At 34.0% G+C, this 576716-nt stretch overlaps 2 protein-coding genes, 2 long non-coding RNA genes and 5 pseudogenes across 13 annotated transcripts; 3 read left to right on the forward strand and 6 right to left on the reverse strand.

Annotated features, from left to right (window-relative positions):
- Positions 1-7182: 7182 nt before the first annotated feature.
- On the reverse strand, positions 7183-51931 carry LOC107517045. Of its 3 annotated transcripts, XR_004950534.1 has the most exons (6): positions 47596-51931; positions 45539-45593; positions 26036-26135; positions 19319-19420; positions 18088-18254; positions 17301-17426 (listed from the first exon to the last, which is right to left on the reverse strand). It is a non-coding gene; the product is annotated as an uncharacterized LOC107517045 (long non-coding RNA). The 3 variants fall into 3 exon arrangements; XR_004950538.1 differs by lacking the exon at positions 19319-19420; XR_004950539.1 differs by lacking the exons at positions 17301-17426; positions 18088-18254; positions 19319-19420 and adding an exon at positions 7183-8131.
- Positions 24271-24389, reverse strand: LOC118605144 (annotated as a pseudogene).
- Positions 51932-65718: 13787 nt separating the features above from the next.
- On the reverse strand, positions 65719-332125 carry LOC107517043. 2 transcript variants are annotated; one of them, XR_004950543.1, is made up of 4 exons: positions 332012-332125; positions 254939-254973; positions 254318-254385; positions 65719-69424 (listed from the first exon to the last, which is right to left on the reverse strand). It is a non-coding gene; the product is annotated as an uncharacterized LOC107517043 (long non-coding RNA). The 2 variants fall into 2 exon arrangements; XR_004950544.1 differs by lacking the exon at positions 65719-69424 and adding an exon at positions 237436-237782.
- Positions 79616-79837, reverse strand: LOC107517042 (annotated as a pseudogene).
- LOC118606920 lies at positions 307401-307519 on the forward strand (annotated as a pseudogene).
- A 19904-nt stretch (positions 332126-352029) lies between the features above and the next one.
- Positions 352030-384155, forward strand: IRAK1BP1 (interleukin 1 receptor associated kinase 1 binding protein 1). 6 transcript variants are annotated; one of them, XM_036219625.1, is made up of 8 exons: positions 352044-352525; positions 363166-363231; positions 374059-374189; positions 374293-375034; positions 377906-378027; positions 380776-380911; positions 381887-382145; positions 382709-384155. In XM_036219625.1, exons 1-4 carry the CDS (start codon positions 352139-352141, stop codon positions 374561-374563), a joined length of 855 nt encoding a protein of 284 aa, XP_036075518.1. In that variant the 5' UTR covers positions 352044-352138; the 3' UTR covers positions 374564-375034; positions 377906-378027; positions 380776-380911; positions 381887-382145; positions 382709-384155. The 6 variants fall into 6 exon arrangements, with proteins under 6 accessions (XP_036075529.1, XP_036075518.1, XP_036075526.1 ...); XM_036219633.1 differs by having other exon boundaries at positions 377887-378027; positions 380776-382145; XM_036219626.1 differs by having other exon boundaries at positions 379066-382145.
- LOC118605373 lies at positions 365841-365959 on the forward strand (annotated as a pseudogene).
- A 5818-nt stretch (positions 384156-389973) lies between the features above and the next one.
- Positions 389974-502050, reverse strand: LOC107517039 (pleckstrin homology domain interacting protein). Of its 2 annotated transcripts, XM_016157348.2 has the most exons (40): positions 501878-502050; positions 501703-501761; positions 501545-501574; positions 501293-501352; positions 487938-488088; positions 487744-487842; positions 470855-471015; positions 459789-460010; positions 459407-459507; positions 458109-458179; positions 456624-456724; positions 456490-456530; positions 455634-455732; positions 454735-454888; positions 454178-454312; positions 443129-443257; positions 441901-442126; positions 438156-438293; positions 437313-437496; positions 433342-433459; positions 430301-430441; positions 427791-427867; positions 425430-425661; positions 422534-422653; positions 420550-420657; positions 419872-419996; positions 419659-419741; positions 416001-416112; positions 415733-415794; positions 413291-413446; positions 411909-412029; positions 409139-409264; positions 406348-406417; positions 405656-405706; positions 405243-405389; positions 401081-401233; positions 400189-400352; positions 399472-399731; positions 398743-398940; positions 389974-395390 (listed from the first exon to the last, which is right to left on the reverse strand). In XM_016157348.2, the coding sequence occupies exons 1-40, from the start codon at positions 501915-501917 to the stop codon at positions 394756-394758; spliced, it is 5460 nt and encodes a 1819-aa protein (XP_016012834.2). In that variant the 5' UTR covers positions 501918-502050; the 3' UTR covers positions 389974-394755. The 2 variants fall into 2 exon arrangements, with proteins under 2 accessions (XP_016012834.2, XP_036075535.1); XM_036219642.1 differs by lacking the exons at positions 389974-395390; positions 398743-398940; positions 399472-399731 and adding an exon at positions 399990-400082.
- LOC118601712 lies at positions 430719-433335 on the reverse strand (annotated as a pseudogene).
- Positions 502051-576716: the final 74666 nt, after the last annotated feature.

Below are 576716 nucleotides of genomic sequence, written 5' to 3' on the forward strand. Positions count from 1 at the left end.
TCCAATGTCAAATCAATATGAGAATTACTGCATACTATATAATTCTCTTTAAAAATTATGCTGCGCATTAGCATATGAAAGGACCCATTAAGTTGTCATAATATACTCCAAGCATGAAAATTCATACTCTTCCAAATTTCATGAAAACTCCTATAGAAAATGCAATAGTAGATATTCTATCCACATTTTGCTTATATTTTATTTAAATTTGAACTTATAAGAAAATTCATTTTAAAAGCTTACTTATTTCCTCTGATACCTAAACTTTCTAGGTTTTTGGAATTTGAAATTTTATGAAATTTTAATTTTGAATTCCCATCATTATTTAGCTATATTCTCCCTTTAAAATATCTAACACTATAATTACACATATATATTTTTCTCTCAATTTTATGAAATATACTTCATGATATCCTAGGAATTATGTCTGACTCTGTAGAGAATAGATTTCTTTCACTAATCAATATTAAGTTTTAAAATGTTTAAATATCACGAAGCCCCTTCTGTATTTTGGATTTGGGCAGAACAATTTAATAAAAATTTTAAATAGAAATTAGCTTATGTGTTGCTATATTTTAAAAAAGCATTCCAACTAATAAGTTAGTATAAACTTTTATATGGCAGAAAATTGGTGTGATCTCAAACAGAATCAATACAATTAATTATGAACTGCTATTATGGCAAAGCACTGTATGATAAGATATGAGGCTACAAAAACATTTGAAACTTATGTTTCCTGTTCCCCATAAACTCTTTGTCTATTTGAAAAGATGTCAACTAAACATATGTTATTAAATAGGAATAAAGGTTTTAATAACTTCATAAAAATAAATGGAAGGGATGTTACAGTTCACACTGTGATTGTTAAAGGAATTAATGCAATAATTTATATTGACATTATAAAATTAATTTTAAATATCTAATAAAAATGAAATAGAATATGACAAATTTTTATTTTTTAATATATATGATAAAATCACTGGAAAGCCATCAATCTTAGTAGTACCTATATCCAGAGAAGTGTTGCCAGTATTGCAATATTTGTCAAGATAAGTCTATTCACTTTAATTGGAATTTCCAGTCAATCTCAGGAATTCCTTAGAAGACTTTTTCCCCCAATGGTGACTTTCTAAATGGTTAATTTAAAATATTGGCCCTAACTAAATGGAAGGTCTAGTTTTTTATTTTTTTCCTGAAAATATTTTAAGAATATAAATGAATTAGAAACTAAATCAGGAATTTAAAACATGAAATAGAGAAAAAGCATAGCACCATGACAATGGTAATTTTAAGTTGCACGAAATGACAACTTTGGATTTTTATTTATCAATTTATTTTTTAATCCAATTGCTATTCTGCCAAATGAAGGAACCTAGTGGCTAAACTACTGCAGACAAATCACCTAACCTCTTTTATCCACAGTTTTCTTATGTGTAAAATGAACATAATAACAATGCCTAATTTCTAATGAAGTGATGACAATCAAATGAAATAATTTAAGGAAAGTGCTCAGCAAGCTCCTTTATCAAAGGGTAACTATTATGATTGTTTTACTATAACAAAGGAACTGCTGTTGACATAATAGCTCTGTTTCAGCAATGTTATCTGATGAACTCTCATGATTTCCTTGTGGAAAAAATGTATGTGATCTGGATAAAGAATAACTATGTGGATCATGCTGGTTGAGCAACTGTAGCCAGAAAGCAATATTGATTCATGGATCTTTGTCACTGTAAGGAGGTAAACTGCAGGGTTCTGCCCTTGGCCCTGTCCCGTTAAACAGTTTCACCAATAAAATTAGAGAAAAGCATAGGCATATATTTACCTAATATATACATTATCCAAAGTTGAAAAAAACAATTCACATGAAATGACAAAATATGAGATTTCCATGACAAACGGTAAATAAATGTTAAATGTGATGAGAAGATATAAACTGAAACTAATAAGATTATGTATATTTAAAATGTGTATTATATACATACAGCAAGGGAGAGAAATTGACAGGAAAAAAAAGCTCTTATTAGAGATCCTATTTTTTTTTTTTTTTTAGTTTGAAATTTATATTATTTAGAGTTAGGTTACCTGCTACAACAAACTGAACCAAAAACATATAGTGATTCAAACACATTCCAAAAAGGTATACTGATCAGTAAATATGTGACTCAACAATAAATCTTAAATCAGGTCCTATTTTTAAAACAATTGATCTAAAATAATTCATATCATCTTATAGATTATCTTGCCCATTGACATATGTTAACAGGACACAATATCATATTTAAACTCAAAATCATATTAATATGTCAAATCATTTATTCCTAAACTTGGCAACACACTGAAATCACATCAGGAATATCTAAAAAAAAAAAAAAATGCTTCCTGATAGCAATAAAGATAATAATATCGCCAAATACTAGAGGTCAGTTTGCAATGTTTATGCATCACAAGGTAGATTCAGTTATCATAATGAGCAGCAAGACTGCTGCTCAACCACGGTGCCAAATCCACCAGCAGCTATGATAATAGTATACAGAGCACAGTGTCCCAATGGTAAATAGATGAGCAATAAACTAGAGAATTCTTTATCTATACAATGAATGGAAATGAAGAATAAACAATTGGAAGTCTGAGAGTAGCTGCTCCAATAAGATGTTTTAATATGTGCCCAGTTTCTGGACTTTGGCCATTTTTAGACCTGGAAACTACCAACTGGAGGAAAGTCCAAATCCTCAGGAGAAAAGACCCTGCAACACCACAGAAGGTTTACGTGATGATGATTCTCCCAGTCCTTCCACAATGGGTGAACATACAGTAGTCGCTGTTACCGACAAGGGATACATTCCAAGACCCCGAGTGGGTTTGCCTGAAACCACAGATAGTACCAAACCCTACATATACTGTTTTTTCCTATGCATGCATATCTATGATAAAGTTTAATTTATAACTAGCCGCAGTAAGAATTTAACAACAATAACTAATAAAATGAAAAACTTGTAACAATTTACTATAATAAAAGTTATGTAAATGGCTTTGGGATCATTATTAAGTAAAATTAGGGCTACTTGAACATAAGTTCTGAAATACCATGATAATCAAACTGATAGCCAACATCACTACTAAGTGACTGACAGGGAGCATATACCATGTAGATACTCTGGATGAAGGGACAATTCACATCCTGGGTGGGACAGAACTGGACAGTACAAGATATTATCATGCTACTCAGAACAGTGCGCAATTTAAACTTTATAAATTGTTCATTTCTGGAATTTTCCATTTAATATTTTCAAACCCCAGTTGACTGTTGGTAACTAAAACCACTGAGAGTGAAACTACAGATAAGGAGAGACTACTCTATACTGCAGAATGGAGAATATCCAGACTTCTCTATTGGAGATATGGTCCAAGTTGGCCTAAGGATCTGAAATGCCATCATAGTCCTCCTGTTAGTGGTGAGGGAGGGTAAGGGAAAGGCATGGCACAGGAATCATGTGAAGTCCTGGCACTGATCAAGCTCACAGTGAGTCCCATTACATCCATATACCTATTTGGTGGTTATTCTCCTGGTCTCCAAATATATGGTTAAAATGGAAATATTAATCATTGGCAAAATCCCCACTTTGGGTTCTTACTCCAAAGGGTAAGAGTTTATTATAGCAGGAAAGTCAAGTGGAAAATTCTGAAAACCCATCCCTTGGCAGGATACTAAATCAAAAACAATACTGTATCTCAGAAGAAATTACAGAAATTAATGCCACTATTAAACACCTAAGAGAAGTAAAGATTGTGCTCCCTATTGAAATACCATTTAATTTCCCAGTCTTTCCCTCTATAATACCCAGATGTATCCTGGGGGGTAACAGCTGATGACTGCGAACTCAAACAAATTGTAACTATCCAACTATTATGCACATGTAGCATCTTTGCTAGAGCAGACTAACATGGCCTTAGGAATGTAATATGATGACTTTGTTTTTCTATATGCTTCATTTTCCAAAATTATCGGGAGAAACAGAGTTCACATTCAATGGGAGAAAGAACAGGATACATTCAAAGCCTTGTCTAAAAGCTATGTTAACAGTCCTGTCCTGTCATAAAATAGCCCAGAATTACCTGGACCATCTATCCAGACCTTCTGGAGAACATCATGCTAGTTCACTTTAAAGATGATATCATTTTATCAGAAAAAAAAATAATAAATGAGAAGTATTTTGGATGCCTTGGTAAAATAAATGCATTCCACAGTGTAAAAGATAAATTCTACAAAGATTTAGATACCTATTGCATCAATGAATATTTAATGGTCCCTCAATAAGAGGTATACCATAACCTCCCCTCTCAAAGTAAAATTCAGATGATCATACTTGGCATTTTCCAACTCTAGGAGACATGGTGGGCCTCTTCACACATATTGGAAGCAAAATAATCCACATTTGGAAATATAACTCCAACATACTTACCAACTGACATTGAAGGCTGCAAGCTTTCTATGACAGGTCCAGGCTGTAGCACAAGCAGCCCTTTCAGTTGGGCCATATGAATCAGAAGACCTTGTGATTAGAGGTACTGGCGGTAGAAAATTTTGCTGCATAGAATTTATAGCAATTCCCAACAGGAAAATCAGAACTGAGGCCCCTAGGGTTCTGGGACAAGACCATGCCATCTTCAGCAGAAATTATACACCACTGAATAAACCATTACTATTATACCACTGGGTTCTGGTGGACGAAAATCAAGCGAACATGCAGCCAGAAATGTGTTGGATTTTTTCAGGCCTACCAAATCTCATGGTTGGGAAAGTCAAGTAGTAATCCATCATAAAATGGAAATGACACACACAGAATTGGGCATAACAGGACCAGAGAGCACAAATAAACTATATGGACCCCTATGTCATCCACTATATTCCTAGCTTGTCTTCCTCAGTTCCCAACTGATGGAAGTGGACAAGAGGCAAAGTTGGTTCACATATGATTCAACTCTGATGTTGCCGTAAGCCAAATATTAAGTACTGCTGTAGTACAGTCCTACTCAGTGGTGTCTCTGAAAGACAGCAGACTGGGTAATCCGCCCACAGGAAAGTGCTTTGGGCTGTGCACCTGGTCATCGATTTCATGTATAAAAAAGTAGCCTAAAGTAGGAATATATATGGATTTATAGACAGTAGAAAATGGCTTGGGTTGTTATTCAAGGACCTGGAAGGGAAAAAAAAAAAAAATGAAAGATTATGGACAAGAGGCATGTGGATTATCTATAGGAGCAGAGAAAGTGTGAAGATATTTTTGTAATATGAAATTCCCTACCAGAGAGCATTCACTACCAGGAAACAAACAAACAAAAACACTAAATAACTTAGTAGACATAATGATTCAACCATCTGATGTTAGCCAGTTTACACCACCGGACACTCATGCTTGCACAGTGGAAACAAAGTAATCGTGAGGGCAGGGGTGGAGGATTTATGTATGAACCCAAAACATGAGCTTCCACTTATCAATGCGTATCTGGCTGCTGCCACTGCTGAATGTCCAACCTGCCATCTAGAGAAACCAACGCAGAGCTGTCACCTAGTAGGCCATCTATCACTCCTTTAGTAGCCCAATAGCCCCTCCACGTCAAGTTGACCACACTGAACTTGTTCCACTTTGGAAGGGGCAGTAATTCATTGGCACATATTCTCTTCTGCCTGTTGTGACTGATCCAATTCCACTGTCTCAAGGCTGCTAAACTGTTTGATTTTTCTGGCACTGCTTCCCACCTAACACTGCACTGGACCAAGTAACTCACTTTATAGAACAGAAGGTGAACAGCAGGCATATAAACATGCAATCTACTAGTCTTAAAACATACCATACCATCCAATAGGGCAATGGAATGGACTTCTGAAAGCACGGTTTGGGGTGAACCTGAAGATGATACCATGCAAAGTCAAGCAATATCCTCCAAATAAAGTATACATCCTAAATTAACAATGTTTTTTTTTGGGGGGGGGGGTGGACAGGTGGGGTGTTGTTGGTTGTTCTGTTTTTTACCACTAAGTAGAATGCAAAGGTCCATGACCCAAGGGGTGAAAGCTGGAGGGGCCCTGCTTATCCTCACTCTCAGTGACCTACTTGTAGAATTTGGATTCCTATCCTCACCTATCAACTCTGCAGGTGTGAAGGCCCTGATTCACCAGAGAACATTTCTACCACAGACACAGAAAAAGTCTAGCAGCAAAGAGAGCAACATATGAGGAATGGTGACATCGTGGCCGAGAAAACTGACCCCAATCATGAGGATGCTGTAGGGCTGCTATTACACAATAGTGACAGAGAGGAATACATTTGCAACTGAGATGATACATTGGATATCTCTTGATATCCCTTTCCTAATTTTGATGATATATTGACAATTGTGTAAAAAAAATCACTGCAGAATTATTTCTTGGTTAACAACACAGTTACCTCAGTATGGATTTTGCTCACTTCTTGGATATCTTTATAAACTAAACTCTGCTCCTTCCTTGGCCACAGACTACAGCTGATCCCATTAGGGAGCTTAGTCATGCTACTGCTACACCCATTGTTAAGCTTTTGATAGACAGAGGGAAAAATTAGGAGTTCTGAGCTTCATCAGAGGATGTCATCTTTGCACTATATAACTTTGGTAGGGCAAGAGTTTCAAAGTGAAAATGAAGCATAGAATTGTCTTCCCACTGAATATCTCCTCTTTTAAATACAGAGCAATAAGTTGCCTCCAATGCAGCAATGTTAGGTAATATACCACAGGAAAGTATCATTTCATGAAATATTCTTGTTTTTTGACATTTAAAATGCTATGAAGAAAATTACCCACCCCCAGGGTGAAGAGAGCCCTTTCACAGAAACCCATTTCTCGCTACCCAATAATCAGTCTACTCACCACTACGACTAAACTCTTTGTGTCCTTCGATTCTGTTTATGTTGTTACAAAACCATGCATACTCTAAAGTAAAATTTAGATTCTGAATTATAATTATTTGTATGTGTCTTCCAGGAGAATGTAAACCCCTTGATGTAAGAGACAGTATCATATTGAGGAATTGAGCCTGGTATCTTATACATCAAAAGACCTCGTATACATCTGTTGAAATAATAGATAGATGATAGATAGATAGATAGATAGATAGATAGATAGATAGATAGATAGATAGATGGATGATAGATAGATAGAATAAAAGTATTTCAAGTTAGTAGTGTTTTAAAATGTGTACCAGTGATATTTAGAACTCTCTGTACCCTTAAATCTAATCATTTCTCTTCAAAATTTTATCCTCAGGAAACATTAAGAAAATATATTCAGACATGTTTAAAATAATTTTTAGAAAAAAGACACTTATCACAGCAGAGTAGAATGTAGAAAAAAGCTAAATTTACAATAAAAAGTAACTAGTTTGGTAAATTACTCTATATTTCTACTAGGGAACACTATGAAACCATGAAAGCAATGCTTGTGAAGAACAATGAGAAATTTTCATTATGAACTCAATTAAAAAGCAGATTACTGTTAAATAAAAGAGGCTATTTCCAAATTTTTTAAAAAGCTAAGATGCTAATGAAGCCTAGTTCCATGCGGTGGAATTATGATTTTTCTCATTAAAATATATTTTTCAAAATTTCTACAATGGACAAGCCTTTTTACTATTCTGAAATTCAAGTTCTTTACCATATAACTGAAAAAGATTCTCCCCACAATATTTTTTTCACCACACAATGATACATAACTCCATATTTTCAATATGGAGATGATTAATACTTCTTGCTCAAATATTGTAACTTGTAGGATAGCAGTAAGAGGATGAAGCTAGGGTTAGGAAGAACTATCACTGAATCAGAACGCCAGTAGTATGCATTCTATACTACTGTACTTTATTTAACTTACTTCAAGTAGCCTGAAATTATATTAATAATATATTTCCTAAGTGAAAAATGAATGAAGGCTTTGGGAACTAACCAGCAGGTCTAGACCCACTTACAGATGTCTGATGATTTCTGAAGCAGAGAAGATAGATGTCTCCCTCAGGACACAAGCATTTAATACAGCAGAAGAGAACTCTGATTCTCGATCAGTTTTCTATGGAAGTTCTCATTCGGTTGAGATTTGAGCCCTTCAGAGTGAAAAGAGAAGTAAAATGAGTGATCACCCTTACTCAACATGGAAAAATTATATTCACTTCTCCAGTGTTTGATTCAGGGTATGAACTTATAGCACCTATTTCTCATCATACCAGTCAATGCCATTGCAACAGAAATCTGTGTACAACAAAAACATTTTTCCAGTCTGAAATCCCTAAATATTTAATGGGTTCTATAAGAAATCCCAATTACTATGCCAATAATACAGGAAATCCTTTAGAGTAGGCTAGGGTAGACTGTAACATTTAAAAATGTTATTATATATTTTTTCATAGTATGCAGTACGTGTACTATCTTCAAAAAACACTGGTTACACATTTTCCAGTTATCCACATTTATATGCAGCCATTTGCAGCAGCACCTTCTATGGATATTAAATGCACATATATAAACTATTTTTCAACATACACTTGATCTATTGTTTATACTCCATTTTAATAATACTTTTTTGGAGGTAATAAAATTGTTAAATAGAATACATCTGCAGATAGATTCTACTCTATCATGAGGGAAACCATCCAAAGGTAATTTGGTTCTTTTCCTCACTTGCACCTTAGTTCCACAGCCTCTTAATCTCAATCACTGTCATTTAAAGAACATTTTGGTTGGTCACCTAAGGAACAGTAATTCATCTTTCAAGTCTTCATACCTGTCCCTGTTTCCCAGGTTTTGTCATCACACTGTGATTATTTGGACAGGCATTGTTTGGGAAGCCATTTTTTCCTCAATTAAAAATGTGTCTTTTGTTATCACTGAAGAAAGCAAACATTAGGAGCCTGCACCAGGGTCCCATTTTGGACTATTGCCTCTGTAAGAAGCTCTAGTCTTTCCCTTCTGCATGAGTAAAGTAGCCTTTGTGTCAATTCAAAACCTAACTGGCCTTGTCCTTGCATTCACAGTATGGCTAGTTTCCTTCTCGATATTTTAATTCTTGCTTTTATACCACTGATTCACACTCCTAATAAATCTCAAACATATTTTGCTAATTCAAAAGAGAAGATAAATCCCAAAGATGAGAGAAATAGACATAAAATACAGTTCCGTAACCCCGATGTTCATTCAGCACACCTTTTCTTTTCCTTACTCACTCTTGATAACTCAAACCTCTGCCACAAACAAGTGCTGCACAATTTCACCATACTGTTTCCATCTTGCTTTAAAACTCTTGCTAAGTACTGGTAATTGAAGAAAATTCAAAACCTACTGTGATAACGATGGTTAATGCTGTTTTCAGCAATCAATTTCTATTTTTGTGGGGCACATGCTTTCTGAAGAGTTCTAAGGCAAGTGCAATGGTGAGTACAAAGCAAAACAGAATAAGTCTCTATTCACAGAGAAATCATTACCTAACTAAAGATGATAGTCATGATGGACTGGAAGAACACTATTTGGGGAAAATGGAGAATGATTTCAAGTTCCAGCTCATTAGAGGGACTTTGGACAAGTCAGTTGATCTTTAGAATACCTTTCCTACCCATCTCTACAGATGCTGTATGGAATAACTACAGACTGTGTTTTAGCTGCCAAATGGAAGGCACTGCTGATAGAAGATTACTGATTTCAGTAGTGGCTTGAAGGATAAAAAGTAGTAGTTATAAGATTTATTGCATATTTAATATATGATAAGAATTCTGCTAAATGCTTTACTTACTTCTTTATTTTGTCACCAGAGCAACTTGTTGAAGTAGGCATTATAATTATCCTATTCTATAGATGAGAACATAAGGCTCAGAGGTGTGCAGTACATTGCCCAAGATCATGTTGCTACTAAATGTTTCAGCTGGGATTTAAACTCAGTTCTCACTGACACCAGAACTTGTGCAGAAATGTGAAGTTGGTGTTCTTCCTGGCTCTGTAACCTATTCTCCTTTCCCTCTGCTCCCCCTCTCCAACCTCCCTTCCAACTTTCTTTCCTTTAGCATTCTCTCCCTTTCCTGTACACATTTTTCCTATAATATAAACAGGTATTAAGGAATACGTAAGACATATAAAAATGACATAAAGATTAATAAACATCCACATATTCATCACACTACTTAGATAACAAAGCATTAGCAATACACTTGAAGTCTCCTGAATACCCCCCTCTAATGGTATTCTTTTCCCTTCCTATGTCTATGTTTATTCAATTTGTTGTTTATAGTTCCACTACATTTCTTTATGTAGTTATTTAATATGGATATATTTTAAATAATATGTAATACCATTTTACTTATCTTTAAACTTTCTATAAATTGAATCACAACTTACAGATTTATTTTCATTCATATTATGTTGGAAAGATTTATCAATGTTGACATAGTTAGCTCACTCATTCATTCTTTCATGCTATATAATATTCAATTATATGAATATCCCAAAAGTTGTTTATTCTCCAGTTAATTAAATATTAATATTTGGATTGTTTCTAATTTGTTGCTATTACAAAACAAAATGCTAACATAAGCACGCTATACACATACCTGTAGAAACTGCTAAATTATAAGGTACACACATTCTCAGATAGCCAGACTATTCTCCAAGGAAAGTGAACTAATTTATACTACCCCAAGAGTGTATAAGAATTCTAATTGGTTCTCTATTTTTGTGGAGCACATACTATCATTCTACTTACCTGTTTATCAATTATTAATGTGATGGGCATAAAATGGCATTTCAATGTGGCTACAATTTATAGTTTCCTAATTATAAGTGATATTAAACTCTTTTCTTATATGTTTACCCATTTTTGTTTCCTATTCTATGAATTGCTCATTTTTCTATTGAATTGTTGGTGTTCCCTTATTGCCTTGTAGAAATTAAAGATATTTTCAAGATTCTAATTTTGACATAATTTTGATTTTAATTATATTTAAAATATAGACCAATTTGTGGAAAACTGATATCTTTGCCACAGTATTTCTAGCCATGAATATGGTATAACATTATTTACATCTTCTTCTTATAATAGAAGTTTGCATTTTTCCAAAGATCATTCAAACTTTTGATAAATGTATTCCTATGTATCCTTTATTTCAATATATTAAATACTTTTTTTTTTAAACTATATATCCTAAAAGTTTATTGCTGGATTACATAAATGTAATTGGTATGTGTGTGAGTGTGTGTGCCTGTGTGTGTTGATCTTATTATATAAGCAAATTTTTTTTTGCATTTTTATCAAGTCAAAAAAAACATACTGGGGATGCTCTGGGGGTTGTTTTGCAATAAGTATATTGTATTTGAATAAGGAGAGGTTTGTTTACTCCTTTCCTACTCTTGGATTTTTTTTTTTCTTGTATGTGCTGGCTAGGACAAATATAATGGTGAGGGAAGGAAAGATGATAATATCTTTTACTTTCTTCACATATTAAAGAAAAGTATTATATAATCATTATTCTTTATATGTTATATAAATTACCTGAAATTTCATGTTAGATCATTCTTGTACTACTGAACTAAATCATTTTACAATAATCTGTATGTTATTACTATTTTTTTAGGTTCTACAGAGCTGAGATTACTTACATTTTATAAGATTTATATTTATTTCCTTAAATAAAATTTAGCTATAATTTTTAATTTTTATATAGTTCATTTATGATTTTTAGAAGTTATAACTAGAATCATAAAATGAATTGTGAAGTGTTTTTGCTTTACTTATCTCTGGAATAATTTCTAAAAAGTTAAAATCACCTAGAGTGAATGAACTTTGTGAATGGACTTTAATCACTGATTCAATTTCCTTGTAACAGAATTCCACAATTTTGCATATTTCTTGATTTAGTGATGATAAATTTTATCTTCCTGAGAACATGTTAATTTTATCTGCTTTCAAATTTGCTGACATAGTTATTTATAGAATTTTCTTATAAAACACTATTTGCTGACATAAAATTACTATACCTGGTGTACCACTTGTTATGATCACCTTTGTAATAACAATATATCTTTGTTACTTTTTATGATCAATTTTGCCTAAAGTTTGTCATTTTGTTAATCTTTTCTAATATTTTGTTTGTTGATTCTTTTCATTCTATATTTACATTTTATAAAATTCTGAAGTTATCTTTATTATTATTTCTTTTTTGAATAGATTTTCTTTTTGAATGCTCAGCTCATTTTTATTTTTAAAAAAATTATTATATATGCATTAAGAGCATTAGTAGATGCATCCTACAGTTTTGAAATTTTCTACTTTTGTGATCATACAGTGCTAAGTATTTCATTGCTTACATTATAATTTCTTCTCATTCATTATTTATTTAGAAATGTATTTATACTTTTCTCTCAATATCTTTTGTTTTTTATTTGTAACTGAGATGCTTTGTAATCAGTGATAATTAATTGTTTGAAATTCATTTCTTAAAATGCATTGAAATTTGCTTTATGGAGTATTCATGATTAGTTTTCTTAAATGATTCATGTATGCTTGAGAAAAATGTTTAGTCTCTAATTTTCAAATGCATGAATATTTTTCATGCCATAATTCTCAAAATAAATCAGCAAACCTACATTAAAAGGATTGTGTATTATATTAAAGTAGAATTTTGAACCAATGGTTCAAAATCCGCATATCAATCAATATGATTCACCAAATTAACAAAATAAAGGGTAAAAATCATACGATCATCTTGATAGATCCAGAAAAGGCACTTGACAAATTCAATACTCATTTATGATAAATCTCTCAACAAAGTGGTTATAAAAGAAACATATGTCAATATAATAAAGGCCATAAATGAAAGCTCACAGTTAGCATAATACTCACTGATGAAAAGCAAAAGGCTTTTCTTCTAAGCTCAGGAACAAGACAAGAATGCTCAGTCTCCCCACTTCCATTCAACATAGTATTGGAAGCCCTACAAAGAGCAATTAGGCAAAAAAAAGAAAGAAAGAAAGAAAGAAAGAAAGAAAGAAAGAAAGAAAGAAAGAAAGAAAGAAAGAAAGAAAGAAAGAAAGATAAGGAAACCCTTGTACACTGCTGGTGGAATTGCAAGTTGGTACAGCCACTATGGAAAAAGGTTTGGATGTTTCTCAGAAAATTGAAAATAGCCTTATCTTTCAACCCAGCAATTGCACTCCTGGGTACTTATCCAAAGAAAACTAAAACAAAAATTCAAAAAGAGCTATGCACCCCTATGTTCACTGCAGCACTCTTCTCAATAGGCAAGATATGGAAGCAACCTAAGTGTCCATCGATAGACGACTGGATGAAGAAGTTATGATACATATATACAATAGAATATTACTCATCCCTGAAAAATGAAATCTTACCATTTGCAACAACATGGATGGACCTAGAGGATATTCTGCTGAGTGAATAACTTGAAAGAGAAAGATAAATACCATATGATTTCACTTATATGCAGAATCTAAGGAACAAAAGTAACAAACTAAATGAAAACAGACTCACAGATACAGAGGACAAACTGGTGATTGCCAGAAGGGAAGGGGGTTAGAGGCTGGGTGAAAGAGGTAAAAGGATGAAGTACAAAACAATCATAGAGATGTAGAGTACTATATAGGGAATATAGCCATTATTATTATAACGGCTGTGTGACAGAACCAGATGGGTGATAGAGTAATCGGGGGATCACTTCATAAATTATATGAATCTCTAACTATTGCACTGTATACTTGAAACTAATATAAAATTTATATATACACACACACACACACACACACACACACACACATATGAATAAGTCAGACAGGGAATGACGAATATTGTATGTTCTCACTTAGATGTGGAATCTACAAAAATTGTATTTATTTTTTTGAACATATTTAATTGTACAACTGCTTTCGGTTAAGCATTGTACTAGGCAAAAAGCAGTCAACAAGATGGAAATAGCTGTTAATACAACATGTAGTTCTTCCCATTCTTACAGACATAGGAATTTCAGCACGGTGGATATTATATCTCCCTCTAGCTACTATACTATTTCTCTGCTCCCTTTGAAAGTGAACTTGAAAAAGTAGTTCATATTCCCCCTAAAATATCTATTCCCATCCCCACTGAACCTACACTAAATGAAGCTTTTCTCTGCTACTTCTACAGTGTTAGGGCCACCAACAACCTCCGCACTGCTAGATGTAATGGTCAATTCCCAGACAACATATTAACCTTACCTACTAGCATTTCGCAAAGGTAATCCTTCCCATCTTCTTAAAATATTCATTTACCTGACTTCTGATCACCAAACTTTTTTTGATTTTCCACCCTGGCTGGTGCTTCCTCATCTTCTCAACCTTTAAATGTTGTAATTTTCCAGAGTCGAGTAATCAAATTTCATGTCTTTTCATCCTCCAGATGGATTTAAATATCATCTATATATTGATAACCCCTCTATTTATATCTGCATTCTGGGCTTTTCTTTGAGTTCTAAAATTTTATATATAGCTGCCAACTCTTCATTTGGATATCTAACAGATGTCCTGACATGTCCAAAATCTATGTTCCTCTTAGACTAACCCATTCCCCCTATGCTCCTTTATAATCTTCCTAATCTCAGAAGAGTGAAGTTTCACTTTTCCAGAGACTCAGGCCAGACATCTGACTCATCATGCACTGCTTTGTTTCTCTCACACACTACATCCAATCTTTCAACTAATCCTGCTGGCCAAGTCTTTCAAATGTATCTCCAAAATTCAACCACTACTACTTGGATCCCAACTCCTAACATCTCTGATCTGGATTCTTTTAATTAAGTTCTAACTAATCTCCCTGTCTACCCTTTACCCTCTAAGAGAGCTTGTTCAAAGTAAATCCCTTCTGTGGCTTTAGTATTTTAGAGTAAAAGTCAAGTTCTTTAAATATCAAGCTTCAGCCTCAGCCTCAGCCTTGGCCTCAGCCTCATCCAGCCTGTGGGTGCCTTGGCCTACTTGGCGTTCTTGGCTGGGTTCCACAAAAACATTTATTTTCCAGAAGGCGACTGCCGTGACCCTCAGCAGCCACTGTGACCCTCAGCAGCCACAGCTACAATTTCTGGCACAGTATTACCCAGAGCCTTAAAGTAATGGTGTGAGACTCCCTGACATGACCACCCCAGAAGCATGAAAAGTCATTGGGTGATGACCTTCTACCGTGTTGGCCAGGTTGAACCTCCGAACTTCACCTGGAACAGATGGTCACTACCGAGGCCAGGCCCTGGACTCTAGGTCTGGGATTCCCTAGACTGGAGCGAAACCCCTCTGAGGTTTGAGAAAGGGGTTGCTGGACCCACCATCCCTGTGCAGGGCTGGTTTTGGAGTCCCCTGGAATCACTAAGACTCAAAGCGTCCAGAGTTATACCACACTTTCTGGAGCTGTCCGTGCAGCCTGGCGCCACCCTGGCACCGTTCCTGAGGTGGCACCTGGCATTCCTAGGACTATCTGGCCAGAACCCACACCGTACTCCTTCTCGCTTTGCCCTGCTCATCCCAGTGGTAACTGTACAAACTAAAATGACAGCACTTGTCAAAGCAAAGTCTCTCTTTGACTTAATCTTTTGTGACCATTTCCCATAGTCACTCTGCTCCCGCCACACTGGGCTCACTGCTATTTCTGCAACACTTTTAGAGTATTATTGCCTCAAGGCATTTATACTTCCTAATTATCCTCAGGGCCAAACCTTCATTTCCTTAGAGATTCTCTTTAAAAATATCCAATGTGTAAGGACTTCCGTGGTTCTCTATATTAAAAAATCACCCTTACTATTATTTCCTTGGCTCTCTCATCTCCCTAATCCTGATACATGTTTCCTTGTACTACTTATAATTACATAAAGTACTATGTATTTACTTGTTTACTTCTTGTTTCCCCTTCACCCCAAACCCACTAGAATATAAACTTCACAAGAGTTGAGATTATATCTGTTGTGTCTACTGCATCCTCAGGGCTTAGAATAAAGGTTAAAATACATGAGACACTCAACTAATATTTGTTGAGTGAATGATTAAGTAAATTTACAAAAGGGCATTATATGGTTCTACAGAAGCATAAAATAGAAGACTCTAATCTAAGCCAAGGGAACAAGAAAGGATTTCCTGAGGAATCTGAAACCTGAATGCTAAGAAGGTGAGTAGGAGTCTTCCAGAAAAAGGGAAGATGGAAAGAGCTTACCCACAAAGAGAACAACATTGCCAAGACCTGGCTGTGTTCTAGGCATTTGGGACATAAGAAGTGAAGTGGAAAGTTCTTATATAAATAAATATTTGGCATATGTTCATTAAAACACTATAAAATATTATAAAAAAATAAATCAGGCCGAGATACAAAAGAAAGAATGATGGGAATATGGAAAGACTATTTAGATACGGTGGATAACACTTCTGAGGAGATACAATTTGGGTAGAGACTAAAGGAAATTCAGGATAAGTTATTATCTGAGGAAAAAGCAAAAAAAAAATTTATGATATCCTTATTTATCATTACCTTATTAATCTAACAATCACTGAGAAATGTGTTTTAAAATTCTACTCTTAGTGGATATATCAACTCCCCATAGTAGTTCTGTCAATTTTTGCTTTCTATATTTTGAGCCTATTTTAAATATGTCTGAGTTTATAAATGGTTTTTATTCCTACTGAATTTAATCTTTTATCCTTAAAAATAATTTTTAAAGTATATTTCATTAGGTATTAATCTTCTACATTTAGTTTTGTTAATGATTCTCAAGTACAATTTTTCCACTGTCACACATTCTGCCTTTCTCTGCCCTTAACATTTTATGCTTTATATTTGTCTTTTTGAAACAGCATATAGCTCGATTGTAAAATATCCAATTGGAGATTCTTTTTATAGATGGAATATTTAATCCATTTGCATTTATTGTAATTACTAATATTTGATATTGTCTTTATCACAATTTCTCTTTCTATTTATGCTTAGTTGATATTGGATTATTTAATTCTTTTACCTTTCCCCTTTTTTACTTCTATAAGGAAAATGTTATATGCTATTTCTTTTTTTCAGTAATTTCTTCTTGACTTTTATATGTACATATTTCACTATAAATCCAAAGTTAATGAAAATAACAATTTTCTTCTTGGCAACACAGAGACTTTAATTTCAAATTTATTTTCCTATTCAGAAAATTTAGTTCTCTCTAGTTTTTATCTCCCAAATTTTACATTATTTTAATAAAAAATATTAATTTAGAAATAACCATGCTTACCTTCTCTTTTTGTTTATCACTCCTTCTTGCTCTCAGTGTTACCTTTTGAATTTTTTGTTTTTCCTGAAGTACATCCTTCAAAGCTCTTCTAGCAAGAGTCTAGTAGAAACAAACTTTCTTCATGTTTCTATGAAAATTTATTTATTTTATCCTTATTAGTAAGTGAAAGACAATGATTTATTATTCAGTATTAGTATATTATTAATGTCAACTAATTTAATTTGTTTTAGGTAAATTATTATTATTAAGTGAAGATAAATACTGAAAGTGACATCGTGGAAATCTATTCTGTCCCAATGAAAGATAAAGATTAGGGTCCTGTGCTTGATAATGTACTCTGATCTTTACTTTCATCTCTTGGCTTAGAGAATAAAAAACAAAGTAATTATACAATAAAATTATTGTACAACAAACTTTTACATAATTCATGTATTACATGTATATCAAGTGGCAGAACTAGGACACAAATATTGTGAATTTTTAACACATTTGATTTTAAAAATAAGTAAAACAAATTAATGTAAATTAACAATAATTTTAACTGTTTTAAATTTTAAAAATCTGGTCTCTAAAAGAAAATCAGCAGAATGACTATGAGGACTCTCTCCTCAATGCAAAATTTGTGAACATTTAAAAAAATTTTTTCTTTGTTATTTCAACTAAGATATCTCACTACTTTGCCAAGTCAAAAAAATGACAAGTATTTTTTCATTCGTTTACAAGGACAAAGCAGAAAACATATTATTTTTCCTCAAGAGAAAGTGTTTCCATCAAACAAGCTTTGTTACCATCAATAAAAGTGACAGGATGAACACTCTTGACAGCTGGTTATTGACAAAAGCAGTCTCAGAGATATGACAAGGATTTGCTACTCGAAATGACTTCTGATGTACACCTTCATGTAAGATCATTTCTCTTCAGCAGATTTGGATTCTGATTTCATTACCTATTAAAACTAAACAGAAATCATCTTGACACTCTTCTGTTTGCATTAATGACAACAACAAAAAAATTGTTTTATTTCTTTAGATAATAAAAATATTTACATATATAATCAAATAGATGATTTCTTTTTTTCTTTTTTCTTTTTTCAGTGTAAGGTAAAGAAAAGTGAAATCTGGACCATCTTAACCAGTTTTACAAGATCAACATGAACTAGCACTGTGAAATAGAAATGTAATCCATTTAGACATTTACATCCTGGCTCTGCTAGTCACTACTTGAGTTACCTAGAGAAGCACTAACCCTCTTTCAGTCTCAGATTTCTCAATTATAAAATTATTCTAAAAAATTAAATACCTAACTGATAGAATTGTGGTGAGAGTTAAGTAGATAAAGCACCTGAAACATACGTTCTTATTAATTACCTTTCTCTATAAAGGGTGCACACAAACACATCCACACATATGTGTATTTATGTATATGGATTTATATGTGTGTGTGTGCATATATCCTCTTAGGAGGCATTTCACAAAGAAATGTTCAGTGACATATGATATAATTAGTGAACAAAACATTGGAATAATTTGTTAGCTTCAAAATAAATCATTCATTGGGGAAAAGATGCTCACCCTGTTGAGAGGGATAGGATAGTGATTAGGATTGGGGAGAAACGGCTTCAGTTCTGATGATAAATAGAAAATGGACTTGTGACAGTCAGCTCAGGACAAAAGCTGGACTTCAAAAACAATGAGGGGCAGAAAGGAGAAAAGAACCGTAGGCATTATTATCAGTAGTATAATGGAGCTTGCGCAAATCATAGTTGAGATGGCATTTTGTGATTGAGGATTATTTGAAGGTACTTCAACTGCCATGATCAATGAGGTCAACCCTACCCCCATATACATATATTTTTAATGATGAATTTCTGAAGGGAGTTTTAACAGGACACTTTGTAAAACAGCAGAGCAAGTATTTAAAATACTTATGTAATAAGAACTATACACTGTTTACTATTCACATAATGATCTAAGCATAATTACATAGAGCAAACTTCTAAGTATACCAGTGGAAGTATACCTGTTTCTCCATTCTAGGAACATATAAAAATACCTCTTGTGTCACAAGTTCACATGTACACAGGAGTCATGCAGGTAACATAAGTGTACAAGTGGGATAAATCTATGAAGATAGAAAGTGACAATAAACTGGGAATATTAGTGCCAAATAAAAGCATTCACACTGAAGTTTTTCAAAACCTGTGCTAGACAAACAAAGCATATCTCTGGCAGGATTTAGTAGTGTTTATCATGCTTTGTCTAAACAGGGCTAGGTTCTCCTGTTCAACTGACCTTCCTACACATAAACCTTTGCCACCAGCAGTCCCCTTTTGAAATGGTTGCTCCTTTTATCCAAGACATTTGTAACTAATTACAAAGCAGTCTGCCTCTGTTTGCATCTGCAGAAGTTTACTATTAAATTTCTAATCTTTTCTCAAACATCTGCAATTATTTATTAATTGTGCACGATTTCTAGCTCTTTATGCAGTCTTTTTCTAGAGACACTGTGTTGGCTATCTATATGTGTCCTTTCTGACTTCTCCAGTGCTAGCGACACCAGAGCCACTCTATTTGTAATAGAAACAAAGAACTTTTCTCATTTTGTCACAACTCAACTCTGTACCAACCCCTTTGCCCCCACATCCCTTTCACAGAATTAACTGTTCATCAAGCAATGATTTGGTTTCACATTATTATTCTTGCTGATCACTATAAATAATTAGAATAGCTTCAAAGATAAGGAACTAGATCTGGAATATTTTTATAAAAAGTTTTGTATTCCTAAGGCAGAAAGGGCAGTCTCTAGCCAAATCAAGCAGCGGATTTCCCATGCTCCCCTTGCTCATATCTAAAGTCCTACCTGAAAGCTAAATATTTTCCCAGACAGATGAGAAGAAGATAATTTGGTACGACAGTGGAGGACCTGGATATGAAAGCATCTCATCAAGAGTTTGTAAGGTAATTGAGAAATACCATTGTGGGGCACTGTTGGGCTTAAAAAACTAACGTTCTGGTACGGAATAGCCACGATTTATGGATTTTGCTTTTATTTTAATTCCATGTCTTTCAAGACACAGAGTTTTCAGGCCACTGGGATATCAAGAGATGAGGTTTCCCTCAGTTTCCAAGTGAGGAGGAGAAAAGCATTAAGCTGAGGGATAAGTATGACCCTACAAAGTGACCAGGGCTCTGTCTGTGCCCTGAGCATTCTAATGACGGTTTGTCCACAAGATATATCTTGGGAGTTATTTCACTCATTTTTAAAAAGTTCTTTTTCCTAATGTGATAGGCAAAAACAACTCAAGGACTTCTCTCACAAACTGATACCAGTTTATATGTAGCTAGTAATACTATGAAGCCGGAAGGAATACTAACCCTGGAGACCAAAAGAACTTAAGGATGTCTTGTCTAAATTCCAGTTAGAGGTTTCCATGTAGAACTAACATAAATAGACCAAGTAAGAACCAAGGAAAACATTTGAAATACAATCTCAGTATATTCTGAGATATTCTGAAAAGATTATCTATAAGAAAACTTAAACTATAGATTATTGTTAAGCAATAAAAATTTGAATTGAGGAGGAACTAAAGATTTATCTCATCTCTACTTTTATTTATGCACTTCTTAATTTTTTTCCCATACTCCCTTGCACTTAGCTTGCAGCCTTGTGACTAGCTCTAGTCAATGGACAATGAATAAAAGTAATACATTACTTCTTAACTGAGCTCTTAAGATCAATTTACCTCCTCCATCTCTCTCTTCTCCTCTTTTAGAAACCTGCCTTGTGTAACTTCTGACAACTTGCATTGGAAAAGAAACATAAGAAAAAAAAGTTGCTCTGTTAAAGCACTGACATTCTGGGGTTTGTCTGCTATGGCAGTTAACATTATTTAACTTAACACATATAGCATGAAATATGCTTCTAGTATAACACAACCTAAAATTGTTCAGATTGATCTATGATCACAAGACAAGATTGGATATCAGGAGCTGGAAAGATAGAGATACAATTCTGCATAGGGAATATATTTGATAACTAGAAAAGTAGGAGAAAGATGATGTACTAGTGAACTTGTAGTTGTTAGAAGAGGTCATCGAAAGGATGTGGCCGCTGATCTGTGAACTGGACTTGAGCAAGTGGAGGTTCTTCACCACAACCCCTGTCCTTGAAATATACATTCTGCCCCCATTTCCACAGTGGAAACCATTTTCAAGAATGCAGTCTTGAGACAACAATGTGTTGTTGAGACCATCTGGACAGTGTACGTGACAACTTTTTAAGGCCTCTATATAAACTTTTAAGATTCTGGCAGGCAAGTGCAGAAATCTACTTGTCTTGCAGCTGTCCAAGACAAATCTCATGAGTAGTTCCCTTGCTTATTAAATCTGTCTCTACCAATCTGGAGTGGTCTGTCTTATTCTTCAGTCCCTCTCTGTCCTTTGTGTACAGGAGCCAATTTGTGAACCAACAGAAATTCCAGGAAAAGAATGTATATTATTTGCTATTGGCTGTGTTTGACATCATATTACAAGAAAGTTATTGGCACAGAAATAATTAGCCAGTTTGCAAGCCGAAATCTGAGCTTTCCATGATTGGAAAAACTTACAGCTTTCAGATTCCAACAGTGAGAGAATGGATTAAAATTGGCTTTCAGAGACAAAGGCCAGTATACTTTTTCTAGTGGATAAAATAAAATAGAGAAAAGAACAAATTACAGGTGTGGCTGACACATATGTTCCAGAGAACCCCAGGATAGCTTCTAATATGCAGGGAGAGATACATGGAACAAGAAAAGGAAAAAGCAGATTCTAGAATCATGATTTATGAAACTGACTGCAAACCAATAAATCAGAAGCTTACCATATTTTCAAATAAATGTTTATTATAATATTGGATTATAAAACGCCTTGGATTGTTTCAAACTTAAACCAACAAACAAATAAGAAAATACTGAGCCCTCAAAATTATGGGAAAAAGTCAGTTGATAAAGCTTTTTATTGAGCATTGTTTCCAAATCCTATTTCAAATGGCCAGGAATATTTAAAAAGATGGACCATCCCAGAAGGCAGAGCCAAAGAATAGGGAGAACAATAGATATAAGAAGTCTTCCAGAGAAGAGCAAGAAAATTAATCAAGGAACCTCTGCCATCTCAGTGTAGGAGGTCTTAAAAGGTCTATCCAGTTAGATTCTGGAATTGCCTACAGACTAGTGCCTGCTATCTGCCACCCAGTCTGCCTTTTTCCTGGTAGAATTATTTATTACAGTTGTCTTGTTTCTATCCCATTTTTACACACTGATTTAGACAATGAGTAGATAACTTGTCTTTTCAGTTCATACATCTCTAGCTCAGGATGACTTATAATGTAACAACTATATGTCTCCTGGAGATTATGGATTTGAATTTTACTCAGCAATTTGTTGGAACATTAGGTTGTCTCACTTAAAGAGTTATCTGTTTTCTTTATGTGAAAAAAAAAAAAAGAGAGAGAGAGAGAATGTATTAGACTGTTCCAGAGATAACTAGTGTTTACCAAATATTCCATGCATTTACCAAGGAAGTCTATTCTAGAACTGATGCAATACCTGAACAGCAGACTAGCATTCCTACCTAAAGCAACTAGGAAGGCAAAGAAAATAATAGCATTCATTCGCCTGAAGGTAGCAAGAAGCTTCTGAGGCAAGAAAAATAGAAGGACTAAGACTCTGGGGACAAAAATAAGATAGCTTCTACAGCTACTTTTATTTGGGATCTTTTAATGCTTCTTTGTACTGACAGATGGTAGAAAATTCAGTGAAAACTATAGTGGAGGACTGCTATGGTGGAAGCAGAGATTTAGAGTATGTCAACTACATGACTAATATGGCCCAAACTGAGGCATTATGGATCAGCAGGCTAACAAAAAGGAAAAGCATTCGAAAAGCAAACAATTCACGAGACAAAAATTAGAATTTGGTCCCTATTCTACAAAGAATACAGATTCCTATTTGAAAACACTATAGGGACAGGTATAAAGATGAAGTAGACTAAATTTTTTCAGGGTTGCAATTCAACAGTGACTGTGCATAGTATCTAGTTGAAGTAAGGTGATCAGCTACCAATCTCTCTGCCCAGGAGAGGCAGAGAATTCCCTTTTATTTAATGCCTAGCACTAAATTAAAAAATCATTTAGCAAGACAAAAGAAGGAAGAAAATAAACAATGGAAGCACACCCACTGGTGATCCTGATATTAGCACTATCTCTTAAGACCTTTAAAATGATTATGATTGGTGTGTTCAAGAAAATAAAGGAGAAATGGACAAAATAAATGCAAACATGAAAAATTTAACTAGCTAATTGAAATATGTAAAAAAGAATCAATGGAAAATTGCAGAAGAAAAATGACACAAATCTAAAAATAAAATCTCACTCCATGAGTTTAACAAAAAGATGAGACACAGTCAGCAGAAGATAGGATTAGTGAATTCAAATAATCAATAGAAAATAGGCATGTGGGTCTCTACATTTCCTTTGCAGTTAACTAGGGTCATGTGTCTTTGAGGTCAGACAGGTACACACTAGCATACCTCCTGAATCCCTCTTCCCTTCTATGACAGAATCATGTGATCCAAATGGCATACCCATAAAAGGTAATCTCCATCAACCTGAGTCACTGAATGACTCTGTCAATCTGATCTCTTCACAATCCCTATAAACTTATGTGGGACATGAAACATATAAAAGAAATAATCCTCTTTTTTGTGTTAGGTCATTAAAATTTTGTTTGTTTTCTGTTGTGGCAGTTATTAAAGCTTTACTTAGTGAATATACCTGTTTCTACAGAAAGTTAGTAGACGAAATCTGATGATTTTTGCCTCAATTGTTTTTCTTTTTCTTTTCTTTTCTTTTTTTTTTTGGTGAGGTAACCCCTGGTTAACCTCACAGATTGCAAGGACTTTGTCACCTTACAATCCCATATTTTTTATTTTTTATGTCTACATTACCTGGTCTTCCTGGGTGGTCTCCCATCCAAGTACTAACCAGGCCTGAACCTGTTTAGCTTTCAAGATCAGATGGGATCAGGCTTATTCAGGGTGGCATAGCCATAGACTCAATTGTTTTTCTATAAGCTGAACTAATCAAGTTGTTCATAATATTAAACAACAAACTACCTTCAAGTTCAGGTTAGTTTTGTTGTTTGTTTTTTGTGTTTAATTTGCATTAGAAAATAAGTTTTAAAAAATCCATAAATAGTGGTTATTCTGAACCAGAATGTTAGGTTTTTAAGCCCAATAACGCCCCACAACAATATTTCTCAATTACCTTACAAACTCTTGAGATACTTTCATATCCAGGTTCTCCACTGTCAAACCAAATTATCTTCTCATCTGTCTGGGAAAATATTTAGCTTTTAGGTAGGACTCTAGATATTAGCAAAGAGAGGCTGGGAAATCTATTGTTTAATTTGGCTAGAGACTGCTCTTTCTCTCTTAGGAATACAAAATTATTTCAAAATAATGTATTATAATGAATCCAACATATAAATCAACATTATTTTATATATTGTACATCTTTATATTTTATAAATATCTATTCCCTACCTGCTATGTGCCAGGAACTCTTCTAGGCACCTGAGATTAAAACTGTCAAACAAAGCAAGATTACTTGCTTATGTTACACGTCACAAACTATCTATTATTTTAATAATATCATATTGGCTACGTAGGCCAGCCATAACTCAGTGTGGATGGAGATTCCACAGGGCATAACTACCAGAATATGAGGAATATTGGGGGTAAATTTGGAGGGTGGCTATCTCAGTTTGCCCCCTGGACTACAATAATTCAAATTTCTCCCATATGCAAAACACTCATTTCCTCCCAAGAAGACCCCAAAAATCTCATTCCCTTACAGCATCAAAGTCCCAAATCTTATCATCTAAATCAGGTCCAGGTGCAAATGGGGATCTATGAACTAAGCAGATAATTTATCTGTGCACCATACTCAACATTTGGGATAGGCAAAGGATAACCCTTATAAACTGGGGGAAACAAAAAAGACAATGGGAAGCATGTAGGAGTCACTGGCCCACAGCAATTCTGAATTCCCATAAAGCACATAATTCCAGTTTTTCATTAGGATTAAAAGCCAAGTCATGATTCTTTATGGTTCTTCTCTCTCTGCACTCTGGGCCCTTATTTCTGCTCTTCCAGTTATTTGTTTTCATGTCAGGAAATGTAGCCTATGTTTGCAGCTGAGTCATTTTATCAGTTTGCTTCCTGTATGTAAAATGATTGGGGATCCAAATTCTTGTTTTTATTCTGTTGTCTCTCTTCCTTTCGGATCAAGCTGGCAGGGTTTCTGTCTTTGTAATTTTCTTAAAATGTCTACTGGTTTCATTTCATTAGACAAAAGCCACACACATAAACATCTTCAATATAACATATTTGCCTACTTTTGGGTTAAGCTGAGGATGTGAGAACAAAGCCTTGCTGTTTAGTTGAGGTTTTAACAAAGGATTTTATCATCACAGTTGTGGTTTTATTTTTAAATCATAATTTCCTACCTTAAAAAATAAGCATTTCTTAGCACTCACAGTTTCTTATCTCACATAGTTGAGTCAAGTATTCAGGAGTAACTTACCTGGGTTATTCTGGTTTAGTGTTTCTCATGAAGTTGTGATGAAAATGGGGGCAAGGGATGCATTTGAAAGCATAGCTAGGGGTAGAAAATCTACTTTCAAGGTAGAGCACTCACATGGCTTGCAAGTTGTTTCTGGTTGGCAGGAAACCTCAGTTTATCTTCATGTGTCCCTTTCCACAAGGCTGCTCGATTATCTTCATGATATGACAGATAGCTTTCCCCAGAGTAAATGGTCCAAGAGATAACAAGGAGACAAGGAAGCAAATGAAATATTAATTATGACCTAATCTTGCGAGTCAGACAATACCACTTCCACGATATTCTATTTGTCATATATGCCATCAATGATTCAAAGTGGGTAAGTACTACACCAAGACATAAATACCAGGAGAGGTGAAGGAGCATAGGGGGCCATCTTTGAATCTAACTCCAATACTGCCTCTAGTGAAAGAAAATAGATATTAAACAATATCATAGGTAAAGTATATAGTATGGTTGAATGTTTTAAATGCTTTAAATAAAATAAAGAAAAAAAAGATCAGCATTAGAGGATTGGGAGAGCAGTTTGCAGTAATAGGATAGTCAGAGTAGAGCTCATTTAAAAGATAATAGTTTTGTAAAGAATTGAAGAAAGTAATATAATATATAATACTGCTATTCTGATACTGCACTGCTATATTTCACTTTTTTCAAAGAGCATCATATTTTCAATCACAGAATCAATTTAATGTATTAAGAAAACATATTTCTTGTTATGTCTAAGGCTGCATACAAAGCTCATAATAGCCTCTTTCCAAGGATTTGTTGCTCACAAGCCTTGTATAAGAGGATTACAAGTCAGCAGTAGAAGGATTTACAGTAATTCTTAGTGATCTGTTATTTATTTGTGAGTATTTAACCATTTTAAAAAATCACTGAGCTATTCCTTCTGCATAAAAGGATAGCATCTAATATTTGATGCATATAAATATATAAGATATATAATTGAGTATAATAATAGTCAATTTGCATATTTTTGAGCTTATAAAAATAATATATTGCATGTAGCCCTCTGAATTTGTGTTTCTGAGATTTACTTGTAATATATTTTTTCACTCAATTTTATCTATGTCTAATATTTCATTGGGTAGGGAGAACATAATTTATACTTTCTTTGGTCAATAAATATTTAGTTTCAGTCATTTGTGCAACTAAAAATAATAATGATGCTGGAAAAATCCTTGGATAGGCTCCTAGGATAGGAGTGAAGTAAGTCAACACACCATTTAGAATAAAAATCATAACTGTGAAAATAGATACTAAAGAATAAGTTTACCAAAAGTATTCTACCTTTCTATTGACAAATTTAAAACCTTAGTAAGAAAAATAGAATAAAAATAGAGATATGTACCACATTCATCAATTGACATAAATTTCCAATTTTTAAAAAATTAATCTATAGATTACTGTGATTTCAATAAAAAAATTTTGTTTCAAAGACACTTCAATAGCTGATTATAAAATTAATATGAATGTACAAAAACCTAAGAATAGCTGAGACACTCCTAACGAAAAAGACAAATAAGTTTGAAGACGTTTCCTATCCAGATATAATAAAGTTCAAACCATCTTATTTTCATTATATATGATGATTACTTTTTTCCTTAAGTAGAAGTATCCTTCTGGGGATACATCATTGTATGTCAAAACTGCAATAACTATTAAAACAATATTTTTAGCATATAAATTAATTTTCTCTCAATGGGACTAAATAATTACAGAATAAAATTGTTGAATTAATTATCTGTATGAATTTTAATGATTGTTATCAGGGATAGTTGTTTAATTTCAAAGATGTTCTCATAGACTTTTCAGAATCTGTTCTCTGAGGTGATTGTCAGTTTCATTATTATGTGACCTGAGAGATCTAAATGCCTTTGATCACACACCTAGAAATGTGAGAGAAAGAATAAATTTTCTATAAAATGATGCCAGGCTCGGTGGGAACTCTATCATTTCACCTGACTCCATGTTTTGATCTCTTCCCACCATAACTGGTTCAGACTTTGTAATGAAATATCTCGATTTCTCCTTTAGCCAGTCACAAATTCAATATAATTGCTCAATAAAATTGATGACACAACAATTAGTAATAAACAAAATTTTAAATCAGAATACAGCTTCTGAATATATATAAATGAACATAAGATGACACATGTTCCACTGGCTTACAAGAGAAACACAAAACCAATGCTTCACTTAAAGGATTATCCATTATATATTTTATAATTTCTAGTATTAGTATTTGCCTTTTTTCCCTCAAAAATGTTACATTTTCATTTGATTTAATTACTTCCTCTAGGCACCCTTATCTAATCAGATAAAGAACTCATCACCCTCTCTTTGTATGACGCTAGCATCCAGTATCACATCTATCATAGCTTTCACTGTCCCCTGTTCCACCAAACTGTTTGCATGACTGTTTTTCATTATAAATTATAACCTCTTGGGAATGTAGATGGAATCTTATTCATCTGTGCACCTCTAAGGGAAGATAGAGGGCTTTCCTCACAAGGAACATCAAATTTTTGGACTGTTATTTTCCCTGACACATCAACCATAACATAGTTCCTTTCATAATCAATTCTTTCAGTTTCCTCTAGTTTTACTTAAAGACTCATCATTGTTGTTTTTAAAAAATCATTATATGACCTTTTATTCCTGCCTATTTATGATTTTTATTGATCCATACTGCATTTACTTAAGGTTTCCCATGTGTCAAGCATGGTGCTAGGTACTAAATATATAAACATAAAGAAGATGTAGTCTGCCCTTAAATAATTCAAAGACCAGTTAGAATACAAATACTATTAATTACATTACAATGCAGTAAGTGCTGTGATAGAAAAAGAGTGACCTGAAAATATATTTTTAGTGACTGGTTCTGGCTATCTGAGAAAAGATTCAAAGAAAGGGAGATGTGTGAGCTTAACAAACTGGCAGATTTGGCCAGATAAATAAAGCAGGAAGCATATTATAGGAAGAATGTGTGCAAAGACATGTAGTCAAGAAAGGATTGGGCAGACCTAGTGAATAAGGAGCTACTCTCTGTGTATGGAACACAGAGCCAGAGAACCAGAACAGATCTTATAAGCAATGTTAAGAAATGTACACTTTATCTGTGGCAACACAAATATAGAAAAAATCTTTAAATAAGGCAGAGAGATAATCAGATTTAAGTTTAGTAACAAATCACTCTAGTTACAGGATGAGGATGGGTTTGGAGGTGAGAAAAGTTTGCGGTAAAAGACCAGTTAGGAGTTTTTAAAATCTCCTAGAGAAAAGATTAGATGACCTTTCAAATGGTGGAGGCATTGTGGGGTACAAAGATTAATTTGGCTTATATTAGTGAAATAGACTCAACCAAGCACAGTGGAAAGAGAAAATCAGTAGAATGAAGGCATTAAGGATAATGTTCTGTTTCTTCTGTGAGACACTGAAAATGAGAAGAATCTCTCTAGGTTTAAATAATGTTTGGTGAGTCTAGGTAAACCGTTTAGTAGATAAATATACCTGGAATTCAAGAGTAAAGTTGGGATTGACTGATTAGAAGCTGTCCACTTGAACTGATAATTAAAACCATGAGAGTAGATGGAATCACCCACAGTTTATCAAGGAAAGTATAATGAAAGAGGAAAAGAGCGGACCTTAAGTCATCTACCAATATATAAGTAGTGGCCAGGGGTGGGGAAAAACCTGTGAAGAATTCCAGATAGAAAAATCGAAATAATAAGCCATGAGAAAACAGGCCATCACTATCAAAAACTAAATGCTCAGATGAAAGAGCTCAGTTAAATTTGTCAAATAAGAAACTGCCATAAAATTTAGAAAAGCCATTCAGAGCAATGTAAGAGTCAAAGACTAGGTTACTAAGTTTGAGGGGCAGGCATGAAAGACATAAAACTAATTTTTTTCATAAGAATTATGCTGAAAGAGAGAAGAGCAATAACGGCAGTAGGTTGAGCAGAAGTTTATTGGAAGGCTTCTTTTGTGGCAACCTGAAAAGGAGCTAAAAGAATACGTAAAACTGATGGTGGAGTATAGGGAAGATAATGAGATAAAATTCCCGTATAAGTGAAAGAAACTGAAATATTGGTATATTAGCTTCTTATTGATGCTATAGCTTGGTAGCTTACAACAACACAAATTTATTATTTTGTAGTTCTGGGGGTCAGAAGTCTAAAATGGATTTTAGAGGGCTAAAAATCAAGATTCCAGTAGGGCTGAGCTCCTTTCTGAAAGTTTTAGGGGAGAATCCCTTTGCTTGTCTCAAGAATCTAGAGGCTACCAACATTCTTTGATTTGTGGGCCTCATCATCCATCTTCAAAGCCAGCTCATACCATACCATCTTCAAATTTTCTCCCCCTCCTCCCTCCTCCCCCGCCTCCTCCTCCTCCTCTCCTCCTCCTCCTCTCTCTCCTCCTCCTCCTCCTCCTCCTCCTTCTTCTCTCTCTCTCTCTCTCTCTCTCTCTCTCTCTCCGCCCCCCCTCTCCACTGTTCCTCTCCCCTACCCCCAGCTTCCATTATCAGATCTTCATATATCCTCTGACTCTGACCCCACCTACCTCCCTCTTATAAGGGCCCTTGTGAGTAAACTGGGCCAACTCAGATAATCCAGGATAATTTCCTTACTTCAACATCCTTAATTTAATCACATCTGCAAAGTCTCTTTTGCCATGGAAGGCAAAATATTCACAGTGTCAGAGATTAAGATGTTGACATTTTGAGGGGATCATTATTTTGTCCACCACACTGGGTAAGGGTGGAATAGTTAAACTGGGACAGGACAATCAATTCTTCTTCTTTCAACAGAAGAGAAGGAGGCTAAAATGGGTGATGTCATATCTTAAATACAGAGGTAAAGTCAAGAACAGGTCCTATCTGATGACCATATTTTCTTCTTGATAACATTGGGAAGGTGAAGTATGCCATTGACAAGAGAAACAAAATTTTGGAAGATACTATAGTCTGTTCCAGAGAACATGACCAGTAATGGGAAGAAAAGACTATAAAGAAGCATTGCAAGAAGGTGAGGGGGAGGGCCAATGAGCTAGAAAGCATAAGGTTTTGTGAAGCTTATCATGGAGAATTATCCAATAACACTTCACAGCCTGAGAACAGAATACAAGTAGTTGTATTCAAGTGATGGATGTCTGAAATGTGGCTTTAGTTCAGGAAATAAGGACAAATGTGAGCAGGGATCCTGGTGAATATGCATATCATTAAAACCACTGATCCTAGCATTAGATTTGACTGGGTTCAGTCTTCCTCAATTTTGAAATTCTGTAAAACTTTATTTAATGTACAAGATGTGTGTGTGTATGTGAGACAGAGAGACAGAGACAGAGACAAAGAGACAAATTCCTAAGCCTTGGAAATGTAAATTCTAGGCCACAATATTAACAAAACAATATCCTTATGTATTCTATTCAAACTACAAAATTATGTCAGTAACCTAAGTAACTTGATGGAAGTTGAAATTCATTTTTAAAAATGTAGAATTAGGATAATTAGTAAATTCATCCTAATTTTTCTAGTATATCACATTTATTTAATTTTTTTCAAATTTGTTCATAACATGCTGCTTAATTTTACTGGAAGTTTATTTAACAAAGTTTAAAACTAATCAGCAAATAGAGTTTTCCCACTGGCAGAGAGAAAAATATATAATTTAATACATAATTATTTGATAATTACTTTGTCATCAGATATCTTTTATGAGAAATTTAACTCTATCTCCCATGTAATCAGTTTCATTTAGTTTACCTCTAGATCTCATTATTCTCATTTTATCAGTTAGAATTCATTAAAATATTATGCCAATTTCATTAGCACATCAAAATCCATCAGTCAACATTTTAGAAGGCTACAATCTTTTCATTATTGATCATTTTACAGCTAAATTTCCCTAACTAGAAGTATGCTGATAAGCCTTTCATCAAATATGAAACGCTTTTGTAATAATTTGTTTTTTTCCTTGAAATATTATATTTTGTTTATTTAAATACTCTACCATTTGCCTACATTTCTTTTCTTGGCCTCATGAATGGATTTAGTGAATTTTGAATATTTTAAACCACTTAGCAAATCAAATGCATATCAAAGTCACATAAAGAACTTTATAAAAATACAGATGGCAATGACATTAGCAAATGTTTTGAAGAAAAGGAATGCCACATTCAGTGCCCTGGATTAAGATTACTCTGATAGCAGTTGGCAGTGAGATCAGATCAGAGGCAGGGCCTCCAGAAAAGAACAGACTCTCCTAGTCAGTGTGCTAAGTAATGCAGTCCTGAGCCAACATGATGGCTGTATAGACATGGCAAGACTATCACAGATGGAAGAGAAATATGTAAAATAGGTGTAAAAGAAGCTGCCATAACGATCTCATAGTTGTGATGAAAACAATGTGAAATTTCAGAGGGAAAAATGGTTTGGAGAAGTCAAAATTCTCTAAATGTCCAGAGTCCTCATATGATTCATGATATGAGAGTCCATTTTTCTTGGGCACTGTGTTTCACTTGGAAGATTTTGTGAGAGGAGAGTCCATCTGTTACCACAAACTAATTCTACAGTCAATACTCACAAGACTGCTTTTGCGGTGTACTATCGATGCAGATTTTTATTATTTACTTCCTTAAAAAAATATGATCTACATATCATCCTTTTAAAATAAATTATTTTCAGAAATATTTTTGTCTTGTTTAAATATTTACATGTATAACAAACACCCAATACTATGCTCTAAGTCTGCCTTTCTTTGGAATAAAATAAGATGTCAGTACTTATAAATTTTGATAAATGAGGAAAATGATATTTTTAATTTTTCTGCCATTCTATCCAAATGGATTAGTAATAAAGTTAATAAAATTTAAAATTATAGTATAATATTAAAAGTATTCAATATTTAAATGTGACATACATTTTTACCGTTAAAGAATAAAAAAAAAAGAAAATATGCTAAAATTTATTGTATCCAAAGTCCATGTTACCTTTTCATTAGTTTTTCATGCAACAGAATTTTCTATCTTCTCCCTTGCTGTTAGTGCTAACATCTGAGAGTAGCCTATTAACTCACTGTGACTTCAGTAGTTTGAAACTCAATGAGACAGTAAAAAGAAAAGGAAAAAAAGTATTAAAATTATTGAACCATTAGTCAACAAATAATTAGTTATATTGGCAAACAACTGCATCTACAAAGCATAATGCCAGAAATAGATGGCTGAAGTAAGCGTGTTTCAGAGAATGTCAGCTGTAGGGCATTCATTGTCATTACAGAAACAAGAAAAATAAAACCTTTTCCCACAGAAATAACCTATTACATGTTTGAACATAAATATCTGATGGTGCTATTGCAACAATAACGTGCAAAATAGCAAATTAGTGTTTACTTACCTATACACACATTAATGATCAGAGAATTCAAGAAATTATAATAAAACAATATGCTTCATTTTAAGTTAATCTAGATAAAAAAGATAAACATAAACTTGATAAGTTTAGAAAGTAAATTTTACATCTTGAATTTGTTTTACTGAGGAATTACCACTGGCTTCCTTTGACTAGCCTCTCCATTAGTGGATTTAAAAAGTAAAAAATACAAAATTTGACTAATACTCCCAGAAACATCTGTTTCTAAAACAAATTTATCTGTATTTTATTTCTTCTGCAAAATCAATAAACCAAAAGACCATTGTATAAAATGAGTCATAGCTTGGTACTCAGATTGGTATCTGCAATCCTCGTTTACTGACAACTGTCTCTGCACCAACTTTTCCCAGTGGACTCCTCCTGCACATTAGTCCCATAGGATGCTCACTGAAAGGAAGTTCCAGGTCAAATGTGATTGGGAAACTCATCATTCCAAAATCACCCCTGAAAGTTGCAATGTTTGTTAGGATGTTAAAGCCTCAAAAAGTCAATCTTCCTATTTTTTTTTTTTTTTGTAGCACATCATTTCCCAAATTCACATATTATACATGCCTTTTTCCCATGACCTTTGTTAACATTCTGAAGAAACCATGTCCTAGAGAATACAAGCTGGTACATCCTTCTCCATGTAATGCTAAAATGTCTTATAAAAAAGTAAGTAATTCAATTAACAGGATGCTTGGTCAATAGAATCATAATATACCCTTATGGATATTATCTACAGAATTCTTCTGGGAAAGACAGGCAAAAAGCATATGCAACTTAAACATGAAGGGAAAAAAAATTTTGCCATCCAGAAGCTGCCTTTTGGGATATTTGACTTTAAGCTGTTTATTAAGAAGGAAGACTCAGAAATAACCTTTGTGCCTCCCCTTCTTTCCTGCCCAAGAGATTTAGACAGAGAAAGCTGCTTTTTAGCCAGGAAACCTGGGCTTAATCACCTTAAGAATTTTCACCCCAGCATTACTCAGAAGGACTTCAAGCCTGTTAGCTAGAGCCCCATGTTCCGTTGTTTCTGAGTTGCCTAGCAAGAATTTTGCTGCAGTGTATGTTCCATTCTTCCTCAACTATCTGTAAACCACCCATTGTCATTTCTGAAATCTAATTCCCCTTTTCCCCACTTTCTCCTTTGACGAAAATGTCTTACATACCCAGTGCAACCTCACTGTCTTGGAATTTTCATTCCAAGCTTTCATTCCCCAAGTTCACGTAATATAATTGTTTATTTTCACCTATTAATCTTTCTCTGTTAATTTGACTATTAGACAAGCTAGAACTTAGAAGATGAGAAGAATTAATTCTTTTAGCCTTTACAAACAGCAACGAAATAGTTTCTGTCAGTGAGTTACATATATCCACATATTCATCTACTTATCTATTAAAAAAATTCATTAAATTAATATTATTCACTTTTTCATATCTATCAACATTTGAATTTCCAGAATATCCGTGTTTATTTCACTATAGTAAAACCCAGAAAAGCCAGAAAGGTCTTTCTGAGTTAGGATAGGATGCCTGCCATACTGAACTGACAAATCCTTTCTATATAACATGGCACAGACAGAGAAAATATGCGATGTGGTAGAAGCATGGCTTCGCAGTGACATGGAAAAAGGGATCCAATTCCAGCTTCATCCCCTAGCTGAGTGACCTTGTCCAACTGCTTCACTCCTCTGACCTCAGGTTGCACATGTGTCATATGAATATGACATCACCTATCTGGAAGGTTCTCTTGGAAATTAATAACACTTGTGTAGAAAAATAAACTCAACAGGACCTTGCTTAACAAATAGTAATGCTCCTTCCCTCACTTTTTTTCTTATTTCTTACAGGTGATTCAGGGGAAACAAGGGATAGAGTTTCCAATAATTATTTTCTTCAAAATATCCCTTTTCTTCAAATTTTCTAATCTCGTGATTTATCTACAGCATAGGAAAGAATCAGCAAAGACACTAAGGAAAAATAGCTTGAATCTGAAACATGATAGTGAGGTTAGAGATTGTAAAAAGAAAAAAGTATGAAGATTTCCTTTATCCACGATTGTCCTTTACCTTGACAGAACTCTGCAAGGTTTTTGTAAAAGGAAAATGTCCTTTAAATACTTTATAATTTTTGACATTTTTCTTAGCACAATTTGGATATTTTATCGCTAATGGGTAGTTATTCACAGCAAACTATTTCTACTTGGGAACTGACAACTCATGGCACAGTTTGAATGTCTGCACTGATAGTGTGGATGTTTATAATATAAAATGTAAATTAAAGTTAAAAAGTCACTACTTTTCACATTACACCGGCAAAAATCAAAAAGTCTGATAACATGCTGTGTTTGCAAAGGTTGATATGAACAAGAATTGGTACAACATAGGGAAAGTAATTTGGTAATCACTAGCAAAATTTGAAATGTATCCTTTTGACCCAGCAATATCATTTCTAGCCGTTTATCTTAAAGAAATACCATCTTGAGTGCAAAACAAAGTATGTTCCAATGTGTAGCAACACTGGTTTTAACATAAAAGCCTAAAAACATCCTAAATTTCTCTTAATTGAGATCTATTTAGTTTGGTACATCTATAAAATAGAATATTTTTTATAATTTACTGTACTATTTATTATACTAGTCTTCAATATAGATTGTAAAGTGGAAAAAAGCAAGCTATAGAATATTTGTATATTTAAAAATGTATAATGCATCTACACTCAATAGGCATAGATCATTTCTTGAAAGAGACATCTAAGAACTTGACAGCAGTTTTCTCCAGGGAGGACATATGGTGACTAAGATCGCCTTATCATTCCTTTCAACTTGACTACACCTAAGGCTACTTCCCCACATCTTTCTTCTAGCACATTAGAAAACTTGTACTTGTAAATTCTTTCTCTGTTCCTTTGAGATATAAATATTTTTAAAAGCCCATTTCCGGGTATATAACCCAGAACTATCTTTCTAAAGTACCCGGGAGCCATCTCTTAGAAATGTAGTCATCAAGGAAGACTGCCCCTACCTCTGAGTCTCTATGGAAAGGTAGATAAGCCTAACACCTAGGGAGGTGGCTTGCTCCAAATTATAAAACTAATTCCTCACACGAAGATAAGAAAAAGTTTAATTTTTCCTTGGGTAAAGTCAATTAGCAAAAATAGGTAGACTAAGATTTCCCTAGCCCAGATCTTAAAAACTCAACCACTTTTTTTTTTTTTTTTTTTTTTTTTGGGTGGATCTGAATTCAAACTGAGCTTTGGGATCTTTTCCCGTTGCAACAGACTTGAATCAAGTTTTCTTTGCGTGTTTAATTTTGTTTAATGAAATTTTTGCTTTGACACTGGTTAAAAGGGAGACTTACCTTTTACTTAAAATTTTTTGTACATTTTGATACTTTCACTATGTCCATGGATTACCTATTCTAAATATTCCAATTAAACAAATAATCTAACAAAATCTTAAGGCAGGCTATAGCCTATGGAAATATAAGCTGTTATCCTAAAGAGATTCATCCAACTAATTTTAGCTTCGAAATACTTTTACAAAACATTGTAAAGGGAAAAGAAAACTTCCAATTAAATGAGGTAAACTTCAAACAAACTAAAACTAAAATGGGAACACGTCCTAATTCCTTCAAATGATGTTGTTAATACAGAAAATATTTTAGCGTAGTTGCATAAAAATTACAATGAGCTCTTTAATGAGAACTTAAAATATTTTCCAGAGATGCTTGATGAACAATTATTCCATATATACAGCCTATTTATGTCACCCTAGGCTCAACCTATACTTTAACTATTGAAGACTACAAGATACAAGCCACTATTCAATCAATGGCTTTGTGATAATTTACATTCAAAGCAAAATAAGAAGGGATAAGCACATATTTACCAAGTCATATTTACAAAGTCAACATAATTCATTTTCAGTCACGTATTTTTCTTTCAAAGGAAAGTTCTAAAATCTACAGTAAGAAAGAATAATGTAAGTTAAACGCGTGACACGCCAAAAGAGGTTTTAAAAACAAGCCTTTATTGGGAGAGGGCTCCCGGGTGAGGTTCTCTGGTCCCGAGGAGAGGGGCCAGAGAAGTCTTGCCCTGTGACAGGAGGGCGTAGTTTTTATAGGGGTATGTGGGGTTAGGGTATAGAATGGGAAATGTCAGTTAAGCATCCAGATTAGGGTGGTGGCACCAGGGCTTTAGGGTGGGCCCTTGTCTGGATGCACTGTCAAACTGGGAAGCCTCCAGGCAGGCCCCGCAGACCTAACAAATAACATCTATTTTCATGGTCATGTATGTCAGTCATGGTTTTAAAATTCAGGTCCTTAAAAGGTAAACTTCAAATTCAAGAGAGCTTAATAATTAGGTTGTCAATATTAAGAAGGAATTCCCATTGTTAAATGCTCAGAAGACAGAAAACTAATTTTAATTTTTACATAAGAGCTTTTACCACCACTATCTCAGGAGGTTGGTGGTTGGCATTTTTTTCCCTTGAATTTATATTATCATCATCTATTTGTTGTAGACTATTTCTCCTTCATATTATCGTTACCTTAAAAAGGGGAATAGAAAAATTGAAAAAGACAAATAGTGTTGTAGCCACCAGCCCCCGAAAGACACACGGACCATCAGAACTCAGTGAGTTATAGGAAACACTCCTTATTCAGCCAGCTGGGTCTGCCAGGGGTACGCAGATCCCAAATCAAGCAGCCCTGAAATGTAGAGGTACAGGGTTTTTAAGTCCAAAATCCCATTCTTCATTCTGTCTAAATACAAAGGTCTATTCTTCTTCTATTCACTACCTGTCAACTCACAGGTCAGATGTGTAAGCGGGGTTACAGAAGCAAAAAGCTTGTTTAGAATGTTATGTTCCTATGGGTAACAACCTATGTTCCCATGGACATAACCATGTTCCCATGGGCATAGCCAAGCAGTAATTTTCCTGCAAGTAATAAATTTCTAGCTGTCATTTTTCAGCCATTAAAATAGCACTGAAAGAAAGAAAGAGATGCTCTTTGAATGTACTATAAACGTTCACTATGCATAGCTGGGAAACCCTTCACAGAGAGAGACTTTTGATTTTTTTTTTACTACCTGGAATTAACCAAAACTGAAAGAAAAGCAAGCTGTCCCCTGGAATTTGTACTACCTCTGGGTCTCCATCCTCTGCAACTCCTGAATACATGCTACAGAAAACGTATTCTCTGGATTAACAGAATTGGCATCACCTGGAAGCTTTTAAAAATGTAAAATCTCAAGCCCCACCCAAATCCTCTTAGTTAAAATCTGCATTTGAACAAGCACCCCAGGTGACTGGTATGCATATTAAAGAGTGAGAAGTAATGTCCCAGATCTGAATGTCCTCTCCCCTCCTATCAGCAAACATTAGCTATGGCAGAGACTTGAAGAGTTCTTACACCACAGAGGACATCAAACTACCATCTCCCACCTAGGGCTTCTCTCTTCCATTACAGCCGGCATACATCACCGAAAGTGGTCTTCCCAAAATATTGCTTGTGCCACTCTCTTCATAACAATTATAACAACACATTCATTTATAGTGTTTTTTCAAATGACCAAGTGTTTACATGTAAATCATCTGAATTAGCTAACATAATAATATGCAAAATAGATTCCATTAGTTTCAGGTGAAACACATTCTCAAAGAAATCACCAACATGCTTAAAATCAATCATGAAGTAAGAAATGGAGTCAGGCCTCACTGTTTTAACTTCCAGCATTAAATATCATACTCTCTCCCTCATTTCATGCTGGTTTGTTCCCCTGCCCTAATCTTGAATGATTCTCCATTGCATATTAAAGATGAAAAAGCCAAACTGCTGGCACAGTCTGGACCCAGTGACCTACTGTACCAGATAACTCACTATGTTAAAACCAACCCCTGGACCTTGCCCCACATTCTGGATATACCCATCAAAAACCTTCCTTGTTCACATGTGTTCCTTTCTGAGAAACTAACAGCATTCCAGTTTTTTAAAATGTAACTAAAGACCATTATTGAATAAAAAGGGATATGTTTTTCTAAAAATAAAAGCCTTTCAAAGTGAGAAGTAACAAGCATCTATTTTATATCAAAAACAATAGCTATTCAGGAAAGCAGTGATTCAGGTGGAAGTCCAAACATTGTTCCAATTGGAGACAAAGGTAAGAGGTATTTATAAGAAAGGGAAGGGGAACAATTACATCAATAGAAGAAGCAATTTTTTGGTGCAGAAAAGCTAATATAGTGAGCCTAATTCTAAATGGTGATTTTAAATTTCAGTCTGGTAGTTGTAATATCTGCTTTCTTGTTATCTTTGCAAACAGTTCTTTGGGACATAAGGTTGCTTTAGGCGCAGGCTAAAGGTTATTTTGTCCTATTTGAACATTCCAGTTTAGAAGGCAGAGCAGAAAGGGTTTGAGGCGTAAGATATGCAAGGCAGTTCCTCTGGCATGGCAGCTCCAATTCCATTTTAAGGTGGCTCCATTTATATTACTTTTTAAAATAAATGAAAATCATAAAATGTTCTGAGTTACCATAAATATTTTTAAGATTTTAACATTAAAGAAATTTGGGGGGAAGTATGTATTAAGAAAACCTAAAATAAAAGTACCTAGTCCCTTCAGAATATTGTCTCAGTCTGTTCAGGCTGCTATTAAAAAAAAAAAAAAATGCCATGGACTATGGTTTATAAAAAAACAGAAGTTTATTTCTCACAGTTCTGGAGGCTGGAAGTCCAAGGTGAGGGTATCAACACCGTTGGGGTGAGGGCCCTCTTCAGAGTCAGACTTCTCATTTTACTCTTTAACAATAAAAAAGCTAAGTATCTCTTTGAGGCTTCTTTTAAAAGGGCGTTAATCTCATTCATGAGGGCTCCACCTTCACAAATTAATTACCTCCTAAAGATGCCACCTCTTAATACCATCTCCTTTGGGGTGGGGATTTCAACATATGAATTTGGAAGGGACACATTGAAAATACCAAATAAATTATTTGAAAAAGGCATTTACCATTCTCTGTGACCCTGTCCCTTGTCCACCATTTATAAGCCATGTGTAAAAATGATAAAACTAAAACACTGCAACAGAAACAAACAGAAACAAAAATAAAGATTCAAACTTATTGAAATAATCTTTAGAAGTTAAAAGGTATTTCTTTCTCTAGCTATGATAGATAATGGACTCTGGACTTACCTGCCTATCATAAAACTACAAAACCGAACAAACTATATGAAACAACTGATTTTAGACAAAAGTTAGCATAGAACTGTGATTTATGAATAAAGAGGGAAAAAGTGGTATATCCTACATTCAACCTGCCTTTCTTCCCTGAGGCACAGTCTGGACTCCAATATAGGAAAGAGTCCTTAAGGAGAGCATGGTAGTCTCACTAAGTTTAGGGGACAGAAAAATATTAAAAGAAATAATGAGTACACAAAGAAAAACACACCAATGCATGTAATTAGCTAATTTGTGAAAGCCAGTGGTAAATGGAAAATCTTAAAAGTGGCCAGAGAACAGATCCATTATATATGGAAAAATAAACTTTAGAACAGTGGACTTTTAATGAAGAAGTATATAAGATGGAACACCATGGAGTAATGCCTATAAATAATAAATATAAAAACCGTCCATCTAGATTCTATACTGTCCTCTGGAGAAACAACAGCTGCTGATACCTTGATTTTAGACTTCCAGTCTTTAGGATTGTGAGAATATAAATTTTTGTTATTAAGCCACCCAGTCTATAATATTTTGTTATAACAGCCTTAGAAAACTAATGCAATTAGTATTCATTCAGATTTTAACTTAAGTTAAAAAGAAGCAGATGTAAAATTTTATCTGACATTAATTTTGAAAAATCCCTTCCCTTTGCAAGAGAAATAATAAGGAGACCATTGAGAACTATTGCAATAATCCAGACAAACAGTAATTATGGCATGAACTAAGACAGATCCCAGATACATATAGAAGGTAGAGAAAGCATTTCCTGGGGTGTCAGAAAAAAAGAGAAGTCAAATCTGACACTAAAGTTTCTGGCCAGAGGAAATGGTAGACATAAATTGCCATTCGGTGACAATGGAAGGCAATAGGAAGAAGTGGAGTATGTGTTAGAAGAGGTATTATTTTTCAAATTAAGTTTGAGAAGATGTTTTAAAATATTCACACAGAAATGACAAATAGGCATTGGATGAGCCTCACTGATATTCAAGGAAAAGATCAAGATTGGAGATAAATATACTGGAGTCATCAACATACCATTGGCATCTAAAGCACTGTAACATTAAGAGGTCAGGTAGATAAAAATAGTGGCTGGAGAAGTAGGAGACAAACAAGGAGAATGTGTGCCCTCGTATCCAAAAGAGATGAAAAATTTATATTAATACTACATAATTCAATGTGATACCCTAAAATCCAGAGTGAAAATGTCAATTAGCATCATGTATTTCTGCTATAAAATCAATTGCTTTTAAATTCAGATATCAAAAACAAACAAACAAACAAATAAATAAATTCAAATATCAACTTCATCTTGCTAACAACTCATGCAATAAATTCTTGGATGGAGGATGTGTAAAGTGAGGCTGTTAAAGGCCCCATTTTTCTAGCAAATATATATAACATAAAATCAACATGTGTGAAAGTCTTACTTAGCTGATAAATGACAATTTTTATGTTGCAAATACTCATTAAAAGGTATAAATATACCCTTACATCTAAAACTCAACTTTGATGATTTTTCCATATTTAATTATCATCAAATTAAATAGAGGACAAATTATCATTCAACACAATAAAAAGAACCCAATTCTGATATGCTCTGACTCTATTTTAATAAGTACTATTTTCACTTTATAAATACTAAGATCTCTCTTTTTTTATTCAAGACTTTAGACCTATTATTTTCTTAGTGGCCAATAGTATTTTGTAATAGTATTTGAAAAAAAATTATCAAATTAGTCAATGAACTTTAACTCAATCATCCAGTTTTACCAAAGGATGAGAAAATTATCTTTAATTTCAGTTATAACTAAGCACATAATAAAATAATAACAAAATCTCTCTACATAATGTGATATTAGACAACTTAACATGGTAATTAGTATTTATAATAAGACATCCCTCTCCAGGTTTCATTAAAAAGGACTATATGAGAATTAAGGGGGGGGATTTATTTTGAAGATTCATTATTTCAATGAAGAGTAGCCCTTGAGCAACCCAAACTAATGACTAGGTAATATTACTCTTCTAGTTGTAGTCAGCAAATGGGTATAACTGAAAATTAAATTTGCCACTTCTTTTTATCAAGTTTTTCCTGAATGATTTGTGTTAAATACAGTTCTCTGAATATAATTAATTAATATAATTAATTAACAAAAAGGAGACACTATTTTGAAAATTTGTCAACACATTCTATATTGCAATCCTGCAAAAGCTACAGCAGGAGCTTGGATAAGAACACTGCATTCATGGTATGAATTATTGGAAAAGAGAATCTCTTCTGTAGGGGACAGTTTAAAATAGTGCACATTCTTCTGCTAAAAATGGAGAGTAAAACTCTAAAAGGTTCTCGATGATATTTGAGGATTTTTTTCAACTTTATAATAACCTTCCAATAAGTTTTACCCTAGTCTCACATAAAAGATAGAGAATGTTATGTCGTTCAATAGCTCATGGAAAGTATAATTTCAGCATTTAAGCTTACATATGCAGAAAGTATAATTATCTTCCAAAAATGCAATTAATCAAGCCACTTATTTAGGGAAATAATCCTTTCCAAGCATTTGCAGCTTCCCTTGACCTTTTCTTTTTTCCCAGTTATTTATTATTATTTTTTTTTAGGTATAATTGATTTATAAAAAAATCACACAGAATTAACATATACAATTGTACTACCATAATCAAGGCGATATCCTTCACCTCCAACTTCCTTGTGTCATTTTGTTTCTTTTGTTTTGGTAAGAACACTTAACATCATGTCTATCTTCTGAAAATTTAAGTGCACAATATCTTTTTTTTTTTTTTTTAACTATAGTCACTAAACTGTACAGCAGATCTCTGGAATTTACCTATCTTGTATATACTGTAACTTCATACCAACTGAACAACAATTCCCTTAACCCTCTCCCCCAGCCACTTCAATCATTATTGTATTGTCTACTTCTATTAGTTTGACTATTTTAGATGGCTCATATAAGAGGAATAATGCAGATCTCCCCAGAGTAACTGATTTAATTAACTTGCGTAATGTCTTCCAGGTCCATTTACGTTATTTAAATTGTACGATTTTCTTCTTTTTTTAAGGCTGAATAAATTCCTTTGCATGTATACATCACATTTTCTCTATCTATGCATCTGTCAGTGGACATTTGGGTTGTTTCCATATCTTGGCTATCATAAACAGTACTGTTGTGAACATGGGAGTGCAGATATCTCTTCGAGGTCCTGATTTCAATTCTTTAGAGTATGTACCCAGAGGTGGGAGTGCTGGATCACATGGTAGTTCTAGCTTTAATTTTTTAAAGAACCTCCACACTGGTCTCCATAGTGGCTATACTATTTTACATTTTCACCAACACTGCATCATTCCTCCATAACCTCATCAATGTTTGTCTTTTTCTTCCTTCCTTCCTTCCTTTCTTTCCTCTCTTTCTTTTTCTTTATTATTATTATTCTTTTTTTGATAGTAGCCATCCTAACAGGTGTGAGGTGACATTTCGTTGTAGTTTCGATTTGCATTTTTCTGATATTTAGTGGTGTTGAGAATGTTTTCAAATACTTGTTGGCTGTTTATATGCCTTCTTTGAAGAAATGTCTGTTTGAGTATGTTTTTCATTTTTTAATCAAGTTATTTGTTTCTGTTTTTGCTACTGAGTTTTAGGCATTCCTTACACATTTTGGGAATGAACCTTTTATTAGATAGTTTACAAATATTGCTTTCCATTCTATAGACTGCTTTTCCACATTGTTGATTATTTCTTTTGATGAGCAAAAACTTTAAACTTGATGTAGTCCCTTTCATCTATTTTTGCTTTTGTTGCTTGTGCTTTTGGTGTCACATCCAAGAAATCATTGTCAAGACCAATATTAAGAAACTTTCTCTGTTTTCTTCTAAGAGTATTATGGTTTCAAGTCTTATGTTTATATTTTTAATCCATTTTTGAGTTAATTCGCCCTTGACCTTTGAACAGATCCTTCAACTGGGACATCAAATAAAATTTCTCCTTTTGCCAGTGTAAACAAATTGGCATTTGCTAAAACACTGCAGAGTAGACAGATAGAATTTTTTTTCTTCAATCCCTACTTGCTTTATTAACTAGTAAATATGTAGTATTAAAACATATATATAACAAGAAATTAGGTTATTTGTTTAATAACTTAAATAGTAAAATAAGGCCTTATCTTCAGGGTAGAGTTGGATCACCACCATGAAAGAGGTCAAGTAAGTTTTCAAGCTATCAAGCCACAACACTGTTTCCAGGGTGAGAGAAATCTGTTGTTTTCTACTCATGTTGGTCTCCCAACTGATTTAAAAACACAAAATGTGTACAAGACGTGGAAAATACTCCACAACTTTCTATGACGATTTAACCGATCTTTATCGAGGTTGTCAAATATTCCAAATTTAGGTTTTCTTATGCTTATTTCCATTAACCAAGAAATTATATTTGTACATTCAACTAATCCCTGTACAAATTATGTTAAAAGTTAGTTATAAAATGTTATATAGAAATAGAAATTATAAATTTCATATAGTCTACTAATAATATACCTTGGAGGCAATTCAGTTGCATTCATCATGCTCTGCTGAACCATATATTATCATTGAAATTTGGTAGAATGAAGGTTTAGATTTTGAATTAGAAAATTTATAACTTAAGCCAAGAAGATATGTTTTTGTAAACATTTCTCTCATTCCAGCTATTGAATTACTTTCATATTTTAGACTCAACTTCATTTCTGTTTCAGATGAAACCATGCTTTCAAAACTAATATCAGAAATGTAGTTGTAGTTATCATTATCTCACAACTCGTACAATAGTTCTTATTGTTTGGGAGAGGTAGATTTATTGTTCATTTGGTAGGGACTGACAGTGCTGCATTTGAAAGCTTCTTATTATTTATGGGAGAAGCTAGAAATAGAACTAAGCATCAAAAAATCTTACCCATTGAATATGTCATAGGTGATGCTTCAAAGAGTTTTCTCTTTATACTGGATGACTGTGAAGGAACCAAAATGAAGAAAGCCTGAATAAGTGTCTCAGGAAAAGCATGCTAATAAGAAAACAAAGAAGCAAATCAGCTGGAAAGAAAGTATGATGGCTAAATACAAACTCTGACCAATGTTTTGTAGTCAGAGCAGAAATTTTTTTAATTCTAGCTGTGATAATCAGTATAAGGATAAATAGAGAAAAATATTCAATTTATAAATTAAAAGGGTTTTGTTTTGTTTTATAGAAAAGGAAGGAAGGAAATGAGGAAGAAAGGAAACTGAAGTTTTGAGGTGTAGTTAATTATGAAAGTCAAGGGGCAGAGCTGGCATTTAGAAAGAGCATTTGGGGCAGAGCATTTGGGGCAGAGCTGGCATTTAGAAAGAGATCCTCACATCCTTCTTTGTGTACAAGTCCTAGGACTGAGTAGGTGAGCTAAGGAACCAGTAGGACAAGAAATACACGGAGGACTAAAGGCAGTAATAGGTCACTAGACTTAGATAAATCACCCTATCAATCCACAATCAATGTTAAAATGAGAGGGAGTGTTTATATGATAGAATCCTTTTTACTCTTAGTTCAGACAACTGTTTTCTTTGCCCAAGGACAATTAAACAATATAACAAAGGTGACAAACTAAATTATAACTTGAATAATCATATAGCAGAAAACTATGGAAAATGAGGCTCACTAAGAAAGTTTTACAAAAAGAAAAGTCTACAGGCTTGTAAAGAATATGTGGATTTATTAAGGCGATGATGTATTTAAAACAAACGCTACACAAACAATCTCTACCTTTTAAACAAAAATGAAACCCCAAGTGACACACTGTCAGGGTCATTTAAAAAGAGTCCTCAAACACAGCATTCTTTTCTTTTCTTTTTTTTAATCACATGTATATTATATTTATTTATTAATTTAATTTATTTTTTGATAGTGACATTGGTTGATGAAATCCGGTAGATTTCAGCTGTACATTTTAACAGTAAGGCATATATATATATATACACACACACATATTTCCATTGTGTGTTCACATACCACAGTTAGATTTCCTTCTGTCATCACATATTTGACCCCTTTTATCCCATCTACTTCCCCTCTCTTCCTCTCCCCACCCTCTGGTTACCACTAGTCCATTGTCCATTCCACAAACCTCTGTCCTGTTTATTTGTTGCTTTTAGGTTTATATCCCACATACAAGTGATTTCGTGTGATTTTTCAATTTTTTCTGTCTGGCTTATTTCACTTAGTATAATTATCTCACGGTCCATCTATGTTGTTGCAAATGGCAGTATTTCATCTCTTCTTATGGTTGAGTAATATTCCATTGTATATGTGTACCGTGGCTTCTTCAGCCAAATATCTATCATTGGACACTTTGGTTGCTTTCATGTCCTGGTCACCGTGAAAAATACTGCTATGAACATCGGTGTGCAAATATCTTTTTGGATATGAATTTTCAAGTCTTTGGGGTAAATATGCAGTAGAGGGATTGCTGGATCATATGATAGATCAATTCTTAGTATTTTGAGGAATCTTCATACTGTTTTCCATAGTGGCTGTACCAATTTGCAGTCCTACCAGCAGTGTATGAGGGTTCCTTTTTCTCCACATCCTCTCCAACATTTGTTATTACTTGTTTTGTTCATTATAGTTATTCTAACAAGTGTGAGATGGCATTGTGGTTTTGATTCAACTCAATAACAATGAAAAAACAAGCAATCCAATCAAAAAATGGGCAGAGGACCTGAACAGACACTTTTCCCTAAAGGACATACAAATGACGAGCAAATATATGAAAAGATGTTCAACAGCATTCTTTCTAGCTAAAAACCATAGTAAATTTCATCTGTTTTATATTTGTCGTCATTTCTGGGACCAAATTCTGGACCATAGACTCTAATGTCAGAAGAATTTGGTTGTTTGTTTGTTGTCTTAAAGTCTCCCATGCTGGCTTTTGCATCATAGCTTTCCTGTACAACTTTAGCTCTAGTTTCTTCATTTCTTACCTCATTGGTTGCCTTGGCTGAGAACTATCAACTCTCAAGTCTAAGAAATTCCAACTTTAGTGGATCTGGTCCTCAGTCCCTGACAAAGAGAAGAGACAGATCAGAAATTTTAAAACAACATTTTTGAGAAAAAGCAACATGAGGGACACATGCATTTGGGAAGAAGAGAACTCAGTAAGAGATTCCATATTCACCTACTCAGCTAGTAATAGGGTGACCAGATAGTTTATCATCCAAATTAGAAGACTTCTGAGAAAAAAAAAAAAAAAAGAGCACTAACTAGATAGGATGCCAAACAAGATATATAAATGGAAATTAGAAGGACAAACTGGGGACATATGGTAACCTTAGCTCTAAATGAATCTAAGACCACACCATTAATTCCAGAAATAAAAATCAAGGTAGGGAGATGGGACTGCAGAAAGTAACCCTCTGTCACTGTCAAGGAGGCAAGACATGTCCTTACATAAATTTTAATATAATTTTGGTCATTAAAACTTTTGGTCTTCAAATGTTTGCAAGGGGGAAACACAACTGCCTAAAGGTTAGGGCTTAAGCTAAGAGAAATGTAATAAATTCCAATGTGTAATCCAAGTCACTTGGGACACAGAGATCTTTGACATATGAATTCAATCACAGATTAAATGTTCTAAAAATACATTTTTAGAGCAGGATAACCATATCCCATATAAATCCATGTTTCGTACAAAACATAGAAATTTGTTTTAGAAATTATAAAAGATATTATTAAAAATGGAAAACTATTGTGGTATTTCAAAATTTCTCCTTCAGTAGTTTTAATTTACTGATTAGCTCTGTCTACTGGCAAGACAGACAAATTATGTTTCCTGTAAACCAGATGTTGGAGTAATATAGAAAAATGGATATGTCAGTGATAATTCCTAAAGCTGCTAAATGAGAGAAACTGGCTTTTCATGATTGAAGCTTTCTGCCATTACTGTCAATTCTATTATATCAGTAGGCCGTTTTCAGTTTTCTTTTGACATTCAGCTTAATCTAAAAACTAGATTATAACACTCCTAAGAGAAATGCATTTAAAATTTCTCAAAATGGTTTTGTTTTTAAATTTTCTTCCAAAATAAAGTTTACATTTAGTGAAAATTAATCTTCATGAAGATAAGCAATACAGTATCATTGCCTTATTAAAGTTATATGGAAAGTGGTGTTTCCTCTTATTCCTTGTCCCCATGAATATAATTTCTATGTCATGTCTAACTTAGAAAATTTTCCTTCCACCTGACAGGCTTATTTTACTTCTTACATTAAGAATTCTTTTTGAGCATTGCTGTCTATGTCCCTGACTTTATTTCCCCATATAATAACTGGAGTGAGAATTCACGATTATTTAAGCAAATCTAAATAGTTTGCAATCAAAGAATCCATGTTAAGCAGATGTTAGGTGTTTAATACTGAGCTCCTTTGGCCCTGCATTTCAGCCTTTCTGACTACTGGCTCATATTTGAAGACAGATCATCTTTTTTTTTTTTAATTTTTGAGAAAAATTCATTAAGGTATAATTTACACACAAAAAAGTCCATAGATCAAAGAAATCCATAGATCTTAAGTGTTCAGTAGACTTAGAATCATCTTTAACCATTCTCTCTTTTATCTTCTATATTCGATGAGTCTCCAAGTCTCTTTGAAATATGTTTTCTTTCTGCCATTTCTTCTCTTCTATCACTCATGTCTTCCTTGTTCCAAATCACATATCAGAAAGGTCTTATAAATTTAGACATCCTATTCTCATTCTTGATAAAGAATTAAATATTCTAAGATAGTTACTTGCCTATATATGGATTCTATTTGGGTTTCTGATTTATCGACATGCACTATTGTTATAAATAATGGAAGGAGTATTGCTTTGACTCATCTATTATTTGAGAAAAAAGAAGAGGAAGGAAAAAAAGAGCAAGGTAGAGTAGGAAGGAAGAAGGAGTTAAAAAAAAAGAATAGCCTTACATATTCCATAATAATTTTGTTCCCATTTCTAGAGATCACAGGAGGTAGACTTCAGTCTAGAATACTCCTTGCTTGTTTATAATCTAAGATAGCCAGGAGAAAAAAGTAGCACTGGAAATAATTCATTGAGCTACTATAATGGGGTCTGAAATAGTTTGTTTTGATCTTTTCTTCTATGTTTTCCAAGTGATTATATTTTGTCACATGACTTCAGTGCTTGTAAAAAGCATTTAATAACTATTCTAATGAGGCATTATTTATATAAGACTGTGGAAATCTTTCATACATGTATGATACCTTTTCTGAACACTTAACTGTCTCATCTTACATTCATCAGTCAATGAATTCTTGTTAACCACCTACTTTCAGCAGTGCACTATGTGAGCAGAGATGAATGATAACAACATGACTCAAGTCTAGTGAGAAATGCGATAAAAAGTATTTAAACATGTAAGTAATTACGTGAGTACAAACTTAGAAGAATGTTGAATATCAAATTACTAAGGGAAAATGGACAGAACTACTTTAAGGATGTACCATTTAAAGTTAGACTGCAGTGAAGAGAAATCATGTGCAGGGAGAACATTTCCAACAAAAAGAATAGCTTTGTGCTGCTACTAAGGTAGGAAAGGGAATGTGTGATGAATTGAAATGAGGCCATTTAAGCTTGATCACAGTGAGCAAGTTGGAGAGGGGAGCTGTTATTCGGGGTCTTTAGTCACCCAGGTGGTATGGATATTGTTCACAAAACAATGGGAAGTCATGGAAGACTTTTAGGCAGGAAGTGATATGATCTGATTTAGTTTTCATAAGAGCACTTCGATTGCTATTTGGGATATATATTGGAGAAAGCTAAAAGTGGGAAACCAGTTGAGAAGCTATTTGAATGTTCCTTATGAGCGGAGATAGTACCTACTCTTGAGCCAGTGAAGATAAAGAAAAATTGCTAACACTGAAGTAGAATCAAGGAAGAATTTCTGGTGAGTTAATAACACAGTGAGTGACTGTGCTGATTCCTAGGGTGTGTAATACTGGAGTAGACCAGGTGAGGGGTATAGAAATCAGTGTGTCCTATAGTTTATGCTTTCTGCATTTTATTTAATCACTGCTCTTTTAATGGCAAATTAGCCTATTAAAAAAATACTGCAAAAAATATTCTCAAATCTATGTTATTGTATACAGGTCCACTCCTAACATTTGTTGGCCACAGGAAAATATAAATGGAGGGTCACATATCATCTCTAAATACTTAAATGTATTAATCAAGCTAACGAGTTGTTAAATAAAATAAATTCTATCTTCCTCTTTTAACAAATATACACTCATAATGACCTGGGAGATCAATCTGAAATTTCCACTTCTCAGATGTCTTAGTTTCCATCTATTTGCCCTCCACCTGCCCCAGTTCTCAGTCCACTCTGGGGACAGTCCTATCACACAATTTGCCTTGTGTTGTTACATATGGACACTCCAGGTCTAACATTCACTCCACCTGCACAATTCTGATAGACTCTCCTCTTTCAAATAGCCTCCACTTGACCACTCCTTGAGCCTAGAGGTGCTGAGAGAGAACAAGCTGGGCAAAAGGTCCATTCAGAACCTGGAAGTGACTTGCACCATTTGGCAGAGAATTCTGAGTCCTGAGTATATGGAATGTGATCCAGGATGGGAGTAGGGGAATTGCAAGCTCCATGTTGGAATGACTTCTTGACCCCAACAACTATCCACCCCATATGGAAAGAAAGGCAGGAATAACCCCTGGTAAAGACAGGGCCAGAAGCAAGGACCCCCGTGATCTGAATTTAAGGTAGGTACTGATTGCATAGTCATGCATTCATTTCTGTAAGATGGATCCCTAAAAGAGAAATTGATGGATAAAAGGATATGATTATCTTTTTATTTGGAAAAAATTCTATCTGATGCACCAAGTATTGCTAGCTAGTTATATTCAACTGAGGATGTATGAGATAGCCTTTTCCTTTCAACCTCACTGAAAATGATATTTTAAAAAATATTTTGCCAAATTACTAGGTGAAAAAACAATCTCATCATGTGCATTCAATTATGAGCTTTATATTTACATTTATAATATATTCTTATTTGAATTACCTGTTCTTTGTCTTTCTTTGGAGAATTACTTTATAGTTTAGTCAATAAGTTTTAATCTTTCACTTTATATTCCATTAATTTCAAAATTTATCTTTACTATGTCTATTCTCCAAAATTATTTCAGTTGTAGTATTTTTGGTATGTTTCTAGTTACTTAAGTTTTCACTGATTTGTTTCAATCTTTGCTTTTTGATTAAAGCTTTTAAAGTCATATTTTAGTCTAAGCTTTAGCTATGGAACATTCATATTCATATTTTCATTAATTTCTATATAATTTAAATTTCTTCTATTTTCTGTTCATTTTTTATCCATGAGTTTAATGTTAATGGGATTAATCTTTTCTAATTTGTTCATTTTGTATTAATTGAATTACTATAAACAAGGAGTATGGCTTGTAAAAGTCCTACTTTTTAACCTTTATCATGAGCTTCCCAGACAAAAATGAGCTAAAGGAATTTATCAACACCATGCCAGTATTACAGGAAATGTTGGAGAGACTTCTTTAAGAAGAAAAAACATGTAACAAAAACATGAATAAAGAATAGTAAATAACTACATTACCATCAACAAGTATCTCAAATGGAAAAGTATTAAGTGCTCCAACCAAAAGATAGGGTGGCTGAATGGATAAGAAAACAAGGCCCTTACATAAGCTGCCCACAAGAGACTTGCTTCAGATTAAAAGCCACATATAGACTAAAATGAAGTGGATGGAAAAGATATTGCCTTGATGGACCTGGAGGGTATTGTGCTAAATGAAATGGGTCTGACAAGAAAAGACAAAGATCACATGATTTCATGTACATGTGGAATCTAAAGAACAAAATAAACAACAACAACAAAAGCAGTAAGAAACTCATAGATACAGAGACTATTTTAAGGGCTACTAGATGGGAGGGCAATGAGGGACAGGAAAATAAAGGTAAAAGGATTAACAGGTACAAATGGATAGTTGCAGAATACACATGGAGATATAGAGTGTAGCATGGGTAAGATGGTTAATAATGTAATAAATATGTAAGGGGAATTTGTTGATCAATGTCTCCTCAATAATTTTTAGTAAAAAAAAAAAAGATGCCTTCAGACATTTTAAACCATTCTCTGGGTGATACAAAAGCACCTACAGTTGAGAACCACTGACTTAGATAACAGAAACGGTAATTCAATTTTCCTACACTGATAGAGAGGAATTAAGATATCGTACTACTGGGAAGTGGAAGTTTTTGAGATAATTTATCATTAGTTATATGCACCATAAGTCTCACTCAGAGAAGACATGTTCATTTATTTTTCTATATATATTTTAATACAGGAGATTGAAACATACCCTGAATTTAAGAAAGTACGATAAATAGGCAAAGTAAGTTACTTCCTTCTAAAATAATCATAGGACATCCAGGAAATAAAGTTTAATAAACTTAACCAAAACTGTAATTTCATATGTTCACCTACTGAAGTTTAATGAATTTCATTTTAGCCTCAGAATTGGGGTGAAATATTCTGATGCTTCTTTAAAAAACTTGAGCTACCTCTGGATGCCATGTCACCATTTAGGAAAATGCTGCTTCTATCTTCTCACAATTCCTGTAATGGAAATAATGAAAGATCCATTGTGTCTTCAAGAGAAGATACTTGTCTGCAATGAATACACATCTTGAAGGAATTTAGGTAGGAAATATAGTCAAGCCAATCCATTAATGATTCAACTAATCTTTCCTCTGTACTGGACATTGTAGATAATTTGGGTGCAAAATTAATGAGAATGTACCAATGGTAGTTCATTGATGTTGAAAATTCAGCTAACGCTGATGGAATTTTAATCATAAACAAGCAAATTGTATTATAATTTGGTATTTTAGCCAGTAAATAAGTTAATAAAATTATTTTACTGCTTCTAATAAGTAAAACAGGTTTTTAAATACTGGAATTGGCCCAGAAACTCTAAGAGGGAATCCTTTTTTCAGGTAAAATTACACTAGGCAATAGAACTGAGAGGTTCAAAGAAGCATAAACAACAACAGCAGTGGGGTAGTGGTATCAATATTGCATGCTTTTGATTTTGTACACAAAACTTTTTCTCTTAGGAGATGATTCAATAAACAATCTTTCAGGCAAGATAAACTCTTCTCTGAAGTATTGAAGGTATTCAGACTCATTTTTATAATGTATTTTAATCTTTAGATAAATAGTTCCTCCCTATTTATATAATTAGGTTGTTATTTTAGTTATTTCAGTTCAGAAGCTTCAGTAAATGATCACAGCATGTCTATTATCTCTCACAATGTCAATGTCATGTCTGATGTGAGAATGGATTAACCGAGCTGAAGAGCAGATATGTCAGAAGAAGTCATTGCTAATTTAAGAATTGCTTTCTGGATTTATCATAATCTGACAACTAATGGGTAGCTTTGACTGATGTTTTTAATGTCAACTGTGGATAGCTGAATGGTAATAGTGAGTTAACTGTAAATACATTGTTTTATTACCTCTGGAAAGAACATACCATATTCTTAAATATAAACTATAGTTAAAACAAAATTTTCTGATGTATTTTTCAATAACACATTTCTCTTTCTAAAGATCTCAATTTCTTGAGATAATACAAAGATCTCAAATGCATGATACAATGACATTTGAAGAATTGCTGATATATTTTAGGAAAGAAAGTAAAAGGAGAAAATGTCAAAAGTACATCAGGACAAAGGAAATGTATCAGCATTAAATCTAAGTAAAATAGGAGAATTAAAAAGGTTTATGTGGAATCAATATTAAATCCAACTGGGTTTTTTCTACCAATAGATAAGGATATATCTGTGACTTTTATTATGCTCAGTCATAGTTCAGAATATGTCTCTACAACTATCTCAACCATGGTATTTCATAGGTAATTCCTAAAATTGGGAGAGTAGATTCATACCATGGAGAGTGAGAGATTAGAAAGAGACAGAAAGAGAATAAAACTGGATAAATTAAAGTCTAAAGAATAGGATGTCATAATACTATGTTAAACATATTTTATTCTACTAAAAAAAAAAGAACTTGACCAGATAATAAAGTGATAATGTTTCCATAACCCTCCACATAGAATGGAAAATAGAATTTCTCAATTGAACTTTAAGTTCTTGTGGAGTCTTTAGGGTTTTCTATATAGGGAATATGTCATCCGTAAATAGTGACGGTTTGACTTCTTTGTTTCCTATTTGAATGCCTTTTATATCTTTCTCTTGTCTGATTGCACTCGCTAGGACCTCCGGTGTTATATTGAATAACAGTGGCGATAGTGGACAGACTTGTCTTGCTCATAATCTTGGAAGGTTTTTAGTTTTTTACCATTAAATATTATGTTGGCTGAGAGTTTGTCATATATGGCCTTTATTATGGACAAATAATTTTTGAAAAAAAAAAAGCCAAAAACATACAGTAGAAAAAAGAAAGCCTCTTCAATATATGGTGCTGGGAAATTGGAAGGCCTCCTGCAAAAGAATGAAATTAGACTGTTATCTACCACTGCACACCAAAATTAACTCAAAATGCATTAAGGACCTGAATAGAAGACTTGAAACAATAAAATGCATAGAAGAAAACATAGGAACAAAACTCAAGAACCTTGGACTTAAAAAGAATTTTACATTTCCACCAGAAATGTAAGAGTTCCCTTTTTTCCACACATTATTTTTTATCTTAATAACAGCCATTCCAACAGGTATGAGGTGAAATCACAGTGTGATTTTTTTAAAAAAATTTTATTTATTTTTTTATTTGTTTTATTTTTAAAATTTTATTTTTTTACTTTCCCCTTCCTCCATCCTCCCTCCTCTCTGGTAACCACTAGTCCACTGTCCATGTCCATGAGTCTCTGTTTGTTTGTCCTGTTTATTTGTTGCTCTTAAGTTTATACCCCACATATAACTAATATAATGTGACTTTTAAACTTTTCTGTCTGGCTTATTTCACTTCGTATGATTATTTTAAGATCCATCCATGTTGCTGCAAATGGCAGTATTTCATCCCTTCTTATGGCTGAGTAATATTCCATTGTATATGTGTACTAAAGCTTCTTAGCCAATTATCTATTGTAGGACACTTCGGTTGCTTCCATATCCTGCCCACAGTGAATAACACTGCTATGAACATTAGTGTGCAAATATCTTTTCGGATATGAGTTTTCAAGTCTTTGGGGTAAATACTCAGTAGAGGGATTGTTGGATCATATGGTAGATCAATTCTTAGTTTTTTGAGGAATCCCCATATTGCAATCCCACTACAGTGGATCAAGGTTCCTTTTTTTCCACATCCTCTCTAACATTTGTTATTACTTGTCCTGTTGATTACAGCCATTCTAACAGGTGTGAGATGGTATCTCATTATGGTTTTGATTTGCATTTCCCTAATCGCTAGCGATGTTGAGCATCTTTTCATATATTGTCAGCCATTTGTATATCCCTTAGGGAGAAGTGTCTGTTCAGGTCCTTTGCCCATTTTTTGAATGGATGATTTGTGTTTTTTTGTTGTTGTTATTGAATTGTATGAGTTCTTTGTATATTTGGGGTATTAGGCCCTTATTGGGGCCTAATTGCATGCAAAAATATTTTCCCATTCCGATAGTTGTCTCTTTACCTCGTTGATGGTTTCTTTGGCTGAGCAGAAGCTTTTTAGTTTGATGTAGTCCCATTCATTTATTTTTTGCTTTTACTTCCCTTGTCTTTGAGGTCAAATTCATAAAATCCTCTTTTAATTCAAGGTCCTCAAGTTTCGTTCCTATCTTTTCTTCTATGCATTTTATTGTTTCAGGTATTCTGTTCAGCTCCTTCATCCATTTTGAGCTAATTTTGATGTGTGGTGATAGACAACAGTCTAGTTTCATTCTTTTGCAGATGGCTTTCCAGTTTTCCCAGCACTACTTATTGAAGAGGCTTTCCTTTCTTCACTGTATGTTTTTGGCTTTTTTTTTTGTTGAAAACTATTTGCCCATACAGAAACAGACTTACTTCTGGACTCTTGATTCTGTTCTACTCATCCATGTATCTGTTTTTCTGCCAATATCATATCATTTTGATTATTGTCATTTTGTAGTATAATTTGAAGTTGGGCAGAGTGATGCCTCCAGCCTCATTCTTTTTTCTCAGAATGGCTTTAGCAATTTGAGGTCTTTTGTGCTTCCATACAAATCTGATTTTTTGTTTGTTCTATTTCTGACCCTGGAATGAAGTCCACTTGATTGTGGTGTGTAATATTTTTAATATGTTGCTGTATTTGGTTCGCTAGTATCTTATTTAGGATTTTTGTATCTGTGTTCATGAGAGACATTGGTCTATATGCAACCCAACAATCCCTTTTCTGGGTATCTACCTGAAAAATTTGAAAACACCTATTCTTAAAAATATACATAGCCCTATGTTCATTACAGCATTATTCACAACAGCCAAGACATGGAGAAAACCTAAGTGTCCTACAATAGATGATTGATATAGAAGATTGCTGATTTTAGGCCTCATTTGTTCTTCCTTTTGTATTTTTTTAAGATGAAGCATTAGGTTGTTTATTTGGGCTTGTTCTTATTTTTGGAGGTAGGAGTAATTTCTTAATTGCTAATTTTAATATTGTTTTTAGCTTTAAGTTTCACAAAAGTATAATTATTATTATGATTATTTTTCTTCTCAAAGGAGACTTTCATTTTTTTAAGGTAAACTGTCCTTTAACTTAACATATAGGTTCTTTAAAAATAGCATATGTGCTATGTTCTGATGTTCTTCACTGCAGGTTAGACTGGTAAATAGTGTAGCACTTTGGGCAAATTTGCTAAATTTTGTGAGCTGAGACTCCTTATTTGTAAGACTCCTTATTTCCACAGTATCAAGCTCCTAGCATTTCTGTAAGAGTTAAATGATTTAACAACATGTAGTAAGGGTACGTGACATGGATATTTTAGAGAAAAAATATTAACCATGCCACTTTCTGCCCTCTTCACCATTGCTTTAAAAAATGTGATATGACAATGACAGAAAGCAAATGGCAGCAAAGGAGTTACACATTGTACAAGCTTGTAGCCCACTAATGTTTCAAAGTAAAACTATTACTTTTTTTCTTAGATTATTATGTGAAATCTTTGGTTTCCTTCTAGCTGTCTCTGCCTTGACCAGAAAGTCCCCAAAAGATGATTGTGATTGACCACAGCATGAAGAAATACTTTTTGGAAATCAACTTTTTCCATGAGTACTTAGCACACAGACCATTATGTTAGTGCTCTAGGCATATAAAATAATGATATACTCTATCCTTAAAAAAATTTAATTCTGGGCTATTCACAGCTTGCTTTACTCTGATGGGAGTCAGGATTTTGTGGTAATTGAGGCAAAACTTTGCTCTAGCATGATTGTGAAGACACAGCACAAGTGGAATAAGCAACACTTTTTTCAGATACATTTACTCTGATGTATTAGGAGTGACTCAATTTAATTGAAAATCATCACCAGACATTGTTATTAAATAAAGTTATGAAATGATTTCCTATAGCAGCAGTGACTTATAGGTCTTGTGTGCAGCATAAAATTTTAATGAAATGGGCATTGAAAGATTATCATTATAGTATATCATGCAGTCTATGATTAAAACATTAAATTATTTTTACATAATTAACCAAAATAAATGCTAGGTCTGGGATTTAAAATGACAACCAAAGAAAGAAAATGAGCTTGAATTTCATTAACAATATATTATAACATAAAATAAACAAATATGTCCGATAATTACTATGTATTACACACCATTAAAATATTAACTTTTTTGTCAAAGAAGCAGAAAATAAGGTAGCTATTTAGAAATAGGGCATGGTTTTTCTTTACCATAGACTCTGAGATTCTCAAAGATTTGATATCTATAAGAGATCTCAAGAATATGTTTTGAGATGTGTTGGGCCAATGCAGTAGACTTCTCAACATTTATACCAATCCAACTGGTTAGTCTCTAACCTTTGTCAGCTCATCCTTCTGGCCAGCAGTTTCTTTATTTATGGGAGCAACTTGGCTCTACTAGAATGTAAGCTAAATGAGGGCAGCATTTTTTACTGTTTTGTGCACTGATGTGCACTTCTATGACTCAGAAGAATAACAGGCCTAAAGTAGATACTTGATAAATAATTGTTGAGGAAAGAATGAGAGACAAAGAAAGAAAAAAAGAAAGATAAAATGGGAAGATAGAAAGAGGAAGGGAGGGAGGGAGGGAAGGAGAGAGTGAGGGAGGATGTAAGAAAAAGGAAGGAAGGAAAGAAGGAAGGAAAAGAAAGACTGAGAGCGACATAGGGGAAAGAATTGCTTGGGGATCCAGGAATCGATCAATCAATTGACCACTTTCTATCACTCTTCTCCCCCAACTTGAGCAAGGACCATTTGCCCTATTGCTTCTGGATGCCATTCTAAGACCGTACAGACAATCAGCCATAGGATGAAATCGATCTCATGATGGTAAAGAAAAAAAAAAAAAAACCTGAGTCCTCATTGGTATAGTGGTATAGTTGAGTATTTTAATTAACCAAGCCTGAAGTGATTCTTACCTTTGAACTTAATCATTATGTGATAAAATATATTTTATCTTATTTAATCTAAGTTAAGATAGAAGTTTTATTTTTGCAACTGAACATTTTCTAACAGATAAAATCTGGATTCCAGAGTTTGGGGACAGCATACTGAGATTGAGAGCCAGTGATTTTACCAATCAGAACCCAATATGGCATCTGTAATGAAGTTCTCTGTAATCGTTAATAACAATCGCAATGATAGTATTATTCGCTGACAGTATGTGTCAAGCCCTGGGCAAATGTTTTGCATACACTAGATCCCTATGATAGCCTTACTAGGTGAATATTACTATTACAGTTTGCAGTTGTGGAAACTGAGGCTTTAGGGAGTTAAGGAAAATTTAGAGGATACGTAGTGATTAAGGGGATTAACCTAGGATATTAATCCATGTCCGTTGGACTCTAGAGCTCAAGGTTTGCACACCTTGAGTTCATTCACATGGGCCTCATTTGGGCCTAACCTCTAGAGAGCTCCCTTTGAAATTCACATGCTCTACATATAACAAAGTAAAAAAATTAAGGCTGAGCTTCTCTCCACATAATCCTTAACTTCCAATTTTCCCTGGCTTAATTACTCAAAATTTCTAGTTTTGCCACTGTCTATGGGTATTTAAATTAGGGGATAAATTGATGCTTCAACATATATCTGCATAACATCATTGACCTGGAAAATTTGGTATGAAGAAAACTTCTTGAATGATGGCAGAAGCATAGGTGAAGAAAATCTCCGAAACAAACAGAATGATATAGAGATCCCCTGAAAGATACATTTTTTAAGGTACCTGATTTCCATCTGTTACTTAGAAAGTGAAAAGAATACAGATATTGAAAATAGTCCTCCTAAGCAAAATACGTCCACCTAGTTTTTTTCTTAAAATTTAATAAATGATTTTTGAATAGGGAATAATAGTAAACTAAGCATCAGTGTTTGTTAACTACTTTCAGCACACTCTCAAAATTGCCTTGCCCACCAACTTTTTGAGTTTCTTTCCCTGATTTTCATGGATGAGAAATGTTGCTACATGTTAATATTAAAAAAGAATCTCTCCCAGGTAAACAGGCATGCAGAAGTCCCCTTGAAACAACTCCTTATTCAAAAACGCTATCATTTATAGCTTTTGGGAAATCTTGCAGAGAAAGCTAAACTTATTCTCATGATAACCTCTGGAATCTTTGACATTTTCACTATTATTTTAACAGTCCTTTCTATCCTACTTCTCAATTCTTCCAGGATCTTAAGCTCATTGAATTTTTTATTAGCCCTAATATTTTCTAGCCTTCCTTGAAAATTTTTATCAAGAATGTAGGTGATTTTTACAATGTTAAACTCTATTCATTTATTCAGGTAACATGTATTGCTAACCTACCTGGCAATATGAAAGGCATGATGAAAAATAGATAAGACAGAGTTTCAGAGATAGATAGATAGATAGATAGATAGATACATGAATAGATATTGAAAATGCAAACTGTTGAGTTTATAAGAAAGGAAGTTTTAAAAAAAATGTGTTAGAGAAATCCAAAGAACGAACACCTTAACCTGCCTAGAAAAACTTAGAAAATCTTACCTTAAGTAGATAATTCCTCAGCTGAGCCTTAAAAAATAAACAGAAGTTTAGCATATAGGAAATAGAGTAGAAGGAAAAAGTGGCATCTGGGACAGATGGAAGAGTAATGGAAAAGCATGAGGTAGGAATGTAAGATTCTTCTAGAATTAAGTATTATCATAAACTAAATCCTCGTAAGGGTACTGTGAGTTCTTGTCATTATTGTCACATTACTGATGAAGACTCTAAATCTTGGAAAATTTGATTCATTATCATTTTCCTAATTCTTTGTTGTTCAATCTTCTTTGGTTCAAGTTTTTTTTTTTCCTTATGAATTAATTATGTAAAACATATCAGGGAGCCAATCCTGTCACAATTATTCAGTAAATGCCTGTCAAATAAATGCATGAATCAAGGGAACAAAGGAGTGCCATTTTTCTTTATTTATAATTTTAACAAAAATTTATATGATTTTATATTGGTCCCCAACATGATTAAAATTCATGTCCAAGCAACTGAACTTGCGAGAACAATTTTAAAAATAAAACCTCTCTCGTTATTCAAATAGGGGATTGATTACAAAAGAGTTAGAAGGTCTAGAAGAGCAAAAGGAAAAGGAAGGTGACCTAGAGGAGAAGAAGAAGAGGGAAGAGGAGGAGAAGAGAAAAAGAGGAGGAGGATGAGTAAGAGTCTGAAGAGGAGAAGAAATGCTGATATTAGAGACTGCCAATGATGTTGCAAAAACTGGAAAGCCAAATACGAAAGAATGAAATTAGATTGATCTGACACCATACACCAAAATTAACTCGAAATGGATTAAGGACTTGAATATGAGACCTGAAACACTAAAATACATACAAGAAAATATAGGCATTTAAATGATGGACCTTAGTCTCAGAGGGGTTTTTGTGAACTTGACCCCAAAGGCAATGGAAGTAGAGCAAAAATAAATAAATGAAACTGCATCCAACTAAAAAACTACTGAACAGCAAAAGAAACCATCCACCAAAAAAAAAAAGGCAACCAATAGAATAGAAAAAAAATTTGGAAACGCCACCTCCAATGAGGAGCTAATATGCAAAATATGTAAAGAACTCATACAATGCAAGAGCAATAACAATGAAAAACAATCCAATTTAAAATTGGGCAGAGGACCTTAACAGACATTGTCCCAAGAAGATATACAGACAACCAACATATATATGAAGAGAGTATCAACCTCATTAGCTAAACGGGAAATGCAATCAAAACCATAGATCAAAATACTATCATAGTAGGGAACCTAAATATTCCACTGTCAGATATGGACAGATCATCCAAACAAAAAATCAAAAAGGAAATAACATCCTTAAATGATACATTAAACCAACTGGACAAAATTGACATTAACAGAGCTTTTCATTCCAAAACAGCTGCTTATACATTCTTCTCTAGTGGATACGAGACATTCTTGAGGATTGACCACATGGGACACAGGGATAGCCTCTACAACAATGAGAGGGTTGAAATCATACCAAACATATTCTCTGATCATAATGCTTTGAAACTAGAGATCAACTGCAAAAAGAACCACGAATGCATGGAGATTAAACAAAATACTACTGAAGAATAACTGGGTCAGAGAAGAAATAAAAAGAGAGATCAAGAGATATATAGAAATGAATGAAAATGATAGTAAAAGATATCAAAACTTTTGGGACACAACAAAAGTGGTCGTAAGAGGAAAGTTGATATCATTACAAGCCTATCTCCAAAAACAAGAACAAGCTCAAATAAACAATCTAACGCTTCATCTTAAAAAACTAGAAAAGAAAGAACGAATAAGGCCTAAAGTCAGGAGAAGGAAAGAAATCATCAAAATTAGAGCAGAAATAAATGAAATTAAAAACAAACAAAAAAATTAAACAAATAAATGCAACAAAGGGCTGGATCTTTGAGAAGGCTAATAAAATTGACAAACCCCTGACTAGACTCACTAAAGAAAAAAGAGAAAAGATACAAATAAACAAAATCAGGGATGAAAGATGGGAAATTACAACAGACACTGTAGAAATACAAAGGATCCTACAAAAACACTATGAAAAAGTATGTAACATCAAATTCAATAACCTAGAAGAAACGGACCAGTACTTAGAAAAACACAACCTTCCTAGATTGAATCAAGAACTGGAAAATCTAAATAGACCAATCAGCTGTATAGAAATTGAAACAGTCATCAAAACCTACCAAAAAGTAAAAGTCCAGGACCAGATGGCTTCACCAGTGAATTCTACTAAACATTCAAAGAAGATTTAATACCTATTCTCTTCAAACTCTTCCAAAAAATCAAAAAGGAGGCAATACTTCCCAACTCATTTTATGAGGCCAATATTACCCTGATACCAAAACCTGGTAAAGATAACACACAAAAAAAGAAAACTACAGACCAATATCTCTCATGAACACAGACACAAAAATCCTAAATAAGATACTAGCGAACCAAATACAGCAACATATTAAAAAGATTATATACCACAATCAAGTGGGCTTCATTCCAGGGTGACAGGGATGGTTCAACATATGCAAATCAATTAATGTGATGTACCACATAAACAAATTAAAAAATAAGAATCATATGATCATATCAATAGATGCAGAAAAAGCCTCGACAAGATAAAGCATCCATTTATGATCAAAACACTTAAGAAAAATGGTAAAGAAGGAAAGTACCTTAAAATAATAATGGCGATTTATGACAAGCCCTCAGCCAACATGATACTTAATGGTGAAAAACTAAAAATCTTCCCTCTAAGATCAGGAACAAGGTAAGGCTGTCCACTATCGCCACTCTTATTCAATATAATTGGAGATCCTATCTAGTGCAATCAGTCAAGAGAAAGATATAAAAGGCATCTGAATAGGAAACAAAGAAGTCGAACTGTCACTATTTGTGGATGACATGATTCTCTATATAGAAAATCTTAAAGACTCCACAAGAACACTACTAGAAACAATAAGCAAATACAGTAAAGTCTCTGGATACAAGATCAATGTTAAAAAATCCATAACATTCTTATACTCTAATAATGAAGTGTCAGAAAAAGAAGCAGAAAAAATAATTCCTTTTGCAATTGCAACAAAAAGAATAAAATACCTAGAAATAAAGCTAACGAAACATGTGAAGGACCTATATAATGAAAACTATAAGACCCTATTAAAAGAAACTGAAGAATATATAAAGAAATGGTAAGATATTCCATGTTCTTGGATTGGAAGAATCAACATAATTAAAATGACCATATTACCTAAAGCATTATACAGATTTAATGTAATCCCTATCAAAATCTCATCGGTATTTTTTAAGGAAATAAAACAAATCATCAGATTTGTATGGAAGCACAAAAGACCCCTTACTGCCAAAGCAATTCCGAGAAAAAAGAATGAGGCTAGAGGCATCATTCTGCCGGGCTTTGAATTACACTACAAAGTGACAGTAATCAAAATGGCATGGCATTGGCAGAAAAATAGACACACAGACCAGTGGAACAGAATCAAAAGTCCAAAAGTAAACCCATATTTATGTGAGCAAATAATTTTCAACAAAAAAGCCAAAAAACACAGTGAAGAAAGGAAAGCCTCTTCAATAAGTTGTGCTGGGAAAAGTAAAAAGCTACCTGCAAAAGAATGAAACTAGACTGTTGTCTATCACCACACACCAAAGTTAACTCAAAATGGATTAAGGACCTGATTAGAAGACCTGAAACAATAAATGCATGGAAGAAAACATAGAAACTAAACTCATGGACCTTGGGCTTAAGGAGGATTTTATGAATTTGACCTCAAAGGCAAGGGAAAAAGCAAGGGAAAGAGCAAAAATAAATGGATGGGACTACATTAAACTAAAAAGCTTCTGCTCAGCAAAAGAACCAGTCAATAAGGTAAAGAGACAACCATCCAAATGGGAAAAGATATTTGCAAACAACATCTGCGATAAGGACCTAATATCCAAAATATACAAAGAACTCATACAATGCAATAACAACAAAAAAAAAAACAACAAATGACCCAATCAAAAAATGGGCAGAGGACCTGAACAGACACATCTCTCTAGAGGACATACAAATGGCCAACAAATATATGAAAAGATGCTCAATATTGCTACCTATTAGGAAAATGCAAATCAAAACCACAATGAGATACCATCTCAAACCAGTTAGAATGGCTATAATCAACAGGACAAGTAATAACAAACATTGGAGAGGAAGCCGAGAAAAAGGAACCCTCATCCACTGCTGGTGTGACTGCAAATTGGTATGACCTTTATAGAAAGTGGTATGGAGCTTCCTCAAAAAACTAAGAATTGACCTGCCATATGATCCAGTAATCCCTCTACTGGGTATTTAGTCCAAAGGTTTGGAAAATTCGCATTCAAAAAGATATTTGCACACCGATGTTCATAGCAGCATTATTCATAGTGGCCAGAACATGAAAGCAACCGAAGTGTCCTACAATAATAGATGATTGGCTAAAGAAGCTTTGGTAGATATATATAATAGAATATTAGCCATAAGAAAAGATGAAATACTGCCAATTGCAACAACATGGATGGACCTTGAAATAATCATACTGAGCGAAATAAGCCAAACAGAAAAGGTTGAAAATCACACGATATCACATATGTGAGATATAAACCTACAAGCAACAAATGAACAGAACAAACAATCAGAGACTCATGGACATGGACAATGGACTAGTGGTTACCAGAAGGGAGGGAGGAGGTGGAAGGAAGGAAGTGGAAAATAAGAAAATAAAAAAATAAAATGTTTAAAAAAATGCGTATATATAATATGAAAAAATAATAAACTGGCATTTAAAAAATAAAAAATAAAAATAAATAAAAAATTAATATAAAATTCAATTACTTAATGAGGTCAATTAAAATTGTGAGTCTGATATCTTTGTGAATGTTTCTGAATGTATTTCAACTTAATTTCATTATATTCACTAGAAATTTTTTTTTAAATGTCCAGAGTAGCAATCACCTTTCTTAAATATATTATGCGAAAAGTGAGAAGTTTAATCAATTTAAAAATAAGTACACCGGGAGAAGTGGGATTTGTACAAGATGGCTTCCATGTGCCCTTCCCATTCTCTCTTCCCCCTAAACAGCAGGATTCTAACAAACCTGGGTAGTGTAGGTGTTGAAACTGTATGACATATAAATTTCCCATAACAGAAAATCGTATTATTGTGTAAAAGTTCTAAAATATGCATTACTACAATGAACAAAATTCAAAAATTAATTCTAGGAAAGTAATTAGTCTATTCCAGAAGCAAGGAAATCATACAAAAAAGAAAATCATGAAAATTAAGAGATAACAGATGCAGCCAATAATGTGTGACTCTGAATTTAGCATTTAGCTAAATAAGAATGAAATTGATTTCTTAAAGACACATTTAATTACAAATTTACCTTGGTCTTAATTCTATTCTAAGGGACTGACTCTAATCCATACATAATTTCATTTAACCTTAATTATTTCCTAAAGACCCTATCTCCCAAAATAATTGATATTGGGGATTTGGTCTTCAACATATGAATTTTGGAGGGGCAGTAGATAGAGTTAACAAACTCTATCCTAGCATCCCAGGTGAAAAATAAGGCTGCAATCAAAAGCTTTGTGGGAATTATTCCATTAACTCAGCTAAGTTCATGTAAGAGACTCTACATGCAACTCGCAGTCCAAATCTACTAAGTAGTCAATCTTGTGTGATGAAATTGATTGATTTGGATGAGACACCTGTCTAGGTGATGAGTAATGGGACTAGGTATCAATAGCATCTAATGAAGTAATAAATACATATCAAAGTTCACACTCTACTTCTGTGGATTACTATACTAGGTATAATAATCTTAAAATTTCACATAATAATTAACCTTCTAAGGTATATTTACCAAAAAATAATATGTAGAAACTTAATATATTTTAAAATATAAGAGACACCTGGATAAAGTCATAATTTAGCAATAGATCTGGGGACTTAAAACAGACATTTGGCTATTTTAACAAATGGAAAATGACTGATACAGTAACTTATAGTAGAAATATCATAAAACAAACAAAATAAGTATCACTTTCTGGCAGAGTTGCTAAAGTATGGGGAAAAAAGCATAAATATAAAACTGCTCACCTTAGCAACTAAATAATTTCTCATAGATTCATAGTGCATTGAGCCACCTCCATATTTTCTAAACAATTCATAAAATGTTCCTAGATTTTCTCACTAGTAAAGACATTTACCAAATGTTCTGCTAAAGAGATTTACTACATTGAATTACATTAATATAGTTTTATCTTTATTATGTCATGTTATGTCACATTTTTCTCTTTTTGCTTTTAAATCTATAAGCTTGGTGACCTTAGAGGAGGAATGGAAATAAATTTGGGATCATTTGTTCATTTTATTGTGTGGCTTTGTAGTTTTCGGAGATCACATATGATTTCAGAACAAAGTTACTAATGATTATGGGCTACTAAAATGTGGATCCAAGAGGAGGTAACATATAAGGCAGGGAAGGTACAGACATTTATACCTGCACTCTGATAGACTGTTAATAGTCAGCACTGTGAATGTGTGTGCTTTCTACTTTTGACAAAGATTGCTGGGAAAGTCCTGTAACACTTTATGAGGTACCTGGATTTGATATGATTGTGGAATTGCTTCACAGCAGAATTGCTACTCTTACAAGCAAACATAGTAAATCTTTAGTATAAAAAAATAAAATAGTTATGTATTTTCATCCTAAAGGTTCAACTTATGATTGAGATCCAGAATCATAACTACTATAGGGGGAAAGCTAAAGATAATATTTTCCTACTGACTGGGATATTTCAATTTCAGCAACAAATTATTATAATGAATAAATCAATAAAGTATATATTTTTAAAAATAGTTTACACCGTATTTTTCGATCATAAACAAAATTAACAGGAAGGCTTATTCATGAAGAAAACAAATGATGATGCTAATTAGATTAAGTCCATAAGCAGAATTTCACAGACATAAAGAGAAAGTTTCTAGAAGAAGTCTATTAGCAGGTATTTCCATTTCAATATCCACCCTCTGAATATCATGGTATGCCACAGCCTTCTGAACACAGTCCTACATCTCCACATTGCCGCCAAAAGCCAGGACCCTGTCACTGACTCTATAGCGCATAGTGATGCTCCCACAAGGGTCTTACTTTTCATGCACCTACGTACAGACTTCATATAATCTCTCAGGAATTTGGCCCCTTTGGTCTCAATTGTTGTGTTCCTAGTCCACAAATTATCATCTTCTATCATCTCAACATCATTCTTTCTCATGATAATGCTCCTATACTCCCATTTTTCTCCTATGAGCATCAAGATCTTACCACTTGTAACTGTCTAAATTTTCTCATTCTTCACATTCTTGTCTAGTTTTCTGTACAATTTTTCTCCCTCTCACTCCTACCAATAGTCTCTATCTCAGTGTTTTAGATGGAATTTCTTTGGGTAAATGCCTTTTTTTTTTTTCTAAAGAGTTTTTATTTCTCTTTATTTCCTTAAATTCACTGAATTTAGGACCTAATGATTCATGACTCTACTGCTCTCTCACCTGGTAATTACTTTCTTCCATTGCCCTCCATTTTGTAAGCCAATATTATTATCCCCTCTATGGCCCTTACATCAGCGCCAAGTTGCTCGAGAAGTAACAGTTTAATGGTGAGACGCCCAGTTGGAAGAATGAAAAAGAGGCAGACATGAGAATGAAATGGCAGGCACCAACTTTATTATGAGGAGTGTAGTTCTATTGGGGGAAGTGCAGTCTGTCACAGGGGATGCGTGGTATTGTGTGCACTTCCCCTGCTCCTCTTCTTGTGCTCCCCTTCTGTTCTCCAGGGGACCACATGGCTCCACATATAGCAGAGTAAAATAGTGGCATTCAGCTACACATGTGTGATACAATAAGCTGAATTATTTTTACATAACATTCTAAATCCAAGGTCTCATTCCTATCCATGCACCTGGATCACAGCTAGACCTTGGACCAGCCAGACCTTGTATTAAGGCAGGACTGTCGCCACACTTACACACAAATAATAACATATCCTTAACTTTACTATTTTATCTTAAAGACATGTCAATAATAATCTTTCTTAAACTTAATAAAATTACTCTGTAATCCTTTCTAAAAAATAACTACCTAAGCTTGCATGAGTTTTTCTACTATATATCCCTCAATTTCAAATTTATTTAACTATTTAAATTACTTTTTCCTCATTATCTAATAGATTTTGAGGAAGGAAGTTTAGAATTTTAGCTGTTACAGAAGGGTCTGTTGGTACTTTGATTCTAAAAATGAGGCAATTCTGAAAATGAAATACATGAATTATGAACCAACAGAAAATACATAACAATATATAGGTATCTATAAAGACCAGAATTGAGAATAATGACCAAGAATTGAGCATAAATGAACGAAGAGAAAAGTGCTTTGAGATGAAATAGTTACAAAATAGAGGCACAGAATATAGAAACATGATTTGGATACTCATCTTAGTTCTTTACTCCTATGCGCATCTCACAGATTGAGGCCAAGAAAACTCCCAGACCTGAAAAAGTAAAAAGAAAGTCCTAAATATTGTATTTACAATCTTTTAAAACATAAACCAAAGGTGTTGTACATAATACAGTGTATGTCAGAACAGAAATTATAACATAGATGATTAAGAAAGAGGAATATTAGTGCTAACCAGAGGAAAAGAACACTTCTTAAAATCGAAAACTAACTACTCAGTATCTGAATTTATTAATATGTACAGTAATGTAGCTTGGTGAGTTTTTTTAAGTTAACTAAAAAGTTAATTTTAAATATAGTCACTTAAATTAGCTAATAATTTCAGTGACTTAATAAACAATTTAATAAATCAGCAAGTAATTTATATATTTTTATGTTAACTCCCAAACAACTTTTTGTTGGAATATCACCAATTGTAACTCAGTTCTGGTATAATTGTTGAGCCATAGCCCAAGTAAAAAGAGGAAAAACAAGACTTAAATAATATCTTCTCTGACTGCTTTTCTAATAAACTCCCAATGCCAATCATGAAAACTAAACATCTATCAGAGTATTTCCAGGTATAAAAGCAGACAGATCTTAAGAATTCAAACTTATTTCTAATATAAATTTTAAAAAGCACACAAATGTAGCTTATTAAAGGCTGCCAGGTTGACCTTTATCATGTGCTGAATAAATAAACACATGCATTATTTTTACCTCTTTCTAAAATAAAACTTCGGTGAAAAACCTTTTAATAGATAAACCCATTAAAATAAACAGAATGAGAGAAAAAAACAGAGCAACTATTTTAGAAGCTGGAAGCTAGATGGAAAGATGGTTAACTGTAACTAGCTCAGCAACTGAGAAAGCTGAATCTGAAACCCATATAAAAAGTTCAAGAAGCAATCATGCTTAAACATAGATCCTTAAACACCTGAGGAACTGGCATAAGATATTTTCAAAAATTGATTAAATTAACACTTAAAAAGCATAAGAATTGGTTAAAAACTTGCTTAAAAAATTATTAAGACCCAGATCTTCTCTATTCCAAAGTCTCTAGGTAACTGTTTCTCAAATACACTTGCAGAGAACTACATGTATAATTTTTGACAGCCTTATTGGGATATCATTCACATATTATACAATTTACCCATTTAAAATATATACAGTTAACCCTTGAACAATATAAAAATTAGGAGTGCCCACCTCCTGCAGAGTTGAAAATCTGCTTATAACTACAGTAATTCAATGGTTTAGAGTATATATCACAGAATTGTGCTAGTGTCATCACAATCAATTTAGAGAATTTTCATCACCCCCAAAAAGAAACCCTACACCTATTAACTATCATGCTCAAATCTACCATTCTTCTCAGCTCTAAGAAACTAGTTAATCAAATTAATTAAAAGTAATTACCTTTCAAATTAATTAAATTTTAATTAATTATTTATTTAATTAAGATTAACTAAAATTTCTGTTCTATGTATCTGCCTAATCTGGACATTTAATAAAAATTGATTAATCCACTATGTGCCCTTTTATGAAGCTTCTTTCACTTAGCATAACACTTTTAAGTTTCATTCATATTGTAGCACATAGCAGTACTTTATTCCTTTGTATTGTCAAATAGCATTCCATTGTATGTATATACCATGATTTGTTTACACATTTTTCCATTGATGAACATTGAGTTTTCACTGTTTACATATTATGAGTAAAACTGCTATGAATGTTTGTGTACAAGTTTTTGTACCAATATATGTTTTTATTTCCCTTAGGTATAGGCATAGGAGTGGAATTTCTGTGGCATATGGTAATTCTATGTTTACCCTTTTAAAAAATTAACATTTTTTTCAAAAGTAGCTGCACCATTTTACATCCCCATGAGCAATGCATAATATTTCCAACTTTACAGCCTCATAAAACTTGTTATTTGTCTTATTCTTTTAGACATCCTCATGGGTTTGAAGTAGTATCATTGTGTTTTTTATTTGCATTTTAAAAGGTTTATGTTTTTTGAGATAATATAAAAAGTCTCCTGCCCTAAAAGATTTCATACATACAGAAGAATTAACAAATTTACATAGTGAATATGGAAAGCCTCATTCTATTCTTTCACCCTACTCCCAAAACTCTGGCAGCCACATACATATCATCCAGGCAGATGAATGGGAAAAACCCTTAGGCACTCACTCTAAACAGCTCAGGAGAAAGAATCTAAGATACAGACATCAAGTATCCCCCAAAGAAATATCCCACAATAAAAATCAAAATTAATAAGCCCAACCCATATACTCAGAGCTTCAATCAACTTTTTACTACTTTAATTATAGATATAAGCAGTCAACCAAGAATTGTCAGGCATTTTTAGAAAATGTATGAAAAAAAAGGAAACCTATGAAATCAAAGACAGAAACTAACCAAAACAGGAAGGAAGGAATTCGGATTAAAAGAAAAAAATAACTATGTAAGGAGAATAAAACTTTAAAAACTAATAAATCTTAACTATCATTAATACCCTGAGAGACATGTTATTGCATCCATGAACAAGCATTGAATGCTACATAAGGGAACACTCAGAAAACAAAAAGTAATAGCTTCATGGTTTACTGAAAGAAGAGTAGTCATAAAAAACTCAGTTGACAGTTTAGAAGAAGAAATTGAAAAAAAATTCCTAGAAAGTATGCCAAAAAGACAAGAAAGTGGAAAATAAAAGAGTAAGGTAAAAAAATCTTAGAAAACATTTGGTAGACTCAACATCCATCCAATTAATAGATATTCCAGAAAAAAAGAACTGAGAAAATAGAGAGAAGAAACCAAGTAAATTATTTAAGAGATTTTCAAAGTACAGAAAGACATGACTGCCCAGTTTGAAAGAGTGCAGAAAGTACCCAATGAAAGCATAAAAACAGACTTACTCAAAGACATACTATCATGAAATGTCCTAACAGTAGAAACAAAAAGATTCTTCAAGCTTCCAAAAAAAATATGCAAAGACAGGATTCTGGGGGCAATATGGAGGCAAGGTTTAAATCTCCTCAAATTCCCTTATATAAAAATACTAAAGGAACGCTTAAAGCACTGGAAGAAACTATAAACAGCCAATGACATTGTTAATAAAACTAGATAATAAAGAACATTCATGAACATTCAGAAGGGGTCAAAAAAACAACAGCAGTACAGATCTTCTAGCATCAACAGCTAACTAGTGTTAATGGTAAAATAAAAACTGCGGAAGGATGGTTTAAGCCATAAAACACAGTAATCACCAATAAATACCATCTCCCAAAGAAATAGTGAATGAACTCTATATGAATAAATTTAAAAACAACTGATGAACTTTGAAGAAGTCTTCCCAGGTTCCAAATAAAAGGTTAATGCACAACCAGGGGACCACTAAGGAAGACATAAGAAATTCAAATAATACACAAGAGGCTAAATCACTAGTAGAATGTAAAAATATCCAGTAAATCTTCACTTTTAAAAGGAAAGGTCCACTTTGAAGTAAAACTGCAGAGAAAGAAATCAATTGGGAATGGGGAGAACATTAGGGATCTTAGGGAGAGAAAAAGTTCAGTTACTGCATGGCAGAAGAAACCAAGAGAGCACTGAGTACTGTAATAGCCAAGGACAATATTTAACAGTGAGATCACCACCCCGAAAAACAAGGCTGGTAGAGCTCTGGACAGCAAGCAGAATTATGTAGAGGCAAGAAACCTACCTGAATCAGATCAGGCTAAGCCCTAAGAACTCTTTAAGTGGCTAAAACATGTATATAGAAAGATAGAATGTGTGTGTGTGTGTGTGTGTGTGTCTGTGTGTGTGTATTACATTCATTTTATAGATGAGAAACCTGAGACCCAGAGAATTTATGCAACTGATCAAAATCATACATTATACACTGGCAACGCCCAGAAGCCTAATAATGAAAGCTACCTCTTTTTTTAATTTTGCCTTTGGTCAGCTCTGCAAAAATCGTCATTGCAAAACAGTAGAGGGAAATTCATGTGGATAGTTGCTGCCCTGAAGTTGCTTTTTATAATAGAAAAAATATCAGAAGCTGAGAATCTTCAAATATTAACAGCCTTTGACTCATTTTGTGTTTATGTTGACTGTCTACATTGAAATTTCATACAAGCCAGAGCTGTACATGCCAACTCATCTCACTTTTTCCCCTTTCTTTTCTCTAAATGTCTTTTAGCTTGATTCACTCGTGGAAGAGTACACATAATTCACTGAGCTAGTTGATGGATAATAACCAACCAACCCTTGTGAGATATTCAGTAGTTGAGAAATGAAAGGAATTACTGTAGAAGGGAAATGAGTCCAAGGACCATGTCAGCAAACTGTGAGAATGCATATAGATAGGAGTAATACTGGGAATGTAAGCCAACACCCACACCAACAAGGACTATTATTGTCCCACTGAGATGCTGTACTGAAGAACACAGATCACTAGCCACACCTAAAACTGTAAATATATCTAGGTTGTATCTGTAGGACCACTTCCATAGTTATTTGGTTTTATATCATTATAATTTTTCTTATTAAGAGTTTAGGTCTCAAATTTATCCAGAAGTGCTTTTATTTCCCCAATATTTGCTCAAGATGTTATCTATCTGACATAGGAAGGCATTTCGAAGCTCGTTCTCTATTTTAAATAGTGAATGCCTTAACTGCCAAGTGGTGAATTAGGTAAAGATTTGAAGATTACTAGGATGGTTGTCAACTATTTTATTTTAAAAATCGCCTGCATTGTGGTTCTTCATGTCACCTTAACCCTAAGAGTGCTGACAGAACTGCCTTGTTGTTGTTTACTGTGCCAGCCCACACTGCCCTGTTTTAACTGGATAAACTTCCTTGAACAGTGAAGAGATGGAGAAACAAAAGGAAGGTGTTAGACATTGTTCAGTTCTACTAGGGCACAGGACTCTGAATCATTCTCAAGAAAGAAAAAAAAAATGTCCGAAAACCTGAAGGAAATCACTAGTGAAACTCAAGAATAAACTATCAAGTTAGAGAAAGAGCAGAACAACTCAGTATAGCCTCATTGGAGGTTGAAGAATAAGCCATTGGCAGGTCTAAGGTTTTGTTAATACAAAGTCCAAAGAGCTCTGAGTAATCAGCCCTGGTTCCTGTTCTGCAGCTTTAAGTTCAGGAGCTTACCAGGACCAGGCTTAGTCAGCAGGGGGAGAATATGACCCTGGGGTAATAGATAAGGGATGTTCATGCCTGAGTGTTCATTTTACTCAACAGTCACATTGTATATTGCATAATCCTGAGATCCGTGAGATAAATACACCTCAGAAGAGGCTGTGCTCTCAACATACATTCAGACTACTTTAGATATACCCTGTAGACACATCCTAGGCTCCTATGTATACATATAATGATGACTTGGGGAATGGGGTTGGCAGTTGTGCTTTCTGAGGTCCTGATAGGAATTCTTTGACTTGGACATTGCCGTGTACAACGATCTACTCTGTTGGCGTCTGGAAGAAACACCTCCAGAATTGTCCTGAGAATTATTGCTGACTGCACAAACTTCTCTCTACATTATTTGGAAAAGAAATCTTATTTTATTGACCCAAAAGATGTGTTTGTCTTTCTGTTAGCAAAAATCTACTGCAACAATTGACAATTGTTAATACAAAGTTCATACTTGGAATTCAGCATTTTGCATTGGAACTTCAGCTGACAGAAAAGTAAAAGCCTTGATTTAATATCTTCTACACACAAATACACATTAAATAAAATAGATATTTATACATATATAAATATGAATGTACCTATTTATGTATACATTTATATTGTATATATACTTATATATAATTATATGTATATATAAATATATGTAATTATAATATATCCTAAAAGCTTTCCTAATTGTTTTCATAATGGGAATGGTGTTACAGAAGGATTATAGGATTAAGCAATTTATTAAGCAAAGATTTTTTTTTCAATATGAATATATATGGTTTGAAGGGCTTTATGTGAGCTTTATAATAAAAATATTTTTCCATGCAATTTACTTATAGATTTTTATATTTTCAGACTATTTCAGGGAGACAACACAGTACAAAAGTGTCATTAAATACACCAGGTGTGGGTGATGCCCCAACACTGCCTCTTAGAAATTTTATATAAAATTAAGCCAGGAGCTGAAAATTCTAGCTCTTCAAACCACTCATTTTAGCTCTAAACTCTCTTAACTTCAATTCTCACAAAGAGTCAAGCTAGCTTTGTCAGAAAATCAGGAATCTGGGAGTGTAGATGAAATTAAGAAAGGTAAGATTTTAAAAAAACATTAGAGTTTTACAATAAGCACTAAACTGCACTAAGCTATTTAAGATCATCAACTTTAAGAATTAATTAGCAAATGAGAGCTTGAACTAAAAAAGATGATTATTTAAAATGTAAGAAATTTCCTCATCTACAAATGCAGTCAAACAGCATTGATCTTTGTATTTCATGCAGCTCTGTATCAAATATGTCTCAGCATAAAACTCCTTTCGGTTGTTGGTGCAGACTGCCAGCTGTGAAAAAAAAATGGGAGTTTTATGGTTTCAGGCCTTACATTTAAGTCTTTAACCCATTTTGAGTTTGTTTTTATATACTGTGTAAGGGAATAGTCCAGTTTCTTTTTCTTTTTTTGGGTTTTTCTTTTTTTTTTTTTTTTACATGTAACTGTTCGGTTTTCCCAATACTGCTTGCTGAAGAGACTGTCATTATTCCACTGTATATTTTTACCTCCTTTGTCATAGATTAGCTGACCATGTAAGTAAAGGTTTGTTTCTGGACTTTCTATTCAGTTTCATTGAGCTATATATCTGTTTTTGTGCTGGTACCACATTATTTTGATTATTATAGCTTTGTAGTACAGTTTGAGGTCGGGAGCATGATCTCTCCAACTTCGTTCTTCTTTCTTATGATTGTTTTGACTATTTGGGGTCTTCTGTGTCCATATAAACTTTAGGATTATTTGTTCTAGTTCTGAGAAGAATGACATTGGTATTTTTATGGGAATTGCATTGAATCTGTAAATTACTTTGGGTAGTAGTATCATTTTAACAATATTAATCCTTCTAATTCATGAGCACAATTTATTTATTTTTGTCATCTTCCATTTCTTTCTGGAGTATCTTACAGTTTTCAAAATATAGGCTTTTCACCTCCTTGGTTAAGTTTATACTTAGGTATTTTATTCTTTTGATGGAATTGTGAATGGGACTGTTTTCTTCATTCCTCCTTCTGATTGTTCGTTATTAGTGTATAAAAATGAGACAGATATCTGTATACTAATTTTGTATCTTATTTTACTCAATTCTTGTATTAATTCTATTAATTTTTTGATAGATCTTTGAGCTTTCTATATAGTGTCATGTCATCTACAAATGAAAAGCCTGAAAACATAAAACTCCTAGAAGAAAACATCAGAAAAAAAACTATCTGACATCAGTCCAAATAACATCCTTTTGGACATATCACCTCAAGCAAGGGAAACAAAAGTAAAAATAAACACACGATACTACTTCAAACTAAAAAGCTTCTGCACAGCAAAGGAAACTAACAACACACAAAGTCAATCCACTGAATGAAAGACTTAATATCTGCAAATGATATATCTGCTAAGAGGTTAGTATCAAAAATGTATAAGAAACTCATACAACTCAATAACAGAAAAATTAACAATCCATTGAAAAATGGGCAGAAAACATAAAAAGACATTTCTCCAAAGAAGACATACAGATAACCAACAGACATTTTAAAATATATTTAATATTACTAATCATCAGAGAAATGCAAATCAAAACCACAATGAGATACTACCTCACACCAGTCAGAATGGTTATGATCAAAAAGACAAAAATAAGTTCTAGCAAGGACATGAAGAAAAGGAAAACTCTATGCACTATTGGTGGGAATGTAAATTGGAAAACTATGGAGAATCCTCAGCAAACTAAAAATGTATATATCATATGACCCAGAAGTTCCACTTCTGAGTATTTATCCAAGAAAAAAAAAAAAACGAAAACACTAATTTGAAAATTACGCACCCCCATGTTCACTGCAGCATTATTTACAATAGCCAAGTTATGGAAGCAACCTAGATATTCATTGATAGATGAATAAAGAAAATGTAATACACACACACACACACACACACACATACACATACACAATGGAATATCATGTAGCATTTTAAAAAAGAATGAAATCTTGCTATTTGTGAGGTTTGAATAGATCCATCTAACATAGATGGATCAAGACGGTATTATGATAAGTGAAATAAGTCAGGCAGATAAAAGACAAATACTGTATGGTTTCACTTATACGTGGAACTTAAAAACAAAACAAAACAGAAAACAAACAAAACAAAAACAGACTCATAGAAACAGAGACCAAAGAGATGGTTACCAGAAGTGAGTGGGTGGGGAGATGGGTGAACATTTGAAGGGGAATATAGTTAATAATATTGTGATAAGTTTGCATAGTGAGAGATGATTACTAGAATTAGTGGGGTGATCACATTGTAAGGTATAAAAATGCCAAATCACTATATTGTACACCTAAAACTAATATAACAATATAAGATTGCATACCAATACAATATACGTATATGCTTATACTTAAATTTAAAAAAAGAAAAGAAAAAAAGAGAAGAAAGATGGGACACCACAGGAACAGGAAGAAAGACAGGACAACTTTCAACTTTCAAGTTTGTACTGGCACATTTGTGCCCACCTAGAACAGAATTTTGAGTTGCTCCTTCTTCCTACTCCTACATGAGATCAGAGCACTACTACAGAAAGTCACTTAGGTTACACTCCTTAGGCACAGGGCAGTCCCTCAGGATCTACCTCAACACTTTGCTTTCATGAGGTCTCTCCCCTTTCTGCCTAGTGGCTTCACATCTGGAATCACTTCATCTGCATGGCTACATCTTAGAAGTGTCTGGTGGAGACCGGATGGCTTTAGTTCCTTCTTCTTTAGGAGAGGTTCCCATGGCGCCCTGCACGTCAGCCTGTAGGGCAATGATGCATCATTTACACATCTGATCAAGTCTCCTGGAATGCCTAGTGCCCTGGCCCCATCTGAAGTAGGATCTGATGACTCTGTGTGCTCAATGACCTCCAAGGCATAATTTTTCCTTTAGATACAATGTGTTTCCCAGAGGGAAATAAGAACAGTGAGATTTCAAACATCAATGCCTGTACTTATTCCCTACTATTTGTACCTTTGTGTTCCTCTTTTTTAATTTCTCTCTTTCACAGTAAGTATATATGTGTAGGTATAGGAACATTTCTGTTCTTTGCTATATTTTCATTCACTTTTTCTCTTTCTCTTCTACCCATGACCAACTGAGGTTGAAGTCAGCTAATTCCAGGAATTAGACATGCATTTTTCCATTTCTATAGGCAAAGACTGTGATTCCTTCAATCTAGCACCACCCCACTTCCTTGGAATGAAACAGAAACCACAATGTTCTTGAATTAAATGAATCCTACACAGTACAGCATCTTTGTCAAAGGAACCATCCTCTCTGGCTGAGGTGATCCTACAGATAAGTATTTAATCTTTCAACAGCAAAATAGAGTTTTAGAAGTAAAATCATTCTCAAACAGCCCCATTAAAATATCAAAAAAGAAACTAGTCATCTTGCAAAGTATATATAAAGCAATATATTTAGTCACTGAATGGAACTGAAGGTTATTTAGTAAAATAATATGGCTTATAAATGTCATTATCATATTGTACTTTTTAGAAAGTCATCTAATTACCCCAAAAGGGGTAATTAGTACTCTAGCGAAAGAATGTCAAAACTAGTGGTCTTTGCTTTTTTTCAGGATTTAAAACGTTTTATTTGCATATTAAAAATGTGCATTCCAGTAACTACAATTATTTGAACAATAAAAAATGGCTTCCTGATTAAACTGCATTTTACAGCCTGCAGGACACCTTGGACCAGCTTGCTTTTTACTCTAGATCTCTCTGTCATTCCACCCAGATTCTTCCTTCACCAACATGCAAATTCTTTTCCTTCCCTGCCAGCCAAACAGGCAGATGGGAGAGACAGATGTGGCCTTTGTTGTCAGTGGTTCTTTGATGTGAAAAGGGACAGCACAGTCTTTTAAATTTTATCTGACCTCTTTGTCCCTTACAAAGTTAAATAGCTAAAAGAAGTAAAATAAGAAAGCAATGCTTGTGGAATGTACTATGCATAGTAGTGGTGCATGCCTCATTACAATTTACCTGCTTTCTTTTCCTGCTCAATTGTTTCTTTTGAAGGCAGTAGGTTTTTCTCTTGTGTTTCTATCTTCGTCAGTTTCAGCTTATCGAATCACTCAGTCTCAGCCATATAGGGTTTGTCAGACATGGTTACAGGGGAAGCAGAGCAAGGTGCACAAACTACGGGAGTCCTAACTGCTCAGTGGCAGTCGCTAAGTGCCCAAGAACATCCTCTTCTTGGCTTGACTCATATTAGAAAGTATAACAGACATGAATCCATTGGCCTTCCTCTTAATATATACATGAACAAATATACGTTTATATGTGTTCTTTTAAATTTTTATAAGGCCTTTCTTACTATGTACCAAGTACTTGTATATACACTAATCCTCATAAAATCCTATGAAGCAGGCTTATTATTTCCATTTTATTGGTGAGAATGATGACTTGAAACACAGAGATGACTTGTTGAAGGTCTCACATCTTGTTAGTGTCAGAACTGGGACCAAAATCTGAGTCTTCTGAATCCAAATCCTAAGCTTGTTCTACTGTACTATTACATGATCACATACATGTGTGTATTTTATTTTGTAAAATGGTGGATGAGAAAATGGTCTCTAGTAAAGCCAAACATAGAAGTAAGTTAAACTGAATGTATCTTGCCTTTTTTTTCTGTCTCTGTCCCAAATTCCCCCTTTCTGGCTATATCATCTGGCAATGTAGAATATAAATATTGACCAGGAAAATTCAGGGAAACTGAAGGTGAGAAATGAGGACTCTTCTATATCATTAAATACTTTCACAGTTACTCCACTTGACTGGCAGATATAAAGAGGATTCTCTGTAACATCAATCACACTGCCCAGGACAGCTCCAAGTTTCGTCTCAGTGACAAATGCTTGAAGTTAATCATCCGTTTGCCTTCATCTTTCCTTTGAAGACATTGATCAAGTTGTGTTGACAGAGCCATGATGAAATATCAGGCTCTTGGAAATGCTGAGCTGGCTTTGAATGCAACATTATCCGAGCACAAGACAACTGCTTAAGGGATATCTGTCATTTTCTTAGATGTTAACTGTTCTTTTTAATTTAAGACCAAATGTGTTTTGTAGGTTTTATAAATGTTCCAGATGCTTATCATGAAGTTCATGACTGGCAATAGTCAAAATAAGACTTGGCTGTTCATAATAATATCATTGAGAACCACTTTAAATTTCTTTACATGCTATAACATCTTCCATTTAATAGAAAGCATCACAAAGATTATTCCCCACATAATTTGATGGTTTTAGGTTCAAATATTTTAATTAAAGTCATATTTTTCTATACTCTTAAACCAACTTAACTATTTTCCTTCTCTTATACATATGAGGAAGTGTAAGTGTTTTTACAAACTGTATGGAAAACTGAGTCATGCCATTAAGTCAGAATAACTAAAATAATTCACATTGGTCTCATGGAGAAAAGAGAGTTTCTATAAATTACATACACTATAAAAAGGAAAAATTCCAGTAGTCAGCCAGGTGCTGGCACTGTATAGGTTCTCCTCAACTCTCATATATATAACTTTCCAATTTATTCAAGTAAATTTCTCAAAATATGAAAATTGTATTATAATATTGCTTACAGCCTAAGACGAGATTTTTAAAAGGTAGTTACCCATAAAGTAGCAGGGATATAATTCTTACATACTCAGAAAAGTCCAAGATGCTAGCAGTTTAGGGCGTGTAGCATTAGAAGGAAAAGAAAAAAGAGAAAACATCTTTGCTTTTTGTATTCACGGTATAGAGTCATGGTACAGAGCCATTCTCAGTTAAAAAAAAATTATAGAAGGAAATTTGTATTTTTCCCAATGCCTTTCCTCATATATCTCTCGATCCTCTTTTCAGTTGTGTAGTGTCATGTTCCTCTCACATGAGCCCAGCTCCCAAACTATTTAATGATGAAAATGATTAAGTAATAATCTAGCTCTCAATAGATATTCAATTTTCTGCAAGAAGAATTTGTGGTTGCTTGTTAAAATAGAAAAGTCTATTCCATTCTAACCACTATATTGACTGATATATAGGCCATATTTCTCTTAAGTCCAATGGGAAAACTCACTGCATAGTAGCTAAAGGTTTAGATAGCGGCTGTCATTTTCTCTGGGGAACTAAGAAATGTAAATACGTATTTATGTATGTATCTAAATCAGGTTAAGAAAAGTGGATGAAATGAGATGTTGACATGTAGTTTACCACTTAAAAATAGTTCTATAAATGTTATCTATTATTATTTTATCATTATCATGAATTTTAAAGAACAGTATTAAAGAGTCTTAAGCCAGAATATGACAATATCCAATTATATTTTTAAAAATACTCAAAGAAAAATGGATCAATGGTCACTTATCAATGTGCTCTTAAAATTCATATAGGAGAAAATAATGTGCCAGCATATTCAAGAAAAAATGAGAAAGAAATAATGAGAACATTTGTTTTACATGACATTAAAATTATGCTAAAGTTTAAAAAGATATGTATACTCAAATATGCATTTCCTATTTTTGTTTTTGTTTTGAAACAAATTATACTTGCTTATGTTACTCAATGTTTCTTAGAAATAATTTTATTTTAATATATAACTTTCACTCTTTTACATAGGATATAATTCAATTAATCACCTTTTAAAACAAATTTCAGTAAAAGATGTTAAAAAGTAGCAATCATGCAAAATTATTACCCTATTATGCTAGATATAAAAACTAAAGACAGAATTTCATCTTTAGTATGGTGATGTGACAGACCCCTGTTCAGACCAATGTTCTGGTTTACACTGATAACAATTAAAAACTACAGGCAAAATGCAATGCAACTACCTAAGGATCCTAATAAATAACTAAAGCATGTATACTTTGGAGTCAGCTGGAGAAGCAACTAGAATTTCCCTCTTCCTTTTATTATATCTGTAGAAACATAAAATTTTTCCTTCTTCCTTTCCAAGTCCTTTGGCTGGTTTAATCATTAAATTGACATAACACAAATAAACAGGAGAAAAACAAATATAATTTTGGATGTATGGGAGCCCCATAAAGATATGAGAGGCTTCCCAGCAGCCAGGTAATTGAGATTTATATACCACCCTGAGCTAAGAAGAAGGAAGTAGAGATTTGGTGTCTCAAAGGCAAGAAAGACAAATCCCAGGACAGTGAGAAGAGCAAATGTCTGGTAAAGAAATGTTTGCCATGCCATGCAGATAAGTTTTTCTGATATAAAAATTTATCTTTGGTATTAGCTTTCTTTCTGGTAGAAGCTCAACTAAACTCTTATAGGCAGTTAAAGAAGAGATAAAAAACTTTTCCTGAGTCTGTTGAGTCTTAACTGCCTTAGGCTAAAAGCAATCCACCTGCAAAAGTGGCATATTTTGGAGTGGTGTATTCTGCTCCTTCTCATGGCTTCGCCCTGAAGGTGAAAGGGACAATGTAGGCAATTAAATTGGGGGTGGGGGGGGGAGTGACATATTTGCACACCAGAAAATAAATAAATAAATAAATAAATAAATAAATAAATAAATAAAGACAATGTAAGCACCAAGCTGATTGAGAAGGGAAGGAAGGTTTCAGTGGTGAGAAGCTCAGTTGGAAGAATGCACAAGGGACCGACAGGAGAATGAAACAGCAGGCACCAACTTTAGCGTGGGGAACACAGTTCTATTACAGGGAGTGCTGTTCTACTGCAGGGAGTGCACTTCTGCCTTTGTTCTTCTTTTGCTCCCTTTTCTTGTGCTCACCTTCTGCTCCCCAGGACACCGCATGGCTCCGTACATATCAGAATACAATAATGTCATTCAGCCACACATGCATAACACAATAAGCTGAATTATGTTTACATATTTTAGGTGCAGGCACTCTACTACACTAATGTAACATTCTAAATCCGGAGTCCAATTCCTAGCCACGAGCCTGAATCATAGCCAGACCTGGGACCAGCCAGGCCTGGGACCTTTCAGGAAAAAAAAAAATTGTCTTCAGCAGATATTTTACTAATAAATGGTAAAGGGACTCTGGACCAAGATGGCAACATAGGAAGTTTCTGAATTTTCCTCCTCACACAGATGCACTGAATGTGCAGCTACCCATGAAGCAATTCCCTCTGAGAAATATCCAGAAATGAGCTGAGGGACTTTTACACATCAGATGACTCAGAAAATACCCACACCAAAACTGATAGGAAAAGCTGAATACTCTCAACATAAAACCCAACCCTGGCACAGTGCCATACACTTGGGAGGAATCCTCCAACTCCCAGCTACTCCTTGAAGAACAAAAGGTTTGGACCGCTCATCTAGTGCCCCAACTTTTGAGACTGCCATTGGAGAGATGGACCCCCAATCATCTAGTTCTGAAAGGCAATAGTGCTTGGGATCACCAAGTCGCACAAAACTAGATTAAACAAAGAAACAGTACTTAATAGGCGAGCGAACAGTTGCACAGGCTATCACTCCTCGACCCTGGCTCCAGGGCTCAGTATAGAGGGGACAGTCAAATACACCCATCTCCCAGTATTTTCTTGGAAGGAGTTTGACTGCATACTTTACAAACTGAGGATCCAGCTTCTATTTAACATGCATTTCAGTGATGACTGCAAACTTTCCCAAAGCCTGAAAGGGTTAGTGGACACTTCTCTCATTGTCTCCCTCTGGCTTGCTCCAACAACAAAAATAAGTCAGAAACATCACTGTAGAAGAAGCATGTCCATATATCTAGCACCCCACCTTTCATGGATTCCATCCAAGGGATGGACTCCCAAATAACCTGACTCTGACATGCAATGGAGATTGAATTCATGAGTCCCATAGGACTACAACAAGAAAAGAAGGCAGCTTTTAATTGAACACAGGAGCACCACCCCCCCTTCCCATAGCTATAAACTCAGGCTTAGTGTGGAGAGAGGCAGGCAAAATTCCCATTTCCCAGTTTCTCCCCAAAAGGAGTTTGACTGCACACTGCCCCAGCAGCAGTCTAAGGGTCCAGCTTCTAATAAGCCTGCGCCTAGGTGCTGACTGTGATTCCCCTCTTTGGACACTGACAGGTCTTGGCATACCTCCAAAGACTAGTAACCACAAATGTTTGGGAACTAGAAGCTCAAGTTGTGCTGATAGATAAGGTTTATCTCTCACAAATCAAGTGTATTTTTATATACTGGCAGTAAAAAGGATGGCAAAATCAGGGGCATTTTTTTTTTTTGCAATAATATCTAAATCATAAAATACCTAGGAATAAATATAAAAAGAGGATCCCCAAACTTCTACAGTAAAAACTACAAAATATTGTTGAGAAAAATTAAAAATCTAAATAAATGGAGAGCTACACCATATTCATGGGTTGAGACTCAATATATGTCAATTCTTCCTAAATTGATCTGTAGATTCAATGCATTCCCAATTAATTATTTCAGCAGGCATTTTGTAGGAATTAGTAAGCAAATTTTAAAATTTGTAGGAAAATGTAGAATTCCTAATCAAAGAATGTTTTAAAAGAAGAACAAATTTGAAACACATACCCTACATGATTTTAAGTCATAATTATTAGTTTAATATTGTGAAAAAATAGACATAAAGATCAATGAAACATACTAGAGTATTGAGAAATAGGTCAATCAATCTCCATCAAGGTGCCAAGGCAACTCAAAGATGAAAGGAAAATGCTACGAGTTTCCTCAAATGTCTGGCAATCTCTGGTTGGTGATTCATACTTACAACCAAGGACTATGTCAATTGGCATAGTTGTCTTTCCCACTTGTAAAGTTCTGGCTGTCCAACAGGCTTCCCTTGGAATGAAGGGATGAGTGCTGTCTCTGTGTATCTCAGTTAAGTGTGCTTATAGGAGAGCATGGGGGAAGCTGATGGGTAAGCTATAGACCAATACCTGTAAGTCCTAAAATAAAGAGGTCTTTGCAATGAGTGAACATGAAGAACAATTTAACCTGTTTCCATGATGAGAACATATTCCTTTCTTTTTACTTCTCTCTGAGATCAAAGCATTCATTCTAGGTGCTCATTCCAGATGCATTAGTTCACTTCTGGAGAACTCCAAGGGACTGAGGACAAACGCACAAGAAATCTTTGATGTTGATAATTTTTTCATACACAGCATTTGCTTTGTCCTGGAATTGCTTCTCCTTCTGCAATCATTTCCCCAACTGTTTGGAGCTGTGTTTTTCTCTTGTTTATCTGAGATCCTAATACCACATGCTCTCTTATTTTCAGGAATTCCTACCAATGTTGTCTGCTGATGGCTTTCTTTCTTTTGTATTGGTGCTGCCATAGACTAAATTTTTAAAAGTAAATTTTCTGCAACTTTAAGGATTTCAGGCAAAGAGGATATAAAGATATCATCTCAGTCTACTATACTGACTCAATTATTTAATGAGTAATTTTCAAGGTTTATAAGACATAGTGAAATGGGCACTTTTATTTAGTATTGTTGGGCATAAATAGAAATAAATTTAAGTTTTGTAAAAGTTGTTATAAAAAAACAAACGAGGCATGCAAGCAGGTAATTTATAATATACGTAAATACATTTTAAAGATTCATACTCAAAAGGAACCCTTATACACCGCTGGTGGGACTGCAAATTGGTATAGCCACTATGGGAAACAGTATGGAGGTTCCTCAAAAAACTAAGAATTGACCTACCATATGATCCAGCAATCCCTCTACTGGGTATTTACCCCAAAGACTTGAAAATTCATATTCAATAAGATATTTGCATAGCGATGTTCATAGCAGCATTATTCACAGTGTCCAGGACATGGAAGCAACTGAAGTGTCCTACAATAGATGATTGGCTAAAGAAGCTGTGGTACATGTATACAATGGAAAATTACTCAGCCATAAGAAAAAATGAAATACTGCCATTTGCGACAACATGGATAGACCTCGAGATAATCATACTAAGCGAAATAAGCCAGACTGAAAAAGTAGAAAAATCACATGACATCACTTATATGTTGGATATAAACCTAAAAGCAACAAATGAACAGAAGAAACAGAGACTCAGAGACATGGACAATGGACTAGCGGTTACCAGAGAGTAGGGGGTGGAAGAGGAGGGGAGAGGTAGATGGGTAAAGGGGGTCAAATATAGGAGAGTAGGAGGAGGCTGAAGTGGGTAAAGGGGATCAAATATATGGTAGCTGAAGGAAACTGGACTCTGGGTGGTAATCACACAATAGAACACATAGATGTGAAATTATAATGTATACCTGAAAGTTATATATTTGTATTAACCAATGTTACCCCAATAAACTTAAAAAAATTAATTAAAAAACAAAATAATAATTTTTTTTAAATAACGATTCATACTCTTTAAATGTTAAGTGTTCAAATAAATTTTAAACATTCCTTTATAAGAATCTAGGCAAAAAAAAAAAAAAAAACAGACCCTTGAGCAAGGCTATTTACTCAAGCACTATTTATGAATGTCAAAAAGAATAAAAAGGCACATCCATAATATCTAGCATAAGAACAACGGTTAACAGTGTGGCACATTTACATGTTAAAAGAGCATAAAGAAATACAAATTTGAAATCATTTCAAAAATATTTAATATGTGAAAATTTTCATAATATAACTGACAAAAATCTGAAATTTTATATACAATACCATGTCGATATTTTTCACATATTTAATTATGTGTACATACTCTTAAAGGACCTGAAGGAACTATATTAAAATGTAATTGATACCTGGTTGTAGAATTACTTTAACTTAATCACTGGATATTATTTTTTTCTTCTATAAAATTAATTAAAATTTTTTTATTTTCCAATTTTCTAATGCAAGCATATATTACTATAATCATTAATAACACAAGCATAAAAAGATCCTTTTTAAAAAGGTGAGTTAATTTTTAAAGTATTTTGAATAACTGGACAAAAAAAAATCATTCCCAAGCTTTCAGTTAATCAAGATCTGGGTTCTATTTATTGTTTTACTCATAATGAAAGCTACTCATAGTCAAATTTTATTTTCAAAGTAATTTCTGGTTAGTTCTGTTTTGTCATGATGCCTATTATTATCTCTGTATAGGCACTCCTTTAAAATTTTCCTCATGCTACCAAGCAGGATTAAAACAAATCACCACCACAGATGTACCATAACAATAACTAAGATTTCTGGATAAAATAATTTTACATCCTGCTCTTCAACTTTCTGCTTTACTAATGAGCTTTTGAAAACTTAAAACTGAAAAGCTTTAGAATTGTGGTCCTTTGTGGCTTTTCTTGTCTATCGTGAATGATTAAGAGATTTATTAAGACAATTAAGTTTAGACTTCCAACTAATAGCTTTTACAGTGACACAATATCCTATTAGACATCCCTGAATCTTGTGGGCTTTTTTTATTCAAATTTCAGCTAAACTATACTAATGAAAGCCAAGAAGCTGTGGTAATTAATTACCAAGGATCAACTCATTCAAAAGACTGTCTTTTCTTCTTCCTACCACCCTCCTTCTCCCTGCTGTTGCAATCTGAATGTAGACAAAAAGTTGTGGTAAGAACTCAATTTTTCCTGTTTTTATATAAGATAATTAAGTTAAATTGATAATGGTTTCTAAATAAAGGAACTCCTTCCTCAGCCCTTTCTGTGCCTGTCTTATTTCCCAACAGGCATCAACTTAAATGTCACTGCCACTCCTGAGGGAATGCCTCTCAAGCCCCTAGCTTGTTATCACAATCACACTTACGTAGTCATTTGTTTGATTATGTGCGCGACGGCCTTCCCAATAAACTGTACCTACTTTGTACTCTATCGTACTTCCAGTACCTAGCTCAGTATCTTACACATGAAAGGTGTGTGATAAAAATTTCATAAATGGGTTAATTATAAATGATTTTTTCCCTCTGATCACAGTTTAGTCAAATATGGAGGTATTTTCTAAAAACAGGTTTATTCAGTCTTTAACTTTTGGAACCTTTTAAAAAATGTTTAATTCTATGCACAAGGCAGAGTAACATAATTGGAAGAACACTGGATTAGTGCTTGGAGGTATATTTGCTTGTGCTGGCTCTCATTTCTTAATTATGTAATCTTGCCTAGTTGATTAAATGATCTGAGCTATAACTTCCCTATCTACGAATTGAAAATAATACCTCCTCTATTTGCTTTACAAACTCTAAAATACTAACCAAAAGTAAGAGGCTGTCATTCTAACAGATTTTATATATGGAGGCTCATCTCTTTTATTAACTACCTCTCGACACATATACAAAATAAATACTTTAAGGTGAAAATGAAAACCATTATATAGTATTCTGATATAGCCTACCTTGTTTTTATATTATTGAATAAACCACTGATCTATACTAGATAAAAGAATTGATTACAGCAAAAGCATAACATGACATAGAGTTTAGACCAGGTTTTGAGTAAGGTTTCCCAAGCCAGAACAAGTTTCAATGTGCTTTTATACAGAGAAGTTTCAAAGGAAATAATGAAATTGATCTTCACCAGGTAAGAAGCACTCTCTCTCCTCTCCTCTCCTCTCCTCTCGTCCCCTCTCTTCTCTTCCCCTGTTTCTCTCTCTCTCTCTCTCTCTCTCTCTCTCTCTCTCTCTCTCTCTCTCGTCTCGTCTCATCTCAGAGATCTCAGAACTACATTTATGGTGGTAAAATCATCAAGGAATGGGTTCTGGGCAACTTAAGCTTATAATCGAAATGTCATCCACAGCTAACATCATACTTAGTGATGAAAGGTTTAAAGCTTTCCCTCTAAAATCAGGAACCAGGTGCCCACTCAATACTTTTACTCAACATAGTAATAGAAGTCTTAGCTAGAGCAATTGGGCAAGAAAAAGAAGTAAAAGGCTCCCAAATCAGAAAAGAATAAGTAAAATTTTCTTCATTTGCAGACATGATTATATGAATAGAAAACCTTAAAGACTTCATCAAAAACTGTTAGAACTAATATATTCAGTAAAGTTGCCTGATACAGAAACAACATATAAAAATTAGTTGCATTTTTATACACTATCAAAAAACTATCAAAAAAAAAAGAAATTAGAAAAACATTCCTGTTTACAATAGCATCAAACAGAATAAAATACTTAGGAATACGTTTAACCAAAGAGGTGAAAGAACTATACACTAAAAACTATAAGACAGTGATAAAAGAAATTGAAGAAGATACAAAATAAATGATAGCTTGTATTCATGAAAGGGAAGAATACATATTGTTAAAATGACTGTACTACTAAATGCCATCTATAGATTCAATGCAATTCTTATCAAAAATTCCAGTAGTATTTTTTTAGAAATAGAAAAAATAATCCTGAAATTTGTATGGAACAACAAAAGACCCAGCATAGCCAAAGAAATCTTAAGAAAGAAGAAAAATGTTGGAGTCATCACAGTTCCTGCTTTCAAAGTATACTACAAAGCTATAGTCATCAAAACAACATAGTACTGGCATAAAGACAGACACATAGACCAATGTAACAGAATAGAGAAACCAGAAGTAAACCCACCCATATACCACCAACTACTGTTTGACAGGAGAACCAAGGAAATCCAATGGGGTAAAATATAATCTCTTCAAAGTATGGCGTTGGGAAAATTCAATATTCATGTGAACAAAAAGTAAAACTGGACCATTCTCTTATACCACTCACAAATATTAATTTGAAATGGATTAAAGACTTAAGTGTAAGACTTGGTACCATAAAACTCCTAGAAGAGAACATAAGGGAAAATCTCCTTGACACTGGTCTTGGCAATGAATTGTTGGATATGACATCAAAAGCACAAGTAACAGAACCAAAAATAAACAAGTGAGACTACATTAAACTAAAAGCTTCTGCACAACAAAAGAAACCATCAACAAATGAAAAGGCAACACATGTAATGAAAGAAAACATTTTCCAATCATATATCTAAAAAGGGTTAATGTCCAATATATACAAGGAACTCATAAGCCTCAATAGCAAAAAATGAACAAACAAACAAACAAACAAACAAACCCAAATAGCCCAAATAAAAAATGGGCAAAGGACCTGAATAGACATTTTTTCAAAGATAACATATAAATGGTCAACAGGTATTTGAAAAGATTCTCAACATTACAAAACCATCAGGGAAATGCAAATCAAACCCAGAAAAAGCTATCTCCTCATACATATTAGGATGGCTATTATCAAATAGGTAAGAGGTAACAAGTGCTAGTTAGGATGTAGAGAAAAGGAAAGTCTCATGCACTTTTGGTGAAAACATTAAGTTGATATAGCCAGTAGAGAAAATAGTATAAAGGTTTTCCAAATAATTAAAAATAGAACTATCATATGATCCAGCCCTTCCACTTCTGGGTATATATCCAAATAGCAAGAAATCAGGATCTCAAGGAGAGATCTTAAGTCCTATGTTTATTGCAGCATTATTGACAATAAGCAAGACATGGAAACAATCTAAGTGTCCCTCTACAAATGAGTACATAAATATATATATTACATATGTAATATATAGATAGATAGATAGATAGATAGATAGATAGATAGATAGATATAGATATGTACAAAGAGAGAGAGATACAGACAGACAGACAGACAGACAGGGAGAGAGAGAGAGAATGGGAGTCCAGCCATTAAAAAAGAAGAAAATATTGTCACTGGTAACAACGTAAATGAATTTTGAGGGCATTATGCTAAGCACAACAAGTCAGACAGAGAAGGACAGAAACTCTATGTATGATCTCACTTACCTGTGGAATTTAAAAAAAACCAAAATCATAGAAACAAAGAGTAGATTGGTGGTTGCCAGTGGCAAGGGAATGGGGCTGGAGGAAATGGGTGAAGGTGGTCAAATAGTATAAGCTTCCAGTTATAACACGAATAAGTTCTGAGGGTCTAATCTACAGCATGTTGACTATGGTTAAGAGTATTGTATTATATACTTAAAAGTTCCTAAGAGAGTAGATGTTAAAAGTTCTCACCACATACATACAAAAAATGGCAATTTGGTAATTATGTGAGGTAATGGGTGTGCTAGCTAACCTTATTGTGGTAATTATCTTGCAAATATATGTGCATCAAATCATGTTGTACTCATTAAACTTATACAATGTTATATGTCAATTTTATCTCAATAAAGCTGGTGGAAAAAACCTAAATGTCAGTACACTGAAAATCAATCCATCTTCCAACGGGTGAACTTCATTCACCTATTAGACAGAGAATGATGTATAAAATTAAAATTCCAATTTATAAATAGAAATATGGTTATCGTACCTCCTTAAACACTCACATCAGTGTAACCAGCTGTCACTCCCAAAGGCAGACCTTTAAGGAAAGTCAAACTTTTATTGTAATGGTCTTTGGTGAGAACAGAATCAAAACAAAAGTAAGTTATGTAGTTTAGGTAATGGCCTGAAGCACGGATCTCCACAGTAAAGTCATTGGCCAATATGTCCTTTCTATGTTAAGAATGCGCACTGCCAGTGTTTGCTCTTCCCAGGTCAACTTTTCCTGAGTTTGTTGTTGAATAATATTCCCATTGACTACTATTTTTTTCTTTAGATTTACTTATGTATTCAGACAGGTCTTGCTCCGACCCTACCAGTAAACCTATATTTTTCTAGATGACTACATATCTGTGCTCTGATCCACTATCTATTAATTTTATGGTTTAATTTTCAAAATACAATCTCATTACCCCTATTAAAAGTTCAAGGGGGTACTTCACAGCTGCCTAGCAAGTACCACTTTTGATGAAAATAAGAAAGAAACATTAGCCAGATATGAGCCAAGTTGTCTATTTCTCAAAAAACATTGAATTATTCAGTCAGAATTCAAATACAGAAAAAAAACTGATGCCTGGCCAAATTATGTTAATGGAAGACTAATGAAGATCTCAAAGAATTTTTTTATATAACCTGTTTTGGCAAATGATTCAACTAGATCTTAAGGAATAAGTAATAGCTTTCCATTTAAGGCATTATTGTATGTAATGAAGTAGCAAAAGAAATAAAAAATAAATTTCTTACAGCTTATTAATTTATGTTGAGATTGATTTCTACTTATAAATCACTATTATGATTCTTTTTGTTGATATCTGACTATACATTTATAAAGCATCACCCTTGATAAGCTAAATATTATCAATTTTGATAACAATGGAAAAAATACTAAAAACATACTTGGATTACCATATCATGAATAAAACTTTGGAGAGTTATATACTGTATAAAAAAGAATATAGGTGATGGTACAACTCAAACACCTACACTTCTAAGGACCGAGATAAGATGTCAAAAGAGAAGTTCGGGGAGCACAAAATTCACGAAGCAAGTTTTCATTTGTTACAAATTTTCAAAGTTATATTAACCTACCTGGAGGTTAGGATGAGAGACAATAGAATGCCACATTAATGTAATTTAAGTTATTACCATGGAAAATAAATGGGATATCCATCTTACAATCTGTATTTTAGAAATATTTGCTCATATTTTTAATTGATATCTCCAAAAGAGAGTAGTATATTTTTTCAATAAATGTAAAAAGAAGAGAAAAGCCACAATCACACAGAAGAAAGGGGTGCTTTTTTGCCTCTGTCCCAATTGTTACAGAATTCTAGTAATATTTTAAAATTATCATCATACTCATTACTATAATAGGAGCATATGTCCCATCAGTGTGCTTTCCTTTGAGCTATTTTTATACAAGCCCATTTCATTATTTATTTATGCCAAAACTCATCCCAAAACAGATTTATGTTTGGCTTTTGTGCCATTTAGGATGTGTCAAAGAAAGCATGCAAACATTAAGAGAAAGTTACTTTTTAATATTTTTGTAGCATAGTTCTTAACCCAAGTAAAGCCAAAACTTACACACATTCAAATCTATGAGCATTCTTTTTTGAAGGAAGGGGTAATTGGAGTTATTTATCAAATATAAATTCCTAATACCTAGATGTCCTATCCTTGAAATCAAGCATGTTTCTGAACCATTAACTCCACAGCTTCTCAACTTCTGATAATGGAATGTAACATTTTCTCAGTCATCTCAATTGCCAGCATCATGGATTAAAATGTCACATAGATAAATTTCAGATTAACTGTTCTTCGAGATCCTTGCTTTTATGATTGGAGGATTTGAAAAGAGAATCTAAGACAAAAGTGTAGTGGGGGAAAAAAATGAGTCTGGAATGAAAAGACATAGAAAATTAGTTTAAGGTCCTGAATTTTTACTTTGTTTAGTAGGCAATTGGAAGCATTTAAGATTTATATTTGTAAGAAAGATACCTCTGTGTGTATATGGAAGGGGTAAGGATAATAAATTACAGAGTTAAAACTTTAGAAACAAGGAGATGAGTTAGGAGGTAGTATAATAATACAAGACAGGTAGTCTTAAAAACAGAAGAAAAGTACATATGAGAAGATCATTCAAATGAGGACCCAAGTGATCTTGGTGAGAGATTAGATAAAGGGGAGAAAAGACAAGAGCATCTCTGTATCTGTCCTACATTACCAAGACAATCATCAACTCAGGGTATATAGGAGGCATAGGAGGCACTGGTTTGAGAGATAGGAACATGAAAATCAAGAAAAAATGAATTTTAGTGTGGATATATTGAGTCTGACTATTAGCGAGAGATGTTTAGTGGCGCTTAGTTATTAGAGGAAACATGTCTGACATAGTGACATCTTGAAAATAAATAACTGTCAGTAAATAAGCACAGAATCAGAAAAAATCACCAACACTGTAAAATACTTATATCCTAAGGGGAGATGAAGAAAGAGACACTAGGATGAAGAGTGTATTCAGAAATAGTAGCTAAGTCAATAGAATACAGCATCACATATATCAAGGGAAGACTTTCTAAAAGTATACTATTGAGAGAGTTTAGTGCTGTAGAGAGATTCGAAATGAAGATGACAGAAAAGAAGTAAATTATGAGGAAATGTTTTCATAATGCCAAATGGGAACAATGGAAAGCATTGTTTTGGTAAGGTAGTAAGGACTGAAGTTAAGCTAGAAAGTCCATGAGATGTGAGAAAATGAGTTAACTTCACTTGATCAATCCTTCCCATTGGAATGGCCTCAATGAACACAAGTCTATTCATCCATTCGCAGGTTTCTTTGTCTTCCTACTTGGTCTGAACCCATGGTCCATTCACTGTGTCTATTCTCAGTCACACTTGAGATTTTGACCTCTCACATAGTCCCCAAAGTTCCCTACCAAATCCTCTCCTTCTTTATCTGAAATTCTGGGAAGATTGTTTTCTCCGCTTTGGATTCTAGACTGCCTGAAGTAAACTGAGAAAACTATTTTACTATGCATGCAGATCCTTTAAAAGCTTATGTTTTCAGCAAAAACTGGGTCACAAATACTACTAAAAATCTGTTTCCTTATTATTAACTAGCTACCTAACTTTAAACAAATATTTCTAAGCTTCGGTTTCCCCATTCTAAGCTAAGTATAGTAACAGTTTTTCATAAGTGATTGTGAAAAAGTATACTTAGTATATATAAATTGCTTTGCCTGGTTCATAACACATAATAGGTACTCTAATGATAGCTGTAATTAATACTACGAATATTAGGTAGATCATTCACTATAGTATACGTTCCAAAGCTTTTAATTTTTCTAATATACTTCTCCTTTGTTCTCCTATGAAAGTTTATTGATAGTGTCCATTCATTTAAATATTTATTGAGCACCTACTATATGCCAGACACATGCTAGGTATGCAGTATGAACAAGACAGCTTCTTGATCTCATGGAGTTTACATTATACAGGTGCTGGTAGACATAAAACAACTAAAGAAATACTGAGCACACAATAATTTCAGGTAGTAGTAGATGTTAGAAAGAAAGTAACAAGGTTGATAGAGTGAGAACGATGGTTGGAGGAGGAGAAGGGACAATTATGAATAGATAAGAGTCATAAACATAAACTTCTTCAACTCAGTTTCTCTTTATTTCAATTTTCTCTCAAAGTCTATCTGTTCTTTCATATCTTCATCCCCTTGAAAGTAAGATTTGTTTCTACTCTTTATTGAAAGCCAGTCCCAATTGATTTCAGCATCTATTTTTGTCATCAATTGTTCCTTATAATCTCTTCTTACATATTTATATTCTTCTCCCAAAAATTTATTTCATTAAGTCTATAATTATAATAGGTTGCAGAAATTATAGCGTATATCTTTTAGTAAACCTCTAAAATTAAAATACAGGACCTCTTTCATAATATTAAAATTATATTTCAAATATTGCATTCTAAGCCAACTCTAAAGTTGACCACTTGAAAGACATGTGTTAGCAATAGAAACATGAAACTATCTGTGCTAATAACAAATACAATGAACAAAATAGGAAATCTTTTGAGAAAGAGCTTCTGAGACACACTGACCAAGGAATTTGAAAGATAAGGACCTAAACCATGGCAGTCTAAGATAAAATTTCTAGAGATAGTACATAGCCAATGAAAGATTCGACATTCAAGTGACACTCAGCCTCATGCCACACCTCACTTCAGACATAAATGAGCCATATACAACCCCAACCTTTGAAAGAAAAAACATATGAGGTTCCCTATAATAATATAGTCTCTCTCTCTCTGTCTCTCTGTCTCTCTCTCTCTCTGTCTCTCTCTCTCTGTCTCTCTCTCTCTGTCTCTCTCTCTCTCTCTCTCTCTCTCTCTCTCTCTCTCTCTCTCTCACACACACACACACACACACACACACACACACACACACACCCCGCTGAATTTTCAATACTCAAAACCATTAGCTAAGTTTTAACTTTGTAAATATGCATAACTGCCCTTTTGGTATTTCTCATCTTTTCTTCTACTAAGTTGTGCCTTCTTGTGCATTGAATACTTAGACTCAGAAAAATAAATACAAAAATTTCCAGCTCAGCCAGGTGGAAAGAGAAGAAAAATGGAGTGTAATTGAATAAATCTTCTGAATAGAATGATATTCACCACTGTTTATTAATCTCCTTAATAGCTTTTCCCTGAACAAGAAAAAGATTTTTCAGAACACTCTAACTATTTAGCTGTTGGCTCAGAAAAATGTACATAAACCCCACAAGCTTTGTTTCTTTAAGAAATAGCACCCACTGTGCCATTTGCAATCTTGCAAGTGTAATTTCCTTGGATTCTTAAGTGAAGGCAAACTTTAGCTGAATATTAAACATGGTATACAGATCACACAGAGGCCTGAACATACCTTAGTTGCTTACCTGGAGAGAAAAAAGATAGTGGTAAGACAGGAAAAGGAAGACAGGATACCAGGACAGCTGAGGAAGGAAAAGAATAAGAAGACTTTAGAATTCGTCCAGGCCACTCAGCTGATGTCAAGGAATTAGTCACAAACATGGCTCTGCCCCTTCCGTGGAGCTGTAGCTAATACAGGCGAAGCCTGACACAAGTATCATGGTCTCTCAAATGTTCAACTTCTTCAGTGTGTTTAATAAACATATATCACTACTAGTTAATTCTCATACTCTCAAATCAATATAGACAGATAATACATATAATATTATCATAAAGAGAACAGTCACTCAGCCAAAAAACTCTGCTTTCAGTTTCTTGTGATACCATTCAATTTCTCCTATTCTGTCCTTTATAGCAAAGCTGTAGTATAAAAATACAGTGAAATGGAATAAATAGCTTCATCTGAGTTATCCTTCCCCAGTGGAAAACTTATTGATAAAAACATAATATCTGGTCAATGTGCTAAAGAACTGGTTTAATTTACTATTTCATTACTATGAATTATAGAACAATGCACATATATAAAAACAAGTTAACTGTAGGTATGAGTGGCAATATATGATAAAATAATTATCCATTTCTTTCTAAAATTATCCTTTCTAAAATTATATGCAGCGAAGTCATTACAACAAACTTTCCTCATCTGCTTCTCAGTATATTTGAAGTTAATTTGTAGTCATGGTTCTGAAGAGATGATGCAGAAATTCTAATAAAAATGTGAAATACCTTGATATCTCTGACAATGTTTTGCAAGCTAAGACTTCAACCTTTCTCATTAAGCTTTAATTCCATTCCTATCTGTACAGGGAAAACACATATTTTTTTAAAATTTTCATTCTGGTTCCTGAAGGCCTCAATTTGCTTTCCTTATTTGCTTCATCAATTCATGTGTTCCCCGCCTTCATGCATCTCACTAGCCAAACTACTCTTGGGATCATCTCTTCACCCTTCTGTCAATAATTATAGGACTCATTAAAAATAGGATGCCAAAAGTTATTTTGGACCAAGGGAATTGCTATTGCATTAAGAGTCGTACACATCTACATAGTCCAGGTTACATAATTCAAAATTTGGTACCATCTTAAAACTAAAATGGAGAAAAGGAGGAAGTAAAGAAGATAAAAAGGAAGGGAGGAAAGGAGGGAGGAAGGAAGGGAGGGAAGGAGGGAGGGAGGGAAGGAAGGAGGGAAGGAAGGAAGGAAAGAAGGAAGGAGGGAAGGAAGGAAGGAAGGGAAGGAGGGAGGGACTTTTTTAGGAATCAGACCTCCTTTCCCTGGAAGCTTAACCAATGTATACATATATTAAATCATCACATTGTACACCTTTAAAAATCACATCATATAAACTAAATGTATATAACTTTTGTTTGTCAATCATGCATCGACAAAGCTGGGGCGGTGGGGGGGAGGGAAGCAAGAGTCACAAATGAGTATTTTGCATTCTTGGGATATATTCATTCTATACAAATACTTTAATAGTTTGGCTGGGTATGTAATTATATATTGAAAACTCCATTCATTTTGAAGTTTATGCTGTCCTTCCATAATATTTTAACTTTAGTGTTGCTTTGGACAATTCTAACTACTTTTTGATTCTAGAGCCTTTGTAGGTATATGGGCTTTATCTTTCTTTTTATTTCATTTTAATTCTCTCTTTGGAAAGTTTTGTGATTCTCTGCTTTTCCAGATGTTCAAAAAAGTGTGCTCTAATTTGAATCCTTTCTTTCTGGATTCTTCCTGGGTTCTTTTAACTTGGAGGGCCTTATACTTCAATTCTGGAACTATTTTTTGTGTTCTATTTCTTGAATAATTTCTTAACGTCTATTTTCTCTGCTCTCTCTTTATGCAATACCTATGAGCTAAATGCTGGGACTCCTAGGTTGATCATTTAATTATCTTACTTCTTTTCTTCTATTTTCCATTTCTTTATCTTTTGATTCTATTTTTACAGCAATTTTCTCAACTTCTATTGGATTTTTCTAAATAATTTTATTTAATTTCCAGAAACTTTTCCTGATCGTTTCTTTACATAAACATCATATTTTTACTTTTATGTTTTGTTCATAGTGAATGCATGACTCGTCACTGTTCTGAGGATTTTAATTACAAAAGTTCCTTTTGTTTAAGTGTCTTTTACTCTTCCCTGTATTGTCTCTGTGTTTTGTTGTGTTTCGTTTTTGTTTTTGTTTTTAATTGTCACATTTTGTGTTCAGAACTTCTCAAGTTCAGTTTCCTCTGACTGATCTCCTACTTGGGGGAAAGTCACCCAGTTTCCAGAAAGGGAGAGAGACTTGGGGTCTAAATGCGCCTTATATGAGTTTTCTTCCATTCCAAGAAAGCATTACTAACTTAATGAATAATGAAACTTCTTGAGAGTGAGTTTTGCAGACTGCACAGGCCTTCATTGAGTTCTGATACAAACAGGAAATTCATACACTGGAAACAAAAATCATAGCATTCATATAGAGATTTCTTGATATGTCTTGATTGTTTCTTGGTGTTTATGTATGTACATCACTCCCCTTGTTCATTAAACTATAGTCACATTTATCTTCCCTTCAGTTCTTCTAGAACTTCGACCTTTTTCTTATACTTATTTTAGAATTAAGATAATAATTCAATATACAGACTGTATACAAGCAGATACAGACTAAATGGAGGAGCAACCACCAAAAATTCATGACCAAATATACAGAACTCAATGGCTTAAGGAACTATGAAACTATAAAGTATCTATTCTAATACTATCAAGTAAATTACTTCTTTGTTAACTGTTATACCAATCTACCACAGGAAATCATATAAATAAAATAGTATATTTATAAAGATATGCTCTATAAAGGCATGTTAATAAATTGGTTATTTTTAAAAGAATTTATCCATATAACTCCTTTAAATAACTATTACAAGCACTATAATAGATTGGCTGAAACAATGTTTACAAACTTGGTCATTACATAAAACTAAGAACATAAACTAAACCCAGATTTTTGTAAACCTGAGTTTTTACATGCTAATATCCCTGTGATAACAGTAAAATGTTTCCATGATCAAAATATTTTTTATGTTATTGTGATTTGGTACTGATTATCCTGCCATAATACCCTTCTCTGAGAACTGCCATCACCTGCCTCTAGAGTCATGTTTGCACCTCAGGCCCTTTTTCCATGGCTGTAGCCAATTGGGCAGTTTACATAAGGACTAGTAATCAAAAGACTGGGCTTGGCAACTGATAGTCTCTCTCCAAAGAATGTAGAACTGGATAAAAGAACAGAAAGGTCAGTTAATGGTGGATGCTTCTTTGTCACGTGATGTGGAATCCGAGGTCAGAGAATCCCACATTGAGGAAGCCATGATAGAGAAGTGTAAATAAAGTACAGGAAATCATTCTTTCAGGTGAAAAGGACAATGAGAGATTCCTAGAAATGATCCCATGTATTACCAGACAGAGGCACATGCTAAGAAAATCTGCCCTGGGTCCTGGTGAACTCCAGTTCTAGTTCCTGTCATGATGCCCCCACTACCCTTCTACCCTTGACTGCATGGGAGAACCCTGTATCTTTCTAATTGAACTCCTTTTTTATAAAAACAAAATAAATCATTATGCACAAAGGCATAATTAATATTTTATTTACCCAAGACCCACTGACAACTGGCATATAAACATTATAATTAATGTTAAATGGAAGAGCAGGGTCATATTGCAAATTAGGTGTCCTTTTATACTCAATACGAGAAACTCTGAAGTGAATCCTTAATTGGTAAATTATATATTCTAAGATTTTAGACTCATAGTCAAAATCTATGGGATAAACTAAGGAACTATGTTTTGATTTGATAAATAGGAATGATAACTTGACCTTTTAAAAATGCTTAATAAATTTAGTGGAGTTTAGTGATTTGGAAGAACCAAAAGTATTGTTTTTCTTATATTTTTATTTATTTCCTCCATCACCTCCAGAATTTTTTTTATTTAAATGAGAGCTGTACATCTTAAAGGACTGAAAAGAAAATCCAAGAGTAAGACTCTCCCTCAGAGAATATCTGGTCTTGGTGAAATCCCCCTGAGCTTAGCCGTTGGAGTGGGGAAGCTTTCTAAAGATGAATTTCAGAGTGTGGGCAATTCTGTGATGGTGTGAATGTATCTGTGGGTGTGTGTTTAAGCTGACACATATAATATACATCCTGCAGTTAAAAGCCTGCATGAAAATTAAATTATCAACTCAAAATATAGTTTGGAGAAATGATTATCAATCCAGTGTTCATTTATGCTTAGAAAACTTCAGTCTAGTGCAAATGAGCTGCCAGGGCATTAGATTACAACATTCCCAGCATCAGAGAATGATTCATATGAACTCCTGTGCCTCACGGAATAAACATTAGCATGAAATAGCATGACATAGAATCATAGGAATATCTAGTAATTGACTATATGTACCAATCTTTCACAGAATCACATAATAATAATTATTATTAACATATGTATAATACTCTATTATACAAAAAAACTCTTTAATAAACTTCAGCATTATCTTATAAGAACTTTCTAACAATCCTGCAAAGTATATATTCACTACAACTTACTAAAGAAGGACTTGAAGTTCATAGATATTAGGTACTTGCTTAACATCACACAGCTTGGAAATGTAGTTCTTTTACTACATCATACTGACAACTAAAGTAAAATACTTTTTAAGCTAGCAAGGATGTAAATCACTTTAACATTGCATTTTTTTTTTTTCAGAATGAAGTCACAATCTATAACACAGCTCAATAACTAAGCAATTAATATGCCATAAAGTAGGAGACTGTGCACTCTTGCTGTGCTGCTCAGATGAAGGCCTGTTCTCCATGTCCACAGGCTTTGATGCCATTCAGGAGCTCAGCAGCAGTGCCAGGCCTAAGGTCAGCTCCAGGGCAGTTAGTCACTGTTTCCAAGATTGGTAAATAGGAAAGCTAAAACAAGCTGTATCCAAAGAGTAGTATAATGATCCCCAAATTACAAACCAGAGGAGCCTCTCTATCACGGTATAGGGAGGCCCAGAGACCATTTTAAGGCCACAGTAGGAAAAATACGAGTGCTTAAAAAATGCTTTGAAATAAATATTCAATGCACAAATCAGTGAATTACTCTCATCATACTAGCCAGTGCCTTTTCACTATTTAAAAACAAAAACAAAAAAGTACATGCTCTGTCTTGATCTCATTCCATGACTATAGGTAAGTTCAATTAACCACTCTGTCTTCTTTCATACCTTTTTTCTGTAAAAATGGGGATAATGATTCATACTTCATAAAATTGTTGAGACTATTTTAAAATAGAATACATATAAAGTGCTGAGAACCATAACTATCAAGAAAAAGTCTCAATAAGTGTAAGCTATTGCTATTTTTTATCATTATTATTGAGAACCAAGATCATATAGTCCAATGTCTACATTAACATGATTTTACTTGCTCAAGAAACTTTTGTCCAAGAAAATGAAAACACAAATAACTTTTTTTTTTTAATTTCAGGAACTTCTCCTAAATCCATATACCCAAGCTTTCAACAAGCCTTAATTACCTCCCTTCTCAGGACAACAGACCATTCAACTGGCTTATCGAATCATTACTTATGCTTCCACTATCCCTCAAAATCCTTGCCTCACTGCAGCCACCAATTCTATGTCAAGCACTTGTTGAATCCCAATCAGGTCATTGCATTGAAAAACTTTCCCTAAACCAGACTTCAAAAATCTCACAAATATCCTGGCCTTCCTTCCCCTCACCTATCAGAAATGTTACTAAAACTTCAACAAGATTATAGATCTCCCAATTCTGCTGGGAAATATGGCGGAGTGAGAGACATCCTCAGATCTCTCCCCTTGAAACTACAATAAGTTGAATATCTAAAACTGAAAACAAACAAAACAAAACACCTAAACTGCACACCAGCACATCTGAGCATGGGATCTGCACATAACAACTACCACAGGTCAGAACCCTAGGTATTGGGCAGTAGACTAGGAGAAATAAAGAAGCTGCCTCTCCCAGCCTCTGGAGCTCCCTGCAGGAGGAGGGAGAGGGGTGGAGGTGCAGTTACTTCTTTTAACAGCCCTGCCTGAGAGTGCTGTGAGTTCCATGCAGCCAACAGCAGAGTCCAGTCATCAGGGCAGAAAGCAGAGAAGCAGAATGGGACAGCAGAGAAACAGCAGTTGATTTTTACCAGTCATGGTCACAAAACCTGCAACCAACTCCTAATCCAGAAGGCCCCTCCTCCTATACCATCTGAGAGCGAACACCTCAGGGACCCAGGGAAATATGAACAAATGCTACTGAAATACTGACAGGGACTGAAACTGAAGGTAGTGCGTATGATTAAATATCTACGTGAAAATAAAAAAGGTATCATTTAGGTTTTATATAAAGCAGGGATCCAAGAGGCTTAGATGCCACCTACTGGAAACCAAAAGAAAAGATCCTTCTTTGTAGCAGGCTAAAGAGAGACCTTTATATAATAAATCTCCTTTCTGTAAAAAAAAAAAAAAAAAAAAAAAAAAAAAAAGCAGAATACATTTCAATAATGCCCAGGTGGAGAAATAACCTATTAAAAACCATGCACAACCAAGGTGACAAGGTGTCTCAGAATGAGAGAAAAAAATCCCCAGAAAAGAAGCTTACAGACATAGAAATATGCAACTTAAATGAAAGAGAGTTCAGGATGGTACTTCTGAAAAAAATGAGTTCTGAAATGAGTCAAATCAACAATTTCAGGAATTCAAAAAAACAACTAGATAAGCAGAGCAAGGAGACTGAAACCTCAAAAAGAACAGAATAGATCTTCTGGAGATAAAAAACAAAACAAAACAAAAACAAAAACAAAAACAAAAAACACTGCAAGAGTCGAAAAATGAAATAGTGAGATGGGGAAATAGACTCAACCATGGAGGAAAAGATCAGTGATATCGAAAATAGAACTCTGGAAATAAATCAGAAGGAAGAAGAGATACGCTAAAGAATAAAAAATAATGAAAGACAAATTCAAGAACTAGCTGATATCATCAGGAAAGGAAACATAAGAATAATGGGCATTATCGAAGGCGAGGAAAAAGAACAGGGAATAGAAAGCATTTTCAGACAAATAGTGAATGAGAACTCCCCAAATCTAAGGAATGAGCTGGAGCTTGGAATTCAAGAAGTCAACAGAACACCCAATTGTCTCAAACCAAAAAGGGCTTCACTGAGACACACTGTATTAAAGTTATCAAAAATCAATCACAAAGACAGAATTCTCAGAGCAGCCAGGGAAAAGAAAATGGTAAGCTAAAAAGAAAAACCCATTAGATTATTGTTGGACTTCTCAGCACAGACCTTACAAGCCAGAAAGGAATGGAATCAAATATTTAAACTTTTAAGTGAAAGAAACTACCAGCCTAGAATAATGTATCCAGCTAAGCTCTCCTTTAGAGAGGAAGGAAAATCAAGACCTTTCCAGACATACAAAAATTGAGGGATTTCTCCACTAGGAAAGAAACCATCAAAATTAGAGCAGAAATAAATGAAATTTAAAACATAAATACGTGCATACATACATACAAAAAAAAGAGCTGGTTCTTTGAGAAGGTTAATAAAATTGACAAACCCCTGGCTAGACTCACCAAGGAAAAAAGAGCAAGGACACAAACAAACAAAATCAGAAGTAAAAGGGGAAAAATTACAACTAATGTTGCAGAAATACAAAGGATCATACAAGAATAGTATGAAAAAGTATATAATACCAAATTTAATAACCTAGAAGAAATGGACCAGTACTTAGAAAAATACAACCTTCCTAGACTAAATCAAGAAGAACTGGGAAATCTAAATAGACTGATCAGCAGTATAGAAATTGAAATAATCATCAAAAACCTACCAGAAAGTAAAAGTCCAGGACCAGATGGCTTCACCAGTGAGTACCAAACATTCAAAGATTTAATAACTATCCTTCTCAAACTCTTCCAAATAATTGAAGAGAAGGCAATACTTCCCAAATCATTTTATGAGCCCAATATTACTTTGATACCAAAACCTGGTAATGGTAAGACAAAATAAGAAAATTACAGACCAATATCTCTCATTAACACAGATGCAAAAATCCTAAATAAGATACTAGCAAACCAAACACAGCAACATATTAAAAGATTATACACTACGATCAAGTAGGCCTCATCCCGGAGGCACAGGGATGGTTCCGCATATGCAAATTGATTGATGTGATATATCACATAAACAAATTAAAAAGTAAGAATTATATGATCATATCAATAGAGGCAGAAAAAGCCTTCAACAAGATATAGCACACATTCGGTCAAAACACTTAACAAAATCAGTATGGAAGGAAAGTAACAACATAATAAAGGCCATATGACAAACCCTCAGCCAACATTATATTTAATGACAAATAACCAAAAACCTTCCAAGATCAGGAACAAGGTAAGGCTGTCCACTATCACCACTGTTATTCAATATAACATTGGAGGTACTAGTGAGTGCAATCAGGCAAGAGAAAGATATCAAAGGCATCCAAATAGGAAACGAAGGAGTCAGACTGTCACTATTTGCAGATGACATGATTCTCCACATAGAAAACCCTAAAGACACCACAAGAACACCACTAGAAACAATAAGCAAATACAGTAAAATCTCTGGATACAAAATCAATGTTCAAAAATCCATAGCATTCCTATACTCTAATAATGAAGTGTCAGAAAAAGAAGTGGAAAAAATAATTTCTTTTGCAATTGCAACAGAAAGAATAAAATACCTAGGAATTAATTTAACAAAACATGTGAAGAACCTAAAAATGAAAACTACAAGACCCTACTAAAAGAAATCAAAGAAGATACAAAGAAATAAAAAGATATTCCATGTTCTTGGATTGGAAGAATTAACAGTTAAAATGACCTTATTACCTAAAGCATTATACAGATTTAATGCAATCCCCATCAAAATCCTATCAGCTTTTTTTAAAAAAAAATAGAACAAAAAGCCATCAGATTTGTATGGAAGCACAAACGACTATGAAATGCCAAAGCTATCCTGAGAAAAAAGAACAAGGCTGACACATCACTCTGTCCAATTTCAAATTATACTACAAAGCGACAGTAATCAAAATGGCATGGTATTGGCAGCAAAACAGACACACGGACCAGTGGAACAGATTTGAGAGTCCAGAAGTAGATCTATATTTATATGGGCAAATAATTTTCAACAAAAAACCCGAAAACATGCAGTGGAGAAAGGAAAGCCTCTTCAATAAATGGTGCTGGGAAAACTGGAAAGCCACCTGCAAAAGAATGAGACTAGACAGTTGTCTATCACCACACACCAAAGTTAACTCAAAATGGACTAAGGACCTGAATATTAGACCTGAAACAATTAAATGCATAGAAGAAAACATAGGAACAAAACTCAAAGACCTTGGACTTAAAGGAGATTTTATGAATTTGATTCAAAGGCAAGAAAAGTAAAAGCAAAAATAAATAGATGGGACTGTATCAAACTAAAAAGCTTCTGCTCAGCCTTGGAAACCGTCAACAAGGTAAAGAGACAACCATCCAAATGAGAAAATATATTTGCAAGCAATGCCTCCAATATGGGCCTAATATCCAAAATATACAAAGAACTCATATGACTCAATGACAACAAAAATACAAATGATCCATCAAAAAATGAGCAGAGGACCTGAACAGACATTTCTCCTTAGATGACATGCAAATGGCCAAGAAATATATAAAAAGATGTTCAACATCGCTAGCTATTAGGAAAATGCAAATCAAAACCACAATGAGAGACCATCTCACACCTGTTAGAATAGCTATAATCAACAGGACAAGTAATAACAAATGTTGGAGAGGATGCAGAGAAAAAGGAACCCTCATACACTGCTGGTGGGACTGCAAATCGGTACAGCGGCTATGGAACACAGTATGGAGTTTCCTTAAAAACTTGATCTACCATATGATCCAGCAATCCTTATACTGCATATTTACCCCAAAGACTTGAAAACTCATATCTATAAAGATATTTGCACATCAATTTTCATAACAGCATTATTCACAGTGGCCAGGACATGGAAGCAATCAAAGTATCCTATGATAGATAATTGGCTAAAGAAGCTGTGTTATAAATAGACAGTGGAACATTACTCAGCCGTAAGAAGAGATGAAGTACTACCATTTACGACAACATGACTAGACCTTGAGATAATTATGCTAAGTGAAGTAAGGCAAACAGAAAAAACTGAAAATCACATGATATCACTTATATGTATGATATAAACCTAAAAGCAACAAATGAACAGGACAAAAAGAGATAGACATGGACAATGGACTATTGGTTACCAGAAGGCAGGGGGTGGGGGAAGTGGGGTAGGTAGACAGAGTAAAGCAGGGTCAAACATAGGGGGTTTGGGAGAGGGTGAAGTGAGTAAAGGGGATTAAATATATAGTAGCTGAAGGAAAGTGGACTCTTGGTGGTAATCACACAATAGAATATATAGATGTGAAATTATAATGTACACCTGAAAATTATATAATTGTATTAACCAATGTTACCATAATAAACTTAATAAACAAATAAAATAAATATTTAAAAAAGATTATAATTCTGAAAACATCAGTTCAATCATCTTAGTTTTTAAGAATGAGGTAGAGGAGTGTTATTTGACATTCCCCTTCTCATCACAGATACATATCTGAGTCTTGTCGTCTTCTCTTTTTTTTTTTTCTTGATAAGGTCCCTCAAATGTATCATCATTCCACCTACACTGTAATACTTCTTGCTTGAAATATTTAAATATTTTTATCCCTTATGATAAAATTATCAGATTTTGCTTTGTAAAATGTAGCCACCCATAGAATGTAGAATATCTGATCTCCCATAAAAATCAAAATTACTAAATGAGTGTCAAAATTCTGTTTTACATAATTGAAGGAAAAAAATGATAATTTGTACCAAAAACAATAAAGCTATCATATTAAAAAAAAAAAAAAGCAATTATTGATCCCCCTTACTGGTTTAAAAATGAATGCGTTTTGTTTGTTTGTTTGTTTTTAAGTGCTGGTGCTTTTTTTTGGTGAGTCAGCAGTTGACATTAATATTATTATGCATATTTTTCATTTCTTTAACCCTATGGTTTCTAAATGTAGCCCAAGGGACTCTGGGACACTGCAGTGAACTCACAAGGCAAAGGAGGACATTTTAAATTCTTGAGGAAAACCCAGCAATCCCTGACACCGGTCAGACACTGCATGGATGATTTTCACATTAAATTGCTACATTTCTTCTGAAACATACTATCTTTGTGAAACTGAGCTTGCAGCAGTTGCTGAAATAGAAACTAAGTGTTGCGTGAGAATGTGGAAAGGAAAATGGGAGTGACAGCAATACTAAAATTAAACAAGTTGCACAGTACTCAACATGCACACACATCCCAATAGTAAGTAATTGTGGCTATATTAAAATGAAATGAGAATGTTGTCTTTTTCTTTTAATGCATATATGTTATTTATTCAAATGGCTATTAAGTTATTAAGACTTCAATATTTATTAAGTTGTTTAAAACTAACTACTTAATAAATGAGACTGTTTGCTTTTCTTTTTAGTCTAGGAGTATCATAAATATGGTCGCCAAGACATTCAAGGCACTGGGAGCAAGAAAGTTTGAGAACCTGTCCTCTAACCTATTCATTGTGCAAACTGTGACTTGCATAGAATTTAAGAAAGGACTCTCGAACTCCAGGGTAAAATTACCTTAGTGGCTATCTTCAACCTTCAACCCGACCAATCTTTCTATGGTGTTCTCCGTTCCTTTTAATGTATTCATTTGAATTTTTAGATGTCCATAACAACACCTAACCCCCCAAGGAAAATTCTCATGTTTATTTTTAGGAAGATTAAACTTAAACACACTAATAAATATATTAATTCATTCAACAAATATATATTTAATAGCAGATATGTGTTAAGTATTATTCTAGGGCTAGAGATATGCTGGTTAGCAAATTTATTACATTGGCAGCATATTTATAATTGGCTAAACATTTTCAAGTATCAATGCACACTAGGATACTCATTATTTCTGAAGCAGGTATCCAACCCAAGACAACAGAAGAATTTTTAATGGAGACCATAGAGACATAGACCTATTACATTCATATCAAATTTTGGCCAGGACTGCAGTTAGCTATGAAATTTTCAAATGTGTTTTTCCAACTTTAAAAGATGAAAAACATGAATGGTCAGCCCTATTTTTTTTTCCACTTTCTGGATTCACTCTATAAACATTCCAAGAGTTTTCATCAAAATGAATCATTTCCTTCATAGAACCTAAAATCAGCTCCAGATCATCTAGCTCTCCTACCAATACCAAATGATGGTCTGTTCTCTGAGTCCAGTTATACTTTCTTGTTTTAGTTCAATATTTACTTTTCTAAGAGCCTCCTGGATACAAGATCAAATTATCTATAATAATATAATATTCTGAATTATCCTCTGAGTATTCTCTGAATTTTGCTTTTCCCGCAAAAAATTCAGAAAATATGTTTTTTAAAGTTTACAGAGAACTACATTTCACCGATTAATAACAGTATAGCAAAGATGCAAGTTAGTCGAATTCCAATTGTTCGGTTTATATTCTACTTTCCTTGTAATAAATTCAGACTAGTGGAAAGGATTTTCCAAAGTGATGCTTCATTTCCAAAACAAACAAAAAACAACTCAGTTTTTATATAAGTAGCTTCTCTTTTGGCTCGACAACAGTTTCATACATGTAGTTTTTCCAACTCAATAAGCAGTGCCTTGTCAGATCCACAGCACAAACTGATACACTGAAGTACTATTATCATTATAATTTAAAAAGAACAGAGTAAGAGAAAATACCATTCCCTGTAAAAGTCTGAACAAACTCTGCTCCCTTTTCACTCTTCTTTAAATATAATTTTCAGGTAAGGGTAAAGGTTCCCCCAAAACATTTGGCTTTTAAAGCCATGCCAAACCAAGAACGAGATCAGTAAATTCTGGGATCTGCCTTTCTTCTTCACACCAAATTGGTAGAGGTACAGTAAGAGAATAACATACTGACAGGAAAGGTAGTCACCAAACTAGTAACCATTTGTAATAATAAATAATTCTTGTTTCCTGAAGGGAACCACAGCATGTAGAGCTTCAGCAAATGGAGCAATTTTAAGTCCCAAGGACCCATGTCTCCTAATTTAGGATTGGAAGAACTCAATACGAAATTTTGTCTGAATGAAGGCACAGAAACTTTAGGGACAAATTTGCAAAATAAGACGTTTGCAAAATAAGAATTTGTGCTTCTGTCTCTTCTCCTAGCAACATACTCTGCAAATAGTGCACACAAGCACACTGCAAGAGGAGTCTTGGATGATAAAAAGCCTGCTTTTCTCAGAATCTTTCTGACATGTTTAAGCCCCGAAGGCTTATCTTAAAAAAATCATTAATGTCAAAGAAAATGTCAGTATGTAAGATATACAGCTGAAACTGTTAGTTGAAGAATTTAGACATAAGAAAGATTTGTCAGGAATAGGGATATACCTAAAACAATGAGGCCTAATGAGATCAATCTAGGAGAGTTCAGTATCCCCCTTACCAACAAAGACCCTCAGTGGATGCCCAAACCCTATATAATACTATGTGTGTTTTTTTTCCAGTACATACATACCTATGATAAAGTTTAATGCCTTTTCCATCTTAACTAAGTAGTCATTATGGACTGTGGCATTAACTTTTGCAGTTTGAGGAATAATACCAAAACTAGCACAAATATCTTTTTTCTTCTTCACAATTTCACGGATAGAAGATTCATGTTTACCATAGATCTTAGCAACCTCAGGACATGATTTTTTACTTTCCTTATTACATCAAGAACTTTCATGTTTTCACTTAAAAGAAGCACTTTATAGCCTCTCTTTGGCATATCTGAATCACTAGCATCACTACTTTTGTGCTTTGGAGCCATTATTAAGTAAAATAAGGGTTACTTTAACACAAGCACTGTGGCACTGTTACTAAATGACTAAAGAGTAGGTAGTGTTGACAGCATGGATAAGCTGGACAAAAGGATGACCCATGTTCTAAGCCAGACAGAGCAGGATGACGCAAGATTTCATCACACTCCTCAAAATGGTGTACAATTTAAGTTGTATAAATTGTTTATTTCTGGAATTTTCCATTTAATACTTTCAGACCACAGTTAGCCACTGGTAACTGAGACCAAAGAAAGCGAAAACGCAAATAAAGGTGACTGCTGTACATAGATGGAAGAGAAAAAGTGGTTGAGAATAAAAAATTCACCCGTGGAGGACATATACAAAAAGAATCAAGAGTCTAGAGGAAAAAGAAACATACCACAGTACCACAGAATTCAAGTTTTGAAACTTATAGTTTGAAGAAATAGAGATCAGAAAAATCAAATTCAATAGTATGAGTACCAAAAATGCCCATTTAGCAACTGCTGACTTTTTAAAGAACAATTCTTGTAAAATGGTGGAGGCAAAGGTCAATTTGTAATGGGAATAGCATACATGGAAAGTGAGGGAACGAGATAACTTTCTTCTGCTGGGGTGTGATAACATGCGGTCTTACTACTTCTGAGTTCAGCACTCTAATATACTCTGTCTCCAATGCAGAGGCTGAGTCTTAAAGACACTTTAGTATCGTGGTGATGGTGACTGTGGTTGTGGTTTTGGTTTCTCTGTTTTTCTTTTACTCTCTACACTTCGAGTTACCTATAAGTTCTGGATATCCCACTTTCTGGGAGGCAGCAGATAATATGAGATTTTTTTATCTGCCTACGGATAAAAGACATTTTCAGAGCAAGAGCCTCTCAGATTTTGCTAAAGAAAATAGAACTCGATCCCTTTTATAGTTACTCATTACCTTATTTTCTTTCTTTCCTTATCACAGAGGAAAGGGAGGGAGAGAGAGCACTTACTTTCTGTTTCCTTTGGTTGTCTGCAGTCCTTCTGATACTCCTCGGTTCTGTAGGCAAAGAGCCCCAGAGCCTTTGCATGTGTTGCTCACCAACTGAAAAGTGCTCAGTAACGAATAAATGAATGAATAATGTACTTCTTTATCAATCTTGTTACAATATTTTCATGTTTCTTTTCTTGTTTAGACTGTAAAATCCTGGGGAGCTACCTTATGTTTTGCATGTGTGTGTGTGCTGTGTGTGTGCATGCACACGTGCCTTACATGGTACCCAGCCACAAATTAGGTAGTCAAGTTTTTTTCTGTGGCGAATAATTTCACACTGTAGTAGAGAAAACAGAAGAGGGAGTATTAAACTTTATGAGACATATACCTGAAGAAGAAAAATAGCTTCCACTCTTGAATAACTGGGAAAATTAAACTTTAGCATGTAATGTTTTCTCTAAAACATTGGAGAAAATGTTAATACTATCTGATTTTAGTCAAAAAAAAAATCACTCATGGAGATTAGAGATCTTGTGCTCTGATACTGGGAAAGTTTAGTAGAAGAGGTAAAATTTGATTTAGCCCTTTGGTAATGGGCTGGTTTTAAATAAGTGAAAAGAATATAAATTCAGTACTTGAGTTGGCAAAGACAAATTGCAAGAGAATCCAGGGCTAACCAAACATAATGTAGTAGAGAGAGCAGGGAGCTTGAGGTGGATGGGAAAGAAATAAGACTGGCAGTGTGAACAAGAATGAAAGCTCTTCTCTTTGTGGAAAGGTAGGAAAAGATGACACAGTCTCTGTGAATATATTTCAATTTGATATTTCTTTCTATTGAACACAGCATAGTGAAAATACTTTGTACTAACTGTTCAGTGGGTTGAAATTCAAGTCCTTCCTCAGAATGTCATGGTAAAGTTAATGCAGCTGAATTGGCAGGGGCTCATGATTTTTTAGTCAAGTGTGCTGATGCTAGTGATGAATCTGGGAGGCAGTCTGGGAGAAACACACAGGAACAGATTTATTTTTTAGTAATATTTATTTCTTCCTGACTTATCAATATTTATATGATTGATAAAAATACAACAAGAAAAGACCAAAAAGCCTCTTTTCTTACCAAAGAGAAGAGATGAGATGGAATAAAGCTGAGTAAAATGTTGTAAGTATTGAAAGTGAAAACTATTGTAATCCTGCTGATTTTCTACAAACAATAAAATAGTATTTCTGAAATAATCAATAGGAATGACTGCACATAAATAAAGAAGTCACTGAAAGTCAAGCTCTTCCCAGATGTTTTTCATTATGAATAAAGCTTATTCTGTAATAATTTTTTAATCTCGATGATGCTATATATGGTGTCTATGTGTATATGTTCTATTTTAAAGGGTCATCTATGAATTCCATCTTGGCAGTTAGTGAAATTTTAAGAGATTGTCACTCACATGAAAATATTTTTCACAGGGCTTTAGTTTGCCATGGCTATTTTAGCCAACAAAAAAATTATAGTCACTTATTCTAACAATGCTAACAGTGCTTGGCATATAGTAGATGCTCCATAAATATTCATTGAGATCAATTCTCAGGAGATTTATTTATTTTACAGCTAAAGTGTAACATGAAGTGATAATTCTTAGGAAAAAAAATATTTCCCTCAGATTCTCAATTACCAGAATTTAGGATTTGTGTCCTGTTTCCTTTGTTTGCAATAACAGCAATGAGATATAATTATAAATTATTCTCCTCTACTAGATTATAAATTCTATAAGAGCATAAATCTTGACTATTTTGTTGGCTCTCTGGTAGATAATAAGTTCTCAACAAATATTTGTTAAATTCATGACAAAATAGTATTGACCTGCTTGGCATTCCCGTGTGTGTGTATGTGTATGTGTGAGAGAGACAGAGAGAGAGACAAAGAGAGAGACAGACAAAGAGACAAAGAGACAAAGAGAGACAGGAAGAGAGAGAGATGTTCTTAGTGCTTTAATACATGTACAGATTTATCCTGTAAAAACTTAACTATACTCAATCTTTCTGAGAGGCCTCTCTGACTATCCTGCTTAAAAGTACTGAAAGTGATGTGTTTAACTACCAGAAATGAAAGACTTAGAGGTTATCTAATTCAAGAGGAACTGAACATAACTCAGAACACTCAGAAATTAAATGCATCAACTAATTTCTTTCCATTTATTGACCACTGAAAACTTAACTAGTTCCTAAAAAGTTCTGAAGGAATTCCAAACTGAAAATAAAACATAGCAATCCCCAAATAAGCACCAGTCCTGATTTGAAAATATTCTTGAGTCAAACTTTAAGACAGTCTATTCTACTTTATTATAATATAAAAACCCTTAAACACATCCATTAGAACTAAAATATAATAAAATGTAATAAAATATAAACTAAATATCATAAAAGAGAGGGTGTTTTTCTAGAAGTGTTTTCACAATTCTCTAAAACCTGTTAGCTATCCTTGATTTGTGAGTTTGGAAACTTTTTAAAAACTTCAGAACAATCCTTCATAGAAAAGTGTTTGCAAAGAAGCAGTATGTAAAATAGATTATTAGAGTTGCTCAAGTAGAAAGTAGGGGTGAGTGGGAAACCCTGAGGATCTAGGGAATCCTGCTGATCACAGGGAATTTGGGGCCAGAAAGAACTTCGATCCAAGCACAGGCCTCTGCTAACTAGACTGCCCTGTTGACTTTCCAAGCTTCAGAATTCCAATCTCTAAGGTGAAAAATATCTCCTATCTTGTGGAGTTGTTTTGAGAATTAAATGACATGATCGTTTGAAGTATTCAGTGTAAAGTCTGAGGTTCAGTAAAAGGTCACCAAATGTTACTGTGGCAGAAAATGTTGACACTTGGATCGGCATTCACCATCTTGCTGTAATTTACCCACCACCTCCCCTTCAGTCAGCACTTACACTTGCTTCTAGGAGAATCCAGGCAGGGATAGGTTAAATGCCTGGAAATTTACACCACCAACTCACCCTAAACCCCAAGGCCCAATGACTGACAGATTCAGCAGTCTTTAAAGCTTACCTTTCACTGTCCCATTGAGGATTAAGCTAAACCCATCTGGAACTTTGCCTAAGAAGAATGCTCCCTTACTTGACTTCTTGTCCTTCCCTTTCCTGCTGCTCCATTTCCTTATAGGTCTTCTTGGGTATGCTTCTTTAACAAATTATTTAAAAAATATCCATCCCAGGAACCACCTCTGGGGAACACAACCTGAGTGAGTATTAATGGATGGTTATTAGCATGGCAAAAAAGGTACTGAATAATAATCCCAATCTCATTTTCAGACACTCAGCCCCATAACATCTTTCCTTGGCTTCTCTTATTCAGCCCCAGAGAAGCCATGGGGCCCCAATGCACCATAAATATGCATGCTTTTCTTTCCGATTAGAATGTCTTTTCTCTGTGAGAAACACCTGCTCATCCTTCAGGACCCACTTCAAATATACCCTCCTCTGTGATATACCCTGAATCCCAGCAGAAATAATTGCTCCCTCTGTGACTGACTTTAGATATTATCCACATCCCTTCAATAAAATATATCATATTGTATTGGTGAATATGTGTGAGAACTCCTTAAAACAGTGATTTTATCCTATTTACCTTTGCATTTCACCCACTTCCTCTCCAGCCATCCTTCCACCCACCTTCACTGTTCTCACATATATGTCCATAATCCTTTACCCAAACTCTCGGCACCTGAGGAGCTCTGAAATTCGAAACTTCCAGAGCTTAGAACTGCCACTACAGGCCATGTACTATATCATTCAGAATATTCCTGGAAGGTTATGGGGTGGCACTCCAAAACTGAATACATAGTGGTTTCTTCAGGCACAGAAATGAGTGTTCACCCTAAATGGGATAAATAAAAAGTGCACATAGCCTCATATCTATTCAAGCCAGGTTTTGCCACTAAATGAATTCAGATTTTTTAGAGCTTTTTGGATTTCAGATTTATAAATACTGAGCAGTTGTAGAGGAAGCTCGATATGTGTTTATCGAACTGAGCTTAAGAAAACATCCTCTCGTTGCTGTTTTCACTAAATATCCTTTCTACTTAAAGATATTAAGAGCAACTTTTTAAAAGCTCCTGGATACAATTGCTTTTTTTACAAGAAGCCAAGATGAATTGACAAAAATCACCAGTTTTCTCCAGTTCCTGGAGAGACAAATGGATTATGCTTTTTTGCAGATGCTCTGAATGTCAAAATTGTGAGGTAAGGTCTTTTATATCAATATATAAAAATTGCAGAGCCTGGAATACTATTAATTTGACTACTAAATCTGAGGCTAGCAAATCACTTTAACGTGCCTTTCTCTTGGTTTGCACTTGGCTAATAATAATCTCACAGACATAAAAACTAAATCCCCAAAAGAGGCGAAATCATATTTGATCACTAGAAGCATCTTAGAGGGCACCTAGTTCAATCCATCCATTTTATAAATGATGAAACCAAGGCTCAGAGAGGTTAATTAAAGTTCACATATAGGTTAGTGGCAGAGCCGAAACTGGAATAAAGATCTCTAGGATGAGTCCTATCTTCTCCATGCTATCTTGCCTCAATAAAACAGTTCTTCTGACACTAACCCTTTAAGCCTGCTGTTCCAAAGGCACAGATATCATAGTCTATTCTCTAAATAACTGTACTGCATGCATGGTGCACTTCCTGATTCTGTACACTGAGACTTATTTGAAAACAGTGATAATAGTAGCTTCATCTTTACTGATCCTATATGTCAAGGTCTGCAAAAGAAAGATATAAATGAAAGATAATGTTACAGTAAATAATTATGGTTCTAAAAAGCATATATTAAAGGTTTATCAAAATCATTTTTGAAAATATTCTTAATTTTTAAAATTATACTTACAGTAAAATAAAACCTATTAGGATCATTAATTCTTGATATGAAATGATTCCAGAGTTCAAGCCTCTTATATTCACTTTACTGAAATACTTTATTGAAATTTTAATTTTCCAGCTCTATAATATCACTTAAATAGGGATTTTGAATTAAATTCTAATCATGGAATTTAAACATAAAAATATCAGTTCAAGGAAAATGTTATTTTTAAAGTGTATAACATAAAGCTTAAAGTGATTTTAAATACTGTCACTTTATTTAAAGAGTTGCAAGTATTTCCCTAACAATCAGGTAGCATTAAACTTGATAAACTTAAGAAAAAAAGGTAATAATTGTTTTAGCAGTGGTTTATCTACATAATAACTAAGTTGCAATGAGAAAAATATAAAATTTTGCATCTCTTTTTCCTATTACAACATAGTATGTTAAGAGGATTTTCCTCCTCCACTGACCACCTTCTTCCTTCCTATTTTAGGGAAGGTGAAGAGAAAGAGGGCTAAAGTGGGCCCACACCTGCCTGGAGAATGTGAACACACCGGGGATGTGAAAATAAAGAAATGAAAAAGTTTAAATTATCAGTTTCCCTCCACCGCAGGACATTTGGATTACAAATAAAAACATCTAAAAATATCCTCCCACCAGTTTCTTCTTGTTAAAAAAGCACTGATTATCTTTGGTGAAAATATGTGAACCTCTCTAACAAGTCAAAATTACTGTTGACTGGAAGTTAAGTAAACAATTGACTATCCTGAACTAACTTGTCAAAATGTCCTATTATCAAAACACCGATGACAGATTTAGTCACTCTCATAACTAACAAAGCAGATCTCTGAAAGGGTGAAATAAATACACCTGAAAGAAAATAATGCAAGAATCCAAGAAATAGGGTCCTGCACCACTGAGGTCCTGAAGGTAGCTGCATGTTTCATTTGACTAATAACCAAATATCCCAACCAATGTAATTAGAACAACCAGGTCACTGAGTACTCTTAACAAGAAATTCAAAGCAAATTTCACACACTACATAGGTTTAATTATCCAATCACATGTTGCTATTAATCTGAAGACAATAAAACCTCTTTGAAATGTTTGTCCAAAAGTAGGATGTTTTAGCTTAAATTTATCTTCAAAGAGGCTGTTGGCACATAATACATGGCTCCAAACTTCCCCCTACATACACACTTTTAGTACCACTGTCACCACATTATGTAAAATGAATTATTCTACTGATTACAGAATAACCAGTACAAAGTGAGAAGCACCAACTCGAAGTGTCAGTTAGCAAAAGATAACATGAAGGAACTATCTAACTAAAAAAAGGTAAGGATTTTTTTTCATTTTGTTTTGTTTTCCCATTATATCCTCAGTACCTGAGACCATGCTTGGCATATAGTAGGCACTCAGTAAAAACTTATTGAATGAATAACTTTTTCACTGAAACTTGCCTCATAGTTCCAGGTTTTGTCTTTGAAACTTCATGAGCCTTCTCTATGAGACACACTCAAGGAGGCATCAACCTTGCAGGATGGTCCCAAGGAGCACCCATCTATAGACCATCTCTAACATCACCACAACATGAAATATCTGCTGACTCAAAAAAGACATCACATTCAGTGTACTATGCTGGCTTCCATGAAAGTGTCCCCATTTCAGTTCAGATGCTCTAGAAGTCACTTTTTTAATTTCCATGTGAACAAATAAGATTTAATGTGTAGCAGCCTGGAAGCAGACAGAAACCACACAATGGGTTAAACAGAGGAAGATTAATATAAAGAATAAGCTTTGATAAAAGAGGACTATAAAAATATTAGAAAACTCTATATGGCATTATAGCACTGAGGGAGACTATCCAAAGAAGAACACACTTGGAAGTGGGGACCCCTTACCAAGGCTGGGGTTCAGACTTTATAAAGAAGGTATTTTCAGCCTAAAGGAAAAGCAGAAAAGTTTACTGGTTTGTCCAGCCTGGAGCTACTCCGCAGACTCATGGGCAAGTAGAAGGCATCCCTCCAGAATTGAGGCAAAGAACAGGTGATTAGTGCTAGTGGTCTAGGCATGTAGAAGCGGTTGGACTCCTCCAGGTTACATAGGAAAGGAGCCAACAGAATTGGGAGGACTTTGGACACTGGTGCAGGTAGGAAGCCTGTGTGACACCAGTTCTCATTTCAAGAAGGACATAGAATGGTTATCACCAGGTAGAGGATGCAAGGCGGTCAAGGATTCTGGGCCCATGGCTGAGGCAGAGCTCCACTAGATGTTTGCACTCTGATATCACTGAGACAACCCAATCCCACCTCCATTTGCTGAAGCATGAAACAACTGGAGAGCCCCTCCCTTGCAAAGCTACTTTAGTGTCCTCTACTGAGAAAAGTTAATATCGTTCATTGTGAAGGAGAGATGCCTCAAGGAATTCCCTCTCTTATCACAGCACATATATTGAAGGATAAATTTAGACCTGAGAGCCAATAAATTAATAATTGCACACAGACTGTTATCTCAAAAAATAACACTGTGCTTGATTTCGTGCAAAGGACAGCTGACGTGTACAAACATAGTTCCCAATTTGGACATAATGCAAACTCCAGAGAACTATCTCCTAAGTAAGCATCTCCCCAGAGGTTGCCTCAAAGTGAATACACAAAGTGAAGGCAGGTCTAAACTGATAGTCAGATCAGGTTTAAGAACATATTTCTCATGAAATATACCCAGACAAATCCCTAAAATAACCATTGTCCTAAATAACAACATGGCCTTTCTAACAAACAGTACAATTACAATTACAGAGATTCAATCCTTTCCCATTCCCCTGATTCTGACACCTATACTCACGCTAAAATTGTCGAAGATAATTTTTTCCTCATTACCTACAATGGCACAAGATTTCAATAACTTGATTTTGCTCCTTACCATTGAAAGTCTCACATAAATCATACCAAATTAATTGCCACAACAACTGCAGTTAAAAAGCCACCCCTCACTGTTTTAAGCTTTAGGTCGAAGGATCCTTGGGCTCTTAGGCATGTAGAAAATAAATATATCTCCAACAACAAAAAGCAATATAATCTGTTAAGTATTAAAAAACTCTCCAGTAAGTTTCTGTCTATCTGAAATTATAATACAGGAGAAACAATCCAAACATATCCATTCCTAGAAATTCTGCTCAGCTCCAGATCTTAGAAACAGACTCCTCAGGAAATCTATTTAATCTTTTATATACAATGTATGGCTTTCCTGAAAATAACAATTCCTGACAACTATAAGAATTCTCTAAAACTTTAAGCATGGAAATGGAAAATAAATGGAATCAATGTTTACTTTTTAAACAACCCAAATTCAGACTTTGTACATGTATTCATCTTTCCCAAAAAGAAGTAAATAAGAAAGAGAAAAAGAAAAAGCTACTTTGTGACTCTGGGATATGGAGGAATCCAGAAGGCCAGAGTTATAAAATCTATTAAATATTCTTCTATGACATTACTTGAAAAAAGGACTCCAATAAAACTTATGGAAATATTAGAGAATGAAGTGAAATGTTTCTTCCCTAAGAATGGATAGATCTTGAAAGAAAATAGTTAATAAAAAGCAGGCTCCCATCTTGAATTTTCTGAACTAATCCTGATTATACCAAGTTTCCTCAAGTATTCCCTTAGAGCATTTCTAAATGTATTTATTTTAAAATAATGTTCACTTAGATTAGCTAGGCATGATTTGTGGAGGAAGATTGGAATTCCTGTCAAAGAGTGTTTTGATAAATTGCTTTTCACCGCCCAGGGAAAGTTTGAAATAACTTTGTGAAAGTTAATAAATAAACCTGGTGAAAGTTAATAAATTATGTTCTTTGTTTATAAATTTTCATATTTTCAGTTGTTACTTTATTAAACAGTTGTCAGAACCTCCACTTGCTCTCAGTCCCAGGAATGTCCACTTATGTGAATATCTGCAATAAGTAATAATTAATGAAGCACTAAAGACAAAGAGCATGTTTTGATTAGTTATGCCATATGTGCAGCTCAGACTTCAACTATATAGCTAGGAAAGGGTAGGCTACTTAAGAGACCTAACCTGCAGGTGTGTTAACCTCTACTATTCAAACTCCAAACTCCTTTTAGTAATCTGAAAAAAAGCAACTGCCTTCATTGAATTCTTATTATCTATCACATGATTTAGAACCAACTAGTGAGTGTCCATTTCTTGAGAATCAGATAATGGTTATAACTGCACAATTCTGCTGGAGGATTGGGTCACATCCAATTTTAAGAGTTCAAGAGAATTACTTGAATAAAATTTCCACTGAGTAACCATATACTGTGTAACTATATGTAAGTGTAATAAGATGTTAAATTTGACTTTTCTTGTTTCCTCAAGAGTTTCTGTGAAATAATCAATGAAATATCACTTTTGGAGGTCATGCTTAGATTTCAAGAGTTTCAGGAACTAGTTCTGAAACACTTAGCTATCACCCACCTTGAATCTCTCGCCTTCCAATAGCAGAGAGGAAGGAGTCATTTGCCACACCTAAAGCTAAAAAAGGTGGCTTGCGACAACCACACAGAGAGATGGCATTGGTTACCTGGAAAATTCTATAGTCAAGAAGTTGGCTGCAGCTTCCCTGAAGACAGGAGGAGGAGAGAGGGCCAGGGCGAGAATGGAAGTGAGCTGCACTTGCGCTGACAACACAGTGAGCAGGCTTCTTTCCCATCGACCAGATATCAGCCTGCCAAGGATCATATCAAGGAGCAAGGTATCCCCAAGTTGATTCCTACAGAGAATCTGGTGGAATGGATCTCTAGAAAGAAGTGTCAAGTGATAGGAACATTATCTATAACAGACACCTACAAAAGGACAACCTAGAAAAAATAGTCTACAAGAGAAAGTCAGCATTTGGACACCTGTCCCAAATGAGAGAATTCTAACTACCACAAGAAACTTCAATTCCCCCCAAGCGCATACAAATTTTCGCCTCCTTTACCTGTCTCATATCTTCTCCACTTTCCCCAACCCCTGAAGAACTAAAAGTAGTAAACTGGGGAAGAAGACAAATATGAGGGGGGATAATGAAAAAGATAAGCTACACTCTTAATAAAGATAAATTGCACTCTTATAATTGTGCAATTATGACCAAGGTCCTATTGCAGACCTTGAACTGAATCAGGCCTGACCTGGAGAAGACAGGCTGGATTGCATGAAAATTGTGAAAATTTGATATTAGACAGATCAAGGCTTTTTAACCTGGAAAAAAAATGATAGTTCTATTTATCAATACCTGAAAGTAACTGGGAAAGAGAGAAAATCAGACACAAGGCCAAATGGGAAACAAAGTAACAACTTTGTAAACAGCTTGATGAAGGCCATTAAACATCTCAAAACAATGGTCTAATGAAAGCTGGATGGTGGTCATAACTTATTGTGGAATTCCTAAATGAAGTTTCTTACTTCCTCCCCTCCTCTCCAATGAGTCTCTGGGTATATTACCCCTGCTAAATCTGAAGTTGAGACCTTTCTGCTGCAATCTAAGGAAAGTACAACACAAAACCTGCACACCAGTGCAAGGACAAAAGAAAGAAGAGAGACAATAGGAAAGACCATGTTTCCCCCCAGCACCTAGCAGTGTGTGGCATATGCTATCTGATCCATGTCTGGTAAACAGTCCAGCACAAGCTACCATATGGATGAGGAGGATGCTAAGGCTCTTCCTGCAGCAGATGTATGAGTCCTGGGATAAAGGGCAGGGTGCAAAGGAGCAATCAAGAAACTGGCAGTTTGGAGTTCCTGAGAAGCCAAGCTCTATCTCAGGCTCCTCAGGAGGTGGAAGGAATGCCTGCTTTGGGGGCACATTTCACCCTTTAATATAGTGACACTTCATTACATTCCCTCAGTAGGAAAACATGGCCCTGTTAACGTCTGTGTCAGACCATTCAGAGCACACTTCTTCCTCCTATAAACGGTAAGACTGGGAAAGAAGTGAAAGGTGAAAGTTTTCTCCTCTGAGGGACATAAGAGCTCTCACAATCTTACTCAATGGCTTTTTGGAGAACTGCTTATAAGAACAGACATAATTCCTCTGAGGAAACTACACTACTACAGTGAATGATTTGTCTGAAGCAACATTATTAATAGCTCTTCTCCCTACTTCCCTTTTGCTAACACCTGATGTTAGCTAATGATGGGATTCCAATACCCACTCCAGCAGCCAAGTTTCTCTAGGAAATCTAGACCACTTCATGTCTTTGACTGACTTATTCTTAGAAGACTCACCTAGTAAGACAACTCTCCACAAAAACATATACCATGGGCAAAGCTCATAGAAGAAAATAAATGTATTCTAATTTGTGGTGATACGAAATTGTATTATTTAACATATGTGCGAAATGTGCAATATTACTCTGGACCAAAATGACACAAATTGAAGTGAAAAGTCTAAATCTTTTTAGAATCTTCAGATACATACATATAGATACATATATAGATATATCAATGATAATGACAATGATAGCACACATTCATTGGATGCTTATCATGAGCCAGGCACTGAGCTAAGTACTTTATATACTCTATACTCTCTATATAATTTACAGATTCACAATACCACTAGAATCCATTCCTTTCTCATTTCCAGGAGATGAAAAAGTTTAACAACTATAAGTAACTTATCCAAGAACATACCCCTAACAAGTCATAGAGAAAATATTCCAATTCAGGTCCTTAAGCTTTTTACCAAAATGCCTCTTATTAGAATGAAAAGTATTCTGAGTTTTGATTCTTAGATTGTCGCTGCCAGTATCTTAAAGAAAAGATGATTTGTATCTGTGTAAAAGGTATACACATGCCTGTTCTAGTTGTTTTCTTACTGGCAAATATTACCTAAATAGGAGGGGCCATTTTGAGATATCTTAAAGCAAAGAATGAATGAAATGACTGTGTAAATGGCCCATTATCAGTCCTTAAGAAACCTTTGGTGAATAACATTTTTAAGCCAGTAGCTTATAATGTCGGTTTTATTTATTATATTGGATATATGTTTCCATATGGGAAATAGAGTTTTATTTCATTTTATATTTCTGAGAGAAATGTTACTTTAATTACAAAATGAAGAAAGGATTTTAGGAGGTAATATTTCTTGTGCATGCTATCTTGCTATATTTTACGTATTTATTTAAATGGTAAGAGAACGCCTCTTATCTTTTGTTTGATATATGTACATATTCTATACCCCATTAAGATCCTAAGAACAAGAATTTATACTCGCATGTTGGCTGACATGAAGAAATCTTAGAGGGTGTTAAATAAAGAATTATTGTTTTATCTCATTTATAAGGATTTAGAACAGAAATAATAAGACCAAAAAAAAAATAGATTAATGACTAGAAATGTTTCAGTTGGCAACTCCTACAGCTGAAATGCCCATAACCCAGCTCTCGCTCTTGATTTCTTTAAAATCAAAGACTGCTCTATAAATGCATGTACTATTAAGTAATGGTACAAACAAGAAACAGCCTTCCAGGTACTTATTTATATTTCAAAAAATGAAGTCTGAAGCCCTCTTGCTACCAACGCTTTGCTCCAACAGCTTTAGTGGCATTGAGCATGTCTAGGGACATCATCTAAAGAACTTGTTTGGGGCACTGGCATTCTGTGACAGCTCTAGAGAGGATCAGCAGAACCGGAGGACCCCAAAGGATACCAAAGAGAGTTGGCCTCTGAGTTCTCATGCTCCTTTCCTACTTTCTCTCTTTCCTCTCAGCTTTCATTGAGCTTCAGAGAAGACAATGAAAGTCAGAGATGCACTGAACTCTACTAGACACAAACAACCCCTAAGGACTTGTATCAGAACTAAGGCATATCCCTCTATAGCACAGTCTGGAGCTCAGAGTGGCTCTGGGGCCATCTCCCAAATGACCTGCACCAATTCCTTTCTCCACTCCCAAATCCTGAGCAAGCACAGCACCCTGGAGGCAAAGTAAGACAGGTTTTCCTTAGGAGGATGTTCCAGAGTCCCCACAATTCATTCGTCTACTGATACTGCAGGAGCGGACATCTTGATGGGTTACTGATTGCTCAGGGGGTTTCTGAGGTCCCTTTCCATCCTCATTGTGGAACATACTAGAAATTGTCCTTTCTCACACTTATTAAACACCTAAACGTGGTTCAGAATGTACAAGACCTGAAGCAGCGCATCAGACTTCATAGGTTTCCCCAAGGCACTCTCCCTGTGCATGTCTAAGTAAATGAGATGAGCTGAGCTATCACATTTTGTTGATTCCACAGCAGCTCAAGGTATCAGTGCATCTCAGAGAATCTTGGAATCACTCTGTCGCTGCTAGACTCCTTTCCTCTTTCTGGCACAGGATTGTGAAACACACAATCACATGTAAAGTCTGTTTTTATCTGTTCAAAGGTGATTTTATCTGTTTCAAGAAGACTTTTCATCTGCTTATTAAATATCCACCTACGATCAGCTCTAATGCACTGGACCTTGATCCACCTCTCACCGAATTTGCTTGAAAGCTTTAAATTCTTTTAATCTCAGGCTAGTTCACATTTGACTGCTAAAGTTTTTAGCTGAGTATTTACTGCAATCACCACTTCATCTGATTATTTAAATAGAGGATGCATTTTTTTCTCTTGACTCTTTTCATCTTTTCCTTATTAACAAAAAAAGGCCTTAGGTCAGAAGGTAGGCAGAGATATGAAGCAAATTACTGATCTCTTTGGAGAAAAGCTTCATACAAACATAAGGCTTTATTGCATCTGGCCCTTCTAAAACTGAGCTTCCTGTCCTTTACAAAACTTTCATATTCTTTAGGGGCCTTATGAATAATTGGAAACATCCATATTTGTGTCTTATTTTTTAGTATTGCAAGATAATATAGCGGAGTAGAGACAGATTATCTGGGCTCATACCCAAGCTCCGGTAATTCTTAGGTTTCTAAACTTTCTGCTTATCTGTAAATAGTCATATAATAGTGTTTCTCTAATAAGATTATTGTTCAGAATGAGTTAAATATATGTAAAGCATTAGAATAATCATTGGCACAAGGTTTGGGTTCTATAATATGTTATGATTTCTCAAAATAATCTGCCTAAATCATATATTTATAAAACCCAAAATTAGATTAAACTCTGAATCTTTGCTCAAGTTAGCCATCATCAGAATGTGTCTACTTCAGCAATAAACTCGAAGTGTGTCACTGAGAAAACCCTTTAAATTTTTCTTGAGTTCTAGTTTCCCAGTTTGTAAAATGGAGATAACAGTGTTACTTACCTCGTAGGATTATTATCTAGCAAATGAGACAAAGAGTGGGAACTTGTGTGGTACTTAGCCTAAGGCCAGAAGAATAGTGCCTAGCTAGTGAAGTCAGGCAATGTAGAGCAGCCAACATTGCTTTTCACAAGGCAACAGCATTAATGATGAGGTGAACAAAGTCTACTTAGCTTCAGATCTCTAAAAGACAGACAGAGGAATGGTTTGGAAATCAAAGTCAATATAGACCAGAGAGGAACAGGATACAGATGTAAGAATAGTTAATGTATTAAAGCAAATAGAAGAATTTTCCCAGTATTATTTTGTCCTTAAACCAAGGTAACTCTAGCTCATAATATCCCCTAACCTTTCCAATTATGTTTAACGAATGTGTGACAAGATGTATCACTGAATACTGTCTTAAGAAGAGTCAGGTTCTCTAGTGGAGGAAGAAAGAAGATTGAAACATTAGGGCTTCCCACAGGGGAGAAGGCAAAGGTGAGGTTTTGGCCACAGTGCAAGTTTTCTAAATGAACTGGCACTGTCCTCTCTTGCCTCATTGGAATTCTCATCTACACCTCCTTGTAAGGAAAATGTATTCAAGAACTGCCCTAAAAGCCTTCCAAAATTGGGCACTAGATACAGTAATTAGTTAAACTGGTCTAATATTTATTAGCACAAAATTAGTAAAGTTCTGACAGAACATTAATGGGGCTGGCTGCTGACAGGCATTATTCTTTGGGATTCAAAGAACAAGTTCAAAGCAGGTCAGGATAGCTTCTAGCAGAAGTTTTCCAGTCCAGTGCATCTCAGTCTTACTCTTCACCTGAATCACCCTGAATCTTGTTAAAATACAGATTTCTGTTTAGAAGCTCTGGGGAGACTCAAGATTATATACTTCAGCAAGCTCCCAGGTGATGCACCTGCTGCTGCTCCGAGGATCAGACTCTGTAGAACAGGGGTCTTTCTCAGAGAGTAAGGTATGTGACAGCAGTGACCTCAATCTGAGAGCTTTGATGAGATAAAAGCTCATTTATTATCTTGCTAGATCACCTTGGAACTCTCTAAAGAATGAAACGGTTTGCCCAGCTTTGCCCTCTAGGGTGTGGATAAATTATTCTCATTCTTTCAAGAAGTTGTGTGTTGTAAAATAAGATGTTAGGGTTTTTCTGAGTGTCCTGTCCATCAAAGATTCAAGAGCTCTTTAAGGCATGTCTTTCAGGAACGTTAGAGTTTTCTCTTTGGGAAGCAGTCACTGTTTTTACAGATCAGAGGTGTTAGACCAACCTCAGTGGTCAGATCAACTACTGGGCTGGAGCCAGAATACCCAGTTAGAATGTAATAGGTGTGACTGAATAATATCTAATGACTTGTTCTGCTCTAAAGTAACATGATTCTGGGTTCTGGTTTCTCTCATCAAAATATTGGGGATTTTTATTTTAGTTACTGCTTGGTTTTATCAGAGTTAATATAAATTACTCAGAACAAAAGGGGGAAGTGCATACAACACGTTCATCCAGTAGTGGAGAAGACAACATCTTTTCTTGCAACATCTGATTATGATAAGTAATTTAAATAAGGCATGCCAAGTTCACCAAGGAGAAAACAGCCTCCTGCAAAGTTTGTTTTTAAAATTCTGCACAGTAGTTGCACAAATTCGTCCATTTTCTATGGCATAGGCAAAATTAGCTTTTTCCTTTTTACTGATGTCTATTTAAATATACCTAATAGCTCATGCTCACCTCCTTTATCTTGACTCTCTTTTTTCTCATTCTAGAAGCAACTCTAAGAGACTATATAATTTTGGTATTTTTCATATTTACAGTTTATTGCCTACCACTGTGCTAGAGTGGGCCTCCACCCTACAAAGGTAGGGATCTTTCTTCTTGCTATTTACTAAAAAACTTAGAACAGTGGTAGGTATGTAGAAAGCATTTTTTTAAAAAAAAAAAAAAAAAAAACTTCAAATCACCTAAAATCTTCTAAATCCAAACCCCTCATTCTAGTCTCATGGAAAGAAAGAAAGTATGATGAATAAGGACAGGAAAGGAGAGACACATCTGTACATATAAATTACATTTGTACATTATGTGTTGTACCTGCTTATAATTAAAAAGCTCCAGTTTTAGAATGAGCTATACTAGAAATACTCATGCCAACTGATATGAATTCTTTCATTAGAAAGATATTTAGAATTCAAACAAAAGAAATAGCAATATTTGTAGGAAAGATTATTATAACTGATTTAATAATAGAGGAGCAGAGGCAGATGAGGGAAAACCTTTTCTTTTTTCCCATATTAACAACAGAGTCTACTTTATTCTTTATTTGTCAGTATTTCTTCATCTCTGAAAAACAACAGAATTTCTAAAGCCTTCCACATACTGACAAAGCAAAACCCAATAGCATCAAGGGCTCTCAGATCCACAAAAAGGCAAAGGTGAAGATAAAAGTGGATGTGAGCTTTAAACAGAAACAGCAGCAGCTCATGTCGCCTGCACTCTAAGTAACTGAGCAGACCACTGTTGTCTCCGTTGGCTTTTCAAATCGATAAAACCTAAGTGCACAGCCTTCCTGTCCCAGGCTTGTTTCAATTCCCCACTACAAAGCCCTTCATTCAATCATCTTCCTTGTACTAGTGCCTTAGGAAAGTTCTCTTTCATGCAGAATTCATCAGTTTAGGTAGCTGGAGAAATGCTCCTTTTATTACTGCATTCATCTCCCAGTAATCCATTTAATAATAACAATTATAAAAAAATCTTAAATTTAAACAGTGCCTTTACCACTACTTTCTCATCAGTCGATTGCTATTTCTTTGATAGTTTTCCTTCGACGCTTACATATAAAATAGAGTGATGTAGAGGACAGAATTCTTGAATTATACATATTACTTTATAGGATCATTTAGTCAAATACAGTGATACCCAGAACAAATTACTGCAGACTGTTTTGTGATTTATGGTGTATGTGCCAAAATGCTCATAAAATTCCACTCAGTAAAAGCCAGATGCCCTTGGAGAAGGGATCATCCACTACAACCATGGGCCATCAAGAGAATACAGGGCACACATTCTCCACATGGCAGCATGGCATAGAGGAAAGAGCATCAACTTCAAAGTCAGAAAAATTGACAGTGAAATTGAAATTCTGGCTCTATCCATATTAGCTGTGTAACCTTGAGCGAGCTTCTTAATTTCTTTAAAAGTTAGTTTCCTCTGCAGAAAGTTAGAATGCAGATTAAATCAGATAATATAAACATACCATAAGCACTCAAAAAGTAGTTGTCATTTTTATTATTCTCTAAATCTTGAAGATACCAGCTTCATAGTTTCTATATTTATTGAGCATTCATTATATTATAGGTTGTTATTTTTTAAGTGGAATATGTAATAAGATAGAATAAAAGAGAGAATATATATAATTATCTCATCTTATAGATAAAGGGACTGAGCAAATAACAACCTTTCAATGTCTTGACTAAAAGCCTTCAGTTTCCAATTGTATTCAGGATAATATTCTAACCACTTGTCCTGGTTTACCAAGCCCTACAAGAGTGGCCCTTTCTTCCCTCTGGAACTTCATCTCCTACCACTGTATCTTCACCCTTCACCACCAGTCCCACTCCTCAGGTTTCCCAAACTTAATAAACTTGTTCTCTCTGTGTAGAGTCCCTGCACTGAGGCTCTCACTCACACCCCCTACCTCAAGCCCCAGTTTTGCATGGCTATCTCTTTATCATTCAGATCTCAGAATAAATGCCATTTCCAGAGAGGCCTTTCTCAACCAGCCAATCAATAGTAGCTGATGGATCATTCTCTGTGGCATTACCTGATGTTATGGTGCTTTAATAAATAACCTTATGGCTACTTGCTTATAACTAAAGAAGGAATCCTGTCAGATAGCAGTAAATTATTGCTGGAATATAAGGAACAAAACAGAACAAGATTTATATTTTTAAAAGGTATATATTTTAGAATATTTTCCAAAACAATCCAGATGTCTTGCAAAAAGACTGTCTTGAATAAATCTCCACATACCATAAGCCCTTGATAATACACTGCTGAATGCATCTAAGCTGCATAAGCCCTAAAATGAAACAGGTAGTAAAGAGGGCAAGATTGGGGCAATAGCATGCATGGGCGTTGAGAGCCTCTTCAACAAAGTAGCACAGTCGCCCAGAGTTAGAGAGCTTTTGTTTTAATTATAAATATTATCAGAGAGCCAATTAAAATTATCGCAGGACATAGGACTGTTTTCAGTGTATAAAATTAAAAGCCTCTAAGAACTAGACAAATAGAAAGTAATTTGGAAACAAGTGTCTTTGAATTTGTTTTCATATGTGCTCTCATGATAGAAGTTTAATATAAATCAACACAGAAATTAGACAATAGACAAAAACCAAGGATAAACAAACATACAAATAATATTTTAGAAAAATTATCCAAATATTTTCTCTTAACTCAGTGCAGTTAATGCTTATTTAGTCCCATCTATATGCAACACCATGCCTGCTTCTCCATTATGTACCTTGTGTTCTCAAGACATCATCACTCAGTTCACACTTTCACAAACTTTTTCTAAGCTTTCAATTTAGGTTTAATAGTTTTTACTCAGTGATTTTGGATCTAAACTTCAATATTTAGATAAATAACAAAACTCGAAAGAAGACAACCAACCTTGCTAAAAATAAAGTTCTCTCACCCTTTTCTCTTTCTAAAGTTGTAATTTGCTTTTTGCTTCAAAAATTCTGTGATATTCCCACAAAAACCCTATTCTCACCACAATTATAATATATTCACACCTGATAAATTAAAAATTCATTCCAATTTATACAAAAAAGTAAAAAATAAAAAACCAAGAAGACCAGTTTACTAAAAGATTTATCATAGGATTCTGTTAAATGTATCACTTCTTTCATGCAGTTATCATTTTATTTAATTTATAAAATTTTGCATTTTTACATTTTTCAGGAATGTATCTATTGCCCAAAGTACAGTAGATGATAATCTGTGAAAATCACTACATTTCAATGAGAAATCAAATAAAGCAAGCTATACATGTTTCTATTAAAAACAAACACAAACTTAGTTTAGAGAGGTTTTGTTTGTTTTTAAGGTAATTCAAGAGTTTGTAGCTCCATTTAAACAACACAAGATGCTCTGGATATCATGAGTAGAGTGGTCAAGGTAATGCTACTCCCCTAAAGGCACATGTGAGGGGAAGAAAGGATTAAGTGAGGGAGGGCAAGAAAAGGAATGACTCCTACCTAGATAGTGTCAGGATTCAATGCTCCATGAATATTCTCAAGTTTCTGCATGGTCAGGACTTTCTGAGCAAAGACTGCTAGCAATCTTTGTTAAAGAACAATTGAACAACAGCCCTAAAACAGAGAACTCCAGAGAGATATAAAGCCTAAACTCTCCTCAAAGCCCATTACCTTCCAGTGTGTGCAATGAGATTTGCCCTTGTCTCTCCAGAGAGGAATCGTTACTATTCCAGAGCAAAGCTCTCTCTACATCTTCTGAGGGGAAAATGAAGAGCTCTATCAGTCACTCTATATAAGCTCCAAGACTTATAATTTGGGGGTTCTCCTGTGGTATATGTGCAAGGATATCAGGGCTTCATAGTGTTACTCTGTGGGTAAGTGGGCCCTGGGGAATCGGCACTAAGATGCTCTGTGAAAAGTAACTTGTTTATTTTCTGATTTAAAAAACTTGTGTTCCTTGTCAGGATAAATAAATAAAAATGAATATAAAACATTAACAGATGAAAAGAGATTTTGTGGATGAAGAAAGGGAATTAAATTGATGGCAGAGGGAAAAAACCCTCTTACATAGACCAGAATTTCTCAGTTTGGGCACTACTGATATTTTGAATCGGATGATTCTCTGTTGTAGGAAACCATCCTGTGCATTGTAATATGTCTAGTTGTACCCCTGGCCTCTTCCCTACTAGATATCAATAGCTCCTCTACTTCCAGTCGAGAAAATCTCCAGACATTGCCAGTTGTCTCCTAGGTTGCAAGGTTGCCCCTGGTTGAGAGATGAGAACCACTAAAACACACAGACTGAATGTCACTAACTATGGCCTCAAATTCATAATAAACTTCAAATATGGCCTATTAAGTGGTTCCAGTACAACTATTTTTCTCCTTTGGCTTTATCAAGCATTACCACAGTATTAGTTTGAGTCAATAAATTAAAGTCACCATATCCCTAAGCAATACTTTATGAGATTATTCTATTTAGAATGGTAGCTTCTTAGAATAAATTATGAAATAAACTATGTGATTTACTAAAGACAGTAGTCCAATTAATTGGACAGTAGCAGTCCAATTAAAAAAGTAAAATGCTAATATATGAAATTGTTCACCATCAAAGAATTTCAGGGTTAGAAAGAACTTAACTCATCACTTCTGATGACACTTTTAATGCTTTAACATCCTCCATAATACCCCTGGTGAGAGATCATCTACTCAGTGCTTGAACTTCTCTCCACTAATGGTAAGTTCACTCCTCTTGGAGAGGACCACTGATTTCCAGATACATTGGAATTTTAGAATTTTCGTCCTTGAGAAAAAGTATCTCCTTTCAGCTTCCAACCATTGATCCAGTGGATTATTCAAGAAAATCAAAATCCATTTCCACAGGACAGAATATGCTTGTATTCAATGTCGTATTTCTCTAACATCTATCCTTCTCTGAATTAAATATTTACAATTCCTTCCACCATCTTTTATAGGATCTGATTTTAAGTCTTCCCATTCTTCTGGCCATTCTTTGAAATGTTTGCAGTTTATTCATGTAACTTTATAATCTGGTTTCCAAAAGTTGAATGCCCTGCTCCAAATGAGATCTGAACATTATACTGAAAGAGCAGATATCAGAGGGACTGCCATGTCCCCATTGTAGGCACTACATTTCTTTTAATGCAGCCTCACATGGCTGTGTTTAGCAGTAAAGCAAACAAAAGGGACAAAGAGACTTCTTGAGGTCAGTGATATAATTCTGATAAATAATAAAGAAAATAGAAATTCTATTATGCTTCCATCTTCTTTAACAAAGAAAGTTATCTTGTGAAAGAATTTTTTTTAAAAAATGGCTTCATCTCTTTTGTCAGACAAACTATAATGGTAACATATTCAACTTACTCTCAGTTTCAACTAGAAAAATTTCTCCTTCATATGTGATACTGACAAATACCTCAGATCTTAATTTGTAAAGTTAGCATTTGGATCCAAGTTTAGAATTTTATATTTAAGTTTATACCTGTAAATCTCTGTAGTAATGTTTTCTAGATTTATATTTAAGATTAACATTGAACTCCCAAGTCTACAGTTATAAACTCTGCATTTTTACACTTTTATAAAAATCTGTTTGTCTGCTGCTCTCCTCTAGCACCTCCTACCATTATCTACATTTTCATATACATTCAGCCTCATTCATGGCCACCTTCTACAATGTATTTTCTACTAAGATGAATGAACAACTTCAAAGGGGGTAATCTTGCCATCACTGGACTCATTCAAACATAGGCTAGGTATTAGTCATTAAGAATTCTCTTTCAGAAAATAATTCACCTTGGCAGAAAAGATGGAAGCAAAATATTTATTTTCTTTAATATTAATCAAAATTATATTATTAATGTCAAGCAACCCATTTATCTATTTGTTCTATTGCCAATTTAAGATATTTAAGCCACTTTTGACATTCTTCCCATTTTTTCTGAGCTTCACTTTCTGAATTCCAGTCAAAGTCATGTATGACCCAAGATGTTTTAGAAGATTTGAATAAAGATGAACCCTGAGCTTGGAACACTGCTCAAAATAAGGAAGAAGTTGTCCAGGAAACTAAACAGCATGCAAATTTCCAGTATTACACAGATATAGTGAATAACTATCTTTGCCTTCATCTACTCTAACATATTAACTTAGTTTTGTTCTACTTACCCAAAATTCATTAGAAGCCCTAGGACACAGAATCAGAATTAAGAGCTTTAGCAACAGGAAAAATTAAAGTACTCTGGAAGCTTTGAAATCCCTAATAAGATTATGGCTTTCTCTGCCAACCCCCATACTCAGATACATACATATACAATATCAGAAAACATCTATTACAAAAAATACACAATAACTCTGACATTCAGTCACCTACTTTTATTTATCTCTTTCCTATACTTTTCAAAGGCAATTTAAGGCCCATCAACAGTGTGAAAATTTTCTTGAACTACTTTGCCATTCTTATAATCCCCTTCTTTAAGTAAATTGCTTAATATTTTGTTATGCCTCCCCCATTACCCTGTAAATAGACACAACAATGGAATCTGGTCTTCCACATGTGCCCCTAAGCAACTAAAAATAATAGGTAAATTTGCTGAACTAAGCCCTCCGCCAAAAGCTATACCTAGAATATACGTTCCAAAGATAAAGTTATTTTATGTACCAGTATTTTTGCTTTGTAGTAATAATCTGCCAACTTTAACAAATAGTATTTTTTCTGATTCATTTCTCTTCCATTTGCTATCCCTAACAGCCTTTTAATTAGGCTGATTGTTTGTCAAATGCCAGTTTATTATGCTTGTCCTCCTTCATGGATTAAAAACTAATAAGGGCAGGTGTTGTATAAATTGTATAGGATGGCATGCTGTCATGTCAATTGTTAATTAATTCTTTCTGCTTCTGTGATATGGGTGCACTCTCTCAAATGAAAAACAATAAACAGTATTACATATTTTGTGTTCATTAAAGCGTTTCATAATTAATAGCAGAGATGGGATTAATTTTTAAGCAAATGTTTTTATCCAAGTGTTAGCGAAGACTCTGCTGTCTAGAAACTACTGTTGTTTTTTTTTTTAATCTAAAAAGCCAGTGATTATTTCTAGCAACCTATGACTATGAAGAGAAAAAAAAATCCATCTACCCATCTAGGATAGAACTCCTATATACTATTAAGGATGAAACATTTTAAAGAGAAATTAATAATGTAAAGGGCCTTTCATGTTTTTTATAATAAAAATATCACCCAACAATGAGCAAGTCCTTTCTGGGTATCAGGTATTTAATATGCCAAATGTATTATGCTATTTAACTTTTACACCAACTAAATGATGTCGGCACTACCGTGATATAGGTGAGGAATTTGTTGTGCCGGGCAGACAACTTATCATATACTAGGATTTAAGATGACTTCTACAAAATCACACAGAATGGGTTTATTAGGGGGCAGGGGAAATATAAAAAGCAAGAGTCAGCATACAGAAGGTATGAGTTCCCAACTGCTCTTTACCTAACAGTAAGACAAGTTGAGCAAGATACTCTGCTGAACTCTCAGTGTGATTCCATATTCTTTGCCTTTAACAGGACATGTAAAATATAGTAGTTTTGTCAGGGGAAAATCATGTGATTGTTTTGGGTGCCATCTGGTTTTGAGTTCCAGCGGTTTATGGAAGTTCTCTAGTAAGCCAGCTCCTAGGCCCTAGAAACCTTGAGACCCATGAGATATTCCAGCCTCTCCTTTTACCAAAATATACTCAGTCCCAGGAGTAGCTGCTCCCATTGACTGAAAGGGAGAAATGGGTCTCAGGAAGCTCTTTGTCCAGATGACCCACAGCAAAAAGCCTTTAGTTACATTTGGGTTATTTTGTTCAATGAACTACAGAAATTAGTCCTAGATTAAATTACCTACTCAGGATCAAAGGACAGTTGAATGATGCCATGGGAATTTCAAGAGGAACTGTCAACCTAGAATTGTGAACCTGCAAAACTGTTTTTTGAAATAAGATAGTAAGAAACTGAGTGTTTACTATCAACAGAGCTACAATAAAAATCTACTAAGATGTACTACAGATAGAAGAAAAATGACAGGAAAAGGATGCAATAGGAAATGATGAGCAAAATAATTGCTAAACATGTAGCTAGTTCTCAATAAACACTGTCTGAATTAAGAAATAAAAGGAAAACAATATTGAATTTGTGAGATTAAAAAAAGACAGAACTACATAAGTCAGGAAACGATGACTGAAGTTTATATATTCAATAGTCCATGTTTCTTTGGGACAGATAATTTGACATATGTAGACTTAGATACATAAGATAAAATTTTAAGAATAATTGTTTGAAAAGAAAAATATGTATAAATATGAAATAGAAGAGAGAAAATGGAATGAGAAAAAAAAGACAGGCCTATCCAAAGAGTTAGAAAGCAAGAAAGGATAAAAAAGAAACAAAAAATTGGAATAAAATGGAAATCACAAAGATGATAGAAACATGTTTAAATATATCAGTAATCAAATAAATGAAAAGAAAAACTCTTGCTAAGTAAAATACAGAAAATTTCAAACATTTTAAAAATTTAGTTATATGCAATGTACATAGGCACACTTCCTTAACCAGCTCAAACTGCTATAACAGAATAAACTGAGTGATTTAAACAACAGATATTTATATCTCTCAGTTCTAGAGACTAAATCTAAGATTAAGATGCTGACAGTTTTGTTTCTGACAAAGGTTCTCTTCCTGATTTGCAGATGGTGACCTTTTCACTGTATTCTCACATGGGGGTGGGAGGAGACAGAGAGGAAAGGAGAGGTGGAGAGAGAGAGAGAGAGAGAGAGAGAGAGAGAGAGAGAGAGAGAGAGAGAGAGAACGAGTGCTAGTCTCTCTTCTTTTTCTTATAAAGACAATAATTCCAGCATAGGGGCCTTACTCTCATGGCTTCATTTAAACCTAATTACTTCCCAAAGGCTTATCTCCAAATATTACCACACTGAGGGTTAGAGCTTCAACATATGGATTTTGTGGGAACACATACACAATACATAAGGTTATAGAGAAACTGCATTTAAAATGATAGAAGATTAGTTTTATATATTTGGCCAATACTAGGCATAATAAAGCTGGATTCACTATTTAAATATCAGCTAATAACAATTTTAACAGAAAGCATCATTAGGAATAGCTAGGGACACTACATTATGATAAGACGTTCAGTTCAACAGGAAGATATTATAGTTCTAAACTTCAATTGGTCCAATAAAATAACATATATAAAGCAAAAATTGATACAGAAAGAAACGGTCGATTTCACCATGATAGTAAGTGGATTTTATCACTTCTTTGTCTATTTTTAACACAGGCACACTCTCTTGTTCACATTATCTATGGCTGCTCTGAGGCTTCCAGTGACATAGTTAAATGGCTGAGACAGAGATGACATGGTCCACAAAGCCTAAAAAATTTACTATTTGGCATTTTCAAAGAGACTAATCAATGTTTGCCCTGAGGAAGATCCCGAGACAAATATTTGAGTATGTTGTTTATTTGCAAAGTGCGGAAAACGCTGGGTAGGAAAGTGAGGAAAGATGACAGGAAAAAAGAAGGCAGTCACCAAAGTATAAGCCAGCTAGCTATAACTGTGGACAACCAAAGCTTAGTGCTATGGGGTAATTCTGGAAACCAATGTAGAACATACACCTCAGAGAAGCAGCCAAGTTTTGAACACCTACCAAGACAGAGTAGATATGACAGCCAGAGAGAATGACAATGGTCCAGCTGCACCTCTAACAGAGCCAAAGCAGTGTACTGAGAAGGAAAGAAAAGTAAAAGAGCAAAGTAAGGAGAGACGGGAAAAGAACAAAGCTTTCATCTTAATCCTAACCCTTTAAAGTGCACATTTGTGAGTCAACTTTAGTTCTGAACTGAGAAAATGGGGAGAATCTTTTAACTGAACAAGCAGTTGAAATTTCACCAGACTTTTTGACAACTAAAATTGAGATTGTTCTAATGCATAAGTGAGATGGGAAAAGTTATGAGATTTGTCTAAGGAATGTCTCTGAGACAAAACAGGAAAAGCCTACAGTGCTTGACAATTTCAGAGGGAGAAAATGAATACGATTTCATAATTGCACTTCATCAAGTCCAGATAATTTAATTAAACATTAATAGAAGGTAGTTCTCAAATGCTATGATCTAGAAAGATCACAAAACAGCAATATGAGGAAGAGATTCAGATAGCAAGCAACATTTTTTAGAGTGGAGGGTGAAGGTTTCTTTAAGGAGGAGGCCTGGTGTGCACCATGGACTGTGACAGGTACTAAAAACACAGACATGAAAGACAAAGATTTCACAGGAAGAGAGTAATGAGAAAAACAGTGTAAAAAAGATCTACAGTCACAAGAAGTAGTATCACAAGAATACAACACTGACATCTAACAGGCGCATACACACACACAAACAAAAAGGCGATCGATGGTTGTTGAGAAATTTTAAGTAGTACAGTGACATAACTGGTCTCTGTTTTAGAAAATTTATTGTGACAGTAAAGTGGAAGGTGAACTGGATGACCATGTGCCAAAAAAAAAAAAAAAAAAAGGCAGTAACAACAGGAATACAAAGAAAGGGAATTACTAAATGGACAAAGAATCAACCCTGTCTGGTCATTGCGTGGGGGTAGATATGTCATTTCTCTCTTGGTTGATTATCCCAGAAAGGAGAGTTTGGGGGGAGGGGACACATTTTGGAGAAGTTCTCCATAAAAGACCCGCCTGAAATGGTCATTACAGGAACCTTCCTCCTTTACCTATTTTTCAAGACTCATGCCAGATGCTGTTCCTGGAAAACAAACTTTCCCTACCTGCACTCATTGTCTGTGTTATTCATCTATTGTTGTTATGAAGTTCATGATTTATTTTTGTCACTTTAATATGACTTTGGAAGGATGATATGAATTATTTTTACTTTTAAATGACTTACAGTAGGCATGAGACCATCCTAGAGGCTCAACAAAAATTAAATAAATGATGAATTAATGCATGAACATTTGTACCTCAACCCACATTTACCAGGACCAAAAACTATAACATGGCCAAGCAGTTCTCCTGCTGTAGAAGCTGAAAAAAAAATATCTTTCTCCAAAGCTTATTTCAAAAGGAGATGGAAATCTAATTAACTGAGTTGAAGCAATCCCTCTCTCTCTCACCCTCTCTCGCTCTCGCTCTCTCTGGCTCCCTTCACCACCTATCAGAATTCAACATTGAATTCAGAAGGTAAAAAAAACCCAGTACTTCTGATAATAAGAGTTAGCATTTATTGAGCACTTTCCATTTGCCAACACAATTCTAAGTAAATTATATGCATTATCTCATTTTGTTCATTCATTTATTCCACAAACACTAGTTGAATGAATGGTTCAGGCAATGTTCTAAGCATCAGGGACACAACAGTGAACAAAATAGACATGTTCTCTCCTCATGGATGTGAGGGTTGTAAAAAATATGGGCAGTAAACAAAGTAATCAGTAATAAAGAAGCAAAATTCAGATTGTGCAACTATAATAAAGGAAATAAGTTGGGAGATATAATAGAAGAATATGGAGGCAGGATGCACAGGGTAGGTTGAAAGACCTTTTTGGGAAAATGACATTTAGGCTAAAATCTGGATGAAAAGGAACCAGTCATATAAAGTTCCAAAAAAAATAACTGCCTCAGGCAAAGGGAAGAACAAGTGAAAATATCTTAAGGCAAGAAATAGTCTAGTTTGTCTGAGAAAAGAAAAGATGAAAAAGGCTGAAGCATCAGTAGCCAGGAGGAGATAGATAAAACACAAATTAGGAAAGGTAATAAAGGTCAGGACATGGAGGACTTAGAAAAACCAGAGTAAGGAAGTTGGTATTGTTAAACTTGCAAAGGGATACCACTGAGATATTGTTAAGCAAGAGAGTAACATGATTGAAAGTACATGCTCTGGCTGCATGGTAGAAAGTAGATTTGGAGGGCAGTTCAAGAATAGACATAGAGGGGCTGGTTGGAAGATATTTCCCCAATGATGTGGTAAGAGATGAAGAAAAGTGGATGGATGACCGAAGATATAGTTTGGAGGTAGAACATGTAAATCTTGCTGGTCAATTGGGTGTGAATCATGAAAGCAAACAGTAAAAGTGAAACCTAGGTTTTTGGTTTGAATAACTGAAAGCATGTTGGTGTCATTCACTAATAAAGAATAGAGAAAAATAACTGGGGTCGGGGGAAGGTGTGGAGGAGCAAAATCAAGACAATTGTTTTGAGCAAATAAAGAAAGATGTACATCTAATTATGAACAAGGACAGTGACTTATACATCTAAGTGTAAAAGTCTTATACATCAGATCAGCAGTTAGATTTATTAATCTGAAGTCAAATAGGTGATAAGCATTTGGAGCATATTGGGAAATAGAAGTCATTCAAAGAATGAAAATGGTTTAGATTGCCAAAGGATGACATATTGGAGAGAAGAGGAGAAAGAGTAGTGGAGAGAAAGGAAGGGAGAGATGAGGAGGGAGAGAGAGACAGAGAAGAAAACAGAAGAGGGCTCAGTTTAACTTCAGGACACACTAATGGAATTTGAACAGAAATAGAGAGGTAGGGGCTGAATAAAATGAATGAAAACCAGAAGAGTAGGTTATCATTAAAATTAAAGGAAGAAAGTATTTCAAGAAAAATGTAGTATACCAAATGCTGTTGATTGATTGAATAATATAAGATAAATACCCACAATAAATTTTCAGAATAACCATGAGGTTATTATTATTTATGCTTTAAAGTTGAGAAAACAAGAGTTTTAGAAAGATACCACTTAGAAGCAAGTTCTGAAAACAGGATTCCAATTAAGGCTATCTGACAATAGAAAAAAAAAGTTTCTCATAAGGAGTCAGAGATGGAAAAAGAGCACATAGAAGGTATAATTTGGGAGAGAGAGCACTCTAAAGAAGCGATAAGAAATAAGGTTCAGAATACCAACCAGTGATTCAGTAAAACATTGCTAATTTTATTTCAAATTGAATGATTCATTCATTCACCAGATACTTTCTGAGTGTCCACTCTACCATAGACTGGTCTAGGCTCTGGACATACAGTGGATACCAAGACCCTGCCCTCAAAGTTCTTACATTCTAGTGAAGGCAGTTAACTAAATAAGCAAATACATAATATTATAGTTTTAAGCAGTAACTAATGTTAGGAAGAAAAATAAATCGGGGAAAGGGAAAAGGTATGATAGAGAAGAAAGGGTTGTTTTCAATGGGTGGTCAGGTATGGTCCCACAAAGGGGGTAATATTGGAGCAGAGAATTAAATGAAGAGGAATGAGCTGTCAGCAGATCTGAGAGCAGGCCCACCAGCAAGTGTAAAGGGCCAGGAAGTGATTGAAGTTTGGTCTGTTTGGCAGAAGAGCCAGAAGTTTGGGGTGGCTGGAGAAGAGTGAATCGAACTAGTCTGGGCTATAGGAAGGAACTGAACTGTATGTGACCCAACAGGCCACAATAAGGATTTTTCACTATATTCTAATTGCAATCTCTTGGAGGAATTTTGAGCAGGGAGGGCATTTAGTCTGATTTATATTTTCAAAGTTTATTCTATCTGCTGTGTGGGAAATAGACTGGGAACAAAACTGGATGTAGGAAGTTACCCAGGTAAGTGATTTGATATAGCTTTTCAGCTATAACTCAAAGTTTACATTATCATAGATCTTAATTATACTGAGGATCAAAATTTTTCTGTCACATGGTAGGCATGTGTTGATTAAGAAGTTAAGATCTGAATGACGTAAGCTTTCCACCAGCAACACAGGCATTTCAACCATAATTAACTGGCATGGTTTTCTGGACATTTATCCAGACCCTATCCATGAGCTTTATTGCTCCACTTAATGTTTTTATAAAATCTAATATTTTGTTCTTTGAGAGACTTTAATTGTAAAATCTTTGTAAGTTATTACATGAATGCTAAGATATAGAATCATCTGCATATATTAAGAAAAAGAAATACTGTGAACCATTTAAATATTTTTATATAACAGTTGCATTTCAGAATTAAAGGAGAAAAACACATGGAATAAGCAAACATATTACAGAATAGTTCAATAAAAATCAAATGTATTTTTGAACCTAGAATCTCATTAGTTTCATTTTATTAGTTTTCTAAGGAAGTATATCAGTCTTCAAGAACAGTAGAAAAAAACTAGATATAAACATGCTTTCATACAGAAAATTAGAAAATACTTATGCATTTATGTGGCTGAGACTGAGTTAGTAAAACTCCAATGAAATTAACTAAAACTAACCTATCTTAACCGAAATTCTATTTTATCCTTAGAGATTTCAAATTGATTTTAGTAAAGAGGATTATTTACAATCAGAACTATAATGATATATTTTTATTGATACAGCAATATTCTTCATATTTGTACTAGGCTGCCTCAGGCTGGTTGAAATAGTTTCTAAAGACTCGAGTGGGTTTGAGGGAACAACAGAGATTATTTTCAATATCCTTTCCATGGAGTATGGGTTCAAAAATGAAGAGAAATTAAGTCTTTGTAGGCTTCACTCACAGTGAATCCACAGAATAAAACTCATTAAAAAAAAAATCCAAGGAAACACCTGCCTGTCAACTGGGTAGTGTAGACTCTAGGCCATCTAGCTAAGTAAAAATTGAATATATCTCAAGGGGCATGAGATATATTACATTAAGCTCTTTGCCAGACTTTATGATTATTTTGTTATCACCTGGGAGATGGAGCTTGCATGTAATTCTCTCCCAAAATTTACTTGGCTTCCTTATACTCCAACCACTGTTTTGACAGAGCTTCCTACTCAATTACAAGGCAGAGGGAGAGCTCACTAAATTAAACAAGGGGAGTACAGCCACTCTCATGTGGGGTGAGTGAAAGTAAAAGTATTTTCAAGCAAACTAATCTTAATATTTCTGAATATAGCACAAGTTTGAAATTAAACTATTTTAATATCTCTTGGAAAACTTGGTTTAATTAATAAAATATTTGTATTGACATTATTCTATGAAAAATGTATTTTAAAAAAGCTGAGAAATTAAAGAAAATTGTTCGAATATCTAAAGCAATTTAAATGTCCCTTGAACAATTTTCTTCTACAGTATTAATTTATAAAACTGGCATTTTCTTCATTTATAGTACAAAGAGGCAATATGATAAAGACAATAGATACCTACCTGCCTTTACTGTCTGTAAAGTGTATGACACTCAGGAAGGTATTTAACATTCTGAGCCTCATTGCTTACAACTGGAAAATAAAAGAGAAGAATAATTCCTAATTCATTTCATTTTTGTGAAATATAAATTAAATAAGGTAAACAGAGCATATCTTTGGTTGTTACAGTAGAAAGAAAATGTGAGTTCCTCCCCTATTCTGTCCAATCATTGAAATAACATAAAACCCACATGAAATACGTGTATTAATGAAGCACTGTTTTGTGTGAAATGTTATTTTTTTTTTAATTTCATGCATGTATTTTTCAACTATCAAAATAATTTGTCATGTAGAAACTCAAAACAAGTAAATGTTAATGCTCATTGTCAGAGTCTTTTTTTTTTTTTATTTGCCATTACTTGTTTTTTGAGGATTAAGGTTTTATTTTATTTTAAAAACTTTCCCCCCATCCTGTCTTTGAGGTCAAATTCATAAGATCCTCTTTAAGTCCAAAGTCCTTGAGTTTTGTTCCTGTTTTCTTCTATGCATTTAATTGTTTCAGGTCTTCCATTCAGGTCCTTAATCCATTTTGAGTTAACTTTGGTGTGTGGTGATAGACAACAGTCTAGTTTCATTCTTTTGCAGGTAGTTTTCCAATTTTCCCAGCACCATTTATTGAAGAGGCTTTCCTTTCTCCACTGCATGTTTTTGGCATTTGTGTCAAAAATTATTTGCTCATATATTTATAGATTTACTCTCGATTCTGTTCCATTGGTCTGTGTGTCTGTTTTGCTGTCAATACCATGCCATTTGATTACTGTCTATTTGTAATATAATTTGGGCAGAGTGATGCTTCCAGCTACGTTCTTTTCTCCTCAGGATAGCTTTGGCAATTTGGGGTCTTTTGTGCATCCATGCAAATCTGATGATTTTTTGTTCTATTTCTTTAAAAAATCCCGATGGATTTTGATAGGGATGGCATTAAATCTGTATAATGTTTTAGGTAATAAGGTCATTTTAACTATGGTGATTCTTCCAATCCAAGAACATAGATCATCTTTCCATTTTTTTGTATCTTCTTCGATTTCTTTCAATAGGGTCTTTTAGTTTTCATTATATAGGTCCTTCACATGTTTTGTTAGATTTATTCCTAGGAATTTTATTCTTTCTGTTGCAATTGCCAAAGAAATTATTTTTTCTGCTTCTTTTTCTGATGCCTCATTATTAGAGTATAGGAATGCTATGAATTTTTGAACGTTGATTTTGTATCCAGAAACTTTACTGTATTTGCTTATTGTTTCTAGTAGTGTTCTTGTGGAGTCTTTAAGGTTTTCTAAATAGAGAATCATTTTATCCATAAATAGTGACAGTTTGACTTCTTTGTTTCCTATTTGGATGCCATTGATATCTTTCTTGCCTGATTACACTCACTAGGACCTCCAATGTTATAATGAATAACACGCAATAGTGGACAGCCTTGCCTTGTTCCTGATCTTAGTTTTTCATCATTAAGTGTAATGTTGGCTGAGGGTTTGTCATACATGGCTTCTACTATATTGAGATATTTTCCTTCTCTACTGATTTTGTTAAGTGTTTTGATCATAAATGTGTGCTGTATCTTGTCAAAGGCTTTTTCTGCATCTATTGATATGATTATATAATTCTTACTTTTTAATTTGTTTATATAGTATATCACATTAATCTATTTGCATTTGTTGAACCATCCTCATGCCTCTGGGATGAGGCCCACTTATCATGGTGTATAATCTTTTTAATATGTTGCTGTATTCGATTCGTTAATATCTTATTTGGGATTTTTTCCTCTGTGTTCATAAAAAATATTCTACAGTTTTCTTTTTTTGCGTCATCCTTACCAGGTTTTGGAATCAGAATAATATTGGTCTCATAAAATGAGTTGGGAAGTATTGCCTCTTCTTTGATTATTTGGAAGAATTTGAAGAGAATAGGTATTAAATCTTCAAATGTTTGGTAGAATTCACTGGTGAAGTCATTTGGTCCTGGACTACTACTTTTTGGTAGGTTTCGATTATTCTTTCAATTTCTATACTGCTGATTAATCTATTTAGATTTTCCAGTTCTTCTTGATTCAGTCTAGGAAGGTTGTTTTTTTAAGTACTGGTCTATTTCTTGTATGTTATTAAATTTGGTACTATATGCTTTTTCATAGTATTCTTATATGATCCTTTGTATTTCTGCAATGTTAGCTGTAATTTCCCCTCTTTCATCCCTGATTTTGTTTATTGTGTCCTTTCTCTTTTTTCTTTAGTGAGTCTAGCCAGGGGTTTGTCAATTTTATTAACCTTCTCAAAGAACCAGCTCTTTGTTGCATTTATTTTTTCTATTTTTTTTTTGTTTTGTTTTCAATTTCATTTATTTCTGCTCTAATTTTGATTTCTTTCTTTCTGCTGACTTTAGGCTTCATTTGTTTTTCCATTTCTAGATTTTTAAGATGAAGAGTTAAGTTGTTTATTTGGGCTCGTTCTTATTTTCAGAGGTAGGCCTGTAATGATATTATATTCCCTCTTATGACCACTTTTGCCATGTCTCAAAAGATTTGATATGTTGTACTATCATTATTATTTGTTTCTATATATCTCTTGATCTCTCTTTTTATTTCTTCTCTGACCCAATTATTCTTCAGTAGTATGTTGTTTAATCTCCATGTATTAATGGTTCTTTCCTCTTTCTTTTTACAGTTGATCTCTAGTTTCAAAGCATTATCATCAAAGAATATGGTCTATGATTTCAACCATCGTATTATTGTTGAGGCTATCTCTGTGTCCTAGTATGTGGTCAATCCTTGAGAATGTGCCATGTGCACTAGAGGAGAATGTATACGGAGCTATTTGGGATGGAAGGCTCTATAAATGTCAATTATGTCCAATTGGTCTAATGTGTCATTTAAGGATGGTATTTCCTTATTGATTTTCTGTTTGGATGATCTGTCCATATCCGACAGTGAAGTATTTAGGTCCCCTACTACAATAGTGTTTTGGTCTGTTTCTCCCTTTAGTTCTCTTCGTAATTGCTTTACATATTTCAGGGCTCCCTGTTTGGGAGCATAGATATTAATAAGTGTTAGGTCTTCTTGGTGTATGATTCTATTTATCATTATGAAGTGTCCCTCAGTATCTTTCTTTATGTTTTTTATTTTGAAGTCTATTTCATCTGATATTAGTGCCACTCTTCCCACTTTTCTCCAAATGCCATTTGCTTGAAATATCATTTTCCACCCTTTCACTTTGTCTTTGGAGCTGAGTTGTGTCTCCTGGAAGAAGCATATGGCTGGGTTTTGTTTTTTGATCCATTCTACAACTGTGTGCCTTTTAATTGATGAGTTCGGTCCATTTACATTTAGGGTGATTATTGATATATGAGGTCTTCTTATAGCCATTTTATCTTTTGCTTTCTGGTAGCTCAGTGTATCCATTGCTTTCTTGTCCTTGTGTTTCTGTTTTCTTTATTTTGGTTGACTTTTGTGGGTTTTCCCTCTGGTTCTTCTTGTTTTATGTTATATACTTCAGTTCTGAGTCTTTGGTATGTGGTTACCATTACAAATATGTAAAGTATAGTTATATATATACAGTTGTCCCTTTTCTTTTGTGTGTGCCTTATCTCCATTCCCCTTTGTTAATCTGGATCTTTGAGTCCTCCCTTTTTCAGTCATTGATATTTTGATTCATCTCTATGTATGCTTAGTTCATTACTATCTTGTAATAGCAAATTTTTTCTTATTTGACACTTATAATGCCCTGTTCCTAGTAAGGGTTGCACTCCTCTGCTTTTATCAGCCTGCTAGTCAACTTACTTTAAATTATATATTTTTTGATGTCATTTTGTTTTAGGTGAGACGACCCCTTTCAGTATTTCCCATAGTGCAGGTCTTGTAGTAGAGTATTCCCTCAATTTTTGTATATCTGGAAAGGTCTTAATTTTTCCTTCATATCTAAAGGATAGCTAGCTGGATAGATTATTCTTGGCTGGTAGTTCCTTTCATTTAATAGTTTGAATATTTGATTCCCACTCCTTTCTTGGTCTAAGGTCTTTGCTGAGAAGTCCGACCATAATCTAACAGGTTTTCCGTGGTAGGTCACCATCTTCTTTTCCCTGGCTGCCCCGAGAATACTGTCCTTGTAGTTGATTTTGGATAATTTTAATACACTATGTCTTGGTGAAGGCCTTTTGGGTTGAGGTAATTGGGTGTTCTGTTGACATTTTGAATTCCAAGCTCCAGCTCATTCCTTATATTTGAGAAATTCTCGTCCGTTATTTGTCTGAAAATGTTTTCTAATCCCTGCTCCTTTTTCTCCCTTTCGAGAATATGCATTACTCTTATGCTCTTATGTTTCCTTTCCTGATGGTATCAGCTGGTTCTTATATTTCTCTTTCATTATTTTTCATTCTTCAGTTTCTCTCTTCTTCCTTCTGATTTATTTCTAAATTTCTGTCTTCGACATCACTGATCCTTTCCTCCATTTGGTCAACTTTATTTCTGAAGCTTGTCATTTCATTTTTCAACTCTTGTATTGTGTTCTTTATCTCCAGGAGATCCATTCATTTTTGTTGTTGTTGTTGTTTTGTTTTGTTTTGTTTTGTTTTTGAGGGTTTCAATCTCCTTGCTAAAGAACTCACTGTGCTCTTCTAGTTGTTTTTTCAATTTCTGAAATTGTTGATATGATTTCAGATCTCACTGAGTTTTTTCAGAAGTACCAGGCTGAATTCTCTGTCATTTAAGTTTCATATTTCTATGTCTGTAAGCTTCTTTTCTGAAGATTTTTCTCTTTCTTTCTGAGATGCCTTGCCACCTTGTTTGTTTATGGTGTTTAATTTCTGCATCAGGGCATTAATAGAGGTTGTGTTCTGTTTTTTTTTTCTAGAAAGAAGATTTATTATATAAGGGTCCTCTGGGTTGTAGGATTGGGGCTGCAGCTCCACCTTGGTTTTACAACCATGGCTTGTCAAAATCAACTGTTGTTTCTCTGCTGTCCCCGTTTCTCTGGCTTTTCCTCTGATGACTGAGAATTGCCACCAGCCATGGGGAGTTCACAGCATTCCCAGGCGGGGCTGTTCAGGGAACTCACTGCTCCTTCTCCCCTCACCCTCCTCCTCTGAGGAGCTCTGGTGTCTGCAAGAGGTAGCTTCTTTATTTCTTCCATTCTACCACCCAATGCCCGGGATTCTGCCCTGTGGTACCTCTTATGCACATATCTCATGCTCAGACATGCTGGGGTGCAGTTTGGGTGTTTTTGTTGAGTTTTAGATGTTCAGCTTATTGTTGTTTCAAGGGGAAAGATTTGGGGACATCTCTCACTCCGCCATATTTAATCTAATCTCTGAAATGTTATTGATGAAAATTGAGTTCAGGTTTGCATAAAAGTGATGAAAGTATGTATTGTCTATGCTATAAACAGATGAAATAAATATGCTAAGGTTATAGATTATAGAAATGCAAGAAATATATCTAAGGTTATATATATATAAATTATAGAAATGCAAGCAAAATATCTAAGGTATAGGAAATTTTAAAAACTGGAAGGGAGATGAATTTCAAGTAGTAGAAATCATTCCCACCATAATCACATTAAGACTTGAGGAAAGAGAAACAAAAAGATATATCAGATATATAACAAAGGAATACATTTTAAAATATAAAAACTCTTATAGATCAATATTAAAATAAAACACTAAAGCTCCTATAGAGAATACAACAAAGACATAAATAGATAGCTTTAAGGAAAAGAAATATACATAGATGTTAAACATATGCATAATTATTCTTCCTTTACAGAAATAAATTTATCTAAATGTCATTTGTTGACCATCAAAGTAGCAAGCCTCTTAAAATGCTAAAAAAAAAAAATCTGAAGAACCATTAAAATCCATGTTCTCACCAACTGCTGATGTACATGATGTAAACATTGATTGAAAAGAATTTAGAAATATCTATAGAGAGCTGTTAAAAAGAGTTTTTATTCTCCAAGTAATTCCATTTCTAAGAAAATAGTCAGAAGTAAAAATTTTGTGTAAGGGTGTTATTTTCAACATAGAAAATTACTTAAACATCATATTAAATAGAAAAATGGTATGTAAGCTATAATCATACGTACGGTGGACTATTAGAAAAGCAATAAATATATTCCTCTGCATCTCTTAGAAATAAGCATTGCTTTCCCTATCCATAAAAACACAAAGTGTACTACACAGACGTAGCTCAAAAAATTATAGAATCTTAAATTGATAGTATGTAGCCTTGTCATAATTTTGGTAAGAAAAGACTACATTTACTTAAACCTAGATTAAGAAGATAAATATGGGAAAAGAAAAATAGAGATTGAAGAAAGTGGATCTCTGTGCCATCTTAGGCCCAGCCAACTCCTGGGAGTTTCTAATTTTATTGACAAAGGTTATGTAATGAGGGTACTGCTGAAAGTGCAATACTGAGTTAGAGCTGCTATTTAAATACCCATGTCCAAATGAGTAAACAATTATAATAAAATATAAAAAATGCCATTAAATAATGATATGAACATGGATTTGTAGGTACAAAGCAAAAAAGGAGTAACTACTTTGACAGGGAACAAAATTATCAAAGATTGAAGGAAAGGCTTGAACTAGAATATTCACTAGCATAGACTTTTGCATTCCTCCTTGTAATGGAAAATAGGATATTCTCCCTTTTCCAAAAAAAAGTTAAGATGAGATCATTGTTTTCTTTGGAGGTGTAAAGAAAATATCAATGGCGTTTTGAATTGTGTATTATGTCCGCAAATAAGAAAACATCTGCTGGTCAGGGACTGTAACAAATTTTCATGCAAATTATCAAAATATATATAAAAGCATAAGTGAGCAAAAAGAATAAGAACATACCCAGGTTTGACAAGCACTTAAAATGCTATTATTGCAATAGGGTCTTGCACACAATTTCATCTGTACCATTCAGCAAGTTCTATTGTAATTATCTAGACAGAAAGGCATTTGGGGAGAGAAGCAGGGAGATATTTTAGGGCTCCATTCTGTTCTTGCAATTACTTTGCCATAGATATGGCCCTAGTTTTGAGTGGGGATGGGAGGAGAAGCGATAAGAGTTTGCCTTAAAGGCATAAGTGAAGGATAACTTTTAACAAAGAACACTGAAGTCACAGGGAACTGATTTAAACATCTTATTAAACCAAATGTCCTTTGCAAGCTTGGAGAACTCACCAGGATTGCTTGGCTCAATCCTGGTGAGTAGTAATATCTGGGAGTTCTAATGTGGAAAGTGGGATCTAGCAGCAAGATGGGGAGTAAAGGAACTGTAGAGAAGGGAACTCTGGTTTAAAACAGGACTTCAGGTGGTAGCCATGGAGGAAGTAACTGCGGTAGGGACTGGATGTGGGCACAAGAATAGAGCTCAGCCCATAGAAAGAACCAGTTGGCCAGGGCTGACAAATTTACCAGGCTCAAATCTGTGGAATGTTGTTTAGAGTAAGGAATCTTAGGCCTGGTCAACTCCTGAAAGTTTCCAATTTTATTGACAAATATTATATAATGAGGAAACTGCTGACTACTGTTCCAGTTTAGGGTCCTCCCTATGGAGCTTCTCACTTCTGATGTTATTAGTTCTCTACCCTTCTGTATGCTTATGGGTATACTGGGCTATTACAGATAGCTGGCCAATTACTGGAGAGTGGGAGAGATAAACATGCTTGTTGGGACTGTAGAAAGGGTAAATGTGGGCCAGAGCATAATAGTGTATGAAGGATAATAAAGAAGTTGAGGGTGGGAAGGTTGACTGGGACATAGTTAGAAAGGGTAAGTATAATTATGAAGGGAATTTTGGAAAAATAAGCATTTGAAAAATGGAGGACAGTTAGGAGATGGTCCTAATAATAACTAAAGAAAGAAATAATAATGTTAAATCAAGATAGGGTAGTCATAATGGGAGAAAGAAAAATGAGAGAAAAGTTTGGGAAAGAGAACCTTAAATGTGAAAGAAAGGGACAGGGAGAACATGACAATGACTAATGATCCTAATCTAGGCAAACATGAAGCCAGTGATGCCATCCATACAAGATGAGGGAAGGATGTTTTGGGGGGAAAATGGAAGTAAATTTTGTTTGAGGAATGCTGAGTATGGAGAAGCAATATAACCATTACCATAAACAAAAAGCAGAACTTACTTTTTAAGGCCATTTTTTATTCCAATCATTAGGACTAAAGGAAATCCTAACCCCAAAACTAAGACCCTAAAACTAAGTGGTGATTTCTTTTTACATTACGAAAGGATTCTTTAGTCTGTAGAAAGCGGTTCCACTAGATTGTTTTTCAAATCGTGACTGCCTGATGCATCAAAACCATAATTCATTTTTTAATACTTAAGTCTAGAGATAAATAAGAAGGGACTACTTCGTGATAGGATAATATGAATGTAAACAAAAATTAGAGTGAATAAAGTGAGGAGACAGAGAGAAACAGAAGGAAAAGAGAAGGCAAAAGTGAGAAGAAAGGCAGAGAAAGTCACAAAGGGAAAAGAAGAACATGAATCTAAGGACAAGAGTAGCCAGCACAAGAAGAGCAAGATGGTGAAGCACCTAAGCTTCATAAAAGGGTGGAAAACAGACTTAGGGCAAAAAAGAAGTACTCTGATACAAAAGATATAGCAGAGCATCTCTTTCTCAAAATCCAATACACAGTTTGCCCAGTGTATTCTTGAGGGTTACAGAAAAAGGCCTTCCTTAAAAGGCGAGCTTTTTGAAATAACTTGTAATCTCTAAAGTCTGAAATTTTGCCTCTTATTAGTACTGTGACTTTAGGCAAGTGTTTTGATGTCAGCCTCAATGTCTGTGTGTGAATACAGATAACACCTAAATGACTGATGTGAAAATTAAGTAAAATAATGCAGTATAGTGCCTGGTACATAGAAAGTATTCAATAGATGGTAGTTACTATTACGAACAAGAAAAATTCACAAATGGGCTCAAAAATAATTTTAAATTCCACCATTAGGTATTATGTCATTGCCCTTTTCAGCTGTCTTTTATTATATGAAAGTCCACCCTGAAAAGGGTAAACTATTCTAGTCACTAATACTATAGTGTGGAGTCCTTAAATAGATCCCATCTTCCAAGCAGCAAGAGGGATTTAGGGTACGGTTACAAAATAGCATATGGAATACTAAAGAAACAAAACAACAACAACAATAAACACTACTGGAGAAAAGGACAAAACGCCATTTTAGAATTTAGCACGGCTTTCTCCAATATCAAATGTGAAAGAGTTATGATCCTGCTGTTCCCTTAATAAAGTCTTGTACAAGAGATACAAGATTTCAAAGAGAACATTAAAATATGGAAGCACAGAATAAAAAGATAAAATTAGAAATTTAGCAAGAATTCCCAAAGAGAAAGTAGAAGTTGTGAGTTTGAAATAAAATTTGACATGGCTTTTAGGGTTTTCATCGGTAACCAAAGATGTTGGAAGTGAGTTAAGGGTGAAAGTCCCCAGAAATTGAAGAAAAAGGCTGGGTCTAGACACCATGAAGTCAAAGGAGCAAAGGACTGAAGATTTGAGAGGGCAGAATTTAATGAAGAGGCCGTCCAATCTTTAGGAAAGCAGTATACTTACTGGATTCTCATCTATTACTGCATTGCTTTGTTTATATTTCTTAGGCAGCAAACTTGTTTCTCAATATTAAGTCATGAGATTCTGTAAATTATTTTTAATAATGCTACCATATTAACAATTCTACCTCAGTTCTCACCATAGTAAAAATGGATATTATATTTCTTTTTAAAAATTCAACTTTTTTAAAGAGATGAGAGAAAATTAATTATTATAAAAATAAAGTGTTACTTAAGTTTATCATACAAGACATGCCCATTTCTTATTTTAAAGGTGATTCATGAGTTTGTGGAATAAAGAAATCAAGAAAATGATCATGTATTATGTCCTTCCTACTGCTACAGTGTCATACTTCTCTTTACAAATGAATACATATTAAATATAATTTTAAATTATATCTTCACACACACACACACACACACACACACACACACACACAGCAGTACACAGATTGCACCGATAGCCCCAATTCTTTCTCTTTCATTGTGAGTGGGGTTTTGCGCTCCAGCCCTTGATGCTGAGCTTGGTCACGTGATTCGCTTTGGTCAATGGACTATCAGTACACACGGTACCAGACAAATGCTTACAAAACCCATGAGCATTTACCCTTGCTTGCCTTAGCATTTTTATTCTTGCATCTCTGTTCTCATAACCTTGAGAACATACCTGGTCTACTCTTTCAGAAGGTGAGATATGTGGGGAAAAGCAGTATCTTCCTTAATCCTATCTGAAGCATTCCTAGTCCCAGCCCTGCAATTAATCTACAGCTGTACATACATGAATGAATCCAGCCAAGATAAGCAGAACATGCCAGACAATCAATAGAGTTGTGTGTAATAGTAAGTGCATGTTGCTTTAAGCCACTAGTTTTGGTATGGTTTATTATATGTTATAATCACGTCCAACAGCTCACACACACATTCAATTATCTCGACAGAACTGTAATGTCATACGTCTCCATTTCTACCTTCATACTATATATTCTGCACATAGTTAATAGGTTTTCAAAATATTGATTAATAGATGGAGTATAGAGTAACTATATTAATCAAACTTTGTAGTGTATTTAGCTTTCTAATACTATTTTTTTTGTCCCAGGACTTCATTTTCAAATATTATTGAGGACCCCAAAAAGCTATTGTTTATGTAGATTTTACCTATTATATCAACTGTGTAAGAAATTAAAACAGAAATTTTTAAAGTGCAAGTATAACTAAGGGGTCAAATATGTGGTGACATAAAGAAATCTAACTATGGGTGGTGAACACACAATGCAATATATATATATATATATATATATATTATTGTTGAAATGTACACATGAAACTTACTAGATTTTGTTAACCAATGTCACCATAATAAAAATAAATTTTTTTTTTAAAAAAAGAATAACAAGCGTACATTCCATTAGCCATCAGATAGATGATATCATCACAAGTCTTGTGCCTCTGGGAAACTCCACTATATAATCTTGAGAAAATGAGAGTGGAAAAAGACAAATGAATTAATATTTGAAAAGGACTTAAAAACAGAACCTGACAAATAGTAAGTGATATATTATGCAAATAATTAAAAATATCATGACATAGCTATGATATTCAGTATATTTTCTGAATATCATTACTGTATAATCTTTAAAATTATCAAGTGTGTGATGATTTACAATAATATGCCTGCTGAGGAAGATATTTCATAGTTTTAAATAGGAAGTATTACAGTATCCACATTTCCGCATAATAAAGGAATTATAACACCTATTTAATTAGGATGTTACTTTTCTTTCAGTTAAAAAACACTGCATTTCAAAGGCAAAACGCAAAGGCAGCTGAGCAAAAACATACAGATACTGCTCAAAGCCACAGCACGACACAAATAAAGAAATAAGCTTTCAGCTATAATAATTGATTGGCAGCCTGAATTTTGCAGATTATGTGGAAGGATACAATGCCTGCTGGTCCTCACTTAATATCTATTATTCCATTCTCTCTTAATTATAAAACCCTGGTTTAATTCTGCATGGTAATGTTCTCTTTTTTAGTTGACTGCTGCTTGAGATGAGGCTGTAAGTCGGACCACAAGATAACCTGAATCAAAGAAGCCAGAGGCGAAGATGAAGAATGTGACATGGAAGCTTGCATTTTTGTTGAAAATAAGAAGTTGCCAAATAATGGTTGATTACCTTCCTCCAGACTTCTTACATGAGAGAAAAAGAATCTTCCATCTTCCCTAAGCCACTATTTGGTGGTATTCTCTTAGTTGCTTAGGTGCAGCCAACTTAATCTTAAATGACGTAACTTATAAGTGATAATATATGTTTTTAAATTGAATTCTAAAAAATCATGAAAGACTGATCATTTTAAAATACAAAGAAAAACTAAATGTTTGACTAAAAGTTTTCAATAATTTCAATTCGAATTAATTGGTAATTAATAGCAGAACTTGATTGTATATCATTTGGAGTGAAGTGTATGTGACTATGCTTTGTATTACCATAGACTATATGTATTTGACATTTCATAGGTCATTTTCAATTAATCTAAATTAATTTTTTGTTTTGTTCAAAAAGATATAATATTTATGGAGACAATTTTTTCTATGATGTTTATAATAAGATTTGAAGAAAATAATATAACCTGTTAACAACTGTCAATTCTGTCAATTGCCCTCCCAATGCTGGTATATATCATTCAATCTGTTGGAGCCCTGGATAGAACAAAATGGCAAAAGAAGGACAAATCTTCTACTTGCTTTAGCTAAGATATGTATCTTCTCCTGCCCTCCGATATCAGCACTCCTGATTCTCAGGCCTTTGGACCAGACTAAATTAAATCACTAATTTCGTTGGCTCTCCAGTTTGCAGATGGCAGACTGTAGGACTTCTTGTCCTCCATGATCACATGAGCCAATTCCTGTAATAAAATCTATTGGTTCTGTTCCTCTAGATAATCCTAACTAATGCAACAGCGAGAAACATTTATTGATTTATATTTTACTTCCATTTTGTTATTTCTAAAGACAGGTTATCAAAGCAATCAAAGCTTTCAAAAATGGAAAAACAATGATCAAAATAAAAAAAAATCTCAACATATTGTTTTTATTTATATTTTTCCAGTGAATTATCCCCATAATATATGGAGTTAGAGAAAAATATTTGAAAAAAAATACAGTCCAATACTGAGAAAAACTTCATCCTGATGAGTAGATATTAACAGGTACAAAGGCATGAAGTTGCTATACATTTCTTTCTTCAGTCCATCTGCAACTTCTTCATCCTTTAATTTTTTTATCTGAAAGATGCAAGCAATAATACAATCTCTCTCATCCCATCTGAAGAATATTTTATGAACATACATAGAGAACGTTTGCACTCTGTTCATAGACTTTGCACTGAGCAGAAATCTTAACTGATTTTCTGAGGAAAGCCTTTACAGAAAATGGCATAAAGAGAAATATTATATTGAGTAGGCTTTAAGTAAATTAATTCCAAAAAGAAGTACTCCAAAATTATTAAATCATGAAACTTCAAAACCTCTAGGATCGAAGATAATCCATGTGTGTTCATTCAAACCACTGGTTCATGAAGAATTTTGAGGAGACATGAAGGAAAAGAAGCCCAGATTATAACTGATGGTATTATTCAACAAAGAGAAAAGCCATGTCATATAAATGAAGAAAGGCATAAAATGTTCTCAGAGAAACTGTGTGACTTCAAGTGTTTGGGGGGAAAGTATATCCTGATGTTAATATTTCTAATTATTGGGTAAATCCTCACCATTTCTTTTTTTACCCAATCTACCTAAACTTCAATGCTTGCTTACATATCAATATATAAGAACAATGAAGAAAATGACTATAAAACTTATCAAAATATCTAGGAGGCTAGAGCTAGTATCACAATGATGAATAATAATGACATAACCGGATGAAATTGATATTATTTACCCAATTTAAAGATGAGTAAACTAAGGCTTATAGGAATTAGGTAATCTAGTACTCTTCACACTGAATAATTTGAACCTGAATTTCTGAGAATCCATATATTGCTTTCTCTGTTAAGCCACACAATGAGCATATGGACTTTGCTCTCAAAGAGCAACAGTATCTCCTGAGGGAAAGTATTGTGTATAGAGACAATGTACTTGATGTGTAAATCAAATAAAATATAGGCATAGATAAGGAGGGGGTAGAATAAAAAACTACCAGCATGGAAGGGTGAGTTTAGAAAGATAATAGTAGAGATAACATCCAAGTAGCATCTTGAAGGACAAATTGTGAGAGGTAGAAATGGGAGATATTCTAGGTCAATATTACAGTAAGAATAAAGAGAGGTACAAAATAATGAATGACATTTACATAGCATTCTCCTATTCCAATCATTGTCTTAAGGGCTATGTATATATATAGAGAGACTTATTCCTTTAGTTCTCACAATAACCCTTTGAGATAGATACCAAAATTATTCTTATTATAAAGAAGAAACTGAGTCACAGATAGGTTAAGTAACTTGCCTAAAGACACAGCTGGGAATAAACATAGCCAGGATTTGAACCCTTGAGTATCTGGCTCCAAAGTCTGGACTCTTCACCTCTCCCAGAGGCAAACACAAGATTTCCTTAGGATTGAAAAATAGTCAGGGGTCGATGGACTGTAGAATGAATGAAAGGATTAAAACATTAAAAAGATAGATAGGGTCAAGAGGACAGGGGCCTTGAACATTATACTAAAGAGCTTAGTTTTCTTTCTGTAAGCAGTACATGAAGTTCTCTGAAGGAAAGATAAAGTTTACTGAAGGAAAGACACCACATTTAGGATTGTGTTTAAGAAAAAATTTCAGATGATTCTGTGGGAAAAAGTACACTGCAAGTAGAATAACAAATGCAGAAGTCTCAGAAAAATTATTGGAAATTTTCTTTGATGGTTAAATGAAAAATTAAGGGCTTGAGTCAATGTCAGTTGGAGGGAAAAGATGCTATAAAACAAGAAGCATCATACTCAGGACTTCTCATTGAAGTTGCATCTCCCTTTGGGATCTAGAAAAGTGTTCAATGGTAGAAAATAATTTTGTCAGCATTTTCCATAGCATCTTACTTTTGTAGCTGTTGATTCAATTCTGGATTTATTGGCATTTCATTGAAATGTTTCAGAAAGAAAACCAAACAAAATAATCTCCACGAATAAAATCGCAAAAGGATCTAACAGTATAGTTGTTTTTTTGCATAAGAAAGAGCATGGGTATATTAAGATGACTGAACAATTGTCCTAAGGATTGAATGAAATAATATATGAAAAGTTCTTAGACTGGCATATAACAGGCATGTAAAAATTAGTATCTGCCATATTATCACTATCATTATTATACTTTCACTCATGTCCTATTTCTTTCATAAGGAGTGCTAAGGTGCTCACCAGCTCACCTTCACTGCAGAGAAGGGTATCACTTAAGGGACTTCAGAGTCACAATGACACTTTCTAACACTTCCTATTTTGTAAGTGCTTTAGATGTTTGTGTTTCTTCTACCAGAGTATAAGGCAGTTACTCAAATGATCCAGAATGTGATAGGTACCAAATAAATGCAAATCACTCTCCCAAATGGGTAAGCAAAGTGTGTTCCTTCTTCTACTCATTTTCCTGGTAAACAGGTAATAAAAAGAGTAGGGGGTGGAGGGAGCGAAAACAAAAGTAGATCCTGAAAAGACGATTTCATTTCAAAAAGAGAATACTTATTATAACAGATATGCAGCTAAATAATGTAAATTAAGGCAGTGTTCTTTGTGGAAGAAAGTCTGTGAAATAATAGAAAATCTATATATTGGTCTCTGCCTCCAGTTCCTGGCACAGAGCTACTAAAACTCTTGTAATTTCCTATAGGGTAGGAGCACTGGGAACATCTTTTACTCTCATAATTGGTCTTCAGCCCCACTTCCTAATGCAGAGCTCCTAAATCCCATAGAATTTCCTGGATGATAGGAGTATCTTATGTTCTACTGAGGCTACTCTTTGTGGGTTCCTGAAAAGCTTCATGATCGGACTGGGTCACCAGAAAGACCAAGCCATGACTGAAAGCTATGAAGGAGAGAGGGGTTAAAGATTGAGTTAATGATCGATCATGCCTACATGATGAAGCCTCCAAAAAAATCCCAAAAGTATGGGGTTGGAAGAGCATCTGGGTTAGTGAGCACATCCACATGCTGGAAGGGTTGTGCATCTCAACTCCACAGGGACAGAAGCTCCCACACTCAGGACCTTCCCAGACCTTGCGCTATATACCTCTTTATTCATCTTTATTCTTCATTATATCTATTAAACTGGTAAACTTAAGTGTTTCCTATGAGTTCTGTGAGCCATCCTAGCAAATTTTAAACCTGAGACTGGGGGTCATGGGAACCGTGATTTATAGCTGTTCCATCAGAAGCACAGGTAACAACCTGGACTTGTAAGTGACATCTAAATTAAGGAGCAGTGTCATGGAACTGAGCATTTAACCTGTGGGGTCTATGCTAACTCTGCCTAGTGTCAGAATTGAATTGGATGACAGGACACCCATCTGGTGTCACAGAATAGCTTGGTGTGAAAACCAGCACATCTAGTCATAGAAGTATTTTGTGTGAGTAGTAGAGAAGCACAGGAGGATTTTTCCTTTACGAAGTCCAAAAGAATCATTGTTTTTAACAGAGGCATCATCTTAAAGGGGAAATGTGACTATAAATATGTTGGTCTAAGGTTCTTCACATACACACACACACACACACACACACACACACACACACAATGGAGTCATTCTTATTAAGCCCTTATAAAAATCAGATAAAATGAATTAATTTCAAAGAGTTTAATGCCTGGGCCCTTATTAGGATTTGGAGAAAAGTATAGTAAGATAGAAATGCACAGCTATTGTGGAAGGAATTGAAAGAACATCATTTCAATGAATATATTTTGTTTTACTCAATATTCTATAGATAACATATAATAGGAATAACTTGTGTCATACAAATTATATTTTACCAGAAAGTTTCCACACTATGAAAAGTCTATTCAAGAATTTTATTTTCATCTTAGAATCTAGTCAATATTGGTTATCAAAAATACCCTATGCATATTCAACTATATTGAAAAATATCTAGCCTCAACTATCAAGTTGATTAATTATTAGGAAAAATTCTAAATTTGAAGAAAAAAATAGAAGTATAATTTTTCAAAAAGCCAGCACAACTGCTTTTGCATTATGTATTGAATTCCTTACAGTCAGCTTCTATTTGGAGTACATTTCCCCAATTATAACTTTCTTCATAACTGACTAAGATGTTTATCTGAATCTCTCATATTTAAATTTTGTTATGATTCATTAGTGACTACACAACCCTGCTTTAATATCTAATTAAGATAATAGTTTAAATTTTAATGCAATCTAACCCTTAAGTATAAGTTTAACGTTACAGGCAATAAATAATGTTATAAGCGACAAGACAAGACAATAAAAAAAAATTAAGTTAACATTGCATTAAGATTGAGCTATTCAATTATACATCCAAAGACTTTAGATAATTCTCCTCAGATTTGCAGGGCCACAGGTTTTGTTAGACCTTGGAAGCAAACTCATGCCAATTAGATCATAAAATTAAGACATCTCCTACATAAATTTGAAAGATTAAAAAAAAAATCTCAAAGGTTAAATTGTTTGTCACAAAGCTTCTGTTTTCACAATTCAACCTTTTTCTCTAAAATTAAAGAGTATTTAATCGATTTAAAAATATCCGAGAAAATTGCATAAATATTGATATGAACTAATGCAAAAGCTCTAGTGACTAGCAAAATTTATAACCACTGAACTTTAAGACTAAAAGAGCCAATAAATCAACAAGCACTTATTAAGGTTTTATTGCTCCTACAATGCTAGAAGGAAAAAAGTTTTAATACACATTAATATCTATACTTTAATAAGTTGCAATCCAGTAATGGTGGTTGGCAATATATATTCTGAACTGAATATTAACATTTACTTAAATATATAAAATACTTTGATTCATATGATTAAAGAAATTAGCAGAGAATGCATAAACAATAAGAGTTCAGGCAAAATATTAGGAAAACGTGGGATTTAGACAGATACTGGCTCTTTTTATCTCTATAGCAGAGTGTTTGGCATGCAGCATTTGTTTAATAAATTTTTGTGGAACTTAATTCAGTTGTTAGCCATAGGGGAAGACATTATACTTCAACAGCAAAGTACCATGCTTGAGGAATGAGGAAACGAATTAGGTGCAAAGAATGCTAACGCAGGGAGACAGTAAACATTTTGGAGGAGTGAGAAGTAAGGCTGAAAATGTCAGCTTCTGATCATTTCTTCTTTCTCTGATGTGCTTGGCTGCCCACAACTAAGTTTTTTGATATTTCTTTCTTAAGTGTTTAGTCTACTTTGGTCACTGAGCCAGTCCTGACTAAGGCAAAATGTGTATCAATAATCCAGCCTTTCCATTTGATGGGACTTAAAATTAAGTCATCCTCAAAACCAGACCCAAAAATCCAATGACTTTTCATGACCACTAGATTCCTATACTACCACTCTCCTGTCTCTGCCAGTCGGATTCTGGACCTAGCCCTTAGATGAAACCTGGCACCTGTTCCTTTACCTCTTTTGGGAGCATCCCCTGCCTCTTCTTGTTTCTGATGAGCCACTTTCTCTACCATTTCTTCAGTACACTAGAATCTGGTACTATTCTCAAACTACTGGCACAAACCAGTTCTCATCCCTCACCCTGTGGTCTCTGGTATTGCCCACTGGGTTCTCTTCAAACAGGTCATACCTGGTTGAACCTTCTACTACTGGCTCCAGAGTTGCAACTGAAATGGCTGGCCATCCTCTGAGACCACCTGGCTATCCCTCCACCAGAACAATCCCTTAGTGTAGGCTCTATCTTCTACCCTCTCCTGTCCTGCTGTGTGACTCTTTAATTAGGTTTCAATTCTCTCCTATTCCTGCTTTCTGTGATGTGCTACTGCAAGTAAACATTTATATTTTGGCCCTAGATAGTTGAGGCTTGGCAGGAAAGTTAAGTTGAAACTAGATTTCAGAAAGTCTTAAATGCTTCATTAAAGGAATTTGGATATGTGCAATAATCTCAAAGAAGGGTCTTTGCATAATTTTGAGTGAGACATGGCACAGAGAACTAGGATTTTAGCAGGATTAACCTGGAAGCTAATTTTAGTAAAAAAAAAAAAGAAAAGAAAAAAAGAATACCATCTGCTATTGGTATATACAACCTAATTGAGCAAGATGAGTCCACTTTGCTTCCTGTGACACATGTCATTGAATGGTGGCCTTTTTCTCCTATTCTTGATCAGAAGTTTTTAAATGATTAAAATCAATGTGACAAATTGCAAACTGTTATGGGTGAATTTCAAACAAAACATCTATATAAAAATAGCTATATAGAGAGAGGTTAATCATTAATGAAGAAGTGGTTGGTTTGGAAGAATTTGAGAATAAAGTTTTTCTGGAATGTTTTCTGAAATAAAAGCGAATATTTTTAAAGAATAGATCAAATGAGCATCTTCACCAGGAGGTTTTCCTGGTTAAATAATATAATTTTGCACCAAAGCCCTATAATATACATATATGATATTCTGCTTCAAGTTGTCATACTGTACTCTCCACTTAAAATTTTAAGAGTGGATTTCATATTATGTATTTCTTATGATAACAAAAAAAAATCAATCAAGCTGTTTCTTACTCTTTGGGATGAACTGTGTTGATATTTTCTTCTGTGAATAGGAAAACTATAATCTGTCAGAGAATGGTTTTTCTAATCGTATTATGTAACATTGTTTTCTTCTGAAATGGCTTCACTTTTATTTTTATAAACTAATAAACATTTTTAGTAGATACATTGTAACTCTCAAAATTATGACCAAAAATTTTAAACATTAAATTTTCAGTTTTCTGTTTAAATAATTTAATCATCAAATACATATTTTTAGATTATTTTAAATGGATATCAGTGTTTATTTACTTTGCTGAAAAACAAAACAAAACATACTTTTAGTCTAGGAAGGTTTAGAGAAACATGGCAGAGTGAGAGATGTCCACAGATCTCTCCCCTTGAAACAACAATAAGTTTAACATCTAAAACTCAACAAAAAAGATGCAAACTGCACACCAGCACATCTGAGCATGGGATCTGCACATAAGAGCTACAACAGGTCACAACCCCGAGTGCCAGGTGGTGGACTGGGACAAATAAAGAAGCTGTCTCTCAGCAGCTGGAGCTCCCTGTAGAAGGAAGGAGAGAGGAAAGCTTACTGCAAGTTCCCTGAACAGCCCTGCCTTGGAGAGTTGTGAGTTCCACGTACCGAAGGCAGGGTCCAGTCATCAGGGCAGAAGGGAGAGAAGTAGGATAGCAATGAAACAAACAACAGTTGATTTTTACCAGCCGTGATTGCAAAACCAAGGCTAAGCCACTGTCTCCAACCCCCAATCCAGAGGACCCCTCTCCACTAATCCTTGGAGACCGACCACTGTGGAGCCCCAGGGAAATCTGAACAAATGCTACTGAAATTGTTGCTAACACTGATAGAAACTGAGACTGAGGGAAGCGAGCATGATTAAGTATCTATAAGAAAATAAAAATGCATTGTTAAGGCTTTCTATAAAGCAGGGATCCAAGAGACTTAGATGCCACCTACTGGAAACCAAAAAAACACCTTCTATGCAGCAGGTTAAAGAGAGACCTTTATATAATAAGTCTTCTTTCTGGAGAAAAGCAAAACACATTTCTATTAATGCCCAGGTGGAGAGACAGTCCATTAAACACCATGAACAACCAGGTGACAAGGCAGCTCAGAGGAAAAAGAAAAATCTTCAGAAAAGAAGCTTAGAAACATAGAAATACGCAACTTAAATGACAGAGAGTTCAGGATGGTACTTCTGAAAGAACTCAATTAGATCCAAAATGAATCATAGCAACAATTTCAGGAATTGAAAACACAACTATATGATCAGAGCAAGGATATTAAAACCCTCAAAAAGAACAGCACAGACCTTCTGGAGAAAAACACACACACACACACACACACACACACTGCAAGAGTTGAAAAATGAAATAACAAGCTTGGAAACTACGGTCAACCAAATGGAGGAAAGAATCAGTGTTATCAATGACAGAACTCTAGAAATAATTCAGAAGAAAGGAGAAAGAAACCAAAGAATGAAAGATAATGAAAGAGAAATTCAAGAACTATCGGGAGAGAAAACATAAGAATAATGGACACTATCAAAGGCAAGGTAAAGGAACAGGGACTAGAAAGCATTTTCAGACTAATAGTGGACAAGAATTTCCCAAATCTAAGGAATGAGATGGGGCTTGGAATTCAAGAAGTCAACAGAACACCCAATTATCTCCACCCAAAAAGGCCTTCACCAAGACACATTGTATTAAAATTATCAAAAATCAGTGACAAAGATAGAATTCTCAGGGCAGCCAGGGAGAGGAAGATGGTAACTTATAAAGGAAAACCCATTAGATTATTGTTGGACTTCTCAGCACAGACATTGCAAGCCAGAAAGAAGTGAGATCAAATATTCAAAATATTAAGTGAAAGGAACTATCAGCATAGAATAATGTATCCAGCTAAGCTCACCTTTAGATATGAAGAAGAAATAAAGACCTTTCCAGACACATAAAAATTGAGGGAATTCTCCACTACGAGACATGCACTACAGGAAATACTGAGAGGGGTCAGCTCACCTAAAACAAAATGACAAAAAAAAAAATACACACACACACACACAAATATATATATACACACACACATATATATATACACACACATATATATATATATACACATACACATACATACATAATTAGGAGTAAGGTGACTATCAGGCAAATAGAAGCAGAGGAGTGCAACCCTTACTAAGAACAGGGCATTATAAGCTTAAATAATAATAAGAGAATTGCTATAGAAAGATGGTGATAAACATTTAGCATACATAGGGACGAATTGAGAAAACAATGACTGAAAAAGGGAGGATTCAAAGATCCAAATTTACAAGGGGAATGGAGATAAGGCACATGCAGAAGAAAAGCGAAGACTGTATATACATAATATATATAACTATATATATATTATATAACATACATATAATATATATAAACTATCCTTTACATATTCATAATGGTAACTCAGAACTAAGGTATATAACATAAAACAAGAAGAACCAGAGGGAAAACCCACAAAAGTCAACCAAAATAAAGAAAACAGAAACACAAGGACAAGGAAGCAATGGAAACACCAAGCTACCAAAAAGCGAAAGGTAAAATGGCTATAAGAAGACCTCATATTTCAATAATCACTCCTAAATGTAAATGGACTGAACTCATCAATAAAAAGGCATGGAGTTGCAGAATGAATCAAAAACAAAACCCAACCATATGCTGCCTCCAGGAGACACATCTCAGTTCCAAAGGCAAATATAGACTTAAAGTGAAAGGGTGGAAAATGATATTTCAGGCAAATGGCATTCAGAGAAAAGTGGGAGTAGTGGTATTAATATCAGATGAAATTGATTTCAAAATAAAAAAAAGGTAAAGAAAGATACTGAGGGACACTTCATAATGATAAAGAGAATCATGCACCAAAAAGACCTAACACATTAATATCTATGCTCCCAATCAGGGAGCCCTGAAATATGTAAAGCAATTACTAAGAGAACTAAAGGGAGAAATAGACCAAAACACTATCGTAGTAGGGGACCTAAATACTTGACTGTCAGATAGGGAATCAATAAGGAAATACCATCCTTAAATGACACATTAGACCAACTGGACATAATGGACAGTTAGAGAGCCTTCCATCCCAAAACAACTCTTTATACATTCTTCTCTAGTGCACATTTTCAAGGATTGATCACATACTGGGACACAGAATTAGCCTCAACAAATATAAGAGGATTGAAATCATACCAACCATATTCTCAGATCATAATGCTTTGAAACTAGAGATCAACTGCACAAAGAAATCAGGAAGAACCAAATACATGGAGATCAAACAACATACTACTGAAGATTATTTACTGAATTAACTGCAGTCATCCATCACTTAATGACAGGGATATGTTGTGAGACATGCATCATTAGGCAATTCTGTCACTACAAACATCATAGAATGCACAAACCTAGATGATATAGCCTACTACAGAACTAGGCTATATGGTATAGCCTATTGTTCCTAGGCTATGAATCCATACAACATTCTACTGTTGTATGAATGCTATAGGCAATTGTGATGCAATGGTAATTATTTGTGTATATAAACATATCTAAACAGAAATGATACAGTATAAATAAGATATAAATGATAAAAAATAAATGGCACACTTGTATAGGGCACTTACCATGAATAGAATTTATAAGACTGGAAGCTGCTCTGGGTGAGTCAGTGAGTGAGTGGTGAGTGAATGTGAAGGCCAAGGACATTACTGTACATTACTGTAGACTCTATAAACACTGCATACTAAGTTATACTAAATTTATAAAAAATATCTCTTTCTTTTATAATAAATTAACCTTAGCTTACTGTAGCTTTTTTTACTCTATAAACTTTAAGAAATTTCAACTTTTATAACACTTAGTATAAAATACAAACACATTGTACAGCTATACAAAAATATTTCTTTCTTTATATCCTTATTCTATATTAATAGATGTGAGTAGTGCATTGAGTTATGGCAGTTAATACATTACTAGGCAACAGTGATTTTTCAGCTCCATTATAATCTTATAGGACTACCATTATACACACTGTTGAACATTGACCAAAACACTGTTATGCAGTATATGACTATACTTAAATATAATTTATGTATTTGTAAAAACCAAAGAAATCAATTACTTAAGTTTACAATAAAGAATTTATGTAGATTAAATGTAGATATAGATACATGTATGTGTATGTATATATGTATTTTAAATTATATCAACTCATCTCGACTCGACTATAATGTGAAGGTTTGTGGTAATCATCAGCCCCTCCTCAATAGGAAGCAAAAATCTTAACCAGGAGTTTCTGAGGTGCAGATAAATTTAATGCTAATCTGGATCCCCTTCCTTTTTTTATTAAATTTATTGGGGTGACATTAATAAAATTACACAGGTTTCAAGTGTACAATTCAACAATATGTCATACGTATATTGCATTGTGTGTTCCCCACCCAAAGTTAAATTTTGTTCCTTCACCACATACTTGATCCCCTCTACCCTTACCTACCTCTCCCTTTCCCCCCTTGCTTCTGGTAACCACTAAATTGTTGTCACATCTGTGAGTCTCTGTTTGTTTGTCTTGTTCATTTGTTGCTTTCAGGTTTATATCCCACATATGAGTGAAATCATATGGTGCTCAACTTTTTCTGTCTGACATTTTGCTTAGCATGATAATCTCAAGATCCATCCATGTTGTTGCAGTTGGATAAAGATGTGGTCCATATATACAATGGAATATTATTCAGCCACAAGAACAAATGAAATATTGCCATTTTGACAACATGAATAGACCTTAAGATTATCATGGGTCCTCTTCTTTTGTCATTGTTGGTTATTATATTCTGATTTTTTTATATTCATACTATTTTGATGTATACTGTTCAGGTATATTCCCAGCACCAATGCTGATGCTTCTATGGCTATACTGCTGTCCACTTCTGTCTCTTTTTGCTATGGTGAAAAACTCATGCAATGAAGAAAATTTCAGCAGTGCAAATCTCCAATAAAATCACAATAGCTTCTCTATCTCTCCAACTGACTTCCTAATAATCACTGCCTTATTCTTCATATTTTAGTAATAACAAATTAAAATTACCTAACATTCTGTGTTAATTTCACATGTTCATGCTTTTGTATAGCACTTGCTTGCTAAATCATCCTTTCAATCATTATACAGCTGACCCACTCCTATTCATCCTATTCAACTATACAAAACTCCTTCTTAATAAGTACTATTATTTTTATTTTAAACTCATAAATGGTTATCAAGTCTTCACTATTTTTCCTGCATAATTCTGATATTATCTTGATATGTAGAGATATATTGATATGTATCAAGACACAGATACATAAAGATTAATATAATGGCATATAGAAAGATATGTAAGTTGATATATATGAATATATATATATATAAATCACACTGTACTCTTCCTAGAAATTGTCTTTAGAATTCTCATCTTTTAATATGTATATTTACAGCTCTATATCCATAGAATGCCATAATGTTGTATAACTAAAATTTTAGAGCTGAAAATTATTCTTTAAGTTGATTTCTTAACAGTTGTAATCATCAATGAAATTTCCCAGTGTTAACAAATTAATTCCAACAGAAGATGAGATCTGACCTTTGAGTTTATCATTTTCTATTCTAGACAGATAGCAGATCAATCATTTTTAGCTCACTGAAATCTCTATTGATATGTTCTTTTTTACTTCTGGCTTTGGATAGAATGCTCTGAATACAGGAGGTACTAAATAATTGTTGATTGATTAAGTAGAACTAACATTTTTCAAGTGTCTTCATGTTTATCAAATGAGGACATAGTTTATATAAGCTTAGATTTTGAAGTGAAATAAATCAGGATTTCATTCTTCCTCTACAACTTACTAGCCATGTGTTTTGGGGCTAATTACTTCCTCTTCTTCTCCTGCCCAAAGAGGATAATATATTAAGGTTATTGAAGATTATATTAGATAAAATATGAAAAGCATTTAATATAATGCCCAGTAGATAGGTGAATAAACAGATTCTTCCAAAAGCTCTATGACCTCTATGAGGGTGGTGTACAAAGGCAAGGAAACTGAAGGTCAGAGAAGTTGAGCAAGTGGCAGGGAAAATAAACAGCTGAGCTGGTATCCACTTCCAGTTGAATGTACCTGCCATCTGAAGGAAATTTCCACTATCGCTGCCAGAAACATTCATGGCATTTTCCCCTCCAGTGTGTCCTTAAAGGATATATGCTGGTCAACTCCAGTTCATTTGTCAGATTCTGTCTCCTCCAAATCTCTTTAAATTAGAGTTAAAATCACTCTTCAGCATTTCACACCTTGCCCAACATGTTTATAATTGGATGGTTTGATAAATAATCTTGCATGAACCTGCACACTAACATCTTTGACCTTCCTCTGTCAGTTCCTATGCAGAATTCTTTTGCCTCAGATACCATTTGATGTACCCCTTTTTAAAACAGATATACATCCAGATGATCTCAATGTCTAAGCTACCAGCTGACTGTAAATTAGTACTTTTAAAACATATTCTTTCATCATTTTATCCATGTCACTGTTAAAACAGGTGCCACATTTTTAAATGTTTTGTTTTCTTTTTAATACCTGTCTTTTTAGCTTGATTGTGGGCTTTTCATATGTGGGAACAATTTTCTCATCTTTTTGTACACAGCATATAGCATAGTGCTTGGCATGTAGTTGAAGCTTATTAAATATCTGAATCAACATCACTATCACAGTCTCTAATAGTTATGGTTTTCTTATTCTCTATTAAGAACCCTAGAGAGTAATAATTATCTCTATTTTTTGATCCTATCAATTTTGTAATCGCTCACTTAGAAATTTTGTTTGCTCATCTCATTCAGAAAACATTAAGAATTCCCAAGCAGTTATTGCAGAAATTGCTCAAAGTTTATGCCACATTTCTTTACCAGGAAAAGGACTAAGCACAGATTTCCTGTATTTATGTAAAATTTAAATCATTATAAAACACACTGCTTTGTCAAGAATGCCTATTTTATAACTTTCAGTCTTGAGGGGATGAAGTAAGAGTAAATTGAGGGTGAGCAGGGTACACGTACACGAAAAGAAAGAGACACAAACTTCCACTCATGAGATAAATCAGTTCTGGGAATATAATGTACAGCATGGTGACTGCAGTTAACAATACCGTATTGTATGTTTGAAAGTTACTAACAGAGATCTTAAAAGTTCTAATCCAAAAAAAAAAAAAAAATTGTAACTATGTGAGATAATAGATATTAACTAAACCTGTGGTAATTATTTTGCAATATATACATCTATTAATCATTATGTTGTACATCTGAAACTAATACAATGTTACATGTCAATTAGAACTAAATAAAACTGAGGAGGAAAAAAGACAAAGGCCTCACAGCAGTCTGGGAAGTATGGTGACGGGCTAGAGATAGACTACCTCACAACTTTGAAAAAAATCTTTTCTGATATTCCTGGGGTAATGTTGACCCCTTTATCTTTATCTTCTGTCACTTCCTCTGACTATCCAAAGAATCACTTCCTTAATCATATGATGGTATGTTACTAAATATCTTGAATAAAAGGGAACAAAAAGAAAAATATTTTAAGAATGAATGGAAACATTTCACAAAAAAAGAAAGTACAGACCACATATAAGTAATTTATCAAAGGGACTTTCCTTTTTTTTTATGCTAGACTTTATTACACTTAACAAATATTGCCCAGGAAAATTGTCCCTCTGAGTCCTGCAGAGGAAAATATACCAAATTTGCTATAAATTCTAAAGCTTAAGTACATATAAATATGATTGGCTTAATTATATAAATTTTAGAACAAAATTCATGACACATTTTTTTTTCTGGTAAATGAGAATAAGAAAAGATAGAAATTTCCTATACGAACATCAAAATGACCCAGCTATTATAGGACTCAGTATACTTAAATTTCTCTCCTAATAGCCTCAAACTGTATATATTAAAGATTCCTTTGAGTCTTATGGAAGGTAGCCTCCAAAAAGACAGGGAACGGTCTGCCTTGTTCACAACCATTTGGCACTCACATGATAGTACAGATCAAGAGCAAAGGGCCCTCTCCCTTCCATTCCCTACTATATGCATTTTAATCCTTTAATAGAAATTCCATTCAATCAGAATACTTTGTTAATATGTGATGTTAATGGAAAAATGAGTGTAAGCTGAAGATTTTTTTTGTCTGTTTTGGACTCTCTTGAGTGTGGGCACTTCACACATGTGGCAGAAACAGGTTCTATGCCTTGTCACACATTTGTCCCACCCCATCCTCCCCTAGCCCAGTTGAACAATCAGTCTACTGTTCCCCGTCTCATTTATTCCATCAGTCTCTCTCTACCCTTAATCCTGGAGGATAGCAGGACTTTATGTATAAAAATGCATTAAACTATCCCACGAGACAGATTAATATTAATAAAATAATAACAAAATAATTTATTTTATAGCTGTTCCTTTCCAAAAAATTTAAAGATTTGGGGTACCTCGACATTCTTAAAGATAAATGAGTTTTGTCTATGGGCGGGGGTCAGAACTTAGGCAGGAAGAAGCAAAGAAAAGGAGAAAAGGTGAGAGACAGTCAAGAGGGCTTCCAGTTTCGGTGCCCACAAGAAGTGAAGCTGGCTCTAAGATATGACCCTAAGGGGACATAAAAGAACTGTTTGCACTGTTCCAGTCTCTTCATGTGTTTCTAAGTAGGTGCATATAAGATTGGTTTCATTCTGGGACACACACACATACACACACACACGCCACACATATACATACATGTATAATCAGGACAATTTCACCCATGTAACTCTAATGATCAGAGTGCTATTTGCCCATAACAGTTAATAAAAAAGAAAAAAGTGATGATTTGAGCTTAGGGTCTGTCTGAATTCCAAGTTTGCATTATTTTCTCTGAATAGCTTGCTGAAAGTTTTATTTAGAAGATGAGAAAAGGGCAGAATCATGAAAATAAAGGCCAAACAGAGGGTATAAAACAAGTTGGAGCTAATTTGAGCTTTTCTTAAATGAGCAGAGCTGGGCAAAGTTCAAAGTTCAAGTTGTTTGAGATGGCAGTGAGCCAAATATCAGAATGAAACCCAGTACTTTAAGAAAGGGGAGATAACACAAAATTGAAAAGATCATAAAGGCAAGCTTCCTTTAAAAAACTTTTCCCTGAAATTAGAGCTATCCCTTATTCCCCATTCTGTGTCCAGTAGAAACTATCTCAAGTAACCAGCAAAATGCAGCCCAGCCCACTCTAGCCCCTCTCAGCTCCCTCTCTTGACTTTAAGGAAAGGTTTCCAGCAAGACAGTTGTAACTTCCTCCTGACAGCAGTGGTGGTTTTATACAGATATGTTGAGGGAAACCCTTCAGGGTAGTAAAGAAATCAGCAATTAAATTAGTTTATAATTATACAAATAACCCCTTCTTGTGAGGCCTTGCTCCCAAAAGCATACATCATTTTAGACTTTTAGAATGTTTATTCTAGAAAGTAAGTTTGATCTGTCCTATTTCAATTGTATTTAGTTAGTGTCTTTCAACTTAAGACCTTTACAGAGTCTTGGAAATAAAAAGCAATAAAAAATAATCTACCAATCATGGTGAGCATGACAAGGCAAACAAAGAGATGTGTACATAATCCAAAAAGAAGCTACTTCCTAAAAGAGATGGTTTGTTTTTGTTTTTGTTTTTGTGTTTTTAACCTTCTAGAAAAAGAAGTTTAAAATCAGAAGTGGGGAGATTCAATATTAACCTTCAGATACCCCATTGTAGGGTTCCTTCTCTTATCTTTAACTGGAATTTCCAAAGTCTGGACTGTCCTTTTAGTATTAGTCATTCATTTAAAAATATTTATTGAATATCTGAAGAGTGATATCAACATATTGAGGGACTGGCAAATAAAATAACCAAGATAAAGAGAGATAACAATAAGTAAGAGTCATTAGCTACCTCAAAATCACCATTAAAATTAAGCCTAACTAAGAATAATTTATGAGTAGATTTTGCACTTTAAGTTATATATAGACTTATTTCCTCATGGGTAGTAGTCCATTAAGCAGTCATTAATTATAGATTTATACCAATTACCAACCCCTTATTACTAATTGCCCAGGTCCCTGCCAAATATATATATATATCTATATCTATATATATATATATATATATATCTATATCTATATATATATATATGAATGGCACCATTTTGTACTGATCTAACAGACACATGAGACATTAGTAAAAATGCTTTGAATGAACCTATTTATTTAGGATGAGTAACTGCATAGAAAAAGGAAGAAAGGAAGAAAAAATATGTGTATCAAACTTACATTCTTCAAAGGCAAAGATGGTAAGGTAAAAACAAAACATAATTTTTGATCACCTAAAGGAAAGAATTTTGTTTTCTCCATTGTAGTACCTCATAGTTCCTAGAATCTACTTACATATGTTTTGCACTGCATCTAATGTTTGTTCTTGATCAAATATAAAACAAATAATAATGGCTTTTGTAATAAGAATCATAACCTTTGAATAATTAAAGAAGTTAAAAATCAGCAGAGTTTTTGTTAGATAATATCACCATAATCCAAACAGATATTTCTTTCTTTAAATCACCACATACCAATGATTCTTGTAAAATAAAGCATTACCTGCTAGGTTCTACAAGGCAATATTAAATGCTCTCATATGAACAGTCCAAATAAAATCTAACCTGTGATTTACTAGTTCATTGTTGATAGCTGAAATTGTATGAGTGAAAGAGTTTGTACAGAATAAGAAAAGAAACAATGAGGAAAAGTGGATCTAATTGAAATTTAAGTAAGCGGCACAAGTTTTAACTGATCTGTAGCCTGTTACATAAGCAAAATGTTTCTACTATATCCATTTTGGGGGGGACAACTCCTTAAACTTGGAATTTTCAAACTCTCTTTCACAAAAAAAAAAAAAAGTGTGCTCATTTTGACCTCTTATAGTAGAATTTAAAGTAAAGCAACAAGTCAGATATAGAAATATTTATTTTAAAAAGTTTCTACAATGCGGCTTAGGCACTTTAGATCAAAGGAAATTTTATTCATTCCCTATTCTTTTTTCTTTTTAAATACAAAATTCATGGTTCTGCCATAAACTCTTTCCTTTTCCCAAGATCAATGCTTTCTGCTTTTCATCCACTACTTATCAATCATTAAAAAGATTAAATTTAATGACTAAAACAGCCACAGGGGGAAAATTAATCCAGGAAAGAAAGGTTTGACAATGTGTAATTTTCACAAAGAAATGCTAAGCTTTCCTTATGTATAAAGCAAGGGTTTCTTCTAGTCACTCTATTTGGGAACAAACAGAAAATGACTCAAATTTTTCTGTTTTTTTTTTTTTTTTTTTTCTGTCTTTCTCTCTTTTTGTCTGGAGAGAACCCTCCACTTGTTCCAAGTACACATTAGTTTACACATTGAGAAAGCAAAATTCACAGTCCTGAGGCCCCAAAATACAAAGTTCTGCTCTTATCACCTTTTTGTGCCATGTTATTTTTCTGTAATCCATACAATATGCAACCATAATCAAGATCTGCTATATGAAGTCTGTCCTCTGTAACTCTAATAATGTATAAAAATATGAGAGTGACTAGGAAAGAAGGCTGTCATTTCTACTCAGGGGACTGATAGAGGATAAATGATTGAACTGAATGCCCTCTAAAAGCCCTCTCTAGCTCTGTGCTTTTGGTGTTCAGAGCACAAAACAACATTGTACCAACCACTGGACACAGAGCCTTTGACTCAAATTAATACAAGAAAAGCCATTCAGGGTAAAAAGTCCCTTAGCCTAGCTACACTGACTGATTTACAAACTGTTTACAATCCTTTAGAATTTATCTTCTAGATTCCAGTAAAAGACAGCTGACAAAGTGAGGGGTTTTCTAGGAATGGGGTGCTAATTATAGCTCAGAAAACACAAGTCAAGTAAAAATCCTATCCCCAGAAAATAGCCAATTTTAACATCTCAGCAATTATAGCAAATGTCAGAAGATGAAAATTCTCCTCCAAAATTACTTAAGGGGACCCCAAGATTACTTTCCATAATATCTCAACAATCTGCCTTCCACTAGTATAAGCATCACAGTGTTTATAACTCACATCAAAGGGAAAGAAAATCAGTTCTTGTAAGTCTCTACATTATTCAGATATACTGATACTTCCTTATGGAATGTGATTGAAGAGAAGTTTGTTAAAGCCCCACATACACATTATGATAAATATCTTCCAAGACATTTATGGTCCCCAAGTCCAAGTGTGAAAAGCTTTTATAACATATAATTTTCCCCTTTGAAGGTAGTAAATTATAACTGAGCAATTTAAGTACTCAAACCCTTAATGATTCTATAAAAAGATTAGATAATATATAAAGCTTTTAAAATAAATTCTGTCACCAAATAATTTCTACCCTAAATTACATTATTTCATTGCTGTGGTAACATTAATCATGAACTTAAGTATACATTTAGCATCTACAAAAATCAACAAAGTTGTGATGATGAACATGTTGCTTGCACTTACGATCAAATAATTCATTAAGGGACAGTGAGTCATCTGCCTTGTTTAAACAGGCTATATTCTCAACTAGAAAGTTTCTATATAATGCATTGAATAGTGGCCTTTTTTCCCCTATTTCCTCTGAATTTTCATGCCAATAGGTAAACATATTAACAGTTACTATATTGGAGGCATCTACTCTGTGCCATGCACCTCAGTGAATTTCAAATGTTCATTCATAAGTATAAGAATATTTGTATACAAAGAACAAATACAACTCAATAACAACAACAACAACAAAAAATGATTCAACCAAAAAATGAGCAGAGGACCTGAACAGACTCTTCTCCATAGAGGATATACAAATGGTCAACAAATATATGAAAAGATCCTCAACATCGCTAACTATTAGGGAAATGCAACTCAAAACCACAACGAGATACCATCTCACACCTGTTAGAATAGCTATAATCAACAGGACATGAAATAACAAATGTTGGAGAGGATGCAGAGAAAAAGGAACGTTCATACACTGCTGGTGGAACTGCAAACTGGTACAGCCACTATGGAAAGTGGTATGGAGTTTCCTCAAAAAACTAAGAATTGATCTACCATATGATCTAGCAATCCCTCTACTGCATATTTACTCCAAAGACTTGAAAAAATTCATATCCGGAAAGATATTTGCACACTGATGTTCATAGCAGCATTTTTCACAATGCCCAGGACATGAAAGCAACTAAAGTGTCCTACGATAGATGATTAGCTGAAGAAGCTGTGGAACATATATACAATGGAATATTACTCAGCCATAAGAAGAGATTGAATACTGCGATTTGTGACAACATGGATGGACCTCGAGATAATCATGCTAAGCGAAATAAGCCAGACAGAAAAAGTTAAAAAAAATCACATGATATCACTTATATGTAAGCTATAAACCTAAAAGCAACAAATGAACAGGACAAACAGAGACTCATGAACATGGACTATAGACTAGGGTTTACCAGAGGGGAGGGGGAAGGGGGAAGGTAGACGGAGTAAAAGGGGTCAAATATGTGGTGACAGAAAGAAATCTAACTATGGGAGGTGAACACACAATGTAAATATATATATGTGTGTGTATATATATATATATATATATATATATATATATATGCCTTACTGTTAAAATGTACAGCTGAAATATCGAATTTCGTTAACCAATGTCACCGTAAAAAAAATAAATTAAAAAAAAAAGAATATTTGTGAGGGCCTGTTAAAAAAGATTCCTGGCTCCACCCATGAATCTGACTTGGTAGATAGGGCTACACTAGGAAATACCCCAAAAGCTCCTAGATAATTCTAATGCAACATGTTTTCAGAAATTTTAACATTACAATTAAAAATTTGTATAAAGGGTTTTAGAAGCATAAGGATGCTTCCAATCTTAGACAGATAAAAGTTAAATAAGAGATTGATAGACTTAGTTGTTTAAATCTTAGCTCCTTTGACCTGCAGCCAGGGACTCAAGTCCAAAAACTCGGACTTGGGATGAGATTCAATTTTCCAAAGATGCACTTAGGAAATTACTGACTTCTCTCTTCTTGACAATGGTTGAACTTGACATGAATCCTCTTTTGTCTGTAGTGAGTAGCTGAGCGGGAGACAGGTAGCCTCTGATAGCATTTGATACTTTTCACTCTGTGCATCAGTGACCACAACTGCTGCAGCAGCATTTTCAGAGACTGAAAGGGCGAGGAAGAATCTAATTTCAGAGACAGCACAGCACACTTGGCTCACCTTCCATTATTGACCTGGAGACTGGGGGCTCCAGAACAATGGGCAGCAGACCTGGCTGCTCCAAAGAAGCACGGAAGCAGAAATCTGGGCCATAGACCAAGGACAGTCTGATACTCCATGGCTGATCTGAAGCAAGCAAAAATTGCCTAGAGTCAGAGCCAAAGGTCTGCTCTTCTAATTAATCAAATCTAAATATCAAATTATAAACGGGGACCATGTGGTCTGTGCATGAAGACAAACTTGTTTGTCCCCAGAATCCTTCCTATTCAGAACTTGAGAGGGATGGGGAGGAGGTAAACAATGTTTCTATTTAAATCATATTATTTAAAGCATTCTCTGCCTCATTAATAAAATTAAGCAAGATCTTTCACTATCATCACTTACGCTATGAAAAATCATTAATGTTAAGGGCATTTGAAAAATAAAACTAGTAATGTTTTGAACCTAGTGGAGTAAAAAATAAATAAATAGAACAAAGTGGAAAAGACTTAACAAAAGAGTTTACAATCCTATTTACCTACCACAATCTCGTTTGCATGGTTACATGCTTCACAAGCTAAGCCTCTGTTTAATTAAACTCAAATCTTTCTTGAATTTCTGCAGTCAAGTATAATCAGTGACCTGCCTTGTCTTCTGTGACCTGTTGTGGCCTTCAATCCTTTCCACAGTAAAGCCCAGCACCATCTTCTATGTTGCTGAAGTGGGAGTCCTGCCACACTTCCCATTCCTTTGCTATGTTCAGTAAAGTGCTGACCTTTAATGCCAGGCAGTAAAGCATTTCTACAGGCTAGGATGGAGGAGAGCTTTTCACTCCTCTGGAAAACCTTGTCTCCCCAGCATGCCACTAAGCCTGGCAGTGCTGCAGTCCTCCACTCTTGGATCTGTAATTTAACTAACAGAGAGCTAGTAAAAAACAACAACAACAACAACAACAAAAAGAAAACAGAAAGCTTTCAACTGGGATTCAGAGGCTTTAAAGCACTGAAATTATTATATTCCCTGGTAAGTTTAATGTTTCAAATGTCAGTTCAGCCCTCCAACAGGAGAGAGCATAAACAGGAGAAAAAAGAAAAATATCAAGAGACATTTCCTTTTGGAATAAACTTCAGGGGAGATCTACTTATTTAACAAATAGCTGCTGAGCATGTATCATGTTGAAGGGAGGGGGCGGGAAGCATGGTCTTTATGTGATAAACAAGCACAGAACAAATACATTGTTATGAATGGTAATAAGACTTCTGATGATAAAAAGGATATAATATCATAAGTAATGAGACCAATATACTCAGATTGGGTGAAGGAAGGCCTCTCTGTGGAGGAGACATTTAGGTTAAAATTGACTGAGTAATAAACCATAGAGAGTGAGGGAAAGAGTATCCCAGGTCAAGTGAATGGCATGTGGAAAAGCCCTAGGTGGCAAGGAGCTTAAAACATTTAAGGAATTGAAATAAACAGACAACATGGCTGGAATGCAATGTGCAAGTAGGAGAGAGGCAGGGGCTGAGGTGGGCAAGTTGGAAAGAAGCTAGATTGCTTAGAGTTTATGGGACTTTGGATTTAAGTTGAACCACAATGGGAATCATTGTAGGATTTTAGAAAGAGGAATGATATAACCTAAGCTGCATTTTCCAAAGGCCATGTGAATGATTGTACAGAGAAGGCAAGGAGAGAAACACTGAAGGCAGGCAAATATGGCAAATAAGGTGATGTGACAGAAATGGAGAAAGAGATAGGTAAATAGACAGAGAAACGTAATTAAAAACAAAATCTCTTCCCAGCCCAGAAAACCTCTCCACAAAGGTAGTAGAGAAAGAAAACACTTTCCATTATTGAATGAACATTAAACAGGACTGTGATGCACATCACAGGCAATCTGCTATGAGACTGCAAACAGAAAGAAATCTCAGCCTTTAATACAGTTGAGAAGATACAACCTGTCCCATATATATTCTCAAGATTAACAATGATTAGTCTCCAAGTAAGAGGCCTTGGCAGAACCATTTATTACAGATAGTTCATTCTAGACTCACCCGATAACTGGGGTAGCCATCTGTGTTTGTTAATTGGCTTTATCCCAAGGAAAAATAAACTTCTCATGTTATTAGAAAGGAGATACTTTTGCAATTTGCAGTGAGGTACTGCTAAGTTACATACCTACTCTCCCACAGAGACTCGGAGATAGGGGTGCTATCTCCCTTGATGTTTGTATTTCAAAGAGATAGCTCCCTGGTCTTTGAGAAAAACATTCCTAGGTCATAAAGCTATGAAGATATTATTTCGTTTTCAGAAAGACTGATATTCTTTTCAAAGAGATAGAGAAAGAACTTACAAGTATTCTAAAGTAAATGCTCTACTAACAGGAAAGAGGTGGTCAGTCTCTTCCCTTATTTTCAACAGAGAGAATTAAACTTATTTTTATTTTTAATTTTATTTTTAATTTGTCCATATGATAATTAGATGACAGATAAATGATAGATAGATAGATAGATAGATAGATAGATAGATAGATAGAGATAGATAGATAGATAGATAGATAGATAGATAGATAGATAGATAGATAGATGTGACATTAATGTATGTTGGCTTAGATGTGAGGATTGAAGGAGGAGAAACTAAGACAATTGACCCAGAGCTTGAGCAATAATGTCAGTTATATGGAAAAGAAAAAGGATCTCTGTTCTATAAGACATAAAATGCATGTCTGCAGTTTGAAGTGGCTGTCCCATGTGAATGTGATGAAAATTATGTTAAGTATATGCAGTATCTTCAGGGAACTAATTTCACAAAGTTATTCTCAACAGCATTCAGTACCAAAGAACAGCAGTACCCAGCTCAGCAGCTATGCAGCCAGTCAGCCCCGAAGCAGAGCAGCCACATTTGCAGAGGGATTTGGGCATACCCGGGGATCTAACGTTAAAGCAGGTAAAGGACTTGTTCCATTTATTAAGCAAATTTCTCTCAGCAACAAACCCACTCCTCTGCACTCTGCTTCATGATGCCAAGCCATGATTCAGCCAACTCCACTGCTCCCTTGGTAGTGGGCTGCTGTTGGGCTCTGCTATAAGGGCACTGGAGGAGACTGGACAGCTGCAAGGAAGAACAGATGTGCTTCTCCTTTCTTTGCTTCTTGTTCCTCTTAAATTGCTTCACCAATGGCCCTTCACCCTGGCAGGGATGGTTAATTTCATTCATCGGCTTTTTTCCCTTCACATTTCAGAAACAGTCCCTCAGTGCCTCTAGCAAGATACTATCGGCAGCAGGACAGTGACCCCTGCTCCTCAGAAGTCGGGGTCCCAGTACATCACCACTGAGCTTCTAGATTCTAATAACTCAACCTCTTCTTTGTTCCCCTGGCCCAATGGGTAGTAGCCACTGGCTTCAGTTATTATCTGTGTTCCCTCAGTCTCCTCTTTGCTTTTTCAGTTCTCTAACACTTAACCAACTCTCTACCTTAACTTCTGTCAAAGTCCCTAGCATGTATTTTGTTTCCCTGATTGATAAAGGACACAAGTGGAGACTCCTACAGAAGTGATGGACTGTCCTGTCACTCTGTCTTTACAGTTTGGCTATAATGGTCTCATCTTGGAAAAATAAGAAGTATTCCAATAAAATTAATTTAAAAATAAGAATAATTTTCTAAATAGTAAAATGTGAGTTTATTTCTACTGTCACTTTATTTGGTATTTTTTAAAATAAATTTAGAAGCATAATCCGATAGAAATAAAAATGTTTGCTTCTGAGTCATCATACTCAGGGGAGATGAATCAGTGAGATGCAATTCTCAGCTTCCAAAGACAGAGTCCTGGGGAGAGCATTACCAGAAGCCCGAGCTTTGAGCCAGTGATATTGATATGCTCATACCACCTGTTCAGATGAAGCTTTGAGTACTGACTCTATTTGTTGGCTCTGGCTAGAACAACCTACTGAAATAGAAGCTCAGAAACAGATATGCCATGGTTCAGTAGGAGTTGCTTCTACCCACTCCATCTCCGGCCACAGTTATTGAGAATCTGCAATGTGACGGAAAGACCAGATGGGGCCTGTCCCTTCGAATGCTATGAATGCTTACTTGATTGAATCCTTTAGGTGGGTGGGAGTAGTTTAGGATAATATGCTCCTTTATGAGAGACAATTTTACCTTTTCTTGAGCTCAGCCTCAGTTCTAATAACAATAATTATAATAGTAATAATATTGGTTAACATTTAGTTACTGCTTATCATGCTCTGAACACCACATAAATTAGCTCATCTAATGAGGCAGCACAATGAGGCAGAGATCCGTTTCGCAGATGAGAAAAATGAGGCATTGAGAGGTTAAATAGTATGTTAAAATCAGGTCTACTGCTTGTATACCTTGTCTGAGGCTCTTTAACTGTCATTGCCTCAGCAGACAGGTTTTCTCCGCCTGGGGATTTCTGTAGATCCTTTCTTCCATGTACCCATGAAGTTATGGCCTCTGTGTTTTTCTGTCTTCTCTGGAAGAATGAAACCTAAATGAATAGAACTGTGCCTTGTTCATTGTGGTCTCCCCTAAACCTAGAACTATATCTGACACATAGCAGACACTCGATAAATATTTAATGAATTAATTAATTATGTATTTTATAATATTGCCTCCATAGTACTTATCTCAGCATCTTTAGCATTTTATTATTCCCTCACATTATATAGTTACAGCTAATTCAAACTTCAAAAGAATAATTTAGAACTATATGATGCTCAAGTTCTCTACCCAGAAAAGAGAAATGCACTACAGGAAGCGGAACAAGATTTTAAAATTATGTTTAATATATCATCTGGTATGTCTCATCTAGATATTTTCCCAGTGAAGATAGAGTAAAAATATACTATTACCATTGTTTAAAATGTAGAGAATGTGAGATATGGAGAAGCCGCTTTCCAAACTCCTCAGAGTTGGTTTGTGACTGAACAGAGCTGGAAAGGCAGTGGGATGTGGTGGCCTAGAGTTTGGAAGCTGGCTGCCTTGGCTAAAATTCTGGCTTTCTTCCTCCTACTATCTGTGGGACCTTAGCCACTAAACCCTTCAAGTGCTTCAGTTTCTCCAACTCTACGATAACAGTATCTATCTCATAAGATTCTTCATTAAATGAGTTAACAAATGTAAAGCAATTAGAACATGGTGACTGGTACATAACCAATGTTTATTACTATTTCTACCTAAAAAAGATAACGAGATAGCTCATTAGCATCTAATACAAATATCATTACAGTACTGGCTAAAGCAAAAAAACTTAAATAGTAGAAAGAATTTAGAATTTAGAATTTAACCAACACTTGCAATCTAGCAGTTGTGTGACCTCAGGATGGTTTCTTAAGCCCTTTGAGATAGTTTCTCCATCTATAAAATGTATATAATAATTTTTACCTTGAAACAAAATTAGGAGTCCTAGAAATGAAGTACAAAAACAGTAAGTCTATATTTTAGGAGTTGCAGAATAAGCAGCTGCTATTATTAGCAAAGATGAACTCTCCGCTGCCTGAACAGAACATGTGGGCTCTCAAAAATAAGATGCGGTCACTGGACACAGTAGCATAGCCAGGGCTGAAGCTTCGGTCTAAGCGGAAGACGTGGTTTGAGCAGAGCAGTTAACACACCGTAGAATGAAAGCCATGAAAAAGGAGTATATAAATGAGAAGTACAGAAACCCCCAAATCAATCCCATACCTTCCACCCCCAAAGCTCTAACAGTAAGCAAGAACTAAGGAAGAGAATCCCACAAAGCAGACTGAGAGGGAGACATAGGACAAAAAGCCAGTGACATGCAATGGTAACTGAAGGATAGAGAAGAAAGGGGTTAAGGAGGTGAGCGGGGAGGAAGAGCCCCAGTGAGAAACCACTGAGTTTTGTAGCATGTAGGTCATGGTGACCTTAAGGAGAACAGCTTCTAGTCAGGGCTACATAACTTGCAGGGCTCAGCGCAAAATGAATGTGCAGGTAGGCCAGGGTCAGGGAAGTCAATCTTCCCTTTCCATGGCTCCGCCTATAGTGGACCAGAAAACCTCAAGGAATTGCAGTCTCCATGTATTAGGTACCTGGATGGGGTTAGAAACAGGCCCATGTCAGTCACCCCAAACCACCACTACAACACATCAGTGGTGTTACCTGTAGGGGCGCTGGTGATGGGGGGAAACAGTTGCTGTCTTATCACACCATCCCAACCTCCCAGTACGGGGACACACTCTCCCTACACTTGTGCCCAGGTGGCCACTAGGGGAAGAGGGTGGCAGCAAATGCAGCCCCTCTCCTCCTCCTCCAATCCAAATAATCTAGTGGCCATCTGAGACCGAGAGTGACAGCAGTCCCTGGACAGAAATGGGAAGCCAGCTTTCCAGGGAGGCAGGGTAGCTGTGAGAGGTGACCACATGCAAGAGTCAAGCTCCAAACCCCAAAGCATAATCCACTGTCTGAAACATGATCCACTATTTCATCAGACTTCATTTACAAACCATGTATTCAAAGATAAAGAATATCAAGATAGCCACTACAGATCATCAAACTCCAAGCATGGGAAGCCCTGTGAAACCTGTCCCTGTCTCACGGCTGTGAGGCTGGCCCTGCCTCCAGGTGTGAGGTGGATGCAGAAGTGTAAGGCAGCCATGAGACAGAGAACGGAAATACAAAGATGGTACAGTCAAATAATTTAAGAAAGCTTGCTGAGAAGAAGCCAGTGTGAGCAATAGCTGGAAGAAGTGTGGTAAAAATAAATTTTTAAAATTTGTTTTCTTGCTGTTGTTCTTTTAACATAGGCAAGATTTGAGTAAAGTTAAATACTTCTATAAAGAAAACCCTAAAAGGAAGATGCTAAAGAGAGAGTGAAAAGTGATGGAAATTGGAGAGCTTCCTAAGGAGGCAAAAGGGGAAAGGACCCAGAGCCCAGGTCAGAGATTGGCTTCAGTTACACATTTAGTGGTCATCATATATGTGTGGAAGTAAAGTGGACCTTGAGAGCTAAGGCAAGGGAGACAGGAACAGAGCCAAAGCATTTAGATCTGATGAGGACACACAAACAGAACCAACTGAAGTACCAGCAATCAAAGAGTAATATTAAAGAAAACCATCAGCAGAGAAGGTGACCCTTGACTCGACTACCCAACATACTGGCTTGGGCCAAAGTCCTATGGGGATTAACCCAATTTAATGTGTCAATTAAGAAACATTAGGACTGCGACAGCAGACTTTATTTCTGTTGAGATTGCTTTTCTCAATGTTCTCTTCATAAAAGCAGTTTCAATATTTTTCTGAAAATGTTTCCTAAAACTAACTGTGCTGCCTGGCAACTTTAGAAATGTAGTCTCTTACTTTGTGCTTTTTATTGCCTTGTTTGGAGGCAGCAAATTATAGTGGAGAGTGGGTACACAGGGTAATCAAGTGTCAATCTCTAAATGATCACTGTTTTATTTAAAAGTTACCACTTGTCATAATGGAATAACTAGGTCTTCTAATACAGTAGGCCAATCCTCAAATTCCTCTGCTCCATTTCAATAAATATCAGACTCTGGCAGTGACAGCTCTCTTCTGATACTCCATATTCCATCACAGGAAATATTTAACTGATGCTGCTAGTTAGAAGCCCTGGAGAAAAAGAATACCTCAGTGCTTATAATATTTCTCTTTATGAGAGCATCTCTCTCTCTCTCTCTCTCTCTCTCTCTCTCTCTCTCGTCCCCCCCCCCCACCTCTCTCTATCCCCCACCTCTCTCCCCTTGTCTTTCTTCTTGTTTCTGTCTCTCTCACTCTCTCTTTCTCTCTCTGATACTCTGAAAGTTTGATTTGATCTAGCAAAATCAAAATTTAGCACTATTTTGAGCTCTTCCTTAGTTTGTCACCTGATTGCTTAAATTTCAAAAATAAAAATTTTAGAAATGAATAGAAATGGAAATAATTGTTTGTATAAGCAGTGAATTATTTAGTAATAATAGTAACAACATATTTGTAAAAGTTTGTTTCTTTACCTCTAGCAGTGAAAACATAACCGATTTTTGTGTTCAGCAAGCTTTTCTTTTTTAATTTATATACCCTTTCTTCCAAATGCATGCTACATTAGTAAATTAAAGTTTTAGACAATTTTTAAAATCATTTCACAATGAATAACCCCAAAAATCCATAAGAAAGTTGAGTTGCTCTTCCTGAATTATGTATCTACAACCTAAATGTACAAAAAAAAAAAAATCCTTTCAGTCCCTTTCTTCTTTCTATACTTTAGTTAACTTTTAATAGAGGCAAAAAATCTTAAAGAATATGTTGATGTTAAAAATATATATAGTGCATATATATATACACAATATCTGCATGCATATTCAGGTAGTTCTTTTTCAGGTAATTATTTGATTTGTGTATGTAAGGAAGATAAAAGTGTAAATAACACCCATTGAACTCTGTATTTATCTACATTTCTGCCTGCTCTATTTACACAAATAGAAAACCTGAAAAAATACCTACCTAAAAATTTCTGCACACTGTTGCATATATGTGTATGTACGCATTCACACAATAATGTGTGTATGTACATATATGTATATACTAATTGAATAGAGATATAGTTAGGTTTTCAAAAGTAAATTGTGTTTATTATTGCCATAAAGTGACTCTGTGATGATTAACAAAGCTATAAAACCAAATGCACTTAAAGAGAAAATTGAATTAACTACTACTATTATACTGGAATCTCCTTTATGCTTATGATGTGTTAACAGTGTGGGAAATACATATGCCCTTAAGCTATCTACTAATTTATGCCAGAAATCACACTGTTGTTTTTGAAAAGCTCATAAAAGCCTCAATGCTATTTATATATTACACATATGAGCACAAAAGAGTTTGCAAATTTTCTATGCACATACTTAATTTCTTTCCAAATCCTCAATTTACTAATCATTCATTCTCAACACCAGGGAATGGACTTGAAGAAGCACAGTTGGAGCAAAATAAAGACTGCACCTTAGTCAGGAAAATCCTCCTCACCAGCAATATGGATAACACAGAAGTCAAAAAAAAACAGAAAAATCAATCAGCACTGGGAAGAGAAGGTAAAATAAAGAGGCAAAGTAGTCTAAATAGCTTCACAAATAAAAAGTCGAAAATCTTAAGACTTTTACTCATTCTTTTCCTCATTTTTCCAGTGCTGTTCTACCAAAAAAGCTAAATAAACTTAATATTATATTTTGGCTTTTCTCTTTGGCCTTTATCTTGAAGCAAAGTGAATTTAAATGAACATCAATTATCTATCCAAGACTGATTCATTGAAAAGAGGGAAAAGTCATCAGCAAACATTGGAATTGTGCTTGTGTTTAAGTTACATATCCAAGTAATTGCTACATTTCTAATAGCTACAGAAAAGTCTATTATCTTGATTATAGCTGTTAGTAAGTGAAAATATATTTATACTTCACAAATATGTTAGGAGTTTCACAAGTCTGAAATTTCAAAGAGTAATATCAAATTATCCGTTTACTAACTAGCATTTTAAAATCTATTTGCATTTGTTTGCTGCTGGCAAAAAAATTATTATCCTTTTGTTATTACATATGTAACAAGAAAAAATTTAAGTATATTTAAATTTCTACATGCATAATTGTCTCTCTATTTGATTTAAAGCTTATAACTTCAACATAGACTCACAAGTATTAATAAATCTACTGGTTGTCATTGGAGGTAATAGCCTAAAATAGAAAGACAGACAAATACACCATATAAATTTAAAAAAACACCAGAGAACAAAAAGTGCTATGAAGAAAATTAACATGAAGTGATAAGAGATCAACCAGGTGATTATTATAGTTGTGTGGAAAATAGAATTTAATTTAATCTCACTGATAAATGTTGAAGGATGTGACTAGTCAAATGCCAAAGTATATGTCAGAGGTAACCACTGAAGACACAACTAAAGAATTATGTACAGCCAGAGGTAGATATGTGGTATAATAGATAGTGCATTGGACTTCTAGTGATGAATAATTATGTAAAACAGGACATCTAGATAAGCCCAACGTAACTACTATCACTAATTGAATATCCCCAACCGTTTACTGAAAGTCGGATAACATATAACAATTGTAGCCTCAATTTCATATAAAAAGAGCTGAAAATCCCCTGTGCTATACTTTACATCTCCATAACCTACATTGTAATAACTATGTATGCTGCCAAATGGGTACTAGACTTATCTGGATAATCACTTCATAAGGTATATAAATGTCTAATCATTACGTTGTACACCTAAAACTAATATGATATTGTATGTCAACTATAACTGAAAAATAAATTAAAATAATATAGAAAGAGCTAAAGATCAACTACAGCTTTGCAGGCACTTGCTGGCTATCTGTATGCATTCAGGATATTTGTTTTGCACCATAAATAAAATAAGGTAATTCACTATTTATGAATTGGCATGTTCTTTTGGATTTTTATTTCTTTTTATTTTTCCTCAATACGATGTTAGGGAAGGCCTCGCTTAGGTGAGGTTTACTATGGTATCTAAAAATCATGCAGATGAAAAGCAAAGATCAGGAGAAGATAATTCCAGAAAGAGGAAGGATAGCCAGTTGAAAACAAGTACTTTGAAAAATAACAGTCATCAATTAATTTGTATCTCCTTTATCTCTGACTTTTTTTCATTTTTATTTTTCATTTAGAGTTGACATTTAATATTATTTTATATTAGTATCAGGTGTAGAGTATAGTGGTTAGACATTTATATAATTTACAAAGTGAACTCCCTGATTAATCTAGTACCCACTGGGCACTATACATAGTAATCGCAGTATTATTGATTATATTCCCTATGCTGTACTTCACATCCCCATGACTATTTCATAACTACCAATTTGTTCTTCTTAATTCCTTCACTTTTTCATCCAGCCTCCCATCTGACAATCATCAGTTTGTTCTATCTACAAGTCTGTTCCCATTATATGCACCCCTATGTTCACTGCAGCATTATTTATAATAGCCAAGACATAGAAGCAACCTATGTGCCCATCAATAAACAACAGAATAAAGAAGATGAGGTACACATATACAATAGAATATTACTCATCCATAAAAAAAAAAATTACTATTTGTAACAACATGGATGAACCTGGAGGGTATTACACTAAATAAAAAGTCAGAGATAGACAAATACTATATGATCTGGAATCTAAAGAAAAAAATAAATAAACAAAACAGGGTTGGTTAATTCCAGGACATTTTGCTCATGACAATTTCAGGTCAGTATTTTTATCTTCATTCTTACCATTTATAATTTATCTCTATTGTCTGGAAAAGAATTGTTGCTAAAAGTATCCCATCAAAATCTCTTATCTTTCCCTTTTCCATTTTTTCTCAAAATAGTAAATAATGTAATCTCCATTGAAAATTAACACAAATTGGAAGTTTTCTAATGAAATGATAAATATATTCTGATCTGAGTGTTCATAGTCCGCATTAATACTGAAAGATTGTTCTGGCTAGGAGATATGACACTGTCCACATACCTTAGGTAAAAATGGAATCTGAAAGCTTAATTCCAAATTTCTAGGTGATTCAGCTATATGCTTTTGAGTCATTCATATAATGTGAAACATTATATGAATTCCTTTGTTCAAAAGGGAGTTATGTATCTATTTGAAAATTATGGCCAGCTTATACAAAGCCTGGTAAACTATGTTATATTAAATCAAAATTATTCATGTATTGACTTTTAATGTTTGGAAATCATTCTTCATCAAAGATTCTGGTTATTATTTATGAAGTAATTCAATTTGGAACACATCTACTCTAACCATATTTTTGAGGAAAAAAAACAAAGCTTGATTAGGTTACAGTTTTAGCAACACTACTCTTAAATATGTTTTGAAGTATTACTTTTAAAACTATATTAAATGTGGGAGAAAAAATCTCCTACTCTTTTCAGTAAAATGACCACAACTTTTTCTGAGCTATTTCAATTTTTAAAATAAGTTTAAAAAATATGGCTAGAGTTTAGGCTATAATTGATACACTCTATGCATAGTTGCATTATAGAATATGTTATAACTTTCTCTATATGATATTGCCTATTAAACTGTCAGCCCTTCAAAATTAGGCACCTATTTTCTTTCTCTTCATATCCTCATGGCCTGCCAAAATACTTTGCCATAGTATATGTTCCATACATTATGTATTAAATGAATAAGTGAACCAATGAGTAGTTCTATGAGCAAACACTCCCAGGGTTTGTTTCCAAATCCTTGAGCAATCCTACGATAGGCAAAGAAAGAATCTCTGAGACTCAAGACTCTTCTATAACATGTGACTTTTCTCATGGGCAAAATGCACAGACATGAATATCAAAAGTTCTCAACAAAGCTGATCATCATAACCACATTATGATCTTTAAAAATATTTTTTATAAGATTATGAGATTCTAATTCAGTATATCCAATATGGAGTCCCAGAATTATCAAGTTTAATAACCACTCTCCTGTGTGATATGATTGCAAGGCCATTGAGAGGACACCTTAGCATGAACATGGGATCTGAAAATCATGCAGCTCCTCCCAGCTACCTCGTTTCCAGATAATTTACTATCAGAAGCAGTCTTCTCTTTGGCTTGAAAAAGTTTAACTCTAAGGAAAGAATGAATATTAAATCATTAAAAAGTTAATATGAATTACTTCAGTAGATAATTTTATGTTAAAAACTCTGAATAACCAGTGGGGTGACAAAAGGGCTACAAAGGAAACCAAAAAAAGAAATCAATAAATATCAGACTTTTGTCTAATATGTAGACAAGAAAATAATTTGCCAGAGACCAGGATGGCCATCAATCTTTCCTCTATGATGCTTAAACTGTATAATGGTCAGCTAAAGAGAACAGATTGACCAAACCAGTAGAGATTCCTGATTTGCTCCACCTTATCATACTAAAATATTGATTCAAGCAACAGGAGCTATTTACAAATTGACCAAAGTATAGTAGAGGGAGATGGAAGCTGTAAGTGTTTATTATTCTGTTTCATCAGAGGGACTTGAATTTCATTCACCATGCTTAGTTAGAAAACAATTCCATTTCAAAGCTGCATCAGGAACACTGAGGAATAAGCTAATGTTCATTCAGACTAAGAAGATAAATCAAGAAGAAAGAATGATAAATGTTGTTTTATTAGGATTCTCGTTGAGATTCATTTCTTCTTCATCAGTGATTCATTGTTTTCTCTCCTGATTCTTAGGTCTCTCAATAAGCATTTGAAAAACTCACTCAGTAATAAAAGAAAATAATGCCTGAAACCACTTCTCTTAAATCATTGTTGACAGACACGTGAACTTGTACTGAAGCAGCTCTCTTTAGCCCCCACGCTTTGTAGAAAAAGCCATTGAAGTGATATGATGATCTCCTGATGACATCACTAGGGGCACATTAACTTTTGTGTGCTGTGGTTTCTTATTCCCCTTCTGAAAACTGGTAATAAAAGTAGCCTCTTTAATAATTGTTTTGATATGCAGAGGGGGAAGGTATCTTAAAGAATATCTAATTCAATCACACTAGTTTGCAAATAATAATGTAAGTTCATGAAAAATGAACTTTTGCAGGTAAGTAATCTAAGTTTAATTCATAAAATAAATTGTTCATAGCTACATGCTAAACCAGGGGCAGAGTGAAGGTGATGTTAAGCAACGTTCAATTCAAGATACCTTCTTATCTCTAGAATTAAAAAGTGAGTTAAAAACAGAGGTATGATTTAATATAGTAGTGAGACAAGTGATTTCATTCAATCAAGGTAATAGCTTTTGTTTTTGCTGAAGTATGATAGGACTTGCAAGTTAGAGAACAGAGCTGTTCAAAAATATGTTTATCAAATTAATTACCAGTGTACATATGACATGATAGTTTTGGTGGTGGTTTATTTTTAGTCTGACTGACAATTATCTAAAGTGTGTTTGAATGTACCTTTATTTTCAAAAGCTCCATTTTAAAAAATATACATATTTATGATAAAACTCACTTTGTTCTATTGAAAAAAAATATTTAGTGAGAAGTACTGATTCTAAGAGTTTGAGTGGATGTCTATGTCCTAATTATCACTCATCAAATGTCAACATATTAGTTTTAGTCATAAAGTTTTTCAGATTTCAAAGAGACTTGACAGCTCACTGGAATTTTTATCACATTTTATAATAGATATTATGACAATTCACTTGGTACATTACAAAATAACCACTAAGAGTGACAGACACAAACTTAGGTAAAAGCTTTAGACATTTGAGAGATTTGATATCACTCGTTTAAAGACATGCTAACTCTCTCACCATAAAAAAAGCCACACTTATGAAATAAAATAATTCCCTATGGGCCTTGCTAGCTCATTTGTCATAAGTAGAAGTAGCTCCTATAATACATTTTAAAGTTTTCATTTCTTTTTCCTTTGTCTGAGCTCCCAATTTTATAAATCATGAAGCCCATTGCAAACGTTCCTTCCTACATTTCAAAGTAACAGCAGATATAGAAATCTGGAAGGATCAAGTTTTTTTCAAAATGGTAAATTCATGTTTTGTTTTGGTTTGGTTTGGTTTGGTTTGGTGTTTTAATAATTCTAAATATAATGCATGGATTTTTGTTCTATGAAGTAGATTTAACCTGACATAGGATTTAACCTAGCTTCGGCCTGCTTGCAAAAAGAATTTGGAGTGCAATCATGCCTCAGGGTTGTCCCAAAAGTGGCAAGGTATATCTAGAGTCAAATGAGTGCTCTAATAACCACATAGATTTAAAGGTAATGAATCATGGCCTTTACCACTCTTTACCCACACCTATATACTTCATAATTCCAGATAGAATGCCAGCCCACGCCATCTAAGACACATGAGCTTAGTCAATAGAAGCCCTGAGAACTCGTATAATTTCAAGTCATCCATCAGGCTTTCAGGTGGACTCTTTGGCAAATGACTTATTATTGCCTATGACTAGTCAGTAATGAAATGACCCCAAAAGGAGCAGCGGTTTCCCATCTAAAGAGAGCATTCAGGTCTCCGCTTCCTTCATCACTGTCAAGGCCAAGATACGACAGGTCTATAATGCAAGTGGAAAAGGTTTTGGAGATGTAGAAAGTTCTTACTTCTTTGTGGATGGCTTACATTTGAGTGATTTCTCTCAGGGTCCTTCCTTTAGGGTTGCTTAGTGCTCTTGATTTCTAGTCTCCCTCCTCCCATGAATCTGGGGCAGTTAGAGCTTTCTACAATTTTGTCAGGACCAAATTTCTCTCCCTCTTTTAGAAGGCTAACCAGGGACAGAATGAGAAAAGAGAATATTGAGGAATGCCTTAGGCCAATTAACCTCAGCTTCATGACATGATATCCACAGGAATGATATTAAGAAAAGATGGTGAGGGTAAACTACCCTTTCAAGAAATTGTCAAGAAAGCAAGGGCAGGAGATGAGACTGGTAAATTAAACTGTAGAGGGTTAAACTGCAGAAGTATTCTGCTCTACTTTATTTTTAAAGTAAAGATGACTCAAATGAGTTAATTTCTGGGAGAGGGGGATTAGTAAGAAGGATGAAAAATCAGGAGAGAGTAATTAATAAAAAAAACTTCCTAGAAGAGCCTATATGGGAATAAACCAAAAAACTAAAAAGTCAGCCTTGAAAGAGAAGAATTTCTTGCTCTGAGATAGGGGACAAAAGAAGAATGTAAAGAGATTTTTTAAAATTATGAGACAGAGAAGGAAACCGTACATATATTTCTCAATAAAAGAAAAACCGAGTTTAGCTGCTGAATGTGACATAGGCCTGGAGAATACTGAGTACTTAAAACACATAGAAAAGTTTAGATGTACTTGCCCCAAGAAAGATAATAAAGGGTGGTCAAAGGACTGAATAAACAGTTTAATAAACAATAGCAAGACCTAGATAAGGTTAGAGATCTTGACTTTTTAATGCATTTACTCAGCATAATTTTGTGACCAAGCGTTGGCTCCTTAAGAAAGGGAACTGAGGAGGTGATTGGTTGCCTAGTTTTGAAGAGTGATGGGGGGCAGGAGGAGAGGTGGAATAAAATGTTGAGGGGGGCGGAGGACTTCTGGGTGATAGCAAGTGCATAGTTACACTAGACAACCATTGAATCCATGCTGAGTCAGATAGAATGGGAAAGAACAAGAAAGAAAGAAGGAAGAACCAAGTTGCTGGATATTATATGAAAGGCTATGAGCAAGAGAAGTAGGGAGCTAGGAGAGTGGATTCAAGGATGTTTAAATCAAATGAGGACATTTCACTGACAGGCAATAGAAACAAGTTCTGAAGCCAGACTTTCAGGAGCCAAATCATAGTTCTGCCTCACTAACTATGGGACTGGGATAAATAGGATCATTGTGAGAGTCCATAAGTGAATATATGTAAAGTACTTAGGTCAGGGTCTGACATATATATTCACTCAGTAAATGATAGCTATGGTTATATTCCAGAGTTTGCCATTGTAGCATAACCCCAAATGGTGAAGCATAATTTCATATGATGTGTAGTTATGCTAATGGAAAGGCATCACTGAAAATAGCTTTATGTTACCGTCGAACTAAAGCTCAGTGGAGGGTAAAGATCAGTGGATCTGAAGAAAAAAATTATATTCTATCTTCTGGAACTCTACTGGCAGTGACTACGAATGATAAAACGGGGATACATTAATTTTGATAAATGGAGGAGTAGTTAGGTGGAAAAAATCTAAATTAAATTACTTTTTCCTTTTCCTATTATTCTTACATTTGAATACCTCAAATCTGCAGCATTAAACATGTCCACCTAACAAAAGACACATGCAATTAGTTCAAAATATAAACTTTCATATCTCCTAGGTGTGCTGCCTTAGTGCTAGAATGCCCTGTTCTATGCACTCTCCTACCAGAGTTTAGGAGAATTCTGAGCAAGTCCATAAAGCGCTCTCTTTTAAACTGAGATATGAATCTGGTGTGTTTCTTATTAAAGTGTAATGAGAATTCAATTCCAATTATGGGTTAAGATCTACCTTGAAGACATCTCACAAAATCAAAAAGGAATTGATATACTTATTTGATTCAACAAATCAGTATAGCAACATCTATACCTAGCGGTATACTAATGTCATTTCATGAGAAGGATAACAAGAGAATCTCTTTCACTCAGAACTTCACATAGTTTCGATGTGACTATGTACAGTCCATTAATTATAACATTTCCCTTTCATTCAACAAATAGCTATGTAATGTCTGTCATGTGTGAGGCATATGCTAGTTGCTATAAGCAATAAGTGATACAAATTGTGGTAGTGATAGACAATTATATACATTAACACTAGAATACTGGACAGAATGTATTAGTGGAAGTACTGAAGAAGGAGCAATTGATTCCAGCAGGGAAGGCTCACAGATGTGACATAAACAAAAACATTCATGGACTAGAGACACTCCAGGTTAATGATCAATACGAGAACAAAAGGGGGGGGCGTGGATGAGTTGGAGGAACATTTGAGTAAGCCTGTTCGAGAACTCTCTATGTTGAACAACACTGTATCAAATAGGGCCATCTCTTGGCCTACATTTGTCAGATGCAAATTTATAGACAAGAAATGACACTTTTCTTTATAAATTTGATTTAAGTTTTTGATATTATATCTATTTTATGATAGAATGATCCCTCTTTCATTTTAATCATTAACCTTAGCATTAAAAAAATTTTAATAATTATGTCCAAATATATCATGTAAATACTATTTATTTTATATATTATTAATATTTCATAGAGTGTCAAAAAATGTTTTTTGTGTTTTAGTTGCCAAATTTTAGTTATCAAATTTAAAAAGGTAATGTGCATGTTGCCTCTTTAATAAAAAAAAAAAGATTTTTTTAAAAACTCCAAGAAAGACTGATTTTTTGTTCTTTATAAATAACTAGGCTAGGGGAGATTCTATTTTTATTGTTCTTTTACCACAGCCTAATTTTTATTCATAAATAAATTTGCTTAGTCTACCCCAGTGTAGGAATTGCCAGGTGCTTAGAGAAGCTATACACCTTTCTTGCTGTACAAAAGCAACTCTAAAGAATACTCATTTTACTCTGTATAACATTCCTTTTCCCTTTTCAAAGACACTACTTTGTATTTCCATGACCTCTTCCTGCTAGGTGACATGTTGACAACCACAAATCTACTCTTCGCTGATCATAAGATAACCAGAGACTTACATGTCAAATGCTATCTCCCTCCTAGAAAAAAATCTACATCTAGACTTTTTTTTTTTTCATTGCAAAGGATGACATTCTCCTTTTATTATCTGGCAATGTTATTGCAGATTTCAACCTGACATCATCTTTTGATGTTACCTGTAAAATCTGCCATCTTTCAATAGCATAATCACTTCTTGCTTATAAATTATGGCAGGACAAGTGGCACTCTGATTCTTACTCCAATTCCCACTTCTGGCTCTGTTTAGCTCACATCAAAAGCTTTTGGGCTTCTGGTCAAGATGACATAGTAGGTAGATGCTATGCTTGCTTCCTCTCTCAACCATATCAAAATTACAACTAACCTACAGAACAGCCATAATTGGAAGTCACCTGAAGTCTAGCGAAACAGAAGTCCTACAATCAGGGACAAACAGAAGAGGTCACCTCGAGACTGGTAGAAGGAGTGAAGGCATGGACCAGACTGGTTTCAACTCACATGTGGTGGTTGAAAATCAGAGCAATATCACGGCTATAACGATCCACTTGGAGGAGTCTCAGCTCCACACTGGGTTCCCCAACCAAGTTCCAATGTCGGGAAGGAAAGTCTCCAAATTTCTGGCTGTGAAAACCAGGGAGGTTGTGAGTGAGACTGAGTGAGACATTTCTTTAAGGGATCCACTTGCAGACTTACTCATTGACAGACTCACTTGCTCGAGCTCCAGTGCTGAGGTGACAGCTTGAAATGTACCAGGGACATACAGTGAGGAACTGAATTGTCTGGCTTCAGGGTGAGGGATGGAAAGGCAGCTTTCTCTCAAACAGAGTGTAGGCAGAGCCCATTACTCCATTGTTCAGCCCTTCATACCTGGAGTCCAGACATAAGCTGTAGCCATATCTGAATTTCCATCAGCCTGACTACCCTGCCCTGGTGATTCCCTGAGATCTCACCTCACCCACCTAAGCTGCTTCCAGTGGATTTTCCATAGAAATGGCCTATCAAAGCTCATGCTACACTTTCCTAAAATTTTTTAAAGATTCACAAACCCCAGACAAGCAGCATCTGGCATTGGCATGCCCCGTACCTCTTACTGAGCAGCCCCAAGCCAAGCACGAGCAACAGCTGGCCTAAGTTTGCAGCTTGGCCTCTCAAGGCACATCAAAGCCTAGTGTGGGTGGTGACCATCTTCAGATTGTTTGGTGGCTCATACCAGGTGGCCCTGGACACGGCACAGGCTATGGCTGAATGTGGCCTGTGGTAGAGCCCTTCCCAGAGTACACACAAGGGATGCCCCTTGAGTACCTGCCTCTGGTAGCCAGGAGGGAACTATATTTCTAGGGCTGCAGAGGAAACACACTTCAACATAATCAAGACCGTATATGACAAACTCATGGCTAAGATCATACTCAACAGTATAAAGCTTAAAGGTTTTCTTCTGAGATCAGGAACAAGACAAAGATGCCCACTCTTGCCACTTCTATTTAACATAATATTGGAAGTCCTTGCCACAGAAATTAAGGGGGTGAGGAGGACATAAAAGCTACCCAAATTAGAAAGGAAGTGTAAAACTGTCACTATTTGAAGTTGAAATGATACTATGTATAGAAAAACCTAAAGACTCCACCATGAAACTGCTAGAACTAATAAACAAATTCAGCAAAGTTGCAGGATACAAAACCAATATAAAAAACTGTTGCATTTTTATATAATACTAACAAGCTATTAGAAAAAGAAATGAAGAAAACAATCCCATTTATGATTACATCAAAAATAATAAAATATCTAGAATAACTTTAACCAAGTAGGTGAAAGACCTGTACACTGAAAACTACGAGACATTGATAAAAGAAACTGAAGAAATGACAAATAGACAGAAAGATAATCCATGTTCATGGATTCAAATTAATATTATTAAACTGTCTATACTACCAAAAGCAATCTACAGTTTCAATGCAATCCCTATTAGAATTCTAATGGCATTTTTCACAGAACTAGAATGAATAAGTCTAAAATTTGTATGGAATCATAAAAGATACATACAGCCAAGGTAATCTTGAGAAAGAACAAAGCTGGAGATAACATGCTCTCTGATTTCGAACTATATTACAGAGCTACAATAATCAAAACAGTATGGTACTGGCATAAAAATAAACATACGAATTAATGGAACAAAATTGAGAGCCCATAAATAAGCCCACACATATATGGTAATTAATTTATAACAAAAGAACAAAGAATATATAATGTAGAGATGACAGTCTCTTCAATAAATGATGTTGGAAAAACTGGCAAGCTACAAGCAAGAAAGGAAACTAGATAGCTGTCTTACACCACACACAAAGATTAACTCAAAATGAATGTAAGTCTTCTAAAACTCCTAGAAGAAAAGAAAGATGGCAAGCTACTTTACCAGTCTTGGCATTAAATTTTTGGATCTGACCCCAAAAACAAAGGCAATAAAAGCAAAATAAACAAGTGGGACTACATCAAACTAAGAAGCTCCTGCAGAGCAAAGGAAATCATCAACAAACTGAAAAGGCAACCTACTGGATAGGAAAAAAATATTTGCAAATCATATATCTGATAAGGGCTAATATATAATATGCAAAACTTAAACAACTCAATAGCAAAACGAACAATTCAATTTAAATATGGGCAGAATATGAGCAGAAGATCTAAATAGACATTTTTTCCAAAGAAGACATACAGATGGACAAAAAGCACATGAAAAGATGTTCAACATCACTAATCATCACGGAAATGCATATCAAAACCACAACAAAATAGGAAAGAGACCTAAAAATGGTGTAGATAATAGAGGCTTTGTTCATCCTTTTTGTAACCACATCAAAGTTGGGATGGAAACACAGAGCAAACAGCAAGCAAAGTCACCTGAGATCTAGATGAACAAAAGCACTACAACTAGGGAGAAAAATAATTAATCAACCTGCAACAATAGAAGGGAGGAGGGGCAAAGACCCAAGGCTGCACAGTCCAAGTGCCTAAGTGGGACAGAGTCTGCAGCAGCAGCGGCCTGCAACTGCAGATGCCTGTTAAAGGGGCTGTATCTACAGCCAGACTCAAGCAGTGACTGACTTGTTCGCTCTGAGCACCAGTGCCTAGTTGGTTGCACGGGCTAGGGGGAAGGGAGTGGGTGGCACCAGAGACATACAGGGGGACACTGAGTTGTTGTAGAGAGGGTCAGAAGCGGGGTTTTCTACTAGGCACCAGTGTTGGTGGTATCCATTGTTCCTCTGGTGAGCCCTCTCCTCTCCCAGTGTGCAGACTCAGCACCGCCATAGCTAAGACTCATGGAACTGAATAACAGAGGTCACTCTACCCAGAGGATTCCCTGAAACTCTACCTCCCCCCACTCACAGCCTCACCCAAGCCACATCCAGTTGTATCCTTAGTGAGTCTGGTGCTCCTTAATGAGTCAGCCCCAAGACTCACACTGGTGACAGCTTGCCTCAGTTTCTGGCATGCCTCCTAAGGCAACTATAAGCACAACATCTGTAGATTGCTTGCTGAATCTTAATGGGTAGCCCCAGAGGGGCACAGTCTGGGACTAAACTTGGCCTGCAGTTGAACCCCTCTCAAGACTGTGCCACTAGACACCTATTATAAAAAGCCACACTAATAGGACTGGGAGAGTTAGGCCTCTGCTTAGTACATAGAAAAAGATAGAGAAAGAAAACCAAAATGGGAAGACAAATGAGCAGAAATCATATGAGAGAACAGAACAGAGATCCAGGAATAATGGAGTCAAAAATCTAACAGAGGCAGAGTTCAAAACATTGGTTATAAAGATGCTCAATTAACTTAGGGAAAGTGTAGATGAACTCAGTGAGAACTTTAACAAAGGTATAAAAAACATAGAAATGAAAATGGAAATTATAAAAGTGAACCAGTCAGAAATGAAGAACACATTATCTGATATGAAGAATATATTAGAGGGAATCAACAAAGTAGATAAAGAAGAGTATTGAACCACCAATTTACAGGATGGAGAGGTCAGGGACACCCAATAAGAATGGCAAGAAAAAAGAAGCCAAGACTATAATAATAATTTAAGGAGACTGTGGGACACAATTAAATGTAAAAACATCTGGGTCATAGAGGTACCTTAAGGAAAACAAGAAGTTGAAGAGCCATTTGAAAAAATAAAGATGGAAAACTTCCCTAACCTGGTGAGAGAAATAGACAAACAACCCCAGGAAGCCCAGAAAATGCCAAAAAAGATGAACCCAAAGAGGTCCACACCAAGACGCATTATAATTAAAATGCCAAAGGTTAAATACAAAGAGAGAATCTTAAAAGCAGCAAGAGAAAAGCAGTTAGTTATCTACAAGGGAGCACCCATAAGACTGGAAGCTGATTTCTCAAAAGAAACTATGCAGGACAGAAAGACTTGACACAAAATATTCGACGCGAGGAAAACCCAGGCTCTACACCAAGAATACTTTATCCAGCAAAGCTATCATTTGGAGTCAAAAAACAGATAAAGAGTTTCCCAGACAAAAATAAGCTAAAGGAATTTATCAACACTTAGCCAATTTTAAAAACAGGAAATGATAGAGAGATTTCTTTAAGAAGAAAAAACATGTATCAAAAACAGGAATAAAGAATGGTAATAACTAAATTCCTATCAACAAATACCTCAAAATGGGAAAAAATTAAGTGCTCAAACCAATAGGTTGAGTGGCTGAATGGATAAGAAAACAAGACTCCTACATATGCTGCCTACGTGACACTCATTTAAGATTAAAAGACGCGCACAGGAAGAGGAAGGAAAAAGTTATTGCCCTGATGGACCTAGTGGATATTGCACTGAATGAAGTTAGTCAGATAGAGAAAGACAAATATCACATGATTTTATGTACATGTGAAATCTAAAGAACAAACAAATGATGACAACCAAAAAAAAAAAAAACAGAGATAAACTCATAGATACTGAGAATATCTGGGGGGGGGGGGTTCCAAATGGGAGGTAGATTGACAGAGATGGTGAAAAAGGGCAAAGGGATTAAGAAGTATAAATGGATAGTTACAAAATAGACATGGAGATATAAGGTGTAGCATAAGGAAAATAGTCAATAATGTTGTAATAAATATGTAGGGGGGAAGAGAGGTACTAGATTTAGTAGAGTGATCACTTTGTGAGTTATATAGATCTCCAATCACTATGCGGTACAACTGAAATTAATATATTATTATATGCCAACTGTAATTGAAAAAATAAAACTCATTGAATTGTACAATGTAAATATGAGCAGCTGATCATCTATTGTATTTCAATAAAGCCAGGAAAGAAAAAAACACAAAGAGATATGACCTCAAACTTGTTGGAATGTCTGTCGTCAAAAAGACAAGAGATAAAAAGTGCTGGCAGGAATATGGAAAAAAGGAACCTTTTGTACACTGTTGGTGGAAATATAAATTGGCGTAGCCACTATACAAAACAGTAGGGAAGTTTCCCCAAATTAAAACTAGAAGTACCATATAATTCAGCTATTTCACTTCTAGGTATTTATCTGAAGAAAATGAAAACACTTTAATGTACAGCATAGAGAACAGAGTAAATAACGTCATAATGAATATGTATGGTGAGAGATGGGTACCAGACATATTGTGGGGATCATTTTGTCAGGTATATAAATGCTGACCTGACACTAATATGTATGTCAATTATAATTTAAAATACATTAATAAAAAGAAAAGAAATGAAAAACACTAAATTGAAAAGATATATGCACTCCTATGTTCACTGCAGCATTATTTACAAATGCTAAGGTACAACCTAAGTGTCCACTCATAGACAAATGGATAAAAAAGATGTGGTATATATACAACAGAGTACTACTCAGCCACAGTAAAAGAAATTTTGCCATTTGCAACAACATGGATGGACCTTGAGGGTATTATGCTAAGTGAAATAAGTCAGAGAAAGACAAATATTGTATGATCTCATATGTGGAACCTAAAAAACAAACAAACAAACAAACAAAGAAAACAAAACATATAGTACAGAGAACAGATTGCTGGTTACCAATAGGGTTGCCAGGGTTAGTGAAATATATGAACAGGGTCAATTGTATGGTGACAGATGGCAAATAGACGTATTGTAGTGATCATTTCATACTGTATACAAAGATCAAATTATTATGCCACCTACCTGAAACTAATAATTCATAATGTTATATACCAAAGACACAATAGAAAAAAAAGGAAAACTCAGCCTAAAGCCCCAGTTGTTTGCACTGAGTAAACTTCTACAGAAAAAAAACAAATGACAAAATGGATAGCTTTTGTTTGATTTTTTTCCTCTCAAGTGTATTTGAAAGCAGAAGTAAAAAGGCAGCATATGTGAATGCACAGACACTTAAAATAAGGAGGAAAATTAAAAGATCTAAAAATCTACATTTGTACAGTTCCTTCATTTTATTACTGGAATATAACTATTTAGTTGACTTTAATTAAGACTTTTTTATTTGACTTGGGCTTGACCTTTAGGTTTTACTGTATGTACATTTATTTCATGTGGTAATACTGAAAAGATAACAAGTAAATTTACACTTATAGATATATAATTTATATATTTATATAATTTAATAGTTATATAATTATATATCGTATGCAAATTTTCTCTATATTTCTATATAATTTAATATTTACTTATATATAATTTATTTATATAAATTTACATGTTATTTAGTATTTCATTTCTCACAACTACCATTTAACAAATTATCCTCTATGAGAATAGAGAAGACTCAAATCCCAGAAATGTATATAATTATCCTAAAATGAAATAAGCTTTTTTCCTTCCTATGAAACCATACTCTAGCTTTCTCTCCTATTTTTTATACTCTAGATGTTATGGGAGTAAAAACAACCTTTAGAAATTGATTATGAAGTGAGAAAGTACAGAATATTGAACAAAACACTTGAGATTATGATTATAAGGGTTAGGTCAAAAATATTCTTTCCTCATGGCTTTTACTAGCTCCTAACAGTGCTATGGCATCATTTACTATAAAGTTTATGTACCCAAATTTTTATCTAAATTAAACATTTCAAACATGAATGACAAAACAAAAATAAAACTGCTACAGCCTTTTGAATCACAATCAAATCTATTTCTCCTAATGCTGCAGATTATAGCAATAGAAATAGTACCCAAAGATTTGCAGAAATTATCTATTGTTTCTTATTTTCTACTCTCAATGTAACTATTTCATCACACACATCAACACATCATCCTCTCTGTACCTTCCAAATTGGCTAATGCTATCACTATCCTCTTGAAGACTCAGGCTCCAACCACACTACATGAGTTCCTCTGTCCTTTCTCTCATAAACTCTCTGCACACATTTTTATCTTTTCTGCTAAAGTCCACCTTCCATTCTCTCTCTCATCTGAGCTATACTAACAATTTTGCAGTTGCTCTTTATGTTTCTAATCTCTGCCCCTCTGGTTTATCCTGTGCTTTGCTGCCACCAGTTGTGTTCTTAAAACAGTAACTTGTAAATAATTAATTCTCTGTTCAAAATTCTTACATTGTTTTCCATTACATACAAAATACTATGCATCTTCTCAACATGGAGTTTAAAGCCTACAATATAGACTTGGTCTTAACTATTTGCCACTAGACGTACACCAGATACACACACACACACACACACACACACACACACACACACACACACACACACTCCTCTCCTTCCTTCAACATGCACTTCGCTAACTCTGTGTGGCTTTTAAGTTATTATCTCAGCTAGAGGTTTCCTCTTCCTCCTAACTCCTCTTCATTCCTCAATGTCCAATTCAAATGCTACTTTTTCTTACATCCGTTAATTCAAATAAATCGCTTTCCTTCATTTCCATTGTACTTTACTTCTATTTTGATACTGAACATAAGTTTTTCTGTAGTATATATGAGTGCATTTATATATTATATATGAATTTTTGAGTTCCTTAAAAGTTGAGAACTATTCCATAGTAATCTTGATCATAGAAGATTCTTAAAAAATAGTGTTGATTAATTTCTATTTCGGGATGGTTATCAGGCAATGATATTTTCCAAATGAGGAAGATGAGACAAGAACTGTAGTTTAATTTGTTGATATTTGGACTAATTGACTTATAAAAGAGGAATTGGAGTAAAAGGTGGGGAAGATGTTAAATTAATGCAACTATAAAAATGTCGAGAACACAGAAAACAAAGAGAAGAGCCTAATAACTAGGGCTCAGAAACAGATTGTGAAAAAACTCTTTCAGTAAAATATAACCTAGTCTAGTTATTCTTCATTTCCATGCAAAATGGGGAAAAAAATGTCTATTTAAATTAGTTTGCACCAGAGTCTCCTGACCACTCATGCTTCTTCAACAATGTTGCCAGGGAAGAGCATGTCACAATGAAGGACAGAATGGGTCTAAAACCAGAAGCTCAACTCTTATTATACTTCTACTTCTAGAAGTCAATTTGAAAGGTAATTATTCTTTCAATTTCTTAAGATCATGTGTCTTTAGTTATTAATGGTTCTTAATAGATTAAGCCAGGTTTGACATCTACTAGTATGTTTTAATATTACTCATTCTCTAATTCACAGCCAGAAAGCCAAGTTCACTAAATATTTTCATGTTTAACCTCTCTGAATTAAGGCATAAAGTTTGTTTGACTGAACTAAAAATATCATTTTGTAGAATAGAAAAGTTAGAAATACACAGATAATGATTAATTCACAAATTTTAGAGAATCTGGTATTTATTCAAAGCATATGTTTCTTGTCTGTGATTAATAAGGATAATTACATTCATTTCGAAAATGAAAACCATACAGTCACAAGAAGAGAAGGGAAAACTCTAAGCATTGTTACCATGCAACAAACCATCATTCCAACCTTAAAACAGCTTTAGAATTTTAAGAACCTAGAAAACTCGCTTAAGATCAAAGATCAAATTCAATTTTAGCTATTACTGTAACTTAGAATCTAGATGTTCTTGTTATCATGTCAAATGTAGGTCTCATATTTTGGAGACTGTGTTTTCTAGATTTTTTTTTTTGGGGGGGGGGGGGTTGTAGGGAAGGCTGCAATTTGGCTTGAAATTGAATGAATGTGTCTCTTATGGAGCTATGGTTGAATGCATAGGCCCTTTACCCATGCGGGGAAAATCTTCCATTGTGCCGTCAGTATAACATTTTGTCATTTAACAATCTACTACAGAAGTAAACAAGAAAGTAAATTTTCATGTCTTTTTTTTCTTTCAAGTATTTCACTGAGACCTACAAACCATTATATTGTAAATATATCCTTTGGCACATAACCAACATATTTCTTTTCTATCTCTAACTTCAGTAACTTCTGTCTTTGTTGAGAGGACTGCATTTTACCAGTGTCATCCGGGTTCTATAATTTATGTGTATAACATCTTCTGGTGCAGAGAATTGTCTGCTAGTCTTTCCTTCAACTTATTTAGAGCAAAATAAGGGGTATACGATGTAAATTTTACCAACTGTTATTATGAAGGAGATGAGCATGAACATAAAGGCCTGTAATTTTTTTAAAATAATTAAATTGATCTCAAAGTAGAGAAAGGGGATTAGAGTTATCAACTCAGCATTTAGAAAGCAATGATAATCTAAGATGACATTTATAACTGTTGCTTCAAGTTTTAGCTTTTGGAAGGGAACTGTTGGAGAAAGCACTGGATTCTATAAAATACAACAGTACCTTCCTAAAAGCACTGTTGACAGGATTCACTGAGATCACATTTCTAAAGTACCTGTACTGACACAGGAAAACAAATGATAAATGGAAGCTGAGAGAAATAGTAGTAACAGTAATCAGAAAATCAGAATCTCAGTATCATTTTCATCCCTTACTATTCACCTTGACCATGTCATTGAACATATCTAATCCTCAGGATTCCCACAGATAGAAATAAATGATAATTCTTAATGTACAGAACTTCCCCCACATTGTTATGAAATCAAATGGAAAAATTATAAGTATCTTGAAAAGTATAACTGCATAAATACACCATCATTTATATATATTAGGTCAACATCACATCACATAAAGAAACCATGCCTAAAGCATCCCTGTAATCAAATCATTTAGATCATGCTTAAATATCAGAATGATCAGTAATTCACTACTTGTAATTCCAGCTAGCTCAAGGCAGGCAGAGACACACACCCATAGACACTGAAGCATTTGCAAGTTCCTTATTCCTCTTCTTACTGGTATTTCACTATTGTCACTGACTGGCCCAGGACCTGTCTTAGTGGGCAGTCAATTGGTGGCTAGAGTTAGAAAACAAGGACACAGGGATGCCTCCCAAAGTGTTTCATTCTTCTCATTAGATAGATATTCATAGATAACCACAAGTCGACTACATACATAAATTCAAGATAAAATACATAAGAGTAGATGAGAAAAGAAATCTGAAACTATCTTTCAAGTCTTGACATTACAAATAGAATACCTGAGAGGGTTTGTTTGATTAAAGAAATGATTGGTTTTCAATTAAAATTTGATATTTATTTGGTTATCACATTCTAGCTGGCCCTAATGAAAAAAAGTTTACTTTCTCTTTCAGGCATGTGCACCTTTTGTTAAAGTTGAACGCACAATGAGTAGTATAAAATTAACTAATCAAATTGATTATAAAGCCATAGAGAGACAGAGAGAAAGAATATATAACAGTTGCACACGCATTTAGAGTCTGAGATGACTGATGGATCTCTTAAAAGTTAAGACATCAGGAAACCGAGAAATTAAACCAACTCTTCATTTTCTTTGAAGCCTAACTGGCATATTGATCTGTGAATTGGATTACAGGTTTAAAAAGGAGCCATATACTGATTAGAGCTGTGACCATGGAATAACTCCTCTTCTGTGCTTCATTATGTACCTGCTTATGCATGAAAGTAAGTGATGCTCTTCACCTTAAACGTAAATAATTGCACTCTATAAGGTAAGCAAGAAGTGCATAATAGCATATTGCTACTGTGTTATTAAACAGACACTTAAATGTTACACTATTTGACAGCTATATGGCATAATTACATGCTAGATGAGAACATTCATTTTACAAAGTGCCTGTATAAAAAATTTTAAGAGTATTTTTAAAAGCATCAAACATTTTAAAATAAAGTCCTACTGAGTTGAACTGAAAACTGGAAATAGCAGTGAAACCATGTCAAGACTGATCAAATACGCAAGGCTAAAGATGATAAATGTGACTATGAATTAAAATCTTAACAAGACTAAATTTAGATTGACATCTACATTGATCTAAAAAATTTCCTAGCATTAGGCAGGATGTGTGAAAGACAACCATAAAAGAATTTAAGACTCTTTTAGACATGAATATAAAAGGAGTTTAGTGTTAACTTCTCAGGATTAAATATAGCATGTCTTATTATTCACACTCAAGTGAGATATTAATGGAATCCACAACTGAACTAAAAGTGAAAAACTTGGAAAGTTTTTCATTGTTGTTGAAGTTAGAAAGATCTGACCAGCGTTTTGAGAGAAAGTTTTTAAATTATCATCAAGTAAAGGTGACACATATGTCAGTCTGAGGAAACCTGAGTATGCCCTCTAAAAAAGCCTATTCCTACATATAACTTTGTTTAGAAAAAGGCATTTACTTGAATTGAAATATGGCTGATAAATAAAATATTTTAGAATACAGAGAATTAAAACCTACCGATTTGCTTTTCACCTGAACTGATTAGTGAGTAAGAGCCTCAGATTAAAACACAAAAATGTAATTTTCAATATAAAATGGTATATATTTTAATAAGATTATTATAGAATGAAATGAAATAACAGAAGTTCTATAGTCGAATTCGCTAAAATTCTACTACTTTTGCTTTTGAACAAGTTAGGTATGCTAAAATAATTGATTTATTTCAAAATTTCCTGAAAAGAAACAAAGTTGGATCTAGTAACCCAAATACTACTCTCTATTTTTCAAATCTAGAATATATTACTCTTTTTCATCTGCAGCTGGGGTCCTGAGCAGTGTATTGCCATATATATTGAATGTAAACACATGATAGAATCTTATATATGGAGAAGGCCTCAAAGTTCCTTAATATAGCCTGAGGAATAGTTCAGCAAACTACAGAAAATGACATTAAACAAGAAAGGAGACTGCAGGATCTCTGTTATCATTACAGCATTTTCCTACTTCAGTCCTTTAGTCAGAGCTCATTGTTGTACCTGACCCTGCTAATGCCTGGGCCTATTTTTGTTTTTCACTGGAAAAGTCCAATGTCAGGTAAAAGTCAATAGTAGAACTGGGAAGATTTTGAAATATATACCCAAGCTTTCTATTCTCTCTGGATTCCACCTAAATTAATAAGGTAATATTTTCCTTTGTGTCAAAAATTAATAGAGAAACTTATCTTTAGGAAAAAACATGAAAACGTCATCTTTAGATTTTTAGATTCATATTTCTAATGCTCATTTGTCCTTGGTCAGCTGTATATTAGGGTTGGTTGCATATCAGTTAGGAGAAATAGAATATTGAAATGACTTGATTGAGGGCCTGCCGTAACGAAATTCTTAAAGAAAGATAGTCAAATCGATCACTTATGTGCAAAATGAAAGTTCCATATTAATAAGATACTACATTGTACTTCATTTATAAGCAACAAATCTTTTCTTCCGAAAGTCTGTGTATACACACATGCTCAAACACAAACATGTGTGTTGGAAGAGAAGGAAGATAAATCGTCTTTTTAGGAAAAAAAATAGGTAATCAGTAAAAATAAAGTATGTAAACTACATTATGAAATTTATTTCTTCTGGGGTGAGGAGTAGCATGTATTTAATAGAACAGGAATCAAAGACATTGGAAAACTAAATTTAAAGGCAAGCAAGACAGTGAAAGAACTGGGATTAGAACTTTAATCTTGTGAGTATAACCAAGTTTCCTTTATTCTAGATTAGGTCCTTTTTCGAAAGTATTGCTTTAAGTAAGTAGGACAATATTTTCAACTTATAACTCCCCTATTAATAAAAAAAATAAAAATAAATTTAAAAAAAGCAATGCCCTCTAGTGGCTGCCTTTAAAATTGAATTTACAAGGTCATCTTTAAAGATGGACACAGTGGTGGACACCAGTCATCTCGCTATTTGGATAGAGTGATACAAGGATTATTTAATGACAAGAATCTAATACACAACTAGTTTTAAATAAATCGTGTCACTTAGAGGAAAAAATATTGGTGTTGAGGCTTAAGTTCTTGTCCCGATCTACAGTTGTCATTTAGCCAAACTGTGTACGTTGCTGCCATAGAATTCAAGAAATAATTATTTGGATTGATAAAAAGTAAAATCTATTAGATTTTTATTTAAAAAACAATTGTCTATACTTTTTCACCAATCAATCTTTAATCTTCGATACTCTCACCAGTTCTCCTTTCTTGTTGATAACAAATCTAATCCTCTCTTTTTAGTCTTTTCTTATTTCTGCATCATTTGACCAATTAACAATTCCTTCCTTTATATAACCTCACCCCCAATAAATTTTTTGGCATTCTCTTCCACCTCTCCCCTTTCATGCCAGAACCAAATTGCCTGATTTTTTTCTCTAAATATATAAAGTACTTTCATCTCTGAATACCCAAATTCAACATATTACTCGGGACCTATTTTAATGCCTTCTTCATGATTTTTTTATTGCCTCCCCCTCCCCCCCAGCTAGTACTTTCTCCACTCATTGGAACTTTCATAGCAATCTATACATACCTCCTTTAGGATATTTATAATTTTCTGCAAATACACACTTTGCCCTAAAGGAGTTTTACATACGACCACCACCACTGCCACCATCACTAATTCTTTGAGTGTCCCAGGGTAACAATTCTAGTTACATACCATGTAACATCTCCTTGCTAGCCCTAATATATGATGTTCCTCCTTCAGCACCACCACTTCTATTCTGGTTTCCACTAATTACTTCTGAATCCACTTTGAGATTCTTGAATTACCTATAGCATGATAGTCCATGTCCAACTAAGAAAGAATTATTTGAGTTCCTTTTGTATTACACTCAAATACAGGGCTACCAAATTAGTTCTGAGTTCCCAATATCTTACTTAACAGTACATGTGGTGTCTATATATTGCTTATCTATGGATATGAGAACATGGTGGTCTGAGCCAGAAACTAATCTGTTATACTAAAGCTCTCTCCTCCCATGGGACAACTAAAGCCTCATTGCTAGGTTAGTCTCTCTTTCTCATAAAATGAGCTCATTTCCAAAAAGCTTACAGTCTTGATTGAAATAGACTTCCAGCATGCACATGAATTTATCAAACAGGGCTGTATGTACTTACAGTGCAGACTCAAACTGGATTTTGCTTGCCTGTCCCCACTCCACTGTTCTAATTTCCATTGGACCATCAATTTGAAGGAATGACTCTAAGTCTATGTCATTATTTCTCCAATCAACCTTAGCACAGTGCTTCACACACACAGTAGGAACTAAATAAAAACCTGAAAAATGAACAACAGAATGCAACACCAAATTCTATTTTTATCTGTTTCTCATACTTTAATATATCCCTTCCACATTTAAATAGCTGTTTGCAATAAGTAAGTTGTTAGTATGTAAATGATACAGAGAATATAAGTAAACTATTATGCTAAAAATACTTCCTCAAATTTTACCACAGTATATATTAGTACCATTATATAGAAAACATTACATTCTATCACCAATTTCCATTAAAATCTGAGCACATTAAAGGGAAATGATGAGCCAAGGGTTTTTGCTTTCCAAAATGTTGTTATATTTTAAATAAGTAGAAAATTTAAATTATGTAAATAAATGTATGTCAGATATTTGCATGGAGGTAAATCTTTGTTTCCTAGGCTTTGCAGACTATATTTTTAGGCTCCATCAGATGGGACTAAGGTAGAAAATGATATATTTTCAGAGATTTGCTTTGGGGTGAGATTTCTCTTCATTCCACAGAGGAGTAATGTTCTTCTAGTGGATGTTTCCAAATTAAATATCATTCACTAATGTCAAAACAAAGTACTCACAAAGTCCAAGCTTGGGGAACAAATAAAAAGCATAATGAGGAAAATAAGGAATAAATGTTTATAAGCTAAGGTTGTTGGATTCTTTTCTCTATTGAACAAAATTATAGGAAAAAAATCTGAGGCTTTCTGTTCAAGAGACCATCTTAAGAGAATTTTTCTGAAGTTGTCTTCATCACAAACTGAAAAAACAATAAAACAATCAAAATAGTCTTTGTTTTAATTAGTGGAAATAAATCATGTTTTATTACTCCCATGAAGTGCATCTGGACACCCAATAACTGATCATTATAGCCAATAGAATCTCTAGTTGAGAACTTTCATTATATAATCATTTTCATCTTACATCTTAAAATTAGCAGTAAATCAAATTATTTTTATGGTATGGAAGAGCCTGACAAATATTATCCAATTCCCCTTTCACTTTCTTTCTTAGTTGTACCCTAATTTTATTTCAAGGTACTGCTTCCTGACATAAAAACTATATTTTCCACCTCTTTGGAGCTAGGTAGCCATATTTCATTCTGTTTCTGTCTGCTAAATTTATCACAGTTTAAAATTATATTTTTCCAAACTTTCAGACTTTTCCTTCTTGACTATTTGGATAAAATACTACACAATATCCTGGTATCTTGGTGTTCCCAGTTCAACTTTCCAAAACATCCCTAGTATGGGAACATTGAAGCCAGAAATTTTTAAAATAAGTGTCACATTTTGGTTTGTATTTAATGTTGTCTGGTTCTTTACTTTTCTGTTTCACTTTCTTTCTTTGTGGTGATTTTGAAGTTTAATATTTCCATGATTAGGAAAGCCTTGGTATAGAATAGAAACCCGAAGAATATCCTCCGTGAAATGAATTCTTATGGAGGATGGGATGGAAGAGGAAGAAGGTTTATTTTTTCCCAGTTTTTTGACATATAGTGTAAATTGAAGGTGTACAATGTGATGAGGTTATAGAAGAATGTGTATTGTGAAATTAATTACCAGAATAAAGTAAGTTAGCACATCCGTTGCTCACAGTTACCTTTTTGTATGTGTATGGTGAGAACTTTTAATATCGGCTATCTTAGCAACTTTCAAGTATACAATACAGTAGTGTTAACTGTAGTCACTATGTTGTACACCAGATCCCCATAATTTATTTTTTTTTATAACTAGAATGCTGTACTCTTTGTACCCTTTGACTACCTTCACCCCTTTCCCCCATTCTGCCTCCCACAGTAACCACCAATCTAATCTCTGTTTCTATGAGTTTGGTATTTTAGATTCCACATATAAGTGTGATCATACATTATATTTTTCTTACTTATTTCATTTAGCATAATGTCCTCAAGTTTCATCCATATTCTTCATCATTCATCAAGAAACTCTTGGGTTGTTTCTATGTCTTACCTAACTGAAAGTCCAGAAGCACAAAGCATTATCTGTCATTATTATGGAACTTAGACTACCTCATGTTCTCTGTTGCTCTTTCTGTACATTAATTAACTATTGGGTATTTGCCTTTTTCATTAAACAAATTCCTGAGAATTGAAGTCCTGAAATTATTTAATTGTGCCAAATCTATACTAACCCTACATTATTCTCTATTGGTACATAAGAAGCAAGCATAGTTTGTCAGTCATAAAATTCAGAAAGCCAACATGTTTGCAGTATTTAGTATACACAAACAAATTTCCACGGTGAATTAATCCCAGAGCTACCACATGGTATGCATTTTCACAGGAGATCATTATCAGGAAGGTATTTCAGATATATACTTTAATCACATATACTGCCAGCAGCCATAATGTATGAAACCCATTGTAAATAATGATGCAATTGAATGTGAGGGTGAGAGCTCTCTTCAAAATATAGATTTCATTTCCTTCACATACAGAGCCAGAAGTGGGATTGCTGGATTATATGGTGGTTCAATTTTTAATTTTTTGAGGAACCACAATACTGTTCTCTATAGTTACTGTACCAATTTACATCCTCACTAACAGTAAATAAAAGTTTCCTGTTTTCCACATGCTCTACAGCATACTTTATCTCTTGTCTTTTTGACAATAACCATTCTAACAGTTATGAAATGATATCTCATTGTGGTTTTGATTCCCATGCCCCTGATGATCAATGATGTCGAGGCACTTTTCATGTACCTATTAGCCATTTGTAAAACTTTCAGGGAAAATGTATATTCAGGACTTTTGCCTATTTTTTTACCAGATTATTTGTATTTTTGCTATTGTGCTATATGAGTTCCTTATATTTTTTGATATTAACTCCTTATCAGATAATGATTTGAAAATATTTTCTCCAACTACATACGCTGGCTTTTAATTTTGCTGATCACTTCTTTTGCTGTGCAAAAGCTTTTTAGTTTGATATAGTCCCACTAACTGATTTTTGCTTTTGTTTCTTATGCTTTTGGTGTCATATTAAAAAAAAAAAAATAGTTGCCAAGACTGATGTTGTGGAGATTTTTCTCTATATTTTCTTCTAGGAATTTTATAGTTTCAGTTTTTATGTTTAAATCTTTATCAATGTCAAGTTAACTTCTGTAAGTGGTGTAAGATAGGGGTCTAAATTCATTTTTCTGTATGTAGTTATCAAATGTCCCATCAGCATTTATTGAAGAGACTATCTTTTCCCCCATTGAGTATTCTGATTCCTTTGCCAAATACTGGTTGCCATATATGCAGGGGCTTATTGCTGAGCTCTTGATTCTATTCCATTGGTCTATGTTTGTTTTTATTTCAGTACCATACTGTTTTGACTAGTATAGCTTCATAGCATAGTTTAAAATCAGAAAGCATAATGACTCCATCTTTGTTCTTTCCCAAGATTGCTTTGGCTATTCAGAGTCATTTGTGGTTCCACATGAATTTTAAAATTGTTTTTCCTATTTCTGTAAAATTGCCATTGGACCTTTGACAGGAATTGACTCTATCTATGTGCTTTAGATAGTATGAACATTTTAACAACAATAATTTTTCTGACCTGTGAACATAAGGTATTATTTCCATTTATTTGAGTCTTCAATTTCTTTCATCCATTTCTTTAGTGCACAGATCTTTCACTTCCTTGGATAAATTTATTCCTAAGTATTTTATTCCTTTTGACACTATTGTGAATGGGATTTTTTTTTAATTTCTTTTTCAGATAATTTGTTGTTAATGTATAGAAATGCAATTGAATTTTGCATGTTGACTTTATATCCTTTAACTTTACTGAATTTGTTTATTAGTTCTACCAGTTTTTTTGGTTGTGTCTTTAGGGTTTCTGTATATAGAATCATAAAGTAAAATTGTTTACAGACAATTTTACTTCTTTGTGATTTGAATGCTTTTTTAATTTCTTTTCCTTGCCTGATTGATCTGGGTAGGACTTCTAGTACTACATTGAATAGGAGTCTTGAGAATGAGCATCATTGTCTTGCTTCTGTTCTTTGAGGAAGAGTTTTCAAACTTTCCCTGTTAAACATGATTTTAGCTTTAGACTTGTTATATATGGTTTCTATTATTTTGAGGTATGTACTGCTATATCTAATTTGTTGATTTTTTATCATAAAAAGATGTGTATTTTGTGATATATGTTTTTTCTACATTTATTGAGATGATCATATGATTTTTATCTTTCATTCTATTAATGTGATGTATCACATTTATTGATTTGCATATGTTGAACCATACTTACACCACAGGGATGAATCTCACTTGATCATAATGGATAAACCTTATAATGTTCTATTACATTTTGACTCCATATTTTATTGAGAATTTTTACATCTTATGTTCATTAGGAATATTGTCCTGTAGTTTTCTTTTCTTGTAGTTTCACTATCTGGCCTATATATCAGTATAATAACACTGGCCTCATGTGAGTTTAGAGGGGTTCTCTTTTCTTCTCTTTTTTAGAAGAATTTGAGAAAGATTGGGATTGATTCTTCTATAAATGTTTGGTAGAATTGACCAGTAAAGTCATCACGTCCTGCATTTTTCTTTACTGGGAAGTTTTTGATTACTGATTCAATCTCCTTACTCATTATTGGTCCGTTCGGATTTTGTGTGTGTGTGGAATTCAGTATTGGTAGTTTTATGTTTCTAAGAATTTATTCATTTCTTCTAGTTTGTCTAATTTGTTGGCATATAATTTTTTATAGTAGTCTCTTATGATCCTTTGCATTTCTGTGATATCAATTGCAGTGTTTCCTCTCTCATTTATAATTTCATTTATATTTTCAGTCCCCAATTTTAGGTTATTAATGCTACAATTTATATTTTTATATTGTGTATACAGTAATAAATTATAGTTTAGTTATTTTTAATACATTTGGTTTATAATGTTTAAATGAGAGTTATGTGATTTATGTGCCACCATTACAACATTAGTAAATATGAACTTGACTACATATTTACCACTGAGTTTTACACATTCATATATGTATGTTGGCAGAGCTGTTCTCTGCAATTGTTCCTGGTCAAGTGGAGTCTCAGACTTGTGCTCCCTGACCAGATGATGCCACTGGCTGGACTCTGTTCAGGTGGGGCTGCAGGTTGTACCTTGACATTGGGCAAGGTCACATGCTAGGCTTTGGAACTATATAGGTTGTTGGTTGTGTTTTGCTGTTGGGCAAGGTCACTGGCCAGGCTCTCTGGTCAGTGGGAGCTTCCAGCTATACCCTGCAGATGGGTGGCTTTGGAGACTGTTCTCCATGGTTGTACTGGGTTGCTATCCAGGCTCTCTGGTCAGGTGGGACTGCAGGCTACGCGCCCCAATTGGGTGGGGTCAATTGCTTGGCTCCCTGCCTGGGCCAGGTGACAGGTTGTATTCAGCAATCAGGTAGGTCATGGGCTGGGCTCCGGTGGGGTTGTAGGCTGAGACCCAAGATTGGTGGTACTATAGGCTGGGCTCAGAGGCTGCTCAGGGTCACTGTTCAGGCTTCCTAGTTATGAGGATCCAGAGGCAATGCTCATCAGTTGGGCAGGGTTGTGGGCTTGGCTCCCTGCATGGGCAGACTGCAGGATGTGCTCCACAGCTGCCAGGATTCTTAGAGGGGTGAGACAAGAGGCTATTCTCAACAGTTGGGCAGGATTACAAATTTGCTCTCCTTCCTGGATGGAGCCATAGAATGGTCTCCACAGTTGGTATCGCCTATTGGCTAGGAATCCAAATCAGACAGAATTGCCAACTGAGCTCCCTGCCTAAATGAGGCTACCAGCTCAGCTCTCAAGATGATCAGAGCTGCTGACTGGGATCTCTGCTTAGGTGTCACCCCAACAGGAATGCAGTTCACCAAGACCTGAGTGCTGTTTGCTGTATGCGCCACCCCACTTCTCTGTCACTATTTGATCCCCAGTGGTTGAACTCTGTAGATTCCTCCAGTGATTCTCATAAAATGAGACCCAAGTGGGCCTACTGCAAAGCATTCCACAATGCTGGGAAAGTTGAGTGTCCACCTTGAGTTCTCTTTTTCTCGTTGGAGAAACCATAGGCCTGGGTGGGGGGCACTTTTGGTACAGTGCTATGACAATGTGGAGGATTAGTGATGTGGTCAAAATGAAACCATTCTTCTTACTTTTCTACTACAATCCTTCTCGGTTTCTGTGGGGTTTTTTTTTGGGGGGGGGGGGGCGTGATTCAGCCTCACCCTGAGTAATGGGACTTTCACAATGGTGTCTTGTCTCTGGATAGTTGCTAGCTGATCTTCTTGTGAGGGGAACTTAAGTCAAGAATAACCTATGTCACCATCTTAATGATATAGCATGTCAGAAAGAGAGTTTTAAAAACAGAGGGTGCTGGGACTTTCGCAATAATGTCTTGTCTATGGATAGTTCCTAGCTGATCTCCTTGTGAGAACTGAAGATAGGAATAACCTATGTCACCATCTTAAGGGTGTCACATGTCAGGAAGAGGTTTTAAAAATGGAAGTCTAAGTCATGATGACTTAGGCATTTAGTCAAGAGTCTAAAGTAGAAGAGAAATGTGGCAAATATCACATTTACCAGGAAGGCAAAAAATGAAGTCAGAGGAGCAATTGCTCTACAGTTGCAGATGGAAAGCTGAAAATTGTGTTACAACTTAAAAACTGAAGCATAGAAAATATAATGCCTGACCCCACGTTGTGGAGCTACATAGGGTACTCTCAGCACCTCACAGTGCCATTTCGGGTATACACAAAGTGGAGAAGCTTTTTGAATCCAGGTCTAGAAAATGATTTCAATGCAGACACTACAAAAGGCCATTAAAGAATCACAGAAGTGCCAAAGCAAGCTATCCAGAAAGAAACAGTTTGTCATTACTGGAAAATCACTTGTCTCTGTTTACTCACTTTCTATAAAGGAAAAGTGGAGCCTTCCACTCCCATCCCAATGAGGAGGAGGCAGGGTGTTGAAGTGAAAAGTTTAAACTCTAAACACTCTTAAAAGTAAAAGGAAAAATATGATTAGTAAGCCTCTGAGATATAATTACATTTTCACAACAAGGGGTGATATCATTTCATTGAAATGACAGATGAGACTGCTTCTCACTCTCTATTCTTATCTTCATCCAGATGGCCATGAACAACCTTATAGTCTGGTCTATGACTCTCCTCAGCCCACAGATAGGTCCTAAAATGGGGGGGGGGGGGGTTGATAGTTTAATCTGAAGAGGGAAATAAATACTCAGGCAAGCCCTGAGAAAAGTTAAAATTCTGGGCATGAAATAATTCAAATCAGTTAACTGTTGAAAACTACGAATATTCTATGGGGATCACAAAATTTGGAAACAAAGTATTTGAGTTCCCCTCAGCATGGAGGAGACTTGAAAATCAATCATGAGAAAGAGATTCAGAGGTGCTATGGAACATCAAATTAGATAAATTTGTAGTGAGAGATGGCAATGAAACAAAGGTCATAGCTACTTGAGACCCAAATAAACAAATAACATATCACAAGCCCACAAAATAATGGTCCATCTTGTATAAGCCTAAGATATTACATTTAATTTGGGGAATCTTAGTGTAACAAAGGTGTAGATTAAATAAAAAGATCCACAGGAGAGTTGAAAAAGTATTTCGAGAAATAGAGATATTGCTTTATACCACTGACTGACAGATTAAAGACACTATGTAGACCTCAACTAAATAATAGTTTACTCTGAGCCTGAATAACTAATCATAAATATTTAAAGGATATATATCTTTAAAAAAATGGGTTAGCCGGCAACAAGGAGCACATATTGTAAATACAACTGAATTACTCATTTTAGTTTGGGCAAAATAATTTGCTTATGCGCTCTAACTGGAAACTTTCCTTCCTTGTGGCTGGGTCAGTACTTAATCACTGTAGACACAGTACTATGTGCTTCTCACTCTCTATTCTTCTTGAATAGGAAGAATAGAGAGTGAGAAGCACATAGTGCTTTGACAAAACTGCTCCACCTACCCAAAATCTTTCTCAGCACCAGGCTTTCTTTTCATCTTGCTTTACCAGAAATTGAAATCATTGCAATGCGTGAAGACTTTACCTAAGGAATTATCTTCAAAAATTCCTCTAATATTGGTGTTATTGAAAAGAAAGAAAAGCATCCTAAAGTCTGCCTAGAACATTAGCTTTAGTCTGTTCATAGAGATTTTCAGTTTCCACCTTGGAGGATGGTTACAAAGTCTCCAGGGGGAAAGTTCTAAGAAAATTAATTTCACTGGAAATATGACCTATGTTTAGATTTGATAAACCCTTTCCTGATTGAAAAATATAATTTTGTAGAAATATAAATGGCAAGCTCAAAAAATAGGTGCTGGTTGAAATACAGTACTGTTAAGAGGAAGAACTTTTCAGAACTCTCAAATGCTATGTTTTAAGTTAGGAAATTGAAAATTGGTTAAGAATGACTTTGCCATTTATGTGTCTCAAAGCTAACTCAGTACTCTCCAACATGTGTTCTTTAAACTCTAATTTAGAAGTAGACAATCTACAACCTGAGAGTCAAATCTTGTTTTATTAAATATAGTTTTATTTGAACACATCCATGCTCATCTGTTTATGGATTGTCTATTTCTGCTTTTTCCAAGCAATTCTGCTATAACGACAGAGTTAAGTGGTTGCAATAGATACTGCATGGCCTGTAAAGGCTGAAATATTCACTATCTAACCCTTTATAGAAAATGTTCATTAATTCCTGTTCTAGTTCTCTGAGATGTAAATAGATATTACCTGATCGAAAGTTTGAGAGATACTTGGTTAATTAAAATTAAGATTCTTAGAACAAGAAAAGTTTAGAACTACAAAAAAACTCTTTAAAATTACTATGAAGATTCTCAGAGTCAGTAAGAGTTAAAGCCAGAAGTTCTATTTTATATTCAGGTTTTCTGTAATAAACACGCAATTGTATAGTATTTTGTAATCTTCAAAAACTTTTCACATAACGATTTTTTAATTTGATTCTTATTGCAACCTTGTGTGATAGAGAAGGAAAGAATTAAAGGTAAGAAATGACAAAAAGATACAAAATTGAGGCTTCGGTAATTTTGCTTTGAGGATTTTGAAAGGCTGATCATGCTGTTGTTCAATCAACATGTAAAAACATGTTTTTCCTCTGAAAAGGAAGCAGCTTTGATTCCTTTCACCTCTGTATTATCTTCTTTGTTGTTCTGTTTGTCTCATGTCTTGTTTTTACATGTTTCCTTTTAAATACTGTTTGACTAAGAAGGAGGGAATATAGTCAGAGAAGTAAGCACTCATGCTGACTATTGATAACTTTACTTTACCTAGCACATGCCCACACAACACTAACTACTGGTCAGGGACTTCACTGCTTCCCACATTCTGCTAACTTGAGATAACATTAAGGTGGAGAAAAAGATGTTTTTATTTATAAAAGTGAATACTCGCTCAGTAAACACCATAAAAATTTAGTAGTACTGCTTTCATCATCAATTTGAGAGCTATTTATTCACTGATTTTGGAAATTAAGTCCCTGGTAGGATGAATAAAACATTATTTTCCAAGATTTATTTATTTGGTAAGTTTTTCAAAACACCAAGTACCAAGAAACTCTGTGTTGGCAAGACTAAAGAAAATTAATGAGTGATAAAAGCACACTCATTAGTTGGGAGTTTTGTGTACACAAGCCTTAGACTTCTGGCTTTAACTCTTACTAACCATGTGACTTTGGGAAAGTCCTATAACATTTTTAAAAATTCTGGGTTTTCATCACAAATGGAAATTATACTGTTCTCTCTTAGAATTGTGCTAAGCACTAGCACAAGTTGTCCTCTGTCCATGGTAATTGGTAGGAACACAGGGATAGCAGGAGTTCAGCAGTAGCAGAACAATGTAAAAAAAATCCCAGTTTCAATTTCTTTCAATTAAACATTTTCTAACAGTGTGTACAAAAGCTACAGGCTCAAGGGATCCCAGTCTTATTCACAAACAAGGCTTGCTGCTAAAAGGAGGAATTAGGTAACTGGGTTTAGAAAAGGAGAGTTGAAATGAAGAAAAAAATCAGTGGTTTGCTAGTTTACCAATTTTACATAAATTTCTATGCAGCCAACTAAACATCCTTTATTTCAAGTGTATATAATGTACTCATTCATCCTGTACAGATTCAAAATTCAAGCCACAACCTGAAGTGATGGATAACATCAGTTTACATATCAATGAAGGGAAAAAATTCCTGAGAATGGAGAGATGAAGCTGAAGACTTATGCTTGAATGCCCTTTATTTTTTGTGCCATGCAGGCCTGAGTCTTTAAGTTATGATCCTCAGGTACACAGTGCCTTGTCACCTTCCATACCAATGTGTTACACAGTATGGAAGGTGACAAGAACCACAACCCACAGAGTACCTATTAGATTTCCTCACAACTTACTGGTGTAAACAGTCATGGATAACAGTTTCTATTCTGAACTTTGATTTCTTTGATTAAGAAAAAAAAAAAAAACAGCACTTGAATTAAACAGTCTGTACCATCTAATTTGTCCAGAAGAGTCCCTGGACTCAAAGTCTTAAGTTTCAAGTGACTAGGCAAACAGAGAACTGCCCTCTACTCTGAACCCCAGAATACTCCTCAGGTACAGATGACCCGAGATAGGTATTGTCATAGCCAGACTCAGTGATTTAATTTGACGGGAAAATAGTTATTCTCAGTTCTCAGTGAGGCTGAATACCCAGGATCTGTGGCTAACCGTTAGTCCAGCCACTTTACCATGAGAGTTCTTTTGAGGTTGAAGAGACCATCACGACTCCTCCTCCATCTGAGATTTCCCATGACCCTCTTACCACCACTGGACACTGAAACCACCGGCCTTCCAGCAGTGATGTCCTTTCCTTTCTGATCTTGCTCTTTGGCTCTGGCTTGGAGTTATAAAAGTAATAGGAAAAGGATTGTTTTTGTCTCTACATGACCCTCTTTTTCTGATGGAGTACAGTTTAACATGGTGGGAGAAGAGATACAAACTAAATACTGTTATTAGGAGGCAGCCCTTAGGAATACAGCTTTGAAATCAAACTTTGAGGATCTGAACGCTGACCCTGAAGTTTCCTAGTTTAACCTTGGATAAATCACTTGAACTTTCTACATTTCATTTTCTTCATCCATAAAACAGATCTAAATAAATAAGAAAGAAATTAGATTGTTGATGTAAATTACTTATAGAGTACAAGTTTGACAAGATATATACCCAATAAGTATTTGTTCTTATATTATCATTATAGAAACCTAAGGTATTAAGCATAAAGGCAATATTTTTTTCAATGTGAAATCTGAAAGAAGCTTGAAATATTTATACAGGAGAATTCTGAGTAAAAATGTCTTAACTATATAAAAAGAAAAGAAATATGTACACTTATTTAATATATTTTTTCCAGACATTGTATTAGCCCCTCATACATTATCTCATTTCACCCTCAAAACAACCTTGCTTATTAAATGTTGTAAGTATTGTGGCTACAAGAAAGAAAAGAAGCTCGAGACTTTATGTCACTTGCACAAGACTACTGAGCTTACTTGAGGCAAAGATGAGATTCTAACAGAGGTGGATCCAACTTCCAAATTCATGTGTTTTCATCAAACCAGGGTACCTCCACAATACATTCAGTGAACATTTTCCACCAAGCATTGTGGTAGTTTGAGGAATCAGTATGCCCAGTGTAAAGACAGAGGAGCTTTAAGCTATTTTGAAGCATTTATAACAATTGCAGTAGTTTCAGAATAGAGAATATACAATTAACATCCCCAACCACAAGGGGGGTAAAGAGCTTGCTCATTTTCATTGTTATTAGGCACATTAGCTGACTTATTTAATCATTCTGACCTTTCCTGTGTAGAAAAATACCCTTTGCAGGATAATGTAAAAGGAACATTAAAGAAGCTAACCTTTATAAAACCCCTTTTTTCACCAGGAGGAAACTTTATAAGCGTCAATAGATTTAGTGATGCGCCTTAAGGCACATGAAAACCAGGCTTGCCAGCTGCTGCTCTGAAGTTAATATTTCACTATTTAGCACTTCTCATCTGAGGGCTTCTAAGAGCTTTATAACTTTACAATCTAACATCTCTGCAGTAACTGTTCTTCCCTTCCTAAATGAACATAAATTCTGCTTGAATTCACCAGGGAAAGAAACACAGTGACCACTCTTTTGCTTCATCAGCATTAGCTGTCCCTACCCCTGGGCTCCAGCTGCACTTTTTTTATATATATATATATATAACTGTTATAGTTCTTAACACACTGTGGCATAATTATTAATTTATACACCTACCTCTCCAAATAGCCAGTGCACAACTCGATATCAAAGACTGTGTCTTATTTACCTTGGTACAGTTTCAGTTCAACAACTATTTAATGTGCATGCATTCTGTGCCAGGATCCAAGCTAAATGGTCAGGCTATAAAGGCAAATGAGAAAACACTGTCCCTAAGGTTGCTATGGACAAACAGAGGAGACAGGAACATCAACTGATCATTTCAACACAATGTGGGAGAAACTACTATGGATACTCAGACCTATCATGAGTGAGAGCTTGAGCAGGCCCTGAACCAAGTCTGGGTAGTTCAAAGAAGTCTTCTGGAGAAGGTGAGAATTTACCTTTGACCTGAAGATGTGTATCTCTAGTCATTAGTGCAGAAAGTGGCAGATAGCAAACATTCAATCAAAAATCCACGCATAGAGGAAAGAAGAAAGGAAAATACAGAGATAAGACCGGGCTAGTGAGTCTTTTTTTATTTCTACCAAAGATATGGGTGTGTATATTTTGACCCCTTCACCACATTTCTTAAATTGCTTTCACCCTTTAAGAAATCAAAAAAATTTTCCTACTCTTTCTCTACTTCAGAACTTCCCAGGTTCTTTCACATCATGGTACATGTAGCAAATGATATTCATTTGGCTCACTGGTGTAAACAGAAGAAACTGTCTATAGCTGGAGGTGACCTATCACCCAGGCCCCAGCCAGCCACCCTAGAAGATGAAGAGATCAGTGTCTCAGCAAAACTCTATTTGTGGCCCATAAATGTGATGATGCAAACCAGTTGGAAAGTATGTCCTAAACTCCTCCCCTCTTTTCTTTTCTTCACTCCATTTCCACCATGCTCCTCCAGGAAATTTGGAGATATACTATGTATTCTGTACAGTCTTCCATCATACAGCCTCCCATCAATTTTTAAACATAATTAAATCTCTCCTCCTTCAAAAGAAGCCTTCCTTAACCCTATTTCCTCTTTGAAGTACATCCAATTATGTTATTTTTAGAACAAACCCTGTAAAAATTTACTTCACTTACTGGCTGTACTTCTTTAATCTTGTACAATGCAGATCATATTCTAGAAACTAGGATAACATTGTGAACAAGAAGGCCAAGTTGCCTGTCCTCAAGAAGCTTAATTCTCCTGAAGGAAATTGTCAAGTCAGCAAATACATGCATAAAATAATATTAAGTAGCTAAGTTCTTTGAAGAAAAATAAAATAAGACAAGGGAGAGACAAGGATGATGGCTATTACTTTAGACAAGTAATCTAGGAAGGACTCTTTGAGAAAGTAATGTTTGAACAGAACACTAACAACATTAAAGGAAGTGCAAGAGAAATCTAAGCGTATGTACAAAAGAATGGAATTCCAGAAATAAGAGTTCAAATACTTGGATGTAAGAATATCCTGATTATGTTCTGAGCACAGCAAAAAGACACCAATATACCTAGAGCTCAGTATGTAAGAAGGAGAGTGTTAAGAGAGAGGGATAAAGGTTGAAGGCAAAGGAAAATTATGCGAAGCTTTAAAAGCCTTTAAAAGGACTTTGAAAAGACTTGTTCTACATGTGACTGGAAGCCTTGACAGTGTAGTAAGCAGGGGGTAAGATCATTTGACTTAATTTTTGCAAGTATGCCTTTGACTACGAAGTTGAGAAAAGACTGGAAGGGGCAAGTTGAAGCAGGGACAGTGGTCCAGGCAAGAGATTAGGAACGTAGAGCCAGAAGGAATGAAAAGGCTGAATTCAAGATATATTAATATAAAACATATAGGATTTGCTGAAGATTTGTATGTGGTAATGAAATAACAAAGTGAAGGACCAGTCAAAGGTATCTGCTCTGATCAACTAGATGAATTATGCCATGAGGAAGACAAGAAACTGAGAGAGTAGACCATGTTGGAAGAAACATCTGCATAAATACTGCAAGAACATGACAGGAGAAGTCGGGGAGAGGACTGTGGATGACTTCAAGTAGGAGAAGTAGCTCAGGAAGTAATGTAGTAACCCTCTCCTGCTCAGAAATCTTCTGTGTCTTCCCATTGTTATTGCTTCTTGAGGTCAGGGACCATAGCCTGTCTTCCTTACACCAAAGTTTGGAATGCATCATATAACCTGGGAGCTCAGTATTTGTACAACAATGAATGAATTGGATGAATGAACTATACAATAAAATATACAGCTTTTCAAGGTTTCTCACTTATTTGCCACAATCCCATCACCTACTATGTAGCCCTACCATACTACTCTACATATCTGAATCTACCCTGCATTTTCCACACTGATGATTAGATTGCTCAAGAGTATCACTCAACCCAGATATTTTTCTCCTATTCTATCACCCACATGCCTCTTGAAAACTTCCTCATGTTTCAAAACTCACCTTTCACCCCCTGTCCTCCAAGAGCAGCGACACCACACTTTGCCCCTACTCATGTGGCAAGTTAGTCCTGCTTTCTGCTCTATGATCAATTAGCATTGAAAACAGCACTTCTCAGATCCTTTCTTGAATTGGAGTTTGCATTTGCCTACTCTTCTACATTATCAAGTTCAGGGTAGTAGAAGCTTTTTGTTATTTGTACTTCTGCCTTCCTAGACAGACATTTTTCAAAAATTCTTTGTAGTTGCAACACAAATTATAATTGGATTCAATTAAAATGAACTTAAAACAGGCAGGAAAAGATCTCTTCCAGCTAAACACAGTTAATATAATATCTGCATTTTCAAATCATTTTGCTTAGGGAATAAATCTGAAATCATGTTTTTGGTTGTTGTTGTTTTTTGTTTTTCTTTTTGTTTTTGATGAACATTCTGTATTTGAAGAATGAAAAAGCTCTGCTAATGTCTGGAAGCTACATCCCTGTCTAACTTCCTCATCCTCCATCTACCACAGTGTCCCTGAGTTCCACCCAGGCTCAACTACTTACTGTCTCCTGCACTTAATCTTTCATAACTCTCTGCACACGATCCTCTCTCTTCCCTATATTTACTCTTCAAAAACCCCAATTCTAATTTTTTTATTTAACTTAATTTATGCCTTTGGTATTAGATTTTCCCTTCCAATGGAGAAAGGTGAGCACAAAATCAGTGGTTTTTCTAACACTTTCTACATTAGTGACTTTAGAGTACATGTCTTAATCCAATGCTTATCTTGACCTTCCTAACCTACCACTGTGACTCCTTCTAGGACATGATTTATGTCTAATTATTTTTTACCAGGACTTAGTATTGGCTAGGAAATTGTAGGTGCTCAACAAATAATTATCGAGGTGAATGAACCCAAGGACCTCAGTTCGCAGCCTCATAGCTGAAACCAATTCTGCTTTGGTTTATTATAGGTTTTTTTTGTTTGTTTCGAAGACAAACTTTAATAATTGTAGTATCTGTAGCCACAGGCATGTAGATACCTCCTACCAGCTTTAGGCAGCCCACATTTCAGTGAGCTACATTTTCCCCTTAGTATTTATGGATGCCTTTTTTTACCCCTTAAATCCTCTGGCCCTTCCAATTACTGATTGTATTATACAGCTGTATAATCAGCCTGGATGATGAACTGTCAGCAGTTACAATTTTAATGTAAATTATTTCTTTATCCACAGGTCTAGGCTATATGTTTTTCAGAGGGTAATGCAGAATAAGAAACAAAGAGTCTTTTCTAGTGAAGCATATTATGTAGTTTTACATACATTAATTTCTGATGTTGATTTAGGAAATATCCAAATCTGTAGAGAATTTTTATGAGTTTATTTAAGCCAAATGACAAATGACGGTTTTGCAGTTCATTACATATATATGGAATTAAGGAAGGAATGTAAGGAAGATTATAGGAAAGTCTGAGAAAGCAAGAAGGGAAAATCTCTATGATTGGATTAGAGGAGAATTAACAAGATTATGTGCTCTCTTAAGGGTGGTTATGCCTCTTAGGGGTCTGAAAAAGATGATTACTCTAGAATTCCAAAGCTGGGCTAGCACAAATGCACAAAAACAATGGATAGGGCTTGCTTAAGGCAAAGATAAACCTTTCACTAAAGAAGTTATAAGCCTGGGAAATAATTACCCACCATGATCTGCCCAGTTAGGAATTTATGATCAGATCACCCTATGGGTTTATTTCAGTCACAGAACTTGTCAGATTCATTATACAGCCACTTTTTCATCCACACTAATCTTACACACAAATATGTGTGCATCCTGGAAGTGTTACCAAAATAGTTCTGACCTAATTATGCTTAAAACACAAGGAGTAAGTATTTCCCAACTTTAAATTTAATAAACACTCTAATTTGATTCTGCTCTGACCTTGTAATTTCACACTAAAGCCACTTAATTTCTCTGAGTTTTGGTTTATTCCATTAAGAATTTTTTTTTTTTTTTTTTTTACAACTAAAAACCAATCTAGGTCTGTGGAAGAACAGAGCAGGAAATTAGGACTTGAGCCTTCAACACCAAAGTCTCCTGCCTCACCCCAAAACACATCTGTAAACAAAAATGGGACTCTGCAATAAATTTAACTTAAAGCAAACTCACAGGGTAATCTGATCATAAATTTCTAATTTGGCAGGAAAAGATCTCTATAAGACATGAAGCCTGAATATCTTGGGGAAAAAAGTTTAGGGCTGCTATCAAAGAGGTGTTCCAGGCAGATAAATTATACAAGTTCTTTAAATGGGTATATTTGGCTGTAATACAATTACTCATGATTTATAAGCAGGTGACTTTAATGACTGTACATTATTAATACTTTCACGCAGTCAAGGTATTTCAGGGGTTAGTTATTGAAGGAAAAGAGGAAAACGAGACATGCATAAAGCTGCTCTGAAGCTGTTCTAAAGATCTACATAGATTGAGGGGTCTAATTTCATCAGTCCTCCATCTATGAGTGTTACCTCCTGTCCAGCTCATAGTAGCTAGGAGATACCAAAGGCTCCTAAGTTTTCTTTCCCCTTCCTGTCCTAAGAGCTCATACATGAAGATGGTGAGTAATCAGTCCCAACTGCCATCTCCATATTGACTGAAATTACAACATGCAGAAATTAATTTAATTTCTAAGCAAGTAGGAAGGAGATTACAACTTAAAATTAATTCACTCAATTAGATGCCTCCTAACTCTTTGTTGAAATAAATATACTATGAATTTAATAGTTTTCATGGATGGATAAGAATTGATACAAATTTTGGGAATAAGGGTGGAGCAGGAAGAAGTGCCACAGGGAAAGTAGCCAGGGAGCAATGAGAAATTCAGAAATCCTAGGTTATTTCTCCAACCTTGACAATGGCATCAATATTGCACATGTACGAGTGCTAGAGCAGAAAAATAAATTGGGTATAAGAAGCGACTACAACGGTACTGTTTAGGGAGAAGATGTAAAGATAGATGTAGATCATAGATGACAGAGACAGAGAGAGATATTGGCTTAACAGCCAAGCTTCCCAACCAATGGCTGCCAATACTAAACCGTTTAGGTCTCATCCTCAAAGAGACAGGGGATGGGGGTTGTTGCTAGGGCAGCCGAAGCCCTCATGCGAAAGATGTTGGAATACACTGGGTTAGAACACAGACTTTGCAGTCAAAAAAATATGGCTCTGCTAGTTTATCTGCTATGTGATCTCAGGTAAGCAAGTTAACATCTCTGAATGTTTCAATTGCATGCGTGTCAATAGAGTCATAAGTATTAAGCGAAGTTAACTATGTGAAAGGCTTAGCAGGGTTTTAGACACATACAGGAACTTATGGAAGGATAATTGGCTAATTCAAACTATTAGAAACACAACTATAATATAACAGTGAAGTATAAAACTATTTGAGTTTTTCATACATTTGATGACTATTTTTTTACCATGTAAAACTTTAAGTCAGATCTGGGAACTGCACTAGGAGATAACCTGACGCTGTGCAAAAACAAACAAACAAACAAACAAACAAACAAACAAACTTTCTACCAGCAGCCCTATGGGGACCTCAGTTTCATTCAAGCCACCAAGAGTTAATTGCAGGGATACAAAAGGTAAAATGGCAGTTTATCTTTAAATTGTATTTTGGTCAGTACAACAATCTCATTAAAGGTTGAAAATGTATTTGTCATCTAAATAAAATGTTTATGTACCTTAATCATTGCCTCTACTATAGAGATTTCATTCTGCAACATTATCTTTTCTATTTTTTCTGATTTTAATATATAAAAAAAAAAACAGAATTATGATTGGGTTCCTTTAATAGACTCTAAAAACTTCTCTATGCTCTGGCCTAAAGAAAGTTTGGAGGTAGCTTTCATCATTCTTTCAATGTATTTTATCCTTGAGCCCTCCTATATACTGTTGGTAGAATTGCAATTTAACCCAATTACAGAGGCACTGACAGAAGAATAAAAAAGTTTAGCTAGTTCTCTCTTGAAGGAGCAATGATAAAATCTTAATTTGAAAAGTACCTAAAATAAGACTTAGTCCATGTAAGTAGAAGAAAATTCACCACACTATGCAAAATGTTACCAAAAATTTGCAAATATCTCTCCTATTTTACATATTTCATTTCTACCCTCAGGAAAATTCCACTGTAGACCACTGCTATTAAAATAATTTTCTTTCTAGAAGCTGCTAGTATCTATTCCAATTCTAGAGAAAACAGGGTTCTCCTATGCCAAATTTGTATACGAACTGTTAGAAAATCTTAGAATAAAGCAAGCAATACATTTTCCAGCAACAATTTCTGGAGTGCTTGCTCCTCCATGAGGCTTCGAAGAGACTTTCTAGAACTCATAAATTGAGTCTTAAAGAATATTCTTACTACATAGCTCTCTATCAAGTCAACTACAAGGAGCTTCTTCTACTTTCATAGAAAGTACATTGGATAAAAAGTAACACTTCATTTTAAAATTTCTAATGAGTCAATCTAAAATCTTTTAATGACTACATGGATATAAGTATAATTAGTCACGCAGTTTGTGGATAAAAACAAAAGTGATACTCTCAGTTTTAATTCTGAGCAGAGTAGATAAGGAAGTAACTTTTAAACAGTTGTACAGTAGACAGAAACAAAATATGTGAAAAGGAATAAAACCTTTTTCTGTTTTTCCAAGTAGGCCAATAAAGAAGCATATTTTAGACCAGACCAATATTTCTCTTCACAAAGTACCTTGATAAGAATGCTGGAAAACTTCAAAGCATAAAGTCACATAAATCAGAAAGTGTTTAAAGTATAAAACTTTCAATTTCTTTAGTGTTACTCCCTAAACCCCAGTTAGGAATATGAGTTGAGTACTCTATAAAACTAAAACACTGCAAAAACTGACCTAGAGTTTCTCATTTGTCCAAACACTGGGAGACAGGTCCAAAGCACTGAGCCACAGAGAAAGCACTCATCCAAAAAGACTAATTCAAAAAGGTATTACTAGTAGGGATGTGTCCTGTGGCCATCTAATAAAGAGAGACTTTGGGGGATGAAAAATAATTTATCCAATTATAAAAGTCCACCAAAATATAATATATTATAAATTCATTTACCCTGAAGCAGTTACAGTTGGCTATTTCTGTTCTTTCCATAACTAGACTACTGAACAACTAGAGACAAGACAATCTATGAAAAATCAAGAGCTTTCAAGAAGCTCTTGAAGAAATGAATGAATGAATGAATGATGTTTAAGGATTAGGATTTCTCCAGTTTTCCCCTCCCAGATATTAAAAATGGACCACCTTGGAGATTAACCAAACTGCCATTAAAATGCATGTGACATTTCACTTATTCAAAGGTACTAGGTAGGGAAGCAGGTAGTTGGTCTCAGAAACCAGAGATCTAATGCATTGTGATCTGAAAGACACTGTGAAAGGCTACCTTCATCCAATTTTGTCTGTAAAACCTTCCTGGCATAGAAGTTAAAACACTCACTCATAAAGTCATCTCTTTGATTTAAGGTTTGGTCTGCATAAGTTATCTAATAAAATATAAATGTATTCCTTTAAGGAAAATAAACAAAAACATCCACTGACAGAATAACTTATAAATCCATATCTCAAATTAACAAAGATGTGAATTGACTACTGAAGGAATGAAATAGGAGAAAGCAGATTTTAGGGGTTAGAAACTGTAAACTTAAAAACATAAACTGAGGATAGCCGAGAAGAGGGGATTATGGATAAATCATGACATATTCTGGAAAACCAGATAGCTATCTGTATCAGGGCCTTGAGACTTGGGTTGAAGAGGGACAGATGAACAAGAAGAGGAAAGTCTTAGGCAATTTTGCCCGTTTCACCTTTTTTCCTAATAGTTCTAAGTAGTGAGGTATAAGTTAGGGCAGAGTCAAATAGAATTTTTTCCCTAACTTTTTCTCAGGCCCCACAGTAAAACTTTCTCTTCTTTTTTTTTTTCTCCCTTCATTTTCCTGTTACTGCCCCTTGCTATCATGTTGTTTCATATAATAATCTATTTTCTACATTAAGTTCTTATTTTGTTCCAGGAATTGTTTTAAGCATTTTTCATGCCTTATCTAATACTAATATAAATCCTCAGAAATTGTCATAATTTTTAAGAATTAGAGGAGAATATGATTACATTATTTAACAGATGAAACTGAGAAGGATATCCCATACCTCATTAGTTTCTTGGGAAGATTAAATAAGATGATGCATTGAGAAAGGTAGTCAATCACTACCATTTCCTTCTGTTTACCTCACCTTCATTCTTGTGACTGTCTTTTGGTGATTGTGAAGTCCATTCTCCAATAGTTTATCAAGTCAGGCTAATTCTTGCAGAGCACAGACTTTTACCCTCTTCCATGAAAAATCATTTCAGACACTCAACTTCATCTCTTAGTGACAGTGTGCTACTGCTAGAAAATTTTGCTCTGAGGAGACAAAATCTGAAAGCATCTTTAACCATCCTCCCTCCCTCTGTTATAAAACTTCACTGACTCATCTGGTATCCCAGAATGTTCATTGGGATATGAAATTCTATTACAGAAGATCTATTATAAGGAAGATCAAACATCATTGGAGCCCCCATTGCCCAGTGTTTAGCATAGATCCAGTAGATAGCAGGTATGTCATATTTTTGAATGGATAAAGAAATTAAAGAACTTGATCGGAGTTCTTTATGACATGGCAGAGTGAGAGATGTCCCCAGATCTCTCCCCTTGAAATAACAGTATGCTGAACATATAAAACTCAACAAATAACACCCAGCCTACACACAAGCACATTGAGTGAGTGATCTGCGCAAAAGAGCTACTGGAGGTCAGAACTATGGGAGTCAGGCAGCATAGCTTGGGAGGAACAAAGGAGCTACTTCTCCCAGCCAGATCTCCCTGCAGGAGGGGGAGAGGAGAAAGTGTGGCAGGTTCCCCGAATAGCTCTGCATCAGAGATCTGTGAGCTCCACGCAGTGGTCGAGCCAAGAGATTAGGGCAGAAAGCAAAATGGAGATGGCAGAGAAGCAACAGCTGATTATTACCAGGCACGGTTGCAAAATACCAGGCTGAGCCGTGACTCTCATCTTTCAACCTATATCCTCCAAAACCAAATACCGCAGAGCCCCAGGAAAAGCTGAGCAAAGGCTACCAAAACTTTTGCTAACACTGAAAGGGACTGAGACTGAGAGTAGGGATCGTGATTGAATATGTATAAAAAGAAAAGAAAGAAAAAAGAAAAGAAAAGCATTATTAAGGCTCAAAGCAGGGATCCAAGAGGCTTAGACGCCACCTATTGGAAACCAAAAGGAAAACACCATCTAAGCAGCAGGCTAAAAAGAGATCTTTATATACATTTTCCTGGAAAAAAAATAATAAAAATAGAATATACTTCCATTAAGGCCCAGGTGGAGAAATATTCCATTAAACACTATGAACAACCAAAGTGACAAGGGAGCTCAGAAAGAAAGAGAAAAATCTCCAGAAAATAAGCTTAAAGACATAGAAATATGTGACTTAAATGACAGAGAATTCAGGATGTTTCTTCTGAAAGAACTCAATGAGATTCAAAATAATTCAAATTAACAAATACAAATAGGCAGTTGATAGACTGTCACAGGGATGGGGAGCATGGCATAGGGAATGCAGTTGGCATTAATATGTTGGCTAGGTAGAGGACCAAGGAATAAAGGGAACGATTGGGAGGATGGTTTTATGAACTACATAGATGTCTAACCAATGTGCTGTATAACTGAAAATAATTAAAATAAATTAATTAATTTTTAAGAAATTCAAGAAGCTGAAAAAACAACTAGATCAGCAGAATGAATTTTTTTGGCAAGGAGACTGAACCCCTAAAAAAGAACCAAATGGAACTTCTGAAGATGAAGAATACACTAAAAGAGATAAAACAATGAAATAGCAAGCTTGGAAAACAGAGTCAAACAAATGGGGAAAAAATGAGTGATATCAAAGACAGAAATATATAAATAATTCAGAAGGAAGAGAGAGACCAAAGAATTAAAACTAATGAAAGGCAAATACAAGAACTAGCTGATGCCATTGGGAAAGGAAAGATAAGAATAATGGGTATTCCAGGAGGAGAGAAACAAAGCAGGGATCAGAGAGCATTTTCAGACAAAATAGTTGACGAGAATTTCCCAAATCCAAGAAATGAGGTGGAGCTTGGAATTCAAAAAATCAATAGAACACCAATTATATCAAATTAAAAAGGCTTTCTCCAAGACATATTGTATTAAAATTATTAAATATTAATGACAAAGAAGGAATTCTCACGGCAGCCAGGGAAAGGAGATGGTAACCTACAAAGAAAAACCCATTAGATTATCATCAGACTTCTCAGCACAAACCTTACAAGCCAGAAAGGAGTGGAATCAAATATTCAAACCATTAAATGAAAGGAATTACCAGCCAAGAATTATGTATCCAGCTAAGCTCTCCTTTAGATATGAAGGAGAAATCAAGACCTTTCTAGACATACAAAAATTAAGGAAATTTTCCACTACGAGGCCTGCATTACAGGAAATATTGAAAGGGGTCGATTCACCTAAAATAAAATGACAAAAAAAAAAAATAGCCATGAGTAAGGCAACTCGTAGACAGAAACAGAGTAGTGCAACCCTTATTAAGAACATGGTATTACAGTTTAAACAAAAAGAAGAGATTTGCTATTGCAAGATAGCAATGAATATTCAGCATACATAGGGAAAATTGAGACAACAATAATAGAAAAGCGGAGGATTCAAAGATCCAAATTAGCAAAGGGAATGGAGATAAGGCAGGCACAGAAGAAATGGACAACTGTGTGTGTGTGTGTGTGTGTGTGTGTGTGTGTGTGTGTGTGTGTATAACTATCCTCTACATATTTGTAACAGTAACCACACATAAAAGATTCAGAACTGAAGTACATAACATAAAACAAGAAGGACCAGAGGGAAAAGACATAAAACCCAACCAAAATTTTTAGAAAAAGATAGAAATGCAAGTATAAGGAAACAATGTATACACCAAGCTATCAGAAAGCAAAAGATAAAATGGATATAGGAAAAACTCATATTTCAATAATCACTCTAAATGTAAATGAACTGAACTCACCAATAAAAAGGAACAGAGTTGCAAATGGTTCAAAAAGAAAACCCAACTATATACTGCCTCCAGGAGACATATCTCAATTCCAAACACAAATATAGACTCAAAGTGAAAGGGCAGAAAATGATATATATCAAGCAAATGACATTCAGAGAAAAGCAGTAATAGTGGTACTATCAGATGAAATGGACTTCAAAATAAAGAAGGTAAAGAAAGATATTGAGGGACACTTCATAATGATAAAGAGAATCATACACCAGGAATATATAATACCTATCAATATCTATGCTCCCACTTAGGGAGCCCAAAAATATGTAAAACAATTACTAAGAGAACTCAAGGGAGAAACAAACCAAAACACTATCGTAGTGGGGGACCTAAATACCCCATTCTCGGATATGGACAGATTGTCCAAACAGAAAATCAATAAGGAAATAACTTCCTTAAACACATTAGACCAACTAGACATAATTGACATTTACAGAGCCTTTCATCCCAAAACAGCTGCTTATACATTCTACTCTAGTACACATGGAACATTCTCAAGGATTGACCACAGACTGGGACACAGAGGTAGCCTCAACAAATATAAGAGGGTTGAAATCATACTAATCATATTCTCTGATCGTAATTCTTTGAAGCTAGAGATCAACTATAAAAAGAAAGCAGGAAAAACCACAAATGAGGATTACAGGAGATCAGGAGATACATAGAAACAAATGATAATTATAATACAACATATCAAAACTTTTGGGACATGTTAAAAGCAGCAGTGGGAGGAAAGTTCATATCATTGCAGGCCTATCTCAAAAAGCAAGAAGGAGACCAAATTAACAACCTTACATTTCATTTTTAAAAATGAGAAAAAGAACAAATGAATCCTAAAATTAGTTGAAGGAAAAAATCAAAATTATAGCAGAATTAAATGAAATTGAAGACCAAAAAGAAGATAGAAAAAATAAACAACAAAGAGCTGGTTCTTTGAGAAGATTAATAAAATTGACAAACCCCTGGCAAGACTCACTAAAGAAAAAAGAAAAAGAACACAAATAAACAAAATCAGGGATGAAGAAGAGAAATTATGACAAACACCACAGAAATACAAAAGATCATACAAGAATACTATGAGAAACTATATAACACCAAATTCAATAACCTAGAAGAAAAGACAAGTACTTACAAAGATACAACCTTCCTAGACTAAATCAAGAAAACCCAGAAAATCTAAATAGACCAATCAGCAGTATAGAAATTGAAACAATCATCAAAAACCTACCAAAAAGTAAAAGTCCAGGACCAGATGGCTTCACCAGTGAATTCTATCAAACATTCAAAGAAGATTTAATACCTATTCTCCTCAAACTCTTCCAAAAAATCAAAGAGGGGGCAATACTTCCTAACTCATTTTATGAAGCCAATATTACTCTGATACCAAAACCTCGTAAGGATAACACACAAAAAAGAAAACTACAGACCAATCTCTCATTAACACAGATGCAAAATTCCTAAATTAGATACCAGTGAATCAAATACAACATTGTATTAAAAAGATTATACACCATGTTCAAGTAGGCTTCATTCCACGGGCCCAGGGATGGTTTAATACACACAAATTGATAAATGTGATATTCCACATAACACAAATGAAAAAATAAGAATAAGATCATATCACAGATGCAGAAAAGCCTTTGACAAGATATAGCATCCATTTATGATCAAAACACTTAAAATTGGTATAGAAGGAAAGTACCTTAACATAATAAAGGCCATATACAACAAACTCTCAGCCAACATTATATTTAATGGTGAAAAACTAAAAATCTCTCCTCAAAGATCAGGAACAAGACAAGGCTGTCCACTATCACCACTGTTATTCACTATAACATTGGAGGTCCCAACAAGTGCAATCAGGCAAGAGAGAAAGATATAAAAGCCATCCAAATAGGAAACGAAAAAGTCAAACTGTCACTATTTGTGGATGACATGATTCTCTATATAGAAAAACCAAAAGACTCAGCAAGAATACTACTAAAAATAATAAGCAAATACAGTAAATTCTCTGGATACAAAATCAATGTTCAAAAATCCATAGTATTCTATACTCTAATAACGAAGAGTCAGAAAAGAATTGGAAAAAATAATTCATTTTGCAATTGCAACAAAAAGAATAAAATACCTAGGAATAAACCTAAGGAAACATGTGAAGGACCTATATAATGAAAACTATAAGACTCTGTTAAAAGAAATTGAAGAAGACACAAAGAAACGGAAAGATATTCCATGTTCTTGGATTGGAAGAATCAACATAGTTAAAATGACCTCATTACCTAAAGTATTATATTTAATACTTTAATACAAATTTAATACAAATTTAATGCAATCCCCATCAAAATCCCATCAGATTTGTATGGAAGCACAAAAAAAACCCTGAATTGATTGCTAAAGCCATCCTGAGAAAAAAGAGCAAGGCTGGAGGCATCACTTTGCAATAATAATCAAAACGGCATGGTACTAGCAGAAAAACAAACACACCGAGACCACCTAGGAATACCAGGTGCTATAAGCATTTAAAAAAATACAAAAGAAAAAGGAAAAACAGACACACTGACCAGTGGAACAGAACTGAGAGTCCAGAAGTAAACCCATGTTTATATAGGCAAATAATTTTCAACAACGGAGACAAAAACATACAGTGGAGAAAGGAAAGTCTCTTCAATAAATGGTGCTGGGAAAACTGAAAAGCCACCTGGAAAAGAATGAAACCAGACTGTTGTCTATCACCACACACCAAAATTAACTCAAAATGGCTTCGGGACCTGAATAGAAGACCTGAAACAATAAAATGCATAGTAGAAAAGAGGAACAAAACTCGTGGACCCCGGACTTAAAGAGAATTTTATTAATTTGACCTCAAGGACAAGGGTAAATATATGAAAGTATGGTTAACATTTCTAGCTATTAGGGAAATGTAAATCAAAACCACAGTGAGATACCATCTCACACCCGTCAGAATAGCTATAATCAACAGGACAAGTAATAACAAATGCTGGAGAGGATGAGGAGAAATAAGGAACCCTCATACACTGCTGGTGGGACTACAAATTGGTACAGCCGCTATGGAAAACAGTATGGAGGTTCCTCAAAAAACTAAGAATTGATCTACCATATGATCCAGCAATCCCTCTACTGGGTATTTACCCCAAAGATTTGAAAACTTATATCTAAAAAGATATTTGCATACCAATGTTCATAGCAGCATTACTAACAGTAGCTAGGACATGAAAGTAATCAATAGATGATTGGATAAGGAAGCTGTGGTACATATATACAATGAAATATTACTCAGCCATAAGAAGAGATAAAATACTGCCATTTGTGACAACATGAATGGACCTTGAGATAATCATGCTAAGTGACATAGCCAGACAGAAAAGGTTGAAAACTAGATGATATCACTTATGCGTGAAATATAAATCTAAAACCAACAAACAAACATGACAAACAAACAGAGACTCATGGACATGAACAGTAGACTAGTGGTTACCAGAGGGTGGCGGGGAGGGGAGGGATATGGAGTAAAATAAGTCAAATGTGTGGTGACAGAAAGAAATCTATTTATGGGTGGTGAACACACAATGCAAAATATATATGACTTACGGTTGAATTGTATACTTGAAACTTAATGAAATTTTGTTAACCAATGTCACCATAATAAAAAATAAATTAATTTTTTAAAATTAAAAAAAATAAAGAATCCATCACATTTTTAAATCAAAGAAAATATTTTGACATCTTTATGCCTATAATTCTGTTAAAAGTCAAACATTATGTAAGACTCAGAGGCAACTATGGCTAGTTTCATATCTGCCATCTGCCATTCATTTTCTGATGAAGAACTTTTAGAGTATTGGAAAATCTCAGGGAAGACATTTTCACTGAGTTCTGCTGATGTCTTATTTGAAGTTAACTATTAGTTGGAAGATAACTTAGCCAAATAAGAGACTTGAAGGATTGTTCTCATTGACATTAGCCTTCTTCCAATCCATTCAGGCCATTCCTTCTCTGGGCAGAGTAAAGACCTCGGTCAGCACAGCATTAAAATGTGCTGATTGTGCAGTGGCTTCTCTCGTTTTATGTTCACAAGAGACTGGAAATAAATCTAGGATATGCTGACTAATTCTCCTAGTACATCAGCTTTTAACATGCATGAGATATTCCCACTGTCATTAGCCTGAAGGTCATCAGAGAGAGAGAGGGAAATGCACTTCCACAGAGCGAGCTCATTCTAAGTTCTCACACAATCATGTGTGTGTGTGTGTGTGTGTGTGTGTGTGTGTGTGTGTGTACACATATATATTGGTTTAAGGCACAAGAAACTGTGATGGATAAATAATAATAAAAAGAAAAAAATATGTCAAAATCTGAGCAAATATCAGGGGAATGGCTCAGATACAATCAACAATTTTCCAATGACCTGATATAACTTCAACATGGCTGTTCTTGTGATTTGCTATGACCAAAAGAATGTGACAGAAGTGCACTGGGGAAGTTCTGCGCCAAGGTTTCAAAAAACTTGCACCTTCTGCTCTCCTCTCTTGGAAGCCAGAGACCATCTACCATGCTGCGAAGATGAAAGACTATGTGGAGGGACCTTGCTGTGTCTTCAGCTGAGCCCAGACACCAGCTAGGGGAATGTAGCTCCATGAGCGAGCCTGGAAGAGAACAGCAGAGTTAGCCAGACAATCCTCAGAATTGTAAAAAAGACTAAATCTTCTTCAGCCATTGTTTTGGGGGTGATTTTTATACAGCAGTGGATAATAGATACAAAAGGACTTGGCGATTATTGGTTGGTGGTGCAGGAAGGAAGATTCATAATGAATCCAGGTTTCTGGGTTAAGCAACAGGCAACTGTAGTGTCAGTAAGATAAATTTAAGGCAAGAGTCAAGAGCAGACCATGGATTTCTTGGAGTGGTGGTTTTTGGTAATGGTAATTGATGACAGTTTCAATTTCAGACATGTTGAGTGCAAGGTTCCTAGAAGATATCTCAAGTGCAAGTGTTTTGTGGGCAGTGTTTCTATGACCCAGGAGCTTAAGAATTGAGTCTTGGCATAGATTCAGGAGTTGCCAGAAGGAATAAAGCCACAAGAATAAACAAGATTATCTATAATAGAGAAAGAGGAAGAAATGGCCCAAAATAGAGCCATAAGGAACAGTCACATTTAAGAGGTGAATAGAGAAGGAGCCTGCCAAAGAAACTGAGAAGTGGCCAGAAATAAAGAAGACCAGTATGTGTGGTGCATCACCTTAGTCACCAGAAGAGTGTTTGAAGGAAGGGATGTCCATAGCATTAAATGCTGCCAAGGAGACAAATATAATAAAAAGTGGTTTATGTGGGCCATTGGTGTCCTTGGTGAAGGCTATTTCTGAGGAGCAGTGGGGCAGAAGTTAGACTGTGTAGGGATAAAGAATGGTACTCAGTGCATAGAAGCAACTCTTACAAGATTTTTGGCCATCAAGGAGAAATCTAAGGCTGGAGAAGAACGAGGAATAGAAGAGGGTTGGATTTTTAAATAGGAGATAGGTATGAATGTTAAAATATCAGTTAGAAAGTTAACAGGTGAACCTTGAGGAAATTGTGGTTAAGTGAAACAAGCTAGTCATCAAAAAACACGATGTGACCCCACTTATATGAAGTGCTTAGAAATAGTCAAGATGATAGAGATAGAAAGTAGAATGATGGTTGTCAGGGTCTTGGGGGAAGAGGTCATGGGGAATTATTGTTTATAGGGCATAGTTTCTGTTTTACAAAATGAGGAGTTATAGAGATGAATTGTGGTGATGGTTCTACAACATTCTGAAGGTACTTAATATAGTTGAATTATATATCTATAAGTAGTAAGATAGTAAATTTCGTTATGTGTACCTTGTCACAATTTTAAAAAATTGGAAAAATTGACCACACAACCTGACCAGAAGCTAATTCATGTTCTTTCAAGCCTAAATATGGAGATATATACTCTCAGGAATAAACTAAGAACCTAAGACTATTTGGCTTTTCTTCAACTGAAGAATCCCAAGGATACTGAAAACATATAGATTATAATATAACAGGACAATGGTAAAGATTCACAAAATATGTGCTAGTACTTCTAGGAGAGTTCCCTTTAAACAACCACCCCTCCCCCCCTTTCCTCTGGTAGAAGCTGGCTGTAGTCCTGGGCTATAGGGCTACACAAAAGAAAGGTCTGCCACCCAACCTCCTCGAGATATGAGATATCAATAAAGCAGAGTCAATAAGGATCTCAACTGAGCAGCTGACATACCAAACAGCCACCACTGTAAGTCTGTATCTAATATTCTTTGGCTCCACTTACTCCTAATCTCCACTTTACTTTTAGAACTACTATGTAATTAGAACTAATATGGAAAAGCCCTTTGCTCTTCTGGATACTAACACCAGAACAGTTTCTAAGCCAAGGCAAAAGCATCCAACAACAGAGGCTGGAGAAAGAGAGGGAATAAGGTAGGAGGTGTGACAAACATTCTCCAAGCAGATCTCTACCTGGCTGCTCATTTCCCACAAGGTGTTTGAACCTATTCTTGGCAAATTCTGTCCCAGATTCTGGATTAGAAAAGCAGGGTACTGGCATCAGCCCTTCATGTCCCCTTCCCTCCATTTTGTCATTTTTGGAAGATGCTGCAATCTGAGTCAGTCAACAGATTAAGGAACACTTATTCCCAAGCAGAAAAGCAGTCAGGTAAAACTTCAGAGGATGCCTAAGAACCTGATATCTATGTCCAAGACCAAGAGAAACCTGAAGAGGGCCCCTGAAATTACAACAGCTTAAGTGGCATTGGTGAAGGAGGTGGGCCAGTCCCTTCTTGCGAAGGTGATGGGCCTGACCTCATACATGGTATAGAGAAGACTCAACCCTGATGCCATCTATTCTTTGCAAACTTTCACTTGGAGTTTCTTGCCAGAATTATTTTTGCATAGCACATCTTCTTATAGTTATTAATGATGTCTTAGTTTGAACATATCACAATTATCTTCAGTTAACATTAATGAAGAATACATCAACAATTGATTACTTCTTATGCATGTAGCCAATTTTTTAAAAAATCCACTGTTAATGGATAATGAATACATCTAGAATATTCTACTGGATAAAATCTTTTCCCAAGTGAGTTTCTCTGTTCTAGGGCACAATTTATCATTCTATATATAGGAACTTACTAAAAACAGTGAAAACAACAACAACAACAAAAAAACTTTGGGACTGAAGCTCATCAAGAGCTCAATACATTTTTACATCACTGATGTCTCAAAACTACACAAGGCCATTGAGGCAGCTATGGTCCATTATATGATCTGTGAAATAATATGAAATTCAGTGGTACTGGGGTGACATTCATGAGCCATCCATACGAGTGAGTCTTACCTTTTTAAAACACATTCCTTTAAAGAGGCAGTCTCTCACTAGGAAAATGCATTTAAACTCAAAATACTGAGAATACTTCATAGACTCCATGAAACCATCAATTGAATTTTTAGGGGTCTAAGTCACCAGATTAAGAACCATTGTTCTAGATTTCTACCAGATGCTCATTTGCTCCTACTACTGAAGAGTCTGAAGCACATCCCATCCCATTTTCCTCCTCAGGTTTAGGACCAGACAACTTCTGATTGAATAAACTCAGTTCGGATAGTTTCAGTGTATCCTAGTGCTCTAAATATACTATCTTCTTGCTGATCTAAGCACCTAGACCTCTATAATATAGACTTGAACTGCTTATCATTATTCATCTTCTACCAAAGGAAACTACAGTCTCTGTTTATGCTCATTCGTTGTCTCATTAATTACCAACAACAAATCCAAGTCATTTTTCTCTCCAAACTAACTTAACCTAATAGGCAGCTGACTCCAGTTGTTAGAAAGAAAAGCTGTTTTGCTTTTCAAAAAATCTGAATGAGTTAGCATTACCTAACAGAATGTAAATTATTTACCTTAAAAAAAAAAAAAACAGTGGAGACAATTATGACAAGGTATACCTCAGAGTCTCCAAAAATTCCATACTAACAAGTTACCAAAACTATCTTAATAATAGTATACTCTGCAAGTAGAAGACCCCTTCAGCTTTACAAAAAAAAAAAAAAGTACTTTCATTCCATTACTCTGTGTGACTAGCATGACAATAAACAATAAATATACAGAGACTGGAAGAAGCAGAGAGAAAACAGAAAGAACATAGATGAGAATAAGACATAGCCAGAAAGAATAATAAACTAGAAGAGAAAGACAGGAAAGAGAGACAGAGAGAAAGAGGAGTGTGTGTCACTGAGTAGAAAATGATATGTGTAACACAAATCTTGGTTTGTACCTTCTTCCCCCAATTTTATGGCCAGTGAAAGTCTAACAGGTATCTCAAGATTTTTGCAAATGGTGGGAGTTTGGGAGACTGAGAGGCTTCATTGATCCCAACTTTGAATGTCTCCAGTAAAGTTCTAAAGCCACTCTAATATTTTACCCATTTTAGGTAATTTGATCTTTTTCCTCAAACATTCTAAGTTTCTTTCTCTATTTCTGAGGTTCTATGAGAAGTAAAAGTTAATTCTTGGACAAGTGATCCCCTGCAGGTTGGCCTCTCGAAAAAGTGTTACCCTCCTATAATGTACCTTGGAACTCAGCCATTAGCAGCGCTATGAAAATCAATCCTGGTCAACTTCAAGGCTAAGAGCACAGTCCCCTGCTCACATCGGAATACAATATTCCCCTTGTGCATTCTTGAAAGCTGAGGTAATGAATCATGCTACTAGCTTACTATGCCATACAGGCATAACTGCAAGGCTTAACCCCAACCTCCATGTTACATCAGGGGAACATCTGGGGTTTCCCTAACCATGAATGCTAAACTGGCAGATTAGGGTGGGAGTCAAGACTTCACTACAGTCTTTCATGATTCCAGCCCAGCTCTTGATCAATCAGAAGATAACCAGTAGTTCTTAATCACGCAGCTTAAAAAATCCCCAACCCAAGGGTTAGAATCCTTCCCCTGGAATCTGACTTCCAGCCCTGCCAGATCTTTGTGCGCTACCTTAGAACACAACAATCTTTCCTGTATCCCTGAGTTTTCCACCAATAAACAAACACCACCGAACAAACCTAACACATATGCTGCAGGGTCAGGTGACGTTTGTACAATAGCCAGTGACCTCACAAAATATATCTAATTACGGTAATGTTCCCAGATTTTAATAAGACAGACTACTAAAGCTATGAAGCTATTCAAATTTAATACTACCTACACTTTCTACTCTACTTCCTAGTGCCCAAAATTTAAATAAAAAAAAAATCATTAGGACATGCAATTATTGGGACTAAAACCAACCCAAACATTAATTTGAAGCACAAAACCTCTTTATTCCCACTCCACCTTCTCTATGCAGTGAGTTCATACCTTTTTGAACAACTGCCCTGTGTACCTTGATTCCAAAGCGCTTTTCAGGGCACCATAGAAAGATGGTCAGAGGAATATCATAAGAGGCCAGTCATGCATTTGATCTCCAGGTTGAAGAAAGTAGTTGTGATCTCTTCCAAACATCAGATTGTTACTTTTACTGCAGTCACCCTCTGGTGACAAAAGTAAAAGAGCAAGAGTAAACTGATACAAATCTAGTAACCCTACAGAAAATAAATTGCACAGTGGTGATAGTGGGTAATCAGCATATATAATCTTTCTATAGAGCAATCAAAATGTCATCATTGCTGTTTGAGAATTGACATATACTGAGTAACAAAATGGGTTTCCCACATGGAGATGAATATGAGTTCTGCTTGAAGAAGAAAATATCAATTTCCACAATTGTGACCCATTACTCTAATAGCCTTTTCTCTGGTTAGAGAGGAGCCCCTATGGCTATGATGGTGCATCTTCAAATCAGCAGTCTTTTTGTGTCAGAACAATTTAGAAAAAATAATAAAAGAATGAATTAAACAGCACAGAGGACCTTCTTAGTCTCTAAAAAATATAATGTTATATAAAAGTGGATGCCCTCTACTTGGCTAATATGAAAATGGAATTGAAAATACATTGCCGTGGTTCTTTTTAAAATTTGATAGTTCATTGAAATTGCATTTTTAAACTACTTCTTTTGTTCTAAAAAGGATATTTCCCCCTATTTCTTTCTGAATGTTTTCCCTCAAACAAATTTTTTATCTGAAATATTAAAAAACACGCTGCTCTGTTCTCTTTTTTAATTTTGTATCACTTCTCCCTCCTGGCTTGCTTTTTTTCTCTTCTGATTTGAAAGGAGAGTTGGAAATTCCATGAGAAGTAGAAGCTTTGAAAAATAAAACCTACATAATCTTTTCTCTACCAGTTAAAAATGTAGCCTTTTTTCTAGGTGCTTTTGCTTGTAAAGGCTCACTTATGCTGAACTAGGGGTGTGTGTTGTGTGTGTGTGTGTGTGTGTGTGTGTGTTTATTTTTAACTGAACAAACATTAAAAATCTGTCACCAAGTAGTCACTTCTCAGAGTGAGAGGCCTCAAAAAGGCAACAGCAAATCTACATTCTTCACTGGAGATATTTCTGCTATGATGTTGATTCTCAGCCTATTTTAAGAGAATGTACGTGCCTCAGGGTAATGATTATAAGCTACAGTATCTTTCTTGACTAAGTAGTCAGCTTGAATTTGATGCAATTTGGCACCAAACCTATAATCTACACCAGCTGAAGACTTCTTATGATCTCATATTCTTTTGTAGGAGACACTACTAGGTTATATGTCTAGAGGTTAGAGTACTCAGACAATATGCTGATTATCCATAAGCTATGAGATCCTGGCTCTACCCCTTGTCAGCTGTGCATTCTCAGGCCTGTTTTTTCATCTGTACATGGAAATGATGTTGAGGAAAGCACCTAACTTACCTTAGGAGAGTCCTTGGCACAGAGGAAGCACTTAAAAACATCAGTGATTGCTCTGCAATCACATGCTTACAGAGCAATAAATTAAGCTATTTTGCTACAATTCCTACAACTTCATTTTTATGAATCTCTTGCTGATGTGAATCACTCTGCGGAATCATCTATTATTGTTTGGTAGAAAAATCACCTACAGAATAAGAACAAATTCCATGGATACTCTAGAAGGCTCTTCTCTCCCTTTATCTAACAGTAGCTCTGTTCAGAGAAGTGAGAGACTTACTCTCTGAAGTGATGGATCTGTGAGCTCTTGATCCAAAAGGGTCAGTTTTAGAAATCTCCCAGAGTCAGAACTCGAGCCTGAGCATATTAAAGTGAATAATTCCTTCAGGTTACCTAAGCGATGAGGGGTATTTTCAGCAGTTACATTCCCTAGACTAAGCCTCATACTCCTATCCAGTATATTAACCCCCACATAGCTAAATTATCTCATCCACAACCTCAATCTCTGATTCAGCTAAAAAATACACACCTATAAAGATAAGTCTCCCAGCAAACCAGGTACATGATAAGAGGCAGTGTGTCTGCTTATTGTCTCACGAATCTTTTAGAATTCTACCCTATGAGATTTTGGGCAAACTGCTTATACTACTTCAGTCTCAGCTTATACATATGAAAAGTGGGGATAAGAAGAGCTACCCTTCAGTATTTACTATGTGAATTCAAAATAAAATATTTGATGCTCCAAATACAGTTCTTAAAAAGAATAAATTTAAATACGTGGTTGTTACTTTTATTATTGCTGTTATTATATTCATGAAAAACAGTATGTACGATTCCCTTATCCATGAGGAATCTTGGATGGATATGATAGTAAAGTTGAGGAGTAAGAGAAGAAAAATAGAGAGAAAGTGATCACAGTAAGATATGGGACAGAAATTAGATCTGACAGCATAGACCTAAAAAACCTGCCTTTATGTATCTTTATGTAAGAGTCCATAGAACTTTTGAAAATATGATAAAACCTTAAAACCTTATATCCAGAAAAACAAATCCACACATAAACACAGAAAATTTTATGGCTCCAAAGACTCCAAGGTATGAATTATGAAAATCTAAACTAATGTTTTCCAAACTGTGCATCACAAACCACTGTGGGTAAAAGCTATTTAATCAGTTTGACCAGCTTATTTTATATAATGGCATCATCTTACAAAAATTATGCCTCATGTACGTGTGTGTACGTGTGTGTGTGTGTGTTTGTGTGTGTATGTGTGTGTGTGTGTGTGTGTGTGTGAATTCATAGGGAAACTAGATCACAGGGTTAAATGCCTTTCTTCCATAGGTTATGGTCAAAAATATTTGTGATACACTGTTTAGCTATGTGACCAATAAACTACTTACTTCCAATACAGACTTTTCTAATAAGGACTCACCCATTAATTTGAACTCTTCCATGATAACTTGCTTAAGAAATATCCAAACCTCCCTCTCTTCCCTCAGACATAGGACATGAGCTCAAAGATAACCATGTCTATTATTAAATAGTAAACATGCTACAATAAGAAATATAGTATTGTCTTAGTGAATAATATATAACTACAATTTGAGGACATCAGGGTGCCAGAAGTCCTATTTTTAAAATCCAAAGGAAGCTGCAAGTAATGTGCTAAGCTAATGCAATTGCTGTGTTAGAATAAGAAGATTTAAAAATTTAACATGCACACTTCTGCTTTTTGTGAAGAGCAAACAAGTATGCATATATGCTGTCTAAATCATCATCTGAAACGTCTATAAATGTTTTGAGGAAAGCATGAGGAAGAACAAATACTGAGCTCTTTTCAAACATATTAGTAAAATATGAAGTCACTCTAACAAGGGGAGCCTCTCACGAAAATGAAGAACAACCAGACAGAGAGAACACTCTGCTCTTCAAGTAAATAACAAGAATTAAAACGGAAGGCTGCATGCTGGGAAGCATGTTATATAAATACACAACACAGAAGGAACTACTGTGTTAAGAATGGGCCACCAAGAATCACAGCTGCTTTCATATTTACATAATAACAATCTACCCATGACAAAAGTCCTCCATCTTTCTCTCATTCCCCAGATCTTTATGAGAATATTACCTATGCTCCATCAGTCATGTAAAACTCAGCACACTGTCATCCTCACTATGAAGCCGTGCCCTTAAGATATATACTATGCAATCTTACAGCAAAAAGGCTGTGGAATAGGGAATGTGGATAAGAAAAATGTTTAATCTCAGTGTGTGTCCTAATACTGTTACTAAAATTATGAGAAAATCTATTCCTTCAGAATTTCCTAACATTTCCATATTTGTGCATTAGGGACACTCTGTAGAGAAATCAGAGGATGGAATGAGAAATGGTCTGACCTCACTTAAATTCCACTATCAAACCCACGATGTACAATGGAAAAGTTAGAAAAGGGAATTAGAGGGTACTTTATAGTATGGGAGTTTGAAGTGAAGGATCCCAAGGTGGCAGATACTTCTGAAGAGACCTATGGTGGTAAAGATTTTTTTCCAGTAAGCAGGCAACAAGTTTGCTCATGCTTCTGATCATCTTCATCCTTGTTTCTCCACTATAGCAATAATAAAAAAAATCTACAAGGCTTTATAAAAATTTCAACAATGTAAATGATGGTCCTCTTTAACATGACTAGTCTTTTTTATTACTCCACTTAAGTCGACAGTTTAGGATTGATACAAACCTGAAAAACTAATATCAAAGAAGGCAGAGAGAATATTATTAGCAAAAAGCTGGAATAAAGTATGGTCATAATCACTCTAAAAGTGGAAGCTCTTCTAAAACTGAGAAAAATCAAGAAATTGAATACTGGCAAGAGTTACCATGCCAGTTAATACATGCATTCGGAATTAACAGCACGTCACACTACCAACTTACAAAGGACAAAGGACTAATAGCTAGTTTCTGCCAAGAAGAACTCAAAGAACATTTTTTGAAAAGAAATTACAAACTCAAATTTGGCAAAACGAAAACACCTTCAAATACAAATTGGATCACATAATCAAAATTTTAAAACAAAACATAAATGTTCTTCACAATATCAAAATATTAAAACACTAAAATAACAACAAAGTAAAAACAATCAACATTTCTCACAAAAGAATAACATGACTAAAAAATATGGTGTCACCCCACCATGAGGCTAATAGCATAAAATAACTAGTAACAGAAATATGTTGCCAGGGGAAGGGCAAGAGCATGGAAAGAGGTCCTCTCTGAGGCACAATGTAAAGGAAAACCTAAAGCTGAATATGGAGCAGACATTTAGAATAATCCCCTGGAAAGATAGCTCCTGGGAAACACACGGCAATACCAAAGGAAGCTGAAACCCATGAAGCCCTGAGAATAACAACAGAAACGAGAAATCCCAAACCTAGCTAAACCCCTGACTAGATTGACTCAACATCCCACACTAAAGTTCTAGCAAAAAGACTACCCATATACAGGCATAAAAACTATTCACTTCATCTCTACTATTTTATACAAGATATCTGTCTTTCAGTAGTAAGCTAAAGCAAACAAACAAAAAAACCCCAGCACACTGTCAAGAGACAAAGTAATCAACATAACCAGACTAAGATGACACAGATGTTGAAACTATCAGATGAGATTATAACATAATTATAATATGTGAAAGGTTTTCATGAAAAAGGTGGACACATAACTCTACGCATTTTCCAAAATTCATAAAACTACACACTTAAAAAGTGCATTTTACACTATGTAAATTAAACAACACATACATTTTTAGTATGGATTCAAAACATTTTAATTGTGTAGAGGAAAATGTTTTAAAATCATAATTGAAAAGGGTTGTGCATGCACCCAGTTTTATAATAAAAAAAATATTATATATGTGACTATACATAATGCAAAGAATAAAAACTAGATAAAGTACAACAAAATATTGATGGTGGTTTCCTATGTAAGGCTAAATTATAAATGTATATTTTTAAATATTTTATATGACTATCAGAGTAAGTATACACTATTGTAATAGGAAGAATATTTAAAACACATCATGGATTCAGACTATCATAGTCTGGAAAATAAGAAAACAAGGTTTTCCTATAGGTTTTACAAAGTTTAATTGGCATGGTTAAAACAGAAAAATATTAGTTTTAATAAATGTATCTAAAGAAAATCAATCTTAATTTGTATACCTTTCACATAATAGTACCCTCTTGGTACTTAATTTTTAAATTAAAGAGAATCCACCTGGTATTTAATTTTTAAAAATTTTCCAAGACTATATTTATATCATGTTGAGAGAATTAACAAATGAGCCTTTCTATTCACCATGGACCCACTGAATCACAACTCAATAGTGCTTTATATCCTCATTTTCATCAGTGAAACATTGTTACATTTGTATGGCGCTACTCATATTTTAAAATCCATTTTTTACATATTTTAATCTATTTCTCTTCATATATTTTCAGATGGTCTCAAGATACTTTATCCTAAGAACCTACCAACCACCAAAACCCCAGTTCAGTCCTACTGATACAGTGAAGAAATATGCAGAATTATTTAATTTTTAGAACATACTCTGACGTTCAGGTTCTAAGGGATCTAAAACTAATAAGTAGTTTTAAAAGGCAAGCAGAATAAAAGGGAGTACATGCTGGAAGACATGAAGATGCATTGCTTTGATTTTTTATTTAATAAACAACTAAGGCCTTGAATCAATAAGCCATTTTAAATACCCCACTTTCACTTTCTTCTATCAACAGGAAAATTTTTCCTTAATAACTAGATAAAATAAAAATAAATGTACTATTTTTTCCTAATATATCAGGGCATTTGGAACACATTTTAAAGCCATAATACTAACTTTATTAGTATGCAGAAATGTCCCCCACATAATGGAACCCCAACGCTTGCTACATACCTATGAGGTCACTGTGGTTCTCATATAAATCCATGAAGAACAAGTAAATATTTTTTAAAATTGGCTAAGCATTTAGAAGAGCATATTAAAAGATGATCACAGAGCATAATATATTCAAATAAACCCAAATGAATGCTTTTATAAGAATGCATTACTGATAATGACAGTGAAGACAAGACTATCTCTTATGTCACTGAGAAATGTTTTTTTACAATAAATGGTAGGAACAAGAAGTAGGATATCTGTTATTTACTTAATAAGTTGAGATATAGATGACCAAGGATTGGTCTGGCAATTCAACAATATCGTCAAAACCCAGATCTTTTCCATTCTTCCTATCAAACATTATCAGCATGTTAGCATGTTAATCTTGTCTTCATTGTCTAATGGTCTCACAATTTCAGGCATTATGACCACATGCAAAGGCAAGAGTAAATCAGTAGCCAGGCTACTCTCTCCTTTTTAACAGGAAAGAAAACTTTCTCAGACACCACAGCAGGGTTCCCTTTGTGTGGCACTGGAGAGAACTGGGTCACATGAACCCTCCTAACTGAAAGGGAGTCTGAGAGATTGACTGTGTGGCAAAAAAACAGAACTGTAATGATTGGCTTAGACAATAGCTCATTGCTTCACAACAAATTTAGGGTTATATAAGAAGGGAAAATCCTGTTGCATAGTGACTGCCACACAGCTGTAATTATACAACCAGTCTTACATTGAAGTAACAGAAAGCTGAATGTGATATTTCTACAAAATTCCCTGCCTGTTAAAAATATAGTTTTCCAAATTTTTGTCCATTCCTATAATCAATGCTTTTAAGGTTATATTGTCAAATATAGTCTTGACTATGTATAGCATTTCCTGCATTCTGCCTGATTATATAATTGCAGTTTTTCTGATATTGATAATTCCCTCAGAAGCATTCAAGGAACAAGTAACTAAAATTCCCTTTCAGGTCTTAGCGAAGTAAGAGGCTACTTTTACTAACACTCTCTTCCATAACCTTATAGGAAAGGACAACTTTGAGATGGAGATTAGACTATAACCACTGAGGCATGCAGACTATATCTAATTGGTGCTATCAGAAGCTCAGCTGGTCCTAAGACTTTTCAGAACTAAAGATGAATTGTTTGTGCTGCCTCCAGAGCTAGGAAAGTTCTTAGATATCCCAGCAGCATTCAATGGGGATAGAAGTTAATCTATGCTACAGCCCCAAAGGCTCAATCAGGCAGCAATTCTTGTGTAGCCTCCTTGAATTCTATGGACTTCTCCTGGACTTTGAACAGCCCAAGAAAGCACCAGGACATCTTTAGGTTCTCATCTTCCCATCCTTCCTTGAATAGTCACAGGTACAAAGGAACCAAAGAAAGGAGAATAGGGCAGGAGAAAAACAAAGGCAAGAGGTGACTCAAGGTGGAAGAGATTGTCAACACTGTGAAATACTATAAGCATGATGGAAGAGGATAAAGCCAAATTAAAAATTATTTAACAATGCAACCTTTCAGAGAGAAATTTTTGTATAGTGGTAGAGGTTGATGCCAGGACCTAAGGAGGGAATAGAAAATAAAGAAAAGAGAGAGCTTATGTAGACCACTTTTTTCCAACTCTTGGTGAAGACAAGAAAAACTAGAGTGGTAGTTCAAGTGGATATGTTTCAAGAAAAGAAATATGAAATGGAGATTTTCACATGTTATAGATCACAGACAGCTCAGCCAAACATTTAATTCTCTTCTAAATATTTTAAATATATAAATTACCACCAAATGCTCATTCTTAATAACAATCATCTGGTAAAATGATTCACAGATAGTTGAACATTACTGAAACAGTCTTTTGTTAAATACTAACAGGAAATAACATGAAATATCCTTTTTTACGTTCTTAAAGGAAAAATAAATGTGTGTATGAGGCAGACATACAGTAATTCCCTAGAGAAAATTAATGATTAAAAAGTCAGATGACTATATCAGGACTGATGCTGACCTAAGAGATGGACAAGAAAATTCCATTAGTGTGGTTTTTCTGTCTTCTAAACTGTAGTGCTCTATCCTTTGAGAATGCTAAGAGAATTTTTACAGCATAATGGCTTCCCATTTATTGCAATTATTCCCTACCATTATAGAGTTTTTTCAAATAAAGGCCTTTCTGCTGTCCATCATGGCATAGTTCAAATAATTCCGTGTTTCTTACTTCAAATAATTCAGTGTTTCTTACGCAGGCTTAGAGCCAAACTCTCTGAGGCCACTGCAAGGTACCATGTGGTACTCTACCTGCTGTAAACACATCCTCACTTCAGTCAGTGGATTCAGAGAGATGGGGCTGCACAGGTTACTTGCCAGGTATTTAAGTTATAAGTAATGTGTCTAAGTCAAATTTCCCCTTTGTTTTCCAGCTTTCTGAACCAACACTTTTCCCTTGGTCTCCAAAAGTGTGGAAAAACTATGTACGATGATGCAAATATGACACAAGCTTTCTTATAATACACTCTTCCCAAGTCACCAATTTTACTTAAAAAATAAAAAAATAATATTGTGATGACTGGCATAGCAAATGCTCAATAAGCAATTACTAAAATAAAACTGCACTGTCAAAGACCAAATCTGCAAAGACTGCTTCTTCTATGAACATGTTTCTCTGTATACCCAAAAGCCTATTGTTGTCTCTATATCATTTTTATTCTAAGCTTTATCCAGTATCAAACCTCTGATACAGATTTACAAATTAGATATCCAAGAATAACTAGTAACAACTACCAAAACTGCCATGCAAAATCTTAAGCTTTTGGCAAGACATTTCATAACTATCTGCTTGGCTTGGCAGATGGTATTATGTATTTATTGGAGGCTAACAGAGTAGTTGGGTGAACAAGCTCAAGATTCACACTGCCTGAGTTTTTATCACAGCTCCACCACCAAGTATGTGACGCTGAGCGAATCATTTAATACTTATTAGCCTCGGTGTCCTCATCTGTAAACTGGGATAATACCTACCTTAGAAGAAGGTTGTAAAATTAGATAAGGTCTCATGGGAGTACCTAGCATGTAGTAAAGTTCAAAAAGTGATACTTATTAGTAGTAGAAAAATACTTATCTCCCATTATTTTAGTAATTTCTCTTACCTATCCAGAACTTAGTCTAGGTTTTCAGTCCCAATTTGGCCCTGAAGGAAATGTTCAAAGTCCAATTCTGCCTTCCTCAACGACAACAAAAAAAAACACTAATTAAAAAAAAAATAGCAAACATTGTGCTTTATTTGTTTGGGGACACAAGACTTTAAATAAACAAACGAACAAAAAATAAAACATTCACTCCATATACCTTAGATTGCAATGCATGAATTTGGTCATTTCTGGGTTATAATAAGAGCAGCAGCTTAAAAACTAGGTGAAAGAAAACACTAGATCAAGTAAATATTTCCTCCTTTCTAAATGCCACTCATGTGATTCAATATTTAAGTCTCATAATAATTCTGATTTGCACAGTAGTTTGGCATAGTAATACAAGTACTCTCCTACAAGATTTCATTTTTAAAATATCTACAACAATCCCTGTGAAATAGAGAAATAAACTATCACTTACCCTTTTCTAGATAAAGAACTTGAGGCCACTAGAGGTCAAGTTTTCATCCCAGGTCACACTATTTGTTAGTGGTTGGACAGAAGTTTAAACCAAGGTTTATGTCCTTTAAACTATTCCAAGCTCCCTCTAAAATACATTTATTAACCAATAAGAATGACAGATATACCAATCCTTTTGTAAACATTGAGACAATTAAATAATAGTGGCCAAATCAAACAATGCTCCTAGGAAATTTACCAAGGGAGTCCTGAGTCAATTCCATAGTTCTTTTATGTTTTATTGAAAACTCAGAAAAGAGAATTATTAAGCAGGTTCTTTAGGTATTAAGAAAGTATTTCTAGAAACACAAAGAAATATGAAAGACTATAGTTTTTAAATCTACCATATGCACTCAGTAATCATTCTCACAACCTCACTCAGAACCTGTAGGTATAGCAAACCTTTTTTCTATATTAAAAATCCCATCATCCAAAATACCTATTTACTATGCCTGAAGGATCACCATGTTCTAATTAGTAATATTAAGGATCTAAGGTCATTTTAGAGGCAGCAATAACTAAGAAATAAGAATTTATTTGGCTTGTACTGTATTGAAATTGGTTTATCGAAGGAAACTTCTATTGTATATTGAATCAATCTGTTTAAAAATTCATATCTTAATTTATTTTGGTTACTGGCTAAGAATGTCAGGATAGAATGTGTCATCCTTATCCACTCTGAAGATGCAAAGTGATATCAAAGTGTGAAGTTTGGAGATAGATAAGTTAGGCTTATATCCTAGATCTGCTATTTACTAGCTGAGAGCTTTAAAAAGGTCATACTATATTAGAGTCTCTGTTACATTGTCCAGAAAAGGGCAATTATAATGACATTTCACCAGGTAGTTGTGAAGATTAAAATAGATAATTTATGCAAAGGGCATGTTGTGTCTAGTGTTATGTCTTCTGACTATTCAGCACTTTTTGAATACCCCACCAAGGTCTGAGCAGTTTCCAGCCTTACAGCTCCTTCTGAAAGTGGAAGCCCAAACCCTTAACCCTCCTTATACCTAGGGTGCAGAAACTGTCTCAGGCTTCATCTCTATTCACATGCCCCCTGCCCAGTGGGCATGCCCAGTGTTGGTAGTATCAGCTGAGGCCTGTATCCTCCAATAGTGCCTACAGGATCTCCCTGGAGCAATCCAGCAATGTGATTTCAGGTAATATCACTTTATAAACCAGTATTATTTAATAAACCCTTTTTGGAAGATTAGCTGCATTGGATTTTGTTATTTGTAACCAAGAAACCTTGACTGAAGCAGCACCTATTCTAAAATAAGGCAAAAAACATACCCAGCAAAGGATAGTTACCTAGCATCCCTCTGTGCAGAGTTAATTATATTAAAGAGTACAACCTAATAACAGTTAACTTTTGATGAGTACTTGTGATGAGCCAGAAAAATGAGAAAACTAAAACAAAGTGATTACATCAATTTCCAAAGTTCAAAAGGCTAGTAAATAGTAGTACCCAGTTGGATTCTCATCATCGTCATCAATAAATAAATAACATATTTTATAGATAAGAAAACTGATGCCAGAGAGGTGAATAACTTCTCAGGGTCACAGAGCTCATAAGTAAACCAGCCAGAGTGCCATAAGATACTACAATGTTTTCCTTTGTTTTCAACCATATAGCAATAGGTCTTATCTTTTAAATATTGTCTACAAATTATAAATACAATTTAGATGGTTTCTAGAAAAATTCTCTATTTGACCTTTCTCAATAGGAATAATAAAAAATCCCATATTACTTACTGTGAATTAAATTCGATCTTTTAATCTTCAAGTTGTCCTTCAAAATGAGTTCATGTTAGTGGCATATTCTATGGGTAAAGAATGAAGTCATTATTTTCTGATCTATCATGATACCCTATTATCTTCCACTTTGGAATTGCAAACTCTAAATTATATAGTCAATACATCTTACAGAGTTCATTATAGTTATAGATTCCAGACATCAATTCCTGATTTTGATACTTTTTCTGATTAGCTATTTAGATAGCACCAAACAAGTGAAACAGCATTATCTATGAAAGGCCCTTTACTCCTGAGAGCTATAATTCCTTTTGTTATTATAACCGAGTCTATTAAAGTTGTTAAACGAGGCTTCAGCACTAAGTATACTGCAGTAATTGCTGTTGTTCCAATGGCAAAATAGAGTCTGTCACAATATATAGTAGGTAGGCACTCAATAGGTGCCAACCAAATTTTAGAAAATGAATACTTATGCTACTCATTTTGCTTTCTGCTGGACATTATGATGAACAAAACCTACACAAATTATTTTGTTTTAAGAAATTCTATTTTTAACAAGGAAGATAAAATTTTAGCTTTGAGAGTTCCAAGTTAGATGGTTGGAAAAAGTCAAAATATTACCTTGTCGATTTCTTCCTTTTGTGCTTGTCTCATTCCTGGAAATATAATAAACAGAAAACAAAAGAATCAAGTGACACAGAAGCAAAAAGCTGTTGCAAGTGTTCCTATTAACATTAAAAACAGGAAACCATAAAACGTGAAAGATATTGTGTCTCATTTCAACCATAATGAAATTTGAATGATGTAAGGGACAATTGGACTACACACAAACACTTGATGCTCACTTGAAATATCAGATTTCTCTTGACATCTCCAACATATGAGTGACACAGCTGTGCATACAAGATGCCAAATTCACAGTTTCAAAAGTAAAAAACTAGACAAATTCAATGTTTGAGAAAAAGAGGCTAAACTAATTTTTCACTAAATCCATTTGATTGCTTGTTTTGGCTTCATTGTTTTTCACCTTTTTTTTAAGTCTAGCAACAAAAGAAAGCATCAAAAAGGTAGCAAATTTTGAATCATGTTGGGACAATAAATGTACATAACTGAAGATTGGCAAATCAGGACAGGGGGTATTTCAGGGACTGAACAGCAAGCCTAAATTGAGAGAAAATAGAGCTTCGAAGTCTCCTAAAGACAACACAATGTGAGGCCTGCTGTTCCCTGACCTGTAACAGCAGAGACTGTTTGATCTTTGAAATCTCGGAGAGTGTGTACATGACTAGATGACACTATCAGAGATGCCTGATGTTGAAGAAAGGGAGACAGGGTGCACGTGCAACAAGACTGCAAACACAGCAAGGGCTCTTTGAGAAAAAAAATGTGGGTGCTATGTGAAAATGCCAACAAAAAAAGGAGACTTTATTTCTTTGGCTCTCTGTGATCCTCAGCTAATTGTGCTAAATGCCAAAGATCTAACATCTTCCCTGCAGACTCATTAGATAGACGTCTGAGGAAATACTGGTAAGATGCTTGTAAGGCTAAATTTCCAAAGCAGCTTCAAAGGGAATTATAACATGTGAGAACATCAGGGGAAATCAGTGCTATATGGGCAAAAATCATGTTTACTGTACCAAGATACCTGTTCTTTTGTATGCTTGTTGCAAGAGAAGATTCATCAAAGCTCAACTGAAACTTACATAGTTAAATGAGAGGACATGTTACATGAAAGAGTGAACAACTAGGATTTAGGTAGAATGTCACAATTTTCCCTGGCCACTGACAAGTTTTTCTTAATAAAAGGAATTTAAAGTCCTGTTTTTTCTCCTGCTTATCCTATTCCCTCCTATTAACCAAAATTCCCAGTCACCAAGATAAGTTATTATTTTGATTAATTTGGCATTAAAAAAGAATATACTTAAACTTCTCAAGGGAATTTTCTCCACAGAAAAACATATTTAACCAAGAACAATCTCCAGATGGTAAATGATTCTTTCTTTACTCTCCTAATGGCAGGAATTTCCAACTAGAGTGATGTTTTGTCAGCATTCCTCAAAATGAACCTTAGAGGTGACCACATATGACTAGGCCTAATACTAGCTATAATCAGTACACTGGATTTTTATCCTGAATTCCCTCTGGTGTTAATTGATATTTGCAAAATGATATAATTTCATCACTGTAGTAAAGTACCAATATTTATAAAAGATTATAAGCCTCACTGAAAAGTAAATAAGATGAAATGATATCTTTTTGTCATTATGTAAAATTTAGGGGAGGTTCTAACCTATTATTATTATAATTTATATCATAACAACTTGACTCTATAAATATGTTTACTGAATAATTTAGACATCTAAAAATGCTCAATTCCAAACAATACATGAAATATTACAAGATAACCGAATACCGAAAGAGAACTGAACCTAGAATATCTGTTTCAAATGTTTATTTTTAAGTAATAGAAATATTTTAAAAATCTCAAAGGGTGAGAAATTTTACATTGTATCTTAATCCAAGAGCTGGGATAACAACCAAGGACCTACTAAGTTATAGTTCTAGCCATCATTTCCTACACCAAGCATAATAGTTAACTTCATGTGCCAATTTTACTGGGCCAAGGGGTGCAGAGACATTTAAACAAATATTATTCTGAGTGTGCCTGTGAGGGTATTTGTGGGAGAGATTAACATTTGAATCAGTAGTCTGAGTAAAGCAGATTCTCCTCCCTAATATGGGTGGACATCATTAAATTAGTTGAAGGCTAGAATAGAATAAAAAGGCTGACTCCCCTTCAAATTAGAGGGAATTCCACCTGCCTGACTGACCTGAGATATTGGTCTTCTCTGACCTTTGGACTCAGACGGAAACATCAACTCTTCTTGAGTTTCAAGTCTAATAGCTCTTAGACTGGAACTTACACCATTGGCTCTCCTGGTTATCAGGCCTTCAGATTTGTACTGGAACTACACATTGGCTTTCTAGGTCTCAACTTTGCCAACTGCAAACATGGGGACTTCTCAGCCTCCACAATCACATGAGCCAATTTCTACATTTATCCATGTATAAATATATATGTAAGCCTAACACTAGCTTTGATAAGTACATTGGATATAGATAAAGATATTTAGAGATACATATCGTATTAGTTCTGTTTCTCTAAAATGGAATGGACTCCACTCCCATATGACTAAATTAAACCATTTTTTAAACACTGAAAACAAAATATGTGTACAAGACTAAAAATATCTCAAAATTTTCTCAATTGGTCAACAGAATAAAAAAAAAAAAGAACATGAGAAATTGAGAAACAAGTTAACAAGATCTGAAATCGGCCAATGTTTTCTTAGATTTAAAGAAAAAAGTTTCATCAGGTATTTTATCAATGAATACAGCATTATGGCAGTCATAAGAAACTGGATGGAAAGAGGACCCAAAAAAGGAGAAAGTCACACATGCACAGACAAAAATCTAGAAGGGAGGACAAAAATTCCCCTTGGTCTATTGACCACCATTCAGAAAAGGAAGCAAAGGGAAAGGGGGTCAAAGTTTGACCAAAAGCTATTCAATGACTTCTCAATAAGAAGAGTTATCTTTCAACATTGGGTGTTTACAAAAAAGTGAAATATTTTCTTTTCTTTAAATTCATACCGAGTTCTCTCAAATTACTACACACCTCAAATCTCTAATAGATTTTTTTAATTCAACATATTTCGGGAATTTATACTCACCTGAACTGTTGTTAACCAAAAGAATTTGTTATAAATGATTGTATAAATATTTATAAGGAATAATAAATCACGTAAATATCCCTCACTATTGGAAAAAAAGATATGTTATTCAATAAAAAGTGTTTCTACATTTGAGGGGGAAATATGGTGAACATCTGCATCTCACAGCAAATACAAAATAAATTATAGACAAGCTGAAAACAGAAATATAGAGGTAACATAAAAAGACAAGAAGAAAATATAGAATATTTTTTCATAGTCTTCTGGTGGACAAGGTCTACTAGGTAAGACTCAAACTGAGAAATCATAAAGAAAAAGACTACTAGGTTAAATTACATAACATGCTAAATTTCTGTGAGGCAAAACTTATCCTATCTACTGTAAGAACAAGCCACAGTCTTCAGTTCACGTTCCCAACCTAGTTAATTAACTTTGACTCTTTGTAGATATTATCATTGGTAGTTCTAGAAAATTTCTCACTCAGTACTAGATTCAAACAATAAGATCTATTCCCACTGCACATCCCCAGCCAGTAACCTCTTGCCTTGCTGCTTTTGCTTCAGGAGTGGATCCGGATTCTGTGGGGCTCATGGTGTATATAAATTTGAGAGACTGTCTCCAAAAAAATTTTTATATTATAAATAAAAAATTAGATATGCAAGTAAATGCTTATTGAAAATGAGAAAATAAATCACAACTTAGAAAATTTAAAAGTTGATTACAACACATCTTTTAATCTAGAAAATAATATTTTTGTCAATTAAATGTTTGATACTATATATTTTCTACATCTTTGTTTCCTATTCTTTGATCAGTTTTTTTATTACAATTGTATATACTATTTTCTGGAGAGGATAAATCAGTCATCTAAAAACAGTGATAAAAATTTGTTTGGTTAACATATTTTACAAAGTTTATTTCCTAGCCTCATAATAATAAAAACCTGCCCTTGCTAGTGGAGCTCCCTGAAACTTAAGCTTTATTAAATTAACAGTAAATCCATCTCTGGTTTTACTGTTAATTTACTTTAACAGTAAATCTCATCCTTCTTGTGACAGTGCAAGTAAACAAGGAGCTGGAAGAATGAGAGGCAAATAAATGGCAGATGCAGTGATTTCAAAAAGTTCATAATCACGTCAGCATACATTCTGGCCAGGTCTAGGCAAGTGATAGGTGGGGAAGGGGATGGTTGTTGACTGAAGTAGAGAAGGGAATACGATTACAATGAAACACATTAGAATGTATCACTCAGTTAAAATAGGAGTCATGTGAGCATTGAATACACAACATGATATTGCAGGTAAACATGTATGGAACATTTACATAACGAGAAGATCTACTGAAAAAAAAGAAAAAGAAAGGAGGAGCCTGGCACTGACTAAATATGCTCACGACTTTAACAATCCTGAAGTGTGAGCATTATTATGCCCATTTTACAAAAGAAATTGAATGTCAAACAAGTTATATAACTTTCTCAAGGTCACAAACTAGTAATTACTAACCCTGATCCATACATGTGTGCTCTACTGCCAACCCTCACACATCTTTAATGTACTTTTGATAGAAAATACCAAAACATAGGGACTTTTAGTACAAGGTCACAGCCATTCAGATGGGCCTATGAAAGTGACTAAATCAATAGTGAAAATAAAGCAAATAAAAATAGATAATAGATAGATAGATAGATAGATAGATCGATAGATAGATAAAATAAAGCAAAGCAAGTGATTTAGACTTTAGTCAGTCTTACGTAAAGTTGTGGAGGACGAACGAGAGAGGACTTTCCAGAAATCATGATTCAATAACAAGGTTGTTCTTCAGCTTTCAATCAAACTTTCCACCTAAATCTTCTTGGAGTAGGTATTTGAGCTTACTCCTGTATAATGAGATTCGAATGGAGACTGAATGAGCTTGAGTCAGGAGGGCCTTGAATAAAATGTGTCCACTCACTTGACCAGGGTTTTGCAAGCAATTTCTCATAAAATATAGGTTCCAAGGTGGGAAAATTCAAAGTGTGATTGGCTTCTGAAAATTAAGTCAATATAAATTAGAAGGGGGCTACATAAATGAAAACTGGACAGAGTACAGATGTAAACAGTCATATACATTAAATTAGAAGAAATAAATGAAGGAGCTGTAAGGTTGAGTATGGGGGTTAGCATGTCAGACAATATCTGGAAATCACAAAATCACCATTTTCTTTGAAATCAGAAAATAGAGGCAGGAATACATAATGACTCATTTACATAACTTGGGCCTATTTTCTCTTTTGTCGAAATAATAGTTTCAGTGACATATATTTCCAGAAGTGAGATGTATATGTATGTATATGTGTTTTTTCCAGAAATTTATCCTTTGTATATTACTAATACATGGTGGTGTTGTAAAAGAGCTAAAAGCAATTTTTCAAAGGTGAATGATGAAGGAAAAATTAATGTTTAAAATAGAATTCTTAAAAATCAGTGACAATAGAGGTAAATGATAAGTGAAATTATACATCTCACTAATATAGGCACATAAAAGCAGATAGTTTTTGAAAGAGTGAATTCCTCTACTTATTTTAAAGAGAAAAAATAAATGTTTTATTATACATAGATGCTATGGAGTAGAGCTCAATTTAGGGTGATCGTATAACTACATTTCATTTGCCGTCTCAAACATCTGGAAACATTTGGAACTGTAACGAAGCTCTTTTAAAAGGGTATTATAGGTTTGATACCCATATAGTCATTAGGAATGAAAGCTAACACCTGAGATTTCATGGGTACAACTAGTTCTTTACATACTTTCTTAAAATTACATTAAGAGAAATGAGAATCTAACTAGAAAATTACTTCATTTGGAAAAACAGTTAACAACTCCAGTTCAGCTTTTTTTTTCTCTAGCAAATTAAAAGGTAGAGAAAAATATATATATTTTGAGATTCTTTTTCTTTTCTTTATTTTTTAATAGACTTGATTTTTAGGGCAGTTTTAGGTTCATAGCAAAATTAGGGGGAGGTACAGAGATTTCCCATATACCCTTCGCTTCAATCCATGCATAGCCTTCCTCATTATCAACATTTTCCACCATAATCAGATCATTATCAGTGGCGTATTTGCTACAACTGATGAACCTACTTTGATATTTAATTGTCGCTCAAAGCTTATAGTTTACATTAGGGTTTACCTGGTGTTGTGCATTCCATGAGTTTGGACAAATGTATAATGAATGATATGTATCTACCATTACAGAAAATTACAGAAAATATTTAAAAATTTTTGAAATCTCATATTCATTTTTTTAAATTTATTTATTTTAATTAGTTGCAAGTATACAATACATTGGTTAGGCATCTATATAGTTCATAAAACGATCCCTAACTGCTCCCTCCCTCCTCTGACCCTCCACCTAGTATTAATGCTAACTGCATTCCCTATGCCGTGTTCCCCATCCTTATGACCATCCATTACTTACTAATTTGTGCTTCTTTAACCCTGCACACCATTCTCCCAGACTCCCAATCCCCTCTCCTCTCTGTCTGTCACCAAATCGTCTACTATATTTGTGAGTCTGTTTTTGATTAGTTTGTTCATTTTATTCCTTAGATTCTGCATATAAGTGAAATCATATATTGTTTACCTTTCTCTGTCTGACTTAAATACCTTCTAGGTCCATCAAAGCAATATCTTTTTTCATCTCCTCCCTTTCAGTCTGTGTGTGTCTTTTAATCTGAAGTGAGTCTCTTGCAGGCAGCATATGTAGGAGTCTTGTTTTCTAATCCTTTCAGCCACTTTATCTTTTGGTTGGAGCACTTAATTCTTTTCCATTTAAGGTACTTATTAATAGGAATGTAGTTGTTCCATTCTTCATTCCTGTTTTTAATATATGTTTTTTCTTCTTAAAGAAGTCTTTCCAACATTTCCTGTAATACTGGCTTAGTGTTGATAAATTCCTTCAGCTTATTTTTGTCTGGGAAGCTCTTTATCTGTCCTTCAACTCTAAATGATAGCTTTGCTGGATAAAGTATTCTTGGTTGTAGATCCTGGGTCTTCATTCTGTCAAATATTTTTTGCCAAGCCTTTCTGCCCTGCATAGTCTCTCTTGAGAAATCAGCTGCCAGTTGTATGGGTGTTCCCTTATAAGTAATTATCTATTTTTCTTTTGCCACTTTTAATATTCTTTCTTTGTATTTAACCTTTGGTATTTTAATTATGATGTGTTTTGGTGTGAGCCTCTTTGGATCCCTGATTTTTGGAAATCTCTGAGCTTCCTAGGGTTTTATGTCAATTTCCTTCTCCAGGTTAGGGAAGTTTTCCATCATTATTTCTTCAAACGGCTGTTCAATATCTTAATTTTCTTCAGTTACACCAATCAGATGGATATTTGGACCCTTAATAGTGTCCCATATGTTCCTTAAATTATTTTTATAGTCTTGGCATCTTATCTCTTGCCATTCTGATGAAGTGTCTTTGGCTTTCCTATTCTCTATAAAGGGCATTTGATCCTTTTCTTTATTCATTTTGTTTATTCCTTTGTTTATTTCATTTAATATACTTCTCATTTCAGACTGGTTCCCTTTTATAATTTTCATTTCCATTTTTATGTTTTTTTAATCTCTTTGTTATTCTCACTAAATTTATCTACACTTCCCAAAAGTTCATTGAGCATCTTTATAACCAGTGTTTTGAACTCTGCATCTGTTAGAATACTTAACTCCATTATATCTGGATCTCTGTTCTCTTCTCTCATATGGTTTCTGCTTCTTTATCTTCCCATTTTGGCTGCCTTTCCATGTCTGTTTCTATGTACTAAGAAAAGGTCCTAAGTCTCCTAGTCTTATTAGTGTGAATTTGTGAAGTAGGTGTCCAGTGGCACAGTCCTAAGAGGGGTTCAGCTACAAGCCAAATTTAGCCCAAGCCTCTGCCCCTCTGGGACCACCAGTTAAGATTAAGCAAGGAATCCATAGATGCTGTGTTTTCAGTAGCCTCAAAATGCCACACCAGAAACCGAGGCCAGCTGTCTCCAGTGTGAGTCTAGGTGCTGCTCAGCAAGGAGCACCTGACTCACTGAGGATATAACTAGATGTGGCTTGGGTGGGGCCACAAGTTGGGGGAGGTGGGGTTTCAGGGAATCCTCTGTTATCCAGTTCGATGACTACTCAGCTATGGCAGCACTGTGGCCATGCACTGGGAGCAGGGAAGGCTCAACAGGGAACAATGGATACCATTAGCATTTCTGTACAATGTAAATCTCACCTTGGCTCCAACAATGTCTCCCTGTAAGTCCCTGGTGCCCCTGTGCACAGCCAAATCAGCACTGGTGCAGGTCTGTTACTGCAAAAATCCACTGGCAGACATGGCCCCTTTAAGAGACTTCTGCCTCTGCTGCTGCCGCTGCCTCTGTCTCACTCGGCCACTAGAAACCGGGCAGCCCCATGCCCTCACTGCGTACAACCTCCTCCCGTTGCTGAGTGCTTTCTTGGATTTCTCCCTAGTTGTATGACTTGTTCATCAAGATACCATGCAATTTTTCTTGATGCTTGCTCTTTGTTTCCATCACAACTTTGATTTGGTCGCCAGAGGGATAAATGGTGCCTCTATGATCCATGCCATTTTTTTCCTATCACACTTATTCATTTTTGAACTACAACTATGATGTGTGTTTTTTCCAAATCATCTTTTTTTCCCCCAGACACCATAATCCCTAAACATGATAGTTACTGGTTTTGTTCCATATATTTAAATATAGGTTAAGGTACTTTAGTTAGGTCATCTATTTAAAAGAGAATCACAGTATCATTATAATAATATAATATAATTAATATAATATAATTAATATAATATAGTAATATATAACATAATATAGAATATACTAAATATAAAGCCATATTAGACATAATCAAATATTTTTATTGTGATGATAATTTGGTCATGAGGAAATTACCTTAAACCTCAATCACCTTTCTACAAAGTGGTTGTGACAGTAATTGAGATTTCTTATTGACAGAGAACTTGTTCTACACATTCACTCCAGGGAAGCCAAGAGTTGACTAATTAGATATCTGGGCAGGTATACAATACTTGTCTCTCAGCTCACAAGGACAAATGTTCAAACTAATTTATAACTACTAAAATGTGTATTAGAGAAAATGCTTATATGAGTGTTAAGTAAGATGAAGAAATTGTCAATCTCAATGCAAGTCTGAGGGAAGATTTAATTAAAGAATATTAGACTGTTGTGCCATCTAAGCAAGGCCATCAGGGAGTCCTCAAGCCAAAGCTGGCTTTCAGTGGAGTCCTGTATCTGACACGAACTATCTTAATATTGCTGCCACACTCAGTTAACCACTACAAGTAGCCCATGGAAAGGGCAACCTCAGTGTTTTACATAATATATCCAAGTCTAGCATGCTCATTTCCCTCGGCCTCTTTCTTCCTACCTATACCACCTACCAGAGTAACTTTGGCATTTCCACAGAGGTGGCCATCATTCTATGTTTCCATAGCTACCTCAATAGCAAGTTTGTCCCATCCCCTGGGGTCCTTGCTGGGGTGTAAATTCCTGTGATGCAAGAAAGTGCTCCCAAGACAAAGTGCTTCTAACAAGACTACTAAAACCCACAATGAGTGAGTTTTCTTGGCCTCAAGTGTACCCAACCTAACTATTGCAGCTACAATCTGATGCTTCAAAAGGAAAGAACCAAGAAAGCAGGGCTCATTTAGAAGCAACAGGACTCATTGGCAAATTAACATTCCTGATTAAGCATCATACTCATAATCATACAGATTAAACCAGTGTATCTCAAACCTGGCTGTTCACCAAAATTACCTGGAAATGTTTATTTTTAATACTGATTCTTAGCCCTCCTACAGAATACACTGAATTTACAGTCTTCAGGAGTAGGGTCCAATAAGTCAAAAATTAAAATTAATTCTTGTGTGGATTGATTAACTGACTTTGAGGAAAATTCTGTAAAAGGCATATCAGAAATATTTTTAAGCAATAACAAAAGTTTAAATAATGATTTGACTCTTATTTCCTTGTCATATTATAATATACAGTTGACTCTGAAACAACATGGGAGTTAGAGACACTGACACACTCACTTCTCCCACCAATAGTCAAAAATTTGCGTATAACTTAAGTCAGCACTCTGAGGTCAACTGTGGATTCCCAACCACTGACTGAAAGTACTGCTTCGATATATGGTTGGTTGAATCTGTGGATGCAAAACCTGGAGACATGAAGGGCCTCCTGTATATTTATTGAAGAAAATCTGCATATAAGTGGACCCATGCATTTAAACCCATGTTGTTCAAGGGTTAACTGTAGTTATATTTTATACTAGTGTTTCCTTTATTTCGATGACTGAGAAAGAACTTGCTTTTCTAGTGATAGATATTTTAGTATTCTTTTTTCACTGCAAATAATAGAGGTTTAGCACCCTGATCTCCATGCCAAGAGAAAATCAACATCACACTATTAAAAGCAAATACTGGTAAAGTAATAGAATACGCAATTAATCAAGTGTCCACCAATGTAATGGACCTCCAAAATATTTACTCAATTATATTTGTAAAGCTTTTGCCTTTTGTGAACATACTATTTGTAGAAATTTGAAAACATAGGTGAGAAAAACAGTCCAACTAAAATCAAAATCCTAGTAGCATAAACACACATTTTGTTTCTCTGGTCACAAAGTACAAGGATCCCCTTCACAAATTCCAAAAGAATTATTATATTGACATTTCACGATGAAACACACATTTACCTGAAACAACTACAGGAAAAAGTAACACGGTTTTTAATACATCCCTAGGCATAAAAACAGATTGTATGTTCATTGAATCACCTCTCAATTCAGTAGCAATCTAAATCTACATTCATTACAGACACAAAAAAAAAACAGAGATAAGTAGAATTCTAGTGATTCATGAGATACGTGGTAAAAGGAGAAATCTGCATATGATGATGATAAGAGAGAACCACATGTCTCATACATGACTAAAGTCTGTAGTCTAGTTTGTATTAATGTAATCTGAATGGCTTGTCAGATTTCATTAAATAAGTATCATCCATTCAATAATTATTCAACATATGCCTATTGAGTAGGCAAATGAATGAATGGCAAATGAGCAAATGAAAATCTAAATGGCATGTAATTTCTAAGAAACTATGTAGCAGCATGATTGAAACATGAGATTAGAGCCAGACATAAAGGGATTAAATTTTATAGCTGCCATTTACTCACTGTACAATCTTGGTAAGTTACTTAGATTCTCTGAGCCTCAAGATTTTCTGTCTGAAAGAAATATGCCATCTAGCAAACATTAAATAAGCTAACTAAAAAAAAAAAAAAAAAAGTACTACAACTTATATGTGATAAACGTTTTCACCAGTCTCCTTCTTTTCTCCTGAGAAGTATAATGCATCTAAGTCTAGCTACAAGTGTTTGGCATTTATTATCGATCCATAACTAAAAGACTTACCCACTAGACCTACGAAATGTAAATAAGTTTGCATTAACTTCTTAGTTTTCACAGAACTGTTTTCTACATTAAATTCTTGGTTTTCTGCATTAACTTCTTGGTTTTCACAGAACTGTGCTTGTACAGAAGGACAAAGCTATACACGGAAATTCTCTAAGTCTAAATAAACACAGGTTATGAGTAATATTAAAGAATATATAAATTATCAACATGAGGTTTATGTACTAGTGAAAATCTGGGCTCAAAAACTCTTGCCACCTGCCAGCCAGATAATTTTACTAAATACTCCTTACAGTTTTAAATTATTTTGTTTGCAAACAATCACATTTCATGTTTTTAATATATTACATAATAGTACTAAACATCCTTTTAAGTGGCATAGGTTAATTGTCAGCTTCTCTAAAGCAATCCTGCGAAGGAAGTAAAATTAAAAGAGTATGAGAATAGAACCTACATCAGATAAAACCTATATAGATAGAAAGGAGGGATTTGGATGATATTTGAGATTCAAAATTAAGGACCTCCTGCCCAAAAGTATCCCACCACCACATATCAATATATGTATTAACGTTTCACTGTTTTCAAGGAACTTTTGTATTTTTAATAAACCATTTGGAGTATATATAGAGAGAGAAAACAATGAATTTTCACAAAGTACCCCTACCTAGGTAACCATCAACCAGTCCAAGTAATAGAACATCATTAGCACTCTAAAACACTGCTCCTGTTCCCATGATTTAGATATTCACTACAACTCCCCTTCCCCAAAGTTAGCCATTATCCTGACTTCTATTAACATAGTTTTTAAACTTCAAAAATAAAAATAAAATAAAATTATGCAGAAAAATTCTTTTAATTCTCTCAATAAATTTTGTTTCTGAGATTCGTCCATGCTGTTGTGTAATTACAGTTCATTCATTTCCATTGCCATATAGGATCCTATAGTACAAATTTATCACAATACATTTATTCATTATACTGTTGATAGAAACTTAGTACTGTTTCCAGTTATGCACTGGTTCATAGTGCCAGTATGAAAACTATTGTGCATGTTTTTAGGTGCACATATGTATGTGTCCCCATGGGTGTATACCTAAGAGTAGAACTACAAGGTTTTTAGACATGAACACACTCATGCTCAACCTTAGTAAATATTGCCAAAAGTCTTCTAAAATTCACCCTTGTACCAATTCATTCTCTTAGAAGCAGTATATGAGATTTCCAGTTAATTAACATCTTTGACAACTCTTGGTATTATTAGTATATAAATTTATCCATTAAAGTGGTTGTATTGGGTTTCTTGTGATATACATTTTTATTTTACTAATGAGTAATAGTGTTGAGCATCTCTTCATAAGTTAATGACCTTCAAATTTACTTTTTTGAAAAGTACTGTTAAATACTTTGGCCTGTTTTTCTATCAGGTTTTCTTTTTATTATTGGCTTGAAAGAGGCAAGATATATTGAATACAAGGCCTTTGTTAAGTACATGTTATAAACTGAATTGTGTTCCCTAAAAGTTTTATGTTAAAGTGCTAACCCCGATATCTTACGTGACTATTTGGAGATGGGGTCTTTAAAGAGGTAATTAAGGTTAAATTAGGTAATTAGAGTGGGGCTCTAATCCAATATGACTGATAGTCCTGTAAGAAGAGGAAGAGACACCAATGATGTTTGTATACAGAGAAAAAGGCCAAATGACAACACAGTAAGAAAGTGGCCATCTGTAAGCCAAGAAGAAAAAGATCTGGAGAAACCAACCTGCTGGCACCTTGATCTTGGACTTTCAGCCTCCAGAACTGTGAGAAGATAAAATTCTCTTATTTAAGTCACTCAGTCTGTGGTATTTTGTATGGCGGCCCTAGAAAACTAATATATGCATTAAAAATATCTTTCCATACTCTATAGCTTACTGTTAGTCTCTTTTTGCTGTCTTATGATAAATCAAAGTTCTTGATTGATTTTAATGCAATATTTGTTCCTTTAGAGTTAGAGCTTTCTTTTACCTGTTTAAGAAAACTTAGCCTACCCAAATTCATAAAAATATTCTCTCAAGGTTTTTTCTTGAAGTATTAGTATTTCCCTTTCATATTTACTAGACTTAGTTATTTATTACAATGTTGACTATAAGTGGTAAAAACATTTTCCAGTCTGGGGGTGAGAAAGAATCTTTCAATATTTCATCATTAGATATGAAATTTGAATGTGTAAATATTTAAACCAAGGAAATTGCCTTCTATTCCTAATTTGTTTATCGTGAATTTTATCATTATTTTTACCATAAATTTTATCTATTTACTCTATTAAATTTCTTTCCTTTATTCTGGTAATGTGATAAATTATATTGATTGAATTATAGTGATTGAGCTTAGGTATAAACCAGTTTTACCTTCATACAATAAATTGCATTTAGTTACGTATTATCTTTTTTACAGATTTCTATATTCAATTGATATTATTGTTTTTTTAGAATTTTTGCACCTGTGCTCATGGAAGAGATTAGCTTATAAGTCTTCTTTTTTAAAAATTTATTTATTTAAATTAGTCTCGAGTATCACGTATACATTGATTAGACATCTACATAATTCATAAAATGATCTCCCTAATCGTTCCCTCCCTCCCCTGGCCTTCTACATAGCCATCATATTAATGCTAATTACATTCCCTATGCCGTGCTCCCCATCCCTGTGACCATCTACCAACTACTAATTTGTACTTCTTTAACCCTTCACCCCATTCTCCCAGCCCTCCTAACCCCCTTTTCCCTGGCCATCACCAAATTGTCCACTATATTTGTGAGTCTGTTTTTCATTAGTTTGTTCTTTTTGTTCTTTAGATTCCACATATAAATGAAATCATATGGTATTTATCTTTCTCTGTCTGACTTATTTCACTCAGAGTGAGAACCTCTAGGTCCAACCATGATCATTGCAAATGGTAGGATTTCATTTTTTTTAATGGCTGAGTAATATTCTATTGTATATATGAACCATAATTTCTTTGCTAATCATATGTTGATGGGCATTTAGTTTGCTTCCATATCTTGGCTAATGTAAATTGTGCTGCCATGAATATTGGGGTACATAGATATTTACGAATTATTGTTTTGGTGGTCTTTGGATAAATACCCAGACATGCAACTGCTGGGTCAAAAGGTATACCCACTTTCAATTCTTTGAGAAACCTGCATACTGTTTTCCATAGCGGCTATATCTGTTTGCAATCCTACCAACAATGTATCAGTGTTCCCTTTTCTCCACATCCTCACCAACACTTGTTGTTTTTTTATCTATTGATAATAGCCATTTTGACAGGAATTTCTTTTCAGATATATCTCCTCAGGCAAGGGAAACAAAAGAAAAAATAAACAAATTACAGCAAAGGAAACCATCAACAAAACAAAAAGACAACTGACTGTTTGGGTGAAGATAATTGCTAATGATACATCTGATAGGGGGTTAATATCCAAAATACACAAAGAACTTATATAACTCAATAACAACAACAAAATCCAATTAATTTTTCTTCTTTTTAATGTCCTTGTCAGGTTTTGGTATCAAGATTATGCTAGCCTTATAAAATAAATTAGAAAGAATTCTCTTATTTTTTATATTACCTGGAAGAATCTATGCAAGATTAGTGTTATTTATTCTGTCTTATTAATTGACTGGTCAAGCCATTTGGGCATAAAGTTTTTTTGAGACATAAGAAGTTTTCTAATTATGGATTTAATTTTTAACAGATTTAATTTTAATAGATTTTATATTTTTTCCTATGGCAGATTTGATGAGTTATGATATGCATTTTTCAAAAATTTGTCCATTTCATCCTCTTTTTCAAATGTGTTGATATAAAGTTACTCATAATTGACTTTTTAACCATTTGAAAGTGTACAATTTAGTGGCACTGCATATATTCACAATGTTGTGTAACTATCATCACTATTCATATCCAAAACTTTTTCATCATCCCAAACTGAAACTCTGTACACATTAAACAACAAATCACTATTCCTTCCTCACCTCAGTTCCTGCTAAATTCTATACTACTTTTGGTCTTATTTAGTTTTATATCAACAGTATCATACAATATTTATCCTTCTGTGCCAGGCTTATTTCAGTGAGCATATTTTCATGATCCATCCATATTATACCATGTGTTAAAACTTCTTTCTTCCTTAAGGCTGAATAATATTCTACTGTATGTATATACCACATTTGTTTATCCATTTGTCTGTTGATGGACACTGGGTTGTTTCCCTAATAACTAATGATACTGAACAACTTTTTATGTGCTAATGAGACATTTATATATCACCCTTGAAGAAATTTCTACTCTAGTCCTGTGTCAATTTTTGAACTGGGTGTTTTTTTAACAAGGTCTTTATGTATTCTGGATATTAATCTCTTATCAGGTATATGGTTTGCAAATATTTTCTCCCATTTTGTAGGTTATTTTTCACTTCCTTGATAACAGCCTTTGATATACACAAGTTCTTGATTTTGATGAAGTACAATTTATCTTTTTTCCTTTGGTTTCATGTGTTTTAGGTGTCTTTTATCAACTTTTTAATACTGTATGATAAGTAGTACCATTCTTATTTTCATTCTTTTTTAATTAAGTTTATTGGGATAACATTGGTTAATACAATTATAAAATTTTCAGATGTACATTATAATTTGACGTCTGTATATTCTACTGTGTTTATCACCCAAAATCCAGTTTCCTTCAGCTACCATATATTTGGTTCCCTTTACTCACTTTACCCTCCCCGCCCCCCTATATTTGACCCCCTTGACCCTGTCTACTTCCCCCTCATCTCCCATTCCCTACCCTCTGGTAACCACTATAGTCCATGTTCATGAGTCTCTGTCCTGTTCATTTGTTGCTTTTAGGTTTATATCCCACATATAAGTGATATCATGTGATTTTCAACTTTTTTTGTCTGGCTTATTTCGTTTAGCATGATTACCTTGAGGTTAAGCCATGTTGTTGCAAACGGCAGTATTTCATCTCTTCTTGTGGCTGAGTAATATTCCATTGTATATCTGTACCACAGCTTCTTTAGCCAATCATCTATTGTAGGGCACTTCAGTTGCTTCCATGTCCTGGACACTGTGAATAATGCTGCTATGAACATTGGTGTGAAAATATCTTTACAGATATGGGTTTTGAAGTCATGGAGTAAATACCCAGTAGTGGGACTGCTGGATCATCTGGTAGATCAATTCTTAGTTTTTTGAGGAACCTCCATACTGTTTTCCATAGTGGTTGTACCAATCTGTAGTCTCACCCGCAGTGTATGAGGGTTCCTTATTTCTCCACATCCTCTCCATGTGTTATTACTTGTCCTGTTGATTATAGCCATTGTAACAGGTGTGAGATGGTATCTCATTGTGGTTTTGATTTGCATTTCCCTAATAGCTAGCGACGTTGAGCAACTTCATCATATATTTGTTGGTCATTTATATGTCCTCTAAGAAGAAGTGTCTGTTCAGGTCCTCTGCCCATTTTTTTATTGGATCATTTGTTTATTTGCTGTTATTGAGCCGTATGAGTTCTTTGTATATTTTGGATATTAGGCCCTTATTGGAGGCATTGCTTGCAAATATACTTTCACATTGGGTAGTTGTCTCTTTACCTTGTTGACAGTTTCTTTGGCTGAGCAGTCCCATTCATTTATTTTTGCCTTTACTTCCCTTGCCTTTGAGGTCAAATTCATAAAATCCTCTTAAAGTCCCAGGTCCTTGAGTTTCGTTCCTATGCTTTCTTCTATGCATTATTGTTTCAGGTCTTCTATTGAGGTCCTTAATCCATTTTGAGTTAATTTTGATGTGTAGTGATAGACAACCTTATTTTCATTCATGATATTGGACACCTGTAACTTCATTCTATATTACTGATAAACTTTGTTAATAGTTATCAATTAGATTTATATGGAATAAATTTTTGGATTTCTTTATTATTCAATTTTTAGTATTTCATAAATTTCTTCCCTATATCTTTTCCATCCTTCAATTTTATTTGGGTTAAATTTTCTAATTTATGATAAACATTGAATTTATTGTTTTTCTTCCTTTTTCTAAAATATATAAATGTAAAACTATATATTTTACTCTAAGTTCAGGTTTAACTGTGTCCCACAAATTTTGTATTATAATTATTATGTAGTCAATACATTTTATAGCATCATTGGAATGTATTTTTTTTACTATGGGTTATATTTTTGAGGCTATCAGTTAAAATGAAGGAGTAAGAAACTCCAAAATTCTGTCCCTCCATAAAAGTGATGAAAAACTGTCAGAACTCTGGATCTTAATGAAAGGCTGAAGTAACTCAGCCTTTACAATTACACATGGACTGTTTTCTAAAATCGACCACAGGCTTGAATGTAAATTAAATTTAAACAAACGTCAGCAGGAGATGGGACTGCTGGGGTAAGTTAAAATACCATAAAGTTTGCTGTTCTTATTGAGATTCAACCATTTCAAGTGTATTAATCATTTAATTAAAAATTTTATGATCTTATTTTTCTGTTTGCATGTTGTATCAGTTACTGATAATTAAAATTTCTCACAATTTGCATATTTCTCCTATTCTGTTATTTTTATCATTTATGATGCTGTTATTTTATACACATACACATTTAAAAGTTTTTTATCTACCTGTTTGAACATTTTATAACTTGAAAACATCTCTTTATTCTTAATAATACTTCTTGTTATACCGTCTAATATAAGCTTATCTGATATAAGCTTTCTTTTTTATAATTTCACATTGCATATATTATTCCATCATTTTACATTCCAACTTTCTGTGCCATTATAGTTAAGTTCAGCTTCTTAAAGCAGCATATAAAGTATTTTGTTTTGTTTTGTTGTTTTGAAAAGTGAGTCTGAGAGTCATTGCCTTTTGCATGAAAATTTTAGTCCATTTATATTTAATATAATTACTAATATATTTAGGTTTAAACTTACCACCTTGTTATTTGTTTATTTGTACCACTGCTCTATATATTTTTTCTCCTCTCCTGTCTTCTTTTGAATTAACTTTTTGTTATTATTTTATTTTCCCCTTTATTAGCTTTTAATTTTTACATTTCTCTCCTTTTTCTTAGTGGTTACCCTACAGACTACTTTATATATTATTGAGTAATATAAATGAGAACTTTTACTAATTCCCGGACAATGGTTACATAAAGCCTGGTTACTTAATAGAAACTTTTCTTTTATGTTATTTATTGTTATGCATCTTAACTATACAGTCATGAACCGCATAATGACATTTTGGTCAATGACAGACCACGTATACAATGGTGGTCCCATAAGATTATAATGGAGCTGAAAAATTCCTAATACCTAGTGACACTGTAGCCATTGTAACATCATAGCACAACACAGTAATCATGTGTTTGTAGTGATTCCAATGTAAAAAAAACTTATTGCATTGCCAATCATATGAAACCATAGCACGTACAATTACAGTAGGAAGCTATGCTATCTAGGTTTGTGTAAGTACACTCTATGATGTTTGAACAATGATGAAATTGCCTAACAATGCATTTCTCAGAATGCATCCACATTGTTTAGCAGGCATGACTTGACATATATTTTTAAACTCACAAAACATTATTATTGTGTGCAATATTCATTTACATTTACCTTTATATTTACTCATGCCAATGTTTTTTATTTCTATCTGAATTATCATGTTTCTGTGTTAGATTATTTTCTTTCTACTATTTAATATTTCTTTTAATGCAGGTCTGCTGGGGAAAAATAGTCTTCTGTTTTTTTTGTGGGGAGTTTTTGTTTGTTTATTTGTTTTCCCTCAAATATATGTTTTATTCTTCAATATATTTGAAGGATATTTTCACTGGGGGAAAAAATACTACACTGGAAGATATCTTTTCAGAACATTATACATATATATTGCTTTTGGGCCTTGATTATTTCTGTGGAGAAGTCAGCTGTCAGAGTTGTTGCTCCTTTGAAGGTTTTCCTTTTTCCTTGTGGCTGATTTTAGATTTTTCTTTTTATCTTTGGTTATCAGCAGTTTTATTATAATGCACTTAGGTATGGTTTTCTTTGTATCATTACTGCTTGGGGTTTGTGATACTTTTTGTATCTATAAATTGCTATCTTCCAGTTTTGATTAAAAAATACACAGTTACTCATAAAATATTTTATCTACTCTATTCTCTTACCTTCCTCCTTTTGGGACTCCAATTACATATATAGTGGACCTTTCAAAACATCGGAACTGTCAAAACATCTCGTTTTGTTTCTGTATTTTTCCTTTCCATGCTTCTGAATATTTTCTGTTGACTCAACTTCTGATTCACTAATTCTTCAACAGTGTCTAATTTGTTGTTAAATTCACCTATTGAGGTTTTTAAATAATTTTATTTTTCAATTACAGTTGATAACGATATATTAGTTTCAGGTGTACAACATAGTGATTAGACCTTCATATAACTTATGAATGATCATCTCAATAAGTCTAGTACTTAACTGATACCATATAGAATTACAATATTATTGACCATATTCTCTATGCTGTATTTTACCTCTTCATGACTATTTTTATAATCGCCAATTTGTACTTCTTAATCCTTTCACCTTTTTACCTATCCCCCCCAATTCTTCTCCTATATGGCAACCATCAATTTGTTTTCTGTATCTATGAGTTTGCTTCTGTTTTATTTGTTTATTTTTAAATTTATTTTATTTTTCAGTTATATAATTTTCTTTCTTTCTTTGTTTTTATCTCAAATTCCCATTCTCAACATTTTTATTTACTTTTAAGTCCACATCTGGTTCATCCAATACCTGGATTATCTATTTGTTTGTCTGCCTTTGTCTCTTTTTTCTTTTTATTTGTTTGTTTGTTTGTTTGTTTGTTTTTTGAGCCAGTCTTTTGTATGCCCACTAAGCTTTTAATTTAATAACAAGCATTTTGAATGAATAGTTGTGGGAATAAATTGAGACTTTAGATGTTATCTGCTTCCAAAGAGTACTTAATTATGCTTCTGTCAAAAAAAAATAAAGTCTGGTTAACTAATTCGATTGTGATTATCTATTTCAAAGCCTTTATGATGGTTTCTTTCTAGTTTGCCATTACTCTTAGAATTTAGTCCTTCAGGCTTCCCAAATAATTACATGCATAGTTTGTCAAGGCTCCTCCTCTTTAATAGGCATTGAATTTCAATTTTTGTCTTCTCAAAGAATAGAAATAATTGAAAGTTCTGCTAAGATTGTTTGCCTTTTAATCACAATTTTCTGCTCAGTTTTTCAACCTCTCAACTTTTGCTTCCAAATTAGTAAATCCCTCAAGGGACAAGCATCACAGAATACTGAACTAATCTAAATGCTTTTATTTCTCTTGGATATCTGGCCTTCAATCCAGGTTGCCTTGTAGCTCTCCTATGCCTTCAAACAAACATTTTCCCAAATATATTTTGTGATTTAGCCAGCATCTCTAGTTAATCTCAATGAGAAATTAGCTTTGATACATGCTACTTTCTTACCTGGGAAAGGAAGTTGGCTTATATGTAAAAACACCGTTTTAAAGAGTATTGATTCAACAATTGATTATGTGGTTTTTAAAGTAATAACAATAAAATGTTATATTTTTTTATTTTGAGAAAAAATGCAACTCTTGATGTATTTCATATATTGCAAATATAATATATGTTCATTACAGAACTTTGAAAGTTAAAAAAGCATAAAAAAGAAACTATCATCCATATAATATATGTTCATTACAGAACTTTGAAAGTTAAAAAAGCATAAAAAAGAAACTATCTAGAGATAAGTCCAGTTAGCTATTTGATATATATTCTTCTGTTAATTTTACTCTACAGTATTTTTTCACAAACATGATTATAATATATACATAGTTTTGTATTCTTTTTTGTTTAAAATATATTGTAAATATCTTATAAACATCTGTGTAAACATGCCATTAAATATTTTCTCCTATATTATTTTGTTTTAGACAGTTACCATAATTTAATAGTAAATTATCAATATTGGACACTGAGATTGTTTCTCAATTTTGGGTTATTTAGATAATTATCATTATCTATACTACTTAATGATGGGGATGTGTCCTGAGAAATGCATCATTACCCGATTTTGTCATAGAGTGTCCTTACGCAAACCTAGATGGTATACCCTACTCCAAACCTAGGCTATGTGGAATAGCCTATTGCTCCTAGGCTATAAGCCTGTATAGCATGTTACTCTATAAAACATCATAAGATTAAATCAAGCACAAGAGAGAATGATGCAATCAAAAGATACAGTAAACACAAGATGTATGAGGCTGCTGCCAGTGTAATGAGGCATGTTTTACAGCAAATTAATTTTTATAAGAAGAAGAGTACATGTACACTCTTAAATAATAATAATAAAAGTATAGTGCATTAAATACATAATTCATCACAGTCATTTATTATTATTATCAAGTATTATGTACAATACATAATTATATGTGCTATACTTTTATATGATTGGCAGTGCAGTAGTTTTGTTTACACCAGCATCACCACAAACACATGAGTAATATATTGCACTATTATGTTATGACAGGTACAACATCACTAGGTGATAGGAATTTTTCAGCTCCATTATAATCTTATGGGACCACTACTGTATATGCCATCCGTTATTGATGGAAAACTCCTTATGCAGTGCGTGACTATACACATATATGAAATGCTGCCCGAATATAAAGTACTATAAGTAGGGTTACTGTGTCAAAGAGTACAAATATTTTAAGATTTCTAATACATATATATAGCTAACCTGCCTTCTAGAAATATTATATCAGTTGACCCCCTTCAAGGATATAGGAGAGTGCCCATTTTTTTACACCAACTATCACTGAATAAAATTCATTTTTATTCCCAATCTGATAAATTAAAATGGGTCTCTTTTATTTGCACTTTTGGTAGCTGGGCAAATATACTTAATAATTTAATTCTTAAATTAGTTTCAAAACTCATTTGCTAACCATATCGAATATTATATTACTAATATTGAGGATTACCCTTATTCCTTGACACAGAATTTCCTATGGATCTGGTAATATAATAAATTACACACTGCCATGTTTTGGAGGTTTCTGGTTATTATGCTTCAATATATATGATATGTAACTGCAACAAAAAGCCTATTTCTTCAGTACCATTGCATTATGTTCTCTTCCTAAGGATGCATCACTAATAATGCATAAATATAGTTTCCACAAATACATGAGGGAAGCACTGGAGGAGACTGGCTAATCACGAGAAGATCACAGAAAAAGATAACTAAAGTGATACAAGAATAATAATCTTTAAATAATTTAGAGCCAAATAATATCAAATCAACAAATATTTATTAAAGCTCTCCATATTTTCCATCCTTGATTCTTGTATTACTCTACATTTTTGGCAGGGTGCCAATAAGCAATCTTTTCCTAAAAGTACTGTGAGGCTCTAATATTTCTGCAAGTGCTGTCTTCAGACTCTCTTATTGCCAACTGGTATCAATCACATATAATTATGTGAATTTCCACTCTATCGAGAAGCAAGAGGCAAAATCTTCCTGCCCAGGATTTCAATGTAATCAAATTCAGTGCCATGATAGCAATAGTTACCAATTCCATTTCTAGTATAACATCTAATAAGGAGACCTTAAAGTTTTCTCTCAGAACCCAGAGACCATGTAATAAAGTCTCCATGTCTTCTCAAATCTTTAAACAGGAATTTTTATTCTTATTCTAACTTTCAAAATACTATGCATTATAATCAGAATATGTATGCTAATATGTATTATCATATGCTAATGTCATATGCTAATATCACTTCATTGCATTTAAAAAATTGATCCTAAATTATAAAATTATAGGTAAGAGTTAAGAAAGTAGTATAGTGTAGTGGTACCAGACATCCTGAGTTATGTTCTGCATACATAACTTACTAGATGCGTGGCCTTGGCGTATTTCTTAACACCTCTGTGCTTTATTTTCTTTGTATGTAAAATAAGAATAGTAAGTACTTTATAGGGTAGTTGCAAGGATTATATGAATTAAGCCTAGTAGTGCCTGGCACATAGTAAGCACCATAAATTGTGTTTGTTATTATTATTATAGTCGTTATAAAATAATAAAGAGATTGTCCATGAGCATATAGAGCAAAAATAATGATCATCATGAATAAAAATACAGCTATAATGAATTATCTTTCTTTTATTTTATAAAACTACAAATTTGAAAGATTTACAAATCTCACCCATCCTAGTTCTTTGGAAGCTTCAGTTTTTACCTGAAGAAAATGTGTAAAGAGAACTTTGTTTCCAGAATATAAAAAATTTTTAAAGGGACCTAAGAAGATAAGTATTAATGCAATGATTAAAAAGTCTGAAGTCTTTAATTCTTAAGTACCTTCTTTCTTGCTTACTTATGACATACCACGCAAGTTATTAAAGCAGTCAGACTAACTAGAAAATGCTTCCAGGGTCTCAGATAGCAAAGATCTCTCCAGGGGTGATCTGTTAGGAACAGGCCAGCAATATTACAATGTAATAAATGGCAATTGTCAATAAGAAGAAAAAACTAAAAAGGAGGTGGTAGTATCTAAAATAGACAAATATATTTTACTTTCTTGATTGATTTATATTTTAGATCTTGTCTTTTAACCTTTTTTATAGACTATCGATGTATCTTTATGCCAACCTCACATATTTATAAGCACTAATGTCTGAATAAACTTGTGCTTCTACAAGATTGTTTTTGAATGTGTTTTAAACAAAACGAGTTATCTTTGATTTCCTAATCCTTCTTTTTAGATCCTTAACTCTCCATAAATAGCCTCCTTGAAACAACTCTGGTCTGCACAAACATACAAGTAGTGCCACCTAATGGCAGCTACCCATTTTATTTTTTCTTTATTTAATTTATTGGGGATGACATTAGTTAATAAAATTGTATAGGTTTCAAGTGTACAATTTGATAATACATCATTTGTATACTGCATTGTATGCTCACCACCCAAAGTTAAATTTCCTTGCGTCACCATATATTTGACCCTTTTTACCTTTATCTATCTCCCCACGTCCCTACTTCCCCTCTGCTAACCACTAAACTGTTGTCTATTTCTATGAGTTTTTGTTTGCCTGTCTTGTTAATTTGTTGTTTTCAGTTTTATATCCACACATGAGTGAAATCATATGGTTCTCAACCTTTTCTGTCTGACTTATTTCGCTTACCATATCATCTCAAGATCCACCCATGTTGCTATAAATGACAGCATTTCATCTTTTCTTATGGCTGAGTAATAATCCATTGTATATATGTACAACATCTTTATCCAATCATCTATCAAAGGACATTTTATTTCCATGTCTTGATCACAGTGAATAGTGCTGCAATGAATATCAGGGTGCATATATCTTTCTGGATAAATATTTTCAAATTTTAGGGGTAGGTAACCAGAAGGATTGCTGGGTCATATGGTAATTCTATTCTTAGTTTTTTGAGAAATCTTCATACTATTTTCCATGGTGGCAGCTACACATTTTAGAGCAAACAAACCACAGATTGCTGTGACATTTGAATACCTTTCTAAAGTGAAACAAATACCACATAATCACGTATTATGGCTCAGGTTCCGAAACAATCCATTACCCTTATTCTCTCTTGAGAAGTAAGTAATCACAAGAAAAGTTTCTGAAATTTCCCTTCAGTTCTGCTCTTCTTTCTCCTGTCAATGGCTTTTATCTTGACCACTACCTACCTACTTTTACACGTTATCTAAAAAAAATTATTTTAAATATAACAAGCTCTATTTTAAAAAACACAAAAATGGGTTTGACAGACCAGCGTCATCAGTTACTCCTTGATCTGTAATTAGATGATAAACTTCATATGAATTCTTTTCTCGTGGATTATGAAAAAATTCAATTTCGTTTTTTTCTGCCATGTTTCTAGCCTCCAAATATCTATCAGACTATCGAGACTGTGGGAGGAGCTTGAGGCAACAATGGATTCTAGAACCATCTAAGAACACTTTACAAGCCACCTTTTGTAAAAGAATAAAATAGCCCTAAAACGGATTCATATTTTGCACCTCCTCCATACAATCTTGTTCTTTAATTCCTTCTCCTAAAACCATTAAAGCCCAATGAACAATTTACTGTCTCTTCCCCTTTCACTTCATTTAAATAGGCTTATTTGGTCCTAGACTCATCAATTCAGCAAAAGCAATTAATTACCTAAAAGCAAGATTACATTTTGTTCTATGATGTTGTCTCCATCTGTCATAAATGAAAATTGCAAATTCAACTTACTAGCTATCATTTTCCAGATTGCACTGATAAAGAGCAGGCTTTGAATTTAGTAATGTTCTTGTGAGCAGAACTGGTTACATAATTTGTGAGGCCCAGAGTAAAATGAAAGCACAAAATCCCTTGTCCAAAATGCTGGGAGGAAAAGTTCTGTTGAAATATTGAAATATAAAGCTTTTTCCTTTCTTTCATGATCTCTCATCTTGTTATGGTGTTTTTATTTCCTATTTAACATCCTTCTAAGTTAACATAAATCAAAATTTTAAAATATTCTCGAGTTTTACTGTTCATGTTTATATTATGCAATAACAGTTTAAATACAAGAGCATTTAAGCGATATTCAGAATCATTAAAATTACACAATTCATATTTCATAGCTTGTACATGCATATGTATTTCATTCTTAGCTGAAGAGTGAAAACACTGCACAAAACTAACAACTGTTTTTATTTCATTTCTTGGTACCAGCACATTCTACCAACCTTCTCATCTTTGGCTTACTAATAAGTTAGGAAGGACTGAAAGAAAAAGGAACTATCTTTCCCTTTCTACATTATCATTTCTAGCATAAGTAATTGGCTAGTAGAGATCCAGTAGAGGTTTCCACCGCTGTTTGTGTTTCTTAGGATGCCATTGCTTTCCTTCTACATCAGAGCAAATTCTGGCTCATAAAGTTGAGCCAGCACCTCAACTTGGTCATAGACATAACGCCTTGTATTTGTTTGCGTCTCACTGAATTCCCATGCATCGCTCATTCACTGGAATTCTGTGCTCTTCGAACATTGTGAGCACTTTATGCGAATGGAGTGGTAAGAAAAGGTGAACACACATATTAAATGTACCTCCTCACTCACACACATGCTCCACTGCCCTACCAGACTTATCTTACATAAACTAAACTCAAAATTAAAATTATCAATAATTGCAAGACGGTGACAGTAGAGTATTAAACTAAGCATAGGCCCCTTTGAGTACAAATCCTTACATGACTATACAGGTCATTAAACTATCCCTGCTTGTGAGAATCATTAGAACAGAAAAGCTTCACTCTAATGAGAGGGAGGAAGAGGAACTATGTTTATTGAGCATTTACTAAATGCTGAGCACTAGATTAAATCCTTCACATAACTACCTCATTTAATCACCATTCATAAGTATTTTTATCCTCATTTACAAAGGGGGAAATTGGGATTTTAGAGGCTACTATATTTTGCCCAATATCTCTAACTAAAAGGTGGTGGAATAGGGATTTTCACACAGGTTTTACTGATCCTAAACTTTACCTCTCACTATCCCCTCAAGAGAATTTAGTTCAGATTTTTAATTATAAAATATTTTTAAATTATTTCTTTCACATGTAGCAATAAATGTGTATGCTAATAAAATCGAATATAAATTAATAAAATAGCATGATTCACGGGCTATTTTTTAAAATCTCATCTAGGCTTCTAGTTTAATATGACAGATTAAGCACACACATTTACCTCCTCTCCCTCCCAAGGCTTAATTAAAATGATAATAGCTTTTGTAAAAAATATAAACTTCCAACTACAAAGAGCAGAGAATGGAAGGTATTGGTGAATAAGCAATCCTAAAAATCAAAATTCGCAAAGGAAAAATATGAAATATAAATCCATTTATAAAGTTAAAAAACAGGTAAAACTAAATTATCAGTGTTTATGAATACATACGTAGATGACAAAACTATTTTTAAAAGCGAAAAAATAAGTAACACAACTTACATTGTAGGAGCTACCTCTGAAGGGGCAGAGAATATGATAAAGAGAACACAAAGCTTCTATAGTACTGCTGTTTCCTTTCTTACCTGGGTGATAGGTATAAGGGCTTTCATTTTCTATATGTTTATTGTATGTTTGTGTGTGTATGTGTGTGTGTGTATACTCTTGAGTGAATAAAGTATTTCTCCAAAAATTATTCACTACTTAAAAAATATTGCATTTATAAAATAACTACAAGACAGTACATACAAGACAGTATCAGATAACAAAAAAAAACTTTTGGAAATTAAAATTTCATTGCCAAATAAAAATCAATAGAAAATTTAGAGAATAAATTTAAAGAAATCTCCCAGATTGCAATACAAGGAGACCAAAACATGGAAGAAAAAACAAAGGATTCAAAGGATTATTCTAAGATATTTTGTATCCAAAGAATTCAAGAAAGAGAGAAAAAAGAAAACAGGAAAAATTATCACAGGAGGTTTAACAGATGATTTCATTGAAGATGGATCCAGTCTTTAAACCCAAAGAATTCATTCTGTGCCCAGCACTTCGATATGTCCTGGCAAAATGTCATACTTCTGAGGATAAAGAAATTATCCAAAAAGCTACCAAGAAGAAAAAACAACTTATCTGCATGGGAATGAAAATCACAGATATTAGCTTTCTCATTAGAACATAGGACATGAAAAGGCAATGGAACAAGGCTAAAAAAAAAAATTATAGACAATCTAATAACAAGGCATTTTCAAGCAGGTGAGGACTCAGAAGTTTACCTTAAATGCACCCTTTCTAAGGAATGAACATGTATTTTAATAAGTACTCCATCAAAACAAAAAAAGGTGGTCTAGAGCCTCCCCCAAAATAGTGATTCCCAATTCAAGAGAGCAGAGAAGTGAAATTTCAGGATGACAGCTACATAGCTGTCCTACAGAGCCCTAGTAAAGATTGAAACCAGGAGACAGGAGATTGGAGAGACTCAGGGGAAAAAATGAGAATTAACAGAACAGATAATATGGTTGGGAATTTGAAAAATTTTAAGGATATAACAAAGGCATTGGTAAAATATAAAAAGGAGAATTTATTTGAACTGACAGAAAGAATATTCTTCACTGAAAGGCATAGTGGTAATAACTTTATCCCACAAAAAAAGGAAATGTAACACTGGCATGTTACTTTACTCTACAGTGAACAATTTGGTGTGCTTGTGTTGGCTCTGGCCTTCTAGGAAGCAGTGGTTGAGGAAGAGTTAAGAGATAATTAAGTGGAGATGCCTGTGAAATATAAAGGATAGAGGGAGTAGAAGTAGGCAGGAAAAGCTTTCAGCGCTCAGTGTAGGTCTGACATCTGTAAAAGAAAAGGAAGAAAGGAGACTCAGGTAGGAAGAACCACTCTAAAAGAAACTCTTAGCAAGCCTAACAGTGAGCTACAAGCAAGAAATGCCTTTTGCATGAATCTAATGTTGGACAGCAACAGCTAGCACCTAAACCCTCACCATTCTCAATCATTGGCTAGAGTTGTCCAGAGAGAGTCAGGGAGAGAGAGTACTCTGCTCCATCACTTTGACAGACCTCAAAGGCACTGCAGCTAACTACAATCCTTGCTGCAAAAGCTCTCTTAAAAAGACACGTGAGTGGTATAACATGCTTCTTCCAATATATGCAACACACTCACCAAAACCTTTAAGGACACCACCTCAAGGTTTCATCTAATTACTGCATCAGCTAAAAAGTCAATTGTTTTTTCAGTGATATGCACTCCTTTATATCAGGTCCAGGTGTGATCTAGTCTCTTATCAAAAAAAAAAAAAAAAAAAAGGCAGTTATCTTACCCAATATACCCAATGGGAGAGAAGGTACAGGATAACCACAATAAAAGCTACTGAATTTTCAAGCATCATTAGTAATGTGAAATATACTTAATGTGAAAAACCTCATGCAGGTTGCTCATATAGCTTATTTTCTAATTGACATTTTAATAACATGGTCATGGTGCTAAAGGCCTCGTGACATCATCGATGATAACTGAGACTGGTTTCCCTAGCAGCATGAGGCCAATTATATTCTGCATCAGGCTTTAGGAGAGGAAACAAATGCAGGTTTGGGGACCAAAAGGATTCCTGATAATGGATAAACTAGATTGAAAGCATTTCATATAAGTAATTATCTTTAAAATTATTTAACATGGAGTATATTTTATGAGATAAAACTTTTATGTGAAATGTATACTTAAATTAAATATTAACCTTAAATTTAAAAAAAATATGGGCCCATATTGCAAAAATTCCCAGAGCTCCTAAGTGTCTCCATTAGCCAATCTAGAAGACCTAAGTTCTGCTGTCCACTTGTCCATTTTCCTCAGAGGCCTCTAGTTTTTCCCTCTAGGGGTCTCCTTCTTGTCCATTACCCTTTTGGACACATCTGAAGTGAGGCTGCTTAACTTTCACAGTCTACTTCCCACCAATGTAGGTTTGCAGATTTACAAGTTGCTTTTAAAGTTAAAAAAATATCATGGGCTTTTGCAGGCCTGATATGGGGGTTATCTGGCAATAACAGTCCCTGAAAAACTTACTAGGCTTCTAGTCATTTAGTTTTCAAGGGATAAACACAGCCAAAGATTTCCTTGACAAATTATTTCAAGACTTGAGGACTGACATTTTACTTACTAACTCTGTACTCTGCCTAGAACACTCTGGCAGCTACTGGACCCAACTGAGATTTGGGTGGCAAGGCAACACCTTAATTGCATCTTTGCAACTGGACTGGTTCCCATTGTCTGACAGAGGTGCTTAAAAAGATTTGGGGTCTTGTTCGTATCTCTTGCTAAAACTGACAGTTGTACAATTGCTTGATTTGGATCACAGAATCAGTTGACATTTTCACCTTTAAGGCACCAAATTACCAAAACTCAAATCTTCTGAGATTGCCTCAGACACAGAGTCCCTCATCAAAGTTGTATTTTCCTCCATTCCTACTTACAAACTAGTAGTTCTAGCCTGAGCTCTTTTCTTTGGCATAGGGCCTTTTAAACAAGGTATGAAGTAGCCAATGGACATTGTATTTTCCCCACTATTTTCCCTGGAGTTGCTGGCTCACTTGGCCTGTAATCTGCCTGTCCAAATATCAGAGGCATATTTGCCACTGTTTTGACACCATAAAAAAATGCAACCCCTTTACATTCTGCAAAGTCTGCATCCTTGAAACTATCAAACAAATGTACCTATTTAAGTTTCTGTTATGTGCTTTACTCCACTTTCACATACCAAATTTTACATTAGGTAGAATATAGATTCAGCTGCATGAAATAGAAACTTGAGTTAATATACCTTTAAAAAGATAGAAGATAATTTTTTTTACCCACACAGCAGCAGGATGGAAGAAGAGGGTGGGAGGAATAAAGAGCACAGTCCCCCCCTTTAAGGACATATCTTTGAAAGTATCTATCATATATGTTTCCCTCACAACCTCCAGGCTAGAATATATCACATGACCACAATTTAGTGGAAGGAAAGCTAGGGAATTAATGGCCACGTACCCCATTAAAAACCCCAGGGTACACCAGTTAAAGAGAGAAAAAGGAAATCAAGGACAACCAGTCTCTTCTGCCACTCTTCCCCAAGTTTTGACCCCTATTCAACAGATAACAGCCAGACTAATCCTCCTAAAACAGAATTTCTCCCATAATTCATTTTAAGACTGATGGTGATTCTTTACTGCCTACTACATAAAAACAAAACGAAACAACAATAACAACAACAAAACAGTTTCTCTATGTCCTGAATTTTGAGGTTCTTTAATCGTACTTCTTTCAAAGCCAAGCTCAAACCTCTTTTTAATAAAATCTCAGCCTACTTCAGACTGATCTCTACATTTTCTATATTCTCAGTAATGTAGTTTTGCATTTAATTCTCTAATTTTTATTATGTGTATATTTTGTCTATAAAAATGATTTTGTGCTCATTACAAGAAAGTTCCATGATTTATCATCCTTTTTTAGCCCCACAAAAATATTATGTTAATAACATAAGGAGTACTTAACAAATAATAATTGATGGATCAGAATCCTAAGTCATTAAACATACAAGAATTATAAGGGCAATAACTTAAAAGAACAATGAAGAATCTCCATTTTCTCCGATGCCATGGTTGGGTAAATGTACTATTTGAAGTTGGATTCCTCTTACAAGTAAATTTCTAAGAGTTTACAGAGACTTTATTTTAGAAAATACATATTTTTTCTCTTTGTTATTATTAAAATATATTTAAAAATAGAAAAAAAATAAAAAATATAAATAGGAAAATAAAATTATCTATATTCCATATAAGAATAAATCAAAACTAATAATATTTTAGCCTAGAATCTTCAGTGAAAGATATGATTTTAAACACACATCAATGAGAATTACATGTACGGGATTTCAATTATCATAAAATTATAGAGTATTATCTTAAACAGGACTTCATCAAGCCTATTAACATTCTTCCCTATGTACTACTTTCATCAAAGCATGTATTTTATGCTTTCAAGGTTTTCTGTAGACAAATGCTTTTTTATCAGAAGTATGCTGACATATCACACCATTTACAGTCATAAAACAAAGCAAATGGTATTTTTATGTGTTTCATTTTTCTACTCTATGGGTTATAAACACCATTATACAAATTTTCAAGAAAAAAAAGGATACTTACCCTTTAAACTTTTTTATATATGTTTTAATATATTCGATGGTCTTCACAAGTCTTAGAAAGATATATTCTCTCATGTTTCAAATAAAATTTCCAAAAGATATATTTCCCTTTAAAGTGTTAATAATTAAATTATATCTATCCTTCTTATCTATATCACAGAATTATGAAAATAAATGGTGAAATAAATTTGAAAAAAAATTAAGCTCTTGGAAGGAATAGTAGGTATTACATAAAGATGAAATACTATTTTATTTACATATTCAAAATTTATTTTGAAGTAGAAGTCACACTACCATTTTATTATATATATATATATACAGATATTGATCAAAATCATTACTTTCCATATCAATAAAAATGAAATTATTAATTACTTCCCTTTTCTCTGTAAGGGGTTTCCAGATCTGAAACATTTCATTGAAATAATCTTTTCTCCATATTAAAAAATAGTGCATCCCACTGAGAATGAAAGACCACCCAGTTGTTTCAAAGAAGGGTAATTACAGACATGAAGATTAGTTATGAAATACTCAGAAACAAATCCACCCATAATGGGCAACAGAATTGCAAAAATGAACACTAGGTATGATATAAAATCAGGAGGAAGTACTATCCTGATAATAGCTTCATTCCTTTATTTTGGACTAAAACAAACTGTTATCGCTTAGTATTTTCCATATTGGTATTTGGCAGTATTAGCAAACCTGAGAAGGAACTGATCCCTAGGTAAAATGTGAATAATTATTAAATTCAGGTAATAAGTACGTGGATGTTTGTTTTGTCACTCACTACTTTTCTGTAGTTTTTTAAATTGTCACATTAAAAAAAAAAACTCCTTTATATCAAAATTTCAATCACTTCCATTTCACCAATAGCTCTTTGTTGGCCAGAATTAGGACCAGCAGCTTTATCACTCACATTATCACTCTTTATCACTCTTACAGCCTTTAAAAATGAATTGTCAGAGGAAGAAAAAAAAATGGCATAGATGATAGAGGCTCTGTTCTGGCAACCAAATCAAATTTGTGATGGAAACAAGGAGCAGCAGCAAGGAAAAATTGCCTGGGATCTAGATGAATAAGACATACAACTAGGGAGAAATCCAAGATATCATCCTGCAATGCCAGAAGGTAGGACAGGGCGAAGACGCAGGGCTGCCCAGTCTCCAGAGGCTGAGTGAGATGGAGGGTGCAGCAGAAGCAGAAGCTTCTTAAAGGGGCCGTGTCTGTGAGCAAATTTTTCTGGTGACAAACCTGCTCGCTCTGAGCACCAGTGCCAATTAGGCTGCGTGCAGGGGTCACTAGGTACTTACAGGGAGACATTGCTGGAGTGAGGACTGAGGAGAGGCTCGCTCTGTACAGAAGTATCTTCGGTATCCTTTGTTCCTCTGTTGAGCCCTCCCCACCTCCCAGTGCATCAGACACACCACCACCAAAGCCCTGAAGTCATCAAACTGGAAAACAGAGGTCACTCCACCCAAGGGATTCTTTGAAACTTTGCCTCCCCCAACTCGCAGTTCCATCCAAGCCACATCTAGGTATATCCTCAACGAGTCAGGTGCTCCTTGCTGAGCAGCATCTAGACTCATACTGGAGTCAGTTGGCTTTGGTTTCTGGTGTGGCCTTTTGAGGCAACTATAAGCACAACAGGTGGCCCTGGAGAGACAGAGGCCTGGGCTAAGTTTGGCCTGCAGCTGAACCTCTCTCAGGACTGTGCCACTAGACATCTACTTCACAAATCCACACTAATAAGACTGTGAGACTTAGAAGCTTTGCTTAGTACAAAGAAACAGACATGGAAAGGCAGCTAAAATGGGAAGATAAAGAAGCAGAAACCATATGAGAGAAGAGAACAGAGATACAGATATAATGGAATCAAGTAATCTAACAGATGCAGAGTTCAAAACACTGGTTATAAAGATGCTCAATTGAACTTTTGGGAAGTGTAGATAAATTCAGTGAGAACTTTAACAAAGAGATTTAAAAAAGACATAAAAGTGGAAATGGAAATTATAAAAGGGAACCAGTCTGAAATGAAGAATATATTATCTGAGATGAGAAGTATATTATATGGAACAAACAAAGGAATAAACAAAGTGAATTTTAAAAAAGGATCAAATGCCCTATCTAGACGATGGGAAAGCCAAAGAACACGCAAACAGAATGGCAAGAGATGAGATGCCAAAACTATAAAAATAATTTAAGGAGCATGTGGAACGCTATTAAGGGTCCAAATATCCATCTGATCGGTGTAACTGAAGAAAGCCAAGATGTTGAACAGCTGTTTGAAAAAATAATGATGGAAAACTTCCCTAACCTGGAGAAGGAAATTGACATAAAACCCTAGGAAGCTCAGAGAATTCCAAAAATCAGGGATCCATAGAGGCCCACACCAAGACACATCATAATTAAAATGCCAAAGGTTAAATACAAAGAAAATTTTTTTTAAGCATCAAGAGAAAAGCAAATAATTACATATAAGGGAACACCCAAACGACTGGCAGCTGATTTCTCAAGAGAGACTATGCAGGGCAGAAAGGCTTGGCAAAAAATATTTGACAGAATGAAGACCCAGGATCTACAACCAAGAATACTTTATCCAGCAAAGTTATCATTTAGAGTTGAAGGACAGATAAAGAGCTCCCCAGACAAAAATAAGCTGAAGGAATTTATCAACACTAAGCCAGTATTACAGGAAATGTTGGAAACACTTAAGAAAAAACATGTATCAAAAGCAGGAATGAAGAATGGAACAACTATATTACTATCAATAAGTACCTCAAATGGAAAAGAATTAAGTGCTCCAACCAAAAGATAGAGTGGCTGAATGGGTTAGAAAACAAAATCCCTACATAATGCTCCCTATAAGAGACTCGCTTCAGATTAAAAGACACACACAGACTAAAAGGAAGGGGATGGAAAAGATATTGTCTTGATGGACCTAGAGGGTATTGTGCTGAATAAAATAAGTCAGATAAAGGCAAATATCACACGATTTTGCATACATATGGAATCTAAAGAACAAAATAAACAACAAAAAAATGAAATAAACTCATAGATACAGAGAATATTTTGAGGGCTACTACATGGGAGGGAGGCTGGGGAGAATGATAAAAAAGGGCAAAGGGATTAAGAAGTACAAACAGATAGTTATAAAATGGACATGAAGATATAAAGTATATCATAAGGAAAATAGTTAACAACATAATAGATATGTAAGGGAGAAAAAGGGTACTAAATTTAGTGGGGTGATCACTTTGTGAGTTATATAGATCTCTAATCACTATGCTGTACAACTGAAACTAATATATTATTGCATGCCAACTATAAGTGAAAAAGATTATTGAATTGTACGATGTAAATACAAGCAACTAATTGTCTATTTTATTTCAATAAAGCTGGGGGGGAAGTTACAGGAGAAAAATAAATAGATAACAAATAGATAGATAGATAGATAGATAGATAGATAGATAGATAGATAGATAGATAGATAAAAGAATGTCTAGATCAACCAACAGCATGCCAATGTCTCATAATGGGAGCAAACCCTACTAAGAACAGAGTTGCCTAGCTGCCGTGTAGAGTTAGCCACGGACACATGAGCTAGCTCTACGAAGCCCAGGCCAGGGCAGGGAACAGCTTGTACTGATGCTCTAAATAAATGCTTACTGTTGCAAACTACAAGGTTTTTTTTAGCTGCTTGTTATACTGCATTATAAGGATAACAGTTAACATATCCTGCCCTGCTTTATATTAGCAGAAGAAATCAACACGGTTTGTGTATCACATAGATATATGGATAGTTGATGTATCAGTATGAAAGTTGAGATTGTTCCATGTTTTCCCACATTAAAAGATACAACCTCTGCTTTAAAGTAATTAGCAGATATATCGTAAGGCAGGGTGAAAGCTTTTCTCAGGAACCAACTTTGGAGTGGCCAGGCATGAAAGTGAGTAAACTGCCACATGATATGTTGAGGCACATAAGAAAACCTAACATTTGCAAAATATATTGGTTCCTTTCCTCCTTTATCCCTCCAGCTTAATAACTTTCTATCATGTCATCATAGACACCTAAACTTATCAAGATCAGCAGTTTAGTTCAACACCAACTTCTCAATCTGAAAAGAACCACCCTAACATAAAACCCATGTAAAACAGTAAAATGTAAACACTTTTTTCCTTCAACTCATTCCTAGTAGCCCATTTGAGTGATCCCACCCCTCAATAGGACACCTCCTTCTACAGGCAGTCATCATGCCATGCCCTGGCATTATCCTGTGGTCTCCTATCCTTCACCTCTCTCCTACTACTGATTTCTATCTTACCATAAATCGAACCTACCCTTAGCTGTGAAAATCTACAAAACTTATAACCACAGGGATTATAGTGACTGATAACTTAGGGACAATTGTATCTTATCAAGGAGAGGGTATAAGTGTACAACATAGAATGACAGATATCAATAGTAGAATAGGGAAGAATATGGGTAAATATCTGGAGGATTATACTACCTCCCTGGCATCCTGTGCAAGCACAGCCAAAGGAAGGGCTCGATTCAATCACACAGAGCTCTGCACTTAGAAGAAACCCAAGCTTAGTTTAATGCTCCACTGTAACTCTTCCAAGGGGCTCTGCATTTTCATTTGGCACTATGCAACACAAAATATATAGCCACATCCATTCAGAGGTAATAGGTAAGTCTGCTTGTCAGCTGTGTTTTATTAAACAAAAGAACAGGTTTCATGTATGGAAATCATTTTATAGACAATCTTCTAGGTCTTACTGACCTAATAAGTGAATGAAGTCTAATCCTCTGGTACTTTAAACCTCAATTTCTTCTTCTCCACAATCATCCATATACCAGTACATACATTCTTTAAAAAGAGTTGAAAAAGAATATTGGTGAAAATCTGAAAATGATCTCAGAGAGAACTGTTTTGATTTTCCCCCAAACAGAAGACATTTACCCTTAACACTCTAGCACCATATTAAATGTACATCTGAGACTGAGATATAAATCCTTACCTCTCTTGCCTTAGTTCATTCTGTTCTGTGACAGAGAAAACAAAGATCTAAAATGTAATTTTTCCCTAGAGGCAACATTTTAGGTACTGCTTATTAAACCTACATTGTGTCAGGTATCTAAAAGAACACATAAAAATGGTATCTCTTTAAAAACAGCCTTTTCAATTGCCTCTCAGTGTAATACCTTTGTAACACTTCCAGAGGCTATAAAGCCCAAAGACTAGAGTTTCCTAGAAGCATCATTATTGCTGCCAGGCAACAATGAACCTGCTCACTAGGTTGTTCCATAGCCTCTCCTTGTTGTACTATATTTTATTTCCTTCTCTTATGAAACATTCCCCAACAGACCATTCATATCCCATCAATATAAAGGAGAAAGACCTAATCCTTGGACTTTGGTTCTTTCTACTTACAAATGGATGAGGCTGACTGCCCACCTGTTTAATAAAATGACACACAAACTCCCATCCTTTTCTACTACTAATTTGCTGAAAAGTCTAAAATTCCAACATCTAAAGTTATTCTTTTATATTCAGCATTTTCACCAGAATGATTCTGCAAAAGTGCAACTGATACTTAGAAAAGATAATATAATCTATATAACATTAAACATCCACTCTTCCCTGAGCTTTTATAGATATGCAGAAAAGGTCAATGATGGTTAATGGGCATTTCTTCTTGCCATAAGTTGGGCGATCATATACTCAGTTTATATAGGAAATGACTATCTCCACCATGAGAGATTTAAACAACATTCCCAGTGATGCAGGGCCTAACTGGACCAGACAATGCAAATTATGGTAGAAGACAGAAAATGCAGCCACTAGTGAAAGAAGGAAGAATCAAAACAAAAAGAACTTGGGCTACAGAGAAAATCAAAAGGCCAAGCAAGCCATAAAATCAATTTCTACATTAACAAGGAATTTAGCTGCCTGAAATTCTCAGACCATCTCAAAAAGAGGTAAAGTCATTTTTAGCATGAACTTTGATCATTGACAGAATCATAGTCCTAGGGCTGACTGCAAACATAAAATACGGAAGAAAAAAAAAAAACAGTGCAAGCAGTATGAAACAAACTATTATGCGGCATATAGAGGATATTAGAATAATTGAGACAATAGAAGAGTTGGAAAATAGACCAGAACAGAGACTGTTTCTTAGGTCATATCTATCTATGATGAACGGAAAGATGATATTTCACCCAAAAACGTTTGTTTTTTAAATTAATATATGTAATAATGAGTTTAAATTAATGTTTAGCACTCGTTTCAGAGACTATATATAGTTACTATACAAAATTTGGCTATCTTCATCTTCATAAAGTTCTTAGTTTATGAATCCCAAAGAATCCTTAGTATTAAGATGTCATTGTAAAGACAGACCTGTTTGCCTTTGTCATTCCAAAAGAGAAGAAACAGAAATAGAAACTCCATCTCCAACTACAATATGGAAAAGGGCTACCAAGTTCAGCAAAAGGTAAACTGGAATGTGGGAAGCTTTCAGGAAAAGACTAAAAATTTCAAACAAAGTTGAAAAGTCTTAGTTCTTTGAAGTCAGTGGCACTCTCAGAGAGGACAGGAGAAAGGGGAATGACTGAGGACTCACATATACAGAGCAGTCTGATGAAACAGGGTAGAAGAAGTATATTCTGCATTGTGAGCATCTCTGAAGTTAGTTGGTATATTAATTAAATAAAAGCCAACAAAAGATTCATATCAATATATTAATAAAAATAGAGGAAAAGAGCATGAAAAACAAATGACAGATGAAGAATATTCATATTAATGTTGCCATGTAATACATGAAAATTGTAGCAAAATATAAATGATGGATATAAAACACTTAGTAAAACAAATGTCCTTATTGAGTAGGACTTCAAAACAGAATTATGAAAGCTCACGGAGAGCACAGCAAAACAACACCGTTAGTTAAAGATAAAGTTTGCAAATGGACACAACAAATGAGAAAGAAAAATAAAGCCATACCAAAAATTAAGACAAGAGAAGTCATGAAAAAAATGCATTTTACACCAATAACAAACTAAGAGTAAGAGAAATTAGGAAAAAATATTCCATTTACAATTGCATCGAAAGAAATAAAATACCTAGGAATAAATTTAAACAAGGAGGAAAAAGACCTGGTACTCAAAAAATTATAAAACACTGAAGAAAGAAATTGAAGAAAATACAAATAAATGGAATAATATACCATGCTCATGGATAGGAAGAATTAACATCGTTAAAATGTCCCATACTACCTAAAATAACCTACAGATTCAGCACAATCTCTATCAAAATATCAATGGCATTTTTCATAGAACTAGAACGAATGACCCAAAGATTTACATAGAACCACATAATTGCCGAGGCAATCTTGAGTAAGACACTGAATTGCCGAGGCAATCTTGAGTAAGAACAAAATTAGAAGTATCACAACACGTGATATCAAACTATACTATAAAGCTATAGTAATCAAACCAGCATAGTGCTGGCATAAAACAGACACAAAGATTAATGAAACAGAATAGAGAGTTCAGAAATAAACCCACGTGTATTTGGTCAAGTAATCTATGACAAAAGGGGGCAAGAGTAGAAAATGATGTAATGACAGTCATTCAATAAATAGTGTTAAGAAAACTGGATAGATCCAAGCAAAAATATAAAAGAAAGAAAAAGAAACTAGACCACTTTCTTAAACAATAAACAAGAATAAACTCAAAATGAATTAAAGATTTAAATGTAAGACTCCAAACCATAAAACACCTAGAAGAAAACAGGCAGTAAACTCTCTGATATTGCTCTTAGTAATTTTATTTTTTGAATATGTTTCCACAGGCTAGAGAAACAAAAGAAAAAGATTTTAAAAATGGTACTACATCAAACTAAAAATATTTTGCACAGCAAAGGAAACAACACAACAAAACTAAAATACAACCTACTGAGTGAGAGAAGATATTCACCAGTGATACATCCAATAAAGAGTTAAAATCCAAAATATATGAGGAACTCATACAATTTAATACCAAAGAAAAATAAAATAATCCAATTAAAAAATGGGTGGAGGACCTAAATAGACACTTCTCCAAACAGGACATGTAGATGACCAATAGACATTACGAAAGGATATTGAACCTGACTGATTATCAGAAACATGCAAATTAAAAACACAATGAAATATACTTCATAGACTGTTGGTGGGATTGCAAATTGGGGCATACATTATGGAAAATAATATGGAGGTTCATCAAAAAACTATAAATAGAACTACCAACAATCTCACTTCTGGGTATGTATCCAAAGAATTCAAAACACTAATTTGAAAAAATATGTGCCTCCCTATGTTCATTGCAGCATTATTTACAAGAGCCAAGATATGGAAGCAACCTAAGTATCCATCAATAGACAACTTAATAAAGAAAAAGTGGTTCATATATACAATGGAATATTACTCAGTTATAAAAAGATAAATAAAATCTTACAATTTATGACAACATGGATGGACCTAGAGAGTAATATGCTAAATTAAATAAGTCAGACAAAGAAAAATGTCATATGATCTCACTTATATGTGAATCTTAAACAAAAAAAACAACAAATAAAAAAAAAATAGAAACAAACTCATAGATACAGAGAACATTTTGATGGTTGCCAGGGGGTTGGAGGGCTAGGTGTAAGAGATGAAAGGATTAAGAAGTACAAATTGGTGGTTACAAAATAGTCATGGAGATGTAAAGTGCAGAGTAGGGAATATAGTCGATAATATTGTAATAACTATGTATGGTGTCAGTGGGATACTAGACTTATCAGGGGGAATAACTTCACAAATTATATAAGTGTCTAACCACTATGTTACACACCTGAAACTAATATAATAGTCAAGGTTGACTGTAATTTCAAAATTAAAAATAAAATAATAAAATAAAAATTAATAAAAATTTTAAAATGAAACCACATAGAGAGGAGTGAAAGAATAATTTTTTAAGTGAAAATATTTAAAGATCAAAGAGAAAATGATAGCTACAAAAGGTAAAGAAAATGCAACTGTATATACAAGTAAGTCTTGTTTTACTGTGCTTCTCTCTGTTGTGCTTCCCAGATACTGCATTTTTTACAAATTGAAGATTTGTGGCAGCCCTGCATTGAGCAAGTCTATCAGCACCATTTTTTAGCTGTATTTGCTCACTTCAGGTCTCTGTGTCACATTTTGATAATTCTCACAATATTTCCAAATTTTTCTTTATTATTACATTTTTTATGGTGCTCTGTGACTCATGATCTTTATGTTACTATTAAAATTGTTAAAGGACACCACAAACCATGCTCATATAAGACAGCAAACTTTAATCCATAAATGTCATGTATATTCTGACTGCTCCATCGTCTAGTTGTTCCACGTGTCTGCCTGCCTGTTTGTGTCTGTCTCTCTGTTCATCTGTCCATCTCTCTCCCTTCCCACCCCCAATTGGGCTTCCCTATTTTGAGACACAACAATACTGAAATTAGGGCAGTTAATACTGTGCTACTGCCTCTAAGTGTTCAAGTGAAAGAATGAGTTGCACATCTCTCTTTAATGATTTGAAGCTAGAAATGATTAAGCCTAGTACAGAAGGCATGTCAAAAGTTCAGATAGGCCAAAAACAGTTAGCCAAGTCATAGATGCAAAGAAAAAGTTCTTGAAGGAAATTAAAGATGCTACTACAGCGAATACATGACTGATAATAAAGCAAAACAGACTTATTGCTGATATGGAGAAAATTCTACTGATCTGGATAAAAGATCCAACCAGCCACAACATCCTCTTAAGCCAAAACCTAATCCACAGCATGACCCTAACTTTTTTCATATCTATAAGGGCTGGGTTTCTCTGTATTACTAGCCAGACACAATGACAAAGTGTAAAATCCTATCATTTATTAATTTGCCCCTGAGGGCACTAAGGTAAGGTTTTCTCCCACCAAGGACATCCTATAACCCAAGGAGAAGGTTCTTATTGACTCCTTTGTGGGGGCGAGGACAGATCCAGACTGCTACCTTGTCAGTAGTTTACATTCTCTCTTCTCAGTTTTCTCCTTAAGGAGTTTGGCACCTGGAATACTCAGAACCTTTCTAAAACAAAAATATAACAAAGACCAAAAAATCTTGCTAGGGTCAGTGGTTTTATTAATTCTTTAACCAAGGGATTGAGAAGCCAACTGAGTCTGACAATTCTTTCAAATAAAATTTTTAAATGCACAGCTGGGTTAACAACCCAAGTTTGAACACAGATTAATAGATTAATAAGTAAAGCTTATATATTGATGAAAAGCCTTACCCAGAAGATAGTGTTTAATTTTTGGAGTCTAGGTGTTACAAGAACTTTTGAGGAATAATACAGACAGGAACTTTTTTATGGTTATAAAAAAAGAACAGGATAATTATAAGATACAGCTCAGATTTAAATCTGAAAAAATTTCTTTCTAAAATTGGGTCTAGATTTATTTTCAATCAAATGTTTTAAAGCATATTCCCAGCCTTTAGTTTTATCACAAGAGATTCTAATTGCTGTACCACTTAAAATGAACCATTTGAGCAAATAAGCATTACATCAAAAAAAGCTTTTACAATAAGTTTGCTAATTAGAGGCGTACAATCTGTACTTCGGTCAGAACCTATATGGCCAGCACTAAAACAAAGAAATAGTTATATAGCTAATGGAAACTAAGTGCTAACAAAGAACAAAATAGGGAATTCTAGTTTTTATATTGAGATATTATGGATCTTATAATGCTATGCATCCACCTTTTTGACCTCCATATAGCTGGAGATTGCCAGAGACATCAACGGAGCTTCAGACTAATTCTGAGTTCTAGCAACTTATTTATTGCTACTTTTATATTTAATAGCTATTTGTACTGATGAGACCTTGACATAACACATGATTTAATACATCTATATAACAATCATTTTGATTTAACATTTGTCTGGTTGGTACTATGCTATTTAATTTCTCTAAAAATCTAAAAGAACAAAATGTCCTGTTATGGACTGAATGTTTGTGTTCCTCCCAAATTGGTATGTTGAAATCTAATCCCCAATGTGGTAGTATTTGGAGATGGGACAGAATGAGGTAGTAAGGATGGATCCCTTATTAGTGGGATTAGTGTTCTTAAAAGAATAGGCCAGAGAGCTAGCTTGCTCATCTTTCCTTGTGAGGATATAAGAAACTGGCAGTCTGCAACCCAGAAGAGAGTCTTCATAACCTGATCTGCAACTCGCAGTCTTCAGAACTGTGAGAAATAAATTTCTGTTGTTTATAAGCCACTCAGTCTATGGTACTTTGTTATAGCAACCCAATACAAACTAACATGTGCTTTATCAGGAGGTAGGCCAGCCTTCAAAAATATGTATGTGAAATTCTAAAAGCTAAAGCCATTCAAGGTTCTTGATAACTCTGTGTCATTTCGCCTCCTGAGCTTTACATCCCTTTCCAAGCCCATCTCTCCAACCAATCCGAGTTCCTCAGTACTTCTAAACATACCTCAGGTTTTCTCATAGTTGTGCCTTTTCTCCACAGAAATATCTGCTGCCCTTAGTTGTATATGTCTAAATTTCACCATATCTTCAAAGTCACTGTGAAATAATACCTTTTCTAAAAAGCTTTCCCTGATTGCCCCAACTTTAAGTGTTCTCTCCATCCTCTGAACTATAGCACCGTTTCTGTACCTTTATACGGTATGTAAGACTTTGTAATCCATCTACATGTCTTATCTCTTCTGCAGCAGGCTAAAGAGAAGGCTTTATATATTAAAACTTCTTTCTGGAAAAACAACAGAATATACTTCCATTAATGCCCAGGAAGAGAAATAGTCCATTAAACACCATGAATAACCAAGGTGATGAGATATCTCAGAAGGAAAGAGAAAAATCCCCAGAAAATGAGGTTACAAACATAGAAATATGCAACTTAAATTAGACAGAGAATTCGGGATGGCACATCTGAAAAAACTCAGTGAGTTCCGAAACAAGTCATATCAACAATTTCAGAAATTGCAAAAACACCCAGATGAGCAGAACAAGGCGATTGAAATCCTAAAAAAAGAACCAAATAGAACTTCTGGATTTAAACACACACACACACACACACACACACACACACACACACACACACGTTGCAAGAGTTGAAAAATGAAATAGCAAGCTTGGGAAATAAAGTCAACTAAATGGAGGAAAGGTACAGTGATATCAAAAACAGAAATCTAGAAACAAATCAGAAGGAAGGAGAGAGAAACTGAAGAACAGAAAATAATGTAAAAGAAATATGAGAACTAACTGATACCATTAGGAAAGGAAACATAATTTAATGGGCATTACCGAAGGCAAGGAAAAGGAGCAAGGACTAGAAAGTATTTTCAGACAAATAGTAGATGAGAATTTCCCAAATGTAAGGAATGAGCTAGAACTTGGAATTCAAGAAGTCAACAATACACCCAATTATCTCAACTCAAAAAAGCCTTCACCAAGACACATTGTATTAAAGCTATCGAAGATCAATGACAAAGACAGAATTCTCAGGGCAGCCAGAGAAAAGAAAACAGTAATGTATAAAGGAAAACCACTAGATTTTCATCAGACTTCTCAGCACAGACCTTACAAAGGGGAAAGGAATGGAATCAAATATTTAAAACTCTTAAGTGAAAGGAACTACCAGCCTAGAATAATGTATCCAGCTAAGCTCTCCTCTGACTATGAAGAAAAAATTAAGACATTCCCAGACATACAAAAATTGAGGGATTTCTCCACTACGAGGCCTGCATTACAGAAAATTCTGAACGAGGTCAGCTCATCTAAAACAAAATTAGGAATAAAGTGACTATCAGGTAAATATAAACAGAGGAGTACGAACATTACTAGGAACAGGGCATCACAAGCTTAAATAATAAGAAGAGAATTGCTATATCAAGATAGTAATGAACATTCAGCATACATAAAAACAAATTGAGATAACAATGACTGAAAAGGCGAAGATTCAAAGATCTAGATTCACAAAGGGTAATGGAGATAAGGCACACACAGAAGAAAATGTACTACTGTATGTATGTATGTATGTGTATATATATATATGTGTATATATATGTGTATATATATATGTGTATATGTATATATGTGTGTATATATATGTGTGTATATATATGTGTATATATATGTATATATGTGTGTGTGTGTGTACATATATACACACACACATATATACATATATCTTTGTATATATATGTATATATGTGTGTGTGTGTGTGTGTGTATATATATATGTACACACACACACACACACATATACATATATCTTTTTCATATTTGTAATGGTAACCACATACCATAGAGTCAGAACTATAGTATATAACATAAAACAAGAAGAGTCGGAGGCAAAACCCACAAAAGCTAACCAAAATAAAGAAAACAGAAACACAAGGACAAGAAAGCAATGGAGACACTGAGCTACCAGAAAGCAAAAGATAAAATGGCTATAAGAAGACTTCATATTTCAATAATCACCCAAAATGTAAATGGACTGGACTCACCAATAAAAAGGCACGAAGTTGCAGAATGGATCAAAAAACAAAACTCAACCATATGCCTCCAGGAAACACTTCTCAGTTCCAAAGACAAATATAGACCCAAAGGGTGGAGAATGATATTTCAAGCAAATGGCATTCAGAGAAAAGTGGGAGTAGTGGTACTAATATCAAACAAAATAGACTTTGAAATAAAAAATGTAAAGAAAGATACTGAGGGATACTTCATAATGATAAAGGGAATCATGCACCAAGAAGACATAATACTTACTAATATCTATGCTCCCAATCAGAGAGCCCAAAAATATGTAAAGCAATTACTAACAGAACTAAAGGGAGAAACAGACCAAAGCACTATCATAGTAGGGGATCTAAATACCCCACTGTCAGATATGGACAGATCATCCAAACAGAAAATTAATACGGAAATAACATCCTTAAACAACACATTAGACCAAATGAACATAATTGATGTATACAGAGCCTTCCATCCCAAAACAGCTCCTTATACATTCTTCTCTAGCATACATGGAACATTCTCAAGGATCAACCACATACTGATACACAGAAATAGCCTCAAAAAAATATAAGATGGTTGAAATCATACCAACCATATTCTCTGATCATAATGCTTTGAAACTAGAGATCATTTGCAAAAAGAAAGCAGGAAGAACCACAAACATGGAGATTAAACAGCATGCTACTGAAGAATAACTGGGTCAGAAAAAATAAAAAGAGAGATCAAGAGATACACAGAAATGAATCATAATGACAGTACAACATGTCAAAGCTTTTGGGACACAGCAAAAGTGGTCATAAGAGGAAAGCTCATATCATTAGAAGCCTATCTCCAAAAACAAGAATAAGCCCAAATAAACAACTTAATGCTTCATCTTTAAAAAACAGAAAAGGAGGAACAAATGAGACCTAAAGTCAGCAGAAGAAAAGAAATCATCAAAATTAGAGCAGAAATAATTAAAACTGAAAACAAAAAAAAAATAGAAAAAATAAATGCAACAAAGGGCTGGTTCTTTGAGAAGGTTAAAAAATTGACAAATCCCTGGCTAGACTTACTAAAGAAAAAGGAGAAAGGACACTAATCAACAAAATCAGGGATGAAAGAAGGTAAATTATGACTGACTTCACAGAAATACAAAGGATCATGCAAGAATACTATGAAAAAGTATACAACACCAAATTTAATAACCTAGAAGAAATAGACAAGTTCTTAGGAATATACAAACTTCCTAGACTGAATCAAGAACCAGAAAATCTAAATAGACTGATCAGCAGTATGGAAATTGAAACAATCATCAAAAACCTACCAAAAAGTAAAAGTTCAGCACCAGATAGCTTCACCAGTGAATTCTACCCAACATTCAAAGATTTAATACCTATTCTCCTCAAACTCTTCCATATACTTGAAGAGGAGGCAATACTTCCCAACACATTTTATGAGGCCAATATTTATGATACCAAAACCTGGTAAAGGTAACACACACAAGAAATACTACAGACCAATATCTCTCATGAACACAGATGCAAAAATCCTAAATAAGATACCAGTGAACCAAACACAGCAATATATTAAAAAGCTTATACACCACAATCAAGTGGGCTTCATCCCAGAGGCACAGAGACAGTTCAACGTAAACAAATTAATTAATGTGATACGCCACATAAATAAATTGAAAAATAAGAATCATATGATCATATCAATAGATAAAAAAAGTCTTTGACAAGATACAGTATCCATTTATGATTAAAACACTTAAAATTGGTATTAAAAAAAGTACCTTCACATAATAAAGACCATAATATGACAAAACCTTAGCCAACATTATACCTAATGGTGAAAAACTAAAAACCTTACCTCTAAGATCAGGAACAAGGCAAGGCTGTCCACTATTGCCATTGCTATTCAATATAACATTGGAGGTCCTAGTGAGTGCAATCACGCAAAGGAAGATATCAAAGGCATCCAAATAGGAAACAAAGAAGACAAACTGTCACTATTTGCAGATGACATGATTCTCTATATAGAAAACCCTAAAGCCTCCACAAGAACACTATTAGAAACAATAAGCAAAGATAGTAAAGTTTCTGTATACAAAATCAAAAATCCATAGTGTTCCTATACTCTAACAAAGTGTAAGAAAAGAAGTGGGAAAAATAATTTCTTTTGCAATTGGAACAAAAAATAAAATAAAATACCTAGGAATAAAGCTAAAAAAACATGTGAAGGACCTATATAATTAAAACTACAAGACCTCATTAAAAGAAATTGAAGAAGATACAAAGAAACGGAAAGAGAGTCCATGTTCTTAGACTAGACAAATCAACACAGTTAAAATGACCATATTACCTAAAGCATTATACAGATTTACTGCAATCCCCATCAAAATCTCATTGGCATTTTTTAAAGAAAGAGAACAAAAAAATCATCAGATTTGTATACAAGCACAAAAGACCCCGAATTGCCAAAGTCATCCTGAGAAAAAAGAATGAGGTTGCCTGACTTCAAATTAAATCACAAAGTGACAATAATCAAAACAGCATGGTATTGGCAGTAAAAAAGACATACGGACCAATCAAACAGAATCCAGAGTCCAGAAGTAAATCCATATTTATATGGGCAAATAATTTTCAACAAAAAAAGCCAAAAACATGCAGTAGAGAAAGGAAAGCCTCTTCAAGAAATGGTGCTGGGAAAACCGGAAAGCTACCTGCAAAAGAATGAAACTAGACTATTGTCTATCATCACACACCAATATTAACTCAAAATTGATTAAGGACCTGAATACAAGACCGGAAAGAATAAAATGCATAGAAGAAAACATAAGAACTAAACTCAAGGACCTTGGACTTAAAGAGGATTTTATGAATTTGACCTCAAAGGCAAGGGAAGTAAAAGCAAAAATAAATGAATGGGACTACATCAAACTAAAAAACTTCTGCACCGCAAAAGAAATCATCAACAAGGTAAAGAGACAACTATCTCAGTGGAAAATTATATTTGCAAGCAACGTCTCCAATAAGGACCTAATATCCAAAATATACAAAGAACTCATACAACTCAATAACAACAACAAAAAAACAAATGATCCAATAAAAAAAAAAAAATGGGCAGAAACCTGAACAGACACTTCTCTCTAGAGGACTTACAAATGGCCAACAAACATATGAAGATGCTCAACATCACTAGCTATTAGGGAAATGCAAATTGAAACCACAATGAGATACCATCTCACACCTGTTACAATGGCTATAATCAAGAGGACAAGCAGTACCAAATGTTGGAGAGGATGTGGAAAAATAAGGGACCCTCATACACTGCTGGTGGGACTGCAAATTGGTACATCCACTATGGAAAACAGTATGGAGGTTCCTCAAAAAACCAAAAATTGATCTACCATATGATCCCGCAATCTCTCTACTGGGTATTTACCCCAAAGACTTGAAAACTCATATCTAGAAATATATTTGCACACCAATGTTCATAGCAACATTATTCACAGTGTCCAGGACATGGAAGCAACTGAAGTGCCCTACAATAGATGATTGGCTAAAGAAGCCATGGTACGTATATACAATGGAATATTACTCAGCTATGAGAAGAGATGAAATACTGCCATTTGCGACAACATGGATGGACCTCGAGATAATCATGCTAAGCAAAATAAGCCAGACAGAAAAAGCTGAAAATCACATGATATCACTTGTATGTGGGATATAAACTTAAAAGTAACAAATGAACAGAGACAATCAAACAGAGACTCATGGACACAGGCAATAGAATAGTGGTTACTAGGCAGGAGGAGGGTGGGAGAAAAAAAGAAAAAAAAAGAAAATGTTCAAAAAATAATAACAAAAAATAAAAGTAAATAAATAAAAATAAAAACTTTCTAGTTACAGTTGGCATACAATATTATATTAGTTTTCTGTGTACGACAGGGTGATTAGACACATATATATTTTATGAGTGACCACCCCAATAAGCCTAGTTATTATAAATTTATTAAATTTATAATCTAGTTATTAAAGTTATGTCTATGTATCTGACACCATACAGTTATTACAATATTATTGACTATATTCCTTATGCCATATTTTATATCGCCATCACTGTTTTGTAACTACCAATTTTATTTCTTAATTCCTTCCTCCTTTTCACTCACCCCCATAACTGAAGGCATCAAAATGTTCTCTGCATCTATGAGTTTCTGTTTTTTTGTTGTTGTTGTTGTTTATTTGCCTTTTAGATTCACGTGTAAGTGAAATCATATGGCATTTGTCTTTATTTACCTTATTTGTATTTCTCTGTCCATTTAGCACAAAACCCTTTACGTTTATCCCTATTGTAACAGATGCAAGATTTTATTCATTATTATGGCTGAGAAATACTCCAATGTCTATATGTACCACCTCTTTATCCATTCATTTATTGGTAGATACCCAAGTTACCTTCATTACTTGGCTGTTGAAAATAGTGTTGCAATGAACATACAGATTCGCATGTCCCTTCAAAGTAGCGTTTTGGGTAAATACCCAGAAGTGAGATTGCTGGGTCCTTTGTCTCTTGCTATAGCCTCTGTTTTAAAGTTTATTTTACTTGGTAAAAGTATTGCTATACTAGCTTTTTGTTTTGTTTTGTTTTCATTTTCATGAAATATCTTTTTCCATCCCTTTATGTGCAGTCTATGTCTCTTTTGATCCGAAGTGAGTCTTATAGGCAGCATATGTAAGGGCCTGTTTTCTTATACATTCAGCCACCATATATTTTGATTGGAGCATTTAACCATTTTCACTTAAAGTAATTATTGATAGATTTGTCGTTATTACCATAAACAGAGACTCAGGGACATGGACAATGGACTAGTGGTCACCAGAGGGTAGAGAGTGGGGGAGGAGGGAAGAGGTATACAGGGTAAAGGGGGTCAAATATAGGGGAGTAGGATAGGGATGAAGTGGGTAAAGGGGATCAAATATATGGTTGCTGAAGGAAACTGTACTTTGGGTGGTAATCACACAATAGAATATACAGATATCAAATAATAATGGACACCTGAAAATTATATGATTGTATTAACCAATATTATCTCAATAAACTCAATTTTTAAAAAATCTATAAGACATGGTGAAGGAAATCTCTCAGAAAATAAAAATGATTAGACAAAGAATTGGGAAATGTTTGAGAAAAGAGACCTAGAGGATTAATCCATCAGATCTAATATCTAAATAATAGAAGTTACAGAAAGATGGAACAGAAACAACTGGAGAGAAATTTATCAAAAAAATATTGTATAAGGAAATGTACAAAGACTCAAGTACATGAGTTTACAAAGTACACAGTCTCACTGAATACTGACTACAAAGAAAGAGAAAAGACTTATTTATGGAACATCTTGATGACATTTCAGAGTACCAGAGGTAAAGAGAAGAATCTAAAATCTTCTAAAGATCAGGTCATACATGAAAGACCTATATTTAGAATGGCATGAAATTCAATGCTTTAAAAATGTTAAGGAAAAATTATTTTAACTTAGAATACAATATCCAGCCAAAGTACCAATCAAGTGTGAGGATAAAGTAAAATGAAATTCTGGATCTGCAATTAACTTTAGAAGTTGCCTTTTCCAAAGAAGCCATGGGAAGATGTGCCTCAGAAAAAAATTTAAAAATCTCACCCACCCACCCCAATTCAAAAAAAAAAAAAAAAAAGGATGAAGACATAAAATCCAGCAAGCAGTAGAAACAAACAAATTTAGTTGGGAAAAAAAGATAGAAGAATCTGAGAAGGAATTCTAAAACATTCAAGAATTCATGATAGACTATCTGAAATGTTTCACACTTGGAAAATAATATGGATAAGCATTAGATAAAGACTTTATAAATTGATGGTGAGTACAATGAAAACTAATGCAAGTGAAAAAAAAAGGAAGTTATTATCTACAAAAAATGTTTTATAAAAAAGTCATAGACTACCACTTGGATTGTAATAAATAATATTTTCAAAGTCATAATAAAGTAAAAACTGAATAGAGACTTGCCCTCCAAATTATTATATCATTATATTGGAAGGTTAGTTGGGCAGGAAAATAAAGTGTAGAGAAAGAATGTAAGATACCAATTCAGAGATCCTTACCTTGATGGGAAATCAACAGGTAATATAGAAGAAAATACCAGGAGAAACAGCCAAAACAAATAAAAATGGTTGCTTCTGGGAAAGGAGACCAGGGATTTGCAGCAGGGAGGGAAAAGACAAATGCTTCTCATTATTATGCTATTTGATTTTTCACATGCAGGAATTATTCTAAAAAAATATGTGAGAATGAATGAGTCTTAAACTATGTATGTTGAAGGAATATTTTTGCCATTTGTTCTTTTCTTGAAAATCAAAAATTTTAATTTGGTGAAAATGGGGGATAAATACATTTTTAAAAAACAGTATTCTTGGACATGGTTCCATGGTGTAGTGGTTAGTACATCTGCTTTACATGCAGAAGGTCCTGGGTTCACACCCCAGTAGAGCCACAGTCCAATGTCTATAGCCATGCCACCCTGAACAAGCCTGATTCCATCTGACCTTGGAAGCTAAGCAGGGTTAGGCCTGGTTAGTACTTGGATGGGAGACCACCTAGGAAGGCCAGGTGCTCTAAGCATAAATAATAATTTTTTTTAAACTATTCTTTGTAAATCCAATTTATTCAATTATACCACTCTAGTGTTTTTCTTAGAATAATTAAATTTAAACAAACAAAAGAAAGTTTTAACTTTTCCTGTGATATTCTCATTGTTGATTTATCCAAACATATATGCAAACATGTTCATATTTGGATAATGACAAACCTATTAATTGCTCTGATTTAAATTTTCTGAACAACAAAAAGGTAAAATAAAATCAGGAAAGTGAAAACTATCAAACTGTTAAAGTGAGATTTCTTGGTTCAAAATGGTTAAAAAGGGAAAAACTATAAAGACCATGCAATTTATAGGGAAATTAGCATTTTATTATTTTATAAAAACTGGTGTCTATATGGTGACTAAATAACATAATATTTCTCTGAAAATTATTGCTTTAAACTGTGTGAAAGTTTTTTGCCATGCAACTTTCCTAACTGTTGTTTTTTGTGGGAGGTGGGGGAAGGTCTCATGTACATTTACTTATATTTATGCATTATCTCTTGCTATGAAGAAAAAGAAGTTATAAGTTTTTGAGTTAAGAGTAGATTCTTCCTGAACTATTCAATGCAAAATTCTTGGGATTTCATTCAATGCCAAATACAAAGTTTCTGTGTATCAGCTAAATGCAATAGTCATTTCAAAGTATCTAAAATGTATTATTGAATTAATTCGTAAACTAGTTGTAGGAAATGGAAATTTGCTTACTTATGTTGATGAACTATGTTCATAAGTTCCATGACCACCTAACTTGTGTAGGTTCTTCTTACTCCTGCATCTAGTTTTTCTCCTTACTAGCTGTTCAAGTAAAGAAATATAAACTCCAACCCTAAAGCAGCAGTGAGTTTTCTTCAACAATTCCTTGATTGCCAAGTAAATCGTTAATATTTGTAAATATTCCAAGCAGTTGAAGAGAATGGGTACTTCTCTATTTGTTAAATTCAAATTTGTTGATTGATACATTTCCACAGTTTCCAAACTGTGTTTCTGATTCATTAGGTCTGGGCCAGGCTCAGGATTTGTATTCACAAAAAATTCCAAGTGATGTGGATGCTGCTTTGGGAACCACACTTTGAAAATCATGCATTATGGTTTCAATTTGCTTTTCTTCTACGATTTCTTCAGTTTATTATTTTTTTTACTGTTGTTTTTTTTAAAGAAAAAGCTCATGTATTTTAGTGAGCTAATTTGTAAGCCAAGCACTCCATCCCTCTCCAATTGTTCTAAAATATCCCAGTGGCCTCCCTGAGTTAAGTTAGCAGAATAATAATATTTCATGGCTCATTAGTGCATGGAATCAAGTAATGGATCCCAGAGCGGCAGTGTAAAGAAAAAGGCAATGGGGTATGTCCCATTTTGTTAACTCCACAATGTGCCTTTAGGACACAATCAAAAGATATGCACTAAGGATTAACTGTGAAGGAACTGGCTGACTAAAAAAAAAGATTTTAACAGAAAGAGCTAGCTAGTGTGCTACTTAAACTTTTCTCACCTTTTTTTTTTGGTAGGTTAACAATGTCTATATTTGTAGGCCAAATTTCTGCTGCAATTCTATTGAGTTTCATGTCTATAATCACCCTTTGCCTCCCTCAGCCACATATACTGAATCCTTCATATTTGAATCCTCTGTTCAGGTGACTTCATATTTGAGTTCTTACATTTAGGTGACTTCTTCAGTTGCATTTCAAGGTATTCTAACCCAAAAGAGGATGTGCATACCTCCAGGAAAACCACAAGACAATCCTTTGGGGATATATAAAAAATATATATTAGAATTTCCATTACCATTTATTTTTTCTAAAAATAAAAAATAATGTAAGAGTCTATATTTAATACAGTTGACATCTGAACAACACTTATACACTAATTTTTTTGAAAAATTCCATAAGTGATTTTCTTAATAATATTTCTTTTCTCTAGCTTACTATAATGTAAGAATATAGCATATAATCTATAAAACATACAAAATATATGTAATCAACTGTTTATGTTATTGGTAAAGCCAACAGCAGACTATTAATAGTTAAATTTATGGGGAGTCAAAAGTTATACACAGATTTTCAAATGTGTGAGTTGTGTCCATAAACCCCGTATTTTTCAAGGGTCAACTGTACATGCATTGTTAATGACATCCTTGGTCAGTAAGTACATCAGAGGCATCATATCTCATACATTGAGCAAAATATCCTGAAAGAAGTGTGAACGATCCAGGAGCAGAGGGGTAAATGATGGTCTCCTCATGAATTCACTCTCTAAGTTCAGGATGTTAACATCCTACAACAGTATAAAAAAACTAGTTGAGAGTATTTTCGTATTTCATCATCAAGTTTTATATAAATTAATCTTCACAAGAAGAGCAAATTACTTTAAACTATTCCTGCAAAGATACCACATGTTAAAGATAATACTAGTGATGCAAGCATATAAGTCAACAAGATAACAGCATCATGGAAAGTTCTACTACTAGTATAAGTTCTTCATTGTCCATGTTATGGTATAAAACCAAACATGATCTAATTAGATCAAAGAGTTGGTCAAAAAATTCAAAATTATGAGGGGAGAGGGTTTGGAAGGTTGAGAGAAAGGGGTAAAGGGTTAAAGAGATACAAATTAGTAGTTGATAGCTGGTCACAGGGATGGGGAGCATGGCATAGGGAATGCAGTCAGCATTAGTGCAATGGCTAGGTATAGAACCAGAGGAGAGAAAGACCAATCAGGGGAATCATTTTATAAACTATATAAAGGTCTAACCAGATTTCAGAAACATGGCAGAGTGAGAGATGTCCCCAGATCTCTCCCTTTGAAACAACAAAAAGCTGAACATCTAAAACTCAACAAAAAATGCCCAAACTGCACACCAGCTTATCTGAGCTTGGGATTTGCACATAAGAGTTACCACAGGTCAGAACCCTAGGTATCAAGCAGTAGACTGGGAGAAATAAAGAAGCTGCCTCTCCCAGTCTCTGGAGCTCCCTACAGGAGAAGGGGGAGGGGAGAAGGTATGCCGATTTCCTTGAACAGCCCTGCCTGGGAGCGCTCGGAGCTCCACATCGCTGGTGGCAGGACCCAGGCAGAAAGCAGAGATCCTGATGGCAGAGAAATAACAATTGATTTTTACCAGCCGCAGTTGCAAAACCAAGGCTGAGTGGCAGCCCCCAATTCCCAATAAAGAGAATCCCTCCCCCCATGCCCTCCAAGACCAAACACCATTGAGCCCCAGGGGAATCTGAGCAAACACCCTGAAACTGTTGATAACACTGACAGAGACTGAAACTAAGGGTAGCAAGTGTAAGTAAATATCTATAAGAAAATAAAAAGCATTTTTAAGGCTTTATATAAAGCAGGGATCCAAGAGGCTTAGAAGCCACCTACTGGAAACCAAAAGAAAAGCACCTTCTTTGCAGCAGGCTAAAGAGAGACTTTCATATAATAAATCTTCTTTCTGGAAAAAAAAAAAAAAAAACAACATACATTTTGATTAATGCCCAGGAAGAGAAATAGTCCATTAAACACCATGAATAACCAAAATGACAAAGTATCTCATAAAGAAAAAGAAAAATCTCCAGAAAAGAAGCTTACAGACATAGAAATATGTAACTTAAATGACAGAGAATTCAGGATGGTACGTCTGAAAAAACTCAGTGAGTTCTGAAACAAGTCATATCAACAATTTCAGGAACTGAAAATATACCTAGATGAGCAGAACAAGGAGATTGAAACCCTCAAAAAGAACCAAATAGAACTTATGGGGATAAAGAACACACTGCAAGAGTTGAATATTAAAATTGCAAGCTTGGGAAATATAGGCGACCAAATGGAGGAAAGGATCAAAGATATCGAAGACAGAAATCTAGAAATAAATTAGAAGGAAGAAGAAACTGAAGAATAAAAAATACTGAATGAGAAATTCAAGAACTAGCTGATATCATCAAGAGAGGAAATAAAAATAATGGGCATTATCAAAGGTGAAGAAAAGTAGCAGGGACTAGAAAGCATTTTCAGACAAATAACGAGAATTTCCCAAACCTAAGGAATGAGCTAGAACTTAGAATTTAAGAAGTCAACAGTACATCCAATTATCTCCACCCAAAAAGGTCTGCACCAAGACACATTGTATTAAAGTTATCAAAAATCAACAACAAAGACAGAATTCTCAGGGCAGCCAGGGAAAAGAAGATGGTAGGCAGCTTCTTTATTTCTCCCAGTTCACCACCCGATACCTACAGTTCTGACCTGTGGCAGCTCTTATGTGCAGATCTCAAGCTCACATTTGCTGGTGGGCCATTTGGGTTACATCAAGATAGTAATGAACATTCAGCATACATAAAAACAAATTGAGATAACAATGACTGAAAAAACGAAGATTCAAAGATCCAAATTCACAAAGGGGAATGGAGATAAGGCACATGCAGAGTAGATCAAAAAACAAAACTCGACCATATGCTGCCTCCAGGAGACACATCTCAGTTCCAAAGACAAATATAGACTCAAAGTGAAAGGGTAGAAAATGATATTTCAAGCAAATGGCATTCAGAGAAATGCGGGCGTAGTGGTACTAATATCAGATGAAATAGATTTCGAAATAAATGACTAACCAATATGCTGTATACTTGAAACTAATAATAAAATTTTTAAAAATTCAGAATTATCAAAACAATTTATTATTATATATGCACAATAATTCAATTATGAATGTTCTCATGTATAAATCCTTCCTTGCAATATTTAGTCAGATAATGTGTTGCCCTTACAATTAACCTGACAATTTAAAATAGCTTAGTTTCTCTTTGCCTTATTCTTTTTAATTTTTATTTGTTTTTATAAAACATAAAATTTGTTAGCACATTCATTACAATTATTATTTTTTATTTATTATAAAGACAGATTACTGGATTAACAGCATGAATATGTAACCAGACTTCCCAGCTCTGCTACTTAATACTATCTAACATGGACAACATATTTAACTTCTCTGTCTCTGAGTTCCTTTACATGTAAAAAGGTGATAATAATAATACCTCTTTCACAGAGTTATTATGAAGAAAAATTAATTAAATTTTGTAAAGCCCTTATAACAGTGCCTTGATCATAACAAATTCTGTATAAATATCATTAAATTAAATTAAAACCTTAATATTTAAAGAAGTTAATGTAATGTTAAATTTTTTTTACAGAAATGTGTATATAATCAACAAAGTTTGAAGTTCACTGTTCTATAGAATCTTGTGTCCCATTTATGTTACTTGAAAACATAATGATGGACATAGTTTAATAGAAAATTCCTATTTCATCTATTTAACCTAAATGGAGAAAATATATAATTTTACATAAATTCGTTCCTTCATATTCAAAGTAATAAAGGTTTGTGGATATGTTTAAAATAAACAAGTGGGTATGTTTAAAATAAATAAGTGGATATGTTTTTAAAAATACTATTTACATATGGCTAATAAAATACTGTGCATAGGATTCCCAACAGAATCACTTTATCAAATGTGTCTTATACTAATATCTACATTGGTTCATATTTTTAATCACCAAAAATTGATCATGGGAGACATACAGGAACCATCAGCCTCCCTAGATAATCAAAAATCATCAAGTATGACAATTCAGACAACTAAGGTTATTGATGACCAAACATAAAGAAGATGTGTGTGACTCCAGTCTCAAAAGTCCAGTGGTGCCCATATGAGCACATTATTGCAATACAATATGATAAATGTTTTAATGGAACATTCACATATCATTTTGAGCATGAAGGGCTGGAATTGGGAGGCTAAGGAAGAGAGTTTTTTTTAGAAAAAACTGTACCAGTTTTTTTTTAATTTATTTTTTAATTATAGTTGACATAAAATATCATGTTAGCTTCAGGTGTACAATATAGTGATTAGATACATATTTTTATATCTTACAACATGATTATTCTGATGTCTAATATCCAACTGATATCATACAGTTATTATAATATTATTGACTTTATTCCTTATTCTGTACTTTACATTACATAACTATTTTTATAATTGGCAATTTGTACTTTAGGAGAATGATTGAAAGGATGGATGAGACTACTATGTTAAAATCACAACAAAAAAATGAAAAGGAAAACCAAAAAGCCTGGTAGCTGTAATTTTATTCTTTCTCTCCATTTTGCTTAAATGGGTTAGATTATAGACTCCTTTAAGTCTTTAATGTAAATTAATATTCAGAAATCAGTTGCATTTTCATATACCAACAATGAACTATCAAGAAGAGAAATTAAGAAAAAATTCTGTTTACAATTGTATCAAAAGAAATAAAATACCTAGGAATAGATTTAACCAAGGAAGCAAAATACCTGTACTTGGAAAACTCTAAGACAGTGAAGAACGAAATTGAAGAAAATACAAATAAATGGAAAGACATACTGTGTTCATGGACAGGAAGAATTAACATCATTAAAATGTCCATATTACCCAAAGCAATCTAGAGATTCAACGCAATCCCTATCAAAATATCAAGGGCATTTTTCACAGAACCAGGCCGATCTTAAAATTTATATGGAACCAGAAAAGACCCCGAATTGACAAGGCAATCTTGAGAAAAAAGAGCAAAGTGAGACATCTCACACTACGTGATATCAAAGTATACTATAAAGCTATAGTAATCAAAATAGCATGGTACTGGCACAAAAGACACATAGATCAATGGAACAGAATAGAGAGCTCAGAAATAAACTCATATGTATATGGTCAAGTAATATACGATAAAGGAGGCAAGAATATAGAATGGGGTAAAGACATTCTCTTCAATAAATGGTGCTGGGAAACTAGACAGACACATGTAAAGGAATCAAACTGGATTACTTTTTTACACCATATACAAGAATAAACTCAAAATGGATTAAATACTTAAATGTAAGACCTGAAACCATAAAATTCTTAGGCAGTAAGTTCTTTGACATCTCTCTTATCAAAATTTTTTGGATATGTCTCCTCAGGCAAAGGAAACAAAAGAAAAAAATAAACAAATGAGACTACTTCAAACTAAAGAATTTTCGCACAGTTAAGGAAACCATCAATAAAATGAAAACACAAACTATTGAATGTGAGAAGATATTTACCAGTGATACATCTGATAAGGGGTTAATATCCAAAATACATAAGGAACTCATATAATTAACACCAAAAAAAACAAACAATCCAATTAAAAAATGGGCAAAGGACCTGAATAGACATTTCTCCAAAGAGGACATACGGATGGCCAATAGACATATGAAAAGATGCTCAACCTAACTAATCATCAGGGAAACATAAATTAAAACCACAATGAGATATTACTTCACACCTGACAGAATGGCTATCATCAAAAAATTAATGAACAAGCGTTGGCGAAGATGTGGAGAAAACAGAATCCTCATGCACTGTTGGTAGGATTGCAAACTGTTGCAGAAACTATGGAAATCAGTAGGAGGTTCCTCAAAAAGTTAAAAATAGAACTACCTTATGAATCAGTAATTCCATCTGGGTATTTATCTGAAGAAACTCAAAACACTAATTTGAAAAGGCATATGCAACCCTATATTCACTATAGCAATGACTACAGTGGCCAAGTTATGGAAGCAATCTAAGTGTCTGTGAATAGATGAATGGATAAAGAGGTGGTACATATATACAATAGAATATTACTCAGTCATAAAAATTAATGTAATCTTACCATTTGTGACAACATGAGGGATCTAGAGTATATTTATTATGTTAAGTGAAATAAGTCAAACAGAGAAAGACAAATACCATATGATTTCACTTATATGTGAAAACAGAACAGAAACAAAACAGAAACAAACTCATGAATCCAGAGAACATTTTGATGCTTGCCAGATGGGAAGGGATTGGAGCAATGAGTGAAAAAGAGGAAGGAATTAAGAAGTACAAATTGCCAGTTGCAAAACAGTCATGGGGATGTAAAGTGCAGCATAGGGAATATAGTCAATAATAGTATAATAACCATATATGATGTCAGATGAGTACTAGATTTATTACAGTGATCACTTCGTAAGTTATATAAATGTCTAATTGTTATGTTATACACTGACACTAATATAATATTGTACGTCAACTGTAATTAAATATTTTTTAATTTTTTAAAATTTGAAAAATAGAACTACCATATGATTCAGCAATTCTATTTCTAGGTAAATACCTGAAGGAAACAAAACAATTATGTTGAAGAGATATCTGCACCCCATGTTCACTTCAGTATTATTTAAAATAGCAAAACATAGAAACAACCCAAGTGTATATCAACATATGGATAAAGCAGTTGTTTTTACATATATATAAAATATTATACGTGTGTATATATATTATATATATAACAGTATATATATATATATATATATATATATATATATAATGTAATATTATCCACCCACGAAAAATAAGGAAATCCTGTCATTTGTAACAACATGAATGAAACTGGAAGACATTATGCTGAGTGAAATAAGCCAGACACAGAAAGATAAATATTATATGATCTCACTTATACGTAGAATCTAAAATAGTCAAACTCACTAAAGCAGAGAATAAAATGGTGATTCCCAGGGACTGGAGGGATGTAGGAATGGGGAGATATTAGTCAAGAGTACAAAGTTTCAGTTATGCAAGATAAGTATATTCTGGAGATCTAATGTACAGCAATGTGACTACAGTTAACAATACTGTATTGTATACCTGAAATTTACTAAGAGGGTAGATCTTAAATGTTATCACCAAAAAAAGGTAACTATGTGAAGCAAAAGATATGTTAATTACCTTGATTGTAGTGATCATTTCACAATGCATACATATATTAAAACATTAAACTGTATACCTTAAATATATACAATTTTTATTTGTCAATTAATTATAACTTAACAAATCTGAGGAGTAAAAACGATGGAATAATTTGAGTTACTGGATAGAACAGGAAATAAAAATGTCAACTATTGAATAGAACTCAACTCTATAAACACTTATCGAATATTTTATATGAAATCCTGTGAAGTATAAATAACAGTTGGGCCTTTCCCTGGAGGAATTTATAAAAAGAAAAGAGGAAGTGAAAGTGAGAGATTTTGATGCAAGGCAGGATGCAGGGAGGTGAAGTCAATAGTGAGTTCTGTGTAGAATTCATTCCGCCTGAGAGAATATGGCTGGAATACAGGAGGTACAGAAGAATGGGGGCAGAATCTGGTATAGACAGAAAAGAAAGCCAGGGAGAGAGACTCCATCCAATATAAACAATCAGAACTTAGTAAACAAATGAAAAGGCATTAGGAGCCAATCCAGAAAAAATCAAAGTGCCTAAAAAGCAAAAGTGGGATTCAGTCAAGAGAGTCTCAGGTAAAAGAGTAAAAGAAATATATAGAATAGGAAGGCAAGTATGGACATGATTTACAGGGATCCAGCCATGCCACAACCATTACTCAAGACCAGAGTTACCACAGTAATTCAGTGACCAACTGCACAGAACAGGAAGAAATTGTGAAGAGCAAAAGTGCACACAGCTGAGAAGCCTTTGAGTTAGAGGTGACTTATGCTTCAAAGATATTTTTATTCTAGAGATCCAGAAGTCCATTTTTCCTCTTTTACTGACCTCCCTCCTAGACTCCAGCTTCAATATCAATGACAGACCAAACTATTTTCCATTGCTCAAACACAGAATGTTCAGATCTCCAAATTGTTCCTAAGGCTGCTTTCTTTGCCAGAAAACACCTCCTCTTCCTTCAAGGACAAGTACCCAAATATGGCAGTTGAATTTAATTGAAGTCTATTGATTACACATGTTTTTCCTTTGGGAAAACTTAAATTAGTGACCCCACTGAGATAGGTATAGCAACGTAATCAGAAGCTCACTAAATGAAAAAGAGAAAGGACACAAATAAACAAAATGAGAGATGAAAGAGAAGTTATGACAGATACCACAAAAATATAAAAGATCATACAAGACTACTATGAAAAAGTATATAACACCAAATTTAATGACCTAGAAGAAATGGACAAGGTCTTAGGAATATACAAACTTCCTAGACTGAATCAAGAACCAGAAAATCTAAATAGACTGTCAGGAGCCATTACGAGGCACTGAAGCAGCTGCTAATTCTGCTTAAACAATGGTTTTAGGAAGCAGGGTTTTAAGTTAATCATTACTGACCCTGGTGAGGAGATTTGCCTCCTAAGGAAATCCTTTTAAGATGGTGGAATGTTTTACAGCCCAGAAAACAAGAATGTTTGTACCCTGAGGGAAGGGTGTATAAGAACTTATGTAAATGTCAGCATTCCTATGGTAATGTACTCTGTGCTTAGGTATAAATAAGCTGGGTTAAATAAACTGGAGGCTGCAGTTCTGACTATAGGCCCTCCCTAAGGAACTTTTCTGTCTTCTTTTTTTTCCCTTAGGCTTCACCCCCCTCTTTCAGGTGCTGTTCGATCTCTGCTGGCAGGCTCTGGCAATAGACCGATCAGCACTATGGAAATTGATAACCTACCAAAAAATAAAAGTCCAAAACCAGATGGCTTCACTAGTGAATTCCACCAAATATTCAAAGATTTAATACCTATTCGCTTCAAACTGTTCCAAAAAATTGAAGAGGAGGCAATACTTCCTAACTCATTTTATAAGGCCATTATTACCCTGATACCAAAACCTAGTAAAAAATAACACCAAAAAAGAAAACTACAGGCCAATATTGCTCATGAACACAGATGCAAAAATCCTAAATAAGATACCAGCAAACCAAATACAACAACATATTAAAAAGAGCATATACCATGATTGAGCAGGCTTCATGCCAGGGGCACATGGATAGTTTAACATATGCAAATCAATTAATGCGATATACCACTTAACAAAATAAAGAATAAGAATCATATGCTCATATCGATAGATGTAGAAAAAGCCTTTGGCAAGATACAGCATCTATTTATGATCAAAACACTTAAAAAAAACTGGTATAGAAGGAAAGTACCTTAACATAATAAAGGTCATATATAACAAACCCTCAACCAACATTATAATTAATGGTGAAAAACTAAAAACCTTTCCTCAAAGATAAGGAACAAGACAAGGCTGTCCACTATCGCCACCGGTATTCATTATAACATTGGAGGTCCTAGCGAATGCAATCGGGCAAGAGAAAGATAGAAAAGATTTCCAAATAGGAAATGAAGAAGTCAAACTGTCACTATTTGCAGATGACATGATTCTCTGTATAGAAAACCCTAAAGATTCTGCAAGACTACCACTAGAAATAATAAAAATGCTATAAAGTTTCAGGATACAAAATCAATGTTCAAAAATCCATAGTGTTCCTATATTCTAATAATGATCAGAAAATGAAAAAAAAAAAAACCAATGCCTTTTGCAATTGCAATAAAAAGAATAAAATACCTTGGAATAAACCTAACAAAATGTGTGAAGGACCCAAATAATAATTAAAACTATAAGACCCTATTAAAAGAAATTGAAGAAGACAAAAAGAAATGGAAAGATATTCTGTATATTTAAGTTGGAAGAATCAACATAGTTAAAATGATCTCATTACCTAAAGCATTTTACAGAATAATGTAATCCTCATCAAAATTCCATTGGCACTTTTAAAAGAAATAGAACAAAAAATCATCAGATTTTTATAAAAGCACAAAAGACTCCAAATCTCCAAAGCCATCCCGAGAAAAAAGAATGAGGCTGGAGGCATCACTCTGCCCGACTTCAAATTATAACACAAAGTGACAATAAGCAAAATGTCATGGTATTAGCAAAAAAACAGACACACAAACCAGTGGAACAAAATTGAGAGTCCATAAGTAAACCCCCCATTTACATGGGCAAATAATTTTCAACAAAGGAGCCAAAACATACAATGGAAAAAGGAAAGCCTCTTCAATAAATGATGCTGGGAAAACTGAAGAGCCACCTGCAAAAGAATGAAACTAGGCTTCTGTGTATCACCACATGCCAAAATTAACTCAAAATAAATTAAGGACCTGAATAGAAGACCTGAAACAATAAAAAACATATAAGAAAATATAGGAACCAAACTCATGGAACTTGGACTCAAAGAAGATTATAAATTTGACCTTAAAGGCAAAGATATTATAAGCAAAAATAAATTAATGGACTATATAAAACTAAAAATCTTCTCCAAAGCAAAAGAAATGGTCAATAAGGCAAAGAGACAACCATCTGAATGTGAAAATATATTTGCAATCAATGCCTCTGATAAGGGACTAATATCTAAAATATACCAAGAACGTATACAACTTAATAACCAAAAAAAAAAAAAAAAAAACAATTCATTTAAAACATGGACAGAGGACCTGAAGAGACACTTTTTCCAAAACATACAAATGGCCAACAAACATATGAAAAGATGCTCAACATCACTACCTATTAGGGAAATGCAAATCAAAACCACAGTGAGATACCATCTCATACCTGTTAGAATGGCTATTATCAATAGAACAAGTAATAATAAGGGTTGGAGAGGATGTGGAGAAAAAGGAATCCTCATACACTGCTGGTGGGACTGCAAATTGGTACATCCACTATGGAAAACAGTATGGAGGTTCCTCAAAAAACTAAGAATTGATCTACCATATGATCCAGCAATCCCTCTACTGGGTATTTACCCCAAAGACTTGAAAACTCATATCTATAAAACTCATATCTATTTGCACACCAATGTTCATAGCAGCATTATTCACAGTGGCCAGGACATGGAAGCCACTGAAGTGCCCTACAATAGATGACTGGCTAAAGAACTGTGGTACATCTATACTATGGAATATTACTCAGCTATAAGAAGAGATGCAATATTGCCACTTGCAACAATATGGATGGATTTTGAGATAATCATGCTAAGCAAAATAAGCCAGACAGAAAAAGTTGAAAACCACATGATATCACTTATATGTGGGATATAAATCTAAAAGCAACAAACAGAGATTCATGAACATGCACAGTAGACTAGTGGTTACCAGAGTAGAAGGGGAAAGAGGGAAGTAGATGGGGTAAAAGGAATCAAATAAGTGGTGACAGAAAGAAATCTAACTATGGAAAGTGAGCACACAATGTTATATATATGTGACTTATTGTTAAATTGTACACTTGAAATTTACTGGATTTCATTAACCAATATCACCATAATAAATAAAATAAAATTTAAAAAATAGAACTGTCTTATAAGGACCAATGTCCCAAGAAAGGACTCCTACGATCTCAATAAAAATGGCTCCTGACATTACTGCTAAGTTGGGTCCATCTTATAGGGAAACTAAAATTTCCTTAGTAGAATATTAAGAAAGCAGAGGCTTCCCCAATTTCTTATAATACCAAAAGCCTGAGGAATTTTCTACACCTCAGGATCTGTATCAAGGACTTGGTATTTAGAACCTACTATGTCATTTCCCCAGAACACAAATTTGTCATTGACCTTTCAAATGGGGCATCCTAGCGTTACTTGCCAGGCAAACTCTGTGGAAACACCACATTAATCATTTCACATATTTTCAGGATTGATAGCATTGGCTGAGTCGAGTTTCAGACCTCAAAAAACTGATTTTTAGCTTTCTCGCAATTGTATGAGAAACTGTTTTTTAAGACTAAAAAGATGAAGAAAGCATAATTAGTTTGTTGAAACTGTCCAATATCAGTGATTTGTTCATACTGAGTTCAGCACTAAGATCATGCTGTTCCTTTAGCATTTTCTGATTGACAAGGCAGAAACTTCATGAGTCTGAACATTCTATATCAACAACTAATGGGACTGTAACTGGGCTTTGATGTTGAAAGGACTAGAGCACCTGAAATTAAAATACCAACTGACCATGGGCCAATTTGCTATTTAATAATAATAACAGACATAATGCCCAACTCCACCACACAGCTCAATTGTTTTCATGTGACATTGGTCTCTCATTGAGGTGCTGCCATTTTACAATAGTGTTACCTATTGTAGAGAGCACAAAATACCAGTTACTTCACATCAGCTTTAGCACCTATACTAATAATACCTTTTTAATTGGATATTCTCATTCTTATTTTGGTACTTCTATCATGAAGTTTAAGGCATGCTCTAAAAACTACTTTTTAAATGTACTCCTGTGGAATATGTTGCTTCTTGTATCCTCTCGAATTAGGCCATTTGGGCTGTATCTTTGAATAATAATCGGTTAATGTTTACTTAGTGTAGGCACCACTCTGAGTACTGAAGGTTAGAGAAGTTAAATCATTTGCCCCAGGTCACAGAGCTGGTGAGTGTCAGAACCAGTTTCTTAAGTAGAGAGAACTAGAACTCATTCATACTATTTTTAATATTTGAAAAACGGTTGTTTTTATTTGGAGATAGTTGGTAAAGCTATTATGAACTAACTTTGAGATTAAATGTCTTAGCCTGACCCACAAAAGGAATGCTGAATCATTCTGGAGCAAATGATAGTTTTGGCATTGTTACTCACTATAAAGAACTCTTTAAGGAACATAGTTTTGAATTTATCCCAGAAGATGTTATATAGCCAGATGCCTAGAAAGATCATTCCTATTCAACTAGCCACGTTACTCATTCATTCTTAGAAGGAGAAATTAAAAAAATAGAAGTATAATTTTCAGCAAGCATCGAAGATACTAAAAACGTTAATTCACTTAGGACCTGATGTTTTCCCTAGCCGAAATTTGATTCCTACAGTAGCGGAAAAATCACAACCTTTGAAGACTGGCACTGTGGATTCCAATGTCGGCTCCTTCATTGGATGTTGCTGTTTGTGACCTTGGACATGTTACATAATCTTCTGAATAACAGTTTCCTCTTCTGTAAAATGTAAATAGTCCCTATCTTGCAAGATAGATTAGATGAGTAGAATAATGAGAACTGGATTTCAGATGCTCAAAATATTTTAGCCATTTGTCATTATCATTATTGTTCTTGTCATCATCAAAACTTCTAATGGTCAGAAAACTAAGATCATCTTCCCCCATACACAAGAGCAGGGATTACATTGAGGACAGATCTATGAGATCTCAGATTCTTCCTTTAAATGATTTAATTCTTAAATTTCTTTCTCTACATGATGACTTGCATAGTAAAAATAAATAAATAAATAAAGAAATAAATAAATAAATAAATAAATAAATAAATAAATGTCTTCAACCTCTTTTTTTCCCCCTCTGAAACTAGAATTAGAAACTATTCCCCACATCATCATAGAGTCTTTCTTCACTAGAGAAAATTGAATCTCCACTGATATATGAGATTTTTTTTATGGGTTTCCATCATGTCTCTTAGCATCTCTATTTTTGTTCTCATTGTTGTTTTTATCAACCTTATACAAAATGAAGGGTATCAGGGCTGAGATGAGGGATCATTCACCTTACCTGACACTGAGCTCCATGACAATAATATCTGTGCAGCCCAGGGCTCTAACAAAGGACAAAAGTTTCTGTGTCACCCTGAGAACTCTCTCAACTGAACAATTAACAAATACAACATCTTCCTGGGAAGGCACGCACATAACCACACTCTACTGCCTCCTCAATATGGTACTTTATTACATCAACTGTGAACCTTGCTGAAAGGTTGTAAGTCACCGGTTAAAGCTCAATAGGAAAGCCAGAGCTTGCATAGTATTTAGTATTTAGCTTAACTGAGAAACTGAGTTCTACAGATAGCTGTCTATGTGACAGAAAACTAGTTCAGAATTTCTGAAAACAGATAAGATCCTGAAGTAAAGGGCAGCAGATGATAGATTCTCACTCTATGAAAATATGCCCAGGGGAAAACTATAAATGATACTCTGTGATAGCTTGCTGGGGAACTACGAGTAGAAACATGTTGCTTGTTGAGGCTACATGGGTAAAAATTGGTATAAAGTGGGAATGCTAAATATAGAAAACATGAATCTGAATACAAAAACTGAAGCTAGAACCACAAGTATAAATAATGCAGTTTCTTGTAAAAAAAAAAAATAGAAATGTTAGAACTTCCTATCCATGAATAGGAAGGAATATTTTATTGCTACCTCTAAAAAATCTGGCACAATGTTAATACTATTAAATGAAAAAATAATTTTTGTTACACTATGGATTTAAAGAAACACTAATAAAAGATCAAAAAATATGAATATATATACATTGAAATAATAAACAATATGTAATAAATAAGAGTAAAAGTAAACTATTATATTTTAAAACTGGTCACTAATAAGATTTAAATGGTCATAAAGCAATAAAAATAAAATCTCGAAATTCAAATGTAAAATAATAGCAATCATATCCCACAATTTCATCTTAAATTACAGCTTATAATACTGAGTGACTGATGTTCTAAGACCTATTAATTTGCAGGTATCAAAGTTCAGTTTGACTACTACACTCCTGTTAGAATGGCAAAAAAACAGAACACTGACAACACCAAATGTTGCCAAGGTTGTAGAGAAAGAGGGACTCATTCATTGCTGGCAGGAATGCAAAATGGTACAGTTTGTTGGTTTCTTACGAAACTAAAAATGCTTTTAACATATGATCTGGCAATCTCGCTCCTCAGTATTTACCCCAAGGGGCTGAAAACTTAGGTCCACACAAAACTTGCATACAAAGTTTATAGCAGCATTTTTCATAATTGCTAAAACTTAGAGAGAACCAAGATGTCCTTCAGTAGATGAATGGGAAAAAAAACGATAGTACATCCAGAAAATGAATAAAAGCTATACTCCTAATTTTATTCTAAGGAAATGAGGTTTTTAAAAAACCCACAAAATACCAAATCCTTGTTGCTTATGTATTAAGAAGAAATGTCATGACCCTTAATACTCTAAAAAGTTAATGTGGGAGAACTGAAACGTTTCCTTGATATAAAAAGAGTAATAGTTGAACAAGATCACATTTGTCATCGATGAAGTGTTTCGCCCATAGTAATTTATTCTTTGGTTTATGGACCTCAGTTCTCTAGGGAAAATGACAAGTCTAGTAAAGAGTCTATAAAGATTCTGTATAGATAAATTCAGTGTTTCCATTTCTGACTTGGCTGGCAGAGTGCAGGGTTGTCCACATTCAGATGGTCCCCAGGTGTTTATAGACTGAATTAAAGAATACAGAAGTTATTTCTAAAAAGATAAGTAAAATTTAACATTAGAAAATTTCTCTCAAATTTTTCTTTACTCTTTACCAATATACAGTCATTATGGGTCATCTTTATGTGTGGGCTTCTCGAATGTTTTCTTTTGGAATCAGCAAAGGACATAAAGTTTACTATCAATCTGTTATATCTGACTACATCCCGTAAAACCTAGTTCATCTTAGATTAATTTTCTAAGATTTAAAATAATGGTGTACTCTAAAAAATAATCCAATCTAATAATCCTTTGGGGAAAAAAAAAAAACAGTAAGGAAATCGTTAATCTCGAGCAATATAATCTTTTATCAGAGTATCCAGTGGGTAATTAAAAACTTGTATTTTAAGATGCTAAAATGTTCTAAGAAATCTTTGTTTATTCCATGAAATCATTGCTCCAAAAAACTAAACAAAATTTTTAGTGTTTAGAGAGTTAGGCAGAGAAAAATGAACTGAAATATAGTGTGTGTATTATTCCTTTAGAAATGTAGGTGAATTTAGACACTTTCTTCTTTCCATTAAAAAGGGGATGGGTAGCCAATGAAAATAAAATATGTGAAAAATCTAGCAAGCCAAAATAGTTATTACATAATTGTATTTATTATAATTTGCTGGCCAACTCATTGGAATGTGTCACTCTGAGAGGGAACATTTATAATCTCCTACTGCCATCTTATGTAATGTCTTGTCACTGCACAATACAAAAAGAGAAATATACATGAAGGCAAAACAAGAGCACTTTTTAAAAGTTGTATATCAACCCACATTTCTCACATAAAAATTATATATCTATTGATCTATTTGCCATCTATTTATAATAGGATTTTTTAAAGTTTGGTCATTGAGCAAATTATTTATAATTCCTCTCCCATTAATTTCTTAAATTTTTATTCTTATATCATCTCATATTTTATTTTAATGTAAAATGGCATGTAGCATTATATAATATTCAGATATATGAGTAATGGAATGCAAAAGCTGGGGTTTAAAATATATAACAATAAAACAGAAAAAAAAAGCACACTTCTATTCTTTAAAGCAACAGAAGTCACCATTTTTACAGAAGTTTACCCTGAAATCAGCCAAGTCATAGCCATCAATTTTATATAGAAGAATTTTAATTTAATGTGTCAATTGTAAACATATGCCAGCATTTTAACCTAAAAATCATAGTGCAACTAGGTGAATTCTTATTGTTTTATATAAATTCTAACAATTCGTTTTTTTAATACAGATCAACAATTACTATTCAAAATACTATAAAACCCAATGCAACTTGGAAAGCTGTCAGTAAGAGAGCCTCCCCACCCTTATCTGACTAATACCAACATCTCAACTACTAGAGAAATAGATCAGTTAGGAATGTGCTAAACTATAAGTAACAACAACAAAAAACAACAACGAAAACAAACAACAACAACAACAAAAATGCCAGCTAACCATGGCTCAAACAAATAAGTCTATCTCCACTAGCAGAACATGTTACCTTTGGTTCTATTTCTCAGCAATGCCATCAGTTACTAAGGTTCCTTCCAGTTTCCATTTGACTATCCTTAGACCATTGACCTCCGTCCTCATGCCTGTCACCTCATGGTCACAGAATGGTTGTTATAGTTCCAAATTATAAATCAGTGTCAAAATTGAACAAAGTGAAAAAAGAGAATGCCGGATGAATCCATCCCCATATTATTGTTAGCCTCCCTCTCTTTCCAAACACAAAAGAATGCTAGGTAAAAATGTTAGGGGAAAAAATGAACATAGTCAAGCTGGAAGCAAGGAAGGGAAAATCTTCAAGTGCCATAGACAAAGAGAACCAATAACGCTTGAGAGCTGACATGCAGGTTTCTGAGATAACTGAAATATACTCAGAATATACTCAAAAGGCAGAAATGGAGATGCCAGACCCAATGCACAGGCAAGGGCTGGCACTTATCTGGAAGGAGAGTTCTGGCCAGGAGAATACCTCTCACCAACATAAAAGCCCACATTGATATGGGCAGTGTACCCCAGGCCTGGGCTAAACCAGAGTCTGTTGTCAGAAGTCAGAGCACCTGTTCTGCATTGAATGCAGATGTAGAGCCTGGGTTCTCAAACAACTCACCCAGAATAAAAATCCTAAGGAGAGAAAGTAATGGAAATGGTCTAGAAGAGGTTAACCCTGTAATACTCTATAACTAGCAACCATAAAACCTCCTCAAAAGATACCTTCATAACCCAGAGCACACAAAAGATAACTGCTGAAAAAGATGACATTTCTGGCAAATAAGGAAAAGTTATGAGGAGCACAACAAATCAGAGAGATCATCCCCAGGGACCCACGAATGATAGAGCAATCTCAAAGAGTTCTTTCCAAACTTGGTCTTTGTCAGACTCTTCTAACTTTCATAAATAAGAACCATAATAAATAGAATCCATACTAGATCCTAGGGAGTTAGGGAAGAGGAATAAGAAAAAATATTAAAGAAACAGAAGTCTTGACTTTCCCCTTTCCTCCCATGACCTAAAATGAGCTTACGTGTTATTCAGAGAAACCAAGTGAAAATATTAAAGGCCACAGAGTCTTTTACAAGAATAAATCAATATAAAACCAGCTAAATTTTAGAGAGCTAAGGGACATAGTACAGAGGTCACATTATCAAAAATTATAAAGACTTATTCCCTGGCCCTGCAGGTCTCCAAAATATCCTCCCAAAGATGAATGTAGTAAACTAGATGAGGGTATAAGCTAAGAAAAAAATTCTAAAAGGGATGAATTTTCAGCCGAATTTTGAAAGATCTGTGGGGTGAGAGAAGAGACACAAATTACCGAAACACTGCCGACTCATCTTTCTACATTCACAGGCTTGTGCCCTGTCCTAATGACACAAATTTGAATGAGTTTTAGAGGAACAGGAAATATCTAAATGATGTTAAAATTTGTCCAGTAAATGGAATATCAGGAATAGGAACAAAGATTAAATGGATTTGCTTCATTTCACATAGAAGATACATGAGTGCTCCTTTTAAATTCTTCTTTCAATGTTTTTTAGGAGAAAATTAAGTTCTTGTTCTCAGGGAGGACAAAATCAAAATTGTAACAGAAAGGATACAAAGAGTAAGAATCAATGACTTTCAAGATAAGCTATCAGGTCAGGAACTAACTTCCATTTCTAGATGTCTATTAAGAAAGAGTCATCTATGATGGGATTAGGGATGTTTTTCAATTTCTTTTTGTACCTTGATGAACGTCTTAACTATATAACCTTTTATAATAAAAGAATATCAACAAATAAAAATTGTAATGCTAAGTAACATAATTCAGACTATCTGCTGCCTGAAAAAAGGAGACTGGAGATGATGTGAAAGTCTCTCTAGGTCTTTTATTCTATACGGAAAAAATCTTCCACTGATTAGGTTCTGTGTACACAATTTTTGCTAGAATATTAATTATTCTTAATACAAAATCTAGGAATGTTAATATAGTCAATCAGTTCTTCAATACCTAAGTGATAATTATTAAAATCTTAACTGTTCAATCACTCAATGGTTATTTAATCTTAACAATTATTGATGGTAAAGAATTGTGGAGTGGTGTATTCCTCCTTTAAATAAAAATATTCAAAAGAAAATGTCTAATAAAGAAAAACAACATTGTACTGATCACTTTAGGGAAAAAAAGAGGAAATGAAAAATCATAATAATTGTCCCACCTATGCACCTTCCATGTCTTTAAGCAATGTCCTTTATATGGAGAAATAAGTATGACATGAATATATAGGAATAGATTCTGAACAATGACCATGTTCTCCTTCATTATATAGTAGAACCATAAAAATTGATCAACAAAATTACAAAGGAACATAAATAATTCTTTCACAAATAACAATAGTCCACCTAAAAACTGAACAAAATCCAATCATAATGATATCTAACAATTCTTGCTAAGACAATGACATTCACAGGAACACATATATGTAACAGATCAATTTTCAGCCTAGTTTCTTAAGATAAAAATATCTAATACAAATCACTGTTAAATCAACTTTAATTATCAAGTCAATTTAAATCTAATTAGGTCTTAAGCCACATAAGACTCTCCTGGTTTCCTGAATATAACAGGATTATCAACTAATAACCTAAGTCTTTTCTCAGATTCTGTTTTGCCTATTTAGTCTGAGCTTCCTAAACTTAATGCAAGGACAGAATTCAGAGGACTAAGCTGAGGACATTCTACTTTGATGCCATCCTCTTCATGGTGCTAAGGGACAGAGATATTAAAATTCAGAGATAAAAAGCTAATAAAATGCTGGGCAACAAAAAAGAAATCAGAGCCTCTTAACATGGCTGAAAATTTGAATCTCCTGAAAGTCTTTCTAAAAGTATCAGATCAATTAAATCAGAATCTTTAGAAATTGAGCCCATACTTTTCTTTCTAATTGAGGATTCTAAAAGAAAGGAAGAAAAAAGCGTAGCAATAGATGATATCAAGCAACAATATTATTCAGGTTGAATGTATCCAAGCCAGAGAATTGTGTTCCAAACCAAGAGTCAGCTCCAGAGGGAATTAGAACATAAATATGATAATTTTTGTAACTCCGAAATATAAAGATGACAATTTTTTATAGTCAAGGCACAAAGAAATTATCTGAGGGGCTGATTACTGAGATATTGAAAGAAACTAAAGCAAAAATCTTCCTTGGTGCCCTCACTCTTCAAGGGCCACGACAATAAAAAGCCAATAAAATCAAGAAGTGCAGCAATGAAACTCCTGGTATTTCTGTGCTAATGAAACTTAGCTGTAAAAATTTTTTAAAATTTTTTTAAAGTGCTTCCAGAATACATATGGTGTTATTTGGGTGCTATCACCAACCTCAAAGTAAAAAGCTTTGAAATCAACTATAAGAAATTTTTTAAGGCATTCACCCAAATTCAGGTCATATAGAAACTCTAAGTCCATTTGCTAATAAGACTTACTTTTTAGCCTGAACACCTTAGAGAAATTTAATGGCCTTGAACTTTCACAGAAAGTTTCCTAAATTTTGTGATAATGCTCACAATCACCAAACAGAGACTGGGTCAGCAGGGAGAAACTGAAATTAACCATTGTGGATGAAGATATAAAAAATATATTTCAGATAAACAAGAAGGTATAGAGAATTACAAATACCTGGATACCCACTACCTAATTTAATAAATAAAACATTAAAAATACAATTGAAGTCTTATGTGTTCTTCCTCTCCCATTATCTCTCCCACCCCTACCAGCCCTCTTCAAATGAATGGAACTGTCCCAAATTTGGTGTTTATCATTTCCATTAATATTTTTATAATTTAACCATGTATGTATAAATCTCTAAACAATATACAGTATGGTTTCTTTTATATTAAAATTTTGTAAAAATGGTATAATATATATCTTTCACATACATACATTTGCATTTTTATTCAATATTGGATTACATGTTTATACACATAGATAATTCATTTTAACTGCTATATAGCAGTTAAATCGTACCACAACTTGTCCACTGTCACACTACAAACATAGTGAAATATATCTTCTCATACATAATTCCTGAATAGTGGCAGGAGTTTCTCCAGTGCTTCTTGACTTTAATGGGCACATAAATCACTGAGGATCTTATTTAAATGCAGGTTCTGATTGAGCAGGACTGAAACTCAATATAATATTCTGCATTCCTAACATGTTCCCAGGATACGCTCTAGTCTACACTGTCCACTAACCACTAACCACATGTAACTATTTAAAATTAATTAAAATTAAAAAAAATAAAAAATGTAATTCCTCATACACACTAACCACATTTCAAGTGCTTAATAGTTATTAGACAGCACAGAGAATACTTCCATCGTCTAGGAAATTTGGACTATTGGACAATGTTGCCACTCAAGGTGTTGTCCAGGGACCAGAAGCATCAGCATCACCTGGTAGCTCTCTGGAAATGCAGAATCTTAGGCTACAACTGATGAATCCCAATCTCAATCTTAGCAACATCTCCAGGTGATTTGTTTCTCCCTTAAAGTTTCATAATTACTGGTTTAGGATTTTTAATACTTCAAAGTGTAATAGCAGAGTCGACGAGCATGCATGCCTACAATTGTACTAGCTAATCCCAAATTGCTCTCCAACATAGTTTAGTCAATTTATAATCATCCAACAGTCTGAAAGAGACTCCACTGCTCCACTCCACATCCTTAATAAGACTGAATATTGTCAGACACCATAATTTTTGTTACTATAATAGCATGAATGTATTTCTCTAAGGTTTTAGTTTGCCATTCCCTGATTAATAGTGAGATTAAGCATCTTTTCATATTTTTATTAGCCATTCAAATTTTCTCTTCTGTCATAGCCTATTCATATCTTTTGCCCACTTTTCCATCAGGCTGTTTACCTTATTCTCATTTATTTGTAGGAGTTCTTCACTTAGTCTGAGGATTATTCATTTGTTTATTGTATGTATTGTATTTATCTTCTTTCAGTCTATGGCTCTCTTTTCACTTTGTTTATGGTGTCTTAATGATGTACCTAACTTTTTTATTTTAATTCAATTAGTAACATTAATCTTCTCCATTAAGGTTTTAGTGGCAGGACAATATTCAGACACCACATTATGACTGGTTTGAAGCAAGATCTTTCAATGTAAATTCTTTCCCCTCCCCAGTTTAACTCAGCCAGGATTAAGGATTTTAATGATCCTGTGTTTTAACAATACAATCTTGTCTCTATAAGCAGCCTTAGGGCTTCTGGGAACAACCAGGTCATCTGACTGACAACTGAAAACAATTAAGAGAACACCCTGACACCTTTTCCATTAACAGCCATATTGACCATACTTCAAAATGGAGCTTCTAAATCAATTGGAGCATTTTCTATAAGGAGAATGAGAGAAACTTCACTAATTATAGATAATTTGATCCACCGTTGATTTACTTTGTATTTTTTTATATTTTTTTTTCCTTGACATATCAAAATGGGAAAAGTATGCTAAGGCAAAAGGAGGTTGTTGTCCTTTACTCATTATAACATGAATCAATAAGGAAAAAATAATAAATATAAATAGTAAACAAGCATGAATTACACAATTCAGGTTATAATGCTTAAAAACTTCTAAAATATTTATATGGAAAAGTCACTATTATATAAGCTATATTTATAAGGCTATGATTATGAATTAGAACTGAATTCTGTCCTCCAGAGGTTTTTTTTTTTTTAATATTTATTGAGCACTTACTAAGTAGTAGGCATAACGCTAAACTTTTCATAGTATCATAATATCCTCTCATATCTCATATTATTCTCTCAAAAACTAAGCAATAATTCGCCAAATGTTTATTGAGTACTTACTCTCTGCCAGAGACTATTCAAAGCACTGAGGAGTCAGTAGTGGAAAAAAACAGGAAAAAGTTTCTCCTCTCACAGGATTTTAGAAAGGAAAGACACACCACAAAAAAAGGCTAGGAAAAAAGAAATTAAAATTGTGTTAATACTTTAATACCAGAACTCACTCAGTGAAAGAAAGACTGACCCAAAGTCTAAAGTAGGAAATGTACACAATAAGTCTAAGACTTTTTGTTATAACAAATAACAAGAAAGCTATCAAAGACCCTGAAAAAAAAAAAAAAAAAAAAAGACTGCTGAACTATAAACGACTTAAATGATTTACCACTGGTCTCCTGACGGTATTCTTACACTTAGGAAATTAACTAAGCAGATTTCTCAACATGTATATATGAACAAGTGGTCACTTACCAATAAAGCATAAGAACTTAAAACAATACTCATCAGTAAAGAGATAAGACCAAAAGATTCACCTAATAAAGAAATTAGGGGGAAAATATAGGAAATTTTTTGTTGTACTTTAAGTTCAACTTTCTTAAATGATTACATTTTAAAATGTAAATGCTGTTAAAGCAATATAACATTGTGATAAAAACAATTTTAATAAGAATATATTACAACTCACTTTTTATATAGTAGATTAACTTAATCTAAGAACTTGATGCAATCATTTTGATTTTGGAAAATGACACTGCTTCAAGACCCCAAGTGAAATCTAAATTAAAACATTTAATAAGTTCCTAAGCTGAGCTTTAAACAAATCAATTAGTAAAAGATGAATACAATTTACTGACGAATGCACCCAATCTTCCCTCACAATTTTTTTTATTTTATTGATAAAAGTGAATCAAATGTGATAATAATAACCTGGTTATACTGCCATTTGAGATGACATACAATTGATACCAAAGCTAAATCTATGGAATCTAAGTGTAAAAATAAAAATTAAAAATTAAACCTTTCTTTTTCAAAAATTCACAAGTATTCATCATCAATTCTTTATTTAAAAGGTAAAAAATATATCTTCCAACTTCTCAGAATGTTTCTCATTATCTCTCCATCTGGCTTCTCTTGTTTTTGCTTTTAAGCCATAAGAGTGAATGCATGTCTAATGGACAGAATATTGCCTCGCATACAGTAAGGGCTATTGATAGTAGCTATTTATTATTAATATGTAGTTTACATTATTAATACCATTAACATTAGCTATTATAATATTAGTTATTACTATCATAAGTATTCCTACATTTATATTAATATTCACTATTCTAATTATTCATATTGATATCTTCATCACTAATTTTACTATGCATGCTATGCACATCCTCTTTTGCTGCAAAATACAGAGGTAATTAAGTTTCAAGGATTGGAAAGAGAAAAGTATAGGGCCTAGTCTTGTCAACAAATGGTGCTAGAACAACTGGACATCCACATACCAAAAAATGGATCTAGACACTGACCTTACACCCTTCACAAAATTAACTCAAAATCGATCATAGACCTGTATATAAAACACAAATCTATAAAACTCTTACAAGATGACATAGGAGAAAACTCAGATGACCTTGGGTATGTAGATGACTTTTAAGATACAACAACAAAGCCACGATCTATGAAAGAAATAATTGATAGTCTGGAGCTCATCACAATTCAAAACTTCTGCTCTGCTAAAAACAATGACAAGATAATGAGAAGACAAGCCATGGGCTGTGAGAAAATATTTGCAACAGACCCATCTGATAAGGACTGTTATCCAAAATTTACAAAGAAATCTCAAAACAACAATAAGAAAACAATTCAATTTTAAAAATGCGCCAAAGATCTTAATAGACAGCCATTAAAAAAGATAGATACACAAATGGCAAATAAATATATGAAAATAAGCTCAACATCATAAATCATCAGGTAAATACAAATTAAATCAACAATAAGATACTACTACTCACCAATTAGAATGACCAAAATCCAAAACTCTGACAACACCAAATGTTCATGAGAATGTGCAGCAACAGAAATTCTCACTCATTACTGACAGGATTGCAAAATGGTACAGATACTTTGGAAGACAGTTCCTCAGTTTCTTAAAAAAACTAAACATATTCTTAACATATAATCCAGGAATCACACTCCTTGGTTATTTACCCAAAAGAGTTGAAAACTTATGTCCACACTAAAAACTGCACACAGTTATTTATAGAAACTTTATTTGTAATTGTCAAAATTTGGAATCAACCAAGATGTCTTTTAGTGGGTGAACTGAAAAATAAACTGTAGTACATCCAGACAATAGAACTAAAATGAAATGAACTAGTGAGCCCTGAAAAGTTATGGAGGAAATTTAAATGCATATTTCTAAGTGAAAGAAGTAAATTTGAAAAGGCTATATACTCTATGATTCCAACTATAGAAAATTCTGGACAAGGCAAAACTATGGAGACTGTAAAAAAAAAAAAAAAATCAGCACAGTTTCCAGGAGGAGGGAAGAGGAGGGATGAATAGGCAGAGTACAGAAGATTTTTAGGGCAGTGAAACTATTCTGTGTAATACTACAATACAATGGTGAATGCATGGCACAATACACTTGTCAAAACTCATAGAATATACAACACCAAGAGTAAATCCCCATGTAAAATTATGGACTTTGGATGATAGTGATATGTCAATGTAGGTTCATCTATAAGAAATGTACCATTCTGGTTGAGAACATTGATAATGGGTGAAGCTATACAAGTGCAGGAGCAGGGAATATAATGAAAAGCTCTGTACCTTCCTCTCAATTTTACTGTGAACCTAAAACTGCTCCTTAAAAATTGAGTATTTTTTTTTAAGTATAGGATCACATTTCACCTTTAGACAAAACCTGCAGGCAAACATCTTTATGAGTATAGCAGTTAATGGCTTGAACTTTGAAGTCAAGGGAGTCAATCTGAATCCTGACTCTGATGTTGTGTGACTTTGCACAATTGACTTAATTCTCCATGCTTCAGTATTCACAACTATAAAACTGAGATAATAATGGCTATGTCTGAGGGCTGTTCAGAGGATTAAGTGAGAGAGTATTCATTAAACATTTGGTACAGTGTTCAAGTGTTCAATAGCTGTGGACCATGATGCCACAAGTGTCCAATAGCTATGAACCATGGTGCAACAACTTCACACCCAATCTAGAGAAAATAAGAGGCTCTTATCAACTTTGTATACATAATAGTACACTATTGGCTGTGGAAAATTCAGCAAATTTTTCACTTTTTAATCCTAATGAAAATATCTGTATATCTACCAAGAAAGCCAAGGTAAAAATATTGTATATTTAAATGTTATAAAAGATATTCTGAGTCTCACAGCATCAGTGTCTCACACATAGTCGTCTGTCAATAAATGAATTTATGAATAAATTGATTAGTGAAAGAACATATAATGTAATTTTTCTTTTTTTTTTTTCTTTTTGCTTTTTACTACTCTGGGAATAAAATTCATATGTATTGCTTTATACTTTCTGTTTTATACTTTTCTGAAGACACAGACGAACATGCTCTTTCACTAAGCATTTGATGGAGTGAGAAACTTGTCAATCTGAATTGGAGAGACTATTTGGAGTAATGGGAATCATATGGTTGAAACCTTTTGAAGTGTTAATGGGCTTTTGCTTCAGGAAGGAAAATAAGCACTTGTCAACTTGAGTCAGACCAAGCATTTCAAGAGTAGAGTTCATAGAACACTTGGTAAGGAAAAAAAAAAAAAAAACAGCAGAATAGTTTTTATAAAACTATCTCCCTACAATAAGGACTAGACATAAGGTAGGCTCCAAAGTAAGTTAGAGGCATGCAGAAGATGCATAAAATGAGTCTCTAATTCTCAACAGTTTCTTTGCTTTTTAAAGTAAGTCCAATGATTAAAACCATTGGCCCTTTTGATTTTAAATATTGTGCTCAAAAGATCATGCTATAGAGATATCAAAATATGAAGGCTAAATAAGCATAGACTAAAAGGTAGATAAGGAATCTGAGATATAAGTAAGGTGGGTGATTTGGCCAAGTTCACAGAGCTCATTAGGAGCAGAGTCAGAAGAGGAAATGTAACAGGCTCAAGAATTCCAGTTTCTCACCCAGGCTCCAAAGAATCCTAATACAACACAAGCAGGTCAGCTTTTAGACATGACGTCAGGAATAATATAATTTCAGAGACAAGTATTTTTCTTTGTTAAAAGTAAGTCTCCTGCTTGATATTGCCTACAATTTCTTCAAGAGGAAACAGCCTTTAGTTAACTGGAAAGAGTAAAAAGGTCAGAGTTAACACATTAGTGTATGTGTGTGTTCTCACATGCAAATGAAGCATGGAATCTCTTGATAGAGATAAATGACTAGAAATCGGGAAGAAGCCATGTACTTGAAGGCTAAGAGTTCTCTAAAGGAGGAAATGTTGTTAAAAGGTGACGACAATGCATAAGGCTCCTATCAGTGACTTCTGAATTTTGCCCTGAACTAAAATCTGTATAGAATACTGATTAAAAGCTCAAACTTGAGAGTGAAACCTTTACACAAATACTACCTAAGTATATGACCAGGCATGTCATTTAATGTTTCTGAGACTTAGTCTTCTCATCTTTAAAATGAGGATATTAATATTATCTCTATGGGGATTAAAAGAGCTAACATATAGAAAGCATCTGGCGCAATGTCTGGCACATAATAAACAATTAATATAGGTTGATGATTATTGCTCCACATACCTCTCAAACACACTAACTTCTTAGCAGTAAATGTATTTAAAAGTCTCATTAATTAATGTTCAGCAAAGAATATAAGTTTCACCAATGTTATCTTAGGCCTTCCAAATTAGGTCATAATTTATTTTGATTTCCATAAAAATATATTCCCCAAAGGTAAAACTGCATTATACTTCTTGAAAATTTGTTTCAGGTAACTATGTGATATAATCAATGTGTTTATTAACTATGGCCATCATTTCCCTATACATATATTAAATTATCACATTGTATACCTCTAAAAAACCCAAATTATATAACTTAAATATAATTTTTAATTATCAATCATACATCAATAAAGTTGGAAAAGTACTTTAAAATATCTCGGTCTCTACAAAAAATCTGTTTCATATTGTTAAATCTAATTTTTCCTATCTTAAATCTAATTTTTCCTACCTCATCAAAATACACTTCTGTTTAACCTTTACAATTACAAAATGAAAAGCAGTCAGCATACAAATGAATGCCATACTATATACTTTAGTTTGAGAGCAAATTCAATATAATAAGTATCAATAACTTTTATACAGTTGTGTCTGCCAGTAGAATATATCCATGTCTGATGTGATACTGGTTTGTAGAAAGATTCATGAGTAGCAAATTACCTATGAAGTGAGGATACAACTTAAATTTTAAAGTACTTTTTAGCAAAACAATTATAGGATTATTTCTAGGTATCTGGACTAGCAATATGTCTGGGAACTTCTTAGAAATGTAAATTTTTAGACCCATTCACAATTAATGAGTCAGTAATTCAGGGGACAAAGAGCAACAATTATGTTTTAACAAATCCTCCAGATGATTCTGATGCACTCTGAAGTTTTGAAAAATCACTGGTCTAAACTTCAGTCAATATGGTTTCATGCTTTAGATACCCCTCGCTGAAGGTTCCTAACAGCTGAGGAGTTGCACTTGCAGATTATAGAGAACCTAAAATTCTTGGTCCATGCCATGTGATTATAGAGGGAAGTTCCCCACCAATTACCAAAAGTCCATCGAGTACGAGAAGGATGTGGCAAAACTTCAAATCTTAAAGCCTTAAGTTACCATCAGACAGCTAGCTGAAGCCCTGAATATTACTTCTTTTAAGGAATTTCTAACCAAGATGAACACAGCTGCAATCACCATTAAGAACTCCTTTGCCTCATGTCCCCCGCCCCCGCCCCCGCATGAAACTGAACAATGTTCACCAGTGTTAATTCTAACAAGGGGCTTCAGGAGAGACTTGACTTAAAAGATCCAATATTTCAACTTCCTTTTAAGAGAAAAATCAAAATACTTGGAAAACTACTGCTTAAAATGTTACTGTAAGGTTACTCAAGTCACTCACTAGACAATCTGAAGTTTCTAGTCAGCATGATGGGGTAGAAACTATCATGTTTTCATATATGAACCAGTCAATATCAAAGTGTGTAGAGACAACAAACTATAAAAATATGCATTATCTTAAATTTTATACTGTACATATGCCTTTCCATACTCAGTATAAAATTTATTAATTTTTTTAATAAAGGAAGAACTTAGAAAACAATTTTTCCAGCAGCATAAGCTTTATGCAATTAACCCTACCATTAAAATGTGAAATTAGGGGAGTATCATGATTAAATTAGTTTTAAATACGATGGAGAGAATGAGTATTTAGGTGCCATAAAAATTAAGTAATGCTAATATATCATATGATTCTAGAACAGTCCTGAGAATCTGTAGGAATACTATATAATAAAACCTTCCTTTTCCAATTGACCATAACACAATAGGTCTAAATGTACAATTTAGGTATCTGCAATTAGTAACAAAAAGCACGATTGCCTATTTCACATTCTATGAATAAACACACTGACTCTAAATTTAAATTTTAAAGAATTGTGGCAAACAACAATGAAAGTTAAATAGGAGTTCCATTGCTGTGTCATCTCCCTAGAAATCAAAGTTTCTCATTGCTCTTCCTACATTGTCGGAGACTTTGTACACTCTGCTGCTCCTTGCGTCAAGGGGCCATTATAGCTCTAGCTTCCAAGCAATTCAGAGGAAGAGTCACCCAAAGTAGTGATTGAAGTTTTACAAAGATGAAGCACCTTAAGAAAAGTACTTATTGTGATAAGGAAAATTAAAAGAAACTAACTTTCTAAACAACTATACTGTTTTATTTTCTACACATCTCTATTCTTCTTAAGTTAAAGCCAATGATATTAGATATAAAAAAGATGAATTAAAGAACTGAATTTTTCATTGGTTATAACAATTTATGTGAAATTTTCTTATAAGAGTTTAACAAATATTTTTAAGTATTATGACTCTGCCTAAAAGGCAAAGCAATTTTATCCAACAGGCAAAATAGCTATAGTGCTTAAAAAATAAGTTTACTTAATAAAAAACCTTTCAAAACTTTCTTACCCAAAACTTTGTTTTTCCTAGCCCTTTCAGAAAGAGTGATAGAGACAGAGAGAAAACTAATGAATTTTAAAAGCAGACAATTCTATGATATAAAGCAAGTCTGTAATAATTATAATCAGGGATTTTTTTAAGGTAAGAATCACCTAATATCACTTTGGCCTTAAAAATATCATTACTATAACAACCATAGAATATTTATTTTAATAAATGTAACTTCTTAGTAAATCTTCCAAGAATTAAACATTGCAAAATGTATTCCAAATCACCTAATGAATCCAACTACTAAATAAGTTGATAGCTATAAGCGAGCTAAAGGTCAAGTAACACCTTCCCAAAATGATGGCTTTGCTTTTGCATAGTTAATCTAAAACCCATTTCTCTTTTACCAGAAATAAAATAGTTGAGCTAGTACTCTATTCCTAGTTTGTGACTAGGAATATAAAGCCATGCCATTTGCATTAAGAGCAAGCTTAGTGTTCAGTTCTCAGTAGTGTGGTGGGTAAAGGGTAGAGTGGAGAAATGACAGTGGAGAAGTGGGATTGCTGGATCAAATAGTAGTTCTATTTTAAATTTTTTGAGAAATTTCAATAATGGCTGTACCAATTTACATTTCTACCAACAGTGTACTCTAATTTTAATATGTAGTTATGCTTATAAGATAAATAAGTACTGAGGATACAATGTACACATGACTATAGTTTTTTAAAAATGCAGTACATTAAACACAACCTGTTTTTTTCCTTTATCATTTAACAATCTGTGTGCATTTGGCCTTACTGACTTTTCCTTACATTGTCTGATTTTTACATGCTACTTTCCTCCTGAATTCCTCCCAATTTGCCTCATATATCTATCTAATCTCCTATGATGGAAGAGGGAAAAAAAGGTAAATTATTTTTTTTTTAAAGCCTATCTTTTCTAATCATCAATGTATCTCTGGTTTCTCTACCACAACATATTAAATTCTCTTTTGGTGCTTTGAAAATCAAAGACATTATTTCTTTTTCATGAAATGACATCTTGAATAATCCATTTTCCTTCAATCTTGTAACATATTATTTCCCTCCTGAGAGTGACTGTCATCTTTAAAGCAACCATACTATTCAAACATTGTTTACTATGGTAAATCCAATGTCTTTGAACTAAACTCTGTTTTTCAGTAAAAGGCAAAAGATTTCTGTGATCTAAAGAGAAGCCGGAATATTGAACTATAAAAAAATTACTTGAAAATATAAAAAGTGAGAGTACCACTGGGAAGGAGAACAAGGCTGCAGAGGCTTCCTGAAGGGGTAAGGGATCCTGGTCTCATCTGGAGGCTCCCCAGTCCAGGGTTCCAGCCCGGGTAAGAAGAGATTCCAATAACTCTGACAATAAAAACCAGAGGGGATTCCGGCTACCTGGGCGAGGTGGAAGGTGACTGAAACCCTAGACAACCCTTTGAAGGACCCCTGCACAGGCTTTCTAACCTGTGGACACTCACCCGGGACACCGGCGGTGGGTCAGAGGCTTGCAAGGTATTCATTCTGAGAAAGTGTGCTTTTCCTGGTGCCAGGATGAGGGCCGGAAGGGTAGCCAACATTGTGCCTTAGTCCAGGCCCCCTACCAGGCATCTACAGACCCTACCAGCTTGACTCTGCAAACATCTCCCATAGAGCCATTAGGAAGCGCTGGCCTGAGGGGATCATCCCACACCACCTGACCTACAGATTATCTGAGGCTGTTGTTGCTAGATAGCCGCCAGCCCCTGCATTGATTCAGGGCCAAGCATTCGCGCTGGGCAGCCATCCCTGTGAGCCGCATTTCCATTCCCAGCTGGTGACCAGCGCTGTGAGCCAAGTTACTGAGATAGGGTCAAGCAAATCACTGCTGCCAACACAAACTTGGGAGGATCTCGGGGATCTGTGGGCCAGTCCCAGAAAGCAGCTGGTCTTCCTGTGATCTGGGACTTCTGCAGGAACACTCAAACAGCTACCAAAGTTGGAGCAAGACTGACAAAGTGTGGATTTAACTCATTATCTCCCTCAGACCCCACCCACCCTACCCACTAATTGCCCCAGCTCCACCCCTCCTCACCTCCCATCTCCCAATCCACAAAGGCAACAAATTTGGTTAGCACTGAGCAGACACTGCATGAAAATAAGAGGCAGGCAGACCTCTACGGCCTGCAAGAGTTGCAATATTGCGTCCCGGGAGTTCAGGGGTCTATGGGACAAACCCAGACAGTAGTTGGTCTCACTGTGATCTGGGACTGCAGCAGGAATGCCCAGGCACAGAAGTTTAAGCAAAACTAAGGCTGTATTGGCCTGACAGCTCTTGTCTACCTGAGATACCGCATCACCCAAGCCACAAACCGCCCGCAGCCGGTGCAGTCTACACGGGCAATAGACCCTAGCTAGCGCAATGAATGCATTTTGAGGAAAACAGTTGTGGGTAGACCACTGCTACCTGAACGAACTGCAGTATCTTTGAGGGGATCTCAGGGGTCCGTACTGGCCTAATGGCCCTTGACTCCCTGAGCTCCTGCCTCATCCGATACACAAAGTGCCCACCTCACGTTAACAGACAGCTGACTCTGCCCTGGGGTGGCACATTCAAGCCCAAAGTGGGCAGCAGCTGACCTTGCTACGATTGGAAACTTGTACAGGGAGCCACAGAGACAGCACTGGCATGTAAATTGACAGTGCAGTGGCAGGGAGAAATGTAATCAACAGACTGAGGAGACTTCCGGGGTACCTGCACCACCCAACACTCATATCACCCAAAGGCTCTTCCAGTTTCATAGACTTACAGGCAACTGACAGGCAGTTTCAGACTTTGAGAAGCACTCACTGGTCCCTCCGCTAAACTGCCCTAGGTCAGGGACAGGGGATAACTTGACCACTGTCTGCAGCATTGTCTCTTCCACTTACCTATAGACCCAGCATAGGCAACAACCATCTGTGGGTTGCTTTGTAGTTCTCACCAGGTAGCCCTAAGCTATAAAAACCAGCAGCTGACTTTGGCCTACTGGGGAGCCCATCCCAAAAGTCCACAAAACCAATGCATCCGGCGGCCAACATCAGACCACAAAAGAGCAACTTTTGACTAGCCCCATTAATGATACGAACAAAGGGCAGTTGCAACAAGTACACAAGCCTATTAGGGCAAATCCCACTCAGTGAGATCAGCCACATACAGCAAATCTTACTCTGCGGGTGCAGCCAATTCCCACAATTAGTCAGCCTGAGCGTTAATCCCATCCAGTGATGTACTAACAATAAAGGCTTGTCAACAATAGAAAATCACACATAACCCACACAAAGATCACATCCAGATCCCCCAGCACAGGAAATCAGGGAGAGTGTGCCACTGGGCAAACCAGGACACCTTCCACATAAGGAAGGCCATCTGGCCAAGGCTCAGAGACAAAACTAATGACACTTAGAAATGAACACAGAGAGGCTAATAAAATGAGAAAACAAAGAAACACGCTACAAATGAAACAACAGGAGAAAACTCCAGAAAATAAGCTAAATGAAATGGAGGCAAGCAACCTACCAGAATTCAAAATAACGGTTAAAAGGATGCTCAAAGAACTCATGGGGAGAATGGATGAGCATAATGAGAATATCAACAGAGAGAGAGTAAGCATACAAAACGAAAGAGAAACAATCAAAAAGAACCAGACAGAAATGAAGACTACAATAACAGAAATGAAGAATACACTAGAAGGATTCAACAGTAGATTGGACGAAGCAGAGATTGAATCAACAAATTGGAAGACAAGGTAACAGAATATACCCAATCAGAACAAAAAGAAAAAAAGAATTTTAAAAAAATGAGGATAGTTTAAGAGAACTGTGGGACAACATGAAGCATAACAATATCCAGATCATAGGAGTATCTGAAGAGAATAAGAGAGAGCAAGGGATTGAGAATCTATCTGAAGAAATAATGACAGAAAACTTCCCTAACCTGGCAAAAAAATTAGACATACAAGTTTGAGAAGCACAAAGAGTCCCAAACAAGAGGAATTCAAACAGACCACAGCAAGACATATCATAATTAAAATGCCAAAGGTCAAAGACAAAGAGAGAATCTTAAAAGCAGCAAGAGAGAGGCAGCTAGTTACTTACAAGGGTACCTCCATAATAATGTCTGTTGATTTTTCAATGGAAACTTTGCAAGCCAGAAGAGACTGGCAAGAAATATTCAAAGTTATGAAAAACAAGAATCCACAACCAAGAGTACTCTACCTAGCAAGTCTTTCAATAAAATGGAAGGCGAGATAAAGAGCTTCCGAGACAGGAAAAAGCTTAAGGAATTCATCACCAACAACTAGTATTACAAGAAATGTTCAAGGGACTTCTGTAAAAAGAGAAGGAGTACTAAAGAAAATAGAAATAACAAATACAAATAATAGAATGGCAGTAACAATGTACCTAAAGTAATAACTTTAAATGTAAATGGATTAAATGCTCCAATCAAAAGACATAGGGTAGCCTAACGGATAAAAAACAAGACCCTTGTACATGCTGTATACAAGAGACCCACTTCAGACCAAATGATACTCACAGACTGAGAGTAAAGGGATGGAAAAAGATATTTCATGCAAATGGAAATTTTAAAAAGCTGGGGTACTGATACTTATATCAGATAAAATAGACTTTAAAACAAAGTCTATAATAAGAGACAAAAAGGGCATTACATAATGATAAAGGGATCCATAAAGCAAGAGGACATAAGCCTAGTAAACATATATGCACCCAATATAGGAGCGACTACATACATAAAACAATTATTGACTGACATAAAAGGAGAGATCAACAGTAATACACTCATAGTAGGAGACTTTAACACCCATTGACACCAATGGACAGATCTTCCAGGCAAAGAATCAACAAAGAAACAATAGGCCTAAAAGACACACTAGACCAGATGGATTTAATAGATAATTTTCAGAGAATTTACCCCAAAGCAGCAAAATATACATTCTTCTCAAGTGCACATGGAACATTTTCCAGGATAGACCACATGTTAGGGCACAAAACAAGTCTTAATAAGTTTAAGAAGAATGAAATTATAGCAACTATCTTCTTTGATCACGATGGTATAAAGCTAGAAATCAACTACAAGAAAAAAACTGGAAAATACACAAATACATGGAAGCTAAATAACATACTACTAAACAATGAATGGGTTATTAATAAGATCAAAGAAGAAATCAAAAGATACCTAGAGACAAATGAAAATGAAAACACAATGACTCAAAATCTATGGGACACAGCGAAAGCAATCCAAGAGGGAATTTCATAGTAATACAAGCCTACCTCAAGAAACAAGGAAAAGCTCAAATAAACAATCTAACTTTACACTTAAAAGAACTAGAAATAGAACAGCAACCAAAGCCCAAAGTGAATAGAAGAAAGGAAATAATAAAGATCAGAGTAAAAATAAACGAAATAGATCCTAGAAAAACAATACAAAAGATTAATAAAACCAAAAGCTGGTTCTTTGAAAGGATAAACAAAGTGGACAGAACCTTCGCCAGACTCATCAATGAAAAAAGAGAGAGGACTCAAATAAATAAAATCAGAAATGAAAGAGGAGAAATAACCACAGACTCCACAGAAATACAATGAATCTTAAGAAAATACTACGAGTAATTATACATCAACAAATTGGACAATATGAAAGAAATGGACACATTCCTAGAAACATACAATCTCCCCAGACTAAGTCAAGAAGAAACAGAAAATCTGAACTGACTGATTACCGCCAATGAAATCGAATCAGTAATCAAAAACCTCCCAAAAAACAAAAGTCCTGGACTGGATGGCTTCATAGGCAAATTAAACATTCAAAGAAGAATTAACATCTATTATTCTCAAACTATTGCAAAAAATTCAAGAAGAGGGAAGACTCGCTAACTCCTTTTATGAGGCCACCATTACCTGGATTCCAAAACCAGACAAAGATATTCCAAAAAAAGAAAACTATAGGCCGATATCTCTTATAAACATTGATGTAAAAATCCTCAACAAAATATTGGCAAACAGAATTCAGCAATACATTAAAAATATCATACACAATGATCAAGTTGGATTTATTCCTGAGATGCAAGTTTGGTATAATATCTGCAAATTAATTAATGTGATATACAACATTAATAAATCAAAGATAAAAACCATATGATCATATCAATAGATGTACAAAAATCATTGGACAAAATCCAGCATCCATTTATGATAAAAACTTTCAACAAAGTGGAAATTGAGGGAGCATGCCTCAACATAATAAATGCCATATATTACAAACCCACAGCTAACATCATATTCAATGGGGAAAGGCTAAAAGTGTTTTCCTTAAGATCAGGAACAAGACAAGGATGCCCACTTTCACTACTGCTCTTTAACATTGTATTGGAAGTCTTAGCCAGAGCAATAAGACCAAAAAAAAAAAGAGAAATTAAAGGCATCTGGATTGGAAAAGAAGAATTAAAACTCATTATTTACTAATGACATGATACTATATATAGAGAACTCTAAAGATTCCACTCAAACACTATTAAAACTGATCAATGAATTCAGTAAAGTAGCAAGTTACAAAATACATATTCGGAAGTCAGTGGCATTTTTATACATCAATGATGAACTTTCAGAAAGAGAAATTAAGAAAACAGTCCCATTTACAATTGCATCAAAAGCTATAAAATATCAGGGAATCAAATTAACCAAGGAGGTAAAAAACCTGTTCTCAGAAAAGTATAAGTCATTGAAAAAAGAAATTGAAAAAGACACAAATAGATGGAAGCGTATACCATGCTCATTGGTAGGAAGAATCAACATCATTAAAATGGCCATACTACCCAAAGCAATCTATAGATTCAATGCAATCCTATCAAAATACCAGTGGCATTTTTCAGAGAGCTAGAACAAATAATTCTAAAATTTATAGGGAACCATAAAAGGCCCCAAACAGACACAGCAATCTTGAGAAAGAACAAGTTAGTGGAGGTATCACACTACCTGATGTCAAACTATATTACAAGGCTACAGTAATCAAAACAACATGGTACTGGCATGAAAATAGATACATTGGTCAATGGAACAAAATAGAGAGTTCAGAAAGAAATCCACGTCTATACACTCACTTAATATATAACAAAAGAGGTAAGAATATACAATGGGGTAAAGACAGTCTCTTCAAGAAATGGTGTTGGGAAAATTGGACAGATACATGCAAAAAAAAAAAAAATGGATCACCTTCTTATACCATATACAAGAATAGACTCAAAATGGATTAAAGACTTAAATGTAAGACCTGAAACCATAAAACTTCTAAAAGAAAGCATAGGCAGGAAACTCTCTGATATTACTAACAGTAATTTCTTTTTGGATATATCTCCTCAGGCAAGGGAAACAAAAGAAAAAATAAACAAATGGGACTACATCAAACTAAAAAGTTTTTGTACAGCAAAGGAAACTATCAACAAAACAAAAAGGCAACTGACTTTTTGGAAAAAGATATTTATTTGCTAATGATACATGTGATAACAGGTTACTATTCAAAATATATAAAGAACTCATACAACTCAACAACAAAAAAACAAATAATCTAATTTAAAAATAGGCAGTAGACCTGAACAGATACTTCTCCAAAGAGGAAATACAGATGACCAATAGACATATGAAAAGATGCTCAAGGTCACTAATCATCAGAGAAATGCAAATTAAAACCACAATGAGATATCACCTGACACCTGTCAAAATGGCTATCAATAAATCAAAGAATAAGAGTTGGCAACAACGTGGAGAAAAGGGAATCCTAATACATTGTTGGTGGGATTGCGAAATGGTACAGCCACTATGGAAAATAGTCTGGAGGTTTCTCAAAAAATTAAAAATGGATATACCCTTTGATCCAGCAACTGCACTTCTGAGTATTTATCCAAAGAAAACCAAAATAATAATTTGTAAAGATCTATGCATCCCAATATTCACAGCAGCACAATTTACAATAGCCAAGATATGAAAGCAACCTAAATGTCCAGCAATAGACAATTGGATAAAGAAGTTATAATTCATATATACAATGGAATATTACTCTACCATTAAAAAAAATGAAATCCTACCATTTGCAATGTCATGGATGGACCTAGAGGTTATTATGCTGAGTGAAATAAGTCAGAGCAATATAAATATGATATGATTTCACTTACATGTGGAATCTAAGGAACAAAAAGAACAAACTAATCAAAAATAGATTCACAATTGAAATTAATCTTCTTGATATGGAATGGAAAAAGTACTAAATAAATTAATTTGCTATCATCTTATTATATATATTTACCTAATGCCCATTTGTATTAATATTATACCTCTTTACTTCTTTGTGCTTTAGAAATTATTTTCATTCAAGTGTTCTAAGAGTCTAATGAAAAATAAAAATCATATTTTATCACTGTCAAAAAAAAAACAGACTCACAAATATAGAGGATAATTTGGTGATAGCCAGAGGGGAGGAGGGTTGGGGGGGCTGAAAAAAATAGGATGAAGGGTTAAAGAAGTACAAATTAGTAGTTGATAGAGGGTCATGGGGATGGAGAGCACGGCATAGGGAATGCAGTTAGCTTTAATATATTGGCTAGATGGAAAACCAGAAGAGAGAAGGAGCAATTACGGGGATTGTTTTATAAATTATATAAATGTCTAACCAATGTACTATATACTTGAAACTAATTAAAATAAATAAAGAATGTTTTTAAAATAATGATCTTTCCATAAATATATATTATATATTATATATTGTATATATATTTCCATAAATATATATATAAAATGAAAAAATAAAATACTCTTATTTATTTTATATATTGGAAAAAGTGACTGACTTCTATGTTTTTATTGAAACAAGGATAGATATTTTAATATGTGTTAATGAATTTCTAAAGTCTATATTTTATACAAAACTGTTCAATAACCTTTAAACCCTGAAACCAGGAGTAATTAGTTTTCCCTTAAGAAAAATAAACTTCAAATTACTATCTTAGATTTTAAGGTCACTATATTTTAGGCTCTTGCATTGCTTCCCTTGGCATATGAGCTCAAAATGTTAGTTTCTCTGTAACTGTTATACTTGTATTATAAATTTATAAATGTTGAATAAAAAATTATAAGTCATCGCCATTGATGACTTGCGGTAAGAACCTTCTATATATAATTTACCACTGAAAATTCCATAATTGTATCTCCAGATAAATAACATCTCATAAGTAAAATGTTCATCTTCTGAACCTAATGATGTGAATGTTTGCCTTCCTATTGTCTACCCTCCCAGAACAATAAGAGTAAGGTTACCCTCCATCTACAAAGGTGTCCCAAACAACTTTCTATTGAAGAGCACTAGTCTAGTTTCTTTCCTGGATTCTAAATGTAAACAATTATAGATGTAGAAAAACATATGACTTAAGTTCGGGCTATCACATTACAATGATACAGGATAAAATAACCAGGCCAACAAAAGGCTCAAGCATGTGATTTCAAAATCTATAACTAGATATTAACTAGACAGATTGTGGTGATCGTTTTGCAATACAGTCATACCATGTTTTATTGTACTTCACTTTCTTATGCTTCACAGATGTTGTATTTTTTATAAATTAAAGGCAAGACACTCCACATACAAAAAGATTATTGACTCCCTTTATTGTGATGCTTGCTTTACTGTGGTGGTCTGAAATCGAACCCACAATATTTTTGAGGTATGCCTGTATCATGTTATACACCAGAAACTAATATAATGTTATATGTTAATTACACCTTTATAAAAAAATCTAAATTAATTAATCATCCATACTTCCAAGGAATCTGACAGGTAACAATGGGTCTAACTATAAGAGTAGCAGCAAGAAGTCAGTCCTGCCAACTCAGATCCTATAGGTCTGGTCACATAAGGAAATCTCAGGTGCCTCCAATGACTGAATGCTTAGTTACTTACCCATACATGTAAAAGATGATGGTGATAATAACTGTCATTTACTGAATATTTAATTTATGTCAGACACTTTACAAAGATTCCTCATGTAATCTTTATAACAATCCTAAAGGTGTATTAGTCAGGATAGGCTGTTGAAAGAAACACCTGACAAGTTTCAGTAGTTTACCAAAATAAATGTTACTTCTTGCTTACATCTTATGGAGGTGGTAAAGGAGTGGCAGCAGCTCTGCTCTAAGCTTCTTCTATGTTATAGCTTTTATCTGTCATAGGATTCTGGAGTCCTTTCTAGTCAGCCAGCAAATGGATGAGAGATGAGCAACCCTGGGGGATTTTTATGGGCCAAGCCAGGAAGGAGTGAACTTTTTCCAATAGCATTCAATTGCCAGAACTCAGCCATGGACATATCAACCTATAAGGGAGGCTGAAAATATATAGTTTAACTTTGCACCAAAATAAAAGAACACAGATATTATAAGCATTAGCCATCTCTGCAACAGGTGCATATTATTATCTCTGTTTTACAGATAAGTAAATTTAGCTTTAGAAACATTAAAATTAATTCCCCAAGATTAGATCTAGAAAATGACATTCGACCACAGGTCTGTAGGACCCGGAACCCATGTTCTTCGTAAATAACACTGAAGAACTCACAGGAATTGTCACCATCTCAGAATGCCTCAGTGGGAGGATCAAGCAAATGGTCAGTCAGGAGAAGACAGGGGATTAAATTGTCTATCCTTTCCTGCCATTGCAAAATGGCAAGATTGGAAAAATCTGTTTTGCATCTCTAAAGAATATGTCTCTATGACTTGACAGTTAAAAAAGCAAAAAACATAAACCAATGACGTGGGTTATTTCATTTCCAAAATGCACTAGTCAAATACATCAATCCTCAGAATATTCCATAAATGATTATAATCTAACAGGATTCATTTGAGAAGACCAAAGAATATTTGTGCTTTTAAGACTAATCTATCCAGAATCTTAAAATATCCAGAAAACCTTAATAATTATATTTATCTTTCAGTGCTATAAAATAACAATTCTTGCTTGTATTGGTGAGACTGAGCCATTTCAGATCTAAAATTTTGTCTAAATTGTCAGAGAAATTTTATTATGTTTAGTTTAATTTCATCATTAAAAATTATAAAATAACTCATTTAAGGTTTATAATTCATGCAGGCTATTTATGTTAAATCAGACACAGTGAAAAAGTTGTCTGAAAATCAAGGAGAGAGGCCTCAGAAGACACCAAACCTGTAAATACCTTGATCTTAGACTTCTAGTTTCCAGAACTGTGAGAAAATAAGTTTCTGTTAAGCCACTCAGTCTGTGGTATTTTGTTATGGCAGCCCTGGCTAATACATTTTGCTTCTGTGTTCATCATCTATTCTTTACTCTCTTCTGGTAAGGGTTCTCTAAACCTTAAGGTATTAGCTTTTTAAACAAATGTTACAAATATTTTTCCCGATTTATTTGCCCCACCACCACCACCACCACCTTTTTTTATTTTGTTTTGTATACTGACTCCTTTTAGCATAGTCAAAATTTCAAAAATTTCCTTATGGTTGCTGCATTTGAAATTATGCTTAGAAAGTCCTTCCCATTCCCAGAATTATATGTATATTAACTTACATTTTATTCCAATTTTTTTTGTGTCCTCTAAATTTTATTTTCAGTGTATGATGTAAAATAGAGCTCTCTTTTTTATTTAGCTAATTATCCCTGTACCACTTATTCATTTTCCCATTTGAAATCTACTTTTATCATATCTTAAATACACATAAAACTGCTTTTTACTTATGACATCATTAATTCAATAATTCATTTTGGAGAGTATATTGTTCTACATTTATCTTTAAAAGAATTCCCCACCGAATTCAAGAAATAATTTTAGATGTCTCAAATTATTTTTTAAAATTTTAATATTTTTAAATTAAAATACTATACTACTATAAACATTAAAACACAAAGTTACTTTAACCCAGTGATAAGCCAATGAAGGATGGGAGAGAGTATACCACTTGACTTATTTGAATTATCATACTAATCAAAAGGAAAAGGAAAAATGATAGAGAAGAAAGTATATGAAGACTGTCAGTTGACTTTTTCAGGCTCCTTTCAAGATAATAGTTACCGTTTTTAAATATATATGTATATATATTCTAAATTTCTTTTCCCTCATGAGACAGAAGAGGGTTTTTTTTCTTTTTTTTTTCTTTTTTTTTTAACATACTTCGTGGAAACAAAACCTACCTAATGGGGACCAGCGGGTTAAGGGTTATGTTGTTCTCTCAAGAAAAGTGTATAGACAAGCTCTAAGTTGTATAGGCCAGCAATGTCCATGTTGAATGTACTCTGCTGCCGTTTGAGACTCTGCTGTCCACATCAAAGCCACAATTCCACGGATTTTTAGAAAAAATTCGAGACTTGAAAATCATGTCAAGTCACTATCACTATGAGCCATCTATTATTTTCACTCAGCTTTCCATATGGCAAGCACTTTACAATGAAATGTATTATCAACGCGGCTTTTGAGACGATGAAAGTTGGATTTGAGGATTCATAAATTCCCAAAACTAAACTGATAAAACGCAGTTCACCCCAACAGAAATTTCTTGAGAATCAAGCGGAACGGTAAAGTTAGAGAGGACAAAGCTGGGAAAAAAAAAAATCACAGACTTGCGTCGGAGAAAGATAAAAGCAATCCCACTCGGGTCTGCCTGGCTTCTCAGAAAAATCTTCCAAGGTATGCAAGGCGCAGGGCCAAAACGGCGGTGGGCGTGGAAAGGAAGACCTCCTTGAGTGGGAGGCCGCAAAGCTTACCGAGATTTTTGAAAGCCGTAAAATAAAGACGTTAAAAACTATAACTACTCGCTCAGCCAACACCTCGTTAAGGAGCTGCGGCAAAATTCTCCACAAAACTTAGCTCGCGCTCTCTAGCGGCTCCAGGACGTCCAGACTCCTCCCGGCATGCTCTGCGCCGCACACTAGCGATGCCTAACGCGCTTTGGCCGCTTCGGCCACCGTCGGCTCTGAGTTGCTGTAGAAACCCAGCTGCCATCACTATGTCGTTGCAGCAGGCCTCTCAGTCGCGGGTGTTCGTGGAACTGGTTCCCTGGGCTGACCGGGGCCGGGAGAACAATCTCGTCTCGGGAGAAGATACGCTGCTTAGTCTCCGCCGTCCTTTCTCCGCAGCACAGGCCCAAACAGTATCCCGTGAGGTTCACGTAAGCGGCACCGCGGAGGTAGCTGCGAGTCCCGACCGGGCGCAGGTAGCGGTGCGCATCAGCAGCACCAAGGAGGCGGCGGCCGAAGTCAAGAAGAGCGTTTGCCGCCGCCTGGACTACATCACGCAGAGCCTCCAGCAGCAGGGTCTGCAGGTGAGAGCTCTGCTGGGGCGGAGGCTCGAGCCTGACCGCAAAACCCAGATCGCCGAGGTCCGGCCCCGAAAGCCCCTGGAACAGGGATGGAGGTGCGGAGGGTCTTGAGCGTTCCGGACACTTTAGTCTGTCTCATCGGTTTTACACGGTGCCAGGACTTGGCAGAGTGAATCTTTGCGCCATCCTTCTAGATGAAAATAATTATTGGCCGCAGTCATTGTAGAATAAGAGACTACAAATCGAAATGGGGTTTTATATGGCGATATTTGCTGCAGTAATTGTTTTTAACCTTGAAATGAACTGTTAAATTTGAAACATTAGATGTAAATGCTTGCCTGAGTAGTGTTCTAGACACTAATCATTTTTTGTTTTTATTCTGAACCATGGAATTGACAAGTGAAAAGCATGGCCTGCTTCCTTCCAACCATGGAGTGGTTTTTCAGTATTGTTGCAAACAGTAATATATGTAGGTGGGGGGGGGGAAGTAATCCACTTTCTTTTTATAAAGACTCTTAAATTTTTTCTCCAGATTTTTTAGTTTTAAATTTTTTAAAAAAAATTAAGTCAGTGTATTGTAGACGTCCCATATATTAAATACCTCTACTTACCGGAAATGTTCATGAAACAAATCACTAAATAAATCTTATCTTAAGCCTACTTCTAAGAAAAAAAGAAAAAAAATGAACTACCCTTAATTAATCTGTACAACAGCCCTGTTAGGTTTTTATATCCCCATTTTCTAAATATAAACATGTCAAATAATGCTCTGAACTTCAACCAGGGCAGTATTTCAACTACTGTACTCCTGAAACCAAAATCTAGGTGGTTCCAACTATTCTAGGGGGCTCCATATAATTAGAATGAAAGAATATTAGAAACCATAGAATGGGTCAACTATCTCACTTCCTTCATTTTGCAGAGCAGGGACTCTTAAAGGCCAAAGTGCTTTATCCAGGGTAACACTGAATTAAGAAAAGTGCTTCCAGTTTATTGTTAGAATGGACGCACCCCCAAAAGGCATGTCTTTATTTTAAAGAGAAAATATATTTGTACTGCATTTACAGTTATTTAAAAAGTCATTTGGAAAGATGCCACTAATGATTACAGTTTAGAAAAATTCATGTGCTAAATAGAATAATGTGAATAAAGAGTTTAATATGTTTAATATGTAGAAAAGTATTTCCTCCAAAAATCTGCCAGTGCCGCAGTACTATTTGAATAATATAACTAATTCTTAAGCTATTTACATAAAATGTATCCTGTACTCACGTGGCTATAACTTCTAATATGTAAAACAAAAAGAATTATTATGTCCACGTTACAGTTAAGATTACATTGATTCATGTCCCAGTCAAGACATACAAAGGTCAGTTCTCTCTCAGTTATTTTTGATAATGATTATATGTAGTCATTAGAGCATTTGTTCAGTAGTTAGTGCAAAAAATCATATTTGCTGGACAAATTATAATGGGTCTTCACAAAGTCTGTTCATTTTAAATTTTGGAATCTTTGATTTATAAATATCACTCCTCTACTTAAAGGGCTCTTCTTGTTCCAAACTCCTTTGCTTAATAGTCAGGAACTATCATTTTCAGTCATCTTTCTCCCCTGGTTGACTTGCAGACTTCCACTTTTTTTCCTTTAAGAACCAGCGCATATTCACCTTGGCATTCCTTTCCTAATCTAACCCTGTCATGCCATACTCCACCTTATCACTTTGTATTATAGTTGTTGCTTTTGTCTCTTCTCCGTATTCTAAACCTTTTTAGAGCAGAGACCATTTTATCTCTTGTTTGCTTTGCATTCAGAGGTTCTGCTTCATACACATCACATAATGTATACTCAGAAAATGCTTTCTGAATGAATAAAAGAAATAAATGAAGCACTAAATGAATAAACTATTCAAATATAGATCATATGTAGTTTTTTGATCATATGTAGTTTCACGTTTTCATGGCAAAATGTTTTCAAGTTTTAAGCAGTATTTACTCATTCAACCATCAAACATTTATTAGGCATTCCTATCACTGTTCATTTTAAAATAGCACTTAACATGATATGTAATTATTTTGTTCTCTGTTTTGTTCATTCCTCCCGTATGTTGTAAGCTCCAGTATTGACCTATTCATAATTGTATTTTTTTTTTTTCCGATAACTGTGTAATGGATGCCCCATCATGTTGCTAGGCACCGGAAATAGAGAATGAGTAAAACTTAGACACTTTACTGAAGGAGTCTTATGATAGGAATAAATAAATATATAGTTAAGTGTTATGGTGAAACTATGTACATGATATAATACAGTAAAGTAAGAAAAGGAAGTAATGTTCATTTTAATTGAGGCATTCCAAAAAGTCTATAATGAAAGTGACACCAGTGTCAAATCTTTAAGAGTGGCTGAAGGGAAAGCATTCCAGTTTGACACTAGAATACAGGAAGTATATGGTTTTGAAACACTTTATGCAGTTCACTATGACTAGGACACAGGAGTACATTGAGAAAATGGAGGGGAATCAAGAGATAAGACTGAAGAAAGCTGTAGACAGACATGGAAGAAGCCTTGTCTGCCATACTGAGGAGTCTGGATATTATTGATAATAAAAAAACTGCTTACTATCGCTAAACCTTTTACAAATGAGTCCCACCACATGAGACTGGTAGTTCAGTTGCCATTTTACAGATGAGAACTCCCAGAACCAGAGTAATTATTGGCAGGTAGCCTACCCACGGTCACAAAGCTAGGAAGTGGCAAAGTTTAGGATCCACTCAAGAAATTTGACCTCAAAACCCATACATACTCTTAACCATGATAGTATGTTGCTGCTTTATTGTTCTTGGCAGTAGTTGAGTGAGTTTTTAAGTAGAGGATGTAGCAGATGCTATTGATACCCCACACTGTATCCCTTGCCACTTCACATTGCAAGCAGTTCCATCTGCCAATGCTTGTGAATTTTTTGCCAGCTTTCTCTGGCTGCAAGAATCCACTCTGCTTACAAGTGGGCCAGCCAGTTAGTACCAAACAATTAACAGTCCCTCAGCCCCCGCTTTTGCCCCCAGTTTCAGCACCTTTCACCTAAGAGCTGAGGGACGTGATGGAAAAAGACCCCAGATTCTTCACCCATTGGGCAGGATCACATGTTGGGTAGGATAATCTGTTAAGTAGGCATGTGTACTACCCTGGTTCCCAGAGTTTATTTTCAGGAGTAAGTTCTTGTTGCCTACAGTGGTGACTGCTTGACAACACACCCTTTAATGACTTTCTTTCCTTCTCCATTTCATTTCTCATTCCACTATATTATTTCTTGGAATCATCTTAAAAATTAACTGCTGATATTCTAATCCTTGTCTCAAAAGCCTGTTTCTGGGTATGCCTAAATTAAGATAGGGAGTAGTAGGAACAGATTGAACACATCATATGAGCTGACTTCAGTTTTTCATTGCTAAAAATGGTGACAAATGTATATCCTTGTTGCTAGGTATTTATCCATGTTATTAATTACATTCTTTGGACATTAATTTCTGGCTTACATGTATTTTTAAGGTTTATGAAAAATTACACTCTAGGAAGATTTTCTGGACCAGAAATATATCCTAGGTAAAATGCTCATTATTTTCTCCTTTAACTTTGTAAATCCAGTAGTCAAAAACTATTAGCTTTTTCTCATTTTACTTTTTTTAACACTTGAGGTTAAACTTTTTTTTCATGTAAATTGCCAATTTATATACTTTCCCCTTTTTTGTTTTGTCTTTATTCATTTATGGGAACTTTCAAAATTAAGATTATTAATAACTCATATTGCAAAATTTTCCCCAATATCATACTTGCCATATAACTTTGTTTATAGTGTTGAGCATTCAAAATCTTAAAGATTAGTCAAATTCATTAGTCTTTTCCATATGTTTTTGCCTTTGGTTTAATTCTTCCTCGGTCCTTTCTAAGCCTAAAGCTTTATAACCATTAACTAACATTTCTTGGAATCTTTAAGGTCCCTTTATAGTACTATATATTTGATGTGTTTAGAATTTATTTTGGTATAAGGAAAAAGTTTTTGTTTTCTCCTAAGGGGTAAGTTGCTGTACTGAAATCATTTATTGAACTCTGTCTTCTCCTGAATATGCAAAAACCTATCTCAAACTTCATTTAAAGATAAAAATTATCGCTTAACATTACCTGAAATTCAAGTTGTAATGTGCACTTCAGGTATGCAGTGGCCAGAGCTCTATTTTGATGTAGTTCTCTTGGCTTTGCCTGCAGTTTCCTGCATAATACCAAAATGGGTGCAATATTTCCAAGCCTTATAGCACATAATACACCATAAAGAGAAAGATGGTAGTTTTTATTTCCTGCAACCACATAAAAATAAAAATTCCTATAGTTTACTCTCTATGGACAACCTAAACCTTTCTTTGTGGACAGAGAAATGCTATCTACTAATTAGCTTAGATTTGAATTTCTACCCATTTTTTAACAATTCTTTGACAAGTTAGATGTGATCATTCTGAATGGTTTAGACCTATCAGGGATTACCTTGAACCACTTACTTGCTGCTCAGAGAAAGTAGGAGCAGATTGTATGACATTAGGATTCCATATTGCTTGTTGTGCCTATCTCTTTGAAATGCTACTGATAGTATATTTGTAATATTCAGACATTCAATCAGTTTCAGAATAGTACTAATTCTTTTGATCCTTGTTATGTTCTCGTATTAGTACCACATTGTTTAAATTATATCTTTGTAAAACATTTGTAGAGCAAGTTCTCCCCACATTACTCTTCTACTGAAAACATTTGCTGTCTGCAAGGGACATATTAAATGACATCATGAGAGTACAATTGGAAAATCCAGAAGTGGAAAATTCTACAGTCCAAATAAAACTTCTGTTCATATTTCGCATTTTTTATATAATAATTTCAGGAGAATTGCTGATTTTACAGTACTATGTCCCAGTGCATTCAAATACTTTTTCTGTAAAATTTCATGGTTTTCTTTATGTTTTTACTTTTTAAGTTTATTTCTACAAGAACACAGTTTTTTATGGCTATTGAGAATATTATCTTGTTTCCTTCATAGATTTAAGTAGTTTTTCTTATATTGACCATTTTGTCTTTAAATCTGCCCTTGTGTTTAGATATAAACTAGCTTATATGAAATAGCTTCCCAGGAGCTTAATTGGAAAAATTTAATGGACTAGGCTGGTATATTTAAATGTGTTCTAGTTTGTACCCCATTTGGCAGGATTTCCCAGTCTCAGCACTATTAATAACATCTTGGACTAGATAATTGCAACGGGCTGTCCTGTGTATTGTATAATATTTAGCTGTATTCCTGGTCCCCATTCATAAGGTGACCAGTTTGTCCCAGCATACCTGGGACTGTCCAAGTTTTACAACTGAAAGTCCCATGTCTTAGGAACCTCCTCAGTTCCTGGTAAACAGGGACATTTGTTCATTCTGTCTACTCACTGCATCACAGCATACTCACCCTAAACCTTGTGACAATCAGATATGTCTCTAAACATTCACATATATCCCTTGGGGAGCAACATTGCCCTCAAGTTGAGAACCGGTGCTCTACAGATAAATACACAAAAAGTCTCATACTTTGTGTGGGTACCCACCAGCCAAACGCTACCAGGAATATATATATAGTGAAACAAATGTAAGTTTATTTAGCATGATGCAGCAAAGAAAAATGCACCACAAAGGACCTTAGTGTTTCAGAAAGGGGTTACAGAGGAACCTCATACATTTTGGAGTTGTGCTGAGTGGTTCTAAGGAAGGATCAGCAAAGTAGGGGCAATGTAGCAATTGGTTATTCATTTTTATCATAGAAAACTCAGAGAATTACAGTTGGTCTAGAGTTGCCTTCTGTAAAGGGTGGCAATCAAGCAGTGAAAAACTGTTAATCAATTTTGTGGTTGCGGGTCAGTTAATTTGTTAAAAATTTTGCTTAGGTTCTGTCTGTATCCTGTTGAAAACACTGTTTACATTCTTCCTAGAATTTTCCAATCTGATCACCAACAGGCAATTTTTATCTCTCCACTCCTTATAACATTATTTAGAATTATAAAATTTATCAAATATCTGACTACATTGAAAATCACAGTAACTACTTATATAGATTACTTTAAATTACACAGCACTTCCTTTTAAGAATTACTGGCTAAAGTGAAAATCTTAAAAAGAACCACTGGGCTACACCAAATAAGTATCTTACTGCATCTAAGATTTTTTTTTTTTCCAAAAAGAAGAACACTAATTGTATAAAGGCAAGTCAGTAGAGAACAGAGACTCTTCCACAGATGATGCTGTAACAATTGAATGTCCATGTGCAGAAAATGAACCTTGAACTATAATCCATAACTTTTACAAAAATGGTTCAAAATGGATCATAGACCTAAAATAAAACATAAAGGAGAAAATCTGTGTAACATTGGGTTTGAAGATGAGTTTTTAGATATATTACCAAAAGCACAATCCATGAAAAAAAAAAAAAACAAGATAAATTGTACTTTATCTAAATTAAAAACTTCTGCTTTGCAAAAAAAAAAAAAAAAAAAACATTGATAAGGAAAGGAAAAGACGATCCAATTGCCAAAACTTGGAAGCAACCAAGATGTCCTTCAGATGGTGAATGGATTAACAAACTGCTGTACCTCCAGACAATGGAATATTATTCGGTGCTAAAATGAAGTGAAGTATGAAGCCATGAAAAGGTATGGATGAAACTTAAATGGATATTACGAAATGAAAGAAGAATATCTGAAAAAGCTATGTACTGTAATGTTTCAACTATGACATTCTGGAAAAGGCAAACTATGAAGATGGTAAAAAGGTCAGTGGTTGTCAGGGGTTGGGACAACGGGAAAGATGAATAGGTACAGCACAGAGGATTTTTAGGGCAGTAAAAATCCTCTATATGATTCAGGAATTATGGATATAAGTCATACATTTGTCCAAACCCACAGAATATACAACACTAAGAGTGAACCCTAATATAAACTATGAACTTTGGGTGATCATGATGTGTCAGTGTAGGTTCATCATTTGGAACGAATGTACCATTCTAGAGGGAGTGTTGAATGGTGAAGGCTGTGCATGTATGGAAACAGGGAACATGGGAAATCTGTACTTTTCACTTAATTTTTCTGTGAACCCAAAACTGCTCAGAAAAAAATAAAGTCTTTTGAAAAAGACATTCCACAGACTGGGAGAAAATATTTGTATATCACATATCTGATAAAGGAATTGTATCAAGAATATATAAAGAACTCAATTCAACAATAAATAAACAAGCAGCTCAATTAAAAATCACAACTATCTGAACAGATAGTTCACTAAAGAATATATACAAATGGCAAATACATGACAAGATGCTCAACATTATTGGTCATTAGGGAAATAAAAATTTAAACCATGAGATATCACTAAGCAGCTTTCAAAATGGCCAAAATCCAATATCACTGATGATAGCAAGTGCTGGCAAAAATGTAAAGCAACAAATTTCAATTCAGTGCTGGTGAGATTACAAAATGGTACAGCCATTTTAGAAGACAGTCTTACAGTTTCTTATAAAGTTAAATGTAAGAACCATTCAGTCACAAAAGAGAATTGAAAACGTATGTTCACATAACAATTTTCACATGATGCTTATAATGGCTTTATTCATAAATTGCTAAAACTGGAAGCATCCAAGATGTCTTCAACAGGAGAATGGATAATACATCCATGCATTGGAATATTATTCATCAAAAAAAAAGGTACAAGCTATTGCTCCACAGAACAACATGGACGAATCTTAAATGCATCTCATAAATGAAAGAAGCCAGACCTCTGGAAAAGGAGAAACTGTAGGGACAGAAAAAATCAGTGGTTGACAGTGATTGTTGGATAGGTAAGTGGTTGGCAGGCTATAAAAGGGATGCACAGAGGAATTTCTCAGGTGAACTATTCTTTGTAGTACTGGGGTGATGAATACATGCCTATGCATATGTCAGAACCCAGAGAGCTGTAAATCACAAAGGGTGACGTTAATGCATGCAAATTGGGGGAGGGCATCAAAATGAGAATCCCAGGGCAGAATCCATACCATGACAAATGAACCTGACTTACAAATGAATGATACAACTCCACTGAACGTGGGGGGGAGGAGAAGGAGTGTCCTAAGTAACTTTCAAAAATGGTGATTTGACCGGAAACTAAGGATTAAAGATGAAAAGATAAATAAATACTCTAGTTGGTAAGTATTTTCTAAGGGGATCCTGGTTTTACACACAAGTGGTTGGTGAGTGACGGGAACCAGATTTCTCATTATTGAAGAGGGAAGTTACAGATAGAAAAGGATGTTTAGAATGAACTATGTGGTTCCAAATTAGAGTTGGAAACTCATATTTAGCTTAGTATATATACAGATTGATAGGTACTGAAACGTTTGTAGAGCTATGTGTATACTTGAGTTTGTATACATGCATATATTAAACTGTCCACTGAGAAGGCCTATAAGGAATGACACTCCAGTAGCAATGAGCAGTCTCAACACCCAGATCTTGGTTCTAAATACCAATTTCAAAGAAAAGATACTAAGCTTCTTGGAGAAAGAGCTGATTCTAAGGCTGGCAAGGAAAACAACATGAGCCTCTAGAATCCTGTATCATAAATAAGGAAGTGCTCAAAAAATAAAAGGATGGGGATATATTAAAGGGAAATAGCCAGTCTGAAAGAATTCCCAATTGCCAAAGCCAAGAAAATTTAAGCAACAAAAGGAACAATGTAGCATTTATTGAGTGAATGTGGGCTGGACTTAGTGACTTGCCTTCCATGAATAAAGCATGAAAAGGGAAAAACAGTAACTGTAAAGTGGAGGACACTGGCAGACACTACCTTAACCAAGTGATCAAGGTTAATGTCATGTGGATATCATGTACCCTAGCCCATGACATGTGATAAGAAAGACACTTCGCTTCTGTGGTAGTCTTAACTAAAACCTGTCACTCTCATCTAATCATGAGAAAACACCATCATACAAACCCAAATTGAGAGACATCCTGCAAAATACCTGACCAGAACTTTAAAGGTTACAAAAATCAAGGGAACACTAAGAAACTATCATAGACCAGAGGAGATTAGGAAAACATGATAACACAATGTGGTATCATGGATTGGATCCTGGACTAGTAAAAGAACGTTAATAGAACAACAGGTAAAATCCAAATAAAGTTTGTTGTTAATATACTAATATTGTTTTTTAGTTCTGAGATGCGCCATAGTAATTAATATAAGATGATAACATCAGAGATATCTGAAACAAAGGTATACAGGAATTCTCTCTACTAGCTTGGCAATGTTTCTGTAAACTTATGGGGTTTGGAGACATTACCTTCTTTTTTTTTCTCTAGTATTAGATTTTGCTTTAGCATATTATTTTTAATAAAAACAATAACTATTAAATGTAACAATAAGATTCCAGCTACATTTTCTAAAATTATTTCTCTAATGATTTTTCAGTCAGAAGTTTTATATGTATCAAGTGAAGCAGAGAAAAAATGAAAAGAGACATCCAAAAAATACAAGATATATATGTCATAAGAAATGTTAACAGAAAATTTTCATGTTAATAAAGCAAATAAAGCTGATTATAAGCAATATATACAATACCATTTTACATTTATCGTATTCTAAATTTTCTACAATGAGAAGATTTTACCTTTATCATACAAATACATTAATATTTTCATGAGAATGACAGACATTAGAGCTATAATTGGAACTTCAGATTTTCAGGTTATACCTTTAGAATTTTTCTGGATAATATAAAATGCTTGAAATTAGTTTCTATCTTAAAATTCAGATGTAGCTAAATCCCCTACAAAATAACAAAATTAAATCATTATTGGGCGTTATAGTCTTCAGCATATAATTTGAAACATACGAACTTTCATGAAATAAAAGTTCTTTCTGTCCCCATTAAATTTTAAAACTTTTGAAAAGTAAATAAGAAATTTAATATTTTTATCAGAATTGTGTACCCTGTATTTACCCAGAGATCTAGAATATATTAGTATTTTCTAAAAACATACTGGTCTGAGGCTAGTATTTTAGGAAACTTTCACTTCATAATAGCTTAGCAACTACATTTGAGTGCCTTCTCTATGTCAAGCACTTTATATACACCCTGTCATTAAATCCTAAAAACAATTCTGTGTCATGGTATAAATTTTATAAATTCAGAAACTAAGGCTCAAAAAAGTCGGGTAATTTGCCCAAAGTTGCATACTATATAAGTATTCAGTGAATTTGTATTAAATTATTTATAACTTAAACTTTTTAAAACTCTTAATATTCCTATAACATTCAGGATGTTTTATAAACAAATAATCCCTCATATATATAGCACCCTAAGTTCATATTTTTGTACAAACTAATGTAAAAATTACTACAAATGATTTGACAATTAACAATGAAATTTTCAGCAACTTTGTGGGCTTCTGAATTTATGCTATGTTACTGTTAGGAAAGTTTTAAAACATCAGGCAAACCAGTTCTTTCTGCATACTCTGTCATTCTGATTTTAAAAAGTTCAGATTTCTATTTTGTTTTACCATAATTCTAAAGTAATTATAACTTTGTACTTTCTGTTTCAGGCAGAAAATGTAACTGTGACAAAGGATTTTAGAAGAGTGGAAAATGCTTATCATATGGAAGCAGAGGTATGTATTTATCTTAACAAATAATTGGAAACAGCATGACTTTGTGAGGACAATTTGCGTTTAATTTTATTCTTGAACTGAAATATACAGGAGAAATGCTTCTCATGGTATTAATAAAAGACTTTTTTTTCTCAAAATCATTTTTGTGTTATATATCTAAGTTTTTTTTTAAATTAATGACATTTAAGAGAAATTGATTAGAAATGGAATAAAAATAGCAAGGGGGAAGTAGTAGTTAATTGTGACCTGAATGAAATTTTAGTAATGTCATCATTTACATAGTGAGCATGAAACACTACAGAAGAGAAATTTCTTCTTTGCTAAAAAGCAAATTAATGAAGTCATAACAAAGGACTGAAACACTTTTCAACATTCTTTTGTTTCACAATGCAATTTTATTGTGTCGCAGTAAGTTAAGGTTTATTTAAAAATAGAAACTACTCACCCTTGGCACAAATTGAAAAGAACAAAACATTTTTTGTACACTCAATAACATTTTGTTCCGACAACTGCCTATACTTTTTACTTATTTTAAAGATTTTGTGATCAGGATTTTATGAAATCAGAGTATGTTATAGTTATGGTTAGGTTACAGGTCTGCTATCTGCTTATGATTCTGAGCACATTGGGATATATGCTTGGTCCATGCAGTCACCTGGCCACAGGAAACAAACAACAATGGGGTTAGAGTGGAATCTTGTTTATCTAGTCAGAGAATCTTTGTCTTTACAAGTGAAAATTACCTGAGGAAATCTCCTAGTCATACCTTCAAGCAGATAATATATTATTTTTCTAATTTTAAGGGTGTGACCTTAGGCTCAGATCACTGAGGCTCAGACGTCTCAAAGATCATATTCCAAGAATTAGAATAGATATTAGAATCCTGGCTTCTTATCTCTTCAGACAATAATTTCCATAGTACACTGTTACCCCAATAATTACTCTAGCAGTTTTCTAACTTTTCCATTTAAAACCTTACTATCTCAAAGAATTCAAAAATCACTTATGATGATTTTAGGAATCCATTTGGCAAAAGTTATTTTGTACTAGTGGGGACCAAAAAATACCTATGAAACAGGATAAAGAAGTCTGGTAAGATTCCATATTATAGAGATCGAAAGCAAGGAGTTACTCTAGCACTCCTCCAGAAGTTGTTACCCGTTAGGACTTCAGTTTGTAGTGAACGAAGATAGGCTCAGGTTAACTTAGCTATTGTGAGAGTACACCAAGAAGTAAGGAGGAAAAGGAACAGTCCCAATAGACACACAGCCAGGCTTCATGGAAAACTGGAACATTTTTCAGACGGAGTTATAGGGACTGATCCTACAGGTACAGAAAGTGAATCAGAGCTTCTTGTTTTGTTATGAGACATGACTAAATGAGGACTTAGCGAAACTCTGCTCCTCTTCCTTCTACTGTACTTACCTTTTTAATGTCTTCAATTTCTTAATCGGAATCTGATTATATTTTGTATAGGGCTCCCTGGTAATCAGAGCTCTTGTACCACACAATCCATTACATGATTGCCCTTGGTCAGCATCAGCAGTCAACGAGAACCAAGATGGTGGGGTCACAAGGTACAAAGTATGCTAACCTGTGCATAAAGAACAATGTGTGGCTTTATGGCTGTGGATGTAATAAGCACAAACACCTCATGTCTTACATACGCCAATAGTCCCACAGACAGTTAAATATATAGACTAAGATTACACAGTAAAACATTACTTTTCATGTAATAGTTGAAATTTTCATCCTGAAAGGCACTATAGAGGTTCTTTACCTAAACTTTCACCTGCTTTGCTGCTTCTCCTTATTTTAAACATAAGAATATTGAAAATTAGAAATTACTAAGTGACTTCTGTAAGAGTAGATGAGCGGTGGTATACGTGAGGAAGGAATTGGAGTAACCCCTTGGCTTTACAATCCCTAACTCTCTATTCCTTCTGCTTCTCATGTTGTTTTCTTGTCATAACTTCAGTGTTAGGACAGATTTTAAAAGACTCATTCCGTAAATGTCTTTTGAGTAGAAAGTATATAACCAGTTCTCCCCATCCTTTCCTTGCATATTTGAAATGTGTCAGGTGTTTTCTATACATTATCTCATCTAATCTTTATTAACTCTTCATTTTTGTTGTGAAATATTTTATACATAGATAGGCATGTATATAAACGGCTCATTCCATTCAGACATCTAATTAATACAAAATTTTCTAACATTAAACCAGTATTGACTCACTAGTACTCATCTATTATTAATAGTATACCTCTTCAAGAACAAAACAAGACTAATACTTCTTCCTTGAAGTACATACTTGAAGTTTAGTACCATATTCTACCTGTTTTCTTCTCCAAGAGTAAGAATCCCTAGTTTCTTTGGCCATTTCTTGTATGACAAACTCTTAAGTTAACAAATTTTCTCATAAAGCATCTACAACTACAGCATCCTAATTATGATTTAGCCAGTCCATATGAAAGATGACTATCTTCATTATTTTGGCATGTATCCAATAACACATAAGACTAAACTTTTTGGCATGTACATCACATTGTTCCCTTCTGTTGAGCTTAAACATCGTAATCAGTAATTACAATTTTAAAAAGTGTCTTTCATCTACGGCCATGCTACCCTGAACAAGACCAATCCCATCTGATCTCAGAGGCAAAACAGGGTCAGACCTGGTTAGTACTTGGATGGGAGACCACCTAGGAAGACCAGATGCTGTAGGCATAAAGAATAAAAAAATAAGGGATCGTAAGCTTACAAGGTCCTTGCAATCTGTGAGGTCAACCGAGGGTTGCCTCGCCTAAAAAAATAAAATAAGTGTCTTTCTCACGTGCTGCTTTTAAATCATATTTTTCCTGTTATGGCTGTTTTTAAATGAAGTATGGGATGTTACATATATCTCTGGAAAATTGTGACCACTAGATTTGATCTATGTTTTTAAATCTTTTTAGGTCTTGATTTTATCAAATAGTATTTATTTTCGGTTCTACCAGCTCTATGTCACCAACTTATTTGATCATCAGTGTACCCATCAATTTAATAAAAATATTGAGTAGCATTAATTAACTATGATCCTAAGCAACCATGTTGCCATAAAGACTATATGTCAGTATATCCTAGGACTTGTCAAAATATCTAGATAATATTTAAACCCCCTTTGACCATATTATTTCTCTGGACTTACCAACTAGGAAATCAAATTTAGAGTATATCATGATTTGTTCTTAATGATCTCAAATTTACATGCTCAGTATATTGGCCCTTGGACAGAAATAATTTGGCAATGGTACAGATTAAAAAGAGTATGGAATTAGTGAACTTCACTCTCTGAAATAAAAACAAAGTTAGAAGTCAGATGGGTTTTCTACTTAACATCTCAGCAAGAAACTAAGTAGAGTCAACATATGATTAAGGACCTTACAAGATTTTAATCTTGAATTCTTAGGTCCTTATTTTATTATTCCCTGAATACCTACCTGGAAGACCATTAAAATGAGAATGCCCTGTATACTTTACTTCAGAGACAGGAACAAGGAAGCCAATGAGACTGACGAAGAAAGAAAAAAATAGGTTGTGAAAATAGCAGAGAAAACATGCAAAGTGCTTGAGGCCAATGGCAAGGGAGCAAAATGAACCAAAAGGCCCTATCTTTTCTTCTCCTAGAAATCTTTTTTTTTCCCCTTTCCTTATTTCTTATAAATTTTAAAATAATTTGTTATAGAATCTTGCCTGGAATTGAAAGTTCTCTAGCTCACTAGACTAGTTTGTTCAGTTTTATCAACTTATCTTTTTTTGAAATCAGAACTAGAAGTATTTTTAGAGAGGTTTTTAGCCTGTTTCTTTATGGTAATTTAGATTAGCAATAGTAATTCAGAAGTCTCATTTGTAGAACTTTTTAATAGCTGAGATTTGATTTATTCAGGAGATAAGTGCATTAAAATCACTTAAAATCTCACCTATTTTGAAATTAGTTTCTTTAGTCCTGAAATTCTAAATTAATGGGGATTCTTCCAGACTAGAGATGTGAAGGATTTGTATGATAATATCAAACTGTTTTGTAATTTAATACAGCTAGTACAAGGTAGTGTGTAAATATACGTATGTATATATATATGTACATATACATTTGTAATCACAATTTTTTACCTTTATGAAATATAATTAGGACTCTGAATATGATACATAAATTTATCCTCAAAATTTTATCTTCCATGTGTTAGATCTGGTAAAAGATTTTTATCCTGTATATCTCCCTTTAAAAGTTGTGACACAACATGTCTTTATCGAAGTGACTCTGCCTCATTAACTTTGATTTCTATATAGCTATGTATTGATTACAACCAGAATGCTGAATTTAAAAGCTAAGGTCAGGGCACTGATTGGGATGAGGCCAAAGAGCTGATAGTTCTGTTATCAATGTATATGTACTCTGAAAGCTACATTTACTGACTTTTTAAGTAATAGTAAGAGGGATGCAGGACAAAGGAAATCTCATTTGTAGCTACTGAGCTGATCTCAACAGATAGCTTTTCCTTTTATTTACAGAAGTAGAGCAAGCAAGCACAACATATTAAACCTCATTCTTTGGGAGTAGATTTACCTCAAATGACTTTGGGGTAGGAGGAACTGGAAAAGAGCTAGTATCTTTTTTGTAGCCTGCTTAGTAGTTTTCATAGCCCTTCTTACCATATACACTTTTCTTTAGCAAAGAATACTAAGGATACATAAAAGGATTCAGCATGTTTTGTAGGAAAGTAGGCATATTTATATAAATTTTCTTAGATGCATACCTAGAAGTAAATACCACTTTTTAAAGAGGATTTCTTTTATTCTTGCTTTTAGATCAGTTTCATTTACCACTTTTTAATCCCATGTGCAACCTATTTATATCGCAATTTTGAGGAGATATTTGAAAAAAAGAGACCACCATCTATCATCTATCTGATATTCATATTTAAGGCACTGCTTGATGAACAAACTATAAGACCACTTCATACAATTTCATGAGATTCAAAGATAGTTTTAAAGTTGTGTAGGACACATTTGTTCTTTATTCTTGCCTTTTTAAAAATTAGGTGCTAATTCTGACTCCTATTAAATGGACGAATCATTTGAGTTATTTATCTCTTTATTCTCTTTCCTAAGACTTTAACAGAGTTGAGGATCTGCAGTTGGTCGCAATGTTAAGGGTGAATAAATATTGTGTTAGCGTGTGAAGTCGGTTATCGAAGATTTTAATAATTGCCCCCCAATTGATTTTGCTACCTCAAATATAAAGGTAGACTTTAAAGCTGCAGCTGGTGAGGACTAAGGTGAAACACTCTTGATTGTTACTGCTACTGCCCCATCTGAAATAACGAGTTTTAAGAAATTTGAAATTATTGATGAAATCAGAATATGTACATGTTATGTCAGACCATACCTGAAATATATAGTTAATAATATATAGTAAAAATAAATATTTGAATTAGGGAACGGTCTAAGCTGCTATAACAGATAGGTCCAAAAAACACAGTGGCTTAAACAGGATATGAATTTGTCTTTCTTTTAACAGCCACAGACAGTCAGCACAGTGATAGCAGGTCAGCTCTGCATCTTAACCCATAGCTTCTATATCATTATCTTAGGTGAGTACTCCAGTTCCCATCATCATACTATGTTTAGATCCTACGAAGTGGGAAAGGAGAAAAGAAAGGGGAACAAACCCATTCCTTTTAAGGGCTTGACTCATCACTGCTACTTACCTTTCTTTAGCCAGAACTCAGCCACACTTATTTGCAAGGGAATCTTAGACATGTAGTCAGGTGCCAATGCCCAGCTAAAACTTGTAGGTTCTATCATTAAAAAATAGGGGGGAGTGATGAATATTGGTACCTGTATTATTGTACTTGGGCTGCCATAACAAAATACCACACACTGGATGGCTTAAACAACAGAAATTTATTTTCTCACAGCTCTGGAGTCTGGAAGTCTGAGAATAGAATGGCAACATGGTTGGTTTCTGATGAGAGCTCTCTTTCTGGATTCTAGATGACTACCTTCTCACTGGGTCCCTACATGGTGGATGCAAGCAAGCTCTCTGGTGTCTCTTATATAAAACACAAATCTTACTAGATCAGGGCTCAACCCTTACGACCACATTTAACCTTAATTACCTCCAGAAAGGCCCAATCTCCAAATACAGTCACATTGGGCGTTAGGGCTTCAACATATGAGTTTTGGGGAGATACAAACATTCAGTCCATACCAACACACCAATTAGGATTCTATGTCAAAACAACTCATTCAAGTATTGGACCTGAGTGAGAAGGGGGAAGGGATAAATTACTAATATCAGAACTCAAACAGGAAATATCACTACAGATCCTAAGGAAATACAGGATAAGAAAACTAAAGACTAATATCTCTCATGAACATACAGGCAAAAATCTTCAAATATTTTTTCCTATGTATCAGCAATGAACAAGTGGAATTTCAAATTAAAAACACAATTTTCTATAGCACCCCAAAACATGAAATACTTAGGTATAAATCTAACAACATATGTACAAGATCTATAGGAGGAAACCGAAACTCTGATGAACTAAATCAAAGAACTAAATAATGAATATATGTATGTTCCATGTTCATGGATAAGAAAATTTAATATGATCAAGATGTCAGTTCTTCCGAAGTAGATATACAGATGCAATCCAAATCAAAACCCCAGCAAGTTATTTTCAGGATATAAAAAAAAAAAATGATTCAAGTTTATATGAAGACACAAAAAACCCAGAGTAGTCAACACAGTATTGAAGAAAAAGAAGAACAAAGTTGGAGGACTGACACTACCTGACTTCAAGACTTATAAAGCTACAAAAATCAAGACTGTGTAGTATTGTTTGAATAACAGACAAATAGATCAAAGGAATAGAATAGAGAGCTAAGAAGTAGACTCCCATATAGTCAACTGATCTTTGAGAAAGCAGCAGTACAATGGGGCAAAGATAGTCTTTTCAACTGGTGCTGGAACAACTGTATATCTATATGCAAAAATAAATGAATCTAGATACAGACCTTACGTCCTTCAAAAAATTAACTCAAAATGCATCATAGAGCTAATGGTAAAACACAAAACTATACAACTCCTACAGGAGAAAACCTAGATGATCTTGAGTGTCACGGTGACTTTTTAGATACAGAATGGCATGATTCATGAAAGAAATCATTGATAAGCCAGACTTCATTAAAATTAAAAGCTGCTCTGTGAAAGACAATGTCAGTAGAATAAGACAAACCACAGACTTGGAGAAAATATTTATAAAACACAATTATTCTGAAAGACCTATCTAAAATATATAAAGAACTCTTAAAACTCAACAATAAGAAAATAACCCAATATAAAAATGAGCCACAACCTTAACAGATGCCTCACTGAAGAAGATATGTAGATGGCAAGGAAGCATATAAAAAGATGTTCCACATCATATGTTACTAGGCAATTGCAAATTCACTACACACCTATTAGAAAGGCCAAAATCTGGAACACTGACAGCATGCAGAACAGGGACTCCCATTTATTCTTGATGGGAAAGAAAACTGATACAATTATTTTGGAAAATAAAGGTTCTTATAAAACTAAACATACACCTACTATATCATCCAGCAGTCATGCTCCTTGGTATTTACCCAAAGGAGTTGAAAGTTGATGTTCACGTAGAAACCTGCACACGAACATTTATAGTAGCTCTATTCATAATTGCGAAACTCTGAAAGCAGCCAAGATGTCCTTCAGTAGGTGAGTGGATAAACAATTATACATCCAGAAAATGGAATATTATTGAGCACTAAATAGAAATGAGGTACGAAGCCATGAGAACAGGGAGGAACCTTAAATGCCTATCACTAAGTTAAAGATGTAATCCGAAAAGGCTACATATGTATGAATACAACTATATGAAACTCTGGAAAAGGCAAAACTATAGAGAGAGTAAAAGGATCAGTGCCTGCCAGGGTTTAGCAGGGAGGGTGATATGAATAAAGGGAACACAGAGGAATTTTAGGACAGTGAAAAATCTCTATGATACTATAATGATAAAATGATAGACATGTCATTATACATTTGTCTAAACACATTGAGTATAAAACACCAAGAGTGAACCATAATGTAAACTATGGACTTTGGGTCATTATGATGTATCATTGTAGGTTCATATATTGTAATAAATGTACTACTCTGGTGGTGAGTGTTGATTATGATGTGGGGGTGGCAATGCATGTGTGGAAAAAGGGACTATATGGAAAATCTCTGCACTTCTCTCTTTTGCTATGTGCCTAAACCTGCTCTAAAAAATAAAGTTAAAAAAAAAAATACTGGGATGGAGGAGCACGAAGGTATGGGGGAGATTGACGGGCCTCATAATAATGGTGGCTGCATGACTTAATGCACCTGTCAAAATTCATAGGACATAGAGTAAAACGTATACTTTACCACATATAAGTTATATCTTAATAAACCTGATTTTTAAAATATAATAGGATGGGTAGACATATCATGCTAACATGAATCCAAAGGAAGCTAGAGTGACTACGATAATATCAGACAAAGTAGATTTCAAAGCAAATACTGTTACCACAGATGAAGATGATTTTATAGTGATAAAGGGGCTAATCAAGAGAACATAATAATTCTAAATACATATACATTTAATCACAGCTTCAAAATACTTAAGGCAAAAATGACAGAACTGAAAAGAAATAAAAAGTCTACAGTTTCAGTTGGAGCTTTCAATATTCCTTTCTTAATAATTAATGAAATCAGATAGCAAATCAGTAAGAATGTAAAAGATTTGAATAACACTATCAGCCAGTTTGATATGCTTCACACTCATTCCAACAACAGCAAACTATACATTCTTTTCAAGTGTACATAGAACATTTGCCAAGATATACTATATTCTGGGTCATAACACAAGTCTTGATTAATTTAAAAGTATTTGAATCATATGATTCAAATTAAATTAGAAACCAATAACAGAAAGGTGTGATTAAATTAGAAGCCAATAACAAAAGGTCTCAGGAAAATCCCTCAAATATTTATAATTTAAATAGCACACTTCTCAATAACTCATGGGTCAAAGGATAAATTGAAAGATAAATTAGAAAGTACATAAATGCAAGAGAGAATGCCAGTTCTATACAAATTTTTCCAGAAAATGAAAAGGAGGGAATACTTCCCGACTCATTATTTGGGATCAGGAAAAACAAATTACAAGCAAGGAAAACTACAGACTAATATCCATTGTAAACATATGTGCAAAAGTTATACACAAAATTTAGCAAGTGAAATCCAGTGATGTATAAAATGAATAATACATAATGACCAAGTGTGGTTCATTCCAGGAATGCAAGATTGGTTTAATATTCAAAAATTGGCCAATCTAATTTACTATATTAATAAAGAAGAAACACCATGTAATCATATCAGAAGATGCAAAAATAAAAATCCAACACCTAGTCCTGATAAAAATTCTCAGCAAACTAAGAATAATGTGGAACTTCCTCAAACTGATAAAGGGGACCTATGAAAAATCTATAGCTAACATCATATGTAATGGTTAAACAATGAATGCTTTGTGCCTAAAATCAAGAACAAGACAAACATATCTATGCTTATGACTTCTATTCAGCATTGTACTGGAAGTTTTCTAGCTAGTATAGTCAGGCAAGATAAATAAAAGACATCTAGAGTGGAAAGTAAGAAGTAAAATTCATGACCATCTCTGTAGAAAATCTGATGGAACCAACAAGAAAACAATGAGAATAAGCAGCAAAAATATAAAATACCTAGAGATAAATCTGATTTCAAAAACTGAAAGACCTATACACTGGAAACTACAAATTATTCCTAAAAGCAATTAAAGAAGACCTAAATAAATGGAGAAACATACCTTGTTGGTGATTTGGAAAACTCAGTATCATTAAGATATCAGTTCTTCCTTAATTGATCTATATATAGATTTATTGCAATCCCAATCAAAATCCTAGTCAACTTTTTAAAAAATAGAAATTGACAAACTGATTATAAAATACATTATTTACTTAGCATTGAAACCAGACAGAACATTAGTCTTCGCTGGATAACATTTATGATTAAAGGCAACTGTTCTGCATTGTGTAAGATGACTCAGGAGGTCACCTCGCCCCTTGCTTTCTCTTTGCTACTCCAGCCTACTCACCAGTACCTGTACTTTTTTTGTTTTACATATCGAACTTGTATAAAGTTTCCTTAGAAGAAAGGTTTAGTCGTCTTCTATAAAAAGTTTTTAAGACTACAATTTAAAGTATTGCTGAGTATAAAGACTGATCCCACATGTTAAAGGGCAGAAGACATAATGAAATAGGTGAGTATCTATATAGAGATCTGAAAATAACTATTGGAAAAAAGAAACATACCTCACTGAGAGCAGTGAAATATGATGTAATCACTACTAATCAGAAGGCTAATGGCACAGATTTGGCTAACGAGTCATGAAAAATTTATCAGCATTATAAATTAGCCAAATAATAAAGTTTAAGAAGAAATCCTCCAATTCTCTTTCATAAAAAAGTCTCTGATTGGTTTAAAATATATTTTAAAATATTAAAGTTACTATTGGATAAATTATAAATTCATAAGCAAAAGTTTAGTAACAAAATAATTTAGTTATAAGTAGGCTTTCATATCTGTTACATACTACAAAATGACACTGTACTATGGATTTATGTTTTTACTCACATTTAGAGGAAATTCTGAAATAATGCATCAGGGATGAAAATAATTTCAAGTGTCATTTCATTTACAGGTCTGCATTACATTTACTGAATTTGGAAAAATGCAAAATATTTGTAACTTTCTCGTTGAAAAGCTAGATAGCTCTGTTGTCATCAGCCAACCCCAGTTCTATCATACTCCAGGTTCCATTGAGAATCTTCGGTAAGTTAAGCACGTCTTTAACTAAATTATCAATTAATTAAAACTATTCAGAACTACAGTTCATTGAATGTCATATTAATAATCTCTGCATTTAATTCCTAAGACGGCAAGCCTGTCTTGTTGCTGTTGAGAATGCATGGCGCAAAGCACAAGAAGTCTGTAACCTTGTTGGCCAAACGCTAGGAAAACCTTTATTAATCAAAGAAGAAGAAACGAAAGAATGGGAAGGACAAATAGATGATCACCAGTCATCCAGACTCTCAAGTTCTTTAACTATACAACAAAAAATCAAAAGTGCAACAATACATGCTGCTTCAAAAGTCTTTATAAACTTTGAAGTAAAGGGGAAAGAGAAGAAAAAAAAACATCTCTGAAATTCTAACCAAAATATATTGTTTGTATCTTTTTTGTCAGTTGTATACTTGTTTGCTATGTGTATATATACTGTATAATATATAAAGTGTTTCTCTCAAAAATCTGTCAGTCCTTGAATATAGTCCCACAGAATATTTATGTTTACTTTCTATTTTTCAAAACTCACTATGGGAAATACTCTTTGGAAATAAATATGTTATGTGCACACTTGTATACTTAATTCATCTAAGGGCATGTGTCAATAATTTTTATATTTCTACTACAGGAAGAAATAGTAACACAGCTATTAGCATACTTATTAACATTAATAGAAAGAATGAAGAGCAACATATAACTTCTGATAAAAGGATAATGAGATATACTAGGATACTACTTTGATGCCAAAAATAACAACATATGGACCAGATCCTCCTCACCAAGGCTGGATTATACCTGCCCTCTCCAATACAAATACAACTCAAGCCACACAGGTAATTTAAAATTTCCTAGTAGACATATTTTAAAGAAGTAAAAAGTAAAAAATAAAGAAGAATTGAAACTTTAATATTTTATTTAACCTATTATATCCAAAATATCATTTCATCATGTAATCAATATTTTTAAAATAATGAGTATTTTATATTCTTTTGTATACTAAGTCTTAAAAATCAGTGTATATTTTATATTATAGCACATCTCAACTCACGCTAAATTTTCATCAAAAATACTTTATCTGTATTTAAGTTTTCTAAAATTTAGTTGAAATAACAGTCATACACCCAAGTTCCAAACATGCTTAAAAGATATAGTTACTGGATCAAGTATTTGTTTTTAAATTCAAATTTTTAAAAAATTCAGTTTTTTGGTGTTACTAGCCACATTTCAAGTACTTGAAAGCTATAAATGGCTAAAGGCTACCATGTTAGACAGCGAAGGGTAATTACACTGAGACAATACTGATCCTTATAGCTATTGATGTAATAGCAAGTACAATGCTATTGTATTACATATTATCTAAAGGTGATTGTAAGGCAATTCTGTTAAGCAGCATAGGCTTTCTATTTTCTACCATATACTTAGGTCCTAGAGTTTTTCCTTTGACATATCTTGATATTCATATACCAATATTTCTTTCCTATAATACTCCAGTATGTAGTTTCCATCCCCACTTACTTTCTTAAATGTCACTGGAACAATTTTATCCATTTCTTCTGCAGTGTCTTTGGCAAAAGGAAGTGTGGAAGCCAAGAAGAAAAGTTTTAGAATCCAACACCATTATGTTCAAATCTGGACTTTACTAATACAGTGTAAGCTCCTTTAGAATGGAGATCTTGTCCCTTTTTTTTACAGTCTCAGAACCAGCACAGTGTCAGAGTCAACACAGAGTAGGCTCTCAAATATCTGTTCAGCAACTTTACCAGCTATGTAAACTCGGCACAGCACTTTAATCTCTTTAAGCTTCTCTTTCCTCACCAATGAAATGAAGCTAATAATACTTACCTTGCAATGCTACTATTAGATTAAAGTTGATAAATAGTAGACCATGAAATAATGCCTAGCACATAGCAGTAAATGGTAGCCATTGTAGCAACTGCATTCTTTGATTATTTGTCGACCTAATTAAAAGTTGGCTTTTCCAAAACCAAATGTTAAGATGACATCAGAAAACCAGCTTGAGATATATTGAATTTTTATTTTGAAAAAAGCATTAAATTATATCTTAGCTTTTTATTTATCCAGTTGGGTAGAAAAGTACAATTGGGGCTATAAATCAAGAAAAAAAATATTCATACTCAATAAAGATTGATTCATGTGGGTAGATTTTTCTTAGCCATGGCTTAATTATATTTTTGGTTCCATCATATTTGATAAAGTTTTCAACTTAGCATAAAACACCTAAATTTTTTTTTCTTAGTAAACACTTTTTAGAATTTATAGAAATTTTTAAAGACGTTGCTTTAAAAAATCCTGTAAAATAGACAGTCCTACAATTCTATACAGCATCTAAAAAAAATTCTTCAAAGATTGGACTGGTTTATGCATGATACCGTACTGTGTACTGAAGACTAAGGGTATACCAAATTTAATTGACAGTTGATGGCAATTTAATTTCTGACACATGGTATACACTGGATTCTCACAATGAATTGCTTAGGGGACCTATGGCACAAAGTCTGCTAGAATAAATCTATCCTGAACTGATTAATCTTGACAAAATTCTTTTCTTCTAAATCTCCTTTCAAAAAATTTTTCCAAAAAGCACCAAATTATAATTGCTGTTTTCTGAAAGAAATGATATCTAACAAAGATATTTGAAACAGACTCACTATATTCTAAGTTCTTTTTTAAAAGGAAATAATGTTAAAATAAGTTTTATGGGTATTACTGATAAAATTTAAGATTCTATTCCATTACATGCTAAATTACATTTTTTTGTAGTAGCAATTTACCTGACTTTTATTAGTATTCTTATTTGACAGGTAATGTGAGTTCATTATAAATAAATAAGATCTGGAAAAATAATTTGTAACTTAAGATGTTGTACCTCATATCCTATAATTATTGTTCTGTCCTCCTCAGGAACGTAGGTTGAGGATATCCCAATTCTGTCAAACTTGTTGACGAGTCTAATCATGAAGAATTCTTCTCACTGGCTTAAAAAAATAAAAATGTGATTTATGAGGTCAAAAGTGGAAGTTAATATATACAGTCTACATTACAAAATTAGATGGGAGGAAAATGCTTTATTATTTATTCCAGGAAAAACAAAAAACAAAAAAAACCACTGCACACATTACAGTTGACCCTTGAACAACACAGATTTGAATTGCACCGGTCCACTTAACATGGAGATTTTTTTTTCAGTAAATACCTATACTATTTTTGATCAGTGGCTGGGAGTCTGTGGATGTCGAGGGCCAACTGTATGCATTAATTTGTCATGTTTTATACAGTGGACCTGAGCATCCTTGGGGTTCTTAGAAGCAATCCCCAGCAGATGCTGAGGGACAACTAATTTTGAAGGGAATCAAAAGTTTATGCAGATTTTCACTGTATGGTGGGAATTAGCACCCCTAGCCACTACATCGTTCAAGGGTCAACTGTAGTTTAAGTAACATAAACATTTACTATTTTTTATGCATATTGTACTTGCAGCCAAATAGTTTCTACTGATGATCTAATGTGGCCTAAATTACTTAAACAAGTTCAGTATAAGACTAAAATTTACAGTGGCTAATCCAAGTCAAACATTGCTCTCAGGGTGAAGTCGTAATTTTCAAGAAGGATTTTTTTTCTGCCATATTATTAAAGGAATAATACCGTTTTATAATTTGTTAATCAGGAGGATATTTCTGTTTTAGCCACTCGTCTGGAGCTCTAGCTTCAACATCCCAACCAGTAGTTACTCCCAGTAGCCATGTCACTTGTGGACGATCACCAATCCTACCTCAAAATGAACAAATGCTGGTTTTGGACTTCAAATGTAAGTTGGTTCTATTATAATTGTAAAAACAAACAAACAAAAAGATAAAGCAAAAATTATATTTTATTGTTACACAGGGGCTTAAGATTGATCAGGGTTTCATATGCTCAGTACAATTAGTAAGAGATAACAGTGAACCAAAAACTAAACTTAGTTTCCACAATAAGAGATGAAAAGGTGTCAGGAGAAGGTGCTAATCTAAATAATCGTGAAAAAAGTTAGTGATCCCTGAATTTTTTTAAAATCCTCTAAGTTGCATGTTACTTACCATCTGGTGGCAATGTATGTGTGTGTGTGTTTTTACATACAGAGATTCTATCACTTATCCTCTGTTCCTTCCCTTCTACAAACAATTTTGGGCCATGAGTCAAAAACAGGTAAACAGTTCCAATATTTCATACATACATTAGTTGTACACTGATCGCATTGAACATATCCTAATTATTTTCTGTCTGTCTCTGCAAACAAGACTATAAACTCCTCAAATGTCTTAAACATTTCTTTTCCCAGTATCTAGCTAATAGGCTAAGGAAGAGGAAAAGCTGGCTGTCAGATGTTTAAACTGAATGTGTTTTCATTAGCATTAATTTTACTTTCAAAGTCTATTTTTAAAAAATCACATTTGTACTTGATAGCAATAACGAAGTTAGTTGTAGCTCGTATAAAAATGTATGCTTTTTCCTTTTATTGAATCAATCATATTTATTGCAATTCCATATTTAAAGAATTAGTATAATGACTCAAATAAGTCAACTCTAGCCCAAGCAAATAGCATCAAAAGAAAATTTTTCTTAGTTTATGCTAAATCAATCATAAAAAGTCTAAGGTATTACATTCCCTTTGGAGTAGGAGGTGAAGGAAGCATAATTAACTCAGAGTTGAACAATCAAAGAAAATACAAAATTATTTTTAAATATCAAATATTTTACTAGCTCAATACTTGCAAAGTAAGCAGGGTTCTTCGTTTTTCAGAAATAAGTTTGTCATCTAAGGTTTATTTTTCTTCCCAATTGTTTTGAGCTCTCATTTGCCTTTCAGTGCTCGAGCCAGCTTTTAAGAAGATTTTAAGAAGAGTTCCTGTTTGTTCTTAAAGCGAATGACAATTTTTAAGTATTCAGATCACTCAAATACTGTTGAAACATACTGCACTACTCTCAATAAGTAGATGTAGAGTTATGATTTATTAAGCCACCCTCCCTTCCCTACCCCCCAAGAAAAAGATGAGAATAAAAGGTTTAATTACAGAGCTTCCACTACAAAACGATAATGCACACTGCTCTTGGATCTTTTTTTTTTTTTTTTTTTGGATGATTATATCATTGTGTTAGGAGATTTCTACTTCTGGACATAAATAAAATTTGTACATGCTTTATATCTTTTGCCAAAAGCCACTAAATTGATTAATCATTACTTTCTGCTCCCACAATCCCAAAATATTATCTTAAATGATATACAGCTCTTCTATGAAGGATAGTAGCTTTTTTTTCAGAATGAAAGAAAATAAAAGACAATTACAACACAGTACAACCTTTTTTACTCCTTGAAGACTGAGCAGAATCACTGTTGTAACCCTGAGACAAAACACTGTGCTGGCAGAGCTGCTAGCAGAGCTGAGAGCTGCAGAACCACGGACACACTATCTGCAGGGATCTGCAGTGACATGTCTGCCAAGATGCTTCTCTATGTACTACTATATGGGGCAAAAAGGCGAAAAACATGTTTATGCACCTTTAATGTACAAATTCCTTTAACAACATTTATATATGAAACAAAAGATGTTTTTTCAAATTACTACTGTCGAATTTAGTAAGTTACTAATTTTTATTTTTTCGCACTAGAATGAAAGCTAATTAGAAGCATTACCAGGTAATCAGGTTTCTTCCTAGAATATAACTACTATTCTTAAAATAAATAGTAAATAGCATAACTTATATCCTGATTCAAGGACCAGATTTTCCACAAAACTTGGGTTCACTTAATGAATGTGTTATGTTTGTGAGTCCAGATAAAAGCTCACTTGATTGATATGTAGTAAAAAATATGTAGCAAAAAATAACAAAGAAAAATCTTAGACTGCAAGAAACACTTTGCTAGGCATAGATCCTTTCTTAAGGGGGACTGAAACTCCTGAGACCCATTTAATCCATAGTTTCTATGTTTAAACAATAAAAGGTTAGAAGTTAGCACTGAGAATGTTGAACACCCATACAGAGAATAAAAAATTGAGATAGCCTAATTGGACTTTTTTACCAAGTTGGGCTATTCTCAGTCTGGTACCTGAGATAGCACTTGTTGGGCAGTGTAATGTAGGTGCCTACATTATTGCCACAGTGAACTTATAGTTTTAGACATGTTGGGGTGGAGGGTGGGCATAAAATCAGTGTGCAAGTTTCTTAAACTGCCATCAGCTGACTCTTCACCAACAGTGAAATCAACTCTGGGACTACCTTCCACCTAATTTCAGACCTCTTCTACAGCATCCATGATGAGTGGTTAGCCAATCTTTGTCATTAGAGCATTGATAGAAAACTATTAAAGAGCAACAGCATAAAAGGTCAGTTTTAGGACTAGAGAGAACATATAAAAAGAGAAGACAGAAAAGTATATATTGAAGAGGAGGAAAACTGATTTAAGAATGGCCTGAAGGTTAGCACATCCTTCTCTTTGCCTGAAATGTAGGTTAGCCTAGCTTCTCTCTGCAAATCCATTGTATATACATGTGTAAGAGTGTGTTTATGTTTTTTGTAGCACATCAAGGATATCCCTGGAAGAAAGAATAACTTAAGAGACTCCTATTTGTATGCTCTTTTTCACTTCCTGATTCCAAGCTTTAAAGGCATGAAAAATACAGAAGAATTCCACAACTTTAAATGAAATATCACTGGTGAGTCCATCATTTCACTGTCTAGAAGAAGGGCCTTAAAGAAGGGGGAATCTATGGATTACTTAAATTATATTAACCAATTACAATGTGTGGAGCTTATATGGATCATGATTCAAACAAACTAAACAAAAATATTAAGAGCAGGAGACATCTTGAAATTTGTATACTGACTAGATGTTTGATGCTATTTCTAAGTCTGCTATTTTCCATAATATGGTTGTTAAAAACGGCATCTTTCCATTACAGTAAGCTGTTTCTGATAAGAATATAGGAAAGAATGAAAAGACTTGGGCTGGTCACAAAGGATGGACATGCAGAATCTGAAGTGCAGGCTGAAACCAGATGCCCAAGTCTTGACATTTATAAGTGATACTAAGGATGAGTCTTAGGAGTTTCAGGGGAGAAGGAGTTTCCTAGACTGTCATGGAGAGAAACTGGAGTTGCTAATTAGGACGACAATGCAAGGTCCATGAGAAGGGGAGGAGGGCAAGTTTGGTGGGTGGAGGTGGGGGTGGAGGTTGTTGATCAGGTCACAAGAGGAATGAGGACACTGGTTTCTCCCTGCATAGAAAAGTGATAGATTATCAAGAATATATTGAAAGTCTATCATGTGCCTACCAGAGTCTTGAGCTTTATGGAATGTTCGAGAGAAATACAAATCCCGGAACTTAGTTCAGGAATCAGTATCAGAACAGAATCTCCCGAGTAAATTATTCGTGGAAGTAGCTTGGTGGTAACATTTGACAGAAAAATCCATTTCCGGTAGAGTCAACATTTACTGTTTGAAGAATTATAAATATACAGATGTAAAGTTTGGTTGTGAAATAGCTACAAAATACCTAAAGAAATTGAAGAAATTAGGTTGTAACAAAGGGAAGAAACACGACATCAAAAGAGATAAAGTGTAGACCACAAAACACAAACCTAATCAAAACTTTCATTAAGAAGGAAAGATAAACACTTGTCTTCCCTCAGGCCCAAAATGGAGCAAAAATTTATACACGTCACCTTCTTCTTCGCTCCGAAAACCTTAAACTGACGCAAGGCGAGGGAGAAGGGGCCGCCCTCGCCCTGGTTCTTTCGCAATCCCGTTACCTGTCAAGAAGAAGAGTGCTGCGGCCCCTCGCCGGGCCTGCGCTCGGTCCCAGCGTCTCTATCCACCCGCGGGGACGCGGACCTGCCCCTTGCCGAAGCCCGAAGCCGCGCACGGAGCCCCGAGCCCCTGGAGGAGAAGGTGTAGTGGGCGCGGCGGGCGGAGCCTCTCGGGGGGGGGGGGGTGGAGGGCGGAGGACCCAGATTGACCTATGGAAGCGCAGGCCGCCACCGGGGCGCCCCCTCCCTCTGCCGGTGCTGTCAGGTCTCCGCGTCCGCTCACCGCGCCGTGGGGCGCAGGCAGCGGCCGCGGGAACAGCAGAGGCGGGAACCGAGCTCCGAACGGGCGAGCGGGCCGCGGGCGGTCGGCGCAGGCTTCGCCGCTGGGTGCGCGCTGCGTGCAGGGAACCGCTGCGCACTCTACTGGGGCGTTGGCACCGCCAAGGCGCTGCCGCGGGGGCTGAACCGCACCTTCTCGTCCACCTGACCTCTGGGCATTTCAAACTCATCCAGCCTTAGACGGAATCTGCCTTAGGCCACCAGAGCTTCGTCTCCTGCCGTGACCTCATCCCTAGGCTATGGCACTTCCGTCCTTTGCCCATTTTTAGTGCCAAGGATCAGGATGGCTTTCGTGTCCTTCGCATCACTTACCTCCTTATGCTGTCAAGGGCTGTAAATTTTACCTCTTTTCCCCTTTCCTTTCAGGACCCTACTGTTTCTAATTCAACTGCCTAAAACCAGGCTACCGCCCCCACTGATCACCTACTCCAGTATCAAAATTTGATCACCGCGAATCCATGCCGGGACGCAGTGACCGAACTTAAATTCAACTCTTATCGCGTTCTTCCCAGCTTAAAACTTTTTGTGGGCTCCCGATAGCCGCCAGCAGCTTGGAAGCCAACCCCCTCCGCGTGGTTTCAAGTCTCCTCGAGATCTGGCCCACGTACTCTCAGTTTCATCCCTTCGCGTACTCCAGGAGACTTGAGCAGACTACCTTCCCTCGGATGTTCCTCACTCCCATTGCCTCCCTGGCTTGTCTGAATAATTACCTTTGAATTAAAACTCTGACATCTTATCCTTTAGGATGGCTATCCCAGCTGAGTTAGATGACCTTCTTGGGGTCTTCAGAGCACCTGCATGTTTCTCTCCATTGTAGCCAAGATCTACTCCAGTTGTGTAGTTGCCTATTTTTCCTAGCTCACTCCCAGCAATTTATCACCTGTGTACTTTCTACCAGGTACACCGGTAGGCAAGTGTTATAAATTAATACTTATAACTAGCCTGTGAAGTAGCTTCTATTATCCCAATCATACATAATGTGGTATAAGCTAAGAGAGCTAAATAAATTTGTTTAATCTCTCATGGCCAGGATGCAGGGAACTCAGGCATCCATGTTGGTTGGTTGGTTGGTTGTTTCAATCACCCTCCAGGATATTCTGTGTGCAGCCGGGTTAAGAACCATTGCTCTTGTCTTTGAGCTCTTTTAGATCAAGGGGCCACATGATTCCTCTCTGGACCTAGTACAGTGACTTGGGACATAATATGTGTATGTGGAATAAATGAGATTTTATTGGATCTTCTACACCACTCAAGAAAGTAGGCCATGCAGGCATCATAACTGCCTTTTTTTTAGTTTTTATTTTTTGGATTTGCAAAGAGATCCATAAAGTTAAGTGAGTTGATCTTTCTTAAATGGCAGTGCTGCGGTGGAACACTTGGGACACCTGACCCTTCCATGTTCTTTTCACCATTGTTTCTTTTTCTAGGAGAGCCTCTCAGAGGAAGATTTCTTTTTGATTCTTCCTGAAAAACTTTGGTGGTGAGAGATTCATTTTCACAACTGATCATATTTAGAGCATCTGTAGTGCCAGAGTACAGAGTAGAGAGGGACAGGGTGGGTCCTGCTGACAAAAAGAAAGAAGTAGCAAACCAACTGTGCAGTATTTCTATTTTGATCTTCTCAAAAGGAATTGCTTGAATTACTGTAGTTATCCTGAGATCATTCCAGGCCATCTGCACTATTATTCCAGGTAATTATGCTAAGCCACTGGGTTGAAGGATTTTTAAATAAAGGATTAACATTATCAGAATTGGATTTATTGAACACACACACACGCACAGAGGGAAGGGTTCTCATGGGAAAAAAAAAAAACAAACACTGGAAATGATGTCCATAGCAGAGTTGTTCACAATAGCAAAAGGCTAGAAACAACAGTTGTGTCTACTGGCAACAGAACAATTAGATTGTGATATTTTCACACAACAAACATTATACAGCAGTGAAAATGAATGAATTCTACCTTGTGTTAAAACATAAATAGATCTTGCAAATATTACAGAACCGTTGTATAAAGAGTGAAAGAGTATGCCACCAAAAATGTAGAAAAAGTATGGATATTAGATAGTACTCAGGCTCATTTGTTAAAGAGAAATGTGATATCCATGCTTACACTCGCATATAATATATGTAATTTATTTCACAAATATTTGAGTGTTATAATTCACAAGGTATCTAAAAGCACATGTATACATGTTATATAACCATGTAACACACACACACACACACACACACACATATAAGCATATTATACAATTGGTATAAAATGGACTGTGAAAGCATGAAGGATGTCACAAATGTTGTTACTGAGGAGATGATTTCATCTTTAAAGAGAAGTTTAGCAGTATGGAGGTTTCTTAAAAACTTAAAAATAGAACTACCATATGATCCAGCAATCCCGCTTCTGGGTATGTATCCAAAGGAAATAAAATTAATATCTGAAAGAGATATCTGCACTCCCATATTCATTGCAGCATTATTCACAATAGTCAAGATACGGAAACAAGTGTCCATCCATGAATAAATGGGTTTTTAAAAATGTGGTATAGATATGTAATGGAATATTATTTAGCCATTATGAAAGGAATCCCTGCCATTTGTGACAACATGGATAAATCTGGAGGACATTATACTAAATGAAATAAACCAGACGAAGACAAATATTGTAGAACCAGCTGGTGTTTTCCATGAGCTTATTGGGAGCGGAAGAATGGGGAAAGGATGGTTAAAGGGTACAAACTTTCATTTATGAGATGAATAAGTTCTGGGGCTGTAATATACAACATGGTGATTATATTTAAGAATACTATATTATGTACTTGAAATTTGGTATATAAAAAAAAAGCATACCTTAAGTGTTCTACCACACCAAAAAAAGAATAAAAACGTTAACTATGAGGTGAGGGACATATGAATTAACTTGATTACAGTAATTATTTCATGATGCATATGTCAAACCTTAAACTATACTAATTTTCTTTGTCAGTTGTTCTTTAATAAGTCTGGGGAAAAAAATAAAATAGAGTTTAGACAAAAAAGTCATGAGAACTAATTTACAAATACTTAAAATGAAACTCCTGTTTTTCTCTAGCAATATTTCAACTCTTTCTGTCAAAGGAGTAAAAAAAAAATGACACTTAGATTTCCTGGAAAAATATTAATATTAGATAACATAGTAAGTTGAGGGAGAAGCAAACAGAAGCAAACAGATTCTAGATGACATACTCCTGTCTTTTGACACTTTCTAGCTGCTCCTCAGTAACCACAAGATGACAGAATTTAGAATCTATATTTGTAATAGAAATATTATAGTAAGCCAAAATGCTTGAGTCATATAAAATATTTCAAAATAAAATTTCATTTGTATATAGTCCATTTAAACCATTCCTCTGAGTTGAAAAAAAAAAATCTTACTTTAACTTGCTAACTTGTAGATAATTTTAATAATTTGTAAGAGAGCATTGAAAATGTTTCTCAAAACTGTGTTATCTTCCTTCCAAGCTTTTTGGTCTGCCCCATCAGTTTTCCCTTGCTTCAGGCAGCTGGGGCTAGTGTATTTGCCTTTAAATGTTTTTGACGAACCCCACTTTAGCCCTGAGAAAGTTTGGAGGTGGGTGGAACAAAGGAAAGCCCCAGAGCTGACCCTTCAGGCAGCCAGTATGAGGTCAAAACAGTCAAGTACAATTCTTTAGAACAAAGTCCATATGGTTCTTTACTCTAGTACTAGGAATGCAAGCTGCCCTGTTCATGGTCCCTGCTGCCACCCCCAGAAAGGGAGTGGGGGGTTGGTAGGTGGGTAAGTTAAAACACGTAACATCGTCTTACTGAAATTCAGCACGTTCATTCTTCATTAAAAATTCTCTGGTAGTTTTTCAAGAGATTCTAGAATCCTGAAAAAGTGGATTATGATAGATTTTGCCAGTTTGGTGGAGGACTGGAGCTTTTAAATTTCCTACTCCATTTTTGATGGCATAACTCCTCCAACAATTTTAACAAACTAAATTATAAAAAAAAAAAACTATCTATTCTGTGGTCTTAACATCTTACTGGTTCTTTTATTAAGTTGAATAAAATTTTTAGTATGGGCTTCATGTTATATGTGCTGTCATATTTTGTTTTTGCTTTTGGTTTGTTCATGAGCAATCATGATCAATAGGCTATTCCTCGAGGGTTGGTGGAGTGAAGACTGAGAATTTTCTTTTATGGTTTGAAATATGATAAAGATCTAACCTCTGTTGAGTAGATGGTTTTATTTATTTATTTATTTATTTATTTATTTATTTATTTATTTATTTATTTATTTAGGCAACCCTTGGTTGACCTCACAGATTGCTAGAAATTTTCATTTTACAATCCCTTATTTTTAATTAAAAAATATATATATATATATTTTTTACACCTATAGCACCTGGTCGTCCTAGGTGGTCGGTCTCTCATCCAAACACTAACAAGGCCTGACCCTGCTTAGTTTCCGAGATCAGATGGAATTGGTCTTGTTCAGGTTAGCATGGTTGCAGACAGGAAATGGTTTTAAAACTCTTATCTCTGTTTTTTTTTTTTTCTCTTTGTGAGTTTAAATCAGTTAAGAAAGGAGAACAGCTCTTCGAAATCTGCACTGATGAGATTTTCTGTTTATATTTGACTTGTGGCTAAATTTGTAAAATTGAAGGTGTATGATCTCTGTTTGTGTAACTAAGAAAAACCTGTACATTCTTAAATATGAAATGATTTCCTACTCCCAAAGGGTACTAATAAATTAAACTATAACATTTCTTATATTAAGCACTTTTAATTAAAGCAGCTATTTTTCTGATTGGTTTAGGTAGGTTTTTAAAAAATAAATTGAATATTTCCCAAATTCATAGAAAAATTGAAAACCGAATTTTGGTATTTTTTAAAGATGTTAAAAACAATCTTTCTTCCAGAAACACCTAGCTTACAAACATTTTAATATAATCCCAGTTCATATAATTAAGGTGAATCTTTGGGCAAATTAAACTTATTGAATAATTTTGGTTTTTAAAAAATAACGTTTATATGTCTTTTCTATATAAGTTTGGGTATAATACAGGTATACGTTTTGTTTCTGTAATAAAGATTTGGTTTGCTTTCTCAAAAGAGATGAGTTCATCTAAAGCCCCTAAATTTTTTATGTTGCTCTACTGACTAGATAAACTAACATTACTCTTATGTATTAGGGATATTAAGCTTAAAATCGTGTTCAAATAAATTGTAGTCCTAACAAATATTTTGTAACAGTAATTATATGTTATAGTGTGTCAGCATGAACATATTCGAACAAATTCCTCAGGTAACTTAAAACTTTGGACTACTATTAATGGATAATCATTGCATACCTATTTAAGATTCAATACTGAAATATTGCATAGTAAGCATAATTTTGTTTATATACATTTGCTCTTTTTATTTACATACTATGGAGAGGCTGTCTTTGGGTCATGTATTTAATGAACACATTCATTTTTGCAACTTTAAGGTTTAAAAGTTGTTATGTGTATTCATGAACTTTGCTATTCCACAAAAATACTTGCATGAGTTTTTAATTACTTCCTTTCAGTTTTCTGTGAAATAGGTTACTCTTGTTAAAATTTGTAATTAATGTAGGTATCTGAGACCAAGAACTAATAGTGATAAATAAAACTAAGTATCAGGATAATGGAATGTTTGTTTTTCAAGGACAGAGTTTTGTACTGAAGTGTCTATTTGTTCCAACATACAAAAAACTTTGGTATCTGTAAGTAGGAGAATGAGTCTGAAAAGAAACCATAGTGTGTTAAACATTTGGCAAAATTTTCAGCTTTGATGCTCTTACAAGAAAAGGAAGGGGAGAGAACTTGTAAAACCTTTACTGCCAAGTACTGTCCATACCAAACTAAAATTTGGATTTTCTGTTGTATAAATTGTTCTTAAAGAGCTTGAAAGAAGACTGAGTTGCTCTTTAACTTCTTTATGATCTACTCAGATTTTTTGTATCTCATCAGAATAACTTACTTCGTTTTGTCTTTATGTCCGATTATTAAAACAAAGACCAAAACAAAAGACCATTTCCCAGTTGTGAAACATTTAAGTTTCCTTAAAATTGTTCTGCCTTTTATATTTAAATATTTTATTTCATTTTTATTAAATGAGAACCAACTAGCATTCTCAGGCACCCCTGATCCAGTCTTAATCAAATGATTAAATCTCCTCTGAAAACTCTTTTTGCGTTTCCTTTACTAAGACTGGATCCTGGAAAATCACAAACTTTATTACTTATTACTAGCAAACGAATATTTCAATTCAACTCACCATTTATAGCATTGCAACAACACAGTAAAAACTTTTTTCTGAATGTTCAGAAGATCTCCCATTTTTTACAATCAAATCATGGCCAGAAGACACCGCTTGCCTGAAAGCTATACATTCAATGGCGTTATTTTCTTTAGGGATTCAATAGAAAAGCCAATTGGGCCATGAGTACAGAGGACAACATAAAATAATATTGGCTATTTGAATTTAACTGTACCCTGAAGATTATCTATTCAACTTTTTTTACTTTACAAATGAGAGATGAGGAAAGTGAAACTCAGAGAGATGACTCAGTTCCAAGCCCAGTTCATTCCACTGCATTGTGCTGCTAATATGTCCAGATAGGCAGAAAGGTACTTCACTGAATCCTTTCACTGTTCTTTTCCCAAATGAAACCAAAAAGTGTAATCGACATATGGTAAACATGTTAAGTGCAAAAAGGCTACAAAGTATTATATTGTAAGGAACAGAAATTTTGTGTTTGGGCTTTTAATCTTACTGTCCTTAATGGGGAAACTTAACCTAGACCATGAAAGTTGATGTTATTACAGGAGAAACCAGTAAAAAGTGGTTGCTGAAAACCTTTTCTTGGTTGGTTCTTCTAAGTCTGTACTATGATTTAGTATAGCATATTTCAGAAAGAAGAAAAGGTACCAAGAACATTTACCTGCTTTCTTCAACTTAGAAATATATTTTACAGTCATTTAAACAAAATTTCTTAGGGAGAAATTATCATTAACAGCACAGAAATCACAAATCAACCCCTATGTTTAATTTGATTGTCATTTCCTATAGGCTTATGTATTCTTCATTCTAAAATTGGGATTCTCAAAAAGTCAATAAAAATGTATGCCAAACTGAACAAACTCATGGGAAAACAGCAATAGCTTTTTAAATATCATTTTGAATACCTGCTTAACAAGTTTTTCATCATTCCTCCATTTTTTTCCCTTAAATTTTTCTTCAGACTTTTGAGAAAATATTTATGCAAACTGTTCCTTTTAAATATCTTATGGAAATATCTGAAAATCTAAGTATCACTCCGTAATTTACTTACACATAGGAATAAAATTGGTTTAGGTATACACATTAAAAGGCAAACGACTTAACCTTTAGTTATTTTGGAATTAAATTACATTAGGGTACCCAAACACTTTTGACTGGCAAGTAATTTTAACATTTTGCTAAATAGACAGGGCACTGGAAACTCTAATGTACTAGTATTTACATAAAGGCTTTTACGGTTCAGTGCCTATTGAAATTATGTGCTGAGTGCTTGATGTCTTTAAAAAAAAAAGCAAAGAAATCATGAGGCTTTACAAAATAGCTTAGAAAAACAAGTTTTCTATTTATTTAAAAATAAGTTTGTAGTTACTACATTGCAGGGACAGGAATTATTACACATACATTCTAGTTTGTATAAAAGGATTCAAAGAATTATGCATCAAAACTAACATAGAAAGTGTCCACATAACAGTAAAGAAAGGTCCAATCAGTATGTACAAAAAGAAAGGGCACTGCTATTCTGGTGTGAGACTGCCATTTATAACATGATACTCCAGGTTTCTGGAAGGAAAACAAAAACCTCAATAAAGCTAATTAATTAATTAGTCTTTAAACTCTGTGTTATCACATACAACAGGTTTGCTTGTGTTTAACATTGTTTTCTGTACAAAATAAGCATTATTTTAATTTGAAAATGTGTCAGTTTCAACTTTAACCCTCTAGGTCAGTTACTTTTTAAAAATTGAACTACATTTTACATGTCTAAATATCATGTGACAGGATTTAAGTTTTCTAAAAAATCTTTAAGAACCCATCTTGCAGTTTCAATATGGTCCAAAAATGTAACTTAGCATTTTCTCATTTTATAGTTTATCATTGTGATTAATCGACACGCACAATCTTAAAATGAGCAAATGTGTGCATCTGCATCATATATCATCTCAAACCTATTCTTTTAGCTCTTTAAATGAAGAACTCATAGCCACCCACTATATGTATTTGGTTTGTGCCATATAAGGTTAATTTCCTGATGATTTCATCTGCATTAAAAGTGTTTCAACACAGAGTTATCAAAATTAAAAATATATTTATAGCTCATAATATTTTCTAATTGTTTTACTGAATGTGTGTACAAGGTTTACCTCTGGAGCGTCAAAAGTGGTAATTACAGGCTTCTGACTCAATTTGACCTCTTCTTGAGTACTTAGTAGTACAAAATGACTTTTCACGTGGAGTGATTAATCAGCTCGGTATAATTAAGAAAGAAAATTGTTTCTTAGTAAATGTAATATTTAGTTCAAATCACTTGGAAATTTGGGGAACTAAGGAGAAGTGCGAGGAGGGAAGAGAGGAAAAGGTATATTCCAATTTTTAATAGGAAAATAAATTCTCACCTAAAATTAACTAAACCACTTCTCAACCTATTATGTGAAGTCTACTTTCTAAACATGGGGGTAATTCACAGAACATAAAAGTACTTATGCTATTTTGACTTTTAAAATCATATATTTCCTGCATATAAGAACATTTACAGCTCTTTAAATACTCACATATCTTGGTCCTTTCAGCCTACTCAAAAATAAACTTCAGGTGAACAAAAACATTCAGAATAACAATTTGTTTTCAATAGATAGAAAACTGAAAATCAAAATTGTTTCCAGTCAACATTTGAAAGCTATATGGATGTGTTGGTATGTATAAAATGGAATGCTAGAATTAAAGTAAACGCTACTGGAGAATAATTTATATTACAAATCATATTTTAAAACATGTAAATGTTGCTAATATCACATAAACAGAAAATGTTATTTGACTACATTTGTTAACATGTGTGATTAATCTACCACAATGCCAATAAGGGACAATTCTAGATGTTAGTATACATGTTACATGAGGATCATTTTGATGATCAGTGTATCTTAATTCATTTCCAAATGATACTAAATTTATCCAAATTCATGTCTCAGATGTGACTCAAACAATCTCACAAATATTCTATAGTAATTCTAATTAAACTTAAGACGACAGTTTTGTAATAGTTTTCAAATCTGTAAAGCTGAGCAATAATGGAAACAAGACGAACATGTCTTTAGTACATAAACATATATGCAGAAAATCATCCAATGCTGTAATAGCAGATTACAAAAGATAAAATTTTAAGAAAGTATATATCTATCGCCCGGAATTGTCAGACTAATTAGAAAGAGTGTTAAACTGTTGTTCATTTGCAACATTTTATAATTTTTTAAGATTGACCGGGACTCGAGAATGTTGGGGTCAAAGGAGAGATTAGGGTTAGGTACTTAAAAATACATAGATTGATTTACAATATCCATGCATCTAAGAAATTATATTTCTGAAATTTTAAATAAACTTGAGATTTTTTTTTTTTTATTGCTCACCTAAGACAACTGTTAACATTTCCTTTTGGCCTATAAACAGTAAATACATGGTGTAACTGTATAAGAGAAAATATTTTTCCAAGTGATCAAACAGAACAAAATTATGGTGATGACTTTAATTTCTCAATTCAACTTCTGCAATGCATAGAAGCTAAATTATAAAAATATAAAATCTAAATATATCTGGTATTACTAATACATTTTTAAGTGTTTCAATTACAAATAATCTGATCCAAGTAATTTTTGCTTTACTAAGAAATCAATGTCTAATAATGTCCAAATAAGGTCATAAATATACAGTGTCTTTAGAACTGAATACATTTACTTGTTGCAGGTAAAATGGTAAATACTCATGTCTGCTCAGAGTTAGAACTAATCCATACACTGCACTAGAGGTATATTCCACTCTAAGACTGTGTACGCTCTTCCTTTCTCTGTACACACTTTAAAACTTACACACATATTTTTTACAAAAATGGATTTGTAGTCTATTTTTTCTAACACAATGCAGATAACATCAGGAAATTACATGTTTCAAATAGATTGCCTTCAAAAAGCAACATATTACTTTAATGACAAATTCAAACATACACAGTATTATTTTCAATAATGGTGTAACTGACTCATTTTACTATACAACCAAGCCATCCATTTCTGCATTATGAAGAGTTTACTGAATTTTAATTATATAGTTAAATATATTTGTTAGAAAAAAATAAATATACAAAAAACCTGAAATTTTTGAAATTATTTTTCAACTTCAAAATCACAGCAATCCAGTTAAAGATCTGGAAAATGGTTTACTTAATTTCACAGAAGGATTTCTGTACAAATTTAGTTACAAACGGTCTAAAAAGCCCAAATGAATCACTTTCCATTCTTCTTCAAGACGATTAAATGACAGTTACCAATTATCCCTAATAGAAATAAGAAATAATTATGTAATGTATTTTGTCAAGGTTCGATTAAAGATTTTATTTTTCTACATCAGGGTTATGCTGATACATGTTTTCCTCACTTTTGAAAAATGTAGTATCTGAATAATTTTGGTTACATTTTGTACCATACCAGTCCTCAGAAAATACTACATTATTTCAACTTTAAAAAAAAATGGACAATAATTTCTAAACAATAGAAATGGTATTTATGTTGGTTTTTAAGGTATAAAATAACTGTACCATAAACAAATAAATAACTGCTTTCCTTTTCCATAGCAGTACATATAGCAATACATTCTCCTAAGTCATATAATTATCATTTACAATAGACAACTTAATTTTACTAATGATGCAAAAAATAATAGACTACAAGGCACAATCATTAAATGGAATTTTTTTAGGGTGTATATTGACATACCAGCGTGATAAGGATACCGTAAAAAGTGCAGAAAAAACACAATGTGCAATGAGACCACTGTATAAAACATGATTGCATAAAAAGTGATTTGGCCTATTTTAACTTTTAATAATTGAAAATAACCAATCTTCCCCTTAAAATTAAACTATAAAGTATGACATTTTAAAATTATTTTTATTCTACCACTATCTAAAAAATCCTGAAAAAAGAATTTATACCTGGGTAATAGTATATAAGTATGTGTTTGTATATATATTTAATTATACCCATTTATCAATATATACACATACACACACAGACACATTTCTTTGTAAGTCATTTTAGCCTATTAGATATGTCTAAAGTTTAGAAATGACATTAATCCAGATCAATAAGTAAACATCAAATCCCATACCTTTTTCCTGTATTTTCCTTGAATCCTTTAACCACTTAAACACTTTCTCCAAAACATCTCTGTCAAAGGACCCACCAGTGCATTACTTTCTACTATTAGTACCAAAAAAAGATACATCTCAGCATAACTCTTTACTAACTTGCTCTTTAGAATAATATATAGCCTTTCCAATATTGAAAATGTATGCTGTCCTGACAGTCAAAAACAGGCTTTCCACTGCACTGATTCTCAGTCTTTGGCACAATAAACAGAGATCGAGTGATTGATATAAGAATCAAGGTCTGAAAAATTAGACAGTCAAATGTTTTCCAATGTGGATATGTTTCCTTTTCATCAGTACATTTTCTCTTACGTTTGGCAGAAATGGAATACAGCAAAAGCCTCCTCTAGATTCTTTGTAGATGAACATTGTACAATTAAAATTAAACTCTTTAGGGTATCAAATTGTGGGAATTTTATATTTATCTTTAGAGGAAACAAATTTTTTAATTTACTGCTACTCTGGTTACATCTGTCTTCCCAGGGGGCACGACATCTGTATCAATAGAAATGTACCTGGCTTGGTCAAAAATAATTTTTAACATGAAACACTCTATCACTAGGAATACTATGCTCCTTAAAAATGTAGCAGAACTGTCTTTTCCAGAAATAAATTGGGAATTCAGTATAGGTCCTCAATTTTTTTTTTTTGCGAACAGTGAATGAATGTTGAAATGCATAACCTACCTAAGGGCAATAAATAGCAAACATTTAAAATATATATGTATATATTTATATATATTCATTTAGAGAAGTGAAGTGTCTTGTAAGCTTGTTTTTGTTTTTTTTTGCAAATCAAATCATAACATTCCCTAATCCACCACAGCAGCAAGGAAGCAGAAGCCTTAGTTCTACGTATTCCTTAATTGTACCTGCTTTATGATTTTTAAGTAAAATATTTTGGTACAAGTTACCAACCAATTAAATTAGCTTTTGCTTTTTCAGTCAACTTTCGGACTCGTCCTCTGCTAGAAGTTCCAAAAGTCAAAGAGGTGTCTTCAAACAACAGCTGCCTTTGCTCCTCTTCAGAGTCATCCTCATTATAGAAAGCTGTCCTTCGACCTTGGTTTCTAGTTCTCATGTGGGGTTCAGAGCCTTTAAGTTCCTCAAACTCTTCTTCCTCATCCATAGGATCATCTGTCTTTTTTCGGTTACTTCTCCTTAGCATTTTAACACTTGTAGGAACTATGAGATCTGAATCTAGTTTTTGTGTCTTCATCTTCCTTTTGGGTTTTCTGCCTCCACGATTCTTTTTCTGTAACAAATCCTCCTTTACAATATTAGTTTCAGAAAGAAAATTGCATGTTGAAGAAGGAACTACTTCATCTCTGATAGGATGTACAGTATTTTGCTCTGAATTTTCTGGCTTTGCATACTGTAGCTTTTTGGGCTTTCTACCCCTTTTCTTGTGTATAACTTCACCGCTATTGGTATTAACTTCTACCTTAGGTTTCCTTCCAGGTCCCCTCTTCACAAGTTTAGATGGCTGACCTCCATGGCCATTTACTTGAATGCTTCCTGGCACAAGAGCATTGTTCTTACAATCTGTTAAAAGTGAACGACACACTTACTATCTGGAATTGTTTTTTCATTTGACTCTCAAACTAATCAACAATATATATATATTTATATATATATATATATGTGTAATGATATAATCCTAATTATTTTTTTACTAGAGTAAGAAAAAGAACCAACAAAAGGCTAATGTTTAATGATACTATTTACAGACACACCTCATTTTATTGCACTTCATTTAATCATGCTTCACAGATATTGCTTTTAAAAAAAAATCAGATTGAAGGTTTGTGGCAACCCTGGGTCAAGCAATTCTATTGGTGTCATTTTCCCAACAGGCTCAGATGATGGTTAGCATTTTTTAGCTATAAATTATTTTTAAATTAAGATATGTATTGTCTTTTAAAGACATAATGCTATTGTACACTTAACAGACTATGGTATAGTGTAAACATAACTTTTATAAGCCCTGGGAAACCAAAAAATTCATGTGACTTGTTTTATTGCCAAATTTCTTTATTGTGGTGAACAGAACCAAGTCTGCAATATCTCCAAGGTATGCCTCTGTGTCCCATCATTATCATGATTAAAATCCCACTGTAACATACTCCATGATAAAAGCCATTATGTTTTATTAAAAAATAAAAGAAAAATTGAGAGATCAAACTCTAAATACATGTAAGATCTGGAAATCATGATGAACTACCTTTCTGTGGTAAATATATATTATCCTTTTAGATGAAGAAAAAAAGACATACATGCACTACCACTAACTTTTTCTCCTCCAAAATTATGAAATTTTTTGTTTGGTTGTGGTGATCTGCAATGCAATACTTTAAAGGAAATCCATATAGAGATGAAAGTGCTTTTAAAGAGAATCCTTTTCATAATAGTATTTTTTTTTTTTTTTTTTGTCATGGGTTGGAATTATACTTCAGAAATAACAAGAAAAAACAAGAGACTCACAAAAGGTCAGAGCCAGGAGGAGAGGGAGAGACAAAGCCCTGATTTTATTGACCCTCACAGTACAAATAATTTTCTTTAGATTGGTGGTTTTCCATAATGATGAGGACAGAGGGGACAGGAGAGAAATGTGTGTTGTGTGCAGGCATGCATACAGTAGATAAGTATTTTTAAACAAACAATTACACTTAACTGCCTGAGGATTTTGTATATTCTTTCATTTGTTTTCCATTAAGACTACTGACAAGGGTTATAAATAATCGGACCATGCACCACTATAGAAGTTCTACAGATTGGCTTCAGGACTCCAGAAACTCCTTGAAATAGTATGAATTTTGTGTGGATATGCCAATGTGAATTTTCTAGGGAAAGAACTACAGATTTCATCAACTTCGCAAAGCAATATATAACCTAAAAATGTCAAGAACTAATATAGCTCTCTTAAAAAGAAATTCAGAAACTAAAAAAAAAAGTTGAAAACCACTCATCTGGAACCTGTGCTGTCCAAAGAGGTAGTTATTAACCATGTGGCTGTTGAGCTCCTGAAATGTACTATGCAACTGAGGAAATGAATTTTTAATTAAATTTTATTAAAATTATTTCACCTGTTTGTTGTTACTACATATTACTATTAGAAAATTTTAAATTACATATCTGGCTTATATTTCTATTCAAAAGCATTGCTCTTGATTCTAGTTGTTAATTCAGATATCAATATTTATGTAATAAGTTATCATTAATGAGTCAGTTAATAGCAAAATGTATTTCTATACTGTACTGGTCCTCTTGTGTATTTTTAAATATTTAAAAAATTATAAATCAAATCTTAAGTATCACAACAGGCAGTGAACAGGGAGTTCTGTTAACGCAAAGAAGCAGTACTTGATTTTGTATAAAGAACCCAGGAGAAGGCTTCCTGGAGTAGATGACTTCAGAGTGAGACTTGAAAAGTAACAGGAAACTTAAAATGGCAGGAAAAAAAGACATTCCAAAAGAAAAAAAAGGACAATGCTATCCAAAGACTTCCAAGTGGTTTAGGATGGCTGGGACATAAAAGGAAAAGACAAATAAGGAATGCTGAAATGTTAGGCAGCAACCAAGAAATAAAGAGTTACGTAAAACAGGCAAAAACATTAAAATCTGATTCCATATGTGATTGGAAAGCAGGGGAATTGGGTAAGAAAGAGTTAAGAACTGAGAAGCAGGGAAACCAATTAGGAAATTAGGACAACAGTCAAAATGAGAAGTTATGTAGGCATGAATTAAAGCCATGAAAATGAGAATGGAGAGGAGAATGAACAGATTTGAGAGATGCTAAGGAAGCATAAACAACAGTAACTACTGACTATCAAGAAGATTTGCATGAGGAAGAAAAGGCTAAGATTACTCCCTGATTTTAAGCCTTTTGGTGGATAGATTGCAATGCCATTAGTCAAAATAAAGACCTTTCAACAGACAATTAAATTTTGAGAGATTTATGGGGAGAACACTGAAGAGGAAATGGTTTAGATACATTTTGGGAATCATGACACAAAATGCTATTCTATTTAAAATTTTTTTTTTAATTAATTAATTTATTTATCCCTTCCCCCTCCTTTAATTTCTCCATGCTACGGATGTAGCAGGCTGTCTCCCCTTAAGAACTGGATCTCTGAAGGCGGGGTGTCTCCTCCCATGCGCTCCTGGTGCACGCCCAGGGTATGGTCCGTGGCTCTACCTGAGGTGTGAACCCAGGAAACCAGGACCTGCTGCGTGTAAAGCAGACGTGCTAACCACTACACTACGGAGCCACCCTCAAAATGCTATTCTTGAGGCATATTCTGCCAATAAGCCATAATTGTTTTAACATGTCATATGGTGTTCTTATATCATTTACTTTATCTTTCAAACAGAAAGCTTCTACAAAGAAAATGTGCAGATGAAAGTACCTGGAAGGATAACTATAAAAAGCCAAAAGTTGTATACTAGAATAGATGGTCTGACTGTAGACAACCTTGATGAATTATTATTTAGTAAACGTTGTGCTGAATCCTGTGATGTACTAAAAACTCAATTTTTCTAAAAACAGTGAGAACTGCTACATGGGTTAACGAAATCCAATTTCATTTAAACTTCTTTGATATACTTTCAGGTTTTGCAATAGTGAAGTTAAAAACTAATTTACATCCTTAAAAGCCTTTAATCTACAATTTGTTTTCATTTCCATATAGTGAAATTTTTTGGCTTTTAAAATTTAATAACAACACAGTTTGCTTTTGGCACAAAATTACGAATCAAAAGATCTCTAAAACTTATCAACTAATACAGAATGTGACTTTAAAATGAGCAACCTAAAAAGTTTATATGAGTGTTAACTCCAACAAAAGCATCATTCTTAAGATCTACTCTATTTTGGAAGATACAAATAACATCTTACCTTGCTCAATGACAGTTGATGACTTTGAAAGAGTGGGTGTCTTTGAGAGTACAGATGACTTCATTTTACGTTTGACTGGCTTTTCCTTTTCCAAGTTTTCTTTTGCAGAATTATTCCTCGTGCCATGACTAAAATTGGATTGACCAGAACTTGAAAGACTATTCATGGTTTTGGAATGTTTCACAGAATTCTCTAGAACTAAAACACACATACACAAACAAAACATTAAAAGTTAAGTTATTTAACTTAAAAACAAGCAGGAAGGCTGGGATTACTTCTAACCTGAATTGCTTGAATTAGCCAAGAGGATAAAACCTGAAGGATGCTTAAAGGTTCTTTAGAAAAATCTATTTGCAAATAGGAAAAAGGCATAAATAAGTAAATTCTTAATAATTTCAAACCTTTTAGAAGCTCAGTTGTCCAGTTACTTCAAGATTTATGATGGCAGGTCTTGGCAAATTGCTAGCAAGTCTGGATACTAATATTTAAATTAAGGCAATTTGAGTCAGAGTCGCCATTCTTTATGCATTATTCTACACTGATACTTCTTAACCACAATTTTCTTTGTCTTATTAAAAACACAAGTTTTTTAAAAAGCAGTAAAAACAATTAAGAAAATCCACAGTGTCTGCTGGAATTTATTAAAATGCAGTATATTTCATCTGGCAAAGTAAAAGCTTAAAACCGTCATTGAAATACTTCAATTTAGAAATTGTAACTGATTCTTACTTGTTTTCCCTGCCATTGAGGATGTATTAGCTTTTGAAATAAAAGTCTTTGCTGCTGAAGAAGTAGATGGTTGCTCAGTGGTAACTGGATCTACAATCACACGGTTGCTTCTGGTTCGAACTACAGAACTGGATTCTGTTTTACCATTTATCTGTGCGGCATTGTGCCTTGGTGGTATTGATCGTGTAGGTGTAGAGAATGGAGAGGTAGAGATATCTGACTTTAGCTGGGGTTTTACAATCCTTTTTTTCCTTTCAGGGCTGTAAATAAAATAGTATCATTAGTCATTCTTATAGCTCTATGCAGATGAATAAAAGTTCTGTACACACTATTTGATTCAATATTTGTGCTATTATGAAATATGTTAAAACATGAAATTTGTAGTGGATTTCATATGGTTGTGAGCCTTTGAAAAGTGAATATTTAGTGAAGGATCGCTGTAAATGCTATAGTTATATATGACAGAAAGCATGATGCCATTACTATCCTAAAAATGCTGTTTTACTGTGTAGGTTTAGCAGTTTGAATTTAAGCACTTACACTAGTATAGCTTTAGTTAAAAGATTAAAAATCCTCCACATCATAGGAACTTGCATGTCAAATATATCATTCTGCAATATAGGGAATAGTAAAGGAAGTATTAAAAAAACATTGAGTTCTATCATTTAGATGACAAAGTTAAAGATCAGCTGATGCTGTTTAAAAGAAATCAAATACCTTGATGCAGCACTACTGGAAACAGAGCTGCTTCTGTTTCTTTTCTTCCTCCTTTTGGTTATTGTATTTCTTTTATGAAAACGAAGAGCAGATTTATAATCTGATAAAACTGAACTGATGTGTTCTTCAAAGAAAGCAGACAGGCGCAAACTCATGCTGTAAATCTGTGGTAAGAAAAAAAACTGTTCAAACATTCCTCAAAGGAAAATGTCTGTTCAGTAGATATTAACATATAATGTAAATATTGTCCTAGAATAAAGTTTTTAGAATTTAAACAGTGCTTTTCCCCAATCTCTTTTGATGAAGAGTAAAAGTAAAGCATTTTTACAATTAAATTATTTTCATGTTTAGAATAGCAATCTTCCAAGCTTTGAGTCTTAAAGAAAATCCCTACTATGAATTCAGATAGCTCATACAGACAAAATTTCTGGGAACTCTATCATACTAAACTATCTCTGAGCGTTTGAACCTGTTCTCCATTGCTACCCAGATCCAGCATCTATTCTTTCTCATTTGCATGTGCTGTCTTGCTGACCAAAGACAGGTAAATTAAAGTCTTACTCATTTTTATAAATCATTCACAAAAATGCTCCTTTCCATTAACACAGAAAATAGCCCTAGTATATACCAGGATGATTTGTATGTGATATCTACTCAACCATGCTACTTCAAGAAAAGTAACCATCTTTAAACATCATTGACATCAGTATTATTTCATAGAAGGAACAAAGTAGAAAAAAAGTCAGTTCTTTTTTCCACTAAGATATCATTAAGAACATAATAGAAAATTAGTCAATTTTGCTCTAAATTTTAAATGAAAGCAATATTTAGTTGCTTAACATACTTTTTCTACTAATATCACTTAATTTAAACATAAAAGAAAATTATATACCCTTGATCTTTTGCTTGGTGTATATGCTTTAGAATTACTAAAAATAAGTCTGACATCTTTACATAACTCCATTGGTGACTCATAATTCCCAGCCTCTAAAGTTTCTCTAACGGTAGCAAAATCCATTGGAGTGTCAATGATGTCTCTGTAATCCTAAAAGAGGAAAAACAGGTGGTATTATTATCTTCATTACTACCACAAAGCATTACTTGTCAGCACAGGGATTCACATACAATTTCTGCAATGAGTTCAAGTCCTAGAACGATTAATAATCATTCCTTGGTCCAATCACAGCTCACTTCTAATAATTTTTTTCATGCCTTCTCCCTTTTATTGTGTAAGAACTTATTAACTTTTGCTTTTTATTTATCCCCTTGGGGAAGAGGTAAAGGGTGAAGTTGTATAGGGAAGAGGATTTAAAAAGTATTTTAAAAAAACTCAGCTCTACAAGTACACACATAAGTTTGATGTAAGAAATCCCAAACTTTATGCTACCTATAAACTCTAAAGGTTGTCAACTCACTGAAACACAACCACAGCTTTAGATAATTGTCACAAAGCCTACACTGCATTCCACAGAGGACAAGCAGAACTACCCAAAGTCTCTGCCTAGTCAACTGTGTAAAAAAATAAGGCAACAGATTAGAAATAAAAAGACAAGTAGAAAAAAAAGATAGTATAAAATTATCTGAATATAGTATCTCTTAATAAGGATAATGAGTTACTAGACCTTTTCCATAACCTCAGAGTATGTAACTGTATTTTTCAAAATATACCATGACTTTACATCATCGAGTTTAAATTACGATCAAATATGTTTGACCATAAAAGCAAACAGGATCACTGCCTTTTACCAACAGGAACAGTTTTATTTATTCCTTAACAATACGTCTGCTGCATTGGCTAGAATTTGCAATACTATACTGAATAGCAGTGGTGAAAATGGACATCTTTGCCTCATTCCCAGTTTTTCATGATAAAGCATGATGACAGCTATAGGTAATTTAACAAATGTTCTTTATCAAGTTCTGGAAGCTCCTCTTTATTCCTAGGTTTCCTAAGTCTTTATTTTTATCATTAATGATGTTTTGTTTTCTTAGATTATATACTTGTCTATTTGGCACCCATTCATCACAGGGCCAACTGTATTAACTATATTTTCTTATTTTCTGTATTCTTGATGCTTCGGCATTTGGGGGCCTTACAGGCCTAAGGAGACACTGCTCCCTCCCAAGACTAGCCAATTCTTAGAGATAGCAAAGCGCTGCACTGGGAGTACCTTTTTCATACACAAACCAACCACCTCCTCATCTAACTCTCATACACCAAGCCAATATTACTTCTGCTCTGAATCATCCCAGGGCCAGGTACCAGACATCCCTATGCTCCAAAGCCCACTAGAATTATTCAAAATAGCCAACTGTAAACTGGTTATCCTGCCCTGCCTTGCCGCTCTCATAGAAACCCCAATATAGGGCCTGGCCTAAGCTTTTCCCTTACTGTCTTCTGCCACATGATCAAAACCTGGTGTTTCCTTGCGGTGCTAAGTACATTCATTGACCTCCTCTCTAGGACCAGCATAATAAACTTCTTCCTTGCAACCTTCATTCTTGTTTCCTCATATGGCCATGTTGACTTTCCATACCATACCACATCATATTCCAACATGTACGTTCTTAGAACAAATGGGTAATGCATTTTGTCAAATTTTTTTCTGCATTGATATGACCATGTGATTCTTTCCTTTAAAATGATGAATTACACTGACTGAGTTTTGAATGCTGAAACAACTTTACATCCCTGGGGAAAAAACCCACTGGTCAGAGTATAGAATAATTTTCATATGTTGCTGAATTCTATTTGCTGATATTTTAAAAATTCTTATATTTTCTTTTGTATTGTTTTGTCTGGTTTTGATATCAGGAGAATACTGGCTTCATAGATTGAGTGGAGAAGTGTTCTCTTCTAACTTGTGGAAAATTGTGTAGAATTTATGTTAAATCTCTAAATGTTTGGTAGAATTCTCTAATAAAGACATCTAAACTTAATAGATTTCTTTTTTAAAAGATTTTAAATTAAATTTCCTTACTAGTTATAGGGCTACTCAAATGATCTATTTCATATTTGGTGAACTGTGTTGGTTTTTACTTTGAGGATTGGTCTATTTCATCTGGGTGTCAAATTTCTGTGTGCAGAGTTCTTTGTAGTATTCCTTTATTATACTTTTGATATCTGCAGGGTCTGTAGTGATATCCTTTACTGCATTCCTAATATTCACAATATGTGTCTTTTCTCTTTTTAGCTTTGTAAATCTCAATAGAGGTTTGTCCATTTTATTAATCTTTTCAAAAAACTAGCTTTTGATTTTATAATTTCCTCTAATTTTTAAGTTTTCAGTTTCATTGATTTCTGCTCTTTATTATTTCCTCTGCTCACTTTTGGTTAATTTTATTCTTTTTCTTGGTTCTTGAGAGCGCCTGGATTATTGATTTGAGATTTTTCCTCTTCTAATAGACTATTAAGTGCTATAAATATCCCTGCATTGCTTTAGCTGTGTTCCACAAATTCTGCTATGTTGTATTCATTTTCATTAAGTTCAATTATTTTTTATTTCTCATAAGTCTTCTGTGATTCATGGATTATTTAAAAGTATATTGTTTAGTTATCACGTGTTTGGAGATCTTCCTGTTACTTTTCTGTTAATGTATACTTTCAATCATGTCTGTCATTTTTTTGTTTTGTTTTTTTCTGTTTTTACCTTTCTCCAATCTGAACAGGTTTTAGAATTCCATTTAATCTATTTGTTTATGGCTGTAACTCCGTATAGTTTAAGTGGCTGTTGAAGTACTTTATAACGCACACATAACTATAAAAATATAATGGTGTCAGCATTTTACCAGTTCAAGTGAAGTACAGAAACCTCCCCTACACTTATTTTTTATCTTCATTTTCACTGACTCTTTCCTTTGTTCTCTTGAGTGAGTTTTATTTCAGTTATTTTTTAGTTCTATTTCCATTTCGTTCTTCTAATTCTGTTTTGAGACTTTCTTGATATGACAACTGATTTTTGATTGAAACCTAGACATTTTGGGTCTAAGACTGTATCTTTTAAAAATTTACATCTTATTTTAAATCTTGTGTTTTAGTGGGCCTATTGTAACCCCACTCTTTGGGCTAAGAGGGGCACTCCCTTGTTATTGCCAGGTAGGAATGGAAGTCCAGGTTTTGCTTGGCGTTCCCTGTCACATAAGGATTTGGGAGTAGTTCTATGAAACTACTGAGAAGGTAGCTTTTGAACTAGTCCAATTTATCATATTGCTGTAATTAAAGATTTATCTTCTCCATATACGATTCCATGTTTCTTGATTTTAAATGACAAGAAAAGGCATTTATATTTACCTGTTGATGAAATTTCTCCATTTTCATCATTCCAAATTAGAATATATATACACACAAACAGATAATGAAGTCAGGTGATACAACATCTGGGTCACAATCTCTCATAAAATATTTAATTTTTATTTTCATTTGAAGCCATGAAAGCTATCTAAACTATAAACCTTTAATAACTGAACACAGGAATTAAAAAATCACTATAAGCTAAACTTAGATTGCTAAGACTACCTACACTGAGAAATAAATACTGGATCATGTTTACTCAACTTTTCTACCATGAATTCCAGAAAGATCATAAATTTGCATAACCTAAATATATATGAAAATGCCACCTTACATTTATGTATAGTGCTTCAAACTATTTTAATGTATTCTCATTACATCTATAACCCCATAAGAAGGTAAGTATTATTATTATTATTATTTCCTAAACAACTGCCATAATAAATTTGTGAAATTAGTGTAGGAAAGAAAACAGTGAAAAATAAAAATTCAGATGAGAAACTAAATGACTTGCTCAGTTTCACAATTGTAAGAGGCAGAGCAGGGACCATAACCTGATTCTATAGAGTCTTACTTTGGAGTTTTTTTCTATTTTACCACATATTCAACTAAGATGTTCTATGTAACCAAAGCGATAATGAGTACATGTATGAAATAATGAATACACTACAAGCACAAAAAATAACAATTTAAATAGCAAACTGTTATGAATAAGATATATGGCAAACTGACAGGGAGAGAAAATATTTTCAAAAATACTTACTGGATATTCAAGGAGATCCACTGGCTGACGGAAAGGCTCAGAATCTTCACACTGAAATATGAGATTTAACAATTCCTGACACTGTTTCTTCCATGCTTGAATATCAGACTGAGCTCTGTTACGTAATCTTCTTCTGGGCTGATGGTCCTAAAATAAAAATGTTCAAAAATATAAATATATTAACACTTATACAAGTAAGTTTTATATTTTTAATGTATTCTTAATTAGGTAATATGCAATAATTAAAATAATAAAAAATATCATTCACCTAGTTCTGAAAACCATGCATTTTGTGATGGAAACCTATTTGGAAGTAACAATCTGTCTTTAAAAATACTAACAGTAAAAAAAAATGCTTGTAATACATTTCAATTCATATAAGAGACTTATGCTAAAACAAAAAAATACATTACCTTTCTTTTTCGGGTAGAAGTTCCTGGTACATCAGCATCTTTCTCTTCTTCCTTTGAAGTAAGAATTTATCATATTCATTAAACATTCTAAATTTCTTTATTATAGTTGACCCTTGAACACCAGAGATTTGAACTGCACAGGTCCACTTACATATGAACTTTTTCAATAAATACATGTAATACTGTAAATGTATTCTTATTATTTTAATATTTTTCTCTAGTTTACATCATAAGAATACAGTATAAAATACATACAACATGTCAAATATGTGTTAATAAACTGTGTTATTGGTAAGGCTTCTGGTGAACAGTAGGCTATTAGTAGTTAAGTTTTTGGGTAATCAAAAGTTATACACAGTCTTTCAAATGCTCAGGAGCCACCTGCCCTAACCCTGCATTGTTCAAGTATCAACTGTATTCTACATCTGTTCATATTCCAATGATCTCCTTTACACTTTAGAAAACCTATAATGTATATGCTGGAACACTTTATTGAATCATTAAAGTCTTCCTGCTCCCACTGCTTAAAAAATTTATAACAAAACAATGAAAATTCTGAACTATTTAAGTTAACTATAGCATTCAGCAGAATTAATTTTCACAACAGCATTTATCTGAAAGCCACTATGTGTACATTTCTTTTTATATACAGAATAAGACCAATGTAATAATCGTAATGAAATATTAAATACCTCAGAGTCAGACAAAACTTTCTTCTTCATTGAATTGTAGAGTGGAATTAGGTTATAACAAGTCTGATCCCTAAATAACAAGGAAATGTTAGTATACAAGATTAGAATTGTGCGATTTTTCCCCCTTTAAATTTGTTACTAAAACCAGATTTTAAGGTAAATCTTAAAGCTCAAAGCTGTTTTCACTAGTTGACTCCAAAACACACATCTGACCCTGTGCCCCTTCACTCTATGTGGAGCCTCTACTCTGACCTGTTTTATTACACCAAATCCAATTCTTATCTCCTAGTTTTCCTCAGGGCAACGGGATGCCTTTTCTTATTCCTCAGTCTATAAGGGAAAGCTAATCTCCTATCTTCTAATTTCTTCTTCCTTTCATTCTTAAAAGTAGTTGTTCCCTTAAATTTTATCTTTAGTTATATTCTCAACAATATATCTTTTGCTCTGACAAACTTATATATCTGCAGTTTATTTATGTAAATGAATTCCTAATTCCTATAATTTGGTCTGACTTTTGAGATTCCTACTTGTCTAAAGCTAATTGTCACTCCTCAGACACTTATCCTCTTTTTTCTATTTTTTTAAACAGCATTACCATTCTCACGGTAATGCACGATTTTTCTTTTCCTTGCCTCCTTATTAACCCAATCATTGGCCAAATTCTATGAATATACCTTCAAAATCTCTTGGCATTTGCCTTTTTACTTCCGTAAATTAATCCCTCATCATCTCTTATTTGTTCAGCCGCAGCAATCTATCTGCTATTTATATTTTATGTCTCTTCCTTATCAATAGTTGGCACTGCAAAGTAACATTTTAAGGCATACTATGCATATTTTCTTGTTAAAATAATTTCAATAACCCCTTGCTGCCATATTTTAAAAGTCTAGTTCTTCGGATCAGCATTCAAGGCCCTCCATGGTCTGGCCAAACTTCCTGAGTTTATAGCATTGTATCCCCATTATTTCTGTTCATGTACTCTCTACTTCACCTGATTTAAGTTACTAATTTCCTTAACAACTCTTTAATTTCCTAACTCATGCCACTTTTATCCCTAGAATGGCTTTCCTTTCATCTAACTTCCCTTGAATCTATCAATGTCTAACTGTCCATAACATCTTAACATACTTTTCTCCTGTATTCAAAAACCCGCCCTCACAGCTAGTAGTAACCCTACCCCTCATCTAAACTTTCATAAAAACTATTTTTTCCTTATATTATATGTACAGGTTTATTTAACTACTAAATATCTAGTGCATCACTTTGTATGTATCTATTGCTTAAAATTTGGCCAAATAACTCAAAAAGCACAATAATCAAAATTTTAAGACATAACCGACGTTTTGAAAATTACTGTCAGCTAAAAATGGTTTTCACAAATCACATAAATCTAAAAAATACCAAGATTTATATTTCGATATATACAATAAAAATATTTTAAATATTGTCTTTGTCTTATAAGGCATTTCCCAATCACTACTTGAAAGAAATGCAACTTCATAGGCAATATATTCCAATTGTAAAAATTGTTTTGTTTTATCTAAAGTATTTCACTAATATCATTCTACTGATTCATATCTCTTTGGAAAAATAGATGTATACACATATCCACTTAACACTTGTAAAATTACAGACTAAAAACGTATAGCTATTGTTGCCAAGTTATATAAATAGTCCTCTGAGGATAACTAATTCTTGATTCATCAGTTGTACTGAAAAGGAGCAAGAGCAATGCAATAATGGACTTTAAATGACTTGGAAGGCAACAGATTTCTTTACAGAATAAGGTAGGGGAAGGGCACAAAATCGATCTCACTAATTTTCTTTGTTTTTTCTTATGTTGAAATTACCTACATTCCTTAGCAAAAAGCACACCAACTAATACTAGGAAAAGGGACCCTATAATTATGTTGAGTAAAGAGAATAAAGCTAGAGATGTTAAAAAAAAAAAAAAAGCCTCAATAATCCCTTCATATAAAAATAAAAGCTAATAGCAGCTAAATATTTAAGTTATAAAATACATCGTCTCCTCCTACCCAGAGGTAATTATCCATCATAAATGTTAATATGAACTCAGAGCAGTATCTTATACAAAACATATGATTTATTCCTCTGGTTTCAATTTAGAAGGCTCAATTCATCCTATGGCTACATGAAGTCCAAAAGACAAGGAAATACAAGTGGTGGTTTCTTAAAAAACTGTAGTTATCACTCCTGGTATGGGATCAATGAATAAGGAAGTAAACCAGACTTTCAAGAATCATCTTGAAAGTTAAATTTCGTTTCCTGTTGAACTACTTAAATACTTGTTTATAAAACTGACAGGAGCAATATAATGTTAAGATGAAAGCTTCTCAAATCAGAAAGTGGACAATTCATTTACTATGAAAATTAAGCCAACCTCTAAAAGACTCAGTTTCCTTAGCTGTAAATTCCAGGTAACTCTCAAATGTAAGATTATTATTTGGCTTAGAAGAACTATTTTAGGTAAAACATTACATGTTCAATAAATGCTTACTCTATTATTATTGTCCAACAGCTGAATTTAAAGAAGAATCTGTTTAACAGTAGATCACAACTTTTATGATTTCATAATTAATATTAGCCAATGAACTAAATGTTATTTCTTTAAACAGACATTATATACTTCCTATTTTGAGTGGAGGAGCTATGTGTATAGCATGGCACTTGATACTATCTATAGAAATGACTGTATTTTACATTTTGACATTTTACAATACTGCCATTCATTATTATTTTAATTATAATTAAGTGTGGAAAAATAACTCACTTTATAAAATGTAGAAGAAGATCAGTCACAAATTTAGCAGATTTCACAATAGGGCTTCCGGGTTCATTAAATGTTCGTGTATTATGCTCTATATATCGAACTTCCCACATTAGGGAAGAAACCCGCCTTTAAATAAACAAAATACACACAGTTTAACCTCATTATATTTGGAAATATATGCACACAATTTAAAACCAAGACACTGTGACTTTTCAAATTGTAGTAATAAATCAAGTACAAAACTCATATTTAAAAAAAGTTATTCAAAAAATTATAACCTCTCTGTTAGGGGGAAACAAAGTAGCCATATTAACTATATTTACATACTACGTCTGGATTAAACATACTAAACTATTAACAGTTCCTTCTTTTAGGAGAGAAACTGTTTATAGGAGAAGTAGAACTAGAAGAGAAATGGAAGAGTTTTTAGTTTTTGCCTTTACATATTCCTGACATGTATGCTGTCATTTTTTGATAATAAGCATATCTTTTATATAAAAAGGAAACAATTCTTATCTAATCATGTTCCTAATAATCAAGTAATATGTAAAAATGAAAAGCTAATTGACAGCCTGCTTATGAGATATAAAACTATGGTAACCATGTTAGTTTACCAAGAAATCCAAGTAAATGAAAATTATTGTTTTAAACACTGAATTGACAATACTAAATCAAATTTTGGTATTTTATTATTTTACTTCTGAAAGTAAAGAAAAATCCAAAGACGACTTCTAGAATATCCTCCAATATGTGATCCTACTTAAAAATGAAGAAAACACTCAGAAAATTTTCCTGATGTGTGAACAAAAACATAATTACATGTAATTTTAAAAATAAATAATTGTGGATACAGAAATGTTTTTGTGCATTTCAAATAGCATTCACAAAGCTCATTTTAATAATAGAATCACAGGCATCTTCAGGATACTTTATGGAAAACTGTGTAAAATAATGCATTAGATTAATGCTAGCAGGGCAAACTGATAGCAGTAGTTTACCAAAGGCTGAACTAGACATATCAAAGAGGAAAACCACAAACTGTAAGAAGTCTGAAGCCAATGAGTAAAGGAGAAACAAAAAAGCTTTAAACAGTGAAACAGCACTTGAAGGCATCATTGTATTAAATAAGAACATAACTCAAGATAACTACATTATCAGGGTGAAAAGCAGTTTCTAATACACATAAGGACTGTGTCCCAAAAGATTTTTTTCCTAAATTGGTTACTAAACTAAGCCAATGACAAAAACCCTATTTAAACTTTAATGTACTTGAGATGTGCACCTTAGCAATTATCATATTAAGCAGTATTTCTATAAGAAAGTATATTTACAATAGTGGGAGATGCCATAAGTTTATCTTTCTAGCTGAAGTCTAAAAGTTAGTGCCTAAGAACAATTCTCTCTTTCCTGTTACCCTCCTATGTCTTGTTCCATCTCTGAAGCACTAGGTGTAACTCCTAAGGCTTAGCAATTTGGAGGTCTGGGGAGAAAGAAGGGTACAGTTAAGAATTTCTTCATTTTCTCTTAAACTTCTGACGTGGTGTTGAAAAAGATTTAAAGAAGTGTGCTTTAAGTGTAAGATGGATGGGAGGCACATTATCATAGGTGATTTCCTTCTTTATGCTTTTGTCGAATACCAATGAAGCAGCTGAAATAACCTAACAAGATCAAAAAAATCATCAGAACACGAAGTCTAATATCTTAGTTTTCTTTACTCCAGTGTTGTTCAATAAGGGGTGATTCTGCACCACAGGAGACATCTGGCAATGTCTGGAGATATATTTGGTTTTTATAACTATGGGATGCTACTGGCACCTAAAGGATAGAGGACAGCTCCACATGACAGTAATGCTTTTATCGAGAAATCTTGTTTTAATCAGTAAGAAATAACAAATTTCAGTGCCAGGTACATGAAGTACCGAATTAGAATTATATTTTAGGTAAAAAAAAGAACGAAAGGTATTGATTTTATGTAGGAAAATGCAAATACAAAATATGAATAAAAACTTCCCTAACTTAAATAAAAATGTAAGTAACTGCAGTAATATCAAACTAGTCACAAAAAGAAAGTTTTACTGCAATATTATGTGAATTAAAATATTGGCCTGTTAAGCAAAAGTCACGTAAGAAAAATGAAAAATGTGAAAACTAGTTTGACGTTTTAGTCAATAAATCTACAAAAGCCTGTCCAAGATTAGAACTCAAAGTTTACTGAAATTATTAACTAAAAGAAAAAAGCAAATTAAAAAAAAAAAAACAAAAAACACTCTGGTTATGTTTCAAGCTAAGCTACAACTATGAATATCCTGAATTTTCCTAATTTCATTTTTCATAAGTACTCATAAGCTGAATATAGAAGCAAAAAAGAAAAAAACATTTTTATATTATTCTTTGAAAAATCCATTAACAAATGGATTCCTTACTGACAATGTGAAATCTAGGAGAAAATGAAATACTTTGGCTTGCTTTATAAAACAGAAGATGAAGACAGTGTGCATCAACTCATGTTAGCTACTTATAAAACTGTATCTAGGAATCATATTCCAAGTGTGGTCTATAGACCAGTAGCATCAGCATCCCTGGGAACTTGTTAGAAATGCAGAATCTCAGGTCCTACTCTAACCTATGGAACCAGATTCTGCATTTTAACAAAACCCCTAGGTGATTTTTATGTACATTAAAGTTTGAGAAACACTGCTATAGAAGATCAGTAAATGAGTAAAAGGATCATTGTTTTCTTTTCGTAATAGCTACAGCAAATGGCTCTGACCTGTAAAACCTGTTTTCCAGTCTTTGTTTAATTGTACTTAAATCTGTTGGATATGCCACTACAGTGCAATACATGGGATAGGCTTGCAGATCCACAGGGGCCACAAATGCTGAAGCAATATCTAAAATAAAACAAATAAGTTTATAAATTTATTTTTGTATTGCTTAAAATACTTCATGGACAATTCTGCTTGAATTAAGACTTAGTTCTGATCCATATAACCATTAGTCTGCCAGTGTCTTTTCACAGTAATTACATAGTTTAGTTAACTTAAAAAGAGTCTCAGTTTTTATTATGTAAACACTTACACTGCAAAATTCTAGGGATATTATTATTCCTTAGAAGAAAAAAGATGACAAATAATATATAAATCTGACCTATTAAAAACATACACATACACTTCCATAATTAAAACCTGATCTGTCCTGAATCTATATATTTTTGATATTGTACCAGTAGCACTATAATACAACATTGCATTCGCGTGTTGTAACCTTCAAATTTTTCAAAACTTACCACCTTATCTCATCTTTACAACAAAATTCTGTGAAGTATCAGGCAAGCAGAAACAACAGATCCAGAAGTCTATGATTCGATGTCAATGACTCAATGGCACACCATAAACTGGTAGAAATCTAGAACCTAATTAAGATCACTCCCCATTTTTTTGCTCATTCACAAATAGTATGACTACTTCATATGCTAAAATATTACTAAAATTATTTAAAATAGTATTTATGAGACTTTTTATGAAGTGTTCCCATTTTATGAAAGACTGCAGATGAAATATCATCTAATATGTGTCTCCAGTGTCTTTAAGCTCTTCTTATTCATGTTAATTTCTCCCTACTCTTTGAAGCCGATTCCTTACTGACAGAGTAAGTTGCTACAGAGCACCATACTAGTTTAGAGTTCCTGTAATTTGTGGTCATTGTTTTCCTTTTAAAGAAGCAAAGAAATTCATATACCCTTCTCCCCTCCCCTTACATATATTCTCTTGTGTATATGTACATAAAGTTAAGGGGAAAACTGGTAGATATCCACATAATTACGAGTCAGCTTTTAGCTCTTCTCTCCTAATTCACATGTAGCTTGAATACGTCAGGGGTTTTCAAATGGGGTTCTGGAGGGTCCAGATTGTTCAGAAGTATCCCTGGCATTTCTGGTGCCCTCACTCTTAAAACTCAGCTAGAGCAACCCCATTTATAACTGTTTTAGATATCTGAGTCCTGTGTAAAATTACATTTAAAAAAATTCTACTTAAAAATGTTTGAAAACCACTCACTCACATTATGAAAAAATATTTTGTTTCAATTATAGTATTGTTCTTTTCCTTAGCTTTTTGCCAGCATTTTCTATATTGATGTTACATTATTATTTACCTAGGGTCATCAACTGGTTTATTCCTGCCACAATTCTTTCACATTCTTCATCCCTGGGACTGGAACCCCATTCTCCATCAAGAGGTTTATAGATTAATGATCTGCATTCGACATCGGTTAAAGGAACACTGGTACCTAGTTCTTCAGGAAATACAGCTGAAATACACAGAAATAAATGCAGATTTAGTGAAAATACGTCGTAATTTCCTAATATTTAGGTTATCTTTAGAAAGTAAAGTTGATATTGCCATAAAACTAAGTATAATTTTGTAAAGATTTGGTAAACATATTCTTTATTTTCATTAAAGGAAAGTATGTTTCAAGGGTTGATAAAACATTATTTATTAAAACTTTAATTCTGTAATTCTCTAGATAAGCATATAATTACTTCACCAAATTTTTATCTCACGACTTGCTTTATCATCATTTACAGGTGAAGTAGAAAGTATTTTTATAAAATAATGCGAAATTTAAAGTTTTCAGAATCATTTCATAACATAATCTCCATGTTTACTTTGATAAAAAATACACAAAGTAAAACTGAACTAATGTGGTATTTTTCAATCAAAGCCTTAATCTTTTTTTAATGTAGGAACAGAAAGAATTATGAATACTGACAGATAATTCTTATGCTTGTTGCTTTTAAATAATTATGGTATGCCTCCTGTATGCCTGAACCTTTAATAGAATCTTTAATCGTTTAAGAGAAAACATAAAATCTACAAATCTCCTCATTTTTTTTTAAACTAGATTTCATAAGAGAAACATACTACTTCTTCTGGACAAAATTCTTCACAAAATGTAATTAAACTCTATGAACACATATGTATATCTAAACGGATCAAAAACGTCAAAAATTGCCCCCTTCACATACAGATATCTTTAGTCAGAAAACAAATAATATATTAATGCCACCAATTTATTTCAAGAAATACCTCAAGCATTACAATGCCAATTAGCTTCATTTCTCTCATACTGAAATAGGACAATGTGACTAAAAAACTCAAACTTTCACAAAGGAAAGAAAGAAAACCAGAATAGAAGCCATATAACATGGTTACAGGTTGATTAAGATATTTTAAAGTAGTAAACAGCTCTAATTTAGTAGCGAGATGAAAACACATTTCTCATATTATATGTTTAAAGGGATAATTTCTAAAAAGAACTAGTCTTGGACAATATCAAATATAAGCATGACCATTTTCTCATCTCTAATGTTTACCAGATTGGGTTTACTTTTTCCAAGTTATCTTTGTTCTGACTTTTTAGAATATAATAACTAGTAAACAACTCCATTATACATTACTATTTCTGCTATATTACAAGTCAGATTTTCTCCCACCTCCCCTCTTTGATCCTCTCCCTTTATACCCTTGACCTATATGGTTGTTGCCATCTCCCCTTAAGAGCTGGATCTCTGAAGGCGGGGCGTCTCCTCCCACGTGCTCACTGTGCGCGCACCTGGGGCCTGGAGCATCCAGTGTATGGCCAGTGGCTCCACCTGGGGCACGAATCCAGGACTTTCTGAGTGTAAAGCAGATGTACCAACCACTACACTATGGAGCCACCCCCGGATGTTTTCCTTTATTAAAAAAACTTTGTTATCTGATAAACACTACAGAATAATATAAAAGGTAGTTTGTGAAGTCTTCATATTCCCTTCATAAATAATTCTTATTAATAATCTGGTATATCCTTTTAAACCTCTTCATGCATATACAATGGGTGTGCATGTGTGTGTTTTAATTGAATAAAGATGGGCAATGAAGTAGAAAGTCATTGCCTAAGGCTAACTCCCAAATCCTGAGGTAATGTATCAGGTCATTGAGACAAGATGGCAGCTATTGTATTAATTATAATTAGCTACTCATTGAGCTCTTACATGTGTCAGGCTCTATGAGTAATTTACACATATGCAGTCATTTAATCCTCATAGAAAGTAGAGCATTAGTTTACAAAACTTCAAAGGCCAAAAGAATCTGGTTTTAAGACTTCAAGGAATTCACCCAGATGACATAAAAAAAAGATGGCAGAACTAGAAGAATATGAACCTATGTCTCATTCAAAAGTTCAAATTCTTAATATTATGTTGTACTGGAAGTATTCTGCCAGAGTAACAAAAATATCTTTGCTCCCAAGTATTCACCTTCTAGGAGTGAAAAATAATTAACAAAATATTTTTATATTTTGCTGCAATTAATTAACTTCAATCTTCCCTCTTAAACTATAAATTCCAGTGGGCAAGGATTTTGTCTATCTTGTTCATTACTAAGCCCCTACTGTCCAGGTCAATAGTAGATATGCAATAAATATTCAATGGGTGAATATTTTCTATTTGATCTTCATAACAGGCCTATGCAATAGCAGGTTAGCAAATCAGATTTCTTAAATTTAAGAAATTAATTCCATAATATAGACGCAGAAAGCCTAACATATACTTACCATTATTAGGTATAAGTTCCATATCCCAAGGACTCATCTTTTCTGTATCGCCATTATCCCAGCTTAAAAAAAGAAAAATCCTTATATTAAAAAATCTATTTTGTATTGTATTTTTGTAAATACATTACATTGTAATTTCTGTAAAATCGCATTATAAAAATTATTGCTTCGTTGTTTAAAAGCAGCATCTTTATCACTTAATTAATAGACAGGGGGAACATTCAAAGCAGGTCAGGCTGAATTAAAATACAAGCAAATACTTTCTTACCAAACATTATAGCACTGAAACAAACTATCAGGGTACTCAGGTTGAAGAGGTTCCTGGCTTTCGATTGTTCCAAACCACCAGGCATCATCTATGACTGATCTGAAACGGTCACCTAGACAAGAACAAAAGCATCTCATTACTCTGAAATGGACTGCTGCTCCTTTATCCCAAAGTATACCTTTAAGATACTTCAACTGCCTGTATGATTTCAGAAGACATATAAACAGTGACCAGCATACTTCGAAATAAGTAAGTAAATAAATCAGCAATGTTGAGAAATATTATTTAATAAGCACACCTGAAGTGTGACTTACCAGTTTCCAGCACCATTTCTTACATTACGGAAAGGAGAAATTCACTCTTAAGCATTTTTACAGATCACTTTAAATTCATCGGTAGGACTATGCCCAAATTTTTCGTTCAAATAAAAATAGTTTAGATAATTTCTACTCAAAAAAAAAATTTATACTATTTAATTGCTTACTTTCTGTCAGCAAGTTCCTCTAATCAACAATCAAATTCCAGCCTAAAAACAAAAATAAACAAAAATCCAAACTGCCTTCTTTCATCTCAACCGCCCTTAAGTCATAACATTCACAAATATACACTCACTTTCCCTTGTCTATAAAGACACAAAAACTAATCTTTGTAAAATAGGCAACCTTTGTATCTCTTTCTTTCCTTACCCAATTGCATTCAGCAATTGTCCTATTACTGAAACTGCTTTCCCCCGCAAAGACCCTAATAAGTTATATTCTCAGCTTCCCTCTGTGTCACATGAAAACTGTAAACCACTCTTCCATTTTGCCACATTTTCCCCTTCCTCGGCATTCATAGTACTTAGTGATTTTTCTCCTGGCAATGCAGGTTAGGGTGGGCAAGAATTGAATTCGAGTAACTTATCCACATAGCTTTGAACAAATCAGTTATTTTGGAGTTCATCTGAATCAGTTTCATTTTCAAACCCATAAAGAGAAAAATATTTGTTTTCATTGTTTACCAGAAAGGAATTAAAAGTTTATGAAGACGTACAGAATAAAATAAAAAAAATTTAAACCATGATAAAAGAAATTTAATGATAAAAAAATAAAAGCTGGAGTTAGGAATAACCCAACAACATGTTGTTGAGTATATATATAGATTCAGAGTGGGTATGCACTGGGATCCAAGTTTAGATTCAAGCATTCCAAAAGCCAATGTTAAGCAGGAAACATTATCTATTACTAGATTTAAGAGTCTTTAATTGCTCCTCAGATGCATACTTAGTGACACTGAGCTTACTGAGAAGCTACTATATAATTTAATAAATAGCATTCTTGACGCTATCGCCTTATGGCAAACATTATAATGAGTTTCGGAGCTATTTTTTTTTTTTATCTTACATAGACTGATGACATTTTGTTCAAGAAGAGGAACTGAGTAACATATACCTAACCAAAATGAATGATACAGTAGAAAAACAATGAAGTTAAGCAAGAGACAGAGTTTACTGTTCAGAATAAGCCTTAAATATTTCTGAGGAAAGGTTAAAGTAATTACTATCGATGTAATTTTAAATGGTGGTTGGGGTATAGATACATATATAGGTTAGTCCCATCCGGATCACATGTGGATTTATTTTCCGCGGTTCCAGTTACCAATGGTCATCAGCAATCCAAAAATATTATGAGGACAATTCCAGAAATAAACAATTCTTAAGTTTTAAATTATGTACCGTTCTGAATAACATGATGAAATCTTGGGACATCCACTCTGTACTGCCCAGGACATGAATCATTCCTTTGTCCATCATTACCACACTGTCTATGCTACCCACCTGTTAGTCACTTAGTAGCTGTCACAGTTATGAGACAGAGAAGAGAAAGTGTCCAAGACTACATTCACTTTTATTACAGTATACTGTTAGTATTGTTCTATGATATTATTAATTACTGTTAATCTTTTACTGTGACTAATTTATAAATTAAACTTTATCACAGTACATGTGTATAGGAAAAAATCATGTACTCACTGTGGGGGTCTTGGAATACATCCCTCGTGGATTAGGGGTTGGTACTACTCTATATTCAGAAATAAAAGAACGAGTAGTACTAACTTAAGAAGAAATATTAATCTGTAAATTGGTGGTGGGAGGGAGTGAGGGGGACGGGACTATAAGATCCAAATGAAAAAGTTCTGATGTCCATACATTTGAAATATCTGATTTCTCTAATGCCTGTCATATTTCTTTGCTTAGGTTATGAGATCATTTCTGGAATATTCCTGGATTCTGACTGCTAGTATTTTTTCAGCAATTTATTGGCTGATGCATATCCTTAAAAAAATAAAATGTATTGTATCAAGTAACACATGCAAATAATTTAAAAAACCATGTACAAAGGCTTATAACCACAATCAAGAAAAAACTTTCAATTACTTCAACTATTTGTTCTTGAAATTTACTTAGATTTCTAAATGAGTAAAGAACTATTTCTTCATTCATCAATTTAAGATACTAAATACTAACCTCTCTACATAATTACATATAAAAGGTATGTATATTTTATTTAATTCATAGTTTTTCTTTATCAAGACTATGTAAGTATTGTTCCCTACTGAGCCAGTTGCACACACTTTCTTATATAATTCTGTAGAATTGTTTCATTTTTATGATTAATTTTCCCTGCATTCATGATTGTCTTCCCACATTCTATAACAGCTCTAACTATGAAACACTCTTCAATATAATTTCCCACAAAGTTAAACGTGTTAGATAACTAACTTATCAGTTCTGTTCCCCACCCCCCACTCCCACTTCCCCCAGACAACTTCACTCTTAGAGGACAATATTTTCTAGATTGGTTGTTTTATAGGCTTGCTAGACAGATGCTATCTTGAGACTTCTGTTGAGTGTTATTTGGGAATTCCTTTCAGCTCTTTAATGTTCTGAAAAAATTTTCTGTCTGCTGGAGAGATTCTATGTTCTTCTCTTTCTTGGTTTACTCCCTTATTTGATGGAACACATCTTTCAAAGCTTCCAAAGAAATGATACAGAATATATAATTTTTTTTTTAATAATTTGCATGACACTAATTTTAATAACTTGCATTTTCCTAATTTTTCTTTTTAGAGAACACGTGTTAATTCCTATGTTTACCAAGACCAAACAAGAAGACAAATCATCATGCCAATGTGAACAGGAGGAGAGATGGACTAATGTAATAGTTAACGTGCTTTTTCAAACCAAATACACTATATATGCACTGCACCACACTCCAAGATGACAAACAGTGGCCCTGTTTGAAAAATTTAAAAGAAATACTCTAATGAACAGCATATCCATCTGTATATAAATTAATGGATCTTAAATGCCTGGTGGAAAATTTTAAGAATTTTAAAATTTCTTTGAGTCTCAATTACAGCATTATTTTTTAAAGTTTTTAACAGCATTAAACAATAAAAGAAAAATATCGGTTTAGCTTTAATACTAGTCCAAATTATTAAATATATTGAACAAGAAAACTTTTGCTTCTATTTTGAATGATTAATATCGTGGATAAAAATTTAAGTCAACACATAGTACAGCTAAAGGAATAACTATAATTATCTTAGTTAACAAAATACCAATGTCACCATAAAAAATTAATCGGTTAACTCAAGAATAAATAAAATAACTCACCTATATTCCACCGCCTATATTTTGCGTCATCAAATTGTTGTCTCAAGACTAGGAAATCTATAACGTCAGGCATATCATGGTATCTATATAGAAACAGAAACAAACCAATTAGGTCACATACCTAAAAATATCTAAGAGATGTTCAGATCTATATGAATCTTGAAAAACAATCTAAAATACTACGAAACCATTCCCTCTTTCAACAGTCCTTACTTCATGGTAAATGATCCACCGGTCAGTTTACCAGTATCAGGATCAAGAAAAGCAAGTTTAAGGCAGCAAAGGGTAGGTAATCCCACTTCATACTTTATGCCAACTATTTTCATCAGTTCTTGTTCCTGAGGAAGATATAAAAAATAAGAAACTATCTTCACGAAATAAATAAACTGCTAAACATATTGAGAAAACATTTCTTCATTTCAAATAGATCTAGGTGATTACTGAGTATATAAAAATTTCACTGAGGTGTATACCCAAGATCTATGCACTTTACAGTATGCAAGTTACATTTCCACTTTAAATAGTAAAAAAACCCTTTTTGAAATGAGTTTTCCAACACTTAGAGGTCTACTGCTAAGTAATTCTTAACTATTGCTGATAAATCGAGAAATATTGATCAAATTTACAAATATGACTTTTACCTTAGACATCAGTGTTGTCTAATTTTCACTGTAAGTACATTTGTGTCCAATTAATCACCAGAGTACATAAACTCAGGCAATCTTGTGTTTCTTTGAATATTAAGTACCCTCTATTCTCCAGGATTGTTTCAATTAAGAAAGATAATCTTCATGATATAGTTTTGTATAGTAAAAATATTAACACTCAATACAATTATCTCCATAATCCATAATTATACCTTTTGGGGATATTAAATAATAAACACCATACCCGTAGTTCCATTTTATGCCATGGCTGTTTTTTGGGATTGATACTATAAATTTTATTTTTCCGGGCCATTTCAACATATGCTTCATGTCCTTGTCGGAAATAATAAACCTAAAAAGTAAATAAAGTTACAATTTTCAAACTTGAATGTATTTCCTTGAACTCAGTATGCAAGGTATTAGCTAAAACTGAGAAGAGAATTTTATGTCCTATCAATGAGCAGTCCCTAACCTCTTTGGGAACTGGTGCTCCTCTGAGAATATAATGCCTGATGATCTCAGGTGGAGCTGAGGCAGTGATACTAGTGCTGGGGAACAGCTGCAAATAAAGATGAAGCTTAGCTTGCTTGCCTGCTGCTCACCTGCTGCTGTGTGGCCTGGTCCCTAACAGTCCATGACCCAGGGGTTGGGAACCCCTGCTATAAACTAAATTCTAGTATTTTGATATTTTTTTCCTTCTTTTCCTCAAGTTTTTCTAATACCACTTAATTATTACCGAAGTACTCTAAATAACATTACTAAGAGGTTATTATGAGCAGTTATTTCTTTGGATTCAAAATAAGTTAATCTATGTGACATGATAAAGTTGTAATTAGGAGTCATATTTAGTTTATTGTTCAATTCTGTATAGCAAGTGGTTTACACATATGCATAAAACTTTAAAATGAAAAATGCAGTCCCACATATATTTTATCCTTATAAAAAGAGCAAGGCATCTATCTTCATTTTATGAAGGTCACATTTAAGTGACTCTTGACTGTCAATCTGTAGAAACAGTACCTAAAGACAGCAGTTTGAAACAAAGTAGTCTTCCCACTACTAAAAAGTAGTAGAGCTTGTCAAAAATGCTATTAAAATTTTTTAAAATATTAAGTAAAATGTTAGTAACATTTTGAGATGTCCACTATTTTATAAACTATCATTTTATTCATTAATATTAGTACTGCTCCCTATGAAGCAGTACTAATGAAGAATAGTGCTGAATAATGAGGACTTAACTGCTTAGCTTTATAATTAAGACAAGTATTTTGAAAGGAAATTATTAAATAAGCAATCGCATACTTTCTGACCATCCTGAAATAATACATTAAATATAATATAATCAAACAGCTTCTTGATGCTACACAATCTATTATGATCTATCATTGTACTAAATTACAACAAGGTGGTAATCTTCTGTGCTTTTCTTAGGCAAGTAGGGTCTCTGCAGAAATTATTTTATACTGTTCTTTAGAGTTACTCTTACATTATAAAGTTTTTGTTTTCCGTTTACTCTCAACTGCCCCTGACACTTTCTACAGCTTATTAGTGTGCTTTGCTAAAGAAGCTCTGCTTTAATCTCTAATTTGTTGCTGTTCATCTACTGGACACCAGATAACCCTACCTCTTAACATTTATGCATAAAATAAGGAGACATGAAGCCCTGAGTGGGAAATTTTTATCTAAGATCTTGTATTTTCATTTCATAGTCCAAAGTACATAGTCCAAATAATGGCCAATCATTTTAAAAATAAAATATTTCTTATTCTAAGATAATAGAATTTTTAAAGATCTAATAAATTATAAACATTATAAGTAAATAAAATTTAGAAATAAAATTAAATGAAAATTAAATAATGAATTTCATTTTCTTTAACATGCTATATATTTAAATCTCAAGCTAAGAAAATTAATATATTTTAATTTAAAAAAAAGGAACTGGAAACAAAATCCTCTTACAAAAAATACAAACTAGTTTTCACAACGGCATCAAAATTTCCATTCTCTTACAACATTTAGATTTGCAACTGCAATATTTACAGTAGCCTCAAAAGATGATCATTAGCGCTTTTGTCCTAATTATACTCTTTCCATAAATAGCCACAAATATCTAGAATGAGTTACTTTTTGAAACTGCTGCAATCTTCTAGAGTTCTGTTTCAAGAGCTACAAAAATGTTTAAAGTTACTTGAAACAAATAAAGGATGTTTCTAAAAGTTTAAAAATACCTCATCACCCATCTGTGGTACAAATGGACATCTTCGAGGAAGAGTATCTGTAATCCATGTTGAAGGTAACCATTCTTCTAATGTCAGTCCATTTTCTGTTAGTTCTCCTACAGCCAACCTCTAAGAGTTTAGAACATTTAAAGTAATATTATCATAAAGCATTCGTCTATCAATCTGCCCCTTAAAATAACTATAAAGGCGGTTAAATAAAAGGGGAAGAGCAGCAACAGTAGTATAGTTATTTGATCTCTCCAAATCATTGCATTAAAAAAAGAACCAGATAAAACAAAACCTGAGATAATATTCAGAACAAAACTAAGTGACAAGATATTCCCATTATCACAAAATATAAACTTTGTGTAATCTCTCTTCCTCTCAAAATTCTCAATTTCATAAACATTCCATGTAACGAACCAAGGCATGTTTGAATATTTTTTTTAAAAATCCTCATCATAAAGTGTTAGGTAAGAATTAAATAAGATATTCTCATATAGGCTGAGTAGTGCAAGAAACAGAAGATTGCCTGTTTCCATGGCTGGTCATTATTCTTTTACATAGCCCAAGAATGCTCTTCTCCCCTTTTTAAAGCAGCCATTTCACACTCTTGGCTCACAATTATCTTCTAATAAAACAAAATTTTTCTTCAGAATTATCGCAAAATATTGGTAAGTCAGGTCCCTTTTTAACTTTTGTGAATAAATATAAAACCAAGCCTCTGAGAAAAAGTTTTTTAACTTTGATAGTCACTAAGAAGTGGCTACCATGGTCTGGAGGTTGTTACCTTGGACTTAGGAAAAATAGACTAAGGCCTTTGAAACCTAATATTATTTATAAGCAGAGAAACTTCATGCAACTGATTAAAAATGTTTTGGTTCAGTGTTTATACATAAGACTTCTAAATTTTGTTCTCGTCTTTTTAAAAAAGAATGCAGTTATCATTGATTAATCCAAGTTCACCAAAAGAAGCAAGGCCATAATGGGATATCACTGAATACTACTATTCCAGCAGGTACTGCTATAGTTGTTACTCGATATTCATTTTCCTCTTCATTAACCATACCTTGCCATTTCTTAGTAAACACATCAGGAGCACTCTCTTTTTGGAGGGTAAAGGAGAGGGAAAAGGACTCTGGCATTTATTACATGTGACACAGGTCTACTGGAGAATTTTGGTCATAGGAGCGAAAAGATGTGACTTATATTTTAAAAGGATCACTGTAGATGCATCAGAGCAGTGATTTGCAAATTACTGCCCATAGTCCAAGCATAGCCTGCTATCTGCTTTTTATTGGAACACAGTCATACCCACTCATTTATTTTGTCTATGGCTGCTTTCCAGCTACAATGGTAGAGTAGCTGTCTCCCTACAGAAAAAGTTTGTGGATCTTGGCCTTAGAGAATAGACACTAGGGGAAAAAAGAAGCAGCAGAAAGTCAGGTGGAAGCCTTTACAGTAATAAAAGTGAGACTTCATAGTAACTCACACTACTGTAACAAACAGAAGTGATTAAAACAGTGAAGTGCTGAACATATTTAGAAGAACCATAATAATTCCCTGAGAATGTATAATATGAGAGAAAAAGAGGAATTAAGGATGATACCAAGGTTTTGGTGTGAACAACTAAAATGTGTCATTGTTGAGATGAAAAAGATTGATTACTATATCTTTAGTCTGTGGATAATTTGATACATATTAGAGAAAGTAAAAGATAAATATTATGGAAATAAGATCTACCAGCTTTTATGGAGTTGGAACTCTTTAAAAATAAGAGCTGTTTAATTTTTGCTATAAAGTAAATGAAATATGAGGGGCATGTTTTCTATTCCCCCAAAAATGATAAATGAGATGAATATCTGGTTAAACAAAAATGAAGATTTTTTTTTAAAAACCTCTGCCATTTCTAAATTTAAAATATAAAGCTGTCATTTGTAGAACTAAATGCTACGAAGATGTACAGGGTCTTTATCCCCAAAAAACTTTGAAAAATTTTAATACATTTGTCTTATGTGTTTATTTTATCTGTATCAGTTGAGCTCTTATTTGTTTCAGCTTTATAATTACAAATTACTTTAATTTAAATTCCAAGGCTTCTATTCTTCTTGTCACCTCCTTTGCCACACATTTGCCCAGTTTTTCCCTTCTGCCTTGTCGGTGGTAAATGTAGGTGGACCCATTATTTTATGTGGTAGAATGGTTAAAGAAAACTGAGTTAGCCATGTATGGTACACTTTTTTTCATCTCAAGACAATTTTGATGAACTTTTCAGGTCTGTAGTGTTATGTCTTTGTGAGAACATAATAATTCTTTTGCCCCAAGAGTGCGGTTTACTTCACGTAGTACCCCTTGATTTGATTAGCATCCATAAACCTAATACCCTGGACTTTTCATTTAGTTTCAGTAATAACAGTAAGATTGTTAAAAGGCAAAAGCAATTAAAAGACTAATAAGCTGTGTTTTATAACATTATTTTTTAACATATATGAATCAATAAATCCCACCAGATTATCAAGAAAAATCTGCTGTTACATGACTGAATGCTCAACATTTAAAATATAATTTTACAAGTAAATACTCACACGTTAAACAAATAAACTAAATATGTTTTGGTATACAGTAAGTCCTCACTTAACGTCATCAATATGCTTGTTCTCCAACTTATAACACAGTTGAAACAACGTTGAGACAAAACCAATTTAACACTGGCTAATTAATAGGAATGAGTTAAACTCCTACAGCACCTCATCAATGTTACATCAAAAGGATGTTGAAACATTATATGAAGACCCACTGTACTCTATTTTACTACTATGTACTGCTGAGTGTTCATATTCATCAACTGCGCTTTTAAAATGTGTGCTTTGTTTTTACATAAAAGTGTATATTTTAAAAAATTAACCTTTTGTTTTCTTTCTTTGGGCTTCTTTTTCTTTGGTGATACTGGTCCATCTTTCTCTTCATTTACTTTTTTCCTTTCCTTTTTAATCTGTTTTTGCTTCCGTTTTTCAGACTCTTCTTCTTCATCTGAACTGCTTTCTGCTTTCTTGGTTTTATGCTTAGGAATTTTCTTTGGTGGCTGCAGATTAATTCCTGCATCTGCTGTCCAGTCAGAATAATCACTGGAGTAGTCACTAGAAGGAAAAAAGAGATTAAAATAATACACACACACGATATACTTCAAGATTTTGTTTTATAAAAATGTAAAGAAAAACAGTAATAAAGAAGAATGGCAGAATACTACATACTAAATGAACCAAAAATATTTCCCTTTTGACTAATCATCTTCTAGTTTCTTAAAATTCAGTAGGCTTAATTACCTCAAAAAAATTTTAAAGATAAATAAGACCATACCTTTAATTGAAATTCAAGTACCTGCTACCATTTTAACAAAAAATTGGTAACTGAGTGCTGCATATGTTCGAAATGTGCTGCATATGTTCAAAATATTATAGGGCTTACAAAAATAATAAGCATAGTCACCTTCCTCAATTCCAGCAATAGTTAGAAAGATAGCCCTGGACAGCATAAGAGGTATCAACATTGAGGAGAGGTAGGAGCTCTTGACAGGGGTTAATTCCCATGGTAGACCACCGGTGCCCTCATAGTAGCTGGATATTGAACTAGCAGGGTCAGAAATATTCCTACTCAGTGGAAAGGTTGTGCCTGTCAACTTTACTGAGCATTCACATATACCTTAGGTATTACCTAATGCTTCAAAGCATGCCGTCATTCAGAAAAATTCAGGCCTTAGTATTTTATGCCTCATTAACGATCATGTTTGCCATTTCTTTTCAGTTTACCTCCAACAAACCTATGTTTTACTTAATTAATGTTATTGCAAAATAATCAGTTATATTGTTTTAATTTTAATATATGAAAATATTAATTTTATAGTTTTGCAAATATATATAAATACCTTAAATCTAAACTATACTATGTTAAAATCAATAATTACTTTGCTTAGATTTAGTGACATATGACCTCACTTCTCTCCAAACATCCTGATAAATCCTAAAAGAACAGATTTTACTAGAGTTTTATTCCCTACCACCACCTCTTCCCCTGGCCCAAATGTCCTTTTTAAGCATTTACCTAGGTCTCCCCAAGAATAATAATTACAGGCAAGAATCAAATAATTAAGAGGTTTTCTAGTACAATTTCATAACTTCGTTTTCAAATTTTAAAATGATTTTTAAGAATTTAAAAAACATTTCAGACACTATTCTGGATGCACATAAATGCATGTGCAGAGCAAACATCTATCTAAGAATAGGCTATCCTCAACTTAATAGCATTTACTTACACTTATCCCAGTCACATACACTGTAAACAGCACCTGCCAAATATGGTTACTACTCTCTGGAGTATTCAAATCTTACAGAAAATCTGCTGCTGCCAGCAAAGACCTAACTAACAAATCCAAGAGTCCATGTTCTTTTACGACTGCCCTCAACTGCCGCCCTGTTTCAAATGAGGAAAACTACCAAACATAACCAAGGGCATTTGCATATCATTACTAAAAATAACAGTTGTAGAAATAGTAAAGCCCTTGAGTCTAACACTGATGTAAGAAATTCTTACTGCCTCCACCTCTTGGTTTCTTTGGCAATTTTTAAGAGCTACTGCTGCCTGGGAATGAGTGTAAAGGGCTAAACATAATTACCATTTCCAAAGGCTACACTTGTTGAAACTAAAACCTTCCAAGGTCAACTAAGAATATCAGCTCTGTAATAATATGAACTGCCAGAAAAAGGAGTTGAAGGAATCCTCGCTTACATGGTCTAATGGGTAAAGGATAATAGGAAAAAGAAAAGTTTATTCTCAGTGCTGGGAAAAGAATTATTAGCATTCAACGAATACCACATGAAATACATGACATGACATGACATGACAATTAATTCTTTAAGATCTCATTACTTTCAAAATTTAATGCTCAAATATTTCTCAAAACCAGTAATGAAACTAATTTCTGGTTCAGTGTTAAAAATGGTAACATTCAAAAGATAAAACACCAACTAGGAAGATAAAGTTAAAAGCATCTTTTTGCAGAGATAGTTGCAATATCCAAAGTTTTTTTCTACTAGAGAACATAAGTCAGAAAAGAAAATTTCCTAACTTTTAAACAACTACAAAAACTCTCTGAAGGAGCAAATTTAAACTCAAAAAGACTGAAATATATTGCTGGTAAAAAAGAACTTTCATCTTTTTTATATTGTATTTGGATTTTATATTGTATTTGGAGAAATAAAAATTGAATTACCTAGAACTGCCATCACTGTGCCATGCTCTCTCTTCTTCTTCAGAGGTTCCACCACTGACAGCAACAACTTCGCCTTCCTAAGAGATATTGAATACATATTTGATTGCACAATTTTACAAAATAATATTATATAAAATCAGTAATATCTAGTAGTACCAATCATATTATAACATTTAAATCAAAACCTAATTTAAACTAGTTGCTAAAAAGCAGGCCTTGTATTTTTATATAAAAATTGAATACATTTAAATTATTAAATTTGTCCAAAGATATAATACTTATGAATATTGGATTCTGAGCAAACTCTTGGATCAATAATATATTTTGTTTTCTAGAAGCCTCATAATATATTTTCCAGACTGGATGATATCAAATTCCATAGTTAACACTGCAAATCAATTTTTATTTCCTTGCCATTTTTTAAAATGTAAGCTTTCTTTTTTCATTAGCTGCTTTGACAAGCTTCAAATTAGGAACTTTTAATGTTATTATTAAAATAGCTTTATCATGCCAAAAAAAGAATATTCCAACTCTGGTTGATGATTTTTTTTATCCAAGTAGTAGAGGAGTAAAAACTACTCAAACATTCTCTCTTCAGTAAAATATTTACTGGTTAACATAGGATATTCCTGTTAAAGACACTTTCTTTATACAAATTGTTTTTAGTCACAATATCTTATATAACTTTTCCCTTGCTCAAATAAACATTATGCTTCAATAAAAATAGCAGCTCACATTAAATAAGCTTCTACTATGTCAGAAACTATTCTAAGTGCTTTGTATGCATCATTCCATTCAATCTAGACCAAACACCACTGGTGATTAAGGAGCAGTTATTAAAGAAACTAAAGCTTAAAAAGGTTAAAAGCAGCCCAATTAATAAGCATCTAAGCAATTAAGACTGTCTGAACCCAAGTCATTTTACTCCAAAGCTTAGACCACTCTCCACAAGATTGGTTCAGTGTTACTAGTTGGTAGGCACATTTAGATCATTTTCAAGAGGATAATGGGATGTATTCCCTTACTAATTAAATAGAATAGAATATTTTGGGAGAAAAGTTTTTTCCTTCTATTGTCTTAATAATTAAGAATGCATATTACATAAACTAATCCATAGTTTTGAAAACTAAGCAAACATTACAAGCTCAAAATCCAAGAGTAAATTTTATTAGCAAATTTAATTTCTATTCAATATAATTGAAAAACACATTAAACAAATGTGATTACTTCCATTCTTAGTATATTACTTCTTTAAACAGGAAAAAAACATACTTCTTCATTCTTAGTACGACATAGTTATAATATGAAGTACAAAATATTTAAACCAAAAAAATAGGATTCTTTCTTTTAAAATACTGTGCCCAAGGTGATGTTCTGTTCTCAATATACTCTCCTAGAAATTTAGAAATTTATTCAACAGCCCTAAAAGGACACTGAATCATAAACAAATGAATTTGAAGACAAATGAAGGATTTACCTAGAAATATGTTTCTAATAAGTTGATTCATGTTTAAAATATTTTATAGAAACATTAAAAGAATCATACTATAAATCTTTCAAAAAGAAAGAAAACATTTTATAAGACAAATAATTATCCACATGTATTTTATGTTTTGTATGTACATTTAAATTGTCATATGTCAAGTTTACTTAGTAGTGTATTTGGTCTTTTCACCAGATTGGACATATCATTTTGACCTGGCCATACTAGAAGCTAAAGTCACTGGAGACTAGCTTTTAAATTCCAGTTAGAATACTCAGTTTGATCTAATACTGCCCTGCCTATAGAGAATATACGCAGAGAATTCCCATATATGACTAACAGTGCAAAACACAATATGGCTTCAAAAATACATAGTGGTCAGTGTCTAAGATCATAGCATCTTTAACCTACTGTGAGGGAGTGGGGTGATAGGGAGAAGGGAGGAATGGGAGATGGTTGTTAAGTGCTGAATAAGATTGATATCTGATTGCAAACTGAATGCCTTTCTTGAAAGAATATTTAATTTAGTAGAACAGTGATATTTACAAAAATAATTATATATAAGGAATATTTTTTAAATACATTGAGAAAACTAAAGAGGTACAGTAATTAAAATTTCTAAATGTCTCTTGATTAGTTATAGTTACAGAGTAGAGCCTCATGATACCATTTAAAAAGCCTGGCTCTAAAGTAAAAAGAACCTGAGTTTAATCCCTCCTCTACCATTTAACAGTTAGGTACATGTGCTATCCAAGCATCTTAGAACATCAGATACCTCATATATATAAAATGGGAATAATTCACATGCGTTTGTTTTGTGCATTTAAAATTATGAATATGTGCGCCATGCCTGAACATACATAGTACGTCTTCAGCAAATGAAAGCTATCCCTCTACCATTACAAGACCTAGAAATACTATGTTTGAGACATCTATAAGTACATCAATAAATGTGAAGAATAAAAGTCATATTTAAAAAAAACAAAGTAAAAATGGGAACAAATTTATAAATGTGCTGAGATCTTACATCTGAGGAGCTAGTGCCATTTTCTATTTCTTCCGAAGGTCTAGGAGTCTCTTCCAATGCAGATCTCGTACGGTAACTATGTTGATTTGCCTGCTGCTTTTTGGATTCTCCAAGATCCAGGAAATGCTCATGAGCATGATTCTGGAAAAAAATAAATTAAATTTATTTACCATCTGCTTAAAAAGCACACATTTTACTTTAAATGTTATATATTTATAAATTATAAAAAACCCATTTAAGATATTACATAAGTGAACCAGATTATAGTTACCAAATCAAGTATTTTTACATTACACGGGTTTGTGATATACATGGAAATTTACTTGCTGATAGATCAGTTATAAAAAAATTTTTTAAGGGAGGGGAAAAAAATTTAAAAATAAAATGTAAAAAATAGTAATAATAATAAATCACTAGTAACAGCCTACATATTTCTCTTAATAAAAAATCCTATTATTAAAAAAACTTTTTTCTGATTAAGTGATATGGACTTAAGGATTCATAATAATAGATTGAGAAAACACTGAACTCTCTTATATCTACACCAAACCTACAGGACATATAAGAAAGAGAACCATAGGCTACAAGGCATATTAATAAGCAGGGACAAACTGGAAACAAAAATGGTGATCACAAAATGACGCTGCACTGAAGCTAGGATAAAGGGGGCTGGCTATCTCTCTTCTACTGCAGATGAATGTGGGATAAGTCTTCTGCAGCAGATGAGAACACAACGAGCATCAAAAAAACTGATAAAGTCCAACATGGTAACAAAGATAAACTCAGCAAATGTAAGAATTTACACCTAAAAAAAAAAAAAGACATAAAAAATAAAGGGAAAATAAAAAAGATTACTTTCAAAAAGAGTGGGATTGACATCAGATTTATACATATATCACATAATAAATCATAAAATAAAAAAGAGTATTATCTTTAAAGTATTCACAGAAAATAACTTTGAACCTATAATTAATTATATCCTCACTTCCCCCCCCTATTCATTAACCTTTGTTTTAATGGGCCTTAAAACACCGTGACAGATTTTTAGTCAAGCAGTTCCCATTAAAAAGTACTGATTTAAAAACTAACTTAAAACTGTCACACACACAAAAACAAATGGTCCACAAAACATCCTCCTTTATTTTAAGGTTTTATGCTGCATTGTTATCATTAACCAGTTTTTTACTATTACATTTAAATGGTCAATTGAGACAACAGTTCTGAGATGGTTCTTCCACCATTGCTTAAGGTGGGGTGGCAGGTATTAGGATAATAATCATTTAGCTTTCTAAGCTTTCTGAGCTAACTTGATTTCATCAGCACCAGCACAGCTTTCTCATCCACTGCTTTGATTACTAATTACACCCAAAATGAATATCCATCTCATGTCACAAACAGCAAAATGACTCAGAGGAGGAAAATCAGAGAAGCTCTCAATACATATGGGCTCGCCAAGAACCATACAATAATGGCATCTTCCAGCTTCTTCCCAGAATGGCAAATAATCTTCAACTCAGTAAACTTGCAAACGACATTAGCTGTGTGACAATCCAGCATAGCTGCATAGCCAGCACTAATTTGGCTTATGGCTTAGAATAATCACCTGATCCATGAAGCCACCCGCTTCCATTGGTGGGTTACTTTTGTTGTCACGAGGCATGTTACCACCACAAGCACCTTTGACAAACACATTCTTGACACTGAAGCCCACACTATTCCCCAAAAGAGCTTCACTCAAAGCTTCATGGTGCATTTCAAAAGACTTTCAGTTGTAAAAGTGACTAGGCCCAAGGTGAGCACCATGCCGGGTTTGAGAACACCAGTTCTTGGCCTACTTGGGACAGCACCCTCAACACACACGGGCTTGCCAGGAACCATACCAACAGCAGCAGCATCGCCAGATTTCAAAAATCTGGGACCATCTTCCAGCTTCTTCCCAGAATAGCAAACGATCATCTTCAGCTCAGAAAACTTGCAAGCAACGTTAGTTGTGTGACAATCCAGCACAGCTGCATAGCCAGCACAGCTGTATAGCCAACCCTGATTATAAGGCTCTCAAGCTAATATGAGTTAAAAAAATAAATAAAAGAATGAATAATTGTGACTCCTTGATACTCAAGGAGGTAAGTATGTACCTCTCTCAGATTATGGAATGGCTAAATGAAATTCACTGGATCCAAGAGTTTTTATAGAGTAGGATGACAGATAAACCAACAGGCAAACTAGTAGAGACAATTAACTTCTTTTAATGTAGAAAATTAAGACCTATTATTTACAGCAGCATATCTGACTTGATTATCTACAATAACAATTAGGTGCAAAATAGTGCCTACTTTACATGCATATATATACAATATATATATATACACACACGTATATATGTGTGTGTATATATATATACATATATATGTATATATATGGCATAAAACCAAAAACCTGTTTTAGAGTATGCAACCAATAGCAGAACTAAAAAAGATCTTGCTTTTAATTTATTAAATTCTAATAGACATATAAAAATTGGCATTCATAAAAAAGGCAGGCTAGTAGGCAGGAAACGAATGATTTCACTCATATGGGATATAAAACTGAAAACAACAAATAAACATAACAAACAGAGACTCATGGACACAAACAGTGGATGAATGGTTACCAGAGGGAAGGGGGGAGGGGGAAAGTAGATTGGAGTAAAAGGGGTCAAATACTTGGTGATGAAAGGGAATTGAACTTTGGGTAGTAAATACACAATACAATATATATATGACAAACTGTTGAATTGTATAGTTGAAATTTATTTGATTTCATTAACCAATGTCACCCTAATAATTTTAATCAAAAAAACTTTAATGGTTGTATTTCAACCATTTGTTTTATCTATTTCAACAGATAATACAAAGAGATAAACAAGAATTAATTATATTAATTTTACTTCATTAAAATATCCTACTTATAATAATATCAACATCTTTAATTATAAAAAGATCTTAGAATGGTTACTATACTTATGAAGTAAATATTACACACCCAAAGTAATGACTATTTACCTTTGAGACTGTGGGTATTTTATTCTCTTTTGGAGCAGTGAAGTGTTTTCTTTTCTCTTCTGACCTATAAGTCTTTATTTCTTCTTCTCCCTTTGCAGTTCTCCATTCTTCTTGCCTACTATAAGAGAATTAAAAGCCACATGTTAATATAGAATTTTTACAAATGATTTCCCACCCAAATGGATGTTAGATGTCAGAGAGAATACTATTTCTGATGTTTTCTTTTCAGATGGATGCATGTGACAAAAATTTCTGAGTTTAAATTCATAAATTATGTGCTGTGGACATTTGGCATTAAGTGACAGGAACAATGGAAAGACAGACTTTGACTACTTGAACTTGATACAACTATCTCTGCTCTGGTCTTTGGTAAATCAAGTATAGATTCTGGGAACATGGTTATTCCTGAGGTAATTGTTCCAAGGGTTAGAAATCAGGTTTATTTTTTGAAAAACCTTGTCAGGGTAAGGCTTATTTAATAATCTTGTATGCTATACCTTTAAAAAGAAAAAAACAAAAATGAGGCACAACAGAACTAATAGAACTCCAAAAACCCTGAGAACTATATTCTATCGAGTGAAAGGCAGGTCAGGCTTTCCATTACTGAAAACACTTTAACTCTATCCGAGAATCAAGCTGAAACTGAGCAATAAAAAGTTGAGGAACATTAATTGTGAATTGTAATTTGATGAAACCTGACCTCAAGAACAAGAGAGTTTTATTTTTTACTTTAATTCTTTACAATTTTCAAGGTTTTGAATAAGAAAGGTATTTAATCATTGAACTATAATTTTTCCCTGGAAATTTCAGCTGGGAGTTAACATTCAAATTTGGAACAGCTTTATAAGGTTATTTCATTACTAGAGTATATGTTAATGTCATTTTAATCAGCTGTAAAATTTCTATTGCACCTGGTCATAATGCTGACTGAAAAATGAGTTAATTTACATCTTATGAAAAGAATGGCCTTGATTTATTTTTAACAAGTTTTTTAAAATTAAACTTTTTATTGCTATAACTGTAGATTCATACAGCCTTAAGAGATAATAGAAATTCCTTGTATGCTTTAACCAGTTTCCCCCAATGGTAATATCTTGCAAAACTATAGTACAATGTTACAACCTGGATGTTGACATTGATACAACCCACCAATATTCAGAACTCTCCAGTCTTCTATGTGTGTGTATGTGTATTTAGTTCTACTCAAGTTTATCACATGTGTAGGTTTATGTATCCATCTAGTCAGATACAGAACATTTCCGTCAAGACAAAGATCTCTTGTGGTGTCCTTTTAATTATCATGCTCATCTTTCTCTCCTCCTTCTCAGTCTCTCCTACTCACAACATCTAACAATAGCTAATATGTTCTCACCTCTATCCTTTTGTCATTTCAAGAATAGTCCATAAATGGATTTCACTATGTAACCTTTGATATAATTTCTTACTGAGCATAATTTCCTCAAGAGTATTCAAGTGGATGTATTAATAGGTTGCTCCTCTTTATTATAGCAGAGTAGTATTCAGTGTTGTGGATATAACACAGTTTGTTTAACCACGGATCCACTGAAGACCACCTGGGTTGTTGCTAGAATGTGGCTATTACAAATAAAGTTGCTGTATATTAGTGTACTGGTTTTTGTATGAACGAAGTTTTCATTTCTTTGGGATAAATTCCCAAGATAGGAATCAGTGGTAACTGCATATTTAGGTTTTTAAGAAAGTATAAAACTATTTTCCACATTGGCTGCACCATTTTTACATTCCCACCAACAATATATATGAGTGATCCCGTTTCTCCACACCCGCCACAGCATTTGGTGCTGTCACTATATTTTAGCTATTCTGACAGAAATACAGAAATTATTCTATTGGCATTTTAATTTGCACTTACCTAATGGCTAATGATGTTGAATATCTTTTCATGTGCCTATTTGCCACTTGTATATCCTCTTTGATAAAATGTCTGTTCATGTCTTTTGTCCATTTTCTGAGTGGATTGTTTTGTTTTGTTTACTGCTGAGTTGAAAGTTCTCTATACATCTATAGATATTAGTTATTGTTGACTATGTGATTGGATTTAATTTTAATTAATGTATTAGTCTGACCCATTGAAGAGTCTTATAGGGGCAAATTTTGAACAACCTACATCAAGGGGTATATCTCAGGAAGATTCTCAGAGAAAGAGTGCTAAGAGTTAAAGGAAAAGCTCCAGGAAAGTCGAATATCCTTTGAAGTAATGACCATAGCCCTGCTTGACCATAAGCTCAATGGTTAAGCACCTCCAAAAAGAGATTAAAAGGTAAAGGATATTTAGAGAAAAACAAGTATTCCCTGTCCTCATGTTTCCTTCCATGAGCAGGGACCTCTACCACCAACTAGCAATCCACTCCTCACCTCTTTTCACCTCTTACTCATTTTTCTCCAGGGGAGAAGTGAACTAAGTCTGAAAGGGGAATAAACCACTTAGTAATGTATATACTCTGCTCTGCATTTTAAAGAAGTAAACCAGCTGCTTCCCCATGGGGAGAAATACTGTAGCCCAGTGTTACCATTGTTTTGAGGTTTAGTATTAGGAAGCACACTTCCGTGCAGGTAGAAGCCACATTCTTCATAGCTATATCAATAATAATAAGTCTGATTTCTTATCTCTTATCTTTTTGTTTTCAATTACTTCGAAATTAGTGTGAAAAAGACAAACGTCATTTTTTGCACCCCATTCAAACCTTAACATTAGAATTAAAAAAGTGTACAGGATTCCAATTAAAAATAGATTGAGAGTTAATTTTTATTAAGGACATCTGGGTATATTTGTCATAAGATAAAGTTATTGTTCAAATTTACACTTTAGGGATGTACATTTAATCCTAAATCCTAAGCAAATCTGAAATATTGTCCAATCATAAGCATAATCTACTTAAACATTCAGAATCAAAAATATTAAATTATAGATGCTCCTCAACTTACGGTAGGATTACATCCTGATAAATCCACGGTAAGTTGAAAATATCATTAAGTGAAAACTGCATTTAATACACCTAAACTACAAAACATCATAGCTTAACCTAGCCTACCTTATTGTGCTCAGAACACAATTAAAAAAAAAAAGTTTGTAACACAGTACACTATAGAGTATTGCCTGATGGGGAGCTGCAGCTTGCTGCCACTGCCCAGCTAGCATCATGCAGAAGTATCGTACCACACGTCCTTAGCCCAAGAAAAGATCAAGATTCTAAGTATGGTTTCTACTGAATGCAAATCACCATCATAAAGTCCCAAAATTTTTAAGTCAGGGACTGTTTGTATATTATTACCATTATCTTTGAGTTTAAGAAACTAGGAAATCCTAAAATCAAATTCATATTTTGACCTTCATATTTTTTTATTATAGTATATAGTATTAGTTGGGTTCAGAAGGACCACATTCATGAATATTTCATTACTAAAGTATCATAAGGAACTGGGGATAAAAAGTTCCCTTATGAGCTGAACCTTGAAAATAAGACTATATCAAATCGATACTTTTTAATTTACATATATTTACTTTTAAATAATCATTTTAATATGTAAAAATATTAATATAGTACCAATAAATAATTTTCACTATGCTTCTGAATGGTGTGAATGATAAGTAAAAATCATTAGAAACCCAACTACAACTGACTTCATGAAATGTGTTAAGCCTCAATAAAACAAGAAAAATTAGCGTTTAAATACGCTACTTAATAAATCTTGTTTGTATCCGGTAAAACCAAATTTAGGATTTTCTCTCATTCACCTTAATGCCCTCCTCTCTCACATACTAGAAAAGAATATATACTGAAATTTATCTTTTCTCCAGAGGCATGAATAGTTTAAAATACATCTTCAGATAAATTTAAAAGAAATTACAGAGCTAAAAAAGCACTTTGAAGACTATAATTAAAAATGAACACAAACAACTGTGGTACATAAAAATTCACAATTTCTTTTACCTGGCTATCCCAGCTGAAAGCTCAGGTACTACCACCCTTCGACTCCAAGCTACAAGATCCCGCTCAGTAGCTATTTCGCTTCTCGGTGCGTTACTGTGCATTTGCCGTACTCCTTCAATTTGTCCACTACGCCTTAGTCCTACATTTGGTGGTGAATGAACCTCTGAGGTAGAGCTTACAGAGCCTAAGTGAAAAAATTAATATAATAAGTTCTATTTAGAGACACTTCTCCATTAACTTACAACAAAAAAAAATCTATACTATCTTCCACATGAAACTTTATATTGTGGCAAATAATAAATTACCAAATCAGGACCTAAACCACAGGCAAAAGTTTAATTAAAAAAAAAAAAGCATGGTTATTATTCAGTTGATTAAATATATTAATGAATCATTACTACTATTAAGCTCCAAACATGTAAAATAATTACTTTAAAAAAATACCATGTATTTTTAGGGAAACTATGTAAGAAGCAAAAACAGACAAACCCAAGGATATTTATGGTTCATAAATCTGCTTTAACTTTCCTCTTAAAGATGTTTGAGAATGTGGCTTTGAATATATTTCTTAAATTACTGAAAAATTTTATTTTTAAAAGTATTCTAAGTTCTACATATTATTAGGATATTTGGAAGAATATATACTTATTAAAACTTATCTACAGTTTGAAACCTTATATTAAGAACTTTTGTTTAGGGCATTAAATATTCTTCAAAAACATGATCAATTTGGCAGCCTAATATTTCATTTTATGGATATACCATAATTTATCTCTTCTCTACTGCTGAACTCTTAGACTGTTTCAATTTTTTAATATTTCACTTAAAAGAATCACATCTTACCTCTACTTAACCGGCTGGTATTACTGATACCTGCTTCACCAGACCGTCTCAGGTCTTGCTCCTGTTGCAGTCTTTGAATCATGCTGTCCAGTGGGCTGATCTCCTGATTTGCTTGCTGACTTAAAACTTGGTTCAATCCTATGTAACACCACACAAAATGCTAAGGATACTTTATTCAACTATTCAAACCATTTTACTCACTAACTTCACTTCACTTTTGAGTCCAGAATTAAATATAAATTTTGCTTGAGTAAAAGACCTAAAATGATCAATTGTAAATGATGGGTGCAAATGGAAACATGCCCCTCCCTCAATCTTAATTTAAAATAACAATGATAATACCTAACTTTGACTAAGTGTTAATCAGGATTCACTCATATAATCTTTATAATAACTCAATTAGGTACATAATATTAACTCCAATTTACAGATGAGAAAACCAAAACAACTACTTAAAGTCACATATCTAATAAGTTGTAAAAGTAGGATTCATCTGCGATCATACTTTCTTTTAAAAAGGCAAATCTGATTACCCACTTTCTCAAAAAATCTTTACTGCTTCATTAATTCAACAAATTCTTAGTGTCTACTATGTGTTAGGAACTAAGAACTGAGGATCCAGTGGTGAATAAGAGACACTCAGGTCCCTGAACAATCTAATAGGGAAATTGAACAATAAACCTATACATTAATGCAGATTGTTAAAAATGTTGTTAAAGATAAGAAAGAGAAAAAAGGGAAAGAAGAAAGATGAGCACTACTTATGGTAAGTCAGAAAAGTCAAAGAAGCCCTCTTTGAGAAGGCTTTTTTTGAGCTAATACTTGAAGAAAAATAATTAGTAATTCATGTGAAGAGCTAGAATAAGAACACTCCAAACACAAGGCTAAGAGTTAGTACAAAGACTCTGAGGTAGAGAGAAACTGGGTGTATTTTAACCCATCCTACTTTTCCAGCATCAGCTCTCACCTATACCAGTCATATGGGACTGCCTGACTCTTACTCTCCTAATAGGTTAAACCTTTATGCTTTGGAGCTTTTGACCACAAAACTTCCACTCCAAGTACCTATGATAAACACTAACTTATCCTTCAGAGCCAACTAAAATAGCATAGCCATGATATTTCCTCTGTGAAATCTTTCCAGACTATCCCTGAAAAAAACTAGTTTCTATCCTTTTTCATTTCCTCCAACAATACGTACATATCTTAGTACTTACCCCAACATAGAAAGGAAGCTCACTAGTTGCTCAAAAGCACAGATTATCTTACACATCTTAACATTCTAAATATAGCACAATGCTAGGCATATAAATATGTGTGATCTTGCTGAATGAATAAAAAGTGTAAATGTCATAAGATATATGGAAGCATTGCCATGAGTAGAGAAGGGAATAATTACATGAGGTGTGAGGGTATATAAGAGAAGATTTGATGAGACCAGGCTTTTGGAGTGGGCTGAGAAAAGAAATTACAATGTATTCTGCAAAGAAGTAATAGAAAGAATGGTATAAGAAAAAGGGAAATTACATGTATTAAGCATATAATGTTATTTTGTAAGAGAAAACTAAAATTCAATGGGATAAAATAACATCCAAAATCACAAAGCTAGAACATGGTAAAAGTAGACGAAGGTAAAAGTTAAAACGCCTGTAGATGCTTCTTTCCTGGTATGCTGTTAGCAGAACCTCTCATGTTTGAACTTTAATGACTAATTTGATATAGCTCGTTTACAATTGAGAAAACACATTTAAAGTATATTGTTCAGTGTAAAAGTAACAAAACTGCATTAGAGAGAATTTATAATATACATCATCTATTTTTACCTAACTTTAAGGGATTTCTCAAACTAAATTTTATTATAAGTCTAGATTTGCAAATAGAAATATAATTAGGAACGATGAAATTTTTCAGAAAGCATTTGCCTTTGTTCTATTTTTGTACTGTCTTAATTAAAGAAATGATGTTTATCCTGAATTTGGTGACTTAGGACACTTAAAAATTCTGTGACTCACAATGAAGCCAGAATTATTGTTATGGGTTCTCTTGCAACCCTGTACTAATAATCAGTGTCTACTAACTTTCAAGATCAAGTCTACTTTTTACTCTGAGGACAGCTTAGTATGGAAGAAAAAACAATGAACTGGGAGTCAGAGCTGGGTTTAAGTCACTGTGATTTCATATCTTTTAAAATTTGAACAAGACATGATGTCAAAATTTCATTTCCTAAGGTTTTAGTATTGAGATGCCATAGCTACAAGGATTAAACGAGATACTATTAATAAAAGCCCTTTATAAATTATTAAATGGAGGAAAGAATAATCACAATACTTAAGTAGCAATAATATTTTAATAAATGAGTCCTTTCCTTATTTCTCCATGCCTAAAATCTTAGCCTAGGTACTTATTTTCAGACCTGGGCAAGATCTGATTCCTGCTGGTTCTCTCTACAAGAGACTGAAGACATTTATTTTAATTTGTCTTATGACCAAGACTTCTCTAATAATTGAGACTTCTCTAACCTGAATGCCTGCCTAGACTTCTTGAATACTACCTGTTCTTAGATTCTTTGAGTTCATGCTGTGTCCATGTATCGAGACATTTTAGTTTCACATACTCCAGACATTCAGGTCTGCTGGACTGTACTACTCTCTACAAGTAGCAGCTGAGAATATTTCTTTAATGCTTCTCCTCACTCTCCATCCTGTGTGGGCATGTCTAGTTCCAAGGGCAGCCCTTCCTATCCAATATGTCCATCTTCATGGCAATTTCATGCCCAATCCTTTAAGAAAAATAAAAAGTGGGTTCTCTATAATGCAATGAAATTGGTTTTTCTGTGCTGCTTACAGAATCTAAATTTATTATTTAAAAGTTATTCTTTATGTATCTTCTATGTGTCCTTTAAATCTTCTTGTCCATTATTTTAAGAGTACAGAACTTAAAATATTTTCTTAAACATTTTTCTAGACTAAAATATAACAGAAATATTCATAACTGCAAAACTAGTTTAACCTTCTTTATAGAGTCCATTATTTTCACTTAATAAATTAGCACCACATTTCTTGTCAGAGGGGGAAGATGTCTGTTGACCTTGTCTCCATTTCAACTCCCATTCGACTCCAAAATAATTTAACGTTCACCCTCCACAATGTCACTAAAATAGCTCTCAGCACTTTTCATCCCTATATTACTTATAAACTTTAAAAGCCGATCACCTCTTGAATCAATCTTCAATGTGAATAGGTTATCTAGTCTTAGTTTCTCTTGCACAATTAATTATTCCATTTAACATTTATGGCATATTGCGACATTTAAATTTTTAAACATTTATCTGTTTATAACTGTATTTACTAATCTACTCATGAGAGTACAGATCAAGGTAGTCAGTAATCTAATTCACTATCGACTACCATAGCTTAGCTGGTGTTAAGAACAGAAGATATTCTCAATATATGTTGCTGAATGAATAAATAGACTTAACTCATACCAAATACAGGGACTTTTCCTATTAGTCCCCAGAGGTTATAAATGGATATACACCAAATTATTGCTTTAAATCTCCAATATACTTTAATTACCTTGCAATACTTAAACATTATTCAAAGAACTTCAGAGAAGTGTAAAAAAATCATTTTGCTTCTCATTTTTTTGAAGCAATCACAAACAAAGTGTTACAAATTAACAATTTTATAAGGCTTCATTCAGTAGGAAAAGAAAAATTGTGCTGTCTATGAAAACGAGCATTTACCTGAGGAAGTTACTCCCATCTGAGGGATGAGTTGCTCCTCCCTGCAATTTTCACGACCAGGAACTAATCTCTGATATCTTGATGGATGAGGATTACCATCAACATCAACCAAAAAAGGGGGAGGCATGAGATGAGGTGCTTGCTGAGTCTGTTCATCTAACACAAAATTGTTGGCATCACGAATAAGGGGCCGATAATCACTATGAAAGAACATCTGATCGGCTATCTGTAAAAAGAAAAGGCCCATAAAAAATTGGAAGAACAAAAAGTTATCTTTATAAATTTCTAACGGAAGGCAAACATTTTAACATAAATCATGTTAAGGAATAATATAAAAGAATATTCTTTTCTTAAATTAATTTTAAGTAAATCTTTATATTTTCTATGTTAAAGTTTATGATCAGAAAAGTAGCTACTTTGAATTTTTTATGGAACAAGAATGAGATTGTACACATTAAAACTAACCTTAAAAATTACATAGTAAAATCGATCTAGGCATAAATCATTCTGTGGTATTATTGTTTTCACAGAGCTACCATGTTTCATCTTACTTTTTAAATTACTAAATATGGTAATATTATTTGTTTTAGCATTTTGCAAAGAGAAATCATTCAATAAAAATTTATTCTTTGAATTAAACTCTAATGAAAACACTTATCCTTAAGTAGACAGTAAGCATAGTTTATTAACATAAAAAATTAATATGATTTTCCAAGAGCTAAAGCTTTCTAAAATATTTGAAATATAAAATTATTAATATGAACTCATGCCTGACACATCTGTAACTTCAAAATTGTATTGGTTAATTTGGAATTTCTTCAACTATGAACTATTCCATTTTTACAATAACCTTTTATACCACTCTACTGCAAATAAGCAACTTTAAGTCTCTTAGTCAGTAATCTTAGATAGTCTTTATTATTTAAAAACATTAGCTACATCAGTACGCTATACATTTTTGAGAACTACATAAAAGCCATAGATTTGTACCCCAGAGAAATGCACATTACCCGTATAAAATATTTTACATAATTTCAAAGAGACTCTTTATAGATAACATCTCCTATTCCCAGCTTATGTGCTCCAATTCAATAACTACAATCTAGATCGCTCTAGCAGGCTAAAAAAAAAAGTTATTCCTTCTGAGATAAAGAGATTAACATTCTAAACATCCATGGCTTAAAAAAAAAAAAAAAAGAAGAAGAAGATAACAGTCATCATACTCTACCTTGTCATATTTGCTACTGGAGCCAAAGCCAAAAATTAAAAGATGTCCATGAGAGTCTGTGCATGCAAAATGCTGACCATCAGGAGAGCATTTGCAGTCAAATACTGCACCATGTCCTTGGCCTTCAATCTGAAATGTATTTAACCGGTAATCAGAAAACTGCCATTCAAATATAAAGAACTGGTTATTACTGTTATTAGAATTTTATGATGATATATAAGTACACATCCTAATGAAGTGAAGAAGCCTAACAAACAGTAACAAAATCTGTGAATATTCACAAAAAGTGCCAGATTAATAACCTTGAAAAACAAATTGTTCTATTTATCCATATATCAGACACAACTCAGGAAATAAAACACGAAACTCCCCCACCCATAGAATTCCGCTTCGCATCTTAAATTCAGACTTAAAATGTAACTGCGCCTTGCATTCCATTTTATCTGCATTTAATCAAGCCCTTTCCACAAAGGCTGACAATGTGTAGTAACTGTAGTGCTTTTTCTTTTGTAACTCTTAGTAGTACAGTAGCCAGAGATCACTGCTCACAAGACACTATTGTTTTTTCCTTTTGGTTATAAGTTCCCTTGATGGTCTGACTCATTTTTCAAGTGGTGAATTTCAAAGGTTAAAGAAAAGGTTTTTTTTACCTGATAACTGTTTTCTGTTTTCCAGTTCCATTAATCCAGAACGAATGGGTTTCTCCCTGCAACCTGTCAATCAAACAGAGGTGGCCAATCACCACTCTGAATTTTTTTGCTCTCAGTGCTTCTTCAGACTATGTTCCAGTTGAAAACTTCTTTAGCAGTATTCTGAAAGAGGTAAAAATTCTACCCTATCTAAAGCACATCTAGGGGCTGAATTTCAGAAAATAATTAAAATAGGGAGTTGACTCCCTAACAAATAACTACTAAGGATGATTTTCAACAAATATGATTGGATTTCTGGATTAGCAGAATCGGAACACACACACATTATCAGGTAAGAAATACCTCCTCTCTGTTCCGGTATCCACTGATCTAGAACAAATTAAATTTTATTAGTAATATTCCAATATCCTAGGAAATGCTTGGAAAAGAGAGAAGTGGTAATTTTCTTTCTTTAGTGTTAAAAATACGGCATAGGGATGAAGGTGCAGTTCACCAAATACAGAAGCAAAATTAAAATTTAGAAGAATAGTTTATTTCTCGAGGAAAGTTTACATTTTGGTCAAAAGAGAAAACATTACGTTTAAAAGAAAGGCTCTCCTTAATAAGTTTACATACCACAAATGGGACTGCCTCAAAAAGAAAACTAGTTTTCCTTTTACCTTGCTGAAAAGAGGGAATGAGCCCACTGATGTTTATTAATGCTGTTTTTGATAGTGATAATAATGGAAAAATTTAATCATATGAAAGAAAATTGGTGAACTTATCTAATGTCTAATACACTTAAAGGATTTACCATAAAAGCAAGACAATGAATCCCTAAGAAACAGGATCATTTGTTAGTTGTGAAGAAAGTTGAAGGATAAGATAACAGAAGAAGGAAACTGATTCCAAGTCTATTTTAAAACTATTCAAAAATGAGAAGGAAAAGAGAACTATTTCTCCAGACTGACAAATAGGCATTGGTAGCTATATAATTTAGTATTTGCCAAAAATGAAAGACTACAAGTAGAAATATCAGAATTCAAGTCCCTGTTTTTCTGTTTTCTAGATAAAAATTTATACGTACTGTTATAAATAACTACATTAACAAAATTTACCTCTAAATAGAATTTTACATAAAGAATTCAATACAAAGAATTGAAATTGCCTTGGCCATATGTTGTTAGATGTCTTATTTATCTCAGTTCACTTTCGCAAAAGACAAAAGAGGGGGAAAAAAAGTAACTACTTCAAAATATACTCTAACCTAATAAATGTTTCCAGAACTGTAAAATTATTATAAGTCTAAGTTTATAATTGTAAGGATACAGTGGAACTGAGGAAGAGATCTGAAAGAAGTATGACTCAGCAATGCCAAGGATATTTGATAGATGTTCATAAGCATGGTATCTCTTTCATGGGATGTTTAAGCAATCTTGCTTTACAATTTTTTTCTTTTTTGGGGAGTGGGTGGAGTGAGTATTAGGATTAAGCGACCCTATACCCATGCTATCTGTAGCAATCAGTGTTACCACATTTACAATTAGCATATCTCTAAAAGAATATTTGGGAGACATGAAACTTATAAAGCTCTAAAAAAGTCAAGAAAAAAATGGCAATCCTATTGAAAATAACTATGCTTCCTATAACACATGCCATTGTGAATATGGCAGGATGGCACTAATTTTCTTGGTGCAAGGCATCTATCTGCCTAACTCCAAAGTTACTTTTATATGGAGGAAATTAGTTTATTTCAGTAACATCAGAAAATAGGAAAAGTACATTAAAATGTATTTAGATTAACCTTATTCATTAAAGAAAGCATTGAAAGAATCTGCTTTATTCGTGAACCAATTATAAAGGTGCCCATACTTTATTAATTAAAATGCCAAATTTATCTTTAGTAACGGCTCCTCAGATCAACACCCATAACTAAAAAATGCAGACAAGGCTTTTCATTTGATACAAAGTAGAAAAATATTTTACCTTTCCTAAAGATACCCTAGCTGTTTTTATGATTTACACTATTAACTAAACCTACCAAAAAAAGTTAAATTTCTCTATGAAAAGAATTTTATCTTCTTTAACCAGGGTCAAAGTATTTACAAGAATTCTCAAAGAAAAAATTTAATAATGAAGGCACTGTCTGAATATGTATGTGTGACTAGAAAGCTATGAGGCTTATATTCAAAAACCCAAAAGAAAAAAATACCGTTTCTATCCATATTTAGTTATACCGGCCTAACATAAAATTGAATGTACTGTTTAACAAAAGAACAAATCAACATAAAATTTAATACTGTATAGAACTTATGCTAGTACTAATGCAGCTATAGTGAATTAAAAAAAATGAGAAATTTTCAAAATAACTGTTAAGATGAACTGTTCTTCTAATAAAATTGAGTATGCTTGCTAAATATTATGAGACGTTAATAAACACATAATAAAACTCCTACACATTAAATCACAGTAAGGAAAGTTGAGAAAATCCAGAAGACAGTATTTACTGATTAGTGCAAAAGTTGCAATAGGAGTTAAAAGAGAATAGAAAAATATAATCAGTGATTATGATAAAAAAAAGTTATTTTGTTTTGTGCAAAAGTTGAAAAGTTAAAATACTGACTCCTTTGTACGAAAATTCTTGTAGTGACTAAAGAATTCTGGAAATAGTTCCAAGAAATGAGTAGTACAATCTTTTTAGTTTAGAGGTTTTATCGTATTTCAAAAAAATCAATACAAAAACTTATGAGTTAAGATCTTAGATGATGTCATATTTAATGAAGAATATTAGTACCTTTTTCAAGGCTGAATACTATCCACAAATTCTAATATAATCTTTGCGACACAGAAAAGTGAATAATTAAAGGAGACAAGGGAATCAGGCCTAAGATGCACCAGACCTCTCCTCTAGTAATGGGCAAATCATCTAATCTCTCTGTGAAAGGATAAGAGATAATTTAAATGATCACTAGAGTCCTACTCAGTTCTAAAATCCTATTTATCTGATACTCAGGAAGGCTTTTTGGAGGAACTGGACAAAACTGGAAGAGAGGTATGCTAAAAGCACTAAAATGCAGACTAAACTCATAGGATCTAAATTACATCAATCATGAGGAACATGCATACAGTTGAATATGAGAAATATGTAGGAAGTATCTAAGAGGAACACAGTATAAAATCAGGAAAGTTAAAAATATATGGACTATCTTAAGCAGAATCATTCTCTTATGGAATTATTTCAAGTCTATGATTGGTGTCAATTTTTTTCTCATTCACTTTTTAAAATATATCATTGATTAGAAGGGAGCATCTTACCTACAAAATACTCCATAATTCAAAATTATAAATCATTTAAAATACTTAATAATTTTATATGATATACACGAATTTCTTCCTTATATGAAGAACCTTTATCAACTTGGGGGAAAATAAACTGAAGAATGTACAACGGATACTGAAGACAGACACTGTCATATGTATGATTAAAACATGCTTTGGCCATCTTCTAATCATTACAGTAGTTAAACAAAGAATATACTTAAGGGAAGCTAACCACACTCCAGAAGTACAGGTGTCATCAAATTACTTTAAAAGATCATTACTGAATGAATATTTCCTTTAATACTGAAAATTCTCTATGATAATATCATTACATATAAAGATAGCTATTTAAAATAAGTGGTGCCAAGATAAATAAATTTATATAAAAAGGAAACTGCTGGAACTGGCTTGATAAAACATAGATATGTAGAAGTGATTTTGAAGAATCGCCTTTCATTTTCTTCAATAATAACTCAATTTCAAATTTAACAGCATTTATTTACCACATCCTGATTTCTCGAGGGCAGCAATAGTATTAATCAAGTTCTCCTTGAAATCTATTCTCCTCCTTTGGCCTCTGTGACATAGAATCTTAGGCTCTCTCTAGAGTTAGGGATCTCTTCTCCAATATGACTATTTCTAAAAGGCTAGTTTTAGGCCCTCTATACTGCTTTTCCTTATCTCCATGAGGAGGTAAATACATTCTACATGGAAAATTTCGACATCTCTTTCTCTAAATTTACTCCCAGCCTCTCTAAGTATTCTATCTCCAAGTGCTGGCTGGCCACTTCCACGTAGATAGTCCAATATCAAGTCACAATAAATGTATAAAAATGAACTAAAAAAAACAGTTTTTCTTCACACCTTTCATATTTCTATTATCATTCTATTATTCAAAATCACCTAGGCTCAATATCTCAACCCATTTATTAAATATTCTGTGACTCTCTACCCTAATCCTTCTATCAGTCACAGAACACCAAGTACTATATATATGTATTTCTTTTTTTCTTTCACCAATTTCCTACTACCTACTCCTATAATTTTTCATTATGACTTCACTAATGAAAGTAGTTCTCACTCCACCTAACCAATTTCATACCTAAAATACTACTACTGGCATTCAACTTATTTTTCTCGTTTCTAAAATATAAATTTAGCAAATCCCCACTATGTTAACTATTCTTTATGCTCATAATTTCCAGCCATCAATAATGCACCTCTACTTAACACCTTTAATTTTATCATCCCTTTTTCAAATTCTAGTCCAGACAACTTTTCTAAATTGTTCTATGAACATGTCTCAATATTTCTTATTTGGTTATTTATAATATTCCTCTTATTCATAAAATTATCTTTCTTACTGATTCAATTCTTATTTATCTTTCAAGGCATGGTTTCAATTTTTCCTCAACAAAACCTCTGACCATCTACCTGAAGTGCTCTCTACCATCTTTAGATAGACCAATTATATTTTCTCATATGCATGCTACCATTTGAAACTACTTAGCAATATTTAAAAAAAAATTTTTTTCAAGGTGTTATCTCCCCAATTTAACTGAAAGCTGGCTAAAAACAAGTACCATAACTTATTCTTCTTGTGGTCCCCTTGTGTTCATGACAAAATAAGCACTTAAACATTTGCTAATGGAAATGTCTTCATTTACATGTTTACATAATACATTTAACATAATTAGTCTTATAATTATCAAATCTCATATACCCTGTGAAAACAACTCACAAAGCATGTCAACAAATTACTCCATAGAAGTAATTCACTAAATAAACTGTGATGAGCTAGGGACAAACACATTCATGGCAGCAAATTTTAAGGTATGTCTTTGATACCAAGATATAGATGAGAAAGAGACAGATCAAATTTAAAAACCCAGAAAGCTGAAAAAAATTAGCAATAACTAAAGGTTATAAATAGAAGATTGAAAGTAATTCCTTACCCAGAAAGGTTGAAACAAAGACTAGAAGCATCAAAGAATCCTTTTAACACACTGTTGATATGACATCTTGTTAGATGATGATAGGGGATGGATGAATGGATGGGTGGGTGAGTGGAAGGAAGGAAAGAAGAGAGAGAGGGAGAGAAAGAATAAAAGATAGAGGGAGAGATCGATATTTTGAAATTTTGATTCACAAGAAAACACAATATTAGATATACCTTTTCTTTCTCCTTTTCCTAAATACATGCAGCTACAATAGTTCAAAACTAAAATAGAGGTCACACTGAGAACATGTTAATGTCAGAAGTATGCACGTGCAAAAATTCTGAGTGGTGGTGGATTGGCAGCCTCTGCTTGTTTGAAACGTTGAAAGGAGAAATTTATTTTTCTGGATTAGTGGACACTGGAACATTTTTTAAAATCTCAAGTAAAAGAAAGGTTAACAATTACAAAAATAAGAAAAAAATTATTAAATAAAACTGTTATTTGGAATTTACCAATGAAACAACAAAAATAAAGCAAAAATCAAATTCGGTAAAATTGCTTTCTAGCAAGAAACATTCTACACTCTTTGGTTAAAATCAGAACCAGACAAGAGGCACCAGAAAGGAGCTTTGAATAACAGAAATAGAAAGACATGGGGAGAGACAGATTCATAGACACAACTAGAACAAGATATAGAGAAAAGAAAAGAGAGTAGTAAAGGTAAAGCAAAAGTGCCACCAAACACATGAGGAAAGCTACTACTGTGGAATCTAAGATCCCACCTTTTATTTACTAATAATCAAACAGCCTACTACTAAGAAATCTGAAAGTTTCTTTTCATATTCTTTTGAAATAAATTTAATATTCATTTAGTTAAATTTACAGTTAAAACTTAGCTATACTGTGATAACTTAATAGAAAAAAACTAAAACCTATGTATATTTATATAACCATAATATTTATGGTTATATTAACTTCTAAACTTGCCTACCTCTTTCAGGGAACGGACATAGTACAAAAACCCTCAACCTCAGTTCAGAGAGTCTGCACCTACTTTCAGGTTATTTCCGGGAATAATTTATCTGCCTCTTAGCATTTAATTGGAGTTTAGAGCATTTAAACTAGAGTTTAGAACATTTCTTGTCAAAACAAAGCTATACTGATATTTATCTACTGCTACTGCCAAAAACAAAAATGTAGGCTTGCTAAACTATACCCAGTTTAAAATATTCTTAATAAATACTATCTGCCTTCAATAAAATATCCAAATATACTCCACTTTTACCTGAACACTCAAATTATATAAGGACTGTTCAGCCAAAACATGAATAATTTACATAATTTTTTGATAACCATAAATGAGCAAAACTTAAGCCTAGAATTGTTTTGTGTGTGTGTGTTTTTTTTTTTTTTAAAAAATAAAGAATAAAGTTTTTATGCCCATTACCTTCAACAATATTCTCTTTAGCTTCTTTCTTTGGTTCATTAAAAAGAAAAAAAAAGGAGAGTTTGAAGTTTCTACCTTATATATTATGCTTTTCCAATATATAAGCAAATTTTAATATTATTTTATTTTTAGTTAAAAATAAGGGAGAGAGGGAGTGCAAGGAATATGTTGTCTATTCCATTTCATACCCTGTATTATGCCATCTCACTTGTCTGTCGTATACTTCTTATAAGTAACAGAAACAAACCCAACATCCATTCCCCAACTGCTTTTATCATTCATATATTCTATGAAGAAGAAAGCTAGCAGTAAAAATAATGAAAATGACTCCATCACTTTTTTTTAGACAATACCACTAGCAAGTTGAGAATCCATTTATAACACTTGGGAATTTTTAAAAATAAATTAGGAAATTATGTTAAGCATATAAAGAATTAAAAAGCTTTATCTCAAATCTCAATCTCAAACCTTTTATTTTTTACTTACAAATTTAGGTGATCCTAAAATAAAGCAGTTGATTTTTAAAAGTGTTGTCAAGGCTTGATACAGGGGGGGAAAAAAGGAATTAGGATATTTAGATGAATGATGACTATCAATGCAAAATTAAAATATTAATGGCTCAATATTTTAATTTTATAAAATGTATTCATAAATTTATTAAAATATAATTACTATATATCAAACGGGCATTTAGAAAGTCAACCTTTCACCTCTGAAAGGCTTTTTGATGATTCAGAATTTTTTACTATTTCTAAAAGTTCAAAAAATTTTAATTTCTATAATAGGTAAGCATAATAATAAAATGCTGATTAATATAAAATAATTATTACATGATTTCATTACCTTTTGCAAAAGGTTTTATAAATTTCAAATGGAAAATTCAATTATCATAAAAGAGGAACTAATATTAAAGCAGTATTCTCAAAATATCCTTGACAAAACCTTTATTTTTAAAAATTTGTATGTAAAATTTTTGTTCTTTTAAAGGCATAATTTACATTCCTTATTTTTTGGCCAGAGGTTTAATGGTGAATTTACTTATTCACATAACAAGCTTCGATTTTAAAACTCAGACAAAAATCTTAATAATACTTCATCTAAACTTTCACCATTTCTAGTCTAAAAATGGAATTTTCCACTAGAATTAATCCTTAAATCCTCCAAGGCACAATAGTCCCTCTACATAGTGCTCAAAAAATATTATGGTTACTAGTACGATTTAATGTCTGAGAATGAATAGGTACTCAGTCAAATTTTATGGTATTTTAGTAACTCAAACGCTTACTTATTAGTTACAGAGACTCAAATAGTTATAACTACAGCTAAAATTCAACATTCATGATAGCAGAGAGTGAATACAAGCTTCTACTTCTCCCTCAAATTGTTTTTATTTTCTTAATAACAATGCTAGATACTTTATCTTCCATCTGCCCATAGATAAAATAAACAATGAAAAGTAGAAAGCAGTGAAAAGCAAAAACTAGGGCACTTAGTTAACTTACAAATTAAGAGACAGACAGATTGCCAAACTAAATTACAAGATCCCAAAAGATGTACTCAGAGTTAATATCATTAGGAAAACATTTCACCCTGGATAAATGACTAATTGGGTAAGTTGGAAGCTGGCTGTGCAATAACCAATCACAACTACAGTTAGCATTAAGAACACATTAGCAACACACAAAAAACATAGTTTTAAATCTCAAGTACTGTATAAAGCTGTGTGATCTAAGTAAACCTGAGGAAAGCATTTCATCTCTGTATGGTTTCTCCATTCATAAAACCATTAATAAAATCTACCCTGGTTATATTACAAAGTTTCCCCAAGACCTAAATGAAGTAATATGCAGAAATATTTTGGAAGCCATTAAAAATCATGCAAAAACTTAAATAGAGTAGCTTGATTTTAATGAGGAAGAGTAACTGATTTTTTTAAATGAAGGATACATTTTTAATCTTTTTTACTTTATGTTCTATTTTTCTCACAATTTAAAGATTATATGGATACTATCCAATTCTATTTATTACATAGATTTGTTTCTTCTGCCATTTATTTTTCCATCTCTTATTCAAAAAGAGCAGAAAAAATAATCCTTATCTAAAACTCATAAAATAATAAAAAAAAATTTAAGGCAGTAATAGAACTAATCCCTTAGCTAATTTCAAAGAGCATACAATATAATATGCCTGACTTCTACTCCTGGTTGTACACTAATTTGTAATAGTCTAAGTATAAATCACTTCAATCTCAAGGTGCTGTAATTTTCATATCTACTAATAGAGTATTAGTGTTACTGACTTACCTGATGAGAAAAAATGCACCTTTATAACTTGGGGTGAAAGCAGTATTCAAGTATGAGAGAAAACTTTCCCCATAAACAGTCTACCAATACACCAATGCCCTTTGAAAATATAAAATTACTAAAGTCACTAATGTATGTATAGGCTACAAACTGTTTTCTTTTGAAACTGTAAAGACAAATTGAAAAATGACTAGTTTTCTTATTCAACAGAGATGGCGCAAAAAGAAGCAAACCAGAAACATAATGATAGAAAACAAGAAAAAAATGCTTTAACAGCATACTTAAAAATTTGCTTTTAAAAAATCTCCTATATACACATAATCACTAAGGAAATCCATCCATCACTAATAGCTATACTCCAAATAATTAAGTCTTTTTAGAAAAATAACAATTTAACAAATCTTATTTCCTACCTTATTGTATACTAAGGCATATTGATAAAGACAGTTAAATTCCTTTACTAATAAGAATTCCTTTTATTTTTACTAATTCTTCCCTCAAATTGTTTCTATTAATTACTTATTATATAAAAGAAACTTTACTATTATCAATTAAGTATAGATTCACTTTCATAAAATTTTTTCATTAACCATTATATTTCACGAGATTGCTTTGTGAAAAAAATTTTTGCAAAAAAATTCTGATCACAGACACTATTAATTATATTGTTATTACCAGACATTTCTATCATTGATTTTTGAAAAATCTAAACATGCTAAAATAGTATACACGTTTTTCCTTTGTTGAAAAATATTACTGATATATAGACAAAGTAGTAATTTAACAGTAGTATTAGAGGAGCACCTTATACTTCATATGGTGGTTAGAGAGGAGTGGAAACACTGCAAAGTAAGGTGGATGTGATAATAAACCACTGCAATGCAAATATTCAGCAAAATGCACTAAAATACTATATAAGGAGCAAAATATGGAGGGAAAAAGGCTTAATTCCAAAGAAATATCTAACATAACTTGATTAACATACTCTAACTTGGTAAAAGGCAAGAATGCCTGATTCTTTGGCTTTAATTTTAAAAAGTGTATTATTTTAATTAAATTGTTGTACTACAGGCTGACTAATGAAGTACAACACATTTATTATAATTCCTTCTTACAGTTCTCCAAACTTTTGTCTTATTTATATTTTATCTTGTGTTTCTCATCAAAGGTTTGCTATTAAACTATTTTAAAAACTAGCTTAGTTATCATAGCATTCATGTATTTATTATGTACATTTAGTTTTCTTTTAAATTTAGCATCTAAATAAAAATGTGGAATAAGCAATTTTTTGAAACTTAGTCAAAATAATGTCCGAACCAATTCTTAAATGGATTTCCTTTGTGATATGCAGAGTACCTGAGTCAAAGAGTCCCCAAATCTTTAACAGTTATGAAGAGACTAATAATTACCATATTAAAATAAGATCGAATTTTTACTCCTCTTGCCAGATCCCATACTATCACGTTTCCATCATGACCAGCAGAAAAGAGAACTCTTGGATCGAATGGGTGTGGCTCAAGAACAAATACCTCATCTTCATGACCCTGAAATATTTTTGAAGTAGCAAAGAATTATAAATATTAAAAAAGGAATAGAAAATTCAATTAAATGTCAATATGAAAACATTTCTAGAATTTGAGTTTTAAGTCATTACAGTGGCAAAAATCTTTATATTTATCAATGTATAGTAATGACACTGAGACAATATCACTGTCCAGGGCTCTGCTATCATTTAGTGAAAACAGAATACTACTGATGCAGCCCTACATACTAAAAAACAGCAAGTATTTTATTAAATCGAATCTGTTTAACTGCATTTTAAAATATTTCCAATCTCTTGAAAAGACCTGTTACTTATCTAGCAAGTTGAGTTTTTAGCTAACATAAAAGACTTTATTCCTTGATGAAAATAATACATTCTACAATGTTTCAATTATACCAAAAAAAAACTAATCTTTTTTCTCACCATCAGGACGTGGATTAGTTGACCGGTATAAGAATTCCAAACTTTCAGAGTCATGTTATTAACTGCAGTTATAACTGTATTGTCATGTCGATCCCATGCTACCATTGTCACTTTCATTTTTGTAATTTTATCTTCTATTCCTTGAAGGTTTTGACTAAAAGTGATGGAAGCAGTATTAGCTTAAACTGACATTATTTATAAATGCTAGTTTGACGAAAATCTAAATGCATTTTCTTATAATTTATATTTATTAACATAACTATCACTTAACAATAATTAAAAATAGCTTGAATAAATATAGAATGATGGCAAAAAATCACTGCACTGAGTCAGCAAATCCAGGATTCCAGCCTTTAGTAATAGAATAATATTGCGTAAATATCACTGCTTTAACTCTGGACCCATGAACGGTCATCTCGCATACTCTCCATCTTTTACTGCTGCTGTCGTACCCTAACTGCTTTTCTCTCCCATCCAAGTACACAAATACCAATAGAAAAAAATGATATTAAGACCAAATTAACGGTTAAGAGTTGTAACAATTCTTTTGGCTGGAGAAAAACACTGGATATACCACATCACCCTTTTGTAACGGAACATAACATGCTCTGCTTTAAAAAAAAAGGTGTGAAATCTACAACTATTCTTACAGCACTATCATCCCCTTAACAAAAGTGAATTGAAAAAGTCATTAATGCAGCAGGGACTCTCGAGTTATTTCAGAAAATCATTTCATAAAAATTAAAGCTTTTCAACAACAGCACCTCTATAGTTATTATAATCATTTTAACATTGATTATAATATATACTTTTATAGGCTGAGTCACAGCGACCTGTAATATAGCATACTTTAAATGATCTACCTATATTTATATATTCTTTCAAATTTGATCTCTTACCCTGCTGGACGAGTAGCCATATCCAACAAAATGCTCTTCCATTCTCTTCGTTTAAACTGCCAAATACGCGCTGTGCCATCACGACTCCCACTTACAAACCTGTATTAAAAAGAGCCCATCCCCCAAAGAAAAATCACGTTTTACAAAAATGTAGCTATACTTTTCAATATTCTAAAAAAGAGAGCACTCATCTTTACTTTCATAGCATTCTAATACATTAAAGATTATTCTATCAGATATTCTCTGCAAATTTAAGAACTTCTGAAACTTAATAGGTTTTAAAATTTTTATATACACATATTCTAATATGCATGGTTAAGTCTCATTATAACATTCAAAAGTGATCCAAAGCTAATATTTACTACGTTAGAAACAGAATTAATATTTTCCAAAAAGTACTGATTTTCCATTCAGTATTAATGAACATGACTTGTTTTACACAAGATACTTAGAAATACTTTTCTTTCATTTTAAAACAAGAACATGCAAAACTTTATACAATGTCATCTAAGTTTATCATCAACAAACAACTGTGCCTCAGATATTACATTGTGATACATTTCTAATCTCTATTAAAAAGCTTCCCTACATTTTGATATATATAGGAAGTATACAGGGTAGGTAAAAGTCCCTATTATAAAAAGTGGCCAAATAAACTAACATTATTACAAATAAAACATAAACATGTTTACATGCATGTGAAGGCTATATTTACTTTTCAGTATAAATGGTCAAGATCTTTATTTTAGGTGGTTAATTTGCATACAATTCTAATTAAAATCTGTCTATAAAAACTGTCTTTATTTCATAATTTTAAAATTGGAATTAAATTTGACAAATAAAAATATTATTTTACCTGCTACTAGTGTTGGAAAACTGGATACTGTCAACTTTGTCCTATGTGTAAACAGATAAAGAAAGAGGATCCTGAATATAAACTGTTAGGCTCATTTAAACTGTACTCATCTAATTCTTTTCACCCATACTTACAGTATGAAACTCCAATTCTGATATTTTCTCTGGCTGACCTGATCCAAAAAAATAAACCCTAATAATATGATCTGTGCTTCCTGTGGCCAGAAACATTCCACCTGAAGAATAACAGCAAATATTTATGAGTAAAATGCAATTGCAAAATCTCTAAAAATGAGATAATGCAATGCAAGCAAGATTACCACAATACAGAATGATTAATACTTTACTCTAAAATTATTCCTAATTATCCTAAGTATGAAATACATCTAACCTGAATCTAATTAAGAAGTTTGTGAACATGGCTTTGACTATGATGAATTTTTAAATATTTACAGAAGTAAAGCTTTCCACTACAAATGATTTTACCAATTATATAATCTTATCATATTAAAATTAATAGTTATCCTTACTAGAAAACATGCCTTTTAAATCCTGAAGTCCTTCTCTTGTCCTATCTCCCATCTGTTAAAATTCTATCAAACTTTTAGGGCCCAACACCTTCACAGTTAAGTTGTCTTTACAAGTGTTGCAATCAAATGAGCCTGCTCTCCTCTGAACTCTCATTAAGACTCTGTCTTGTAGCACATATATTCTAATTTCCATTACAGTTATTTGTATATTCAATTTACTCTCTCCTCGGAATCACCACTCTCCTATAGTGTTGAAAACAGTGCTATGTACAATTGCATTCGGAGTACTATGAACACATGTATAGTGACGACTTTTGTGTCATTGACAGAAGGAAGTAACAGAGGAAATCCAGAAGTTAGAAATTAAACATGTTTAAATATTACTATGGCAAAAATAGATTCATGTCATCAGTTTGCAATCACTTATCTTAGGTACTACTACTATCCACAATTATGAAATGAAAAGATAAAGTAAAACTGGAAATAAATGTGGAACTGGTATCAGGAACATTAAATATTAAATCTATTCGTGTTTCATTTCATTTTCTCATCAATTCAATTCAGATCTCTAGAACATAATTTGTTTAAAAAGACTCTCATATCCATTCAAAATGCTGCTGCATAAACTCAAACTTAATTGGAAATGTCAGCACTGTTATACAGCTCCTTTTTAAAGAGCAAATAAGAAAAATCTGGAACAAAGTAGTTAATAAAGTTGTACAAATATCAATCAAATTTATTTAGCAATGAGACACCTCCAAAATCTACAAAAATATAAAGCAGATTCAAAATATCTTTCTTCTAGCAAGGTAACTACTCAAAGATTTATTCTTTAACAGAATAAATTTTGAAACTATTTACTCTCTTCTACCACAGCATATGATCTTAAAGAAAAATATTAGTCATGTGAGTATATAAACTAAACTCTAGCAAAGTTCGAATATTTCTAAATTAAGTTCCATCTTTTGGCATATATATGAGAATATGATTTATATTACAACAGTAAATATTATCCAAAATTTTATGTGTTCCATTAGAAGCTTTCTAATGTATAACTTTAAGCAGAAAATTAGGGAGAATAAAATCTTACCAGCACTGAAAGAAGAACAGATCATTTGAACTCCAGGCCTAGGGCGCTCTGTAAATTTTGCAGGTCTCGGACTACAATACAAAAAAATAAACAAATTAAAAATATCCCAAAGGGACTAGCAACACCAGAAATCAGCTGTTTTAAAAAACAATCACAGAAGGATGGCATTGAATAAGAAGCGACAGATGGCTCCCTTCCTAAAAACAAGTTCAAAATCATTACATGTCACGATCAGCAGATCCTGTGGAAACTCTATTTTGTAGAAGCTCTTGATTACACAACAATCCACACATAAAACAATACCAAAGCCACTGCCACACCAGACTATAGTTATTAATTACAATTACTCTAATGAAATTTAACAGGTTCTCGGTTTTTGATAAAGTAGAATAGAATGTACATATACATAAGGAAATAGATCATTTGTAAACATGAACACACTAGCAAAACAGGTGATGCCTCTGTGGTATATGTATACCACCAATAACCTAACTTTTTCAGTATTAGACATTAATTAAATATCTCTCTTTATCTTCTACTATGTAAAATGTCTTCTAAGACTCCAAAAAATAAGAATCTTATTCTTAACCTAGTGAAAATCTTAAGACTATATGACTCATATCAACTATAATGTTCATTCAAAATAGTAGTCTACGGAAAATAGGTAAAATATTTAAATTGTATAATTGTATTAGATTACATGTCATGTGTTAATACTACTGGCATTAAATATTAAATGTTATAATCAACCATATTAAAGAAAAAAATTAGAGATTTTACATGATACCAGCTCCGATACATATGCAATGTACTGGGGATGCTCCATGCTCCAAGGCAGTGATCACATTTAAAGCCCTACTTAATATACGTTTTGACCTAGTTTTTGTCATATTGGAGGAAATTTTCAATAATAATTAGAACCTTCAACCTTAACCAGAATGCACTGTACAACTTTCACAATCCATAATAATCGAATATAGAGTGGTTTCAGACCTATGATCATTTAAAAGAAAAAATGAGTGGTAATAGAACAGGTACATTTTGAAGGAAAGAGCAAGGGCTAGGAAAAAAAAGAAACTAACATGTTAACATGAGAAAACTTTCTTTGAAGCATGAAAAAAAGGAAGCATAGAAATGAAAGAGGTCAATGTCAATGAAGAGTCAAAATGAATGTTATTTACTTAAGAAGAAAAAGGAAATTTATTTCTATTAACTTTATATATTTTGCAATGTCAACCACTAAATTAAACACATTTATGCTTTCAATGTCACATCTATGAAATAAAAGAGCAACTGACTTTATTTTAAGGGTTCCGGCATCCCACAGCCAAAAACAAATAGTGCCATCTGCCCCAGTAGAAGACAGATATCTCTTTGAGCCACTGCACAATGGCGAGAACTGAAAAACAATCAAAGAAAAAAATCTTTACAAGAAGAGTGACATAGTCCAAATGATAAACCCATTTCACCATACAAATAGCATCAATAACAGAATTAGAAAATGCCCAGAGTTGATAGTCATGACTACCAAGTTAATTAAAGTCCACGTATTTATAAAGAAAGCAGAAATATTCCTTTCGTTTTAGTTGGCTTTCTACAATACATTATAAAAGTGCCTTATTAAAAAATTTACTTTAAATTATAATCAAAAAGGATTTCTTCAGGGATTAAAACAACTACCTGTAGTGACGTTATAGAGGCACTGTGGCCCTGAAGAACAGCCAAAGGAGCACATGTTCGAAGACACCAGACTCGGATCATTTTATCACAACTTCCAGCTGCTATCATGGTATTCTCATAATTTACAGCCATGTCTGATATTTCAGCAGCATGTCCTCTTAAAGTAGCTAATAATCTCCCATCATCTGTTGCCCAGATTTTCACAAGACAGTCATCAGAACCCTTAAATCAGAATGAATATTAATAGTATTAACTTCCTAAATTTTAATTCAAAATATTAACACATATAAAGAAATCATGTCATGTCCACTCCTGAAAAATTATATTTTTTAGTGAAACATGTTAAATACTTGTGTTAGGAATCTTCTTCTACATAAGGCTCTTTATTTTATTAAATTATTCACTTATAAAAAATATCCATGTGCCCAAATCTAACAGGCGAAGAAGGATTTTAGCAACAACTAATATTTACCTATATCTCCTACCCACCATCTACGGTAACCTCTAGCTGAAATCTTGAAAATATAAACTTCTGAAGTAGCAAAACAAAATTGTAATTGCAAAACAAATGAAATATACAATACTAAAAATGAAAGAAAGCTCATTTGGGGCTTTTTCTCCTAGAAAACTAAAAATATAAAAAGAATGAGTTTCCCATCATTGATCTTCAGCTAAATAAACATATAAAATCACTTGAAGCCAATTATCAGAAAAAATTTTATATGTATGAAGGCAACAAAAATAAACTGTTTACTTTGCAACAGCAGCATAAGCTCAGCAAAAAACTGTTACGAATATCTGTATTTATGAATAAACATTTCTATTTCATACAGCTAGAGATTAGAACTTCTGGGCTTTATTTTTATTTTTTTTGTTCTCTAATTTTCCTTATTTATCTTACAGTTTTAAGTTTATAATTTTTTCCCAATCTCTCTTTATGTCCCTCTATTTTTCATTATTAAAAAGTTTTAAATATTAAAAAAAGTACAGATCATTAACTTCATATATCTCTTCCCTAAATTCAAAATTTATCAGCAGTTTTCAAAGGCTGCATATGCTAAAATTCTTTGCAATCGTCCAATCTAATTTTTTTTTTAAAAAAAAAAACACCATTATATTTGACATTAGAGAGTATTTAGAGGTTCTACAAAAGCGAATGATACAGACAAGTTACCTACTTCAATCTGATAATAGATACAACATATAAATCACACAGTATTAACAGAAAAGAACATGTTAAATGCTGTACCCAAAACAGACTCTACCAACACAACCTAGAATACTTTCAGTTAACTATAAACCAGTCCTTCTGATTGAGCTTTGAAGCAAATTAAATAGGTTACCAACCACTAAAGACTAGTAACAAAACTTAACTTTGATAAATTATCCACACTAAAATCTGGTATTACCATCCCTTTCACTTAATCTTAGGCTCTTCACCTTATGAAATAAGGTTAAATTAGATGATCTCTGAGGTTCCCTCCACTTTTAAAATTTGGTGATTCATGCATTCATGTATCCATTTGCCTTGTAATTAAAGTTATGTGCCGAACACTGGAGATACAAGAATGAGATGCAAAGATACAGTATTCCTATCTTTATTAAGCAAAGCAGAAATGTGTAAGTGCAATAACATGTCCTAAGTGCTATAAAGATGAGATCCAAGCCAAGGAGCAGCCTGTTTTTCCAGAGAGATGGAGAGAAATCCAGAAGCAGTGATATTTAAGAGTGTTACACATGAAGAGGCAATGTAGTATAGTAACTTAAGATCACAGACTTTAGGGTCAAATGTGTGGGTTCATGACCTGTCATTGCTACTTTCTAGATGCTTGACAATGGGCAAGTTTCCTATTCCTTAGTTTTCTTATCTGTACCTACCTCATAGGGTTGTTGCAAAAACTAAATGAGTAAATGAAGGGAGAGTGCCTGGCACATATTAAAAGTCATATATGGACTATCTACCATAGTTTTGTTGGTGGTAGTATTCTTATTCTTATTTTAATGATATTCTTATCAGTTTCAAAGAACAAATATTCTCAATGGCAACTAGAGAGAAAAGTATGATCAGAGGCGTGAAAATGTGAATATATACTTCAGGAAACTGCAGGTAGTCTGTAAGCTAACTTAGAGTATGAGGTAAAGGCATGAGGATGAAGTCAGGAAAAACTGTTAAGGACTTTTTATGATATACTAAGAAATAAGATATAAAATGGGGATCACTTAAAGTTATCAATAGGTAACTATCAGGATCAGATTTATGTTTTCCAAAGATCATCCTGGCATCACTGTGAATTAGGCTAGGAAGTAGGAGATCAGTTGAAAGTTGTTAAAATCATACAGGCAGGAGAGAATGGGTGATAAAACTGAGATTATTATAAAAAAGAACAATCAGAAGAGATGGATACAACAGTTGTTTGGAACATTAAATGGATGAGGATTAAATTACTGCTATCTGTGGGAAGTAAAGGAGCTGTGTTAGACTATGACTTCCAGAAAGTTGGTACTACATGGGAAGTATACTAGGTACCTAGTGAATTAAAAAAAAAAAAAAAAAAAAAAAAAGGCTTTAAATCATTCATTCAACTCTCAATTTCTCTAAATTCCACAATTTAGGTCAATTTGTTCACTTAATTTATCTTCTAAAAATTAAAGCAATATTTGGCTCTGACCTACATTTACAATAAAAATAAAATTTTAATTATGCCAATATAGGTAGAATACATGAAAAAAGTAAAATTATGAAATCTCATTATGCTTTATAATACTGACATAACATTCTGTTCTTATATATCTAAATAAGACTTTGCTCTACATTCTACTATAGAAGATGCTTCACATATTGTTCATATTAATAGGGAAAAAAAAAACATCCAGTTTTTTGACCAAAATATTGGCTTTACTAAAACAGTGGCAAACCTATGATCTAAAATAAGCCTCTAGCAACTTTTTACCAATTAAAACTTAACAAAAAGTCCCTCTATATTCCTTATATTCCTATTGGGTTCATTATTTAGTAATCTCATTAATTTAATATTACTTAATAATTTTGTTCTATTTAGAGAAATGATTTAAAAAAACAAACAAACACACAAAAGACCACTATGCACATTTTCCCTGAGTGTCTATTATCCCTTTCTTTTCTTCCAATAAATTGCAGGAGAGAAATCTTTGATTGTCCTTTCAGAGAAATCTCTCACTATTCTCTCCCAGGACCCTTATAGTATGCTGTCTCCATCCTCACCTCTGTTCCCTCCAAGAATTCAAACAGTGCTCTAAAAGTACCCTCAAGCAATTTCTATTTCATGTAGCACTTATTGTGATAATTTATTTTTATGGGAATGTGAAATTAAAGATGATCTGATAAATTCAACTAAGTTATTTTTAAATTACTATCAGAAATATATACACATAAATAATTGACCAAAAAGGACTTCAGAATAAAAATTTACCGGGAAAACATTTTTAAAAGCACTATAAATGTGTTTAAATTAAATGTAAAGGATAAATAAATTCTTTTTAAATTCTTTACAAACTGTAGAGGAAAATTTCTGAATTGAGATTAACTTTCTTTCCAAAAGCCTACCTCAAATGTCAGTAAAGTCAGTAATAAATCAGAGTAGGACAGAGTCTTTCGATCACAATGTTAAAAAAGAGTTATGGACATTAAAATAAAAGCAATGCTATGTTATGTGAATAACAAAAGGGATGAGATCAACAACATAATAAGCATCTAGGTTGTCCTCTGCTAGAAAGAATACACAGGCTTCTCAGATGTAGGAAGGTGAGAGAGGTGTAGTAGAGATAGTAATTTTAAAGTAAATAGGAAAGAAATGAAATGATTAACAAATAAAACCAATATCTAAGGATTATTTCCTAAAAGGCAGAAAGGAGAAAACACAAGAAGGAACCAAAAAAAAAAAAAAAAAAAAAATTTAGAAATACGGTGGAATAATAGCAATAAGAAAAAGGAAAAGGGGTCTGTGATCAACAATGAATTTAGAAAAACTTCAGCTGACAAAATTTTTCAGCAAAGCTCCAATGCCTAAAGGAAAACAAAGTAGTCATTTCTGTTGAATAACATCTAGATATTGCTGCCTACGACTGGGGTGGGATTGGCTAGGTGAGAAAAGCTGGCACTACAAACTATAAGTGGAAATAAGAAAAAATTAAGCTGAAAAGGTTTTATCTGAGGAAGACTATAATAGTTACAAATTCCTGTTAAGATTTGAATTAAAAGAAAAAGAGAAGAAGTTTGAATTTAACCTGGTACCTAGTGAAGACTTTTAAACAGACAAGACATGGCCAACTATACTTTTTTAGCCACATTAAGCTTTAAGAAATCCATGAGTTGGCTAAGTGCAAAATTGAATATGCTTCTTTGGAATTCATTTTTAAATCAAATTAAAATATTAAGCTAGTTCTTAATATCAAGCAAACACAAGACAGCAGGACAAGAAAGCAGGACTTAAAATAAACCTTAGATTTGCCTAAGCATAAGAATTTACTTTGAATTAACTATAAATTTGTTTATTCCACCACCACACCTAAAGAAGTCATATACACAATGATAAAACTCTGAGCCTTTAAGAAAAGCAACATTCTCCTTAGCTTAGGACAAAGAAAGAAAACTTACTCCAGAATCATTTTCTTTTAATATTTTTAAGTAGACTATGGAGACAGTGGCACCAATAACCATCCCTTCCAGCATACAACTGGATCTAATACTTTAATCCCCTTTTTTGTTTATTCCCCCCCAAATTTTCTATTATTCAAAAAAAGCTAACATGGCTTTCCTACTTGGTCATGCCCTTGGGAATTAAAATTCTCCTTAAAATCTAGGGAAAAATGTCCTATCTAGAAAAAATATACTACCTACTTGTATGAAAACATTATGAAACAACTTCAGACACAGGGCTCTGAATTGCTTTACTTCTGTACAGAAACTAAAGCAGAATTTAAGTCTATACTCCCAAATTTTAATAGCTTTGAAAGGCAAATTTTAAAGGGCTCAATTGAACTATTTATGCATTTATTTATTTAAACTAAAAGCTAAGATTAGTGGTGACAACTCTGTGAACTGTTCAATGATGAAAAACATACTTTATAAGACTGAACATAAATGACAAATGGTTGACTTCTACAAGCAGAACACTGCACACACTTGGAAACATTACAACAGGTTACTTCTGCTCAGAAGACTTTAAAATTATAAAGCAGACCTGTAAACCTTTCCCTAAGAGAAGCATCAATCGTGAAGACCAAAGATTATTGCTTTGATGACATGAAAATAAATGAAATTATATAGTTTTTAAACTTGGGGGAATATGACATTCTTTGGCATAAGCAACAAGGAAAATTCTAATTTCTCTTGCTAATACCATATAGCTTTGTAAGTCAGATTTCACCTCTTGATGTCACTAGAACAGAATTAAATGTTAAAAACACCATGTATATTACAATGTCATTTTCTTATCCAAGCTAAAAAGTACCCTACTCTTCAGGCAGCTAAAAATTGCTTACAATTTAAATCTAGTTCAATTTTTTTTTTTCAAGAAAAGACCATTGATCTTCTTTCTTACCGATCTATCAGATCTGTTTCATTTCCCTTACGAATTACCCTAAACTTCAGTGTCAATTATTTCAACACATGCCCCATTTTCTCACTTCCTGTCCACCTAAACCATCAATGACTAACCTTGTGTCAATCTAATCATCACTTGCACTGATCTTGTTCCAATTATGGAGAAGAAGATAAGCATACTAAATCTGCAACATTCCAAATTAGTGAATCTTCTATTTATTGGGGAGGCTAGGACTAGTCAGCAATCTTTTTTATCCCTAACTGGTTTGTATTCATCACTCTTTTCCTGTTACCAGGCTTTATCATTCACCTCTAGAATCTAATCACATTTCCTAAGACTCTTAGCATATACAGTATTTCACATTGACAAGTAGGATCTATTTGTTGTGAACCCATCTTTCTAAATAGTCAAAATAAACTCCTCTTTATATATTCCATTTTCAACTATTCATCTACCCATCCTCTTTAAAGACCGCTGCATATCAATTATTTCTTCTCACATCTTTAAGTCAGCTCTCCTAGGCCTTTCCCCTTTACTCACACAATTTTTCAAGAATTTATCTTCCTAAAAATTACCATACTCTAGCTCTGGCTTTCCATTACTAACAAACTTATTAAATATTCACCATCACCCCCTACAATACCTCCCATGCACTTCAAAAAAATATTTTTGAATTTCAAACTCAGAGTTTTCAATAGTACCAATGTCTTCCTATCTCCACACCTAGATTCATCAACTGTTAAAAATTCACTACATTTGCTCCATCATCACCATTCTTCCTTTCCTATCTAGTTCCCCCTCTTTCCCTTTCTCTGTCTCTCTCCCTCCCCATCCCTCACACACACACATACACACAAACAAAAACAAAAACAAAACTACCATTTGTCTTTGCGCCATTTAAGAATAGGCTGCATACTTGATGCTGCCCCCTCACTTCTAAACATCTCTGAATTTATTCCTCTAAAACAGGGACCAACACCTACGTAAGTTAGGGAATCAATATTGATAAAACAGCCATCCAATCCTCAGGTCCCATTCAAATTTTGTCCATTATCCTGACAATGTTTCCCTTTTCCTATTAAGCACAGGATCCCACTCAGCAACACGTTGCATTTAGTTGTCTCTTCCGTCTTCTTCAATCTGGAAAACTTCCTCAGCCTTTCTGTTTCATGTCCTCGAAACACATAAAGAATACAAACCTTAGGTCAAGGTCATTAATAGCCTTGCCAAATCCAAAAGATGCTTTTCAGTTCTAATTTTACTTTTGTTTTCTATCCTTCATGAAATACTATATATTTGGCTTTCAAGACATCATTTCTTTTCTTGTTCTCTGGCCTCTTAGGCAGTTCTCCTTGTCTCTGGCTGCTTTAAAAGTTCAAGTTTTAGCCTTCTTTTCTTACATACATATGAAATAATTTAGTCGATTTCCATATTCAATGATCCCCAAGCTGAATCTTCTAGCCTAGATCTCTCTTCTTGGCTCCCACTGCCTGCTGAGCATTTCTATTTTGCTATCTGCAAGAGGATCTCAAATTCGAAATGTCCCACCCTCACGAATTTCTTCACTTAAATCCATCCCCAAAGTGACTGGACTTTCTAACCAGTCACACAAGTTAAAACATGTTATCCTAAACTGTTCCTTCTTGTTCCTCCTTATATTCAAGTGAATTTCTTAAATCCTAGAGATTCTACTTTTAATCTATTAATTCCATCCCTACTTCCACTGTGGCTCTTTTTAAGCCCTGATTATTTCTTTCATGGATCACCGTCAGAACCAATTCCCCTGTATATAGACTTAGTTTCAATCTATCCTCTTTAATAATGCCAAAGGGATCCTTAAAGAGAAATTCTACCCACTCTTCTGGCTAAATGTGTCATTTTCTCTCTATTGCCTTCAGGGAAGAAACTCACTCCCCTTCCTACATCACAAAAGGATCTTGATGATTTTGTCTCACTCCAACATCTCTAGCTCTTAATGATGGTCCACATTTACTCTTTGCCATAAATAATAATACACAATTTGCACATTAAGTTCTCCAAAAGTTTACAAATGCCTTTCTCTAAGTATGCAGCATCTAGCTCAACTCAGCCTAGGTGTCACTTCTCTAGTAAATTTCCCTTACCATCTCCTACTACACACTGGATTAGGTACCTCTCTCCTACACCTATCTTCTGCAGCTTCTATCTTATCACTTTCTATCAATACTGTCTGTTGACCATCTGTAAACTTTCCAGAGATAGATACTATATCTTTCATTTCTATATCCTAAGTGTTTAGAACAGTGGCTCCTAAAAGAGTCAAGTTTGTTAAAAGGAATGCATAACCTCAAAGTCTTTATTACAACTTATTGTATTTATGAAAAACATTTTCTGCTCTTTTGCCTTTATCTGAAAAGAGAGATATATTTTGTTTCTGAAATGGAGGTGAAAATCTTATATGGCCCTCAACGTACTTTTGTATTTTGAGTGAATGGCTTAATCCTGAGAGAATTAACTCTGCTTTTCTTTGGTAAATACTATTTGAGGCAATGATTCTGAAACCATGTACAAAAGTTCCAAAACTAAGACAGAATTAGAGAGCAAGTATGACTTGGTAATTACGCTCTCTCTCTCCCTGGGTTCCTCGCATTACTACTCTACTGGGAAACATCCATTATTAAAAATATTCTAGTACAAAGTGCTGGTAAATGTTCCTATCAATTCCAATAATTTCAGTTTAAACCTTATTTAGCATTTATAAATAAGGTTTTAGTTGGATAAGAAAATGGGATAAAATTTATTTCAATCTATAAAATTAATAGCAGCAAGTAAAACTTAATGAATGCTTACTATATATCTTGTACCATACAAATTATATGAATTATTTCATTTAATCCGACGAAACTCGAGTGGGTTGGTACTGTTATCTATTCCCCTCCCTCTTTTTTTAAGATATGAGAAACTGGAGGTCAAAGGGATGAGGTCATCTGCCCAAACTGCACTGCAAGGAAGCAGTAAAGCTGTCAGTTGAACCAAGAGCACCTTAATGTCAAGCTAAGGCTCTTAATCACAGTGCTATGCATATATACTGCCTCTAGCTGTTCCTACTCAGAAAGAACTCAAGGGAATTAGTCCCTTGGAAAAAGCTTTCAAATGTATCTACATAAGAACTTTAGTAATAAATGTGCAAGGTCCTAAGATATCAAATACATAAATAGGAAATACTGGTTGGTCTATTATTATTCTTCCAATAAATAACAAGTGTCCTCTCTCACAGGAAACTTTCATTGGTCAATTATGATTTACTATCCTAAAGCCTTATCTTACCAGTTTTCAAGACTGATTTTCAAAGCATTTAGTCAGTGGCTAATGTGTTCCCAGTAGAATGAGGGAACACTTACCAGACATCCCACTTTATAAAGTAGTGTGAACAATGAACACATATGTACCTCACCTGCCACTTAAGGTGATAATCATAAAAATACAAGAAAAATTTAAATAACAGTGCTTATACCTTAGCATTTCTTGTTACAATGTAATATTCTGAAATCCTAACTGCAAGTCACCTATAAAAAAATTACAAATGAGACTGATTTTTATTTAGCTGTCTTCAACTAAAGGAAAATAATCTGACAATAGCTTCTTTACACATCATTCCTGTTCCCTAAATCAAATGCTCTTAAAAACAGAATTATACATCTTTAACGGGGAATGCAATTTTTTATATAGAGCCAAATAATAATTATATTAGGTTTTACAGTCGTAACTATTCAACTCTGCTGTTACAGTATAAAAGCAACCTTAGACAATACATAAATTAAATATGTCTGTATTTGAACAAAATTTTATTTACAATACAAGGTGACAAAATTTCCTAATAATGGCTGGTTCACAGTGGGACTCTTTCCAAATCTGTACCTACCACTCTAAACTCATGAGACAGCAAAGGCATTATTTCACTGCATTTCCTCTCAAAAAACTCTACATTACATACCTCATTCAAATCAAAACACATGCAATGCTTCACAAAGTACAATAACCAAATGCTTACCATCTCTATCATTTTTAAAGAAAGAATTCCCACAAGGTATTTTATGAACATCAAAAATTAAGTTATATATATTTTTTATAATCTCAATGCAATGGCATAACTTATACTCACCAAAATGGAGTACAAAACTAATGCAATGCTTCTTTCTAATTATTTCAGTTTATTACTATTATTGAAAGAATTCATTTAAACATTAGAGATGCAGAATTTACTGTGTATAGAGAGTTGAATTTAAATATTAGTATATTGAACTTAAAAAGCTAAATGTAATTTTCCATTACCATCTCAGAGCAAATTACTGTCGAAGATATATCAAACACTTTAGCAAACAGAGATAGATACCTGTTCTCCATTCTGAAAATAATAACCTGTCAGAAATTTTTAAAATTTCACTTTCATTTTGCTTCACAAAGAACAATGGAGATAAAAGAGAAGGTGCAAAGGGAGAACACTAAGGTAGAAAATGATCTGCAAATGCCTGAAGTGGATTACAGCCAAGGAATAAATATGTTTAAGAATCTTTCCCCACATCCTGTTGTTTAGCTGTTTTATAGATGACTGGGTATATAAGTAGAAAAGAAGTAGATAAAAATAAATCTCAGTTTACAAGCATGTTTACTTAAAAGAGGAATCTATAATTGTCTCAACTGCATAAAATTTGCAGCTGCTCTCTTCAAAGACATAGATAGGAACTTCCATTTTAACCTCCATTTCCCATTTTCTAATTTCAAAGAAAATTAAGGGCCTTGTGAATGAATGTATTACCTTCAGCTCACAGGGTAATATTTAATTATAAGTACAACCATATTAGTGTGGTAAGCATTACCCTTAGTGAATTTAATAGTTAAGACACCTAAAAATAGAAATATTTCCCAAAGTAGTTATCTCACTTAAAGCTGAAAAGCTGTGCTTTTCTCCAACAAGTTAAAAGAAACAATAACAAATAAACTTCAAGACCTTCTTTAAATACATCAGATATATTAAAGAGTAATGTGTTACAGAGAAAAGGTAATAAGCAAAACATGTTAAATATACTCAGAATTTTTTCTATTACTATCTTAAGATAAATTTTCTATAGACTAGCAAGTGGTTTTCTACAGATAATATAAAAAGATACATTTAATAATCTCTTCTAATTTGCTTAACTTTGGAAATGCCCTTGGTTTAGAATTAAAATTATGATATGACATTTTACAAAGCATCAAACTGCATATTTGATATAAGGCTGAATTATCCATAACGTAGGATTATAATATAGCTTTGACTGTGCTATAACATGTCTTTCAGGAACTTTCCAAATGTGGATAAAGTTCTGCCTTAGGTAAAAGCTTAATAACCTAAATTACCTAAATTTCAAGTTTTCCATTAAAAAAAAAGGTTTTATCTGAAGTTTAACTATAAGCAATATTTCTTCAATTCCGCATATGAATTAAGATATTTTAAAAATTACTTACAGTAAATATCCGTCTGCCAGTTCGATCAAAAGTTACACAGTACACAGATGACAAGTGTCCTAGTATTCGTTTATGCATTTTCATGTGTTGGTATACTGCAGTTGGAACAAGTCGCTCAAGCCTGTATTTCCCATTCAGCCTCCTTGAAAACAAAGTATCCGCTACCAAGAAAATTGGGGAAAATAAGGATAATTCAGAAATTTTCTTAACTATCATCTCTTAAGAACTCACATATTCTAATTTCTTACATGTTGGTAAAAATAAAGATGCTTTCTAATTTAGATGACTCCCAGTTAAAAATCTCCAAAATAGTCAATAAAAACACATTATTTCACCTACTATACATTAAGTTAGGCACTTTTATCCTCATTTTACAAACAAATTCAGTTAAATGACCAATCTAAAGCCACAAAGTAAATAAGGCATGATGCTAGAATTAAAATTCAGACTTCTTTATTCTCTGGCTAGTGTTCTTTAAAAACTATATGATATTATATGATATTATTTCTTTATAAGGACCCTATGAGATAGGTTTTCTGACAAAAGCAGTTAAAATTGAATCCAGTTGTTTTTACTCTACATCAACCAGCAATTCCTGAACACTCTAAATTTGACATGTCAAATGATGTTCCAAAAAATTTTGCAATAAATGAAGACAGAGGAATGATTCATTGCATTATTTTTAAAAAATAATTAAACTGGAGATCTTGCCAAACAACTCTATGATTCCTCCTCTGGAACCTATTTGTACTCTTTTTCCCACTCATTCATTTTAACCATCTTTCAAGAAATGACTGAAATTTATATTCTACCCTAAAGCCTGATATGCTGACTCAAGCCCAAAATGTTCTCTTCCATCTAAATTATGACTGTACTTATTTTCTATACTTGTAATTATGAATAAAGAAAGTGCTCAATAAATATATGCTGACTAATCTGCAGGCACAGTATTCACCTATAGATTATCTTTTAACGTATGGCTTTTTTTTCTGACTGTGACTGCCATCTAGTAAGCACTAGATGGATAGCAAGCACCATTTCACTTGAATTTAGTCCCAAAGAATTAAATGTATCTACAAATACTAATAACCTAGATTTAATCTAGCAATTGAAGCTAATGAATTATAGCTATCTCAGCTGTATTATTAAGAATATCAATATTTAATTTTTTATCTATTTACAATAAATGTTTGTATATTTCAAAGCAAAAAAAAATCTTGGGGACTGATGAGATATATAGAAGAATGTTTTGCAGGCTCTAAAAATATTTCAAAGAATAATTACATCATGCTTATCTGTTTTTATTACATCAATCATTTTATATTCTAATAGAGAATCTCTCTTGCTGCTAACAAATAAATTATATGTAACAATGCTTTAACATCTAAGAATATCTAAGAAGCTTTAACAATTGTGAATTAACATGCTTAGACTTCAGCTAGTTATGTAATAAGTTAACAGTAATTCAATAAATTTCTAATAAGCTTTGATACATTTTTCTTCATGCACAGAAAAGGCCTCGTAAAATGCATCCTCCTCTAGGACTTTAGCTCCAAACTGATTTAGAGCAAGAATAACACAAAACCACAGCTATCAATTGTCTTGCCCAAAAAGAATGCAAATAATCTTATATAAACACTAAGGATCAGTGACATCTCAGACTCTTCTGTCTGTTCCACAAGAAAATAAGTGATGGCATATAACACAAACATTAACAACTTGATTCCCTCCATCCAAAATTGACAAAATTCTCAAAATGTCAAATTTTATTTAAATATTTAACATCATTCAGGTATAGAAAAATAATTAAAGATAATTACAATATCAAAACATGATGATCAAGAACTTGTACATGTCAGAATTTTTTAAGTGAATTTGTTATAAAGATCAGTTAAAAAAATCACAAAGTTGATTAAATTATTTTCTATGCAAAAAATATTTCCCTTAAGAGAAAAAAAATGTTACTACTCTTTTAAACATATTTTTCACCAAATCTTTACCTAAACTAGGATTAAATCTTTATTTTCATTTTGAGAGTCAACTGCAAAAAAGAATATTCCTTTCACAGTAACAGTCAACTTTTTAAAGTAAAATTTTCCAGAAGCGTAACATTAAGTGAACTTTTAGTTAGAAATATATTCCACACTACTCTTTGTTATGCTTATCTATGTATCCTAAAAAAGAAGGTACCTAGCAAAAACCCTTGCTTTCAGCCAAATTACAAACTTGTGCAACTGTCCTAAAATATATGACCTATAGAGAGAGCAGTATGTAGTATTTCCAGGTAATAAGCTGGTAATTCAAACTTGATACAGGGAGTTAGAAAAGAAAATATAAGTACTGTTTAACATTAAAATTCGACTGAGGAGGTCGTATTTGAAGAAGGCCTGACCAGTATGGAGAGAGAATCTTACAAAGGTAGAGAGAAGAAGAATGTTCTAGGACTCTCGTTTAGTGAACTCACATTTTCTTTTACAATACTATTTGCATAATGTTTACCACCCTTACCAGGTCTAAAGTGCCTTAAGGACAGAAATTCTGTCCTATTCATATTTTTCACAGCTGAGTAAAGCGCCTTTTAAATTAAAAAGTATATAAATGAATCTTAGTTAAGATACACAAGATGAGTTATAGTTTTATGGCAGAAAGGCAAATGGCAATTATTCGCTTTCTAAAGAAATTGTTAATAGACTAATTGGATTAAGTAAAAAGGAAAAGTCTCTTAGATTATAGGAACTCCTTAAATTTTATTAAACTAGAACATCAATTTTCTAAATGAGCATGGTTAAACAGGTATGACGTCACAAAGGAATAAGTTCTTTATATGAGATTATAATAGTTTAAATCAAGTAACACATATGATTTTGGTTTAAAAGTACATTTATTTTCATAAGTATGGTGATGAGAAATATTCTCAAAATAAGCCTGACAAAGCAAATCTTTATTTTCTTCACTTGGCAAATTCTTTCTTACCCTTCAAGACCAGTTTAAATGTCACCTCTTCTATTAAGACCAGTAAATAGCAAAAGCAACCTAACTGGTCACCCTGCGACACGACTCCTCTGCTCAAAACTGCAATGCTCTTCATCTAACACTAAATTTATTAACACATCAGTCTACCAAGGCCCTGAATAATCTTGTCTCCCATTACCTTTCTGACCTCACCTGCTACTTCTCCCCACTAACTTGGTCTGCTCCAGCCACTCTAATCTTCCCCATCCTTCTGACACATCAAGAATGCTCCTAATTTAGGGTTTTTGCATTGGTTGCTCCCTGTGGTTAGAGTATCACTCCACATATGGCTGGCTAATTCCTTGACCTCCTTCAAGTCTTTTCTCAGATGTCCTATTGCTTCTTAACAAGGCCTATTCTGATCAGCCCATTGAAAATTACAAGCCATTCCCTACCACCACTCACAATTCCTAATCCACCTTTATGTGGCTCTATAAATGTTCTTTTTCTAACACTCATCACCTGGGGTGCTATGTATTTATTTGCTTATTACATTCATGTTTATTTCCTCCCTCCCTCTACAATAACGTAATAAGCTCCACATGGGCAAGATTTTTACATTTTGTTCCTTTGATTAGCCTAAGAGTTGACAATGGTGGTTGGCACTTAGATAATCAATATTTATTTGCTGAATTTAATGAATAAATTACATGTGAATAAAATGATCAGGTTTAGGAATAAAACAAAAATGGAGGACTTTTGTATCATATAGATTATGGAAGCAAAATATCACTAAATAGTTCTTTCTTTCAACTGTCCTGCTAAATGGATTTAATTTGGAGAAGTAAATATATTTACTCAATTTTCTGAGTAAAAAGACCAGTAAATGAAATAAACATTCCAGAAATCACTGTCATGCATTTGAAATATCAGTCTCTTTAAAGACTGAAGAGAGAAAAGGAGTAAATAGCGACAAGTGTCATTCATAGCAAATCATTCAGAAAAGTCTCTGAAACAAAGTATATGTATACAGGTCTACAGAACTAACTAATCACTAAAGTTAAATAAAAGGCCATGATTTCCTAAAGACCGATATAACTGTACATAATCTAGCCAGTGGGTTCTTATCTATTACTTCTCAAGGCACTAGGATGACAAATCAAATTCCTCCACAAGTCACTTCCCTAGTTCATACCTAGTTATTTTTCAAGAACTGATTTTTCTAATCATAATACTAATGTGTATTCAATGTAGAAAATAAGAACATAAAGAAAAATCCATGATTCTGTCATCTAAAGCAATCACTTTTAAAATTCTCCAAAGATTTCCCCCATAAATAGCAGTTTAACAGCTATACTATCTATATTCCTTAAAAAAATAAGAGCTAGGCTCTAAGTTCAATATACTGTGTTCAAATTTGACATTGTGGTTGACTTCAAGCAAGTTACTCTCTCTCAATTTCAATTTCTCCAGTTTTATTTCTAGAAACATTTTTCCACAATATGCTTCACTTTCATATTATGCTGTTTTTGACATCTCATGATTTCACAAATTTTACAGTTAATTCTACCAATATTTTTTCCTTTCCTTTGTAATTTCTTCTACTGCTTTAATATGAGGTCTTCTCACCAGCCAAGAGTACAATATCCATTTACACTTCTATTTTTTTTGTGGTTTAATTTTTTCACTTAACTCCTTAATATATCTGGAGCTTTAGTATATATCATGAGGTGAGTCTCTAAAGATATTTTTCTCCTCCAAATAATCAACCATTTGTCCCAGCCTTTTCATTTACTAATCCTTCTCTAGCCCATTAAACTATAAATTATTTTATATCTATTTCTAGCCAGGTCACTGATGGTGTGTATTTATATGCCAAAACCAAAATTTTAACTATATAATTAATGATGTTTTAATTTTTATCTGGCTATTATTCTTATTATGTATCCATTTTAAGGTGTCTTAATTTATTTCCTTATCTGATCACTGAAAAGTTTGAAAATAAATTTGTTGGAAATATAATTTTAATTTTATTCATATATAAATAACTAACATCTTTCTATCCAGGAACATGATGCTTTCTTCCTACAGCTAGGACTAAGTTTTCAATGTAGACTATTTTAGAAAAAAATAAGCAAAATCAAAGCTACCTTAGTTTTTTCCCCTAAACAAATCTGTACCATGCGAACCAAATTTCATGGGGAAAAGTAGGTAGTTGCCAGAAGAGAGCATCTGCAATAAACATCGTTAACTACTTTTTGAGGATGCCAGAAAAATACATAATAAAACCTCTGTGATTAAGAAAGAACTGAAGGAGAAATACCATCACTTCCCTCCAAAATATTTAGAAGTTTTTGTCCTACTAAGGACTTTGTAAAATGGACAAGGACACATGGTACAATTGCAATAAATTATCCAAGATCAAAATTAACCATTATTTAAAAAGATGAGCTGGGAAAAAAATTTTAATTACTATGAATTAACAAAAAATGCAGAGGTTAGTGTTTTTGTTTTTTAACTTTTAAGGATAATATAATATGCTATACGATGTGTATTCCAGTCTAAGAAAGTTGTTCCCCCTTAATAAACAGAACTGAAGGTTCCAGAACTAGTGCCTACAACTTCTACCAGCTTATGAAAGCAGAGCCCTGCGGGTGGCATAATGAATACAAGAAGGAAGCATTTGGCTGTAGATTCCAAAACCTGGAGAATCAAATTTGTGCCAGTAGAAGAATTAGATAAGGAGGCAAAGAGAATATAATATATGTAACTCAGAAGGTATCTTAGTACAACTTGGGCTCTTTCTTTTTGATACAAAAAGGGTACTCAAATAAGAAATGAGTATTTTACTGGAAAAGTATTTTAACTAATTTATATTAAATTCATTTTTGAGCTATATTTTGACTAATTTTATTCTGTGATTATGGTTAAAAAAAAAAAAAATGGGAAAGCCCCCAGAGTTTCTGAAAGTAGAATGCAAAAGTAGTTATAATTTATAATCAATAACTACATAAACAGTTCCTAACTTAAAGTACAAAAGAGTTAAATAAATTCTGGATGATCAGTACCTAGGCTTCATTTTAATCTCCATGATCTGCGTTAATAAAGGCTTTCTAAATGTAGGATTAACAACTCAACTATGATACAAGAGTTTGAAAACCTATAAAACTAAACCTGAGTTAACTACAAAAAAATAGTGACAAACATGTAACCAAGACACATGAAAACAAATTCCAAACTGATTTACCCCTTTAGACAGGGAATTAGTTATAGGACGCCCTTTAGATACTCAAGTCCCTTACACAAAGTGGCATAGTATTCGCATATAACTTACACATACCTTTCCATATACTTTAAGTCATCTCTAGATTACTTACGATATCTAATACAATGTAAATGATATGCAAATAGTTGTTATACTGTAAAAAGTCTGTACATGTTCAGTACAGATGCAACCATCATAGGTAACTACACAGTATACATCAGCAGCAACATAACTCTTTTTCCCTCCACTATTCTTGATCCAGCAAAGTTGGTTGAATCCATGGATACAGAACCTATGGATAAGGGTGGACTGTAGTTTTTCTCAACAAAATAATATTATATCCATGATCAAGCACTCAGAGGGCAATTTCTAAATAGAAATGACTTTCCAAGTTCATTCAAAATCTAAATAATTGTCTACCTATGGTGATAATTTCAGAATTTCTATCAAATATGTTGTGTGGTATAAGGTATTTGATAAGGCATAAAATTACACAATTGTATTCATTTTAAAGAACCACGAAAATGTTCTAATGAAAAGGAGACATGATTGTGGGGGGTCACAAAAAAAAAGTTATACAAGTCACCAAAAGAGAAGTTCTGGTATACCTGAAGCCAAACACCTTAAGATGGCCATGAAGAGAAAAGTGACCAGGGCTTGGTGCTAGAACTTCGAGAATCTAATAGTAGAAAAAGGCTTAACTGCTGTAATTAACAATGTGTGTAAATGTCAAAATACAATCTAATACACAATGTGGGGAGAAAAAGGGCTCTACAACACTATTACATGTGGCAAGTTTGGGGGAAAAAAGGTTAATTATTAAGCACTTTACTACATACCAGACACTATTCAAGTTATTTCACATATATTCTCATTTAATCCTCACCCATCTTTTATGTTAGGTACTACTATTATCCCCAATAAGGGAATATTCCTTACCAATAAGAAAATTGAAGGACAAAATGTAACTTTCCCAGAGGTGAAGCCCAGGTTTGAATTCAGACAGTCTGATTCCAAAGAGCGCACTCTTACCATGCTGGCTAGGTAGACAAATATTAGGGGGAAAAAAAAGACTGAAAGGAAATACGCCAAAGTATTAAGCGCAGATAACCAGTGAGACAGACTTATTTTTGAGCTGTTCTCTGTTTTCCAAGTTTTCTCCACTGAACATATATTCATTCTGATTAATTTTTTAATTAAGTAAAGTACAGCTCAATTTACCAAAAGGAACTCAAAAGAGCTATATGGAAAATCTAAATTGTCTAAAGAGATTAACTTAAAGACTAAGAAAAACAGGCCCAAGGATAAAAATGCAAGTAATTTAGGTTAATTTAATCATAAAGGAAACCCTAACAACTAAGTATATTAAAGTATTTGCATGTATACTATACTACAGAGAAAAACTATTGCCTATTTGACAATGGATTAAATGGTATGTTACAAAACTTCACATCTGGTTTAATTTGAAAGCGATAAAATAATACAAAGGACCATCAATTTTCTTTCTCATACATCAAACACACATAGGCTCAATTCTATTTGAGAAGGAATTACATAAGAAGGAACTTTTAACATTTAATTCACTAGACCCACGGTTGAAAAACTTACTATTGCCACAATAATTTTTCTGAAGTTACTAATATAAGTATTAGTAGGACTTCACAACTAAGTATTCATTATTTATTTGAGAGCCAGAGATAATCTTGGAAATAATTCAACACAGGTTGGTTTATTTCTATAGCATCATCTGGTCTCTATAATACCTGCACCAATAACTAACTGACCAACACAGAAACAGGTCAAATAAATCACTGTAAAAGTAACTATAATGAACAAAAGTCCCAACTTTAGTTAAAACAAGAGGGAGTTGTAACATTAAAAAAATAATCCTGTGGTCAGCTTTTTATCTATAAAAAAAAAGGGGGAAGATAAGAGAGAATGGAAGAGTAAAAGGAAATAATGACCTGGGCAACACAACGCCCAAGAGAGGGTCTCTCCTTATTTAACTATTGTAACCAACATAATTAGTATGCACAGTAGCTATTCTCCAAATCTCCATAAATCTCAATTTTGATGTTTGGTTGTACCTCCTATTTGAAAGGCACTATATTTTAAGATTTAGCAGATACCACAAACGTAACATTTGAAAAGGAGAACACAAATACAAACTGAAATAAAATATATAAACTTATGATGATTCAAAGAGTTAAGCAAAAAATATCATGACCCAAATACAAGCACTAAAAACAAAACAAACAAAAAAACAACACACATTACAATTATTAGGGCTGTACAATATGATATTATTCTCTTTTCTTTCCTGGAAACAACTCTGATACTACTTCAAACAGAAAACAATACAATAGTATATTTCCAGTTTTAAATATTTTAAAGAGGTTTTTAATAGCTTTTTTAATAATAATTTATTTTTTTAAAAAGTTAAAGTTTTGTTTTATGTCAAATATTTTAATCATTCAATTTTGAGTCAACAAACATATACAGAGCATCTATTTGGGCCAGGTGAGCTACGGGACATAACAGAAAAAGAGAAGACAGTACTTACCCTCTTGGAGACTGCAGTCTAGCAAGGAATACAGACATGAAACAAGGACTTATAACAATGTTAAGTGTCATCAAATAAAAGGTATAGGGAAATCCTGAAATATATAGCAGAAGGTCCCAAAAATACTGGGGGGAGGGTATCAGAAAGTCACTGTAGACTTCTCTGAAATACTGACATTTAAACTGAAAAAGTTCAGCCATTTTTGGCTGAAAAATTAAAAGCCGAAGAATGTTGGTGGGAGGGAAAGATATTCTTGGTTGAGGGAAGAGCATGTGCAATGGTCTGAGGCTCGTAAGAACACTGGTAAGCACTTAAGCAACATAAGGAAGTTGGGTATGGCTAGTACAGAGGGGCGAGTGTCAATAAAAGATTAAAAAGGTAGAGGGCAAACTACAAAATGTTTTCCAAGGTAAGGTCAGGAATTTTGATCTATTTCTTAAGGACAAAAGTCAAAGGCTTTCAGGGAAAAAGAAGTGGGAGTAATTGCAGTGTTATCTGTTGAATACAATGAGAATAAACCTGAAGAGATATAACTAAAAGCAAAAGCTGACTTTACAAAAGAAATTACGAGGTTTAAAAAACAAATTTCATTTTAGAAAAAAAATTAACTGATTGGACAAAAAGATTCTTAAAGCTTTCTCAAGAAACAGTATTTTCTCTCAAATTTTAGTATTTATCTGGTAAGATATAAACTTGAAAGAAAGTAAGTATCATGTTTTATTGTTTCTAGAGTTCAAATTCTGAGGCAAAAGGCCCCTATACCCAAATTGACACAGGTGTACCTTATTTTATTGAGCTTTATGGATATTGCGTTTTTTACAAATTGATGGAGAGTTCAAATTCTGAGGCAAAAGGCCCCATACCCAAATTGACACAGGTGTACCTTATTTTATTGAGCTTTATGGATATTGCGTTTTTTACAAATTGATGGAGAGACCCTCCACTAGCAAAAAGATTATGACTCGCTTTAGCATGATGCTTGCTTTATTGCAGTGGTCTGGAATCAAATCTGCAATATGTCTGAGGTACACCTATAAATGGAATAGAGGTGGTACAAGACTAATGCATAAAGAATTTCACAGAGAAGGCCAAAAAGGTGCATAAAGTTAAATGCATAAGATTAGAGACAAAATAACCAGGGATATAACTGAGTTTTAATTATTACTTAAGTTTCAGTTTCCTCATTAATAAAGTAGGGGTATCCTGCAGAGTTATGAAAAAATTAAAGAAAATGTTTTGTAAACTCAAAGGCACTGTATAATCACATCTATATTGACTATCCTTAAACAATCAAATCTTCACAAGTTATTAAAAAATCTTACTAGTTTTTCTTTTCATTTTTTAAAGACTTTTGTGGGAAATCATTTTTCCCCTGCAACTTCCTTAAGGAACTAAACTAATTGCTGCTCTGTTTATATAAACATCTACTCAGCCTGATCATTGACTTCTCAATTTCGAGATGTCTGGGAAGATATTCAATCCCTAACTTCAAAGATTCTCTGAAGAAATTCAAAATACAAAGCCAGAAACTTTGTGAAGAAAATAGGATAATTTGCTTCACTTACACAGATATGAAATTCAACATCAAACCCAATAATAAATCTAGAAAAATATGTGACACAAAATAAAAGGGAAAAAACCCAGTTATTCCTAATTTCTTCTGGAATTGCTTGCAAGACACATCACACGTTTGGAGTAGGAGTAGGTGGGGATACCTCAAAGTAAATTTCATCTTATTACTTAAAAAACAATGCAGCTAGAAGAACAACAATTTAAACTCACCTAAGAAAACTGTCACTCTTCAAAGTGTCTCTCCTTTTATGGTCAATCATAATTTGAAAAGAAATTTAAGCAAAAGAAAAAATATAAATAATATCTATTTTATATAATTTGTACTTTGGCATAAGGAACATTAGCTTCATTTCCCCAAAAAATGAAAAATGCAAATATATCTTAGAAGTCTCCCACAGCTACCTGTTCTTACGGGGCAAAAAAAAGTAGCAGAGCCAAGAGGATATAGAGAAGAGAGTTGCAATAAAATATAACCTCTGTTCTCCGGGCCGTAATAGTAACAGCAGAAAAAACAAAGGTATGTAAGTTCTTTTCATTCAAGGGTTAGATTAAAAACAAAACCAAGAATAAAAAAACATATATAGCTAAGTCAGAAATGATTAAACAACACCACAAATTATAAAACTGTTAGAGACTAGAAAAGCAGAGGAATAAAATGATAAAAGAAAATGAGTTCTGAAAGAAGAAATGGTTAATGGGTGAAAAAACAATAGGTGAAAATAATTATTAAATAACTCATGAGTGGACACTTAACTAAGGATAATGTACGTACTGAGTAGAAGGCATAAAAATTATAAAACTGAATAGAGAATACTAGGGAAAAGAATGAACAGAAAAACTATATATTATCATTATAATCTTACAATTTATCAAATATGTCAAATGTTAAATTATGTTAAATCTTATAAATTTATAATAACATACATTATTTCTAAGGATGTCAGAAATATAGTCACATGAGGCAAAATTAACCCTGAAACTCAAGATCCTAGCCCAGTGCCAGGTATGTTAAGAAATCACCAACGCAGAATAAGTACAGTATTGGAAATATGGCAAAATATAAGTGAAAATTAGAAGGGAAAAGAAACTTCAAAAAAAGTACTCAAGATTAGCAAAAAAATGCATTTAATAATAATTATAGGAAGGGCAAAGGGTAACATTTACTGTCATCTGCTTTGTGCCTCACTTTGCTACCTAAGCCTCCAAATAACCAGATTTGGCAAGTATTATCCTCATTTTACAGCTGAAGTTTTGGGGCTGAAAAATTAAATGATTTACCTAAGGACATACATCTACACTAAAACAAATCAAGATTTATGACCTAAATTTAAGTAAATCTTTGTTGCCCTTTGTTCAACCTAGTTTTCTCATAGAAAACCAATAAAGGTAAAGGAGATCTGAGACTTCTTTTAATGTAAAGGCTTCTTAGCATTAACTGGATGTTTGTGCAGTAAAACTATTTTTCAAGGCAGAGCAGTTTCCTTATACCGACACATTTTTAAGAATTAGGTTCCCCAATACTCCTTTATTCTCACCTACCAAGACTGAAACCTGGTTGCAAAAGCAACAAGTAAAACAAGATATGGAAGTACCTAGGCAAAACAACAAAATAATATGAAAAACCTAGAAAAAAAGTTTACTTCACTAATATGGTAAATGTAAAAAAGATAAATAAAAACAAAGTAATTAGCGAAAGATTGATTTAATATATCACAATCTTTTTCGCAAGATAAAAATGCATTAAACGAATCTCCAAATTTAATTTTAAAAACAGCTTTAATGTAGCTAAGTATCTTCTTTCTTGGTTTCCGCCAACCCACATCATTTATTATTGAAATAGGGTTTATTATAGTAGGCAAATACTGAGTAAATTATATCTGAAAACAGTCATGATGTGGGTAAGGTTGGAGAAAGGACAATGCCAAAGATTCTTTAATACTTTTGAAAGAAGTGCTGCTATGCCAAGTCCTCCACAGAAACTTAGAAGCTACTGATAACAGATTGGTGGAATCTGGGGTTTTCCTATTTGTTTTTGCTTCTGAAAACATTATTAAAGAGAGTTTTAGAGGGCTAGAAAGCAGCTGATCCCTTTGTTTCTCCTGTCCTGAGAATGAATTCCAGTCAATTTTCACAATTTACATGAAGGAGGTATAAAGTAGTCAGGATATATAAGCAGACAATAAAACAGGATAAGGAAGCACTAAAATAAACTCAAGAGTTGCATCTTAAATTGTACAAGTGTTTTTAATATTCCAAGTGTAACGAATTGATAACCCAATTCACTAGTAAACCTTAACTTCCTAAAAATCAGTTTCTGGTTTCTCTCTCCTTACCTCAAAGCTATCCTTGGGCCAAATCTCTCTTCTTCCAACTATCTATTCTATTTTTACCCACTACCCACTTCTGAACTTTTCTTGTCCCACTCCAGTTATCCTCAATTACATCAATTACCTACCACCTTTTCAATTTAATATTTACCAGTGCTGAGGAATTGGGTCTGTAAATAGTAATAAGACATAATCTCCATTCTCTAGTACCTCAAAGTATAATAGAAAATACAAAGGTAAACAAAAAGCTGCAACTATGTGATAAAAGCTACACTTGTGATAAATATAAGCACTTAATTCTGCCCAGTAACATTTAAATTTTAAAGGATAAATAGATAAATGTTCATAGACGAGAGAGAGATTGCAGAGAAATAAAATATGTGCATAGACAAAGAGACAAAAGGGAGTGTGATTCTAAGAACTGCCAGAGTTGTACAAAGCTACAGCGCAAAGTATAGGTAAGGAAAAGAAAGATGGGGAAAAGTCAGTTTTGTGAGCTACATTATAGGGTTCAGGCTATTCAAAGTCATTAGGAGGGATGATATGATCACATGTGCATTTTAGAACATTTAGAGTAGAAGCAATTCTGCACCAGGAATATGTGCGAATGTATGGAGACATGTTTGGTTGTCACAACTGGGGGGAGGTATGGAGGCAAGTGGTTTGCTACTAACATTTACTGGGTATAGGCAGGATGCTGATAAACATCCTACAATGCACAGGACAGCTATCTACAACCAACCAATAATTATCTGGCCCAAAATGTAAAAAGTGCCAAGTTTAGAAACCATGATGGAGCTAAAGCCTGGGGTAAAGGAATAAGATTGGAGGCAGAGAGTCAGGTAGTCTATGTAAGTTCTACAAGAGCAGAGGCCATGTTCTTATTTATCCTGCAACTCCAAAAGAATACATATATCCTAGCCCAGTGCCAGATATAATGTAGGGACTCAATATTTACTTGATATTGAGTGAGTATTTACTTGATAAGTGAATGAATGACGTAGACCTCTAGGTAAGAAATACCAAGGCCTGAAATGTGGCTGTGGCTGAAAATTTGGAACAAGATAATGTAATTAATGAAAAAATTTGGTGAGATATGAATAAGGTCAAGCACTTAGTAAATAATAATGTACCAGTGTTGGTTCAGTAGCTCTGAGAAATGTACCAGATGATAACCTTAGGGAACACTGTATAAGGGGTATATAGCTCTTTGAACTATCTGTGTAACTTTTTGGCAAACAATTTCTTATTCCAAAATTAAAAGTTTATTGAAAAAAAAAATCTATATCGTCAGTGTGTCAAACTTTAAATGTTTGGATATGTATTTAAATCTGTATTTTAAGAAAAGCTAAACTGTTAATATTTTAATTTTATTTCCACTGATATTTAGTAATACTACATTGACCAAGGAAAGAGTAAAGAAAATCCAGATAGAAAATGCCAAAGAGGAATCAACAAAAGACATGTCAGTACTACCAAGTTCATATTAAAAAAAGCAAATTCTGATCACTCAATACCGTGATAACTTGAAATGATACAATATTACTATGCAGGCAAACTACTATGGCAAAAAATCTGAGAATTTTTCTTTCCATTACCATCCTATTCATAATTTTCTAGCGAAATAAGGCATTCAAGGCTGTTACTGAGGCAAACTAACACGACATGACACTAAATGATAATAAGTAGTTGTTTTTATTAGGTTCTCTTCTGTAATTTCAAAAATATTGTAAATACAAAAAGAAAAAAAAGTAAAATTAGTGTTCTAGTACAGAACAAATATCTTCCTGAAAATATAAATGGAAGAAAAATAATCTATCTTAAACCCTAAAAATGAAATAAAGCCTTTCAGAAAGATACAATAATCTGCTTGATAATTAATTCTGTTACCTAAATATACTACTTGCATTTCTGTTATAACACAAAAGATATTTTTGCCACATTTACATTCCCAATATCTATGTCAACAATATTTACTGATCTGACCATATATAACTAATGCCAACATTCTTAAGTAGCTGAGGGTTATTTACTACTGGAAAGTTTAGCTTATTGAGAATAAGGCATAACACAATGAAGTCAATCTCAATTCATGACTCACTAAATGTGTAATAACCTTAGTCAAACCACCAAACATTTCTATGCCTCAATTTCCTTCCCTGTAAAACAGTAAGTTCCTCCTAGGGGCTGGGCTCTTTAAGATTTAAAGGTGAAAATATATGAAAAATGCTTAGAGTACTGCCTGGCACACAGCAGTTATTCACATAGCAAATGTTAAGAGGAAAGTTATTTACTAACAATCATTCTTGTACTTTCATTGTCTACCACAGAACTGCCTGACAATGTACTAAACGTATTCCCTTTATTACATGGGTCTGCAAACAACATAACGTATTCCCTTTATTATATGGGTCTGCAGTCTTCCAAAGAGATAACAAATTTTCTCCTACAAGGGAAGCATCTATATTTTAGTTCATCTTTCTCTCAAGAGAATTATTCTATCTCCTAGTATAATTTTCAAAGTGCAAATATACTCTAGTATCTCAAATCCTTTGTTGTTTTAACAGTTTATTACAGTTAGATTATATAGCAAAACCAATATTTAATCAGGGCAATCACATAATTTAAAAAAAAAAAAAAAAAGATCTATGATTACCCACCATACAAATATCACATAGGATACCTTTGGAAAAAAGGTCTGAAAAAACAATCCGGAATGCACCGCAGAGACAAAAAGATGTAAATCATAAAAGAAAGAGTAACAGAGAAGACAAAGTAAAAAAAATCTACCGTCAGTCTATGGCCATGTTACCCTAAACAAGCCCGATACCGTCTGATCTCGGAAGCTAAGCAGGGTCGGGATGGGAGGCCACCTAGGAAGACCAGGTGTTGTAGAGGCCAAAAAAAAAAAAGTCTACCATCTGTTTAACTGTTTAACTGGAGTTCCATAGGAAAAGAGACAGTATGCAATGGAGACAATGTATTAAAAGATAATAGCTGAGAATTTTCCAATGCCAATAAAAGACATTATAGTTCAAGAAGCCTAATAAATCTCAAACAAGATAAATTTAAAAGGATACCAAAACATATTACAATCAAACTGCAGAAAACCAATAAGAAAATCTTAAAAGCAACCAGAGAGAGCAACTTTCCAAGTAGCAATAGTAGATTTATATCCAAATATATCAATAAATATAAAAGACAAAATGTCCCAGATAAAACACAAAGACTGTCATATTGTAATTTTAAAAAGGCGCTTCTATGCTATTTTTAAGAGAGATGGAAAATAAAAGGATACAAAAAGGTTGAAAGTAAAACAATGGAAAAAGATATACGATATAAACATAAAGCAAAAGTTACCCAAAACTCTAATATTAATTAATTAAAAGTATAAGTATCCAGAAAAGAAAGAAGTAGGATGTGGATAGATGAAAAGAAGAGGGAGAATAACATTCCTGGCTAGGGAGGGGGGTTAGGAGAGGGAAGAGTGGCTACGATTAAAATATGAAGGTCCTGAAATTCAGAAGTTTAGACTTGGTGGCAGAGGAAGTACATTATTAAAATCTTAACCTCTTTATACTACCTTGACAAGAAGTGTAATATAGCAAGGAAAACTTAAATAAGATTAATATCACATTGTTACATAGTATAACCTGGAAAGGAAAGAGGGAGAAGATATCAGAAGCAAGAAGACTACATTAGAGAATGTGTAGTAATCAAGTAAGACAAGGGCCTGGAAATTAAAAAGGATGAATCCAGGAGACATTTCAAGAATGTATTAGTTTTCCTTCTTTGAAATTTTAAAGGCAAAAAAACGCACTATGCTTTATAAAAAAATAACCAAACTATTTCTTTCTCACCATTATAACTAATTTATATTATGATACAGTCGCCCATTAAATCAACCTAATATAAATATTAGTAAACATTTTTTTGTAAAAATAAAATACCAATAAACTAAGTAGCCTGCATTAGGTAAAATATATACAATCCATAATTATGTTTTATTATGACTTCATTATTAAGATCACTGATATAAGAAAAAATATAATAGCTTTTCTCTTTGAATGCTAAAATTTATTTAATGCTAAATAAATTTTATATTTTACATAATATAATATTCTCTGATTTCACTGTAACTAAAAAAAAACATTTTCAAAAGCTCTTTACCAAGAGAGTATCAACTTTGTAATGTACTTAAACAACTCACCAATGCTGGGTGGGCTACCATAGTTAATTGGCGACTCAGGTGGTCTTCCACAATGCAATGCAGCCAAAGCAGATCCTTTCCATACGACGTGCTTGCAGCCTATTAAACACACATATTTTTATGGATACAGAGATAGGACACGAAGACAAAAAGTAAGAAAAAAATGTCTAAATCCTATTAGAAGTTTTTCATACTTTTATTTGTGCGTAGCAAGGACTGTCTTCCAGCTCCTAATAAAGTTTGTACTCCAGGAACACTTTGTGGAATTTCTTGTTCAAGAAGAGGTCCTAGTCGATGACATATTTGCAGCAAGTGATCAGGTGCTAAGTGTCTGTAATACTTCACCTATTATATGAGAGACATATAAAGTATTTGCTAAATAAAGTGATATAACATTTACAGTAAATAAGATATACTTTTTAAAATACAGTAATTTGTTCTGGTTAGCCAACGTTTCATTTTATTTGGGAGAAAAGTTCGTGTTTATTATGTGAAACCACTTGATTCACAGAACAGAATAGGCTAACCCAACCATCATTTAATCCATGAAGGAGGAAAAATACTAAAGAATTAATGTAACCTAAATACAACCAGTTAGAAATTAACAGATGCTAGTCAATGCAAATACCAAACAATGAAAAAACTATAGAGCATTATAACCTAAAATGGTAATGTTTCAATTTAATATTTTAATTTTCAAAAACTTCAAACAAAAAAATCCAACTATATGCTTTGTATCCTTGATATTAAAAAAAAACTTGATAGTTGATAGTTCATGTTCTCATTACGAACTTTAAACAAACTTACATAACATCTACACTGAATTTCATAATTTACCAAAAACCTTACAAAGAGAAAAGCCAAATTCCAACTATTAATTTAAACATGTTTTGACTATAAAATAAATCTATCTACTACAAGAAGTTTGAGCACTTTGGAACAAATTCAAAATACTGCTTAATTTATGCTAGCATTTGAAACCGAGATATAAAATGCTAATATTTGTATTATTCATTCTGAAAGTATTTTTAGTAGACAACAGCTGCATAATACTCTAAAGAGAATTAAATTAAAGAAAATAAAGTACACTTTTATCATTTTATATTTAGGTTATCAAGTTACTAAAAATTTTTCACTGTAGTACCTAAATACTCTAGTTCAGCTGTTCTCAAAGTTTGTTCTGCGAACCCCTGGGGGTTTCTCGGACAAAAATTACAAATACTAAAAGGTTATTTGTTTTTCACTCTCATTTTCTCATTGTATATGGTATTTCCCAGAAGCCACACCATCCATGATGTTACAAGAATGAATGCAGTAACAGACATAAGAATCCAACTCTTAAACCAGACATTAAACATTCCCAAAAATGTAAAACAATGCCATTCTCACAAATTTGTTTTTAAAAATAATCAAGTAACAAGTTATTTATAATAACATGAAATAAATTTATTTAAATATTTTCAAATTTGTTTTAATATTTTCAAATTTGTTTTAATAATTTAAATCATAAATGAGATTATAATCCACATAAAGAAACTTTAATAATTTTTATTAATGTACAGGGTTCTGAGGCCCAGAAGTTTGAGAACTGCCACTCGAGTTCATTTAGTAATGGTAATTTTAGTATGAATTCCTTATGATAAGATTGATTGGGGGGGGGGGGAAGTGAGGCATTAAATCATTTCATTCCATCTTCCAGTATCTGTTATACTCTAACTGCAGAAGACCATGAATGGTATTTCTAAAAATTTAACTAATAGTCATCCTTCTAAGCTGAAGCCAATTAAGAGGAACTTACTTTACCTTTTAGCATAATACACTCCTGTCATGGAGACAACATGGAGCCATATTGTCATCCTCTGATAGAATAATTTAAAACATTAGAGTCTGGCACACAGTAGATGGTTAATAAGTACTAACAAAATGAATACCTCTGGAAAAAGAGGTTCTAATACAAATTATACATACTACATCTCTGCTTTGGAGAGTCACAAAACACAATGACATTAAAGCCTCTGAAAAACCCTGAGATAAAACTACCTAATTTTATTTAATGCACAATTTCCCAAACTCAGTTAGTTATAGATTCCCTCTTTCCCTGATATCATCATCTTGATTCAAAATACACTTTTTCAAACATTAGTATGATTAGCAAAAAACACTTAGAAGAAAACATACCAAAATATGAATTATTACAACTGTATTTATACTTTTCTATAAATAACATTTGCCTAAAAATAACATCTAAAAGAATAAGTCTAGATATATACAGGGTCCCTTCCAGTTCTAAATTTGTAGATAATTATTGAATGTAAGTTCTTTAAATTGATCAAAATTCCTTTAAAAAATTTAACTTTAACAACAAAGTTCCTTACTATTAACCTTAATTTAGTGATGATCCTGTTTTAGGGTCTTCGTGTAAAACACATTTCAGGTAACAAACCTGAAAATCCTTATTGCAGAATTGCATCTTTTAATAAAATATCATGAATCCACTTTTTCTGACTAAATTTTTCCTTGATTTAGTACATTTCAATTTTTCAAAAAGTAACTTTCGATTTAAAGCTAGAAGAGATACTTTCACAGTTCTTAAACTCCTCATGATCTGGCTTTTGAGATTTCATACAAGCTAACCTCTTTGCTGGAAATCTTTCTTCACCTATCTACGCACCTCTACATCTCATCCTCTTTTACGTCTGTCTAAGCCTTCTTGCTTTACATGACCTGTTACACTACTGTTGCCCCTTCTTTTTGGTCATTCTATCTTTGTGTTTCCATAGCACATTATACTCCTTTCCAAACGTTCCTTTACCCTCCTTCCCAGCACTTTCTAGTACTTATCATACCATATTAATTGTTCTTAATATATTCTGATACTTGGACCTCAGTGGGAATCTAATGAAAGTTATGATTCCCGCCCCCCCCCCCAACACACACAGGCTCTACCACAATCCTGCTCTATTTGAGGGGTTCATAAGACCCCTGCACTACACTAAAATTGCCAATTTACTAGGAATTTTCTGCATAAGACATGGAATTGGAGTCCAGTGCTAGATTCTTTTCTTTTCACTCCATACTCTCTCCTTAGACAGTACTTATGCCAATGATTCTCAAACTGACATCTATAGCCTAGGTTTTCATATCAAACTTTCTTAAGACATCTCTCTTTGGAGTTTCAAAGCCTCCTCAACTCAACATGTCAAAATGAAAATCATAATCCTCATGCGAACACCTCCCAAAAAATGTCCCCTACCTTGGTGAATGGCAACACCATCTAACCAGTCTCAAACCAAGAAGTCAAATTTTTTACAATGCCCATTCCTCACTCTCACCTCATTCACAATAACCAAACAGTCTCAAGTCCAACTGACTTTTCCTTCCTATTCTTAAATACGTCTGTCTCTCTCCATTTCCACACTAACTACCCAACTCTGAATCATCTTTGGAATAAAGATCCATCTTTCCCATATCCACTCATGCCTTCTACCTCATTCAAATCAATTCCCTATTTGCATTCGAACGCTCTTTTCCAAAGCATACTTGTGGTCAAGTCACCCCTACTTAAAACAAGAGGCTTTCCTTGCTTTTTGGAAATCTAAATCCTTAACATAGTCTGCAAGATCTGAAATTTATTTCTGGCCCATTCCTATTTCTCTGCTTCAACTGGCACATTCTCAACCTTACACCCTCTAGCCCCCATTTTCCGCAGAGACACACCTGCCTTCTTTCAGGTTCTTTACCTGTACTCTCTTCTTCATGCTTTCCCCATGTGGTAGATACACTCTGCATTTCCCCACATCCCCTTATCCAAACAACACTTTTATGTGCTTCAGATCTTCCCTGCAATTTAAGTTCCTTTGTTTTCCTTTACCCTATTCAATCAAAGTGTTATCTTGGTTGCACACCCTTAATAATTTTTCTTTAACTCATGTTATCAGTTTATGACTATACAATTAAAAGTGTAATGATTTAATACTTTTCTTCTCAACTTCACCATAAACTATAAAAGAAGAGGGATCACATCTTCTTTTGGTTCCGACAGTGTCACACACAACTTATTTTTTAAAAATTAATACAAATTATCTTTTGCTACTGCATTTTTCTAAACATTATGCTTCATGAATATTAATCCATATTACTATGGTCAATGTTTAAAATGTAAAAACAAAAACAAATTTAAAAAATTAAAATAGCTCATTTATTGCTATACATAGTTTTTAATTTTCAAGTTAGTAAGAATGCCCATCTTTAATATTAAGCTTTTAAGTCTGAATGAACTTTTATTTTATTTATACTAATAATTAAAAGAAAAATAAAACTAAAAGGAAAACTTGAAATGATATTACAATTCCTATCCCAAATGTCTACATTTAGATTCTCAGTAATTGTTTATTCATTATTATTTTAGAAAAACAAAACAAAAATTAACATCCTCAGTTCCAATATACCCATTACTTTCCATGACCAGAGCTACTTTCAAGCTCTTTAGACATTCAACACACAATGTGTGACAAATATGAATAACACTAACATAGCTAACACACATTGGCTGTGCACTAAATGCTAGCCCTTGTAGTAAGTGTGGTGAGTTTTACATGTAAAAGCTTAGTTAATTATTTCAACAACCCTAAGAGGTATGTACTATTATTATTTCCATTAATAAATAAATTCTGATACAAAAGAGAAAACCACCTTGCAACAAACATCAAGCATGTTTAGTGGATGATAGAGTCAAACAAACCAAAGCAATGTAATTCTACAGCCCACATTTATACTGTCCCCCAAAGCACCTATTGCCACAAATATATGTATATATCAATATGCAAATAAACTATAAAAAGGACATTTTGAATAGTTTCCAACAGATATTAAACTGACCCAGAAAAATAAACATTCTAAAGATCACCATCGCAACTAAGCAAACTAACACAAAAGCATAAGTTCCTATAGGTAAAGGGGAACACTGAAAAATCTAAGGAAATAAGATATAACAGATAAAACTACAATCATCTAGTGATAACACTAAACACTCTCTCCCAAAATAGCTAAAGAAACTAGCTAAAGAAAACATTGACAATACTTTTGTCAATATTTCTAAGATGAAAATTTTAAACTCTTAAATTTAGAATCAAAGTATAAACAGATGACACCAAAGGGTTAATAACCATAATATTTGATTACTATTGAAAAATAAGAATTTTTAAAAATACACATTTATCAGTAGTGTTCTACTTTTTAAAATCAATGCCCCTTTCTTAAACATTCCATCTCCTCTCCCACTAAGATGCAAGAGCCTGCTTTATGGATACAAACCCTAATGTCACCCCACGGAGATTTACTCCTAGACCTGTGGGCTAGTCAGAGCTTTTCCAAACTTCTCATATCTCCAGCCACAAATTAATACCAATTGAGAATCGCTTAATAACAGTAACAATGATATTTGATTAACTGTCCATAAATAGAGATTAAAACCTGAATTAAACAAAGGTATCCTTTTTTGTAAATAAGTTACATCACCTAGAGCAGAGGTCAGCAAACAATCTATAAAGGGTCAGATGATAAACATTTTAGGCTTTGGAGGCTACTATTTGTTGCATATGTATTTTTAAAAACTTAAAAAAGTATTAACTTTAGCTCAGAAGCCTTGCAAAAAAACAGATATCCTGCACGATTTATCCAAGCAGCCATAATTTACCTACTCAGATCTAAATAACAATCCTTGGTTCTAGCAACTTTTCCAGTAGGGGTAATACAATTCTGTGAAACAGAGGCGTTCATGTCTTGTCCATCTTGGCCCAAATCATAAATCTGTATCATTCCTTTCTCAGACTGCATATATAAAATAATTTTAGAATTATTTAAATAGGATCATTTTCTGAAAATGGGAATTGTAGCAAGGAAGGAACAAGAAACTGAGCTCTAAGAGTGGTTTATTTTCCTGCATCTTTAGCTAAATCGATCTGCTTCTTAGTATGCTACTTCACATAAACAGCCATCCTTTCTAGTCAAGAAAAATTTGTCATTACTGTAAGGTACTGTCAGAAAGTAAGTGTTATCAGTAAAGAGAATATAAAAAGCCTAGAAGCCACTGCATTCCACTAGACATACTGTCATTAAGAACTTCTCTAATCATTTTTTGAAGAAAAGGTCAGTAGTTTAAGGGCTGGCTTTAAAGTAAAACAGCCTAGTTTTAAACTTCCAAACGGAGTGTGGAAAACTTAATCAGTCTCAATGTCCTTATCTGTAAGACTGAGACTGCATGAGTCATCACCTAGAGAAGTAGTCATAGTACCTGACATAAGAATTGGCTGTTACTTTTAATTACACTCCACATTACATACTACATGTTGACCTTCCACGTTGAAAAAAATCTTTCTAGACCTAAAAATGCAGGGAAACACTGGATGTCTTTTTAAGTACCTTTTCCAGGTGAGATCAGATCAATATATTAATTACAATTACCTGTGAGACCTAAATGCCAGTCCTTCCTTAGCACATTAAGAGGTCCCTATGAAAATAAAATCTACCTAATGATTAGCACTAGTATGATCTGGTTTGACTAGGCTCTTCACTGCATCCCTGTTTTAAAAACCTAATTGGTTCTAAAAGTCAGTTTTTCAGACTGTCTTACATCTATTTTTTTCATAATTTTCTATCCGAAAGAGGTAGTTGCTTCTGCTCTCTGCTATAGTTGAGTTCTAAAAGGTCAGCTGAATGGAATATGGTTCTCTATTTTTATGACTACTCCAGCATATAAACAAAAACCAAAATTAAAAAAACCTATTTGCTATTTAATCACTCCATAGGCCTACTATTAAAATCCTACCCTAGCCTTCGCAAAACTTCGTTATAACTATAAATCTCTTACCATTCTTAAAGTATAGGTTAAATTGTATCTACAAACTTTAAAACAAGTTTACATTTTTTCTGAACACTTTTACTGTAACAGCTTCTTCGTACAGACACATATATGGAATAGTTTGTGTCAAGTATTCCCCAAATTTATTTAAGGTGATGTATTCTCCCCATTTCACAGATAAAGAAGCAAATAAGGTTACGTATTCTCCTCGTTTCACAGGTAAAGAAAACTGAAGTCCAAAGGTTAGTCTGTCAAAAGTCATATATTGAGAAAGCAGGAGCAGCAGTTATCAAACCCAGATCTCCTGATTCCACATCTACTGTTATTTTTATTACTTTAGTGTCCTTCTCAAAACTTCATTTCCTGTCTGTCCCCACCTCCACCCCATCAGATTATAAACTTACCAGAACCCATATGACCACTTTGCAAATCAAATCCTCTAAGCTGAGTAACTCTTAAATGCATATGATTTCTTTGTAATCAGAGTATAACAAAATTAATATAGAATCTTATTAAGTGTCAAAATTAATCTTGGTGGTCTATTTAATTGTGAATAAACATGCTTGAAAGACTTTCATATTCACAATTTAATCAACCACCTAAAAATTTATTTAAATTTAGTTAGAACTATCAATGTAATTATCAATACAAGTATATAACTTAAAATACATTACTGCTCTTTCAAATGTTATTCATCACAATCTGACTATATTCTGCTTAAAAAAAAAAAAGAGAGAAAAAAAAAAAAACCTCTATCCCCAATTAAGATTTTCAAACCACATAAAAAAAAGATGCTCTATAAAAATTAATTTAGAACTTAAAATTTAACTTTTTAAAATAACATATTTTGAAGTTGTTTTTAAAACACGTCAAATTTGCTAAGTAAAATTTGGGCAATAAAAAATCTGTAAATCATTATTTACAAAGTATAATTTAAAATTCAAATCAACAATTCTATTGAAAAAGTCTATTAATTTAAAGATGGAAAATTCTTAAACTGTTTATGCTTAAGATGCCAACATAATCTTAAGAAAATGACCAACTTCATTTTTAGTAATGTTTCAGTTTCAAACAGTGTACTCAAAATAACAATCACCACACATACAATGGCGGTAAAGTTGTTTCAGAAAATGCTTATTAAGCGAAGATTCCTAGAATTTAGTATTTCCATACCCCAAAACTAAACTGGAACCAAATGACACAAGATAAATATTTCTTGCATTTATACTATAACCCCTGTGAAGACAGGTTATGTACTTGTTATCTATCCATGATTGAGACCAAATGGGTCCTGCCACCATGACCACAAGCCACGTGGATTCCAGAAATCATGGATTCGTTATGTGCTTCATTTGCAGAAGGCTGCCGTCATTCAACATGTTATATGAATACTACAAATCTCATTCCTCTTACAATTTAGTTTTAACTTAAGCAGATGCTGTATCAGACTACATTGCTACCTAATTTTTCTTAGTATCAAAACTACTCTTCCAACCATCTTTTTCCTTATCTGTGATTTCTGAACTCACATAAGGCTGCTTATGTGTCTAAGGCAAATAACAAAAGGTGGACCTGCTTCAAACCTGATGACTCCTCCTTTGTAGTAACCAAAGGTTCTCACACTTATTTCACTATTCAATATCATGATTTTTGATTTTTCAGTACCCCAAATTCTCAAATTCCTTAAAGGAAAAAAGTACTATCATTTCCCCCAATCTGTTATAAAATACTTAAATGCCTCTATAGTCCATATGCTCAGTAACATATTTAATAATTCCAAAATAACTTATCAATTTTCACAAATGTCATTTCACCAACATAAGTCTCAAACAAAAAAATATAAACTGATCTTTACATTTTAAATTTATTTCTAAAATTTTTAATTTGTTTCCTATTATATAATAGCCTTTATCACTTTTAGATGTAATTACAAAAGCAACTTATATATCCTGAAAAACTTGCTGTTAATTTTTCTAATATTCATTTTAATGACTTTCTTGAAATTGAAAATACATTAAAATACAAAGTTATTCTAAATGGGCATGCTTATTAAAACGGCCTCTTTGCTTACAGATATATTTCTATGAATTCTAAAACTGATATGAAGAAACTACTAGCAAGGATAAAATGAATTTATTTGTTATGACTTGTCCAGAATAAGCTGTGTAGGATACAATTTTATTTGCTCCAATTCTACAGTGATATGATAGATAACCACAAAATTTGGGGAAAGAAATGGCCACAGTGAGAGTTTTTAGATAAAAGAAATAAAATTGTGTGGTTTCCTGATAGAGAAATTGAGTGGATTAAAAAAACTGACATTCATTGTATTTATTTGACCTAACCATCACCTCAGAATTAATTTAAAAGTCTTTATTAAACTGTTTAAAACACACAAGTCATTAAGCCAGATTGACAAAACATTTCAGACTGGGAAACAGATTCCTGCAGTACTATTCTGCCTCATAACAATCATATAAAACACTACTGTGTAGTTGAGGGGTTAATCCAACTTCCTCTTCACATAATACTTTACAATTATTCAAGGATATTAAGAATTTAACAGGTATTTATTTCATTTTTAAATGTCTGTAATATCTCTTTTAAAAATAATGAAATAAGTACTAATAACTGCATGTGCATGAAATGAAATTTTGCCCACTTCAGCCCTTCAGCATGTATTATTCCCCTTCACACCTAACAGTTTATTTACTATAACGATTATGAAATATTAAAGCCCTGCTTTAGAGGCTACCAAGGAAAGCTCGGTATTTCATTTATACTCCATTTAAAAACAAATGACAACACACATTTACTTCATTATATGCTACCTTCCCGTTCCCCAAAACTATACTGGTTAAATTTTAGAAAGTACTAGATTGTCTTTAATATAGAATGGGAATCCCTGATTCAAAAACATCTGTTATACACTTTTCCCCTAAAATTTGTTAAGTTTTATACCTTAAACTTTAACATTCATCAGCATACTCTAAATAAATGCATGCTTAACATACATAAGTAAATTCTATTCAGTTCCCATTCATCTCTGAATTTAAGACCACCGACAATTTCTGAAAACTAATAATTATATTATAAAAAAGCAGTCTACGATTTGGTTAGTGTTTCAAAAATCTTCCTCTTTCCAAGGAGAAACCATACTACAACCTAAGAATGGCACACTCAAAAGCATTTACACAAATTTTCTAATCTGCATAATTTTTCTATATTTACTTTTCTGTGTTTTGGATAATCAAACTCTGAAATGAAAGAGTTGTGCTCTTAGAGACACTGTATTGCTATTTCTAGTTTAAAATCAGATTTTCAGATTAGAAAAATTTTAATTCACTTATTTCACAATGAGATAATAACTCTGGGGCCAACAGAAATTCCATGACTTGCCTGAAGTAACCTGCAGGTTAATTGTTGGCAGAGCTAAAATATAACCCACATGTCCTGGCTCCCAATCCTTTCTCCTGAATAAAGATTTCCAATAAAGTGGAATCATTTTAAGAAAAGCAAATAACCACTACAAAAAATAAAGTAAGAATTATATCATTTTAACAGCTTAGCAAAACATGAGCCCAGTTTTGAAAAAATAAATGTCCCATAAGCAAAAAATGTAACCGGAGTCCCAGATCTGGTAAAAAAAAAATCTTAAAAATTCTGCCTCCAGATCTCACAAATATGCAATCTCCACTAATTAAGGTGACAACTCTAAATCAAGTTAACAAACCAACCAATATCACTATGCAAATTAAGAAATAAACAATTGTACACATGTTAGTTTTCTTATTCTATAGTTTGCTCCTATGCCTGGCTCCATTTAAAAAATAAGAATTCTGAATTCTGATAAAAGCTTTAAAAATGCCCTTTTACTTTAAAAACAACCTCATATTTTAAAAACATACAAAATCTGATAAAACATATAGAGCAAAAAAATACTTTCTATTAAATGCCATTCACTGTTAAAAACATTTTTTGAATTTTAAGGTAGATGGTAATAATCACAATGTTTTACAATGCCTTTATCAATCACACTGAAATGTGTCAATTTTTTTAAAAATCTATAAACTTTTAAAAACTACTCATAAAACTCCACTTTCCTCTTGGTCCAAACTCAATTACTGTGATTTTATCTGTAGGCTGACTGAAGATGCTAATATACCTATTTTTAAGCTCATAAATACAAACACAGCATCCTACCCAAAATAGCTTTAATTTGAGGTTTTCTAGATATTTTCATCTGACGTATGAATTCTTCCATTTATATTACTCAGCTTATCATTAACATAGCAACAAATTCCAATAAACACTACTGAAATCAAACAAACAATAGTTATTTTGGTTTCACTCACTAAAATAATCTTCAAACCAATGTTAAATAAAAGCAATTTGACAGGCAACAAAGTTAAACATTTTTAAATAACAATAAAACAGAGAATACTATGCAAGAGATTTTGCATATATTCACCTACAAATAAAGTTTCAAAAGCCTACTATTAAAAACAAAAATGTGCCAAGATACCTGGTGTTCCAAATATTTTGAGCTAACTAAAACTCAATAAAGTCAAATGAGGTTATTTACCTACATATTTATCATACACCTAGTTTGATATGAAAGCAATATGCTGAATGAATAAAATTCAAAGATAACTGTGAATTTTAATGAGAACTTTTAACTGTCTCGTGAATATGCCAACATGACTGTTCTGGTAAAAAGCTTAAAAACACTCTATGGAAGAAGAACCACTTCCATGTGAAACTGGTGGGTTTTGATAACACGCCAAAGAAGACAGTGCTTGTGTTCTCAGTCTTATAAAAAGATTAGGAATAAAAATTCATTTATTACTTTGAGAAGTGAGAAACCCTCTCAAAAAACAAAAATCAACATTGGTTTCTCTGGTGTTAGTGGCAAAAATAAAATGATATTCCTGTAAGAATTAGACAGTCCCATATTTTAGCCAGATACCATTAGACAATTTAATTTAAAAATATAACATTATGCAGTGTTTCAAGTTAAGAAAACACAGCAATTTTCAGCGACTTGGGGTTTGTGGGTTTTTACAAGATACAAAGATGAGTTTTGTAAAATCTGCCCAATTCTTAAAAATGGAAATTATAATCTTCCTAATATTTTTGTCAAATAACAAAGACATGGAAATCCATTTAAGATGTTGACAGATACAACTTAAAAATTTTAATATTGCATTTACTGAATTTTGGAGTTGGCTTCAAACTCTTCATTTTAGCCAAGTATTGAATGAAACTAGCCTAATCACTACTTAAAAACTAACAAAGTATGGAAATGAATACCGTTATGTTTCCATTAAATTTGCTATATCTAAGTACTCTTGTTTATTTCAACAGCACTTATCAACAACCTATATTAAATCATACAATTTAGACCCAAAACTCAGATATTCTATATCCAAATGAAAAGCCAGCAAAATCATGTTATGCCTTCACCTCATACAAAACATTCAATTCTAAGTCAGCTCTGAAACTTCCTAATTGTTTCGGAAGCCCTCATGAAGTAACATTAGTCATTATTAACTATCTCACATCAGTTACAAATGTCTCAAAAAAATCAGCGCACTGAATAGATTTCAATGTCTTGATTTGACCCGGTGTGACTACTTTCTGCCCCCCCCCCCCACACATATATGCATACAAACAACCAAGATCAGTTTAGAATATGGAAAATATAACTCCGGAATACAAATATCTTACTTTACCATTCACAATACTAAAGTGAAAGATGCACTTTTGGAAGTCAATTGCTACAAATTACTAAAATATTCATCCTAAAATTAAGTAGCAGGTATTTGCCAAACTATTTAACAAAACATATCCTAAGATAAACTCAAAAACTTTTACGTGCCAAGTTCCATCTCAGGTAAATACATGGATAAAAATCTAAATTCTTCAGTGGCCTCCAATCATAGTTCTTAATTTGAGCAAAAAGCGTAACACGAGAATTAGCAAAATTAGAAAAAATCTCAAACTTCTGGCTTTACGGTATTACAGGCTTTACACTTCTGCGAATGTGTTTTGGTAAATTCAAGATGTGCTGCTGGCCAACTAACATCACACATCTGATCCCCTCCAACAAAAAACCTAGCTCCGAATTTAAGGAAAGCAAAAGAAACAGGAAAAGAAAAAATGTATAACGTCTTGCCACGGTTCCGCTGCGGCTGAATAGCCTGCTTGTGAAATGCTAATGCCACTTCGGAGCAGTTAGTCACCAGCTATTGTGTGGGGTAGGAGAAAGCCGAGCCGACCGCGCGTGCAGAGCGAGAGAGCGCGCCCTCCCTCCTCGCGCCGCTCCCGCTGCCGCCGCCGCCGCCGCCGCCGCTGCTGCCTCGCGCGCGCCCCCGCGTCCGCACGGACGCGCGCGCCGGCCCCTCCTCCTCCGGCCTTGCACTGCACAACATTCATGACGTATCTTTATTTCTAGCACATTAACAAAATATCACAAATAAATTGTCGGCAGCCCATGCGGCCCCAGGGTGCGGGTCCCCCCGGCCACTGTCCCCCGCAGGCCTCGCGCCGGCCTCCCAACCCTTCCCGTGGCCTTTGGAGCTTTCACGTTCTGGGGCCAAGTTTTTGTCTCTGTAAAAAATTGCGGGAAATTCAATTTTTATTCGACTCGGGGAAAAGTTTCTTTACTCCGCGACGTGAATGTCTCACCAGATTCTGGTAGGTCCTGGGATGCTCCTTCCCGGTCCAGTCGGTGCGCCGGGGCAGCAGCTGCGGGGAGAGGGCGCCCCGTGAGCCCGGCCCCCGGCCCCGGCCCGCCCGCTCCCTTCCCCCGCCCGCCCCGCGCCCCGGCGGGGACCCCGAGCCCCGCGCCCCACGCCCTGGCGGCGGCGGCGGCGGCAGCGCCGCGGCCCAAAGGCGGCCGCGCGGCGGCAGGACACGGCGGGCCACCGCCGCCCTTACCTCCTTCTCCGCCACCTCGCGGATCAGCACCTGCAACAACAAAGCGGGGAGAGCTGAGCCCCGCGCCCCGGGCCGCGGCCCCGCCGCCGCCGCCGCCGCCCTCCCCCACGCCCGCGAGCGGCGAGCGCCGGCCCGGCCCGCGCCGCGCGCCGCCGTACCTGAGCCGCCTGCTGACAGGGTCCATCTTCCAGGAACCGGGCGATGAGGAAGTAGAGCTCTGCGCGGGAGAGAGGGACAGGGAGACACACAGGCTGAGCGGCCGGGCGGCGGGGGGGCGGGGGACCGCGGGCGGAATCGCCCTGTGCCAGCGGCCCCGGCAGCCCCCCGACTTACCCGATCGCAGCTCCGAGAGGCCTTTCCTCTCACAAGACATGTTTATGGGTCACTTCAGGGCCGCCGGCGGGACACCCCGCCGCGGAGGGGAAGCGGGGATGGTGCCGCCGCCTGCCCTATAGCTGTCACTGTGTGTTCACGAGCCGAGCCTCGGCTCCACCATTCAAGCAACGGCGGCGGAGGCGGAGGAGGAGGAGGAGGAAACAACAACTCTCAGGCAGCGGCTACGGCCGCCGCCGCCTCCGCCGCGGATCCCTCCGCCGCAGAAAGGAGTCCGCCGCCTTCGCGGCCCCGGGCTCGGCCCGATCCTCTGCCCGCGCCCCCGCCCCCCGGCGCAAAAATAGGAGTGCCTCGGGCCCTGCGACCGCAGCGCCCCCGCATACGGCGCGGCAAGACCCCAGCCTCCTCCTCCCCGGCCTAAGGTGCAATTTATTTATTTATTTCCAGTCGGAGAAGATGTCGGAGCCAGAGCCGCGGGTTGGCTGGAAGGCGCTTTCTCTGTGGAGGCCGATCGCGGGAGGGAGGGGGCTGAGGACTGCTCCGCGGAGGGATCTGACGCACACGGAGCCGCAGCACAGGCTCTATTCAGTGGCGCTGGCTGGGGCTGAGATGGAAGTTAGTTTCTATGTAGCAGAAATAGGAAACAAATGAAGCAAAACTGCCCAAAGAGGGGAAATTCCCCGAGGATGGGTCTCACTCTCACGCGCGCAGACAGGCACACACGCAGAGAGCACTCTCATGCTGGCCAAACTCGGGATCGTGCTGCCCTGCCCGAGTTGAATGATAGTGTTTGGTTTCTGTCTCTTACCATGTGCATGTGTATAAATGCTGCGGATTGGCATCTGTGTAAGTCTTGTCCTGCGTTATTTCTGCAGCCTATGCAAAGTGTTGTGTAATTTATTGGAATGCTGTATATTGCAATAGAGGTTCGGGCGCTTTTTGTTAAGCACTTAGGTTTGCAAGCCCGTTATTTGCTGAAGCCACCCCTGCATATATCTTTTATTACTGCCATTGCATTAGCGTACATTTTTAAAATGTTTTTTTATATTATTATTATACAGTCAAAGTGAACTCCTGATCTGTACTTCAGATACTCTTTTTTCCTTATAACAAAAAGGCTAGTGATGGCAAATTAGCGATTTGGGATTAAAGAACCTCAAAGCTTTTCAAAAGTGTTTACAAGAAAAAAATAATGTAAACATGAAAGAAAGGAGAACGCTAATATTTATCTCTGATCTGGAGGTAATTTAGTGACAAATCAATAACGTACCGAAGGATATTGAAACAGTATACTACACTTTAACCAAGGTGATTAGTGATTAAATCATTTAAATTATCTGTATCTTGCAGTTGACTTCGTCATGCTAATTAATGGCTTCTAATTTGAGGTGTAAACCATTCCTATTTACAGTTAATCACAGAAGACTTCTTGCAAACTGACGAAAAGAGAAAAAAATAATCTTTTGTAAATTAGTATGTAATTACTGGTTTTATATGCTAAATCATACATCTGCGGTTTGTGATGAGGAAAAGGGCCTTGTTTTTTAAAAAACGAATACGGGCGAAATTAATGGAAACAATGGAAAAAGCCATTTGTTAGAAAACAAGGACACCAAGTGATATTTATCTACAGATGATTTAAGCACTTTTCAAAAAGACCTGAGAGTTGGATATTTTTAAAAGATTGCATTTTAAAGGGAATTAGGATAGTCATTCTTTTGTTAACATGAAACAAAAGATTCTCCTTAAAATTTTTAGCTAATAAACTGTATTTTGTGGATCTGGTCTTAAAAGGTTATTTGTGGGGGAAAGGACCAACAAGCTATATTGTGGTTTTCTAGATTGTTTCCTCAAGCCTTGTACCCGCCTAGCTCCTTAACATTCCTAGTGGGAAATACTTGCTGCAACTGCCTTGGGCTGCACTGCAAGACTGCACCGGTGTGATGCCCTGTACTAAAACATCCAAAAATCATCGTACATGTGATGAAGAGGAAAAAAAGCCTAAACCTTCTTGGAATAATAGGATGTAAAAATTGACTTTTTAACAATCTGAAGCAAATAAAAAGAAGTTACCATGACTTGTCCCATTGCAGCTTAATTATCAGAGTAACTTATTTATTGAAATGGCTATCCTTCAAATATTGAAAATATTTGCATTTTTAAAGACAGTAATTCCATACTAGCTATTATAGGTAAAGTAAGTAGCTTGCTTATAGATGGTTAGGTTTGAAAGATAGACATTTAATGTGCCTTTTTGCAATTCTATTCATGTCTATGGCTGATGTTTTCTAGTTTATCTTTTTAAAAGTATTACATTCTTCAAATGTAATATTTTATATAATGATGTTCTTCAAATAAACAGACTATAGGAGCTAAAAATTATAGTTAGAATCATGTGATTTGGAAATGTTTGTATTAGTCTGATTCTTACTGATAGATATTTTATTCTTGCAAAGAAAGAAAAATAAACCAAGTTATGACATAGAATATAAAACTTTACTCTGGGTAAAGTTTTCCACATATATTTTATAAGTGTTATGTAAACACAGAAAACTTGTGTGATTATCTCATGTATGTTTTTTATTTAGAAGTTATGGAAGCTTTTTCTAAGTATCCTCCTATACTTAGCTCCTAAAATTGTTTAAAGAAAATTTCCCTTCTAAGTCTTCTGAATATGATGTTCCTGTCATGTTGACTAACTTTTGACAGTGTTTATAGTTTCCTTTTTAAAGACCAAATTTAAAGATGGCTGTCACCTTGCTTTCGAACTAATTTATAACTCTCAGTGTGTTTTAAGAAAACATATATAAACTGCTAAAAATTTAAACTTCTCTTTAGCTAAAAAGCTATTTGTTTTTATCAATGATGTTAAATTGAATTCTACTGTCTTAAATATTAAGACTACTTATAAAATTTTAATTTCTTTAAATATAAAACACATTTCTGGACTCTAGCAATGATCAGTTAACTAGAGGGTTTGTTAAGTCATTTATCATGCATACGTACACAAAAATCTGTATGTAGAAAATAGAAAGAAAATCTTACCTTGAAATCCTATATTGTAGCTCCTAAGACAATGGCACTTAAAATTTTTTCTTACTTAACTCTTTTACATATAAGGATAATTCAGATTCCATCTATATCCTTTTCTATTTGTTTATTTTGACTTTTTCATGGACTTCAAAAATAAAATGCCAATTTAAAAAGTTTTTCTTCTATTTTATATTAGAAATCTAAACAAAAATATAAAGTTTGGAAAGCCAGCAACTAATGTTTTGAATATAATACAGTCACTTTAAGAGACCTACAAACTTTTCTTGAAATTCATCACTTTTCACTTGATGTCACATAATACAAGATAAACATTTTAACAAAAAGTTTATCTGGATTGAGATAAACTATTATTCTAATGAAATAATTAAATACTGCCATTAAGTTCTTCCTGGAATAAGATGGGTTAGTATTTATAATAAGATTCTACCACATTTATGAAATTTGGTTTGTCTCTACTAGTTTGAGATAATAATACATATCAAAAATATCTCTGCAAAAACTTAAAATTATGTACTAAATCTCTTTATTTTGATAGTATGTTTTTTATAGCTATAAAGTACAGAAATGGAAAAGTAGAAAACACTTTTTCAAAAAATACCTTATTTTTTTAATACTCATCTGTACTGACAAGAAAATACAGCTGTCAAAAGAACCTTGTTTAACACACCACACACCCCCTTCTAGATTGCTCACCAATATTGTATGTTTCTGTCCATATCTCAACACACACATTCTTCTCCCTTCACGAAGCTTGAATATATATCAAATTTGAAATGTATGAGAAAATATACAATTTGGCTATTACTGTAAGAATAGAGATAACCAACTTTAGTAAGCCATTATCTGACAATTTGTATTTTCTCCCTTATATCTCACTTAGAAATCTTTTTACTTAAATTAGAGCACAATTCCTTTTAATCTATAATAAAAGTTAGCTGGTTACCAAAACAATCAAATAATTCTTTACTTATTTAAATATTTTTAGTAATTCACTACTGAACATTTTTTTCTCAAAATTAAATCCTAGTTGCTTAGATGATTCTTTAATATAAGTCTTATTTTGCACAAGAAAGACATATGTCATGGACTTATTTATATGTTTTATTTTTAACATCACTTCATGAGTTAACAGTACAATTACAAAGATTAAAGGAGAAAAACAGTTTTAGAACACATTCCCCCAAGATTTGAAGCAACACAGTGGATGAAGTAGAAAAAGCTGTTCCAGATGGCAGGAATCTTAAAGGAGAAGTCTGTAGGCATGTTCTATCATATGAAAATGTCTGATGGATTGAGAGTGGGCTGCACTGAACAGAGAAGAGTGGAAGAAGAGAAGGTAGACTCTGGGAACAGGATGCAGAGGCTTTGAAAATGCTACTAGTGGTGTATTAAATCATATTATTATCAATGTGATTTTAGATGGAATTTGATGATTGGAGTTATGTAGTCACTTAGCTTTACATGTACCTAAATTCTTAAACTTTAAGAACCCCAAAGAAGAAAAATTATTTTATTCATGGAAAGGAAAGAGGGAGGTTTATCCAACAAGTTGAGGAATCTACATAATAAAAACACTCAGAATCAAGGACACCAAAGTAGACACTGTTGATGGGGAAGGTGAATGGTTGCTTAAAAGAATAAGATCTGATGGCCAGAGTGCCCACAAGTCTGATTTGAGACTCAAATATGAGAATAAGACATGTGAAAGTAAGGTCCAACTCAAAATTGAGATTTAAACTGACTTTGTGATCAAAAATGGCGTTTCCGTTTTCTGAATTCCTATAAAAAGGCCTGACTAATTTGTCACCTTATTTTGTAAATTGCCTTTATTTTTCTTATTTATATACTTGGCAAAATCTTCTTGACTTATGCTTCTGTTAGTTTATTCTTTTTGATGGGCATGCTGCTCTGTATTTGTTGAAATACTGTTAGCTATTTAGCCCAAAGAAAAAATGAGTTCTATTATACAGCTATAAAATTTAAAATAATATAAATAGCAAGTAGATCTTTCAACTGAGATTTGTGTTCAAAATTTAAGAAAATTTTATAATTTCACTTTAAGATTACACCTACAAATCCAATGCATTCATAATTTTCATAAATTTTACATTTGAGCACATGAAAATCTAGGTGTGGGTGAAATAAAGTGGATTTTTTAATGCTCACCAAAATTTACCAACTGACGATGATTTATAGAAAAACTAATATAGTCTTTAAATGGGATCTGCCGATAAGAACATATGTGTTATTTCCTCTTAACAGTTATCAAAGGCAATGTCACTAAACATTAGGGAATATTTTCTTAAAGAATATTGAGTAAGTCACTTGTTTTATATGAGATGGAAGAAATGCATTGCCTTTTTGTCTTGCCATCCTCATGTCTGTGATTTGCACATTATACTTTATCCTTATTTTTGCCATTCAATGTTGTCTTTGATAACTATATGTATAAGATTTCCATCTTTCCCTAATATTTCTAAATTTTCAGATTTTTCAGTATCTCTATAAAACTTTCCTTGTATCACTGAAACTGGTTTTCCAATGGTAAACCATATATGGGAATTAAGATGTGCAATTAATTTGGATAGATGCTGAAAGCTCTAAAAATGTAAAGATGAATCTATTTTTTGCTTCTTATAGTTGAGACTGTCACACATTAATATCTACAACATCTCTTATGCGTAAGCTTTCATAGTTACTAGAAAAAAGACTAGAGAAACAATTTACACAACTGGTGTGAAAGGAAGAAAAAAGTCTGCCTTCTTCCCTCTATTTTTCCATAAAGAAAAAAAGCAGCAAGCATTCTCTGTTTGTGAAGCATGTATATGCATCTTTGTGTTACTAACTTTTTCTTATTTCAACATTTTTGCCAAAGTCAAGATAAATGTGGCCTCTTTGGATATTAGACTTTGCTGAATTAGAGGAATTACTGATTTTTAAAAAATTATTTTTGGAATAATTAACACATCTTTTAAACTTTAGTTTATAAAGTTTCCAGTGTAATGGTAGCTAAAGAGAATTTACATTGACTCAACCACTCTATAGCCAATAGTTTTGCTTAACTTAACCTCTTTGGAATATTTAGATGAGAATCTCACTTCATTTGCAGAGCCAGATCTCATGACACCTAAAAAAAATTTTTTTTAATGAATCCTTGATGTTTACGCTATAGCAAATTTCAATGGCACACGAGTAAAATATTTTTTCTTCGTGACTATTAACATAGCATTCTTCTATTAAGATAATAATTACAAAGATCATTTCTTCTTTCTATCAGCTGATTTCTTATGTGGTCTCTTCTTTTTCCTTTTTATGGTTAAGAGAATATTTTAATTGAAATTTATTTTTTTCTAAGTTAAAAAGAAACATAAGTAAGAACTTCTATCACAAGTTCTGGGGACCTTTACTACTTTTGTAAAGCTGTGTTTCTTTTTCTTGGGCAAAATAGTTTTAGTTAATATAAGGACCCAAAGTCAACCTGTAATATCTGTCCCTTGTTTCCATATACCATTCCTACTTCTTGCAGCATTTTTACTATTCTATGCATTAGGTGAGTAACCATTGTTTAAACACTAGCTTGCAGTTTGACTCTTCATGTACAACATTGTGTCCAACACATGTTGATGCTCAACTTACAAGAGGCTGATGGTAAATATTGAGCTAATGCAAAGCAGCCAAGACCCCTTCCAACAGCTATACCCGGAAACTGAAGACTTCAGTAGTACTCTGGCCAGTCTCCAGAAATTATTAATTAGTAAAACCTAACTTTATTTAGGAGCAATAACTCAATTTATTGAATGGATTGCAAGAGATATGAATCAAAGACTATACATACCTTTCAAATTTAACTACGAAGAATTCACATTCCTGAAATAGAAACAATGATGCACTTGTACTTATATTTTTGTGTCTTAACCAAATTGCTGTTAGTACAAAATGTATATATTTTACAAAATACAAGCAAGAATAAATCCCATCAACTTATTTTTAGTAACTACAAAATAAGCATAAAAGTTTATGAAATAATTGTGATACCTTAATGTGGAAGCATTTTTTTCAAAGTACTTTTTAGAATAAGTATGATTTCCATATTTAAAAATATTTAACTAATTTCTAACAGATTAGTTTCAGTTCTATAATATAAACTATGAAGAGATTTGAGCCAAGAAGTTCTCTAGCCAAAATTAGATAAAAAACTTACAAACCTAGAATTAAGGGTAGCATTGACTCACCAAATTTTTTCTAGTGTCCAGAGTTTTGCTTTACCTTTTAGTTGTTTTTTTTTTTTTTAGGTTACAAATATTATCATTTTTTAAAAGTTTAGCTCTTTTTTAAAATAAGATATTTATGCTTCAACATGTTAATATTTGGAGTCTAGAAATCAAGTTGCCTTATCTCAGGAGCAATTTTTAGAGCCTCTTGATTAAGAAAAATATCAAGCATTCAAAAAAGGTAAAGAAAATAGAAATATGATCCTCCCGGTACCAGATTCTCAGCAATCACAATTATCCACGTTTGAACAATCACTTTTTTATCCTTCCAACACACTGCCTTTCTTGCTTAAATATTTTAAAGTAAATCTCATCATTACTCCTGTGTTTGGTTATGTAGTCCAGAAGCAAATCTTAACTAGCTTAGTTCTTTCATTGATTGATTGATTCATCTATTTACTAACTCATATTAAACATTTATAGAGCATCTACAATATTTTAGACACTGTATTAAACTCTGGAAATTGATTGTCTAGGCAAGGTCATTGGGACCCTTTCTAAGAAGTTCTCTTCTGGTTGAAAATATAAACTGTTAACAAATCAGATCATATCAATCTTCTCCTTACACTCCGTCCATGATGCTTCATGAACTAGTAGATAATCCTTAGAATGACATGTGAGATCACTTATACTGCCCCCTCTCAATCTCGCCACACTCAACTTTACCCAGTGGACCAAAAGCACTCTAAACTCGTCCTATTTGGAAATAATGTTCCAAATATGCCTTTCTTGCATGTTTTTGTACATCCTGGTCCCTCTTTCTGTAATCTTCATCTCAAAACCAGACCAATTATCATGCAGTTTTCACGATACCACCTAATTACCGCTTCTGTAAGAAACCTTGCACGGCTCTCCTGCAAACAGCTAGGTGTTCACATTCTGTGCTTCTGGAACATCTCCTGTATGTCTCAATTGTAGCACAGCTTTCAGGTGTGTTACAGTTGTTTATTGTTCTGATTCATTAAGATTTGGGAACAGGGACGGTCTCTGTACTTTAGATCTTTGTATCTCTAGTATGTGCAACAATTCAGGATGTACAACAGGCATTTAATGGATTCGGTAGCTTTTTTTCTTGGAATATGTTTATTGGATGAAGAAACTATGGTCATTTCTGGAGGTATATTAATATGGTTCCAAACAATGACCCCAGTTTACCATAATTTCACAAGGCTAGCTGAGACACATGAAACCATTGATAGTTTTCTCATTGAAAGAAACTAAGTATGTGTTGTATTTAAAGAAACATCTGAATATCATGTGATATTTGGATATTAGCTCTGCCCTTTCAGAGCCTTCAGTACAGTATTTTTAAAATATAAAATGAAGGGATGATGTGGTGACTAAAAGGAGGTTGCAGAATACCAAAATAATGATGACTAAAAAGGAAGCCCAAACTAAAGTCAATGACATTAAATTTTCCCTCACCCCCAAATTCCCTTTGCCATATAACTTTAACAAGTCTTTTTTAGTACATTTTCCTTATTTCTTTTATTTGTCTTATATCTTGTGCCCTAAAAAATCAGAAGGAAAACAAACATACATGTAATTAGGAGATCAAATAAATGGAATGGTGAATCAGCAGGGCCTCTATAGTAAATGGAAAATAGTGTCTGGGTTATTACATCATAATTATGACAATGTCACACATAAGATCGCAGAGTTTCAGAGCAGGCAAAGACCCTAGAGGTTATCTAATCCAAATCCCCTTTCAAAGAGGTTAAATTATTGTCCAAAATCACACCCTTTAAAAAAAATTTTCAATGAGCCTTTCAATCCTTCTGAAGTTATTGGTGAAAGTAGGATAGCTAAATAGCCAAAAGAGAAAATTTTAGCATGAAGGAGTCAACCTGATTTCTGCACAAGAAATGATGTTTGTTGGTTTCACTAGCGTTGTTCAAGGGGATAAATAAGCATGACTAAGGAGATTTAGAGAGAAAATTTATATTTAAACTTTCGAAAAGCTTTGTGACAAATTCCTACATCAGACTATTTAGACAATCCCCATAAGAAATTGGCTTGGAAAGAAATAAGGAGAAGTTTGAGTAGCTAATAACATAGATAGACAACAATCAAGTCCTAATTCTGTTTTTCATTGAGTGTCCTTGAGCAAATTATTTTACCTTATTATTATTCTCCCACAAATAAGAGTGATTTACCTAATTCACTGAACTACTGCAAGGAGTGAATGAAATAATACTGTTTATGATAAAAGCTTCCATATACTAAGTACTTAGTATATAATTTCCTATGAGCAAAATACAGTTATCTCCTCACTTTTAAGATGAGAGAACTGAGGCATAGAGTAGTGAAATGACTTGTCCTGTCCCAGCAAGGTACAGTCAGCAACTGAACCAAGGAAGGCTGGTTCTAGAGCTCCTTAGTCTTAGCCAGTCAGTCTCATTCTTGTGCTTTAATATGCACAGCTTACAAATATATTAAGGGCTTTAAAAATTTAGTTATCACTATTTTTATACTTTCTCATATGGAAGAAGAAAGGGAGGCCTAATATTGACTGAAGACCTACTATAAGCATGAGGCATTTTGTTCACAACCAGCCTGGAAGGCCATAGGGGCCCAGGGAGTTTCCATGGTCAGAACTGGGATTCAGGGGATTTTGGTCTTGTTCTAAAGCCCATGTTCATTTTACAAAATTCTAGCTTGCACTTTTTTCTGGATTCACACTCTTTCTTGTCATTCCTCTTCTACCAAAAACACACTTAGATGTATAATTAGTTATGGGTATGTACATAAGACAGAGGGCACATAGACACATAATATTAATGTTTTATTTGACCTACAGGTGAGCAACGTTTTTAAAAGAGGAAATGAAGAATAGCAAGGGAAGACTTCAGTAAGTTTCTGAAAAACAGATGCTGATGGCTGATGTCCCCAGAGTCAACACTGGAGCCAGCTGAGTGTCAGATTTTATTTTATTTATTTTATTTTTAAAATTTTTATGTTTTGTTTTCATTTTATTATGTTTTAAATTTTTATATACATATTTTTTCAATTATAGTTGACACACAATATTAGTTTCATTAGTATACACTATGCGTACAACATAGTGATTAGACATTTTTATAACTTATAAAGTAATCAACCCGACAAATCCAGAATCCATCTGACACCATTTGTAGTTACTACAATACTACTGACTCTATTCCCCATGCTATATTCTACATCCCTATGACTATTTTTTCACTACTAATCTGTATCTCTTAATCCCCTCCCACTTCACCTATCCTCCTGCCCCCAATCTGGCAACCATCAAAATGCTCTCTCTACCTATGAGCTTGTTTCTGAGGTTATTTGTTTATCCCATTCTCCGGATTCCACATATAAGTGAAATTATGTGGCATTTGTCTTTCTCTGAATTACTCCACTCAGCACAATACCCTCTATGTCTTGTGTTGTTACAGGTGGCAATATTTTATTCTTTCTTATGGTTGATATCCTATTATATATATGTACCATTCATCCACTGATGGACACCCAGGTTGTTTCCATATTTTGCCTATTATAAATAATGCTACTTGAACATATGGATTCACATGTCGCTTTGAAGCAGTGTTTTGAACTTCTTCGGATAAATACCCAGAAGTGGGATTACTGGTACCTTTTTAGTTTCTTGTTATAGGCTTTGTTTTAAAATCTATTTTGTCTAGTATTAGTATTACTTAGTATTACTACCCCACTTTTATTTGTGTTTCCACTTTCATGAAATATCCTTTTCCATCCCTTTACTTTCAGTCTGTGTGTCTTTCGATCTGAAGTGAGTCTTTTGTAGGCAGCATATGTAAGGGTTTTGTTTTTTTATCCTTTCAGCCACACTATGTCTTTTGATTGGAGCATTTAATCTATTTACATTTTTTAAAAATTGTTTCTAGATAAGTAGTTATTTCCATTTTGTTCTTTATATTTTTGACTTTTTTTTCTTCTTAATGGGACTTAAAGAAATCCCTCTAACATTTCTCATAATACTGTTTTGGTAGTGTGTGGAGAGTAGACTGTAAACTGACAAGGTCCTTGCAGTCTGAAAGGGGTGCCAACCAAGGGTTGCCTCACCTCTGCAAAGTCCTTCTGAGAACAAGGAAATACAAATGTAGCCAAAGGCAGATAAACAAGCTGAGGGTCGAGTAGCAGAAACAGTGTTGCTATCCTTAAGGAAAACTGCTTATGCCTACAATTGTATGTTCTTGTATAAAAGCAGCTTGCAAAAATAAAACCTGCCACTGCTCCACCATCAGTGGACAGTGGACCTCCTAATCCCAACTTTCTGTCTTCCGTCTTTTCTCAGTCTCCAACCCTTCCCACTCAGGTACATTCTCCAGTGCTGCACTGGATGTGGCAGTGGTGCTGAGTTCCTTTAGCTTTTTCTTGTCTAGAAAGCTCTTTACTTGTCCTTTGATTCTAAATTATAGCTTTGCCTGGTAGAGTAATTTGGGTTGTAGGTACTCGGTTTTCATCACTTTGAGTATTTCGTGACAGTCCCTTCTGGCCTGCAAAGTTTCTGTTGAGAAATTAGCTGACAGTCTTATGGAAGCTTCCTTGGAGGCAACTAACTGCTTTTCTCTTGCTGCTTTTAAGATTCTCTCTTTGCCTTTAAACTTTGGCATTTTAATGATGATGTGTCTTAATGTGGGCCTCTTTGGGTTCATCTTATTTGGGACTCTGTGATTCTTGGGCTTGTATGTCTATTTCCTTTGCCAGGTTAGGGAAGTTTCCTACTATTATTTCTTCAAATAGGTTTTCAGTTCCTTGCTCTGTCCCTTCTCCTGATATCCCTATGATGCAAATGTTAGAACGCTTGATGTTGTTCCAGAGGCCCCTTAAACTAGTTTCATCTTTTTTAATTCTTTTTTTCATGTTGCCATTCTGATTGTTTTCTGCTACCTTATCTTCTATATTGCTGATTTGATCCTCTGCTTCATCTAATCTACTGTTGATTTCCTCTAATGTATTCTTCACTCCAGTTATTCTTCATTTCTGTTTTTTTGTTGTTGTTCATTTTCTGTCTCCATTTTTACGTTTCCTATCTCTTCGTTGAAGTTCTCACTGAGATCACTGAGCATCCTTATAACCAGTGTTTTAAACTCTACATTTGGTAGATTTCTTGTCTCTATTTTTAGTCTATGGTGTCCTACAGAACCTAGTGACACAGTTTTTCCAGTCACCTAAGTTGGGTGCTCCAGGTGTGTGTCCCTTGTGTGGGTTGTGTGTGCCCTCCTTTTGTAGTTGAGCCTTGGTTGCTGTTTCCACTTCAGTGAGAGGGATTGATTGTGAGGACTGGCTGTGGCCACAGTGGAGGAGCTGTTGTTCAGGGGCTGGCCCTACAGTGCAGGATTCACTTTAGCAGGGTTCTAGTGCCTGCCAAGTCTGCCCTTTGGATGTATTGTTTGTGGAGGTGGCCAGGTTGTGCTCCAGCTAAGTCTGAAGAGACCACCAGGCATGTCAGCCCCCAGAGCCTTCTGGGAGGGACCACAGAGCAATCCACAGATGTCTTTTACCCGTCCTGGGCTTGGAGGTGCCTTGGAGAGGCTAGGCTGTGAACCGAGGCTGGCTGCTGCTAGTGCTGGGCTTGGGGCTGCTTAGCAAGAGGTACAGGGCATGCTGCAGCCAGATGCCACTTGTTTGGGGTTTGTGAACCTTTGAGAGATTTCAAGAAAGTTTTCATCATGAGGTAAGACAGGCTGTTTGTATGAAAAAGCCCCTGGAAGCAGCTTGGGTGGGTCCAAAAGTTGCGTGGGGTAGGGTGTCAGGGAATCACCAGGGCAGGGCGACCAGTATTAGCCAGTTGGAACTCAGATATGGCAGCATCTTCACATTGAGAGATGGAAAGGTTCAACAAAGAAACAGTGGATTCTGCCAGCTCTTCTATCTGAGAGAAAGCTGCCTCTCCAGCCCTTGCCTTGAAGCCAGACAATTTAGTTCCTCCTCGTGTGTCCTTGGTACCTTTCAATCTACTGCCCCCGTGCTGAAGCTCAGAGTGATGAGTCCATCAGGGGGTAAGTCTCTGCACAGGCCATTTAAGGGGAATGTCTGGGACTCCTTCAGCTCTCTGTCTCACTCACAAACTCCACTGGTTTTCACAGTCACAAGTCATGGGGACTGGTGCTTCCTGGCACTGGTGCTCTGGGCCAGGGAGACTGGGGTAGGACTGGGATCCCTTGTTCCTCACTTAGGGACCTCTGCGGCCAAGATATCTCTTCCGATTTTCAACCATTACATGTAGGTGTGGGCACCAGCCCATTTTCATATCTCTGTCCCTCCTACCGGTTTTGATGTGGCTTCCATATGTCCTTAGCTATAGGACTTCTGTTCAGCTAGACTTCAGGTGATTTGCATTGATGTTTGTTCTGTAATTGTAATTTTGACATGGTCATAAGGGGAGGCCATAACTATGTTTACCTACTCTGCCATCATGACCAGAACTCAAGTTTCAAATTTTAGAATATGATGGGGCTTACAAATGCACATTAAAATTTACTAATTTACATTTTATTATACAAATCAACTGAAAAATTTTATGCAGTATAGAGGGCCAAACCAATGATATCAAATGGCAGGATTCTAAGAGAAACTGCTAGATAAGGGATCTATAGTCATGTTACATTATTCTCTGTAAACCATTTTCCTAAAAAAGCTTTTTTTTTTTTTTTTTTTTGGCAAAAAGTTATTCAGAGTGATGCAAAGGAGAATGCTGGAAATATAAAGCATAATCCCATGGTACTATTCATTAGCATTATAAATATTTCCCTGATAACTTAGTGTATTGAGCATCTTTTCATGTGATTATTTGCATCTATATATCTTCTTTGGTTAGGTGTCTGTTAAGGTCTTTGGCCCATTTTTTAAGTTCAGTTGTTTGTTTTCTTGTTGAGTTTTAAGAGTCCTTTGTATATTTTGGGTAAAAATCCTTTATCAGATGTGTATTTTGTAAATATTTTCTCCCAGCCCATGGTTTGTCTTCTGAATCTTGACATTTTCTTTCATGGAGCAGAATTTTTTAATTGTACTGAAGTCCAGCTTATCAATTATTTACTTCATTGATCATGCCTTTAATGTTGTATTTTAAAAGTCATCACCATATGTAATCTAGATTTTCTCCTATGTTATCTTCTAGGAGTTTTATAGTTTTGCATTTTACATTTAGGTATATGAACCAATTTCAGTTCATTTTTGCGAAGGATGTAAATCTATATCTAGATTTATTTATTTATAAAATTTATTTATTTTCATTATGCTGACATTGGTTAATAAAATCTCGTAAGTTCCAGGTGTCCAATTCAACAGCAATCTTACTGGGTATTTACCCCAAAGACTTGAAAATACATATCCAAAAAGATATTTGCACACCAATATTCATAGTAGCACTATTCACAGTGCCCAGGACATGGAAGCAACCAAAGTGTCCTACAATAGATGATTGGCTAAAGAAGCTGTGGTACATATATACAAAGGAATATTACTCAGCCATAAGAAGAAATGAAATACTGCCATTTACAACAACATGGATGGACCTCAAGATAATCACGCTAAGCAAAATAAACCAGACAGAAAGAGTTGAAAATCACATGATATCACTTATATGTGGGATATAAACCTAAAAGCAACAAATGAACAGGACAAACAGAGACTCATGGCCATGGACAATAGACTAGTGGTTACCAGAGGGTAGGGAGAAGGGGGAAGGAGGAAAGTAGATGGGGGTAAAAGAGGTCAAATATGTGGTAACAAAGAAATCTATGGATGGTGAATATACAATGCAATATATAGATTTAGTTTTTTGCATGTGAATGTGCAGTTGTTCCAGCAACATTTGTTGAAAAGACTATCTTTGCTCCACTGTTTTGCTCCTTTGTTAAAGGTCAGTGGGCTATATTAATGGGTGTCTATTTCTGTAGTCTCTATTATGTTACATTGATCTATTTGTTTATTCTTTCACAAAAACCATACTATCTTGATCACAGTAGCTTAATATTAAATATTGAAGGTGGGTAGTGTGAATTCTTCAACTTCGTTCTTGTCCTTCAATTTCATGTTAGCTACTCTGGATCTTTTGCTACTCCATATACACTTTAAAATTATTTACAAAATAATTTCCGGGATTTCAGTTAGGGTTATATTGAATCTACAGATCGAGTTGTGAAAAACTAACATCTTGACAATATTGGATGTTCCTATCCATGAACATGAAATATCTCTCCATTTCTTTAGTTCTTATTTGATTTTGTTCATTAGAGTTTTGTAGTTTTCCTCATATAGATCATGTACATATTTCGTTAATTTATACCTACATATTTCATGTTTTTTTGGGTACAATGAAAATGATATTGTGCTTTTCATCTCAAATTCTACTTATTCATTGCTGGGATATAGGAAATAACATGTTGTTGAAGATGTTTGCATCTATGTTCATGGACTATATTGGACTATAATTTTCTTTTCTTGTAATGTCTAATGTTTTGGTGTTAGGGTAATTCTGGCCTCATAGAATGAGTTAGAAAGTAAGTATTCTCTACTTCTATTCTGTGAGAGAGACTGTAGAGCATTGGTATAATTTTTTCCCTATATGTTTGGTAGAGTTTACCAGTAAAACCATCTGAGCCTGGTGTTTTCTGTTTTTAAAGGTTGTTAATTATGGATTCAATTCCTTTACTAGATATAAGCCTATTTAGATTGTCTATTCCTTCTTGTGTGAGTTTTGGCAAATTGTATCTTTCAAGGAACTGGTCCATTTCATCTAATTTGTCAAATTTGTGGGTACAGAACGCTGTGGTATTTTACTATTCTTTTAATGTTCTTAGGCTCTGTAGTGATGTTCCTTCTTTAATTTCTTATATTAGTATTTGTGTCCTATATCTTTTTTTCTTTGTTGTCTGGTAAGAAGTTTATCAATTCCACTGATCTTTTCAAAGAACCAGCTTTTGGTTTGGCTGACTTTTTCCACTATATATAAGCATACATAATCAGATACATTTTTGCTATTATTATTTTGAACAAACTATCAGAACAATTAAAGATAAGAAAAACAAGAGTTTCTATCTTCATCATTAATTTTTTGTGCTCTTTTTTAATGTACATCTACATTTCTAACCTATTTTATTTTCTTAGTCTCTAAAGAACTTTTTAATCATTTATTCAAATATCCTCCATACAAGTTTGTCTGAGAAAGTCTTTCTTTCTCCTTCACTAATGAAGGATATTTTCACAGGGTACAGAATCTCAGGTCAATAGTTTTATTTCTTAATACTTTAAATATTTTACTCTCTCCTTACTTGCTTTCTGAAGAAAAGTCAGATGTAATTATCTTTTTTCTCCTCTATAGATAAGTTGTTTTTTCACTCTGGCTTCTTGCAGGATTTTTTAATTTTGATTTTCTGTAATTCAAAAATGATGCGCCTAGGTGTAGGGGTTTTTTTGGTATTTATTTTGCTGGGTGTTCTCTGAGATTCCTGGGTGGATTGATGTCTGCCATTAAATTTGGGGGAAATTCTCAGTCATTATTGTTTCACATATTTTTCCTTCCTTCCTTCCTTCCTTCCTTCCTTCCTTCCTTCCTTCCTTCCTTCCTTCCTTCCTTCTCGTATTCCCATTATGCTTATCTCATCTTTTGTAATTGTCCTATAGTCCTTGGATATTCTATTACATTTTTCTCAGTCTTTATTGTCTTTGGTTTTCAGTTTTTGAGATTTCTATGGATATATCTTCAAGCTTGGAGATTCTTTCTTCATCTGTGTCCAATCTACCAATAAGCCCACCAAAGACATTTTTATTTCTGTTACAGTGTTTTTGTGTTGTTGTTTTTTATTTTCTTTTTTCATCTCTAGCATTTCTTTTTGGATCTTTCTTAGAGCCAAATTTCTATCTCTCTTCACACTGCCTATCTGTTCTTATATTCTTTCTACTTCGTCCATTACAGCCTTTGTTGTATTAATCATAGTTGTTTAAAATTTCTGGTCTTATGATTTCAACATCTTTGCCACATCTGGTCCTGATGCTTGCTCTGTCTTTTGAAAATGTTTTTTTACCTTTTAGTATGCTTCGTAACTTTTTTCTTGATAGTCAGACTTAACATACTGAATAAAAAGAACTACTATTAATAGGCCTTTGGTAATGTAGCAAATGATTACCTATTTTTCACCACTCCAGTGGTGATGAGCAGTCTCTAGAAATAGAGTTTCTTGCTGTCTCAGCATATAAAATGAAGCAATTCATCAATAATGACTAAAACTAAAATGTTTCATAAGCATGACACACAATGGATTGATAATGCATTTCCCCAAGTTATTGCTATTCTCAACAGTTAGGAATAGCAGAGAGAAGTGAAGCTATAAGTGGGATATAAACACAACATTAGCTTATAAAAATAATGTATCTATAGTAGCCACATACTATATACAGACACATACATATGTATATATATGTACATATGTATCTGTGTGTGATGGGTGTACCTATATGTATATGTATACTTTTATATCAATAAATATATAAAATATATAGTCTAATTGGTATACTGTCAACTCAAAAGGTTTCTCATTTTCATTCCAAATACTCCCGATAATTCTATTGAATATATTTTGTATGTTCAAAATCAAACTTTTCATTCCAATAAATGTCCATATAACAACGTGATGGGTAATTTTATATATGTTCTAAATCGACCCGTTTTCTAGCTTTCCATGACTTAGCAATGAACTGGAGTTCAATTTTCAGTCTTTGAGTTTATATTAACATTTTATTGAGATATAATTTAAAACAAATCACACATATTTGAAGTGTAATTTGATATTTTGACATACATACATACCACTCAAAAATGATTTAGTTTCTTTTGCACTTCCTGTCTCTTGCCTTTTGTACCCTACATGGCCTCATGTAACCACCAATTATTTCCATCATTGTAGATTAGTTTGCATTTTCCAGGATTATATATAAATATAATCATACAGTGGATAACTATTTTTTGTCTGGTTTCTTATATTTAACAGAATTATTTTGAGATTCATCCACATTATTGCATTTATTAACAGTTCATTTCTGGCTTTTGTTGGCTGTTTTGTCCTATGGATTCCCCTACACGGTGAGTAGGTAACAGGGTAAGGCTTGAGAAGGAAGAAAATTTAAAGCAATCCTAATTGTTGCAGGAAGAGGAAGATGGAGGGGCCATGTCTTTTATTATTGGGAAGCTGAATCATTATGTACTTATCCAAGCCAGAAACCGGGAAACTACTCCTGGCCAACACGCTTCTCCTATTCCCCAAGTTCACTACAAGGAGTAGAGTCCTTGTTCATTATTCCTCTTGCACATCTGTCACAATCTTCTGCTGCTCTCACATTCTCTGACATTGCTGAGCTCAGGTTTGTAGAATTGCAAACAGTTGCTACCTGTCTCCCCTAAATGCGACTTTGTTTCTTCCTAGCTCTCTCCACCTGCACCCAGAAATGAGAGGCTTTTCTGCCAGGAGGGATGCAAATGTTGAATTTCAACCCTTTTGAAAGTATCCAGACTCATTTTATGACTCAAAATACTGCCTGTCTTGATATGTGTTCCAGGTGCTCCTGAAAAGAATGTGTGTTCTGCTTTGTTTGGGTTTCAGTGCTCTGACATGCCAATGATTCCTCCTTGGTTGTTTGAGTTCCTCTATTCTTACTGATTTTCTGTCTACTCATTATATCAATTACTTGAAACTAAGGTTATGGGTCTATTTCCATTTTCAGCTCTATCAACTTGGGATTTTTGTATTCTGAAGCTCCATTATTAGGTCCATACCCATTGAAAATTGTTATGTGAGTCACCCTGTTGTTAATTAGGACTTTATCCATATGGACTTTACTTGTCATCCTAAATGTGAGACCCATGAGGACAGGAATTGTGTGTGTTATCTCTGTATTTTTTCACCTAACATGAAAGCTATTTCATACTACGTACACAATAAGTGACTAATAAATGAATGGAAGAATGCTTCCTCTCCCCCAAGACCTGGTCCCTTTCTTTTCTTGTCAGTGCTAAGTGAAGAGAATAAGGGCAAATCCTTACTATTTGACCACTTTTCCTCTCCAGTAACCACATGCTTAATTTGGGAAGCCTACACTGCAGCAGGAATTGGAAAAGGTGCTAGATATACCCTGGAAAGGTCACAGACATTTCCCCATTCTTAGAAGCTTACAGCACATGACGGTGTCATGTGTAATCCCCCCATTCTCAGGACAAAAACCTATTGGTCTGGGTTCTCCCATACTACCTACCTATATGTATGCATTTGTGTATGTGCATATGTGTGTGTGAGTGTACATATGTATGTAAATACATATACATATTTTTTAATTATAAGAAAAAAAGAAAAAATACTTCACTTTTTTACGGTTGATTTGTAGCCTACTGTATATCCCATAATTTTTGTATTTGTTTACCTATTGATGGACATTTGGATTGTCTGTGGTTTAGGATATTACAACAAAAAGCTTCTACGAACATTTGTGTACAAGTTGTTGTGTAAACACATATTTTCTTTTCTCTTGAATAAATACTTAGGGGTGAAATGGCTGAATTATATGGGAGATATATGTGTAACTTTAAGAAACTTTCAAACTATTTTCTAAGTGCTTATGCTATCTTACATTTCCAGAAGCAGTGTATGAGAGTTTCAGTTGTTCCACATCCTCACCAACACTTGAAATGATCATTCTTTTTAATTCTAGCATTTAAATAGACATGGAATGGTATCTTGTAGTTTTAATTTGCACTGCCTTAAAGAATAATGATTTTGAGCATCATTTCATGTACTTATTTGCTATCCGTGTATCTTTTTTGGTGAAAGGTCTGTTGAAATCTTTTGGCCCTTTTTATAATTGGGCTGTTTACTTATTATTGATATCTGAGAGGTGATTTAAAAAAAATCTGTATAGAAATTCTTCATCAGATATAATGATTGTTTATAAGTATTTTCTCCTAGTCTGTGGCTTTCGTGTTTAAAAAACAGCTTTTATTTTCTTCTTAATGTCTCTTCATTGTCATAACAGTGTCTTTTGAAGAATAATTTTCAATTTTGATGAAGCACAATTTATAAGGTTTGTGTCATAAATCATGCTTTTGGAATCATATCTAAAAGACATTTGCCTAACCCCAAATTTTCTAGTATGTTTCTTTTGGAAGTTTTATAGTTTTAGGTTTTACATTAAATTCTATAATCCATTTTAAGTTAGTTTTGTATACAATGTGACATATGGATCAAAATTTATTTTTTTGCACATGTATATCTAAATTTTCTAGTATCATTTGTTGAAAAGATAATCCTTTCTTCACTGAATCGTCAGTTTCTTTGTCAAAATTTTTTCAATTTTCAATTTTTCATTGCTAGTATACAAACAACTGAATTTTGTATAATGTATTTTTATGCTTCGAATTCACCCAACTCTAGTAGTTCTAATAGCTTTTATGTAATTCCAAATAATTTTCCCTATAGAAAAATCATGTTGCCTATTAACAAAGGCAGTTTTACTTTCTTTTTAATACTCATAGCTTTTATTTCTGGCCTCCAGTAAAATGTTGAGGAGAGATGGTGAGAACAGATATACATGCCTTGTTGCTGACATTAGGCAAAAAGCATTCAATCTTCCACTGTTAAGTCTAATGTCAGCTGTGGGCTTTTCACAAATGATTTTTATCAGATTGAGGAAGTTCTCTTATTTTTCTAGTTTGCTGAGAGTTGTTTGTTTGTTTTTTTTAAAAATCAGGAATGGATGTGGCTTTTGTTCAGTGCTTTTCTGCACTAGCTGAGATGATCATACGTTTTTTCTTTTTAATTTGTTACAATGATGAATTACATTGATAGATTTTCAAATGTTAAATGAACCTTGCATTTCAGAGAAAAACTTTACTTAGAACTCACTTTTTGATTCAAATTGCTAAATTTTGTTTAAAAATTTTGCATCTATGTTTATGAAAAATATCAGTCTGTAGTTCTTGTCCTGTAGTATTGGTCTGGTTTTTTATCTGAGTAAAGCTGGTGTCATAGACTGAGTTAGGAAGTATTCTCTTCTTTTTAGTTTTCTAGCACAGTTTTTATAAGATTGTAATCTTCTGTAAACATTTTGGTAGAATTCATCAATAGAGCCATCTGGACCTAGAGTTTTCTCTGTGGAAATATTTTTAGCTAAAAATTCAATTTCTTTAATAAATATATCACCATTAAAATAATCTATTTCTTCTTGACTGAGCCTTGTTAGTATGTGTAGAATATCTCTGTTTATATAGTTCTCTCCCCTGTGCCCTGCAAAATCTAGCAGCTTTGGCCGTCTTGGCCTCAGTTACACTTGGACTCAGAGAGACTACCCAGTCTCCATCTGGAATCCTCCAATCTGCACCACAATCTAGAACCTGTTTCTAGGCATTAAGTTTGTCAGTTTTGGTGCTTATCTCATTTGTTTCCTGTTTCTTAGATCACTGTCACTCATTTCCTGATGTTCAGTTTCTTGAAAAACCAATATATATTTTATTCAGTTTTAAAAAATTTTTTTTTCAGGCAGGAAAATAAATCTGATCCCTGTTATTACATTTTGGCTGGAAGCAGAAGTCCATTCTTCAAATTTTAAAATATTTATTTCAAATAAATTTGACTAGCATATTTCTCTTATATTAAGCTTATTTTTAAGTAATATTTTAAACTTTGACACTCTAAATAAATGTGACTTTTCCTGAAGGGAAAAAAAGGTTTTCATTTTTGTATTTAATTTGGTGCTTCACTCATATAATTTTCACCCATCAGCTTCATAAAAAGTCTTTAGTGTAAGCTATTGATATTAATTTGACAGTAAGACTTTATGATGAATGCATTCTCTAATTGTAAAAAAAAAAAAAATCTAGGCAAGAGATTTAACTGCTGTGCCTAATTCTTCTTCACCACTACACCATTCTTTGCACACAAAAAAAGAGCTTGAAAACCAGCCATATTCTCTTTTGTGTTCATTTCTTTTTTTGACACCAGGGTTAGTTGGAATGTCATAAAGACATATTTTTTAAACATTTAATAGAGGAAAATTATAAATTATTCTATAGTTACTTATGAAAAGCATATATTTGTCTATCAAATCTACCATAAAATCAAGAGATAAAATTTAAACATTACACAAATTTAAGTTAGACTTATTTGGGGTTGTCAGTGATGACGGAATGTCTAATACTTAGGGCTTGTTTATTCCTTTTGTGTGCTGATGTATACTCCTCTGGGGTTTACTACTGGCAGACAAAGCTCCTCTTCTTTGCTGTTCTGTCCTCCCACAAACATTATACCTACTGGCAGGCAAGAATATCATATTATGGAAATATATAGACTTCAGTGTCAGGGAAAAGCCTGTGCTCACAGCAAGTTCGTAGCATATGTGACTCTGTACAATAGTTCTTGACCTGGGACTAGGTATGTAGGGGCTTTGGAATCTGTGAACATCTTGAAATTGTATGCAGATATTTGTGTAAGTGTTCATGTTTTTTGTACATGGAATCCATAACTTTTATTTGATATTCAAAGAGTTTTTAAATGATAAGACTTCTCTATCTTGTCTCATTGCACAGTAGAGCAATAGAACAAACCAGACCCACAGTCAAAGTAATGTAGAATGATATCCCCATAAAATTATTCTCTGAGGATAAATTAGAACTTTAGACCACTCAAGATTCAGAGTGGATATTTTTGGCTCAATGATATCCTGCCATATCCCAAATTATAGCCAGTGGTTTAACATGAGGATAAGCAGACCTTTTGGTATCTTTAAAAAAATTAAAGTTCCTTTTAATTTTTTCTCTCATGTTAAAAAGATAAATATATATTCAGTTTAAGACTGTGAAATATTTCTAGTAAACTTACATAAATAAAAAAGATAGACATAGTTCATCAAGATGGTCAATTTTTCAAGTGAAAACGATGAGATATTAGTTTATCAATGTCTATGTTAAATCATGAAGCCAGCTTAATAAGATTAATTGCATTATGTATTGAGATTTGGGTGATTTTTTAAAACGGCATTATTCTTTCCCACAGTAAATTATTTCTTTGCTACTTTCCTTTTTCCAGTCAAGCAATACTAGATCTTAAAATGTAGGTTAGTCATTTTAATCATGCTATAATAAGTCACTCTACCGTGATTTATATGTAGGAAGTGTTATTATTTCTATGTTATTACTAACAAACCAGGACCTCCCAAACAGCTTATGTTCATCAGGAAGAGAAATATGTTCCTTATTTTTGAATACTGCTTATTATGTACCATCTTTTGTTCTAATGCTCCCGTAATTTCATTTTTGAGACCTGGAAATGTTTCTTTGGTGAAAATAATGGTGACAATGAAGTCATCCTTTGAAAAATATTCCATTATCTTTTCATATTTTTTGTTTTTCATGCCATGTCTCAGACTCAGCTTATACTCAGTTCTCCCTTTGGCAGTTTCCCATTTTGATTTCTTCAAATCAAAAATTAAGAAATATATATATACATATATGTAGTTTATATATATATATTGTTTATATACATACATGTATATAAACAATCACCCTTAATAACAGTCATTAATATACCAAAGTAAAATATATTTCAAAAGGGGAGGGGTGCTTTCTTTTATCACTAAAGCACTTTACTGCATTTTTATTTGAGGATATATCTTACTTGCCAATTATTCAATACAATAAAGAGAGCTAGAGATTCTGATTTTTTCTAAAAGTCTAGTTGTTAAATTTTTTGTTAAGAACTATGTGTTTTTTGTTTTATAATTATAATTAGTGAATATTGATTTTTTAAAACACCATCTTTTAAAAAACTAAACCCCAGCTTTTATGTGTTCTTTTAAAGTTATTAATTTAAATTATTAAAGTCTTTCCATTGTACCCATTGTGTTGGTGAAATCTTTTTCTCTCAGAAAGGAAATTATGATTTGTCTATGTGATATTGATATAAAATGTCAGCGTTCAAAAGAATGGCTAAGTTTGGAGGATCCCAGAAGATGGCAGCAAGGTTCGTCTCCTCCCAGGTCCGCATTGAAATTACAACCAAATTATAAAATAATCAATGTGGAGAATCACCTGAAGTCCAGCTGATAGATGGTAACACCTACATCGATAACATAAAGGAGCCACTTCGAAGCTGGTAGGAGGCGCAAAGTCACGAATCCGGTAGTGGAGGAACACCTGAAGGGAGAGCAAGGCCACAGAGGCTTTTCTGAATGAAGAGAGGGAGTTCCAGGTCTCATTTGGGGGTTCCCCAGCCCAGGGTCCCAGCCCAGGGAAGAGGATAATTCCAATAATTCTGACTGTAAAAATCAGAGAGGATTCCAGCTGTCTGGGTGAGATGGAAGGAGACTGAAATCCTAAATGCCACCTTTAAGGACTTGTACACATGCTTTCTGACCTGCAGACACTCACCCAAGCCACAAGTAGTGGGTCAGAGGCTCACTTGGGATTTAGACTGAGAAAGTCGGCATTACCTGGCGTCAGAAGGAAGGCTGGAAGGGCAGCCAACATTGTGCCTTGATCCAGCCCCACTACCAGGCAATCTACAGTCTGCACAGCTTGACTGTGCAGACCCCTCCCACAGAGCCATTAGGAAGCACTGACCAGAGGGGATCATCCTGCCCCACCCAACCTGCAGATCACCCAGGGATTTGGCTGCTGGATGACTGCCAAGCATTCCCAGCAGGTGGCCACTGCTGTGAGCCTCATTTCTGAGATAGGGTTAGGCAGATCACTGCTGCCAACATGAACTTGGGTGGATCTCTGGGATCTGTGGGCCAGTTCCAGACAGCAGCTGCTCTTGCCATGATCTGGTACTTCTGTGGGAACGTGCAAACGGTTACCAAAGTTTCAGCAAGACTGAGGCTGTATTGATCTGACTGTCATTGTTTTTCTGAGACCACACCCCACCTTACCCACAAATAGCCCCAGGGGGGCCATTGACAGTGAACTACCACAGCCCCGCTTCTCCCCTCCCTTGATCTTCCAAGCCACACAGGCAACAAACTTGGGCCAGCACAGGGCTGGCACTGCATGGAAATCAGTGGCAGGCAGACCCTCTGCTGCCTGCAAGAGGTGCAATATTGTGTCCGTGGAGGGCAGGGGTCTGTGGGACTGCCCCAGACGGCAGCTGGTCTCACTGTGATCTGTGACTACAGTGGGAACGCCCAGACACAGAAGTTGGGACAAAGCTGAGGCTGTATTGGCCTGATGGCCCTTTTCTACCTGAGCTCCCGCTTCGGTCAAGCCACAAAGTAAATGCAACCCATTGACAGGCAGCCTCCTGTGCCCAGCTTGGCTCTGGGATTGTGCATTCTGTGCAAGAAACAGACCTTGGCTAGCACAGTGAGCGCATTTCAGGGAGAACAGTTGTGGGTAGACCACTGCTGCCTGTAAGAGTTGCAGTATCTCTTGAGAGGATTGCAGGGGTCTGTATTAGCCTGATGGCCCTTGACTCCCTGTGCTCCTGCTCCATCCAATACACAAAGTGCCCACTGCATGTTGATAGGCAGCTACCCTTGTGCTCGGGTGGTGCATTCAGGCCCAAGGTGGGCAGTAGCTGACCTTGCTACAATTGGAAACTTGTACAAGGAGCCATAGAGACAGCACTGGCATGTAAACTACACTGCAGTGGCAGAGGGAAATTTACTCAATAGACACAGGAGACTTCTGCAGTCCCTGTGCCACTCAACACACATATCACCCAGAGGCTAGTCCAGTTTCAGAGACTTACAGGCAACTGACAGTCCTTGTCAGACCTTGAGAAGCACTGGTCACTCTGCTAAGCTGCCATAGGTTAGGGACAGGGATAACTGAGCACTGCCGACAGTGTCGTCTCTTCCACTTACCTATAGATCCAGCATAGGCAACAGCCATCTGCAGATTCCTTTGTAGTTCCCACCAGAGAGCCCTGAGCAATGAAAAGCAGTGGCTGACCTTGGCCTACGGGGGAGTCCCTCCCAAGGGGCCACAAAACCGGTGCAACTGGAGGCTGACACCAGACCACAACGAAGCAACTCCTTACTAGTCTCATTAGTGGAACACACAAAGGGTGGTTGCAACAGGTACACGAGCCTGCTGGGGCAAATCCCACCCAGTGGGGTCAGCCCCCACACAGCAACTCTTACCCTATGGGTACAGCCAAGTCCCACAATTAGTCAGCCTAAGCATTAATTCCATCCACTGATCTATTAACAACAATCAAGGCTTGGTGACAACAGAAGATCACACACAACCCACATCCAGATCCCCTGGCACAGGGGATCAGGAAGAGGAAACCACTGGGCCACCCAGGACACCTTCAACACAAGGACATCTGGCCAAGGTTGAGAGATGAAACAAATATTCATGGCACATAGAAACGAACACAGAGAGGCTAATAAAATGAGAAAACAAACATGCCACAGATGAAACAACAGGAGAAAACTCCAGAAAATAAGCTAAATGAAATGGAAGCAAGCAACCTACCAGAGACAGAGTTCAAAATAATGGTTAAAAGGATGCTCAGCGAACTTATGAGGAGAATGGATGAGCATAATGAAAACATCGACAGAGAGATAGCAAACATAAAAAAGGACAGAAAAGCTATAAAAAAGAACCAGACAGAAATGAAAAATACAGTAACTGAAATGAATACACTAGAAGGATTCAAGTAGATTGGATGAAGCAGAGATTGAATCAACGAATTGGAAGACAAGGTAGCAGAATATACCCAATCAGAACAACAAAAAGAAAAAAGAGTTTTAAAAAATGAGAATAGTTTAAGAGACCTTTGGGACAATATGAAGCATAACAATATCCAGATCATAGGAATACTTAAAGAGAATAAGAGAGAACAAGGGATTGAGAATCTATTTGAAGAAATAATGACAGAAAACTTCCCTAACCTGGCAAAGGAATTAAACATACAAGTTTAGGAATCACAGAGTCCCAAACAAGAGGAGTTCAAACAGACCTATGCCAAGACACATCATAATTAAAATGCCAAAGGTCAAAGACAAAGAGAGAATCTTAAAAGCAGCAAGAGAAAGGCAGCTAATTACTTACAAGAGTATCTCCCACAAGAATGTTTGTCAATTTTTGAATGGAAACTTTGCAAGCCAGCAGGGACTGGCAAGAAATATTCAAAGTTATGAAAAACAGGAATCCACAACCACGAATACTCTACCCAGCAAGTCTTTCAATTAAAATTGAAGGTGAGATAAAGAGCTTTCTAGAAAGGAAAAAGCTTAAGGAAGTCATCACCAACAAACCAGTATTACAAGAAATGTTTAAGGGACTTCCGTAAAAAGAGAAAGGATACAAAAGAAAACAGAAATAACAAATACAAATAATAAAATGGCAGTAACTATGTACCTATCAATAATCACTTTAAATGTAAACAGATTAAATGTTAGGACACAAAACAAGTCTCAATAAATTTAAAAAGATTGAAATCATATCAATTGTCTTCTCTAATCACAATGGTATAAAACCAGAAATCAAGTACAAAAAAGAAAAAAAAAACCTGGAAAATACATAAATACATGGAGGCTAAATAGCATGCTATTAAACAATGAATGGGTTATTAAGAAGATCAAGGGAGAAATCAAAAGATACCTAGAGACAAATGAAAGTGAAAACACAACTCAAAATTTATGGGACACAGTGAAAGTAGTCCTAAGAGAGAAATTCATAGCAATACAGTCTTACCTCAAGGAACAAGAAAAAACTCAAATAAATAATTTAACCTTACACTCAAAAGAACTAGGGGCGGGGGGAAACAGCAAATAAAGCCCAAAGTGAATAGGAGGAAGGAAATAATAAAGATTAGAGTGGAAATCTACAAAATAGAGTCTAGAAAAACAATACAAAAGATTAATGAAACCAAAAGCTGGTTCTTTGAAAGGATAAATAAAGTGGACAGGCCCTTAGCCAGACTCATCAGTGAAAAAAGAGAGAGGACTCAAATAAATAAAATCAGAAATGAAAGAAGAGAAATGACCATGCACTCCACAGAAATACAACGAATCATAAGAAAATACTACGAGCAATTATATTGCAACAAATTGGACAATCTGGAAGAAATGAACCCATTCATAGAAACATAGAATCTCCCACAACTGAGTCAAGAAGAAACAGAAAATCTGAACCAACTGATTACCATCAATGAAATCGAATCGGTAATTAAAAACCTCCCAAAAAACAAAAGTCCTGGACCAGATGGCTTCTTAGGTGAATTTTACCAAACGTTCAAAGATTTATCACCTATTCTTCTCAAATTATTCCAAAAAATTCAAGAAGAGGGAAGGCTGCCTAACTCCTTTTATAAGGCCACCATTATTTTGATTCCAAAACCAGAGAAAAACATTCCGAAAATGAGAACTATAGGCCCATTTCTCTTATGAATATTAATGCAAAAACCCTCAATAAAATCATAGCAAACCAAATTCAGCAATATATTAAAAATATCATACACTATGATCAAGTTAGATTTATTCCTGGGATGCAAGGTTGGCACAATATCTATAAATCAATTAATGTGATATACCACATTAACAAATCAAAAGATAGAAACCATATTATCATATCAATGGATGCAGAAAAACCATTTGACAAGATCCAGCATCCATTTATGATAAAAACTCTCAGCAAAGTGCGAATAAAGGGAACATACCTCAACATAATAAAGGTCATATGTGACAAGCCTACAGCTAACATCATACTCTATGGGGAAAGGCTAAAAGCATTTTCCTTAAGATCAGGAACAAGACAAGGATGCCCACTTTCACCACCCATCTTCAACATTGTGTTGGAAGTCTTAGCCACAGCAATAAGATAAAAAAGAGAAATAAAAGGCATCCGAATTGGAAAGGAAGAAGTAAAACTCTTGTTACTTGCTAATGACATGATACTATATAGAGGGAACCCTAAAGATTTCACCCTCAACCTGGTAAAACTAATTAATAAATTCAGTAAGGTAACAGGTTATAAAATAAATATTCAGAATTCAGTGGCATTTTTATACACCAATGATGAACTTTCAGAAAGAGAAATTAAAAAAAAATCCCATTTATAATTGCATTGAAAACTATAAAACACCTGGGAATCAAATTAACCAAGAAGGTGAAAGACTTGTTCTCAGAAAATTATGTCATTGAATAAAGAAATTGAAGAAGATACAAATAAATGGAGGCATACACCATGCTCATTGGTAGGAAGAATCAACATCATTAAAATGGTCATATTACTCAAAGCAATCTATAGATTCAATGCAAAACCTATCAAAATACCAATGGCATTTTTTTCAGAGAGCTAGAACAAATAATCCTAAAATTTATATGGAACTATAAAAGACATAGAATACCCACAGCAATCTTGAGAAAGAAGAACAAAGTTGGAGGTATTATACTACCTGATATCAAACTATACTACAAGGCTACAGTAATCAAAACAGCATGATACTGGCATGAATACAGATATATTGATCAATGGAACAGAATAGAGAACCTAGAAATAAATCCACACTTATACGCTCACATGACAAAAGAGGTAAGAATATACACTAGGATAAAGACAGTCTAATAAATGATGTTGGGAAAATTGGATGGATACATTCAAAAAACTGAAGCTGGACCACCTTCTTACACCATATATAAGAATAGACTCAAATAGATTAAAGATTTAAATATAAGGCCTAAAACCATAAAACTTCTAGAAGAAAACATAAGTAGTAAACTCTCTGATATTACTAACAAATTTCTTTTTGGATATATTTCCTCGGGCAAGGGAAACAAAAAATAAACAAACAAATGGGACTACATCAAACTAAAAAGTTTTTGGACAGCAAAGGAAACCATCAAAAAACAAAAGACAATCGACTGTTTGGAAAAAGATATTCATTAATGATACATCTGATAGGGCTTGATAAGGGCTTAATATCCAAAAAATATATATAAAAAAACTCATACAACTCAACAACAAAAAACAAACAATCCAATTAAAAAATGGGCAGAATATCTGAACAGATACTTCTCCAAGGAGAAAATATGGATGGCTAATAGACATATGAAAAGATGCTCAAGGTCCCTAATCATCAGAGAAATGCAAATTTAAACCACAATGAGATATCACCTTACACCTATCAGAATGGTTATCATCAATAAATCAAAAAACAAGTGTTGATGAGGATGCAGAGAATAGGGAAACCTCTTACTTTGTTGGTGGGATTGCAAATTGGTACAACAGCTATGGAAAACAGTCTGGTGGTTTCTTAAAATATTAAAAATGGATATACCTTTTGACCCAGCAATTGCACTTTTGGATATTTATCCAAAGAAAACCAAAACAATAATTTGTAAAGATCTATGCACCCCAATATTCATGGCAGCACAATTTACAATAGCCAAGATATGGAAGCAACCTAAATGCCCAACAACAGATGACTGGATAAAGTTATGGTTCGTATATATAATAGAAAATTGCTTAGCCATTAAAAAAAAAAATGGAATCCTGCCATGTCTAATGACATGGATGGACCTAGAGGTTATTATGCTGAGTGAAATAAGTCAGACAGAGAAAAATAAATAGCATATGATTTCACTTATATGTGAAATCTAATGAACAAAAAGAACAAACTAATCAAAAACAGACTCACAAATATAGTGGAAAATTTGCTGATGGACAGAGAGGAGAAGATTTGGGGGGCTGGGAGAATGGGGTGAAGGGTTAAAGAAGTACAAATTAGTAGTTGACAGATGGTCACAGGGATGGGGAGCACAGTATAAGGAATGCAGTTATCATTAATATATTGGCTAGGTAAGAAACTGGAGGAGGGAAGGAGCAATTAGGGGGATCATTTTATAAACTATATAAATGTCTATCCAATGTACTGTATACTTGAAACTAATTTAAATAAATAGATAAATTTATTTAAAAAAGAAAAATGAAAAAAATAAAAGCAACAAAGCCAATTTTAAATATGAAAAAAAAAAAGAATGACTAAACTTAAGAGCAGTAATTGTAATCTCAAGAGTAGTATATGATGACTAAGAAATTCTTTTAATGTGATCTCTTAATTTATGGCCATATAAACAATGAGAAAAGTGTTGAAGTCTGGTTATGCTTGCATGTGGCTTCCCTTGAACAATAGTGGGCAGTTGGTGGCACAGGTGGCAAAACAAGTTGCAATATCTTAGCATGATATGGGACTATTTTAAGATCTATCCCCGTGGAAACTCTAGCAGATCAAAGGAACCGAATCTGATCAGTTAGTATCAAGCTACAACACTACACACTGCTTTTTTACTAGGGTCCTGATAAACAAAGGTATTCGATTACTTTTTAAAAATTAATAATCTTTATATAATGAAATTTTGCTTTACCAAAGGTCATACTGACATTAGAATAATATGGCACAATTATTTATAAAACAAGAATATCAAATATCCAAGAAAGCTATATATTCTTGATAAAGAACACAAATTCGAGAGAGGCTATAAAATTCCATTAAATGAGTGATTCTAAAATAAAAGTCCCAATACTGTTGCAACTCTGACTAAAGATAACCTAAATATTCTTAGTCAGGTCAATTGATACTGGAAGAAAAGCAAGTGTACAAAAGGACCAGTAAGTACATGGCTGGCTGTGTTTACTATTTGTCTTACTCATGATCCTGCCATCTCAGTTATCGCAATTTTCAATTTTTTCGGAGCTGGGTTATTAAATGTTTTAAAGTTAGAGATTTCTTCTTGTTTCAATCCCAATTAATTTCCAATCTCTATGAGAATTTTGAAAAGAATTCTTAAAGTGTCAATGAAACTCATTTAATAATCACCAATTGTTTTGAATAGACTTCCTGGTGGAAACCTCTCATAAAAACTTAAAACTTTTTCTAAAAACGATAATTAAAAAATATGTTAGATAAAATTTACAGAACTATCAGTCTTCAAAGTGTGATCATGTCCTGGAAGTTTAAGAGGATGAAGAAATAAAATTACTTGTTAAACAATTTAATTGGACCTGGGTGTATTTAATACAAACACATTGTTTTTACACCCATGAATATGAAAAAACAGATAGTCAAGTCACAACTAGAAATCTGTTAGACACGCAGAAAAAAATACATGAATCTCCCAATAATAAGTTGACAGCAATATTGTGGCACCTCATTCATTTTGCAGTAGCTTTCAAGGGAAAAAACTATGTTAAATGAAAACAATTATTTTAATTTGCCAATAATATTCTTTTATCCACATAATTATATATATTTTTTTCTTTTAGCAGCAAGCCAGAATTTGAGGGTAAATCTACATATCTGATGTCTAAGAAGTCTGTATTATGTTAGGCTATTTTTAATTATGGATAATACCATGGTGACCCACTGCATTTCATAATTTATGCTCAAACCTTGACCTCTTTAACATCTTAAGGCTTGAGAGGGGAATTTCTAGGCATGTTGGAGAATACCAGTGTTTTCCCTGCAATTTCTACTTAGGTAAAATTACAGGTCTTTTTGTAAATTAAAAATTACTTTTCTTAAAAGCCAGCTGGGAGCTTTTGATAGATAGGTGTTCAATGCTTTAGTGAAAGGCTTTCACTTCACATAAACAAGATCCTTATTTAATTTAAAATTCGATGGCAAATAACAAAGTTAAACAAGTTTCTTTTAAATACAGGTGTGCATATGCTCAGAAAATGACAAAGTACTCTTTCTATTTCCCTGAGATAGCTGATGGGTTTTTAAGAAAATATCACTGTAAAATATATTCCAACCGTAGTCACATTAAATGTGAAGAGAGAAGACTAGAAATTGAGAAAATATGGTATGTTTCAATTTCTTTCTTTTCTATTTTGTGTATTGATCTGATATGTTCCTGTCACACTTTTGAATATTTCAGCTATGGCAGCACATTGAAAGAGTTCAAGACTTGAAGCAAAGTTAAAGTGAGCAATAATTACAACAAAATTAACTGTACAATGTACAAAATGTACAAAATGGCAACTATACAATAATATCTCACAATATTTGTAAAAGCAGGGACAGTTATCAGACAGTTCATTTGGTTATTTTTTCAATACCGTGTTGCTGATGCCTTGACTGTGTACTTTTTAATACTTACTGGGTAAAGTTCTTGTATCTTTCTATGCTACATGATTTTTTTCTTTGTTGACAACTTAATGACTTAATGTTACTTTCATGGTGCTGCTTACTTCTACTCTACACTTTCCCATTTGACTTATTCAGCTCAGCATCCCATCTGACAGACATCACCTTAGCCATGTAAATCTTAGTTGTAGCAAGTATTAGTTTAATACATAATTCTGTGTGTGTGTGGTGTGTGTGTGTGTGTGTGTGTGTGTGTGAGAGAGAGAGAGAGAGAGAGAGAGAGAGAGAGAGAGAGAGAGAGAGAGAGAGAGAGAAATCAATTTTGTCACATTAAGGCAAAAGAAGAATTAAATTGGTTCATGTAGTCTAAGGGTACACATCAACCAAACTGTAAGTAAGTCAGGAATCACTGAAGCTTTGGACCAATATTAATTATGAGGATGAAAAGACATTTTCTAGAAGAGGAGCACATATCGGACACTTCCAAATGTCCCCTACATAGCAAAAAAATAAAGTTTACACAGTGCTTATAATTTGTGAAGACTTCTTGACACTCCAGGTGGGAAAATCTTATATACAAGTGTTATGATTATGTTCAATAAAATAAAGTGTTGCAATAGTGGATCATTAACACAGTCTGAAATTTTGTTCTCCAGTACTAACTTTTAAAGTTTTAAAAAATCATTAGACTTGCAAAAGTTACATTGATATTAAAACATTTCTTCTTCAATTCCTGTGGTCATTTGCTCTATCTTCTAGTGCTTCAAACCCCACAAAAATAAGGGAGCACAAATACCTAATGCTTTTCATCCTTTTGTCCATAGTCTATTAATATTCTGAGACCGATTACATAGTCTAAGGAAGGACAAGAGTGTCAGAGTGAATGTGTTTTCTAACTTCCTAATTTTGTTAATGAATATCTAAAAAAAACAAGAGCAGATAATATTGCTCTAGGTAGAATGGGAAGAAAAACCAAACAATCAATAATAACAAAAAGAAACATTGTTAAGAATAAAGTGCTGATGTGGGAGCAGAGAAGCAATGGAAATTTATTTTGGAATAACTTTCTAAAGTCAGATGTATTCAAATCACCAGAACAAAGAAAACATGAAAATCAAAGTTTATAGAGTTCATTACATCTTAACCATAATGTTCACATCAACCATATTATTATCCCTGTTTGGTCACACAGCTGCCAGTGGCAGAGCTAGAGTCTGAACCCGTCCTCTGGCAACAAATTAACATTCTTTTTCTTACTCTACACTGCCTCCCATTCAAGCTCTTTACACGCTTGAAATCAAGCATGCCTCCTACATGCTTAGAATCAGAAGTCCTACCTCCAGCATCTATTAGCTCACTGACCTCAGGAAAGTTACTTTAATCTCTTTGCACTTAGCATTACTCATCTATGCAATGAGAATTATGACATCTTTCCTGTCATTATTGAGTTGTTGGAAGATCAAATAAAACAGTGGTTTGTGACAATAGTATTTAAACATATAAGAGGTTGTTATAATTAAAATGCATAAAGAAAAAGGTTGATGAGATTTCCCAGCCCCTAGTTATTATCTTTAAGGACTCATGGTAGCAATAGTTGGAAATAATTTCTCCTTAATTAGACATGCATTGGGCCATTGTGGAATTAGTATTGCATCCAGTTTATGTCTTTTCACCTCAAGGATGCCATGAAGTGGAGAAGTTCAGAGTAGTTTAATAATATGATGAAAGTAGTGAATAAATAAGACCCATGAGAACAGGTAAAAGGAGCTGAAATTAATTAGTTTGGAGACAATAATTGCCTTCTAATACATGAGACATTATCATAAAAAAGATGTAGATCAACTTTTATCCATCTTCTCTGAGAAATGACTTGAAAGTAACCGAAAATACAGTACAAACATAAGAAAGAAGGGTTGTTTGTTAAATATTAAAACAGGCTATTAAAAGATGTGGAGTCTCCTTTGTTGATAACTTTTCCAAAGAAAAATAGACACAATCAATTTGGTATGGCTAGGAAAAAGATGTACTTGTAATCAGGGAGCTAGAAAAGCTAAATTACTGAGACCTTTTAGCTTTCAAGAATTCTACAGCTCTCTCGCTAATTCCCTTGATTAATCATAAAATAGGTAGGTAGCAAACTTTTCTAATGATCCTTGTGCAAATATGCAGACTATTAATTTATTACTATATATACATAGTAATAAATATGTATATAGTTGCTACTGTTTTTGTTTGCTTGTTTGTTTTATAAGAGGAGAGTGAGATAGGTGTAGAAGTTGAATTAATCCAAGTCTTTGGTTCATGATCCAGTACCATTGATCTGAACAAGGCCAAAAAGCAACTGTAATTTCCTTCCATTATTGCATTCCTCACCTTCTAACACATAACTGCTTTAATGCATTTGATATATATTTTTAAGTTTAAATGGAGCTTTGGAAATATATAGTGTTATTTTGCATGTGTATATTTAAATTTTCACATTAGTAGATCTCATTCTTTTCTTTTCCATTTTCACCAAGCATTATATTTTTAAGCTCTATGTTGTTTTCTAATTGCTTTGTCATATTCAGCACTGTGCATCCACATCTTTTTCCATCTTCCTCTAGTGGTGTATAATGAGGTTTTTTTCAATTCTCTGCTTCTACAAACAATGTTGTGAAAAAGGTATTCACTTGCATGCTCCTTTTTGTAAGGTTTCTCTCTCTTCCTTTTTCTTGAGGAATATGATTCAATAATCATACATAATTGTATACTTGCTCTGCCATATTGTTCTCCAAAATGTCAATATCCAAGTATAAGGGAGTTCTCATTTCCCCGTCAGCACTTAGCGTTATTGAACTTGGAAAATTTCCCCTACTTGATGGGAGTAAAGTAATAATAACTCATTGTTGATTTTCTTCTTTACTTACTGAGATAATACTCTTGTTACTCATTTATATATTTCTTCATCTTCTAGGATTTTTAATCTTGTTGATTCCAGGAGTTCCCTCTATAGTATAGCTTTTTCCCTTTACCTATTCCTTATGTCTATTCCATTTATCTACCTGTCTATTATAACTGACATTTGGGCTGGGACTGCAGTGAATTTACAGAGCAATTCAGGGATAATTGACATCTTTACACCAAATTACTCCATTTATATGCATAGGCTAGATCTCCATTTATTCAGATCTTTTTAAATGTTATTTAGTAGAGTTTTAAATTTTCTCCCTACAGAACTAAGGCACTAATGATATCTCAACTAACAGGTTGGCATTAAACTAATTAAGTGTACATATTCAATATTAGCTCTGTTTATGCCCTTTATGTCTTTAGTGTTTATAAATTTCGCTAAACAAAGTTTGTTTGACTCAATCTGTGTAGTGTCTACACAGCTCCATGTAATGACAGGTATTGATATGCACTTTTGATTAAATGACTCCTTATTTTTTTCCTCATAAAATGCCTCCAAAATGATGAATTCTAAGATAATAATTTTTAGGATAAGAAGTTGCTGAATCAGTAATAATAGAATAATGTTGTAGGATAATCCAGTACCTCATTTATATTACAAAATTTTTATTGTGTTTTTACTATATGGCAAGCTATCACATGTTCTCGTATGGTCTGTGGATCCTTGTGATCTCAAGACCTTTTCAGTTTGTGAGTTAAGAATTATATTTTTAAATTTTCTGAGGTGTTATTTGCTTTTTCCACTCTGTTCACATTTGCACAAATGTGGAAAAACAATAATGGGTAAAACTGCCAGTGTCAGCGTGAGTCAAGGCAGTATCACCAAACTGTACTAATAGTCATTCCACTCTTCACTCTTCATTCGCAACACATTAATTTTGTTACATTAATTTCGTAACTCTAACTCTTGAATATGACTTTTTAATATTTTGCACACTGAAGTACAATGGTTATCTTGAGGAAAAGCACTTTTGCCATTACATAAAAGCTGAAATAGCCACATTTTTTTCACGGAACATCATTATTAATTGAAAGAATGACTGGCTGACAAACTATGATGGTCAGACTTAGGTATGAACATGAAGGGTAAAGAAAATGAAAGACACAGAATATCTGCCCTCGTTAATGCTGGGGTATGGAGGTGAATAAATATATAAAGACAACTTCAGATAGTGTAATGCTCTAAAAGAAGTGAGGTGAAATGACAGACAGTACATAGGTAAACATGCTTTAAAAACTAAGCTCAGGAAAGCCTTCTCTGAGGAAGTTACAGTTTGATCTGAGACTTGAAGAGTGAGTAAAAGTTACCAAAGAAAGAGCCAGGGGAGAGCATTATAGGAAGAGGGAAAGACAATGTCATCAGTCTGAGACAAAAAGTGCTTGCATGGTTAGGAACCAGAGAAAAGACCAACGTGGCTGGAATAGAGTGGTCACCAGAGAAAGAACTACTAGAAGAGGTTGGAGAATCGGGAAGAGGAGAAAGGGCTTTGGTAGCCCTCATTTGGATTAAAATAGAAGTCCAGTGGGAAGCCACTGAAGCCTGAAATAGGGACTGTATAGAATTTGATTAAGATATTAGACACTGACTCTGGCTGCTGTGTAGAGAAGATTGCTGGGTAGTAAGAATTGAAGGAGGGAGACCAATTAGACAGCCAAGAGGTGAGTAATTAAACCAAAGTGGTGGCACTGGAGCTTGATAAAAGGTGATAGATTCCAGATATATATTGGAAGTAACAAAAGGATCCACTGATGGGAAGTGTGGAGAATGAAGAAAGGGAGGAATCAAAGGTGATTCCTAGGTTTTTGAGTAATCAAGGGATTGAGAGTGCATTGGCTGATGCCCCATTACTACATAATCACCACATCACCATACCTTCGGCTCTTTTGAACCTCTCCATTGAACTTGCCTGGCAAAACTCCAAACTCGGTGACAGCTAAATCTCCACTGACTCCTCATTTGCAAGTGAGCAATGAAACATGAATGGAGAAAAATCACATGCCCACAGTAACTGATCTTTCTTCATGACTTCAAATTACAAGTGAGCCTTTGCCCTGCCATATAATCCTACTATAATTTCTTAGTTCATTTTTCCTTCTTACTCTCCTAGGTAACTATTTTATGTGTTCATTTCTCTCTTTTAACCTCCAATACCTCTCTGTTCTTCATTTTATCAGCTAATAATGACCTTCTTATGTCAATCAAAAATGAGCTTCCACATCTCTGGCTATATCTGCCAAACTACTGCAAACTGAGCATCCTGGCTTCCCTCCCCTTTCAGTGTATGAACCTAAGACTGTCATCTGAACTCTGGATCCCCTCTTTTTTGCCTACTTATGAACATTGTTCCAACAGATAACTCCTGTCTTTCCTGAGCCATCACTCAGCATTTGCAGCACTGTAGTTGAGCTTTCATTTTATTGACATTACCCTTGTCAAGGTCATCAGTGATCCCCACATTGTTAAAATAATGGTCATTTCTCAGACTTCATCTTACTCGCTTTCTTAGTAGCATTTAACACAGTCAATCACTCCCTTTGCTTGAAACACTTTCTTCACTTTTCCTCCGGGTGGTATGCTCTTTTGGCTCTCCTATATTACTGGCAAATCTTTTCTCGGTCTCTTCAGTGGGTTCTTCCTCATCTTCCCAATCATCTCCCCAGATCTTAGTCCTTAGGTCTCTTTACCTTTTCTTATCTACACTCACTTCCTTATTGATCTATTCAAGCCCTGTGACTGTAAATACTATTCATAAACTGATGAGTTCCAATTAATATCTTATACCTAACCATGCCCTCAAACTCCAGACTCATATCCAGCAACCACTTGACATTATCATTTGGTCATTTAGCAGTTATCTTAAATTTAACATGTCCAACTGAGCTCCTGTCCCCCTTCTTGCCCCCCCAAATACTGTTCTACCTACACCATTCATCTTTTCAGTAATGCCATAACTCCATTTGTTCAAGTCAAAAACCTTGAAATATACTTGACTCTTCTGTTGCCCAGTCCATCAGTAAAATTCTGTTGGCCGTAACTTTAAAGCATATCTAGAATCGTACTACTTTTCACCACATCTACTGCCACCATTCTAGGTCAGGTCATCATCATTTCTTGCCTATAAACTCTTAATTGGTGTCTTTGCTTCTGCCTTTGTCTCCCTACAGGATATTATGCAGTAGCCAGAATGATTATTTAAAATACTGTTTTAATTATGTCTGCTTAAAATCTTCTGAATCAACATCAAAATTCTTACCATCACCTTGGATAAATGATCAGGCCCCTTGCCACCTCTCCGACTTCCTTTTCTAACAGTCTTCTCTTTCCATCCCACCTCTCAACTCCACGTCAGCAACACCAGACTCCTTGCTGTTCCTTGAACACATTAAGCACACTCCTACTTTAGGAATTTTCTCACTTGCGGCTCCCTCCATCTGGAATGCTCTTCTTTTAGCTATCTACATGGCTTACTTCCTCACTTCTTTCAGGTTTCTGCTTGAATATCATTTTCTCATAAAAGATATTCCCTTAACACTTTTCAACTTCTAGGTAAAGATCGAGGCTTGAACACCTGCATTTCCCTCAGCAGCCTCCTCAATCTCTACTAAGTGGAAGTTAATAAATATATTTTAAACCCATAATTTTACAAAGAAAAATAGCAAAATAAGAGACACTAATGACAAAATTTTGGAAGCTGGATAGAAGAAATAACAGAACACACATAGAGACATATATATGATAATCCATTCCTCTTAGCTATATTTTTCTCGATAGCACTTAATCTAAATAAATATAAATAAATATAAATGCAAAATATATATTTACTTTAAAAAATATTTTGTTGTCTCTTTCCCCTTTTGAGAATGTAAGCTGCATGGCAGTAGTCTTTTCTGTTTGGTTTAGTGTTGTATTTTTTGGCTTTGGAATCATATATATAGTCAATACAAATTTTTGATTGTGTAACTTGGGTGGCCTGGGTTAGGTGCAGTTTGTAGAGGGTGTGGAGTTGTGGCAATCAAGAGTTCTGATTTTGAGGTTAAGTTTGAGCTATTAGACCCAGGTGAAGATGTCGAGTGACTATCTGGATACGTGAAGTTGAATTCAGAGGCCCGGGCCAACGTATAAATTTTGGAGTCATCAACATTGAGACTAGGTGAGATCCCTGGGGTAGTATAAACACAAAAAGAGAAAAAATGCCAAGTTCCGAGCCCTGGGTCCAGGCAAAGCAGTGGTCTTCAAACTTTTATAATCCTATACCATTATTTATAAGAATAAAAATAATCATTTAAATTGAGCAATGCAATAGTAGGCATTTATAAAGTATACATATGTATTATTGTACAAATATGTATATTATAAAAGATATAGACATAGATATAAAAAATGAACTGAAGGACTTTCAGTTAAAGAGGAAGTATTGAACACATGCATTTTTCATATCCCTCCTAAAGACTACTACAGTGAGAGTAAATAAAACTTTAAACATAAGGAATAAACCCACAAAGATAAAGAGAACAAAAGTAAAACAATATCACTAGAATATAGGAAGCTGCAAAGAAGAAATATAAATGGCAACTAACTTAGCAGACTCAGGAGAGCTGAGGTTGTAATAGAGAGAAGCCAAGAAGCAGCCTGATTTACAATGCAGAATTCCATCCCAACTCTCACCCCAAAGGCTCTGGAGTTGGTGTCTGGCACCTCTGGTAGAGGAGGTAAATGTTGGGCAATGATAGACTTGGCTGAAATTCTGTTTGAGAAGAAGTTACACCCACAGACACCTTCACCACTCTGCATTGCAGATGGCTAACCCTCTACCATGCAGTAACGGAGTGGAGATTATTTTTTGGGGAGGATTAAAGAGAAGGTCTTCAATGGAGAACAACAGCTATACTTGAAGATGGGAATTCCAAATGGAAAACAGGAAGATGAAGACAAAGTTAACATCAGAATGCTTAAAACTGAAATATCAAGAAGAAGCTCTGTATATTTCTTAGGGATACAGATGCAAATAACAAAAGAACATTATCTTGATGTGTAACAATGATTGCCATTGGAATTTGCCTATACAAAGAGAATTTTAAGAAATGAATGCTATGTAAATTTTTCTTTATTTCTTAGAGCCATTTAAAATGTTTATTTCTATTTCTCTTAACATGCATGGATTGTTTGAACATTATATTGGTACATGAATGCATACATTTTAAGTAATCGCACTTGTTGTATCCTGGATTGGAAGTAGGCATATATATTGATTTCTTCTATTCTATGTAACTGATGACCCAGAATCTACTTTGAATATCATGGCATCACCAGAACTTATTCGCACATTTCACATAATGTATGCACATATCTAGAGAGATGATCCTCAGAGATGCAACAATAAAATCTTGCTTTTATAATATTACATTTTGTTATTTATATACCTTGATTATCCAACATATTCTATATTTCATTCACAGTGAGTTTGTTTTAGTTTTAGAAATCACTATGCTTTTTCTATTTTTTTGCCTACAGAGTCCTTTTCCTCTGTATCTGCCTAAAAAGCTTCCACCCACCTTTCAAGAACTTTTTCAAATATGACCTGCTTTTAAGGATTTACTCGACTCCCCTCAACCGCTATTGCTCCATTATTTATTACACAGCGCCTTGTTTGTATTTTATTTTGGCAGCCACTGTATTGTTTCATAATTATATTTATAAATCTATTAACTCTCTTAGCCAAGATACTATCTCTTTATATTTGTCGTCTGTTATCCTACCATAGTGCTGGGCATATGGTAGTTATTCAATAAATGTTTAAATGGATATTTGAGAATGATTTTGTGTTCATTATGTCATTTGATTTTCCCATATTTGATTAGTCACTAGATCCCATTGCTCTAAGTATTTATTATATCAATCACTTTTTATCCATTCCAATGTCTACTGCCAAGAATTTATACTTCTGTTGTCTGTTGCTCAAATTATTAGTGTATAACCTGATTGTGGTCTCTAGTCACTCTCCTCCAATTAATACTTTATTTGCCCATCAGAGTAACAATCACAAATCTCACCTCGTTCTCTATACCTTAAAACCTTTAAGTTGGCTGCATCTACTTTTAGATACAATAGAGTAAGAGAGAGTATATTTATTTTCCTGCTTTAAACAATTAGAAAGTAACAAAACAATTTAGACATTTAGACAATAAGCAGTGCAGGACATTTGATTCCTAAGAGAGAGGAGACTAATAAAATGAACACTTTGATTGCCTCAGCTTACTGCATGGAAACAATTTCTAGGCCATAGCAAAGTGAAAGAGAACCAAAACAAAGTTTTGGAAGACTTGCTCAGTTGAAAAGACGGAGTTTGAAGTTCAGAGAGATACATGTACTTGGAATTTGTAAAGCAAAGTGCTGAAGATGTGAATGCTTTTGGGAAGGGGGTAGCTCCAAGATCTTCCAAGAGTTAACAGACTTGTAATTATATAAGTCTTAAGGCTAAGTACTGATCTGTGAATGTATGGAAAGAACTGCCTGAGACTGGAGGAAAAAAAAATCTCTCAGGAAGGAACAAGCTAAACCATCCCTATCTCACACAAGCAAGCAATAGTTTGTGTTCCAACTAGCCAGAATGAAACAACCTCTTACTACATGAGCATTAACTAGAGTCCTCAGAAAAAAAAGTGCCTCAGTAATGGGGACACATTAGCCTAGACTAAAGGTTATTCTCAATCTACTTCACAGAACTTAAAAGCAAATCTCAAAAGAATCAAGCTTATTCCAAGCAACAAAGCCCCAAAGTATTTAAGTGAGCACTACAAAATCTGGCATCTAACAATGTAAAAATTAATATTGTTAGTATCCAACCTAACATTTCTGAGCACACAAAGAAGCAGGAAAATGTAACCCATTACCAGAAGAAAAATCAACAAATAGATACAGACTATATTTCTATACAGAGGTGAGAGAGATAGAATTAGCTGACAAGGATATTAAAAAAACTAGTATAAATATATTCTACATGTTCAAGCAGGTAGAGGAAAACATAAACATAAGATGAGAAACATCGAAGGTATTAAAAAAGCAAATTGAATTTCTAGACGTGAAAATACATGATCTGAACTAAAAAGTAACTGAATGAGATTAATCGTATATTACACACTGCAGAAGAAAAGGTTAGTGAACTTGATGACACAGCAATTGAAACTATCCAAAATGAAATAGAAAAAATATATAAGACTAATGAGATGTGGGATAATATCAAATTCTCCAATAATATATGTGTAATTGATGAAGCAGGAAGAAAGGGAAAACAAAATATATTTTAGAAAATGCCTACGATTTCTCCAGATCTTATGAAAATTATACATCCATGGATCCAAGAACCTTAATTAGCTTCAATTAGCATAAATATGAAAAAGGCACATCAAGACTCTTCATAATCAAATTACTGAAAATCGGTGATACAATAAATATCTCAAAAGCATCCAGAGATAAAGAACACATTGTGTTCAGAGGAATAAAGACAAAAATTGCAGCCAACCTGTCATCAGAAACCATGTAAGCTAGAAGATAATGCAGGAACTTCATTAAAGAAATAAAACCAACAAAAACAAAACAAAAAACAAAAAAAAACACAAAAAACAAAAAACAAAACAAATGCAAACTATCTTTCTATACTGAGAAAAATATCTTTTTATAATTAAAAAACTTCTTAATTGTCTTAGGATGTAGAAAGTTAGAAAGAGTGCTGTTACTACCATAACAATTCAAAATAGCTTGTAACTATGAGTTATAAACATAAATTTTCTTGAACTAATCAGAGAGCTAAGATTATAAGGCAATCAGTAGGTCTGAAATCCAAATCCAGAAAGGCCTCTCCAAGGAGAGCGAGAATGTGAGAATTGGCTCGTCTAGGCATAATATGTAAAAGAGTGATGATATGCATCATAAAACCATATAAGAAGAATTCAGGTAAAATTTTCAGAAATTGATGAAAAGGCTGAGTGTGGCTAGCATGACAGTATAGTTACCTGGAGCCACAAACACAAAAGGAATCTGTACCTACTCACAAACCCTTTCCATGGGTTTCCATTGGGCGCTCACTAGGAATACTGTGAGAAGGACAGGAGACCAGAAATAAACTTCCTTTAGTGGTACAGGGTCACTGAAAGGGATTAGGTGCTGCTGTGGAGAAGGCATGAAACACCTCAGGGACATTTTACCCCTATGAAATAAAAGCTTTAAGTCATAGAGGTAGAGGTACAAACCTTAATACTTCCAGGATACATTTGAAGTACCACTGTGGCTGGCAATGGGTAAAAACAAGATACCTTCTACTTACAAGAGAGAGGCAGAAAACAGTCTTAGACACATTTCCTATGTCAATCAATACCATTAGAGGTTTCTTATTGCTTGTGATGGGGGGAGGGGAGTCCAGAAACTCTTGAACAAAACCCAATAAGAATACAAGGCAGAGTTTGGCTCTCATGAGGAGGAGGGACAGGATCATGAGAAACTCCTACCACAAAGACTTGGGCAGACCAAGCACAACTAAGACTGGCCTGGGTCAGGACAACATCTTGCCTCCTCACTAGGTAACAGGCATTAGATAATAATCAATAGTAGGCTACCTCTGGGAATAAGGGAAGATTGGAGAGAAAGATCTCCAAGGTGGCATATTACACAGGGAAGGCTGAAAACTGAGGGTATGTCAGGAACACATACACGATACTCAGCACAGAGTACAAACACAACACTCAACACAAGAGTCCCCAAACCTAACCGCAAAGTAAGGCTAGAGGAAACTGAAACTAGTAGAGAACTGTAATCATAGAAACAAAACCAAAACTCAGTTCAACTTCTGATTAGATGGACTCAACACCCAAAACTCATATATAAATCATATCTATGTCAGGTTTTACTGTTCTACATACAATATCTAGTATTCAATAAAAATTACTAGACATATAAAAAGGTTTAAAAAGGAAGCTTGTCATTCAAGACAAAGCAATGAACAGACTCAGACTCAAAGATCACCTAGAAGTTGGAAATTATGTGGGGAATTTAAAATAACTATTCTTAAAATGTTAAACATTCTACTTGAAAAGGTGGGCAACATACATGAGCACACAGAGAATTTTAGCAGAGAGAAAAAGAATGAATCCAATAAAATGCTAGGAGCAACAACAACAATGAAAAAAACAAGACAACAGAAATGATTACCTTCAATGTGTTCCTTGCTTGATATAGGAAGTAATCAGTAAATTTAAAATAGTTGATTAAAAATTATCCAGACTAAACCACAAAGAGGAAAAAGAGCATCTAACACCTGTGAGGCAATATAAAACGGTTCAACATGCATGTAACTGGACTTGCAGAAGGAGAGAGAGATAATGGGACAAAATACATTGGAAAAGATAATAGCCAAAATTAGGTAAAGAAGGCAAATCTAGATCCAAGATTCTTAGAACATACAAAAAAATCCCAAAATATACAAAAAATAAAGCCCTATGCACATCATGCTTAAAGTGTATAAAACCAAAAATAAATAATTTTGAGGGTATCAACAGAAAAAATACACATTACATACAAAAGAATATAAATGATAATTATAGCAGATTTTATATCAGAAACTATGCAAGTCAGAAGACCAAGGAGCGGCATCTTTAAAGTATTGAAAAAAAAAAAAAAACAAACAAACCTGGTAATCCAGAATATTTACCCAGAAAAATATAACATTTAAAAATAAAAACAAAATAAAGGTTTTTTTTTCCTTAAAAATGAAAGCTGAATAAAATGATTACTAACAGACTTGTACTATAAGAAATGTTATAGGACATTCTTTACACAATACACAGTATCAAAGAAGAAGTCACAAGGGAATCAGTAAATATTTTGTACTAAATGAAAGTGAACACACAACATATCAAGATTAGTAGGACATTGTAAAAGTCATATTTAGAGGGAAATTTATAGCGTTAAATGTTCACATTAAAAATGAGGAAAATTCTTAAAATCAATGATCTAAGCTTTCACCTTAAGAAGCTAGTAAGAGAAAAGCAAATTTAACCCAACAAATAGAAGAAAGTAAATAAGAAAGTGAATAACATAAATTAATAAAATAGAAAACAGAAAAAATTTTAAATCAATGAAAAAAAAAACGATTCTTTAGAAAACTGAAAAAAAATTGATTAACCTTTATTCAGGCTGATGATGAAGAAGAAAAAAAGCACAAACTAAAAATATCAAAAATATAAAAATGAACATCACTATAGATCCTACCTATACTGAAAGTATAAGTACCTACGAACAACTTTGTACCTACCAATTAGAGAACCTAGATAAATGGAATAATACCTTGAAAGTCACAACATATCAAAGCTTACTCAAGAAGAAATAAATGACTAGAGTAGCTAGTATTTGTTAAGTAAAATGAATTTATAGTTAAAAATCTGCACATGACAAAAACTCCAGGTTCAGGTGACTTTACTGGCAAATTGTATCAAGTATATAAAGATGAAATAATATAAACTTTATATAAATTCTTTCAAAAAATAGAAGAAGGAACACTTCTTAACTCATTTTATAAGGTTAGCATTACTCTGATTACAAAATGTGACAAAGATATAATAAGGGGGAAAAATAGAGACCAATATTTCTCAAGGACATAGGTGCTAAAAAAAAAAAAACCAAGGTCAATGCAATTGGGACCAATTATAGTTTTTCTTGGGCATGCAATCAATGTAATTTACCATATTAAAAAACAAATGAAAATAATATAACATTCTCAATAGATGAAGACAAAATCCATTTGACAAATTAAACACCCAGTCATTATAAAAATTCTCAGAAAACTAGAAATTAAAGGAAATTTCCTCAATTTGATAAAAGGCAACTACAAAAAACCTATAGCTACCGTAGTACTTCATGGTGGGAGACTATATGCTTTTCCTCTGGGTTTGGGAACAAGGCAAGGATATCTACTCCTACTACTCCTGTTAAACATCCTTATTACTGAGCAGTTTCACTCCTAGAGGTTTACCCAAATGAAATCTTCATAAAGACTTGTATAAGAATGTTTATCGATGCTTTACTTATAATAGCCTCAAACTGGAAATCAAAATACCATCAAGCTGTGAATGAATAAACAGATTGTTGTATATCCATATGATGGACTGCTACTCAACAATAAAGAGGAAAAAAGTACTGTAACACATCAGGGATTTTATAAAACATTACTGTCAGTGAAATAAGTCACACACAAAAGAGTACAAATTATATTATTCCATTACATGAAATTCTAAATAGGCAAAATTATAGTGTCAGCAAAGTGTTTGACATTTTCCAGGGGTCGGGGTGGGGAGGAATTAACTGCAACGGGAACATTGCAGTAACTTTTCATGGTGATGAAAAGTTCTATGTCATGGTTGTGGTGGTGGTTATGCTACTGTATCCAATTGTCCAAACTCATTGAAGAAGACACTTTTATGTAAATATAAATAAATATGTAAATTGTGCTTCAATAAAACTAACTAAAAATATTTAACAGGAAAATAAATGAGTGGGGGAAAATAGACCTTTTAGTGACTCTACATTGTCCATAATAAAGTTTGCTGAATAAGTCTCACGAGCCACCTGAGTGGGGAGTAGGTTTGGAACAAAGAGAAAATAAGGGGAGTTTCTGAAATGTGCATAGAGGAGGGGCAAAAGGAATAAATTGGTTTTGGCGATAGAGAAAGGATGACTAAGGAACCGTTGAGGGAGGGCCATTTTGAACAAAACTCATTATTTACATGGTCCTTCCTGAACTAAGTAAGCCTTGCCTACCTCTCCTTCTAACTAGCTTACTCTCTCTCTCTCTTACTCTATTTTTATACTCTACTTGTCTGTCAGCTCTTCTGAAAATTCCTTTGTGTCCTTCTCATAGATCTATGCTAGGCACTGCCCTTTATTCACTTCATACCCTTTGTTTTCTCTAGGTCAATCATCTGCTTTTATGCTTTCAATTATTATACCAATGATGGCAAATAGCCACAGAGGTTATTTCTTTTCTACATATTGTCAAAGTGTTCTTCTTAGGCAATGAGACTAGCTAAGTGAATTGAATTTTGGGATGGAAAAAGGAAAAAGAGGCATTTACAAAAGAAGGCAAAGATGAGAAAAAATGAGGAAGAGAAATATTCGTTGGTATTCAAAATTATTATCCTTCCAGACTTAGTAGTATTTTCTCCTAGCACCATATATTTCTTCTCTGAAGCACATAACACAGTTGAAATCATCTATTTAACATCTGTTTTCGGGGCTAACCTGTAATCTTTTTGAAAGTCTGTCTCACTTACTTCTGGAATTCCCCAAACAAAACAGGGTGCTTAGCACCTAGTAATCACCCAATAAATATCTGTTGTCTGACTGACTACTCTAGCTCTCAAACTTGTTGCTTCATCCAAGCTGGACTTGTGCACTGTATTGTTTCATGCCCCTGTACATTTATTTTAATGTTTCTTCTGCCTGGGCTGTGCAGTCCTCCTGATTTTTTCCTATCTGCCTTCCAACCCTACTCTAAAAGGCAAATTCCTGCTTTTATTTCCAACGTAAGCTTAAACGTCTTCTCTAGAAATCCTCTCTGACTTCCCTAAAGCAGAGTTTCGTGCCACTCCTGTACCCTGTACATCCTTCACTTGTTGCTAGCTCTGCATTGAAATGATGTTTCCATGTCTGTTTTCTTTTCTTTTTTTAAAAATTTATTTTTATTTTCAAAATTTTATTTATTTCTTTATCTGTTATTACATATTTGACCCCCTTTACCCAGTCTACCTCTCCCTTTTCTCTTCCCCCCTGCCCTCTGGTAACCACTAGTCCATTGTCCATGTTTTTCTTTCTTAGTTGATTCTGACTCTACCACAGCTGCCATGGTAATTAGTACACAGTAGGCTCCTAATGCAGATTTGTTAAGTAAATTTTTTCTTTTCCAATCAGTCATATGATATATACAGAGAAGCATTATGCTAGATAATTATTGGGTCTGTGAACATAATGAGCCCCAAATTCTTTATATGGAAACTAGTTTAAAAAGAACGAATCGATTCCTACAAAGGTGGATGCCAAACCTCAAATCCTTGGAGAGAGTTGTTATTGGAACTTCTAACCATTGCTGTAATGAGATGTAAATAGATAGTAAAGCAAGCCAATTTTTAACAAGAAGTTCTCCAAAAGAAAAATAATAAGTTTATATCTATGATTCCTTTAAGATTAGAAGTTAGCCATATTAGCTTGAAAATAACTAAATTCGAAGTCATGAAGAGATTATGCAAAGGAACTTTTCATGTGGCCTAATTCGACCTTGTGTGAGGCAAGTGCCTTAGTTAACCCAACTCATGTTTTTTAAGTATTATAATTGTGTTATTTACTAACTTCCAGGATTTAGATTTAAATATGATTATTGGGAAATTTTTAACCATAACAAAAATAATTTTTTTTGTTAGCATATAGGACAAATTATTTGTGACTATTATATAGTTTGTAAGTGTGTTAGATCTGTGAAGTAATGGTTTAGCTGAAATGTAAGAACTTTACGATAAGTACACAGGTGCTTCCACTTCTACAATTTTTATCAACATGCTAAACAGAGGAATGTGTAGTTCAGAATTAGGTCCAAAGTCAACATCTTCAATTCTCCCAATGACATCAAGATTTGAAAGCAAGTGATTTCAGGGATGGAAATGAATACAGTTCTAGCTGTTTAAAAAATATATGCATGTATGGAAGAAAAAACCTCAACTTCTCCTTCCTGGTTATAGATAAGTCATCCCGTTACAAATACCTAAAAATCATATTTTTGTTGAAAGAAGAAATAATGAGAAAGTCCACAGATAAATATCTGTTAATTCTCTATGGGTTGGTAGTCTTGGGGTTCCTGGTGAGAGTGAGGCAGGAGAGAACTGGAAGGAGACCTGTGTCCTGGGTTCAAGTCAACTATACTATTTGAGTCATTTAAGGAAAATGTCAATTTCTTCCTCATATAAAATAAGCCCTGCCTACCTGAAGCTTCTTGCACAGAACCAAGGCTACACGCATACCCTACACCTATAGAGGGAGCAGGATGGCGATCACGAAGGATCTTCTTTTTCCCTTTTATTTCATTAAACTCAGTGAAGAAAATTCTCCTGGAAACATATGGCCTACCAAGCTAAATTATTTCATATCTACTGAAAGATCTTACCACAAATTCCATTCCATTCTGATCAAGTCTTTTCTAGAATATAAACCTAGAATTAGTACTAAATTGTCATGTGCTTGGGTAAATGCTATCCTGAAATTATTTCATAATTGTTTTATTCATTCAATAGTCATTCATTCATCAAAATTTATTAAACACCTACTGTCATCCAGGTCTTTCACTGCTTATTGTCTCTGCCCTCATCAAATGCATTATCTAGTGGGATAAATGAACAAGTTTGTACAACACCAAGAATAAACCCTATAAACTATTAACTAGGTGATTATATGTCAATGTAGGTTCACCAATTGCAACAAATGTGCCACTGTAGCACAGGAGATACTGATAACGGAGGAGGCTGTTTTATGGTAGTGGGGGTATATGGGAAATCGCTGTACCTTCTTTCTAATTTTGCTGTCAAAACTGCTTAAAAAAATAAAACCCTAAAATATATATACATATAAAGAAACATACATAAAAAATGAACAAGTAAATGAAATGATTATAAATTGCAATGGTGCAATGAAAAAAATCAAAGGGAATAAGAGAGAGCATGTGAAATGACTTATTTTACATGTGGGTTTCAGGGAAAGTCTCTCCAGGAGGTGATAAAGTTGAAATATGAAGAATCAGAAGAAACTAGCTATGGTGTGTGTGTGCGTGCGCATGTGTGTATGTGTGAATGTTCCAGTTAGAGGTGAGACATGTGTAAAGCCCTAATATGGGAAAAAGAAAGGCAAATATGAGCAGCACAAAGTAGGCCAGTGGATGATACTGGCATGAGCTGAAATTTGAGAGGCATGATCATGCAGGACTGAATAAGACCAAGTAATTAGTCTAGATTTTATTCTACTGACATGGGAAACCATTGAAGGATTTTTAGCAGTTAAGTTATATGATGCTTCCTGTATACAGAAAGGACTAGAGAATGTAAGAGTAAAAGGAGCCAGGTTAGGTCCGTCTTCTCCCCTGAAACTAGACTGTAATAGTAAATAGAGAATAGGTGGTGACCATCAGGGCCTAGTGCTGAGTGCAAAGACGGCAACCAGTGAATGCTTATGGAATAAATGAAAGTAACAGTTACATTTTAGATATGGCGTATTCTTCTATTTTAATAACATTTAAAATAGTAACTAAGCAAAATGTAAGTGCATTAAAAGACCTTGCATTATGAAACTAACAGCACCTGTTTTATTTTTACATCTAGAATTTGGTATAAAATGAAAACCACACTCATCCAAGCAAAGAAAATGAAGCGAACAGGGAAGAGAGACGATAATTTTTTTCCTTCTGCCCATGATCCTATTTCCTCCAACTCATTTTTCTGTGAATGTCTTTGACTAATTTAAGGAACCTATTCCTGACTACAGGAACCATATGTTGTTTCTAAATGTTATGCCCTTAGAAACAGTTTAAGTTTTTTTTTGGTGGAGGGGGGGGTTACTCATACTTGAACTTTATAAAAAACATTATCATAATCATAACTAATCTGAGTAGGAGTATGATCTTTTGAATGTTTGATAGAGATAGTAAAATATTTCACTTTTGCTTATTCATTAAAGCTATGAAATTCCACTATTAACTGTGTATGTGCAATATGATTTGGATTGTCACTTATTGATCACACAACTGTGAAGAATAGATCATTTGATTCAATGCTGACTTTATTCATGTATGGAGGTCTATAGCACTGAAAGGATCAATATTTTATGCTGCATTTTACATTTATACTTTGTTCACTCACTAATCTAAAAGCCTAAATTGGGTCTTAATACATTACAACCAAATCACTTGACTATTATTTCTTTAATAAAAATAATAATAAAGGCTTCATTAGATGAAATAGCTCTATGGTCAAAATAATTCAAAGATCAAAGACATGGGCTCTTGTAGTCTTCGTGAATGTGTCCAGTTTGATAATGGCTGAGTGTGGGAATGGGAGCCAATTATGGCATCCTTAGATGTCAGGCTCATGCTCCAGAGATCCCTACTTCTTCAAACAAACGTGCTGATGCCCAAAATAACTGGCCAATCATGTTTTCAGAATGAAGCATCTTGGGCAGAAGTTTGTGTGAATCACTATCCATCTGGCATGGCCTCTACTTAGAAAGGTTGGTCCTGCAAAGCAAAATTCTCTAAGAAACTAGGGATCTGAAAACTATTGTTTTTAAGAGCAACTTTCAATTACTTAAGTGTTTTCTATTTAAGCTTTTAATAGCATTTTTGCCTTTAGTAATTATACTCTAAGATCGATGTATAGCTTTTTCATGATGATGATGATGATGATGATGATGATGATGATGATATAAATGACATAACACTCTTTGAATGATTACTATGTGTAAGCTCTGAGCTGGACACTTTCTTTGTATCATCTCGTTTATTCTTTATAACAGCCCTATGAGCCAGATATTACCATCTCCACTTTACTGATGAGTAAATGTAGGCTTTGTGCTCTTAACCGCCACCTCTTAATGTCTCTTACAAGGTAGTGTTTCCTTAGAGATAAAATTGATGGAAATATACTGCTCTCCCTACTTCTGGAAGAGGCAGTCCAGTATTTGTATCATGTTCATAGTCACTTCAGTGATTACCTCTCTGGACAACTCGAGATTGTGTGCCAGGATTTTTGTTAGGTGAGTAATAATGTATTTCTATTTTTGACAGTCGAAGAAATTGAAGCTCAAAGTAAATGTATATTTTGTCTAAAGTGAGAATTTTAATTTTGGAGCAAGAGCCAGGTTTAATTTATGATTCCACCATTCACTAGCATTGTTATCTTTGTTAAACTTTTTAACCTCTCTGAGCCTCTGTTTGCATTTAAATCATGCTGATAGCATGACTATATAACAAGATCCTAATTGTTAGGATCCAATTATTAGGATCCTATTGGAAAGACTTAAATAAGAGCCCATGTCAGTGCCTGCTACAGAGTAGCTGCCCTATGAAGGTAGCTATCATTTTCACTTCAATTTACCATCTCACACAAGAAAAGAGCTAATGCCCTCTTCTCTCCAGGCATTCACGGACACCGCCTGGGATGTACTTTTCTTGTTATCTAAGGAGAGAACGCCCATGAAGCCTATCTCTACCATGGAAGAATTCTTGGCCCATTTCCTCCTGGAAACAAGTCTGAAATTTAATTTTGTCAAAGTGACAGTAACTGCAAGTTACTACCATTAATGATGTAAATTTATATTCTTTTCTTAATGTACCATAATCTTTCATAAGATAAACAAATGAAAGGTTGACTTGAATACTTTTCATTTGTTCATAATTAGTAGGAGACGAATAAATCAGTGAGATGAAATAAAGAATACAGAATGATTGACAAGTATGTCTTCTGGAGAGTGAGGTATATATATATATTCCTCTTACAGAATGAAATTTGAAACAATATATGCAGGAGGGGGAAGCTTCTACAAATTTTAAAGAATTCCTCAGTGTTAAAAAAAATTCTCAGTTGCATGTTTTTACCTTTGGATTTTGAAATGTTAAGACCGTTGCTCTTTTTTTTTGGAGAGAAAGGAAATGCTTGTAAGAGTTGAAATGTCAGAAGCCATTCTTTGTGCCTTGAAGGCCTGAGATCAAAAACCTTAGGATGGGGAGATTAAGAATAAACAAAAGTAGAAGCAGAATGAGATGTCCAGCAGAATTCTGAATGGGCACTCTTGCTCTTCGAACAATTCTTCTGGCACTAATTCATTCCCAGCTAACAACTCTGCCCACTCTTTGATTCTCTCTCTTACTGTTTTTTGCTCACCACTTTGGTTATCAATACACTCCTTGCTTGCTCTTTTTTTTCTTCTCAATAATTCTCTCTGTTAGGGCCAACTTGCCTTTGATCTTTGGTTCCAGCTTCTGGATTTGCTCTACACTTGTGTTCATCTAGACTCACCTTGACTGTTTTTGGTTCCTGAATTCCATTTCAAGACGAACCCTTGATGAATGTTTGCATATTTAGCCACCCCTTCTGACTGCTTCTTGGATCTTTCCCAACTACTCTCAACTAGTCATAGAGTATGAACCAGGATATACCTATATCTATCTATATCTATGTCTATATCTATTTCTATATCTATATCTATATCTATATCTATATCTATATCTATATCTATATCTATATCTATATCTATATCTATATCTATATCTATATCATCTATATCTATATCTATATCTATATCTATATCATCTATCTGTATCTATATCTGTCTCTTTCTCTCTCTCTCTCTCTCTCTCTCTCTCTCTCTCTCTCTATATATATATATATATATATATATATCTGTATCATCTATATCTAGATCTTAATAATCAATAGTCTTCATTTTGGAGACCAGTGATGAGTTTAATATATAAAAGAATCTTAATTTTAAAAAAGCATTTTCTAACAAAAGCAAGGTCCACGATGGCTAAATTCTATGTGGTATGACTTAAGATGAACGAATGAATAAAATACTATTTTATTTGGCCAGGATCCCTTGGTCTATTTGTTTATATTTTAGAACAAAAGAAAGATTCAGAGGATAATAACTTTTGTCCTACAATTTAAGACAAATGGTAGATCATTATAATCAAGTCAATGATCATTACAGAAATGTCCAAAATTAATGGTTGAAATTATATCCTAATATATTAGCTTTATTCATAGCCCAAACCTTATCATCTATTCCAAACTTAAATTTAAAAAACTTTGATTAATAATTATAAACTTTCTCAGAATATTTGAAAAGACCTTTCCTTAAACATTTGGTTAGCTTTATTATTATAATTATTATTATTATTAATTAGTTGACTCTTTCCAACATTCATATTATATATTGGAAGGGACATATTCATTTATAACATCTATACTTTATGAAGAGTAAAATTCACTTCTATATTACAGATGCTATAAACATTATCACCAGTCATGGGAGACATGCCAGAGCGCCCTGGCCTATATTCAAGGCATTGTACCATAAACACTGAGACATATTTTAACTCCTTTAAATGGACAGTTTGTTTAGTATGTATTTTGTGTCATGCTATGTTTATTTAATGTTTCATAAATTATAATACTATTAGTAATTCTTTACCTCATGTTACTTTTACTACCAACTAATATTTTAAAATAATTATTTATTGTATTCTCTTTTTAAAAAGATCAAACAGAACCTTAATATAAATAATACTTCAAAAGTTGCAACATACACTCTCTAATATCAGTTTTCAGAAATTTCACTAGTCACTGATTTTTTCAGCCATTTATTCACTAAACATTTACTGAAAGCCTTCTGTGCACCAGGTTTTACTATGCATGTTGTTGAGTATATAGACAAATAAAATATGATTATTATCTCAATGATCTCATAGTTTAGATGGAAAGTAAAGAAATCATACAAATAATTATAATACACTTAATATAGATTAAATGGAGTTATTTATAAATTGCAGATATGAGAGCCTTCTTTCCATCTACAGGACTATGGAAAGCTACAGAAAGAAGATAAAATTTGGGTTGGCTTTGAAGAATGAGCAGGGATATTGCAGAGGCAAAGGATGTAGAAAGCACATTGCAGAAAGGAGCATTATATATGTAAGGAAGCTGGAATTACAGGAAGAGAGACAAGGGCTCAGGTGAATGCATGAAGCATGTGGGTAACATTAAGCAGGACAGTGTGGCAAGAATGCAAGAAACACAGGGAAAGTTATGTAGATGAAATGATGGGTGGGCACTTGTCAAGGTACTTTAGACTTGGCACTCTTTGCAATAGAGGCAAAAAGATTCATCAAAATGAAAAAGATGCATGATATCAAAATCAAAGACACAATTTTACATGACCCTCAAATCTGTTTCATATTTTTCTGACCCATGCACAAAGAAAACTCCATTTCTAGCTCCCTTTCTGCTAGGCAAGCTCACACGAAAGTTTAGGCCAATAAATTATGAGCAAAGTTTAATGTGTTACTTCTGGGCTGAGGCAGTGAAAAGCTCCTGTTATTTTCCAGTGTCTCTGGAAAATATTTTCCAAGGGGACCTCATGGTGATGTCAGGAGGAACCATAAGATCATAGCCGCCTGAGTGCATGAGTCACCACATCCAAGACAATTTTGCCCAGAGAATTGCCCAGATCCACAACGGATTTGGTGGAAGGAATATTTAAAAAAAAAAAAAATTATTAAGCCATTGGATTTAGGGGTTTTTGTTACTGCAGCGTAGTCTAGTTGATCCTTACCAAAACACAAATGTAAAAGATGATTGATTCTTAATGGGCATACAATTCAAAGAGAAAGAAAACGATGGATTCGAGGTCAAAAGTTAAGAGGTCTGGAGAGAACCAAGGCAATTTCTTCCTCTGAAACAGCTGGAAAAATTTAAGGAGGAACAAAAATAAAGAAAAGTTTGGAGACAGAAAAGGGGAAGTTTGAAGAAGTTTACTCATGATAGACGCTACATTTCAGTGATAACAGAAATGAAGTCTTCTGCTGAGAAGGTGAGTGGCAAAACTAAAGGGAGTAAAATTATTGAGCAGTTGCTAAGGGGAGAGTAACCATACAAAATAGGGAAGAGAGTGGGATAGATAGAAGGGAAAGAACTATAGGGCAGGGGTAGGTGCCCTGTACTTCAAACGTGTATAATAGAGTCAGTCGACATGAGTTATTCATTTAAAAATATTAGCAAATGAAATCCAGAAGTGTAATAGTGTATTACTAGTGACCTAATATGAGTTATTAATATATGCCAAAAAAGAATTTGGTTTAGTTCAGCAACCATTTTTACTAAACCTTAATCAACACACGAATAAAAGGAAACTACATAAATACTATCAATACTATTTATGCAAAATCACAAGCAGACATGCTAAACATTAACCTAAGAAACTCTCTATATAATACAACATAATAATATAATTTTAAAAAGATAAAATTTTAAACTGTTATAAGAGAATTTGGTAAGATACCTGTATATACAACATCTATTTTAAAGACAATAGTGTGGTTCTGTACTAGAAATAATCGGATAGTGTTAGAAATGGGAAAAGAGTCTATAAACAATAATACAAAAATTTCAAAATATTTTAAAATAAATTTAATTAGAGAGACACAGGGCATAGAGGAATATAATCATAAAATCTTACTGAAGGGCTACATCAAGAGCTGAACAATGAAAAACCTTACTTGACTCTTTCAAAAGAAGAATTAATTTTATAAATATGTCAATTCTGTCCATTTTGTTATATATATAATGAAATTATATATATATACACACACACACATATATGTATGTGTGTTTGTATATATATAATGAAATTCCAATTAAAATCTATACGATCTTAGAAAATTGAATTGTCTTACATTTTATATGGAAGAATAAATGTCCAAGAGATGCTAAGAAATGTATGAACATAAAAAATAATGACAAGATTCCTTGCTAGGTATTAAAATGTTATAAAGTCAGCATAATCAGAATGGTTGGGTATTAGCATATGAATAGACTCGGTGATTAGTAGACCAAAACAAAAATTGCAAAATGCATGGGAACTCAATATAGGATAAAGGTGATTTTCACTTCAAAGGGGATAGAATGGTTTCGTAAATAGGTACATTTTATTTTCATATTAGTAAATAGCATAATTAGCTACATATTTGAAAAAAACTAAGGTTGGACTGCTACCTCATATGATATCTATAAAAACATTGCATTAGTCTTATGAGTTAAAAAATAAAATAATAAAAATTTAAAAAGAAAATTTAGGAGATCATATGTATAATCTATATATATTGGGGAGACCTTTTAAAGCACGTTAATAATCTAGAAATTATTTTTAAAAATACGTGATTGACCATTTATGAATACGAAACATTTTCTTAAGGAAAAAAAATAGTTAGAATGCACTCAGCTTCAAGTACCAAGAAATCCAACCCATACAGGTGTTTTATGGGCTTACATGCCTGGAAGTCCAGAGGCAGGGTGGATTTTAAGAGTAGCTTAACTCAGTGTCTTTATCCAAATCATTTCTCTGTGATTCTCTTGACTTTGCTCCCTTTTTTGAATTGGCTTCCTCCTGGCCGATATCAAGATGGCTACAATAGTTTTTCTGAGCTTGGCATCAATGCTTGACAATGTCCAGGAGAAAAAAGAGACAATTTCTTCCAATGACCTACTTTTAAGAGTGAGGGAAAATCCTTTCAGCAGTTTCCTCTAACACCTCATTGGTCCCAACTGGCTACATTTCTGAATCCCTGAGGCAAGAGAAATGAATTGATGGGCATAGGCTTAGGAGTGTATGTATAAAAGGATTGTTTCAAAATTAGGTTTCCTCAGTGTGAGGGATTTTATGTAATTTTCACTTTTTTCTTCAATATCAGATTGAATTTTAGAAGTAAACATGTTTTTACTATAATCAGAAAAAATGATAAAGTTATTTTTTGTGTGCGGAATGAGAAAAAAAATTTCCTCCAACAATTTGCAATGAGTTTAATTATGTTTATTAAACATTAGCCGCTCAATTAATATTAACTTCTCATCAAGCTTCTCTGCTTAGTTAGAACAACAGTAAGGTTGACAGACAGTCTTGAATTATATTCCTGCAACGATTACACTTGTTTTATGCCCTTGAAACAATGATAAGTTATGCCACTCTCATCTAACAAGAGGAAACACACTGGTTCCTTTTGATCTGATCTAAGAGTGATGATGAACAAATTCCTGTGAAAGTATGAGCGTCTTAGCACTGGGTTCAGGGGAGAAGTATAGAGTGTCCCCGCTCACTTGCAGAATTTGGTCATCTCATCTCATCAGCTGTTCTTACTGGAACTCTTGGACCCCAGGAAATGCCACTGGTGCTACCACTTGTAGCGGGCTATTTTTAGCACTGGCTCTGCCTTGGGAAACTGGAGAACTTGAACACTCACTGACAAGGAAGTTGAAGAGAGCAAAGGCTTAAGAGAGAAAGATGAGATGCTTTATCTTTTCCTCCTGTGATTTTATTCGGTAGCTAGTTATCTAGTTAGCAAATTCTGGGAGATAACAAAGAGATAAGGTGTTGAGTAGTAAGAGATGGTTGGGAGAAGGGAAGATAGCTGGCAGTAGGAATAAGTATGGAGCATTTTGATGTGGAGAGGAGGAAAAACAATGGAACGGATTCACTTAAACATAGAGGAAAAGTTAAGGGCAGAGAGACTCTGGAGAAGTCAGTCAAGACCTAAAGTTGAAATCTTTAAAAGTTTTGAGAGTGGCTAAAAAAGTTAGATATAACTTTTCAGCTGTGTGAATTTAGGCAAATTACTTAAATCTCTCTGAGCCTCAGGTATTTTAATTTACAAAAAGTGGGTATTAAATACCTACCTCACAGGATTATGAGGCTTAAATGGGCCAAATGTCTGTAAAACACTCAGCATGGTACCTAGAACATAGGAAGTACTTATAAAGAGTGGCCACTATTATTATTATCATTTTGTTTTAATTTTCATGTTCTGAATCAAATTATTCCAGTGTTCATAAAGAGGCAAAAAAGTAACAAACTATATGGCAAGGGGGACATTCTATCTCTTGTCCTTCATAAACATATACACATACAGAGGGAAACAAATTAAAGATGCATCCTTTGTAGCATAATCCATCCATAACGAGGTAATGCTCAAGAGAGTTATTATAATACATTACTTGGACACTGTTCACCTCTGTTTTGTAGTTGTTCAGCAAAGAGAGAAAACCTTCTGAACTATCATGAACATGGATTAAGTGTACTACGTGTTTGTGGGCTAACCAACGTAAATCAATGTATCTCCTTTAGATGCTGTGTGCTAACTAAATGTAATAGATCCCAGAGGCAAAATTAAACAAAAGATAGGTAGATGCATCAATATTAACACAATCAAAGAATTGAAAAAGTGTTTAATGCCTCAAGTTGATATTCAGCAAAGATTATTAAACCTCGAAACAAGAAAATATAAAATTAGTATTAGAAATTATTTGTGTGTTCTAAGCAAAAGTAAAATAACTCACAGAAGATATTCCTGCACTGGCCAGGACTTTGGACAATATGACTTCTAAGAGCCTTCCAGCTCCAAGGAAAAAGTAATATTATCATTCCTTTACCGTAAAAACAAACAAACAAACAACAACAACAACAACAGAAAACACACAGCAAATGTTGTCTTTAAAAAATTTTTTTAATTTAATTTAATTTTTAAATTTTATTTAGTTTCAAGTATACAGTATATTGGTTAGACATCTATATAGTTGTAAAATAATACCCCCAATTGCTCCCTCCCTCCTCTGCCCCTCCCCCTAGCCAATGTATTAATGCTAATTGCATTCCTTATGCCATGCTTCCCAACCCTGTGACCATCCCTCAGCTACTAATTTGTACTTCTTTAACCCTTCACTCCATTCTCCCAGCCCCCTAAACCTTCTCCCCTCTGTCCGTCACCAAATTGTCCATTATATTTGTGAGTCTGTTTTTGATTAGTTTGTTCTTTTTATTCCCTAAATTCCGCATTTAAATGAAATCATAGAGTGTTTATCTTTCTCTGACTTAAATATCTTCTAGGTTCATCACAGTAATATCTTTTTCCATTCCCTTCCTTTTCATATGTAGGGGTCTTGTTTTCTTATCCTTTTAGCCACTCCATCCCTTGTTTGGAGCACTTAATTCTTTTCCATTTAAGGTACTTATTGATAGGAATGTAGTTGTTACCATTCTTTATTCCTGTTTTTTCTTCTTAAAGAAGTCCCTCCAACATTTTCTGTAATTCTGGCTTGGTGGTGATAAATTTCTTTAGTTTATTTTTGTCTGGGAAGCTCTTTATCTGTCATTCAACTCTAAATGATAGCTTTGCTGGATAAAGTATTCTTGGCCATATATCCTGGGTCTTCATTCTTGTCTAATATTTTTTGCCAAGCCTTTCTGTCCTGCATAGTCTCTCTTGAGAAATCAGCTGCCAGTCGTTTGAGTGTTCCCTTATATGTAATTATTTGCTTTTCTCTTGCTGCTTTTAAAAAATTTTCTTTGTATTTAACCTTTGGCATTTTAATTATGATGTGTCTTGGTGTTGGCCTCTTTGGATCCATGATTTTTGGAATTGTCTCAGCTTCCCGGGGTTTGATGTTCATTTCCTTCACCAGATTAGGGAAGTTTTCCATCATTATTTCTTCAAACAGCTGTACAACATCTTGATTTTCTTCACTCACTACCAATCAGATGAATGTTTGGAGCCTTAATAGTGTCCCATATCCTCCTTAAATCATCTTTATAGTCTTGGCCTCTTTTTTCTTGCCATTTTGTTTGAGTATCCTGATTGGCTTTCCTGTCCTCTAAATAGGGCATGTGATCCTCTTTTTTATTCACTTTGTTTATTCCATTGAATATACTTCTCATCTCAGATAATGTGTTCTCCATTTCAGACTGGTTCCCTCTTATAATCTCCATCTCCATTTTCATCTCATTGTTGGAGTTCTCTACACTTCCCAAAAGGTCATTGAGTATCTTTATAACCAGTGTTTTGAACTTTGCATCTGTTAGATTACTTGACTCTATTATATCTGGATCTCTGTTCTGTTCTGTTATATGGTTTCTGCTTCTTTGTCTTCCCATTGTGGCTGCCTTTCCATGTCTGTTTCTAAGTAAAGCTCCTAAGTCTCCCCAGATGCTGTGCTTATAGTTGCCTCAAAAGGCCACACCAAAAACCGAGGCCAGCTGCCTCCAGTGTGAGTCTAGGCGCTGCTCAGCAAGGCGCACCTGACTCACTGAGGGTATACCTGGATGTGGCTTGGGTGGGGGTACGAGTTGGGGTAGGTGGGGTTTCTGGGAATCCTCTGGGTGGAGTGACCTCTGTTATCCAGTTTGATGACATCATAGCTATGGCGGCACTGTGCCCGAGCACTGGGAGGGGAGAGGGCTCAACAGGGAACAATGGATACCATCGGCGCTTATGTACAGAGCGAGTCTCTCCTCAGCCCTCACTCCGACAATGTCTCCCTGTAAGTCCCTTGTGCCTGCTGTGCGCAGCCAAATGGGCACTGATGCTCAGAGTAAGCAGGTCTGTCACCGCGAAAATCTGCTCACGGATGAGGCTCCTTTAAGAGGCTTCTGCAACTGCCGTTGCCCTAGCCTCTGTCTCACTCTTGGGACCAGGACGCCCTGCGTCCTTGCCCTGTCCTACCTTCTGCCATTGCGGGGTGCTTTCATGGATTTATTCCTAGTTATATGGCTTATTCATGTAGATCCCAGGTGATTTTTCCTTGCTGCTGCTCCTTGTTTCATCTTAACTTTGATTTGGTCGCCAGAACAGAGCCTCTATCATCTATGCATTTTTTTCTCCTCCCTAAATGTTGTCTTTTTAAATTTTACCTTTTCTTCAATTTGATTTTCTTCTGTTTTCTAATGAAAAGCTATTGATACTAAAAGTCTTGGCATAGAGTGTTTCATAAATTGCATAACAAATACTAGAGAATTTTACAAAGTTTTACAATTTGGACTTGAAAAATTATCAGCAATTTTTACTTACACGACTTTCTTGCTTTTAATTCTACAAGTTCTCCCAATATATGTATATGTAAAAGCCTTCCCAATGCAATCTAGAAAGAAGTAAAAGTGCAAATTCTTTTCTCTCCTGTATTTTCCCTATCCTTGCAAAAATATCCTCATTGACTGTATCCAAAATTCAAAATTAACAAAAATGAGCTATAATTCCTTTCTAATGTCACTTGTTTAAGAGAAGACTCTAAGGCACCTGAAATATCCCCACCATTTTTAGATTTCTGGAACTAAGACACACACACACACACACACACACACACACACACACACACAGGAGTCTAAAGGACAAGTTTCCCAGGAAGAAAACTTTGAAATAGAGACTTTTGTGCAGAAAATTTACTGGGGTCTGCTCTTGGGATCAACACAGTGGGAAAGGAAAAAGGTAGGATGGGACCAAGGAGGTGGGCTAATGAAGCCACAAGACTTCAGCCAACTCTTGTGATTAGGTTAGGGGAAGGACCTACCTGTTCTTTGTACTGGATATAAGATGCCTGATAGAAGAGGCTTGAACCTAAGCAAGGAGGCTCTTTATAGCTGAGGGCAATTCCCAGAGAAACCTGAAAGCTGATAGTTGTCAGCAGACAAAATTATTCTTCCTAGTTCAAATAAGAACTTTAGTCATGGAGAGAGAACCTAGTGCAGCACAGGATCCAAATGTCGTGGAGAACAGATGGCATCCTTGTATCAGGTGCTGGCTACAAATGTGAGGTGGAATGACAGTGGAGACATTTGACGACCCCCTCTCCCATATACACATTCGTATAGCCCGGACTTTTCTGCCATCCCATCTGCCATTGTCTTGGCAGAGGAATGAAACAGAAGAAGACAGAAAACAAAGGGATCAGTTTTTCGCTTTTGACAAAATATTTGGAAGAAAGCAGAAGTGTAAAGAGATAAAGTTTCTCAATCTCTCCCAGATAAAGATTCCCTGAGCTTTGGTGAGAAGAAAAGCAAGAGGAATTTTAGAGACGTTGGAGGACTGTGGGCCTGAGGAGCTGAGAGTACAGGAGTGAAGACAAGACACTGTCTCTGCCCTCAAGGAATTTACAGACTAGCAGGGAAGATACATTCAACAAATAAATGCAATAAAGTGAATTGGCTTTATGAAAGAATATATAGGAAGGGGCTGGTCTAAAAATCTGGGAATGACTTGCTGAGAAAGAGATATTTCATATTCTTTATGAAAGAATATATAGGAAGGGGCTGGTCTAAAAATCTAGGAATGACTTGCTGAGAAAGAGATATTTATTGAAATAACCTACAGCATAAGTAGATACTGACTAAATGGAAAGTGGGGAGGAAAAGTGTTTTTGGGGAAAAGAAGACATGTGGAAAAGCATAGACGAAGAAGATGTGGCGTGTTTTAGAAGTTAAGAGAAGTCCAACATGATCATTGGAATGCAGGAAGAAGAGGAATGGTAGGAAAAGTAAACAAGTTCATTAGGTGTCTGATGCTATAATAATTAAGAAGAAGAGAGATGGTGAGCAGAACTCTGGAAGAGCCTTGAGAACGTAGATCAAATAGATTGGAGATTTATTTAGGAGGTAACATTGATGAGACTTGGCAATTGATTGCTGTGGGAATGAGAAAGAGCTTGTGGGATTTCTCGGCAATATCAAGGACCCAGTTTATGATGATGACCAAGAACTTTAGAGTAGCACAAATTATTTGGGAATATAATATCTATAATATCTGTATATTCATATAGACCTATGAATTAGGTTATTTCAGAAGACTTCTCTGTCTTTGGTCTTTTTATTCCTATGCTATTATTTAATGCATCTTTATAAACTTATAGAGAAAAAAAGCTACCTCTATGAGTTTACTTAGGGACTCCAGCCACCTAAACTGACTTCCTAGAAGGAAGGAATTTGTTATAGTGAGGTGGATATATGAGGGTAGAGGGAAGGAAAAGTTTTGGGTCCTAAGGAAGTTTACTTTTCTGACAGCTCAAGGTTATATTCTCTAGTGAGTGGCACTTAGTGATTCATTCAAACTCTCTCATTGAGAGAGTTTGCCATGCAAGGCCTGTGAAGGATGCGAGGATGAATAGCAATTGGAGGGTACTGACTCCCTGGCAGCTCTTTCAAGGCTGCCTCAGAATCACTAGCCCTAAAGTATCACCCCCAAACCTTATTACTTTTATTAACACTGTAGGATTGAAAATACGCAATTCCTCAAATTAGATTAGAACCTGTTCGACATACCTCTCTTCCATGTCTTCTCCAAGTGCAATCTTCCTCTCTCTTGTGGAAGCAAGCACGATATCAGGACTTCAGCTCCCTTCTGCTCAAAGTCCCCCAAAACCACAATTTTGGGGCTTCTTTTTACTTTTCCGTCCCTTGGCCTGATAATGATAATGCCATTAGCTAACATGGCCTTCTCCTGTTCTGTCCTACTCATGTAAGTCATGAGCGTACCACAAACAAGTACGTCCTTGTTTCTTCAGACTCCTTGACTTATGCTTCCTCCTGCCTTTCTTTAGCAAGCCCGTAATAGCGTATATACAGCCTTTCAAGCACGTACCCATAGGGTTAGACATTACTTGTTTTTCTCTAATCTTTTCCTCTCTCAGTGGCACAACTGCTGGTCCCTCTTTTTCCTTTCCCTACTCCTCACTCCCTTCCTCCAGTTTCCCCCTCTTTCTCCTCTACTCCTCTAAGTAATTAAGGGAAGCAGAGATCTGTAGTAATCAGAGCTGGTTCTGATTGGAGTTGAGTTCTGTCTCTAACTCTCCACTGGAAATACTTTAGGTCCTAGATCACTGAGATAGAGGATTCTATTAGAATAATAAAATATTGCAATTATCTTGCTCAGCCATTTGCTTGGTGTGTAATGTTAGATAAGTTATCTCTCTAGGCCTCAGCTTTTTATATGTATAATGAAACTAACATGTGATTGATGAGCAGAGACGGATTTATTAGAAGGTCTACGAAGCTTAGCTTCAAGCCCCCCCCCTCATCTGCCTAGATCCTTTTCCAAGGCCCTGTGAAGGGCCATGGTAATTTTGTCTTATTTTCTTAAAGATCCATACTCCCTAAATCATATAAACTTCAACCCCTATCAAATGTAGCTTTGCCTCTACAATAAGATTTTGTGAGAATAAACAATGTATATAAAGCACATTTCTGGTTTAATAAAGTTTTGTTTTGCAATAGTAATGATATTTTTCAAAATTTTTCAAATTTATTTTTTTAATTTATTTTTAATTATAAGGCTAATGTGTTTGTTATAAAAATCTAAACATTATAGGTAAAAGTACAAATCTGGAGTTAAAGATTCAAATTTTTGTTCTTTCTCTCCCCTCCCTGACAATTGCCCTTCCCTCCCCAAAAATATTCTCCTCTCAGAGTAACCATGAAGTAATATTTTGGTGTATATTTTTCTATGTCTTGCATTTAAGAGTAAAGATTTCTATCTCACAAAGAAAACAAAACAAAACAAAAAGAGAAGTATAACACACACGCACACACACACACACACACACACATTTCTAGTAGTTTCTATAAATCAAAATACCCAGGATTTGAGGAAATCAGGACTGTCTTCTTAAAGGTTTGCCAATTTATGAAAGAAAGACCATTTTACTAAATTCTATCAGTGTTTGCTAAATAACAATGCACAAATAACTTAATGTCAACCCATGCTGAAGACCAGTTCTTCAGTGTATTCTATACAGGTCAGGTTGTGAAAGGCAAGGGAAAGCAAACTCAAATAAGGTAAGAGAGATGGTGTCAGACTCATGTCTCTTTTATCTTTCTGCTTAGTTGTAAATATTATGTACGTAGCTCCCATGTTAAGAATACAATAAAAATTAGTGTTGCCACTGTATGCATTTTTTTTAAAGTTCAAGAGTTTGTCAAGCATAGAAGCTGACATATTAACTATTATAAAATTCCTTAGACTATGTGTATTACATAAAATGTATATCGTAGGCGTTGTGAAGAACTCTTGGTAAATTTTTAGGTAATTTTTTGCTGCCCTTATAAAAACTGTCTTAGAATTATTTCTAGTGCTTAGTGTTACATTCTGCCTGCAAAATATATATTCATCCAAGAAAAAGTAAAATAGATTACATCTTTTAAAACTTCACAATCAAAAGGTGAGATAGGAAAAATTCTCCAAAATTATTTATTGGAGACCTTTGTGCCATATTCTTCCAAAAAAATAATTATTTTTCAGAGAGAACATAGATGATTGTTCTTACGGGCTAATTCTTAAGGACATTTCATAAATACTTTGTAAAATGAACACTTCTATAAACTTGCTAGTTTAATTTATTAAGCATAATTTAAAATTAAATAACAGCTAAAGTTCATGGTGAAATCATTAACATAGTGTTTACACAGAATTTTGCATATATTTATGTATTCATAAAGTCTAATGTATTTGTAGCTTAATGTAAAAAATTAAGCCACAAGTACATATTATTTTGTCTAATTTATAAATTTAATTGTTTTATTGTTTTACTATTACCTACACAAATAAACCAGTTTAACTTAAATATTAAATTTAAGAGAAATGTATGGCAGGTCAGTTAACAAATAACCTAAATTTAAAAATATATACTATAGAAAGAAACCTGTAATGATTAGGTATTCACAGAGCATATGGGAGCAAAGAAGACACTCTCTCCACTGCAGAAAAAGGTCAAAGGGCCAGGGATGGTTGTGAAGGGACTCAATGGAGTTCGGTTCATTCATTCAACAGTTATTGAGCTCTCTTGTGAAGACACTGTGTAAGGCAAAGGAAAATGGCCATGGAAATGCAAGATAGTCTAAGATGCGAGAGTGAAGGAGGAGAGAGCAAAGAAAAAACTTTTTATACAGAAAAGCCAAGAAACAGCACACTTGCAGTTATCACTACATAAAAACAGAATAATACTAACAGCTAACACTCAGCACTTGCTCTTTTCTAGGCACAATTTTAATTGCTTTCCATGTTTCAGTTTATTTTTGAGTCAATAACTGTTATTATTCCTGCTTAACACAATTGAAAACAATAGACTGTTTAAGCAGTTTGCCCATAGTAATGTAGCAAGAATGCAGCAGGTTTTGGATTTAAACTTAGACAAGTCAGGCTTCAGGGGCTGGGCATTTAACCACCATGATCTATCACCTTTCTGAATACTTGAGTTGTAATAGCTGAACAATCAGTCAATATAAATTTGGCATATTTTAGAACAATTTAAACTACAGAGCCAATTTGAAAGAATGAATTAGTATCCACAGCTATAAATGTTCTTCTTAAAATTATATTATCATTTTTTCTGTATAGTTTTTTTTTTAATTAACTTTAGGGCTAAATCTCCTCCATATTCAGTCTCTAGGACAGAATTTTTGGCCAGAAAATTACACTTGGGTAGAGGTGGATAAAATTTGATCTATTTGGGTCTTCTTGGGTTATAAAAAGAAAACTTCAAATTAAAAATAATAATAATAATAAAAGAAAAAAGAAAAACATCTTTTGAAAATTGAAATTGTGGTCATTTTGTTTGTATGAAAAACAGAAATTCTGTTTCATAATAATTCTAAGTGAGAAATAAGATCTTTTGAAGTTGAAGAAAACCTGAAAGACAATAAATTAGGGTACAATTGTAGGACAATCTAGCCATACTTTTCCCACTCAGTTATAACATTATCATTAAGAGTTATAAAGTTTCTTATTCAAGTACATGGCTTTTTATTTTCTTAGTACCACTCATTTTAATAACTATGAATTTTTACAAATACATAATCTGAGGATACATAATTGTGTAACTAATTTTGTTTTTCATTGTTTTTAATTGGCAACTGAAAGAATTTAGGCATTAAAATCTTTAAAAATTAAACAGCAAGTCCTGCTGAAACGTCATAATAAAGCTACACAGCTCGAACAAGTTTGGGGGCTCATATAAGAGATAACTTTTTGGTCACTATAGAATTTTCATTTAAACAATGAAAATCTTAAATCAAAAGCTCTTTTTCTCTCAGAATTTATTCTAGACCCTCAAACCCATAGACATCTTTTCTTCCTCTGAAACTCCATAACATTTACTCTCTCTTCAACATATCATTGGCCCTTGTCATATTCTGCCTGAATGATAAAGGATTATTGTTTGTGTGTGTGTACTGTTCTTACCTTGTTGGAATGTAAGGTCTTCCAAAATGGGAACGGTGGTTCATATTTCTCTGTATCTTCTAAGTACAACTTAACACATGGTAGGGCCTCAGTAAAGATGTATTAATAAGATAATTGATCAAATAGTTATCACACTGGGTAATTCAGGCTAAAAAAATTCACAAGAACATTATTTAAACAGTTTGATAGTCTACAGTGAATCAAATGGATGATTTCAAAGTTTCATTTCACATTAAGTGCCTACTCTACTCACAAATATATCTGATTAAATGCATCAGAGAAGTCACATTTAAATCAAACAATTGTTTCAACTGTAAAAACAATGTTGACACATGTGGGCCTGATCTTCTCGTTCCTTTAGATATTTTTTCTCAGCCTCCAGTATACTTCCAAAAAAATTTCAATAAATGCTGTGTCATTTTGAGTGTGTATCTGTATGACTACAATTTTGTGAAAGTGGTTTTATCATTGTTCCACAAGTGTATTCCAATAGACTTCTATATCTCTTTTTACTAGTTTAGTATATTAGTTTACTATATTACTATATGATTTTATTAAATAATTTGAAGTCAGAAAAGATAATCAATTGTCCCTAGCTAATGTAATGAAGTAAAAACAAAATATCTTTTTTTCTAATAAGTAAGTCACATTTTCAATATGTCACTCCATATTTTTTTTAATGTTTACTCCATTTCTCCATATTCAGTCTCTAGGACAGACTCTTTGGTGAGAAAATAACACTTGGGTAGAGCTGGGGACAATTTTGATCTATTTGGGTCTTCTTGGGTAAGCAAAAGAAAACTTCAAATTAAAATAATAATAATAATAATAATAATAATAGACAGGAAAATGACTGGTAGATCTAGATGTTAAGTTTTACCAATTATACATTTAACAATTTCAAAGTTTCTCTGGCATCTGGATTTAAAATTGAAACTGCATAGTATTTTCACACCTATTTCATACCATCGAACTAATAGTTTCCCAAACTCACCTTTGACAAGTGACAAACACACTGGTCTTGATACAGAGTTTTCACTCTTTGGGATGTTGCCAAGCTATAAATACATAATGGAGCTTTGGATACATTATGTCTGGTAAATAGATTTCAAATACTTAGTTTATGTCACAATTCCCTTGGAAGTTTTGTAATATTATGATAAAACAGAAACTCATACATAGGAAGACAGTTGCCCTTTTACATAAGGCAGCTCTCTGCCTTGCTCCGACTATTCCACTGGCATCCCTTAAGAAATTCACAGTGAACACAGAGCATGTTGTGGAGTATTTAGTAAGAGCCTGACCTTGCTGATACTGGACTCACAGTCAAGCAGCACCAGCCTTGGGCAAAGCCTTGTGGTCAGTCAGGGCTTAAGGCTTGGAGCTCACTCATCAACCTACCTGATTCCGTTGAGAGAAGGACAATGATTAACATTTCAAATCAAAGACTTTCCAGTGTATAGTAACTTGCTGAGCTTAAGTCACAAATTATTACACAGCTATAAATTAGGTTCCGGCCACACCAATCAAGGTTGTTCCATGCCAGTAGTTTCCAAATTTATTTGAAAGATTGTCAAAATTTTAGTGCTCATGTATGTTTGGATGAAGGTACATAATAAAAAAAATTACTTCACATACACCTTATATTTATGGAATGTTTTATATGTCAATTATATCTCAATGTAAAAAATTAAAATTTGAAAAAGAAATGACCTCATAAATGATTTGAATTCTGCAAGAAATGATATGTATTTTATAATTTTGTTAGAAAACATGTCTAAAACATTAACATTTTAAATCAGGAAACTGATTTCTTTTTAAATTACCAACTACTTATTTAATATCAGGAATGATATTTTTGATTCATACTTCAAATACATTTCAAAACTTTGTTTTTATGGCAAATTTGTGAAATTGAAAAATAAAAACCATTTCTCCTCTCTGTTGAAGAAAGAAGGATATGAATATTATTTTTCAATAGTCAGACATCTCGAATTCAGCTAATTTGTGTTAGTTCGAATATTGTTTTGGAAGCCAACTACTTCTCCGGGGCTCCATTTGGATTTCTCACAGGAATTTCAAATTCAGCGTGTCTCAGGTGAACTCTGTGTACCTTCACCCTGCACACCTGCTCACTGGGTCTCTGGGGTGGCTTCTCTAGGTAAACAGCACCACCAGCTGCCCAAGCTAAAAACCTGGGCTGTTTCTGAACTCCTCTTCGTCGGCCCTGAAATCCACCCAGTCCCCAATTCCTGTCACTTGTACTTGTTAAATAGTTCTTACATTCATTCTCCTCTCCCTACTCCCTTGTTCTGCTTCAATGTCTGGATTCTGCTCATCTCTATCCCCTGTTACTCCTCCTACCAGTCCCCAGGTCATATTGAACCAAGTTCAGTTTTCCCAATGTGCAATTCTCTTCCATTTTAGGACTTCGCCCATGCTGTTCCCTCAGCCTAGAACACCTTCACCTGCTCATTCACCAAGCCATTGCCTTCGGGTCTCAACTTAGATACTACTGTTTTCAGGAAGCCTCTTCTGGCACCCCACATATGCTTCTGTATCCTCTAATACAACATGGCAGGCCCTCAGTGAATACGTTCTGAGATATTTGATCAACTAGATACCACATTAGCTAGAAAATATTCACCATCTGTTCTTCCTCTGTGCTCTCATATCTCCCCCATTATTGTGCATTTGTTTTAAAGGTCTATCTACTTCTCTAGGTTCCTACTGTATCATAGCAAAGAACTCTTTATGATTTATTAAAGAACCTACTAGGTGCATAAATATGAGTGAATTAACGTATAGTCCAACAGAGTCCCTGAATCTATTTTTTTCCCACATTCTTGAAAATAGTTTTTTTTAACTCAATATGAACCTTTGAGAAAATTTTTCCATGAATTAATTATCCCGATTTCACTTATTTTTATGATTTAACCTCATATTTTGCTACCTTGACAAGATGATGTTTAATTTTAATTCGAGGGTCTTTTCATGGGCATAAGAGCCACACTCTATTGCATATCTCTAGTGAACCTACTTTCAGATACCCAGTCTTTTCCATAATACATTTAATTAAGGAAAACATGAGATAATCCTAGGCCCTGTGCCATTCCTGGAGAATGCACCTCCACATAGCCTCCCCACATATGGAGGTTGTACTCAGACTTGGTTCTCTGCTGTCCTTTGAATCCCCTTCTACAACTTTTTAGCTGAATCTGCAGCTTTTGACTCTGGTTTCTTCTTCCTGACACCTTCTAATTGGTTTGAACCTGGCTTCTCCTCCATGCTCTTGTCTCCTGGCCCAGAGATGAGATGTGCCTGATGCTCGTGTGGTTCTGATTCCAGCATGCTCAGGTCATAGCATGAAGCTGCTATGGTCATTACCTGCAGGGAGTGCTCTCACTTTCAAAGTTGCTTTCTATCAACAGTTCTATCTTATTCTCAGAGCAACCATGTAAGGGAAAGCATTCATTATCTTCAAATCTCTTTCTGTTTATAGAGGGGCTGCAAATTTAATAACGTTTTTTCTCATAACTGATTTATTCTTTCTCACCCACTAGATAATGCAAGTGTTTTAAATTTACAGATTCACTATAACTGAGTTTTTGGTGGTTTAATCAGTCTCTGAGGCATGTCAATCTCTTTGAGAAAATGCTAATTATATGACATTTTTCTCTTCTTCCATGTACTCACCTCTAAGATACTGTCATGATGTCATACGAGGGGAAAATGGTGATGAGAAGGAGCTCTGGATTCCAATAGTAACCTCGGTGAACCCTCACTGGTCTCTGCAGTTAAGTGCTTGGTCTAGTTCCTGGATTGTGACTGCTGGTTGCTCAAAGTCCCATTTGCACTGTGGGTCATTGTGTGAACACCCACCACTGGACCATTTGCTTCTTTGCCTCACCCTTGAATCTTGTCAATTCACTGGGCCTTCCTGGATCTTTGCTTTCCCCACCAGAATACACAGGCACTTCTAGATCCCCTGATCCCTGGACTTAGGTCAAGAGAGCCAGGAGACCAGACTTTTTGGTCTAGATAATTTCTCTCCACCGAGTGCCATTGCTGGGCCACTCACCCATGTCTCTTCCTAGGGTTCCACAGAGGGAGAAAAAGCAAAAGCCTTCTGATTTCAGGTTCTCCAAAATAGTAGAGACACCACATTCCATCAATGCTTCTACTTGCAAAGGGATGGTTGGGACTGGGTCTTAATTCTTACCCCTGTCTCTCTTTTCTTTGCCAAAAATCTCCCCCAGGCCAAAAATGTGGCCTGAGCTCTTCTTCTCCATCTCCATGATCTTCCCAAATTGCAAGGTCTTCCCTCAGGCCTTATCCTGAATTCTGTCTATCTCTGGCTTTTGATAACTCCCATGGACAAAGTCAGCATGGAGCTAAAATTATTTAGAAAATTGTGGAATCTTTCAACAAAGCCTGGATTTCACAAGTGTTTTCTTGCTGGAAACTCAAAAACCCTGCTTTGAATATTAAAAGCTGAGTATTGAAACCCTTTTTATTTTTGCAGTCTAGCTATACTATAATCTCAATGCCTTGGGCAGAATGAGCAAAGGTCACACACTAAGAAATGCAAAAGAGAACAATCCATTTATATATATATATATTTCCTATTACAATATTGATATGGAGAAAACAACTATAGCAAAATTCCACTAATTTGAACTGATATTGAAGTCAGGATAAATTAGCAAAATGCTTAATTTTGACAATTACTGAAGAAAAGTATTATTAAAGTATGTAGAAAGAAAATAAAAAATGCTTTACATATATCAATCAATTTGTCTTAAAATTGATTTTACAAAGGAGGAAGCAACACAGAAAGATCGATTTGCCCAGTGTCAAGTAGTTGGTAAGTTTTTTTTCTGGGCTTGCCTGGCTTTGGAATCCCAATGGATAACTTTCATAAACCTATCTTTAAATAATAAATTCTATGAAAAGTCCTTTAACAAATAGATGAAAAAATGTTATTAGTATATTTTGTGTAGAAATGGCAATACTGGAAAATGTTTTATTTTTCTAGCACTAAATCTAAAAAAGTCCATTGTTTATTTTCGTAACAAGCACTTTATAAATTTTACAATGAAAAAATTAGCTATTCAGAAAGTCCACCTTATAAGGATTTGCCTTAATAAATTTTTACTGTATGGTTTCCACAGAAATAAAATATAATATTTCCTTATGATATTTGTCATTTTATTCACTTTCCTTAGGTACTTTGTAATTACAAGATGTTAAAATATTTAGTCAATTCACTAAATAGTAAAAAAAAAAAAAAAAGCTGTCCAAGGTCACAGACACTTAGCACTACTTAACCAAATAGCCACTTGAACTGACTGAATTGGCACGATGTGGAAAAATTCAAATTTTCAGACTCTTGATTTAATAGTAAGATATATAGAAATAAAAAATATATATGTAAATTACTTACTTGAAATAAAAGGCTTAATATTCAATATGATCAGATATTTTAGACTAAGTGGACTTTTGAAAATTGGAACTACAAAAAATTAAAATTTTATAATAACAAACCATAACAGAAATCATTTAAAATGTTCTCAAAATAAACAAAAAGTCAGTAAAAGAATGGTTTAAAAATATTTTATTAAACTCAGTCCCC

The sequence above is a fragment of the Rousettus aegyptiacus genome, unplaced genomic scaffold (assembly GCF_014176215.1).
Source record: "Rousettus aegyptiacus isolate mRouAeg1 unplaced genomic scaffold, mRouAeg1.p scaffold_m13_p_1, whole genome shotgun sequence".
NCBI classification, from domain to species: Eukaryota; Metazoa; Chordata; class Mammalia; order Chiroptera; family Pteropodidae; genus Rousettus; species Rousettus aegyptiacus.

Bases quoted from the DNA above. Each gene is read 5' to 3' on its own strand.
- IRAK1BP1 (XM_036219633.1), top strand. From the start codon at position 352,139: ATGCCTAACGCGCTTTGGCCGCTTCGGCCACCGTCGGCTCTGAGTTGC. The intron at 352,526-363,165 runs GTGAGAGCTCTG...TTTCTGTTTCAG, and splicing joins TCCAGCAGCAGGGTCTGCAG to GCAGAAAATGTAACTGTGAC. The intron at 363,232-374,058 runs GTATGTATTTAT...TTTCATTTACAG, and splicing joins CTTATCATATGGAAGCAGAG to GTCTGCATTACATTTACTGA.
- LOC107517039 (XM_016157348.2), bottom strand. From the start codon at position 501,917: ATGTCTTGTGAGAGGAAAGGCCTCTCGGAGCTGCGATCGG. The intron at 501,575-501,702 runs GTACGGCGGCGC...TTGTTGTTGCAG, and splicing joins CCTGTCAGCAGGCGGCTCAG to GTGCTGATCCGCGAGGTGGC. The intron at 471,016-487,743 runs GTGAGTTGTTTA...TTTTCTTGGTAG, and splicing joins TGGTAGCCCACCCAGCATTG to CGGATACTTTGTTTTCAAGG.